The sequence below is a fragment of the Ranitomeya imitator genome, chromosome 1 (assembly GCF_032444005.1).
Source record: "Ranitomeya imitator isolate aRanImi1 chromosome 1, aRanImi1.pri, whole genome shotgun sequence".
NCBI classification, from domain to species: domain Eukaryota; kingdom Metazoa; phylum Chordata; class Amphibia; order Anura; family Dendrobatidae; genus Ranitomeya; species Ranitomeya imitator.
This window is the reverse complement of record NC_091282.1, coordinates 983,383,605-983,826,772: the sequence shown is the minus strand read 5'-3', so window position 1 is coordinate 983,826,772 and position 443,168 is coordinate 983,383,605. Positions and strand designations below refer to the sequence as shown.

The window sequence follows — 443,168 nt, the reverse complement described above, 5'->3', positions numbered from 1 at the left end:
AAATGTAGATGATATTTTCTTCACTGACCAATGATATACAATTCTGTGATCTACCTGTGTGTCAATATGATCACTGCGCCCCTAGCTGAATTTACTGAGAGGTGTAATTGGTAAAAATGGGGTCACTTATGGGGGGTACTGCTGTTCTGGCACCTCAGGGTGTCTGACAATATGACATGGCACTCTCAAACCAGTCCAGTGAAATCTGCACTGCAGTAGCGGTGTACTCAGGAGATGCTCCACAACAAATTTTGAGGTTCAGTTTCTGCTGTTACCCTTGCGAAAATGCAAAATTTGTGGTTAAAAAAAAAACCAATTGTGGGAAAAATGATTTTTTATTTTCACCGCTCATCGTCATGGTTTCAAAGTGCTCACCGCACAGCTAGATAAGCTCCCTGAGGGGTCTAGCTTCCAAAATGGTTGAGCCTGAAGGAATTTATCTAGAGGTATGGTGAGCACCTTAAACCCACAGGTGCGTCACAGGAGTTCATAACACTGAACCGTGAAGATGAAAAAAAAAAAAAAAAACATTTTTCCCCACTGCAACGTATTTTATTTTCACTAGGGTAACAGGAGAAAATGGAATCCAAAATTAGATGTGCAATCTCTCCCGATACCCATATGTGGTAGAACACTACTGAGGAGTACTCAGACATCCCATGTGTGGTAGGAGACTACTGTTTGGGTGCACTGCCAAGCTCCGAATGGAAGGAACAACGTTTTTTAGCTATACTTTGATGCAATTGTCTGTGAGTGCCATGTTACATTTGGAGAGCCACTGATGTGCCTAAACAGTTGAACCCCAACAAGTGACCCCATTTTGGAAACTACACTCCGCAAGGAATTTATCTAGACGTGTAGTTAGCACCTTGATGCCACAGGAGCGTCAAATAATTTTATAACATGAGCTGTGAAACAAAAAATTGATATCTTTCTCATAAAAAATGTGGCTTTAGCCCCAAATTTTTCATTTTCCCAAGGATAAATAGGCAAAATCAAATGGTTCAATTTGTCACGCAATTTATCCTATGTACGCCAATGTAATCTTATTGACACGATAGGTGAGTCATAGAACCTTATACTGGATGGTGAAGAAAACATAATTACATTATTACCACAAAAAATAGTTTAAGGGTGTGTGCACACGATGCGGATTTTGCTGCGGATCCACAGCGTTTCCGTAGCTGCGGATCCGCAGCAGTTTCCCCTGCGTTTACAGTTCAATGTAAACGTATGGGGAAAAAAAACGTGCACATGCTGCGGAAAAAAACGCGCGGAAATGCAGCGGTTTACAATCCGCAGCATGTCACTTCTTTTGTGTTTTTTCCGCAGCGGATTTACAACTGCCCTTATGGAAAACCGCAGTTGTAAATCCGCAGTGGAAACTGCAGGAAAACCGCGGTAAATCCGCAGCGGTTTTCCACTGCGGATTTATCAAATCTGCTGGAATCCGCTGCGGAAAAATCCGCAGTGGACCCAGACTACGTGTGCACATAGCCTTAACCCTTGAATTTACATTTTTACATGGGAAAAATGTCACCAAAAGTTGTCACACAATTTCTACTTAATAACCCATATGTGTCTGTTCAGTACGGCTTAGGCTACTTTCACACTTGCGTCATTTGGCCTCCGTTGCAATGCGTCGTTTTGGGAAAAAAAAGCATCCTGCAAATGTGCCCGCAGGATGCATTTTTTTCCCATAGACTTGTATTGCTGACGGATCGCGACGTATAGCCATACGTCGCGTCCGTCGTGCACTGGATGCGTCGTGTTTTGGCGGACCGTCGTCATGAAAAAATGTTCAAGGGAACGTTTTTTCGTACGTCGCATCCGCCATTTCCTACCGCGCATGCGCGGCCGGAACTCCACCCCCTCCTCCTCGGGACTTTAGAATGGGCAGCGGATGCGTTGAAAAACTGCATCCGCTGCCCACGTTGTGCCGAATTTGCACAACATCTGTCGGTACATCGCACCGACGCTTAGCGACGGCCGCGTCCTGACGCAAGTGTGAAAGAAGCCTTAGCCACACAGCGAGACTCAGGAGTGATGGAGCACTGTTTGACTCTTGGAGCACAGATTTTCATTGAATAGTTTGCGTACTCCACATACAGAGTCTCAAAGCTCCAGAGCAGCAGAATCACCCCCAAGTGACCACATTTTGGAAATTACACTCCTTTGGGAATTTATCTACAGGTGTAGTGACGATTTTGACTCCATGGGGGCATTTTCCAGAAACAAGTAGCACTAGATGTTGTTGAGTATAAATTGCTTTTCTGCCATTGTACTGCCCAGTACGATTTAGTGCCGTACATTGCGTCCAGCACGTGCTTCTGGCGACATTCTGTAAATTAAGCTGGCTCTCACAGCTACAGTCCTGACAAAAATGTGGCTTAGGCACATTGTGTGGCATAGGCTATGTGCACACGTTGCGGTTTTTGCTGCGGATCCGCTGCGGTTTTGACGCTGCAGATCCGCAGCAGTTTTCCATGCGGTGTACAGTACAATGTTAACCTATGGAAAACAAAAACAGCTGTGCACATGCTGCGGAAAAAAACGTGCGGAAATGCTGCGGTTTATTTTCCGCAGCATGTCAATTCTTTGTGCGGAATCCGCAGCGGTTTGGCACCTGCTACATATTAAAAAACCGCAGGTGTCTAAAACCGCAGTGGAAACCGCACAAAAAAACGAATCAAATCTGCTGCGGAAAATTCCGCAATGGGATCCGCAGCGTGTGCACATACCCTTAGAAGGAGGGGGCATTTGGATTTGGGAGCACGGAATTTGCTGGATTGCTTTTTAGCTTTTCTCCAGAGACTTTGTGTTCCAGTAACGTGGAAGTCCCCTATATTTCTGTTAGCAAATGACGAACCTGAGTGGGGACTTTCATTTTTTGTAGATTGAGTAGAAGCTTTTATTGGGAGGCGCCCTCTGCTGGTTGTCCCTAGATCGTGGGAACTTTCCTAGAAAGCTCCCAGGCTCGAGTTCATATGAGGACAACCAGCAGAGGGCGCCTCACCGCAAATGCAGGAAAATATAGGTCATTGACCTACTTTACCTTCATTCCCCGGGGTTTTGCAGCCACGAACAATGTTGCATTAGCAAAGCTCGTGGCTGCAAAATATTTTAACCCCTTCAGATGGATTTACATCGTTGGACATTACAGATCTTCGGAAGGTAAGGATATTGTTGGTTTATTATTTTGACTTTGTTACAGATCGAGGGTCTTCAGTGAGTGGATTGAGCGTAGAATAAATTATTACAACAACCTTTGTGATTTTTTTCATTAAAATTTTTTTTAATAATGTGTGTGTGTTTTTTTTAACCCTTTACTACTATTGGATTAATAATGGATAGGTGTCATAATTGACGCCTCTCCATTATTAATTTGGCTTAATGTCACCTTACAATAGCAAGGTGGCATTAACCCTTCATTACCCCATATCCCACCGCTACACGGGAATGGGAAGAGAGTGGCCAAGTGCCAGAATAGGCGCATCTTCCAGATGTGCCTTTTCTGGGGTGGCTGGGGGCAGGTGTTTTTAGCCAGGGGGGGGCAATAACCGTGGACCCTCTCCAGGCTATTAATATCTGCCCTCAGTCACTGGCTTTACTACTCTGGCGGAGAAAATTGCGCGGGAGCCCACGCCAATTTTTTCCGCCATTTAACCCTTTAATTTAGTAGATAGAACGGCCAAATTTTGCATATACACACTACTAACATTAGTAGTGTGGAATATGCAAAAAAAAAGGTGATATGAGATGGTTTACTGTATGTAACCATGTCTCATATCATGTCGGGTTTAGGAAGGAGATAGCAAAAGCCGGTAATTGAATTACCGGCTTTAAAGCTATCTAGCGCTGTATGAAGTAATAATATATACATATATGTGTCTAATGACACATATATATATATATATATATATAGAGAGAGTATATATATATAATTTTTTTTTTTAACACATGGGTCCCTTGTATAGCCGTGTGTTGGTTTTGCAAGCCTGCGAGAAAAACACGCAGTACGGATGCCATACGGATTACATACGGAGGATGCCATGCGCAAAATACGCTGACACACCCTGCCTACGGAGGAGCTACGGACCACTTTTTTGGGGACTTTTCAGCGTATTACGGACGTAATATACGGACCGTATTGTCTTACGCCAAGTGTGACGCCGGCCTTACATTGGAGTTCCCATCTAAATCTCCGACTAAGGCCGGCGTCACACTACCGTGTTTTACAGACGTAAGAGGGGTGCTGAAAATACGGATTGCATACGGTACAATGCTTCTCTATGCCCCTGCTCCTATCAGCCGTATTTTACTGATCCGTATTATAGGGTCTTCTAAGGCCGTTGAAAATCGCAGCATGCTGCGTTTGTCACCGTATTGCGCAAAAAATCTGCCAATGAAAGTCTATGGTGGCCAGAAAAATACGGATTACACACGGACCAGCAATGTGACTTGCGAGAAATACGCAGCGGTGTTAGAGAGAAAAGCCGTCAATTCAGCGCGGTACAGTAAAATCACACTGACAGCTTACAATAGAATAGGTAGAATAAATGTGTACACATAGAATAATTATATATATATATATATATATATATATATATATACAGTACAGACCAAAAGTTTGGACACACCTTCTCATATGAAGATTTTTCTGTATTTTCATGACTATGAAAATTGTACATTCACACTGAAGGCATCAAAACTATGAATTAACACATGCGGAATTATATACTTAACAAAAAAGTGTGAAACAGCTGAAATTGTGTCTTATATTCTAGGTTCTTCAAAGTAGCCACTTTTTGCTTCGATGACTGCTTTGCACATTCTTGGCATTCTCTTGATGAGCTTCCAGAGGTAGTCACCGGGAATGGTCTTCCCTTCACTGGTGTGCCCTGTCAGGTTTAATAAGTGGGATTTCATGCCTTATAAATGGGGTTGGGACCATCAGTTGTGTTGTGCAGAAGTCTGGTGGATACACAGCTGATGGTCCTACTGAATAGACTGTTAGAATTTGTATTATGGCAAAAAAAAGCAGCTAAGTAAGTAAAGAAAAAAGAGTGGCCATCATTACTTTAAGAAATGAAGGTCAGTCAGTCCAAAAAATTTGGAAAACTTTGAAAGTGTCCTCAAGTGCAGTGGCAAAAACCATCAAGCGCTACAAAGAAACTGGCTCACATGAGGACCGCCCCAGGAAAGGAAGACCAAGAGTCACCTCTGCTTCTGAGGATAAGTTTATCCGAGTCACCAGCCTCAGAAATCGCAGGTTACCAGCAGCTCAGACTAGAGACCAGGTCAATGTCACACAGAGATCTTGCAGCAGACACATCTCTACAACAACTGTTAAAAGGAGACTATGTGTAGCAGACTTTCATGGTAAAATAGCTGCTAGGAAACCACTGCTAAGGACAGGCAACAAGCAAAAGAGACTTGTTTGGGCTAAAGAACACAAGGAATTGACATTAGACCAGTGGAAATCTGTGCTTTGGTCTGATGAGTCCATATTTGAGATTTTTGGTTCCAACCACCGTGTCTTTGTGCGACTCAGAAAAGGTGAACGGATGGACTGTACATGCCTGGTTCCCACCATGAAGCATGGAGGAGGAGGTGTGATGGTGTGGGGGTGCTTTGCTGGTGACACTGTTGCGTATTTATTCAAAATTCAAGGCATACTGAACCAGCATGGCTACCACAGCATCTTGCAGCGGCATGCTATTCCATCCGGTTTGCGTTTAGTTGGACCATCATTTATTTTTCAACAGGACTATGACCCCAAGCACACCTCCAGGCTGTGTAAGGGCTATTTGACCAAGAAGGAAAGTGATGGGGTGCTACGCCAGATGACCTGGCCTCTACAGTCACCAGGCCAGAACCCAATCAAGATGGTTTGGGGTGAGCTGGACTGCAGAGTGAAGGCAAAAGGGCCAACAAGTGCTAAGCATCTCTGGAAACTCCTTCAAGATTGTTGGACGACCATTCCCTGCGACTACCTCTTGAAGCTCATCAAGAGAATGCGAATAGTGTGCAAAGCAGTCATCAAAGCAAAATGTGGCTACTTTGAAGAATCTAGAATAGAAGACATAATCTCAGTTGTTTCACACTTTTTTGTTAAGTATATAATTCCACATGTGTTAATTCATAGTTTTGATGCCTTCAGTGTGAATGTACAATTTTCATAGTCATGAAAATACAGAAAAATCTTTAAATGAGGTGTGTCCAAACTTTTCGTCTGTACTGTATATATATATATATATGTCAGTGAGACACATATATGTATATATATTAATATTTCATACAGAGCTAGATAGCTTAAAAGCCGGTAATTCAATTGCCGGCTTTTGCTATCTCCTTCCTAAACCCGACATGATATGAGACATGGTTTACATACAGTAAACCATCTCATATCCCCATTTTTTTTGCATATTCCACACTACTAATGTTAGTAGTGTGTATGTGCAAAATTTGGGCGCTCTAGCTATTAAATTTAAGGGTTAAATCGCGGAAAAAATTGACGTGGGCTCCCGCGCAATTTTCTCCGCCAGAGTAGTAAAGCCAGTGACTGAGGGCAGATATTAATAGTCTGGAGAGGGTCCACGGTTATTGGCCCTCCCCTGGCTAAAAACATCTGTCCCCAGCCACCCCAGAAAAGGCACATCTGGAAGATGCGCCTATTCTGGCACTTGGCCACTCTCTTCCCATTCCCGTGTAGCGGTGGGATATGGGGTAATGAAGGGTTAATGTCACCTTGCTATTGTAAGGTGACATTAACCCCTTCATGACCCAGCCTATTTTGACCTTAATGACCTGGCCGTTTTTTGCAATTTTGACCAGTGTCCCTTTATGAGGTAATAACTCGGGAACGCTTCAACGGATCCTAGCGGTTCTGAGAATGTTTTTTCGTGACATATTGGGCTTCATGTTAGTGGTAAATTTAGGTCAATAAATTCTGCGTTTATTTGTGATAAAAATGGAAATTTGGCGAAAATTTTGAAAATTTAGCAATTTTCACATTTTGAATATTTATTCTGTTAAACCAGAGAGGTATGTGACACAAAATAGTTAATAAATAACATTACACACATGTCTACTTTACATCAGCACAATTTTGGAAACAAAATTTTTTTTTTGCTAGGAAGTTATAAGGGTTAAAATTTAACCAGCGATTTCTCATTTTTACAACGAAATTTACTAAACCATTTTTTTTAGGGACCACCTCACATTTGAAGTAAGTTTGAGGGGTCTATATGGGTGAAAAAACCCAAAAGTGACACCATTCTAAAAACTGCACCCCTCAAGGTACTCAAACCCACATTCAAGAAGTTTATTAACCCTTCAGGTGCTTCACAGCAGCAGAAGCAACATGGAAGGAAAAAATGAACATTTAACTTTTTAGTCACAAAAATGATTTTTAGCAACAATTTTTTAATTTTCCCAATGGTAAAAGGAGAAACTGAACCACGAAAGTTGTTGTCCAATTTGTCCTGAGTACGATGATACCTCACATGTGGGGGTACACCACTGTTTGGGCACATGGTAAGGCTCGGAAGGGAAGGAGCGCCATTTGACTTTTTGAATGAAAAATTATCTCCATCGTTAGCGAACACCATGTCGCGTTTGGAGAGCCCCTGTGTGCCTAAACATTGGAGCTCCCCCACAAGTGACCCCATTGTGGAAACTGAACCCCCTAAAGAACTTATCTAAATGCCTAGTGAACACTTTAAACCCTCAGGTGCTTCACAAATTGATCCGTAAAAATGAAAAAGTACTTTTTTTTCACAAAAAATTTCTTTTCGCCTCAATTTTTTCATTTTCACATGGGTAATAGGATAAAATGGATGCTAAAATTTGTTGGGCAATTTCTCCCGAGTACGCCGATACCTCATATGTGGGGGTAAACCACTGTTTGGGCACACGGCAGGGCTCGGAAGGAAAGGCGCGCCATTTGACTTTTTGAATGGAAAATTAGCTCCAATTGTTAGCGGACACCATGTCGCGTTTGGAGAGCCCCTGTGTGCCTAAACATTGGAGCTCCCCCACAAATGACCTTATTTTGGAAACTAGACCCCCAAAGGAACTTATATAGAGGCATATTGAGCACTTTAAACCCCCAGGTGCTTCACAGAAGTTTATAACGCAGAGCCATGAAAATAAAAAAAATAATTTTTCTTTCCTCAAAAATGATTTTTAGCCTGGAATTTCCTATTTTGCAAAGGGTAATAGGAGAAATTGGACCCCAAATGTTGTTGTCCAGTTTGTCCTGAGTACGCTGATACCCCATATGTGGGGGTAAACCACTGTTTGGGCGCACGGCAGGGCTCGGAAGGGAAGGCACGCCATTTGAGTTTTTAAATGGAAAATTAGCTCCAATCATTAGCGGACACCATGTCACGTTTGGAGAGCCTCTCTGTGCCTAAACATTGGAGATCCCCCACAAATGACCTTATTTTGGAAACTAGACCCCCAAAGGAACTAATCTAGATGTGTGGTGAGCACTTTGATCCCCCAACTGCTTCACAGAAGTTTATAACGCAGAGCAGTGAATATAAAAAAAAATTTTCTTTTCTCAAAAATGATTTTTTAGCCCGCAATTTTTTACTTTCCCAAGGGTAACAGGAGAAATTTGACCCCAAAAGTTGTTGTCCAGTTTCTCCTGAGTACGCTGATACCCCATATGTGGGGGTAAACTACTGTTTGGGCACGTGCCGGGGCTCGGAAGTGAAGTAGTGACGTTTTGAAATGCAGACTTTGATGGAATGCTCTGCTGGCGTCACGTTGCGTTTGCAGAGACCCTGATGTGGCTAAACAGTAGAAACCCCCCACAAGTGACCCCATTTTGGAAACTAGACCCTGAAAGGAACTTATCTAGATATGTGGTGAGCACTTTGAACCCCCAAGTGCTTCACAGAAGTTTATAACGCAGAGCCGGAAAATAATAAATACGTTTTCTTTCCTCAAAAATAATTTTTTAGCCCAGAATTTTTTATTTTCCCAAGGGTTACAAGAGAAATTGGACCCCAAAAGTTGTTGTCCAGTTTCTCCTGAGTACGCTGATACCCCATGTGTGGGGGTAAACCACTCTTTGGGCACACGTCGGGGCTCAGAAGGGAAGTAGTGACTTTTGAAATGCAGACTTTGATGGAATGCTCTGCGGGCGTCACGTTGCGTTTGCAGAGCCCCTGGTGTGCCTAAACAGTAGAAACCCCCCACAAGTGACCCCATTTTGGAAACTAGACCCCCCAGGGAACTAATCTAGATGTGTGGTGAGAACTTTGAACCCCCAAGTGCTTCACAGACATTTACAACGCAGAGCCGTGAAAATAAAAAATCATTTTTCTTTCCTCAAAAATGATGTTTTAGCAAGCAATTTTTTATTTTCACAAGGGTAACAGGAGAAATTGGACCCCATTAATTGTTGCGCAGTTTGTTCTGAGTACACTGATACCCCATATGTGGGGGTAAACCACTGTTTGGGCACACGTCTGGGCTCGGAAGTGAGGGAGCACCATTTGACTTTTTGAATACAAGATTGGCTGGAATCAATGGTGGCGCCATGTTGCGTTTGGAGACCCCTGATGTACCTAAACAGTGGAAACCCCCCAATTCTACCTCCAACACTAAGCCCCCCACACCCCTAACCCTAATCCCAACTGTAATCATAACCCTAATCACAACCCTAACTCCAACCCTAACCCTAAGGCTATGTGCCCACGTTGCGGATTAGTGTGAGATTTTTCAGCATCATTTTTGAAAAATCTGCAGGTAAAAGGCACTGCGTTTTACCTGCGGATTTTCCGCGGATTTCCAGTGTTTTTTTGTGCGGATTTCACCTGCGGATTCCTATTGAGGAACAGGTGTAAAACGCTGCAGAATCCGCACAAAGAATTAACATGCTGCGGAAAATACAACGCAGCGTTTCCGCGCGGTATTTTCCGCACCATGGGCACAGCGGATTTGGATTTCCATAGGTTTACATGGTACTGTAAACGTGATGGAACACTGCTGCGAATCCGCAGCAGCCAATCCGCTGCAGATCCGCAGCCAAATCCGCACCGTGTGCACATAGCCTAATTCTAAAGGTATGTGCACACGCTGCGGAAAACGTTGCGGATCCGCAGCAGTTTCCCATGAGTTTACAGTTCAATGTAAACCTATGGGAAACAAAAATCGCTGTACACATGCTGCAGAAAAACTGCACGGAAACGCAGCGGTTTACATTCCGCAGCATGTCACTTCTTTCTGCGGATTCCGCAGCGGTTTTACAACTGCTCCAATAGAAAACCGCAGTTGTAAAACCGCAGTGAAATGCGCAGAAAAACCGCGGTAAATCCGCCATGAATCCGCAGCGGTTTAGCACTGCGGATTTATCAAATCCGCTGCGATAAAAATCCTCAGAGGACCAGAATACATGTGCACATATCGAAACCCTAACCCTAACGCTAACGCTAAACCTAACCCTAGTTCTAACCCCAACCTTAGTGGAAAAAAATAAAATTCTTTATTTTATTATTGTCCCTATCTATGGGGGTGACAAAGGGGGGGGGTGTGTGTGTCATTTACTATTTTTTTTATTTTGATCACTTTTTTATTTTTATTTTGATCACTGTGATTATATCTCAGTGATCAAAATGCACTTTGGAACGAATCTGCCGTCCTCTGCTGGTTGTCCTCATATGAACTCGAGCCTGGGAACTTGTCTGATTTTTTTTCCCACGCTCGAAGGACATCCAGCAGAGGGCGCATCACCGCGAATGAAAGTAACTACAGGTCATTGACCTACATTACCTTAATTCACTGGGGTTTTACAGCCAGGAGCACAGCTGCATTATAGCAGAGCTCCTGCCTGTAAAATATTTTAACCCCTTCAGATGGATTTACGTCGTGGGACGTTACAGATCATCGGAAGGTATGTATATTGTTGGTTTATTATGTTTCCTGTTGTGAATTCTGTTGTCAAGCTTCCTCCTGTGGTCATGAATGGTACTTCGGCTGGATCTGTCTGTGGGCTTCCTCTGGTGGTTGTGAGTGGAGCTGCGGCTTCTGAGTTTCCTTCCACAGGTGACGAGGTTAATTCGTTAGCTGGCTGCTCTATTTAACTCCACTTAGATCATTGCTCCATGCCACCTGTCAATGTTCAAGTATTGGTCTAGTTCTCTCCTGGATCGTTCTTGTGACCTGTCTTCCCAGCAGAAGCTAAGTTCCTGCTTGTTTTTCTCTGGTTTGCTATTTTTCTGTCCAGCTTGCTATTTTGATTTTTGTCTTGCTTGCTGGAAGCTCTGGGACGCAGAGGGAGCGCCTCCGCACCGTGAGTCGGTGCGGAGGGTCTTTTTGCGCCCTCTGCGTGGTCTTTTTGTAGTTTTTTGTGCTGACCGCAAAGTTACCTTTCCTATCCTCTGTCTGTTCAGTAAGTCGGGCCTCACTTTGCGAAATCTATTTAATCTCTGTTTGTAATTTTCTTCTTTACTCACAGTCATTATATGTGGGGGGCTGCCTTTTCCTTTGGGGAATTTCTCTGAGGCAAGGTAGGCTTTATTTTTCTATCTCTAGGGCTAGCTAGTTTCTTAGGCTGTGTCGAGTTGGATAGGGAGCGTTAGGAGCAATCCACGGCTATTTCTAGTGTGTGTGATAGGATTAGGGATTGCGGTCAGCAGAGTTCCCACGTCTCAGAGCTCGTCCTATATTATTAGTAACTATCAGGTCATTCCGTGTGCTCTTAACCACCAGGTCCATTATTGTCCTTACCACCAGGTCATAACAGTACAGGTGGCCAAAAGTGTTAATGCATCTCAATAAAGGGATAAGAGAAGTTCTGAGACCAGTTTTTTTTCTTTGCAGTGTGTTTTGTCTCTCTTTTCCTCTGGGTGGTTCAGGATACAGGTGTAGATATGGACATTCAAGGTCTGTCCTCTTGTATGGATAATCTCACTGCAAGGGTACAAAACATTGAAGATTTTGTGGTTCAGAATCCGATGTTAGAGCCTAGGATTCCAATTCCTGATTTGTTTTTTGGGGATAGATCTAAGTTTCTGAATTTCAAAAATAATTGTAAATTGTTTCTTGCTTTGAAACCTCGCTCAGGTGACCCTGTTCAACAAGTGAAAATCATTATTTCTTTGTTACGTGCCGACCTTCAAGACTGGGCATTTTCCCTTGCGCCAGGAGATCCGGCATTGCGTGATGTTGATGCGTTTTTTCTGGCGCTCGGATTGCTTTATGATGAACCTAATTCAGTGGATCAGGCAGAGGAAAATCTTGCTGGCTCTGTGTCAGGGTCAGGATGAGATAGAAATATATTGTCAGAAGTTTAGGAAGTGGTCTGTACTCACTCAGTGGAATGAATGTGCCCTGGCAGCAATTTTCAGAAAGGGTCTCTCTGAAGCCCTTAAGGATGTCATGGTGGGATTTCCCATGCCTGCTGGTCTGAATGAGTCTATGTCTTTGGCCATTCAGATCGATCGACGCTTGCGTGAGCGTAAAGCTGTGCACCATTTGGCGGTATTATCTGAGCATAGACCTGAGCCTATGCAATGTGATAGGACTTTGACCAGAGCTGAACGGCAAGAACACAGACGTCGGAATGGGCTGTGTTTTTACTGTGGTGATTCCACTCATGCTATCTCCGATTGTCCTAAGCGCACTAAGCGTTTCGCTAGGTCTGCTACCATTGGTATGGTACAGTCGAAATTTCTTTTGTCCGTTACTCTGATTTGCTCTTTGTCATCCTATTCTGTTATGGCATTTGTGGATTCAGGCATTTGATGGACTTGGAGTTTGCTAGGCGCTGTGGTTTTTTCTTGGAGCCCTTGCAGTATCCTATTCCATTGAGAGGAATTGATGCTACGCCTTTGGCCAAGAATAAGCCTCAGTACTGGACCCAATTGACCATGTGCATGGCTCCTGCACATCAGGAGGATATTTGCTTTTAGGTGTTGCATAATCTGCATGATGTGGTCGTTTTGGGGTTGCCATGGCTACAGGTCCATAATCCAGTATTGGATTGGAAATCTATGTCTGTGTCCAGCTGGGGTTGTCAGGGGGTACATGGTGATGTTCCATTTTTGTCTATTTCGTCATCCACCCCTTCTGAAGTCCCGGAGTTTTTGTCGGATTACCGGGATGTATTTGATGAGCCCAAATCCACTGCCCTACCTCCTCATAGGGATTGCGATTGTGCTATCAATTTGATTCCTGGTAGTAAGTTTCCTAAGGGCCGACTGTTCAATTTATCTGTGCCAGAGCACGCCGCTATGCGGAGTTATGTAAAGGAATCCTTGGAGAAGGGTCATATTCGCCCGTCGTCGTCACCATTGGGAGCAGGGTTCTTTTTTGTGGCCAAGAAGGATGGTTCTTTGAGACCTTGTATTGATTACCGCCTTCTTAATAAGATCACAGTCAAATTTCAGTACCCTTTGCCGCTGCTGTCGGATTTATTTGCTCGGATTAAGGGGGCTAGTTGGTTCACCAAGATAGATCTTTGTGGTGCGTATAATCTTGTGCGTATTAAACAGGGCGATGAATGGAAAACAGCATTTAATACGCCCGAGGGCCATTTTGAGTACCTGGTTATGCCATTCGGGCTTTCCAATGCTCCATCAGTATTTCAGTCCTTTATGCATGACACCTTCCGAGAGTACCTGGATAAATTCCTGATTGTATATTTGGATGATATTTTGGTCTTCTCGGATGATTGGGAGTCTCACGTGAAGCAGGTCAGAATGGTGTTCCAGGTCCTTCGTGCGAATTCTTTGTTTGTGAAGGGGTCAAAGTGTCTCTTTGGAGTTCAGAAGGTTTCATTTTTGGGTTTCATTTTTTCCCCTTCTACTATCGAGATGGACCCTGTTAAAGTCCAGGCCATTTATGATTGGACTCAGCCGACATCTCTGAAGAGTCTGCAAAAGTTCCTGGGCTTTGCTAATTTTTATCGTCGCTTCATCAGTAATTTTTCTAGTGTTGCTAAACCGTTGACTGATTTGACCAAGAAGGGTGCTGATGTGGTCAATTGGTCTTCTGCGGCTGTGGAAGCTTTTCAGGAGTTGAAGCGTCGTTTTTCTTCTGCCCCTGTGTTGCGCCAGCCAGATGTTTCGCTTCCGTTTCAGGTCGAGGTTGATGCTTCTGAGATTGGAGCAGGGGCTGTTTTGTCGCAAAGAAGTTCTGATGGCTCGGTGATGAAACCATTTGCCTTCTTTTCTAGAAAATTTTCGCCTGCTGAGCGCAATTATGATGTTGGCAATCAAGAGTTGTTGGCCATGAAGTGGGCATTCGAGGAGTGGCGTCATTGGCTTGAAGGAGCCAAGCATCGCGTGGTGGTCTTGACGGATCACAAGAATTTGACTTATCTCGAGTCTGCCAAACGGTTGAATCCTAGACAGGCTCGTTGGTCGCTATTTTTCTCCCGTTTTGATTTTGTGGTTTCGTACCTTCCAGGCTCTAAGAATGTGAAGGCTGATGCCCTGTCAAGGAGTTTTGTGCCCGACTCTCCGGGTGTTCCTGAGCCGGCGGGTATTCTCAAAGAGGGGGTAATTTTGTCTGCCATCTCCCCTGATTTGCGGCGGGTGCTGCAAAAATTTCAGGCTGATAGACCTGACCGTTGCCCAGCGGAGAAACTGTTTGTCCCTGATAAATGGACTAGTAGAGTTATCTCTGAGGTTCATTGTTCGGTGTTGGCTGGTCATCCTGGAATCTTTGGTACCAGATATTTGGTGGCTAGATCCTTTTGGTGGCCGTCTTTGTCGCGGGATGTGCGTTCTTTTGTGCAGTCCTGTGGGACTTGTGCTCGGGCTAAGCCCTGCTGTTCTCGTGCCAGTGGGTTGCTGTTGCCCTTGCCGGTCCCGAAGAGGCCCTGGACGCATATCTCTATGGATTTTATTTCGGATCTCCCTGTCTCTCAAAAGATGTCGGTCATTTGGGTGGTTTGTGATCGCTTCTCTAAGATGGTCCATTTGGTACCCTTGTCTAAATTGCCTTCCTCCTCTGATTTGGTGCCATTGTTTTTCCAGCATGTGGTTCGTTTACATGGCATTCCGGAGAACATCGTTTCGGACAGAGGTTCCCAGTTTGTTTCGAGGTTTTGGCGAGCCTTTTGTGCTAGGATGGGCATTGATTTGTCTTTTTCCTCGGCTTTCCATCCTCAGACAAATGGCCAAACCGAACGAACTAATCAGACTTTGATAACATATCTGAGATGCTTTGTTTCTGCTGATCAGGATGATTGGGTGTCCTTTTTGCTTTAGGCTGAGTTCGCCCTTAATAATCGGGCCAGCTCGGCTACTTTGGTTTCGCAGTTTTTCTGCAATTCTGGTTTCCATCCTCGTTTCTCTTCAGGGCAGGTTGAGTCTTCGGACTGTCCTGGTGTAGATACTGTGGTGGATAGGTTGCAGCAGATTTGGACTCATGTGGTGGACAATTTGACATTGTCCCAGGAGAAGGCTCAACGTTTCACTAACCGCCGGTGCTGTGTGGGTCCCCGACTTCGTGTTGGGGATTTGGCATGGTTGTCGTCTCATTATGTTCCTATGAAGGTTTCCTCTCCTAAGTTTAAGCCTCGTTTCATTGGTCCGTATAAGATTTCTGAGGTTCTCAATCCTGTGTCGTTTCGTTTGACCCTTCCAGCTTCTTTTGCCATCCATAATGTATTCCATAGGTCATTGTTGCGGAGATACGTGGCGCCTGTGGTTCCATCCGTTGATCCTCCTGCCCCAGTGTTGGTTGAGGGGGAGTTGGAGTATGTGGTGGAGAAGATTTTGGATTCTCGTATTTCGAGACGGAAACTCCAGTACCTGGTCAAGTGGAAGGGTTATGGTCAGGAAGATAATTCCTGGGTCTTTGCCTCCGATGTTCATGCTGCCGATCTGGTTCGTGCCTTTCATTTGGCTCGTCCTGGTCGGCCTGGGGGCTCTGGTGAGGGTTCGGTGACCCCTCCTCAAGGGGGGGGTACTGTTGTGAATTCTGTTGTCAAGCTTCCTCCTGTGGTCATGAATGGTACTTCGGCTGGTTCTGTCCGTGGGCTTCCTCTGATGGTTGTGAGTGGAGCTGCGGCTTCTGAGTTTCCTTCCACAGGTGACAAGGTTAATTCGTTAGCTGGCTGCTCTATTTAACTCCACTTAGATCATTGCTCCATGCCACCTGTCAATGTTCCAGTATTGGTCTAGTTCTCTCCTGGATCGTTCTTGTGACCTGTCTTCCCAGCAGAAGCTAAGTTCCTGCTTGTTTTTCTCTGGTTTGCTATTTTTCTGTCCAGCTTGCTATTTTGATTTTTGTCTTGCTTGCTGGAAGCTCTGGGACGCAGAGGGAGCGCCTCCGCACCGTGAGTCGGTGCGGAGGGTCTTTTTGCGCCCTCTGCGTGGTCTTTTTGTAGTTTTTTGTGCTGACCGCAAAGTTACCTTTCCTATCCTCTGTCTGTTCAGTAAGTCGGGCCTCACTTTGCTAAATCTATTTCATCTCTGTGTTTGTAATTTTCATCTTTACTCACAGTCATTATATGTGGGGGGCTGCCTTTTCCTTTGGGGAATTTCTCTGAGGCAAGGTAGGCTTTATTTTTCTATCTCTAGGGCTAGCTAGTTTCTTAGGCTGTGTCGAGTTGCATAGGGAGCGTTAGGAGCAATCCACGGCTATTTCTAGTGTGTGTGATAGGATTAGGGATTGCAGTCAGCAGAGTTCCCACGTCTCAGAGCTCGTCCTATATTATTAGTAACTATCAGGTCATTCCGTGTGCTCTTAACCACCAGGTCCATTATTGTCCTTACCACCAGGTCATAACAGTTTCCTTTGTTACAGAGCGAGGGTCTTCAGGTGGATTGAGAGAACAATAAAATATTCAAACAAACTGTGTGTTCATTTCATTAAAATAATTTTTAATAACGTGTGTGTGTTTTTATTAACCATTTCATGCTATTGGATTAATAATGGATAGGTGTCAGAATTGACGCTTCTTCATTATTAATCTGGCTTAATGTCACCTTACAATAGCAAGGTGACATTAACCCTTCATTACCCCATATCCCACCGCTACACGGGAATGGGAAGAGAGTGGCCAAGTGCCAGAATAGGCGCATCTTCCAGATGTGCCTTTTCTGGGGTGGCTGGGGGCAGATGTTTTTAGCCAGGGGGGGGCCAATAACCGTGGACCCTCTCCAGGCTATTAATATCTGCCCTCAGTCACTGGCTTTACAACTCTGGCAGAGAAAATTGCGCGGGAGCCCACGCCAATTTTTTCCGCGATTTAACCCTTACATTTAATAGCTAGAGCGCCCAAATTTTCAGAAACGTAAAGTGAAAATGCAGGCGTGTCCTTCGTCACCCACCTGACGAAGGACACAGTCCGAAACGCGCGTCGGGGTGCGCTGTACCTGGAGGATCGGACAGCTTTTGGAGGAGGTAACCTGCTGTTTGTTTAGGGTACTCTGCATTTTCCCCTTTTGGTCTCTGGCTTTGGCGTTGCAATTTATATAGGCCAGGGACACATGGTATATGCACAGTGCACTTTGCTTTTTTTCTTCTGGTGATATATTTTTGGTTGCACTCTATATTGTTACGCTGCTGCATATCCATTTTGGCATTGCCACCTATACATGCCATTGTCCAGCGTATATGCACACTGCACTTTACCTTTTGTACTTTGATGTTATATAATTGACCGTGCACCTGAGAAATATTTATAAACATTTTTTTCACGCCTGCATTTTCACTTTACGTTTCTGTCTTGGCAGCCATACCAGTTTTGGATATTTGTCGGTGCACTTTATGATCCTTTTTAAATAATTAAGCACACATTTTGGCTTGTTTTATTCAACACATTTTTTTGCTATTTCCACGTTGTTTACATTCACTTTCTGCTTTTACTGACACATATACTTACCTATTTATTTTTATTTAGTATTTTTTTATATATAGTTTTTTATCTTTTTGCAGTGCAGCACGAGCCATTTTCATACATATATATAGATTTGTATATATATATATATATATATACAAATCTATATATATGTAATAAAAATGATAATAAAAAGTAATAATAATGATAATATATATATATATTCATACATATATATATATATATATTTGTATATATATATATATATACATATATATATATATACACAAATCTATATATATGTAATAAAAATGATAATAATAAAAAGTAATAATAATGATGATAATATATATATATATATATATATTATCATCATTATTACTTTTTATTATTTATTTTTAAATATTATTTATTTATATATATACATATATATACAGTTAGGGCCAGAAATATTTGGACAGTGACACAATTTTCGCGAGTTGGTCTCTGCATGCCACCACATTGGATTTGAAATGAAACCTCTACAACAGAATTCAAGTGCAGATTGTAACGTTTAATTTGAAGGGTTGAACAAAAATATCTGATAGAAAATGTAGGAATTGTACACATTTCTTTACAAACACTCCACATTTTAGGAGGTCAAAAGTAATTGGACAAATAAACATAACCCAAACAAAATATTTTTATTTTCAATATTTTGTTGCAAATCCTTTGGAGGCAATCACTGCCTTAAGTCTGGAACCCATGGACATCACCAAACGCTGGGTTTCCTCCTTCTTAATGCTTTGCCAGGCCTTTACAGCCGCAGCCTTCAGGTCTTGCTTGTTTGTGGGTCTTTCCGTCTTAAGTCTGGATTTGAGCAAGTGAAATGCATGCTCAATTGGGTTTAGATCTGGAGATTGACTTGGCCATTGCAGAATGTTCCACTTTTTGGCACTCATGAACTCCTGGGTAGCTTTGGCTGTATGCTTGGGGTCATTGTCCATCTGTACTATGAAGCGCCGTCCAATCAACTTTGCAGCATTTGGCTGAATCTGGGCTGAAAGTATATCCCGGTACACTTCAGAATTCATCCGGCTACTCTTGTCTGCTCTTATGTCATCAATAAACACAAGTGACCCAGTGCCATTGAAAGCCATGCATGCCCATGCCATCACGTTGCCTCCACCATGTTTTACAGAGGATGTGGTGTGCCTTGGATCATGTGCCGTTCCCTTTCTTCTCCAAACTTTTTTCTTCCCATCATTCTGGTATAGGTTGATCTTTGTCTCATCTGTCCATAGAATACTTTTCCAGAACTGAGCTGGCTTCTTGAGGTGTTTTTCTGCAAATTTAACTCTGGCCTGTCTATTTTTGGTATTGATGAATGGTTTGCATCTAGATGTGAACCCTTTGTATTTACTGTCATGGAGTCTTCTCTTTACTGTTGACTTAGAGACAGATACACCTACTTCACTGAGAGTGTTCTGGACTTCAGTTGATGTTGTGAACGGGTTCTTCTTCACCAAATTAAGTATGCGGCGATCATCCACCACTGTTGTCATCCGTGGACGCCCAGGCCTTTTTGAGTTCCCAAGCTCACCAGTCAATTCCTTTTTTTCTCAGAATGTACCCAACTGTTGATTTTGCTACTCCAAGCATGTCTGCTATCTCTCTGATGGATTTTTTCTTTTTTTTCAGCCTCAGGATGTTCTGCTTCACCTCAATTGAGAGTTCCTTTGACCGCATGTTGTCTGCTCACAGCAACAGCTTCCAAATGCAAAACCACACACCTGGAATCCACCCCTGACCTTTTAACTACTTCATTGATTACAGGTTAACGAGGGAGACGCCTTCAGAGTTAATTGAAGCCCTTAGAGTCCATTGTCCAATTACTTTTGGTCCCTTGAAAAAGAGGACGCTATGCATTACAGAGCTATGATTCCTAAACCCTTTCTCCGATTTGGATGTGGAAACTATCATATTGCAGCTGGAAGTGTGCACTTTCAGCCCATATTATATATATAATTGTATTTGTGAACATGTTTTTGTAAACAGCTAAAATAACAAAACTTGTGTCACTGTCCAAATATTTCTGGCCCTAACTGTATTTTTTTCTTCACATATGGTTGTTTTTATTTTTTCCTCATATCATTATTGCAGAGTGCCACTATCTCCAGCTTATATATGGTATTTGGCCTTTTAACCCCTTTTTATACGTACCTCATCTCCTTTTTTGCGTCCGTTTCAATCATTGCTATTTTGCGTAATTTTCTTTTTAGAAATTGTCCTCCAGTTACAGGCACACTACTGTTATTGCTGTTTATTGTCTACTACACATATATTTTTATATATATTCTTTAATAAAGGTATATTTTTTTGTACTATAACCGTTTGGTTTCGTTTTTTATCTAGGTCTTCACGTACTGGTATTGTATCCACATTTATACATGTATTGATCTCCATGCATAGGGTTCCTTTTTGTACTCAATAACCGAATGGTCTGCCATTCATTGATTTAGCAGTGGCATTTTCTTTTCATGCACTCTACTCACTTGGGCACAAACACATTACCCTTATTATTATTTTGAATATATATATTCTTTTGTATTTTTGCCCATTGGATTTATTTATTTATTTATTTTGTCCACTGCTTTCTTCTTCTAGATATATACTATGTACAGGGGAGATAACACACAGGTATATACTATATACAGGAGAGATGACACACAGGTATCTACTATATAGAGGAGGAGATGACATACAGGTATATACTATATACAGGAGGAGATGACATACAGGTATATGCTATATATAGGAGATGACATACAGGTATATACTATATACAGGAGGAGATGACACACAGATATATACTATATACAGGGGAGTAGACACACAGGTATATACTATATACAGGAGGAGATGACATACAGGTATATACTATATATGAGGAGATGACATACAGGTGTATACTATATACAGGAGATGACATACAGGTGTATACTATGTATAAGGGAGATGACAAACAAGTATATACTGAGGTGAAAATGAGAGGTGTGAGGTGAAAATGAAAAGGTGTGAGTGCAAAATGAGGAGTGAGGGAAAATAGTGAAGTGATCGGAAAATGACAGATGTGAGGTCGAAATGACAAGTGTTAGGGGGAATGAGAGGAGTGAGGGGGAAAATAAGAGGAGTGAGGGGGAAAATGAGAGGTGTGAGGGAGAAAATGAGAGATGTGAGAGGGAAAATGAAAGATGTGATGGGAAAAATGAGAGGTGTGATGGGAAAATAAGAGAAGTGAGGTGCTATAACTAACCACAGATATTTACTATGCCCAGGCAACGCCGGGCTCTTCAGCTAGTTCACTATAATGAGGCAAAAGAGTTAGGCTGCCGTCACACTAGCAGTATTTGGTCAGTATTTTACATCAGTATTTGTAAGCCAAAACCAGGAGTGGAACAAATAGAGGAAAAGTATAATAGAAATATATGCACCACTTCTGGATTTATCACCCACTCCTGGTTTTGGCTTACAAATACTGATGTAAAATACTAACCAAATATTGTTAGTGTGATGGCAGTCTTACTCTGGACTCCGTCTGGCCTCTATTCAGTGCTGTCCTTTTGAGAGGTGCACAAATCTGTGGCCTACTGCGTTTTTATGCACACTTAAAAACAAGGACACTGCTGAATCACTGGCTGGACAAAGTCCACGGTGCCTTCATTGGCCTTATTAGGCTATGTGCACACGTTGCAGATTTGCCTCTGGAATTTTTTGTGCGGATTCTGCATCTCTTGGCAGAAACGCAGGTGCGGATTTGATGCATTTTTTATGCAGATTTTGTGCAGATTTCATGCGTTTTTACCCCTGCGGATTCCTATAATGGAATGGGTGCAGAAACGCTGCAAATCTGCACAAATAAATGACATGCTCCTTCTTTTAATCGGCAGTGATTTCCGTGCGGAATTTTCCGCACCATTAGCACACCATTTTTTTTTCCATTGATTTACATTGTACTGTAAATTACTTGTGGATTTGCAGCATTTCTGCACGGAAAAAAACGCTGCGGATCCGCAGTAAATCCGCAACGTGTGCACATAGCCTTAGGGCAGAGACACACTGCCGTATTTCTGGTGCAAGAATCGCATCACACTGCATGGACTGGCCGGCACCTCTCCTGACCTGAGCATGACAGCATGATGGATTACTATGCAGCTGTCAAGCTCAGGTCAGGATAGCTGACAGCCAGTACGAGTTTTACAATGCGATTCTCGCAGGAAAAATACGGCAGTGTGTCCCTGTCCTTATAAGGAATCACGTATTTCAGAGATTTAGATGAAAATCCCTTTATTTTCTTATTTTTTTTAATATTATTACAATTTTCAAAACTTTTTTTTTACCTTGTCCCAGCATGGAACATCAACTTTTCCTGCCCTTATTGCTGATCATAATACTCTGCAGTGTTTTTGCATTGCAGGACATTTGATCAGTGAATTGAACACAGGGAGGAGACGTGTCAGCTCCTTCTCTCAGCAGGAACTTTCAGGCCACCATACCTGGGACATCTTTCGGCCAAGGGCCACCATAGAGACCATGGCCACAATGCGATCGCAATCTCGATGCAGATTAGAGCAGAGAGGGGCACCCTCGCTCTGCACTCCGATTGAGGTCGCTGTTGTTGACAGCGGCATTAGGCCGGGATCACACATGCGAGAAACACGTCTGTGTCTCGCATGTGAAATCCAAGCTGTCCGTGTACAGTAAGCGCTGTCCCCCCAGCGTGGTGCTGAAGCCGCCATTCATATCATCTTTCCAGCAGCGTTCGCTGGAGAGAAGATATGAAAAATCCTTTTTTTTTTTTAAATTTTCGTGTTTAAAATAAAGGTGAACAATGCTGGAGAGAAGATATGAATGGCGGCTTCAGCACCAGATGCAGGGGACAGCGCTTACTTGTAGCGCTGTCTCCTGCACGGTCCGTGCGGTACCCAGTTGGCACACGGCTGCCGCACGTGTGCCACACTGATGTTCACGGTAAGCACACGGACACGGATAATTCCGGTACCGATTTTTCCGGTACCGGAATTATCTGGACGTGTGAGACTGGCCTAATAGAGTGTGAGCTTTGCAATTCACAACTACTTGTGAAACCCCTCTGACTCCCCATGAATCCCCCATAAAAACCTTTTATATTGCTCCCGTGCAGTATGGAAATATCCTTGGTCCGGTCCGATAGGCGTTGGTTCTGGTCTCTCTCTCCACCCCAAATCGGCGTGCTGTACGCATTCCGTTCTGTGAATAGCGTTGTTCGCATACAGGTCCCGCGAGTGCGCCTTCAAATTGCCCTCTGCGCGTGCGCAGTATGCTTTGCCCAACTACGGGCAAAGCTGAAAAGCATTAGTGCGCATGTGCTGATGAACTATGTCCCGGAACACAGCGAAAGACTTCCGGGACATAGTACTTCCGGCACATGCACACACTTGCAGTATTTGTTCATTATTTTACATCAGTATTAGTAATCAAAATCCAGGAGTGGGTGATAAATACAGAAGTGGTGCATATGTTTCTATTATAGTTTTCCTCTGGTTGTTCCACTCCTGGTTTTGGCTTACAAATACTGATGTAAAATACTGACAAAATACTGCAAGTGTGACGGCAGCCTAATATTGATGATTATGGCTTACAGCCAATGAAAACCCAAAAGGCATTATCTCAGTAAATTAGAATAATTAATATAAAACACCTGTTACGGCTCCCTAAACATTTTAAAAGGTCTCTTAGTCTGTTTCAGTAGGCGCCGTAATGATGGAGAAGACTGCTGACTTGACAGATGTCCAGAAGGCAGTCATTGACACACTCCACAAGGAGGGTAAGCCACAAAAGGTAACTGATAAAGGAGCTGGCTGTTCACAGAGGGCTGTATACAACCATATTAATGGAAAGTTGAGTGGAAGGAAAAAGTGTGGTAGAAAAAGGTGTACATGTAACCAGGATAACCGCAGCTTTGAAAGGACTGTTAAGAAAAGGCCATTCAAAAATTTTGGGGAGATTCACAAGACATGTACTCCTGTTGGAGTCATTGCTACAAGTGTCGCATTCCTTGTATCAAGCCACTCATGACCAATAGACAACGCCAGAAGCGTCTTACCTGGGCCAAGGAGAAAAAGAACTGGACTGTTACTCACTGGTCCAAGGTGCTGTTTTCAGATGAAAGTAAATTTTGAATTTCATTTGGAAATCAAGGTCCTAGAGTCTGGAGAAAGATTGGAGAGGCACACAATCCAAGCTGCTTGAGGTCTAGTGTGAAGTTTCCCGTGATGGTTTCAGGGGTGTAGGTCCACTGTATTTTTATCAAGACCAAAATCAGTGCAGCCGTCTACCAGGAAATTTTAGAGTACTTCATGCTTCCCTCTGCCAACAAGCTTTTTGGAGATGGAAAATTCACTCTCCAGCAGTACTTGACACCTGTCCACACTGCAAAAAGTATCAATACTTGGTTTAAAAATAACAGTATCACTTTGCTTGGTTGGCCAGCAAACTATTGTCAAGAGGAAGATGAGAGACACCAGACCCAACACCCAGACATTCAAAGGAACATTTTTTCTGCACGTAGGAAAATCGGTCAGCGGCGCATCCTGAGCTGCCCGTCGTCGGCTATAATGGAAGCCTATGGACGCAGGATTCGTCGCTGACTGTCACATACGGGAATCCAGCGACGTATCACGTTTTTCCCCTCTAAGCATGCCCGGAAGGAAAAAATCAGGGAAAAAGTCTGTCTCTCTCTCTCTCAAATTTTTCCATTGAAATTGTCAAAGGGAAAATAAACTCCAAGCAAATGTGGCGCTAAGCACCTACGGATGCATTCGAAAAATCCGTAGGTGCTTAGCGCCACGTTTGCTTGGAGTTTATTTTCCCTTTGAAGTCGCCACCTATATGGATCCGAAGCAGGATCAACACATAGTTCTCCAAAGTGAGCTGCACACCTTATTGGATTATACGACATACGGAGAAGAGTTGCCTAAAGCAGTGATTTTCAACCTTTTTTGAGCCGCGGCACACTTTTTATACTTAAAAAATCCCGAGGCACACCACCAACCAAAATGGCACAAAATGATGCGTCCAGGTTTGAGATGAAAGTCTGCAGTCATTCTATGTGACTGCAGGCTTCTGAATTCTCACAGCGCAAGCACTGCACACGTTCAGGATTCTCCCTTGCCGGTGGCCAGAGTGGACGGTCATGACAGCACAAGTATGTGATTTGGATACTTCTGACCACATTCTAACTAGACATGTCCGGCCTCAGTCAATTCATTTTCATTGAATGAGGCCACACATGTCTAGTCAGCACGCGACCGCATGTATGTAAATCACCAACATCAGAGAATTATGATAGCAGTGCGCACTGTGAGAATTCAGAAGTCTGCAGTCACATAGTATGACTGCAGACTCATCACAACCTTGGACATCCCCTTTAATGTTCCTAACAAATAAAAATGAGAATTAGTATCACAAAAAAAACACATTTACATCCAGGTACCTGATAGATGACGTTGTTTGTGGAGTCGCCTCTTTCTTTTCATCTTCACCTTGTCCAGATGCCATGATGACTCTTCTCATCCACCGGCAGAGCTCGTTTCTGCAGACTTCCATCTTCTCCTGTCTTCTGCAGCACATCCCGACACAACACCCTTAAAGATAGCAGTGTTATTATAATGCTCCGGAATAACAATATCTGCCCTAGGCTGAGCCCCTGAGTAAATAATTGCCCCTCACTTTATTCCCAGCACATAATATGACCCTCACTGTCCCTCTTATGGTACATGCCATCCACACTACCCTCTCTCTCTTTTCCATACTTCACACTGCCTTCTCATACGGTGTCCCTCATAGAGAGCCCAGTCTCTCTACTGTGCCCCTTCATTACACTCCTCCTACTTGGCATACTGTCTCCTCCTGGCTGTTACCCTCACACTACTCAGTATCTATTATGTGTCCACTCACACTTTCATCCCCCCATACTGTCTGCACACATTTCTAATAGCCTCTTCCTGTACATCCCCCCCCTGCTAACATACCCCTTTGCTCTCTCTATATTTCCTCCTCACACATTCCCCCGACTCCCCATACTGTCCTCACACATCCCATCACCGTTGCTCCCAGTACTGTCAGCACACATTTTTCCCCTCGCTACTGTGTCCACCCCCATCTCCCCACTCACCCCCACAGAATATATCCACTGCCCTTCCGATAGAATAAATCCATCCCCTTCCACAGAATAAATGCACCCTGCCCCACACATGCTAAATAAATTCCAGCCCCCCCCCCACGTACACACTGAATAAATCCCCCCCACACACTGAATAAATCCCCCCACTCACTGAATAAATCCCCCCCACGCACTGAATAAATCCCCCCCATACTGAATAAATCCCCCCCACGCACTGAATAAATCCCCCCACACACTGAATAAATCCCCCCACACACTGAATAAATCCCCCCCACACACTGAATAAATCCCCCCACACACTGAATAAATCCCCCCACTCACTGAATAAATCCCCCCCACGCACTGAATAAATCCCCCCCACACACTGAATAAATCCCCCCACACACTGAATAAATCCCCCCCACACTGAATAAATCCCCCCACACTTAATAAATCCCCCCACACACTTAATAAATCCCCCCACACACTTAATAAATCCCCCCACACACTTAATAAATCCCCCCACACACTTAATAAATCCCTCCACATACTCCCCATAAACCCACCCCACGCTGAATCTTCGGTGTCTTCAGCTCCACAGCACAGGAGCACTTACCACCAAGTCTCTTCTTTCTCCTGCGCGCCCGATAGTGACGTCAGCAGCGTGATCACATGACTTGATCACGCTGCTGGCGTCGCTCTGACCCAGCGGTCAGAGCCTCAATTGTATTCGCAGCTGGTAGATGTCTGCGAGTACAATTGATCTCCGGGAGCCGGCGCGCTGCAGCTTCTCTGTGCCGGCTGTCAGCTTGACAGTCGGCACAGAGAACAGCTGACTCCCGTTCCCCGCGGCACACCCGACCATGTGTCGCGGCACACTAGTGTGCCGCGGCACACTGGTTGAAAAACACTGGCCTAAAGAATTGATTCCTTGAGCATCTCAAAATGCATTTCTTACCGATAAAAGGTGAGCATAACCACAATTAACCCCTTCATGACCCAGCCTATTTTGACCTTAATGACCTGGCCGTTTTTTGCAATTCTGACCAGTGTCCCTTTATGAGGTAATAACTCAGGAACGCTTCAACGGATCCTAGCGGTTCTGAGATTGTTTTTTCGTGACATATTGGGCTTCATGTTAGTGGTAAATTTAGGTCAATAAATTCTGCGTTTATTTGTGATAAAAACGGAAATTTGGCGAAAATTTTGAAAATTTCGCAATTTTCACATTTTGAATTTTTATTCTGTTAAACCAGAGAGTTATGTGACACAAAATAGTTAATAAATAACATTTCCCACATGTCTACTTTACACCAGCACAATTTTGGAAACAACATTTTTTTTTGCTAGGAAGTTATAAGAGTTAAAATTTGACCAGCGATTTCTCATTTTTACAACGAAATTTACAAAACCATTTTTTTTAGGGACCACCTCACATTTGAAGTCAGTTTGAGGGGTCTATATGGCTGAAAATACCCAAAAGTGACACCATTCTAAAAAATGCACCCCTCAAGGTGCTCAAAACCACATTCAAGAAGTTTATTAACCCTTCAGGTGCTTCACAGCAGCAGAAGCAACATGGAAGGAAAAAATGAACATTTAACTTTTTAGTCACAAAAATTATCTTTTAGCAACATTTTTTTTATTTTCCCAATGGTACAAGGAGAAACTGAACCACGAAAGTTGTTGTCCAATTTGTCCTGAGTACGCTGATACCTCATATGTGGGGGTAAACCACTGTTTGGGCGCACGGCAGGGCTTGGAAGGGAAGGAGCGCCATTTGACTTTTTGAATGAAAAATTGGCTCCACTCTTTAGCGGATACCATGTCACGTTTGGAGAGCCCCCGTGTGCCTAAAAATTGGAGCTCCCCCACACGTGACCCCATTTTGGAAACTAGACGCCCCAAGGAACTTATCTAGATGCATAGTGAGAACTTTGAACCCCCGGGGGCTTCACAAATTGATCCGTAAAAATGAAAAAGTACTTTTTTTTCACAAAAAAATTCTTTTAGCCTCAATTTTTTTCATTTTCACATGGGCAACAGGATAAAATGGATCCTAAAATTTGTTGGGCAATTTCTCATGAGTACACAGATACCTCACATGTGGGGGTAAACCACTGTTTGGGCACATGGTAAGGTTCGGAAGGGAAGGAGCGCCATTTGACTTTTTGAATGAAAAATTATCTCCATCGTTAGCGGACACCATGTCGTGTTTGGAGAGCCCCCGTGTGCCTAAACATTGGAGCTCCCCCACAAATGACCCCATTTTGGAAACTAGACCCCCCAAGGAACTTATCTAGATGCATATTGAGCACTTTAAACCCTCAGGTGCTTCACAAATTGATCTGTAAAAATGAAAAAGTACTTTTTTTTTCACAAAAAAATTCTTTTCGCCTCAGTTTTTCATTTTCACATGGGCAATAGGATAAAATGAATCCTAAAATTTGTTGGGCAATTTCTCCCGAGTACGCCGATACCTCATATGTGGGGGTAAACCACTGTTTGGGCACACGGCAGGGCTCGGAAGGGAAGGCGCGCCATTTGACTTTTTGAATGGAAAATTAGCTCCAATTGTTAGCGGACACCATGTCGCGTTTAGAGAGCCCCTGTGTGCCTATGCATTGGAGCTCCCCCACAAGTGACCCCATTTTGGAAACTAGACCCCCCAAGGAACTTATCTAGATGCATATTGAGCACTTTAAACCCCCAGGTGCTTCACAGAAGTTTATAATGCAGAGCCATGAAAATAAAAAATAATTTTTCTTTCCTCAAAAATGATTTTTAGCCTGGAATTTCCTATTTTGCCAAGGGTAATAGGAGAAATTGGACCGCAAATGTTGTTGTCCAGTTTGTCCTGAGTACGCTGATACCCCATATGTGGGGGTAAACCACTGTTTGGGCGCACGGCAGGGCTCGGAAGGGAAGGCACGCCAATTGGCTTTTTAAATGGAAAATTAGCTCCAATCATTAGCGGACACCATGTCACGTTTGGAGAGCCCCTGTGTGCCTAAACATTGGAGATCCCCCACATATGCCCCCATTTTGGAAACTAGACCCCCAAAGGAACTAATCTAGATGTGTGGTGAGGACTTTGAACTTCCAAGTGCTTCACAGAAGTTTATAACGCAGAGCCATGAAAATAAAATAAAAATTTTATTTTCTCTAAAATGATTTTTTAGCCTGCAATTTATTATTTTCCCAAGGGTAACAGGAGAAATTTGACCCCAAAAGTTGTTGTACAGTTTCTCCTGAGTACGCTGATACCCCATATGTGGGGGTAAACCACAGTTTGGGCACATGTCGGGGCTCGGAAGTCAAGTAGTGACATTTTGAAATGCAGACTTTGATGGAATGCTCTGCGGGCGTTACGTTGCGTTTGCAGAGCCCCTAATGTGGCTAAACAGTAGAAACCCCCCACAAGTGACCCCATTTTAGAAACTAGACCCCGAAAGGAACTTATCTAGATGTGAGGTGAGCACTTTGAACCCCCAAGTGCTTCACAGAAGTTTATAACACAGAGCAGTGAAAATAATAAATACGTTTTCTTTCCTCAAAAATAATTTTTTAGCCCAGAATTTTTTATTTTCCCAAGGGTTACAGGAGAAATTGGACCCCAAAAGTTGTTGTCCAGTTTCTCCTGAGTACGCTGATACCCCATATGTGGGGGTAAACCACTGTTTGGGCACACGTCGGGGCTCAGAAGGGAAGTAGTGACTTTTGAAATGCAGACTTTGATGGAATGGTCTGCGGGCGTCACGTTGCGTTTGCAGAGCCCCTGGTGTGCCTAAACAGTAGAAACCCCCCACAAGTGACCCCATTTTGGAAACTAGACCCCCCAAGGAACTTATCTAGATATGTGGTGAGCACTTTGAACCCCCAAGTGCTTCACAGACGTTTACAACGCAGAGCCGTGAAAATAAAAAATCATTTTTCTTTCCTCAAAAATGATGTTTTAGCAAGCAATTTTTTATTTTCTCAAGGGTAACAGGAGAAATTGGACCCCAGTAATTGTTGCCCAGTTTGTCCTGAGTACGCTGATACCCCATATGTGGGGGTAAACCACTGTTTGGGCACATGTCGGGGCTCGGAAGTCAAGTAGTGACGTTTTGAAATGCAGACTTTGATGGAATGGTCTGCGGGCGTCACGTTGCGTTTGCAGAGCCCCTGGTGTGCCTAAACAGTAGAAACCCCCCACAAGTGACCCCATTTTGGAAACTAGACCCCCCAAGGAACTTATCTAGATATGTGGTGAGCACTTTGAACCCCCAAGTGCTTCACAGACGTTTACAACGCAGAGCCGTGAAAATAAAAAATCATTTTTCTTTCCTCAAAAATGATGTTTTAGCAAGCAATTTTTTATTTTCTCAAGGGTAACAGGAGAAATTGGACCCCAGTAATTGTTGCCCAGTTTGTCCTGAGTACACTGATACCCCATATGTGGGGGTAAACCACTGTTTGGGCACACGTCGGGGCTCGGAAGGGAAGGAGCACCATTTGACTTTTTGAATAAAAGATTGGCTGGAATCAATGGTGGCGCCATGTTGCGTTTGGAGACCCCCTGATGTGCCTAAACAGTGGAAACCCCTCAATTCTAACGCCAACACACCCCTAACCCTTATCCCAACTGTAGCCGTAACCCTAACCACAACCCTAACCGCAACACACCCCTAACCACAACCCTAACCCCAACACACCCCTAACCCTAACCACAACCCTAATTCCAACCCAACCCTAACCCTAAGGCTATGTACCCACGTTGCGGATTCGTGTGAGATTTTTCCGCACCATTTTTGAAAAATCCGCGGGTAAAAGGCACTGCGTTTTACCTGCGGATTTACTGCGGATTTCACCTGCGGATTCCTATTGAGGAATAGGTGTAAAACGCTGCGGAATCCGCACAAAGAATTGACATGCTGCGGAAAATACAACGCAGCGTTTCCGTGCGGTATTTTCCGCACCATGGGCACAGCGGATTTGGTTTTCCATAGGTTTACATGGTACTGTAAACCTGATGGAACACTGCTGCGGATCCGCAGCGGCCAATCCGCTGCGGATCCGCAGCCAAATCCGCACCGTGTGCACATAGCCTAATTCTAAAGGTATGTGCACACGCTTCGGAAAACGCTGCGGATCCGCAGCAGTTTCCCATGAGTTTACATTTCAATGTAAACCTATGGGAAACAAAAATCGCTGTACACATGCTGCGGAAAAACTGCACGGAAACGCAGCGGTTTACATTCCGCAGCATGTCACTTCTTTCTGCGGATTCCACAGCGGTTTTACAACTGCTCCAATAGAAAATCGCAGTTGTAAAACCGCAGTGAAATGCGCAGAAAAACCGCGGTAAATCTGCCATAAATCCGCAGCGGTTTAGCACTGCGGATTTATCAAATCCGCTGCGGAAAAATCCGCAGAGGACCAGAATACGTGTGCACATACCGAAACCCTAACCCTAACCCTACCCCTAACCCTACCCCTAACCCTAACCCTACCCCTAACCCTACCCCTAACCCTAACCCTAGTTCTAACTCCAACCTTAGTGAAAAAAAAAAAAAATTCTTTATTTTATTATTGTCCCTATCTATGGGGGACAAATGGGGGGGGGTCATTTACTGTTTTTTTATTTTGACCACTGTGATAGATTATATCACAGTGATCAAAATTCACATTGGAACGAATCTGCCGGCCGGCAGATTCGGCGGGCGCACTGCGCATGCGCCCGCCATTTTGGAACATGGCGGCGCTCGGGGAAGAAGACGGACGGACCCCGCCAGGATCGGTAAGTATAAGGGGGGGAGATCAGGGCACAGGGGGGGGAGATCAGGGCACGGGGGGGCGTCGGAGCACGGGGGGGAGGGATCGGAGCATGGGGGAGAGTGATCGGTGTGCGGGCGGGTGGATCGGTGTGCAGGGGGGGGTGGATCGGTGTGCAGGGGGGGTGGTTCGGAGCACGGGGGGGGATCGGAGTGCGGGGGGGTTTGATTGGAGCACGGGGGGGTGTGATTGGAGCACGGGGGGAGCGGACAGGAGGACGGGGGAGCGGAGCACAGGACGGAGGGGAGCGGGCCACAGATCGGGGGGCTGGGGGGGCGATCGGTGGGGTGGGGTGGGGGCACATTAGTATTTCCAGCCATGGCCGATGATATTGCAGCATCGGCCATGGCTGGATTGTAATATTTCACCATTTTTTTGGTGAAATATTACAAATCGCTCTGATTGGCAGTTTCACTTTCAACAGCCAATCAGAGCGATCGTAGCCACGAGGGGGTGAAGCCACCCCCCCTGGGCTAAACTACCACTCCCCCTGTCCCTGCAGATCGGGTGAAATGGGAGTTAACCCTTTCACCCGATCTGCAGGGACGCAATCTTTCTGTGACACAGCATATGCGTCACAGGTCGGATTGGCACCGACTTTCATGACGCATACGCTGTGTCACAGGTCGGGAAGGGGTTAAAATAATTTTTTTTAACTGTTGGTAAAAACGTAATACGCTCAGAGGAAGTGCCGCGCTTGTTTCTCTTTTTTTTTTCCCCTCTTTCCCTAAACCAGGGTATTTCTAAAGACTTGAGCTGAAGGAGTATTTCCTCACCAGCTGGGAACAGACACTCTAGGTTACTAGAGGGCGAGCAGCAATCTCTGAGGATGGAATATTTCACTTATAGACAATCGAGGAGAAAATAACTTTTGTCAACAATTACTTCATCAAGACTACCAACATTAAGAGAGAATCCCGAAGAGACTCCATTGGATTTGGAAGGTAAAAAAATAATCAATTGACTGTCCTCGGACTTTGAGAAAATAATGAAAAATGAAATCCGTCATCAATTAGATGCTGAATTTTTTAATATTTGTGCACAGCAAAGAATCATACCGAAAGGTTTAAGGATTCATTTTAAAAGCACTTTTCCAGTGGATCCGTTTTTTTCTGAAAGATGGGATAAGATCCTGGACTTGTGCTCTTATAATCTGATGGACATCTTAGTACAAAAGCGGAGTGCACTAGCAAAGATATCAGCAGACCAGTACTGTGATATACTTACAAAATTTAAACGGTTTGAAAAATGTTCTTATGATACTGTAAAAAAGGATGTAACTAGGAAATTAAGATTATTTGAGAATGATTTAATGGAAGCAAAAACTAAGAAATTTCGTAGGGACTCAGAAATTATCCATCCATCAGCAAACAAGGGAAAGTTTCAAGCCCCTAAAGAGCCCCCTACTGGAAAACAAACTGGACATCTAAATAAAATTGTAGAAAAACTGAAGGACAAACCCGAAAATCAGAGGGTAAAAATTAAAGATGAAAAGGGAAATAAAACAAAAAACAGGGAAGCCAGTTTTAGGGTCGCTGATACGCTTGAGGAGAGCATGAATTTGATAAATTTTACAACAGATCAGGGGTCACTAAAGCCAAGTACATCTGGGAAGGGAAATAAGCCCCCATCACTCTTTTCCACAACATTGCTCAGCCCAGACAAAAGAAATCCGGTGAACATTTCTACACCGGTATTGACGCACCTTCACTATCCCACTTATGGTGTAAGACACGAAAACTCCACTTTGTCCAATGTACCCTCCTGTAACCCTGTACATGCATCCTCAAACAGCCTCAATTTGGGTGCACATACAGACATCAGTGACCTTTCTATACATGATTACACCATCCATGACAGTTCCAGTTCACCTTTCACCACGGTACTACAGGCTCCTTCTCCCTCCCCCTCTCCATCTTCTACGTATCTTTTTTATCGATAGTTCCAACGAGACCCATCCTAACAAACACGAACCCCCAAATGTTGACCAATACGAGCGAAGTGAAAATGAACAATTCTCATCCTCCACCGAACATAACAGAATCGAATCACACGTTATTTCCAAAAATTGCCAACACAAATGTGCAAAAAAAGAACAAGAGGCAGAGGCCTCACAAAGAACTTCTCGCGAGATTTCGCAATGTATTACTAGTAACGCTAGCTGCCGGGAGCATTGGTGCGCGGGACGCCTGTAGATGAGAATACTGCAATTAAAAAAAAATAATAATAATTTTACCTGGTTTGTGTTGTGTATGCGTTTTCGCAGCGGAAAACCACTGCGAAGATGCATACACAACAGGTGCACATATCATAGCCTCGACGGGTCTGTCAAAAAGACGGGGCCCAGTGCACACGTTTTCCACAATCTGCACAGGATCGGTCATTTCAACGTCTTGATGGATCCTGTGCAGATTTAGAAGACGGAAGTGGGAAAGAAGTCTGTGTTCTTGGAGGCTGTCGTGATTTTCCTTAGAGGTTTTCAGGGTTGCAGACATTGGTCCTAATATGGGGAATATTATAAAATAAAAAATAACTTGGTTGTACCTGAGAGTACTGGAAGTGAGGAGGTCATGTCCATCAGCCACCTGACGTTTGCAGCCAATCATTGGCCCTTATTGGTAATGGTAACACTTACAGGTACAGCACTTGACTGCTGATGTTAGTGACTGGTTGCAGTGGTCAGCTGACTAATGGACATGACAATCGCTTCCAGTGCTCTCTGTCCCTAATGAAACGCACATGGACAGAGAGTGATGACAATGTTTATAGAGCGCTGCAGAATTTGTTGATGCCATAGCTACTTTACTAGTGTGATGAAACTGTTCTAACTACACACAATAGTAACAACTGGATTTAAACTTGTCAACAATTTATTGTTATGGCCAATGAAGAAAGTCACAAAATTTCACAGTTAATATTCTGTAGTTATTACAGAAAAATAATCATATTGCACATTATAAAAACGCAACGGCAGACATTTTACAGCGCCGAACCCCACTTTTTAGTCCAAAATATACATAGTCATGTAATGCTTTATCCTTTGTGAAAAGGTAGCATGCACCATGGTAAACAGATACATTCACAACGGAATTATCAAATCCCTCTCACCCCTGAGTCTTCTTTATATTGAGATGTATACAGTGCTGGAGAAAATCCAAATCTGAGCTTTCCCTCAGCCAGAATGTATGGAAACTGAGTTCACAGAGTGCCATGTACATTGCAGTAGAATATCACAATACACGAAAAGTGTGCGCTCACAGGAAGGGAAGTGGTCCACAGGGATGAGAGAACAGCTGTTTCTCACTTCTAAATCCATATTACAACATCTTCCTGTCCAATATAAAAACACATGTAACGCATTTGATCGTTGTCATTTGTTCATATTTGATATATGTTCAGTGCTCCTCTTTGTCCTTTCCTTTCTTTTCCTTCTCATCTTGTAAAGCTGATCCAAGCTTTTTTATGAGGACTGACAGGACTTTGTCTAGCGGATCCATTACTCCACGCTGAAGCCATTTGGGAATAGTGGTTCTTGCATGGTGGAAACCTAACTTCTGAAGTATGTAATCAACACCCACTGGATCAATCTTCCTTCCAGTCCAAGATATGAGCCTATGGGGGTATGAAATAGGAAATATATATCAATGTATATTAACAACTCTGGTCATATTTTTTCAATTTAGGGAAATGCATTCCTTTAGGAGGATTCTTTCCACATAGATGATGTAACAGATGGTGAGAAGGAATAATGTCCTATGTATACTGTGGATTAGAACATTAAGGAATAAATACCTAAGTGTGGGCTCCAAGTGCCAGGTATTACACATGAATTCCCTCCAGTCCACATAAGTGTAGTTAGAGCTCTCCTCCTTATCCTTGTCAGAAGACCCATCATCAACCTGTATCACTGGACTTTTCTGCCCTGGACGAGTAGTGAAGACTCGCGGTGGGAGAATAACTGTGTAGGAAACCAAACATTACACAAAGGATAGACTACGAGAATGGAAATGAGAACTGTTTAATACTCAACCAGAGAATGAATTAATTAGCAGCTAAAAAATAAACACATGAACTAACCAATATATTACAGCTGCTGAAGAGAAATAACTAATAGTAATAGCACATAAAGATAAAGCATGGGCATCATTTCCTCTGTATACCTGATACTACTGGACAACTCAGATTCTAGCATGTTAAATAGACTGTCACCAGGCGTTTGCTACTTCATCTGGAAGCAACATGCTGTAGAGTCCAAGACCTTGATTCCACTGTTATGTCACTTACTATGGGCTACTTACTGTAATTTTGATAAAACACTTTTATCAGGAGATTATTACTGAGAAGACTAGCAAATTTAAGGAAAGCAGTTCTCAATATTCATGAGATCCATGAGCTTCATCTATCACAGTGGTGGGCAATTAATTTTTCCGGGGGGCCACATGAGAAACAGTGACTGTTCTGGAGGGCGAAACCAATAGGCTGAAATTAATTCTGCTCAGTATGAGGCTGTGTGCACACGTCACGCTCACATTAAGCATCCTATTTAATAGAATGCAATCTGCATTTTTTGTGCACATGCTGCTTTGTATTTCTGAGCGGAAACGCATTCCAGAAAAAAACGCAGCATGTTCATTAAATTTGCGGAATCGCGGGGAATCAGCACACCTAGGAATACATTGATCTGCTTACTTCCCGCATGGGGCTATGCCCACCATGCGGGAAGTAAGTGAATCATGTGCGGTTGGTACCCAGGGTGGAGGAGAGGAGACTTTCCTCCACAGACTGGGTACCATATAATTGTTAAAAATAAATAAATAAATAAAAAATAGTGATCTACTCACCTTCTGATGGCCCCCGGAGTCCTCCCACCGCTCAGCGGTGCACGCGGCTGCTTCCGTTCCCATGGATGCTTTGTGTGAAGGACCTGCGATGACGTCTCGGTCACGTGACGTCATCGCAGGTCCTGCACACAAAGCATCTATAGGAACGGAAGCCGCCGCGTGCACCGCTGAGGAGATCAGGGGCCTTCGGAAGGTGAGAATAACCTTTTTTTTTATTTATTTTTTTTTATTATTATTATTTTTAACATTAGATCTTTTTACTATTGATGCTGCATAGGCAGCATTAATAGTAAAAAGTTAGTCACACGTGTTTGACAAGTGTGACCAACCTGTCAATCAGTTTTCCAAGCGATGCTACAGATCGCTTGGAAAACGCTAGCATTCTGCAAGCTAATTATGCTTGCAAAAAGCTAGTTTTTAGCAGGAATATGCATGCCAATTCTGCATGCGATATACCCACGGCAGGAGGCGCAGAATTGCTGCGGAAATTTCCGCGGCAATTCTGCGACGTGTGCACTTAGCCTGAATATTAACATATTAATTATAATTATTTTATATCACTTGTATTGCTTAAAATTGAGCAGATTTACCATATTTTTCGGACTATAATATGCACCCCAAAATTTGGGGTGGAAAATAGAAGAAAAAAAGATTTTTATAAAATGGGGGTCCGTCTTATTGTCCGAATTTAAGGTATGTTACCTGAGGGCCGGCGGTGGTAGAGCGGGGTCATTGGAGGAATGGTCCCTTTCTCAGGGCGGCAGAAGTGGGGCAATGCTTCAGTCCCGGGGTATCCCAGCGGTGCGATGCTGCGGGTCCGGTGTCAGCGGTGAGGCAGAGCGTGGAGCAGGGTTCCTTTCTCAGGATGCCGGTGGCAAAAATGTGGCGACACCGCGGCCCGGTGTCCACGGCAAGCACAGATTGAGATCTCGGCAGCCCTCAGAGTCAGGAAAATGGCTGCCAAGATCTGAATCTGCGCATGCGCAGCCTCCGGCGGCTTCAGGAATATAGCCGCAGTGAAACAAGTGATGCACTCCGCACCGCCCACCACTGACACCGAGCCCCAGCATCGCCACACCACTGCCGGTACCCTGAGGAAGGGAAGCTGCTATACCACTGCGGCAACCCCCCGGAAGAATAAATATCGATTGCACACTCCTTTTGAATGCAAACAAGATTTCTTTTATTAAAAAGGTCAAAAAATAATAAAAGCAACCTTTGAATGTCAATGCATTTCAGCCAACTCTGCCTTTTTCACGACAGTTGCACTCAGTAGGTATTCTCTTCTAGACAGGGATTTTTCTTCCCAGGAGGTGCAATTTGTTAAGTCTGGAAGGTATTGTTCAAGAGATATCTGTGAGTAGGTCGATGAATGTGGAAAGCCTGTATTTCACATGTCCCAGACCGGGTGCTTGTTTAAATGTGCTCTTATTTTTTTTTTACCTTTAATAAAAGAAATCTTGTTTGCATTCAAAAGGAGTGTACAAATGATATTTATTCTACATGGTCTACGAGGGATTTCACCAATCCCCTCAAATGGAACCTCCACTAACTCAGAGTGCACGCCAATATCTATTTTTCACGCAACCTCCCGGTAAACCTGCTTTCGGACTGTAAGACGCACCCCCCATTTTCCTCCCAAATTTATTTGGGAAAAAGTGTGTCTTACAGTCCGAAAAATACGGAAAGTATTCTGATATCCCCTTATATACCGTTTGAGCTCCCACACAGCCTCTCCATGACCAGCATGAGCCCCCATAGCCTCCCCATGCCCAGCAAGAGCCACCATATCCAGCAGTAGCCTTCACGGCCTCCCCATGTCCAGCAGGAGATACCTATAGCCTCCCCATGTCCAGCCAAACATCCCGTACACATTAAAAAAAAAGCACCACATACTCACCTTGCTCCAGTTTCCCCCAGCGTTCTGCTCCTTTCTCTGATGCGCTGACTTTCTGAAGTGCACAGCTGACGCGATGAAATGACGTCATCGCATCAGTTGTTTCACACACTGATTGGTGGAAGAAGGGGTCGGCGGCCCCTCCTCCACTAATGCAGATAGCAGATAGCGGTGGATGCAGGTAGCGGTGGCAGCAGGCAGGGGAGGGCACGGTGCGGCCTGTGGGCCATTGTTTTCAGCCCCTCTCCTGTCTCGGTCCACGAGCCGGACTTGAACAGCCAGGGAGCCGGGTGTGGCCAGCGGGCTCCACTTTGCCCAGGTCTGATCAATTCCCACTCCACAAAACACAGATTGCACAGGCAGAAAAGTGTCACAGTGTACTCAAAGCTGTCAATCAGTGGTGTGGATAGAGTTATACAGAGCTCAGAATTGAGAGAACTGGTAGATCTGCATCAAATAAAACAGTGATTGTCAAAAACTACAGTAACTACAGTAAGAAGCCCAGGATATGACATATCACTGGAATCAGAGTATCTGCGCCAACATTATGCGCTCAGATGGAGCAGCAAAACCTGGTGATAGTTTCCTATTAAAATAAATTACAATTTAAAAAGAGCTGAACATTTACACAATACACAAATGCACAAAGGACTGTATAGTGCACCTTTCTCTTTTTCCTTCAGGTATGCAGATACCATATCATGAAGAAATATTATAAGCTCTGCATCCATTGTGACACAGATGTGATCTGTAAACTCAGTCACAACACTGCATTCCACCTTTGGTTTGCTGTCGACATCTGTAAGACACAAAATGATATACAGTACATAAATCATGTAACATCCACCTTAGCATTCAGATTTTACATATATGTACAATAAATAAATTCTCCACACAAACTAACTTCATGCATATTGAATACAATGGCAGAGGAAGGAGCCAACAAGTCCCGTCATTCAGCCTTAGCGTCTGAGGTTCAATGCAGCAGGTGCAATGACTTCACTAAATTGCAACTGCTGCTCAGAGCCTCAGACTGCACACTGCTCAGAGCCTCAGACTGCACACTGCTCAGAGCCTCAGACCGCACACTGCTCAGAGCCTCAAACTGCACACTGCTCAGAGCCTCAGACTGCACATTGCTCAGAGCCTCAGACTGCACACTGCTCAGAGCCTCAAACTGCACACTGCTCAGAGCCTCAGACTGCACATTGCTCAGAGCCTCAGACTGCACACTGCTCAGAGCCTCAAACTGCACACTGCTCAGAGCCTCAGACTGCACACTGCTCAGAGCCTCAGACTGCACACTGCTCAGAGCCTCAGACTGCACACTACTCAGAGCCTCAGACTGCACACTGCTCAGAGCCTCAGACCGCACACTGCTCAGAGCCTCAGACCGCACACTGCTCAGAGCCTCAGACCGCACACTGCTCAGAGCCTCAGACTGCACACTGCTCAGAGCCTCAGACTGCACACTGCTCAGAGCCTCAGACTGCACATTGCTCAGAGCCTCAGACTGCACACTGCTCAGAGCCTCAGACTGCACACTGCTCAGAGCCTCACACTGCACACTACTCAGAGCCACAGACTGCACACTGCTCAGAGCCTCAGACTGCACATTGCTCAGAGCCTCAGACTGCACACTGCTCAGAGCCTCAGACTGCACACTGCTCAGAGCCTCAGACTGCACACTGCTCAGAGCCTCAGACCGCACACTACTCAGAGCCTCAGACTGCACACTACTCAGAGCCACAGACTGCACACTGCTCAGAGCCTCAGACTGCACACTACTCAGAGCCTCAGACTGCACACTGCTCAGAGCCTCAGACCGCACACTGCTCAGAGCCTCAGACTGCACACTGCTCAGAGCCTCAGACTGCACACTGCTCAGAGCCTCAGACTGCACACTGCTCAGAGCCTCAGACCGCACACTGCTCAGAGCCTCAGACTGCACACTGCTCAGAGCCTCAGACTGCACACTGCTCAGAGCCTCAGACTGCACATTGCTCAGAGCCTCAGACTGCACACTGCTCAGAGCCTCAGACTGCACACTGCTCAGAGCCTCACACTGCACACTACTCAGAGCCACAGACTGCACACTGCTCAGAGCCTCAGACTGCACATTGCTCAGAGCCTCAGACTGCACACTGCTCAGAGCCTCAGACTGCACACTGCTCAGAGCCTCAGACCGCACACTACTCAGAGCCTCAGACTGCACACTACTCAGAGCCACAGACTGCACACTGCTCAGAGCCTCAGACTGCACACTACTCAGAGCCTCAGACTGCACACTGCTCAGAGCCTCAGACCGCACACTGCTCAGAGCCTCAGACTGCACACTGCTCAGAGCCTCAGACCGCACACTGCTCAGAGCCTCAGACTGCACACTGCTCAGAGCCTCAGACCGCACACTGCTCAGAGCCTCAGACCGCACACTGCTCAGAGCCTCAGACTGCACACTGCTCAGAGCCACAGACTGCACACTGCTCAGAGCCTCAGACTGCACACTGCTCAGAGCCACAGACTGCACACTGCTCAGAGCCTCAGAGTGCACACTGCTCAGAGCCTCAGACTGCACATTGCTCAGAGCCTCAGACTGCACACTGCTCAGAGCCTCAGACTGCACACTGTTCAGAGCCTCAGACTGCACACTGCTCAGAGCCTCAGACTGCACATTGCTCAGAGCCTCAGACTGCACACTGCTCAGAGCCTCAGACTGCACACTGTTCAGAGCCTCAGACTGCACACTGCTCAGAGCCACAGACTGCACACTGCTCAGAGCCTCAGAGTGCACACTGCTCAGAGCCTCAGACTGCACATTGCTCAGAGCCTCAGACTGCACACTGCTCAGAGCCTCAGACTGCACATTGCTCAGAGCCTCAGACTGCACACTGCTCAGAGCCTCAGACTGCACATTGCTCAGAGCCTCAGACTGCACGCGGGTCAAAGCCTCAGAGTGCACACTGTTCAGAGCCTCACACTGCACGCGGGTCAAAGCCTCAGAGTGCACACTGTTCAGAGCCTCACACTGCACGCGGGTCAAAGCCTCAGAGTGCACACTGTTCAGAGCCTCAGACCGCACATTGCTCAGAGCCTCAGACTGCACATTGCTCAGAGCCTCAGACTGCACATTGCTCAGAGCCTCAGACTGCACACTGCTCAGAGCCTCAGACTGCACACTGTTCAGAGCCTCAGACTGCACGCGGGTCAAAGCCTCAGAGTGCACACTGTTCAGAGCCTCAGACCGCACATTGCTCAGAGCCTCAGACTGCACATTGCTCAGAGCCTCAGACTGCACATTGCTCAGAGCCTCAGACTGCACATTGCTCAGAGCCTCAGACTGCACACTGCTCAGAGCCTCAGAGTGCACACTGTTCAGAGCCTCACACTGCACGCGGGTCAAAGCCTCAGACTGCATGCGGGTCAAAGCCTCAGACTGCACACTGCTCAGAGCCTCAGACTGCACACTGCTCAGAGCCTCAGACTGCATGCGGGTCAAAGCCTCAGAGTGCACACTGTTCAGAGCCTCAGACTGCACATTGCTCAGAGCCTCAGACCGCACATTGCTCAGAGCCTCAGACTGCACATTGCTCAGAGCCTCAGACTGCATATTGCTCAGAGCCTCAGACTGCACATTGCTCAGAGCCTCAGACTGCATATTGCTCAGAGCCTCAGACCGCACATTGCTCAGAGCCTCAGACTGCACATTGCTCAGAGCCTCAGACTGCACATTGCTCAGAGCCTCAGACTGCACACTGCTCAGAGCCACAGACTGCACACTGCTCAGAGCCTCAGACTGCACATTGCTCAGAGCCTCAGACTGCACATTGCTCAGAGCCTCAGACTGCACACTGCTCAGAGCCACAGACTGCACACTGCTCAGAGCCTCAGACTGCACATTGCTCAGAGCCACAGACTGCACACTGCTCAGAGCCTCAGACTGCACATTGCTCAGAGCCTCAGACTGCACATTGCTCAGAGCCTCAGACTGCACACTGCTCAGAGCCACAGACTGCACATTGCTCAGAGCCTCAGACTGCACATTGCTCAGAGCCTCAGACTGCACATTGCTCAGAGCCTCAGACTGCACACTGCTCAGAGCCACAGACTGCACACTGCTCAGAGCCTCAGACTGCACACTGCTCAGAGCCTCAGACTGCACATTGCTCAGAGCCTCAGACTGCATATTGCTCAGAGCCTCAGACCGCACACTGCTCAGAGCCTCAGACTGCACACTGCTCAGAGCCTCACACTGCACATTGCTCAGAGCCTCAGACTGCACATTGCTCAGAGCCTCAGACTGCACATTGCTCAGAGCCTCAGACTGCACACTGTTCAAAGCCTCAGACTGCACGCGGGTCAAAGCCTCAGAGTGCATGTTGCTCAGACCCTCAGACTGCACGCGACTCAGACCCTCAGACTGCACGCGGGTCAAAGCCTCAGAACTGCACACTACTCAGACCCTCAGACTGCACACTGCTCAGAGCCTCAGAACTGCACACTGCTCAGAGCCTCAGACTGCACACTGCTCAGAGCCTCAGACTGCACACTGTTCAAAGCCTCAGACTGCGCGCGGGTCAAAGCCTCAGAGTGCATGTTGCTCAGAGCCTCAGACTGCACGTTTCTCAGACCCTCAGACTGCACATTGCTCAGAGCCTCAGACTGCACATTGCTCATAGCCTCAGACTGCGCACGGGTCAAAGCCTCAGACTGCACGTTGCTCAGAGCCTCAGACTGCACGTTTCTCAGACCCTCAGACTGCACATTGCTCAGAGCCTCAGACTGCACATTGCTCATAGCCTCAGACTGCACACTGCTCAGAGTCTCAGACTGTAGTTTGGAACCAGCCGAAATGCTTTTCAACAGCGCTTGAATATATCAATCGCTTTTTTTGGGCACTGTGGCCCATTCTTTGAAGGGCCCGTGATGCCAAAATTCTTGGACATAACCGTGTTAATGTCCCACAATGACTGTATCAACTTTGTATTGATGCAGATAATTCTAGTGGATTAAGTGTTATATTGGAATGCCCTTTTTGTTTAAAATATAATAGGTTGGACACCATTTTATTATTGCGACAGAATGAGTCGTTTTCATTCATTAGGGATGGCGAGCGCACAGAGAGTTACAGGAGGGGGGACACAAGCATTGCGGTCCCGTTTTCGTACAGCACTGTATGCGGTGAGGTAATATCCTATCCATATATGCGGTGTGGTTTCGTCGTCACACTACATGAGTATATGCATTGGCCCCTTAGATAGGAGGGGTTCTAATTATAGTGCTTTGGGACAAAGCACTATATTGTTATTCCACCGTAGTCAACTTATTCTTATTATTATTCAGTCCGCAATTAATGCGGCCCGAACCGCTGCACGCACAGACTCCAGTGAGGTGTCATTTCGAAGCCAGCGTTCCTGGCAGGTGTGCTAAGTATTTTTCGTGTCGATCGGATTTGTAGTTTTGGCGCAATTGGCGTTTGAAAATTTCGTCTCAATGCATTTCAATGGGAAATTGTTCCAACAATAAGGGATAATGGCTGATTTCTGAGGCAATTTCAAAATAACTGCCAACTGCCACCTGGCTGATTAGCTCATTGCGATGTGCAGTCAGACCCAGTTACTATGCCAACGCCTACGAACTCTACATGACCCCACCAGGACACAGTTTTGCCAGATAATATCAGCTCTTAAAGTGACCCGCGCACCAAATTGGCACCTGAGGTGCGCAGCCCACCAAATCGGACCCAAGTGGCCCCGCCCACCAAATCGGACCCCGAGTGGCCCCGCCCGCCAAATCGGACCCAGAGTGACCCCGCCCGCCAAATCGGACCCAGAGTGACCCCGCCCACCAAATGTGACCCAGAGTGACCCCGCCCACCAAATGTGACCCAGAGTGACCCCGCCCACCAAATGTGACCCAGAGTGACCCCGCCCACCAAATGTGACCCAGAGTGACCCCGCCCACCAAATGTGACCCAGAGTGACCCCGCCCACCAAATGTGACCCAGAGTGACCCCGCCCACCAAATGTGACCCAGAGTGACCCCGCCCACCAAATGTGACCCAGAGTGACCCCGCCCACCAAATGTGACCCAGAGTGACCCCGCCCACCAAATGTGACCCAGAGTGACCCCGCCCACCAAATGTGACCCAGAGTGACCCCGCCCACCAAATGTGACCCAGAGTGACCCCGCCCACCAAATGTGACCCAGAGTGACCCCGCCCACCAAATGTGACCCAGAGTGACCCCGCCCACCAAATGTGACCCAGAGTAACCCCGCCCACCAAATGTGACCCAGAGTGACCCCGCCCACCAAATGTGACCCCGCCCACCAAATGTGACCCCGCCCACCAAATGTGACCCCGCCCACCAAATGTGACCCAGAGTGACCCCGCCCACCAAATGTGACCCAGAGTGATCTCGCCCACCAAATGTGACCTAGAGTGACCCCGCCCACCAAATGTGACCCAGAGTGACCCCGCCCACCAAATGTGACCCAGAGTGACCCCGCCCACCAAATGTGACCCAGAGTGACCCCGCCCACCAAATGTGACCCAGAGTGACCCCGCCCACCAAATGTGACCCAGAGTGACCCCGCCCACCAAATGTGACCCAGAGTGACCCCGCCCACCAAATGTGACCCAGAGTGACCCCGCCCACCAAATGTGACCCAGAGTGACCCCGCCCACCAAATGTGACCCAGAGTGACCCCGCCCACCAAATGTGACCCAGAGTGACCCCGCCCACCAAATGTGACCCCGCCCACCAAATGTGACCCAGAGTGACCCCGCCCACCAAATGTGACCCAGAGTGAACCCGCCCACCAAATGTAACCCAGAGTGACCCCGCCCACCAAATGTGACCCAGAGTGACCCCGCCCACCAAATCGGACCTAGAGTGGCCCCGCCCACCAAATGTGACCCAGAGTGACCCCGCCCACCAAATGTGACCCAGAGTGACCCCGCCCACCAAATGTGACCCAGAGTGACCCCGCCAACCAAATGTGACCCAGAGTGACCCCGCCCACCAAATGTGACCCAGAGTGACCCCGCCCACCAAATGTGACCCAGAGTGACCCCGCCCACCAAATGTGACCCAGAGTGACCCCGCCCACCAAATGTGACCCAAAGTGACCCCGCCCACCAAATGTGACCCCGCCCACCAAATGTGACCCAGAGTGACCCCGCCCACCAAATGTGACCCAGAGTGACCCCGCCCACCAAATCGGACCCAGAGTGACTCCGCCCACCAAATGTGACTCAGAGTGACCCCGCCCACCAAATGTGACCCAGAGTGACCCCGCCCACCAAATGTGACCCAGAGTGACCCCGCCCACCAAATGTGACCCAGAGTGACCCCGCCCACCAAATGTGACCCAGAGTGACCCCGCCCACCAAATGTGACCCAGAGTGACCCCGCCCACCAAATGTGACCCAGAGTGACCCCGCCCACCAAATGTGACCCAGAGTGACCCCGCCCACCAAATGTGACCCAGAGTGACCCCGCCCACCAAATGTGACCCAGAGTGACCCCGCCCACCAAATGTGACCCAGAGTGACCCCGCCCACCAAATGTGACCCCGCCCACCAAATGTGACCCCGCCCACCAAATGTGACCCAGAGTGACCCCGCCCACCAAATGTGACCCAGAGTGACCCCGCCCACCAAATGTGACCCAGAGTGATCTCGCCCACCAAATGTGACCCAGAGTGACCCCGCCCACCAAATGTGACCCAGAGTGACCCCGCCCACCAAATGTGACCCAGAGTGACCCCGCCCACCAAATGTGACCCAGAGTGACCCCGCCCACCAAATGTGACCCAAAGTGACCCCGCCCACCAAATGTGACCCCGCCCACCAAATGTGACCCAGAGTGACCCCGCCCACCAAATGTGACCCAGAGTGACCCCGCCCACCAAATGTGACCCAGAGTGACCCCGCCCACCAAATGTGACCCAGAGTGACCCCGCCCACCAAATGTGACCCCGCCCACCAAATGTGACCCAGAGTGACCCCGCCCACCAAATGTGACCCAGAGTGAACCCGCCCACCAAATGTGACCCAGAGTGACCCCGCCCACCAAATGTGACCCAGAGTGACCCCGCCCACCAAATGTGACCCAGAGTGACCCCGCCCACCAAATGTGACCCAGAGTGACCCCGCCCACCAAATGTGACCCAGAGTGACCCCGCCCACCAAATGTGACCCAGAGTGACCCCGCCCACCAAATGTGACCCAGAGTGACCCCGCCCACCAAATGTGACCCAGAGTGACCCCGCCCACCAAATGTGACCCAGAGTGACCCCGCCCACCAAATGTGACCCAGAGTGACCCCGCCCACCAAATGTGACCCAGAGTAACCCCGCCCACCAAATGTGACCCAGAGTGACCCCGCCCACCAAATGTGACCCCGCCCACCAAATGTGACCCCGCCCACCAAATGTGACCCCGCCCACCAAATGTGACCCAGAGTGACCCCGCCCACCAAATGTGACCCAGAGTGATCTCGCCCACCAAATGTGACCTAGAGTGACCCCGCCCACCAAATGTGACCCAGAGTGACCCCGCCCACCAAATGTGACCCAGAGTGACCCCGCCCACCAAATGTGACCCAGAGTGACCCCGCCCACCAAATGTGACCCAGAGTGACCCCGCCCACCAAATGTGACCCAGAGTGACCCCGCCCACCAAATGTGACCCAGAGTGACCCCGCCCACCAAATGTGACCCAGAGTGACCCCGCCCACCAAATGTGACCCAGAGTGACCCCGCCCACCAAATGTGACCCAGAGTGACCCCGCCCACCAAATGTGACCCAGAGTGACCCCGCCCACCAAATGTGACCCCGCCCACCAAATGTGACCCAGAGTGACCCCGCCCACCAAATGTGACCCAGAGTGAACCCGCCCACCAAATGTAACCCAGAGTGACCCCGCCCACCAAATGTGACCCAGAGTGACCCCGCCCACCAAATCGGACCTAGAGTGGCCCCGCCCACCAAATGTGACCCAGAGTGACCCCGCCCACCAAATGTGACCCAGAGTGACCCCGCCCACCAAATGTGACCCAGAGTGACCCCGCCAACCAAATGTGACCCAGAGTGACCCCGCCCACCAAATGTGACCCAGAGTGACCCCGCCCACCAAATGTGACCCAGAGTGACCCCGCCCACCAAATGTGACCCAGAGTGACCCCGCCCACCAAATGTGACCCAAAGTGACCCCGCCCACCAAATGTGACCCCGCCCACCAAATGTGACCCAGAGTGACCCCGCCCACCAAATGTGACCCAGAGTGACCCCGCCCACCAAATCGGACCCAGAGTGACTCCGCCCACCAAATGTGACTCAGAGTGACCCCGCCCACCAAATGTGACCCAGAGTGACCCCGCCCACCAAATGTGACCCAGAGTGACCCCGCCCACCAAATGTGACCCAGAGTGACCCCGCCCACCAAATGTGACCCAGAGTGACCCCGCCCACCAAATGTGACCCAGAGTGACCCCGCCCACCAAATGTGACCCAGAGTGACCCCGCCCACCAAATGTGACCCAGAGTGACCCCGCCCACCAAATGTGACCCAGAGTGACCCCGCCCACCAAATGTGACCCAGAGTGACCCCGCCCACCAAATGTGACCCAGAGTGACCCCGCCCACCAAATGTGACCTCGCCCACCAAATGTGACCCCGCCCACCAAATGTGACCCAGAGTGACCCCGCCCACCAAATGTGACCCAGAGTGACCCCGCCCACCAAATGTGACCCAGAGTGATCTCGCCCACCAAATGTGACCCAGAGTGACCCCGCCCACCAAATGTGACCCAGAGTGACCCCGCCCACCAAATGTGACCCAGAGTGACCCCGCCCACCAAATGTGACCCAGAGTGACCCCGCCCACCAAATGTGACCCAGAGTGACCCCGCCCACCAAATGTGACCCAGAGTGACCCCGCCCACCAAATGTGACACAGAGTGACCCCGCCCACCAAATGTGACCCAGAGTGACCCCGCCCACCAAATGTGACCCAGAGTGACCCCGCCCACCAAATGTGACCCAGAGTGACCCCGCCCACCAAATGTGACCCCGCCCACCAAATGTGACCCAGAGTGACCCCGCCCACCAAATGTGACCCAGAGTGAACCCGCCCACCAAATGTGACCCAGAGTGACCCCGCCCACCAAATCGGACCTAGAGTGACCCCGCCCACCAAATGTGACCCAGAGTGAACCCGCCCACCAAATGTGACCCAGAGTGACCCCGCCCACCAAATCGGACCTAGAGTGGCCCCGCCCACCAAATGTGACCCAGAGTGACCCCGCCCACCAAATGTGACCCAGAGTGACCCCGCCCACCAAATGTGACCCAGAGTGACCCCGCCCACCAAATGTGACCCAGAGTGACCCCGCCCACCAAATGTGACCCAGAGTGACCCCGCCCACCAAATGTGACCCAGAGTGACCCCGCCCACCAAATGTGACCCAGAGTGACCCCGCCCACCAAATGTGACCTAGAGTGACCCCGCCCACCAAATGTGACCCAGAGTGACCCCCGCCCACCAAATGTGACCCAGAGTGACCCCGCCCACCAAATGTGACCCAGAGTGACCCCGCCCACCAAATGTGACCCAGAGTGACCCCGCCCACCAAATGTGACCCAGAGTGACCCCGCCCACCAAATGTGACCCAGAGTGACCCCGCTCACCAAATGTGACCCAGAGTGACCCCGCCCACCAAATGTGACCCAGAGTGACCCCGCCCACCAAATGTGACCCAGAGTGACCCCGCCCACCAAATGTGACCCAGAGTGACCCCGCCCACCAAATGTGACCCAGAGTGACCCCGCCCACAAAATGTGACCCAGAGTGACCCCGCCCACAAAATGTGACCCAGAGTGACCCCGCCCACCAAATGTGACCCAGAGTGACCCCGCCCACCAAATGTGACCCAGAGTGACCCCGCCCACCAAATGTGACCCAGAGTGACCCCGCTCACCAAATGTGACCCAGAGTGACCCCGCCCACCAAATGTGACCCAGAGTGACCCCGCCCACCAAATGTGACCCAGAGTGACCCCGCCCACCAAATGTGACCCAGAGTGACCCCGCCCACCAAAGGTGACCCAGAGTGACCCCGCCCACCAAAGGTGACCCAAAATGACCCCGCCCACCAAATGTGACCCAGAGTGACCCCGCCCACCAAATGTGACCCAGAGTGACCCCGCCCACCAAATGTGACCCCGCCCACCAAATGTGACCCCGCCCACCAAATGTGACCCCGCCCACCAAATGTGACCCCGAGTGGCCCCGCCCACTAAATCGGACTGCGAGTGGCCCCGCCCACCAAATCAGACCCAGAGGTGCCCCGCCCACCAAATCGGACCCAGAGTGACCCCGCCCACCAAATGTGACCCAGAGTGACCCCGCCCACCAAATCGGACCCAGAGTGACCCCGCCCACCAAATGTGACCCAGAGTGACCCCGCCCACCAAATGTGACTCAGAGTGACCCCGCCCACCAAATGTGACCCAGAGTGACCCCGCCCACCAAATGTGACCCAGAGTGACCCCGCCCACCAAATGTGACCCAGAGTGACCCCGCCCACCAAATGTGACCCAGAGTGACCCCGCCCACCAAATGTGACCCAGAGTGACCCCGCCCACCAAATGTGACCCAGAGTGACCCCGCCCACCAAATGTGACCCAGAGTGACCCCGCCCACCAAATGTGACCCCGCCCACCAAATGTGACCCAGAGTGACCCCGCCCACAAAATGTGACCCAGAGTGACCCCGCCCACCAAATGTGACCCAGAGTGACCCCGCCCACAAAATGTGACCCCGCCCACCAAATGTGACCCCGCCCACCAAATCGGACCCAGAGTGACCCCGCCCACCAAATGTGACCCAGAGTGACCCCGCCCACCAAATGTGACCCAGAGTGATCTCGCCCACCAAATGTGACCCAGAGTGACCCCGCCCACCAAATGTGACCCAGAGTGACCCCGCCCACCAAATGTGACCCAGAGTGACCCCGCCCACCAAATCGGACCCAGAGTGACCCCGCCCACCAAATCGGACCCAGAGTGACCCCGCCCACCAAATGTGACCCAGAGTGTCCCCGCCCACCAAATGTGACCCAGAGTGACCCCGCCCACCAAATGTGACCCAGAGTGACCCCGCCCACCAAATGTGACCCAGAGTGACCCCGCCCACCAAATGTGACCCAGAGTAACCCAGCCCACCAAATCGGATCCAGAGTGACCCCGCCCACCAAATCAGACCCAGAGTGACCCCGCCCACCAAATCAGACCCAGAGTGACCCCGCCCACCAAATCGGACCCAGAGTGGCCCCGCCCACCAAATCGGACCCAGAGTGGCCCCGCCCACCAAATCAGCACCTGAGGGGCACCCAAGTGTGAAAGTCTTGCAGGGGCAGCCCGGGCACCATTCCAAAGCACTATCTGTAGTTCCTTCAGGAAATACCCATCTAGTTATATCTGCGGTGCTTTTTTCACGCCGCTAGTGCATGCGCAGTGGCTCGTGCGGTGTGTGTGAGTGACAGAGCATGGATGCCTGCGATATGTATGGGCTTCCATGTCGCACCGCTCACGCATGCGCAGTGGACTCTGTGAAGTGTAGCTCTCGTTCATGTGGGGAGCCGCTCAGCGGTGAAGTAACCGGATGTGATGTAACCGGAAGTCATCAGACCCGGCGCCGGCATGCCTGGAGCGTGCGTTCCACAGGGTGCCATGCGGTATTCCCCACTGAAACGCCATCAATGAACACACATGCAGCTTAGAGGTGAGTGCCAGAAACATGTGGACATTGAGTATGCACGTGTCACATGCGGGCGGTGAACCTCGGGCCTCATGCGTTAAGGGTAATTAATTAATCCACACCTGCTGAGCGCCGGATGCTGTTTGCTGATTGGTGATAGCTCAGCAGGTAATTAATGAGAGGACATGTAGTTTCCACCCAGGAGAGAAAGTATTGATGGCTGGGTATTCCATCATACATGACCGCTACCTGACCTTCATATCCCCTGATGAGTTCCTTTTCCCGGAATGAAACGCGTAGGGAGGTGGTCCTGAGCAAGAGATGGTCTATGGAGTGTGATACTGAATTTTCTGAACCTCCTAAATGACCGAGTGGTGGCGTGCACCCTGTGTATGGCTTCTTCAGGAACGGGTGAGATTGTTCCATACTATGTGGTGCACTGTTTGTGACTTTTGCAGATGCAGTTGATGATATTGTTTTGAGGTCATACTTCTGAGCAAAAGCACATAGGTACAAAGAGCAGCATTATTGTATATACCCTCCTTCAGCTGTGTTTCGGGAGTCCTGGGTAGGGACATGCTAGCAGGAAAAGCAGTTGTTAACTTTGATTTTTTTCTGCTTTAAGTACCGTTTTGTCTTTGTGATTTTTCTTGGATAACTGTTTGACCAACTGTTGGTATTTTACATGTTTGTCTATGTGTGTCGGGTTATGTCATTTTTAACTAGTATAATAAATGTTATGTTTTAGGTCCCCATATTTTGCTATTTACATTAATATTTTTGGGCACCCTTGGCTTTCATAAATATTGTGGTTGGCCTCAACCATTTTGCTTATTTTTCCTGATCAAAATATATTCATAAGCAGCAGCTCTATCAGGATTAAAGATAAGCTATCATTGGTTAATGACCCATTATTTAAATGAGGTTTTTATATTACATGTATTATTAAACATTTTTGGCTTTTTTCATACCACAATCTTTAGTAAAAAAAAGTTTATTGCACAGATATAAAGAATCAGATACATTATGGAGACAGCAAATTAACAAGTGTTGATGTTTAGTAAATCATTACTAGGAACGAATGGAAACATATTTAGTACATGGTGGTAACAGTATTAAGGATATTGCAGAACAGATATAGAGTACTCAAATAGAATATCTTAAAATCTTTGTGTGTTTCTTTTCACAAATGGAAAACCATACAAAATAAACTAAGTTAAGCTAAAATTGACTAGTGTAAGACAGTATGGTCTGTATGATAAGTATGGTCTGTAGAGACAGAAACATCACTCTTTGGTATCATCAGCCTTCTAAATTGCTGGACCCATACCTTTTCCTCAATACCACTGATGTTAGCTGTGCAGACAGTATAGGTGTTATGCATTATGATTGGTAATACCTTGCAGTGTGGGCTCTTGTGGCTCCTGTACATGGATTGATTTAAAGTCCAGCTGCATCCTAGGTAGAGCAAAGATGGTCTCGGTCTCATGGTTGTAACTGGATCCTCCACGAAATCCGCTCAACAAACTTGCATTTTTCACTGCAGTGCTGCTTTCTGAATTGTTTGCATCGACATTTCGAAGCAAGTTCAGCTCTATAACAAAATAAATATATGCTTTGCTATAAATTAGTTCCGTTTGATCTTTTTATTAATAATAATTTTATTTATATAGTAATTATATATATATATATATACAGTGGGGCAAAAAAGTATTTAGTCAGTCAGCAATAGTGCAAGTTCCACCACTTAAAAAGATGAGAGGCGTCTGTAATTTACATCATAGGTAGACCTCAACTATGGGAGACAAACTGAGAAAAAAAAATCCAGAAAATCACATTGTCTGTTTTTTTAACATTTTATTTGCACATTATGGTGGAAAATAAGTATTTGGTCAGAAACAAACAATCAAGATTTCTGGCTCTCACAGACCAGTAACTTCTTCTTTAAGAGTCTCCTCTTTCCTCCACTCATTACCTGTAGTAATGGCACCTGTTTAAACTTGTTATCAGTATAAAAAGACACCTGTGCACACCCTCAAACAGTCTGACTCCAAACTCCACTATGGTGAAGACCAAAGAGCTGTCAAAGGACACCAGAAACAAAATTGTAGCCCTGCACCAGGCTGGGAAGACTGAATCTGCAATAGCCAACCAGCTTGGAGTGAAGAAATCAACAGTGGGAGCAATAATTAGAAAATGGAAGACATACAAGACCACTGATAATCTCCCTCGATCTGAGGCTCCACGCAAAATCCCACCCCGTGGGGTCAGAATGATCACAAGAACGGTGAGCAAAAATCCCAGAACCACGCGGGGGGACCTAGTGAATGAACTGCAGAGAGCTGGGACCAATGTAACAAGGCCTACCATAAGTAACACACTACGCCACCATGGACTCAGATCCTGCAGTGCCAGACGTGTCCCACTGCTTAAGCCAGTACATGTCCGGGCCCGTCTGAAGTTTGCTAGAGAGCATTTGGATGATCCAGAGGAGTTTTGGGAGAATATCCTATGGTCTGATGAAACCAAACTGGAACTGTTTGGTAGAAACACAACTTGTCGTGTTTGGAGGAAAAAGAATACTGAGTTGCATCCATCAAACACCATACCTACTGTAAAGCATGGTGGTGGAAACATCATGCTTTGGGGCTGTTTCTCTGCAAAGGGGCCAGGACGACTGATCCGGGTACATGAAAGAATGAATGGGGCCATGTATCGTGAGATTTTGAGTGCAAACCTCCTTCCATCAGCAAGGGCATTGAAGATGAAACGTGGCTGGGCTTTCAACATGACAATGATCCAAAGCACACCGCCAGGGCAATGAAGGAGTGGCTTCGTAAGAAGCATTTCAAGGTCCTGGAGTGGCCTAGCCAGTCTCCAGATCTCAACCCTATAGAAAACCTTTGGAGGGAGTTGAAAGTCCGTGTTGCCAAGCGAAAAGCCAAAAACATCACTGCTCTAGAGGAGATCTGCATGGAGGAATGGGCCAACATACCAACAACAGTGTGTGGCAACCTTGTGAAGACTTACAGAAAACGTTTGACCTCTGTCATTGCCAACAAAGGATATATTACAAAGTATTGAGATGAAATTTTGTTTCTGACCAAATACTTATTTTCCACCATAATATGCAAATAAAATGTTAAAAAAACAGACAATGTGATTTTCTGGATTTTTTTTCTCAGTTTGTTTCCCATAGTTGAGGTCTACCTATGATGTAAATTACAGACGCCTCTCATCTTTTTAAGTGGTGGAACTTGCACTATTGCTGACTGACTAAATACTTTTTTGCCCCACTGTATATATATATATATATATATATATATATATATATATATATATATATATATATATATAATTTTATTATGTTTATGTAGTAAGATCAAATACAAATGTGAAATTTACTGCCTGTTTAGAAACTTGGGGTAGTCCAGTTAAAACACGTGAACATGTATCCGCAGCATAGGCGATAACTTGCTGATTGGTGGGTGTCCCATCATTGAGACCAGCACTGATTGTCATATCAGCAAATTTTTATCCCTGCTACAAAATGATGCGGTAGGTCAGACAACCAACTACAGCTCCATTCATTCTCAATGGGGCTGCTAAAAAAAGATGAACACAGCACTCCACAGCCCCATAGGGAATGAATGGAGCAGTGGTTGAGTATGCACAATTCCGCTTCATATTAATGGAAAAAAAAAAATTCTCGTTCTGTTGATTGATGCGGGTCCCATTGCTCAGATCCCCATTGAATCAATAAGTTATCACCTGTTCAATGGATAGGTGATAACCTGTTTACACCAGACAGTTCTTTTTAAAAAAATTCCTCATGAAAGACATTTATGCTTTCAGTAGACTTGATTTTCCATTATGGATCACGGTCTTGCTGTATTAAACAAGTATGCTTCAGGTTCTTAGGACAGATTGCATGTATTTTCAATAACACTCAGTAGAAAAAAATATCAGACATGTGGGGGAGGGATTTTTATGTTGTTCACACAGTTCCACAGTAGTTTATAGGACCATAGAATGTTTTAAAAAAAACTGAGGGATCATCTGGTGTTTATTTCTGCAGTTATTAACGTTATATGTGAGTAGTATGGCTGATGTTTATTATTAGGACTTTGATATTGATGGCCCGTGCTAATTATGGGATATCAATAACAAAATGATGGTGGAGTTGGACTATGCCGAAGTGTAGAAGCGATCAACAGATCACATTGTTATATCCCTTATTAGAACAAAAAAAGATTAAATACTATTTTAAAAAGTTTATGAAAATCACCATGGTGAAGAAAATAGGTAACAATCCTGCAATTAAGTGGTTAAAAGGGTTGTCTATTGACTAGATATGACTGGAGACTGGAGAATCGTGACAAAGTGCAATGCGCAGACTGCCATTATTACGTGAGCCAGTGGGCGGTCATGTGACTGCATGTATGTGATTTGCATACTAGTGGCCACCTGCCAACTAGACTCCTGCACAAAGAATACGGGTGAGACTAGTCTGCTTGTGACTGCATGAACACAAATCACATCCATGTGGTCACGTAACCATCCACTCACATGGACATACAGGGGAATCATTGCATATTGTCATAATGTGTCAGTCTGCAATCACAAGGACTGCCGACTTTTCATCTGAAACAAGACAAGTAACAAAATCCCAGGAGGAGAAACGCATCAGGACATGGGTTTATACATATGTGGATGTTTAAGAGTCTGCACGAGGTAAGTATGGTTCTTTTTTCCTACACTTAGTCCTTGGACTGGATTATTTATTCAATAACCACGTAATCCACCTGGATTACTTTTCATAGGGGCATCATTCTCCTGTTGATTTGATGTGCTATTCCTGGGAGTGAGCATGGTTCACTGTTCAATGCTCAAGTATTAGACTTCTCTAATCTGGGATTTTGTTACTTATTGATTTGCCCATCTGGTATTTATCAGGGGTATTACTGAACCCAATATACATATTTTTTCTCTTTGACATATTTCCAGGACTTAGGTTCACTACCCGTGCTGCACTTTATTTGTAGATTAAGTGTGTAACAGGGTTTACAGGGCTATCCATCGCAGAGCGGGGGCCCCATACTGTATACATTTAGGGTGCCCAACTCCAAGGACAGGTAGGTGTGAATTAGGGTATTATAAGCGAGAACTTGAGTATAAGCCGAGGCACCTACTTTTGCACGGAAAACTGGGTAAGCTTATTTACGCGAGTATAAGCCGGGTATGCATTGTCCCCCTCATCCATGTCCTGCTATGCGTGGCTGCCCCCGTCCTGTCCTGGTATGTGGCTCCCCCTGTTGTATGCATGGCTCCCCCGGTTCTGCATTGCTCAGCTCCCCCGGTCCACATTGCTCAGCTCCCCTGGTACTGCATTGCTCAGCTTCCCTGGTCCACATGGCTCTGATCCCCCGTCCCGCATGGCTCGGCTCCCCCCGTGCCATGTTTGTATGCATGGCTCACATTTCCCCGCCCCCTTCCCGTTATACTCACCCTCCTCGCGTCTGCACCTCCGTTGTCCCAGCGGCTTGCCTCTCCTGTGCTGAGCGGTCATGTGGTACCCCTCATTAAGGTAATGAATACGCGCTCCACTCCTATGGGAGCGGAGACGCATCCATATTCATTACCTTAATGAGCAGTACCACGTGACCGCTCAGCACAGGAGAGGAGAGCTGCCGGCGCCTGGATAACAGAGATGTAGGGATGGAGATGCAGCGACGGAGGGTGGTTATGATCTCTTCTGTTAGCCGGCGGCTGCAGCTGTCACTGTGCCACAGCCGCTGACTCCTACCTCTGCTACGCCGCTCCCCTTCCAAAATTGTGCTGAAAATCTCGGCTTACACACGAGTATAAACAGTAACTAGTCCGTTGGTTCTCTACCCCTCTTTTTGAAAAGAAAAATAAAAATTCTGGGGTCCTGACAATTCCATTGTATAGGCATATCTTTCTTTTTATGTAATTTGAGAATGTTTTTTGCAATTGTGTGTTTCAGTGGTTATCTAATAAAAGTTATTCTTTAGGGGTCTACTTTTCTTGCTGGTTTGACACCTAATTGGGGCCAGTTTGATATATTTCTCTTTTGGTTGTTTTTTTATTACTCTGTGATACAGTGTTCACTAAGGGGGTTTTCATAGCAGGCAACTTTGTGGCAGACGGTTACTATTATGAATGAAGTTGTTTTTGCTGCAAACATAGAGATATCTGAAAAAAAACATTTATGTCAATGGGAAATTTGCTACTACAAATACTGCAACAAAACTGCTGAAATCGTCCTAAGTCTTGCATCAATGATACAGGCAGGTTAGCTGGCTGGTAGCTACAACCCCTGGCAAAAATTATGGAATCACCGACCTTGGAGGATGTTCATTCAGTGGTTTAATTTTTGTAGAAAAAAGCAGATCACAGACATGGCACAAAACTAAAGTAATTTCAAATGGCAACTTTCTGGCTTTAAGAAAGACTAAAAGAAATCAAGAACAAAAAAATGTGGTAGTCAGTAATGGTTACTTTTTTTTAACCAAACATAGGGAAAAATTATGGAATCACTCAATTCTGAGGAAAAAATTATGGAATCACCCTGTAAATTTTCATACCCAAAAATAACACCTGCATCAAATTAGATCTGCTCGTTAGTTTGCATCTAAAAAGAAGTGATCACACCTTGGAGAGCTGTTGCACCAAGTGGACTGACATGAATCATGGCTCCAACATGAGAGATGTCAATTGAAACAAAGAAGAGGATTATCAAACTCTTAAAAGAGAGTAAATCATCACGCAATGTTGCAAAAGATGCTGGTTGTTCACAGTCAGCTGTGTCTAAAATCTGGACCAAATACAAACAACATGGGATGGTTGTTAAAGGCAAACATACTGATAGACCAAGGAAGACATCAAAGCGTCAAGACCGGAAACTTAAAGCAATATGTCTCCAAAACAGGAAATGCACAACAAAACAAATGAGGAACGAATGGGAGGAAACTGGAGTCAGCGTCTGTGACCGACCTGTAAGAAACCGCCTAAAGGAAATGGAATTTACAAACAGAAAAGCTAAACGAAAGCCATCATTAACAACTAAACAGAAAAAAACAAGGTTACAATGGGCTAAGGAAAAACAATCGTGGACTGTGGATGACTGGATGAAAGTCATATTCAGTGATGAATCGCGAATCTGCATTGGGCAAGGTGATGATGATGGAACTTTTGTTTGATGCCGTTCCAATGAGATTTATAAAGATGACTGCCTGAAGAGAACATGCAAATTTCCACAGTCATTGATGATTTGGGGCTTCACGTCAGTTAAAGGCATTGGGGAGATGGCTGTCATTACATCTTCAATAAATGCACAAGTTTATGCTGATATTTTGGACACTTTTCTTATCCCATCAACTGAAAAGATGTTTGGGGATGATGAAATCATTTTTCAAGATGATAATGCATCCTGCCATAGAGCAAAAACTGTGAAAACATTCCTTGAAAAAAGCCACATAAGGTCAATGTCATGGCCGGCAAATAGTCCGGATCTCAGTCCAATTGAAAATCTTTGGTGGAAGTTGGAAAAAATGGTCCATGACAAGGCTCCAACCTGTAAAGCTGATCTGGCAACAACAATCAGAGAAAGTTGGAGGCAGATTGATGAAGAGTCCTGTGTGACACTCATTAAGTCCATGTCTCAGAGACTGCAAGCTGTTATAAAAGCCAGAGGTGGTACAACAAAATACTAATGATGTTCTGGAGTGTTTTTTTGATTGTTTATTTTTCATGATTCCATAATTTTTTCCTTAGAATTGAGGGATTTCATAATTTTTCCCCTGCTTGGTTAAAAAAAAGTAAATATTACTGACTACTACATTTTTTGTTCTTGATTTCTTTTAGTGTTTCTTAAAGCCAGAAAGTTGCCATTTTAAATGACTTTAGTTTTGTGCCATGTCTGTGATCTGCTTTTTTCGCCACAAAATTAAATAACTGAATGAACATCCTCTAAGGTTGGTGACTCCATAATTTTTGCCAGTGGTTGTAGTAATCAGACCTAATGTGTGACTGTGGCAAGTGCGAGGAAATAAACCACTCGGAGGTAGAGGTCAATGTGAAAAGAATATTACGACAACATATATTTGTGTGATAATACTTCTGCTGTGATGTTAGCAGTGACATTAAAGGATTTCCATGATGAAAATGAAAGCAGATTTGCTGGCAAAAAAGTCAGGGTCATCTCCCAACCTACCTTCATTTCTCATGGCGGTGACATAATTAAACCATTCTTTTACACTAGCTACCCCGTGCGGTGGATTTTCATGGCGCCTTCGTGTGATTTTAGTGATTGTTGCCATAGGGCTCTCCAGTGCACCACAGGGCTTTGTGACCATTGTGTTGTGTCCTAGGTGAAAATCGAGGGTCTGTACAATGTAAGTCGAGTGATCACTTGAGCCTTAAAAAATAAAAATTAATAAAAAAAAATTAATTTAGCACTTACAAAAGAGCCAGCCTTGTGCATTTACTCTTAAATTAGGAAAGCAATAATACCCTTTTTTATTGCAACTACAATCACTGAAGGCAAGCATAAGACTGCATATTCCCTTCCAACCATACTATGGATATATGGCTGCACCCACCCACCTATAAGCATACATAGCCTTCACAATAAAGAAAATCACTACTTATGGTGAACATTTACTTATGAGCAAGTAATGTAAATATATACATAAGTACCTTCTTCCCAAATTTTTTGTGCTTCTGTCCAAAAGGCAATATTTGGCTCTTCTAAATGAAACAATGCCCACGATTTTGAACGGAAATTAGGCCCGTGGAAACATGCTAATGTCATATGATTGCCATGTAGGCTCATTGAGCCACCTAACTGGACAGTATCTTCTGGTAGTGGATTCTGAAACAAGGATATGTGGCATCCAGATATTATCTTCAGTACTCCTGGCCAGTGACGATGGTGAGCGGCGTCCAGCACTGAAAGACAAAGTTGCACAAATAGTATACTTTGTGTCTATTTGGGTGTGATAATATTTAAAGGGTCATTCCTAAAATCACAATGTGGTCTCACAAAAACGCTCGCAAATATCTATTCAGTTATCCAATATGGCTCATTTTTAAATCTGCCCTGTTTTGCACTTTTTTGCCCTCCAAAGGATGACACATTGGCAGTTGCCATTGGATCGGTCCTGCTGTAGTTCCACTGCTCTTGGTTGATAACTAGGCAGCGCAGAGCTGAGACTCAAGCAGGGCTGAGCTGAGTTTAATACCTGTAGTAGAAAGAGCAGTGATGTGAAACAGCAAATGCTCTGTTGATGCATATGGCTGAAGATAATCCTCTGTCATATGCATCAGCAGATCATATGCAGTTTCACATCAGTGATCTGTTTGCCACAAGCATCCAACTCAGGTTAGCCCTGCTTGTCTGAGCTCTCCACTGCCTACAGTCACATATACTTCTGTAGATGGCATAGGATAAAATAAGGCTACCAAAGTTGTGTATATGGCCATAGAGTGCACAGAAAAACAGAGCAAATTCTACATTTAGATTAGCTTGATGACAAGTCAAACATATGATAAACTGTCATTTTTTTACAGGCGTAAGTTCACTAAACTGCCCCAATGAATTATATAACTTGTAAAAAAAATTAGTGTACTTGGTGTACCAAAAAGCAGCCCTGAGGGCGTTTTACTGCAATGCTTAGTGGAGGACAACAGACAGGGCTCTCTCACTGCAGCATTGCCCAGTCATCGAATATACCAGGATGGCTGAAAATTGTGTCAAGATAAAAAAAAGTACACACATGTTCATATACACCTCAAAATGATGGAATAAAATAATTCCAAAGTGGTTAGTCCATTACAATTAAACTTTTTGGTTAAAGGGAAGGTGTCATGATTCATGCTGCCGAAACAATGAAGAAATATACCTGGCTTCAATCTTCAGTAAATTGTTTGCCTACCGTGACCCCCCCAAAATAACCCATGTTATATGTCTATTTATACATTTTTTCTAGTGGAGAAAATAGCTCTTGTTAGTTAGGCTGAGCATACACAGTTACATTACTGTATGTCTATAGTAAAGCGAATCTGGGCATGTGCAGTCTGCCTGTTCTAACTGAACAGTGTGAGCATGTGCAGTGTGTATAGCACAGTGTGTGTGTCCCTGAGCTGAAGAGCCTCATTTTCATTAGTGCCGCCCGGTTGTATGACAGCAGGAGTTGAGCTAGAACAGAAGACCGAAGTTCCACACTTTGTATTTGCGGAACTCAACTTTGTAACATCAGCAGTTCCGTAAGTGAGGAAGAATGAAGCTTCAAACACTGCATAGCTGCTGTTACGTTACAGAAGCGGCTGGGCGAGACTAAACATATGAAATCGCCTGTGAAACAAGGCCGGAGCCGGGTGGAAATTCAAGGCGTTCTTATACAAACAGTTCTAAATCAGTGGTCAGATGCAAGACCTCCCACTTTACTTAATGTTGTGATAAAGAAGAACGGGGGAAACTGGGCAAGAAAAGTGACAATGCAGTCATGTACATTCATCTATGCACAGCATTGGAACGTTAAGTAGGTACTATGGTTTATAATACCCAAAACATTACATTTTTGAATGTATCATAAAGCTTTCTTTCCTTATCTGCAAATTATTGCATAGGTAGTGACTATATAATAATATGTGCACGCATGAAACAAATAACAGACATTCTACACATTTACTAATGTAACAAAGCACAGAGAGGTGCAGCTCCTACATTGTTCCCGGGAGTTCTTTTCCACGTTGGTCACAACAGCCTTGGGTGGGAGGTATGGAACAGGCCCCCAAGTGGATAGAGCTCGCTTGCTTGTGTCAAACTGCTGAGTAAAAAATTCTTGCAACTTCATTCCAATTTTAATAAGGTCTGGAGTGGTTGACCGTGATATCATCACCTGAAAAATGTCCCACTGCAGGTCTCCGTGGATAAATATTACACTAAGGAAGAAAAATGAGTTAGAAAAACAACGGAAGCAATTGTGTCACATGCGTGTACACAGAACACACGTGTGTATACCTTTTGTCAGATATGCTCGTGTCCATTGGGGTGTATAGGTTAACGTTCCACTCATCCTGTAACTTTAGGTCTGCATTACTGAAGATTCCCATGAGGATACTGGAACCCATGTAATCAACACGAGCTTCCGTGGAGCCCATCGTGATCTGGATTTTATGACTGGGCTGTTGATTTGGATGTTCCGAAATGTGAGCTATAACATAACAATTAACCATATTATTGTTAACACTTTAAATGAAATGTGTAAAGTAACCTCCATTATGTTTGCGAGCAACAAGCATTTAAGCATTCATTACAATGTGTAGTCTAAAGGGGTTGTTCCAACTTACAACCACAGGATAAATGAAAACTTGCTGGTCGCTGGTGATAACTTGGGACAAATCCCTTTAAGTCTTCCCTCACATTTTGTTTTGTTAAACCTCAGATGTCTGATGACACGATGTTGTAACAATGTAACAATACAGTTTTAAGGAGGATCTGTCATCTGGCAGCACATTGAAAGGACATGTCTACTGTAAAACTATTATAGATTGGGCCAATAGAGCCTCCAAGGAATACAGGGGATTCATACTAGTAGATATGAGTCTGCTCTTCTCAAAAGGGAGGTCCTCCCATTGCCATACCCACCAGAGACTTGCAGTAACTGCATGTGTACAAAGTAGCCATCAGTCTCTGGTGAAGGGAAAAGCAAATTCAAGTAACAAATCCATCAAAATGCATCATGTAATAAATTAGATATAAAAATGCAGCAAATTTCTACATCCATGTACAGCAAAATGGAGCTACATTAAAAAAAGAAACAAAAATAGTTTGTTGGCCAACTTACCAACCATTTCCAAGGTATTAACATCTATTGTACCACCAACAACTCCCCCTCTGGAGTCCAGCTGAGATCTTCCCAGGCCTACAGACATGCTGATTTCCCGATCTCTGTTACTTCCTACAGACAGACGGCCCTGGCTTTTTAGTCCACTTGTGGTCCATCTGAAGGCAATGAAATTTGTTACAGGAGCTATATTTTTCTTCTTCTTCAAGGTGTTTATATGCATACATTCCATGTACTAAGTGCTCCTGTGTTCTCTATAAGAGGGCCACTGCCAGACTCATCTGATGGCGACTTATTTCCCAAAAAACAAAACGATCGGCAGTTGGAAATCCACCCAGCCAGACCCTTCTTTAGCATTATTGTCAGGGGACAATTGGGGCGTTCCCATACACATTGGACTATCGGTTAATCCTGCAGATAGCAGGATCGAGCAACTTTAGTTTATGGATCTTGAAATCACTGAAGAGTATCACCCGTTAAAATTTTAAATCATAAATCAATAGAACAAATGAAAATAAGAAACCTTGTAATATATCTAGTTAGAGAAGTCAGGTTTTTCTCCTGAACGGATTATTCATTTGTACCATGAATTTAAAGTAAGAGATCAGTCTAGGTGGAGAAAGAAGCAGATTTCTCTGATAAAATAGATTACAAAGTTTCTTATTTTCATGTGTTTTATTGATTTATTAAATAAAATTATAACAACCGTTACTTTTACCATTTCCCAAAAAACTAACACGCAATACTAAAGACTAGTGATAGGCAAATTTGTCAGGGTCCCTCCTTATTTGGCAAGCTATAGCGCTTACCGAATAAACTGCAGAGGGAACCCGGCGTCCTGGATCGCTCCGGCTGATCAACTGTTCGGCGTCACAGCTTCATGTGTTGCGGCTGTTTCACTCACAACACATGCATGGAGAGCCCAACAAACAGGTTATCCGTGCATGTGTTGTGACACAGCTGTGACACATGCAGCTGCGGCAACGGACAGCAGATCAGCCGGAGCGATCCAGGACGCCGGGTTCCCTCTGCAGTTTATTCGGTAAGCGCCATAGCTTGCTGAATAAGAGGGAACCTGAACAGATTCGCTCATCTCTACTCAAGACTCATTTTGATATCACTGCTGGAACCTTTTTATTGAGAAGCCATCAAGAAAAGATGACAGCATGGCTAAACATACTTCAAGCGCCATAAAGATTCATTAACAATGTGTTGTGAATAGGACTAGCCAAATTCTGACCTGATGTAGTAAGGGAAACAAGTGTCCACAAAGGGGTCTAGCAGATGTATACTTCCCCTTCCAAAATAATATTAATAATAACATTCACCCTAAAATCAAACATTTTGTTAGCAACCCTTCTTCTTGTGTTATTTGATAATGTTGATAATGCCAGATTTTTTACCTCCTTAATCATCACATTAAAAAAGAACTGTACTAATATCTGATGTTACAAAAAAGTTACAAAAACGTTATCATTTTAACTATTATTATAAGCACTCATCAGAAAGAAATATGGCGTCACATATTTCTAAATACGTACGAGGTAGAAATGTGGACCAAGAAGGGAACCAATTCCAATGTAAAATATGGGGTCACACACCTATTCAAAGGGAATTCGGTTCCTGGGTTGTGTAGAGGATACTGTGGTCCAACAACAATAAACCAACTTACAGGGGTGTTCAGGTTTGAAAGTTATCCCCTATCCAAGTGAAATCCAATGGGACAACTTTCCGATGGTGCCATCCACCAGCGATCCCAAGAATTGGGGCTCTAAGGAGTCCTGGATGCATGGAGATGAGGTCAATTGCTCTGTCTATCTATTGACCCTAATGGGAGCACTAAAGATCAGGTGACAGCAGCATTTGTCAATCTCCAGGATTTCCATGAAAAATAAATGGAGTAGTAGTTTGCATGACTGACCACCGGTGTGGGGTTCTTGGGATTGTTGGGGGCCATGCTGGTCAGACTCTCAACCATCAGAAAATTATCCTCCATCCCATTGATATGGAATAACTTTCAAAGATGAAAACACTCCTTCAAATGAAATGTTCTCAACTTACGTTGTATTTCCCATTACATTGCTCATGTTCATTTGAACATTCAACTGCTTCAGATTGATAGCAAAAACAACGAGCGTCTCCCATGGGGAGCCCTGCTGGCTGGATGGCTTACTGGACTTGCTAAATGCGGGAGTGGAGGTCTTCGTGACAGAATCTAAATGAGAGAAAGGTGGAGACAGTTTTTACTGTTGTACATTGGAGAAGGTTCACATGGAAATTGAGATAATAAAATGACATAAAACAAAGCAGACCAAAATAAAGAAATAACATTAATCTCCTCACATGTAGTCTAGATAACCACATAAAAAACACTGGCTTCACCAAATACGCTTTATCATAATTTAATAGTGTAACAAAAATTGTGCAGTCTGGTTATGAGTTATGAGCGTCATGGCTGGACAAGGCGGGCTCAGTGCAAATATTATAATCATTGTGGCGGGGAGCTCTGCGCAATCTCATTATTTCAAGTTAATACTATAGGAAACATTGCTCTGTGTTCTAGGAGTTTATATGCCCTTTGTAGTTTTATATCAAATTACCTAGATATGTAAAATGCCCATTTTATTTTACTGAACATTGCTTAAGGCCGGGCAGCGCCCAGACAATGCCTACATTACTACTGCATGCTTGAGTACACATTATTGAGGTGCCACAGATCTCGTGAAACCATAATCTCGTATGATGTCTGTGCAGTAAAAATTGTGTATAGTTAAAGGCTGTGTACACCATGACACAGCTTTTTTAATTGTTTATTTGCTTACTAAATAGAAAATTAAGCAACTTTTTAAATAGTATTCATTAAAATATTCTATTATCTAGCGACTGCAGTGTCAATAAGTCTCTTATCTAGCGGAGTACTTTTCCAAAACGTACAAATCCTTAAGATTCCTGATGTCTCTCATTTCTCTCAGTGATTGGAGTCACACATACAAGTTTTACAGTCCAAGTACGCACTGTGATAGACAGACCGGCTTATATATGCCAGTGAGGCTGTTAATTTCAGGTCAGGAGACCCCTGGCCAGACCATGCATCGCAGACCATACTCAGACCGCAAAACAGCAATCTGTGAATCTGGTTTTACAGATAGCAGCAGGGAGGGGGTTCTATACAAATCTAAAAAGGGGATATACAGGAAATCATCTTGCACCCCAAGGGCGGCAGAGAAAACAGGCCATAGAAAAGGAGCAAAAACACACGGAGGCAATAAATGCAGGATAAAAACTGCTGATATACGAGCTAAAGACGACAGCAGCACCCTGGATCCAAACAGACCTCACATCCAGCCTATATTGCAGGGAGGACAATCCCACAAGAGAAATATCTGAAACTTGGATCAGGCTGCAAACTGCATGTCAGGGGGATCTGAAAATGAATGCAGGAATAATGGCTGCAGACAGAAACAAAGGGCAATTTTATTAACCCCTTAGTGACAGAGCCAATTTTGTACTTAATGAGCGAGCCATTTTTTAAAATTCTGACCACTGTCACTTTATGAGATTATAGATATGGAACGCTTCAACAGATACCACTGATTCTGAGACTGTTTTTTCATGACATAATGTAATTCATGTTAGTGGTAAAATTTCTTCGATATGACTTGCATTTATTTATTAAAAAAAGAAAGGAAATTTGGCAAAAATTTTGAAAATTTTGGAATTTTCAAACTTTTTATTTTTGTGCCATTAAATCAAAGAGTCATATTGCACAAACTAGTTAACAAAGAACATTTCACACATGTAAAATTGGCTGGAATCAATGGCAGGAGCCATGTCGCGTTTAGAGACCCCCTGATGTACCTAAACAGTGGAAACCCCCCAATTCTAACTCTAACCCCAACACACCTCTAACCATAACCACAACCCTAACCCCAACACCACAACCCTAAGCCCAACACCACAACCCTATCCCCAACACCCCAACCCTAACCCCAACACCACAACCCTATCCCCAACACCACAACCCTAAGCCCAACACCACAACCCTATCCCCAACACCACAACCCTAAGCCCAACATCACAACCCTATTCCCAACACCACAACCCTAAGCCCAACATCACAACCCTATCCCCAACACCACAACCCTAACCCCAACCCTAATCCCAACACAACCCTAGCCCCATCCTAATGGAAAAAAAATACACATTTTTTAAATTTTATTATTTTTACCAAAGAAAGGGGGTGATAAAGGGTGGTTTTATTTACTATTTTTTTATTTTGATCACTGTGATCGGGTCTATTCACAGTAATAACAATGAACCAATAAGAAAAATCTCGGCAGGCGCACTGCACATCTGCCCGCCATTTACTTCCCGGAAGAAGATGCCGAAGGCCTGGGAACAGAGCCGGAGGGACTGTGGGATGCCGGAGGTACTGGGGGACCCCATTTCTCTCTCCTCTGATATGCTAAATTATATCAAAGGAGAGAGAAATAAATGGGAAATCAGACTTTTTTTTCCGTTTGCGGTTATTCGGTGAATAATGGCGATCGCAACACTGGGGATAGTAAAAAACCGCCTCGAATAATTTTTTTTCTGATGCTGGGGGGCGCTATCCACTTATTTCTCAGCGCAGTTAAACATTAAACATGTAATATATTAAACACAGACTTGTAAGTTTTTATAGGTGTATATTACAATTTAGTATTGTACAAGATTAGGTGCATAACGTGAAGCTCTTGGACCCGAAGATAAAATCTGTAATAAAGCTTCTCTCCTACTATGTGCCCTTTCCAATAGTGTGGTCTCCAAATATGGTGGATGGGTACAACCTCCGCTTCTCTAATAGGATACATACCCCTGCGTGGCACTGAGGAGTCAGACACACTTCTAGATCTAGTCACAGCTGGAGATTTTAAGGAGGCAGGAGACATGCTGGTGTTTGGTGTGTGCTCATTAAACACATTGGGTGACTGTGCCATGTGACTGAATGATGCCGACTGGCTGGGCTGCTCCCAGGTTCTACAGTACGCTTTGCGAGAAGATTCAGGAGAAAGATGCTGATTTCCTCCCTCAACAGAATCAGGCGTTCCAGGTCCAGAAGCTGGGAAAAAGACACATTGGTTACTGGATCAAAAAATCTATCAATTAATATAGCATGAAATCAATCTTGTTATATCAGTAGGAGTCAAAAATCACACTGCCCAATCTAATTGTTAAGTCACTCAATTGGTACCTGCACCCAGGCTGAGCTTATAGTGGTTCCTGTAAATATGGAAAACAGTTTAAGGATCCAGCGTCTAGTAAAGTAATAAAATTCTATATTCAAATATTAAAAATCCATGGGGATAAAGTAGGGAACAGGAAAACACATGGCGAAGTGTTTCGAACGCAATCATCATGTGTTTGATTGTGTTAGAAACGCACCGCAATGTGTCTTTCTGTTCCCTGCTTTATCCCCATGGATTTTTAATATTTGAATAAAAACAGGATTTTTATTACTTTACCTGGAATCTTCATCTGTTTCCCCATGATCTTCAGCCTTGTCACAGCGTTATTCCCTGCACGCTGGACTGCATGACATGGTGAGCTGGCTATCTCTCCAACTGTTTCAGAGCAGCACATTAAACTTACTTGGTAAATTGATGGTTTGGTCACCAAGGAAAAGACGTCTTGCAATGCTCCTTCTGTACCATGCCCTTGGAAATGCCAAAATTTCACTGAGACGGCGCATGTCATACTTGAATGAAGCAGAGCCTATATCACAGACAGCTAGAGGGGGAAAAAATGATAAGCTTTCAAGGTTCAACCTGAGAATATACTACCCAATGACTACTACATTCATATCAATCACAGCGCTAGGCCACACTGCATTTTCTTCCATCGATCTAAATATTTCTATGTTTTAGTGTTCTCTTATTCTTTACTAATAGCTTCATAAAAATAAATCTCAATACCAGAGATGTTTATTAAGGTGGTGTCCATTTTACTTGATGCTTTATTAGGTGACAAATTTTCAAAGAAAGATGTTCCTCCTGAGCGCCTCATTCTAGACAAGCTGACTTTGACGAACTCCAGATTGATACTGAGGGAGTCTTTACGGCCAGTTACTGACGAAGGCTCTTCATCAACGTTTCCTACAAATAAGACATTTGGTTTGAATTAATTACAGTTCAAATAAAAACACTAATTGACAGTTTTTCCTTTTGATTTGGAAAGCCCTTTATTTTCTACTAGATGGCAGCCCGATTCTAAAGAATCGGGAGTCTAGAATCCATATATACTTTATTTATTCAAGTGTAAGAATAATACAATTAATAAATAATAGTAAGAAAGAACAAAAATAATAGGCAGTATATGGAGAAAACACCAAACAAAAGTTCAAAATTGGTGTGAAAATGTCACTGAACCACTTCACAACTAAATATATATAGTTTTGGTAAATGGTATTATCATTTTTTTGACGAAATTCGGCAGGAGCTTGAAGAGCAACGTCACTGGGCCCGCCTCCACGCAGTAGAAACTTGCTGTGAGGTAAAAATTAAAAAATCACACCAAAATGGCGGGCGGAGTGTGTCACAGTACGGCACGTTTCTGATTGGTCGCTCGCAGCAGGCGGCAACCAATCAGACACTGGACACTGTTGACGTCACTTATCTCCGGACATTAGCTCCGGACAAAGCCACGGAAGTTGGAACAAATTGCAGGAAGTAGTATTCTAGGCAATTATATATTAGATAGGAGATTCAGTCCCACTCCTGGATATTACAGCAAAGAAATATAATCTTTGCTGGAACTTAAAGGGAACCTGTCAGCAGGATTGTGCACAGCAAACTACAGACACTGTCAGGTCGGCACTGTTATACTGATTAAAATAACTGGGTTGCTGACAGGTTCACTTTAGCAGTTTGATCCCTCTGCAGGACCACAGGAGAAAATGAGCATTACTAAAACTGATGAATGGTCTATGTAACACACAGATGCACATGGTCCTCAAGAGTGAGAGACACCCATTGTAGGCACTCTCCACTGACTAATACATTAGTGTTATGAACAGAAGACATCAATATATGAGGCCACTTGAAACCTGCATGCTAAAAGGACTAAAAAAAGGGAATCAGTCAGTATGACAACCCGTCTAAGCTGTCTATATTGCCACACAGGTCATAGGAAGCTGAATAAAATGACACCTTGATATCTACAATCCGATGTCTTATTCCAGAGAAATCCATGCGTTTCTTATGTAAATGAGCTGTTCCAGGCTATGGGCCGGACACTGATCTGAATGAGAATCTGCCGTCATTTTACACAAATAGGGAGTTACCAGTGTGATGTGTAATGGCCGCTCTCTGCTCTCCTGGTCTCACTGCAGAGCTGTGTGTGATTATAACTGACACATCCGTAGATTCCTCTCTGCTTCATCTTCCATCTCACAGGCAGACAGGGCTGTAATATTATTACATTACAGCAGAGCTGTGGTAGCTACAGCCGCTAACGTGTGATTGTTGTGAGACAAAGTTCAGTTCTACTGTCCTGTGTTATTTAGAGGTCTCACACTGGTAACATCATGCAAAATAAGCTCTGGAGGCAAATTCTCATATAGATCAGTGATTGCCCTTTAGCTTGTAAAGAAAAACAAGGATTTCTCTGGACTAAGACATCAGATGACAGATATCAAAGTATCAATTTATTCAGCTTCCTATTACCTACATGCCTATTAATACAGCTTTTGAGTGTTGATCCTACTGACAGATTCTCTTTAAGGTCTACTTGGGATATCATTGTATACACAGGGAAATTATGTAACTATAGAACTTGCATACTTATCATACCTAAGCCACTGGATCCTGGAGCAAGACCAGAAACTGCAGATTTCTGCTTGCCAGCTCCATAAGGATGAAACACGTATAGAGAAAAATCAGACATGCATGCTGTGAAGCTCAGCCCTGACGAGTTGCTGCTTGAACTGGTAAGATCTGATTGGCTGCTGCTGTGCCGTGTTCTTCCCAGAGGGCTTCCCAGCCCGGGGGACGGTCCTGTAAATTTGTAAATAAGAATATCATGAAAATCTATTTTGGAAGGAAAAAAACAATTGCAAAACTAAATGTATACAAGGTATACCACTGCATACCTGCTGTTCCTAGTTTGTTCAGGGACAGTTTTGATCCACTCGGCATTGAGAGATTACCAACGCTGGAATCTGAAGGATGTGTTACTCCTAGTGTTTCCAGTTCACTTCGATTTGAGGAGAACACAAGGTCTAATGATGGAAGCTTCAGCATGCATTCAACACGTGAGACTGGAAGGCAGCTAAACTTAATCTGGGAGGGCTGAAGAAGAGAAAATAAGAAGCTAAACTCATTTACTAAAACTTTTACAAATGTCATGTCACTAAGATAAGCCATAAGATTCTGAACTCCCGGACCCCCACTGATCCCTAAAACAACTTAGTATATGCTGCATTAAAGTTGTTTTCTGTTTTGTTTTTTTGTTACATTATGTCTATAAGTTACATTGAGGAACATTACTTACTAATGCACTGTCTCTAACTGCGCTGACTCTATAAGCGGGTCTAGCATGTAGTCCCACGACCATGCTCCCGATCCAAGACGTCAACTTATGTGAAGTCTCCTAAACTGGACAAGTAAATATATCCATCTCCCTGTAGTACTAAATATCACACATCACATGCGTCTCGTCTCCACTGGTCTCTGCTCATGCCATTTACTCGCTGGTTCTGCCAAGGTCCCGGCTTACAATACTAGACAGCAGCTAAGGCTGCTTTCACACATCAGTTTTTTACTGTCAGGCTCAATCTGGCGAATTTTCAAAAATACGGATCCGTTGCTTCATCATCCGTTAGGACATCTCTGGCCCAGATGTCACCTCCCTGCTGTCCAGAATCCCGAAGTGTCTGTCAGCCATATCCTCCTTCTTCACCTCTCGCTTCCTTAAACTCAATGTAGACAAAACCGAATACATCATCTTTCCCCCACCTCACATATCCCCCCAACCTGATCTATCTATTATGGTAAACGGCGTCACGCTCTCTCCCGAACCTGAAATCCACTGCCTCGGGGTAACTCTCGACTCTGCCCTGTCCTTCAAACCTCACGTCCAAACTCTTGCCACCTCCTGTCGCCTCCAACTCAAAAACATTGCCAGAATCCGTTCCTTCCTCAGCCCTCAATCTACCAAAACTCTTGTGCATGCTCTCATCATCTCCCGCCTCGATTACTGCAACACCCTCCCCTGTGGCCTCCCAGCTAACTCTCTTGCACCACTCCAGTCTGTCCTCAACTCTGCTGCCCGGCTAATCCACCTCTCTCCTCACTACTCCCCTGCTTCTCCCCTCTGCAAATCCCTTCACTGGCTCCCAATTCCCCAACGAATCCAGTTCAAACTACTAACACTGATCTACAAAGCCATCCACAACCTGTCCCCTCCCTTTATCTCTGAACTAATCTCCCAATATCTTCCCTCACGGAATCTTCGATCCTCCCAAGACCTCCTACTCTCCTCCACACTTATTCGTTCCAAACACAACCGCCTCCAAGATTTCTCCCGAATATCCCCCATACTCTGGAATTCCATGCCTCAACACGTCCGATTATCCACCACCCTCCTTCAGACGGAACCTGAAAACCCATCTCTTCAGGAAAGCCTACAGCCTACAATAACCAAGCCACCGCTGCCAGAGCCGCCGCCTCACCGCCGCCTCACCCCTTCCTTCTGTGTCTTCCCCACTATCCCATAGAATGTAAGTCCGCAAGGACAGAGTCCTCTCCCCTCTGTACCAGTCTGTCACTGTAAACCTGTTTACTGTAAACGATATCTATAACCCTGTATGTAACCCCTTTCTCATGTACAGCACCATGGAATTAATGGTGGTATATAAATAAATAATAATAATCAGTTTTTCACAATTTCCGACAGATCCGGTTTTTTTTTTCAAAATTCGCCAGATTGAGCCTGACGACAAAAAACTGATGTGTGAAAGCAGCCTAATGCAAAACCAGTACATTAAAGAACATCCGAGAAATCTCTCAGCAGCAGATCTATGTTATTTGAGGCAATGTCTGTGATGAAAATCCTTCACATTGGAAATCCCACGCACAGCCAGCATCAAAACAAAGGTGCAACACAGAGCTTTACTAGATAATGAAAATATATATATATACAGTACAGACCAAAAGTTTGGACATACCTTCTCATTTAAAGATTTTTCTTTATTTTCATGACTATGAAAATTGTACATTCACACTGAAGGCATCAAAACTATGAATTAACACATGTGGAATTATATACTTAAAAAAAAGTGTGAAACAACTGAAATTATGTATTATATTATAGGTTCTTCAAAGTAGCCACATTTTGCTTTGATTACTGCTTTGCACACTCTTGGCATTCTCTTGATGAGTTTCAAGAGGTAGTCACCGGGAATGGTCTTCCAACAATCTTGAAGGAGTTCAGCTCACCACAAACCATTTCGATTGGGTTCAGGTCTGGTGACTGTGGAGGCCAGGTCATCTGGCGTAGCACCCCATCACTCTCCTTCTTGGTCAAATAGCCCTTACACAGCCTGGAGGTGCGTTTGGGGTCATTCTCCTGTTGAAAAATAAATGATGGTCCAACTAAATGCAAACCGGATGGAATAGCATGCCGCTGCAAGATGCTGTGGTAGCCATGCTGGTTCAGTATGCCTTCAATTTTGAATAAATCCCCAACAGTGTCTCCAGCAAAGCACCCCCACACCATCACACCTCCTCCTCCATGCTTCACAGTGGGAACCAGGCATGTAGAGTCCATCCGTTCACCTTTTCTGCGTCGCACAAAGACACGGTGGTTGGAACCAAAGATCTCAAATTTGGATTCATCAGACCAAAGCACAGATTTCCACTGGTCTAATGTCCATTCCTTGTGTCCTTTAGCCCAAACAAGTCTCTTCTGCTTGTTGCCTGTCCTTAGCATTGGTTTCCTAGCAGCTATTTTGCCATGAAGGCCTGCTGCACAAAGTCTCCTCTTAACAGTTGTTGTAGAGATGTGTCTGCTGCTAGAACTCTGTGTGGCATTGACCTGGTGTCTAATCTGAGCTGCTGTTAACCTGTGATTTCGGAGGCTGGTGACTCAAGTAAACTTATCCTCCGAAGCAGAGGTGACTTTTGGTCTTCCTTTCCTGGGGTGGTCCTCATGTGAGCCAGTTTCTTTGTAGCGCTTGATGGTTTTTGCTACTGCACTTGGGGACACTGTCAAAGTTTTCCCAATTTTTCGGACTGACCTTCATTTCTTAAAGTAATGATGGCCACTCATTTTTCTTTACTTAGCTGTTTTTTTCTTGCCATAATACAAATTCTAACAGTCTATTTAGTAGGACTATCAGCTGTGTATCCACCAGACTTCTGCACAACACAACTGATGGTCCCAACCCCATTTATAAGGCAAAAAATCCCACTTATTAAACCTGACAGGGCACACCTGTGAAGTGAAATCCATTCCCGGTGACTACCTCTTGAAACTCATCAAGAGAATGCCAAGAGTGTGCAAAGCAGTCATCAAAGCAAAAGGTGGCTACTTTGAAGAACCTAGAATACAAGACATATTTTCAGTTGTTTCACACTGTTTTGTTAAGTATATAATTCCACATGTGCTAATTCACAGTTTTGATGCCCTCAGTGTGAATTTACAATTTTCATAGTCATGAAAATACAGAAAAATCTTTAAATGAGAAGGTGTGTCCAAACTTTTGGTCTGTACTATATATATATATATATATATATATATATATATATATATATATATATATATATGTGTGTATATATATATATATATATATATATAAATATAAATATATATATATATATATATATATATATATATATATATATATATATATATATATATATAGTCTACTTCTACTGTAGGGTGGCCATTAAGACACAGAGTAATTATTTAACATTTTTAGAAATTAATATAGCTAATGTTGTAGAAGAAACTTTAACATTTCTATTTAGAGATTTTCTTGTGGTAATAAAGAAAAAGATCATAAAAAAAATGTTCTTAGCATGTTAACCATTAAACTTTTGGCTTTTTTATATAAAACATGATAAAGACCTGTCAAAAATCTGAAAAAAAAAATCCCTACATAAAATATAAAAATTGTAAAACATACCTGAACTCTAACATAGACAACCACATCAACAGGAAACGATGAGTAGGCGGATGTTGAAGATGACACCAATGAAGTTGTTGATTCCTCTAATGGATCCTGGAGGTCAAACTGCCCAATATCGTCATCCTGGGTGCTTACTGCTGTTAGCAGAAACATGTGTGTTTGTTACATTATTTTTACATACAGATATCATAGGAAAATATGTTGGGGTAGGAAACACTACAGCAAATCAATGTGAATGGGACATCTGTGTGGGGGGTCTCCATTGTGAGTGCAATGGTATTGTCTATGCTATAAGTATTTTCTTATCGAAGAAAAATACAATTACCACAAGCTTCCAAAACATACTGTATGATCAGGACACCAGTCTACCTGTATAGTTTCTTTCAATGGGTGTGATTGGTATAGTTTCCAAAGCTTTCTCTAAAAAGTCAAGCAGATTTGGACTGATGACCATTTCTTCAGGTAGAGACTGTAAGGCGACCCAGGCATATAACTTTGCTGTTTTCACTCCACCACTTCCCTTTCCTTTAGCTGCAATGTAAAAATATATTACTAATGCTGAAGCCACTAATTTAACATAACATGGTAAACTTTAATATTTAGCTTGCACAACCTGACCCTTATTTTCCAGCGAAAAGGGCAGGACAAAGAACCAACTCCCCTGAGAGACATACTGGGGAGATTTATTAAAACTCGGGCACCACTATTTTTTCCCTTGACAAGGGTTATGACAGTTAACATCAGAGGGCATGTCCTGAAATCAAATAGAAGTTCATTTTAATACTTAAATGGGTATTCCCATCTCCAAGATCTTATCCCAATATGTAGTAGGTGTAATAATAATATTGTAGAGAAATGAAATGTGGATCCAGCTCCAGGAATAAAATGTAAAAACTTTATTAGTTCACATTAAAATGCTGCTGAGACATGACCGGCATAGTGGGTAAACTATGACCAGTCGGGTGCTGGTTGCTCTCCTTTACCCACTATGCCGGTCATGTCTCAGCAGCATTTTAATGTGAACTAATAAAGTTTTTACATTTTATTCCTGGAGCTGGATCCACATTTCCTTTCTCTACACGTCAACCAGTGTTGTGGCAGCAACACTTTGTTTCCGTGCTCGGATGGAAACTTACCACATCGGACAGATGAACTAAGGGTGAGCTGAAATATACTCTTTTTTTTTCTGTAATAATAATATTACCAAATACCTCTAATTATTAATGTAGTATGGTTTTTCTGATTTGCTATGTCTCCTTCCTCTTGAGCAGGTATTGTAGGACCTTAGGTATCCAAGGTTACGACCACTGATATAGTGACATTTAGTTAGCTAGTTGCTAGTGGTCGTAACCATGGACACCTAAGGTCCTGCAATGCCTGAACACGAGCAATGAGACACAGAAAATCAGAAAAACTATACTACATTTCTAATTAGAGGTATTTGCTAATATTATTATTATTACACCTACTACATATTGGGATAGCATCTTGGAGTTGGGAATACCGCTTTAAGCCTTTTTAGTAAAACCTGGCACAATTCAGTGAAACCTCCTATATTCATGCAGTTGTAATGATCCTCTTTAAATGTATAAGGCTTAAAATATGCCAAAATCATGAAAGTAATACAAGATGGCAATGGTACGATATCATATTAATCCATTGATTTTGAGCAACCCCAGAATGATGGAATGTCATGCACCACTCCTGAAAACTCCCATAAGTCTATCTACTATCCCACGAGTGCTACAATGGATTCAATTATGGGCTCCTATGCTGATGTCATCCTAAACTAGTTCCCCAAACTCCAGTCCTTATGGCCACCCAACAGATCAAGTTATTAGTATTTCCCTAGTATTGCACAGGTGATGGAGTTATCAATGCACCAGAAATGGCCACATTTTCTCCGAGCTGTGAAATACTATGGAAATCCTGAAAACATGATCTGTTGGGGGCCGTGAGGACTGGAGTTTCAGAAATACTGTCCTAATAGATGGCACTATTATTTTGTGATTTTACGATTTAGGAGCTATAATGAAAAGTTTCTTAAAAATGGAATACGTCACCAGGATTTTGCCACCTAATCTGGACCATGGCCACAATGACTCCGTCAGCTCCATTTAAGGGACACAGTCACAAAACGTTACAACTCTACATGAACGATCACGGAGGTTTGCTAATGAACGTACAATGAACGTTGTTCCAGACACAATAGACAAAGTACCTGAGGGGATGGGTGGGGGAGGGGGTGGTAATAAGGTGTTAGTCTTGCTGTGGACAGTACTAGGTAAAGGAGATGTTGCAGTATCTTTCATACCATACAGTTTTGATTCTTTTGAAAGGGTTCTTGGCAAAGATGATCCTCTTGAAGCATTTGGCGATTCGGTCTTTAGTGTTTTTGAGTTATAGTGAAGCTAAACAGAAACACATAGTTGAAGTACAATAACAAATTGTATTGTGGTACAGTGTTAGCCAGAAAAATCGATGTGAATATTTTTTCTGCCCAATGATGACAGAAGTTAGCCAATAAAGGTATCACTCCTAGAATACTTCTGTCATCATTGGGCAGAAAAATATTCACATAGTTGAAGACAATTCTAATTTTCTGTAGCCAAGGCCCCCTAGCATTCAATCCCAGAACACAGAGGAGTTAAAAACCGAAAACTTAAAAGGTTTTTCCAGCGTTTTCTTAGGCATTGCTTGTTTAAAAAAAATAAATAAATAAATGGAGGCATTCTCACCTATTGTCACCCTGTACATCCATTGCAGGATGCTTCCGTGGGTCAAAAATGCTGACTGTGCAGACCAGATGTTACAAGACCGCTGAAGCCTGTGACTGGTGGCAGCGGTCAGTTGAGTGCAGCAGCGCATCATGAGAGAAATATCTGATGATGAGCTGGTCCGGTCACAGGATTCATTGACAATGACATGGAGCAGTTATAACTTATGATGCGGACATCCACTCTTGGAGTGAAAGCTATGGGGTTAACAAAAGGTGACGACATACAGTAGAATCTCAGTATTTTATAACAACCCATGCCTGAAAAAAATTTCAAAAGCTTGACAATGCCTTTAAAGGGAACCTGTCACGTCCAGAAATGCAATTTATCTGTAGATATAGGGTTAATCTTTAAATAAATAGTGTTTAAATCTTGTGCAGCCGCTAGAATGAGAAAACTAAGTTACGGTATATTCTTCCTGCAGCCTAAAAAATGGCCAACATCATACAGGGAGCAGGGAAAGGGACCACCATCACGGGGGGCCGATAGCATATTACAACACATTATTACTGTGGACACATGGAGATAGTTAGAAAAATGCAAAGTTGAATGTTTCGTAGCCAGAAAATCTGAATGGTAAAATATTTTTAACATGAGCACACTATTAATAAGTGAGTGGCTCATGCCAATAGCTAAGCCAACCCCCTTCTCTGTTACAGTAGGTGCACAGACAGATGGACACAGGAAATGCTCTCCTTTGTCACACACAAACTAGAAGTATAGCTGCCAGGGCAGGATTGATATCTAAAGAACAGTGTACCATTGTAAATACAAAAGAATTACTAAGCTTTATGCATTTATAGCCCTAAAAAGTTAAAATAACTTTTTTAATGGATAAACCACCTAAAAAACTGTCCAATGTCCACTTACTAGTCTAGTGGCCCACTCTACCAAAATTCAGGTCCACTCACCAAATTTTAGAGTACCTCACCACAGATGATATGATTATTACAAAGTAATTACAGTGGGTACGGAAAGTATTCAGACCCCTTTAAATTTTTCACTCTTAATTCATTGCAGCTATTTGGTAAATATAAAAAGTTCATTTTTTCACATTAATGTACACTCTGCACCCCATCTTGACTGAAAAAAAAACAGAAATGTGGAATGTTTGCAAATTTAAAAGTAATACTGAAATATCACATGGATATAACTATTCAGACCCTTTGCTCAGACACTCTTATTTAAGTCACATGCTGTCCATTTCCATGTGATCCTCCTTGAGATAGTTCTACTCCTTCATTGGAATCCAGCTGTGTTTAATTAAACTGATAGGACTTGATATGGAAAGGCACACACCTGTCTATATAAGACCTCACAGTGCATGTCAGACCAAATGAGAATCATGAGGTCAAAGGAACTGGCCAAGGAGCCCAGAGACAGAATTGTGGCAAGGCACAGATCTGGCCAAAGTTACAAAAGAATGTCAGCAGTAACCAAGGTTCCTAAGAGCACCGTGGCCTCCATTGTCCTTAAATGGAAGAAGTTTGGGACCACCAGAAGTCTTCCTAGACCTGGCCGTCCAGCCAAACTGAACAATCGTGGGAGAAGAGCCTTGGTGGGAGAGGTAAAGAAGGACCCAAAGATCACTGTGGCTGAGCTCCAGAGATGCAGTAGGGAGATAGGTGAAAGTTTCACAAAGTCAGCTATCACTGCAGCCCTCCACCAGTAAGGCCTTTATGGCAGAGTGGCCTGACGGAAGCCTCTCCTCAGTGCAGGACATATGAAAGCCCGCATAGGGTTGGCTAGAAAACACATGAAGGACTCCCAGACTATGAGAAATAAGATTATCTGGTCTGATGAGACAAAGATAGACCTTTTTGGTGATAATTCTAAGGCATCTTTCACACTTCGGTCGGCTGGGGGCCGTCAGAAAACGTATCGACGGATGTCTTAAAAATAGTGGAAAACGGCTGTAACGCATCCAGTTTTTTGACGGATGCGTTGAATTATGCGCTGCCTTAATTTGAATGGGGAGAGAGAGAGAGATTCCCCTGACTAGAAAATTATTCCAGGCATGCTCAGAAGAAAAAAACGTGATACGTCACTGGATTCCTGTTTTTGACGGTCAGCGACGGATCCTGCGCCCATAGGCTTCCATTATAGCCGCCAAAAGGCAGTGCAGGACCCGTCGCTGAGCGATTTTCTGACGTGCAGAAAAAACATTCCTCTGAACGTTTTCTCTGCCCGACGGACAGTTATAATCCTACGGATCCAGAGCACGACGGATGAAACAGATGGCCATCCATCACAATCCGTCGCTAATACAAGTCTATGGGAAAAACAGGATCCTGCAGAAAAATTTTTCAAAAATCAACGGATGACGGGAGCTAAAAGACGGAAGTGTGAAAGAGGCCTAAGCGGTATGTGTGGAGAAAACAGGCACTGCTCATCACCTGCCCAATACAATCCTAACAGTGAAACATGGTGGTTGCAGCATCATGCTATAGGGGTGTTTTACAGCTGCAGGGACAAAATGACTGGTTGTCATTGAAGGAAACATGAATGCAGCCAAGTACAGAGATATCCTGGATGAAAATTTCTTCCAGAGTGCTCTGGCCATCAGACTTGACCGAAGGTTCACTTCCCAACAAGACAATGACCCTAAGCACACAGCTAAAATAACAAAGGAATGGCTTCAGAATAACTCTGGGACCACTCTCGACTGGCCCAGCCAGAGCCCTGACCTAAACACAATTGAGCATCTCTGGAGAGACCTGAAAATGGCTGTCCACCAACGTTCACAATCCAACCTGACGGAACTGAAGAAGATCTGCAAGGAAGAATGGCAGAGGATCCCCAAATCCAGGTATGAAAAACTTGTTGCATCATTCCCAAGAAAACTCATGACTGTACTAGCTCAAAATACTGAGCAAAGGGTCTAAATACTTATGACCATGTGATATTTCATTTTTTCTTTTTAATAAACTTGAAATTACTGCTTTTTTTCAGTCAAGTTGGGGTGCAGAGTGTACATTAATGAGAAAAAAATGAACTTTTTTGAATTTACCAAATGGCTGCAATGAAACAAAGAGTGAAACATTTAAAGGGGTCTGAATACTTTCCGTACCCACCGTATGTTCATGTAAATGGCCTTAGCCATGTAGGTTGTTCGTACAGAACTTACCTTCACGTCAACCCCAGGAATATAAAAGACTGTGGTTTCAGAGTCACTTGCTTTAGTTTGTAGAGATGATGGCACTTTCTTCCCAGCCAGTAAATGAGTTGTAGATGCATAATTATTTTGAAACTTTTTCTTTTTAGAAGGGGAGTCTTGATCAAGACTTCGAGAGCTTCTGTCATAGCTGCTGCGGAAACAATAAACAGGATGCGCTCCGTAAATGGCATATGTATGAGGATAGTCGAGCAAACATATTCGCACGTAAGTGGTTTCATGGTACTAAGGCTTAAAAAAGTGAAATTACCATCATACTCATGATATAAAAAATCAGCACAAATTACACAAAATAACTGATATATTAATATACAATATTAATAAGAGTAGTGTATTACTATGATCGATGAAAAAATAGCTATAGAAAATGTAAAATCAGAATCTATATTGCATTCCCATACTGTAAAAAGATTTACCATAAGTATGTTTTCGCAAAAGATTCACTGTCGTTTCAAATATCTATGTGGCTTTTTAACAAGTACTAGTTGATTAAAAGGGTTGTCCAGGCCTGACTTAAAAGACCGCAGTCACTTTAAGTGCCTGCAGTCTGCTGAATCGTGGCAGCGAGTGCTGCACATACAGTCAGGATTCCCCGAAATTGCTAGTGCAAGTAAGCTGTCATGTGACAGCATGTTTGCGATTTGCCAGATATGTCTAGTCGGCTTGCGACCACAGTTATGCAAATGGCATATATGCGGTACAATGCATGTCACAATGTGACCCCATTCACCTGCATTTCACTGTGATGTACCAGCGGTATACAGCACTCATTTGCTGCGCGACCTATGCGAACATCCGCCTTAATTTGGTCTGTGCTTAGACACTGATAACTATTAAAATTACCGTCTCAAACTTATGTCATCATGATCTGGTTGTAGAGTTGTGGGGTGAAGCACACATTTTCCACAGTCTATTTCCACTCTTATGTCTAGCTCAAAGTCTATGTTCCTTTCAGTTGCAGTGCTTGACACGTTTCGGCTGGATGGAGTAGACGGCCAGCGCTCTGTAAACAGTTGATGAACTGCCGCAAATCCAGACGACTTCTTCCGGTTGTTTGGTCTGAGTGTCACAGAAACAGGATTACATCGTTGCTGTGTAATCTTAACAATTGCTCAACAATTGGTCTAGAAACATACCTTAAAGTGGACCTATCAGCTTAATATGCTGGCCTACGTAAAGGCAATACAGTATGAGGGTAGGTCTGTACTGTAAATATCCAAAATGACACGCAAAAAAATGTTGTTTATTTTGGTTAGTAGTACCACTGAAAGAACTCTAGACACACAATGGCCAATTCATTAAGACAGGCATTTCCTATGCTGGAGTACAATGTGCCAAATTCATTATGAAGCACCAGTGGCTTTATAAAATCGGTGCATCTTATCAGAGGCGGGGGCCTCCATTGCACCTGGCAGTTTCAGTCAGGGGCTGGAGTAGTTTCTGGAATAAAAAACGAGGACAGTTTTGCAGAATTTGACAGGTGGGCAAATGTTTGCGCAATTGCGAGTTGCGCAAACATTTTGAAACTTTTTAAAGTTTTTTTAAGCAAGTTTTCTGAAGTAAAAGCTTTGATGAATTGTCCCCAAAGTTTATGAGCCCGATATATTAATGAGGATATATCAGGCATTGACAGACTGCTGTGTAAGCTCTCCCCCGACTTCTCCCTGCCCCTTTAGAGTAGTGACTGTAGGGCTTCTGTGTATGCACTCCCATCACCATTTCTTCCTGCCCCTCATGTAGCGTTGGCAGACTGCTGTGTGTGCTCTCCTCACCACGCTTTATACAAACTTCCACCACTTCTTCTTGCCCCTCATGGTAAATGACTGAAGTCTGCTGTGTATGCACTACCCCCACTTCTCCCAGACCCTCAGAATAATGATTGACAGATTCCTGTGTATGAACTTCCACCACCTTTTCTTGCCTCTCAGGGTAATGATTGAAATCTGCTGTTTATGCACTCCCTCTACCTCTCATTGCCTCATGTTAGGGATCACGGACTACTGTCTTGTCTATGCACCACCTCTCCCGACACTCAGGTAGTGGTGATTGACAGACTGCTGTGTACGCACTCCCATTACCTCTCAGGATACTAATTGACAGGCGGCTATGTATGCCTCCCCTCAACTTTTTCTGTCCATTAGGGTAGTGATTACACACTGATGTCTATAAACTCCAACCATCTCTCTCTTCCCCCCTCATAACTCCCACCATGTCTCCCTCCCCCTCATGCTTCCCACTACTACTTCTGCACCTCATGACTTTCACCACCTCTCCCTCTCATGACTTCCACTATCTCTCCTTGCCACACATGACTACTACCACCTCTCCCTTCCCCACATGACTACCACTACCTCACCCTGCCCCTCATGCTTCCCAATGCCACTCCTAGCCCCTCATCACTTTCACCATATCTCCTTCCCTCTCATGACTCCCACCACCTTTCCCTGCCCCTCATGACTTCCACTACCACCTCTCCCTGCCCCACATGACTCCCACCACCTCTCCCTGCCTCTTATGACTACCACCACCTCTCCCTGCCCCTCGTGACTCCCACCACCTCTCCCTGCCCCTCATGACTACCACCACCTCTCCCTGCCCCTCATGACTCCCACCTCTCCCTGCCCCTCATGACTCCCACCACCTCTCCCTTGCTCTCATGACTCCCACCACCTTTCTCTTCCTCTCATGACTCCCACCACCTCTCCTTTCCTTTCATGACTCCCAACACCTCTCCCTGCCCCTCATGACTTCCACCACCTCTCCCTGCCCATCATGACTTCCACCACCTCTCCCTGTCCATCATGACTCTCACTACCTCTCCCTTCCCCCTCATGACATACAGCATAACATTGTTGTGTCATTTTGGCTACTAAAGTATAACTGTAATAGACTGCCTTCAAATTGGGAAGCATGTCAGGCTGACAGATCCACTTGTATTCTAGAAAAAAGGCATACTTGCATTAATAAACTCAAAGAATAGATTCAGAAAAATAAGAAACTCTGCTGACCTTAATTTTGTGTTTAAAATACCTTTTTCTAGTTTGCACCTGAATTAAGGCCACTTACTGCGGTCTCCTGTAGATATACATCTTTTCTCTATCATGATCTTCCTCTTTTTCAGAGTCTTCTGATGATGAAGAAGTAGTGTCTTCTCTCTTTTCTTCGGTCTGGAAAGGAATGCCTGGTGAAAAAACTTGTGGGGTGTTGGGGGAACTGAACACGGAATGTGAACCATCACTAATGGATGAGTAATGAGATGGACCATCAATGGAAACTGACAACAGATCAGCATCTACCTCCTCTGGAAACTGTGTCAAAGGGAAAACATAACAAAATACAGTTATAACACGTTTTACTTAAGTTTTTTTTTCCCATGGCATCATTTAAGCAACTGCTAGTGATGAAATAGAGCAATTACATAAAAAAGCAGCAGCAGCAATTAAAGTCCCAACAGATCTCCACTATAACAGACACTTATTAGTGAGCGATGTAAATGTGGGAACATGGCGAATTATAAGGCATTTCCAAACAGCGCATAGGAATGAAGACCAGCCACCGAGAGCAAGTAAACAAGGAGCCAAACAAGATGGAACACGGATTCATTAAGATTGCCTGAAAATCAAATACGATTAGTGATAAGAAATTATTCATGCAGACTCGAGCAGAAAACTGTACAGCAACCTCATTAATAACCGGTTCAGGGGTTCTTGACAGATTTATGGGGATCCAAAACTGCTGAATGACCCAATTACGGATCACACTGCAATACAGTTGTATAATATGCCAACAGTGGTGCCAGTAAGACATATAATGTACACCTCATTATTTCCTTTAAGAAATTTAATTCAATGGAATTTAGAAAATGCTTTCATTTGTTCTAGTAACAGAAGTGCAGAAATGTCCAAGAACAGAGATCTCCGGAAATCACTCTATATAGAAGTATGTGTGGTAACTTACACATATAGAGCACTGCATGCGGACCAGGTAGTAATGTGGTATAATGTAAAGTATACCTATCTCTTCATATATTATCTGCACACATCCCGCCAATCATTGTGGTTCACATCCTGAGACCTCCACCAATTGCCAAAAAATTGTTCTAAAACATGCAGCTCATCAGGCACTCATCTCCTGTGTGACACCACGCACACGGTGTATGGGTTAACTACAATGTCCATGAGCTAAACTCCACTCTGGACAATCTCACACTAACCACCTGTAATTTCAGTAAAATGCACTTTATTTTGGTCCCAGGATTGCCGATAGACACATCAGTGGAATGAATGACAGCTGTTTCGTGTTTTGTTTGATTCTATTTTTCCTTGTAACTGGGTGTAGCAGTAGTGCCAGCTTTTTTTCTTTTGGTCTTTGTCAACTACAGAATAGCCCAAGGCTTTTCTCTTAGCCATTGCTGGATGTTTTTAGCTGTTTGTTTTGGGTCAAAATATTGTTGGAGGACCTATGACCTATAACTCAGACAAAGCTTTCTGAAAATGTGCAGCATATTCGCTTCCAGATTGTCTTGATAGTCCTGACATTTAATTGTACCTTGAACGGATTCAAGACACCCTGTGCAGTAAACCAGCCCAAAAACAACCAAACCTCCTCCATGTTTCACAGTAGGTACAATGTTCTTTACTTTGTAAGTTTCATTCTTGCATCCGTGAAGATAGAGCTGATGTGTTGCCAAAATACTTTGTCTCTTCTGTCCAAAGGACATTCTCCCAGAAGCTCTGTGGCTTGTCAGTGTTCACTTTGCAAATTCAAATTTCGCTTTTTATTTTCTACTTTCAGCAAAGGTTTCGTCCTCAGTTGTATTCCATGAAGTCCACCTTGGCCATGGTAAAGTTGGATGGTGAGAGCTGACACTGATGAACCTTGGAATTTACCTCTAATCGCTTTGGAAGTTGCTCTGGGCGCTTTCGTTACCATACGTATTATCCAGCTCTTCAATTTGTCATTAATTTTCCTCTGGCAGCCACTTCCAGAGAGGTTGGCTACAGTCCCATAGACCTTACAGGGTTTATTCACCTACAAACATGATCAGTCAGTCTGCCTATTCAAAAGTGGTCACTGTGCTGTTTGGTATCACGATGGTGTATCACAAAGAACATGGACTAAAGAAAGCTGAGGAAAGAGTTGTTTATTGACAAACCTGTTAAAAGGTTAAGTCTATAAGACCATCTGCAAACAGATTGATGTTCTTGATCCTACAGTTGCACATATTATTTGGAAGTATTTTTTTTTTACTTAGATGCATGCAAATGGAGCTAAAAATCATTTTTGCAATTGGGTTTTATTAAAAATGTTGAACTGTTTGCCTCCTATAGCCACTATATTACACTGTCTAGTGCAAGCTGCAGAGTGAGTTAACGGCATGGGCCATATTCTCTTTATTTTTAATTATTCTGTTGAACCACAATTCAAAATCAATGGCTGATATTCATTAATTGATATCCAGGAAATTTAAATAAAAAATTAAGTTTGTCACTTTAAAGTTATTTCAGTGATTATCGTAGGTTTTTCTTACTAACAAAAGGGTACCCACAAGTGTGTCCACGTCTATACATCTATATACACACATACAAATGAATATACATAAACACACATATATGTATACATACATACACACACATACCGCATATCTCTCTATATACTCCTAAACACGGAGACTGAGACACAAGAAGGAAAAGACTGACATTCTACTCTGCACAAGTGTACATACATACATACATACATACAAGTGTACAGAGATAGGTGTCAGTCTGTGTCCGCTGGACCCTGAGCCAAAAGTAGCATGTAGTAAATGAATAAACTTATACTGAATCTGTTCCCGCAAAACTATACACCAACTCCTCCTGATGCGGGCAGGTCAAAAACGTTCAAAGCACATCATTATTTAAAGCACATAATTTTATTTAATAAAGTGAGTTTGTGATTAAAGTTATCAATCTCAAATTTGAACCGGCATTAAATAAGAGTTGTTGCACACTCTGCTTTGGTTTCATGTAACAAAGAGAGTAATATCTGGATGAAGTTGGAGTAGATTTACAAGACAGTTTTCCATTTACAAATACCTTGAAATACCCTTCCTCCCATGAATATCGAGACTGATGATTAAATCCTAAAACTCTCTTATTCAACTTCAATTTTTGAAAAGAAGAAAAAAAATGATAATGGATTTTAGATAATTATAATTAAGCAACAGAAACCAAATCACAGCTCTGATGTTTAGAAGGAGATCATACATATATGATCAAAGGTACCGTACACTGCATATATGTCAGAAGCACTGAAATCAAGGATGACATTTTCTTAATGGCATCGATAGTAAAATTACCATTCAGAAGGCTATAGTGCACTTATCGGCACTGCTGCATGATAGATGCAAACAAAATGACCCAATACATTCCCTTACCATAGGATTGATGCATTAAAAATGCATCTTATATTTGTGTTTAATGTCACACGTTCATTAGAGAATAACAATATAGGGATATTTTTTCTAAAATCCCATTAGCAGCACAACTGATTACTACAGCAGTGATACTAAACTGGCGTTCTGACGTGCAGGCCTAAAGGCCCCGTCACACATAGCGAGATCGCTAGCGAGATCGCTGCTGAGTCACAAGTTTTGTGACGCAACAGCGATCTCAGTAGCGATCTCGCTATGTGTGACACGTACCAGCGATCAGGCCCCTGCTGTGAGATCGCTGGTCGTGTCGGAATGGCCTGGGCCATTTTTTGATCGTTGAGGTCCCGCTGACATCGCTGAATCGGCGTGTGTGACGCCGATTCAGCGATGTCTTCGCTGGTAACCAGGGTAAACATCGGGTAACTAAGCGCAGGGCGGCGCTTAGTAACCCGATGTTTACCCTGGTTACCATCCTAAAAGTAAAAAAACAAACGCTACATACTTACCTATCGCTGTCTGTCCTCGGCGCTCTGCTTCTCTGGTCTGGCTGTGAGCGCCGGTCAGCCGGAAAGCAGAGCGGTGACGTCACCGCTCTGCTTTCCGGCCGCTGTGCTCACAGCCAGACCAGAGAAGCAGAGCGCCGAGGACAGACAGCGATAGGTAAGTATGTAGCGTTTGTTTTTTTTTACTTTAACGATGGTAACCAGGGTAAACATCGGGTTACTAAGCGCGGCCCTGCGCTTAGTTACCCGATGTTTACCCTGGTTACCGGGGACCTCGGGATCGTTGGTCGCTGGAGAGCGGTCTGTGTGACAGCTCTCCAGCGACGCTGCAGCGATTCGGATCGTTGTCGGTATCGCTGCAGCGTCGCTATGTGTGACGGGGCCTTTAGTGTGGTACTTACACTGTCCTGAATGTTGAAGGTCACTCTGGGACCAGCAGGGGAAGCCGCTTCAATACGGATTTCAGGAAGTTCTTCACCGTCTAATCTTGAGCTGTATAGTGGGGAAAAAAGTCTGATCACTGTAAGGCCCTAATCACACATCATTTTTTTTTCTTTTTTGTTCAAATGAAACCTGGATCAATTTGATTTTTCAGATTTTCATCTGTGTTTTGATTTCTGCATCTATTTTTACTATTAACATGTCATATTCCTTTTTCTCGTACTCAAATAAAAAAGTGTTTTCGCTGTGGAAGACCTGCCCTGTTCTGCATTACACAGACAACCTACTAATTTGAATGGTAGCTCTTTAATACATAGTTGGACCTGTGGTGGTGCTACAAGGTAACTTACTACTGGCCTGAGATTCAGCTCAGGTAACAGCTGATCACTGGGGGTCTCAAGCAGGGGGACAATCTGTGATATGTGTACTACAGAAGGACCCTTCTGACGAATAATGTATAAGGCCGGGTTCACATAGCGCCTTAGCGTTACATTACTGGCTCTGTCAGGTCTTCTGTCTTAAGCCCTGGAAAACGGAATTTGGACATTTCCACTGACGGGGCCATTGAGCGTAATGATGCAGAGGAAGTCACTACATGCTCTGTTGAACATAATTTTCATCCATATCTGGCTGAGGTGGGCAGCCGGCCTCAAATGTGAGGACACAGCAGAAAATGATGTCCGACTCCGTCTGCATCATTACAGTCAATGGCCACGTCAGCGCACATGTACGAATGCTTTTTTCCAGATTAAGCCACGACACAGCTATTGACGTGAGAGTAAAATGCAATATGGACACACCCTAAATTGTAGAACCCCTTTAAGTTTATTTCCACTGCCTCTCCCCAAACTTTATTACTTTTAATAGACTTTCACAATATATGGAAGTTTTAGTGGAAGGAAGAGATAAGGAGAAGGATGTTATTTTCTCCCTGCACTGCGAATAGGGGGATCAGTTGTACCTTTGTGTTTGATAGACGGAAATGTGCAATATTTTATGAATAGAAAGATATCTTCACAGAATTAACAGGTTTTCGATAAAATACCAGAATGCAATATTTAATAAATTACCTTGCTCTGTCTGTTCTTTTTAGAGGTGGTCTTCCCGATGCAGTGATGCTCTTGGAACGATTATAGCTTGGTTTATAACCAAGGCCCCATTTATCCTTCAGTGAAGCTGCCTTCAATCATAAAAAAGAGAAAACGTATTACCTTCTCAATAATTTTGCATATTGCAAATATATGGCCATTTGTAATGACTCACCCTCATACTGGATCTACGCAGTTTCTTCCGAACATCTCTACGGATATCATTAACCGCCACAGACTCAAGCTGCTGATACCGCTGAATTTCCTGGTTTATAGTTCCTTCACTTGCTCCAAGTTTCCTTATAGAAAATGAGAGCTACTTAACAGACGCCCTTGAGCTAGAATATATATACTACTAGTCCCTTCATGACCGGACGGGAGAATTTTGCACTTTTGTGTTTTCTTCTCCTTCATATCTTTTTATTTTTCTGTCATTATAGCTGTATGAGGGCTTTCTTTTGTAGAACAAGTTGTAGTTTTGAATGGCACCATTCATATCATCATATAATGTGGGATGAAATGGTGAAAAAAGAAAACACAATTTCACCTTTGATTGCTTGTGTTTTATTTTTACGGTATTCTTTGTGCGATAAAACTGACCTGGCAACATGATTATTCTCAGCAGTATGATTTTAATAGTTTAAAAAAAAAACAGAAGTTATTTAAAAAATATATAGAAATTTTCTTCAGTTTTACTATACTGTTTAGTACTCTTAGGTGACTTGACCTTGCGATGGAGCGCCAATTCTATATTCACCATTAGAGTATATAAAAGAAATTATGACCTCCTCTGAAGTCCAGCCTATTGCAGGGCTTCTCGAGAGTATTAAAGGTCCCCGACTGCCATGGTAATTCATAGAGACACTGATGCACTTGAATGCCACTTTAAGATATTGACAGCAGCATTTAAGGGGTTAAATATCAACGATTGTACTAGGGGTTTAGCGGACGTATAGCATGGGATATGCTATCCTTCTGTATAGACATACAGTGGGACACAAAGCACATAGAGTCTCAATGTAAATTAAAGGAACAATGCACAGCATATTTTATTCAACTGACGATACAGAATACAAAAGTAATTTACTACAGTACAAAAAGAAAGGATAGTGATCAGTGGTGAGCGAATGTGCTCGGAGAAGGTGTGATCCGAGCATGCTCGGTGCTAACCGAGTGTCTTTGGCGTGCTCGAAATATGTTTGAGCCCCCCCGGGTACATGCCTCGCAGCTGTTAGATAGCCAAAACACATGCAAAATTGCCTGTTTGTTAGACAGCCACAACACATGCAGGCAAAGGGACTCGAACAAAAAATAAACGCTCTTGACATGTACGTTGGGAGTTTTCTCCAGGATTCACCAAGTATTGAATTATAAAGTGATTTGTTTCAAAACGAAAAGATATTAGTATAGCTTAAGTATTACTATAGAAAAATGTGCAAGTCTACTTTTATACACCATATCAATTATGGATCTATTATTTGAAGACCCTAAATAAAAAAAAGTTGATACAGAAAAAAAATCAGTCTATGCCGAAGGGATTAGGAAAGTTCCCTCATTGCCAACTTACTTGAGATCATCAATAACTTTAGCTTGTTCATTCAGCTCTCGTATATCAACTAGACGCTTCACAAACTTCTGTCCTCCCCGTGCGCTCTGAGATCCAGCCTGCCCTGGCCGCCTGTAGTCTGCGCTCTCCTGGATTAATATATCACAGTACATTCGGATTTAGCCCCACAATAGCACTGACTGTATGACAACCAATAACCATGTAAGTTAGGCATGCAGTAATCATGGATTAAGATTCAATTAAATTCCTTGTGACATTCACCAGTGATCCGAGTTTGGTTGATTTGATTAAGGTTGGCTCATTTTTACATACATTTGCCCATGAGTGAGACCTGCTTGCGTTCGTATGTAAACTGACAGAACCGGATGTTTCTGAACCAGAGAGATAATCTGCAGGGACTGAGTAACGTTGTCGTTTGGGGTGCAGGCCGAGTAGGTGATTTACAAGTCGCTGACCAAAGGTAAGTTTGTGGCTTTCTCCATTTACGCAAACTGCTTCTGGGCTCTAAACAGCAAACAGCGCGGTTAGTTCTAAATGCTACAGGACAAAATAGTTACGTTACTGCGGATCTTATATTCATCTTACTTCTTTCTAAAGCGTAAAAATGTGAACGGAGTAGATGACATTACCTACAATTCCCTAATGTGTAACTTATAGCTAAATGACTACCTTCAAAAAGCAAAGGAAAGACGGGCAAAAAATAATGTACTGGAATCGATGGTGTGGCCTCAAGGACCATATGTAAGTATTCTCTTTCTGCTTTAGAAAAAACAAGGCAACAAAGTGTGTTTCTACCAAAGAAATCTTTCTGGAAGTAGTGCAATTTCAGGAAGAACCCCAATAATAGTTTTCACTACTGAGGAGAGCAGCCTGGTTGAAGATAAAATTGCACAGCTCCAAGCCACATTACCAAGTCCCAGACTCCATGGCACTCACCCACTGATAACATAGTGTTTCTTACACTGGAGTAGGTCAGTGGACATGTGGAATAACTGCATGGAAGCTTTATAACAAAGGACAGCTGCAGATATATATGGGATGATGCCATGGATCCCCTCATCATCATCAGATATGTTCCCATACATACAGATCTGCCATGTTACAGTTGTGCACAAAAGTTCACATACCCTGGCAGAATTTTTGGTTTCTTGTCCTTTTTTTCAGAGAATATGAATGATAACACCAAAACTTTTTCTTCACTCATGTTTAATGGTTGGGCAAAGCCATTTATTGTCAAACTACTGTGTTTTCTCTTTTTAAATTATAATGACAACCCAAAACATCCAAATGACCCTGATCAAAACTTCACATACCCTGGTTGACACAAATGGGTTTGAATGGCTACTAAAGGTAACATCCTCACCTGTGACCTGTTTGCTTGTAATCAGTGTGTGCATAAAAGCTGAGTGAGTTTTTGGGATCCAGACATTGCATCTTTCAGCTACAGACTTTTCTGGATTATGAGTCATGGGGAAAGCAAAACAATTGTCAACGGATCTACGGGAAAAGGTAGTTGAACTGTATAAAACAAGAAGGGGATACAAAAAGATATCCAAGGAATTGATAATGCCAGTCAGCAGCATTCAAACTGTGATTAACAAATGGAAAATCAGGGGCTCTGTAAAAACAAAACAACGGTCAGGTGTTCCAACAAGCATGTCATCCACAACTGCCAGGAAAATTGTTCGGGATGCAAAGAAAAACAAACAACGTCAGCTGAAATACAGGACTCTCTGAAAACTAGTGGCTTGGCTGTTTCAAGATACACAATAAGGAGGCACTTGAAGAAAAATGGGCTGCATGGTGAAGTCGCCAGAAGAAAGCCATTACTGCAGAAATGCCACAAAGTATTTAGCCTACAATATGCAAAACAGCACAGAGACAAGCCTCAAAACTTCTTGAACAAAGTAATTTGGAGTGATGAGATCAAAATTTAACATTTAGGCCACAACCATAAACGTTACATTTGGAGAGAGGTCAACAAGGTCTATGATGAAACGAACACCATTCCTACTGTAAAGCACGGAGGTGGATCGCTGATGTTTTGGGAATGTGTGAGCTAAAGAGGCACAGGAAACTTGGTCTAAGTTGAAGGAAAGATGAATGCAGCACATTATTGGCAAATACTGGAGGCAAATTTGCAATCATCAGAACGGGAGCTGCGCATGGGACGTACTTGGACGTTCCAACATGACAACGATCCAAAACACAAGCCAAGTCGACCTGACTACAGCAGAATAAAGTGAAGGTTCTGGAGTGACCATCTCAGTCTTGTGACCTCAATATCATTGAGCCACTCTGGGGAGATCTCTAGTGCGTAGTTCATGCTAAACAGCCCAGGAATTTACAGAAACTGGAGGCTTTTTGCCAAGAAGAGTGGGCAACTTTACCATCTGAGAAAATAAAGCACCTCATCCACAATTTCCAAAAAAGACTTTACACTGTCATTGATGTTAGAGGGGGCAATAAACGGTATTAAGAAATGAGGTATGTGAACTTTTGATCAGGTAGTTACTGCTGAAGAAACAGCGCAAAATAGAGTCTTATCCGAGATTCAGATGGTTAGACACAATAGGATTGCACTCACGAGATAAACCATAAACTGGCTCTATGAAAGTATTTGCTGCAGCAGATCCATAGGTACAATATTGACCAACTAAAGGGAAAAAAATGGCTGATGTGGTGTTTTTTCCTGATGAAGAGGTCTGTGAACTCCGAAACGCGTTGAATAAACATCCTATATGACACATCAGCAGCACAGAGTGAATCCACGTCTACCCATTTTTTTATCTTTTGATCAGGGTCATTTGGGTTGTCATTATGATTTAAAAAGAGAAAACAGAGTAGTTTGGCAATACAAGGCTTCACCCAACCACTAACCATGAGGGGAGAAAAAGGTTTGGTGTTATTCATATTCTTTAAAAAAAAAAAAAAAAAAAAGGCCAAAAAAGCAAAAATTCTGCCGGGAATGTAAACTTTTGAGGACAATTGTATATCTAATATAGGAGGGTTGTCAAAGGCACAAGTAAGTTAGTGCATGTAATGCGTCAGCATGCTGCACTATTCTGATAGGAAAACTGGTGCCAAAGTGAACAGTGTTACCCGAATAGTGCAGTTATTTCCTCTCTATAAAAGCTATTAGACCAAGAATAAAGCTTTGCTATCCCTGACACAAAGCTACTGTATGTGTATGGCTTTCATTCTAGAAAGATAAAAGTTGTGAACACTTACACAGTAAATGGCAAAGATCAGTCGCAGCATACGGAGAACAATAATAATGGCAGCCAGAACTTACTGCATGTACGGTGGGAGACATAGTATCAATGTCGTCTTCGTCTGACAAGTCAGCTATATTCACAGAGTTCAGGTCCGCAATGTCATCAACGTCTTCTTCTCCGGTCAGTGTGGTGAGGGTATTGCCAAGAGCATTAAGCCTTTTACCAATGTTTGGGTCCATGTGCACATCAATGCCACACATCTTCCATAACACATTCAGAGTCCATGTGCCCGCACTGTTGCTTGCTACAGTACAAAAAACAAATCTCAGATGTGTATGTACTTAAAGAGGTGCTGTCACCGGGTCTAAAGTGGACTCGTTACTCTTATTTTATTCCAGCAGCTCCCTGGAGTATTTCAGTTTAGCTTTTAATTCCGCTACATGGTTCCAGAGAAATGAGCCTTTTTATTTAGGTCAAATTTTTGTGTTTTTCACCAGGGGGGCGGTGCTCACAATTTAATTATGCAGAGCAGCCTGAAAACACACCCCTAGATATTCCGACATGTTACTAAAGACCAAAAAAACTAGCATATCTGGCACACTTAATAAAAAGAGCCCAAAGTATATACTACTACTACAATTATTATCAATAATAATATAAAAGGGGAACAGCGAGAATAAATGAAGAGTAAAATCACTTTTGTAGTGGTGACCGGTCCGCCTTAATGTGACCATAGGGTTCAAACATATATTTCTCCAGAATACCTCACCCAATTCAGTGCCTTGCGAAAGTATTCGGTTCCCTGGAACTTTTCAACCATTTCCCACATATCATTCTTCAAACATAAAGATACCAAATGTAAATGTTTGGTGAAGAATCAACAAGTGGAACATAATTGTGAAGTTGAACCAAATTTACTGGTTATTTTACATTTTTGTGGAAATTCAAAAACTGAAAAGTGGGGCGTGCAATATTATTCGGCCCTTTAACTTAATACATTGTTGCGTCACCTTTTGCTGCGATTATAGCTGCAAGTTTGCAAGCTTGGGGTATGTCTCTATCAGTTTTGTGCATCGAGAGACCGAAATTCTTGCCCATTTTTCCTTGGCAAACAGCTCGAGCTCAGTGAGGTTTGATGAAGATCGTTTGTGAACAGCAGTTTTCAGCTCTTTCCACAGATTCTCGATTGAGGTCTGGACTTTGACTTGGCCATTCTAACACCTGGATATGTTTATTTGTGCACCATTCCATTGTAGATTTTGCTTTATGTTTGGGATCATTGTCTTGTTGGAAGACAATTCTCTGTCCCAATCTCAGATCTTTTGCAGACTCCAACAGGTTTTCTTCAAGAAAGGTCCTGTGTTTGGCTCCAACCATCTTCCCATCAATTTTAACCATCTTCCCTGTCTCTGCTGAAGAAAAGCAGGCCCAAACCATGATGCTGCCGCCACCATGTTTGACAGTGGGGATGGTGTGTTCAGGGTGATGAGCTGTGTTGCCTTTATGCTAAACATATCGTTTGGCATTGTTGCCAAAAAGTTCGATTTTGGTTTCGTCTGACCAGAACATCTTCCACGTTTGGTGTGTCTCCCAGGTGGCTTGTGGCAAACTTTAAACAGCACTTTTTATGGATATCTTTGAGAAATGGCTTTTTTCTTGCCACTCTTCCAGAAAGGCCAGATTTATGCAGTGTATGACTGTTTGTTGTCCTATGGACAGACTGTCCCACCTCAGCTGTAGATCTCTGCAGTTCATCCAGAGTGATCATGGGCCACTTGGCTGCATCTCTGATCGGTCTTCTTTTTGTTTGAGATGAAAGTTTAGAGGGACGGCCGGGTCTTGGTAGATTTGCAGTGGTAGGATACTCCTTCCATTTCAATATGATCGCTTGCACAGTGCTCCTTGGGATGTTTAAAGTTTTGGAAATCATTTTGTATCCAAATCCAGCTTTAAACTTCTCCACAACAGTATCACGGACCTGCCTGTCTTGTTCCTTGGTCTTCATGATGCTCTCTGTACTTCAAACAGAACCCTATAGAGACTATCACAGAGCATGTGCATTTGTACGGAGACTTGATTACACACAGGTGGATTATATTTATCATCATTAGGCATTTAGGACAACATTGGATCATTCAGAGATCCATAATGAACTTTTGGAGTGAGTTTGCTGCACTGAAAGTAAAGGAGCCAAATAATATTGCACGCCCCACTTTTCAGTTATGGAATTTCAACAAAAATTTAAAATAACCAATAAATTTCGTTCAACTTCACAATTGTATTCCACTTATTGTTGATTCTTCACCAAAATTTACATTTGGTATCTTTATGTTTGAAGCATGATATGTGGGAAAAGGTTGAAAAGTTCCAGGGGGCTGAATACTTTCACAAGGCACTGTACACCCCATGGAAATTTGGCCGAGCTGTCCTCAGGTTGAGGAGAGTTAGCTGTTATCCGGTGAGAACATAATGATCAAGCATGTTGAAATCCAGTATCCAATACAATAACTATACTGCTTGGTATACAGCATTTTATTCAGCAGTAACATTGGAGCCTATGAGTGACAAATGTCACTGTATTGTATCCCTCAGTAGTATACGTTAGGAGCTTTTCCTGATATTCACAACAAACAGAGGCCATTAATGTGATCTTGACATGGCATGGGAACCTGAAGATTTGGCTACAAGTGACATAACAGTTGGTATTTGGCCACCGATGACAGTAGGCGTGATATCATCCAGCCCTTACACCCCATACTGCTTTCTAAAATAAAATGAAGAGTCTGTGTAAACTGTACACAGATTTGGAAGTAATGCTGATATTTGGTAAGCTGTCCAGGAAAAAGCATTACATACACTAATATTATGCAGATATCCTCTTCAGACAGGAAGAGAACTAGAACTGTATTGCCGGCTATTGGGGTAGCAAACCAGATACTACATTTGCAGAGTGTTTGCCCCTCATCAGGGAAAAAGCAGGAGGTGCGATTTGGCTAGGTGATGGGGCCTGTGACATTAACCATATAATAATATTTTTATATAGCGCTAACATATTCCGCAGCGCTTTACAGTTTGCACACATTATCATCACTGTCCCCCATGGGGCTCACAATCTAGATTCCCTATCAGTATGTCTTTGGAATGTGGAAGGAAACCGGAGTACCCGGAGGAAACCCACGCAAACACGGAGAGAACATATAAACTCTTTGCAGATGTTGTCCTGGGTGGGATTAGAGCCCAGGACTCCAGCGCTGCAAGGCTGCTGTGCTAACCACTGTGCCACCGTGCTGCCCATATCTAGGTATAGTCTACAATGATTGTTGATTTATCAACAAAGCAATGAAGAAAGGAAGAAAAGATATGGATGATAATACCTAGCTAACAATCTATGACTCAAACGGGAATGCTGCTCGGGTGAATAAAGTTAAAGTTACTTTTCTCTCCACAGCTTTAGGATAAGTGCAGGTGCCATCCAGCATCACAATGCTATTAACCTGCAGATTAACCCCATATCTGCACACTAATAGAGTTTTTTTTTCTGGTGACAAGTTCCCCTTAAGGTTTGCAAGAAATTCATAGAATATATAAGTGCTTCTCACTAAATTAGAATATCATCAAAAAGTTAATTTATTTCAGTTCTTCAATACAAAAAGTGAACCTCATATAGAGTAATTACAAATAGAGTGATCTATTTCAAGTGTTTATTTCTGTTAATATTGATGATTATGGCTTACAGCCAATGAAGACCCAAAAGTCATTATCTCAGTAAATTAGAATACTATATGACACCAGCTTAAAAATGATTTTAAAATCCGAAATGTTGGCCTACTGAAATGTATGTTCAGTAAATGCACTCAATACTTGGTCGGGGCTCCTTCGGCATCAATTACCTCATCTATGCGGTGTGGCATGGAGGAGATCAGCCTGTGGCACTGCTGAGGTGTTATGGAAGCCCAGGTTGCTTTGATAACAGCCTTCAGCTTATCTGCATTGTTGGGTCTGGTGTCTCTCATCTTCCTCTTGACAATACCCCATAGATTCTCTATGGGGTTAAGGTCAGGCAAGTTTGCTGGCCAATTAAGCACAGTGATACTGTTGTTTTTAAACCAGGTTTTGGTACTTTTGGCAGTGTGGACAGGTGCCAAGTCCTGCTGGAGAATGAAATTTCCATCTCCAAAAAGTTTCGCCAAAGGGAAGCATGAAGTGCTCAAAAATTTCTAGTAGACGGCTGCGCTGACTTTTGTCTTGTTAAAACACAGTGGACCTACACCAGCAGATGACATGGCTCTCCAAACCATCTCTGATTGTGGAAACTTCACACTAGACCTAAAGCAGCTTGGATTGTGTGCCTCCCCGTTAGTCCTCCAGGCTCTGGGACCTTGATTTCCAAATGAAATGCAAAATTTACTTTCATCTGAAAACAGCACCTTGGACCACTGAGCAACAGTCCAGATCTTTGTCTCCTTGGCCCGGTAAGACGCTTCTGGCGTTGTTTATTGGTTATGAGTGACCTGACACAAGGAATGCGACACTTGTAGCCCATGTCCTGGATACATCTGGGTGTGGTGGCTCTTGAAGCAATGACTCCAGCAGCAGTCCACTCCTTTAAATCTTCAAAAAATTTTTGAATGGCCTTTTTTTTAACAATCCTTCCGAGGCTGCGGTTATCCCGGTTGCTTGTGCGCCTTTTTCTACCACACTTTTTCCTTCCACTCAACTTTCCATTAATATGCTTTGATACAGCAATCGGTGAACAGCCAGCTTCTTTAGCAATGACCTTTAGTGGCTTACCCTCCTTGTGGGGTGTGTCAATAACTGCCTTCTGGACATCTGTCAAGTCAGCAGTCTTCAGCATGATTGCGAAGCCTATTGAAACAGACTAAGGGACCTTTATAAATGCTTAGAAAGCCTTTGCAGGTGTTTTTGTTAATTATTACTGATTAGTGAATATACTCGTTACTTGAGAGTTCTCGAGCATGCTTGGGGGTCTTCCGAGTATTTTTTAGTGCTCGGAGTTTTAGTTTTTCTTGCCGCAGCTGAATAATTTAGAATCTGTTAACCAGCATAAGTACATGTGGGGGTTGCCTGGTTGCTAGAGAATCCCCACATGCACTTAAGCTGGCTAACAGATGTAAATCATTCAGCTGCGGCAAGAAAAACTAAAACTCCGAGCACTAAAAAATACTCGGAGGACCCTCAGAGAGTGCTCGAGAAATCTCGATTAACGAGTATATTCGCGACATTTCTTGAACAAAATACTAGAATAAAATGCCACACCACATTTTAGGTACTTACTTAATGTACACTGCTCCAAAACAATAAAGAGAACACTAAAATACCACATCCTAGATGACATGGAATTAAATATTCCAGTTGGAAAGCTTTATTCATTACATAGTGGAATGTGTTGAGAACAAAAACACATAAAAATGATCTATGTAAATCAAAATTAATCCAATGGATGTCTGGATTTGGAATGATGCTCAAAATCAAATTGGAAAATCAAATACAAGCTGATCCAACTTCAGTGGAAATGCCTGAAGACAAGAAAATGATGCTCAGTAGTGTGTGTGGCCTACACGTGCCTTGTATGACCTCCCTACAACACCTGGGCATGCTCCTGATGAGGTGGTGGATTGTCTCCTGAGGGATCTCCTCCCAGACATGGATTAAAGCATCAGTCAACTCCTGAACAGTCTGAAGTGCAACCTGGCCTTGATGGATGGAATGAGATATGATGTCCCAGATGTGCTGGACTGGATTCAGATCTGGGGAACGGGCAGGCCAGTCCATAGCAACAATGCCTTCATTATGCAGGAACTGCTGATACACTTCAGCCATATGAGGCCAAGCATGGTCATGCATCAGAAGGAACCCAGGGCCCAGTTCACCAGCATATGGTCTAACAATGGGTCTGATGGTCTCATCCCGGTACCTAAAGGCAGTCAGGGTACCTCTGGCTAGCTTGTGGAGGGCTGTGCTGCTCTCCAAAGAAATGCTACCCCACACCAATACTGTCCCACTGCCAAACCGTTCATGCTGGAGGAAGTTGCAGGCAGCAGAACGTTCTCCATGTAGTCTCCAGAACCATGTGCTAAGTGAGAACCTGTTTCATCCATGCAAAGCACAGTGCACCTATTTCGAATCTGCCAATCTTGGTGACCTCAGGCAAATGCCAATCACTCTGTACGGTGTAGGGCTGTAAGCACAATACCTACCTGTGGACATGGGGTACTCAATACCACCGTCATGGAGTCTGCTTCTGACAGTTTGAGCAGACACATGGATGTTAGTGGCCTGCTGGAGGTCAGTTTGCAGGGCTCTGGCACTGCTCCTCCTGTTCCTTATTGCACAAAGGAGGATGTAACGGTCCTGCTGCTGGATTGTTGCCCTCCTACGGCCCCCTCCACATTTCCTGGTGTACTGGCCTGTTTCATGGTATCTGCTCAATGCTCTGGACACTGTGATGACAGACAGCTACACTTCTTGCCACAGCTCACATTGATGTGCCATCTTGGATGAGCTGCACTACCTGTGCAACTTCTATGGGTTGTAGACTGTTGTGAATTCTGTGGCAGAGCTCCCTCCTGTGGTCACAAGTGGTACTTCGGCTGATTCTCTCTGTGAGCTTCCGTTGGAGGAGGAAAGTGGTACTGCGGCTTCTGAATTTCCTTCCTCAGGTGATGTGGTGAAGTCGTTAGGTGCTGCTCTATTTAACTCCACCTAGTGCTTTGATCCTGGCCTCCAGTCAATGTTCTAGTATTGGACCTGTTTCCTCCTGGATCGTTCCTGTGGCCTGCTGCTCTGCATAGCTAAGTTCTGCTTTGCTATTTTGTTTGCTGTTTTTTTTTGTCCAGCTTGTCTATTTGTTTTTTTCCTGCTTGCTGGAAGCTCTGGGACACAGAGGGTGTACCTCCGTACCGTTAGTTCGGTACGGAGGGTCTTTTTGCCCCCTTTGCGTGGTTTTTGTAGGGTTTTGTGTTGACCGCAAAGTTACCTTTCCTATCCTCGCTCTGTTCAGAAAGTCGGGCCTCACTTTGCTAAATCTATTCCATCTCTACGTTTGTCTTTTCATCTTACTCACAGTCATTATATGTGGGGGGCTGCCTTTTCCTTTGGGGTATTTCTCTGAGGCAAGGTAGGCTTATTTTCTATCTTCAGGCTAGCTAGTTTCTCAGGCTGTGCCGAGTTGCATAGGGAGCGTTAGGCGCAATCCACGGCTGCCTCTAGTGTGATTGGAGAGGATTAGGGATTGCGGTCAGCAGAGTTCCCACGTCTCAGAGCTCGTTCAATGTTTTTGGGTTATTGTCAGGTCACTGTATGTGCTCTGACCTCCATGTCCATTGTGGTACTGAATTACCTTATCATAACAGTACTGGAGGCCCAAACAGCGTCGGACTGGAGTACCTTGGGCCCACCAGAGAAAAATCATTCTTGGGGCCCACCACGCAGTTTAAAAATACCACCCAGGATAGATTCTATGTACCACACCACACACGGGAGCTGACAGATCCTCTATATACTACACCACACGGGAGAGGGGGCAGATCCTCTGTATACTACACCACACAGGAGAGCTGACAAATCCTCTATATACTACACCACACGGGAGAGCTGACAGATCCTCTATATACTACACCACACGGGAGAGCTGACAGATCCTCTATATACTACACCACACGGGAGAGCTGACAGATCTTCTATATACTACACCACACGGGAGAGGGGGCAGATCCTCTGTATACTACACCACACAGGAGAGCTGACAAATCCTCTATATACTACATCACACGGGAGAGCTGACAGATCCTCTATATACTACACCACACGGGAGAGCTGACAGATCCTCTATATACTACACCACACGGGAGAGCTGACAGATCTTCTATATACTACACCACACAGGAGAGCTGACAGATCCTCTATATACTACACCACACAGGAGAGCTGACAGATCCTCTATATACTACACCACACAGGAGAGCTGACAGATCCTCTATATGCTACACACAGGAGAGCTGACAGATCCTCTATATACTACACCACACGGGAGAGCTGACAGATCCTCTATATACTACACCACACAGGAGAACTGACAGATCCTGTATATACTACACCACACGGGAGAGCTGACAGATCCTCTATATACTACACCACACAGGAGAGCTGACAGATCCTCTATATACTACACCACACAGGAGAGCTGACAGATCCTCTATATACTACACCACACAGGAGAGCTGACAGATCCTCTATATACTACACCCCACAGGAGAGCTGACAGATCCTCTATATACTACACCACACAGGAGAGCTGACAGATCCTCTATATACTACACCACACAGGAGAGCTGACGGATCCTCTATATACTACACCACACAGGAGAGCTGACAGATCTTCTATATACTACACCACACGGGAGAGCTGACAGATCCTCTATATACTACTCCACACCGGAGAGCTGACAGATCCTCTATATACTACACCACACGGGAGAGCTGACAGATCCTCTATATACTACACCACACGGGAGAGCTGACAGATCCTCTATATACTACACCACACAGGAGAGCTGACAGATCCTCTATATACTACACCACACCGGAGAGCTGACAGATCCTCTATATACTACACCACACAGGAGAGCTGACAGATCCTCTATATACTACACCACACATGAGAACAGTAATGTAGGTCCAGTATGTGTAATAAAATACTTACCGGTGGCCATATTCCACTGCAATGAAGAAACAAGCAACAACACAGCGGCAGAAGACGGCGACTGCTGCGTATTTTATTACACACAGGGAAGTTTTCTGTTGGGGGCGAGACATTGTTTTTGTTACTACGATTTTGGGATAGATGTAATGTTTTCATCATTTGTTATAGCTTTTTTTGTGGAATTGTGGTGAACAGAAAAAAGGACATTTGGCATTTGTTTCTTTTTACGGTGTTTTCTGATCAAGTTAATTGTTTTTTATAGTTTTATCGATCAGACTTTTCTGAACCCAGCAATACCAAATATTTGTTGTTTTTTATTTTTAAAATATATTTATTTTCAATGGGATAAAAAGGGTGATTTGAACTTTTAGGAATTTTTTTATTTTCTTTTTCACTGGTACAGTTAGCCCCCTTAGGCTATGTGCACACGTTGCGGATTCTCTGCGGATCCGCAGCATTTTTTGCGGTGCAGAAACGCTGCAGATCCGCAATTGATTTACAGTACAATGTAAATCAATGAGAAAAAAAATGCTGTGCTGTGCCGCAGCAAAAACGCACAAAAAACACTGCGGAATTGCACAAAAAAATGCGACAAATCCGCAGGTGCGTTTTCTGCCAGGAGAGGCTGAATACGTACCATATATTCCTAAGCCTAATCCGCAACGTGTGCACATAGCCTTCGAGGACATGAAGATGCGATCATGCCACAGCATCCCTGCATATAGAAGAAATTATAGTCTCCTTTAAAGCTCGGCTAGAGGAAGAAGACCCCTGGCTGTCATTAAAACCCATCGGCGACCCACGATCACCTCATGGGCACCAATGGGTGAGAGAATGATACGCACGCATGCTGGCATGTGTTATATGCTGCAGTCAGAGATTGACACTGGCATTTAACACGCGCCATACATGTAAGGCAGATGTCGTAAGGCTGTTAATCACCTGAGGACCCCCTTCACCACTGTGTCACCCAGTATCCTATGGGTCCCCTCCCCCACTGTTTCACCTTTAATTTCCTATGGGCCCCCTCCCCCACTGTGTCACCCAATATCCTCCTCCCCCACTGTTTCACCTCTATTTTCCTGTGGGCCTGCTCAGAGAGTGAAAGGGGAGCCACAGTAAGGGTATGTGCACACGATGCGGATTTTGCTGCGGATCCGCAGTATTTCCGCAGCTGCGGGTCAGCAGGAGTTTCCCATGAGTTTACAGTACCATGTAAACCTATGGGAAACAGAAAACGCTGTACACATGCTGTGGAAAAAACCGCATAGAAACGCAGCGGTTTACATTCCGCAGCATGTCACTTCTTTCTGCGTTTTCCGCAGCGGTTTTACAACTGCCCTTACGGAAAACCGCAGTTGTAAAACCGCAGTGGAAAATGCAGAAAAACCGCGGTGAATCCGCAGCGGTTTTCCACTGCGGATTTATCAAATCCGCTGCAGAAAAATCCGCAGTGGACCCAGAATACGTGTGCACATACCCTAAAATAGAGGTAGGGGAGGGGGCCCACAAGAAAATTAGAATATCACTGTGGGCCCCCACCCGTGTCACCTATAGGATGCATGGGGCCCCCTCCCCTCACTGCCTCTACTCAGGGTGCAGGCATCATGTAGTTATTTACTTACAGTCACACTGACTGCAGCCATCAGACTCCCTCTGCTCCACTGCTGCTTGGGTAGGACTGCTGACCAATCACAGCACAGCTCCTTGCCTGAGCTGTGCTGTGAGCTCACACAAAGAAAACTAACGCTGATTGGCTGAATTGCAGCCAATCAGCGTTTACACTGCTGCCCAGGGCATTTTTGAAGAGGAGCAGAGCCGTGGAGCACAGGAAACAGGTGACTGCGGGTGAGCTGTGTGTGGTGTCTGCTCTCAGTCTCACAGTCAGCTGTTCCTCTGACTGCTGGCTGTATTGAGGGTCGGCACTCTGCACACACCGCTCTCCTGGCAGAGGAATGGCAGCGGCAGCAGGTGATGTGAAGGAGCTGCTCCTGCACTTCCCATCACCTGTGCAGTCTGCCAGCCGCTGCGGTGCCGGCTGGGTTTACACTATGAGCATGATGCAGGGGCCGGGCAGGCACAAATGAGGGAGTCAGGGTCTGGGGGCGGGGCCCACCGGAGGATTATCCGGTGTCCCGGTGCCCCAGTCCGACCCTGGGCCCAAAGTACTAATGATTCTCAATAGAGGGAAAAAAGAAGTTCTGAGACCATTTTTTTTTCTCTGCACTGTGTTTTGCCTTTTTTTTCCCCTAGACATTTGGGTGGTTCAGAACACAGGTGTAGCGATGGACATTAAAGGTCTGTCTTCATGTGTGGATCAGCTCACGGCAAGATTACAAAATATTCAAGACTTTGTGGTTCAGAATTCTATGTTAGAACCGAGAATTCCTATTCCTGATTTGTTTTTTGGAGATAGAACTAAATTTCTGAGTTTCAAAAATAATTGTAAACTATTTCTGGCTTTGAAACCTCGCTCCTCTGGTGACCCAGTTCAACAAGTTAGGATCATTATTTCTTTTTTACGTGGCGACCCTCAGGACTGGGCATTTTCTCTTGCGTCAGGAGATCCTGCATTAAGTAATATCGATGCGTTTTTCCTGGCTCTCGGATTGCTGTACGATGAACCTAATTCAGTGGATCAGGCAGAGAAAAATTTGCTGGCTCTGTGTCAGGGTCAGGATGAGATAGAGGTATATTGTCAGAAATTTAGAAAGTGGTCCGTACTCACTCAATGGAATGAAGGTGCGCTCGCAGCTATTTTCAGAAAGGGTCTCTCTGAAGCCCTTATGGATGTCATGGTGGGATTTCCTATGCCTGCTGGTCTGAATGAGTCTATGTCTTTGGCCATTCAGATCAGTCGACGCTTGCGTGAGCGTAAATCTGTGCACCATTTGGCGGTATTACCTGAGCTTAAACCTGAGCCTATGCAGTGCGATAGGACTTTGACCAGAGTTGAACGGCAAGAACACAGACGTCTGAATGGGCTGTGTTTCTACTGTGGTGATTCCACTCATGCTATCTCTGATTGTCCTAAGTGCACTAAGCAGTTCGCTAGGTCTGCCACCATTGGTACGGTACAGTCAAAATTTCTTCTGTCCGTTACCTTGATCTGCTCTTTGTCATCGTATTCTGTCATGGCATTTGTGGATTCAGGCGCTGCCCTGAATTTGATGGACTTGGAGTATGCTAGGCGTTGTGGGTTTTTCTTGGAGCCCTTGCAGTGTCCTATTCCATTGAGAGGAATTGATGCTACGCCTTTGGACAAGAATAAGCCTCAGTACTGGACCCAGCTGACCATGTGCCTGGCTCCTGCACATCAGGAGGTTATTCGCTTTCTGGTGTTGCATAATCTGCATGATGTGGTCGTGTTGGGGTTGCCATGGCTACAAGTCCATAATCCAGTATTAGATTGGAAATCCATGTCTGTGTCCAGCTGGGGTTGTCAGGGGGTACATGGTGATGTCCCATTTCTGACTATTTCGTCATCCACCCCTTCTGAGGTTCCAGAGTTCTTGTCTGATTACCGGGATGTATTTGATGAGCCCAAGTCCGATACCCTACCTCCGCATAGGGATTGTGATTGTGCTATCGATTTGATTCCTGGTAGTAAATTCCCAAAAGGTCGACTGTTTAATTTATCTGTGCCTGAGCACGCCGCTATGCGGAGTTATGTGAAGGAGTCCTTGGAGAAGGGGCATATTCGCCTGTCATCGTCGCCATTAGGAGCAGGGTTCTTTTTTGTAGCCAAGAAGGATGGTTCGCTGAGACCTTGTATAGATTACCGCCTTCTAAATAAGATCACTGTTAAATTTCAGTACCCCTTACCGTTGTTATCTGATTTGTTTGCTCGGATTAAGGGGGCTAGTTGGTTCACCAAGATAGATCTTCGTGGTGCGTATAATCTTGTGCATATTAAGCGAGGCGATGAATGGAAAACTGCATTTAATACGCCCGAGGGCCATTTTGAGTATCTAGTAATGCCATTCGGACTTGCCAATGCTCCATCAGTGTTTCAGTCCTTTATGCATGACATCTTCCGAGAGTACCTGGATAAATTCCTGATTGTGTACATAGATGACATTTTGATCTTCTCGGATGATTGGGAGTCTCATGTGAAGCAGGTCAGAACGGTGTTTCAGGTCCTGCGTGCTAATTCTTTGTTTGTGAAGGGATCAAAGTGTCTCTTTGCTGTTCAGAAGGTTTCATTTTTGGGGTTCATCTTTTCCCCTTCTACTATCGAGATGGATCCTGTTAAGGTCTAAGCCATCCATGATTGGACTCAGCCGACATCTCTGAAAAGTCTGCAAAAGTTCCTGGGCTTTGCTAATTTTTATCGTCGCTTCATCTGCAATTTTTCTAGTATTGCTAAACCATTGACCGATTTGACCAAGAAGGGTGCTGATGTGGTCAATTGGTCTTCTGCTGCTGTGGAAGCTTTTCAAGAGTTGAAGCGTCGTTTTTCTTCTGCCCCTGTGTTGTGTCAACCAGATGTTTCGCTTCCATTCCAGGTCGAGGTTGATGCTTCTGAGATTGGAGCAGGGGCTGTTTTGTCGCAGAGAAGTTCTGATTGCTCGGTGATGAAACCATGCGCCTTCTTTTCCAGGAAGTTTTCGCCTGCTGAGCGAAATTATGATGTGGGCAATCTAGAGTTGCTGGCCATGAAGTGGGCATTCGAGGAGTGGCGTCATTGGCTTGAAGGAGCTAAGCATCGCGTGGTGGTCTTGACTGATCATAAGAACTTGACTTATCTCGAGTCTGCCAAGCGGTTGAATCCTAGACAGGCTCGTTGGTCGCTGTTTTTTGCCCGTTTTGACTTTGTGATTTCGTACCTTCCGGGCTCTAAAAATGTGAAGGCGGATGCTCTGTCTAGGAGTTTTGTGCCCGACTCTCTGGGTTTATCTGAGCCGGCGGGTATCCTCAAAGAGGGAGTAATTGTGTCTGCCATCTCCCCTGATTTGCGGCGGGTGCTGCAAAAATTTCAGGCTAATAAACCTGATCGTTGCCCAGCGGAGAAACTGTTTGTCCCTGATAGGTGGACGAATAAAGTTATCTCTGAGGTTCATTGTTCGGTGTTGGCTGGTCATCCTGGAATCTTTGGTACCAGAGAGTTAGTGGCTAGATCCTTTTGGTGGCCATCTCTGTCGCGGGATGTGCGTACTTTTGTGCAGTCCTGTGGGATTTGTGCTCGGGCTAAGCCCTGCTGTTCTGGTGCCAGTGGGTTGCTTTTGCCCTTGCCGGTCCCGAAGAGGCCTTGGACACATATCTCTATGGATTTTATTTCAGATTTTCCCGTCTCTCAAAAGAAGTCAGTCATTTGGGTGGTCTGTGATCGCTTCTCTAAGATGGTCCATTTGGTACCCTTGTCTAAATTACCTTCCTCCTCTGATTTGGTGCCATTGTTCTTCCAGCATGTGGTTCGTTTACATGGCATTCCAGAGAATATCGTTTCTGACAGAGGTTCCCAGTTTGTTTCGAGGTTTTGGCGAGCCTTTTGTGGTAGGATGGGCATTGACTTGTCTTTTTCCTCGGCTTTCCATCCTCAGACTAATGGCCAGACCGAACGAACCAATCAGACCTTGGAAACATATCTGAGATGCTTTGTTTCTGCTGATCAGGATGACTGGGTGTCCTTTTTGCCTTTGGCTGAGTTCGCCCTTAATAATCGGGCCAGCTCGGCTACCTTGGTTTCGCCGTTTTTCTGCAACTCTGGGCTCCATCCTCGTTTCTCTTCAGGGCAGGTTGAGTCTTCGGACTGTCCTGGTGTGGATACTGTGGTGGACAGGTTGCAGCAGATTTGGACTCATGTAGTGGACAATTTGACCTTGTCCCAGGAGAAGGCTCAACGTTTCGCTAATCGCAGACGCTGTGTGGGTCCCCGACTTCGTGTTGGGGATTTGGTTTGGTTATCTTCTCGTCATATTCCTATGAAGGTTTCCTCTCCTAAGTTTAAACCTCGTTTCATTGGTCCGTATAGGATTTCTGAGGTTCTTAATCCTGTGTCTTTTCGTCTGACCCTTCCAGATTCTTTTTCCATACATAACGTATTCCATAGGTCATTGTTGCGGAGATATGTGGCACCTATGGTTCCATCTGTTGATCCTCCTGCCCCGGTTTTGGTGGAGGGGGAGTTGGAGTATATTGTGGAGAAGATTTTGGATTCTCGTATTTCAAGACGGAAACTCCAGTATCTGGTTAAGTGGAAGGGTTATGCTCAGGAAGATAATTCCTGGGTTTTTGCCTCTGATGTCCATGCTCCCGATCTTGTCCGTGCCTTTCATATGGCTCATCCTGGTCGTCCTGGGGGCTCTGGTGAGGGTTCGGTGACCCCTCCTCAAGGGGGGGGTACTGTTGTGAATTCTGTGGCAGAGCTCCCTCCTGTGGTCACAAGTGGTACTTCGGCTGATTCTCTCTGTGAGCTTCCGTTGGTGGAGGAAAGTGGTACTGCGGCTTCTGAGTTTCCTTCCTCAGGTGATGTGGTGAAGTCGTTAGGTGCTGCTCTATTTAACTCCACCTAGTGCTTTGATCCTGGCCTCCAGTCAATGTTCTAGTATTGGACCTGTTTCCTCCTGGATCGTTCCTGTGGCCTGCTGCTCTGCATAGCTAAGTTCTGCTTTGCTATTTTGTTTGCTGTTTTTTTTTGTCCAGCTTGTCTATTTGTTTTTTCCTGCTTGCTGGAAGCTCTGGGACGCAGAGGGTGTACCTCCGTACCGTTAGTTCGGTACGGAGGGTCTTTTTGCCCCCTTTGCGTGGTTTTTGTAGGGTTTTGTGTTGACCGCAAAGTTACCTTTCCTATCCTCGCTCTGTTCAGAAAGTCGGGCCTCACTTTGCTAAATCTATTTCATCTCTACGTTTGTCTTTTCATCTTAACTCACAGTCATTATATGTGGGGGCTGCCTTTTCCTTTGGGGTATTTGGGGTATGAGGCAAGGTAGGCTTATTTTCTATCTTCAGGCTAGCTAGTTTCTCAGGCTGTGCCGAGTTGCATAGGGAGCGTTAGGCGCAATCCACGGCTGCCTCTAGTGTGGTTGGAGAGGATTAGGGATTGCGGTCAGCAGAGTTCCCACGTCTCAGAGCTCGTTCAATGTTTTTGGGTTATTGTCAGGTCACTGTATGTGCTCTGACCTCTATGTCCATTGTGGTACTGAATTACCTTATCATAACAGTAGACACCGCCTAATGCTCCTGTACAGTACCTCTAGGGATGAGAGCAATGACAAAATGCAAAAGTGACCAAACCGACAGCCAAAAAGGATGAGAACAGAGAAATGGTCTGTGGTCACCACCTGCGGAACCACTCCTTTATAGGGATTGTCTTGCTAATTGCCTCTTATTTCTACCTGTTGTCTGTTCCATTTGCACAACAGCAGGAGAAATTGATTCAGAATCAGTGTTGCTTCATAACTAGACAGGTCGAATTCACGGAAGTGTAATTGACTTGGATATACATTGTGCTGCTTACATGTTCGCTTTATTTTTTCTGCAATGTATGTGCTTGGGCGTATGTATTAAATAGATCAAATTGATGTCACACCGTGTCATCCATCAACATGATTATAAAAAAAAAGCATACACATTTAACATATACATTTATACTGGATACTGTGGTTTGGACTAACAAGGTTGGGCTGTTCCAAACAATGATATCTAGTAAAAAAAAAAAAATAAATGTATGTACCGGTATATGCATTTTTTTTTTTTTTACACTGGATTCATATAGTGACAACTGCCGTTGTCTGAAGCATCCGTTTTAAAGCATTACCTTAATAAAACCCAATTGTCAGAGAAGACGCACTGTCCTCCTACCTGCAGAAGCCAGTCCTGTGGTCCTAGAGCACACCTCATAAGTTCCATCAGGTACCACACCTAGGTATTAATTCACAAAGACATTAGATTTCTCTCACAGAGCTGTAAAAGTGTATTAAATAAAAGCGTTTGCTAGATCTTCATTCTTCAGTGGAAAATGTCTGATAATTTAGTGTTTTTCTAGTCTATATTAAATTGTCTACCAAATAAGCAACTTCTGTCACAGTTGTAAGAAGCTCTTATTAACACCCAAACTGTACACAGAGAAAAGGTAGATAAATGCTTAAAGGGGTTGTCTGGTGTTGTGCTGTTGATAACTTATCCTTAGGATAGGTTAACATTATCAGATCGGTGGGGGTCTGACACCCGGCACCCTCACTATCCAGTTCCGAGTGGATGTAAACAGTGAATAAAGATAGATCAGCACAGCTCTATTTACCATGTAGTGGCCATTTCTGAGAACTGCAGCTCTGCTCATATTTACTTCAATAGGAGCTGGACTACAGTCCCTGAGAATGACCACTACATAGTAAACGGAGCTATGGTGCTTCAGCTGTGTTCACTGTTTACAACCAGCCGCTGGTTGTTGGGGGTGCCGGGTATCAGTCCCCTACTAATCTCATATTTATGAACTATGCTGTGGACAGGTCAACAAAATTGCAAAGCCAAACTACCCTTTAAATGGGGATATCCACTTTTGACAATTCTGATTAGCAACAAAGGTCCATTGAAAACACACTAATCACAAAGAGTCCGTTTGCTGAACTCCCAGTGATTACGGTTATCTGTGGAGAAATTTGGCAAAATTGTTCAATTTCTCTGCAGCGCCACTAAAATGAAAATTAATCATAAATCAGTGTTCATTCATATTATCCAGTTGTCCTTGTAAGGCTGGTGTCATACAACCATGGTCTCTTCTGCATGAACTAGCCACGAGTTTTCTGAGCACAACTCAGCAGCCTTATACCTTTGAGATTGTGGAGATCGGGTCAGGAGACAAGCGGTCAGTCAGTTCATCGTGGCCCTTAGATGCAAGATGTTCCCCCAAGGAAGGACAAGGCAAATCCTCCAGAGTGAGAGATGCATCAAACTTCTGGGCTCAGTGGTCTTGTGCCCAGTACAGCGGCATCACGGCTGTACCCACTGGTCATATGCGCTGTGGTTAGCCTACCAAAACATGCCAGGGGCCGCAGTGGTGGAGAGGCAGCAATAGACAAGTAAAAATTATTATTTTTACAGTGAACAAGTCTCTGGATTAAAAAAAAAACCTGGAAACCCCTTTTCAAAATGTAACTACCATATACAGTTAGGTCCATATATATTTGGACAGAGACAACATTTTTCTAATTTTGGCTATAGACATTACCACAATAAATTTTAAACAAAACGATTCAGATGCAGTTGAAGTTCAGACTTTCAGCTTTCTTTTGAGGGTATCCACATTAAAATTGGATGAAGGGTTTAGGAGTTTCAGCTCCTTAACGTGTGCCACCCTGTTTTTAAAGGGACCAAAAGTAATTGGACAATTGACTCCAAGGCTATTCCATGGACACGTGTGGGTAAACCCTTCGTTATGTCATTCTCAATTAAGCAGATAAAAGGCCTGGAGTTGATTTGAGGTGTGGTGCTTGCATTTGGAAGGTTTTGTTGTGAAGTAAACATGCGGACAAAGGAGCTCTCCATGCAGGTGAAACAAGCCATCCTTAAGCTGCGAAAACAGAAAAAACCCAACCGAGAAATTGCTACAATATTAGGAGTGGCAAAATCTACAGTTTGGTACATCCTGAGAAAGAAAGAAAGCACTGATGAACTCATCAATGCAAAAAGACCTGGGAGCCCACGGAAGACAACAGTGGTGGATGATCGCAGAATAATCTCCATGGTGAAGAGAAACCCCTTCACAACAGCCGACCAAGTGACCAACACTCTCCAGGAGGTCGGCGCATCAATATCCAAATCTACTTTAAAGAGAAGACTGCATGAAAGTAACTACAGAGGGTTCACCGCACGGTGCAAGCCACTCATAAGCATCAAGAATAAAAAGGCTAGACTGGACTTTGCTAAAAAAAAATCTAAAAAAGCCAGCACAGTTCTGGAAGAACATTCTTTGGACGGATGAAACCAAGATCAACCTCTACCAGAATGATGGAAAGAGAAAAGTATGGCGAAGGCGTGGTACAGCTCATGATCCAAAGCATACCACATCATCTGTAAAACACGGCGGAGGCAGTGTGATGGCTTGGGCATGCATGGCTGCCAGTGGCACTGGGTCACTAGTGTTTATTGATGATGTGACACAGGACAGAAGCAGCGGAATGAATTCTGAGGTATTCTGAGACATACTGTGCTCAGATCCAGCCAAATGCAGCAAAACTGATTGGTCGTCGTTTCATACTACAGACGGACAATGACCCAAAACATAAAGCCAAAGCAACCCAGGAGTTTATTAAAGCAAAGAAGTGGAATATTCTTGAATTGCCAAGTCAGTCACCTGATCTCAACCCAATTGAGCATGCATTTCACTTGTTAAAGACTAAACTTCAGACAGAAAGGCCCACAAACAAACAGCAACTGAAAACCACCGCAGTGAAGGCATGGCAGAGCATCAAAAAGGAGGAAACACAGCGTCTGGTGATGTCCATGAGTTCAAGATTTCAGGCAGTCATTGCCAACAAAGGGTTTTCAACCAAGTACTAAAAATGAACATTTTATTTAAAATTATTGAATCTGTCCAATCACTTTTGGTCCCTTTAAAAACAGGGTGGCACATGTTAGGGAGCTGAAACTCCTAAACCCTTCATCCAATTTGAATGTGGATACCCTCAAATGAAAGCTGAAAGTCTGAACTTCAACTGCATCTAAATTGTTTTGTTTAAAATTCATTGTGGTAATGTCTATTACCAAAATTAGAAAAATGATATCTCTGTCCAAATATATATGGACCTAACTGTATACTCGAGTATAAGCCGAGAATTTCATCCCATTTTTTAAGGCTGAAATTGCCCCTTTCGGCATGTACTAGAGTCATACCCAGGGGTCGGCAGGGGAGGTGGAGTGGCAGCTGTCTAAGCATACTCACCTGCTCCTGGCGCGGTCCCTGTTTCCCCGGCGCCGGCAGCTCTTCCTGTAGTGAGCGGTCACATGGTACTGCTCATTACAGTAATGAATATGGACCCCACTCCACTCCCAGAGGGGTGGAGCCGCATATTCTTTACTGTAATGAGCGGTACCATGTGACCGCTCAATACAGGAAGAACCTGCCGGCGCCGGGGAAGCAGGGACCGCGCCAGGAGCAGGTGAGTATAAGCAGTGCGCGATATTCACCTGCTCCCCATTCCACCATCGCCGGCCGTTGCTGCGTCTTCTGCATCCTCTGCACTGACGCTCAGGTCAGAGGGCGCAGTGACGCGATTAGTGCACGCCGCCCTTTGCCTGAGCTGTCAGTGCAGTGGACGGGGAACGTAACGGCGGCTGGCGGCGGTGGATCGCGGAGCAGGTGAATATGGAAAGTGACAGGGGCCTGAGTGTTGTGAATTCCGCTCTTGGGCTCCCTCCGGTGGTTGTAAGTGGCACTTTTGTGAGTTCTGCTCTTGGGCTCCCTCCGGTGGTTTTAAGTGGAATGGCTGCTCCTTGGATTTAGCAGTCAGCAGCTGCTTCCACTGATTGTCTTTTCTGCTCGGCTATTTAGCCTGGCTCTTTCCTTCAGCTTGTGCCACTTGCCAATGGTTCCTGGTTGGATTCACATCTCTTTGGATTTCCCTGTTATCCTGACCAGTTCTGCTAAGCTAAGTCCTTGCTTGCTCTTTTCTGTCCACAGGTTGTGGACTTATCCGTTCTGTGCTTTCTATGTTTGTCCAGCTTGTCAGTATGAATTAATTCTGTGTAGCTGGAAGCTCTGGGAAGCAGATTTAGCCTCCACACCTTTAGTCAGGTGTGGAGATTTTTTGTAAACTCTGTGTGGATTTTTTGTAGTGTTTTATACTGACCGCACAGTATTCCATCCTGTCCTATCTATCTAGCTAGACTGGCCTCCTGTGCTCATCCTGGTTTCATTCTGTGTATGTCTTTTCCCTCTCCACTCACAGTCATTACTTGTGGGGGGCTATCTATCCTTTGGGGATTTTCTCTGAGGCAAGATAGTTTTCCTGTTTCTATCTTTAGGGGTAGTTAGTTCTCAGGCTGTGACGAGGTGCCTAGGGAGTGTCAGGAGCATCCCACGGCTACTTCTAGTGTTGTGTTGAGCTTAGGGACTGCGGTCAGTACAGGTACCACTTCCTTCAGAGCTCGTCCCATGTTGCTCCTAAACCACCAGATCATAACACCTGAGCGACGAGAGGTGAGTATGTGATTTTTTTTTTTGTATCGCAGCAACAGCATATGGGGCAAATGACTGTATGGAGCATCTTATGGGGCATAATCAGCATTTATGGAGAATTACATGGGGCAAATGACTGTATGGAGCATCTTATTGGGCATAATCAGCATTTATGGAGCATTAGATGGGGAAAATGTCTGTATGGAGCATATTATGGGGCCATAATCAGCATTTATGGAGCATTACAGGGGGCAAATGACTGTATGGAGCATCTTATGGGGCCATAATCAGCATTTGTGGAGCATTACATGGGGCAAATGACTGTATGGAGCATCTTATGGGGCCATAATCAGCATTTGTGGAGCATTACATAGGGCAAATATCTGTATGGAGTATCTTATGGGGCCATAATCAGCATTTATGGAGCATTACATGGGGCAAATGACTGTATGGAACATCTAATGGAGCCATAATTAGCATTTGTGGAGCATTACATGGGGCAAATGACTGTATGGAGCATCTTATGGGGCCATAATCAGCATTTGTGGAGCATTACATGGGGCAAATGACTGTATGGAGCATCTTATGCGGCCATAATCAGCATTTGTGGAGCATTACATGGGGCAAATGACTGTATGGAGCATCTTATGCGGCCATAATCAGCATTTGTGGAGCATTACATGGGGCAAATGACTGTATGGAGCATCTTATGGGGCCATAATCAGCATTTGTGGAGCATTACATGGGGAAAATGACTGTATGGAGCATCTTATGGGGCCATAATCAGCATTTATGGAGCATTACATGGGGCAAATGACTGTATGGAGCATCTTATGGGGCCATAATCAGCATTTATGGAGCATTACATGGGGCAAATGACTGTATGGAACATCTTATGGGGCTATAATCAGCATTTATGGAGCATTACATGGGGCAAAAGACTGTATGGAGCATCTTATGGGGCCATAATCAGCATTTGTGGAGCATTACATGAGGCAAATGACTGTATGGAGCATCTTATGGGGCCATAATCAGCATTTATGGAGAATTACATGGGGCAAATGTCTGTATGGAGCATCTTATGGGGCCATAATAAGCATTTATGGAGCATTACATGGGGCACATGTCTGTAAGGAGCATCTTATGGGGCCATAATCAGCATTTGTGGAGCATTACATGGGGCAAATGACTGTATGGAGCATCTTATGGGGCCATAATCAGCATTTGTGGAGCATTACATGGGGCAAATGACTGTATGGAGCATCTTATGGGGCCATAATCAGCATTTGTGGAGCATTACATGGGGCAAATGACTGTATGGAACATCTTATGGGGCCATAATCAGCATTTGTGGAACATTACATGGGGCAAATGACTGTATGGAGCATCTTATGGGGCCATAATCAGCATTTGTGGAGCATTACATGGGGCAAATGACTGTATGGAGCATCTTATGGGGCCATAATCAGCATTTATGGAGAATTACATGGGGCAAATGTCTGTATGGAGCATCTTATGGGGCCATAATAAGCATTTATGGAGCATTACATGGGGCACATGTCTGTAAGGAGCATCTTATGGGGCCATAATCAGCATTTGTGGAGCATTACATGGGGCAAATGACTGTATGGAGCATCTTATGGGGCCATAATCAGCATTTGTGGAGCATTACATGGGGCAAATGACTGTATGGAGCATCTCATGGGGCCATAATCAGCATTTATGGAGCATTACATGGGGCAAATGACTGTATGGAGCATCTTATGGGGCCATAATCAGCATTTTTGCAGCATTATATGGGGCGTATTTTGTATGGAGCATCTTATGGGGCCCATCATGAACTGTATGGACCATTCAATATGGATATTCAAAAACACTTAACCTACTGATGTCTCAATTAATTTTACTTTTATTGGTATCTATTTTTATTTTTGACATTTACTCGTAGCTGCTGCATTTTCCACCCTAGGCTTATACTCGAGTCATTAAATTTTCTCAGTTTTTTGTGGCAAAATTAGGGGCGTCGGCTTATACTCGAGTGTATACGGTAATTGAAAAAAAGAAGAAAAAAAACGTATGCACCGCCTGTATGCATGTATTCAAAGACATACGGTAGTCCTTAAGCAATACCACCAAGTAGGTCATGTTATATATCAAATATATGTAGACAACAGTGGACATAAATATAAATTCTAGTTCCAGGTTCCTTTAAGTTTAACACAAAACAATGAAATTGAAAAATATCATTAATTCAAAAAATAAAAATAAAATACTATGCATGTAAAAATCATTAGATTATGAAGCAATAAATATAACTGTTGATCCATTGTACATGCTAATACCATACTTACATGCATTCATAACCAGGTCAGTTCTAATTTCTGGCTTCCAATCATCCCATGAGGTTTCAAAACCATCAGCAAAGCGAATGCAGAAGTTTTTGAAGTGCCCTTTGCTCACCAAAGACTCTGAAGAACAGGCTGTGATCAGAGTGCTCTCAATTGTAAGCACCAACGCAGAACCGGTATCAAAGTCAGCTGTATGATTTGCCTATGGAAAAACAATAATTTATTGCTGGAAAAAAATGAATTATACATATATTTATTTCATGAGGCTTATGATGATTGTCATCACTCATAATTCAGCCCAGATTCAGGGAGCGTAACGCTGCAGCAGAACGGACCAATGAGCCAGTGTGCTAACCAACATGCAGGTACACAGAAGTATTTGGACAGTGAAGCTTCCCAATTTAGCATTTGTACATCATGAGAGAAAGAACCAAGCAATCAAGAAATGGCAGAAATGTAGACTTACAGATTCAGTCCAAGGAGTTTTACAAAAAGTTTGAGTTTTCTCAGGTTTGGAAGTCATTCTCTATCCATGTGACAGGGAATAAATTAAATTACAGATTGGGTGTTCGATTGCTGGGATCTCCACCAATCCCCAGAACCAAGGCTCTGAGGAGCATAGTGTGAACTGAGCGATGATCGACCACTCCATTCATGTGGGTAGAGCCCTGGTTCTCAGGATCAGTGGGGTCTCAACCGTCGGAACCCCAGCTGCCTGGAAGTTGTTCCTTATCCCATAGATATGGGATAATAACTTCTCAACTTGAGAAAACCCTTTAAGCATTTAAGAACTACAGCTATTTTAACATAGGCTCACAGGTCCAAATGTGAATTAACAAACAATTATAAAAATAAGCATTACGTTTAATGCTTGGGTGCAAATTCTTTGTAGTCAATGACTGTCTGAAGTTTGGCACCTGGACATCAAGGAATACCGAGTTTTCTCCCATGTGATGCTTTACCAGGACTGTTCTGCAGCAGTCTTCAGTAAGTGGGATAGTACAGTCAGTCAGGCTGAGGTCAGGAGACTACTGAAGATTATTCCATTTCTATTCTTTCATAACAAAGCTATGGGGATGATTCTTGCGCTATGTGTTGGTCATTATCTGTACAGTGAAGCACGGTCCTATCAGTTTTGTATCTGAACAGGACATATAACTCCATATATTTTCAGAACTCATCCTGCCGCTTCATCTCAGATACTTATAAGGCCCATGCCAACTCTGTGTCACTGAATTACCGTGACAGTGCAGTGCCAGAAGACCGCAGCGTCTGATGGCTCCTGCTTCGCCGCGGAAAAGAAGCACTTCTCCAGTGTATTAGATGTGTTTGTTTTCTTTCAGCAGGACAGGGTTTAATCGGCCATGTGGAAATCCCTGCATTCAGCTGTGCTCGGTTAGCCACTCCTCACTCCTATAAAAGCTAGGCCTTCTGGCCAGATCCTTGTCTGCATTAGCACTTGCTACATAGACCTGGAGAGTGAGGAGCTGGTGTCTGGGGAGCTGGAGGAGTTTATTGTGCAACTGTTGCTTGGTTCCTACACTTGGAAATTACTCATCCTTACCTGCCTTATTTTCCTCCCCCGTCCTTCACACCCTGGTGATTACCTTTGTTATTTGTGAGAGTATATTTGTTTGAGTGGAATTTTGTTTTACCCTTGTCTTTGTTCCCCAGTCTGTCGGGTTGGTGTACTGGGATGCACTGTAGCTCCTCTCTTCCCCAGGTGGGGGAGGGGGACAGACGCAGGGCTGCAGCTAGGAGACAGGGCAAAGGCAGAGGCCCCGGCATCCTTGTCATCTGAGATATCCCAGGGAACAGGGCGAGCTAGGGCGCCCACTAGTGCCAGGAAAGGTGCCCATGGTCCCAGTTTACTCGCCAGTCCTATCGTGACACTCTGACATAGTTTTCTTCTTTTTCAGTCTAGTAATGGTTGCCTTCACTTGCACTGACACATCTTTGGACTGCATATTAAGAGTTCCCAATAACAGCTACCAGATGCAAATTCAACATTTAGAATCAACCACGACCATCCACATTTAGAATCAACCACGACCTTCTTTATCACCTTAGCTTGCCATTTATTATTTAGGCAACGTGCTGGTTCATGGCAGGACACCTATTAGTCAAGTGTCCAACAAATTTTGAACCTGTGAAAATGAATGGACTATGAAAATAATGTTATCATTCCTAGGAGGTAACTGTCATTCTTTCGCAAAAAAAACTTGAAATAAAGCTGGAAATCTACATGTCAATCACATATTGATGGCTTTGTTTTAAAGGAGTGTTCCACAGCATATGCCATCAACGTGTAGTAAAAATGGGTTCTACTAATGTGACCTGCACCTATGTTGAGGATGTGGCCACAAGTCATTCTGCTGTAGGTTCAGAAGAGCACATAATTCTCATATGAATGAGGATTCACACCTCCTCTCTTCAAATACGCTCATTGGTGGCACCCACATCTGCTATACATTTATAGTTATGCCATAAAATAAAAAATCAGAATACCCATTTAAATCCATTGCACTGATGTCCAGAGACTAAATCATGTAGATTGTGTCACTGTCCATATACTGCTGCACCCTACTATATATCATACATATACATGCAACATTTACCAGCACTGAAACACATTTTAGTTTATTTTCCTACCGCTGGGGCATTGGTGATGGGTAAGCATATACCCAGGTCATTAACTGTTAGCTGAAGGAAGAGTGTTCCCAGAGCCTGAGCAGATGTTTGCTGAATGCCTGGCAGCATGTCCACCACTTCTTTAGTTGCCACATGAATATCTTTATTTAGTGCCAGTCGCTGCTCATTCCAGTTATCATATGCTGCCTTGTAATTCAGCCAAAAGAGGACAGCTGAAAAGAAGCAGAACAATTCCATCATGAAGATTGGCATCAAAGGGGGGAGGGGATTCTAAATAAACACAATATATATACAGTACAGACCAAAAGTTTGGACACACCTTCTCATTCAAACATTTTTCTGTATTTTCATGACCATGAATTAACACATTTGGAATTATATACTTAACAAAAAAATGTGAAACAACTGAAATTATGTCTTTTATACTAGGTTCTTCAAAGTAGCCACCTTTTGCTTTGATGACTGCTTTGCACACTCTTGGCATTCTCTTGATGAGCTTCAAGAGGTAGTCACCGGGAATGGTTTTTACTTCACATGTGTGCCCTGTCAGGTTTAATAAGTGGGATTTCTTGCCTTATAAATGGGGTTGGGACCATCAGTTGTGTTGTGCAGAAGTCTGGTGAATACACAACTGATAGTCCAACTGAATAGACTGTTAGAATTTGTAAAATGGCAAGAAAAAAACAGCTAAGAAAAGAAAAACGAGGGGCCATCATTACTTTAAGAAATGAAGGTCAGTCAGTTCGAAAAATTGGGAAAACTTTGAAAGTGTCCCCAAGTACAGTGGCAAAAACCATCAAACGCTACAAAGAAACTGGCTCACATGAGGACCGCCCCAGGAAAGGAAGACCAAGAGTCACCTCTGCTTCTGAGGATAAGTTTATCCGAATCACCAGCCTCAGAAATTGCAGGTTAACAGCAGCTCAGATGAGAGACCAGGTCAATGCCACACAAAGTTCTAGCAGCAGACACATCTCTACAACAACTGTTACGAGGAGACTTTGTGGAGCAGGCCTTCGTGGTAAAATAGCTGCTAGGAAGTCAATGCTAAGGACTGGCAACAAGCAGAAGAGACTTGTTTGGGCTAAAGAACACAAGGAATGGACATTAGACCAGGGGAAATCTGTGCTTTGGTCTCATGAGTCCAAATTTGAGATCTTTGGCTCCAACTACCGTGTCTTTGAGCGACGCAGAAAAGGTGAATGGATAAACTCTACAAGAGCTGAAACCTGGACCTTTATGGTACTAGGCCTGAGCCCTAAATCTAGACTTTTCTGAAGGAAGTTTAGAATTTGGGCAATATTCGGATGGAATGGGTCTGGAATGCTCGGCAGACACCAAGATGAGAATTTCTTCCAGACTTTGGCATAAATAGCGTTGGTTATAGGTTTCCTACTTCTCTGAAGAGTGTGAATCACTTCATAGGAGAGGCCTCTTACTCTAAGTATCTTGGCCTCAGTAGCCATGCTGCAAGATTCAACCTGTGTAGGTTTGGATGTAATAATGGCCCCTGACGAAGTAGGTCGCTCTTCTGAGGTAAACATATTGGTCCCTCCTGGGCCATGTCTAATAGGGCACTGTACCAACTCCTCCCTGGCCACATGGGGGCGATCAAAATTGTAGTAACCCGTTTGAATCGGATCTTCTGTAGAGTTTGACAGCATTGGGATCGGAGGAAAAGCAGAGGCGAGGTTGAATTCCCAGGGGTGTGAGAAAGCATCCATGCCCAGCGCTGTGTCTGTCATATTTAGAGAAAAATATGCCCATAGCTTGGTATTCTGGCTGTTGGCAAATAGGTCCACTTCTGGGATCCCCCATCTGGATACTAGGGAGAGGAAGACTTCCTGATCTAGGCACCATTCCCCCGGATGTACATCCTTTCTGCTGAGAAAGTCTGCTTGGGTATTGGCAGACCCTTTTAGGTGGACCGTCGAAATAGAGAGGAGGTGTCTCTCTGCCCAGATAAAAAATTTTGAAGTTAGGGATTTTAGTTTTTTGAATTTCTTGCCTCCCTGATGACGAAGGTATGCTACAGCGGTCATGTTGTCGGAGTATATCCTGACATGGTGACCCTGAACAAGAGAGAATGTGGCTTTTAAGGCCTCTTCCATTGCCTTCAGCTCTCTGAAGATTGAAGAGCTTGCTCTGATGACTGGAGACCATGTGCCCTGGAAGTGTGTTCCCTCGACTATGGCTCCCCATCCCCTTTAACTTGCGCCCGATCTGAGTATTTTTAGTGGGACCTGGTCCCAGCTGAGCCCCTGTTGGAGGTTTCGGAGATATAGCCACCATGCTAGAGATGCTTTGACATGATTGGGGAGGCAAACTCTCTTGGATATAGAGCTCTGCTGTCTGTCCCAGGAAGATAAAACGTGGGACTGAAGGACTCTCGTGTGGGCTTGCGCCCATGATACCATCTGGATACAGGATGTTAGGGACCCCAGAATGGACATGGAGTGTCGCAGAGTGGGGGCTTTCAGGGTTCTGAATTCCGTTAACCTCTGTACCAGATCGAATTGGCACTCTCTGGATAGAAAGGATTTCCTTAATTCTGAGTCCAGTAGGACCCCTAGGAATTTTTTCCTTTTGGAAGGAAGTAGATCCGATTTCTCCTAATTCGGGATCCATGCCAAAGATTCCAGGATTTCTAGAGACTTTGCTACATCCGCATTCAGACGGGAGACAGAAGGAGCGACAATGAGCAGATCGTCTAGATAGGGTACTATGCAAATTCCTTGAAGATGTATGAATATTACTGCCTCTGTCATAATCTTTGTGAAGACCCGAGGTGCCGAAGCGATTCCAAAAGGGAGGGAGTTGAACTGATAGTGTATTCTCTGCTGGCTCTGAGATATTGCAAATCTTAGGAACTTCCGGAATTTTGGATGGATTGGGACATGATAATATGCGTCCCTCAGATCCACCGTAACCATCATCCAGCCTTGACCTATCAAGGGAATCGCAGTCCTGACTGATTCCATCTTGAACCTTCTGTGAGTACTTACCTGATTTAGGGGTTTCAGGTTGATGATTATTCGGTGCTTCCCTGAAGGTTTTTTTGATTAGAAATAGGCGAGAATAGTGTCCTCTGCCTATCTCCTGTTGAGGTACTGGAGAGATCACTCCTGCCTTGAAGTCCCGAAAGTAATGAATCCTGAGGGTTGAGACTCTGTAATGGGGTTATCCTTAGGCGGCAAGGTGGGGGGGGGGGGGGGGCTTTCGAACTCCAGTTTTAACCCATTCTGGATAGTATCGAGTACCCACCGGTTCGAGGAGATGGAACTCCACTGGCTGATAAAGCCCGAGAGCCGTCCCCCGACGCCCTGGGCGTAGTCACTGCTTGTCAGGGGTCTGCTGGGACTGGGGACTCAGGATATTCCTACCCTTCCCTCTTTTGGATAGCTCCAGCGGCCCAACTTGCCTTTCCCCTTGAATTCACTTTGAAAGGACTGATCTTTTGAGGGGCGAAAAAAAGTTTTTTCGGATTCCTCTGCTCAGGAAGTGCTTTATTTTTGTCTGTGGCCTTGTCTAATATATCATCAAGAGCCTGCCCAAACAAATAGCGACCTTGAAAAGGAATGGCACAAAGCTTTGTTTTAGAAGTGATGTCGCCACTCCAGGATTTCAGCCATAGAGCTCTTCTGGCTGAGTTAGAAAGGACTGCCAACTTTGCAGCCACTCTGATGGACTCTGCCGAAGCATCGGCGAGGATGCCCGTAGCTCTCTGGAGAAGGGAAAGGGAATCCAGGATTACTTCTCTAGATGTTCCCTGGGTAAGGTGATCCTCTAGAGTGCAAAGCCAACAAAATAGAGACCTAGCCACATAAGTGGACGCTATATTTGGTCTAAGGAGGTATCCCAAGATCTCCTTAGTAGACTTTCCATTTTACAGTCCATGGGGTCTTTGAGTTGGGATGAGTCCTCGAATGGGAGGGCTGTCTTTTTTGACACTCTAGAGACCTGTACGTCTACCTTCGGGGTATCCCACAGAGAGACGTCTCCATCCAGAGGGAAGCGTTTTTTTAGTTCAGGTGGAACATTAAGCCCTTTTTCAGGTGTCTCCCATTCATGGAGAATGAGACTCTGCACATTTTCGTGTATCGGAAATCCCTTCAATTTTTTAAGTTTTAGGCCACCAAACATCTCATCCTGCACTGACTGCGTCTCCTCCTCCTCTTCAACGCCCATTGTCCCCCTGACCATACTAATTAGCTCCCATATGTCTTCAGAGGAAAAATAATAATTTTTATTTTCCTCTTTGGGGGTAGAAGTGGAGCCCTCATTCTCCCACAAATCCTCTGAATCAGAAGAATGCAGTTCACCAGAGTCTGAGTCAGAAAAAACCGTTGCGAATTTCCTCATTTTGGGAGGAGGAGGCTGCGGTAACAGAGACTGGGAAAGGGCCGATACTGAGGACTGAACTTCTTGTTTGATGAGGGATTTAATGCTTTCAAACAAAGATGGTTGCTCGCAGCGCAATACTTCATCAGTACACCACATTTGCGGTCTTCCGATTTCTTGGAAGATTTGTCCTTCTTAGGGGCAGAGGCCTTGTCTCCCTGAAAAGAGAGAGAAGGGGACTAAATGTGTTGCACCCTAGAAGCATACAGGGGGAGATGGACTTTAGCCCACTACTCACAGTAGGAGGACTCAGGGCTCGGCAGATGCAGACGGTCTATCACCATCTATGGTCAGTCAGTAACTGCAGTCCACACAGACCAACAGGGGTCCTTACCTGGAGGAGACCTAACCAGGGTTAAATAACCGAGGTTACTGCGCCAGATTGTGTGCTCCTCCTGTCCAGGTCCCAGGCGTAGGGGGTAGAAGGAAACCGCTATGCCCCACATGGCAGCCGAAAGCAGCAGCACGCTGGAACGCACAGGAAGTGAACCTGGAAGTTCGAGAACGTCACTTCTAGTTCGCGCGTACACAGACTCCGGCGCCAGACAGGAGAGGAAGAAGCCGGGGAGCCACGCGGGGACCCCGGCCGCACATCACCACTCCACTTTACCCCAGAAGGGGCGCAGGGGGAGCGGGAAGCAAAGGTCCCGAGTCGAAAGTATGGAGATGGGAGCAGCACTACAGGCTAGAGTAAGTAAGACTGCGTGCTCCGATCGCCGGCCACGGCAGCACTACAGCAGGACCTCTTCATGCCCCACAGGGGACAGGAAAAACACTGGAGGCTGCAGAAAGGGGAGGGTATTTAACCTCTTTTGTGTTTCCTGTCCCCCATTAGGGCGGGGAGGCATCCTCCAGTACCGCCGTCATGGAAGGTGACTGGAGAAATTAAGTATATTACAAAGGTGCATACATTTTCTTAATACAGGAAGAATAGGCCTGGTTAAATTAGGGGTGTTATCCGGAAAGGATCGCTTCAAAAAAGGTGAGGGAGGCCATGTAATGGTTACATGCAGCTGTCAGTTCAGTGGGCACTGTAAGGATGGAGGGTATATGCTTTAACCAATATTGTAATGTAAAGGCCTCCTAATCATGTATAATTAAAGGGTTATATAAAAAAAAATATATAAAAATGTAAATCTAAATCCAAATTTTTGTGCTTTTGCTTTCGTACCACAGAGATACTTGGGCATTGTTAAAAAGTGACAACTTAATGTAAGCAGTGAAATAAAGGTGGGGTAAAATATTTGTTTAATACCTCTGTCAAAGGCAACGGGCTGTGCATAGACGATAGGCCTACTTAGGGTGATAAGAACAGCTTCTCTGCCTATTGAGCCACTGATCTCCTCCTGGAAGGCATTGCGCAAGCCAATACGAGTTTTAAAATACGCAACTTGATGAAAATCAGATCCAGCCTCTTCATAAACCTGTACAGGTCACAGCAAAGAAAAATGCAAATAAAGTTAGGGAATATTATAGTAAAATCAAAGAAAACAGCACGCAATGCAACCCATCACATCAGCGGTGTAATATCAGCCTAGATCAGTTACTATATAGAGCTACACGTATCCCTGTACATAGTTAGTGCCCATGTGTAAACAGCACGTGTGCTGCCGAGAACAATGGCCATGTTCCTTCCACAGCCTCTGTGTTGCACTGTCCATTGTAGCCTGCAGAATAAGCATCTGAAAATCCATCAGTTTGTTCTGCTGGGAAAGTTTGTATCATTTTTAACAGTTTTTTTCTGTGCTCCTCTCAGCTGATCTATACTCACTGATTACATTAAAGATGCGGCATTTTATCTGTCAATTGTGAATTTTGAGAATGAATGATCAGCTCAGAAACAGAAAGGTGTGGATTTTTCTAATAAATATTACAACGTTTCTTATTTTCACATTTACTAATGATCTATGAAAAAAACGTTAAAACAAGTAATTACTTTTTAAATTAAAAGAAAAAAATTATCCCTCACAGTGGACAGTCCCTTTAAAGTGTAACTAAACATTGAAAGCATTTTTCAGAAGTGCTCAGCACGTAGAAGTGCAGACAGCTGTTCATGAAACCTTAAAGGGAACCTGTCACCCCGAAAATCGCGGGTGAGGTAAGCCCACCGGCATCAGGGGCTTATCTACAGCATTCTGTAATGCTGTAGATAAGCCCCTGATGTTACCTGAAAGAGGAGAAAAAGACGTTATATTATACTCACCCAGGGGCGGTCCCGCTGCTGGTCAGGTCAGATGGGCGTCTCCGGTCCACTGCGGCGCCTCCTATCTTCATTACAAGACGTCATCTTCTGATCTTCAGCCACGGCTCCGGCGCAGGCGTACTTTGCTCTGCCCTGTTGAGGGCAGAGGATAGTATTGCAGTGCGCAGGCGCCGGGCCTCTGACCTTTCCGGCGCCTGCCCACTGCAGTACTATCCTCTGCCCTCAACAGGGCAGAGCAAAGTACGCCGGAGCCGTGGCTAAAGATCAGAAGCATCTGATGCATCGCCGACCCCCGATCATGTGACGGGTGTCGGCGATGACATCATTTCCGGCCGCAAGCGCCGGTTGAATGCCGCTGTCTGCGTTTGACAGCGGCATTTAACAGGTTAATAGCGGCGGGTGAATAGCGATTTCACCTGCCGCTATTGCGCGCACATGTCAGCTGTACAAAACAGCTGACATGTCGCAACTTTGATGTGGGCTCACCGCCGGAGCCCACATCAAAGGGGGAGACACGACATGCGCCGTACTATTACTGCGCATGTCGTGAAAGAGTTAAAACATATCAAATGTATAGAAATTCTACTGTGCCTAATAATTTGGAACAGTGCATTTTGAGTTTTTATTTATTTAGGAGATTATACTGTTATCATTGGGAGGTTTCTTCAATAAAATTCGATGTATAATCTAACAGGTTATGACTTTTATTAGACTGACTGTCATTTGCACCGACCATTTAGGAAAATCAGAGAAAAATATCATTTGCATAATAATTTGGAACACAGTGTAGAAAGCATTCCTAACACTTATCAAATATAGTATCAGATGATTATTACTGGGTAAACCAGTGAGCTGTCTCAAGACCTTCACAACCTTATTGTTGCAAAATATACTGATGGCATTGGTTGCAGAAGAATTTCTAAACTACTGAAGATTCCAGTGCGCACTCTTGGGGCCATAATCCATAAGCGGAAAGAATGTCATTTCAGCATAAACATACTGTAATTTAAAATAAATGAGTCTGTTCTTTATTTTGTTGCTTTGTCCATCTGGGAAGGCTTTTTTTTCCCTAAAATTTATAGAGCAGGGATTGTGTTTATTCACTCACAAGAGCAATGGAAAGGGTTACATAAACAAGCAGAACACAATAATGACAACAATATTGTAATATTGAATGCTCTCAATATGAACAAGCAAATACATCTGTGTTACTAATCAAATTCTTATAAAATACACAAAAACTCACAATGTGACCTATGCTTCTAGAAAAAAAATAAAGAAGTTAACCTGATGCTTCACAATTTGTCCAAGGGCCAAGTTCAAATCAACCTGACATTTCCCAAAAAGCTTCAGATAGCTGCTGCTTCCAGGCATGGCCTTTGTCTGAATCCGATTTGACAACTCCAGTTCTATTAGGCCAGTCTCAAATCTGACTGCTCTCATGGATGGAGTGGTAGCTGTCACTTGAATGCCCTGAAATATAAAATATAAATGAAATATGACTCAAATACCTGTCAATGTGAATTGGTGGGAATCTAGATGACATGTTACAAAAAAATACAAAGCATGAATTATAAGATATTTTTCTCATAACACTGTCTGTACTATAGAGCATCAATATTATTTTTCTACATCAATGGGGGATGACTAGGGGACCAGTCTATATATATATCTATGGCTTCTATTGACTTCAATCAGAGACACCTTCAGATCTTCTATCCAGTGGTTGGAAAAGGCAGCCGAGATTTAAAAATATAATAATAATTAGATAGAATTCTTTCTTCAAATGAACTGTTAATTGATAGATCAAATTACTGCGGCGGCCCACAGAGGTGTATTGAGAAAGGAGCTGGCAGATACAAGGATAGACAAAGAGAAGCTGCTGCAGCTTCTAGTGCCTACAACCTGCATGGCTGAAAATGGATAAAATGTACACAAGTCACATAATGGCCAGAAATACTATTATTTCTCATGTACAGACAAATGTGACATCTAATTCTGAAAAGTCACCTGAAATTAAAGTGACACCTTAACCTTTTAGCGTGTGATGAACAGGCATAATTTGCTTTGTCAGAGATAGACTGAGCACAGTATTCTATAAGGGAAGCACTTTATCATTACTATTGCTGGTATCGCAGGGGTACCTAAACTAGAAATAGCATTTCTTCCTACATAGATCCTTTAGTAAAGAGCACATATAAGAGTCTGCAGTGGATGCAGACCCACTGGACGGCACCTGAACGCGAGACTCGGGCACCATTGCAAATCACGAGCGGGATAGTGATGACAGCGGATTGGCTTCAGAGACAACACGTGGTCATGACTTCAAATCATTTTTGGGACATAAAGTAAATAAATGGCATAAAATCTTGCAAATATATACCTTAAATCGCAAGTTGAGGGAATAAAGCAGGATTTTTGGTTTATCTCCATCTGTGGCACCATCATGTTCATTCCAGAGAGGAATTGGCTGTTCTCCACCTAAAAATATGTTCAGGTCATGTGACTGGGCTGCTAACACCAAACCATGGTTCTCAGTGTACAGTAGTTTCAGAAAATAAGAGCGCTTATTTTTAAAATGAAAAGTAATACACTTTTCCAGTATACCGAACTTTCTGTAGCAATTGCATAGAGCTTGTGGTCATTCATTAGGAACTGTCATTGTTTCCTCCCATCCTGGTCCTATGACGACCCTATGGGCGTGCAGCTTGTGACAGATTTTTAAACATTCAGGGCCAAGAACAAGAATTTTAAAGGAGTGTTCTAATTGTGTTATTGACTTTGAAGATATGACAAAATTATCCTCCATGTATTGAAAACTGGCACATCACATATTTTTACCTACAACGCAGACTGGCAGAGAGCTATTAGAATTCGACCTAGGTATGCAATGCTGTAAACTAGCAGAGTCTTCCTCCTTTCTGATCTACAGCACAAAAGCAAATTCTTATAACTGAAGGAAAAGCTCCAGCAGCAGAAGAGCCCGGCGTCTACAGCCAGAGGGGGCTCACTGAAAATACTTATATATTGTACATCGCCAACTTAATTTGCATTAACGGGAATCTGTGAGAAGGATCTACCCTCCTAACACATCTATATGGGCATTTGTGGTCATATGTTGAATAAACTACCTTGATATCTGAGATCTGATGACTTATACACAGAGAAATCTACATTTTAGTATAAATGAGATGTTAAAATCTCTCAGTGGGACATAGGTCTTCCCGAAAGGGGCTGAGCAGATCTTAAGCAGAAGAAAGTTGAAGCTAATGCCAATAGAAGAGCATCTGTACACGCCCCAGATTTAATGAGGGATCACTAAGAATTAAAATAAGCTCTGGAGACAGACTCTCGGGAAGATCTGTCATTGGATCTCAGATATCAAGGTATTGATCTATTGGTCAATATTCCATGACCTGCATGCCTATATACAGTATATACTCATGTATAAGCCGAGTTTTTCAGCACTTTTTTTATGCTGAAAACGTCCCTCCTCGGCTCATTCCCGAGTCACGGTACAGAAAGCCAGCGGGGGAGGGGTGGCAGCGGAGCAGCGGGTGCCAGGAGTCGGCGCACACATCATACTCACCTACCTGTGCGCCCTCGGTGCTGGTACTGCATCTTATTCCAGCCACCGGCGCCTGCCTGCAACTCTTCCTGTGCTCAGCGGTCACATGGTACCGCTCATTAACGTTATTAATATGGATGTGTCTCCACTCCCATAGGGGCGGAGCGAATATTCATCACCTTAACCCCTTCATGACCCAGCCTATTTTGACCTTAAAGACCTTGCCGTTTTTTGCAATTCTGACCAGTGTCCCTTTATGAGGTAATAACTCAGGAACGCTTCAATGGATCCTAGCGGTTCTGAGATTGTTTTTTCGTGACATATTGGGCTTCGTGTTAGTGGTAAATTTAGGTCAATAAATTCTGTGTTTATTTGTGATAAAAACGGAAATTTGGCGAAAATTTTGAAAATTTCGCAATTTTCACATTTTTAATTTTTATTCTGTTAAACCAGAGAGTTATGTGACACAAAATAGTTAATAAATAACATTTCCCACACGTCTACTTTACATCAGCACAATTTTGGAAACAAAATTTTTTTTTGCTAGGAAGTTATAAGGGTTAAAATTTGACCAGCGATTTCTCATTTTTACAACGAAATTTACAAAACCATTTTTTTTTAGGGACTACCTCACATTTGAAGTCAGTTTGAGGGGTCTATATGGCTGAAAATACCCAAAAGTGACACCATTCTAAAAACTGCACCCCTCAAGGTGCACAAAACCACATTCAAGAAGTTTATTAACCCTTCAGGTGCTTCACAGCAGCAGAAGCAACATGGAAGGAAAAAATGAACATTTAACTTTTTAGTCACAAAAATGATTTTTCAGCAACAATTTTTTTTATTTTCCCAACGGTAAAAGGAGAAACTGAACAATGACCTTGTTGTCCAATTTGTCCTGAGTACGCTGATACCTCATATGTGGGGGTAAACCACTGTTTGGGCGCACGGCAGGGCTTGGAAGGGAAGGAGTGCCATTTGACTTTTTGAATGAAAAATTGGCTGCACTCTTTAGCGGACACCATGTCACGTTTGGAGAGCACCCGTGTGCCTAAAAAGTGGAGCTCCCCCACAAGTGACCCCATTTTGGAAACTAGACGCCCCAAGGAACTTATCTAGATGCATAGTGAGCCCTTTAAACCCCCAGGTGCTTCACAAATTGATCCGTAAAAAAATGAAAAAGTACTTTTTTTTCACAAAAAAATTCTTTTAGCCTCAATTTTTTCATTTTCACATGGACAACAGGATAAAATGGATCCTAAAATTTGTTGGGCAATTTCTCCTGAGTACATCGATACCTCACATGTGGGGGTAAACCACTGTTTGGGCACATGGTAAGGCTCGGAAGGGAAGGAGCGCCATTTGACTTTTTGAATGAAAAATTATCTCCATCGTTAGCGGACACCATGTCGCGTTTGGAGAGACCCTGTGTGCCTAAACATTGGAGCTCCCCCACAAGTGACCCCATTTTGGAAACTAGACGCCCCAAGGAACTTATCTAGATGCATAGTGAGCCCTTTAAACCCCCAGGTGCTTCACAAATTGATCCGTAAAAATGAAAAAGTACTTTTTTTTTCACAAAAAATTTATTTTCGCCTCAATTTTTTCATTTTCACATGGGTAATAGGATAAAATGGATCCTAAAATTTGTTGAGCAATTTCTCCCGAGTACGCCGATACCTCATATGTGGGGGTAAACCACTGTGTGGGCACACGGCAGGGCTCGGAAGGGAAGGCGCGCCTTTTGACTTTTTGAATGGAAAATTAGCTCCAATTGTTAGCGGACACCATGTCGCGTTTGGAGAGCCCCTGTGTGCCTATGCATTGGAGCTCCCCCACAAGTGACCCCATTTTGGAAACTAGACCCCCCAAGGAACTTATCTAGATGCATACTGAGCACTTTAAACCCCCAGGTGCTTCACAGAAGTTTATAATGCAGAGCCATGAAAATCAAAAATAATTTTTCTTTTCTCAAAAATGATTTTTCAGCCTGGAATTTCCTATTTTGCCAATAGTAATAGGAGAAATTGGACCACAAATGTTGTTGTCCAGTTTGTCCTGAGTACGCAGATACCCCATAGGTGGGGGTAAACCACTGTTTGGGCGCACGGCAGGGCTCAGAAGGGAAGGCACGCCATTTGGCTTTTTAAATGGAAAATTAGCTCCAATCATTAGCGGACACCATGTCGCGTTTGGAGAGCCCCTGTGTGCCTAAACATTGGAGATCCCCCACAAATGACCCCATTTTGGAAACTAGACCCCCAAAGGAACTAATCTAGATGTGTGGTGAGCACTTTGAATCCTCAAGTGCTTCACAGAAGTTTATAACGCAGAGCCATGAAAATAAAAAAAAAAAATTCTTTTCTCAAAAATGATTTTTTAGCCCGCAATTTTTAATTTTCCTAAGGGTAACAGGAGAAATTTGACCCCAAAAGTTGTTGTCCAGTTTCTCCTGAGTACGCTGATACCCCATATGTGGGGGTAAACCACTGTTTAGGCACATGCTGGGGCTCGGAAGTGAAGTAGTGACGTTTTGGAATGCAGACTTTGATGGAATGCTCTGCGGGCGTCACGTTGCGTTTGCAGAGCCCCTGGTGTGCCTAAACACTAGAAACCCCCCACAAGTGACCCCATTTTGGAAACTAGACCCCCAAAGGAACTTATCTAGATATGTGGTGAGCACTTTCAACCCCCAAGTGCTTTACAGAAGTTTATAACGCAGAGCCGTGAAAATAATAAATACGTTTTCTTTCCTCAAAAATAATTTTTTAGCCCAGAATTTTTTATTTTCCCAAGGGTTACAGGAGAAATTGGACCCCAAAGGTTGTTGTCCAGTTTCTCCTGAGTACGCTGATACCCCATGTGTGGGGGTAAACCACTGTTAGGGCACACGTCGGGGCTCAGAAGGGAAGTAGTGACTTTTGAAATGCAGACTTTGATGGAATGGTCTGCGGACGTCACGTTGCGTTTGCAGAGCCCCTGGTGTGCCTAAACAGTAGAAACTCCCCACAAGTGACCCCATTTTGGAAACTAGACCCCCCAAGGAACTTATCTAGATATGTGGTGAGCACTTTGAACCCCCAAGTGCTTCACAGACGTTTACAACGCAGAGCCATGAAAATAAAAAATCTTTTTTCTTTCCTCAAAAATGATGTTTTAGCAAGCAATTTTTTATTTTCTCAAGGGTAACAGGAGAAATTGGACCCCAATAATTGTTGCGCAGTTTGTCCTGAGTATGCTGGTACCCCATATGTGGGGGTAAACCACTGTTTGGGCACACGTCGGGGCTCGGAAGTGAGGGAGCACCATTTGACTTTTTGAATACAAGATTGGCTGGAATCAATGGTGGCGCCATGTTGCGTTTGGAGACCCCCTGATGTGCCTAAACAGTGGAAACCCCTCAATTCTAACTCCAACACTATCCCCAACACACCCCTAACCCTAATCCCAACTGTAGCCGTAACCCTAATCACAACCCTAACCCCAACACACCCCTAACCACAACCCTAACCCCAACACACCCCTAACCCTAACCACAACCCTAATTCCAACCCAACCCTAAGGCTATGTGCCAACGTTGCGGATTCGTATGAGATTTTTCAGCACCATTTTTGAAAAATCCGCGGGTAAAAGGCACTGCGTTTTACCTGCGGATTTACCGCGGATTGCCAGTGTTTTTTGTGCGGATTTCACCTGTGGATTCCTATTGAGGAACAGGTGTAAAACGCTGCGGAATCCGCACAAAGAATTGACATGCTGCGGAAAATACAACGCAGCGTTTCCGCGTGATATTTTCCGCACCATGGGCACAGCGGATTTGGTTTTCCATATGTTTACATGGTACTGTAAACCTGATGGAACAATGCTGCGGATCTGCAGCCAAATCCGCACCGTGTGCACATAGCCTAATTCTAAAGGTATGTGCACACGCTGCGGAAAACGCTGCGGATCCGCAGCAGTTTCCCATGAGTTTACAGTTCAATGTAAACCTATGGGAAACAAAAATCGCTGTACACATGCTGCAGAAAAACTGCACGGAAACGCAGCGGTTTACATTCCGCAGCATGTCACTTCTTTCTGCGGATTCCGCAGCGGTTTTACAACTGCTCCAATAGAAAATCGCAGTTGTAAAACCGCAGTGAAATGCGCAGAAAAACCACGGTAAATCCGCGATAAATCCACAGCGGTTTAGCCCTGCGGATTTATGAAATCCTCTGCGGAAAAATCCTAACCCTACCCCTAACCCTACTCCTAACCCTACCCCTAACCCTAACCCTACCCCTAGTTCTTACCCCAACATTAGTGAAAAAAAAAAAATTCTTTATTTTTTTTTATTGTCCCTACCTATGGGGGTGACAAAGGGGGGGGTCATTTACTATTTTTTTTATTTTGATCACTGAGGTTATATCTCAGTGATCAAAACTCACTTTGGAACGAATCTGCCGGCCGGCAGATTCGGCGGGCGCACTGCACATGCGCCCGCCATTTTGGAAGATGGCGGCGCCCAGGAAAGAAGACGGACGGACCCCGGGTAAGTATAAGGGGGGGGGGAAGATCAGGGCACGGGGGGGGGGGGTGGATCGGAGCATGGGGGGGGTGGATCGGAACACAGGGGGGTGGATTGGTGCACGGGGTGGGGGATCGCTGTGCGGGGGGTGGATCGGAGCACGGGGGGATCGCAGTGCGGGGGGGTGGATCGGAGTGCGGGGGGGTTTGATTGGAGCACGGGGGGTGTGATTGGAGCACGGGGGAGCGGACAGGAGGACGGGGGAGCGGAGCACAGGACGAAGGGGAGCGGAGCACAGATCGGGGGGCTGGGGGGGCGATCGGTGGGGTGGGGTGGGTGCACATAAGTGTTTCCAGCCATGGCCGATGATATTGCAGCATCGGCCATGGCTGGATTGTAATATTTCACCAGTTTTTTAGGTGAAATATTACAAATCGCTCTGATTGGCAGTTTCACTTTCAACAGCCAATCAGAGCGATCGTAGCCACAGGGGGGGTGAAGCCACCCCCCCTGGGCTAAACTACCACTCCCCCTGTCCCTGCAGATCGGGTGAAATTACAGTTAACCCTTTCACCCGATCTGCAGGGACGCGATCTTTCTGTGACACAGCATATGCGTCACAGGTCGGATTGGCACAGACTTTCATGACCCATACGCTGTGTCACAGGTCGGGAAGGGGTTAATGAGCGGTACCCCGTGACCGCTGAGCACAGGAAGAGCTGCAAGCAGGCGCCAGTGGCCGGAACAAGATGCAGTGCCAGCACCGAGAGCAGGTGGGGAGAATGATGCTTTTTGTTTTTTTTTCAATAGGAAACATGCACACAGGGATAGGGAATACGGAGGCATGCATATATGGAAGGAACTGGGAGGCATTCATACCAGGACAGAATGGGGGAGGCATGCAGACAGGGACTGAACGGGGGAGGCATGTATACAGGGACTGAACGGGGGAGGCATGCATACAGGGGCAGGGATGGGGAGGCATTTATACCAGGACAGGGAAGAGGGAGGCATGCATACATGGACAGAATGAGGGAGGCATACATACAGGGACTGAAAGGAGGAGGCATGCATACAGGGAAGGAACGGGGGAGGCATGCATACAGGGAAGGGGGAGGCATGCATACATGGAAGGGGGAGGCATGCATACAGGGAAGGGGGAGGCATTCATACCTGGGCAGGGAAGGGGGAGGCATGCATACAGGGACTGAACGGGGGGGGGGCATGCATACAGGGAAAGAACAGGGGAGGCATGCAGACAGGGGAAGGGACGGGGAGGCATTCATACCAGGACAGGGAAGGGGGAGCCACGCATACCAGGACAGGGATGAAGGGGCAATACATACACGGCTTATACTCGAATCAATAAGCTTCCCCAGTTTTCCGTGGCAAAATTAGGTGCCTCGGCGAGCATATACGGTAGATGGCTTAGGATGGTTGATTTTCCGACAGGTTCCTTTAAGTGACCAACTGTGTAAATATTTTTTTTTTAATTCAATCCTTTCTCTTGCAATGTTCAGAAGGGGGTTTATGGCTACTAGAAAATTCCCATTGAGTTTTCCCATTCACTAATGGGCTAAACATAACCAAGATAGACTAGTGAATGGCTGCAACCAGTGATCTGAAAAGCTATTGGGAAAACTGTGCAACTTTTCATTATATTCATATAGTCTTTAATTGCAGAACCAGGTGTACACAATGTAAGATAAAGCAGTGTGTGATGATGCACAGTACATAGAATACTATGGGGCTATGTGCACACGTCAGGAATTGCCGCGGAAATTTCTGTGGCAATTCTGGAACTCCCTGCCGCGGGTATATCGCATGCGGAATTGGCTTGCGTTTTCCCGCTAACACTAGCATTTTACAAGCATAATTAGCTTGCAGAATGCTAGCGTTTTCCAAGCGATCTGTAGCATCGCTTGGAAAACTGATTTACAGGTTGGTCACTCTTGTCAAACATAGAGTTTGAGAAGTGTGACCAACTTTTTACTATTGATGCTGCGTATGCAGGCCCTGGGAACCATATAATTGTGGGAAAAAAAGAATTAAAATAAAAAATCATGATATTCTCCCGTTCCCAATAATGCCTAGCGGCAATGACCCCAGATGACTAAGCGGTCTCGCGAAACCGCAACTTCATCATAGGTCATTGCCGCAAAGCATCCCTGGGAACGGGAGCATCGCGAGGAACGGGGAGACTGCAAGGGATGCCGGAAGGTTAGAATATCATGATTTTTTATTTTAATTCTTTTTCTTTAACAATTACTGTATATACTTGAGTATAAGCCGAGATTTTCAGCCCATTTTTGGGGGCTGAAAGTCCCCCTCTCGGCTTATACTCGAGTCATACCCGGGGGTCGACAGGGGAGGGGGAGCGGGGGCTGTCTAGTTCTACTTACCTGCTCCGGCGCGGTCCCTGCAGTCCCTGCTTCTTCCAGCGCTGCATTTTCTTCCTGTATTGAGCGGTCACATGGTACCGCTCATTACAGTCATGAGTATGCGGCTCCACATCCCATAGAAGTGGAGCCGCATATTCATGACTGAAAATGAGTGGTAGCTGTGACCACTCAATACAGGAAGAAGATGCAGCGCTGGAAGAAGCAGGGACTGCAGGGACCGCGCCGGAGCAGGTAAGTATACGGGGAGGGGAGCGCTGCGCGATATTTACCTGCTCCTCGCTCCGGTGCGGCTCTATCTCCAGTGTCCTCTAGCAGTGACGCTCAGTTCAGAGGGCGCGGTGATGTAGTCAGTGCGCGCCCTCTGCTGAGCGTCAGTGCTGGAGACGGAGCCGCACGAGGAGCAGGTAAATATTGAAAGCGCCGGCGTCCTGAGCAAGAGAGGTGAGTATGTGATTTTTTTTTTTTATTGCAGCAGCATTATATATTGGACAGCTTTATATTGAGCATCTATGGGGCAATAATGAACGGTGCAGAGCATTCTATATGGGGCACAGCTTTATATGGAGCATCTATGGGGCCATAATGAACGGTGCAGAGCATTCTATATGGGGCACAGCTTTATGTGGAGCATCTATGGGGCCATACTGAACGGTGCAGAGCATTCCATATGGCACAGCTTTATGTGGAGCATCTATGGGGCCATAATGAACGGTGCAGAGCATTCCATATGGCACAGCTTTATGTGGAGCATCTATGGGGCCATAATGAACGGTGCAGAGCATTATATATGGGGCACAGCTTTATGTGGAGCATCTATGGGGCCATAATGAACGGTGCAGAGCATTATATATGGCACAGCTTTATGTGGAACATCTATGGGGCAATAATGAACGATGCAGAGCATTCTATATGGCACAGCTTTCTATGGAAAATCCATGGGGCCATAATGAACGGTGCAGAGCATTATATGGGGCACAGCTTTATATGGAGCATCTATGGGGCAATAATGAACGGTATGGAGCATCTATTTTTATTTTTGAAATTCACCGGTAGCTGCTGCATTTCCTACCCTAGGCTTATACTCGAGTCAATAAGTTTTCCCATTTTTTTGTGGCAAAATTAGGGGGGTCGGCTTATACTCGGGTCGGCTCCTACTCGAGTATATACGGTATATGGTTCCTAGGGCCTGGAGGAGAGTCTCCTCTCCTCCACCCTGGGTACCAACCGCACATGATCCGCTTACTTCCCGCATGTTGGGCATAGCCCCATGCGGAAAGTGAGCAGATCAATGCAGTCCTATTTGTGCGGAATCCCCGCACATGCTGCACATGTTGTGCACATGCTGTGTTTTTTTCCGCGGCGGAATTGCATTCCGGAAAAAAGCTTTCCGGAATGCGATTCCGCTGCGAAAAAAAATACAGCATGTGCACAAAAAATCCGGAATGCATTCTAATAATAGGATGCTTAATGTATGCGTTTTTTTCACGGTTTTATCGCATTTTTATAGCAAAAAACTTGAAAATTCCTGAACGTGTGCACATCGCCTAAGTGATTAAAAGTATGTATAATATGTAAAACAATTATAGAAAACATTGAAAATTATTAATCCAAAGGAAGAAACATAAGTCTGTGCCGCTCTAACAACATGTTACATGTGATGAACTGCTTTACTTATTTATTTTTTTAACTTGTATCAAACTGGGAATTTCGTCAACGCACCTCAGCTACATTATAAATTATGATGAATTGGTCTGATCACTTCTAGCAGGTTATTAAATCTATCCACGTTGCATAGAGTTTTACACAAATGAAAATACACATAAGACAACTAGTAAAACAATGGTGAGGTTAACGTCATCTTCTAAATTGTTCTTTGGTTGAGGTCTGAGCCAAAAATGATCCAAGAACCCAAGATGAAAAGTGATCAATGGCAAACAATAAAGAAGTCTTACAAGTCACATAATTGTCAGAAGCCTGCCCAATGTATGAGGAGTCTGCCTCACTGCAGTGTCGGGGCTGCCCTCTGCTAAATTCAGAACATTTATTAAAATCAATACTTTATAATGAGCCTCAACATTTCTAAGAAGTTCTGAGGTGTTACCAAAGCTGGCAATCGTATGCATTCAATGAGAACATAAGAAGAAATAGAAGCAGATCTGCATTCTTCACACAGTAGTCAGCCACAAACCTGACACTTTCTGTATGACTTCATTCACTTCTTTCATGAAGACTTTTTGCACAAATACCAGGTGGTTCAGTAGATCAGTAGTAAGATTGTGTTCAAATGATCCAACCTGTCATTGAGATATGTCGGTTATTAATATTTTTCAGCTTCTATTTTTCTTTTTATCAATAAACTTTTATTGAAAGCCAAATAACAGTTTACAGAATAATAATTATTTTACATGTCGTCACACAGTACATATACAGGAATAGCGCCAATATAATCCAGTTATTTAATGACATTTAAAAAATCACCATACAGTTCTCTCCTTCCCACCCAGAACTAACATTCACCCTCCCCACCTTTCAACTTCTTTTTAATATTCAACAATTTCAATTGCCATCATAATAATACATTCAATAGTTGTATGCTTTTTACATAACACTAAAGATGTTTCTGCCAAAATTGATAGTAAAGGAAGTAGCTATTAGGAATAAAGGTGCTAAATATCATGAAAGGGGTTGTTCAAACTGATATATGAACTATCCTTAGAAAAATATCAGATCTGTGGGGGACCGACACCTGGAACCTCCACCAATCAGCTTGGCTCTGATTGGATGTAAACAGTGGACTAAGCCTGAACGGCACAGCTCCGTCTACAGTGTAGTGGCCGTTCCCAGGTACTGCAGCTAAGCATAAATTCAAGTAAGTGCTGAGCTGCAGTTCTCAGAAATGTGATGAGCTGAGTGATTTTGGTACCATAGACTGATTACATCCGGCTGGTGCCAGAGCTGGTAACACAAGATTGCTGGGAGGGATGGGTGTGTGATCCCCGCAGATCTGATATTGAGTCAATTCAAGTTCAATCCGGATTTATTTTATGCACACAAGTAATAAAATGACAATTATGACAGTTACAGACAGGTAAATCCATCTCTAGCATTGTTAGGACATCACTACGGAATTATATGAACTCCTTCACAGCAGATTGTGCTGCATATATATGACCATTATGGTGCAGAGATGGCCGGGGCTTCATCCTGTCCAATTCAATGCAGTAAAGCCACAAGAAAGCCAATGGCCAGAAGCACATAGAACACATGCAAATTTTGGATGAGAATTTGCAGAAAATATAGCTACATGGGAACACTAGGTTTAGCTAGTAGTAAACATGAGGCACGGAAAATGAAGAGCATAAGAGAGTTTAGAAACTCCGGTACAGCACAGGCGACTCTGGCTAAGACCTAAACAGACCGCATCTGACCTTCCGTGGGTGCGGCACCACTGCTGGATTTCAGCTTTACCATAATGGAGTCTGTGATTCCCCAGGCACTGGCTCCTATTTGCACTTACAAACTTTACAACCTCGATAACTGGACCACAGACACGATGTTATCTGTTCCCGTGGTCACAAAGAAGAATAAGCAGCCCCACGCAGCTTGTGAAATGAAACCAAGGCCTAGCATTCCTTTACAGTCCTACCATTGTAGTAAACTTCTCACCTCAGCAACACAACGCAAGTAGTTTCCTTGTAGATAATAGCCCTGCTTGGCAGGCAGGTCATCCATACTCCACGCCTGATCGGAATAATTGTCATGTTCTTCCATGATGTATTTGCCATGCATTGTGACCGGAGGAAGATTAAGACTCGCTGATGGGGGAATGGTAGACATGTCGGTAGGGGATACCTTCGATGTGAAACGTAATCTGTGATTTGGCAGCTCAAATGTAAACCTTGTCTGGGCACCTGCAACAAAAAAGCAAGAAATACCTGATCGTTTTTGCACCATCTGTTCGTGAATATGTACACGACATTTGTTAAATGCGGGGGAACCGGCCAAGTTTTTTTAAGCGGAGCCCTCTTCAGGATATGGCAAGGTTTTTGGGGGGCGCCTTTTAAAATGCTACAAAACATGCCAAGAGTCTTCCAAGCAGAAACCCCTAAAGAATGGTCAGGTCACTTCTTTTAACCTCTTTGGATCTCTTAAAAGCAGTTAAAAGACGATAAAAAGACAGAAGTATAAACAGCACGTCATTTTGACATAGAAAAATGCAAATGTTCAATCTTCTGAGCATTTTTAAAGTACTTTTTGTTACAAAGGTTTCAACACAGACCCACCTGAAAAGATGTCATGTGTACATGCCCTTAGTCCACTAAAAGAGGATCTGCTCATGCAATTTCTGGAGTGTCAATTGCCAATTATCAAAACTGATTTAATGGAGTGGAGTTTTTTCCCCCATCACTCTCACTATACCGCTAATACCTATATCTGTTTTTTTTTGCCGTACTTCATGAGACGTTTCGCTTGAGGGGAATCTCAAACGGGAAGTCACAAGAGGATTGCCATGCAGTCTCCTCTCTGCAGCTTTTATCACCCCCCTTAAACAGGATGTAATCATGGGTGGTGATACGGTCACTTACTACAGCTAGTGTCCATGCCACCCGCATCCTCAGTAACCGATGCCACTTTCCCAGTCCCAACACTTTTGACACCACCTCCTCTTTCCTTGAAATAAATAGTCTTCAGGAGGAGGTGACAATTGCAATGTGAGTGGCAGCAGCACAATCCCTCAGCTTCCGTGACCGGCCTCAAAAGAATTGTCGTCAGGGGGCGGTGATGGAAGCACTGTGAGTGCCATCTCACAGCTTCTACTACCACTCTGAAATTAATTGTCACCAGACGCCCGCACTACTGTCACTCACATTGATTCTATCCCTGCCCCCCTAGTGACAATTCGTTTGAGGGAAAGAGCGGCAGCTCCATCACCACCCCTGAAACAGGTCATCAATAGGGGACAGTGAGTGGTGACAGAAGCTGTGGTAAATGACCGCTCCCTGATGACATCCTATTTCAGTGGGTGGTATCAAGAGCTGCAGAAAATTGACTGCAGGGGCAATCCCCTGTGACTTCTCGTTTGAAACTCCTCTCAAACATAACGTCATAGGAAGAAAAAAAACAAAAAACAAACATATATAAAATAAATTATAAATAAAATATAGATTATTAGTATAGGGCAACCATTTTAATGGATTTGGGTATATAACTTTGTACATGCAGAATTTGCAGTCAATCACCATCCTGGGACACTAGTACTAAATCTCTATGGCATATTAACATGCAAAAAAGGCATTTATATGCTAGCTTTAGATACATGATGTACATGTCTACAAAAATAGTTTTCAATATTACAAAAGAGGAGCAATTGTTCATTATAAAGTGTTCTACATAGTTTATGAAGACAGAATAAACACATAGGTTCACTCTAAAATGGAAAAGATTGTCCTCAGATTTGTACCTGTCATTCCATGACTTCTCATTCTTCCCATTTTGTACTCTGCTTTAAGAGATGGTAAGAGTGCAGCTCCAATGGCAATGCCATCCAGCATAGCACTGAACTTCAAGACAATGGGCTTCTTCTCCAAGCCCTCTGGGAGCTGAGGAAACACATTGGTTTCTATAGGAGTTTGGTTGACACTTGTGGGGGTCTTTTCAGAGAGTAAGGGAGTGGCCACATCCTCCTTTGCTGGAGGCACTCTGTAAAAGAGATAGTAATAAAGATCTGTTAGCGTACAATACAAACAAATGCACCTCAATTTTTGGTGGAAGCTTGGCGTTACAGAGTGAGAAGCTGAAGCTGCACTTAGAGCTTCATCAGGAAATGACTATTATAAGAGTGAAAAATAAGTGAGGTTGTTAAAAGTCAGCTTTCATGGGGAAAGGCGAGATTCTTTGTGCACATAGGCTGCCACTCTTCTCGGCAGCACGTTCTGTTTACACAGAATGATGCACTGCCAAGAAAGATGATCTTATGTGCAGCACAAAATATTTTGTCACCCAGCGAAACGAGCATTATGCTTATTCACCGGGTGATCGGCAGCCTGTTTACACTGCATGATTATCAAGTGTATTCAATCGTGATAATCGTGCAGTAAAAATGGGCATGAATGATGTGCTTTCTTACTATGTGTAGGGATACATTTTACTGCATACACATACTGTCGAAATATTCATATTTTGATTCTTTCATATGGCTTATTGGTACAGTAATAAGTGACTATTTTTCTATACTTAAAAGGAACCTGGGATCAGCTTTTCCTTTAAATGCTATTGCCACCATGTTTTTAAACCATTTCATCTATATCATCGAGGCAGCGCCACATACATTATACAAAAAGCTTTGGCGTTATCCCAAGTAGGACTCTAATGAGCACAAAGCGGTCTGATGGACAGCTCCGTATTGTGCTCGGTCACCCCTTTCTGCTTTGCAATATTGCCAATAAACTTATAACTGAACTACACATGCAGCTGTCCAGATAAGTAAAAAATGTCATCCACGTCACTCATGGGTGGAGGAGATAGTGTATCAAAGGTAGGAACGGGGTGCCAGATTCAGCTCAGAGACATCCATTGGACTGCTCGGCGCTCATTAGAACACAGGACAGGACAACTCTAAACATTTGTTTTTTTTTTTTTAAATAATTTACGCAGCTCTGCAAGGGCGACATAGAGGGGCTTGTTAGGGACAGAAGAAATGGCAGAATAACTTGGCGGAAACCAACAGTCTTTATATGGAAAACCTGATGATAGCTTCCACTTAAAAGGGTTATCCAGAAAAACATCCATATTCATGTTCATTAATATTACATCTGTGGGGGTCTGACAACCTGCACCCCCAATGATTAGTTGTGAGCACCGACAGCGCCTGGATGTAAACTGTGACTGGGGCTGAACCCAGCTCCACTCAATGCATCGTGGCCGCTCCCAAGAACCGCAGATCAGCTCCTAATCAAGAAAATAAAGCCTAAGGATAGGTCATCAATATTCTATGTCAGGATGACCCCATTTAAAACAGAAACATTAAACCCATGTACAATCGGATTATAACCTGACCGATGGCCTTTTAGGCCAATATACCTTCATGCGTAACCTCATTTTGCTGCTATTTGCAAAGTCTGTAATTTCTTTTTCCAGCTATGAATGTTTTCCCTATACTATGCTATACACTGCATGAATGGAATTACTGTTTGCATTAGTCGTATAGCATAGGGATTATATAGCGCTGGGTGATTAGGGATCGGATATACATTGTACTGTCTGGTATTGCCCTTAGGTACTGTAATTTTACTTAACAGATACACGAAATTTCCACTGTTCAAAGCCAAATGAATATGTTGTTACATTCAGTAAATGACATCTATATTCCATGTTTGTGCACAGAGCCAGAGATGGATGCGGGGAGCTCATTTCCTGACTCACACTGTCGATGGCTGGCGGATGAGATCGGAGATCTGCTTGGAGAGCTGGTGGGAGCTGCGGACCATCATGCTGTGCAGAGTTGCCGGGTGCTGTGGGATGTTTATGCTGATTGCTCCAACTTTGAACACCGCAGCGTTGCTTGTCCTCAGGCCTCTCTGCGCACTATAAAGAGCTTGGGATTTTGCAATGCTGCATTTTACCACAGTCCTGGATGAACAGAAAAGACAGATTAAAGACATTAAAGACACTGTGCGCCCTTGTATGTGTGTTATAGCAACACAAGTGATGAACTTTCACAGTGACACATGCATTACTGACGGTCATGCTCTGGTTCGCTTGGTATCCGACATGACGTAGGTCGTGCATGAGATTTGACTCCAAGAATGGTCAAGCAAACAAATATTCCCTGCACACATATGGGAAAAGACTGGATGTGTCATATCTAGAAGAACGTCATTGAGCAGAACAGTTAATTTCTCATTATTCATGATGATCGGTGGGCTGGACGCAGAATCACGTACTGTACCCTAATTTATAAATGACCTTACATTAAATGGTAATAGATAAGGAATCCACTGCTACATGGGAGCCTACTGGACTCAGTAATAGGGAAAATGCTGTCTAATAAGAGAGTCTGGGTGACATGGGGAGGTCACACAGACGTGTCTGCTGTTCGTACAGCAAACCTCAAGATGTCAGTTCTCAAAAAGTACAGCACATACACCAGTGACACACGGCTGAATCCGGTGTCTAGCACTACTTCATGCTGCCCGAGTAACCACGATGACGTGATTCCTTTAAAGGTGATGTCAACAAATCACACTCATTAAACGGGGATTCATGAAAAAAGATCCCACCAATATCCAAGGTTGGCCATGGCCCAAAAAATCTCTAGCATCCTATGTAAAGCATATAAACATGAGCGCTTTGGCTTTGGTAAAATTTCCCCAGAAAAAAACAATGGGATACAGAGAGCACATGTCATATATTTAATGATCTACAAGGATCCAACTATGGGGACCCTCAGTGGACTAGAGGATGGGGGTCTGCATTTATATTTTGCACATAGAAATTGTTTTACTTGGCTATAATACTTACTTATACCCAAAGCCTCTATATATTTTTTCCTTAAAGGGAACCTGTCACCCCCAAAATTGAAGGTGAGCTAAAGGGAACCTGTCACCCCCAAAATTGAAGGTGAGCTAAGCCCATCAGCATCAGGGGCTTATCTCCAGCATTCTGTAATGCTGTAGATAAGCCCCAAATGTATCCTGAAAGATGAGAAAAAGAGGTTAGATTATACTCACCCAGGGGCGGTCCCGCTGCGGTCCGGTCCGATGGGTGTTGGGGCCTCCCATCTTCTTACGATGATGTCCTCTTCTTGTCTTCACGCTCTGGCGCAGGCGTACTTTGTCTGCCCTGTTGAGGGCAGAGCAAAGTACTGCAGTGCGCAGGCCCCGGACCTCTCTGACCTTTCCTGGCGCCTGCGCACTGCAGTACTTTGCTCTGCCCTCAACAGGGCAGACAAAGTACGCCTGCGCTGGAGCGTGAAGACAAGAAGAGGACATCATCGTAAGAAGATGGGAGGCCCCGGACCGGGCCGCAACACCCATCGGACCAGACCGCAGCGGGACCGCCCCTGGGTGAGTATAATCTAACCTCTTTTTCTCATCCTTCAGGATACATTGGGGGCTTATCTACAGCATTACAGAATGCTGTAGATAAGCCCCTGATGCCGGTGGGCTTAGCTCATCTTCCATTTTTGGGGTGATAGGTTCCCTTTAAGTCTACTGTTCCCCACATAAAGTTAGAACTGTATATAACAGTATGGGACAAATTGTTACATGCACAGAAATGAAAGCCCTGGCGTGGAATTAAGTACTGAAAATCATCACAACACAAGATCACGACAACTGAACAAGTAACGGTCAGGACATACAGAAACTCTTGTTTGGCTGTGCTTGTTGGAGACGTAGGAAAATCCTCCAATCTACAGGGGAAGGTTCAAGAGAAAGCAAGAAGAAAACAAAAAAGAAATCAAAGAAAGATCAAACATCTATACAACTCTAGCTGGAAACAAGACAGCAAACCCAACAATATGACTTTAACTGGGCAAATCCAACTGAGGTCTTACATTTTTACAGCGCACCGACCGTACAGCCATATTCTTATCCAGGTACTTCTATATTGTTCATTTTTTAAAGTTACAATCATTTTATAATCTGGGCAAAACCGTATTTTCTAGATGTAATTAGATTACTACAAATGTATATCCAGGAATAGTATAATACATGCCCAAAATATTTGGGCTGAAATCTCAAAGTAAAGTTTTTACCTAAACACTAAAAAAGTGATTTTTTTCAATCTATATACTAAATGGTTAAAAGTATGGGGATCCTACCTTACATCTAAAGGAGCTTTATGGCAACCCATTCTAAATCCATAGCCATTAATATGGAGTTGGTCCCACTGTGGAGTGTGTCATCAGACACCGATGTTGGTTGAACAAGACAGCCTGGCTCACAATCTTCATTGTAGATCGTCCCAAAGTTGTTAAGTGAGGTTGAGGTAGGGCTGTGTGTGGCCAGTCAAGATCTTCCACACCAACCTCACCAAACCATGTCTTTAGGGAGCTCGTAATAAGATCCAGGGCATAGTCATGCTGGGACAGAGAAAGGCCTTCTCCAAACTGTGCTCACAAACTAGCATAATTTAATCCAAAATGTCTTGGTATACGGAAACATTTTGATTTCGCTTAACTGGAGCTAAAAGATCTGGGCCAACCCCTGAAGAACAAACACACAGCAATACAACTCCTCCATCAAACTTTACAGATGACACTGTGCAGTAGGCAGGTCATGTTCTCCTAGCATTAGTTTCTGAAATCTAAACTTGTCCATCAGACTGCCAGGTAAGAGAAATGTAATTTGTCACTCCACAAAACACATTTACACCGCTCCAGAGCCGAACAGCACTGAGCTCTATACCACTCCATTAGTTGCATGGCATTGTGCTTGGTGATGTAAGGCTTGCATCCAGCTGCTTAGCCATGGAAACCCAAGTAATGGCAGCTCACAGTTTTTGTGCTGATGTTAATGGCAGAGGAGGTTTAGATCTCTGCAGAGTGAACAGAGCGTTGGTAACATTTATGCACTATGTGTGTCAGCACTCGCGGACTCCGCTCTGTTGGACTACATTCTAAATAGGAGTATTTGATGAGTTCTTGATGTTGCAGATTTTCTGAAGCATTTCTGCACCTATTAGATAAATTAGGTTACTTGCATTTTTTTACATGAGTTTTACTTGTGTATTTACAGTTAAGCTTCTTGTCTCTTTTTGTTATGTAATCTTTTAAATAAAGTTTCTTTGTTTTTGACACTTCCTGGTATTTCACTTTGATAAAATGCAAACAGAAATGCAGTAAACGCATTTTTTTTTACCTTCGGATTTTCCACATCTAATGCAATTCTATGGGGAAAATCTGCGCATAAAACATGTTGCAGATTTCAAAAATGTACTGAAAGTCAGTTTACACTGCGTAAAATAAAATATCAGTGGGCATCAGAATTCTATAAATCCCATCCACTTTGCTGGGACTATAGGACGTTGAGGCATGAAAAATTCACCAAAAACTCATTGTGAGAATTAACCTAACTTTACGTGGTCTGCCATTTCATGTCCAAGTTGTTGTGGTCCCTTCCACTTTTCAATAAAATTACAAACAGAGGATAGTGGAATATTTAGGAAGAAGACTTTTCATGACACGACTTGTTGCACTGATGACGCGCTATTGACCCGACTTGTTGCACTGGTGATGTGCTATTGACCCGACTTGTTGCACTGGTGACGTGTTATTGACCCGACTTGTTGCACTGGTGACGTGCTATTGACCTGACTTGTTGCACTGGTGAAGTGCTATTGACCTGACTTGTTGCACTGGTGATGTGCTATTGACCTGACTTGTTGCACTGGTGGCGTCCTATTACAGAACCATACTTGAGCTCAGCGAGCTGTGTAAAACAAGACCTTTTATCAGAAATATTAGTACTGCATGGTGATGGGCTGGATATTATACAACTGTAGCAATGGGATTGAATGAAACACCTGATCTCAAAGATTAAGGTGTCTCCAATTTCTCTTGTCCATAGTATATCTTCAAGTGTAAAACCTGCGGCATGTCGTGTACTCAGTGAAGCCATCGCTGGAGGACATGGATTGGAAGTTTGATGGTTATCATAAAAAAAACACTGAATTCTCCCTGAAAGGTCCACAGTTGGAGTCATTGCCCCACTGCTCCGAAAAAGCAGATTTATAGGATCATACAATCCGGTAAAGTAAATATCATTTGTCAAACTTTACCACACAAAGTAAACTAACATATGCCAACATCACATCATAAAATGCCTTTAGAGCAAACAAGCATGACATATTAATATTGAAGTACATCATAAGCTATAAAATCCATAAGTAGATGAGGATCAGAAGGAGGTCCGATACACAGCTAATGACAACAGTATACAGTAACGTCATTTTATTATTGGTACACAAATTACATTAAGAAATCAGAGGTCAGTTTATGCATACAAAGGAGTAATGATAACTCCTAATGAAAGTATAAAAAGCTGCAGAGTGAAAGCAGCAGTGCGGTTACAGGGGCTCATTATTTATAACTATTTTTTTTTTAACTTGAATTAATCGATGTTTTGATATGCAAATTGCCTCTTCAGAGAGGAAAATGATTTAACTCTATAGCGCCACCTGTAGGAAGCAGCAATCCTATAAGTCACTATCAACTCTTTAACTGGCCTTGAAATGTGACTTAGGATAAAGTCTAAGGGTACCGTCACACAGTGGCATTTTGATCGCTACGACGGCACGATTTGTGACGTTCCAGCGATATATCCGTGACGTTCCAGCGATCTCACAGTGTCTGACACGCTCCTGCGATCAGGGACCCCGCTGAGAATCGTACGTCGTAGCAGATCGTTTGAAACTTTCTTTCGTCGTCTAGTGTCCCGCTGTGGTGGCATGATCGCATGGTGTAACAAAGGTGTGCACGATATTGTATACGATGTGCGCATAGTAACCAACGGCTTCTACATCGCACATACGTCATGAAATTATCGCTCCAGCGTCGTACATTGCAAAGTGTGACAGCAGTCTACGACGCTGGAGCGATATTGTTACGATGCTGGAGCGTCACGGATCGTGCCGTCGTAACGATCAAAATGCCACTGTGTGACGGTACCCTAAGATTCCCTAAGATCAACAAAAGGGACATTACTTTGGAAATCACACTCTTCTGGGTATTCATCTAGGGTTGCAGTGGGCATTTTGACCCCATAAGTGTTTTCCATAAATAAATGCAGAGTAAATGTTGCGAAGAGAAAATTGCATTTTTTTAAAAACAAGTATTGGATTTCAGTACCTAATATATTGTGCCCTGCATGTGCCACTGTGAAAAAACAGCTTTCTAGTTATTATGCTGGGTCTCCTGATTTTAGAGATGCTGTGCAGGTTCCCCTAATGCATTGCTTGAACATACAATATAACTATGGTGTGAAACAGAACCGTGCCCATGAGGCCTAAATTGGTGATTTACATAATGCAGGATGACGATTTTAGAGACTCTGAGGTGAAACAGCAAAATATAAAAAAAAAAAATGGATTACATTTTGGAAACTACAGCACTTAAGGCATTTAGCAAGAAGGGTATTGGCCATTTTGACACCACAATGAAAAATTATTTTTTTCCATAGATATGCCATTTTAGTGGTCAATATGTTGTGCCCAGCTTGTGCCATTCGAGACAACCACCCTTTAAGTTGTTAAGCAGATTCCCCCCAACACAGCAATGCCATATATGTAGACGCAAAGTTCTGTTTTGGCAAACTGTTGGGCTCAGAACAGAAAGACTAACTTTTGGTATTTGGAGCTGAATTGGCTTTGGTCGTCATGTTGCTTTATCAAGGCCCCTGAAGCAGCAAACAGTACAGGTGAAACCCCAGACAAGTGCGCCCATTTTGGAAACTAAACCTTGTCAGGGTATTCATCTAGGAATATAACAATGAGTAGCAGTTTTATAGTTAATTCATTTTATAATGAGAGGGCTTATGTATTCAAATATAAAGCCACAAACAGTAATGGTCAGACGTGGTACAACTATGCTTATAGTTTGTGAAAGCCATACTTTTTGTATAGGTATAGGAAAGTGTGGTAAGCTGCGTTGTTCTACCGCTTTTGTACTCCTAGACTTTCTATAAAGGTGTGTAAAGGGAGTACATTTGTGATATGTCTGTCTTTTACAATCCGTGGCTCAGCCAAGTGGTAATTTTCAATGCAATTTTTGCTATTTTCAAATGTACTTGCTGAGAAGCCAAGATTGTAGGGAGTAAGGACTGGAAAAACTGAAATTATACATTGTTTCTAGGGTTCCTATAAGGCTTCTTTCACAATAGCGTCGGAATCTCCCCGTCGCAATGCGTCGGGGAGAGATTCCGACGCTAGCGTTTAACGCTTTGCACAATGGGTGCAGCGGATGCATTTTTCCGGCGCATCCGCTGCCCCATTGTAAGGTGCGGGGAGGTGGGGGCGGAGTTCCGGCCGCGCATGCGTAGTCGGAAAAAGCGGTCCGTCGGGAAAAAAAAACGTTACATGTAGGGTTTTTTTTTCCCGACGGTCCGCCAAAGCACGACGCATCCGTCGCAAGACGGATGCGAAGTGTGCAAATCTGTCGCAAATGCGTCGCCAATAGAAGTCTATGGGGAAAAAACGCATCCTGCAAGCACTTTTGCAGGATGCGTTTTTTCTGCAAAACGACGCATTGTGACGGATTTACAAAAAACGCTAGTGTGAAAGTACCCTTACGCTGCTCACCGTTCAGCATAAATAACATGCTAACTGTATTCTGAAGGTCACTATGGTGATATAAATTATTTTTTAAGGTTTTACTGCTTTTACACAGAAGACATACTTTTTCTATAAAACATGTTTTTTAGGCTTCTTTCACACTAGCGTCGGAATCTCCCCGTCGCAATGTGTCGGGGAGAGATTCCGACGCTAGCGTTTAACGCTTTGCACAATGGGTGCAGCGGATGCATTTTTCCGGCGCATCCGCTGCCCCATTGTAAGGTGTGGGGAGGTGGGGGCGGAGTTCCCGCCGCGCATGCGCGGTCGGAAAAAGCGGTCCGTCGGGAGAAAAAAACGTTACATGTAGGGTTTTTTTTTTCCCGACGGTCCGCCAAAGCACGACGCATTCGTCGCAAGACGGATGCGAAGTGTGCAAATCCGTCGCAAATGCGTCGCCAATAGAAGTCTATGGAGAAAAAACGCATCCTGCAAGCACTTTTGCAGGGTGCGTTTTTTCTGCAAAACGACGCATTGTGACGGATTTACAAAAAACGCTAGTGTGAAAGTACCCTTAGGTCACCATATTCTGAGAGTGATAACTTTTTATTCTTTTCCTTGGCAGAGCCATTCACCGCAAGGGTGTAAATAGCAGCTGATACGCATCTGATGAGATCACATTTATAGTTATTTTATGTTTTACCAATTGTGCACAATAAATTTAGTTTTTGTTTTTTTTTAAATAATTTTTTCTGTGTCGCTAAATTTTAAGAGCCTTCTCGTTTTTTTTTTTCTGTCAATAGAAAAAAAAGACTTTGTTTTTGCAGGACAAGATATTATTTTTATGATCTTAGAGCAGGTGCGTTTTTTTATCACTTTTTATTCTCCATACTTTTTCTTTTTACTTTTTTTATACAGCTATGAGTGAGATAAAAAAGTTTGATACGAACATAATAAAGGGAATAATGTCAATTTTGTGTGCTAAAATACAATGGAAGAACGGTGTTTTTTATTTTTACTTAAAAGATTTCTTTTATTGTTATTTAAACTTTTTTTTATTTTATGTGCAGTTCCACTATAGGACTTAAGCACTGAAATTCCAGCAAGTGCCATTGTGTACTGTCGGCACTCAGGAAGAGGTTCAGAACTAGGTGATTATTCAATTCTGTGCTTTTATTTTTTTCCCCGTCCCTTCTTTACAGATCAATAAGTTTTTCTTTTTTTTCCAGCGACATAGTAGTATGAAAACTTTTATAGGACAATTTACAGCTTTAAATGAGTCCAATTAATCTTACAAAAAAATTCCAAGTGATATAAAATGGTGAAAATAAAGTGCAATCCTGCCATGGTTTGTTATGTTTTGTTTTTACGGAGTTCATTGTATAAAAAGAATGACAATATGAATCTTCAGTATTACAGCAATTCCAAACTTACATAGAGTTTAATATTTTATTTAAATGGTGAATAACAAAATCAAATGTTTGAAAAAAATGTACAAATTTTGGTTTGGGTTACTTTTTTTTTTTTTTAGACTCGTAACGCTTTTATACTTCGGTCGAAGAAGCTGATAGAGGGATTATTTTTAGAAAGGCGTTTTCATTGATAACACTTTTGCCCAGGTTGCGAATTTCTGTGCGAATTTTTCCACTCCGTTTTTGAAAAATCTGCAGGTAAAACGCACTGCAGTTTGCTTGAGGATTACCCGCGGATTTCCAGCGTTTTTTCTGAGGATTTCACCTGCGTTTTAACACCTGCGGATTCCTATTGAGGAACAGGTGGAAAATGCTGCGGAATCCGCACAAAGAATTGACATGCTGCGGAAAATAAACCGCAGCGTTTCCGTGAGTTTTTTTCCGCAGCATGTACACTGTGGATTTTGTTTTCCATAGGTTTACATGGTACTGTACACCGGATGGAAAACTGCTGCGAATACGCAGCATCCAATCCGCTGCGGATCCGCAGGCAAATCTGCAACGTGTGCACATACATTTAGGGTACATACGTAGTTTTAACCAGTCTTTATTTATTTTTGAATTTTTAAGGAGCTCTGGTCACTAATGAAAAAAAAGCATGGATGTAATGGTAAGGAGTTAAGGTAGTGTAAAGCGTTAATTAGAAATTTCCGCTTGATGGATCAAAGTAAAAGAACTAAAGGCCCTTGTAGCTCTATTTTACCAACTATAAAACTTTGTCCAGAATTTCACTTACAAATAAAATGCAGATTAAAAAAATACCAACGACGCTGCACAACTGTATTCCCTGTTGGAGATAAAGAGGTGTATACAAGCATAACATAGGTGTGATCCACTTTCTCTACAAAACTGAAATCATGGTCTTGCGTCATGAACCTACAGAAATCGCTCTCAACTGCTTAAAGGAAGTCTGTGAGCCCATGTAGCCTTGTAAGGAATATAGCCCCTATCAAAATTGTGCCTTTATTTTTTTTTTTTTAAATGGCATCCTCTGTTTGCCATAAAATGTTGATTATTCTCACATGCAAATTAGGTTGGTGCCACCTTGGCGTGCTCAAGCATTTTAGTTTAGTTACCTCCACAGGTGTTGCATGCGTCCCTGCCTCCCACCCTTTAGATTGCCAGTGATGGCTTTCCAGAAGTGACCGCTGACTGCACTGAGATCTAACAGTACTAGGGGCTATGCCTCCTACAAGGCTATGTGCTTAGCTTAAACTGTCATTTTGAGCAGACAGGCTCAAATTTAGTTATCTGGGTTCTAAGTGAAAAACCCAGCTCAGACACTTGTCACAGCTTAGTATTCATCGGTGCAGTATTAGAAAAGAACTCAAAGGGAACCTGTCAGCACATTTTCACATTGTAAAGTAGTGATATGACAGTACAGGTGCTAAAACCTTTAATGAAAAAGACAACTTTTGTGTATCGATCCGATATGCCCGCCATACCGTAGAAGCAACATGCAAATCAGGCTGGAAGTGCATTGGGGGCGTCAGTGCACTTGGATGGCTTCTCCTGAGTCCATTGACATGCCCCTAGTGCCATCTAAAACCTATTCCCATTAATAACATTATTAAATATACCATAAATAAGACATAATCAAACTTACTGAATATTTGGGGTAATGCCTTCCAGAAGAACAATGTTTACACCACCAATATGGGCTGTTGCACATGTTTCAGTCATTTTTTGATGCAGAACATCTAAACACAAATATAGGCAGTTAAAAGCCAATAGTTATTTAGACTAATTTGAGGGAAAAATAAGTAAAGGCACAAATGACAAAAAAAATAAATCTATAGATAATTGCAAGAAAATATTAATACTATATATATAACAGTAAAAATTTAAAACTGTATGACATTGTGACAAGAAGCAGCACATTAATGATGGAATACCCGTGGTATCCAACAGAGTAAATTTATTTGTAATGGGGTACACACAGGGTTTTTCGGGGGTATCGTTTTGAAAGAAAAAAATTTGGTAGCACCATTTTCTTCTGTAAAAATGTCTCCTCAAAGTCACCTAAATAGATGTGAACATAGCCTAAACAAAATACAAATGAACACATGCTGTCAGCATTCAGAACAATACCTTTCATTTTTTCCTTTAGGGTAAAACTCCCATGAATCCTTTTGAGCTCAGATTCCATTGTCAGACCCCCAATATCAGCTTCTAGGTGGGTGCGATTAACCATGCCGATTCCGAACACAATCAAGGTAACGTGCTGGGGTTCAGCTGCAACCAAGCTGCGCTTTCTTTGACTTCTGTTCAAGCTGTTGCTGTCCTGTTCATTCTCAAACACCACTTTGCATGTGGGCTCCGACGGACTCCTCCCTCCTGGGGATTATTTAAAAAAGGAGAAAGGGTTAACTGAATACCCATGTGACATTACAAAATATATAAAACTCACTTCCATGTAGGTCAAGTCTTACAAATGACTGCAGTGTTTGAAACACATAAATGTGAGCCAGGAAGCAATATGCAGTTCAGTTTGCTTACCTGCTGGACCAAGTGGTTCCGAGGACTTTTCCAAAAATCCAGTGGGGTCAGAGATTAAAGAGTAAAAGTTGAGCAGCTTGTACATGTTCTGCCAGCACTCGGCTGACGGCTCACTTTGTTCAGACACAGTTATGGAGTCAGAGTCATCCATATGTATTGCCATATGGTCTACCGCATCTTTTGAGCCTTTTCGGGACACCTTGGAGGTTCTTCTCTCTGACCTTCCCAAAGAGCTTTTGTTCCTAGTTTCCTTTTTGTTGGCATCATTGTTTGCCCTTTTGTTCTTTATATTATTAACCCTGGCACCACCATTTAAACTGCCTCGAGAACTACGGCTGAAATCTGAGGAGCGAAAGTCCCTGTGTTTTCTCGTCTTGAAGGTAGGTGTTGGTGAAGCTGAACCGGCTGTATATCTGTTTAGTTTGATATCAGTCTGTGTTGCTTTGATATCGTCAATCATAGTACTGAACTGATGTATAAGCCGTACCAAAGCCATGTCTACGTGCTGACTGATGGATTGGCATGAGATGGTAAAGTTGCAGTGAAAGGTATTGTAGTATCTCTTGCTGAGATCATGGAAGGAGAGAGCACTGGTAGAATTCTGGGGGGTGCACATAGACTTTTCCATTATCACTGCATTAATGCTGAAGGTTTCCAGCATTAAAGCTGGTTTGAATTCAAGAGGAGGTAGATTTATGGCTCCTTGCCTACAACATTAAATAAATAAAAGTAAATGAAATAGTCTAAAAAGAAAAAATATCTCATATCATACTTATCAACAAATGCGCAGTGCAAAAACCTTGTCTCTGTGTCAGATTTGAAGACAATCACATTAATGAAGAAACAAACCTTCTGGCTCTTTTACTTCTTCTTTCCTTTGATGTATCAGAATCTACTATGTCAGCTCTAAGACAGTCTAGTGTGCCAGAGAAGGACAAGTGTTCCCCAAAATACATCCTATAGCTGAGAGGTACGACGTCTTGTGCCTGGATGCCTGTATGACTGAGCAGAGGCTTGAAAACCACCTGTGAAAGAGTAGAGTCAGAGAAATGCCTTAGTATAAGAAAATGAATATTGGAGACCTTTTACCAATGGTTAGGTTCACAAAGAATTATTGCTATGGTGTTAAAACTCAAGTAGCAAATGCCTCAAGTTCGGATTTTAAAGTGATATTCTAAGGTCTATGGTATAAGAATGTCTGTGAAAAAAGAATGCCATCTACATGCTGAATTTTGATAAGCACACCAAACTCCAAACATTGCAAAAATCTAATTATTTGAAAATGTTTTTTTTTTTTTTTATAGGGCAGCCATGCCCCACAGTGAAAAAAGAAAAGCATGTCCATATTTTGCTACTAACAGTCTGCAAGCAGCATCGTGCCTCAAAAATTTGCAGATGAGTAAGCGCTCATTCACATATCTAATTTTCAAGTATAGGTTCTGTGTTTCTGAAAGAACAAGCACCAATTATACATAGACTATAAACTGTTTCACATACACAAGAAAAAGAGACATGTTCCTTTTTGGTCTGAGTCATTGATCAAACTCACCAAATGCGAGTGAATGGGTCCATTTAATGTTTTTCTTATTTAAAAAAAAAATAAAATAAAATAATCAGATACTACAATGGCACAGTGCTGGTAAAAATGGATACTAAAAACCTTAGAAGTAAAGTCATTCAACCAACAGTGACTCAAAAATGTTATAAAATGATATTTTTTCTATTCCACCTGTGCATCTGCAAGCTGGACTGCAGGAAATCCTTGGTTGCCCTCTTCGATTCCAGCTATATCGTCTTGGCTACTGCTGTGCTGAGAATGGGTTCCATCCAATGTGTTTTGTTCACTGGACAGGACCGTATTGAAGTCAGACGCTGATGGGATAGTCGGCAGGTTATGTGTAGTTCCTAAAATGACAAATTACATTTTCTTTAGGATAACTAATAAAGAGAAAAAACATTAACACACTGTAAAATTTGTTTGTCTCAATCTGATACACAATGGCAGTCTGTAATCTAAGGCCTCTTTCACACTTCAGTATTTTGGCGTCAGTCTAAAACCGCCATTTTCCTCAAATAGCGGATCCGCCATTTTATTTTGGCAGATCCGCTATTTTCCCGTAGACATACATTAGTGAGGGATTGTGGCGGATGGTCGTCCGTTCCATCCGCCATGTGACGGATCCGTCGAGATTTGGCAGACGTCATCTAGACATTGACGGACATTATAACGTTTTTTGTCTACGCCGAAATGGCGGTTCGCGACGGATCCGTCATGTCCGCCATTCTATAGAATGGCCGCCTATGGGCAACGGATCCGTCGCGACCGTCATTTTGACGGATCCGTCGCCCCAATCCGCTTTTCCAATTGCGCATGCTCCAAAAAGTAGATAATTTTCCCTGACAACCCCCAAGTAACGGATCCATTAAAAAAACGGATCCGTTAGAACCGTTTTCTCAACAATTGTGACGGATCCGTCACTATGTCGGAGCAGACTGATGCCAAACAACTGAAGTGTGAAAGAAGCCTAACGTGTACTTTCTCAAAGGGGTATAGGCCACAGAAATAAACATGTTATATATAGTGCCTTGAAAAAATATTCATACCGGTGAACTTTTCCACATTACGCCGACAAACTTAAATGTGTTTTATTGGAATTTTATTTGATATATCAACACTAAGTAGCTAATATTTGTTAAGTGTAAAGGAAATGATACATGATTTTTAAAATATTTTAAAAAATATAAATCTGAAAATTGTAATGTCCATTTGTATTCAGCCCCGTGTAGCCTAAAACCACTAAACAAAATCTTGAGTGCCCAATTACCTCCATAAGTCTCATAATTATTAAATAGAGTCAATCTGGGTGTAATTTAGTCTTAGCATAACTGCAGCTGTTGTGTGAAGACATAAGAGGTATGTTTGAGAAGATTAGAGATGAAACATCATGAAAACAAAGGAACACACCAGACAAGTCAGGGATAACGTTGTGGAAAAGCAAAAAGTAGGGCTAGCTTATAAAAATAGCCCAAGCTCTGAACATCTCATAAAGCACAGCTCAGTCAATCATACAAACATGGAAGGAGTATGGCACAAAAGCAAACCTACTTAGACATGGCAGTCCATCTAAACTGACATCCCAAGCAAATAGAGTACCAATTATAGAAGCATCCAAGAGGCCCCTGGTTACTCTGGAGGTTCTGTAGAGATCCACAAGACAACTATTATTATATACTCCACATATCTGGCCTTTATAGTATTGCAGCAAAAAAGAAAGCAATTTTTTAAAGCAAGCCTTGAGAAGTTCTATTTGCAGTTTGCAAAAAGCAATGTACAGGACACAGCTAGCATGTGGAAGAAGGTGCTCTGGTTAGATGAGACCAAAGTAGAAGTTTTGAGACTAAATGTAAAATGCTATGTACGGCAGAAAACAAGCACTGCAAATCACCATGGAAACACCATCCCCACTGTCAAACATGGTGGTGGCAGCATCTTGCGGTGGGAATGCTTTTCTTTAGCAAAGACAGGCCAACTGGTCAGAGATAATTGGAAGATTGATGGAGCGAAATACAGGGCAATCCTGGAGAACAACCTATTAGAAGCTGCAAAAACCATAGGGGCATAGGTTCTCCGTCCAGCAGGACAACGATTCCAAACATACTGCCAGAGCTACAAAGGAATGGTTTAGATCAAAGCATCTTCATGTGTTTGAATGGACCAGTCAAAGTCCAAACCTAAATCCCATTGAACCCCAAAAGGCTAGCTGCAGTAATTGCAGCGAAAGGTGGTCCTACAAAGTATTGGCTCAGAGGGACTGAATACAAATGCACATCACAATTTTAGGATTTATATTTCTAAAATATTTAGAAAACCAAGGATAATTTTTTTTACACTTGACAAATACTTGCTCCTTTTTCTTGTTGTAGCACATAAAATCATAATAAAATACATTTAAGTTTGTGGGTGTAAGGTGAAAAAATGTGGAAAAGTTCATGTGGTATAAATACTATTTCAAGGCACTGTACTCTGTGAGCTTGGATGTCAATAAACCTCAGGTTGAGGAGTTGTCATTAATTATTTTGGTAAATCATATGTAGTTTAGTACAACCCATCTTTCTTAAAATCAACTGTTGCCAATCCTAATTTATACATAAACATTTTACTTAAACAAGTTTTTCACCCCAGGGCAAACTTCTGGCAAGCAACGTAGCTTGCTGAATACTGGTGGTGTGCAATATTAAGATTTTTGGAACTCAGTGTAATATCTCTTTCTCATAGCCTTTATTGGGGGGCACAAGAACCATGGGTTATACGCTGCCAACCCGAGGCTGACGCTAAGTATATATCTTAGGACAAAAAAAAGCTGAGTCCTCCTCAAAAGCCTACACCTTGCCAGCCAACACCCAGCTATTCGGTTAGTAAAAAGCATTAAGAGGTGCAAAACCAAGAACCCCTTAACAAGGGAGGGTGATGTGTCCTCCAATACAGGTTACGAGAAAATTTTAAGATGAGTAGCAAAAATCTTCAATTCTCGGAAAGTAAAGCAGTCCTTGGGGTGGGAAAACTAATACCAGTACTGCAGAAGGAAAAATAGCAATCCATTAGACTATCACCCAAGCAACTGCTGCTTGTAGTACCTGTCTTCTAAGACCTGAATACATAGACGCAAAAGTAAGAGCTCTGAAAAGATGTGGACTGAAGTAGGAGCAGCACTATAGAAGAACAGATGTCTTAACCTAGAAGGCTTCTATGACAAAGGGGAGCAAGCTGTGCCCTGGCAGGGGCGCTCTAGCTTAGCAAGAACTTCTGTGGGGGTAGATCAAAACCAATGATAACCCTAGAGGTGGGCAAACCTCTGCAAGAGAAGATGGGATGGACATTAAGGCATCCGAACAAAGCTGTGAAAGGTAGGTAGAGATGTACAGCTCTTAGTACGTCAGATTATGTAAGAACCTCTCAGGTGACAGATAAAGTGCTTTAAGGAAAGAGAGCAATCTCCTCATTAAGATGGAAAGCTGAGAACAAGCTAGGGAGAAAAGGGGATGTCGAATGCAAAACTACACTTTTTCGGAGAAGGAGAAAGACCACTCGGAGCCTCACCCGATGGAATAGATTGTTACAAGGAACTAAATCACTCTGCTGGAGAGATATTTCCAACTGGCTAAAGGAAAGAGGGCTGAAGACCATCCAAGACTAGAATGAGATTCCTAATAGGGTGCTAATAGGGTGGACCCAAGTTCACCATGCTCAAGCAGGCAGTCTTGAACTACGGCCTACAAGTAAAGTTCAGTTGGACAAGGACAGCGAAGGCAGGAACCTCGCCCTTTGGAGTCATCCTTGGTTGAAGAAAACATTAGAAAGGGGTATAACATCATAGGAGCACTGCCAAAATGTCTTCACTTACAGACAAGAGGCTTTCTAAATGAAAATGTGAAAAAGTGATGTCTAAGGCCCTAATTCCTTATTCCCATTCAGACCAACCTAATCAAAAAGGCCAACGCCTTATAACATTAAGCTAAACTAAATAGCTGGGTTATGGCTGGCCAGGTGTAGGCTGTAGGGGAGAAGTCAGATTTTTTTATGAACATGCATTCATATTGTTAGCCTCCATGTGGCACCATATAACCCATGGTTCCCGTGTCCCCCAATGAAGTCTCTGAGAAATATATGCAGTTAGAACTCGGCTTTACTAGCTGCTTCAAGTGATCATCACGTGACAGCAAGTATGATATGTACATACTTGTGGTCACGTTCTGACTAGATTCTCATCCATTTCTCTGAATGTTCCATTCAATCTTAGTATTCAGCAAGCTGAACTGCGTGCCAAACGCTTGATCTGGGGTGGGTGGAAAACACCTTTAAAGGGTTTGTCCAGGATTGAAATATTGAAGACCCATCCATAGTATAGGTCATCAATATATCAATATACTGTATAATTGATCACCCCAGTGATCACCTGAAATTCACTCAGTGGCTGGATAAAAGCAGTAGGAGATACAGTGCAGTACTCGGCAATGGCCAATAAGCAATGTTCTAAGCTGCGGAGTTCCACTTCATACAGCACTTAGTTACGGGCACAACTGAATGTCAGAACCCCCACTATCTCATTCTTATGACCTATAATATGGATAGGTCATCAATTCTTCACTCCCGGATAAACCCTTTAACCTTAAGAGGAACCCGTCACCAGGAAAATGCACTCTAATCTGCACGCACCATGTAATAAAACAAGGGGACACTAATAGTGATGAGCGAGTGTACTCGTTGCTCTGGTTTTCCCGAACACGGTCGGGTGACCTCCGAGTATTTATGACTGATCGGAGATTTAGTTTTCATTGTGGCAGCTGAACGATATACAGCTACTAACCAGGCTGAGTACATGTGGGGGTTGCCTGATTGCTAGGCAACCCTCACATGTACTCAGCCTAGGTAAATAAACCTATACAAAGGGCAATCAACGTAAATGCTCCGCCATAATTAATACAATAGAAAACCGAGAAGAAGATGGACACAAGAGCTAAAATATAACAATTTTATTGAGAGAAACTCTAAAATATTACACATAAATACCACAATAAAACCAAAGTACAAAAGATACAATAGAAAAGGGAGAGGCAGACCTAGTGCCACGCACGAATACAACCATCAGATGAGGAGCAAATCAGTAATAGTATGCCGAGGAACCATACAAATATATATATATATATATATATATATATATATATATATAAATATATATATATATATATAAACTTGTAAGGGTATAGCAAATAAAAAATGTTAGCCCAATATACAGTCTAATCATGGAGTATAGTTATAACAATAAGTGGGCGACTACACCAGGGAGAGAGCTCCAAAGTAATTAGCAGACAGCAGGGAGGTTCAAGCAGTAAATTTAACTATATAAACCAGGTGTCCAATGCAGGCGCTATATAGTGACTAACCCCAGAACGGCTCATCAACACAAATACGAATTAAATATTATTCCGGGAGGTCCCATATGTGTATGTGAGAGACTGAGCCCAAGTTATGCCTGCCACATGGCAAATGGGGATGAGACAGGGAATATCAGATGTAACGTACACCAACCTGCTGCTGCCGTGCGTGGAAAGGGAGGCCCCTAGGTAGTAGCTGTAAATCATTCAACTGCCGCGATGAAAACTAAATCTCCGATCTGTCGTAAATACTCGGAGGTCACCCGACCGTACTCTGCTCCCCTGCTCTAAAACATGTTGCTTACAGATTAGACTGCATTTTCCTGGTGACAGGTTCCCCTAAATAGACCTTTGCTGTCAACCAAAAGTGCAGATCTCTGTCCTAAGACAACTGTGGCAGAAAAGTGCTCCTATTCATTGCAGTATTTATAGATTTAAAGAACGGACATATTGAAATGTAGTACACAAAGACAAAAGTGATAAAACACATAAATGGATTATGTATGATGATGCATGACAATGTTCACAGAAAACAATTAGACAATTTACTGAAAGGTGTAGAGAATCAGGAATTGTTCCCCATGAATCCAACAATAGGCCTTTTAGTTGCCTCTTTTCTAGGTAATTCTCCATCAACGTCTATCTGTCATATCATACTGCTTACGTATGATAGCAGTAATGTGATATTCGATTTATTCTAATGCTATTTATCCGTGACTTGCTTCACATTACATCACTGTGAATGGCTCGTTCAACTTTTACACTACTCGTAGGTGGACAATCTTGGTCTAAGCAATGTTCCGAAAGAACCTCAGTGTCAATACCTGTTGGAAGACTGTTGTGTCCAGACTTGATCAGGGGTGACTCGTGTACCACACTGCCTCTATTACCCACTGCATTTGACATCCAGTTATAGAAGCTCACAGAGGATGGTTCAGACAATAAAGGATGTTCTGATAACATTTCTGTGGCCACAGGATTCCCTGTATCAATGAATCAGGAGAGGTTTCAGAGCATTCTTATGTCCAAGAATGAAAATAGAAGACATGGTTAACCACGGAGTAATATGTGTTTTAAATTAGTACTTTCTTGTTAACTATTGTGTGAGTGGCAAAACTATTACAGGGCATCCACAAACAAGAACATTCGCTTTAAATCCTCCCTACAGAAGACTAGCTATATAAACCATCCAGTGGGGTGCAAGAAGAAATAATGTTATACAGAAGGGAATATAGCACTACAGCTGACGCTGCCTGGAATAGGGTTTTAAATATTTTATAGCTGACATTTTGAGTTGGTGCAAATTGATTCGCAGGACCCAGTCTATCATCCAGGTCAGTAATCTGTGGTCACGGGACGGGAAACCTGATATTCTCTTCCCAAAGTCCGGGAAACCATGGCTCCTCATTTGAATAACCGAAATGGCACAAGACTGCATGTGAGTCACAACGCATCGATGATGTCAAAACGGGCCGGCTAATCAAAAGAAGAGTACAGTGTCATGGATACCGAGAGTGAGGAAGGGGTTCTCAGGACTCCCGTCCACCAACCACAGATTACGGACTTGTGCAATGGACCGGGTCCAGCACATCGATTCATAGCAACTCTACTGGTAACAGAAAGCAAATTTTAGAATAAAGTACATATCTGACAGAATCACGTGTCATTGTCTGCAGCTAACAGGATTTTTTATTTATGATTTTATATGTGCAACAGTAAAAGAATAATGAGACAAAAAGTGTCTATCTACTAGAACATGATGGTATGCTCATGTGGACACAAAGATATAGACGTAACATACTGCTGGTGAAAAAAGACTGATGGACTATGGAAATATACCTCAGACACACAGTAATGCAGGAACTGAAGAGAGAAACTTCAGAGCAGCCTAGAATGAACAGCCACAAACCAGTACCATCAGTACATTTCCTCATGGAGATAAAATAGCACGCAAAACCTGGCAAAATGTACACTGCTCAGCAGAAATGAGTACACCCCTATGAAGAGTAAGATTTAAATCAATATCTCACTGACCAAAAGGACAATTTTATTTTTTTTTTCCCAAGACTAAGCTACATAGAACATTATTTAACACAACATGGAAATAAGGTTAATATAACTTGAATTACAAAATGTTTAGTTTTACTTTTAATACAAAAAAAATACACCCACATCAAAATGTACAATATCTTGTATTTTGTATGACCTCCATGATTTTTAAGGATAGCACCAAGTCATCTAGGCAAGGAATGAACGTTAGGTACCTTCACACATAACGATATTGTTAACGATATCGTTGCTTTTTGTGACGTAGCAACGATATCGTTAATGAAATCGTTATGTGTGACAGCGACCAACGATCAGGCCCCTGCTGGGAGATCGTTGGTCGCTGAATAAAGTCCAGAACTTTATTTCGTCGCTGGACTCCTGCTGACATCGCTGGATCGGCGTGTGTGACACCGATCCAGCGATGTCTTCACTGGTAACCAGGGTAAACATCGGGTAACTAAGCGCAGGGCCGCGCTTAGTAACCCGATGTTTACCCTGGTTACCATCCTAAAAGTAAAAAAAACCAAACAGTACATACTTACCTACCGCTGTCTGTCCTCCAGCGCTGTGCTCTGCACTCCTCCTGTACTGGCTGTGAGCATCGGTCAGCCGGAAAGCAGAGCGGTGACGTCACCGCTCTGCTTTCCGGCCGCTGTGCTCACACAGACAGTACAGGAGGAGTGCAGAGCACAGCGCTGGAGGACAGACGGCTGTAGGTAAGTATGTACTGTTTGTTTTTTTTTACTTTTAGGATGGTAACCAGGGTAAACATCGGGTTACTAAGCGCGGCCCTGCGCTTAGTTACCCGATGTTTACCCTGGTTACCGACATCGTTGGTCGCTGGAGAGCGGTCTGTGTGACAGCTCTCCAGCGACCAAACAGCGACGCTGCAGCGATCCGGATCGTTGTCGGTATCGCTGCAGCGTCGCTTAATGTGAAGGTACCTTTAGAGACAAATTGCAACAATTATCTTTTTCCATTCTTCAATGCTGGATGGAGGGTAATGCTCAATTTGTCTGTTCAGAATTTCCCATAGGTGTTTCAGTTGGGTTCAGATCAGGAGCCTTACTTGGCCACTGAATCGCTGTCACCCTGTTCTTCCTCGGAAATGCAACAATGGCCTTAGATAAGTGTTTTAGGTTTCATGTTGGAAAAGTACACATCTACCAAGGGTACAGGGTGATGATAGCATCTTCTCTTTCAATATATAACTGTACATCTGTGAATTCAAGATACCATCAATGAAATGTAGCTCTCCAGCCATACTCATACAGCCCCACATAAGGACACTGCCACCACCATGTTTCACTGTAGGCATCATGCATGATTCTTTGTATTCCTTACCTTTGCAACACCATATTATTTTTTAAGCTATCAGTTCCAAAAACTTTTATCTTGGTCTCATTACTCCAGAGCAAAGAGTACCAGGAGTCTTCATATTTTTCAGCATTGGCCTTGGCAAATTTTAGGCGGGCTTTTTTATTCATGGTAGTCTTCCTTTGTGGGAGACATTCATGTATGCTATTTGTCTGCAGTGTATGCCATATTGTGCCATGGGAAGCACTCACCCAAGTATGGCTTTCTACTTCTTTAGGTAACTGCAGTGAATTTGCATATTAATTTTCTTCAACCCTTCTCATCAGCAGATGCTCCTATTTAGGTGTTAACTTCCATGGTTAGCCTGGACATCTCTGTGAGATGGTTGCAGTTCCATCTTTATTACATTTTTGGATACATTTTGCCACAATATTCTTCTAACTGAAAGTAATGCTTTGTTAATCTTCTTGCAGCCTTAACCTATCTAGTGTAAAGAAATTATTTTCTTTCTCAAGTCTTATGGCACTTCTCTTCCTTGCAGTGCCATTGCTGACGGCATGAAATGGGAAGGGTTGTTCTTTGTTAAGTAACGTAATTTTAGAGTCAACTGTCTACTGGACATCAGATTAATGTATAATTAGACTTACCGAATGGTTGGACCTGGTGGTTGGATTCTTGTCAATCAAAAGTTTGTAGTTTAAACATTAGCTTTGCTCCTAAGACTTTTATTTGCCTAAACCGATTTTTGCAACATGGTCTTGAATTTGTTAGGAAAATTACCTTTTTTGTGTGCAAAATAACAAATCTTGTTTGCGATCAATGTCTTACATTAGCGGGAGTAATTTGTAGTATGGTATGCCATAGAAAATGTTGATTCTGAAAGGAAACTAAAGGTTTTCTGACAAATCTGTTGAGATGTACTCATGAATGCTGAGCACTGTACAGCAATAATATCAGAATATCAGACTGTTATTGATCGTGCACAGAGAAGCTAACTAGGAATACAAACAACTGAATAACAACATGTAACATCAAAAATTAGAGGGGTCTTCCCAGATTGCACATTTATCACCTGTCCACCTATCTGTAGAACAGGAGTCCCATGTCCTCCATTTCTCTTCAATGCATGACAACATTGAGGGGCAGATTGAAGAAAGAAAGGGTCATGTACAGCTCAGTACGACTCAATGTCTTTGTGAACGACTGAAACATTTGAGTGCCACAGTGCCATAACCAGTGAAAGGAGTGGCATTTCTCATGGCCACTTCATTGATGTGTGATGAGGAGGAATACAGGAAATGAGACCAGACTGTAATCATCTATCACGTGGATGCTTTTATTGCAAGGTATTCACTAAGAAGATAAAATTAAGGTAGGATCATTTATATTTTATAGATGCATGGTCAAAAGAGTGAGTGCCATATTACAAGTAGAAATAGGCAAAGAACGCGTCACGCTGAGTGTCATGATTTGTGATGTTGAGAAAGCTCAGAGAACGAGTACGCTCACTATAATTACGGCTTGTAGGTCTCATCATACTAATCTATTGGATTAAAGGAAACCAAACTATGCTATATCTCAGTTAATGCTAAGCGTTATTATCTTGTGGTGCCCATTTTCTTACAGATAAAGAAGTTGTCTAGTTTAATAGATGTGCTGAGCACATGATTTGCCAATATATACAGTGGGGAAAACAAGTACCGTATTTTTTAAGGTACAAGATGCACCGGACCATAGGACGCAACTAGGTTTTAGAGGAGGAAACTAGAAAAATAAAAATTGAAGCAAAAAATGTGGTCAATTCTGTATTTAACATCCCTTATCCTGGTATATATGAACCCCTCATCCCCATCCTGGTATACATGGCCCCTCTCATACCCACCCTGGTGTGCATGCCCCCCCCCCCATCCTGGTATGCAGGCCCTCCCCATCCCCGTGTGTATCAGCCTTATTCTAGAATGCATGGTCCCATCATCCCCAGCCTGGTGTGCACAGTCCTCTCATCCCTATCCTGGCATGCATGCTCCCCCATCTTGGTGTGCATGGCCCCCTCATCCCCATCCTGGTGTGCATGGGCCCTCTCATCCTTATCCTGGAATGCATGGCCCCTTTCATCCCCATCCTGGTGTGCATGGCCCCCTCATTCCCATCCTGGTATGCATGGCCCCCCTCATCCTTCGCCTGGTAGGCATGGCCCCCTCATTCCTATTCTGGTAGGCACATCCCCCTTATCCCTAGCCTGGCAGGCATGGCCCCCTCATCCCTATCCTGGTAGGAATGGTCCCGCTCATCCCTATCATGGTAGGAATGGTCCCCCTCATCCCTATACTGGTATGTAGGGCCGCATCTCAGTCCTGGTATGCATGGCCATCCCTGGCCTGTTAGGCATGGCCCCATTCTTATCCTGGAATGATATGCCCCCCATCCTCGGCATGGTATGCATGGCCCCATCCTTATCCTGGTATGATTGGCCCCCATCCCCATCCTGGTATGTATGGCCCCATCCTTAACCTGGTATGATTGGCCCCAATCCCCATCCTGGTATGCATGGCCCATCAGAAAAACATTAAAAGAAAAAAAACCATTACACTTACATTTCTGCGCTTCCTCAAAGCGTCTTGTTCTGGTGCCAGCAGCTGCTTTAAGCTTGTAAGTAGCGCATGGCAGGGACGTCATGCGCTGCTTACAAGCCGAAGGACTATATACATGGAGGCCAGTGAGTATTTATTGCTCTTTAGTAGAGCGCACAGTGTCAGCCACCGGCTTCCTGCAGAGGCCAGGCAGTCATGTGTACCCACTACTTAAGAGAAATGAATATTCACTGCATTCCACTCTCATGGGCGTGGAATGCGGTGAATATTCATTTCTCTTAAGTAGCGACACATGTGACCGCCGGCAGGTGGGAAACCTTGCAAATCAGCAGCATATCAAATACTTATTTTACCCACTGTAAGAATTACAGGTTCTCCTGTACAGTCTTCCTCACACACAGCACAGAGCTCCTCTTTCTCAATGACAAGTAATGCAGGAATCGGGTGTCCATTAACCTCCTCCAACTAAATACGCCACACACAAGAAAACTGTTTATCAATTGGAGGCAGCCAAGGGAGACGTCTGGTCACGTGTTTCTCTACTAGCACCCATTTTGAGAACAGTCGGGCAGTGAAAACTAGGGAGGCCTGTACTAATAAGTGCAAGGGGAGATCCTGTTACTCTTATGTATTTGTAAGTGCCACAAACTCATGATCCCAAAACATCTGTTAAATTAAGATGTATAACGGCCAATCCCTTTAAATGTTTTGCCAGGTCTATTAACTTTATACAGATATAAATAATTATCTTCTGGTACCTTCTTTCTGCCTTCAAACATGCCTCAATCACATCTATCCTGAAGAAACAAACCCTGATACAACCTATCCTTCCAACTATCATCCCATAATGCTGCTCCTGTTTGCCTCCAAACTCTTCAATCAGCATGTCCTTGCAGAACTTTTCTCCTACTTCTCATCTACCTCACTCTTTGACAACCGACAATCCTGCTTCGGTCGGTAACCAATCCACTACAAAATGTCCTTAACAAAATTACTAGCTACCTACTGCCACAGCTAACAGAAAATTCTATAACACTCCTCCTTCTAAACCTGTCCTCTGCCTTCACAGTCAACCACTCCCTCCTACTACAAATCGGGTCTTCCTTTTAAGTCAAAGATCTTACCATCTTCCTGGATCTCCTCATACCTCACTAACTGCACATTTAGAGTTGCCCAATCCTATATAACCTCCTCATTCTGCCCTCTCTGCTGGTATCTCCAAAAGCTCTTTCTTGGACCCCTTACTCTTCTTCATCGATACCTTTGGTATGGGACAACTGATAAAGTCCCATGGCTTCCAGTACCACCTATATGTTGATGACACTAACATCTACATCTCTGGCCCAGAAGTCACCTCTCTGCGGTGCAGAATCCCAGTGTCTATCAGCTATATCCTCTTTGTTCTTATAATAGTAATTAATAATAAATGTATTTCTATAGCGCCAGCATATTCCGCAGCACTTTACATTTTAGGGTATGTTCCCATGGTCAGTAAACGCTGCAGGTTGAACGCTGCGTACATCCGCAGTGTCCAACCCGCAGCGGCCCGATGTTACAGCATATAGTGGATGGGATTTCAAGAAATCCCATCTCCACTATGCGTGCACGGACGCATCCGACTTCCCATGAGGAGTCGGACATGCGGCGCGTCTTTCCAGACTACAGCATGTCTATTTATCTTGCGGAGACGCTCAGTCTCCGCAAGATAAATATCACCAGTCCAATGTATTGGGCGCGATGATTCTGCACCTTTCAATTAACACATGCAGAATCACCTGTTAGCCGGCAGCGCTTTGGAGGAAGCGGACATTCCAAAGCGCTGCCAATTACTGACCGTGGGGACGCAGCCTTAAAGTTCTTCTCTCGCTTCATGAAGCTCAATGTGGACAAAACTGAAAGCATCATCTTTCTTCCATCTCACTTAACTACCCTACCTGATCTACCTATCACAATAAATGACATCACGCTTTTCCCTGTACCAGAAGTCTGCTGCCACGGAGTAACCCTGGACTCTGCCCTGTCCGTCAAACCACACAGCCAACCTCTTACCATCTCCTGCTGCCTCCATCTCAAAAAATATCCCCAGAATCTGTGCTTTCCTCAACCCTGAATCTACTAAAATGCTAGTGCAGGTCATAATCATCTCCCGCCTTGACTACTGCAATATCCTCCTCTGTAGCCTCCCTGCTAACAGTCTTGCATCTCGCCAGTCAACTAATTCACTTCTCTTCTTGCTACTCCTTCACTTATCCCCTCTGAAAATTCATAAAATTGGCTCCCAATTTCCCAACATATCTAGTTCAAACTACTAACATTGATCTACAAAGCCGTCCATAATCTGTCTCTCCTATTTATCTCCAAACTAATACTTTCCTACACAATCTCCGGTCTTCTTAAGACCTTCTTTTCTCCTCCACACTACGTTCCTCACAAGTCTGATTATCCAAAATATTCAGAAATTTCAGACAGAACTTGAAAGACCACCTCTAAGAAAGCTCACAGCCTGCAATGATCCTGATGCCAACTCAATAACATCGGAGTTGCTGCAATCCTCATCCTTCTGTCTACTTCCCCATTATCCTTTAGCCTGTAAGTCCAGAAAGACATGGACCTCTCTGCTGTGTACCAGTCTGTCATTGCTCATTGTTCATTGAAATTTATTTGTAATTTGTATGTAACCCCTTCTCATGTACAGCACCATGGAATCAATGGTGCTCCAAAAGTAAATAATAATAATCCTATACGTGGCAATTGGATTTATTGAAGGGGGGACCTAAGAATGATATAAACTCATAACCACTAAAGCAATCAATACCTGTCCTCGTGAGTGAGCTGCTTTTAACAGCGGCTGCATTTCTCTGTGGCGTTCCATCCAGGAGATTGTGCAAGCTGGGGAAACTCCCAGTCAAGTAGCTCAGAAGACTTTCCTTCCTTGGGCTTTCTTTCACAGGCATTCCAGATCTACTGACGTGGGCAGGAGAATCATTTGCCGTATCGCCACTAGTGTAGCTCAAGGAATGATATGGGTGGACTCCCTATAAAAAAGAAAAAAAATGAAAGTAAATACAAATAACTCCTGTAATTTGCATAAAAAAAAGAATTTGACAAAATCTTTGCGACATGAGCAGAGATAACTCGTTGCCTGAAGATGTAAATATTCCTGAAAGCAATGGAGAAGGTCAGTATCATGTAATGCCAAGTGACAAGGCAGACCGAGGGTGGAACTTCATAGAATCGCGGTGACTGTTACTCTAATCCCCCCAGCTATATAAGATGCAAACACTATAAATTACATCACTCCAACACACATGAATGATTGTGTGGCTGACATCAGTCTAATGAGTATGCAGGGGCTTTCATTTTACAAGTAGCATGCCTTTTGGTTTAAAAAAAAAGTTAAGAGTGGACAACCCTTTTACGCACAGATGATGTAATCCAATATTTCTGAACACAAATACAAAGGAATGGATCTAAAAAACAAACAAACTTACTTTAATCTTCAAAGCTGAGTCACTGTGAGCATGAGATTTCGATAACTTCCTCATAATTTCAGCTCCACTGACAGGACCAGAAGAAACGCCGGCAGGAGGAGGCCGTGCATTGGTTCCTTCCAGAAGCATGGTGTGTTCACTAATAGTCGCTGAGATAGAACATCAAACACAAATCGTTTAAGACAAATAAAATACAAGTGAGGTACAAAAGTCAGACATCTTATCAAAGGAGGTCTCATCCTTCCCAAGCTGTGTCGGGTTAGTTTCACACCTCCTTTGCTGTTGCACTCTTGACTCCACTTGCCTCACTAAACTCAATAGCTCTGTCTCAGTTCTGTCTAAATCCAATCACTCGATGGTTTTGATGGAGGCAGCCGATGATCACGTCATGTCCAGATTTTGGGGATTTTTCATAGTAATCTAGTGCTTCATTTAATGTAATCTGAGCAGCTTGTAACTAGAAGTAGCTCTTTATCTGGTGATAATATTTATATACATTGCATGCTGTAATATTCCTGTACTACTCGGGTCATATCTGTACCTAATGTTCATTCACTTTCCTACACAAAGGAATCATTTTCAGTGACTGTTTAATTTGCGAGGTTGTCTGAGTGTTTAGTGGGGAGCCTCAAGCAATGACTAAAAACCACGTGCTTGATGTCAAATGGTATTCCCACAACTTTCCAGTTCTCTGTTTAGCCAAATGAACAAACTTTTCTGCTTTTATGTCAAAACAAGAGCTTGATTTTACAACCAATTTTGTATTCATACTATAGTCGTGGTCGATGAGGAGTACGCTACCCTCCTCAACACCTTCTGGGATACCAACACATATCTTCACTCAATTATAGTTAGTTTAAAAACATTACTTTTACTTTGTTTGATGCCACATTCACAAATCCAGGTGTCATGGCCCGAGCATGGACTGTTCGCATTCTCCTGACCCAAACTTGACAGCCTCATATATGGACTAGGAGGCGGTCAAGTTCGATAAGGGCATCCCAGTCTTTGAACACGTAACAAGAGCAAAAAGCAATCGGCACCGAAACACCTACAGTCCGCACTGATGATCGTATAGGGGGAGTGCTGAGTGTACCGTCCCAGGGATCTTGGATGCCAACCCAACATAAGAAGAAAATGATGCCAAAGTCTTATTCAAAAATAGAAATGAGGGTGGCACTCATCGTCCCAGTAAAATGTCCTTTTATTTGGAATCACAAAGACTCTCCGGCCTGTTTTTTGATGTGATTCCAAATAAAAGGACATTTCACTGGGACGGTGAGTGCCACCCTCATTTCTATTTTTTGATACATCAAAGTCTATGGATCACAATCAGTATTAGAACTGTGACACTTCGATGTGTGAATGCAGCGTGACACCGATGGAACATACAATTGTGTGAAAACAGTCAGAGGCAATATATTTCATGCTATATGCATAATAGACTAATACAACTTGTAATTGTAAAGAAGTTCTGCAGCAGCCAAAAAGTGGGCAGGGAAAATAACACACTGTCATGTCTGAGGACACAGATATAGGCTGTTCATGAATGTGGTGAATATTAAGAGCATACAAAAAAGTGAGGGAAAACCCCGACTATCTAAAGTGGGAAACCGTATGTAAGAAGACAGATTTGAAACAACCATTGCCAATTTCAGATATATGGAATAACAATTTATCCCATGCAGGTAAGAAGCAAAATATAATGTGATTTTATCACATAAGCGAGAAGTCTGGCTAAAATTAACCAAAGTCCTAGTCAATAGCTGAGTAAAATTGTTACTAACATTTTTTAATTTGAGAAGAATGGTAAGATTAAAAAAGGGAGTTATTTGCAATTAGTTATTTGGTGAATAGTTTTAAAAAGGCCCTTTCACTTACTCGAAAAAAAAAGGGGTTCTTCTGCCCTTTTCAGTTCAGTCTTCACGGTCTTCTCTAGGGGCGTGCACATTCACACCTCTTTCCCAGATGCTACCAAAGCACATGCCCTTAGGAAAAGCTCTAAAGAATCATCCAGTTAGACTGCAAAGCAGAGATTTCACATAATGGACTCTAAAAGTAGCACATTTGAATATTTATGCGGTGGATTGGCACAGCACAAAATGAAAAAGTGCGACAGAATCTGGAGGATTTTACAAAGTATTTAACTGAATTTTTTTTGAGTAAGTGACAGATCCTTTTTAATGTCAGTTTGGTTTTATTAGATTTAACCTTTCTCCTCTGATGATGTTCTGCAACAAAGATCACCAAAACTAGCAAACAAGAATACAATATCATACGTGTGAAATTGAAGCCATGAATGTATGCATCATACCTGCATCAAACTCAAATTCAGCACCATCTGCACTGGTATCACTTTGCAGTGCTCCACCATTCTCCAAACCATTGAGATCATCCTCCTCTTTCTTCAGAGTACTTTGTGGCTTTAGTGGCTGGGCCGGCCTTACCAACCGTACACCCTTAAATGTTGGGGTCACAACAATAAACTTCATCCATTGCCTAGCCAGAGCAACGAGCCCTTTTTTCAGTGTGACAAGTGCAGGGAGACCATCACTCTTAAAAAAAAATAAATAAAAGTGAAACCATTAAAAATCATGCAATTATTATAAGAAAGCAGGTGGTAAGGTTCTGGATGGCAGATTTGTGTCAGCGAGGTGGTTGGCCTTGGTAATATAAAGTATGTACCAGTAACACTAGGTTACTAAGAGCATTCTATTTTGTCTGGATTTTGTGTCTAAGATTTAGGAGGAGTCAAAACAGTCTGGGTGGGAAAGGTTGTTCCAATAATCTAGCTCGGGGCTCACAGGCCTAATTACAGCAGGTAAGCAAATAAGGATGACCCAGGTGAGGAAAATATTAAGCGATGCTCACAGTGAATAAACTTATTATGGTTATACAGCCAATAAAAAGAAATCCAATTGTAGCAGAGTCTTCAAGGAATACGCTCTATTCCGAAACACGTAGGAAATTGGTCCATTGCGCTATCCGTAGCTAGTTACGTGAGCAATCACGTGACCGTGACATCACGTAACGTCCTGCAAAGACAGAGAACCTAGCGGATTAATCCAGCAGCGCTTATTTGCTCAAAGCAGTTGGCGAGCACAGGGTGTTCTGCCGCCGGCCGGGGCAGCACCCGCAGCCCGCTCACGAGAAGCCAACAAACGGACTCTACCTAAGTTGAACTTTCACTACGTACAAGGACCGACCAGCGGAAGTTTCTGACATTACCGCCTATACTGCACCAGGTAAACTTAACTTCCCCATTCTCTAAATCAGGGGTCCCCAACTCCAGTCCTCAAGGCCCACCAACATGTCATGTTTTCAGGATTTCCTTAGTCTTGCCCAGGTAATAATTGCATCACCTGTGCAATGCAAAGGAAATCCTGAAAACATGACCTGTTGGTGGGCCTTGAGGACTGGAGTTGGGGACCCCTGCTCTAAATGAAGACTCTGCTACAATTGAATTTCTTTTTATTGGCTGTATAACCATAATAAGTTTATTCACTGTGAGCATCGCTTAATATTTTCCTCACCTGGGTCATCCTTATTTATATTGTGTGGTCATTTTTTAATAATTTTTAATAGTTCTATGTAGTTTTGTAAGAAAACTTCCCTACTATAGGTTCTTGGAGGCTAGAAAACTAGGGAATCCAGCGCAGATATTTCATTATTTATTATAGTCATAGACATTGATACAGAAGGGTGGCACCGTATTTCTATCTGCTGCAGGATTCACAGGGTCTGAGGCGCTACTGGTGTTTTACTATTTTTAGCTTAATATATATATATATATATATATATATGTATATATATATATATATATATATATATACATATATACATATATACATATATATATATATATATATATATATATATATATATATATATATATATATACATGTATATATTCCACAGTCTCAACAGATGTATGGTGGTTCCCCTACAGAATATTACACGTTGACTACGTTTTGCGATGGTTAAAATACAGTATGCCGGACATGCATACATACTTCCTACAGATGATCAAGCAGGGCAATAGGCAGATATACAGTCAGCAATCGATTCTATATTTGTCATAACTGTCATTTTATTTCGGTCTAAACGACAATTTGCAATATAATGTTAAAATAAAAAAAGATTAATAGAACTCACTAATGTGGCATCTTCAATGATGGAGTAATTGGCTTGATGTAAATAGTGATGAAGCAAGTTACAAAGTAGGCAGGATGGATTTTCTTGAAGGAAACGTGATTGTTTAGTGAGCCTGTTATACTTGCTTCTCAGGGGAAAGTGGAGACTTTTATTCTGCAACACATTAAATAAGTAATAAAGAAACACAACACTAATGAGTTTATTGAAGAATATGACTAGAGATAAAAGTGACTGGTCAAATGATATATGTAAAGCAATTATACAAGCAATTATATATGTAAATGCAAGTGTAGGTTATATATATATATATATATATATATATATATACACACACACACACACAAAATGTATACACACAGATCATTCACATGTGTATATACACAAACACACACACAGTGGCATGCAAAGGATTGGGCATTGAGCACCCTAGGTCAAGATTATTGTTATTGTGAACAGTTAAGCAAGTTGAAGATTAAATCTTTTCTAAAAGGCCAAAAAGTTAAAGATGATTGATTTCCTTTTATTTTGGGACAAAAATATATATAAATTTACATCTTTTACATTTTAAAAATTATGACTTTGGAAAATATTGTAGCCTCTGTAATTTTTGTACCAATAATGATTGAGCTGTATCAGCGAGGTCTAGAACAAACAAATAGTGGAGAAGGGTGGTGGGGGTATGATTGGGAATTTGTGCTCATGTTTGTTTATGTTGTATTTGGAAAAATTCAATAAAAATCTTATCTGATTAAAAAAAAATATCACAGCTTGTAAATGCTTTTTGTAGCCAGCCAAGAGTCCTTCAATTTTTGTTTGAGGGATTTTCATCTATTTTTTCTTGGAAAATTCTTCCAGTTCGGTGAGATTCGTGAGTCGTCTTGCATGCACTGCTATTTTGAGGTCTAGCCACAGATGTTGGCAAGATGTCCTTTTCCTGAAATTCTGTGGCCTTTTTTCTCCACACATACCTTTAATCAATGTGGACAGAGAGTTCTATTTTAACTTCATTGGTGAACAGGACTTGTTTCCAAAATGCATCAAGCTTCTGAAGCTGAATTTTATAAGGACTCAGGAAGTTTTTTTCTGATGACTCTTTCATGAAGGCCATATTTGTGCATGTGTATCTGAACAATAGAACAATGTACTACAATCCCAGAGTCTGCCAAATCTTTGTGAAGGTCTTTTGCAGTCAAGCGTGGGGTTGCGATTTGCTTCTGTAGCAGTCATACGAGAAGCTCTGACTGAAATTTTGCTTGGTCTTCCAGATCTTATCCTGTTCATGTAGAGTTTCATTTCTTTTCACTTCTTAAATAGCTTTCGAACTGAGGAAAGGGCAACTTGAAAAAGCTTTGCTATCTTCTTATAGCCTTCTCGTGCTTTGTGGGCCTCCACCATTTTCATAGTGCTAGGCAGCTGTTTAGAAGAACTCATGGCTGCTGTCTTTTGGTATAAGGTTAGAAGAAGCTGGGATTTTATAAAGCTGGGAAATTTGCATCACCTGGCCTTTCCCAACGATGATAGTGAACCTTAACAGGCTAATTAAAGTCTGAAATCTTGGTGAAAGTTATCAGAGAATACAAATCCCCAAGTGTGCCCAAATTTTTCCATCTGCCCAGTTTCCGTTTTGGAATTTTTAAAATTTAGACTTTTTTGCCTAAAATGCAAAGGAAATGTGTCATCTTTAACTTTAGGCCTTTTAAAGATCATTTCATCTTCAAGTTGCTTAACTATTCACAATAGCAGTCATTTTTATCAGGGGTGGTCACATTTTTACATGTCATTGTACATCTACATATATAATTGCCAGTTGGGACTTCTGGCCGCTGTCCCCGAATCCCATAAGGCACCGCGGCAGTGTCACTTGCGCAGGCGCAAGAGACATACACGTCTCCGCTATTCCCACGCAGGCGCAGTAACAGCCGCGTCTTTACTACACTTGCGTGGGAATAGCCACAACTTTAAGATATGTTGGAAAGCGCAAACGGTGTGAGACATATCCGCTGCTCCTGTCAGCACCACTAAGCATACACAGATGTTAATTTCACCGCACTCCCGATGCGATAGCATTGGGTCTATTTCTAGTATATATATATATACTAGCTATTGAACCCGTTCTACGCCCAGGTGGCGAGCATTTATATTGGTATACTAGCTGAAGAGCCCGGCGTTGCCTGGGCATAGTAAATATCTGTGGTTAGTTATAGCACCTCACTTCTCTTATTTTCCCATCACGCCTCTCATTTTCCCAATCACATCTTTCATTTTCCCCCTCACATCTCTCATTTTCTCCCTCACATCTCTCATTTTCCCCATCACTCCTCTCATTCCCCCCTAACACTTGTCATTTCAACCTCACATTTGTCATTTTCTGATCACTCCATTATTTTTCCTCACTCCTCTCATTTTGCACTCACACCTTTTCATTTTCACCTCACACCTCTCATTTTCACCTCATCACCTCAGTATATACATGTTTGTCATCTCCCTTATATATAGTATACATCTGTATGTCATCTCCTGTATATAGTATATACCTGTATGTCATCTCCCCTGTATATATTATATACCTGCTGTGTGTCATCTCCCCTATATATAGTATATACCTGAATGTCATCTCCTCCTGTATATAGTATATACCTGTGTGTCATCTCCCCTGTATATAGTATATACCTGCATGTCATCTTCTATATATAGCATATACCTGTATGTCATCTCCTCCTGTATATAGTATATACCTGTAGGTCATCTGCTCCTGTATATAGTATATACCTGTGTGTCATCGCCTCCTGTATATAGTATATACCTGTATGTCATCTCCTCCTGTATATATATGTACCTGTATGTCATCTCCTCCTCTATATAGTATATACCTGTGTGTCATCTCCCCTGTATATAGTATATACCTGTGTGTCATCTCCTCCTGTATATAGTATATACCTGTAGGTCATCTCCTCCTGTATATAGTATATACCTCTAGGTCATCTGCTCCTGTATATAGTATATACTTGTAGGTCATCTCCTCCTGTATATAGTATATACCTGTGTGTCATCTCCTCCTGTATATAGTATGTACCTGTATGTCATCTCCTCCTCTATATAGTATATACCTGTGTGTCATCTCCCCTGTATATAGTATATACCTGTAGGTCATCTCCTCCTGTATATAGTATATACCTGTAGGTCATCTGCTCCTGTATATAGTATATACCTGTGTGTCATCTCCTCCTGTATATAGTATATACCTTTGTGTCATCTCCTCCTGTATATAGTATGTACCTGTATGTCATCTCCTCCTCTATATAGTATATACCTGTGTGTCATCTCTCCTGTATATAGTATATATCTGTGTGTCATCTCCTCCTGTATATAGTATATACCTGTGTGTCATCTCCTCCTGTATTAGACCTCGTTCACACGTTATTTGCTCAGTATTTTTACCTCAGTATTTGTAAGCTAAATTGGCAGCCTGATAAATCCCCAGCCAACAGGAAGCCCTCCCCCTGGCAGTACATATTAGCTCACACATACACATAATAGACAGGTCATGTGAATGACAGCTGCCGTATTTCCTATATGGTACATTTGTTGTAGTTTGTCTGCTTATTAATAAGATTTTTATTTTTGAAGGATAAGACCAGACTTGTGTGTGTTTTAGGGCGAGTTTCGTTTGTCAAGTTGTGTGTGTTGAGTTGCGTGTGGCGACATGCATGTAGCGACTTTTGTGAGATGAGTTTTGTGTGGCAACATGCGTGTAGCAACTTTTTGTGTGTCGAGTTGCATGTGACAGGTTAGTGTAGCAACTTGTGTGCAGCAAGTTTTGCGCATGGCGAGTTTTGCGCGTGGCGAATTTTGTGTGGTGCCTTTTGAGTATGTGCAAGTTTTGTGTGAGGCAAATTTTGCATGTGGCAATTTTTCCGCGTGTGCAAGTTTTGCGTGTGGCGAGTTTACCATGAGGTGAGTTTTGCACTTGTGGCGAGTTTTGCAAGAGCCTAGTTCTTGCATGTGGCGAGTTCTGCGCGTGGCGAGTTTTGAGCGGCGACTTTTGTGTTTCGACTTTTATGTGGCGAGGTTGGAGAATGTGTGGTGAAATGTGTGCTGAGGGTGATATGTGTTCAAGCACGTGGTAGTGTGTGGCACATTTTGTGTGTGTGTTCATATCCCCGTGTGTGGTGAGTATCCCATGTCGGGGCCCCACCTTAGCAACTGTACGGTATATACTCTTTGGCGCCATCGCTCTCACTCTTTACGTCCCCCTTGTTCACATCTGGCAGCGGTCAATTTGACTCCAACACTTTTCCTTTCATTTTTCCCCATTATGTAGATAGGGGCAAAATTGTTTGGTGAATTGGAAAGCACGGGGTTAAAATTTCACCTCACAACATAGCCTATGACGCTCTCAGTGTCCGGACGTGTGACTGTGCAAAATTTTGTTTCTGTAGCTGCGACGCCTCCAACACTTTTCCTTTCCCTTTTCCCCATTATGTAGATAGGGGCAAAATAGTTTGGTGAATTGGAAAGCGCGGGGTTAAAATTTCACCTCACAACATTGCCTATGACGCTCTCGGGGTCCAGACGTGTGACTGTGCAAAATTTTGTGGCTGTAGCTTCGACGCCTCCAACACTTTTCCTTTCACTTTTTTCCCCATTATGTAGATAGGGGCAAAATTGTTTGGTGAATTGGAATGCGCGGGGTTAAAATTTCACCTCACAACATAGCCTATGACGCTCTCGGGGTCCAGACGTGTGACTGTGCAAAATTTTGTGGCTGTAGCTTCGACACCTCCAACACTTTTCCTTTCACTTTTTTCCCCATTATGTAGATAGGGGCAAAATTGTTTGGTGAATTGGAAAGCACGGAGTTAAAATTTCACCTCACAACATAGCCTATGACGATCTCAGGGTCCGGACGTGTGACTGTGCAAAATTTTGTTTCTGTAGCTGCGACGCCTCCAACACTTTCCCTTTCACTTTTTCCCCATTATGTAGATAGGGGCAAAATAGTTTGGTGAATTGGAAAGCGCGGGGTTAAAATTTCACCTCACAACGTAGCCTATGACGCTCTCAGGGTCCAGACGTGTGACTGTGCAAAATTTTGTGGCTGTAGCTTCGACGCCTCCAACACTTTTCCTTTCACTTTTTTCCCCATTATGTAGATAGGGGCAAAATTGTTTGGTGAATTGGAAAGCGCGGGGTTAAAATTTCACCTCACAATATAGCCTATGACGCTTTCGGGGTCCAGACGTGTGACTGTGCAAAATTTTGTGGCTGTAGCTGCGACGGTGCAGATGCCAATCCCGGACATACATACACACATACACACATTCAGCTTTATATATTAGATTGTCTCCATCCTGGTATGTGCTGCTTCATCCTGCGTCCCCATCCTGTCATGCGCTGCTCAATCCTGCGTCCCCATCCTGTCATGTGCTGCTCCATCCTGCGTCCCCATCCTGTCATGCGCTGCTCCATCCTGCGTCCCCATCCTGTCATGTGCTGCTCCATCCTGCGTTCCCCTTCCTGTCATGCGCTGCTCTCATCTTGCGTCCCCATCCTGTCATGCGCTGCTCCCATCCTGCGTCCCCATCCTGTGATGCGCTGCTCCCATCCTGTGATGCGCTGCTCCCATCCTGCGTCCCCATCCTGTCATGTGCTGCTCCATCCTGCGTCCCTATCCTGTCATGCGCTGCTCCATCATGCGTCCCCATCCTGTCATGCGCTGCTCCATCCTGCGTCCCCATCCTTATGTGCTGCTGCATCCTGCGTCCCCATCCTTATGTGCTGCTGCATCCTGCGTCCCCATCCTTATGTGCTGCTGCATCCTGCGTCCCCATCCTTATGTGCTGCTCCCATCCTGCGTCCCCATCCTTATGTGCTGCTCCATCCTGCGTCCCCATCCTGTTATGTGCTGCTGCATCCTGTGTCCCCATCCTTATGTGCTGCTGCATCCTGCGTCCCCATCCTTATGTTCATGCTGCATCCTGCGTCCCCATCCTTATGTTCATGCTGCATCCTGCGTCCCCATCCTTATGTGCTGCTACATCCTGCGTCCCCATCCTTATGTGCTGCTCCCATCCTGCGTCCCCATCCTTATGTTCATGCTGCATCCTGCGTCCCCATCCTTATGTGCTGCTGCATCCTGCGTCCCCATCCTTATGTGCTGCTCCCATCCTGCGTCCCCATCCTTATGTTCATGCTGCATCCTGCGTCCCCATCCTTATGTGCTGCTGCATCCTGCGTCCCCATCCTTATGTTCATGCTGCATCCTGCGTCCCCATCCTTATGTTCATGCTGCATCCTGCGTCCCCATCCTTATGTTCATGCTGCATCCTGCGTCCCCATCCTTATGTGCTGCTCCATCCTGCGTCCCCATCCTTATGTGCTGCTCCATCCTGCGTCCCCATCCTTATGTGCTGCTCCCATCCTGCGTCCCCATCCTTATGTGCTGCTCCCATCCTGCGTCCCCATCCTGTTATGTGCTGCTCCATCCTGCGTCCCCATCCTTATGTGCTGCTCCCATCCTGCGTCCCCATCCTTATGTGCTGCTCCATCCTGCGTCCCCATCCTGTTATGTGCTGCTCCATCCTGCGTCCCCATCCTTATGTGCTGCTGCATCCTGCGTCCCCATCCTTATGTGCTGCTGCATCCTGCGTCCCCATCCTTATGTTCATGCTGCATCCTGCGTCCCCATCATTATGTTCATGCTGCATCCTGCGTCCCCATCCTTATGTGCTGCTCCATCCTGCGTCCCCATCCTTATGTGCTGCTGCATCCTGAGTCCCCATCCTTATGTACTGCTGCATCCTGCGTCCCCATCCTTATGTGCTGCTGCATCCTGCGTCGCCATCCTTATGTTCATGCTGCATCCTGCGTCCCCATCCTTATGTTCATGCTGCATCCTGCGTCCCCATCCTTATGTGCTGCTACATCCTGCGTCCCCATCCTTATGTGCTGCTCCATCCTGCGTCCCCATCCTTATGTGCTGCTCCCATCCTGCGTCCCCATCCTTATGTTCATGCTGCATCCTGCGTCCCCATCCTTATGTGCTGCTGCATCCTGCGTCCCCATCCTTATGTGCTGCTCCCATCCTGCGTCCCCATCCTTATGTGCTGCTCCCATCCTGCGTCCCCATCCTTATGTGCTGCTGCATCCTGCGTCCCCATCCTGTTATGTGCTGCTGCATCCTGCGTCCCCATCCTTATGTGCTGCTGCATCCTGCGTCCCCATCCTTATGTTCATGCTGCATCCTGCGTCCCCATCCTTATGTTCATGCTGCATCCTGCGTCCCCATCCTTATGTGCTGCTACATCCTGCGTCCCCATCCTTATGTGCTGCTCCCATCCTGCGTCCCCATCCTTATGTTCATGCTGCATCCTGCGTCCCCATCCTTATGTGCTGCTGCATCCTGCGTCCCCATCCTTATGTGCTGCTCCCATCCTGCGTCCCCATCCTTATGTTCATGCTGCATCCTGCGTCCCCATCCTTATGTGCTGCTGCATCCTGCGTCCCCATCCTTATGTTCATGCTGCATCCTGCGTCCCCATCCTTATGTTCATGCTGCATCCTGCGTCCCCATCCTTATGTTCATGCTGCATCCTGCGTCCCCATCCTTATGTGCTGCTCCATCCTGCGTCCCCATCCTTATGTGCTGCTCCATCCTGCGTCCCCATCCTTATGTGCTGCTCCCATCCTGCGTCCCCATCCTTATGTGCTGCTCCATCCTGCGTCCCCATCCTGTTATGTGCTGCTCCATCCTGCGTCCCCATCCTTATGTGCTGCTCCAATCCTGCGTCCCCATCCTTATGTGCTGCTCCATCCTGCGTCCCCATCCTGTTATGTGCTGCTCCATCCTGCGTCCCCATCCTTATGTGCTGCTGCATCCTGCGTCCCCATCCTTATGTGCTGCTGCATCCTGCGTCCCCATCCTTATGTTCATGCTGCATCCTGCGTCCCCATCATTATGTTCATGCTGCATCCTGCGTCCCCATCCTTATGTGCTGCTGCATCCTGCGTCCCCATCCTTATGTGCTGCTCCCATCCTGCGTCCCCATCCCTATGTTCATGCTGCATCCTGCGTCCCCATCCTTATGTGCTGCTGCATCCTGCGTCCCCATCCTTATGTGCTGCTCCCATCCTGCGTCCCCATCCTTATGTTCATGCTGCATCCTGCGTCCCCATCCTTATGTGCTGCTGCATCCTGCGTCCCCATCCTTATGTTCATGCTGCATCCTGCGTCCCCATCCTTATGTTCATGCTGCATCCTGCGTCCCCATCCTTATGTTCATGCTGCATCCTGCGTCCCCATCCTTATGTTCATGCTGCATCCTGCGTCCCCATCCTTATGTGCTGCTCCATCCTGCGTCCCCATCCTTATGTGCTGCTCCATCCTGCGTCCCCATCCTTATGTGCTGCTCCCATCCTGCGTCCCCATCCTTATGTGCTGCTCCATCCTGCGTCCCCATCCTGTTATGTGCTGCTCCATCCTGCGTCCCCATCCTTATGTGCTGCTCCCATCCTGCGTCCCCATCCTTATGTGCTGCTCCATCCTGCGTCCCCATCCTGTTATGTGCTGCTCCATCCTGCGTCCCCATCCTTATGTGCTGCTCCCATCCTGCGTCCCCATCCCTATGTGCTGCTCCATCCTGCGTCCCCATCCTGTTATGTGCTGCTCCATCCTGCGTCCCCATCCTTATGTGCTGCTCCATCCTGCGTCCACATACTGTTATGTGCTGCTCCATCCTGCGTCCCCATCCTTATGTGCTGCTCCATCCTGCGTCCCCATCCTGTTATGTGCTGCTCCATCCTGCGTCCCCATCCTTATGTGCTGCTCCATCCTGCGTCCCCATCCTTATGTGCTGCTGCATCCTGCGTCCCCATCCTTATGTTCATGCTGCATCCTGCGTCCCCATCATTATGTTCATGCTGCATCCTGCGTCCCCATCCTTATGTGCTGCTACATCCTGCGTCCCCATTCTTATGTGCTGCTCCATCCTGCGTCCCCATCCTTATGTGCTGCTGCATCCTGCGTCCCCATCCTTATGTGCTGCTCCCATCCTGCGTCCCCATCCTTATGTTCATGCTGCATCCTGCGTCCCCATCCTTATGTGCTGCTGCATCCTGCGTCCCCATCCTTATGTTCATGCTGCATCCTGCGTCCCCATCCTTATGTGCTGCTGCATCCTGCGTCCCCATCCTTATGTTCATGCTGCATCCTGCGTCCCCATCCTTATGTTCATGCTGCATCCCGCATCCCCATCCTTATGTTCATGCTGCATCCTGCGTCCCCATCCTTATGTGCTGCTCCATCCTGCGTCCCCATCCTTATGTGCTGCTCCATCCTGCGTCCCCATCCTTATGTGCTGCTCCATCCTGCGTCCCCATCCTTATGTGCTGCTCCATCCTGCGTCCCCATACTGTTATGTGCTGCTCCATCCTGCGTCCCCATCCTTATGTTCATGCTGCATCCTGCGTCCCCATCCTTATGTTCATGCTGCATCCTGCGTCCCCATCCTTATGTGCTGCTCCATCCTGCGTCCCCATCCTTATGTGCTGCTCCATCCTGCGTCCCCATTCTTATGTGCTGCTCCCATCCTGCGTCCCCATCCTTATGTGCTGCTCCATTCTGCGTCCCCATCCTGTTATGTGCTGCTCCATCCTGCGTCCCCATCCTGTTATGTGCTGCTCCATCCTGCGTCCCCATCCTTATGTGCTGCTCCAATCCTGCGTCCCCATCCTTATGTGCTGCTCCATCCTGCGTCCCCATCCTGTTATGTGCTGCTCCATCCTGCGTCCCCATCCTTATGTGCTGCTGCATCCTGCGTCCCCATCCTTATGTGCTGCTGCATCCTGCGTCCCCATCCTTATGTTCATGCTGCATCCTGCGTCCCCATCCTTATGTGCTGCTCCCATCCTGCGTCCCCATCCTTATGTGCTGCTCCATCCTGCGTCCCCATCCTGTTATGTGCTGCTCCATCCTGCGTCCCCATCCTTATGTGCTGCTCCAATCCTGCGTCCCCATCCTTATGTGCTGCTGCATCCTGCGTCCCCATCCTTATGTTCATGCTGCATCCTGCGTCCCCATCCTTATGTTCATGCTGCATCCTGCGTCCCCATCCTTATGTTCATGCTGCATCCTGCGTCCCCATCCTTATGTGCTGCTCCATCCTGCGTCCCCATCCTTATGTGCTGCTCCATCCTGCGTCCCCATCCTTATGTGCTGCTCCCATCCTGCGTCCCCATCCTTATGTGCTGCTCCATCCTGCGTCCCCATCCTGTTATGTGCTGCTCCATCCTGCGTCCCCATCCTTATGTGCTGCTCCAATCCTGCGTCCCCATCCTTATGTGCTGCTCCATCCTGCGTCCCCATCCTGTTATGTGCTGCTCCATCCTGCGTCCCCATCCTTATGTGCTGCTGCATCCTGCGTCCCCATCCTTATGTGCTGCTGCATCCTGCGTCCCCATCCTTATGTTCATGCTGCATCCTGCGTCCCCATCATTATGTTCATGCTGCATCCTGCGTCCCCATCCTTATGTGCTGCTGCATCCTGCGTCCCCATCCTTATGTGCTGCTCCCATCCTGCGTCCCCATCCCTATGTTCATGCTGCATCCTGCGTCCCCATCCTTATGTGCTGCTGCATCCTGCGTCCCCATCCTTATGTGCTGCTCCCATCCTGCGTCCCCATCCTTATGTTCATGCTGCATCCTGCGTCCCCATCCTTATGTGCTGCTGCATCCTGCGTCCCCATCCTTATGTTCATGCTGCATCCTGCGTCCCCATCCTTATGTTCATGCTGCATCCTGCGTCCCCATCCTTATGTTCATGCTGCATCCTGCGTCCCCATCCTTATGTTCATGCTGCATCCTGCGTCCCCATCCTTATGTGCTGCTCCATCCTGCGTCCCCATCCTTATGTGCTGCTCCATCCTGCGTCCCCATCCTTATGTGCTGCTCCCATCCTGCGTCCCCATCCTTATGTGCTGCTCCATCCTGCGTCCCCATCCTGTTATGTGCTGCTCCATCCTGCGTCCCCATCCTTATGTGCTGCTCCCATCCTGCGTCCCCATCCTTATGTGCTGCTCCATCCTGCGTCCCCATCCTGTTATGTGCTGCTCCATCCTGCGTCCCCATCCTTATGTGCTGCTCCCATCCTGCGTCCCCATCCCTATGTGCTGCTCCATCCTGCGTCCCCATCCTGTTATGTGCTGCTCCATCCTGCGTCCCCATCCTTATGTGCTGCTCCATCCTGCGTCCACATACTGTTATGTGCTGCTCCATCCTGCGTCCCCATCCTTATGTGCTGCTCCATCCTGCGTCCCCATCCTGTTATGTGCTGCTCCATCCTGCGTCCCCATCCTTATGTGCTGCTCCATCCTGCGTCCCCATCCTTATGTGCTGCTGCATCCTGCGTCCCCATCCTTATGTTCATGCTGCATCCTGCGTCCCCATCATTATGTTCATGCTGCATCCTGCGTCCCCATCCTTATGTGCTGCTACATCCTGCGTCCCCATTCTTATGTGCTGCTCCATCCTGCGTCCCCATCCTTATGTGCTGCTGCATCCTGCGTCCCCATCCTTATGTGCTGCTCCCATCCTGCGTCCCCATCCTTATGTTCATGCTGCATCCTGCGTCCCCATCCTTATGTGCTGCTGCATCCTGCGTCCCCATCCTTATGTTCATGCTGCATCCTGCGTCCCCATCCTTATGTGCTGCTGCATCCTGCGTCCCCATCCTTATGTTCATGCTGCATCCTGCGTCCCCATCCTTATGTTCATGCTGCATCCCGCATCCCCATCCTTATGTTCATGCTGCATCCTGCGTCCCCATCCTTATGTGCTGCTCCATCCTGCGTCCCCATCCTTATGTGCTGCTCCATCCTGCGTCCCCATCCTTATGTGCTGCTCCATCCTGCGTCCCCATCCTTATGTGCTGCTCCATCCTGCGTCCCCATACTGTTATGTGCTGCTCCATCCTGCGTCCCCATCCTTATGTTCATGCTGCATCCTGCGTCCCCATCCTTATGTTCATGCTGCATCCTGCGTCCCCATCCTTATGTGCTGCTCCATCCTGCGTCCCCATCCTTATGTGCTGCTCCATCCTGCGTCCCCATTCTTATGTGCTGCTCCCATCCTGCGTCCCCATCCTTATGTGCTGCTCCATTCTGCGTCCCCATCCTGTTATGTGCTGCTCCATCCTGCGTCCCCATCCTGTTATGTGCTGCTCCATCCTGCGTCCCCATCCTTATGTGCTGCTCCAATCCTGCGTCCCCATCCTTATGTGCTGCTCCATCCTGCGTCCCCATCCTGTTATGTGCTGCTCCATCCTGCGTCCCCATCCTTATGTGCTGCTGCATCCTGCGTCCCCATCCTTATGTGCTGCTGCATCCTGCGTCCCCATCCTTATGTTCATGCTGCATCCTGCGTCCCCATCATTATGTTCATGCTGCATCCTGCGTCCCCATCCTTATGTGCTGCTGCATCCTGCGTCCCCATCCTTATGTGCTGCTCCCATCCTGCGTCCCCATCCCTATGTTCATGCTGCATCCTGCGTCCCCATCCTTATGTGCTGCTGCATCCTGCGTCCCCATCCTTATGTGCTGCTCCCATCCTGCGTCCCCATCCTTATGTTCATGCTGCATCCTGCATCCCCATCCTTATGTGCTGCTACATCCTGCGTCCCCATCCTTATGTTCATGCTGCATCCTGCGTCCCCATCCTTATGTTCATGCTGCATCCTGCGTCCCCATCCTTATGTTCATGCTGCATCCTGCGTCCCCATCCTTATGTTCATGCTGCATCCTGCGTCCCCATCCTTATGTGCTGCTCCATCCTGCGTCCCCATCCTTATGTGCTGCTCCATCCTGCGTCCCCATCCTTATGTGCTGCTCCCATCCTGCGTCCCCATCCTTATGTGCTGCTCCATCCTGCGTCCCCATCCTGTTATGTGCTGCTCCATCCTGCGTCCCCATCCTTATGTGCTGCTCCCATCCTGCGTCCCCATCCTTATGTGCTGCTCCATCCTGCGTCCCCATCCTGTTATGTGCTGCTCCATCCTGCGTCCCCATCCTTATGTGCTGCTCCCATCCTGCGTCCCCATCCCTATGTGCTGCTCCATCCTGCGTCCCCATCCTGTTATGTGCTGCTCCATCCTGCGTCCCCATCCTTATGTGCTGCTCCATCCTGCGTCCCCATACTGTTATGTGCTGCTCCATCCTGCGTCCCCATCCTTATGTGCTGCTCCATCCTGCGTCCCCATCCTGTTATGTGCTGCTCCATCCTGCGTCCCCATCCTTATGTGCTGCTCCATCCTGCGTCCCCATCCTTATGTGCTGCTGCATCCTGCGTCCCCATCCTTATGTTCATGCTGCATCCTGCGTCCCCATCATTATGTTCATGCTGCATCCTGCGTCCCCATCCTTATGTGCTGCTACATCCTGCGTCCCCATTCTTATGTGCTGCTCCATCCTGCGTCCCCATCCTTATGTGCTGCTGCATCCTGCGTCCCCATCCTTATGTGCTGCTCCCATCCTGCGTCCCCATCCTTATGTTCATGCTGCATCCTGCGTCCCCATCCTTATGTGCTGCTGCATCCTGCGTCCCCATCCTTATGTTCATGCTGCATCCTGCGTCCCCATCCTTATGTGCTGCTGCATCCTGCGTCCCCATCCTTATGTTCATGCTGCATCCTGCGTCCCCATCCTTATGTTCATGCTGCATCCCGCATCCCCATCCTTATGTTCATGCTGCATCCTGCGTCCCCATCCTTATGTGCTTCTCCATCCTGCGTCCCCATCCTTATGTGCTGCTCCATCCTGCGTCCCCATCCTTATGTGCTGCTCCATCCTGCGTCCCCATACTGTTATGTGCTGCTCCATCCTGCGTCCCCATCCTTATGTTCATGCTGCATCCTGCGTCCCCATCCTTATGTTCATGCTGCATCCTGCGTCCCCATCCTTATGTGCTGCTCCATCCTGCGTCCCCATCCTTATGTGCTGCTCCATCCTGCGTCCCCATCCTTATGTGCTGCTCCCATCCTGCGTCCCCATCCTTATGTGCTGCTCCATTCTGCGTCCCCATCCTGTTATGTGCTGCTCCATCCTGCGTCCCCATCCTTATGTGCTGCTCCCATCCTGCGTCCCCATCCTTATGTGCTGCTCCATCCTGCGTCCCCATCCTGTTATGTGCTGCTCCATCCTGCGTCCCCATCCTTATGTGCTGCTCCATCCTGCGTCCCCATCCTTATGTGCTGCTCCATCCTGCGTCCCCATCCTTATGTGCTGCTCCATCCTGCGTCCCCATCCTTATGTGCTGCTCCATCCTGCGTCCCCATCCTTATGTGCTGCTCCATCCTGCGTCCCCATACTGTTATGTGCTGCTCCATCCTGCGTCCCCATCCTTATGTGCTGCTCCATCCTGCGTCCCCATCCTTATGTGCTGCTCCATCCTGCGTCCCCATCCTTATGTGCTGCTCCATCCTGCCTCCCCATACTGTTATGTGCTGCTCCATCCTGCGTCCCCATCCTTATGTGCTGCTCCATCCTGCGTCCCCATCCTTATGTGCTGCTCCATCCTGCGTCCCCATCCTTATGTACTGCTGCATCCTGCGTCCCCATCCTTATGTACTGCTGCATCGTGCGTCCCCATCCTTATGTGCTGCTCCATCCTGCATCCCCATCCTTATGTGCTGCTGCATCCTGAGTCCCCATCCTTATGTACTGCTGCATCATGCGTCCCCATCCTTATGTGCTGCTGCATCCTGCGTCCCCATCCTTATGTTCATGCTGCATCCTGCGTCCCCATCCTTATGTTCATGCTGCATCCTGCGTCCCCATCCTTATGTGCTGCTACATCCTGCGTCCCCATCCTTATGTGCTGCTCCATCCTGCGTCCCCATCCTTATGTGCTGCTGCATCCTGCGTCCCCATCCTTATGTGCTGCTCCCATCCTGCGTCCCCATCCTTATGTTCATGCTGCATCCTGCGTCCCCATCCTTATGTGCTGCTGCATCCTGCGTCCCCATCCTTATGTGCTGCTCCCATCCTGCGTCCCCATCCTTATGTTCATGCTGCATCCCCATCCTTATGTTCATGCTGCATCCTGCGTCCCCATCCTTATGTTCATGCTGCATCCTGCGTCCCCATCCTTATGTTCATGCTGCATCCTGCGTCCCCATCCTTATGTTCATGCTGCATCCTGCGTCCCCATCCTTATGTGCTGCTCCATCCTGCGTCCCCATCCTTATGTGCTGCTCCATCCTGCGTCCCCATCCTTATGTGCTGCTCCCATCCTGCGTCCCCATCCTTATGTGCTGTTCCATCCTGCGTCCCCATCCTGTTATGTGCTGCTTCATCCTGCGTCCCCATCCTTATGTGCTGCTCCCATCCTGCGTCCCCATCCTTATGTGCTGCTCCATCCTGCGTCCCCATCCTGTTATGTGCTGCTCCATCCTGCGTCCCCATCCTTATGTGCTGCTCCATCCTGCGTCCCCATCCTTATGTGCTGCTCCATCCTGCGTCCCCATACTGTTATGTGCTGCTCCATCCTGCGTCCCCATCCTTATGTGCTGCTCCATCCTGCGTCCCCATCCTTATGTGCTGCTCCATCCTGCGTCCCCATCCTTATGTGCTGCTCCATCCTGCGTCCCCATCCTTATGTTCATGCTGCATCCTGCGTCCCCATCCTTATGTGCTGCTCCATCCTGCGTCCCCATCCTTATGTGCTGCTCCATCCTGCGTCCCCATCCTTATGTGCTGCTCCATCCTGCGTCCCCATCCTTATGTGCTGCTCCATCCTGCGTCCCCATACTGTTATGTGCTGCTCCATCCTGCGTCCCCATCCTTATGTGCTGCTCCATCCTGCGTCCTCATCCTTATGTGCTGCTCCATCCTGCGTCCCCATCCTTATGTACTGCTGCATCCTGCGTCCCCATCCTTATGTACTGCTGCATCCTGCGTCCCCATCCTTATGTGCTGCTCCATCCTGCGTCCCCATCCTTATGTGCTGCTGCATCCTGAGTCTCCATCCTTATGTACTGCTGCATCCTGCGTCCCCATCCTTATGTGCTGCTGCATCTTGCGTCCCCATCCTTATGTTCATGCTGCATCCTGCGTCCCCATCCTTATGTTCATGCTGCATCCTGCGTCCCCATCCTTATGTGCTGCTACATCCTGCGTCCCCATCCTTATGTGCTGCTCCATCCTGCGTCCCCATCCTTATGTGCTGCTGCATCCTGCGTCCCCATCCTTATGTGCTGCTCCCATCCTGCGTCCCCATCCTTATGTTCATGCTGCATCCTGCGTCCCCATCCTTATGTGCTGCTGCATCCTGCGTCCCCATCCTTATGTGCTGCTCCCATCCTGCGTCCCCATTCTTATGTTCATGCTGCATCCTGCGTCCCCATCCTTATGTGCTGCTGCATCCTGCGTCCCCATCCTTATGTTCATGCTGCATCCTGCGTCCCCATCCTTATGTTCATGCTGCATCCTGCGTCCCCATCCTTATGTTCATGCTGCATCCTGCGTCCCCATCCTTATGTGCTGCTCCATCCTGCGTCCCCATCCTTATGTGCTGCTACATCCTGCGTCCCCATCCTTATGTGCTGCTCCCATCCTGCGTCCCCATCCTTATGTTCATGCTGCATCCTGCGTCCCCATCCTTATGTGCTGCTGCATCCTGCGTCCCCATCCTTATGTGCTCCTCCCATCCTGCGTCCCCATCCTTATGTTCATGCTGCATCCTGCGTCCCCATCCTTATGTGCTGCTGCATCCTGCGTCCCCATCCTTATGTTCATGCTGCATCCTGCGTCCCCATCCTTATGTTCATGCTGCATCCTGCGTCCCCATCCTTATGTTCATGCTGCATCCTGCGTCCCCATCCTTATGTGCTGCTCCATCCTGCGTCCCCATCCTTATGTGCTGCTCGATCCTGCGTCCCCATCCTTATGTGCTGCTCCCATCCTGCGTCCCCATCCTTATGTGCTGCTCCATCCTGCGTCCCCATCCTGTTATGTGCTGCTCCATCCTGCGTCCCCATCCTTATGTGCTGCTCCCATCCTGCGTCCCCATCCTTATGTGCTGCTCCATCCTGCGTCCCCATCCTGTTATGTGCTGCTCCATCCTGCGTCCCCATCCTTATGTGCTGCTCCATCCTGCGTCCCCATCCTTATGTGCTGCTCCATCCTGCGTCCCCATCCTTATGTGCTGCTCCATCCTGCGTCCCCATCCTTATGTGCTGCTCCATCCTGCGTCCCCATCCTTATGTGCTGCTCCATCCTGCGTCCCCATCCTTATGTGCTGCTCCATCCTGCGTCCTCATACTGTTATGTGCTGCTCCATCCTGCGTCCCCATCCTTACGTGCTGCTCCATCCTGCGTCCCCATCCTTATGTGCTGCTCCATCCTGCGTCCCCATCCTTATGTGCTGCTCCATCCTGCGTCCCCATACTGTTATGTGCTGCTCCATCCTGCGTCCCCATCCTTATGTGCTGCTCCATCCTGCGTCCCCATCCTTATGTGCTGCTCCATCCTGCGTCCCCATCCTTATGTGCTGCTCCATCCTGCGTCCCCATCCTTATGTTCATGCTGCATCCTGCGTCCCCATCCTTATGTGCTGCTCCATCCTGCGTTCCCATCCTTATGTGCTGCTCCATCCTGCGTCCCCATCCTTATGTGCTGCTCCCATCCTGCGTCCCCATCCTTATGTGCTGCTCCCATCCTGCGTCCCCATCCTTATGTTCATGCTGCATCCTGCGTCCCCATCCTTATGTGCTGCTCCCATCCTGCGTCCCCATCCTTATGTTCATGCTGCATCCTGCGTCCCCATCCTTATGTGCTGCTGCATCCTGCGTCCCCATCCTTATGTTCATGCTGCATCCTGCGTCCCCATCCTTATGTGCTGCTGCATCCTGCGTCCCCATCCTTATGTTCATGCTGCATCCTGCGTCCCCATCCTTATGTTCATGCTGCATCCCGCATCCCCATCCTTATGTTCATGCTGCATCCTGCGTCCCCATCCTTATGTGCTGCTCCATCCTGCGTCCCCATCCTTATGTGCTGCTCCATCCTGCGTCCCCATCCTTATGTGCTGCTCCATCCTGCGTCCCCATACTGTTATGTGCTGCTCCATCCTGCGTCCCCATCCTTATGTTCATGCTGCATCCTGCGTCCCCATCCTTATGTTCATGCTGCATCCTGCGTCCCCATCCTTATGTGCTGCTCCATCCTGCGTCCCCATCCTTATGTGCTGCTCCATCCTGCGTCCCCATCCTTATGTGCTGCTCCCATCCTGCGTCCCCATCCTTATGTGCTGCTCCATTCTGCGTCCCCATCCTGTTATGTGCTGCTCCATCCTGCGTCCCCATCCTTATGTGCTGCTCCCATCCTGCGTCCCCATCCTTATGTGCTGCTCCATCCTGCGTCCCCATCCTGTTATGTGCTGCTCCATCCTGCGTCCCCATCCTTATGTGCTGCTCCATCCTGCGTCCCCATCCTTATGTGCTGCTCCATCCTGCGTCCCCATCCTTATGTGCTGCTCCATCCTGCGTCCCCATCCTTATGTGCTGCTCCATCCTGCGTCCCCATCCTTATGTGCTGCTCCATCCTGCGTCCCCATACTGTTATGTGCTGCTCCATCCTGCGTCCCCATCCTTATGTGCTGCTCCATCCTGCGTCCCCATCCTTATGTGCTGCTCCATCCTGCGTCCCCATCCTTATGTGCTGCTCCATCCTGCCTCCCCATACTGTTATGTGCTGCTCCATCCTGCATCCCCATCCTTATGTGCTGCTCCATCCTGCGTCCCCATCCTTATGTGCTGCTCCATCCTGCGTCCCCATCCTTATGTACTGCTGCATCCTGCGTCCCCATCCTTATGTACTGCTGCATCGTGCGTCCCCATCCTTATGTGCTGCTCCATCCTGCATCCCCATCCTTATGTGCTGCTGCATCCTGAGTCCCCATCCTTATGTACTGCTGCATCATGCGTCCCCATCCTTATGTGCTGCTGCATCCTGCGTCCCCATCCTTATGTTCATGCTGCATCCTGCGTCCCCATCCTTATGTTCATGCTGCATCCTGCGTCCCCATCCTTATGTGCTGCTACATCCTGCGTCCCCATCCTTATGTGCTGCTCCATCCTGCGTCCCCATCCTTATGTGCTGCTGCATCCTGCGTCCCCATCCTTATGTGCTGCTCCCATCCTGCGTCCCCATCCTTATGTTCATGCTGCATCCTGCGTCCCCATCCTTATGTGCTGCTGCATCCTGCGTCCCCATCCTTATGTGCTGCTCCCATCCTGCGTCCCCATCCTTATGTTCATGCTGCATCCTGCGTCCCCATCCTTATGTTCATGCTGCATCCTGCGTCCCCATCCTTATGTTCATGCTGCATCCTGCGTCCCCATCCTTATGTTCATGCTGCATCCTGCGTCCCCATCCTTATGTTCATGCTGCATCCTGCGTCCCCATCCTTATGTGCTGCTCCATCCTGCGTCCCCATCCTTATGTGCTGCTCCATCCTGCGTCCCCATCCTTATGTGCTGCTCCCATCCTGCGTCCCCATCCTTATGTGCTGCTCCATCCTGCGTCCCCATCCTGTTATGTGCTGCTCCATCCTGCGTCCCCATCCTTATGTGCTGCTCCCATCCTGCGTCCCCATCCTTATGTGCTGCTCCATCCTGCGTCCCCATCCTGTTATGTGCTGCTCCATCCTGCGTCCCCATCCTTATGTGCTGCTCCATCCTGCGTCCCCATCCTTATGTGCTGCTCCATCCTGCGTCCCCATCCTTATGTGCTGCTCCATCCTGCGTCCCCATCCTTATGTGCTGCTCCATCCTGCGTCCCCATCCTTATGTGCTGCTCCATCCTGCGTCCCCATACTGTTATGTGCTGCTCCATCCTGCGTCCCCATCCTTATGTGCTGCTCCATCCTGCGTCCCCATCCTTATGTGCTGCTCCATCCTGCGTCCCCATCCTTATGTGCTGCTCCATCCTGCGTCCCCATACTGTTATGTGCTGCTCCATCCTGCGTCCCCATCCTTATGTGCTGCTCCATCCTGCGTCCTCATCCTTATGTGCTGCTCCATCCTGCGTCCCCATCCTTATGTACTGCTGCATCCTGCGTCCCCATCCTTATGTACTGCTGCATCCTGCGTCCCCATCCTTATGTGCTGCTCCATCCTGCGTCCCCATCCTTATGTGCTGCTGCATCCTGAGTCTCCATCCTTATGTACTGCTGCATCCTGCGTCCCCATCCTTATGTGCTGCTGCATCTTGCGTCCCCATCCTTATGTTCATGCTGCATCCTGCGTCCCCATCCTTATGTTCATGCTGCATCCTGCGTCCCCATCCTTATGTGCTGCTACATCCTGCGTCCCCATCCTTATGTGCTGCTCCATCCTGCGTCCCCATCCTTATGTGCTGCTGCATCCTGCGTCCCCATCCTTATGTGCTGCTCCCATCCTGCGTCCCCATCCTTATGTTCATGCTGCATCCTGCGTCCCCATCCTTATGTGCTGCTGCATCCTGCGTCCCCATCCTTATGTGCTGCTCCCATCCTGCGTCCCCATCCTTATGTTCATGCTGCATCCTGCGTCCCCATCCTTATGTGCTGCTGCATCCTGCGTCCCCATCCTTATGTTCATGCTGCATCCTGCGTCCCCATCCTTATGTTCATGCTGCATCCTGCGTCCCCATCCTTATGTTCATGCTGCATCCTGCGTCCCCATCCTTATGTGCTGCTCCATCCTGCGTCCCCATCCTTATGTGCTGCTCCATCCTGCGTCCCCATCCTTATGTGCTGCTCCATCCTGCGTCCCCATCCTTATGTGCTGCTCCATCCTGCGTCCCCATCCTTATGTGCTGCTCCATCCTGCGTCCCCATCCTTATGTGCTGCTCCATCCTGCGTCCCCATCCTTATGTGCTGCTCCATCCTGCGTCCCCATCCTTATGTGCTGCTCCATCCTGCGTCCCCATCCTTATGTTCATGCTGCATCCTGCGTCCCCATCCTTATGTGCTGCTCCATCCTGCGTTCCCATCCTTATGTGCTGCTCCATCCTGCGTCCCCATCCTTATGTGCTGCTCCCATCCTGCGTCCCCATCCTTATGTGCTGCTCCCATCCTGCGTCCCCATCCTTATGTTCATGCTGCATCCTGCGTCCCCATCCTTATGTGCTGCTGCATCCTGCGTCCCCATCCTTATGTTCATGCTGCCTCTGACCCGCTCGGCGCCGAGTGCTGGGGGGCCTGAGCAGGCGGGGACACCGGCGCGCTGTGGGGGTCAGGTGCCGGTATCGCCGCCAGCTCAGGCCCCCCCAGCACTTACTATACTCACCTGTCCGGCGTTCCATCGCTGAGCGCCGCCATCTTCCCGGTCTCCTGGCTGTGACTGTTCAGTCAGAGAGCGGCGCCGGCGCGCATTAAGCGCGTCATCGCGCCCTCTGAACTGAAGGTCACAGGCCGAAGACCGGGAAGATGGCGCCGCTCAGCGATGGAACGGGGAAAGGTGAATATAGGCCGATACTCACCCTCCTGGCGGTCCCTGCTTCTGCGGTGGAGATCTCGGTGTGCGTTCAGTGTGAACGCACACCGCGATCTCCCGGGAGCATCGCTCTGTGAGGCCCAGACTGCGCTTGCGCTTGCGCAGTCTATAGAGGCTTCGGACAGAGTGACGCTCCCAGCGTTATATTATAGATATATATATATATATATATTTGTATATATATATATATATATATATATATATATATATATGTACTAGAAATAGAAAGTTGTCAAAAACATTTAGTTTTCTATCAGAATCAATATTTTCTATGGGCTACCAAACGTCATAATACTGGGCCATTGATTGCAAACATGATTTGTTATTTTAAATAGTCAAAAAAGTAGGTTTCCTAATATATTTATTTAATACTATGTTGTAAAAATGGGTGTCCTAGTAGCAAAAGTAAGGTTTAGGCTACAAAGTTATGATTAACAATGATTAATTTGCACTGCCTTGGCAGCTAACCTGGTCCCTAGAACTAGGGGCGCCTTAGTTTATCCATGTCCCCCAGATTACTAATGAAGGTGGAGACGCCAGGTTCACGTGCCTTGCTATGCTCCTATATCAACCCTTATCTGTCCCTTCCTCCACCCACGGAGGTGGGAAGCCAAAGTGTATGGGATAACATTAACTAGACAAACAAAGGAAGACAGACAGGGATAAATGAAAACAATCATACACTCACCAAACAAAAGAGTGGAACACAGGGCAGTTAAAGGAAAGAGAAACCAAATAGAAGATGAGAATGTGCACACACACAAAACTCCAACAACAATCTCCTAAACAAATCTCAAAACGCCAACTCCAACCACAAACTACTGTTCCAACTGCAAACTAGGCAGTATGAACTAACACTGGCAATTCCTATGCAGCGGAGTCAAGGATATATAGCAAAGGGGAGTGGCCAACACTGAACAGCTAGGACAATCCAGGTAGGAAAGCTCCAGGAGCTTCAACTGAACAGATTAACACTTGCACTGCCAGCAAGGAAAAAAACTTCACTGTTTAATAAGATGTTGAAGTACTTTTAACCAGTACAGGGGTTCGTCAAACCATACATCGCAATCTCCTGGCCCTCCTCTGTTGCGGTGTCCCTGTGACAACAAGAATTCAACCATAGGCAAGTCTAATTTTTTCTTAACCAGGTAAGACAGTTGACTATAAAAGGGTGTTTCTTAAAGAAAACTCCTTTACATTTCATACTGACAGCAAGAGCACCAAATGAAAGAGAAATGTCACAAGACCTAAGAAAGAAAAAAAATTATTTACACAAGGTGAAGGCTACAAAAAAATCAGCATAGCTTTAGTTAATCAGTTATAATACTGTAGCAAAAGGAATTAAACATTTTTTAACAAGGTGGAACTGACACTATCTCAAAGATGTTCAGGCCGGCCACGGAAGTTAACATCTAAACAAAAATGTCTTTAGACAAAAAGGTTAAGAAAATCAACATGCAAGTTCACTGCAGTTAGCTAAAGCAGTAGAAAGGTAAACCGGGGTCAGCGCTTCCCGTGGCACAATACGGCATACACTGTAGAGGAATGACAGACATAGATATCGTTCACAAAGGAAGCCACTACTAAAGCCAATGAACAAAAAAAACACCAATGGATATTTCTGAAAAATATGAAGACTAAAGCAACTCTATATACAGGAGTGTTGAGTCCAAAATACATGTTTTTGCAATTAATGGCTTCAAAACTGTATGAGGTTGAAAAATTGAGTACAACAGAAAAATGAATGATCCAACAATGCAACAGAGTGGTGACAGTGTCCTTATGTGGAGCTGCAAAAGTGCAGCTTGTGTTAAGGAGCTACATTTCATTGAAGGCTATATTGAAAGAAGATACTATCCTCACTCTGTGCCCTTGCTTAGACGTGCATGTTTACAACATGACAACAATTCAAAACATACATCTAAGGCCACTGTTGCATTTCTGAAGAACAGGGTGAAAGTGATTCAGTGGCAAAGTATGTCTACTGACATACATAAACAAACTCGAACACCTATGGGGGATTCTGAAGAGAAAAGTTTGTCATCACTCTCCATCCAGCCTCTACAAGAGGTCGATCTTGAAGAATGGATAAAGAAAGTATTTGCAACATGTCGCCAACTTGTTCATTTCCAAGTAGATGACCTGGCGCTGTCCTTAAAAATCACAGAGATAGGGGGGCGTGTCTGGGATGTCGGGCTGAGAGGACGTGCAGCAGAAGAGCTCCCTCCCGGCATCGCAGATTGCAAGGTTCCACAGCTTCATCACCAGCCAGCTAACCTTACATGATGGGCCCCAGGAGAGCCAGGACCCCAGCACATGTAGGTGCAGAATCTTCTGTCCGGGCGACAGCCATGGACATGTTCTTCCTCAGAGAGCCGGCAGGCTCTGAGGCTCCGATGCCATCTTGCCGCGAAGCTGAACAGCAGGGGTAAGGAGAAGCCGGCAGTTCAGACACGGGGGAGCTGCTGGTCTCAGGAGACTCATCTTCATATTCCCATCTTTCAGGATCATCAAAGGTTTCTTCGCTTTGCAGTAAACCAGGACCACTTTCAGTTTGAGGCCCTTTCCTTTGGCTTGGCCACAGCACCCAGCGTGTTTACGAAGCTTTTGACCTCAGTTAAGCCACTGTTCTGGACCAGAAGGGTTGTCGTGATCCCTTACTTAAACGATTTTTCCATCAAGGCACCTTCCTATTCGCAGAATTTGGATAGCCTTCAGATCATCCTAGACTTCCTAGCTCACTTTGGATGGATAGTCAACAGGGTGAAATCCTCTCTGGTCTTGAGACATCAGCTACATTTTTGGGGGATTACATTCAGCACAGTTCAGGTGTCAGTCTAGCTACTGGAGAAGCAATCAGCTGTTCTGTTCTCAATCTGGACACTGAGACAACCTGGGAAGTATGCCTTCTTGTTCTGCATGAGAGTCCTGGACAAGACTGACAACTTTTGAGGTGGTCCTGTTTCATTCAAGACTCCTGCAGAATGCCCTTTTGTACTGCTCAGACAGGTCGATGCATTTTCTGGATCGTCCCATTCATCTTTCGCTTCACATCACTCAGTCTCTCGAATGGTGGGTAATATCACCCTTGAGTAGCTCCTTTTGCCCCAATCAGTGGCAGATCCTGACGACGGACATTAGGCAATCTTCCACTACCTTTCTATTTAGTAGACGGGAGGGGCTTCTCACAATCAACATGCTGAAACTCAGGGCCACCAGTCTTGGGATTCTGCAATGGCAGCACCTACTCTCAGGTTTACCAGTACAGATTCAGTTGGACACTATCAATCATTAGGGCATACAGCGGAGCTTATCCACTATGTCAGAAGTGACAAGGATTTTGGAGTGGGTAGAGTACAGAATACAATTCTTATCAGCAATTATCATACATGGGGAGGACAAATAAGTAATAGATGTTTAAAGCTATCAGGGAGCAGCAAGAGAGTGGTTACTGAGGGTATTTAGTCAGGTCTTTCTTTGATGGGGCACTCTGGATGTCGATCTGATGACGTCCAGGCTAAACTGCAAGGTGCTCAGGTTTGACGCCAGGTCTCGAGATCTTCAGGAGGTCACAGACAACACATTGGCAATCCGTTGGTCTAAGTTCACTATGCATTGCCTTTTTCCTCCTGAAGCCTTGCTGACTAGGCTTCTCAAGAAGATCAGGGCAGAGAGGATTCTGGTCATCCTCAAAGAGCTTGGTATGAGAACGTGATCAACCTACTGCTGTATGTTCCAAGGACTATCCTGGAACATCCAGTCTTTCATTCACATGGTCCGTTCCTCCATCAGAATTCACAGGCACTCAGAATAACGGTATGGCTGTTGAAAAGGCAATTCTGAGGTCAGTGGGTCTGTAAGATTCAGTCATCCAGACTACAATGAGGCCACGAAAGCTCTCTTTGCTGCATATCTATCAGCACACTTGGAAGGACTGCATTCTTTGGTGTGAGTTCACTAATGTTGCTCCAATGTCCTTCTCCTTACCAGTGCTTCTTTCTTTTTGACAGTTGGGTCTGCAATCTGGACTGGCGCTGAAATTCCCACAAAGGATAGCCTTGGCTATTTTATTTCAGAAGGATTTGGTTTCTAAAGGTACCTTCACACATAACGATATTGTTAACGATATCGTTGCTTTTTGTGACGTAGCAACGATATCGTTAATGAAATCGTTATGTGTGACAGCGACCAACGATCAGGCCCCTGCTGGGAGATCGTTGGTCGCTGAATAAAGTCCAGAACTTTATTTCGTCGCTGGACTCCTCCTGACATCGCTGGATCGGCGTGTGTGACACCGATCCAGCGATGTCTTCACTGGTAACCAGGGTAAACATCGGGTAACTAAGCTCAGGGCCGCGCTTAGTAACCCGATGTTTACCCTGGTTACCATCCTAAAAGTAAAAAAAAAAACAAACAGTACATACTTACCTACAGCCGTCTGTCCTCCAGCGCTGTGCTCTGCACTCCTCCTGAACTGGCTGTGAGCGTCGGTCAGCCGGAAAGCAGAGCGGTGACGTCACCGCTCTGCTTTCCGGCCGCTGTGCTCACACAGACAGTACAGGAGGAGAGCAGAGCACAGCGCTGGAGGACAGACGGCTGTAGGTAAGTATGTACTGTTTGTTTTTTTTTACTTTTAGGATGGTAACCAGGGTAAACATCGGGTTACTAAGCGCGGCCCTGCGCTTAGTTACCCGATGTTTACCCTGGTTACCGACATCGTTGGTCGCTGGAGAGCGGTCTGTGTGACAGCTCTCCAGCGACCAAACAGCGACGCTGCAGCGATCCGGATCGTTGTCGGTATCGCTGCAGCGTCGCTTAATGTGAAGGTACCTTTAATGTGAAGGTACCTTTAGTCACAGGTCTAGACTTGTATTCAGGGAGTGACTCATACTAGGCCACCGTATCGTTTCCAACTCAATCTTTGGGATCTTAATCTTGTTTTGAGAGCGTTTCAGGCCCCGCCTCTCCGGGCTGCGTTTTTCCCATAAAGTGTTTTTTCTTATAGACATTACCTCCATTAGGAGCGTGTTGGAACTGAGTGGTCACTCTTATTGCGTTCTTTACCTCAACCTGCACCAGGATAAGGTGCTGTTGCAGCCAGTTCCATCCTTTGGCTTTCCACCTTAACGAGGACAGTCTGGTCTAACTTCTGCCCTGTGTCGTCTCGTACAACTGTGAGCTCTGCACAAGCTAGATGTTGTCAGGGTCGTGTGTCGCTATTTATCAGCAACCGCTCCATTCAGATGTTCAGACTGCTTATTAGCCATACCGGAGAGCCCTAGCAGAGGCCTAGCCATCTCTAAGGTGACGATTGCTTGCTAAATTATATCGGCCATAATTGAGTCTTATCAGGCAAGGGCCAGTGCTCCCTCATTCAGGTGTAGGGAACACTATGAGGGCAGTAGGAGCTTCCGGGACTGTTCATCATCAGGCATTGGTTCTGCAACTCAGTAGTGCACCTACTTTGTCATTGGTGCATACCTTTTCTAAATTTTATAGGCTGTGAGATAGCGATCACTGAATGTGTTGGGGACTACTCACTTGGCAATGGGATTAAGGCAGACAGGAACACTTTTCCACTTAAAACAGTTCATCCGGTTTATTTAGACACAGCATAAATTGCATAAAGCACAGTCCATTCCGGTACATCAATGAAAAACATTATGACCACCAGTCCGTTCCAAAAGTAGAAACACCTGTCTGCCTTCTTACAACCCCCTTGTCCAAGGTTACCTTCCAGGACCTCTGCTCCACACGCTGACTTCTACTACATACTATGACTTGTTTGACAAGCTCAAAACCTGTCAGTACCAGGCCCTCAGAAGGATGGTGGTTTTCCTCACCTCAGACAGCCATCACGGACTTTACAGGCACATGGCCTCCGCATGTGCTTTCCAGGAAGGCCTGTCCACTTCCAGGACCATCCAACACAGAGACCTTGTCACTAAACAACAGTCTCATTATATCCCGTGAGGCATACCCATTGATAGGAGGAAGGTGGTTAGCCAGACAAGCCAATCTCTCTAACCTGCAAGCCCAGCCCCCATAAATTAAACAAGGCTCATGGAACTACAGGTCCCAGAGAAACATTGCAGGACTACAGAGAAGAGAACCTCCGCCTTTGCGACACATACCGGCCATTCACAATAATGCCGGTCACTGTCTCACACATTCCCCCCCCACCTTCCCCTCTGTTCAATCTTGAGGGGGTTGAACACCTGTCATAACCCAGGGACACCGAGACAGGGCACCTATGTTACCTTGCCCTACCAGTCGTGAGGGCCTTCTCAGTCATTTTTGAGCGTCACCTCCTGAAATATAGTCCATCACTGTCACTAAATTCCTCTCTGTGAACAATGCACTATCAGACTTTGTCACCTCACTATTTAGTCATAATTTTGTTAGGCCTCCTCCAGCCCAAGGGGTCAGTATGTAGGCACAATTCCCTTGCACCCCTAACTACTGTCTGGTCTGACTCTTTGTCACCATGTCCACTACAGGGTATCCTGCCTAGGCTACTCAGAACTGAATTAACAGAGGAGTCACTAATTCTAACCCTTCGGTGTCCTCTTCCATCAGGCCACCTTCGGTTGTCTCTCTGTTGGTAAATTATCCTATTATCTTTATTAACCAGAGACCAGTCATTCCATTTATCTCTACTTCCAGTTTTAGCTTCAGATTAAGTACCATCACTCTTTAGAGAACACCTTCGTCTCTCTATACCTCAGGTTGAAAGTGGTCCCCATCTTCTTTCCATTTCCTTTTTATTAATCTGCCGTCTGTCAAGTCTCAGCTGCTCTACCCCTCTTAGGAGTCTCTCACACGATATTCAAGGAGTATTCAGATATTTCTAAGGCTTTCCACATCTACCTGGGCTTCGCCATCAGCTGGAATCCTCACTTTTGCCACACAGGACTTATTCACGATCTCCTGTATTACTTTTCCAAGTCTGCCAATAACTTTCCTCACCATATTCCCGGGCACTTGAAAGAGGTTTTCCACAAACCCCAACCGACTTTGACCTTTCCTTGTACGCTCCAGATGTCGAGCGGCATCCTCACTCCTCAACAGGATCATCCGTTTTGTGCAAAGACAGTGTAGGTGAATGTCACTCAGGATAGTCACCCGCTTCACTATGACTTCCCCTAGTAGACAGTATAACTGCTTAATCTCTGGTGCCCAGTTCACACTACATGCTTCCACCACCTTCCTAAAATCTTCATGCACAGACTCACTGGCACAAACTTCTCTCAAGTCCTCAGGTACCTCTACTACGCACTTGAAGAGAGAAGTCTCATCCTCTACAGGGACTGACGGCTCCTGCTTTGCCTTGGAAGTTTCCATCAAGTCATCTGCCACCACCGGATGATTGCCTTGTTCAGCTCTCCCTGAGCTTCACACTCTTCAAGACAACTCGCCAAGATAGGCATTTGCAGCTCAGCCCCATTACCACTCTGGAACTGCCACTGTAAATCTGCGACCACCATCTCCTTCTCGTGTAGAAGTCCCCTTAATGCTTCTTTGAGCACCTCCATATCTTTCAGTACGGCCTTGTTCACTGTTTGACACGTTGACAGGTGATCCCTAAGCTCAGACTTCTTTATCCAGCTCATCCACTCTGTGTTTAGTCACTTGCTCGACATGGTCTTTTACTGTCTCCTTGAACATCTCCATTTCGTGATCCTGTTTCCTTTTTGCTAGCAAGTGTCGCACCATAAATTCCTTAATTACATTTTCAGATGGGGCGGCTTGACCACCCCTCTGCTGCTTCAGAGTTCGACCTGCTCTTTCCTCAGCAGGTTCAGCTTTCTCTTGGGACTTCCCCCCCATTACCTTTCACTGCCTTTAGGATCCCTGCTGGGTTCTCTGAAGCTTTCATGTTCTCGTTCCCACACACAATCTCCCCAGCCTCGGGTTCTCTGGAGTCCTCGCCCCCCACTGTCATTGGGTCACACGCCTCCTCGTAGTTCCCTTTTCCTTCAACAGTTTTGACGCAGTTGTCATTTTCCGCCACCTCAGAGCTGAATGGACCGCCAGTCTGCTCTCTGTGTCCTTTGTGGGTTTTCTCTCCACCTGTGCTCCCTGGGATATCGTCTCCTACTGCGATTTTCGCTGATGGATCTCTCCCGTCACCGTGTGTCAGTTTATTTTCAGCACATCATTGACTACCTCTTTGCTGGGATTTGTCAGAGGCAAGGTGACCATCTTTATCAAGGACATTAACCTTGTTGGCCCCTGACCCTGTCTCTTCATCAGTCCTCTTTTCAGAGGGTGTAGCCTGTCCTGCCTTTCTGCAGCTGCCGTGCCCCCGGCGACGAGAGGAAGACTTGCCATTTGTCCACGACTCCACCTTACCGCACTATCTTTCCCTTGCGTTAGAGTCACAGTCTGAATGGGAGTCACCACTATTCACCCTGTCACCCTGGAACAACAAGTCCCCAATTAACCAGGTGTCAGACCCCTTTCCTGGAGTTGCCCCGTTTCCAACAGTCACACTGTTGGTCACCCCTGCTAAGTCCCGGAGTTGATTAAACCCACACTTTCTTTCGGTCACCCCTATCTCTGGGCCATCACCCTTAGGGGGCACTACCTCCTCCACTTTATACATCACATTACCTTGAACCCCTTCAGCCGCTTGCTGTGTTGGGGCTCCCTTAGGGTAATTCCGGCTCCCTTCTGCGCAAGCAGACACTTCCCTTCTCTCCCACAGGTCCCAAAACAATTCAAAGTCCTGGCCTATTATAATAGGGTATGGCAAATCCAGGACTACAGGTACGTCAAGGCTGTTAATAATCGTCGGTGTGTCAATGATTACCCTGGACACCGTATAATCCCTAGAGACCCCATGGTTGCAGTGGACTTCCATCTTCCTTCCAGGAATCAAATAGGCAGGGAGTGTGGCGCTCACCAGGGTCACCTAGCTCCCTGAGTCTAGAAGTCCAGTCACGCTCTCTCCATTGACTTCCACAGAACACCTCTTGTTACGGCTCTGTAAGACTCCAATATGCAGACTTCATGGACCCGCCAATCCATAGCAAGCCACACGGAGTTCGTGAACGCACCGAACCACAACAAGGCGCCCAGAGTTCGTGGACCCGCCGATCCACCGCAAACCGCCGCTACAACCCCCATATGCGCTTCCTGGAGCGTTGCCCGCATTCTCCACCACATGTGACAGTGCACTTACAAGGCAGCACAAAGAGATAGGAAAAATGGGTACACCATCTCTTTAAGTCCTTGTTGGTTTATTAACAGGCAGCATAAACCAACTCATGCGAACAAAACTCAGCCTTTCTGGCTAAAACATGAACAGAAACAAGCAAAAAGGAAAAAAAACAACAATGCTGCAACACAGTCCGTATGTAGAGGGTGACACCCCGCTCTGTTGCAGCTAGCCAGGAGAGAGGAGTCTCCAGTGGCTTTGTGGCTTGTTGGGCACAGACTGAAACTGTACTGCTCCAGTGCGGGGTGCCACCCGCAACATTTGGACTGTGTTGCAGCATTGTTGTTTTTTTTCCCTTTTTGCTTGTTTCTGTTCACGTTTTAGCCAGAAAGGCCGAGTTTTGTTCCCAAGAGTTGGTTTATGCTGCCTGTTAATAAACCAAGGACTTTAAGAGATGGTGTACCCATTTTACCTACTTCTCTGTGCCGCCTTGTGAGTGCACTGTCACAAGGCCCACACCTTTTGCTTCGGTAGACGCAAAAGGAAGATACTGCAGGCAGCTTGAGCAGCAGCATATACTTCTCTGGTAACAGTATAATATTTGTTTTTCATTTCCACCCCAGGACAGCTTTATGGTTTCTGTGTCTCCCAATAAACATTATTTTTGGTAATCATGGTAAAATCTCTCTTGTAGTTTTCATGGGGGAAGCAGCACCCATCCTTTGTTGCAAGATCTGGAGCGCATTTACATGGTTTTTCTCTCTGGGTGTAATTGGATTATTTTCTTTTCATTCTTTAATTCTTTTTGCTTTCTCGCTAGACTGAGGAGGTCTGATGCTAGCAAGCAATGTATAGTCTTCTGGGGAGGAGACAGTTTTTCATTTGTTAGATGTATTATTAATGTCAGCATCAAGGTGACAGCTGACTAACCCACGGTTCCTGTCCTGTGTTCCCCAATGAAGACTACAAGAAATAGATTTTATGGAGAGTACCAAAAATCTTTATATTCCACACAAAGGAATAAGACAAAAAATAACCATAAGCTACTTTTTGTGCAGTCCTACTTCACGCATATACAATGGGATACATAGCAGCCCCAAAAGAAGTATACAGCAGGAAATCCTGTCAACACATGCTTCCAAAGGAAGGCTTTTACAGTGATGGGAGCAGAATCCGCTTATGTAATGTTTCACCTTCAACTGTTCTTGTGGCTGTCCATTACTCACATTAGAGATGTGTCAAAAGGACATAAGGTAACTGATAAAATAAGGAAACAGGCAAGATGTGCAAATGTACATGAAATATTTATTACATTCTTCAGTATTTGGCTGCATTGGTTTTGTTTGATAGTTTAATAAATGTGTTTTTTTACTTAAAGAGAAACAGCTGTTTTAGTTTTTATTTGATAAGCCAACTGCACACATAAAAATAAGTAACTCTTTAATATATATTATCAGAGAAATCTGCTTCTTTCTCTTCTTTTCTGTTCATAGGTAAAATCTGGATTCAGTGAAAAAAATGTTTTATATTACTGAGATAGGAGATGGCAGATATCACTGATAAGATTCTATGTCCAAGGGGGGTTATTAGGAGGGGGATGGAGCACTGCCTCTAGCATATGTCTCCTCCACTCTACATAGAATCTTATCAGAATTTTTTAGCTCCAATTCTATGCACTTGTGTGTATATAAGTGTAACATAACACACCTAATTGCAAGCACTTGGAGCTAAAATTTTTATATAGACAAACACACACATATATATACCATATATACTTGAGTATAAGCCGACCCGATTATAAGCCGAGGCACCTAAATTTGCCTTTAAACCAGGGAAAACTTATTGACTCAAGTATAAGCCGGGTATGCATTGTCCCCTCATCCCTATCCTGGTATGCATGGCTCCTTAGCCTTGTATGCATGGCGCCCCGTCCTTGTATGCATAGCTCCTTATCGCCATCCCTGTATGCATGGCTCCTTATCCCATATACCTGTATGCTTGGTTCATAAAAAAAAAAAAAACACACATCCTACTTACCTTCCTGCGCTCCCTCGTTGCATCTCGTTCCGGTGCCAGCAGCTCTTATGGCTGAGCAATCACATGTCCACGCTCATTAAGGTAATGAATATTCACTCCATGCCTATGGGAGTGGAGAGACATGAATATTCAGTTAATGAGCGGGAGACACGTGATCGCTCGGCCGGAAGATCTGCTGGCTCAGGCTGGAATGAGATGCAGCGAGGGCACGCAGGGAAGGTAAGCATGATGTGTGATGGAAGCCGGCGGCTGCAGTTGTAACTGCATGCTATAAGGTCAGGTTCATATTGCCTTAATGGCAATGTGCTGACGGCATCCGTTACACAGCGGCACTAACGCAATTGAACGGATGCATTGCTAACGCATGTCATAATCAGCATGCGTTAGCGATGTGTCGTCATTCTGTGACGGACCCTCAGACGAGGTCTGCAGCGTTTCCGGTCAGTCACCGCTAGCGCAGATGCTACTGCGATCGCATAACGCGATCTTGGAAAAGGCACTAGCGTTGCGCTGACTGTTTAACGCATGCGTTGAACAGACTGCACCAACGCAATATGAACCTGGCCTAAGAGAAATGAATATTCACTGCCAGCGCAATGAATATTATTTTCTCTTTAGCAGTGGGCACAGGTTTTAGCTGCAGCTGCCAGCCTCTGTGACTCGCTGCTCCGCTGCACCACTTCCCCTGCCATCTTTATGGGACAATGACTTGTGTGTAAGCCTGGATGGTTTTTAAGCACATGCGTTTGCATGCGTTTTTAAACGTATGCGTTTTAATAGAAAAACACAAGAATACACACTGATAAGCCAACCCCCAACCCTAACCATAAGGGACCCTTACCCTAACCCTAAGGGTTAGGGTTAGGATCCCTTAGGGTTAGGATCCCTTAGGGTTAGGGTTTGGGTTAGGATTAGGATCCCTTAGGGTTAGGGTTTGGGTTAGGATCCCTTAGGGTTTGGGTTAGGATCCCTTAGGGCAGAGGTGTCAAACTGCATTCCTCAAGGGCTGCAAACAGGTCATGTTTTCAGGATTTCCTTGTACTGCACAGGTGATAATTTAATCACCTACACACATAATGATTACAGCACCTTGTGCAATGTTAAGGAAATCCTGAAAACATGACCTGTTTGTGGCCCTTGAGGAATGCAGTTTGACACCTCTGCCTTAGGGTTAGGATCCCTTAGGGTTAGGGTTTGGGTTAGGATCCCTTAGGGCTAGGGTTTGGGTTAGGATCCCTTAGGGTTAGGGTTTGGGTTAGGATCCCTTCGGGTTAGGGTTTGGGTTAGGATCCCTTAGGGTTTGGGTTAGGGTTAGGATCCCTAGGGTTACTAGGGATCTTAACCCTAACCCTATAGCTATTTCTGTTTATAGTGGGTTTTCTTGTTGATTTTGATGATTGGCAGCTGTCACACACTTCTCATCATGCGTTTCAAAAACGCAAACGCAGGAAAAAACGCATGTAAACGCGTCAAAACGCCGCGTTTGTATTAAAACAAGCAAAAACGCATGCGTCTAAAAAACGCAGCGTTTAAACACGTTTTTTCACCAAATGCGTTTGCGTTTAAAACGCTGCGTTTTTAAACGCAAATGTCAAACCAGCCTAAGTCTTCTGGGTAAGTTCGCAATGCATCTCTGGGAACGGAAGATGGCGGCCGGCGCGAGCGCATCGTCCGACGACGGAAGGTGAGAATAGCAGGTTTTTTGTTTTTTTATTATTTTTAACATTACATCTTTTTATTATTGACGCTGCATAGGCAGCATCAATAGTAAAAACTTGGTCACACAGGGTTAATAGCAGCGGTTATGGAGTGCGTTACCCGCGGCATAACGCGGTCCGTTACCGCTGGCATTAACCCTGTGTGAGCGGTGACCGGAGGGGAGTATGGAGCTGGCGCTGACAGCGGGGAGTATGGAGCGGGCGCCGGGGACACTGACTGCGGGGAGTATGGAGCGGGCGCCAGGGACACTGACTGCGGGGAGTATGGAGCGGGGAGTATGGAGTGGGCGCCGGGGACACTGACTGCGGGGAGTATGGAACGGGCGCTGGGCACACTGACTACAGGGAGTATGGAGCGGGCGGCGGGCACTGTGACTGCAGGGGAGTAGGGGAGGGACTAATCGGACTGTGCCCGTCGCTGATTGGTCACGGCAGCCATGACAGGCAGCTGGCGAGACCAATCAGCAACTTGGGTTCCATGACAGACAGAGGCCGTGACCAATGAATATCCGTGACAGAAAGAAGGACAGACAGATAGAAAGACGGAAGTGACCCTTAGACAATTATATATATATATATATTCATTTTTTCTAAACAAATGTGATCAGAGTTAGAAATTATTTTGTTGTTTCCTGGAAAGGTGGACAGCTCCTCTTATATTGTGTCCCTCAGTTCCTATCTTAAGTACAAGGTGGTGGCGCAGGGGTTAGCACTGTTTCGGTGCAGCATTGGGGACCCGGATAATATCTGACCAAGGGCAACATGTGCATGGAGTTTGTATGGTATCCCCTGGTACTTCGGTTTCCTCCCACGCTTCAAAAACACGCTGATGGGCTAATTATATCGGAAGTCAATTAACCTAAGTGTCTATTTGTGGGTTTCAGAGATATGGAAATTAGGTTGTGAACCACCTCTGGAGACAGGCTAATGTGAATACCGATAATCTCTGTGGAATACTTTGGCACTATATAAAAAAGAAATAGAAATGAAATCTGGTAGATGGATATATATAATAACTAGTACAGCATTCTCAACAACATAAGCTACAAAAACATGCATCAACATGGGAGAAGGTGAAAAAGGATTTTCACATTGGTCACCAGAGCATCACAAGATCACAGGTGCCAGGTTCATTGTGGATGGAGTCCACTTGTAAATGCAGGCAAAAAAAGGAAAAACCAGCACCAGGAAACACATCAGGCGTGCGGGGGATGTTTGCCCCTTGACATTCTATGACATGTAGGTTTTAAACTTTTTTACAAACAATGGATTAAATAAAAGACAAAATCTGAATTTTTATGGAAATCACCTGGTGCTGGTTTTTCCTTTTTTGCCTACAGAAATATTTTCCTTAAGATTAAGGTAAAGACAGAATGCATATATATGTGTAGCCCTTATATTTTAGAGGTTGTCCCCTACTTTATCACTGATGACCTTTCCCTAGGACACGTCATGAATGTCTAATCGGTCAGGGTCCTACCCCCGCCGATCAGCTGCTCTCGGTGCACTATGCGATACAGTAATCTCCGCTCACCTCAAGTGCTTCAGTCAGGATACAACCCATGACGGCGCAGACTCTCAAAGTTTCCTCAGTTTCCAGCTTGTTCAGCGAAGATTTTAACTGGTCAATAGGAACCAACCACGCCCCAACAGCCGGGGTTGCAGTGCTAAGCAGGTTCAGTTGTCTACATGATGATAATAATAAAAAGATGTAAAAAATACAAAACAATAAAACTGAAGGAAAGGTAGGTATTGAAAGTATATAGCAGTACACATACAGAAACGGGGCAGACTCATGTATCTATAGAGCCAAATGATAACGTTATGACTGGCTGCATCCACAAGGGGGCGCACATTGAAGAAGCATCTTTATAACTGATATCCTAATCTCCCTGCAGTGAAGTGGCAGGTGGTGACAATTGTACCATTTAACAACCTGTGTAAGGGTATGTGCACACGTCAGGATTTCCTGCAGAAATTTTCCTGACAAAAAACGGACATTTCTGCCAGGAATCCGCATGCGTTTCTACCGCGATTTTACCGCATTTTTCATGCGTTTTTGACGCGGTTTTTGTACAGTTTTTGTGCGTTTTTTCCCAAATGCATAGAATTGCGGGAAAAACGCAGAAAATCTGCAAAAATAATGAACATGCTCATTTTTTTACCGCGATGCGTTTTTTTCCGCGGGAAAAAACGCATCCATGTGTACAAAACATGCAGAATGCATTCTAAATGATAGAATGCATAATGTATGCGTTTTAATGAGTTTTTATAGCGTTTTTAGCTTATTTTTACTGTGCTTTTAGCACTTCGTTTCTTGGTGTGTTTTTTTTTTTCCAGAAAATCTGCTGTGTTAAACTGTCCATGCAAAGTAGATGAAAACTCGTGACCACAGTGTATGTAAAGATGCAGTTGAACTGTGCGCTTTATTTTTTTCTATAGACTTATAAAGAACCTTAACAAAAAATGCATATTATTAAAAATAGATTAAACGAAAACATGAAAAAATGCAATAATTGGCTAACAGTGTTTAAAATGGATCCAATATAATAAGATCAGTAAGAAGACGTAAATCCGGTCAGCTGTTTTTAGTTCCTTGTACTAACCTGGAAAAAGTAAATGCTGGAGACCGTACATTTGTGGGAGCCGCAAAGCTGAACCAAATCTCCTTGATAGTAAGTTTCATGCTGCTTGAGTCAGGCGGAGGAGGCATTAGAGGAAGATCTTTTTTCAAGTCATCTGATTCGACACCTTCGTCCTTTAAGGTAACAAAAAAAATAAATAAAGGCCTTAGCTGCACATCTAATAATGTAAGAAATAGAATATATAATAATTTGTATGATATCTATAGCTTTACCATTTATCTATTTAGGACATAACAATAGAAGTTGAAACCATTTCAAGAATAGAGTAAATTCACAATTACAGGATGACATCCCAACTCAATTTATACTCCTAATGGTTCGTTTTATTTTGGCGACATGCGCAATAACATAATTATCTTTCAGACTGTAACATCGGCTCTTCATCAAGCTGAATAACACTAATAAACTAAGGTCAATAGTTGCAAAGTAATAGAACATGTGCACTACATAACTAACTATCCTGCTAGTGTGTAACCAAGGTTCTAACAACAGTGGATGCAAAATGGACTTATGAGATATGGATACAGCGCAGTTTGTTATTTTTGAATAAGCTGCAGCCAGGACCGCACACTATATGAAAGGGAACAGCTCCTGTAAGGCTAGGTTCAGATTTGTACGGTACATTCTGCTCGTATACACCCAATTTCAAGTATCTACAGACTTAAATGGGCAAGATGGCAATCAGAAAAAAGACATGGCACAAAAGTATTGTATGCTGGAAACACAACTAATATAGAATAAAAACAGAGTAAAATAGGTGAAACACTCCCATATATAGTTTGCATTAAAAAAAAATTATGAGCCCTCAATAAAGCCTAGCGAAACGTGCGTCGCGGTTCTGACTGCAGGCAACTCGCTTTCCTTACAGTCATGGATAAGCACTAGCTATAACATGAAATCTACTATACCCATTTTCTGTTTCTAGATTTACTAAGGTGATACATTGGCTGCAATTTGTTCTACGTGGAGGGACATTCAGATGCTCTGTGCTTTTTAATATAGAGGCATTACAAATCTGTATAAAGCCAAAGCTACTTCATTTGCTCTTATATTGCACTATATTATTGTATTAAGTTTATTGAAATCTTTCTTTGACCAATATTTTTTCTACTTGATATGTGTATTTTTGTGTGGCATATAATGAATGACACTTTATTTGCATTTGCATCTTATTACAATATTATATGTATTATTATTATTATTATTATATTAATGGACCTCTTTTCAGACTAGCATGCATAAGATTTGCTCTATCACATGCACGTATTATGTATAACTATGCAATGAATGTTCTATAATCACCCTTTTGAAATTCAGTGTTATTGTCACCATCATTTACAATTGTTTTTCGCCCTGTGTCATCTTGTTATTTCTCTGGTTGACCTCAATATATATTTTAAATAATTTTTATTTTTAAATAACAATAAAATGTTATATTTTATTACATATTTGATGATTTTTTTTTTTTGTTACTCCGTTTTGCTTTTTGTGCAAATAAAGTGGGCAAAATGTAGCAAAAAATATGCTATTTTGCCAAGGTTTTTTACAGGTTTACATCGTATTTTATCTCTATTCTTAATGAGAGATGTATTGAAACATACAGCACTTGGGATAGGTGATCAGTATCCTATCGGTATAGGTGTGATACCCAGCACCCCCACTGATCAGCTGCTCTTGGTGTTGACCTCAGCCAGAGGTGACAAGAACTACACCGTTCCGTCAACTGTATAGCAGCCAAAGCCGGGAACTGCAGTGCCACCCCTATTTAAATAAACAGACAAGGATCTGCAGGACATATCTGATAGATGTGAGTCCCACGTTTGTTAATCATGGAGACTGATCTTGGGTTCGCTGTGAATGGACAGCTCCACACACGTGCGCTGCTCACTTTTCATTAAACTTATAAAGGAGCTCTGGATGGGAATAACCCTTCAGATGGTCAAACGAGACCACTGAAAAGAGATTATAGGGTCAATGCACACTACCCCCATTAAACTCACTATGCAATAAGCTCCCCCTTATAAACACAGGAATAGAAAGCACATTTTTATAACACACATCCCTCAATGACAATCCGGAGAAAAAGTATGTAGATGTTCCTAAGGTACAAGCTGGAACTAAATCTGTTTATTGATTATATTTTAATCTGAATAAATGACAACAAAGCAAATATTTGGGAATATTTGCTATAAGTAAGAACAATTCTAACTGAAATATGAGGTTAGATGTTATAGACCTCAAATACATTGCTCATACCGCCACTTACTTGTTCATCAGACACAGAATTTCCATTGACATCAGAGGATGGGCTCATGCCATCACATGGGATATTATCATCAGATACATCAGTGCTATACCCACTTCCAGTAGGGGAATCAGAAGAATCATTAGACTTAAGGTTTCCACTCCGCTCATTGGTGCCAGATTTCCCCAGTACACCAAAAGAATTGTATAAGAGAGCCCCAGACTGCCGCCCACCTGGAAGCAATAGACTAACATTAACTGAAATCATATCAAACGAAAAAAGTCATCACCTACCAGCAGACTAGGAAATGCTGAACTCAGCATCACTCAGACCAACATGATCATCCTTAGATCACAAGCTTGGACAAACGTGCTATTCCCAGTCATTACCTGGTAACGGGTTTCTCAGCCTTAAATGTGTATTCTCTTGGTATTAAATTGTGTCAGTTAATTAGACAGCATGGAAATAAGCAAATTTGCAATTGACTTTATTTCTTATCTGCTTTCATTCTTGTGCAGTAAGATTTTATCTTACATAGTGTACAGCTTGTTTCCAAGGAGCTCGGCCACCAGAGCCTGCCCGAGAGTCAACAGTAGTTACATTCCAGGAAAATAATTAACTTTTAGCATCCCATTCAGTTCTCTCAAGCCCATTGATTTCTATAAAGAAGTTAGCTGCTCACATCCCTCCCTCTCAGCTACTGAGCTGTTACCAATCCTGTAAATCTCCAGCCCCCACCATCAGCAGCTGTTAGAGAAGCTCTCCTAGCCACTGCTCTCACTTTCCTGTGCCTTTGTGATAAAGTAGACACTAACAAACAGTGACAGACTGTGAATGTGTATTAGGCTGTAGCTCTTTGATCAGAACTGCCATTTACGAATGCCTGCCCCCTCAAGCAATCAGGAAGTAAGAAGACTGCATAGCTCTCAACTACTTTACTGATCAAAATGATAACTGCAGGGAATCCTTTTCGTGGTTCTTGTGTAATAAGTGTTTAAAGTTTTGCTGTAATCATGTCTTTGTGCATCCAGGAGGGAATATGGGCAGTGCCTTTTCTTGTTGCTCTGGCTCCTCCATCTGCCTCTCCAGTTTGAATGACAGGTTACTGATCCATCGCTGAGCTGTCCCCTATATTGCACCTCTGCAGTACTTTATTTTGTCTCCAAAAAACATAAGGTCTGCCACAAAATGCTGGCAGCACATGTGCGATCGCATCTCAATGTCTGTGCTAATTCTCAACCTTTGTATGCGCCACCCATCATGCCCAGAGGACCAGCGTGGGGGCGCGCAGACGAGGAGACAGCCAACACAGCGCTTGTCCTCTGGGCACGGTGGGTGGCGCATGTGCAGATTGTGAATTCATATACTTTGACATGCAACCGCACATGCGCCAGAGCCATTTTGTGGGAGACCTAATGTTTTTTTGGAGAGAAAATAAAGTACTGCACAGGCACAATATTTAAAATGAGGGTCAGGTCACTGACGGATCGGTAACCCGTCATTCATACAGGAGGCAGACGGAGGGGGCCAGAGCAACAAGAAAAGACACTGGCCATATTCCCGTCCCGAATGCACAAATACATGATTACAGCAAAACTTTAAACACTCATTACACAAGAATCACAAAAAGGATTCACTGCAGGTATCATTTCATCAGTATTCCAGCACTAATAAGGCCCTGTATGTAGTTTACATAGTAAAATCCTGTTGACGGGTTCTCTTTAAGAGACAACTTGAGAATACTTTTTTAAACCTCATCAATAGGAAATGTAACTGTTAATGTAACAAGAAACATGATCAATAATGAAAGTAAGGAAAGACGGATTGCTGACCTAAACTCCTCGATGTATGGATAAAAGACAAACATTATGTACAATCACTTCAATAAATAAAATGTTGCTATTAATAATTGTAAATTTAAAGAAAAGTTAATATACAATAAAGAAGCACTCCTATCAAAATGTGTATACCCCTTAATATACTGCAGTCATTGGATTATATGGCACGCTGTACGTACAATTGCTCATTTTTCATTTCTACCCAGTTAATTCTTCCGTTTTCCATTAGGTCTATGACATCACGTGATTAAAAACTGACTAGCTGAATCCTTCTAAGCTCTATGGGGGAGGGGAAAGAGGAGCAGCTGGGTCAGAAGTTGAATAGGGGAATGGCAAATGTAGGGACAAAATACTTCCTGTTTCTACATAGAGCGGAGAAAACAGAATAATTAACTGGGTAGAAAGGCAAAATGAGCAATTGTAAGCACACAATGCCATATAATATGATGATTGCAATATATTAAGAAGATAAAAACTTCTATCAGCTCAAAGCCACCACCAATACTATAGTTATACATTTTCATTGCGAACAATAACGTTAATCACCTTTAACGACCAGGTTCTCAATTCCACACTCAAACATTATCCAGCCCCATTTTTCTTGACTTGGACCAATGCGGGTCACATCAGTAGTTGGAGGCTGTTCAGTTTCATCCACAAATGTGAAATCATCCAATTCTTCCAGGGTGAAAAGAACCTTTGATTTTTCAAAGGGAATAGTGGTGATTGCGCAGGTTCCCATGTCTGATCAAAGGGAGGGAAGAAATATAATCAAAAGGGCATATGACAGTTATCTACAAGGCAGCAGACACAATAACATTCTGGCTGCGCACACAAAAAAAAATATGCAGTCGCTTACACTGCAAATCAGAGACAGAAAAGTTTATATTCCTTGTAAATAAAAAAGAAGCCTCCTTGCGGTGGTCCATATGTTCTCAGTAGATTAGCACTGCAGTGGAATTAGGAACAGTTCATTCATTTGGAACGTTTGTATACCCAGCTGATCATTATTACAGGCCTATACAATACGCTTCTCACCTGATGTATCCAAGCCTCGGAGCTGACCGTGTACTCGATGGACATTTAATTTGGCAGCTATTTCTTTCCCTTTCTCAGCTCCAGCATTGGACCTTAATGACCCAGATGATTGTGGTTGCATTTTAGTGGCATTGGCGTATTTCTCTAAGTTTACAGGTGGACGACCAGTCTCTGGATTGTTTGCCGTTTCTTCTACTACACCTCTTTAGTGAAGGAAAATAGAAAAAAAGGTTACACATTTCCAAAATGAAGAAACAGGATCCCTTACGTCTATACAGGAAAAGGGTAAGTTCACACAGGGCAGTTTTGTTGCTTTTTTCTGCAGCAAAACCTGATCTTCTTGCCAGGAAAAAAGCTGCGTCAAAAACGCAGGTTTAGGTGCAATTTTGGTGCGTTTACTATTGCGTATTTGGTGCGTTTTTTTTTCTATTTGTCCATGCTAATGTCCTTGGATTTTCAGCAGCAAATAATGATACCTGCGTTTTTGCAGCATTTTTTTTCAATACCCATTCAAGTCAATGGGTGAAAAAACGCAGCAAAAATGCTGAAAGAAGTCACATGCTCTATGTCCAAAAAACGCAGTAAAGCACAAAATACTGATCAAACAAAAAACCAATGTGTGTGCATGAGATTTCTGAAAACTCATAGGCTTTGCTGGTATTGTAAAAAGCAGCTGAAAATTAGCATAAAAAAACGCAGCAAAAACGTCCTGTGTGAACTTATCCTTAGTCATAACACTGTAAAGGGAAAGCGGGATTCATAGTCAGAGATCCCAAAAATGACTTCCAATACTTTTAACTTTTCTGCAGCAGAAGTGAAAGGTGCGACAAGTTAAGGCTGGTTTCACATTTGTGTTTTTTTGCCGCTGCGTTGGTAACGCATATAAACGCATGCGTCGTGTTTTCCTATATTTAACATTAAAAACGCATGCGGTAATTTTTGTACGCGTTTTGCAGCGTTTGACGACGCATGCGTCGTTTCGATGCTTGCGTCTTGGCGCGGAAATGCAACATGTAGTAATTTCTAGAGGCTTTTTTTGCTGCAAAAAACGCATGCGCTCGATTGCGTCAAAAAAACGTATTGCTGTCTATGTAAACGCATGCGTTTTTTAACACATGCGTTTGGTTGCGTTTTTGAACGCATGCGTTTCCATAGAGAAAAACAAGTCTAGACACTGATAAGCCACCCCCCACCATCAAGGTGATAAAGGGATCCAAACCCTAACCCTAGCCCTAACCCTAAGCCACCATCAACATGATAAAGGGATTCAAACCCTAACCCCAAAGGGATCCAAACCCTAACCCTAACCCTAGCCCTAACCCTAATGGGAAAATGGAAATAAATACATTTTTTTAATTTTTAAATTTTTCCCTAACTAAGGGGGTGATGAAGGGGGTTTGATTTCTATTTATAGGGGGTTTTCTAGTGGATTTTTATGATTGGCAGCTGTCACACACTGAAAGACGCTTTTTATTCCAAAAAATATTTTTTGCGTTACCACATTTTGAGAGCTACAATTTTTCCATATTTTGGTCCACAGAGTCATGTGAGGTCTTGTTTTTTGCGGGACGAGTTGACATTTTTATTGGTAACATTTTCCGGCACGTGACATTTTTGATTGCTTTTTATTCCGATTTTTGTGAAGCAGAATGAACAAAAACCAGCTTGTGAAATTTCTCATCATGCGTACCAAAAGCGCAAACGCAGGAAAAAACGCATGCAAACGCGTACAAACGCGGCGTTTTTTTAACTGCATGCGACAACGCATGCGTCTAAAAAACGCAGCGTTTGTACGCGTTTACATGCGTTTTTTTCACCACTTGCGGATGCGTTTAAAACGCTGCAGATTTAAACGCAAATGTGAAACCAGCCTAAGCTGGCCATACACATGGGATAACGGTCAGCAGACAGATCTCGCTCCAGGGTTCCCTGCACACATGGGATAACGGTGAGAGGACGGATCTCTCTCCAGGGCTCCCTGCACATATGGGATAACGGTCAGCAGATAGATCTCTCTCCCGGCTTCCCTGTACACATGGGATAACGATCAGCGGACAGATCTCGCTCCAGGGTTCCCTGTACACATGGGATAACGGTGAGCGGACGGATCTCTCTCCAGGGCTCCCTACACACATAGGATAACGGTCAGCGGACGGATTTCTCTCCAGGCTTCCCTGTACACATGGGATAACCGTCAGCGAACAGATCTCTCTCCAGGCTTCCCTGCACACATGGGATAACGGTCAGCGGACAGATCTCGCTCCAGGGTTCCCTGTACACATGGGATAACGGTCAGCGGACAGATCTCTCTCCAGGCTTCCCTGCACACATGGGATAACGGTCAGCGGACAGATCTCGCTCCAGGGTTCCCTGCACACATGGGATAACGGTCAGCGGACAGATCTCTCTCCAGGCTTCCCTGTACACATGGGATAACGGTCAGCGGACGGATCTCTCTCCAAGGCTTCCCTGTACACATGGGATAACGGTCAGCAGACAGATCTCTCTCCAGGCTCCCATGTACACATGGGATAACGGTCAGCAGACAGATCTCTCTCCAGGCTACCTACACATGGGATAACGGTCAGCAGACAGATCTCTCTCCAGGCTCCCATGTACACATGGGATAACGGTCAGCAGACAGATCTCTCTCCAGGCTACCTACACATGGGATAACGGTCAGCAGACAGATCTCTCTCCAGGCTACCCTACACATGGGATAACGTTCATCGGACAGATCTCTCTCCAGGCTTCCCTGCACGCATGGGATAACGGTCAGCGGACAGATCTCGCTCCAGGATTCCCCGCACACATGGGATAACGGTCAGCAGACAGATCTCTCCCAAGGCTTCCCTGTACACATGGGATAACGGTCAGCGGACGGATCTCTCTCCAGGCTTCCCTGTACACATGGGATAACGGTCAGCAGACAGATCTCTCTCCAGGCTCCCATGTACACATGGGATAACGGTGAGCGGACGGATCTCTCTCCAGGCTACCCTACACATGGGATAACGGTCTGCAGACAGATCTCTCTCCAGGCTACCTACACATGGGATAACGGTCAGCAGACAGATCTCTCTCCAGGCTACCCTACACATCGGATAACGTTCAGCGGACAGATCTCTCTCCAGGCTTCCCTGCACGCATGGGATAACGGTCAGCGGACAGATCTCGCTCCAGGGTTCCCTGCACACATGGGATAACGGTCAGACAGATAGATCTCTCTCCAGGCTTCCCTGTACACATGGGATAACGGTCAGCGGACGGATCTCTCTCCAGGCTTCCCTGTACACATGGGATAACGGTCAGCAGACAGATCTCTCTCCAGGCTTCCATGTACACATGGGATAACGGTGAGCGGACGGATCTCTCTCCAGGCTACCCTACACATGGGATAACGGGTCAGCAGACAGATCTCTCTCCAGGCTACCCTACACATGGGATAACGTTCAGCGGACAGATCTCTCTCCAGGCTTCCCTGTACACATGGGATAACGGTCAGCGGACAGATCTCTCTCCAGGCTACCCTACACATGGGATAACGGTCAGCAGACAGATCTCTCTCCAGGCTTCCCTGTACACATGGGATAACGGTCAGCAGACAGATCTCTCTCCAGGCTTCCCCGTACACATGGGATAACGGTCAGTGGACAGATCTATCTCCAGGCTACCCTACACATGGGATAACGGTCAGCAGACAGATCTCTCTTCAGGCTACCCTACACATGGGATAACGGTGAGCGGATGGATCTCTCTCCAGGCTCCCATGTACACATGGGATAACGGTCAGCAGACAGATCTCTCTCCAGGCTACCCTACACATGGGATAATGGTCAGCAGACAGATCTCTCTCCAGGCTACCCTACACATGGGACAACGGTCAGCGGACAGATCTCTCTCTTGACTCCCATGTACACATGGGATAAGGGTGAGCAGACAGATCTCTCTACAGGCTACCTACACATGGGATAACGGTCAGCAGACAGATCTCTCTCCAGGCTACCCTACACATGGGATAACGTTCAGCGGACAGATCTCTCTCCAGGCTTCCCTGCACGCATGGGATAACGGTCAGCGGACAGATCTCGCTCCAGGGTTCCCCGCACACATGGGATAACGGTCAGCAGACAGATCTCTCTCCAGGCTTCCCTGTACACATGGGATAACGGTCAGCAGACAGATCTCTCTCCAGGCTTCCCTGTACACATGGGATAACGGTCAGCGGACGGATCTCTCTCCAGGCTTCCCTGTACACATGGGATAACGGTCAGCAGACAGATCTCTCTCCAGGCTTCCCTGTACACATGGGATAACGGTCAGCAGACAGATCTCTCTCCAGGCTTCCCTGTACACATGGGATAACGGTCAGCAGACAGATCTCTCTCCAGGCTTCCCTGTACACATGGGATAACGGTCAGCGGACGGATCTCTCTCCAGGCTTCCCTGTACACATGGGATAACGGTCAGCAGACAGATCTCTCTCCAGGCTTCCCTGTACACATGGGATAACGGTCAGCAGACAGATCTCTCTCCAGGCTTCCCTGTACACATGGGATAACGGTGAGCGGACGGATCTCTCTCCAGGCTACCCTACACATGGGATAACGGTCAGCAGACAGATCTCTCTCCAGGCTACCTACACATGGGATAACGGTCAGCAGACAGATCTCTCTCCAGGCTACCCTACACATCGGATAACGTTCAGCGGACAGATCTCTCTCCAGGCTTCCCTGCACGCATGGGATAACGGTCAGCGGACAGATCTCGCTCCAGGGTTCCCCACACACATGGGATAACGGTCAGCAGACAGATCTCTCTCCAGGCTTCCCTGTACACATGGGATAACGGTCAGCGGACGGATCTCTCTCCAGGCTTCCCTGTACACATGGGATAACGGTCAGCAGACAGATCTCTCTCCAGGCTCCCATGTACACATGGGATAACGGTGAGCGGACGGTTCTCTCTCCAGGCTACCCTACACATGGGATAACGGTCAGCAGACAGATCTCTCTCCAGGCTACCCTACACATGGGATAACGTTCAGCGGACAGATCTCTCTCCAGGCTTCCCTGTACACATGGGATAACGGTCAGCGGACAGATCTCTCTCCAGGCTACCCTACACATGGGATAACGGTCAGCAGACAGATCTCTCTCCAGGCTTCCCTGTACACATGGGATAACGGTCAGCAGACAGATCTCTCTCCAGGCTTCCCTGTACACATGGGATAACGGTCAGTGGACAGATCTCTCTCCAGGCTACCCTACACATGGGATAACGGTCAGCGGACAGATCTCTCTCCAGGCTACCCTACACATGGGATAACGGTGAGCGGACGGATCTCTCTCCAGGCTCCCATGTACACATGGGATAACGGTCAGCAGACAGATCTCTCTCCAGGCTACCCTACACATGGGATAATGGTCAGCAGACAGATCTCTCTCCAGGCTACCCTACACATGGGACAACGGTCAGCGGACAGATCTCTCTCTTGACTCCAATGTACACATGGGATAAGGGTGAGCAGACAGATCTCTCTCCAGGCTTCCCTGTACACATGGGATAACGGTCAGCGGACAGATCTCCCTACAGACTCCCCTGTACACATGGGTTAACAGTCAGCAGACAGATCTCTCTCCAGGCTTCCCTGTACACATGGGATAACGGTCAGCGGACAGATCTCTCTACAGACTCCCCTGTAAGCATGAGGGATTGTCACAATGTTCATTTGTTTTCAATGAGAAGTGAGGAAAAAGCTGCTGATCGATATCTTTTATTTGGAAAAAAAAGGGTCAACTATTACAATTCCAGCAGCCTGTACCTTCTCTCTCCCACCATCATCTCCAGGAAGAGAACCAGAAGGCCACATCTAATATATAATTGCCTAGAATACTACTTCCTGCAATTTGTGCCAACTTCCGTGGCTTTGTCCGGAGCTAATGTCCGGAGCTAATGTCCGGAGCTAATGTCCGGAGATTAATTGCCTAGAATACTACTTCCTGCAATTTGTGCCAACTTCCGTGGCTTTGTCCGGAGCTAATGTCCGGAGCTAATGTGCGGAGATAATGTCCGGAGCTAATGTCCGGAGATAAGTGACGTCAACAGTGTCCAGTGTCTGATTGGTTGCCGCCTGCTGCGAGCGACCAATCAGAAACGTGCCGTACTGTGACACACTCCGCCCGCCATTTTGGTGTGATTTTTGAATTTTTACCTCACAGCAAGTTTCTACTGCGTGGAGGCGGGCCCAGTGACGTTGCTCTTCAAGCTCCTGCCGAATTTCGTCAAAAAAATGATAATACCATTTACCAAAACTATATATATTTAGTTGTGAAGTGGTTCAGTGACATTTTCACACCAATTTTGAACTTTTGTTTGGTGTTTTCTCCATATACTGCCTATTATTTTTGTTCTTTCTTACTATTATTTATTAACCCCTTCATGACCCAGCCTATTTTGACCTTAAAGACCTTGCCGTTTTTTGCAATTCTGACCAGTGTCCCTTTATGAGGTAATAACTCAGGAACGCTTCAACGGATCCTAGCGGTTCTGAGATTGTTTTTTCGTGACATATTGGGCTTCATGTTAGTGGTAAATTTAGGTCAATAAATTCTGCGTTTATTTGTGATAAAAACGGAAATTTGGCGAAAATTTTGAAAATTTCGCAATTTTCACATTTTGAATTTTTATTCTGTTAAACCAGAGAGATATGTGACACAAAATAGTTAATAAATAACATTTCCCACATGTTTACTTTACATCAGCACAATTTTGGAAACAAAATTTTTTTTTGTTAGGAAGTTATAAGGGTTAAAATTTGACCAGCGATTTGTCATTTTTACAACGAAATTTACAAAACCATTTTTTTTAGGGACCACCTCACATTTGAAGTCAGTTTGAGGGGTCTATATGGCTGAAAATACCCAAAAGTGACACCATTCTAAAAACTGCACCCCTCAAGGTACTCAAAACCACATTCAAGAAGTTTATTAACCCTTCAGGTGCTTCACAGCAGCAGAAGCAACATGGAAGGAAAAAATGAACATTTAACTTTTTAGTCACAAAAATTATCTTTTAGCAACAATTTTTTTATTTTCCCAATGGTAAAAGGAGAAACTGAACCACGAAAGTTGTTGTCCAATTTGTCCTGAGTACGCTGATACCTCATATGTGGGGGTAAACCACTGTTTGGGCGCACGGCAGGGCTTGGAAGGGAAGGAGCGCCATTTGACTTTTTGAATCAAAAATTGGCTCCACTCTTTAGCGGACACCATGTCACGTTTGGAGAGCCCCCGTGTGCCTAAAAATTGGAGCTCCCCCACAAGTGACCCCATTTTGGAAACTAGACGCCCCAAGGAACTTATCTAGATGCATAGTGAGCACTTTGAACCCCCAGGTGCTTCACAAATTAATCCGTAAAAATGAAAAAGTACTTTTTTTTCACAAAAAAATTCTTTTAGCCTCAATTTTTTCATTTTCACATGGGCAACAGGATAAAATGGATCCTAAAATGTGTTGGGCAATTTCTCCTGAGTACACCAATACCTCACATGTGGGGGTAAACCACTGTTTGGGCACATGGTAAGGCTCGGAAGGGAAGGAGCGCCATTTGACTTTTTGAATGAAAAATTATTTCCATCGTTAGCGGACACCATGTCGCGTTTGGAGAGCTCCTGTGTGCCTAAACATCGGCGCTCCCCCACAAGTGACCCCATTTTGGAAACTAGACCCCCCAAGGAACTTATTTAGATGCCTAGTGAGCACTTTAAACCCTCAGGTGCTTCACAAATTGATCTGTAAAAATGAAAAAGTACTTTTTTTTCACAAAAAAATTCTTTTCGCCTCAATTTTTTCATTTTCACATGGACAGTAGGGTAAAATGGATCATAAAATTTGTTGAGCAATTTCTCCCGAGTACGTCGATACCTCATATGTGGGGGTAAACCACTGTTTGGGCACTCGGCAGGGCTCGGAAGGGAAGGCGCGCCATTTGACTTTTTGAATGGAAAATTAGCTCCAATTGCTAGCGGACACCATGTCGCGTTTGGAGAGCCCCTGTGTGCCTAAACATTGGAGCTCCCCCACAAGTGACCCCATTTTGGAAACTAGACCCCCCAAGGAACTTATCTAGATGCATATTGAGCACTTTAAACCCCCAGGTGCTTCACAGAAGTTTATAACGCAGAGCCATGAAAATAAAAAATAATTTTTCTTTCCTCAAAAATGATTTTTTAGCCTGGAATTTCCTATTTTGCCAAGGATAATAGGAGAAATTGGACCCCAAATATTGTTGTCCTGTTTGTCCTGAGTACGCAGATACCCAATATGTGGGGGTAAACCACTGTTTGGGCGCACGGCAGGGCTCGGAAGGGATGGCACGCCATTTGGCTTTTTAAATGGAAAATTAGCTCCAATCATTAGCGGACACCATGTCACGTTTGGAGAGCCCCTGTGTGCCTAAACATTGGAAATCCCCCAGAAATGACACCATTTTGGAAACTAGACCCCCAAAGGAACTAATCTAGATGTGTGGTGAGGACTTTGAACCCCCAAGTGCTTCACAGAAGTTTATAACGCAGAGCCATGAAAAAAAAAAAAAATTATTTTCTCAAAAATGATCTTTTAGCCTGCAATTTTTTATTTTCCCAAGGGTAACAGGAGAAATTTGACCTCAAAAGTTGTTGTCCAGTTTCTCCTGAGTACGCTGATACCCCATATGTGGGGGTAAATCACTGTTTGGGCACATGCCGGGGCTCGGAAGTGAAGTAGTGACGTTTTGAAATGCAGACTTTGATGGAATGCTCTGTGGGCGTCACGTTGCGTTTGCAGAGCCCCTGATGTGGCTTAACAGTAGAAACCCCCCACAAGTGACCCCATTTTGGAAACTAGACCCCCAAAGGAACTTATCTAGATGTGTGGTGAGCACTTTGAACCCCCAAGTGCTTCATAGAAGTTTATAATGCAGAGCCGTGAAAATAATAAATACGTTTTCTTTCCTCAAAAATAATTATTTAGCCCAGAATTTTTTATTTTCCCAAGGGTTACAGAAGAAACTGGACCCCAAAAGTTGTTGTCCAGTTTCTCCTGAGTACGCAGATACCCCATATGTGGGGGTAAACCACTGTTTGGGCACATGCCGAGGCTCGGAAGTGAAGTAGTGATGTTTTGAAATGCAGACTTTGATGGAATGCTCTGTGGGCGTCACGTTGCGTTTGCAGAGCCCCTGATGTGGCTTACCAGTAGAAACCCCCACAAGTGACCCCATTTTAGAAATTAGACCCCCAAGGAACTTATCTAGATATGTGGTGAGCACTTTGAACCCCCAAGTGCTTCACAGACGTTTACAACGCAGAGCCGTGAAAATAAAAAATCATTTTTCTTTCCTCAAAAATTATGTTTTAGCAAGCATTTTTTTTGATTCACAAGGGTAACAGGAGAAATTGGACCCCAGTAATTGTTGCGCAGTTTGTCCTGAGTATGCTGGTACCCCATATGTGGGGGTAAACCACTGTTTGGGCACACGTCAGGGCTCGGAAGTGAGGGAGCACCATTTGACTTTTTGAATACGAGATTGGCTGGAATCAATGGTGGCGCCATGTTGCGTTTGGAGACCCCTGATGTGCCTAAACAGTGGTAACCCCTCAATTCTACCTCCAACACTAACCCCAACACACCCCTAACCCTAATCCCAACTGTAGCCATAACCCTAAACACAACCCTAACCGCAACACACCCCTAACCACAACCCTAACCCCAACACACCCCTAACCATAACCACAACCCTAATTCCAACCCTAACCCTAAGGCTATGTGCCCACGTTGCGGATTCGTGTGAGATATTTTCGCACCATTTTTGAAAAATCCGCGGGTAAAAGGCACTGCGTTTTACCTGCGGATTTTCCGCGGATTTCCAGTGTTTTTTGTGCGGATTTCACCTGCGGATTCCTATTGAGGAACAGGTGTAAAACGCTGCGGAATCCGCACAAAGAATTGACATGCTGCGGAAAATACAACGCAGCGTTTCCGCGTGGTATTTTCTGCACCATGGGCACAGCGGATTTGGTTTCCATATGTTTACATGGTACTGTAAACCTGATGGAACACTGCTGCGAATCCGCAGCCAAATCCGCACCGTGTGCACATAGCCTAATTCTAAAGGTATGTGCACACGCTGCGGAAAACGCTGCGGATCCGCAGCAGTTTCCCATGAGTTTACAGTTCAATGTAAACCTACGGGAAACAAAAATCGCTGTGCCCATGCTGCGGAAAAACTGCACGGAAATGCAGCGGTTTACATTCCGCAGCATGTCACTTCTTTGTGCGGATTCCGCAGCGGTTTTACAACTGCTCAAATAGAAAATCGCAGTTGTAAAACCGCAGTGAAATGCGCAGAAAAACCGCGGTAAATCCGCCATAAATCCGCAGCGGTTTAGCACTGCGGATTTATCAAATCCGCAGCGGAAAAATCCGCAGAGGACCAGAATACGTGTGCACATACCGAAACCATAACCCTAGCCCTAACCCTACCCCTAGCCCTAACCCTACCCCTACCCCTAACCCTACCCCTAGCCCTAACCCTAACCCTAGCCCTAACCCTACCCCTAACCCTACCCCTAACCCTAACCCTAACATTAGTGGAAAAAAAAATTTCTTTATTTTTTTATTGTCCCTACCTATGGGGGTGACAAAGGGGGGGGGGGTCATTTATTATTTTTTTTATTTTGATCACTGAGATAGATTATATCTCAGTGATCAAAATGCACTTTGGAACGAATCTGCCGGCCGGCAGATTCGGCGGGCGCACTGCGCATGCGCCCGCCATTTTGGAAGATGGCGGCGCCCAGGGAGAAGACGGACGGGACCCCGGCTGGATCGGTAAGTATGATGGGGTGGGGGGGGGACAACGGGGGGGGGGGGGATCGGAGCACGGGGGGGGAATCGGAGTGCGGGAGGGGTGGAACGGAGCACGGGGGGCGTGGAACGGAGCACGGGGGGGCTGGAATGGAGCACGGGGGGGGTGGAACGGAGCACCGGGGGGGGGGTGGATCGGAGTGCAGGGGGGGTGATTGGAGCACGGGGGGGTGATTGGAGCACGGGGGGAGCGGACAAGAGCACGGGGGGGAGCGGAGCACTGGACGGAGGGGAGCCGGAGCAGTGTACCGGCCAGATCGGAGGGCTGGGGGGGCGATCGGAGGGGTGGGGTGGGGGCACACTAGTATTTCCAGCCATGGCCGATGATATTTCAGCATCGGTCATGGCTGGATTGTAATATTTCACCCGTTATAATGGGTGAAATATTACAAATCGCTCTGATTGGCAGTTTCACATTCAACAGCCAATCAGAGTGATCGTAGCCACGAGGGGGTGAAGCCACCCCCCCTGGGCTAAACTACCACTCCCCCTGTCCCTGCAGATTGGGTGAAATGGGAGTTAACCCTTTCACCCGATCTGCAGGGACGCGATCTTTCCATGACGCCGCATAGGCGTCATGGGTCGGAATGGCACCGACTTTCATGACGCCTACGTGGCGTCAAAGGTCGGGAAGGGGTTAATTGTATTATTCTTACATTTGAATAAATAAAGTATATATGGATTCTAGACTCCCGATTCTTTAGAATCGGGCTGCCATCTAGTACACATTAAATTATACCGCTGAAAACTGAATTTCAGCCAACTGTCATCTAATGTATATGGTCTTTAGCCATAGACCTTAACAAGTCCTTAACAAGGCTAAGTCACTCTGAGAATCAATGGGAGAATCCTGGTAATCAGAAAGTGATAAAACTTTCGTATAATATGGTATCGAAAAAACTTTTTATGATGGACAAGCCCATTTTTTTGTATAAGTGTGCCTATTTATAAAAGTTCAGATTCAGTGTTAATCGAATACATTAATACATTAAGAATGATTGTTGATAATGTGATCTCAATGACACACATGATGCAATATACCATTATCCGAAAAGTCTAGCCGAGTTTGCACCTTAAAGTTAACCAGACAGCTCATAAATGGTGCCCGATCCACAGGCAGCATGTATAAGGGACTGGCTGTATGATCTCATGTTTGAAATGCTGCGGCGATCCAGAGAAGAACATACATGAATAGCAGCCGCTTCTCTCCACCTACTAACCTGAAGTGACTTGTGTCTCCCTATACAAGTACATTGGCAGAGACATGTCAATACAGGGCAACAGGCAGGATGAAGCCGCTGGGGAACTGGCTGTGCGACTAGTCTCCAGTGCGGCTCGGTCCCCGGTGGCCTTTAAGTATGCTTTTCTCAGAAACGCTGTTCAGCGTCAAACATACCTGGCTGAAATAATACAGTCAGTGCCTGATATATGCTGCCTGAGGATCGGGCAGGTTCACTTTAAAGTCTAACTTTTATTTTTATTTAATAAATGAATAATACACATGCAAATAACCAATTTTTTTTAATATATCTTATCAGAGAAATTGCCTTTTTCCTCCTCCTGGGCTGGTAATTTTCAAAATTCTCATTTCATAGCTAAAAACTGTATTCAGTGAAGACAGACTTTCTTATTACTGAGATACAAGATGGCAGTTGTTACTTATAAGATTCTATGGCGAGGGGAAGGAGGGACTACAGACAGAGCTCTTCCTCCTCCTCCCATCTACATAAAATCTTAGCAGCTGCAGCCGCCATCTATCTCAATAATAATCTGTCTTCACTGAATACAGATTTTACCGATGAATTGAGAATTTTGATAATGAAATGATCAGTCCTGGCAAAGAAAGAACCAGATTTCTCTGATCAGATAAATGTAAAGTTTCCTATTTTCATGTTCTGTTGATTCCTAAAATAAAAATTAAAAAGACGGTTATTCTTGAACTACTCTAATCTTTTACCTGTTCATCCGGACTTGTGTAGCAATTCTATCAAAGCAAAGTGCGATTAAAGAAACATGGGTGACACTTTTGTTCGCGGCTACATTAGAAGACTCTTCAATGGATGCTTGTAACAAACACAGGTTCACCTGAAACAAGACAGGATGATTGTTTCCACAGATTACCTCCGGCCATTTTTCTTACATAGAGCTAACGACAATACACATAATTATAAGACGAGGTTCAGCACTGTGGGATGGGAAGAATATAAAGTACTGTAGCAAAGGGAGATATATTGTGCAGTGCTGCTGAAATCTGAGAGTTCATCAGAAAATGTCTTCACTGTTTCAGCCCCCAGCATATCCTGAGCAGCTAGTGTAAAACTGGCCTGTATATATGATCTCGCCAGGAAAGAGAAATACGGCACATGAAACAAGTTAGTAATTTATGCCCCGTTAACCCGATCCTTGATTGTTGTAGAAACATAGGTTTTTTACCTTCTCTTGTCATTTTTAGCTTCCATTTTAGTGTCATGCTTTTACAACGTAATGGCACTGCCGGCTTTTGCATCATCACATCTGATTATTATTCACTTTACCCGTGGTTTGGGCAGCATGAATCAGAGCTTGGATGCATGATTACAGCCAGGTATATTCTTCTCTGAAGTGCTCCAGTATTTGGAGAACATATAGTCAGAAGATCTGGCCCGAGACCATAGTGAGAGATGGGTCTAGTCTGATGCCGCTTCCAGCTGGCTTCTATCCGTACCACTCATGAGTGACATGTCTCTCCTATAACGAGACCAGCGGTGGACTCCGCGTCTGTCAGTGGCACATCACGATTCATCCCTCTAAGCCTGCTAACCGGCCCAGCGTTCTCATAAGGCGCTGCATTCATTAGTGCCCCGAGACATTACGGTCTCTTTGCCCTAACTCCAGTATAGTACGTTACTGATGAAGGTCCGTATGATGGACCGAAACGTTTGTTGGGTACTACAATAAAATTTGCACATGAGCATCAAGTTGAGTGCTAGGTTCTTTTCGTTATTCTCCTATAACAAGAGACCCGTCAATCACCTGGGAAAAGCTGGCCAGAGGCGGCGCCGGACTAGTTTAATCTCTCCCTTTGGTCCCCTTCCAGATCTTTTAACTATGCTTTCTCTGTGCATTTCAAAGAGAAATATCATGCAATCACGAAGCCAGACTCTGATTCATGCTGCCTGTGGTTTGGGCAGCATGTATCAGGTAATTAGCTCCCTTAGAGGGGTATTCCCATCTCCAAGATCCTATCCCAATAAGTAGTAGGTGTAATAATGATAATATTAGAAAATACCTCTAACTAGAAATATAGTATAGTTTTTCTGATTCGCAATGACCCTTTCCCCATGTGCAGGCATTGCAGGACCTTAAATATCCATGATTACATACACTGATGAAGCGACAGTTAATTAGCTAGTTGCTAGTGGTTGTAACTATGGATACCAAAGGTCCTGCAATGCCTGGACACGAGGAAAGACATGGCAAATCAGAAAAACTATACTACATTTCTAATTAGAGTTATTTGCGAATATCTTTACTGTACCTACTACATATTGGGATAGTATCACGGAGATGGGAAATACCCCTTTAAAGTTTCATTGTTTAGGATATTTAACTAGAAAAAAATCTAAATCACAAAAATTCAGCCATTAATCCTCCTGGTATCCACAGAAATAACATACACTTGAGTAGATTGCCCTTCTTGTTGTCCTCAACAATCTCAGTAAAACAAAGATTTACTAGATATTAAGCATGGGTATTTATGACATGATTTTAAAAGGGAATCTGCCAGTAGTTTCTGCTACCTCACCTGCGAGCTACATGAGGAAGGCAAAGAGACCCTGGAGTCACTTACTTTACTGGGTGCACAATCAGAGCTGAGGAAGCGAACCCCACCCACACCAGGCTCTGCATATATAATGTCTATAGACAGAAAGGCACTTATCACAGGAGGGGGCGTGTCGGACTAGCATGCACATGCTGCTGTGTCCAGCAATGATAAGTTCCTGGTGCTAAAACAATCATAGCAAGTAAACAATAGGATGGAGATTGATAGGCGAGACATCACTGATATCTGTGTTTTAACCTCTACCTCATGCTGTCTTCAGATTACATAGCACAAACCTGCTGACAGATTCCCTTTAAAAGCTTTTAATGCTTTAGGGCAGGGGTGGGGAACCTCCGGGCCTCAGGCCGCATGCTTTTCATGCGACCCGCGGGAAGCTCCCCGGAGTCCGCAATGCTCGGGCGGCAGCCATATCCTGCAAGCTGCCGGCCTTTTAACCCCCAAGTGCACGGTAAGCAGCGTTCATTACAGAACGCTGCCTGCCCTGCACATGAATGATGACGTCATCAGGGTGGGCTGGGTTAGCGGCCAATGCACTCCCCTCCTCCTCTCCCGGAAGAGGAGCTGCTCCAGAGTCAAGAGCGATCTCTGTGCCGGCAGCTCTGTGTTTGTCTGCAGGTCATCTGTGCCCCTCAGCTATATGCCCCCCGTGATCTGTGCCCCCAGCTATGTGCCCCAATATGATCTCTGTGCCCCCATGTGATCTCTTTGCCCCCCAACTATAAGCCTCCTGTGATCTCTGTGCCTCCCAACTATGTGCACCCACGTCATCATTGTGCCCCTCCGTGATCTCTATGGCCCCAGCTATGTGCCCCCCCATGATCTCTGTGCCCCATACGTTATTTCCCCAGTGATCTCTGTGCCCCCCAGCTATGTGCCCCCTGTGATTTCTGTGCACCGTGATCTCACTGCCCCTCCAGGTATATGCCCCCCTGTGATTTCTGTGCCCTCCAGCTATATGCCCCCTGTGATTTCTGTGCCCTCCAGCTATATACCCCCCTGTGATTTCTGTGCCCTCCAGCTATATGCCCCCTGTGAGTTCTGTGCCCTCCAGCTATATGCCCCCCTGTGATTTCTGTGCCCTCCAGCTATATGCCTCGTGATTTCTGTGCCCTCCAGCTATATGGCCCCTGTGAGTTCTGTGCCCTCCAGCTATATGCCTCCCTGTGATTTCTGTGCCCTCTAGCTATATGACCCCCTGTGATTTCTGTGCCCTCCAGCTATATGCTCCCTTGTGATCTGTGCCCCCTAGCTATGTGCATTCCTGTGATCTCTGTGGCTCCCGCTTTGTGCCCCTCTATGATCCCTGTGCCCCCTGCTATGTACCCCCTGTGATATTTGTGCTCCCATGTGATCTGTGCCCCCTGTGATCTCTGTCCCCTCCAGCTATGTGCCCCCAGCTATGTGTCCCCCTGTGATTTGTGCCCCCCCTTGTGATCTTTGCACCACCTCTGGAAAAGCAGCTGTGAGAAGCAACATGATCAGTATTATCACCTAACATCACAGCTGCACCAAAGAGAAGAAGCTTCAGCTGTCACATTAAGGGTGAGTCACCATAATTAATTGTTTGACTAAATATACCGGAGTAATTTTCAAGGTGATCATTTTTGTGTGGTCCCTGAATGATGCTAGAAATTTCCAAATGGCCCCAAGCTGGAAAAAGGTTTCCCCACCCCTGCTTTAGGGAATAATGACACAGTATACCTTGGGTATTGAGACATTGGCTTGAAGCCCCTTGATTTTCACATTATCTTGGTTTAGCCCGCCTTTGGTCTGCGTTTGATTTGTGCTTCCTTTAACATGAGTCTCAGGTTTGGATAATTTATTTTCTTGCTTAGATGGTTGCTGGAAAAGAAGAATATGACACAAATGCACAGACTTTATCTTCTCGTAATGTGGCAATGGCAATGAATATTTTACTCCATATGTATCATCGCTAAACAGTGCAATGGAAATACTATCAGCTGGCAACAAGACAGCAATATATTGTTTTCCTTATCACTAGTTTTATAGGGCTTGCAACCTATCCGAGATCTGCACATAAATTATACAACATGCTATTGCGAGGATTATAGCTCTGCTCTTCATGAAAGCCTGGAATTAAGTCATATGCGATTAAATCAGCGTTTTCAGTAAATACCTCCAGGCTACACTTAACTGAAGTGGACATTTCACACTTACTCTGAGCTTGACCATCACATAGACACTAAAGGCAGTAATAGCACGTAATGAGCGTCCCTCTGAAAACTATACTAGCTGCCAACATGGGCACCTCTCACTGTCAATTATCTGCTTAACTACTCCAATATAAAAACACCAGATGTAAAAACATATAGAAACCCAGATGGATTTTAGGTGATAAACATTTATTGAACTTACATTTTCCGAGAAGGTGGTCTTACTGTTTTGCACAGCTTCTTTTAGCACCTTGGTATGTAGGTCATCAACAATTACAGCTGGATGTCTGGTGCTAGTGAAATGTACCATAGCCTCTATGTACCTAAGGACAGCAAGAACATTTTTAAGCCCGGCTAAGGGGCAATCCAAGAGATCACATAGCCGTTTACAAAAATCAGTGCAGTGTGGTTATCTTTATATATTATCAGAATCGGGACATTTTATTAAGCAAAAATTATTATCAGGAAAACATGACAACTTTGAGAGACATCTAAGTAAGGCTACATTCAAACGCTGCAGTCTACTACAGGTAAATGCCAGTGCACATGTCAAACATATTCGTAGGCCACAATTCACCCAACCAAATCCTCAGTACTTTTGTTATACAGAATAGCATCAAGCGCTACAAAGAAACTGGCTCACATGAGGACTGCCCCAGGAAAGGAAGACCAAGAGTCACCTCTGCTTCTGAGGATAAGTTTATCCAAATAACCAGCCTCAGAAATCGCAGGTTAACAGCAGCTCAGATTAGAGACCAGGTCAATGCCACACAGGGTTCAAGCAGCAGACACATCTCTACAACTGTTAAGAGGAGACTTTGTGCAGCAGGCCTTCATGGTAAAATAGCTGCTAGGAAACCATTGCTGAGGACAGGCAACAAGCAGAAGAGACTTGTTTGGGCTAAAGAACATAAGGAATGGACATTAGACCAGTGGAAATCTGTGATTTGGTCTGTTGAGTCCAAATTTGAGATCTTTGGTTCCAACCACCGTGTCTTTGTGCGACGCAGAAAAGGTGAACGGATGGACTCTACATGCCTGGTTCCCACAGTGAAGCATTGAGGAGGAGGAGTGATGGTGTGGGGGTGCTTTGCTGGTGACACTGTTGGGGATTTATTCAAAATTGAAGGCATACTAAACCAGCATGGCTACCACAGCATCTTGCATCGGCATGCTATTCCATCCGGTTTGCATTTAGTTGGACCATCATTTATTTTTCAACAGGACAATGACCCCAAACACACCTCCAGGCTGTGTAAGGGCTATTTGACCAAGAAGGAGAGTGATGGGGTGCTACGACAGATGACCTGGCCTCCACAGTCTCCAGACCTGAACCCAATCGAGATGGTTTGGGGTGAGCTGGACTGCAGAGTGAAGGCAAAAGGGCCAACAAGTGCTAAGCATCTCTGGGAACTCCTTCAAGATTGTTGGAAGACCATTCCCGGTGACTACCTCTTGAAGCTCATCAAGAGAATGAAAAGAGTGGGCAAAGCAGTCAAAGTAAAAGGTGGCTACTTTGAAGAACCTAGAATATAAGACATATTTTCAGTTGTTTCACACTTTTATGTTAAGAATATAATTCCACATGTGTTAATTCATAGTTTTGATGCCTTCTGTGTGAATGTACAATTTTCATGGTCATGAAAATACAGAAAAATCTTTAAATGAGAAGGTGTGTCGAAACTTTTGGTCTGTACTGTAAATGAAAGCCAAATATACCTGTCTAAAACTTCTGCTACAAGGGGGCTCAAAACAACATCCACTGCCCCTTTTACTTCTACAATGGCCGTCGTCCGGGTATGAGAAACAGGTTGATCCAGAGTCCATTCTTCGGTTATTGTTTCATCATCTGTATTGTCCATTGCTTTTTTCTCTAAAGGTGTGTAAGGGGTGCTAACCAAAAAAAAATAAAATAAAATTAACCCCTGCGTAAATGAACATGGTATATTAAATAAGGATTTGTTATAGACACAACTATCCTTATTTCATGGGCCTCTAGTGGAGGTGTGTCACCGAAAATGCCAACATATATAAAAGACTTATGCATAATATAGTGCATGTAGGGGCAGCATGGTGGCTCAGTGGGTAGCACTGTAGCCTTGCAGCACTGGGGTCTTGGTTTCAAATCCCACCAAGGACAACATCTGCAAGGAGTTTGCATGTTCTCCCCGTGTTTGTGTGGGTTTCCTCCGGGTTCTTAAGTTTCCTCCCACATTCCAAAGACATACAGATAGGGAATCTAGACTGTAAACCCCAATGGGAACAGTGCCTATAATGTTTGTAATGCACTGTGGAATTAATTGTGCGCTATAAGGGAGTAAACTATATAAATAACTAGTACATTAACAATCACAGTGATGGTGCTTGCAAAAGAAAATAAGTCAAACTTTATCCTATGTCCTCCATTTTATTATATTGGTCACAGAGCTTGTGGGTCAATTATTACAAGTTGAAATAGTCAATAATCTCAATTTATTAATATGCTAATGGTGGCTGCATATAATAAATCATTAAGCCTTTGTTACTGTAGTAACTACTTATTTTTTTCTTTGGGGTCTATAACTGTCCCATGACAGGGTACATCTGAAGGTTTTATAACTCACCTTGAGGAATTGCCCATAAGTTGCATCCCCCTGTCCAGTAAAGCATTAGCTGAAAGACCTTGTTTTACAACCTTGAAATTATAACAAAAAAAAATCAGGTTAGAGGAGAGAGCAAGCACAGGTTTTACAAATTCTGTAGTGAAAGAGACAAGTGGGATAGAAGCAGAGTACAATTAGTGCAAATCGACTTATAGGACTGAGTCCGTCGGCCATGTCAGTAATCCATGGACACCAGATATAAGTTTTGAGAACAGCTTTCTACCTGGCTGCATCCACGGTTCTTCTTTTGTTTACCAGGACCGTCGTGCAGTCACATGTGGATCACGCCAGGCCGGCTAATCAAAAGAAGAGCCGTGGATGTTGGAAGTTCAGAGGCGGTTCTCAGGGCTCCTACCCGGTGAGCATAGACTACAGACCAGGCCAAAGGCCCTGATCCTGCAAATCTATTCACGTAAGCTTTAAGGTAAACAGTGCTCCATAGTGCAGAACTGACACAATAGTCCAGTTATAGCTGCTTTTCTTTACTATGAATTAAAAGTGTGTATTTACGTATGCATGAAATGTTTAATTCCCATGAAGTGTTTAATTTCCATGAAAATAGATAAAATAAAACTATTTACAAGAAAAAGTCCAATGACAGTACAGATGTTAATAATAGTTTTACCACTAGACCTACCTTAAAAGTGGGGACACAGAGCTGTTCATAAGACATTGAACTTTCTTCACTAGTTGGTGTATCCAAATCTAAGGGTCGGTGCAGAGAAGACTTTGACGTTCTTTTATTTGTGGGATGTTTGACAGACCAGTTAAACACCTGAAATTGGCTCAGATAGTTCTGGTAACAAGACATTATAGGCTGCTGAGACGTTTGCTCATGATCTGTGGGCTTCTCAGCCTCCATTGGATAAACATGCTCCAAGGGCTCCTCTTCTCCCCCTAAAGCAGAGACAAATGACGCCTGAGAGGCATGAGTTCGGATTGGCAATGTTCTTGAATCCAGCCTGTCTTCTCCTTGGGCAGCAGCAGTTAATGGACCTTCCACGCTATGGTAAATTGAACCCCGGCTATAGTCAATATTTTGAGCCTGCCTTTTTCGTCTTTTTCTCCCAGGATAAGTGCCAGGGCCTTCATCACTGCTTATAGGCTCGAATTCTTCAGCTGCAGAAAAGTAGGCTTCACTGTCCGCCATTGACATGCTGGAGTCCATAGAACGGTATTGATGAAATGAGTTAGAATCTGCTGATGGAGTGTAAGGGAAGGAACCAAAACTCCTCCTCTGTTTTGGCGAATCAAGGACATTTTCATCACTGCGTGAGACATCGCTACTAAACTGAACTCCGACAGGTCCTGGTGCTTTGTCCCCATAAAAGGCAGCAGAAAGGCTCTTTGTGCTGCCAAGTCTTGTCGAGCACACAGATGCTTGACGCTTCAAAGGAGATCGGAGTGGAGAATGAATCACAGGTCTATCTTGAGAATTTGGAGAAACAGGACTACTACCCGAAGCTTCAACCGGAACACTAAAACTACAAGACAAGTAATGAAATGATAATTAGCTTAAAGGGATTGTTGATGATCATTTATTAGAAGAGGCTTGCAAAAGAAATAAAACTTTAGGCCAAGTTTTCCATTATGCTAGCAATTTCCATTCACTAGCCACTTGAATGCAATCAATCAATCAGTCAATATTCTAAAAATGGGCCACTAGTTTCACAGTCCTTAACCCCCAAATATGAAAGCAATACTTTACTGCCCAAACCTTAACGTTATGGAACAGGACTTGGTTATGACTGAAAGCGTTGGTAGATTGGGGAAGGATAAGAAGACTTTACTGCACTGTCAGAACACAAGTTAGGAAACATCTTGTGAAGCATATACAGTACCTTAAAGAGGTTGTTAAACCCCGAAATCCAAATTTTTTTAGCTAATCTGTGCAGAATTGTGATATACATCACCCCTAGAAATGTTTTTGTTTCTGCCTTTCGATCCTCCTGAATTTCACTTAATTTCCATAATTGAGTCACATGTCCCCACACCACACCTACAGAGGTGAAAAAGCGTCACATGTCCCCAAATTACATCCACAGTGGTGACAGATCTTCACATGTTCTCATATTTCATCCACAGTGGCGACAGAGAGTAACATGTCCCTACATTACCCCTGACATACTAGTACTGTGAAGAGTCTATAGTGATGTGTGTGTATCTACATATATAACATAATACACTTCAGCTGCTGCAGAACCTCAGTCTATACTGAAGTATAACTACATATATACCACATAATACACTTCAGCTGCTGCAGAATCTCAGTCAATAGTGATGTGTGTGTGTGGATGGATGGATGAGGGAGGGATGGATGATGGATGGATGAGGGAGTGATGGATGACAGAGGGATGGATGGATGACGGAGGGATGGATGGATGACGGAGGGATGGATGGATGACGGAGGGATGGATGGATGACGGAGGGATGGATGGATGTCGGAGGAATGAATGGATGACAGAGGGATGAATAATGGAGGGATGGATGACGGAGGGATGGATGGATGATGAGGGATGGATGAATGGCGGAGGGAGGGATGGATGAATGGCGGAGGGATGGATGGGTGACGGAGGGATGATGGATGGATGACAGAGGGATGGATGGATGACGGAGGGATGGATGATGATGGAGGGATGGATGGATGACGAAGGTAAGGATGGATAAGGGAGGGATGGATAAGGGAGGGATGGATGCACAGAGCGTATTATAGGAAAAGGAAAGGATTCGACACTCCAACCCGTATAGTAAAATCCAAAAAGTTTATTTCGGCAAGTCAAGCCACGTTAAAAACATAGGAAACACCTGACGCGTTTCTGGTGCGTTAGAAGCACCCTTACTCATAGTCCTATGTGTAAAGGTGCTTCTAACACACCAGAAATGTACTGTGCTCACCAGCGGATCGAGCACCCATCTGTTTTTGTGATTGAACTCAGCCAAAAGTGATTTCATTCTTGGATCACGTCGAAAGCTGCCAGACTTCTCTTTCCTGCACAGCGTATTATAGTCACCCATGTAGAAGCCTTTTCTTTTCTGGCTAGTCCAATCGGTTGAATCATTTCCCTGCTGCCTCACACACTGTGCTGCAAGGGGAGGCTGGAGCATGAGGGTCGGGCAGAGACTGGGGGCAGGTATGACAAGTGTCTGACATGAAAACTCTAGTCAGTGAGTGAGTAGCTCCTTCAGAATCAGGAGACAACTGCTCACATGAATAGGAGTGCTATCTAGGACACCATGCAGAATGCTGAAAGGAGTATATTACACAATGGCAGCATTCTGAAGCCTATGTGCACACACAAATTATACAGAAAGCCCGGACCACCCCTTTAATAGGCTTTTTTTACTTTATGTAATGGTAGGCTATGCAACGGACTGTAATTAGTTAATGCAGAGATCTGTATGATAAATAATAGGGATCAGGAAGGCATTTTCTACAGTATATGCAGTTGTTGAAAATCCTTTATTTCTTTTGGATCATTGTCCACTTTGAATCATTTGAGATGGATTGTAAGCTTGCGAGCAGGGCCCTCACTCCTCTTGGAATCTGCTGAATTATGTGTTACTCTGTAATGTCTGATATTACCTGTACATGTCCCCTCTGAATTGTAAAGTGCTGCAGAATTTGTTGGCGCTATAGAAATCAAAATTATTAACATAAAAACATTATGGTAAATAAAGTCAAACGATACAACATAAGGGAAAGGGTATTCACCTGCCATGGGCTTCTTGTGACTTTGCTCTGGATGGATAGTCAACTTGTCCTATACTTTCCTCTGTAATAGAAGATGGACTGTCTTTTTCACCAGCCAGCAAGGGAAGGGCAGCACTGCAGCTGCTGTTCTCTTCAGAAGATGACGAGCTATGAGAACGCAACGGGACTTGTAGGCTCAAGTGCTGCGCTTTTCTTTCAATCTCTATCACCACAGATCTGGAGTCCCATTCCTTTCTTTTACAGCCATTAATCTTAGCTTAAAAACAAAAAAAATCACAGTTATTTTTATATACAGCCATAGCGTGTTTCAGTGAAGTTCAACATATTTTGCATTAAAAAAACCACACTTCTCAGGCCTCTTTGTATAATAATTTTCACAAAGGAAACATGTAGCTTCTATGACACTTTTACCCCAAGTAGTAATACAATAATTTTCTTTAGTTGAACATCTGTTCGTGTACAATTCACATTAAATGCATAGAGTAAGGCACACAATGCAAAAACTGTAAAACAAATCAATGCATCCCGATGCCCACCTTCTCCTGCTTTTGGCATTTCTTTAGTAATTATCCATTCAGTAGGTTGCAGTAAAGACTGTCCGTAGAACATATCGGACTCAGCACTCGTGTTCGAAAATGCAGAGCTACTTGATGGTGTCAGCTCCTCCAGTCTAAAAAAGTCAAGTCCTGTTGTGGTGCCACCAAAAAAACGACAGCCACCGAGGCAACCACACTTATTTCTACTCCTCTTGTTCTTCACATTGTCATCAGGCCAAAGGAACCACAGCCTAGAATTAAGATAAAATAAGAGATTTGTGAGGTTAAAAAGTAGATGATAAAGCCAATAGATTCTTTTAATGCATCTCCATAAGGTTGTGTTGCTCGAAGACTTAAAGGCTGTATGATGGCTGGGTTACCTCAAGCTCTCGGGAATAGAAGTGACTCTTCACTCTAATAGTAAGGGGCCATCTTCTATGGACAGCAAGTCCCAACGTAGTATAATGAAAGGGATGGGATTTAAAATAATTGAAAATGAATTATATGTAATACAAGTTATACATTACTTCCATTGCTTTAATTACTAACAGTTCATTAGCGTAGTTGGATAGGTCCTTCCCATCTTCATAGATGACTATTGTCGCATAGTTCTTGTAAAATGAAATGCTTCTGCAGTTTAATTAAGTTTATTAAAATTTTCAGATGTTCTTGCAAGTTTAACACTTCATTTATTTTGTTTACAAGCCGTTGTCTAGTAGACAGACCACCCCTGCTGTTTAGCTGAAGTGTCCAAATATGCACACTACTCATAAGCTCTTTTCTATTGAGCTTGTAATCACTGCTTTGAAGTTGACCATAGTCGCTGTACAGCACTGTCCGCTCCTAATCCTGAGGCAAAGAACTGTAAAGCAAAGTATATCTCAAGAAAAACTGAACATTTTGAGAAGCAAAACATTGATTCATTTTATAAGCACCATCAAACAATACACATCTATGAAAATGGCAATACCCTTTACTAGTGCTTGTCAGTTCCAAGTGTAGTTGTCTGAATTTATCACTGGCTCTTTGACAAGTGACTGCCCTTCCACTTATCGGCCTGGTCCAGGATTCCATCTTTCACAGATAAGATAGATCTACTGGACTCCTCCTTCTGCATTGTGACCATCAAAATGAATTGATATCCTTGATGGTCCAGCTATAAACTGCTCTTCTGAGTGCCATCTTGTCTCACTTATGAGTAGTATCAGTAATGGGTCAATTGTGTGAGGGCAACTAAGTATGCTTCAGAAAACTGGACTCTAGCGTTTGCAGGCCATAATTCTTTTCTATGACACATTTGACCTGTAACTACCGTATACCATTTCTACATCATATTTAGACAATGACATTGAAATGCAAAAAACCTCCTACATTACAAGAATACATGACATTTATAGACTGTATGGAATGACTGCTATTTAGTCCACAAATGCCAAAAAATTCTGACTGACTCACCTTTTAGTCCTGCTGTCGTGAGTTTCCAAAAAGTGCCTTTGGACCTCATGTTTAGAAGAATGGTCCGCAGCTAGGGCTATATCTGCTGTGATCAGCCCTAAAACAAGAGAGCCAGTTTCTAGCCAATAGGCTCTACGCAAAACAGCAGGCTGGAGACCCAATCTGCTACCGTCCAGCTGTTCAATGTACTGTCTCAGCTGCAAATCTTGAACCGCTGCACTAATACCTTCACCTACAGCTTGGTTGTGGAGGTTACAATTCGCAAGCCGGATAGCACCCATCTGTTAAAAAAGGGTATTGTGGTATAAAATGCATTAAAATGTAAAAAGATCCAAAGCTCAAAATATAGATGTGAAACTGCATTATCAAATAACTACTTAATATTTTTAATCATAATTAGGATCCCAATACCAAAAGGTTACACGAAAATGAGAAAAACACATATATGGAATGTAGAAGTCGCCAACAATGATCTCAGCCACTAAGATGGAGTGCTTGAGAAAGTTGTCTATGAAGGTAAGTAGAACAAGTTCTTGCTAGGTTTCCCCAGGTTTTGGAGTGAAGACATAGCAGACCCTTTGTCCTGGTATATTTCCACTTTTTCCTTATTTAAAATAGTTTTTTTCAGATAAAAATTTTTATCTGATCTTTACCAATCACTGTCTTCTATGGTTTCCAGCAGTGATCTAGTCCTCTTCTGTACCACGTGACTTCAAAGCAGCATTCATTAAGTAATTTATTGTGCTCACACTACATACATATTAGAAAAATTATATTTAAAACCAGCTGGGAGGATTTCTTTACATTAATTGGGGTATCTGCCGTTTCCAGCACAGCTGGGAGCATCATTACAGAAGGGACCGTTAGAAGACACAGAGCTAAGCATGCACTATATCCATTTCTTTCCTAAAATCATTGAAAGTTGGACTCCCAGCTATCATAAAGTGATGGTATCCTAGCCATAGCCATCATTTTATGAGATGGGAAGACACCTTTAACAATGATCTGGGCAACGACATTTTCCCTGCAGAGGAAATGCAGTATTTAAGACCAGTAGAGCAGAAGGTTTCATTTAGAGCGACTTCCCTCTTAAGAGTAGGTGCCCCAAGGAGAGGAACCGCATCTGTGAGGACATATAGAAGGTATTACATAATAATGGAGTATTTATTGATACACGTGCCCAGCTGGCAGCATTTCCAATGGCTTTCTGCTGAGACATAAATGCACAGACCCTACCTTAATGTTTGTAGCACAGCCATGCTCGACCACGTAAATATCGGCACCGTCAGCCGAGACACGAGTCATTCTATACTTCAAGTCGTCCGCCGAAAGGCAAGGGCCTGGATAGCAGCTCAGCTTTTGGAAAAAAAAAAGATGAAATTAAAAATGGCCAATAGTTAAAATGAATCAGTCTGTAGGATCAACCCTCCTAAGCCGACCTTGATATCTGTGATCCGATATCTTATTCCAGAGAAATCCATATTTTCCCTTACATGTAAATGAGCTGTTCAGGACTATGGATCGAACACTGATCAGCATGAGAATCTGCCTCCCGAGATTATTATAGCTAAAAGGAGGCCAATGTGATGGCCGCTCTATGGATCTCACTGCAGAGCTGTGTGTGATTATATCTGACACATCTGCAGGTTCCTCTTACCTAGAGCTTCAATCTCACAGACGACCAGTGCTGCAATATTGTCAATATTACAGCAAAGCTGTGAGAGCTGCAGCAAATGTTTGTCATGAGACAAAGTTCAGTTCTACAGTTCTGTGTCAGTTACATGTCTCACACTGGTAACGTCCCCTTTCACAAGTGGGGTAATAATCCATGGCAGCCCAAAGACATACGCCCCACTCCCGAGTATCCCATGACCCATGTCTCCATGGTAAAGACCATAAACATTTGTACTAAATAAAAAGGCCCAGATCTCTGGAACCGTATAGCAAATTTACAAAGAAAAGGAAAGTGGAATACTCAAGTCAGCAGTGGGAATAACATGAGAAGACAACCTGGACTCTTGACTTGGTGGCAGGTCCTCTGTAAGGCTTTATCAAATTTTACATGTGGAAGTGTGCATGTTGAATCAGTGGATTACAGAGGATTAAGGTAGTAGGTTCTACAAATATCATCCACATAGTGGAGGGCCTTTCTGTGCAGAAATTGACTTAACATCTGCATTTTACTTTCGCTTGCAGAATTGAAATTAACTTGTAATAAAATCCACATGTAAGATGTCACATGTGGACCTTCCCTAAGGACAAACAGTGTGTCATCACAGGTCTCTCTAACAATATGCACGTTAGTTTACATTTCTTTTCTTACCAAACAGATTACCAAAAGGAGAGTTGAAATAGCCTAAATTTAAAGGAATTGTCCATTTTATCTTTATTTTAACAAATGTGTTGGAGGTGTGATTCTATGGACCTCACTAAAATATATACACATAAGTATTACAGCTTCTCCTCACTGACTGCACAGCTCTCATGTTCTCTAGATGGCCTCCGATGGAAAAGCATGTGACCAGTCCAGCAGCTTTCTCTGCGAAAACAAATTTCAGGGTGCTTCAATTGGATGATACTGATGGACAGGTCTGCTCACATGCTCCTCCATTAGAAGTCATTTTGGGAATAGGAGGTCCGTGAAGCAGGTTGCACTAATTTCTAAAAAAAAAAAATAGTATATATATATATATATATATATATATATATATATATATATATATATATGCTGCCATCCTGAACTCCCGTTCTGTCATGTGCTGCCCTATTCTGTCATGTGCTGCTCCCATCCTGCGCCCCCGTTTTGTCATGTGCTGCTCCCATCCTGCGCCACCGTTCTGTAATTTGCTGCTCCCATCCATATGCCCCATACGCTGCTCCATAAAGGTTTATGGCCTCCATAAGATGCTCCATAGTATATGCCTCATATGCTGCTGCATTATGGTTGATGGCCCCCATAAGATGCTCCATAGTATATGCCTCATATGCTGCTGCATTATGGTTGATGGCCCCCATAAGATGCTCCATAGTATATGCCCCGTATGCTGCTTCATTATGGTTGATGGCCCCCATAAGATGCTCCATAGTATATGCCCCATATGCTGCTCCATTATGGTTGATGGTCCCCATAAGATGCTCCATAGTATATGCCCCGTATGGTGTTGCATTATGGTTGATGGCCCCCATAAGATGCTCCATAGTATATGCCCCGTATGCTGCTGCATTATGGTTGATGGCCCCCATAAGATGCTCCATAGTATATGCCCCATATGCTGCTGCATTATGGTTGATGGCCCCCATAAGATGCTCCATAGTATATGCCTCATATGCTGCTGCATTATGGTTGATGGTCTCCATAAGATGCTCCATAGTATATGCCCCGTATGCTGCTGCATTATGGTTGATGGCCCACATAAGATGCTCCATAGTATATGCCCCATATGCTGCTGCATTATGGTTGATGGCCCGCATAAGACGCTCCATAGTATATGCCCCGTATGCTGCTGCATTATGGTTGATGGCCCCCATAACATGCTCCACAGTATATGCCCCATATGCTGCTCCATTATGGTTGATGGCCCCCATAAGATGCTCCATAGTATATGCCCCGTATGCTGCTCCATAAAAGTTTATGGCCCCCATAAGATGCTCCATAGTATATGCCCCGTATGCTGCTCCATAAATGTTGATGGCCCCCATAAGATGCTCCATAGTATATGCCCCGTATGCTGCTCCATAAAGGTTTATGGCCCCCATAAGATTCTCCATAGTATATGCCCTGTATGCTGCTGCGATATATATAAAAAAAAAATAACATACTCACCTATCGTCGCTGGGTGCCGAGTGCTGGGGGGCCTGAGCAGGCGGGGACACCGGCGCGCTGTGGGGGTCAGGTGCCGGAGTCGCCGCTAGCTCAGGCCCCGGACACTTGTATATTCACCTGTCCCGTTCCAGCGCTCCGTGCCGCTCCGTGTCCCGGGCCCTCTGGCTGTGATTGTTCAGTCAGAGGGCGGCGCGCATTAAGCGCGTCATCGCTCCCTCTGAACTGTTAACGTCACAGGCAGAGGACCCGGAAAACGGAGCGGCACGCAGCGCTGGAACGGGACAGGTGAATATAGCATACTCACCCTCCTGGCACGTCCCTGCTTCTCCGTTGGAGATAGCGGTGTGCGGTCAGTGCTTACGCATACCGCGATCTCCTGGGCTGCGTCACTCTGTGGGGTCCAGACTGCGCCGGCGCTTGCGCAGTCTATAAAGGCTTCGGACAGAGTGACACTCCCAGCCTTATATTATAGATAGATATATATGTGTGTGTATATATATATATATATATATATATATCTATATATCTATATATATAGTGCCTTGCAAAAGTATTCGGCTCCTTGAAACTTTTCAAACTTTTCCCACATATCATGCTTCAAACATAAAGATACCAAATGTACATTTTTGGTGAAGAATCAACAAGTGGAACACAATTGTGAAGTTGAACGAAATTTATTGGTTATTTTAAATTTTTTGGGAAATTCAAAACTGAAATAATATATATATAATCGTCTAAGGGGCACTCTCGTCTGTTTGTCTGTCTGTCTGTCACGGAAATCCCGTGTCGCTGATTGATCGTGGCCGGCAGCAATGGGCACAGTCCGGCCACGAATTCGCCCCTTCCTACTCTCTGTCAGTGCCCCCTCCAGTCAGCGCTCACATTGCTGCGTAACTCAGCGTTAGGCCGCGATGTAACGCAGTCCGTTAAAGCTGCTATTAACCCCATGTGACCAACTTTTTACTATTGATGCTGCCTATGCAGCATCAATAGTAAAAAGATCTAATGTTAAAAATAATTAAAAAAAAAAATCATTATATACTCACCTTCCGGCACCTTTCCCGCTCCTCGCGACAATCCGGGCCATGCATTGGGATCTCGCGAGATGATGACGTAGCTGTCTCGCGAGACCGCTAAGTCATCATCTCGCAAGACCGCAATGCATTCTTGGGACTGGAGCGTGCGCGAGGAGCATTGCTAAACGCCTCGCCTGGATCCGGGGACCGCCAGAAGGTGAGTATAAAACTATTTTTTTTTTTTTTTAATTCTTTTTTTTTTTTAACAGGGATATGATGCCCACATTGCTATATACTACGTGGGCTGTGTTATATACTACGTGGGATGTGTTACATACTGCGTGGGCTGTGTTATATACTACGTCTCTGTGCTATATACTACGTGGGCTGTGCTATATACTACATTGATGTGCTAGATACTACATGGGCTGTGTTATATACTGCGTGAACTGTGTTATATACTGTGTCTCTGTGCTATATACTACATGGGCTGTGCAATATATTACGTGGCTGGGCAATATACTAAGTGGCTGTGTTATATACTATGCAGCTGTGCAATATATTACATGGTTGGGCAATATACTACGTGGCTGTTATATACTGCGTGAGCTGTGCTATATACTACATGGGCTGTGCTATATACTACGTGGCTGTATTATATACTGCGTCTCTGTTTTATATACTACGTGGGCTGTGCTATATACTATGTAGCTGTGCAATATATTACGTGGCTGGGCAACATACTACGTGGCTGTTATATACTGCGTGAGCTGTGCTATATACTACATGGGCTGTGCTATATACTACGTGGCTGTGTTATATACTTCGTGGCTGTGTTATATACTGCGTGAGCTGTGCTATATAATACATGGCTGTGTTATATACTACGTAGCTGTGCAATATACATGGCTGGGCAATATACTACGTGGCTGTGCTATATACTACGTGGCTGTGTTATATACTACGTGGGCTGTGTTTTATACTACGTGAGCCGTTCTATATACTACGTGGGCAGTGCTATATACTACGTGGGCTGTGCTATACACTGCGTGGGCTGTGATATATACTGTGTGGGCTGTGTTATACACTGCGTGGGCTGTATTATACACTGCGTGGGTTGTGTTATATACTACGTGGGCTGTGTTATACACTGCGTGGGCTGTGCTATATACTAGGTGGGCTGTGTTATACACGGTGTGGGCTGTGCTATATACTACGCGGCTGTGTTATATACTGCATGAGCTGTGCTATATACTACGTGGCTGTGTTATATACTACATAGCTGTGCAATATACATGGCTGGGCAATATACTACTATACTACGTGGGCTGTGTTATACACTGTGTGGGCTGTGCTATATACTACGCGGCTGTGTTATATACTGCATGAGCTGTGCTATATGCTATGTGGGCTGTGTTATATACTACGTGGCCTGTGCTATATACTACGTGGGCTGTGCTATATACTGTGTGGGCTGTGTTATATACTGCGTGGGCTGTGCTAAATACTACGTGGGCTGTTATACACTGCGTGGGCTGTGTTATATACTACGTGGGCTGTGCTATATACTACGTAGGCTGTGTTATATACTACGTGGGCTGTTATACACTGCGTGGGCTGTGCTATATACTACATGGGCTGTGTTATACACTGTGTGGGCTGTGCTATATACTGCATGGGCTGTGCTATATACGTCTCTGTGCTATATACTACGTGGGCTGTGCTATATACTACATCGATGTGCTAGATACTACATGGGCTGTGTTATATACTGCATGAACTGTGTTATATACTGCATCTCTGTGCTATATACTACATGGGCTGTGCAATATATTATGTGGCTGGGCAATATACTAAGTGGCTGTGTTATATACTGCGTGAGCTGCTCTATATACTACGTGAGCTGTGCTATATACTACATGAGCTGTGCTATATACTATGCAGCTGTGCAATATATTACGTGGTTGGGCAATATACTACGTGGCTGTTATATACTGCGTGAGCTGTGCTATATACTACATGGGCTGTGCTATATACTACGTGGCTGTGTTATATACTGCGTCTCTGTGCTATATACTACATGGGCTGTGCTATATACTATGTAGCTGTGCAATATATTACGTGGCTGGGCAACATACTACGTGGCTGTTATATACTGCGTGAGCTGTGCTATATAATTCGTGGCTGTGTTATATACTGCGTGAGCTGTGCTATATAATACGTGGCTGTGTTATATACTACGTGGGCTGTGCTATATACTACGTAGCTGTGCTATATACATGGCTGGGCAATATACTACGTGGCTGTGTTATATACTGCGTGGCATGTGTTATATACTACGTGGGCTGTGTTTTATACTACGTGGGCCGTGCTATATACTACGTGGGCTGTGCTATATACTACGTGGGCTGTGCTATACACTGCGTGGGCTGTGATATATACTGTGTGGGCTGTGTTATACACTGCATGGGCTGTGTTATACACTGCGTGGGTTGTGTTATATACTACGTGGGCTGTGTTATACACTGCGTGAGCTGTGCTATATACTAGGTGGGCTGTGTTATACATGGTGTGGGCTGTGCTATATACTACGCGGCTGTGTTATATACTGCGTGAGCTGTGCTATATACTACGTGGCTGTGTTATATACTACGTGGGCTGTGCTATATACTACATAGCTGTGCAATATACATGGCTGGGCAATATACTACGTGGGCTGTGTTATACACTGTGTGGGCTGTGCTATATACTACGCGGCTGTGTTATATACTGCGTGAGCTGTGCTATATGCTATGTGGGCTGTGTTATGTACTACGTGGCCTGTGCTATATACTACGTGGGCTGTGCTATATACTGTGTGGGCTGTGTTATATACTACGTGGGCTGTGTTATACACTGCGTGAGCTGTGCTATATACTAGGTGGGCTGTGTTATACATGGTGTGGGCTGTGCTATATACTACGCGGCTGTGTTATATACTGCGTGAGCTGTGCTATATACTACGTGGCTGTGTTATATACTACGTGGGCTGTGCTATATACTACATAGCTGTGCAATATACATGGCTGGGCAATATACTACGTGGGCTGTGTTATACACTGTGTGGGCTGTGCTAAATACTACGTGGGCTGTTATACACTGCATGGGCTGTGTTATATACTACGTGGGCTGTGCTATATACTACGTAGGCTGTGTTATATACTACGTGGGCTGTGTTATACACTGCGTGGGCTGTGCTATATACTACATGGGCTGTGTTATACACTGCGTGGGCTGTGCTATATACTGCATGGGCTGTGCTATATACTACGTGGGCTGTGCTATATACTACGTGGGCTGTGCTATATACTCAGTGGGCTGTGCTATATACTATGTGGCTGTGCTATATACTACGTGGCTGTGCTATATGCTACGTGGCTGTGCTATATGCTATGTAGCTGTGCTATATGCTACGTGGGCTGTGTTATATACTACGTGGCCTGTGCTATATACTACATGGCCTGTGCTATATTCCATGTGGCTGTGCTATATGCTACGTGGGCTGTGTTATATGCTATGTGGGCTGTGTTATATGCTACTTGGCTGTGGTATATTTCTCTGCTGTATCTGTGCATCATGAATCATGGTATGTGTTAAAGAGGGGGGCCCACTGAGACTCTGGAGCCGGCCCTGGCTTCACTGATTGTTCGCTGCCGGCTGGGCGTGACCAATCAGCGACAGGTGCAGTCCGGCCGCTAATTGGCGCGGAATTTGAACCACGCTTCGCTAATTGGTCGTGCACGGCCGGCTGAATCCTGTGCATAAATTGCATTATTCTGAAAACTTCATAAATAAACTACATACATATTCTAGAATACCCGATGCGTTAGAATCGGGCCACTCTCTAGTGTATATACATACAGTATATATATGTAAATACAGTAGATATACACAATAATAATAATGATAATAAATTGAATTAAAAAAATGAATATTGTGTTTTTGCCATTTATTTTGTATCAACATTCTGTTTCTTACTGTAAGTTGGAACTAACACTCACCTTCGCATCACAAAGCCTCCGATCAATACCATGCTGGCAGATCACCACAGACTTTGGCCTCTCCAGCTGAAACTCATTGCACACGACATGGAACACAAAGGTCTGCCCCCAATCCAGCAGGCATGCCAGCTGTAAGACAGCAGGTCACTGACATGGTAACGACTGTGGCAGTATAATCCGCGATAACAATATTACAAAAGTAAGAACACACTGGCACAGCTTGCCAATTCAGAAGAGATTTATCCTTGCAGCTATATAATGTAACCCTGGTCTCCCAATTATATTACTATTTACCTGCCTCTACATTAAGACTTTCAAGATTGAGGGCTTTTAAAATGGATTATTCTATTTATCCCTATTTATTAATAGGAACTGCATTTCATTCCTCTTTTTATAGAAACATCCTCTGGCTCCTAATGTCCTGTGGTCACCTTCAGCCCAGCACTTTCTGATACATAGGAAAAGTAGGTTACATTCCCCTTCCCACACACTTTTAAATCAATTTTCATCTTCTTTTAGTCAATTTGTGGAAAAGGCACACAGCTGGGATGTTTCGCAGTTTAATATTCGATCAGTGAAGAACCATTACAGTGAATAAAAAGTGAAATGATATGGTAGAACTCAAAGCAAACAAAGTTTTCTTCCCCAAAGTGTAATGGAGGATGTGTCTGAATGTACACCTACCATTGTTTCTTCCGTTACCGCAGACATTATACGTCCCAAGGAGAAAGTATGGATACAATCAAATAATATGCGCTAAAAATCTAATACATTTGTATGACACACTGTTAAAAAAACACATGATAATAAAAACACAGTGAATGCAGACCAGATTAAAAAGAATCCAAAGAATCTACACAGAAAATTAGAAGCCCGTGTGTCCGAAACGCCTGTAGGGCATTGCGGGAGTCCAGGTAGTATGCCATTTCTTTTTGTTGTCTTTTTCCTTCCTATAACTCCTTGATTTAGGTCATGATATACCTTTGCTCCTACTAATAAATCACTGCACATGGTGGCTCAGTGGTTAGCACTGCAGTGCTGGGGTCCTGAGCTCAAATCCCACCAAGGACAACATCTGCAAGGAGTTTGTATGTTCTCCCCGTGTTTGTGTGATTTCCTCCCACACTGATATACTGATAGGGAAGCTAGATTCTGAGCCCTAATGGGGTCCGTGATGATAATGTCTGTAATGTGCTGTCTATAAGTGAGAAAAATAAATAATAAAATAAATACGGTAACTGACCTATCCGGATCTATGATTGATGTCTGCTTTTCAGATGATTTTCTATATCGAAGCATTGTGCTGCTGATGTTGTTTGCATTGATCATAGTCAGTCCAGCATGGACACTGAAATTTCCACCTTCTGCATTTTCTGTGTGGATGCATTTTTAATCTTGTCTGCACGTCATGCGTTTTTAATCAGTATTTAATTAAAAATGCTTATGCTTTGTAGTGAATATTGCTTGGTCATATTCATGCTTCTGTGGCAGGTGTAATATATTGATATATGTAGGACACTGTCCTAACCATCAGGAACCTGACATGAGATTCATACAAAGGCAGCATAGATCAGCGATCGGCTGAGTTATTTCAGCCATGTATGTTTCACTGTGACATGCTTCAGAGAAAATATACTTTGTCATAGATAGATCTCTCCCTATGTGGTGACTTGCCTCAAACTAGTCATCTATGACACAAAAACCCGAGACGCTGCAGTGATTAAGAGTAAATCATACACAGAAGCAATAGCGCAGTCAGTGTCCGATTTAGGCTGCCCATGGTTGCCCTTCCATAAAATACTATAGGAGATACAGAATGAGTGTGACTCACAGTTTACATATATCTTAAAGACCTATATGGAGCCGCCAGGCACATGTGTGGCCATCATAATGATCAGAGGGGGCTCAAATGGTAGGGTCCCCACCAACTTTAAATTCAGGGTCTATAGAAGATAAACAATAACCTCTAAAGAAGCACTCTCATCACAATCTTCATCGTTTTAATATATTGCAATCATCATATTATATAGTATACATTATATAGTATATATTACTGAATACTTACAATTGCTCGTTTTGCCTTTCTACCCAGATAATTCTCTTTTCCGTTACATCTATGACATCATATGATTATAAACAGTGTAGCTGAATCCTTCTAAGCTCTATGTAGAAACAGGAGATCAATTTTCCCTGTATGAGACATAAGTCACAGCAAAAGTCCTTGGCAAGGGGGAGGAGCAGAGCAGGTGAGTAAGGAGTTGAAGAGAGAAATGATAAATGCAGGGACAAGAGACTTCCTGTTTCCACATAGAACAGAGAACACAAAATAATTAACTGGGCAGAAGGGCAAAATGAGCAATTGGAAGTGCACAGTGCTATATATAATATGATGACTGCAATATATTACGAGGATAAAACCTTTAATGGGAGGAGTGCTTCTTTAACCCCTTCGCGCCATGCGCCGTACTAGTACTGCGCTGCCGGCACTGCATTTGTGCCAGCAGCAGTACTAGTACGGCGCACCGATCACCGCGGTCTCGCGCTGAGTGCCGCGGTGATCGGGTGCGGTTGTCAGCTGTATATGACAGCTGACACCCCGCAGCAATGCCCACGATCGGCGCTATCGCCGATCGCGGGCATTTAACCCCTCTGATGCCGCTGTCAGTAGTGACAGCGGCATAGAGGGGGATCGCGCAGGGACGGGGGCTCCCTGCGCTCTCCCACCGGAGCAACGCAATGAGATCGCGTTGCTCCGGTGACCCGGAAGGAGTCCCCGGATCCAAGATGGCCGCCGGACTCCTTCCGGGTAATGAAATGACCTGGCTAGCCGGCGCCTGCTGAGAGTTGCTGAGAGCAGGCGCCGGAAAGACACCTAAGCTTGTCTGTCAGATCGTTGATCTGACAGAGTGCTATGCACACTGCCAGATCAACGATCTGATCTAATACAGTGATGTCCCACCCTGGGACAATGGTAGAAAGTACAAAAAAAAAAAAATAGAATGTATAAAAAAAAATATTAAAAAAATCCCCAAATAAAAAAAAAAAAAAACATTTCCCAGTAAATCCATTTATTTATGTAAATTAAAAAAAACAATAAAAGTACACATATTTGGTATCGTCGCGTCCGTAACGACCCGCTCTATCAAACTTTCCCACTAGTTAACCCCTTCAGTGAACACCGCAAAAATAAAAAATAAAAAACAAGGCAAAAAACATTGCTTTATTATCATACAGGCGAACAAAAAGTGGAATAACACGCGATCAAAACGACGGATATAAATAACCATGGTACCGCTGAAAACGTCCTCTTGTCCCGCAAAAAAAAAGCCGCCATACAGCATCATCAGCAGAAAAATAAAAAAGTTATAGCTCTCAGAATGAAGCGATGCAAAAACAATTAATTTTTTATATAAAATAGTTTTTATTGTGTAAAAGCGCCAAAACATAAAAAAATTACATAAATGAGGTATCGCTGTAATCGTACTGACCTGAAGAATAAAACTGCTTTATCCATTTTACCACACGTGGAACGGTATAAACGCCCCCCTAAAAGAAATTCAGGAATTGCTGGTTTTTGTTCATTCCGCCTCCCAAAAATCGGAATAAAAAGCGATCAAAAAATGTAATCTGCCCGAAAATGGTACCAATAAAAACGTCAACTCGTCCCGCAAAAAACAAGATCTCACATGACTCTGTGGGCCAAAATATGGATAAATTATAGCTCTCAAAATGTGGTGATCCAAAAACTATTTTTTGCAATAAAAAGCGTCTTTTAGTGTGTGACAGCTGCCAACCCTAAAAATCCGCCAAAAAAACGCTATAAAAGTAAATCAAACCCCCCTTCATCACCCCCTTAGTTAGGGAAAAATAATAAAATGTAAAAAAATGTATTTATTTCCATTTTCCCATTAGGGTTAGGGCAAGGGTTAGGGCTAGGGTTAGGGCTAGGGTTAGGGTTGGGGCTAGGGTTAGGGTTTCAGTTAGAATTGGGGGTTTCCACTGTTTAGGCACATCAGGGGCTCTCCAAACGCGACATGGCGTCCTATCTCAATTCCAGCCAATTCTGCTTTGAAAAAGTAAAACAGTGCTTCTTCCCTTCCGAGTTCTCCTGTGCGCCCAAACAGTGGTTCCCCCCAACATATGGGGTATCAGCGTTCTCAGGACAAGTTGAACAACAACTTTTGGGGTCCAATTTGTCCTGTTACCCATGGGAAAATAAAAACATAGGGGATAAAATATCATTTTCGTGGAAAAAAAAATATTTTTTATTTTCACGGCTCTGCGTTATAAACTGTAGTGAAACACTTGTTGGTTCAAAGCTCTCACAACACATCTAGATAAGTTCCTTGGGGGGTCTAGTTTCCAATATGGGGTCACTTGTGGTGGGTTTCTACTGTTTAGGTACATCAGGGGCTCTGCAAATGCAACATGACGCCTGCAGACCAATCCATCTAAGTCTGCATTTCAAATGGCGCTCCTTCCCTTCCGAGCTCTGCCGTACACCCAAACAGTGGTTCCCTCCAACATATGGGGTATCAGCGTTCTCAGGACAAGTTGGACAACAACTTTTGGGGTCTAATTTGTCCTGTTACCCTTGGGAAAATAAAAACGTGGGGGCTAAAATATCATTTTCGTGGAAAAAAAATATTTTTTATTTTCACGGCTCTGCGTTATAAACTGTAGTGAAACACTTGTTGGTTCAAAGCTCTCACAACACATCTAGATAAGTTCCTTGGGGGGTCTAGTTTCCAATATGGGGTCACTTGTGGGGGGTTTCTACTGTTTAGGTACATCAGGGGCTCTGCAAATGCAACATGACACCTGCAGACCATTCCATCTAAGTCTGCATTTCAAACGGTGCTCCTTCCCTTCCGAGCTCTGCCATGCACTCAAACGGTGGTTCCCCCCCACATATGGGGTATCAGCGTAGTCAGGACAAATTGGACAATAACATTTGCGGTCCAATTTCTCCTGTTACCCTTGGGGAAAAAGAATTGCGGGCTAAAACATCATTTTGTGGAAAGAAAAAATGATTTTTTAATTTTCACAATGCTACATTCTAAATTTTAGTGAAACAATTGGGGGTTAAAAGTGCTCACCACACATCTAGATAAGTTTCTTAGGGGGTCTTCTTTCCAAAATGGGGTCACTTGTGGGGGGTTTCCACTGTTAAGGCACGTCAGGGGCTCTCCAAATGCGACATGGCATCCGATCTCAATTCCAGCCAATTTTGCATTGAAAAGTCAAATGGCACTCCTTCCCTTCCGAGCTCTGCCATGCGCTCAAACAGTGGTTTATCCCCATATATGAAGTATCAGCGTACTCAGGACAAATTGCACAACAACTTTTGGGGTCCAATTTATCCTGTTACCCTTGGGAAAATAAAAAATTTGGGGCAAAAAGATCATTTTTTGTGAAAATTAATATGAAATTTTTTTTACGGCTCTACATTATAAACTTCTGTGAAGCACTTGGAGGTTCAAAGTGCTCAGCACACATCTAGATTAGTTCCTTAGGGGGTCTACTTTCCAAAATGGTGTCACTTGTGGGGGTTTCCACTGTTTAGGCACGTCAGGGGCTCTCCAATCGTGACATGGGCTCCGATCTCAATTCCAGCAAATCTTGCATTGAAAAGTCAAATGGCGCTCCTTCCCTTCCGAGCTCTGCCATGTGCCCAAACAGTGGTTTACCCCCACATATGGGGTATCGGCGTACTCAGGACAAATTGTACAACGACTTTTGTGGTCCAATTTCTCCTGTTACCCTTGGTAAAATGAAACAAATTGGACCTGAAGTAAAAATTTTGTGAAAAAAAAGTTAAATGTTCAATTCTTTTAAACATTCAAAAAATTCCTGTGAAGCACCTGAAGGGTTAATAACCTTTTTGAATGTGGTTTTGAGTACCTTGAGGGGTGCAGTTTTAAGAATGGTGTCACTTTTGGGCATTTTCTGTCATATAGACCCCTCAAAGTCACTTCAAGTGTGAGGTGGTCCTTAAAAAAAATGGTTTTGCAAATTTTGTTGCAAAAATGAGAAATCGCTGGTCAACTTTTAACCCTTATAACTCCCTAACAAAAAAAAATTATGTTTCCAAAATTGTGCTGATGTAAAGCAGACATGTGGGAAATGTTGTTTATTAACTATATTATGTGATATGACTCTCTAATTTAAGGGCATAAAAACTACGAGTTTGAAAATTGCAAAATTTTCATAATTTCTGACAAATTTTTGTTTTTTTCGCAAATAAATGCAAGTCATATCGAAGAAGTTTTACCACTATCATGAAGTACAATATATCACGAGAAAACAATGTCAGAATCACCAGGATCCGTTGAAGCGTTTCAGAGTTATGACCTCATAAAGTGACAGTGGTCAGAATTGTAAAAATTGGCCCTGTCACTTAGGTGAAAACAGGCTTTGGGGTGAAGGGGTTAAGGGAGGTGTGCTAGCATTTCTTTTTTATTTCTCTGAGAAGTTGGTTTACTTACTTGCGGTGTGGTAACCATTGCACTGAGAGCACCAGCCTGCACATCAATCAGCCATGCATATTCCAGAGAATCGGCACCTAAGAGAAGGCCTTCTGCAGAGAACATAGCATGAGCCCGTAACTGTAAGCCCGAAAGGCTAATGTGACCTTCTCGAAGCATCCCATCCACTGCTGGCCTCTACAGCGAATACAGAGAGAATGTAAGATGATAAAGCATGTCATGTGCTAATTCTTCACATCTGCATAAATGAATACTACAATTAATCTCGCAAGAACACAGCAATATTAAGTCAAAGTGATCTAAGATCAATGAAATCATCTGGCTTTGATCAATCTACGCAGGTCCAAAAGTCTGTATTAATTCTAATAATACATCCTGATTGCAGGGGTTGAAGATCTAACTTGCTAACAGAGTGCTCCAAATCCTTCATTCACCCTAACTGTATGCAATAGGCAAATGCCTTTAATGGAACCTGTCACCAGGAAAACGCAGTCCGATCTGCAGGCACCATGCTATAGAGCTGGGGAAGCGGAGTTAATGGATACACAGTTTGTGAGAAAAGATTCAATATGATCTGTGTTTTAATGATTTAATCCTCTGCTCTTTCTGGGATTGGTCCAGTGGGCGGTCCTATCAGTGACTGACAGCAATCTCTGTATTCACACTTATACAAAAAGGCTGTCAGTCACTGACAGGTCAGTCCACTAGAACAAAAAGTCCCGGGAAGAGCAGAGAATTAAATGATTAAAACATGATACTGAATCTTTTCTCACAAAACTATATATCACTTTACTCAGATTCCACAGCTCGATAACATGGGGCCTACAGATAGGACGGCATTTTCATGGTGACAGATTCCCTTTAATTTTCCTTTGACCTAATTTTGATAAACTTCTCATCTTAATCTCTCATCTTAATCTGATAATGACAAAGCACCATAAATTTGGGCTCTGATCCAACAAATTTACACGTCAGCAGTAAAGCTCCTGCAATCTAAGAAGAGCAGGTCATGTCACCGGTGGTCAAACACACGGTGTATATAGTGCTCAGTGAGCGCTATGTACTGATGCTTCTGTTGGACCCAGTGATCCCATGATCGCCGGGTGTATGCTCAGTAAAGCAGAGCTGCTGGGTCCTAGCAGATTCGGATCAGTTTTGTCAGTGCACCGGGCCCTCCCAAAAGTCATTACTAAAAATACAGAAACATTTTATGTTTTAATATTGAATAAAATTATTACAAACAAATAGCAAAAGTCCCATACAAATTAGGCATCCAGAAGACCGTAATAACCTGAAGAATTGGTTCAGTAGAATTGAAAAAAAAAATAAACACAATGAAAAAAATATATATTTTTTGGCATTCCAAAAATATAATTAAGAAAATAAAATTGTAATTTATAAGTACAACAAAATAATGATGTAGAATAATACAATTTCTCCTGCAAAAAAACAAGGCCTCCTACATCCATATCTCTCAAAAAAAAAGTTCTGGGTGCTGAAATGTGGAGGGGCAGAAAATGAAAAAAAAAATTGGCTGGTCACTAAGACCCTCTGAGGCTGTGTCATTGAACGGGGAAGGTCTTAGCGTAATGAGAGTGCTTAACCCAATCTGGCACAGCGGTATGTGCACCATTACACCCAACGCTGTAGAACATCTCATCATATACCTATGAGAGCACAGTAGAAAGAAATTGCGTGATCTCAGGGCAGGCCTGGCAGTGCCAGAGGATTATAGGGTTACTCAGCTGCCCCATTAGTGTCCTAATAATAAAGATGCTACTCTCACAGCAGGTAATTACTTCCCCACACGTCTCTTGAGGTTTCTGGACATTTTTTACTCCACTTTAGGAAGTTTCAGAAAGGCACTAATTGCCTGGTCTTCAAGACTTGCCGTTTTCTCCTGTGTCCACTGCACAACTCACAGAACAGCTCATGATTACATTCTGATTTAATAAGTAATTCTGTGGATTTTTGCAATGTAAATGTAGGTTAGTAATGTGATGTCGGTGTTTGGGCAGGCTAGCTTTGTACGTACAGGACAGTAGATAAGCCTTGGTGCAATAAAATGTGTATATAGGGCAATGCTACAATATTAGTGAAACATGTAATTTGCAGAAATTCTATAAAATACGAGCTATTAGATAGAAGCTATTCTGATAATAAACTAGGGAAGATGCAATGTATTCCCTGTGGTCTCCCCGCAGCCCTCCTGGAGACTCAGGCTACTTTATGACAGCTTGTGGCTTATAAAAGGGCAGCTTGTATTCCTCTAATGGACTCATCAGGCGACAGCAGAAACTGGTTCAGATGATGAGAGGTAACCAATAACATTCAAAAGCCATTTTATATCTTATACTTCTATGACTTCAATGTAAAACAAAGCACATGATTTTTCCCCCTAAATATAGTGTACAATTTAATGTTTTGCATTATCTAATTCCCAATGGCAGTGGATGGATTGTATATTGTAAATATATCAATAAAGAATACCACAGAAAAAAGGTAAAGGTAAGTCAGCGAATGGTCACTGACCCATAAGAATGATGATCAGGAACTTATTGTATAACATAAGGGGTGGAATAATGACGGGTCATAAGGAGAAGTATTTACATGGAGAGGCACAAAGTGTCTGCAAACTGCTTCCATATACCTGATAGTTGTCATTTACAAAGATGTACACAGGAGACAGGACAAGCTGAAGGAACGTCTCTCTGTACGTTTTCTTCATCTCGAAGCAGAGCCTCTCAAGATAACTAGTTGGGCAATCTGGTCCATCATTACCACAATGCTGGGAAAAAAATGAGACATGGTAACTAAATGTACAAATGCAACCTTCATGCACATTATACTTAGACAGGTATTCACATTACCATACTTCATTACAAATTACTAAAGGTAAAGCGACTATACAATGCCTAGTACAACAGGTACATCAAGCTACATGGTAGCAAAGTAGCACAACCCCACTTTCAACTTTTTAAAACAAACTCATCTTCACTAAATACTGAATCTACTAACAATGCCATCACTAGAGTACAATGAGTCCTGGTACAAAAACTGTACCTGGACCAACATCTGCTTGTTGGTCAGATGTTCGGGCCCTTGTAGTGTTCTTGATCCTAAAATGACATGTTAGCCCCTCATGTAATGATGTCCCCTTTCCTGTAATAATGCCACCTACAATGGGCCCCTTTTCTGCAATAATATCCTCCATCCTGAGCCTCTTCCTGGTATTCTGGTTCTTTCCAGTAATAATGTCCCCCATCCTGGTATAATGTCCCTCATTCTGTGCCTCTTTCAGTAATAAAGTCCTCCATCCTGGGCCCCTTTCTGGTATAATGTTCCAAATTCTGGTTCTTTCCAGTAATAATGTCCCCCATCCTGGTATAATGTCCCTCATTCTGTGCCTCTTTCAGTAATAATGTCCTCCATCCTGGGCCTCTTCCTGGTATAATGTCCCCTGTTCTGCCACTCTTTTCCAATACATTTTAGAAAGGCAGCTGACTTTGGCGTGCTAGCCACAGGCGGCACATGATGTTTCTGCCATGTGCCATCCGTGACAGGCACGACCAACACTAGCTGCTGGCCTCTGGTTTGCCGGCGGCGTGTATTGTAGTCTCTGTGACGCAGTACTTTTCAGATCCTCGGACGCACATCCAGGTGAAATAGGCTCTGGCATCGATGGGCCCCCCTCTCCACCTCAGTAACCATGATCATTAGACCACTCTCTGCAAATAACCTTACTTATGATAACTCTAGAGATATAGAACAGGATTATAGGGGTTGCTGTGGAGAGACATAGGTAGGAGACATCACTGTGAGCGCTTAGCTCTGACTGGAAATGCAAAGATTGACAATGCACCTAGCATAGATGGCATACTTATTCGCTCCTCATCCAATCGCCTCCAAGACTTCTCCCGAATATCCCCCATCCTCTGGAACGCTCTGCCCCAACACGTCTGACTATCAACCACAGTCGGATCCTTCAGACGGAACCTGAAAACTCATCTCTTCAGGAAAGCCTACAGCCTGCACTGACACCGCTGCTGCCTCATCAATATCGAAGCTACCGCCTCACCAACACCGGAGCTACCGCCTCACCAACACCGGAGCTACCGCCTCACCAACACCGGAGCTCCTGCAACCCTCAACCTACTGTCTCTTTCCCCATAATCCTGTAGAATGTAAGCCCGCAAGGGCAGGGTCCTCGCCCCTCTGTATCAGTCCGTCATTGTTAGTTTGTTTACTGTATGTGATATTTGTAACTTGTATGTAACCCCTTCTCATGTACAGCACCATGGAATCAATGGTGCTATATAAATAAATAATAATAATAATAATACAGCCAAGTTCTGCTGAAGACAGAGCCTCCTGGTCATAAAGTGATGGTAAATCTGACCGATATACTAGCAATAGGGACAAAAACATGAAGAGATCAGAGTTCTTAGTCATGTGGCCCACGGGAACTGCAAAAGCACCCCATAAAATGGACATAATGTGCAACAAAGTAACAACTACACTGCTCTGCATTTGTTTAATCTCTTTTCACCACATTTGGGGTTTGGAAACCTTGAAGCAGCCAAAAGTAGTAAACGCTCATTCTTTGGGGCTTCTGTAGGGAAGTATACACGCAGTGGCTTCATCCGGCAAAACTTGGCTGTGTAAGCATCTAAAAGTCACCATGTGCACAGTCATAAAGGGTTTGCCCAACACTGAGGTTATAGTAGGCAAACACATTTTTTAATGAAAAAAGGAAGATTTCTTTTAGCTCTAATTTTATGCATTAAAGTAAAAAAAATGCCGGCAAAAGATTGACATCACCTTTAACCCTTATGTCATGTATACACGAAAGACATTAGAACTGGGAATAGCTCTTTAAAAACTAACACACAAACCATTCATGGAAACATTTAAAGATTTATTCATAGCAGTGTCCATTCCAGAGGACTAGTAGACAGAAAATGGAGTGCCGATAATTACAAAAGAGGGGTCAAATACTGATCCAGGCCTGTAAATTTATCAGCTATCGTGAATATGTCCAGCAGGAGTTTTTAAAGATCTGTCTTGTCGGATCAGTTTGATCTCCTTCTATGAGAAAACAAATTCCAGACGGATCAAGATAACTGTGGATGCTGTGCATGTACAGACATTTCACATTGTGTCACATAAAAAGGTTGGCAGAAAACGTTGCAGAAAAGTCAACTTATTTTATATGAGCATTTTCCGCCATTAACTTCAATGTATCAAATCCAGGACAAGCCAGTAATTAGAACTTCTACCTCTAGTAGCTTTCATTCCTCCAATTCGCAAAGTCAATGGGAAATCTATCTCTTTTTTTTTTTTTCTCTCTCTCTCTCTCTCTCTCTCTCACACACACACACTAGGATCGGGTCGGGTTTCATGAAGCCCGACTTTGCCAAAAGTCGGCGACTTTTGAATTTGTCCGATCCGTTTCGCTCAAGCCTACTCACCACTGGTAGTTTGGCATGGACTTTGTGCACATTGACAAGTACAGTGATATCCCATGGTCTCAGGGCCAATGGATGGATAGCTTTAGCTGCTGGATCGTGGTCTCGCTTGCTATTCTCCATACCAACTGCAGTCCAGCCGGAGCTGGAAGATGTGGACATAGACAACACAGGACTGGATATGACTTCTTCAAAATCAGTGTACATGTCATCCTCTCCAAAGTAATTTTCCTAAGGGAAAAAAAACAGATATTAATGAAGACTGTCAGGAAAACACTTGGTTAAATGAAAGAACTTACAGAGACAATCAAATGTATCAAATCAACGAACATTAAAAAATTGGGAGGAAATTGTGTACAAAAAAGGCTGATAATAGTAATAAACACCTTCAAACATAGCAAAACATAGATGATGTAGGCATTATTAGTGATGGGATTTAAAAAACAGAGTTTAGAGCAGAGGTGAACAACCTTTATTGGTCCAAGTTCCAAATTTTGTGACTGTACCAATCACAAGGGCCACAAAATATTTGAAGAGGTATTCTGATTCGATGTATACATTAAGACTGTATTACCGTACATATGCCACAATCTAATAAAAAGGGGTCTCCATTTCTGGAACTTCTACTGAGGGACGCACAGAATGGCATAGCAGACCATAGGTTGTGGCCCCTTGGTTCAGGGCAGTGGTGGGGAATCTCTGGCCTGAGGGCCGTTTAAGGCCTTAAAGAACTTTATCCGGCCCTGGGCAGATTTCCGGGGACCTCATTGCTTTGCCGACCCATGGCCCATTAATATCTTCTTGCTCTGTGAGCATGCAGCGCTCACTACTGAATGCTACGGCGCGTGCAATGACAGATTACGACTGGTGCCAGCGTCAGGATGTACTTTGTAAATGGAGTTAGTGCGCAATTTGTATGGCCCCAGAAGGATGGCATAAATATCTAAATGGCCCTTAGCACAAAAATTATTCCCCACCCCTGGTGTAGGGCATCGGCAACTACAGTTGTGTGAAAAATTTGGTTTGCCCTTCCTGATTTGTTAAGCAGCTGCCTAACAGCAGCAAAACATACAGGAGCGGGGACTTGAACATATAACTCAAGCACGCCCGAGACACTTAGATAACGCTCGTGCATGCTCGGATCACGCGTTACCCGAGCACGTTCACTCATCACTAGGTGCTCATGTTATTTAATGTACAGACATTTTTTTAAAAAAAATTAATCTATATTAGCTGGCGGCAATGTATAAAATAACGTGGCCAAATCGTGATCAAATCGAACACTCAAGAATCTGATGTCATAAATAAAAGCCCCAAAAAATATTACATTGGTGAATTCTGTGGTCTTGTACAACCAATTATATCCAAATGCCAAGAGCCACAGATTTGAAGGAAATTTTGCTGAGAATCTGCTTTGTTTTCAGTTAACGAATTCTACTGTACAAATGATGTAAAAGACGTTAATCTCATTCTACAGCCTTTACTTTCGGAACATCAGAAGCGGTCAGACATCATGGACCACTGATGAAATGTCCTCACAATTACCTAGCAGACTAGCTTTTCCCTTTAAGGAAGCCTTTCCTCCATCGTAATCCGGATGATGTTCATTCTATCTTTGTGATAAATCCCACAATCGGTTACAAACCTATACCTTTGCCCTACTTGAAAGAAGCAATGACAACACCTGATCCCTCATTTCTACGGGGCTTACTCAATGATTCCAGATTGTTCAGCCTTCTGAAAAGAAATAATTAGAAACCTACAGCACAAAATAGCACGGTGGGTCTTGTGCGGATCAATCAGGTACGGCCCTGCGGAGAGGAGTTATTTTTGACTGTAACAGCTTCGCCAAATATTGTGAACAGCTGTAGTTTCGAAGCAGAACAGAAGTCAGTGAGACAAACAAAGTCATTTCCAAAGAACGGTCCAGCAAATGAATAATGCAGCAGACCGGGTTATAATAGTGCTTTCAGCTACAGGCCCACCAGTTTTAATTTAACTCTATTTTCAGAAATCCAACACGTGTATTAAAATAGAGCAATGGTTCCCTACAGAGCTGGCAAAAATGGATTTTAGGCCGGGTCTGAACAATGCTTTTAATTAGTATTACATGATTGTGATGGAAAGAAAGCCTTCATATAGGTCATAAAGCAGTGTGAATACAAACCCCAGCAAAAATAGAAAATCAATAGACAGTCAGCAAGAAATTATGTTCTTCATCTAACATGACAACACTCAGAAGACTCTAAAACATTTACAAGGTAAAATATCCGAGCGGATCATGACTGCAATAAACCATCAGCGAGGGATGGCGTCTAAAATACAAATTGCCAAAGCATCAGTCACCTGGCACCAGATACAGCCGACGTGTACAAGGCTTATTACAACAGCGATGGATCTACATTTAGTCCTGACAGTAACACAGAACAGAAAAGATGGAGCTGCAATTATAACAGATGTGTGAAATGAGAATTAGCTGCAGCTAAAAGTGTCTCTAATGTCGTCAGCGCTGCCATGCACACAGATATATATATATATACTAGATGGTGGCCCGATTCTAACGCATCGGGTATTCTAGAATATGCAGTAGTATATTGCACAGCCCATGTAGTATATTGCCCAGCCACGTAGTATATTGCCCAGTCACGTAGTATATTGCCCAGCCACGTAGTATATTGCCCAGCCACGTAGTATATTGCCCAGCCACGTAGTATATTGCCCAGCCACGCAGTATATTGCCCAGCCACGTAGTATATTGCCCAGCCACGTAGTATGTTGCCCAGCCAAGTAGTATATTGCCCAGTCACGTAGTATATTGCCCAGCCACGTAGTATATTGCCCAGCCACATAGTATATTTCCCAGCCACATAGTATATTGCCCAGCCACATAGTATATTGCCCAGCCACATAGTATATTGCCCAGCCACATAGTATATTGCCCAGCCACATAGTATATTGCCCAGCCACGTAGTATATTGCCCAGCCACGTAGTATATTGCCCAGCCACGTAGTATATTGCCCAGCCACGTAGTATATTGCCCAGCCACGTAGTATATTGCCCAGCCACGTAGTATATTGCCCAGCCACGTAGTATATTGCCCAGCCACGTAGTATATTGCCCAGCCACGTAGTATATTGCCCAGCCACATAGTATATTGCCCAGCCACATAGTATATTGCCCAGCCACATAGTATATTGCCCACCCACATAGTATATTGCCCAGCTACGTAGTATATTGCACAGCCACATAGTATACAGCACAGAGCCATGTAGTATACAGCGCAGACACGTAGTATATTGCCCAGCCACGTAGTATATTGGCCAGCTACATAGTATATTGCCCAGTCACATAGTATATTGCCCAGCGACGTAGTATACAGCACAGAGCCACGTAGTATACAGCACAGAGCCACGTAGTATATTGTCCAGTCATGTAGTAATTAACACTGCCCACACAGTATATAACAGTAGCCACGTAACATCTAGCACAGCACACGCAGTACATAACACAGCCCACATAGTATATAACACTGCCTATGTAGTATATAGCAGCCACGCGGTATCTAACACAGCCCACATAGTATACAGCAGTGTGGGCACCATATCCCTGTTAAAAAAAGTAATTAAAATAAAAAATAGTTATATACTCACCCCCTAGGATCCACCGAAGCTCCGGCGATAGGCGCGCGGCTCTCCCTAAAAAATAACTTTTAATGGTATAATTAAAAAGACTATTTACCCACAATATTAATAAAACAGTATTAAATGTACCTAGTAGACCCTAGATTGAACTACAATGAGTCCTACCTGGCAGTGGAGGTTGGCACCCTACTTTACTGCGGTTGGCGCCCCCACTCCTCGACGGCTCACCCTTACAAGCCCTATAAGGACCTATAATAAAGGAAAGGCTCAATAGGCCCTACTCTTAACACCTAAAATAATCACCTGCCTATTAGGGACCTGCCTATCAGTGGAGGTTGGCACCCTAATTTACTGCGGTAGGCGCCCCCACTCAACGGCGGCTAGCCCTAGGGTCCCTAATAATCCCTATAGTACGGGATAGAAAAAGAGGATTTTGTCCCACAAACACCACCGATACCCGTAGAAGAGAAAAAAACAGAACAAAATAGAAAAATAAACCTAAACAAAATAATATAAGTAACGAAAAAAAGTAACACTGTACTTGACTGATGTACTATAAAGAGCAAGCAAACAATGCTATGATGGATAGAATACTGTAGCCCAAATACGGGTACACTGGGTGCAATAATATTTATGTCCACAAAACAGAGACCCAGCACTCAGATAAAGTCCACTCTTGTGACACTATATAATATGCATATGCTTAATGTAAAATGACAAATAGTGTATGTCCATAAATATGGCACAGCAACCATGACAAGAAGTGGACAAAAGAAAAAACCTTCAAGGCAGCCAATAAGACCACAACCACCACTAGATGAAAATGATAACAACTCCTCAGAATATCTAGCATGAGGATTAACCCCTTCAAGTCGCGGCCCTTTTTCATTTTTGCGTGTTCGTTTTTCGCTTCCCTCCTTCCCAGAGCCATAACTTTTTTATTTTTCCGTCAATATGATGGTCATGTGAGGGCTTATTTTTTGCGGGACAAGTTGTACTTTTGAACGACACCATTGGTTTTACCATGTCTTTTACTAGAAAACGGGAAAAAAAATCCAAGTGCGGTGAAATTGCAAAAAAAAGTGCAATCCCACACTTGTTTTTTGTTTGGCTTTTTTGCTAGGTTCACTAAATGCTAAAACTGACCTGCCATTATGATTCCCTAGGTCATTACGAGTTCATAGATACCTAACATGACTAGGTTATTTTTTTATCTAAGTGGTGAAAAAAAAATTCCAAACTTTGCTAGAAAAAAAAAAAAAGTGCCATTTTCCGATACCCGTAGCGTCTCCATTTTTCGTGATCTGGGGTCGGGTGAGGGCTTATTTTTTGCGTGCCGAGCTGATGTTTTTAATGATACCATTTTTGCGCAGATACGTTCTTTTGATCGCCCGTTATTGCATTTTAATGCAATGTTGCGGCGACCAAAAAAACGTAATTCTGGCGTTTCGGATTTTTTTCTCGCTACGCCGTTTAGCGATCAGGTTAATGCTTTTTTTTAATTGATAGATCGGGCGATTCTGAACACGGCGATACCAAATACGTGTAGGTTTCGTTCTTTTTTTATTGTTTTATTTAGGATGGGGCGAAAAGGGGGTGATTTAAACTTTTATATTTTTTATATTTTTTTCATATTTTTAAAAACATTTTTTTTTTACTTGTGCCATGCTTCAATAGCCTCCATGGGAGGCTAGAAGCTGGCATAGCCTGATCGGCTCTGCTACATAGCAGCGATCATCAGATCGCTGCTATGTAGCAGAAATGCAGGTGTGCTGTGAGCGCCGACCACAGGGGGCGCTCACAGCAGGCCGGCATCAGTAACCATAGAGGTCTCAAGGACCTCTATGGTTACCTTCCTGATGCATCGCCGACCCCCGATCATGTGACGGGGGTCGACGATGACGTCATATCCGGCCGCCCGGCCGGATGCGGTAGTTAAATGCCGCTGTCTGTGTTTGACAGCGGCATTTAACAGGTTAATAGCGGCGGGTGAATAGCGATTTCACCCGCCGCTGTTGCGCGCACATGTCAGCTGTACAAAACAGCTGACATGTCGCGACTTTGATGTGGGCTCACCGCCGGAGCCCACATCAAAGGGGGATTCACGGCATGCGCAGTACTAGTACGGCGCATGTCGTGAAGGGGTTAAAGGACACAATCGTCCTAGTGATGCAGAATAGACAGTCAGGATTATATATCACCAGTGTACTCATCTATTTGCTGCGATTTCATGGCGTGGATCCAGCTGCTGCCAAGAGTACAGAGCGGTTTCATGTAGATGAACACAACCAGCATCTGTCAGATAGTCCCCAAGCAATGCCCGACGCGTTTCCCCCCCATAGGGAATGGTGGGGGTTCATCAGGGGTTATGCAGACACGCACAGGCTGTAGGTGCTGTCGCGAGACTGCTAAGTCTTCTGGGTAATTTCGCAATGCATCGGTGGGAACGGAAGATGGCGGCAGGTGCGAGTGGCTCGGCGGACTACAGAGGGTGAGTATAGCAGGTTTTTTGTTTTTTTATTATTTTTAACATTACATTTTTTTACTATTGAAGCCGCATAGGCAGCATCAATAGTAAAAAGTTGGGGACACACGGGGTTAATAGCAGCGGTTACGGAGTGTGTTACCCGCGGCATAACACGGTCCGATACCGCCGGCATTAACCCTGTGTGAGCGGTGACCGAAGGGGAGTATGCGGACGCTGGGCACTGACTGCGGGGAGGAAGGAGCGGCCATTTTCTTCCGGACTGTGCCCGTCGCTGATTGGTCGTGGCTGTTTTGCCGCGACCAATCAGCGACTTGGATTTCCATGATAGACAGAGGCCGCGACCAATGAATATCTGTGACAGACAGACAGACAGACGGAAGTGACCCTTAGATAATTATATAGTAGATATATATACACACACACACACACACTACGGTTCCAAAGTTTAGGGTCACCCAGACAATTTTGTGTTCTCCATGAAATATTGATAAAAAAAAAGTAACATAACATAAAAGTAATATAGCAATAATAAACCATAAATAACCCTATCAATCAACATCAATATACCATGTAGATAGTCGGGGTTATTTATGGTTTATTATTGCTATATTACTTTTATGTTATATTACTTTTTGTTTATATGATATGTGTACTTTGATTCTGATTGTAATTCATATCATTACAGATACAAGTATATCTTGATAAAGGCTCATAGTCAGCCGAAACGTTGAAATTGATACCTGATACAAAATTGATACCTTATACATTCATCTTGTTTTGCCACCGTGTGCAGAGTTTATTTTTGAGTTTACTTTTTGAAATCTGAGATATTGAGAAGATTATAAATAAACGTCACTATTCAGTTGGAACCTTCTTTTGTGTCCCGGAGCTCTTCTTTGACTAAAACTATGATCTAGAATCATAGAGTTAGAAGGGACTTCCAGAGCTGGCAGCACGGTGGCGCAGTGGTTAGCACTGCAGCCTTGCAGCGCTGGAGTCCTGGATTCAAATTCCACCAAGGACAACATCTGCAAGGAGTTTGTATGTTCTCCCAGTGTTTGCGTGGGTTTCCTCCTGGCACTCCGGTTTCCTCCCACATTCCAAAGACATACTGATAGGGAATTTAGATTGTGTGCCCCATCGGGGACAGCAATGATAAGGTGTGCAAACTGTAAAGCGCTGCGGAATATGTTAGCGCTATATAAAAATAAAGATTATTATTATTGTGTCCAATCCCCTGCTCAATGCAGGATTCAATAAACCATCTCAGACGGATGATTGTCCAACGTCTGTTTGAAGACTTCCATTGAAGGAGAACTCACCAACTGTCATGGCAGCCTGGTCACCCTCACTGTCATTGAGTCACCCTCACTGTCAAAAAGTTTTTTCTAATTTGTATCTTCTCCCTTTCAGTTTCATTCCATTGCTTCTCGTGTTTCCATGTGCAAATTAAAATAAGGATGATCCCTCCACACTGTGACAGCCCTTCAATATTTGTAGACACCTATTACATCTCCTCTTAGGGTACCGTCACACTATACGATTTACCTACGATCACGACCAGCGATATGACCTGGCCGTGATCGTAAGTAAATCGTAGTGTGGTCGCTGGGGAGCTGTCACACAGACAGCTCTCCAGCGACCAATGATGCCGAGGTCCCCGGGTAACCAGGGTAAACATCGGGTTACTAAGCGCAGGACCGCGCTTAGTAACCCGATGTTTACCCTGGTTACCAGCGGAAAAAAAAACCAAACAGCACATACTTACATTCCGGTGTCCGTCAGGTCCCTTGCCGTCTGCTTCCCGCACTCTGACTGCCGGCCGTAAAGTGAAAGTGAAAGCACAGCACAGCGGTGACGTCACCGCTGTGCTCTGCTTTCACTTTACGGCCGGCAGTCACTGAGTGCGGGAAGCAGACGGCTAGGGACCTGACGGACACCAGAATGTAAGTATGTGCTGTTTGTTTTTTTTTAGTTTTACGCTTGTAACCAGGGTAAACATCGGGTTACTAAGCGCGGCCCTGCGCTTAGTAACCCGATGTTTACCCTGGTTACAAGCGAACGCATCGCTAGATCGCATCGTTAGATCGGTGTCACACACACTGATCTAGCGATGCCAGCGGGAGATCCAGCGACGAAAGAAAGTTCTAAACGATCTGCTACGACGTACGATTCTCAGCAGGATCCCTGATCGCTGCTGCGTGTCAGACACAGCGATATCGTAACGATATCGCTGGAACGTCACGAATCGTACCGTCGTAGCGATCGAAATGGCAGTGTGTGACGGTACCCTTAGCCTCAGGTTTTGCAGGCTAAACATTCCTAGATCCTTTTAACTGTTCCTCTTGGGAGGGATGTACTTTGCGGTGCGCTAACTATCCTGCTAGCTCTTCTCTGAACTTGCTCCAGTTTATCAATGTCTTCTTTAAAATGTGGTAACCAGGACAGGTCACAGTATTCCAGATGAGGCCTGACCAAGGAGGAGTAGAGGGGGCTAATTACTTCACTTGATCTAGACTATGCTTCTTTTAATACATCCCAGAACTGTGTTCTTTTTTGCTTCTGCATCCCACTGTTGACACACATGCAGTCAGTGATCTCTTAGTATACCCAAGTCTTTTTCACATGTTCTGTTGCTTAGTTCTATTCTTCCCATTCTGTAGATGAAATTTTAATTTTTCTTGCCCAAATGTAAACTCTTGCATTTCTCCCTGTTAAATACGATTCTATTAGTTGCTGCTCATTGTTCAAGCTTATCTAGATCCTCCTGAATCTTTTAGCTGTCTTCTCTAGTGTTCTGTATCCCTCCTAGCTTTGCATCATCTGCAAATTTAATTAGTTTACCTTCAGTTCCCTTATCTAGATCATTTATAAAAATGTTGAACAACACTGGGGCCAGGACAGAGCTTTGTGGTACCCCACACGCTTCTAATTGGATGCGCAACAATTTATTAGCACTCTTTGAGTACGATCACTGAGCCTGTTATGAATCCACCTAACCGTAGCATTGTCAATCCCATCATTTTTTCAATAAGGATAGTATGAGATACTTTATCAAAGGCTTTGCTGAAGTCAAGATATACTATATCTACCGCATTTCCCTCATCCACCCAATCAGTGATTCCATCATAGAAGAAAATTAGATTAATCTGGCATGACTTTTACTACAAACCCATGCTGACATTGGTTAATTACTGCATTCTTATCCGAGTACTTACATACATGCTGTTCAAATATATTTCCTGGTATATAAGTAAGGCTCACTGGTCTGTAATATTCTTGCTGCATCTTGTTTCCTTTTTTGAAGATAGGGACAACAGTTGCCCTTTGATAATCTTCTGGGACTTCTGTTCTCCAGGATTTTTCAAAAATTGTGGCTAGTGGTTCTGCAATTTCCTCTGCTATCTCTTTCAGTACCCTAGGATGTAATTTATCTGGACCAGATTTAAATTCATTTAAATTAGCTAAGTGTTCCCTCACCATGTCTCTGTTTATAGATAGTGTGGATTCTTTTATTCCTTCGATGGCATTGTGAAGATCAGTTGACGTTACAATTGCTTTCTTAGAAAATACAGATGCAAAATAGGAATTTAAAAGTTTGGCCTTCTCAACATCAGTTGTGACCACTTCACCCTTTCCATCCTGTAAAAATCCTATAGCATCTTTGACTTTTCTTTTGCTTTTGACATACCCCCAAAATCCTTTTTTATTGCTTTTGGTCTCCTTTGCAAACCCCACTTCATTACTGGCTTTAGCTCTTCTAACTCTTGCCCGAATTCCCTGCAAACAGCATTATATTCTTCTTTAGATATGCCCCCTTCTTTCCATTTAATATACATTTCTTTTTTCCTTTTTAACAAGTGTTTACGTTCTGTTTTTATCTATCCTCGTCTTTTTAAATGATTCCAATTATTTTTCCTTCTTTTTGGGATTGTTACTGACTGTGCAATGAGAATTTCTTTTAGCAAAATCTCCAATCCTTCTTGGACATTTCTGTCCTTTAGAACATTCAGCCATTGGACCTTTCCTACCCTCTTTCGAAGTCCATTAAAATTTGCCTTTCTGAACGCAAACCTTAAAGTCTGAGTCCTTGCTGGTCTTTCTCCTCATGTAATCCAAGATTCGGGGACAGTAGGAATGCTGCCTCCTAAATTCCCAGCCACATTTACTTCCTTAACCATTTCCTCCTTATTGCTAAGAATTAGGTCCGAGATTGCAGATCCTCTTGTTCTCTCTTCTACCTTTTGAAAGAAGATAAGAAATTTCTGGATCCATTAAGTTTGCCTGAGAGAGATTTCCAACAAATATCTGGATAGGTAAAATCTCCCTTGATCACTAGTTCATACTATTTTGAGAATGGAGACAACTAATGTAAGAGTTTATCCATATCTTCAGTCTGTCCATGTGGCCTACAGTAAACCCCTAAATAGTGTCCTTTCTGTTCTTCTCTCCTTCTATTTTTACCCAAACAGTTTCTACGGAGCTACCAGTCTCTGAAGCCTGGACTTCAGTGGAGATAAACGCTTTCCTAACATACAATGCAACACCTCCTCCCCTCTTGTTAATTCTGTTTCTAATCAATAAGTTGCAGCCTACAAGGCTTGAGTTCCAATCATGTGTATCATCCCACCAAGTTTCAGTGATGCCTAGGACAACTAATCTCTCTTCCTGTGATAGCAGCTGCAATTTTCCTTGTTTATTTCCCACGCCCTGTGCATTTGTATAGATGCATTTTAGTTAGTTGGTTTCAGTTGCTCCTCTATCTTCATTCAGAACTTGTTGTTATTGTTCTTTATTTCCATTTCTAATAGCAGGGTTCTCAAAAGAATTCATTAGCTGCATATTTTTTTCCTGGCTGCATATTTCCAATCTCATATTCCTCTAGTTTAAAGCACCTGTGCTGCAGTCCATTAATTGTTATATAACCCCCTGTATACCTCCCAAAAAAACCTTTCGAAATTCTCCAGCGCTGTGTGTTAATCCTGCTGGTCCAATCCTATGGGCATGGTTTCGGTGGTCTCCATTCTGGCTTCTCTATCCCTCCCCCTGGCAGATGATAGCCGTCCTCCTGCCGTAATTGATGTGGATGACTCCTTCTGCATCATCCACACAGCCGGGCGAAAACTCAAGACTGCGCAGAGAAATCGCTGGCTCGTGCCTGCGCCCTATGCTCTGTCCTATTGCGGCAGAGCGCCATTATGATTTAGGCTCTGCCCGCAATACAACAGAGCATAGTGCGCAGGCCAGAGCTGGTGATCACTCTGCACAAGCGTGAGAAAACTGCAGGAGGACAGTGATGAGGGGGGGACAGTGATAGACTGCAGTACAGGTGCTGATTAAAGTTATAGTTTTAGTTGACACAGGACAAAACTGGCGACAGGTTTTCATTAAAGAGGACCATTTCTCCAGTGTCCCAGGAGCTGTTTTTCAATATAACGCTAGGCCATATGTTGCATGTGCTACTTTGAGCAGCCTGCATGGCCTATAAGTACTACCATGGCCTACCAGTCTCCATAACGTTTTCCTATCAAGCACATATGGGACATCATTGGTCAGCAACTACAAGGGGAGTGGACAGCAGCGGATCTTGCTGATTAACGTGACCTAGTGCATTCAATATGGCAGAACATTCCTCAAACCACTAATAACCTCACTGATAGTATACCAAAGCATGTAAGTGTGTGCATATCGGTATGGCGCTCATACTCAATACTTAACCCCTCTATGACCTTAGACGTACTATCCCGTCGAGGTGCCCTGGGCTTATCTGACCCTGGACGGGATAGTACGTCATAGCCGATCGGCCGCGCTCACGGGGGGAGCGCGGCCGATCGCGGCCGGGTGTCAGCTGCTTATCGCAGCTGACATCCGGCACTATGTGCCAGGAGCGGTCACGGACCGCCCCCGGCACATTAACCCCTGGCACACCACGATCAAAGATGATCGCGATGTGCCGGCGGTGCAGGGAAGCACCGCGCAGGGAGGGGGCTCCCTGCGGGCTTCCCTGAGCCCCCCGCAGCAACGCGATGTGATCGCGTTGCTGCGAGGGTCTCCTCACCTCCCTCCCTGCTCGAGCCCCGGATCCAAGATGGCCGCGGATCCGGGTCCTGCAGGGAGGGAGGTGGCTTCACAGAGCCTGCTTAGAGCAGGCACTGTGAAGGCTGCAGCGCTGCATGTCAGATCAGTGATCTGACAGAGTGCTGTGCAAACTGTCAGATCACTGATCTGTGATGTCCCCCCCTGGGACAAAGTAAAAAAGTAAAAAAAAAATGTTCCAAATGTGTAAAAAAAAATAAAAAAAAATATTCCAAAATAATGAAAAAAAAAAAAAATATATTATTCCCATAAATACATTTCTTCATCTAAATAAAAAAAAAAAAACAATAAAAGTACACATATTTAGTATCGCCGCGTCCGTAACGACCCGACCTATAAAACTGTCCCACTAGTTAACCCCTTCAGTAAACACCGTAAGAAAAAAAAAAAAAAAAAACGAGGCAAAAAACAACGCTTTATTATCATACCGCCGAACAAAAAGTGGAATAACACGCGATCAAAAAGACAGATATAAATAACCATGGTACCGCTGAAAGCGTCATATTGTCCCGCAAAAAAAGAGCCGCCATACAGCATCATCAGCAAAAAAATAAAAAAGTTATAGTCCTGAGAATAAAGCGATGCAAAAATAATTATTTTTTCTGTAAAATAGTTTTTATCGTATAAAAGCACCAAACCATAAAAAAATGATATAAATGAGGTATCGCTGTAATCGTACTGACCCGAAGAATAAAACTGATTTATCAATTTTACCAAACGCAGAACGGTATAAACGCCTCCCCCAATAGAAATTCATGAATAGCTGGCTTTTGGTCATTCTTCCTCACAAAAATCGGAATAAAAAGCGATAAAAAAAGTCACGTGCCCAAAAATGTTTTCAATAAAAACGTCAACTCGTCCCGCAAAAAACAAGACCTCACATGACTCTGTGGACCAAAATATGGAAAAATTATAGCTCTCAAAATGTGGTATTGCAAAAAATATTTTTTGCAATAAAAAGGGTCTTTCAGTGTGTGACGGCTGCCAATCATAAAAATCCGCTAAAAAACCCGCTATAAAAGTAAATCAAACCCCCCTTCATCACCCCCTTAGTTAGGGAAAAATAAAAAAAAAATGTATTTATTTCCATTTTCCCATTAGGGCTAGGGCTAGGGCTAGGGTTAGGGCTAGGGTTAGGGCTAGGGCTAGGGTTAGGGCTAGGGTTAGGGCTAGGGTTAGGGCTAGGGTTAGGGTTAGGGCTAGGGTTAGGGCTAGGGTTAGGGCTAAGGTTAGGGTTAGGGCTAGGGTTAGGGCTAGGGTTAGGGCTAGGGTTAGGGCTAGGGTTAGGGTTGGGGCTACAGTTAGGGTTGGGGCTAAAGTTAGGGTTAGGGTTTAGATTACATTTACAGTTGGGAATAGGGTTGGGATTAGGGTTAGGGGTGTGTCAGGGTTAGAGGTGTGGTTAGGGTTACCGTTGGAATTAGGGTTAGGGGTGTGTTTAGATTAGGGTTTCAGTTATAATTGGGGGGTTTCCACTGTTTCGGCACATCAGGGGCTCTCCAAACACGACATGGCGTCCGATCTCAATTCCAGCCAATTCTGCGTTGAAAAAGTAAAACAGTGCTCCTTCCCTTCCGAGCTCTCCTGTGTGCCCAAACAGGGGTTTACCCCAACATATGGGGTATCAGCGTACTCAGGACAAATTGGACAACAACTTTTGTGGACCAATTTCTCCTGTTACCCTTGGGAAAATACAAAACTGGGGGCTAAAAAATAATTTTTGTGGGAAAACAAAAAGATTTTTTATTTTCACGGCTCTGCGTTATAAACTGTAGTGAAACACTTGGGGGTTCAAAGTTCTCACAACACATCTAGATAAGTTCATTGAGGGGTCTAGTTTCCAATATGGGGTCACTTGTGGGGGGTTTCTACTGTTTAGGTACATTAGGGGCTCTGCAAACGCAATGTGACGCCTGCAGACCAATCCATCTAAGTCTGCATTCCAAATGATGCTCCTTCCCTTCCGAGCCCTCCCATGCGCCCAAACGGTGGTTCCCCCCCACATATCGGGTATCAGCGTACTCAGGACAAATTGGACAACAACATTTAGGGTCCAATTTCTCCTGCTAACCTTGGAAAAATACAAAACTGGGGGCTAAAATATAATTTTTGTGGAAAAAAAAATATTTTTTATTTGCACGGCTCTGCGTTATAAACTGTAGTGAAATACTTGGGGGTTCAAAGCTCTCACAACACATCAAGATGAGTTCCTTAGGGGGTCTACTTTCCAAAATGGTGTCACTTGTGGGGGGTTTCTACTGTTTAGGTACATTAGGGGCTCTGCAAACGCAATGTGACGCCTGCAAACCATTCCATCTAAGTCTGCATTCCAAATGGCGCTCCTTCCCTTCCGAACCCTCCCATGCGCCCAAACGGTGGTTCCCCCCCCCACATATGGGGTATCAGCGTACTCAGGACAAATTGGACAACAACTTTTGGGGTCCAATTTCTCCTGTTACCCTAGGGAAAATACAAAACTGGGGGCTAAAAAATAATTTTTGTGGGAAAAAAATTTTGTTTTATTTTTATGGCTCTGCATTATAAACTTCTGTGAAGCCCTTGGTGGGTCAAAGTGCTCACCACACCTCTAGATAAGTTCCTTAGGGGGTCTACTTTCCAAAATGGTGTCACTTGTGGGGGTTTCAATGTTTAGGCACATCAGTGGCTCTCCAAACGCAACATGGCGTCCCATCTCAATTCCTGTCAATTTTGCATTGAAAAGTCAAACGGCGCTCCTTCCCTTCCGAGCTCTCCCATGCGCCCAAACAGTGGTTTACTGCCACATATGGGGTATCAGCGTACTCGGGACAAATTGGACAACAACTTTTGAGGTCCAATTTCTTCTCTTACCCTTGGAAAAATAAAAAATTGGGGGCAAAAATATAATTTTTGTGAAAAAATATGATTTTTTATTTTTACGGTTCTGCATTATAAACTTCTGTGAAGCACTTGGTGGGTCAAAGTGCTCACCACACCTCTAGATAAGTTCCTTAGGGGGTCTACTTTCCAAAATGGTGTCACTTGTGGGGGGTTTCAATGTTTAGGCACATCAGTGGCTCTCCAAACGCAACATGGCGTCCCATCTCAATTTCTGTCAATTTTGCATTGAAAAGTCAAACTGCGCTCCTTCCCTTCCGAGCTCTCCCATGCGCCCAAACAGTGGTTTACTGCCACATATGGGGTATCAGCGTACTCAGGACAAATTGGACAACAACTTTTGAGGTCCAATTTCTTCTCTTACCCTTGGAAAAATAAAAAATTGGGGGCAAAAATATAATTTTTGTGAAAAAATATGATTTTTTATTTTTACGGTTCTGCATTATAAACTTCTGTGAAGCACTTGGTGGGTCAAAGTGCTCACCACACATCCAGATAAGTTCCTTAGGGGGTCTACTTTCCAAAATGGTGTCACTTGTGGGGGGTTTCAATGTTTAGGCACATCAGTGGCTCTCCAAACGCAACATGGCGTCCTATCTCAATTCCTGTCAATTTTGCATTGAAAAGCCAAATAGCGCTCCTTCCCTTCCGAGCTCTCCCATGCGCCCAAACAGTGGTTTACTGCCACATATGGGGTATCAGCGTACTCAGGACAAATTGGACAACAACTTTTTGGGTCCAATTTCTCCTGTTACCCTTGGTAAAATAAAACAAATTGGAGCTGAAGTAAATTTTTTGTGTAAAAAAGTTAAATGTTCATTTTTATTTAAACATTCCAAAAATTCCTATTAAACACCTGAAGGGTTAATAAACTTCTTGAATGTGGTTTTGAGTACCTTGAGGGGTGCAGTTTTTAGAATGGTGTCACACTTGGGCATTTTCTATCATATAGACCCCTCAAAATGACTTCAAATGAGACGTGGTCCCTAAAAAAAAATGGTGTTGTAAAAATGAGAAATTGCTGGTCAACTTTTAACCCTTATAACTCCCTAACAAAAAAAAAAATTGGTTCCAAAATTATGCTGATGTAAAGGAGACATGTGGGAAATGTTACTTATTAAGTATTTTGTGTGACATATCTCTGTGATTTAATTGCATAAAAATTCAAAGTTTGAAAATTGCGAAATTTTCAAAATTTTCGCCAAATTTCCGTTTTTTTCACAAATAAACGCAGGTACTATCAAAGAAATTTTACCACTATCATGAAGTACAATATGTCACGAGAAAACAATGTCAGAATCACCAGGATCCGTTGAAGCGTTTCGGAGTTATAACCTCATAAAGGGACAGTGGTCAGAATTGTAAAAATTGGCCTGGTCATTAACGTGCAAACCACCCTTGGGGGTAAAGGGGTTAATAAGTCGAGATGTTTTCAAAAAAATGTTTCCAATTTTTCATCATTTGCATATTAACATGTCTATCGACCCTGTGATTTTCATAATTCCACAACTTTTCCTTCTTGGTCTTGCAATTTCAATGTTGAGGAAATGTGAATATATAGTTTTCCTGCGCCTTATGCTTATCGGCTCTGAACAATCCGATGAACCTCTCCGGAATGTGCTCGGCACTGGCTTTCCTGTGCAGATTCTAAAGGTACCTTCACACATAACGATATTGTTAACGATATCGTTGCTTTTTGTGACGTAGCAACGATATCGTTAATGAAATCGTTATGTGTGACAGCGACCAACGATCAGGCCCCTGCTGGGAGATCGTTGGTCGCTGAATAAAGTCCAGAACTTTATTTCGTCGCTGGACTCCTGCTGACATCGCTGGATCGGCGTGTGTGACACCGATCCAGCGATGTCTTCACTGGTAACCAGGGTAAACATCGGGTAACTAAGCGCAGGGCCGCGCTTAGTAACCCGATGTTTACCCTGGTCACCATCCTAAAAGTAAAAAAAAACAAACAGTACATACTTACCTACAGCCGTCTGTCCTCCAGCGCTGTGCTCTGCTCTCCTCCTGTACTGGCTGTGAGCGTCGGTCAGCCGGAAAGCAGAGCGGTGACGTCACCGCTCTGCTTTCTGGCCGCTGTGCTCACACAGACAGTACAGGAGGAGTGCAGAGCACAGCGCTGGAGGACAGACGGCTGTAGGTAAGTATGTACTGTTTGTTTTTTTTTACTTTTAGGATGGTAACCAGGGTAAACATCGGGTTACTAAGCGCGGCCCTGCGCTTAGTTACCCGATGTTTACCCTGGTTACCGACATCGTTGGTCGCTGGAGAGCGGTCTGTGTGACAGCTCTCCAGCGACCAAACAGCGACGCTGCAGCGATCCGGATCGTTGTCGGTATCGCTGCAGCGTCGCTTAATGTGAAGGTACCATAAGAGTTAGACAGATTGTGTGGATAACGTACCAGACTTTATCCACATCAATCAAGGCAGGAGAGGCAGCGACTGCGGTGACAGAGGAGGCGGCCCTGCACACTCCAGATAAACCATTGGCCACATAGCGCCAATTAACATTTGTTGAAAAGGCTTTTTCTTATGTATGCGGGGCAACTGTGCTCTCATGAGGAGGCTGCAGAAATATTGTTAAATACGACTGAAAGTATTTTGATTGAGATTATTTAAGAAAAAACATACAGGTTCACTTTAAAGGCCGGTTTGTATCCATCTTATAAAAATCCTCGATTGCTTCTCTAGCAAACAATCTTACACAGGTCAATTTTCAGATCATTAAATTACCTTCTTATTAACCCTAACATAACTCCTTTGATCCAAAGACTTGAAGGGCAGTGATATAAATTTTCTGTGCTCTTTCTTTAAGGTAATTATGTTGTTAAAGGGAACCTGTCACCCCCAAAATCGAAGGTGAGCTAAGCCCACCAGCATCAGGGGCTTATCTACAGCATTCTGGAATGCAGGGGCACGCTGTTCTCAGATAGCAAAAACTGCTGACAGATTACCTTTATTCAAGCCATAAATAAGGCAGAAAAAGCAAATATTTGGCTACAAAATGACTTTTATCAAAACTAAAGAAAAAAAAAAGACAAACTTGCCCTTTTTAACTTTAGACTTGACAAATGCTATTTTGTTAAGCACAGTACCCATCAACCACCTTCATCAGCCAGACAGAACTGTCAGGGAGTAATAAGGAAACCTGATGTCCTCAGAGCCTTCATATCCCCCAAAGCACTTCCAGGATCATTTCTATCTGGCTTCAGTGCTTGATTTCTATTTGCCAGCCAATATAGATTATTGTTCTGGAATCAATACAACCTTACCAGTGTCATCAGTAAAGTTATCCTTATTGGATCCCTTTAAGCAATGCACGCAGGAAGATCTAACAATTTAGTAATATAGTAAACCTTACCTTTATCGACAGAAAGGCCTTCAAGAGGGGTCCGTAGAAAATGACTTGGGAGTCAGGCGAGAGCTCTAGCTCCACATGTAGCTTGTCTGGAGGCAGTTCAGAGGGATCCAGCGCAGGTCGGCTTAAAGCCGTGGGAGACGTGACTCGCTCTGATGTTCTCTGGCAAGGTCTCAGCATTGATAGCATGGATTCTTCCATTTCTGATACTGAGAAAATAAAAAGATGTAACATAGAAGAGTAAAAAATGAGTGTGCCATTTTCACATCAATGTTTGACAGCACCAAAAATAAATAGATAACATGAAAAGTTACGGTCACTTACATGACTGTTTAAGTTGCTCATCAGCCTTTTGGGGATATATTGGATGCCAGGTATAGTCGATGTTTAACAGAACCGAGGGGACGGTCCAGCACTCCACCCAACCAGACCTTTCACACAAAGAAAGTCTCACACAAGGACAATATAATGATATTCACATGCATAAAGAGAATCAGTATGGAAGTCACAAGGACGGAGGCGGCAAAACAAGTCTTACCCGGCTTTCGTTACGTTTCTCCATTTCGGCTTGCAGTTTTTTTGCCCACTTTGATTCTCCGCCGAGTTGCAAGAGTCGGGATTGGTTTTATTCAGATGACTGTCTTTTACCAATGTAAGTAGGGAATATTTACTTGGGTGGCAGTCAGGTAAATACAAATGCAGATCTACATCTCCCCCCTAAAAAAGGAAATGGAACATTTATCTGGGTTCTGAGGATGTCGACATGCCCACAGAGTCCAATACATAAATATATAAATGTACTGATTGTTTGCAATATTAATCATTTTGTTTGTTCAAAGCATTTCCAGTTTGTCATACTAAGGGCTTGTGCACGCACTGAGTACTTGCGGCATTTTTTTAGGACGTTGTATTGGGCATAAAAACACTTTCTATGGTACCCGCAAAATAAATGAGATTTCTGAAACCTCATGCACAAGCTGCTCTATTTTTCCTTGTATATTTTAACTATAAATGTGCTTTTTTCCCCCAAATCTGCAGCATTGCAATTCTTTCAGTGTTTCCCAGTCATTAAAATGCATGCATAAAAAAGCAAGCGACAAAACATCAAAAACGGGTTTCTTGTTCGCTGCGTTTTTCCGGTCAAGTGATGCAATTTTAGTGCAGAAGAATTAATTGCAAATATTCAACATGTGCACATACCCCAAGGTTAAAAACAATCATATACATGCTCAAATGCTTCATTTTCCACACGTCCAAACCAAGAGACAGGTTTTCTCGTACAAATTGCTTAGTAGGTGACCTTTAAGGCAATGATACTCACTCTTAAGGAAAATCTAGTACTGCATGTACTTGGAACAAAATCAGTAAATGGCAGCGCAAAATCGATGTTTAATGTTTCTCCGCAGGCAGCCAGATACACTGGAATAACAAAAACACTCTATAAAATAAGGAAAAACCTATACAGAAATATTCAGCACACAAGAGAAATGGGTGGAAGAAAGCAACCTCCTTGTAGACGTACCAGGATAGCAATCAATGGCTTGTACTGGTTTACCATCTAATATGGAGAGGAACCAAGTCTAGAACCACCCTAAAGCAAATATCTCATTATATGTGCAGAAAGAAGAAAGATTATTACTTGGGAACAAACAATATGTTCGCACACATTCAGACTAGGGTTTGGGGATTCGGCCTCAAAATAAAATCTAGGTTAAAAAAAACCTTTAGACGATTTGCAATTTTACTCTTGGTTTTTTGTATACACAGTGAAGGCAAGTCTAAAATAAAAACAAGACTATAAAAACCCTCTACACCCCCCATGCCCTGATGCCTTTATAGAAGCACTTGCTGCTCTCTGTAGACAATGTGCTACCACACGTGAAAGCTGGGATTTCTCATGTTTGGACACATTGCAATCAGAAAGGCTTCAAAGCCGTACAGAAGTCACAGAATGAAGGCAATATTAGTAGTAATGCATAAGTCCTTCAAACAGATCAGTTTACATCCATCAAAAGTAAAAAATTAGTAGGACGTCAACAGACAGAAGCCTGATGAGGGCTTCTGTATGCTGTGTTTGCCTTCCCTACCCAATATATCGTGGATCTTTGGCATTCTGACCTCCTACAACTTCTTTATTTTTGAGTGATGACCAAGAAAACGTCTCTGCTGACTATCATGAGACCGGCAGGGAACCAGGGAAATGTTGCCACTGCAGCAAGTAGGATAGCATAGCTTTTCATATATATTTTTGTTTATTTGACTGGTTGATAAGAGGAAGAATGCAAAAAAAATAAAACTAAAAATCCACACCAAAATCTGAATGATTTGCTGTGGATTTGACATGCAGAGTTCCCTGTGGAAGCAAATCCATCACGTGTGAAGATGCCTTATGAGGATTCTACCTAGCATTTCCATTGAACTGGAAACCGGTCATGGGCAGGAGGTGACAGGCAAGGGGTCAGGAATAATCTTTATAGCAGTTGGAGCATTGGGGGCAGATGACAGGCAACAGGCAGTGTGAGGGGTTAATCCTAACCTCACTTTCTGCACAGAACCAACAACACAGGAGGGGTAGTAATGGGGGGTTATCCGGCAATGTCTTACTTGTCACATCAGTACTGGGTGCTGCCAGTGACATTACGACACGCATGCCTGACGTCTCGTGCGTGTGTCCGATTCTATTCCAATGGAGAGAACGTGTTGTGCACACAACCTGCTAATTGTGTATCATCATTGGAAGTAAGTGGCTCTGGCTTCATAGGACCAGGGAAAGGTGGAGGTAGATGGAAACCAAGCAGGTGGGAAGGTGCATTTAAATGACTGTCCCGACCATGAAGCACTGAGAGCCTGTATCTGGTTTGAACAGTCATTCTGTGCTGGCAGAGTCCCTTTAAATCAATTTACACACAGAGAGAGGTGAGAAGGAACGGCCCTGACAATTCATTATGCAAGAAGGTCACAAACTGAAGTTGTGGGAACACTCTCTAGTACTGGAGGCCAGAGAACGTAACTGTAAGGAAGACTTAACTACTGAGCAGAATATTCCTTAGGAATACTTTGCCCAAGCTTTATTGTCTTTCCTTTTACCTCCTAACAGCCCACACTGATAGGAGAAACTGCAGGTAGACTCAGCAGACACTAATTAGATGCTCTCCCTGCACCTAAACTGCAGTTCCCCGGCTATCGGAGGGTTAAGTTTGGCTGCATCGGTGCCACTTGTACAGAATACCACAGCTCCAGCACGTCACAGGCACACAACTCTTCTAATTTTTTTTTTTAATCAAATAAATTTTTATTAAGAAAAACATTATAATTGACATGTTACAGTATCATTTTCAATACAAAGTTTTCCCCCTCAAACAACCCCCCCAATCCCAACGTCCCCTGCCCCCTCACAACAAGACAGCTCACCTTTTCCATCATTCCATCATTAAAACTACAACGTGACTAATCCCTCAGTTAAGATTATAGACCACATGTCGCATTTTCATCAATTTGGGACTTTAATTCACTCATTCTCTATAATGCCCCTATCCCATGGCAATCCACGGAGACCATAATTTATTGAACATTTCAATTTTCCCTCTTGTCTTATAAAACCCCTTTTCCAGTGCCAGGCCTTGCTTCACATACTGGAGGAATTCTCTTCTTGAAGGCGGTTCTTCCCTGATCCAATTGCGCGCTATCACCTTCCGGGCCATGTACAGCAATCTGGCAATAGCTATCTTCAGGTTGTTATCCACTCCAATTATCATCCACGCACCCCAACAAGTACACCACCGGGTCACTTGGCACCGTGCATCCATACGCACCTTCCATACGACTCAAAACAACCAACCAAAAAGCAGCCAGTCTCGGACACGTCCACATCATATGAAAAATATCAGCATCTGTAGATTTACACCTCGGGCACTCAGAATCATCACGCAAACCTGCCCTATATAATACCTTCGGAGAATTGTAAACTCTGTGTATTACATAAAGCTGTGACAGCCTATACGGTACGCTCAGCGACAGCCGTGGGACCCATTCTTACACCGATTCCCAAGTCTCGTTCTCCATTGGGCCCAGATCCCTCTTCCACTTAGCTCTCGCCATTATTGTAAACCCTAAGAGGAAAGTATATAACCCCCCCCAGTAGTCCCTTCATTACACACATACTCTAGCACTATATCCCTTTGAATTCTAATACCTCCGTCCCTATTCTGAGCTCCAAAAGCATGCCTCATCCGCAAATACAGGCAATTGGGAAAAGGATTTCAACTCATCCCGTTCAGTTATCTGATACACGTATTGAATCCCCTTGGCCTGCCATTCTGTTAGTACCCCCAATGCCCCAAACTCCTGTAAATTATTGTTATGCCATAACGGGGAGAATCTGGTCAAGCCCGTAATCCCACGTATATATTTCAGCCTACCCCACAGCTTACATATCAATAACACAGTCGGGTACAATTTCCCCAGAGCCCCCAGGGATCCATCTTCCAGACATTGTACTACTGGCCTTCTTTTTTGTCACCTTTTCCATTAATTGCTGTACCGCCCCAGATGACCCTTCATGGGCCCAGCCCTTTAGGTGCTGACTTTGGGCTGCAAGAAAATATATTTCAGGGTTAGGCAGTGCCAAGCCCCCATCTTCCTTGGGTCGCTGAAGTGTCTCTAGTTTGATACGTGGATGTTGTCTCCCCCATATCAAATTCCTAAACAGAGAGTTAATCTGCCTAAATTTCCTGCGCGGTATCCAAACTGGCGCATTATGAAGAATATATAGTATTTTCGGCATCAAAATCATTTTAATAAGATTCACCCCACCCACCACAGATAAATGCAGCTTAAGCCAAGCATCCACTTTTGCCTTAAGAACGCCTAAGATCGGAGTCAGGTTCCTATGTATGTAATCCTTAACAGGCATAGATACCCATATCCCAAGATATTTAAATTGGCTTACCACCTTCAGTCACCCATCCTCCAGCGGCTCACTCCCCTCCTCCCCAGCGTCATCTACTTTAAAAAAGATAGACTTACTCCAGTTTATCGTTAGTCCCGACACTGAGTCGAATCGTTCAATAATCCCAATGGCTCCCTCCAAGGAAGTAACCGGGTCAGCCAGAAATAGCAGAAGGTCATCCGCATACAATGCCACCCTTTCCTCAGTCATCCCATATTTAAACCCAGACACCCCATCAGACCACAACTCTTCTAATTCTCTGCATCACTGGCAGGACCCCAATTACTAGCTGCTACAAGAGCGTCTCCTGGCCGCACTCCACACACATGTGCCCGCGTAATCCAGGTGCTCTGCAGATCCGCAGATCCTCGCTTCTTCCAACAAAGCTTGTTTCCACAAACGGAAAAAAAAGATGATGTTTACAGGGCTAAAATCAAATATTCAGAATCAGGCGGACATGGAATGGTGAAGTTGTCAAATTCATTTGATACAATCCCCAACTCTAATTAAGATTGAAAGCATTTGTTTTCTAATTTTGGTAAATGAACATTAGACACAATGTTGTGCTGTCAGTATCAGCGGCTGACAGTCTTGTAAGATATATGACTCACTAACTAGGTATCCAATATGAAATATATGTATTATCCAGTGTACAATATTTCACGACCTTAGCCAGGCCAAGCATGTCTAATATTACTGCTTACTTATGTTCTCGCAATGGATTTTTTTTTTTATCTAGTGGACAATCTCCTTGACAAGCAACTGTGAATTGGTTGAATTTTTTTTAAATCCTCATTTTATTGGATGCAAATAGAAGTACAAAAATGAGGACACTTCCATTTTGGAGCTAAGGGGCACAAACTAATCAGAAAAAGAAGGTAACAAAAAACAATGTAGTGTAAGACAATATACAGTGGGGAAAATAAGTATTTGATATACTGCCGATTTTTCATGTTCTCCCACCCACAAAAAAAATGGAGAGATCTGCTATTTTTATTGTAGGTACACTTCAACTGTGAGAGGTAGAATCTAAAAGTAAAAAACAGAAAACCACATTGTATCATATGCAAATAATTAAATTGCTTTTTTTTGCATGAAATAAGTATTTGATCACCTACCAACCAGCAAGAATTCTGGCTCTCAAAGACCTGTTAGTTATTCTTTAAAAACCCCTTCTACTCTGCACTCATTACCTGTATTAGTTACACCTGTTTGACCTAGTTACCTGTATAAAAGACGCCTGTCCACATTCAATCACATTCCAACCTCTGCAGCATGGCCAGGATCAAAGAGCTGTCTAAGGACACCAGGGACAATATTGTAGACTTGCACAAGGCTGGGATGGACTACAGGACATTAGGAAAGCAGCTCAAGCCAGCACAAGTCCAATCCCATCTGAATGATGTAAAGGAGGCATGGAAGAAAGTCATGTAGTCAGAGGAGACCAAAATAGAACTTTTTGGTATCAACCCCACTCGCCGTGTTTGGAGGAAGAAGAAAGAGGAGTACAACCCCAAGAACACTGTCCCTACAGTGAAGCATGGTGGGTGAAACATCAGACTTTGGGGGTGCTTTTCCGTAAAGGAGGAGGATGGATGGGGTCATGTATCGCACAACTTTGGCCAACAATCTCCTTCCCTCAGTAAGATCATTGAAGATGGATCGTGGCTGGGTCTTCCAGTATGACAATGACCCGAAATACACAGCCCGGGCAACTAAGGAGTGGCTCCATAAGAAGCATTTTAAGGACCTGGAGTGGCCTAGCCAATCTCTAGACCTGAACCCAATAGAAAATCTTTGGAGGGAGCTCAAACTCAATAATGCACAGCGACAGCCCAGAAACCGCAAAGATCTGGAAAAGATCTCTATGGAGGAGAGGGCCCAAATCCTGAAGCAGTGTGTGCAAAAGCGGTCAAAAAATACAGAAAATGTCTGACCTCTGTAATTGCAAACAAACAAAGGTTTCGGTACCAAACATTAACTTCCGTTTTCTATTGTATCAAATACTTATTTCTTGCAAATTATGTTAAAACCAAAGATTGTGATTTTCTGGATACTCTTTTAGGTTCTGTCTCTCATAGTTGAAGTGTACCTATGATACAAATTGCAAACCTCTCCATTCTTTGTAAGCGGGAAAACTTGCAAAATCAGCAGTGTGTGAAATACTTATCTTTCCCACTCTATAGTGTTACTTGCCACTAAACAGGCATTATAGGGGGCTAGAAAGCAGCAATCTGCTGAAGTCAAGCAATGAATTGGGTTGGATAAGAGGAGCGGGAAGCCATTTAGAGTTAGGCCACTTTCACGAGAGAGAGAGAGAGAGACTTTTTCCCATACTTGAAAATCGTTTGGGCATGCTCAGAAGGGAAAAACTGGATCCGTCGCTGGATTCCTGCGTGTGACAGTCAGCGACGGATCCATTGGAGCCGACGATGGGCAGCACAGGATGTGTCGCTGACCGATTTTCCGACGTGAACAAAAACGTTACAATGAACGTTTTCTCTGCACGACGGACCGCTATTTTACGACAGATCCAGTGCACGACGGATGAAATGGATGGCCATCTGTCACAATCCGTCGCTAATACAAGTCTATGGGAAAATGCAAGATCCTGCAAATTTTTTTTGCAGGATCCTGCATTCTCAAAAATCAAAGGATTGTGACGGATCTGAAAAGACGGAAGTGTGAAAGTAGCCTTAAGGTACCTTAACACTGAACAATTTAACAATGATATCACTAGCGATCCGTGACGTTGCAGCGTCCTGGATAGCGATATCGTTGTGTTTGACACGCAGCAGCGATCTGGATCCTGCTGTGACATCGTTGGTCGGAGGCAGAAAGGCCAGAACTGTATTTTGTCGCTGGATCTCCCGCAGACATCGCTGAATCGGCGGGTGTGACGCCGATTCAGTGATGTCTTCACTGGTAACCAGGGTAAACATCGGGTTACTAAGCGCAGGGCCGCGCTTAGTAACCCGATGTTTACCCTGGTTACCAGTGTAAATGTAAAAAAAAAAAACACTACATACTTACATTCCGGTGTCTGTCCCCCGACGCTCTGCTTCCCTGCACTGTCAGTGCCGGCCGGCCGTAAAGCACAGCGGTGACGCTCTGCTTTACGGCCGGCCAGCGCTCACAGGAATCAGAGCGCCGGGGGACAGACACCGGAAGGTAAGTATGTAGTGTTTGTTTTTTTTTACATTTACACTGGTAACCAGGGTAAACATAGGGTTACTAAGCGCTGCCCTGCGCTTAGTAACCCGATGTTTACCCTGGTTACCAGGGGACTTCGCATAGTTGGTCGCTGGAGAGCTGTCTGTGTGACAGCTCTCCAGCGACCGCACAGCGACGCTGCAGCGATCGGCATCGTTGTCTAGATCGCTGCAGCGTCGCTAAATGTGACGGTACCTTTAGTTGGTTGCGTTACTCTAGGCCTCCAACTAGCTCTTTAAACAAGAACAAGTCAAGGCTAGGGATCTCGGCTCTCTTATCTCTTCCCATTGAAAAGGCTAAAAATCTTGGCACTTTGATCTCTTCCCATAGCTGAGAAGGGCACTAGCCACAGAGCTCTAACTGGAAACATTTGATTCCCTGCCTAAGGCTTCATTCATATTTCCCTTTTTATGTTCTGTCTCTTGCATTTAGAAAAACAAACCAGCTGAATTAATTTGCAAAATTGATCTGTTGATAACAGATGCAAATGGAAATAGAGGAAAGCCTTTCATTACTATGGGATCAGTCTGGCTTCCATTTGGTCTCATATTTTAAAAAAGAAGAAAAAAACACCGCTTGCATCCACCCAGTAAATAAATTATTTTTCTCATAGTGATTTTCTTTTACGATAGGAATAAAAAAAATAATATAAATTGCAAATCACAGTGATCATATTGAGTTGCAGATAAAGTTAACATTTTAAAGGGAACCTGTCAGCAGGATTGTGCTGAGTAACCTGCAGACACTGTCAGAAGCCATACAGATGAATATGTAAGCAGACCACCACATAAAGCCCCCCCCCCCCAGGCCGCCTCGAAGCACGAGAATCTTATTAACTGAAATCTGACAAAAAAAGATTAAACAACAACCACAAGATGGATTTCATCAACCGAGGATTCATTTTAATCGGTAAAACGGCGCCAACCTGACACTGTCTGTAGGTTACTCAGCACAGGTTCCCTTTAATGATATTTTATGGTGAGCGCTATAAAAAAAAAAAAATAATTTCAGACTTATTGTTTTTTGTTCATACTTCCTAACAAAAAAAAATAATAAAAAGTGATCAAAAAGTCATCCCACAGAAAAGCAATGCCTTCACACATTATGCACTGTCTTGGCTTGTATAGAACTGGACTGCAGCCTGTATTCACAGCGTCTTTAGGACATGTTCAGATGCGTGGAGGAAGCCATGACTGTAATGAAGAAGCTGTCAAATAAGAAGGAAATCTATCCCGAGTGGAGATCTGCGGAGCGTGTTTGAAATCCTCAACATGCCAATTTCGCCATCAACAGGTAAACAACACGTGATTTTAGTGCCTTTCCGCACTAAAAATGCATGTAATCCACACATAACTAGATCAATAAAGTTTTGTAAATGCCAAATATCATAAACTATTAAAAAAAAAAAACTAAAAAGAGACAAAAACGCAATAAAAAGACACGCTAACAGACAATGAAAAAAAAATGCAAGTAAACTAATTTACCTAATAGGTACAGAAATTCGGCAAAAAATCTGCAACATTGAAAACTGAGCAAATACTCATCATTGGAACATAGCCTTAGAAGTCAGGTCAAAATGAAAAGCGTAACCATATGTCAAATACTTCATTTCTGTGTAGATTAGTTTCATCGAAGTTAGTATTTGTGCTTACAGGACCTTAAATATTAATCAGCAAGAACATGCTAAGTGATTTTTGGCAAGAAACTCACCGTTTTCTTGTTGCTTTGTTGAGCAATCTATCCAATTGTGTTGATTTGCTGCCCAGATCATCTCAAACTGATGAAACATGATCTTTAAGTTCCAAGTATATGGGACAAATGAAAACAAATCCGGTGGACTGTCACTTGACCAGTCTTGAATGAGGTCTATAATAAAAGTAAAATGACAAAACATAAATATTAAACATCAAATATACAGCTGGTACGGAAAGTATTCATACCCCTTTAAATGTTTCACTTTTTGTTTCATTGCAGCCATTTGGTAAATTCAAAAAAGTTCATTTTTTTTCTCATTAATGTACACTCTGCACCCCATCTAGACTTAAAAAACAAACAAAAACAGAAATGTAGAAATTTTTGCAAATTTATTAAAAAAGATAAACTGAAATATCACATGGTCATAAGTATTCAGACCCTTTGCTCAGTATTGAGTAGAAGCACCCTTTTGAGCTAGTACAGCCATGAGTCTTCTTGGGCAACAAGTTTTCCACACCTGGATTTGGGGATCCTCTGCCATTCTTCCTTGCAGATCCTCTCCAGTTCCATCAGGATAGATGGTGAATGTTGGTTCACAGACATTTTCTGGTCTCTCCAGAGATGCTCAATTGGGTTTAGGTCAGGGCTCTGACTGGGCCAGTCAAGAATAGTCAGAGCTGTTCTTAAGCCATTCCTTTGCTATTTTAGCTGTGTGCTTAGGGTCATTGTCTTGTTGGAAGATGAACCTTCGGTTAAGTCTGAGGTCCAGAGCACTCTGGAAGAGGTTTTCATCCAGGATATCTCTGTACTTGGCCAAATTCATGTTTCTTTCAATGACAACCAGTCCTCTAGTCCCTGCAGCTAAAAAACACCCCCATGACATAATGCCACCACCACCATGTTTCACTCTTGCGATTGTATTGGGCAGGTGATAAGCAGTGCCTGGTTTTCTCCACACATACCACTTAGAATTATCACCAAAATGGCCTATCTTCCTCTCATCAGACCGGAGAATCTTAGTTCTCATAGTCCTGGAGTCCTTCATGTGTTTTTTAGCACACTCTATGCGAGCTTTCAAATATCTTGCACTTCTGTCGGGCCCGACTGGTGGAGGGCTGCAGTGATAGTTGACTTTGTGGAACTTTCTCCCATCTCCCTACTGCATCTCCGGAGCTCAGCCAGAGTGATCATGTGGGGTTCTTCTTTACCTCTCTCACCAAGGCTCTTCTCCCACGATTGCTCGGTTTGACTGGACGACCAGGTCTAGGAAGACTTCTGGTGGTCCCAAACTTCTTCCATTTAAGGATTATGGAGTTCACTGTGCTCTTAGGAACCTTGAGTACTGCAGAAATGATTTTGTAACCTTGGCTAGATCTGTGCCTTGCCACAATTCTGTCTCTGAGCTCACTGGCCAGTTCCTTTGACCTCATGAGTCTCATCTGGTCTGACATGCACTGTGACCTGTGAAGTCTTATATAGATAGGTGTGCCTTTCCAAATCAAGTCCTATCAGTTTAATTAAACACAGCTGTACTCAAATGAAGGAGTAGAATCATCTCAAGGAGGATCACAAGGAAATGGACAGCATGTGACTTTATTATGAGTGTCTGAGCAAAGGGTCTGAACACTTATAACCATGTGATAGTTCAGTTTTTCTTTTTTAATAAATATGCAAACATTTCAGTTTTTTCCAGTCAAGTTGGGGTGCAAAGTGTACATTAATGAGAAAAAAAGAACTTTTTTGAAATTACCAAATGGCTGCAATGAAACAAAGAGTGAGAAATTGAAAGGGGTTTGAATACTTTCTGTACCCACTGTCTGAGTAGGAACTTACAGTGTCTATCAACATTTCACACATGAGAGAGATAAATCCATATGGAACGCAAGCAGATTCAATAAGCTCTCAGCTGTCAGCACCGGGCTATGGTCAGTCCCCAGCAGGTACAGCTGTCAGAACCAGGCTATGGTCAGTCCCCAGCAGGTACAGCTGTCAGCATCAGGCTATGGTCAGTCCCCAGCAGGTACAGCTGTCAGCACCGGGCTATGGTCAGTGCCCAGCAGGTACAGCTCTCAGAACCAGGCTATGGTCAGTCCCCAGCAGGTACAGCTGTCAGCATCGGGCTATGGTCAGTCCCCAGCAGGTACAGCTGTCAGCAGCGGGCTATGGTCAGTCCCCAGCAGGTACAGCTGTTAGCAGAGGGCTATGGTCAGTCCCCAGCAGGTACAGCTGTCAGCACTGGGCTTTGGTCAGTCCCCAGCAGGTACAGCTGTCAGCACTGGGCTATGGTCAGTCTCCAGCAGGTACAGCTGTTAGCACTGGGCTATGGTCAGTCTCCAGCAGGTACAGCTGTTAGCACCGGGCTATGGTCAGTCCCCAGCAGGTACAGCTGTTAGCACCGGGCTATGGTCAGTGCCCAGCAGGTACAGCTGTCAGCACCGGGCTATGGTCAGTGCCCAGCAGGTACAGCTGTCAGCACTGGGCTATGGTCAGTCTCCAGCAGGTACAGCTGTTAGCACTGGGCTATGGTCAGTCTCCAGCAGGTACAGCTGTTAGCACCAGGCTATGGTCAGTCCCCAGCAGGTACAGCTATTAGCAGCGGGCTATGGTCAGTCCCCAGCAGGTACAGCTGTCAGCACTGGGTTGTGGTCAGTCCCCAGCAGGTACAGCTGTTAGCACTGGGCTATGGTCAGTCTGCAGCAGGTACAGCTGTTAGCATCGGGCTATGGTCAGTCCCTAGCAGGTACAGCTGTCAGAACCAGGCTATCGTCAGTCCCCAGCAGGTACAGCTGTCAGCATCGGGCTATGGTCAGTGCCCAGCAGGTACAGCTGTTAGCACCGGGCTATTGTCAGTCCCCAGCAGGTACAGCTGTCAGCATCGGGCTATGGTCAGTCCCCAGCAGGTACAGCTGTCAGCAGCGGGCTATGGTCAGTACCCAGCAGGTACAGCTGTTAGCAGCGGGCTATGGTCAGTCCCCAGCAGGTACAGCTGTCAGCACTGGGCTATGGTCAGTCCGCAGCAGGTACAGCTGTTAGCATTGGGCTATGGTCAGTCCCCAGCAGGTACAGCTGTCAGCACCGGGCTATGGTCAGTACCCAGCAGGTACAGCTGTTTGCAGCGGGCTATGGTGAGTCCCCAGCAGGTACAGCTGTCAGCACTGGGCTATGGTCAGTCGCCAGCAGGTACAGCTGTCAGCTCTGGGCTAGCGTCAGTCACCAGCAGGTACAGCTGTCAGCACTGGGCTATGGTCAGACCCCAGCAGGTACAGCTGTCAGCACCGGGCTATGGTCTGTCCCCAGCAGGTACAGCTGTCAGCTCTGGGCTAGCGTCAGTCCCCAGCAGGTACAGCTGTCAGCACTGGGCTATGGTCAGTCCCCAGCAAGTACAGCTGTCAGCACTGGGCTATGGTCTGTCCCCAGCAGGTACAGCTGTCAGCACCGGGCTATGGTCAGTCCCCAGCAGGTACAGCTGTCAGCTCTGGGCTAGCGTCAGTTGCTAGCGGCGCAGGTCTTTTCTCACTCACACAGAAGTGCTGCTGTACTGGGGTAAATGTTTTCTTGCAGTTTCAATCATAGGCTGTAATAGTCACTTTGTACATTACCTTCAAACCTTTAAAAAATTATACTAAAGATAACCTTACATCTACGTGTAAAACATAGGAACTACATGGTAAGTCAGTTGCAGTAATCCCTAATGCTTACATAAAAAGACAAACCATGTAACCTAAATGTATGCACCGGCCCCAATCAGCTGATTTCTGCCCAAGCACTGGTCAGATGTAAGCAGAGCAAGTAGCAGAATAGGGCAGCTCAGTACATACAGTAGTTTAGTGGCCGCTGCCAAGTACTGCTGTTTACCTCTCAATTCAATTTTACGGAAGATGTACAGCAGTACTCGGCAGCGGCCGCTACACAATGCACCATTTCATTTTTCTTTATCACAGCCTTTCATGTAGTTACCTAAAAAGGGCTAAAGTCATATCCTGGTTACAGCCCCCAGACCTGGTCGGCGGGGTCTGAACTACATAGGAGATGTGGCTTTCTCAGGATTGGCGTGGCTTCCAATAATCAGGGTGTATGTATGACAACACTTGCAGGATGTTACGGAGGAATGGTTTTATAGGAATACATCAAATTTACCAATATGATGAAGTTACCTGTAAAAAAGTTTTTCTGAGCAAAAATAAAGTGGTATGTTGCCTTGTAGACTTCGAGTTCACATTGCCATGTCTGGGGCATATTCCACACCCTGGGATAGCTGGCATTTATATGAAACTACAGCAAAAGACAATCCAAGATTAGCATCTCTAAAATGAAATAAACATGTACATATCTACTGCTTGTAAAAAAAATCTTCACTGTTATTTATTGCTGCCATTATTAGAGGGGCTGTCCTCTTTAAAAAAAAAAAAAAAACTCTTTCCTCTTAGGCAGTTTCTTTGAAAATTTGAAAAATACAAGTAAACTGAGCTTTACCTTCCCATCCCGGGTCCACCGTTGTCTCCACCATTGCCCTGTGCTATGTTGCTTGGCCAATCACTGAGCTCAGGGACTCATGCTGCGTATATTGGCAGTGCTGCTGACCTCAGTGATTGCCTGCAGTGCTGTTGACAACATGTCACCGCTGCAGCCAAGCAACATACAACGGAGCACTGTCGGACACACAAAGCTGGAAAGAAGAGTAAAGCATACTTTGTTTTCTTAAAGCTAATTGTGGCTTGACAAAAGTTTTCATAAAGTGGAAAATATATACATATATATGTATATATATAAAACCTTTAGGCTATGTCCACACGTTCAGAATTCTTTGCAGAAATTTCCTGAACAAAACCGGACTTTTTCCGCAAGAAATACGCTCGCGTTTTTAATGCAGATTTTTCTGCAGCTTTCCACTACTATATTATATAGTGCAGGAAACTAACACAACGGAAAGACCATAAAAGTGCCCAGACAATAGAGATAGTAGCATTAAAAATGTCTTTATTGATACAAATGACAGTAGTGGAATAAAAAAAAATAAGTTAAAAAGTGTGCGCACAAACAAAAATAAATTTCAACCAGATTAAAAATAGAATAAAATGAAGTAATATATATCACAACCAAACAAGATATAACTAATTGGACCAAAGGTATATCAAAAGTATATATAGCAACACTGATTAGAATATAATAGGCAGTAAAAAAAATGTGCTAAGGGAAGAAAATATATAAATATAAATATAAAAATGTGCAAATTGTGCAAATAAAATATATAACCAACAAGGTGCCAACCTAATCAATCATTTTCCATCGTAAAAAAGTGCAACGCAATTAATGGTCAAAAAGTTAAAAACCAGGAAAGAATGTACCAATGTGCACAAAAATTGCGGATTGCATTCTAATAATAGGATGCTTAATGTAAGCTTTTTTAGTGTTTTTTATGAGGAAAACCGCCGAAAAAAGTGAAAAATCCTGAACGTGGCCTTATAGTACCTGCATTTACCATAAAAAATATTCTTGAGCATTGTATCTGATTTGTGCCATTCCACTTTACCAGGAAAAATATGAAAAAACTGACAACTGGTTGTTACTAATTCCCTTTGTTAATAGGGCATGTCCGTACATGGACACTGGTCAGTCACTGCAGATATTTTGAGTTTGTAAGGACACATCCAAGGGGTATAATAATGTCCAAATGCCAATATATGCCTACATTTCCAGGAGGAATAACAGTAGCATTGCACAATGCAATATATGCTAAAACAAATGTCAAAAAAGCTGTCGGCGAGAAAAAATGTACCAAAGTCATGCAAGGAAAACTTTGATAAAACAGCTATCTATAAGCAACTAACTGTCGGGTGAAATTTCTATGACAGAACTACGCAAAGCAGGGTCTGCCTGAAATGTTTTCTTAAATTTGTCAAAATGAAGTCAGATAGGAAAAAATCACTAAAACTTACTGCAAGCATTTCTGCTTCAAGTAGTGTCCTGTACTGCATACTCGTAGTGGTGTCTACATGTAACAGCTGCCCTTTGATTATGGGAGAATAACCTGAAAAGAGATAATGGCATAAGCATTATATACACACAGACATATTAAAATAAATATACAAGTGCTTCTCACAAAATTAGAATATCATTAAAAAGTTAATTTATATCAGTTCTTCAATACAAAAAGTGAAACTCATTATATAGAGTCTTTACAGAGTGATCTATTTCAAGTGTTTATTTCTGTTAATGTTGATGATTATGGCTTACAGCCAATGCAAACCCATAAGTCATTATCTCAATAAATTAGAATACTTTATAACACCAGCTTGAAAAATGATTTTAAAATCCAAAATGTTGGCCTATTGAAATGCATGTTCAGTAAATTCACTCAATACTTGGTCGGGGCTCCTTTTTCATCAGTTACTGCATCAATGCGGCGTGGCATGGAGGTGATCAGCATGTAGCACTGCTGAGGTGTTATGGAAGCCCAGGTTGCTTTGATAGCAGCCTTCAGCTCATCTGCATTGTTGGGTCTGGTGTGCCTGATCTTCGTCTTGACAATACCCCATAGATTCTCTATGGGGTTAAGGCCAGGCGAGTTTGCTTGCCAATCAAGCGCAGTGATAATGTTTTTTAACCAGGTATTGGTACTTTTGACAGTGTGGACAGGTGCCAAGTCCTGCTGGAGAATGAAATTTCGATCTCCAAAAAGCTTGTTGGCACAGGGAAGCATGAAGTGCTCTAAAATTTCCAGGTAGACGGCTGCGCTGGCTTTAGTCTTGATAAAACACAGTGAACTTACACTAGCAGATGAGATGGCTCCCCAAACCATCACTGATTGTGGAAACTTCACAATAGATCTCAAGCAGCTTGGATTGTGGCCTCTCCACTCTTCCTCCAGACTCTGGAACCTTGATTTCCAAATGAAATGTAAAATTTACTTTCATCTGAAAACACCTTGGACCACTGTGCAACAGTCCAGTTCTTTTTCTCCTTGGCTCAGGTAAGACGCTTCTGGCATTGTCTATTGGTCATGAGTGGCTTGACACAAGGAATGTGACACTTGTAGCCCATGTCCTGGATAGTCTGTGTGTGGTGGCTCTTGAAGCAATAACCCCAGCAGCAGTCCACTCCTTGGGAATCGCCCCCAAATTTTTGAATGGCCTTTTCTTAACAATCCTTTCAAGGCTGCGGTTATCTCAGTTGCATGTACACCTTTTTCTACCACACTTTTCCTTCCACTCAACTTTCCATTAATATGCTTGTGAACAGCCAGCTTCTTTAGCAATGACCTTTTGTGGCTTACCCTCCTTGTGGATTGTGTCAATGACTGCCTTCTGGACATCTGTCAAGTCAGCAGTCTTTCCCATGATTGAGGAGCCTACTGAAGGGACCTTTTTAAACGCTTAGGAAGGCTTTGCAGGAGTTTTTTGTTAATTATTCTAATTTACTGAGATAAAGACTTTTGGGTTTTCATTGGCTGTAAGCCATAATCATCAGCATTAACAACAATAGATCACTCTGTTTGTAAAGACTATCTAATATATGAGTTTCACTTTTTCTCTGTTCTGTCCAGAGGTCACTGTATCCCAGAATTCCAAGCGGAGGAAATTCACTGACCGCCACATTGGGACACCCAAGAAATGGGTATCGCAATATGGAAACTGCTGCTGGTACCAACCTCCAACGGAACACCGTCGCACCACACACACAAACACTCTATATGCCGTAATCACCTCACATACTCTCTCACACACTCACGCAGCCTCTTGCACGGTACCACCAGCAGAACACCGTCGCGAACACGCCGCCACAGGGATCAGCTGAATGATTCACTGACTGCTGCCATCTTTGTACAGGAGGAGCGCATGCGCAGTTTTAATGTGACCGCCGCTATCTGTTTGCACAAAGATGGCGCTGGTCTGATATACTGCGCCAGCGCAAATTACGCGCAGGTGCAGTGAATCATTCGGCTGATCCTGGCAGCAAATGCGTGACGGGTCTACAGGCAGAGGAAGCCGGTCACATTAAAGGGGTTTTCCCACGAACGAAAGTTCATTTTAAAAATTGACTGCGTCTGACCGTGTAGGGAGAATACCACATCTCTTGGGCAGGAGAGGACAATACTGACAATACAGCAGGGGTTCAAAGTGGATTCATTTTGTGAGGTAGAATAATTTAAAAAAATATTTACCGTATATACTCGAGTATAAGCCGACCCGAGTATAAGCCGACCCCCCTAATTTTGCCACAAAAAACTGGGAAAACTTATTGACTCGAGTATAAGCCTAGGGTGGAAATGCAGCATTTACCGATGAATTTCAAAAATAAAAATAGATCATTATTTCCCCATAGCTGTGCCATATAGTGCTCTGCACCGTTCATATTTCCCAATAGCTGTGCCCCATACTGTGCTCTGCACTGTTCATTTTGTCCCATAGCTGTGCCCCATATAGTGCTCTGCACCGTTCATTTTGTCCCATAGCTGTGCCCCATATAGTGCTCTGCACTGTTCATTTTGTCCCATAGCTGTGCCCCATATATGCTCTGCACCGTTCATTTTGTCCCATAGCTCTGCCATATAGTGCTCTGCACCGTTCATTTTGTCCCATAGCTGTGCCCCATATAGTGCTCTGCACTGTTCATTTTGTCCCATAGCTCTGCCATATAGTGCTCTGCACCGTTCATTTTGTCCCATAGCTGTGCCCCATACTGTGCTCGGCACCGTTCATTATTGCCCCATATCTGTGCCCCATATACAATGCTCTGCACCGTTCATTTTGTCCCATAGCTGTGCCCCATATACAATGCTCTGCACCGTTCATTTTGTCCCACAGCTGTGCCCCATATACAATGCTCTGCACCGTTCATTTTGTCCCATAGATGCTCCACATAAATCTGTGCCGCCGCTGCTGCTGCAATTAAAAAAAAAAAAAACACATACTCACCTCTCTTGATTGCAGCTCCCAGCGTCCGGTCCCGGCGTCTTGTCCCGGCGTCTCTGCACTGACTGATCAGGCAGAGGGCGCCGCGCACACTATATGCGTCATCGCGCCCTCTGACCTGAACAGTCAGAGCGCAGACGCCGGGAAGATGGAGGCGCCGGGAAGATGGAGCGGCGCCCGGCGGCTGGAACGCGGACAGGTGAATATTACATACTTACCTAGTCCCAGCGATCCTGACGCTCACTCTGCCTGTCACAGCTGGTCTTCGGTGCCGCAGCTTCTTTCTCTATCAGCGGTCACCGTTACCGCTGATTAGAGAAATGAATACGCAGCTCCACCCCTATGGGAGGTGGAGCCGCCTATTCATTTCTCTAATGAGCGGTCCCACGTGACCGCTGAAGAGGGGAAGAACTGCAGTACCGAAGACCGTGGGACGGCAGGGACAGCGCCAGGATCGCTGGGACTAGGTGAGTATGCCTCAGCGCCCTCTCCCCCTCACCCGCCGACCCTGCCGCTCACCTTGACTCGAGTATAAGCCGAGAGGGGCACTTTCAGCCCAAAAATTTGGGCTGAAAATCTCGGCTTATACTCGAGTATATACGGTACCTCACAAAATGTATCCTCTGCTATCTCCTGCTGTAATGTCAGTATTGTCTTTTGCTTCCTCCCCTGCCAAGGAGTTGTGGTATGTTCGGTACACGGTCGGACACAGACAATTTTTACAATGAACTTTTGTTCCTGGGAAAACCCCTTTAAAAAGCAAATATCAACGCCAACATGGCTCCTCATAAAAAGTACGCCAATGACAATGAAAGGAAAGCAGCAAAGGCACAACGTCGAAGACAACAAAGGGAAAATTAGACTCTTGAAGAGCAACAGCATCGCTGGGACAAAAACAATGCATATAAGCGTAGGCGTCAAGCACATGAGTCCCCTGATGCAAATCATTAGATTATTACAGGACGCCATTAGGCAAAAACAGCGCCGCATGCCTGCCCCCATCGTGACATTACTGCCCGCATCGGACCTCCATCTAGTCTAATATATAAAGCTGAATGTGTGTATGTGTGTGTGTATGTCCGGGATTGGCATCTGCACCGTCGCAGCTACAGCCACAAAATTTTGCACAGTCACACATCTGGACCCCGAGAGCGTCATAGGCTATGTTGTGAGGCAAAATTTTAACCCCGCGTTCCAATTCACCAAACAATTTTGCCCCTATCTACATAATGGGGAAAAAAGTGAAAGGAAAAGTGTTGGAGTCGCAGCTACAGCCACAAAATTTTGCACGGTCACACGTCTGGACCCTGAGAGCATCATAGGCTATGTTGTGAGGTGAAATTTTAACCCCGCTCTTTCCAATTCACCAAACAATTTTGCCCCTATCTACATAATGGGGAAAAAGTGAAAGGAAAAGTGTTGGAGGCGTCGCAGCTACAGCCACAAAATTTTGCACAGTCACACGTCTGGACCTTGAGAGCGTCATAGACTATGTTGTGAGGTGAAATTTTAACCCCGCGCTTTCCAATTCACCAAACAATTTTGCCCCTATCTACATTAATGGGGAAAAGTGAAAGGAAAAGTGTTGGAGGCAAATTGACAGCTGCCAGATGTGAACAAGGGGGACTTAAAGAATGAGAGCGATGGCGCCAAAGAATATATACCGTACAGTTGCTAAGGGATGGGACATGGGATACTCACCACACATGGGGATATGAACACACACACAAAATGCGCCACACACTACCACGTGCTTGAACACATATTACCCTCAGCCCACATTTCACCACACATACACCAACCTCGCCACATAAAAGTCGAAACACAAAAGTCGCCGCTCAAAACTCGCCACGCGCAAAACTCGCCACATGCAAAAACTAGGCTCACGCAAAACTCGCCACAAGTGCAAAACTCACCTCATGGAAAACTCGCCACACGCAAAACTTGCACACGTGGAAAAATTGTATATACTCCTGTATATACTATATACAGGAGGAGATGACACACAGGTATATACTATATACAGGAGGAGATGACATACAGGTATATACTATATACAGGAGGAGATGACATCCTGGTATATACTATATACAGGGGAGATGACATACAGGTACATACTATATACAGGGGCGATGACACACAGGTATATACTATATACAGTGGAGATGACACACAGGTATATACTATATACAGGTGGAGATGACATAAAGGTATATACTATATACTGGAGATGACACACAGGTATATACTTTATACAGGAGCAGATGATACACAGGTATATACTATATACAGGAGGAGATGACACATACTATATACAGGAGGAGATGACATACAGGTATATAGTATATACAGAAGAGATGACATACAGGTATATAATATATACAGGAGGAGATGACACATGGGTATATACAATATACAGGAGGAGATGACATACAGCAGGTATATACTATTTACAGGGGAGATGGCATACAGGTATATACTATATACAAGAGAAGACACACAGGTGTATACTATATATAAGGGAGATGACAAACATGTATATACTGAGGTGAAAATGAGGGGTGTGAGGTGAAAATGAAAAGGTGTGAGTGCAAAATGAGAGGAGTGAGGGGAAAATAGTGGAGTGATCGGAAAATGACAGATGTGAGGTCGAAATGACAAGTGTTAGAGGGGAATGAGAGCAGTGAGGGGGAAAATAAGAGGAGTGAGGGGGAAAATGAGAGGTGTAAGGGAGAAAATGAGAGGTGTAAGGGAGAAAATGAGAGGCATGATGGGAAAATAAGAGACGTGAGGTGCTATAACTAACCACAGATATTTACTATGCCCAGGCAACGCCGGGCTCTTCAGCTAGTTACTTATAAAAGTGAAAAGCTGGGACCAAAGCAAAATTTTAGAGCAAAAATTAGTTTATTTTTTAAATTCGACTTTGTATTAAATTCCTGTGTAGAACCTGAAAGGTTAAAAAAAATTCCTGACAGCAGTTTTGAAGCATTTGAGAAGTGGGATTTTTAAAGTAGTATCAGTTTTAGGGCGTTTCCAAGGTCTAAGTCTTGCAAAATTCATTTAAACCTGAAAATTAAACTAAAAGATACAGGTTTTGTAAATTTCAAATAAAAAAAAATGTATTTCACACTGTGAGGATTCTCCGGGAGCGAGCTGACATGTGATGTGACTCAAGTAGGCTATTTACATACTTCCGGCAACATTCCGGCTTTGCCTATTTACAGTAGCTAGCACATGAACGCACGTATGCAAAGCACATATCTGGGGTTACGCACAGACTTGTAGCCTTAAGGTACCTTCACAGTGAACAATTTAACAACGATATCGCTAGCGATCCGTGACGTTGCAGCCTCCTGGATAGCGATATCTTTGTGTTTGACACGCAGCAGCGATCTGGATCCTGCTGTGACATCGTTGGTCGGAGCAGAAAGGCCAGAACTTTATTTCGTCGCTGGATCTCCTGCAGACATCGCTGAATCGGCGTGTGACGCCGATTCAGCGATGTCTTCACTGGTAACCAGGGTAAACATCGGGTTACTAAGCGCAGGGCCGCACTTAGTAACACGATGTTTACCCTGATTACCAGTGTAAATGTAAAAAAACAAACACTACATGCTTACATTCCGGTGTCTGTCCCCCGGCGCTCTGCTTCCCTGCACTGTCAGCACCGGCCGGCCGTAAAGCACAGCGGTGACATCACCGCTCTGCTTTACGGCCAGCCGGCGCTCACAGTCAGTGCAGGAAGCAGAGCGCCGGGGGACAGACACCGGAATGTGAGTATGTACTGTTTGTTTTTTTTACATTTACACTGGTAACCAGGGTAAACATCGGGTTACTAAGCGCGGCCCTGCGCTTAGTAACCCGATATTTACCCTGGTTACCAGGGAAACTTCGCATAGTTGGTCGCTGGAGAGCTGTCTGTGTGACAGTTCTCCAGCGACCACACAGCGACACTGCAGCGATCGGCATAGTTGTCTAGATCGCTGCAGCGTCGCTAAATGTGACGGTACCTTAAGGTTAGCAAAATTAGGACAATCTACTTTCTCTATTAACTGTGAAATTGCCCACTCTTGCTAGCCAACAGGCAGTTGAGGTGGGATAGAGGTGATTTAAAGTGCTGTCAGACGCATGCACTCCTCAATACTAAAGTCTGGCTGGATCAGCCAGGCAAGTGTGTTGTTTTGCTGGCCATAGGCTAGTAAGCCTCTGCCATAAACTTCTGGCAGCTTCCTTTCTCTGATGGAAACCCTTTTACGTAACTAATTAAATGGGGTCAGGTATTAGAAAGGCACGGAAACAGTCACATTTGTCAATAGGTTGTGTCAGTTACTGCAGCTCAGTTCCACTGAAGTGAATACCACATATGAGAAGATCTTAGAGGACCGGTCACCTGATCAAAGTTTTTGCTCTTATTTTATCCCCCATCTTTTCTGGAGTATTATGGTTTTTGATTTTTTTAAATCCGTCATCCAGTTCCAGAAATATGAGCCTTTCAATTTTGTACTACTTTTGAGGGTCTTTACTAAAGGGATAATTTATTTATTTTTTGTAGCACACTGATGAAGGTCCTTTGCAGACCGAAACGTTTGTGACTACTGTATGTATATTAAATTACCCCTTTTTGCATCACAGCTGTTGGAGTGTGCTAGTTGTAAATTTTTCACTTATTAAGGTTTGGGAACCTATATCTATGCACCTCCCCCTCTAGGCTGAGCTGAACATTTTCTATACTTTACTAAAGGGGTGGGCACTCTAGGAAGAGTGTAGAGCAGCCTAAAGTCACGTCCCCAGGGAATCCCGTCAGCCATGCCCCCTTGGTAAGCACAATAAAAATTATCACTATATAAAAAGGTGTACATCACTGGAACTGTATAGTAGATTAAAAAAAAATAAAATAAAACAAAATAGTATACTCAGAGGAGAGGCGGGAATAAAATACTCAGGGGAGAGGCGGGAATAAAATAAGAGCAAAACTGGTCACTTTTGACCTGTATGGCTGCTATGCGCAATAAATAGCTGCTCTGTGACTTTCAATAAAACTGGCATGGCGCCCAGGTGCAGACACAAGAAACGGATATGGTGATCAAGTAACAATCCTGCCTACTGCGTGCTGTGGGTGTACGGTTTAATGACTCATTAGAAAGATGACTTTATATGACAAAGGTTTTCATCCCGGAGCAGAATGGGAGAGGTGGAAACACAAACATCTACTGTAAATACAATATGGCCAAACATTGAAAAGCAGATACAGACTAGGACTAGGTGGATTTGCAGTCTTCCCTGACAGCTATGTTTAGTGTAATGTCTTGCAACTTCTAACAACTCTGCGTTTTTCACACTCACCACTCTCAGTGACTGTCATGGGGATGTTTACTTCCAAGTAGGATCCTGCCCAAACATTCACATGAACAGCATTAGTTTCCTGTAAAAAAAATAAAGAGAATAATAGCTAACGCACGCTACACTAGTTACTACTTGTGTGACATACCGTATATACTCGAGTATAAGCCGACCCGAGTATAAGCCGACCCCCCTAATTTTGCCACAAAAAACTGGGAAAACTTATTGACTCGAGTATAAGCCTAGGGTGGAAATGCAGCATTTACCGGTGAATTTCAAAAATAAAAATAGATCATTATTTCCCCATAGCTGTGCCATATAGTGCTCTGCACCGTTCATATTTCCCCATAGGTGTGAACCATATAGTGCTCTGCACCGTTCATTGTGCCCCCTAGCTGTGCCATATACGGTGCTCTGCACCGTTCATTGTGCCCCATAGATGTGCCATATACGGTGCTCTGCACCGTTCACTGTGCCCCATAGCTGTGCCATATACGGTGCTCTGCACCGTTCACTGTGCCCCATAGCTGTGCTGTGCCATATACGGTGCTCTGCACCGTTCACTGTGCCCCATAGCTGTGCCATATACGGTGCTCTGCACCGTTCACTGTGCCCCATAGCTGTGCTGTGCCATATACGGTGCTCTGCACCGTTCACTGTGCCCCATAGCTGTGCTGTGCCATATACGGTGCTCTGCACCGTTCACTGTGCCCCATAGCTGTGCCATATACGGTGCTCTGCACCGTTCACTGTGCCCCATAGCTGTGCCATATACGGTGCTCTGCACCGTTCACTGTGCCCCATAGCTGTGCTGTGCCATATACGGTGCTCTGCACCGTTCACTGTGCCCCATAGCTGTGCTGTGCCATATACGGTGCTCTGCACCGTTCATTGTGCCCCATAGATGTGCCATATACGGTGCTCTGCACCGTTCACTGTGCCCCATAGCTGTGCTGTGCCATATACGGTGCTCTGCACCGTTCACTGTGCCCCATAGCTGTGCTGTGCCATATACGGTGCTCTGCACCGTTCATTGTGCCCCATAGATGTGCCATATACGGTGCTCTGCACCGTTCACTGTGCCCCATAGATGTTCCACATAAATTTGTGCCGCCGCTGCCGCTGCCGCAATAAAGAAAAAAAAACACATACTCACCTCCCTTGATTGCAGCTCCCGGCGTCTCGTTCCGGCGCCTCCATCTTCCCGGCGTCTCTGCTCTGACTGATCAGGCAGAGGGCGCCGCGCACACTGTATGCGTCATCGCGCCCTCTGCCTGATCAGTCAGAGAGCAGAGACGCCGGGAAGATGGAGGCGCCGGCCGGGAAGATGGAACGAGGACAGGTGAATATGCTATACTCACCTAGTCCTGGCGATCCTCGCGCTGTCCCCTCCTGTCTTCGGTGCCGCAGCTTCTTTCTCTATCAGCGGTCACCGGCACCGCTGATTAGAGAAATGAATAAGCGGCTCCGCCCCTATGGGAGGTGGAGCCGCTTATTCATTTCTGTAATGAGCGGTCCCACGTGACCGCTGAAGAGAGGAAGAAACTGCAGCGCCGAAGCCCGTGGGACGGCAGGGACAGCGCGAGGATCGCTGGGACTAGGTAAGTATACCCCAGCACCCTCAGCCCCTCACCTGCCGACCCCACCGCTACCGTGACTCGAGTATAAGCCGAGGGGGGCACTTTCAGCCCAAAAATTTGGGCTGAAAATCTCGGCTTATACTCGAGTATATACGGTAGTTAGTTTTTATCTTGGTTCTGAAAATCCAATATATTCTTAAATTATTAACCAAAATAAGGGCTAAACTACAGTATCAATGTCAGATGAAAGATACGTTTCCAGAATAGATTAACCATAAATGTTTGCATATCTTTAATTTACCGCGTTATTTATGAGAAGTGGAAGGCCAGTACAGAGTGAGTCTTCAGATGACATTAGATCTTGAGTGTTAGGCTGGATGAATGTACAAACAGGTCACCATACTAAACCAAGCATGCAGCAGTCGACAGGTTCCTCACGAGTATGGAAGGGTTAAGGAGTAACTGTCGGTTTAATTTTTATTTCATAAATCAATAGCATACAAGAAAACAAGTAACTACGTAATATATCTTATCAGAGAAATCTGCTTCTTTCTCCATCAGGACCGATCATTCATTCTCAAAATTGTCAATTCACTGGTAAAGTCTGTATTCATTAGGATAGATTTTTACATTATTCAGAATCTTATCAGTAGCAATTAAAATCTCCTATGTAGAGGGGAAGGGGGAGGAGGACAGGATGGGGAGCTAGAGGCAGAGCTCCTCCCTTCTACTACCCCCTTCCGATTATATGGAATCTAATCAATAGAAATTGTAATCTATGTAGAGGGGAAGGGAGAGGAGGACAGGATGGGATGCTAGAGGCACAGCTCCTCCCTTCTACTACCCCCTTCCTATAATATGGAATCTAATCAGTAGAAATTGTAATCTTCTATGTAGAGAGGAAGGGGGAGGAGGACAGGATGGGGAGCTAGAGGCAGAGCTCCTCCTTTCTACTCCCCCCTTCCCATTATATGGAATCTAATCAGTAGAAATTGTAATCTATGTAGAGGGGAAGGGGGAGGAGGACAGGATGGGGAGCTAGAGGCAGAGCTCCTCCCTTCTACTACCCCCTTCCCATTATATGGAATCTAATCAGTAGAACTTGTAATCTATGTAGAGGGGAAGGGAGAGGAGGACAGGATGGGGTGCTAGAGACAGCGCGCCTCCCTTCTACTACCTCCTTCCTATTATACGGAATCTAATCAGTAGAAATTGTAATCTTCTATGTAGAGGGGAAGGGAGAGGAGGACAGGATGGGGTGCTAGAGACAGAGCGCCTCCCTTCTACTACCTCCTTCCTATTATACGGAATCTAATCAGTAGAAATTGTAATCTTCTATGTAGAGGGGAAGGGGGAGGAGGACAGGATGGGGAGCTAGAGGCAGAGCTCCTCCCTTCTACTACCCCCTTCCCATTACATGGAATCTAATTAGTAGAAATTGTAATCTCCTATGTAGAGGGGAGGAGGAGTACAGGATGGGGAGCTAGAGGCAGAGCTCCTCCCTTCTATGACCCCTCTCCACTACATTGAATCTTATCAGAAGGTATGTCATCTCCTATCTCAGTAATGTAACATTTAGTCCTCAATGAATATAAATTTTACCAGTGAATTAAATATTTTAAAACTGACTGATCAGTCCTGGCAGAGAAAAGAGTGGATTTCTCTGATAAGATATATTACAACATATTACATTCATATGTTGTATTGATTTATGAAATAAACAATAACATGATGGTTAATCTTTAATTCAAGTAGAAAATGTATGTGCAAACGGAAAGGTTGACTTAAAGTGGTTGTTTGGTCAAAACTGATAATTCTGCAGTCACACTGTGCAATCCCCAGAACTCGCACTGCATTGATCGGGCCATGTCCCAGCTAGCCATGCAGCTTGCCAGTGGACATGGCCGACTAGAGGGCGTGTCCTCGCTCCATACAAGTGTATGGAGAGCGAAGCCACACCCACTGGCCAAGAATATGTATAACCCATACCCCAACCCGGCGCATTCCTGGGGCGCACAGTGCGTGCGCTGGGACGATTCATAAGTCTGCAGGGACACAGAGTGACTGCAGACTTATCGCTTTGGCCCGGACAGCCCCTTTAAGATTAGATGGAGTTTAGATACGATGAGACATTGGTACTTACTTTATTTTTTGTAAACAGCAAGTCTATAGTAGCATTTGCTATTATGTTCATTCTTAATTCAAATGCCTGGATCTGCCTTGGTTTACCAGGCTCTGGAATATCAGAAACTTTCATAACCTGATAATCTGGTGGGAAAAAAAATTTCCACAAGCACTCCCTGTCAGGAAAAAGAAGACACCGATTACTCATTTATCACAGGATGGGCGATAGATGTCTGAAGTCAGGGGTCCTATGTATCAGGGTCCTTAGCCCCACATTTCTGCTCCCTGAATGACTGGGGAAGACTCTGCAGCAATGGCCAGACATGCTCCATTCAATGTCTATGGGGCTGGAGGAAACAATCATGTATGGGTCTCGACTGTCTCCGCCTCTTCAATGCAATAGACAGTGAAAGGAGCGGCACTGCGCGGGTCCCACCAAAGGACTGATCTGTTCTACTCACTGCAGCCATGCAGTAAGGAGGAACCGTGGCTATGGACCCTGACCCTAGTGATCATGTGCCAGGCTAGGTTTACACTGCGCTGTCAGGGTGCAGTACATATTCTCACAGCTCCATGAAATACACACAATGTTGGTAGCTTCTGTGAGTCCAGTTGAACTCTATAGACACACACATAGAAGACTACACCAGTAGTATGCAGCACATACGCACCCTCGGCATAGCAGAGCTCGTCAGATGGTCCCACTTCCTACTGTGATCCTCATTAATGCACAGAATACAAAAACTACATGAAATAGCAGGAGGAGTTTCACCTAGAAGTGATGGCGGATGTTTTTACCTCTGCCTGTCCGCCCATGGGCCATAGTTGAAATCTGTCCCCTTTCCACACACAATGTCTAAGCCCCAGCAGGGCGGTAAGTCTTGTAGTTTTGCATCTTCTGTACTGTTTTCATCTTCAACATTTTCTCCAGAATCTTCTGGAACAAGGCCTTTGAAAAACAAAAAATGCTGTCAATAAAGGAAAACTAAGGCTAAAGTCTGACAGCTTACTTCCTAGTCTCCAATCCTTAACAGAGACGAATGGTTTGATTCAGCATTTGCATTTTTTTTTCAGTTGCTTCTCTTTTTTTAATCGCCTGGTATGATCTTACGTCTTTCGTAGCAAATGTATGAAAATGGTTCCCGCATTTCATGAATTTTGAACAAAGTAAAAAAAAATAGCTTTTTGTCTGTCTTAAAAGGAGTTGTCCTAATGCAAATCATTTTCCAATAACTGCCTATCTACTGAGTCCCATAATTTAAGCTATTTTCTAATAGACTTGCTTTAAAGTTCCCGACCAATCCCCAACTACACCAGCTAAGGGCTTTTGTATTTTGTTCCCTACTTCCTGTCTGATGATGATTCCTTTGAGTATCCTGTCATGATCCCAATGGCAGGGGATCACAAAAGGACAAGCACACAAAAAACAGAACAAGCTCTAGGGTGATGGAAACTGAGCTGACCGCGATCCTGAACCTAATTCACAACACTAGCAGTAGCCGGGGAACGTGCCTACGATGATTCTAGACGTCTCGCGCCAGCCGAAGGACTAGCTTCCCCTATTAGAAGAAACAAAGACCTCTCTTGCCTCCAGAGAAACACCCCACAGAAATAGCAACCCCCCACATGTAATGACGGTGAAATGAGAGGAAAGCACATACGTAGTAATGAAAACAGAATCAGCAAAATGAGGCCCGCTAAAACTAGATAGCAGAGGATACAAAAGTGAACTGCGCGGTCAGCGAAAAACCCTACAAAAAACCATCCTGAAATTACCTGAATTCATGTGCCAACTCATGGAACATGAGGAGTAATATCAGCCCACTAGAGCAACCAGCAACAAGGAATCACATAACTGCAAGCTGGACTAAAACAAAAATAAAGCAAAACGTGGAACAGGAAAATCAAAAACTTAGCTTGTCCTGATGATTACAGAAGCGGAAAGCAGAGGTAACAAGACACACTGATTACATTGATCGCCGGCGAGGAAATGACAAGAAAGCCAGGTTAAATAGGAAACTCCCATATCCTGATAGAACAGGTGGACACCAGAGACCGCAGAGAACACAAGTCACCCAGTACCATCTGTAACCACCAGAGGGAGCCCAAAAACAGAATCCACAACAGTACCCCCCCCCTTGAGGAGGGGTCACCGAACCCTCACGAGAACCACCAGGGCGACCAGGATGAGCCCTATGAAATGCACGGACCAAATCAGCAGCATGAACATCAGAGGCAACCACCCAAGAATTATCCTCCTGACCATAACCCTTCCACTTGACCAAATACTGAAGTTTCCGTCTGGAAACACGAGAATCCAAGATCTTCTCCACAACATACTCCAATTCTCCCTCCACCAGCACCGGAGCAGGAGGCTCAAGCGAAGGAACAACAGGTACCTCATACTTCCGCAACAACGACCGATGGAACACATTATGAATAGCAAACGATGCCGGGAGATCCAAACGAAACGACACAGGGTTAAGAATTTCCAAGATCCTATAGGGACCGATATACCGAGGCTTGAACTTAGGAGAAGAGACCTTCATAGGAACAAAACGAGAAGACAACCACACCAAGTCCCCAACACGAAGTCGAGGACCCACGCGGCGACGGCGATTAGCAAACTGCTGAGCCCTCTCCTGGGACAACATCAAATTGTCCACCACATGACTCCAAATCTGATGCAACCTATCCACCACCATGTCCACTCCAGGACAATCAGAAGGCTCCACCTGACCAGAGGAAAAACGAGGATGAAACCCCGAATTACAAAAGAAAGGAGAAACCAAGGTAGCAGAACTAGCCCGATTATTAAGGGCAAATTCGGCAAGCGGCAAAAAGGTAACCCAGTCATCTTGATCAGCAGAAACAAAACACCTTAAATAAGTTTCCAAGGTCTGATTAGTTCGTTCCGTCTGGCCATTCGTCTGAGGATGGAATGCAGACGAAAAGGACAAATCAATGCCCATCTTAGCACAGAACGTCCGCCAAAATCTAGACACAAACTGGGATCCCCTGTCAGAAACAATGTTCTCCGGAATCCCATGCAAACGAACCACGTTCTGAAAAAACAGAGGGACAAACTCAGAGGAGGAAGGTAACTTAGGCAAGGGGACCAGATGAACCATCTTAGAAAAGCGGTCACACACAACCCAGATGACAGACATTTTTTGAGAGACAGGGAGATCCGAAATAAAGTCCATGGAAATGTGCGTCCAAGGCCTCTTCGGGATAGGCAAAGGTGACAACAATCCACTGGCCCGAGAACAGCAAGGCTTAGCCCGAGCGCAAACTTCACAAGACTGCACAAAAGAACGCACATCCCTCGACAAGGAAGGCCACCAAAAAGACCTGGCCACCAAGTCTCTAGTACCAAATATTCCAGGATGACCTGCCAACGCAGAAGAATGGACCTCGGAGATGACTCTACTGGTCCAATTATCCGGAACAAACAGTCTTTCAGGCGGACAACGATCAGGTTTATCCGCCTGAAACTCCTGCAAAGCACGTCGCAAGTCTGGGAAGACAGCCGACAAAATCACCCCATCCCTAAGGATACCAGTGGGCTCAGAATTTCCAGGGGAATCAGGCACAAAACTCCTAGAAAGAGCATCCGCCTTCACATTCTTTGAACCTGGCAGATATGAAACCACAAAATCGAAACGAGAGAAAAACAGTGACCAACGAGCCTGTCTAGGATTCAGACGCTTGGCAGACTCAAGGTAAATCAGATTTTTGTGATCAGTCAAGACCACCACACGATGTCTAGCACCCTCAAGCCAATGACGCCACTCCTCAAATGCCCACTTCATGGCCAAAAGCTCCCGATTACCAACATCATAATTCCGCTCAGTGGGCGAAAACTTTCTAGAAAAGAACGCACATGGCTTCATCACCGAGCAATCGGAGCTTCTCTGTGACAAAACCGCCCCCGCTCCGATCTCAGAAGCATCAACCTCAACCTGAAAAGGAAGCGAAACATCTGGCTGACGCAACACAGGAGCAGAAGAAAACCGGCGCTTAAGTTCCTGAAAGGCCTCCACAGCCGCAGGAGACCAATCAGCAACATCAGCACCCTTCTTAGTCAGATCCGTCAAAGGCTTAACAACACTAGAAAAATTAGTTATGAAACGACGATAAAAATTAGCAAAGCCCAAGAACTTCTGTAGACTCTTAAGAGATGTAGGCTGCGTCCAGTCACAAATAGCTTGAACCTTGACGGGATCCATCTCAATAGTAGAAGGGGAAAAAATATACCCCAAAAAAGAAATCTTCTGGACTCCAAAGAGACACTTTGAACCTTTTACAAACAAAGAATTGGCCCGCAGGACCTGAAACACCTTCCTGACCTGCTGAACATGGGACTCCCAGTCATCAGAAAAAACCAAAACATCATCCAAATACACAATCATAAATTTATCCAGATATTCACGGAAAATATCGTGCATAAAGGACTGGAAGACAGAAGGAGCATTAGAAAGTCCAAAAGGCATCACCAAATACTCAAAATGGCCCTCAGGCGTATTAAATGCGGTTTTCCACTCATCACCCTGCTTAATCCGCACAAGATTATACGCACCCCGAAGATCAATCTTAGTGAACCATTTAGCCCCCTTAATGCGAGCGAACAAATCAGTCAACAATGGCAAAGGATACTGATATTTGACCGTAATCTTATTCAAAAGACGGTAATCTATACAAGGCCTCAAGGAACCATCTTTTTTGGCCACGAAAAAAAAACCTGCTCCCAAAGGAGATGAAGATGGACGGATATGTCCCTTTTCCAAGGACTCCTTAACATAATCCCGCATAGCAGTATGCTCTGGCACTGACAGATTGAACAAACGACCTTTAGGAAATTTACTGCCAGGAATCAAATCTATAGCACAATCGCAATCCCTGTGAGGAGGAAGCAAATTGAGCTTAGGCTCCTCAAAAACATCCCGATAATCAGACAAAAATACAGGAACCTCAGAAGGAGTAGATGAAGCGATAGAAATCGGAGGTGCATCATCATGAACCCCCTGACATCCCCAGCTTAACACAGACATCGCCTTCCAGTCCAAGACTGGGTTATGAGTTTGTAACCATGGCAGACCAAGCACTAAGACATCATGTAAATTATACAGTACCAGGAAGCGAATCACCTCCTGATGAACGGGAGTCATACGCATGGTCACGTGTGTCCAGTACTGAGGTTTATTCATAGCCAAAGGTGTAGAGTCAATTCCTTTCAAAGGAATAGGGACTTCCAGAGGCTCCAGACTAAACCCACAGCGGTTGGCAAATGACCAATCCATAAGACTCAGGGCAGCGCCTGAATCCACATAGGCATCGACGGAAATGGCTGATAATGAACAAATCAGAGTCACAGACAGAATGAACTTAGACAGTAAAGTACTAATGGCAACAGACTTATCAACCTTTTTTGTGCGTTTAGAGCATGCTGATATAACATGAGCTGAATCACCACAATAAAAACACAACCCATTTTTCCGCCTATAGTTTTGCCGTTCACTTCTGGACTGAATTCTATCACATTGCATTGTCTCAGGTGCCTGTTCAGAAGACACCGCCAAATGGTGCACAGGTTTGCTCTCCCGTAAACGCCGATCAATCTGAATAGCCATAGTCATAGACTCATTCAGACCTGTAGGCGCCGGGAACCCCACCATAACATCTTTAATGGCCTCAGAAAGGCCATCTCTGAATTTTGCAGCCAGAGCGCACTCATTCCACTGAGTAAGCACCGACCATTTCCGAAATTTCTGACAATATATTTCTGCTTCATCTTGCCCCTGAGAGAGAGCCAATAAAGCTTTTTCAGCCTGAATCTCTAGGTTAGGTTCCTCATAGAGCAAACCCAATGCCAGAAAAAACGCATCCACATTGAGCAACACAGGATCCCCTGGTGCCAATGCAAATGCCCAATTCTGAGGGTCACCCCGCAGGAAAGATATTACAATTTTGACTTGCTGAGCAGGGTCTCCAGAGGAGCGAGATTTCAAAGAAAGAAACAACTTGCAATTGTTCCTAAAATTCAGAAAACTAGATCTATCTCCAGAAAAAAACTCTGGGATAGGAATTCTAGGTTCAGACATAGGAGCATGTACAGCAAAATCTTGTATATTTTGAACCTTAGCAGCAAGATTATTCAGGCTGGAAGCCAAACTCTGGACGTCCATGATAAACAGCTGAGGTCAGAGCCATTCAAGGATTAAGAGGAGGTAAGACGCAGCCAGGCTGCAATTAAGGCTAGGCAGCAAACTCTGAGGGAAGGAAAAAAAAAAAAAAAACTTCCTCAGACTACTTTTCCTCCTACTTCAGCTAATACAATTACCACTTTTCGGGCCGGCGATACTGTCATGATCCCAATGGCAGGGGATCACAAAAGGACAAGCACACAAAAAACAGAACAAGCTCTAGGGTGATGGAAACTGAGCTGACCGCGATCCTGAACCTAATTCACAACACTAGCAGTAGCCGGGGAACGTGCCTACGATGATTCTAGACGTCTCGCGCCAGCCGAAGGACTAGCTTCCCCTATTAGAAGAAACAAAGACCTCTCTTGCCTCCAGAGAAACACCCCACAGAAATAGCAACCCCCCACATGTAATGACGGTGAAATGAGAGGAAAGCACATACGTAGTAATGAAAACAGAATCAGCAAAATGAGGCCCGCTAAAACTAGATAGCAGAGGATACAAAAGTGAACTGCGCGGTCAGCGAAAAACCCTACAAAAAACCATCCTGAAATTACCTGAATTCATGTGCCAACTCATGGAACATGAGGAGTAATATCAGCCCACTAGAGCAACCAGCAACAAGGAATCACATAACTGCAAGCTGGACTAAAACAAAAATAAAGCAAAACGTGGAACAGGAAAATCAAAAACTTAGCTTGTCCTGATGATTACAGAAGCGGAAAGCAGAGGTAACAAGACACACTGATTACATTGATCGCCGGCGAGGAAATGACAAGAAAGCCAGGTTAAAAAGGAAACTCCCATATCCTGATAGAACAGGTGGACACCAGAGACCGCAGAGAACACAAGTCACCCAGTACCATCTGTAACCACCAGAGGGAGCCCAAAAACAGAATCCACAACAGCATCCCCAGTGCATGCTGGGATACTGAGAGGAAGCATCATCAGAGGGCAGAGGCTGTGGTCACTGCCCCCTCCCTGAAACTTGGCATCAACGGTGACGTTCGTTTCAGGGTCGGTGCTGTCCCCAAGAGTTTCCTTTGTGCAGTGTCCCCCCCGAGCCCTGTACGATGAGCGCAGCGTCCGCTTTGTCTGTATAGACGCATAGTAATAAGCCGGCAGAAGAGTGGTGTCGCTATACCCCACCGAGACCAGTGACGGCACTTGCGGGGGTGAAGCTCTTCTCCTGAACGCTGGGTATAGTGACACCGCTCTGGAGTACATTTCACACAAATTTTGAGTCGCATTTTAATAGACTTTTAAAAAAGGTAAAAAATGCAAAGATTAAAAAACGAAAAAAAATCCGCAAAACAACGAAAACTAAATAAAAAAACAGACGCAAACGCAATAAAAAAAATCGTGCCTGAGAAGTCCATTTACACGACAATCATACAACATAGCGCTGCCTATCAATTAATGAATGAGCAAAAGGTTAGATCACTGGGTAAAATGATTGTTTTGGTTTGCACAAAAGATCGTTCTCGGCAGCACATCGCTTCGTGTAAACAGGACTTGAGCTGTCGAGAACAGTGGCAGCCTATGCACTCTGAGCGATGACCGATCATTCAGTGTACATCTGAAACTCTGTCTCAATGTGTAACCAGTCCACCAATTGGCAAACAAGCAGCTGATGGACAATAGTTTAGTGCCGCACATCGACTAAAGTAAATCGGACCTTAGATAGTCACTACAAGATTTCTGCAAAATAGCCAATTGTGCAGCTTTACTACAGGGCAGCTCTAAGGACGCAACAGTACCATTGCCCCTGGGCAAAGAGGTAAGCTGTCCCCTTTCTGGTGGCAGTTTGCCCTTTTATCTCAACTGAAATTAGAAGCAACCCTCATCCCAGGGCTTTATGTATTATGGACACTGGACGAATTGTCCAGGCATGGTCGCCGACCCTATACCACTGACTGCTAGTTTTAGGCTGCATTACACTGGACATTCCCACAATTTCACACTACTACTAACCGATCATGGACTGTCTGTGAACTTTGTTAGCACTGATGATACTAGGTGTTTACCTTCATACCACTTCTTATACATTACTCTACAAGGTACTGTAGAATTATGCCCTTTACAATATAAATACACTGCTCAAAATAAAATAGAGGAAACACTTAAACACCACAATGTCACTCCAAGTCAATCAAACTTCTGTGAAATCAAACTGTCCAGTTATGAAGCAACACTGATTGTGACGCAATTTCTCCTGCTGTTGTGCAAATGGAACAGACAACAGATAGAAATGACAGGCAATTAGCAAGACAACCCCTATAAAGGAGTGGTTCTGCAGGAGGGGCAGAGACCATTGCTCTGCTCTCATTCCTTTTGGCTCTTGTTTTGGTCACTTCTGCATTTTGTCATTGCTCTCACCCCTAGAGGTACTGTACAGTAGCATAAGGCGGTGTCTACAACTCAAAGAAGTTACTCAGGTGGTGCAGCTCATCCAGGATGGCACATCAATGCGAGCTGTGGCAAGAAGGATAGCTGTGTCTGTCAGCACATTGTCCAGGGCATGGAGCAGATACTAGGAGACAGACCAGTACACCAGGATATGTGGAGGTGGCCGCAGGAGGGCAACAACCCAGCAGCAGGACCGCTACCTCCTCCTTTGTGCAAGGAGGAACAGGAGGAGCAGTGCCAGAGCCCTGCAAAATGAACTCCAGCTGGCCACTAACATCCATGTGTCTGCTCAAACTGTCGGACTCCAAGAGGGTGGTACGAGGGCCCGACGTCCACAAGTGGGTGTTGTGCTTACAGCCCAACACCGTGTAGGGCGATTGTCATTTGCTAGAGAACACCAAGATAGGTAGACTCGACATTGGCACCCTGTGCTCTTCACGGATGAGAGCAGGTTCACACTGAGCACGTGACAAACGTGACAGGGTCTATAGACGCCGTGGAGAAAGTTCAGCATGCAGTATCCTCGAGTATGACAGTTTTGCCTGTTGGTCAGTAATGATGTGGAGAGGCATTTCTTTGGAGGGCCGCACAGCACTCCATGTGCTCGCTAGAGGTAACCTGACTCCCACTAGGTACCAGGATGAGATTCTGAGACCCATTGTGAGTCCATATGCAGGTGCACTGGGCTCTGGGTTCCTTCTGATGCATGACAATGCAAGGCCTCATGTGGCTGAAGTGTGGCAATGGTTCCTGCATGATGAAGGCATTGATGCTATGGAATGGCTTGCCCATTCCCCAGACCTGAATTCAATCGAGCACATCTGGGACTTCAGGACTCGTTCCATTCACCAATGCCACGTTGCACCACAGACTGTCCAGGAGTTGACTGATGCTTTAATCTATGACTGGGAGGAGATCTCTCAGGAGAATATCAGCACCCTCATCGGGTCCATACCCAGGCATTGGGAGGTCATTCTGGCATGTGGAAGCCACACACACTACTGAGCATCATTTCCTTGTCTTGAGGCATTTCTACTGAAATTTGATCAGCTTGTAATTTAATTTTCTACTTTGATTTTGAGTATCATTCCAAATCCAAACCTCGAAGGGATATTAGTTTTTATTTACATTGATCATTTTTATGTTTTATGGTTCTCAACTCATTCCACTATGTAACGAATAAAGATTTGCAAATGGAATAATTCATTCAGTGATACCTAGGATATGGGATTTTAGTTTCCCCGTTATTTTTTTGAGTAGTGTATACACAACGTAGGTTTGAAGCATTATTCTCATCTTGCTTTGCCCTTTTCATCTCTGATCAACAAACGTTTCACAAGATAAATTATAAGCCTGCTATTTTTAGTAGACTAGACAAGACCAAGTGACACAACAGATATCAAACACATCAAAATTAGTAAAGGTCAAGATGAACCAAGTACAAAAAAATGCTGTATGACCACAAACATCAGGTTGATGCTGACCATAGACATGAGTGGAACACATTGGATCTGACAGAGAAAAATTACATTCCACCCCTGAAATGAATTAACTATGGAGCTAATGACTTCATCACGTTAGCTATTTCCATCCACTTGCTGCAGATTACCTGGCTCATCCATGTAGTAGTAGATGTCAACATCATTAGACTGCATGACCACAAATCCCTCTCCCATGAGTCTAGGAGGCCTTAGAAGAAAAAAAGAAGGAAAAAGAAAAAGATCAACACCAAAACTGGATATAATAATAATAATTTTTATAATATATTAATAATAATTTTTATTTATATAGCGCCAACATATTCCGCAGCGCTTTACAAATTAATATATAACATATTATACATAATACATATAATATTAACATATTAAGATATAACATTTTGCAGCCCCATTTAAGACAACATACTTTTAGCCAATAAAACATTCAAAGGGAATCTGCCACTAAGATCAAACCGCATACATGCAAATAAAGGTCTTTGAAATATTAATCCATGGACACCTTTACATTTCCTATCTCCTGCTGCTTCCCGAACAATTATCATTTTCATTCATATGCAAATTAGGTATTAAGTACAATGGGCATTAAAGACCACTCCCAAAGCCCCCCCTGAGTCTACTTCCCCACCTAGAATCAGCCTCTTTACTTTGATTGATAGCTCCCTGTCTGTGTGATATCAGGCAAGGAAATGAGACAGCAAGTTATCAATCATGCTAAAGAGGCTGGTGGTGGAAGGAAAAAAGAACTGGGTACACATTGGCTGTTTAAGTGCTCTGACTCTCCCATAGCACTTAACAGTATCATGGCGTGGCCAAATATTTAAGTGCACCTTCCTGACTTAAGAGGGTTGATCCCATAAACAGATTCCCTTTAAAGTGTAATATATTACATTGACAGGCAGCAGAGTTAGGGAATGCGCTGTAAGCCTACTCTCAATAACCAAATCACTAGACTCGGATAAATCATTCAGTGTTTCAGTGTCCCAAAGATGAATTGGTAAAATACAGCTTGTGTCATACTGTTGATAATAAATAACATTGTATCAGCAGAATTAAAGAGCACGCTATAAGCATACCCTACGTAGCTCTCTGCTGATAGACACTGATGAAGCAGTCAGTGTTCCATGTGTGGACTGACATGCCTTCGTATAGAGCGTTGGCTTACCTGGACTTAAAGAGGTTGTCCATTACTTTTTCATTCATGACCCCATCCTTAAGATAGCTCATCAATGTTTGATCGGCCGGGGCAGACACCTGGCACTCCCGCTAATTAGCTGTTATTGGCTGTCTTTTGACAGTGGCCACCGCAGGGTATTAAACATCCGCCTCCTATTCAATTCAATAGGAGGCGGATGTGCAGTACCAAGATGTGGCTACTAGCAGAAGATGGAGCAGCTCCCTAAGAGTACTTGTGGCCGACACCCAGGGCCGGCGTCAGCACCCGGCTCACCCGGGCCCTGAGCAGGCAGGGGGCCCACTCGCCGACGGGGACACTGGCGCGCTATAGTGCCGGCCCCCGCGAGTGGACCCCTCTCCGCCTGCTCCGGCCTCGGCACTTGCGATACTTACCTCTCCCGGTTCCAGCGCTGCAGCGTCTTCCATCCTCTGACTGTGACGTTCAGGTCAGAGGGCGCGATGACGTCACCATTGCGCGCCCTCTGCCTGAGCAGTCGCAGCACAGAGAGCAGGAAGACGGCGACAGTGAGGAGTCCAGAGCAGAGAAGCGTCAAGCAACGAGAGGTGAGTATTTCATTTTTTTTTTTTTTTTAATATATATATTTGGAGCAATATACGGGGACCATCAGAAGGGGCCCATATATGGAGCATTATATGGGGCTAATTCTATATGGAGTATCTTATGGGGATAATAATATAGGGAGCATCTTATGAAGCCAATTCTATAGGGAGCATTATATGGGGCCAATTTAATATGGAGCATCTTATGGGGCCAATTCAATATGGAGCAGTATATGGGGCCAATTACATATGGAGCAGTATATGGGGCCAATTTAATATGGAGCCAATTTAATATGGAGCATCTTATGGGGCCAATTCAATATGGAGCAGTATATGGGGCCAATTACATATGGAGCAGTATATGGGGCCAATTACATATGGAGCAGTATATGGGGCCAATAATATATGAAGCATCACATGGGACTAATTATATATGGAGCATTTTACAGTGAGGCAAAAAAGTATTTAGTCAGTCAGCAATAGTGCAAGTTCCACCACTTAAAAAGATGTGAGGCGTCTGTAATTTACATCATAGGTAGACCTCAACTATGGGAGACAAACTGAGAAAAAAAAATCCAGAAAATCACATTGTCTGTTTTTTTAACAATTTATTTGCATATTATGGTGGAAAATAAGTATTTGGTCAGAAACAAAATTTCATCTCAATACTTTGTAATATATCCTTTGTTGGCAATTACAGAGGTCAAACGTTTTTTGTAAGTCTTCACAAGGTTGCCACACACTGTTGTTGGTATGTTGGCCCATTCCTCCATGCAGATCTCCTCTAGAGCAGTGATGTTTTTGGCTTTTCGCTTGGCAACACGGACTTTCAACTCCCTCCAAAGGTTTTCTATAGGGTTGAGATCTGGAGACTGGCTACGCCACTCCAGGACCTTGAAATGCTTCTTACGAAGCCACTCCTTCGTTGCCGTGGAGGTGTGCTTTGGATCATTGTCATGTTGAAAGACCCAGCCACGTTTCATCTTCAATGCCCTTGCTGATGGAAGGAGGTTTGCACTCAAAATCTCACGATACATGGCCCCATTCATTCTTTCATGTACCCGGATCAGTCGTCCTGGCCCCTTTGCAGAGAAACAGTCCCAAAGCATGATGTTTCCACCACCATGCTTTACAGTAGGTATGGTGTTTGATGGATGCAGCTCAGTATTCTTTTTCCTCCAAACATGACAAGTTGTGTTTCTACCAAACAGTTCCAGTTTGGTTTCATCAGACCATAGGACATTCTCCCAAAACTCCTCTGGATCATCCAAATGCTCTCTAGACGGGCCCGGACATGTACTGGCTTAAGCAGTGGGACACGTCTGGCACTGCAGGATCTGAGTCCATGGTGGCGTAGTGTGTTACTTATGGTAGGCCTTGTTACATTGGTCCCAGCTCTCTGCAGTTCATTCACTAGGTCCCCCCGCATGGTTCTGGGATTTTTGCTCACCGTTCTTGTGATCATTCTGACCCCACGGGGTGGGATTTTGCGTGGAGCCCCAGATCGAGGGAGATTATCAGTGGTCTTGTATGTCTTCCATTTTCTAATTATTGCTCCCACTGTTGATTTCATCACTCCAAGCTGGTTGGCTATTGCAGATTCAGTCTTCCCAGCCTGGTGCAGGGCTACAATTTTGTTTCTGGTGTCCTTTGACAGCTCTTTGGTCTTCACCATAGTGGAGTTTGGAGTCAGACTGTTTGAGGGTGTGCACAGGTGTCTTTTTATACTGATAACAAGTTTAAACAGGTGCCATTACTACAGGTAATGAGTGGAGGAAAGAGGAGACTCTTAAAGAAGAAGTTACAGGTCTGTGAGAGCCAGAAATCTTGATTGTTTGTTTCTGACTAAATACTTATTTTCCACCATAATATGCAAATAAATTGTTAAAAAAACAGACAATGTGATTTTCTGGATTTTTTTTTCTCAGTTTGTCTCCCATAGTCGAGGTCTACCTATGATGTAAATTACAGACGCCTCTCATCTTTTTAAGTGGTGGAACTTGCACTATTGCTGTCTGACAATACTTTTTTGCCCCACTGTATATGGCCAATTATATATGGAGCCCATTATACATGGAGCATCTTATGGGGTCAATTATTTTTGGAGCATTATATGGGACCCATTCTGTAAGGAGTATTATATGGGGCCCATTCTGTATGGAGCATCATATGGGGCCCATTCTGTATGGAGCAATATATGGGAATCAGTATACTGTATGGGGCCGATCATATACTGTATGGAGCATTATATGAGGCCCATTATATATGGAGCAATAGATGGGGCCCATCAAATACTGTATGGAGAATTATATGTGGCTCACTATACTGTACATATACACATATTGTCCATATTGACAGTCTTTTTTTCCTTTATATTGTTCAAAAGTATCTAAAATGAACAAGGCAGCAATTATGCAAATAGTGTTAAATAGTGTTAATGAAAAAAGTCCTATTTTATTTGTGCACACAGCTCCTATATGTTTTCATAGTAAAAGACAACAATCCTTGTGTAGTCTGAAAAATAAACTTTAGCATTTATTAAAATAAAAATATCATCTTAGTTAAATTAAAATGGGGTTTGCTCCACTTCCAATGAAAACGAAACACAGAAAGAAAACCTGTTAAGAGACTAGCTGCCAAATAACAGAATTTCAATGAGCCACATGCCTTTTTATTTATCAGATTAGAATAATAGTTTCCTGTCCGTTTCTAAGACTCCACCGAAAGAACAGATACACATATTGGCCTCTTGTAAGAGAAATGCGCCATACTAGTTACATTAAGGTCCGGGCATCAGGAAGAATGAGGAATATTACAAGTTAACTCATATTTTCTCCAGAGCCCTGGAAAGACCTACTTAGAAAAAAAAACCGTATCTCTATTTTCAAGTGCCCTAAATTTCAGAATTATTTATCTTTTTTTGTATGTTCTAGGCTTCTTAAGCAGTGAGGGACAACCAAGCTCATTATAAAATTACTAGATGGTGGCCCGATTCTAACGCTTCGGGTATTCTAGAATATGTATGTAGTTTATTTATGAAGTTTTCAGAATAATGCAATTTATACACAGGATTCGGCTGGCCGGGCGCAACCAATTAGCGAAGCATGGTTCAAATTTTGCGCCAGTTCGCGGCCGGACTGCGCCTGTCGCTGATTGGTCACGCCCGGCCGCGAACAATCAGTGAAGCCAGGGCCGGCTCCAGGTTTTTGAGGGCCCCGGGCGAAAGAGTCTCAGTGGGACCCCTCTTTAACACATACCACGATCCATGATGCACAGATACAGCAGAGAAATATACCACAGCCAAGTAGCATATAACACAGCCCACGTAGCATATAGCACAGCCACATAGCATATAGCACAGCCACATAGCATATAACACAGCCCACGTACAAACCAAAAAAATGGAGTAGGCACAAAATCTCACAAATTCAAAGGTGGTAAGTGCGATGTAGATGGCTATCTACTCAGGTGGATTGCGGTTTCCCCTTATATAAACCTGAGAGACTAGTTTATGTGCGTCTCCCCTTTGAGAAAGCTGGACCGCGAAACGTGCGTCAGGGGCGCCAGGGAGCCCGTGGGACTTATTTTTTATCATGGGTAAGCCTTTATAATTACACCGATGTACTATGTGGCTGGCTGTACTTTTACCTATATAATGTGGCTATGGATTTTAGGACATGCTGTGCCTCCTTTATTTTGTACATTGGTATATGTACTGGGCCTCTACCATGGTATAATATACTTTTTGTGTTCCCATGAACTCTCTGTCATACCACTAGTCTGTTTCTCAGATATTTCCTGTGCAAAATGTATTATGTTGATTTGATATAATTGTTCTTTCATATTTATCTAATAAATTGAATATTTTATAATGATTCGTGAGATTTTGTGCCTACTCCATTTTTTTTGGTTTGGATTTGTCAGGGAGTATTCTCACACAAAAAAACTATTATCTTGATGGTTTTGATGGAAGGGTGATATTAGTTTACTCTTGGCCACGGTGTAACCCTGCGTTGTATGACCCGTTAAATAAACACAGCCCACGTAGTAGATGACACAGCCCACGTAGTATATAACACAGCCCACGTAGTATATAGCACAGCCCACGTAGTATATTGCCCAGCCACTTAGTATATAGTACAGACACGTAGTATATTGCCCAGCCACGTAATATATTGCACAGCCACGTAATATATAACACAGCCGATTCAGTATATAACACAGGCCACGTAGTATAGAGCACAGCGATGTAGTATATTGCCCAGCCACGTAATATATACCACAGCCACGTAGTATATAGCACAGAGACGTAGTATATAACACAGCCCACACAGTATATAACACAGCCCATGCAGTATATAACACAGCCCACGTAGTATATAGCAATGTGGGCACCATATCCCTGCTAAAAAAAAGAATTAAAATAAAAAATAGTTATATACTCACCTTCTGTCGGCCCCCGGATCCAGCCCAGGCGTTTACCGATGCTCCTCGCGACGCTCCGGTCCCAAGAATGCATTGCGGTCTCACGAGATGACGACGTACCGGTGTCGCGAGACCGCTACGTCATCATCTCGCGAGACCGTAATGCATGGACCAGAGTGTCGCGAGGAGCAGCGGGAAAGGTCATGGAAGGTGAGAATATAATGATTTTTATTTTGATTATTTTTAACATTATATCTTTTTACTATTGATGCTGCATAGGCAGCATCAATAGTAAAAAAGTTGGTCACACAGTGTTAATAGCAGCATTAGACTGCGTTAAACCGTGGCATAACGCGGTGTAACGCAGCCATTAACCCTGTGTGAGCGCTGACTGGAGGGAGCAATAACAGAGTAGGAAGGGGCGAATTCGCGGCCGGACTGTGCCCGTCACAGCGACGTGAGATTTCGGTGATAGACAGACAAACAGACAGAAGTGCCCCATAGGCTACGTTCAGACTAGCGTTGCGCGCCGCTGCGTCGGCGACGCAACGCACGACGCACACAAAAACGCGGCAAAACACACGCAAAAACGCTGCGTTTTGCGACGCGTGCGTCTTTTTTTGCCGAAAATCGGACGCAAGAAAAATGCAACTTGTTGCGTTTTCTTGGTCCGACGCTAGCGGCAAAAAAGATGAAAGTGTTGCAAAACGCATCACACAAAAACGCATGCGTCCCCCATGTTAAACATAGGGGCGCATGATGCGTGCGTCGCCACTGCGTCGCCCGACGCTAAGGCGACGCACACTAGCAGAACGCTAGTGTGAACGTAGCCTTAGACGATTATATAGTAGAACAGGCAAAATGCTTGTGACTGATGTGTTTCATTAGGCTATGCGTGCTCTTCCAGGATCGCATTAGGCACGCATTTTGTCGCCTTGCACAAATGATTAAAGCACACCTCGAGTAGAAACTTAGATAGACTTTTAATAAATAAAGTGTTATAGAGGTTCTTAAAGGGAATCTGACGCTAGGTTTTTGCTACCCCATATGAGAGCAACATAATGTAGAGAAACAGACCCTGATTCCAGCGATGTATCACTTAGTTTACTGGGTGCAGCAGTTGTGATACAATCAAAGTTTTTAAATGCGGTATCTAGCAGATCTTAGACAGCTAACCCACCCACACAAAGCTTTCTGTGTACCGTTTAAATTGACAGTAAGCTGGTAACCAGTGCTGAGGGAGGGGTTGGACCAGGAGGTCTGCAGGCAGCTAGTCCAGCAGTGACAATCTGCTGATAAAACAGCACACAGTCTAGTAAGTGACACATCGCAGAAATCAGTGTCGCAGCCCCTACCTCATGCTGCCCCCAGATTAAATGGAGAAAGCCTGCTGACATATTCCCTTTAAGATCAGTAAATACAGAAAAAGACACTTACTCATCATTCTGAAGTCCGACGTATCTTGGACTGGGTACTAGCATCACCCTTACATTCTCCAATTTGCCCTTCAAGATGTGCATGAACTGGTCCAGGTGACTTGACGGAGGCTTAGTTGTGTAAGTGAGGAATGCATCATCAAAATTTACACACAAGGTTTGAGGCTGATAATGATTTCCAAAAGCCAACCGCCCCTAAAGTCAACGGTATATTATTAATTTGATAAATAGAAGACGGTGTTTTCCAACTTGCTGCATTCTTATATGTATTAGCAAAATGAAACAAATAAGATCAATATCACTGTGTAAATTAACAACTAAAATGATGTTTAGCGCGGTTGTTTCAGGCCAGAAATGATGAGGCAATGAAGCCATTTTTCACTTTTGTTTCTCATTCCCACGTTTCAATAGACATGACTTATTTTGTTGTTGTTTTGTTGCCACAGCCATGCACGATCTATTATTTTTTGTGGGAATAGTGTTTTTTTTTTTTTAATGATCCATTTATCTTCCTATGTAATGTATTGTAACAAAGAAAAAAATGGTTTTTGGGGTGCAAATTATCAAAAATTGCAAAAGCAAACACAAAAAGACCTTTATCATTTTTGAGCAATGCATTCTGACTCTTAACATATTAATAATAAAAAAGGACAAGGCAAGTTTTTAATATTCTTTTGCAAGTCTTGCGATCAAAAGGATTACATTTCTGTTGCACACCTTTGAAGACCTTTTGACTGATAAATGAACTTAAAACTAGCCAAGGCTCAAAAAATGGAAAAGGTTTTTCGGTGTTCCTTTTCCGGATTTCACCCATTCAACCTCTAACTACACCATCATTTCCCACATTTCTACTATCTTTCATTATGGATTCCGGGAGATAGAAAGTTTTTTATTGGGCAATTTATAGACTGGCAGGAACCGAATGCCAAGACCCCCATTGATCATCAAAATGGGGAACGTTTGTACCCAAGTTTAACAGAGCAGCGTTACTCAGCTATGTCTTGTCCACTTCTCCATATAGCAATACTAGCACAGCATGTGCACGTCTGCTCCATTTAATCAGTGGGCAAAACGTGACCCTTTCTGGCAACTGGCGAGGGTCTCCGCATTTGGCCCTTCCTTATTTACAGAATACCCCTCTAAGCTGTGGTGCCGTATTATTGTATTGTATATAGTTTCAAAATTTGTCTGAGAGTAAAATACAAAAAATAAATATATAATAAATATATAATACACCAGGCAGACTAACCAATAATGGATAGTTTGGTATTAAAGAAAAAGAATCCCTTATCCTCTCTGATTTATGAGGGGAAAGTGTATGTACGTGTGTGTGTTTGTGGATGGGATAGGGGGGGGGGGAGGCTGATAACATGATGAAACCAATTTTTTTCCCTTTATCATCTTCAGTTTCTTCATCTCAACTTAACCCTTCTAGTCTAAAGTCATGACATGTCACATACAAGTTTGGCAGTGCAAGGGTTATGGCAAATCCAACCATAATTGACTTTTCCCAGCGTGAAATCCAAAAAGAAATGGCAAGATTCAGAAAATGTCCAGATTTCTTACTACTGTGTAAGTATTTGATACACTGCCGGATTTGCAAGTTTTCCCACCTACAAAGGATGGAGAGGTCTCTAATTTTTATCGCAGGTACACTTCAACTGTGAGAGAGAGAGAGAGAATCTTAAAATCCAGAAAATCACATTGTATCATTTTTAAATAATTAAATTGCATTTTATTGCATGAAATAAGTATATGATTGGCTTACAACCAGCAAGAATTCTGACTCTCACAGACCTGTCAATTTTCTTTAAGAAGCCCTCCTACTCTTCGCTCATACCTGTATTAATTGCACCTGCTTTAACTCATTACCTGTATAAAAGACACCTGTCCACACCCTCGATCAATCACACACCAACCTCTCCAGCATGGTCAAAACCAAAAAGCTGTCTAATGACACCAGAGACAAAATGATTGACCTGCAAAAAGCTGGGATGGGCTACAGGACAATAGACAAGCAGCTTGATGAGGAGGCAACCACTATTGGCACATTTATTAGAAATGTAAGAAACACAAGATGACTGTCAATCTTCCTCAGTCTGAGAAAGGTCAGGAATCAGCCCAGAACTACACGAGAAGACCTGGTCAATGACCTGAAGAGAGCTGGGACCACCGTCTCAAAACATTACCTTTAGTAACACACTACATTGTCATGGATTAAAATTTAGCAGGGCACGCAAGGTCCCCCTGCTCACGCCAGCACATGTCCAGGCTCCCTTCAAGTTTGCCAATGAGCATCCGGATGATCCATAAGAGGCATTGGAGAAGGTCATGTGGTCAGAAGAAACCAAAATAAAACTTTTTGGTATCAACGCCACTCGCCGTGTTTGGAGGAAGAAGGATGAGCACAACCCCAATAACACCGTCCCAACCATGAAGCATGGTGGGGAAACATCATACTTTGGGGGTGCTTTTCTGTAAAGTGGACAGGACAACTGCACCGTATTGAAGGGAGGATGGATTGGGTCATGTATCGTGACACTTTGGCCAACAACCTCCTTCCCTCAGTAAGATCATTGAAGATGGGCTGTGGCTGGTTCTTCCAGAATGACAATGACCCGAGACATACAGCCAGGGCAACTAGGGAGTGGATCTGTAAAAAGCATTTTAAGGTCCTGGAGTGGCCTAGCCAGTCTCCAGACCTGAACCCAATAGAAAATCTTTGGAAGGAGCTGAAACACGATGTTAGCCAGCGACATCTCCAACACCTGAAAGATCTGGAGAAGACCGGTATGGAGGGAGGAGTGGGCCAAAATCCCTGCTGCAGTGTGCACAAACTTGGTCAATAACTACAGGAAACACCTGACCTCTGTAATTGCAACAAAGGTTTCTGTACCAAATATTAAATTCTATTTTTCTACTGTATCAAATACATACTTCATGCAATAAAATGCAAATTAATTATGTAAAAATCATACAATGTGATTTTCTGGATTTATTTTAGATTCTGTCTCTCACAGTTGAAGTGTACCTGCGATAAAAATTATAGACCTCTGCATTCTTTGTAGGTGGGAAAACTTACAAAATCGGCAGTGTATCAAATACTTATTTTTCCCACTGTATGTGTGGAAGTCGATGTGGTTTTGAAAACCCTAATCAGATATTATTCGGAGTTGTCGTCTTGCCTTAAACAATGCTACATGGTTTATGTTTATGTCAGCTTTTAGGGATTGCAGATAAAAGCTTTGCGAGGTATATTACTGTACAGTAATATCTTAGCAAATGACAACTTCTTTACCTAGTTTCGTTATACTTACTGTGCTGATATTCACTTTAATCACTGGTATGAGAGACCTCCAAGATGAGGACGGATCTGGGGACTCTATTTTGCCACTTAAAAAGTAAAAAAAAAAAAAAAAAAAAGAACAAACAGAACGTTGGATGTGAAAGATACGAGAGGTATGGACTATAGAGACATTACATTTTTTTTTTCAAACTATTCAAGAAGATAAGAAAAGAACCTTGCTGAATTTCCTCTAAATCTATATTTTTTTTGGACGGGCATTATATGACTGCATAAGATAATGCAGCAGCACATCATCGCAGAATAAGTAGAAAGCGTGATTGATATTTCTTAGAGATAAGAAAAAAGACCAAAGGACTTGCGCAGACACAGTGGATCAATAGCATAACCATTATATGTTTCTAACAAGCTTTTTCTTAATAGTTCAAATGACTCCGGAGCATTTAATCATGCTTCCAATATTTTATTATATTGAGGTCTACCCCTCTTACTATATACACCTCTCTCCATAAGAATAATATTATTGACCCTAGTAATGAATTATCTGCAGGTAGGTGGATTTTCTGATAGCCATACCTTGGCTATCAGTTTTCTGCTAATGTACAGGACTCTGGCAGATGGCAGCTTTCCATATTCGTTACTTTGGAGATCATCTACATATCCTAAATTGTACACCAGTGAGTCTCTAGGAATTGCCCTTCTGCTGGTGGACACAACTGTTTTCCTCTCCAGTTATGCTGGGTGAGGTCCGATGTTTTCCACGAAGTCTTAGACTCGCATTGCTGCTTTTGATCCAATACCCAGATGAAAATATGACATGTCCCCGATTTTTCTTTCAGACCACTCGGACATGTGCACAGCCCCACAGAATAGCATTGGTACGAGTGCAACCCATCAAAACCATTTACAGCACTCTCCCAATATAAACGGTCGTGTGCACAGGCCCTTTCCGTAACTAACTGAATTCTAAATCTATATTTTTAATACATGTGACTTTATGGGTAAAATACTGTGACCTCTGTTAACAAGATGTTCTGGGGAAGTTTTTGTTAAAAGAGGTCACAGTATTTTACCCAAAAAGTCACATGTAAAGCTAAGGCCCCTTTCACACATCAGTTTTTTGCCATCAGTCAGATTCCGTTGGCTACACAGATTGACGGATCCATCGCAGATTGTGAAAAACTGATGCGACGGATCCGTTTTTTGGACGGATCCGACTAGTGGATCTAGCTAATTGGATCGGCGCATGCTCAGCTAAAAAAAATATTGCCGCATTCTGTCATTTGACAGATCCAGCGCCATAGGCTTCCATTCTAGCAAACAATGGATGGCGACGGATCCGCCGCTGTCCGTTTTTTGCCGTACACAAAAAAAGTTACTATGTCCGTTTCCTCTGGCCGCCGGATAAACAATTTTCGACTGATCCGGTGAATGATGGATGAAACGTGAGGCCATCCATCGCAATCCGTCGCTAATACAAGACTGTGAGAAAAAAAACGGATCCGCCGGCATCAATCGCCGGATCCGTTTTTTTCTAAATTCGACGGATTCCAACTGATTGCAAAAAACTGATGTGTGAAAGGGGCCTAACAATTAGATATACATCTGCACACATCATTTAATTTGCCTTTTATACAATTATTTAATTGCTCCATATAAAAATATTTTTGAGACTGCAGCCATTTGTAGCTCAGTTTCCAGGGAAAAGTACTGTATTTTCCAACTGCTGAACAATTGCAATGTTTCTCTACAAGAAAGGATCAAACAACCGTGGAAAAAACTTCTCACTGGGAAACAATGAAGCTATACTGTGTCATGTTACCGAATGTATACTGACCCCTCCATGTTACCGTGGACCTTCGTTGTAGAGTCTACAGGCAATCAATTTGCAGAAAATCAATTAGCTGATCTCCAGCATTTTACTATTTCTCTTTACAAACCAAAATACCTTTCAAGTACAGATTGTGCTTTTTGTTTCCCATTCTCTCGAACTTTATCATCATCCTTCCTGGGAGGAAATATTGTTGGGTCCAAGCCAAAAACTTCCTGGAGGTGTCCGTACAAATGAGAGCGATTGTAAACATGGAACTCAAAATCATTTACGGTGATGTACAGCCTGGTTTCTGCTTTAGGATCTAAGAAGGAAAAAACAAGTATAGAAATGCAGTTACAGCGGGAGAGGGTGTTCTGCTGGAAACGATCCATTGAAGGGGTCGGCTGGTCCAAATCATTAAGTGTGACTGCAGACTTATGGATCCCCGCAGCGCACACACTATGGGCTGGAGGGGATTCGCCGGTTTCTGAGTCGGGACCGGACAGTATGTATGAGTTATATACCCTCACAGGCAGTGGGCACGGCGTCGCTCCATACACTTGTATAGAGCGAGGCTGCTCCCCGATTAGTGACACGGCTGTCCAGTGGGCGTGGCCAACTAGTGGGTCGGCCTCACTTCATACACACCCCCTGGCCAGGACTATGTATAATGCATACATAGCTTCAGTCCTGGGTCATAATTCGGCGAATCCCGTAGTGCACAGTGCGTGTGCTGGGGGATTCATAAGTCTGCAGTCACACAGTGTGCGGGGGATATATTGCAGAGGGCACAAGCAACGCATAGGAGATATGTTTATTTATGGGGCAGTATAATGATACTTTTATTTTTAAGGGCACCGTGTCGGGAGTCGCTGCTGAAGACGGAGGAGACTAAGTCTGGGCATGAATTCTCATCACGGCATCTGTGCTACATGGGAACAACTTCAATCAGAGAAGATGTCAAATATAAGGTACCTGGATGTAATTGTTTATTTGGGATACTGACTACGTTGCATCAGTGCTGTGGTTCCTGTACATTCTGCAGTATAATGATGACTATTAACAACAACTCCCAGTATCTCCTTATCATTTTAAAGACATACTGGGAGATGCATGCTAAAAAAAAAAAGCACAGCCAAAAACGCAATGTGTGAACTAGCCTGTTCACATGTTGCGTTTTTGCTTCTTTTTTACGCAAATAAAAAGCTGTTTTTTTTACAGTGCCAGCAAAAGCTATGAGTAATGAGTAAAGGCCAAAAAAAACTCAAAAAAGTTGCCATCAGTTTTTCCAGTGTTTGAAACCAATTAATTTTTGTGATTTTCCCAAGTTTGAACCAAAATGTCTTGGCATCCTCACATGAGCATGTCAGTTATTAGCAGGACTTTGCAAACGGAGTCAGCGTTGGTATAAAATGGACCCACTCTGACTTCTAAAATATAATAATTTATTGGGTTCAGTAGTTCAGTGCAGGAGGTGCTGTAAATGTTTCCACAATAATCAGATATCCAAGAAGTATCGTTTCTCCTTGTGGAGATTGACATGCTAAGAATGCCAAGATGAGGAGACTTAAAGCCGCAATGCTCCTCTGGGAAATATGCTAATTATGCAAATTTTCTCTTCAGAGAGGAAGAGAACTAGAACTCTAGTGCCACCTATTGGAAGGTAGCAAACAACAAATCTAGAGTTCTAGTTCTCTTCCTCTGAAGAGACAATGTACATAATTAGTATATTTCCCTGAGGAGCATTGCGGCTTTAAGACTCCTCATCTCGGCATGCTTAGCATGTCAATCTCTGAAAGGAGAAACGATACTTCTTGGATATCAATCAGACGCCTCTCGCACAGCCAAACCATATCCGACTTTGCACTGACGAAGGGCAGTACCCCGAAACACAGTGTCTGCAAACTGAGATTCTGGTTTGGCTATTATCCTAAGTCATGTGACAAGGCTCGTTAAAGGGTCGACATTGACTTGTAGGATTGCTACCTTCCAATAGGTGGCACTAGAGTTCTAGTTCTCTTCCTCTAATAATCAGAGAAGTTGAGGAGTCAGAGTCAGTGGTTTTGCTTATGGACTCCACAGCGCTTGAGCAATGTGTGAAAGTAAACAATGCCCGACCAATGTATAAAAGTAAGTAAACCGTACATGGCCAATGTGTGAAATGGAGCAATGCCTGGCCAACTAAACGCACTGCCAATATCTTAGGTAAAGTATGCCTGACCAATTCAACTCCCCCCACCCAATCTCCCGGTTTTCGTTCAAATAATTTTTATTGAAAATTTTCTCAACCATATCAACAAGACATAGCACGAGACATAACACAAGAGGGGAGGAGGTGGTTGGGGTCAAGGGGCAACGAAGAAGGGGGGGGCCAATCTCCCGGTTTTTACATTTGCAATTGTGACTTTTTTCATTGACTTTTTCATTCAGAATAGTCACAATTTCTCTCCAACATAAAAACTTTTTCCATTAAATAATTTTATCAAAATGCCCTTTTTTTAAAACAAGTTTTAGGTTTTCACATTCTTGCATTGGTAGCCTAACACATTGTATTATTAATGCTTGTATGGTTGAAGCAAAGCTAAACTTTAGGATCCTGAAAAACGCAGTAAATATGCAGCAAAATAGGTTAGCAAACCGGCTTTTTGTCTGCAGCTTTTTTACTGCCAAAAGATCAGGTTTTGACAAAAGCAACAAAAAAGCAACGTGTGAACATAGCTAAGTCCCCCTGGTTTGTTGCCTGGTTTCTCACTATGCTGTGTAGCCTGATAATACTCTGTGCTTGCAGTCCATCTGGTTAGACCAAGACATCAGCAGATAAGGATTACAGGAGGTTGATGTAGAAAGTGGCTCAGAAGTGAATACGCATACAGTATTACACGATTTCTGTTATAAGATATATTATTACGAAGTGTCATATTCGACTGTTGATTATTGATTTATACAAATATTATTGAAATAGCAGCGACTATTTAAATACGTTTCTGACAACTGATAAGACTGGTGTATTTTCTTTAAGTATCGATGTCAGAATGGGTGTATGATGTCCTGATTATATAAATGAGAATTTTAGGAGTCCTGATATAGAATGAAATAGCTCCCGAGTCCAAGTGTAGTCCGTCTCTGCCAGCCCATCCTGACTGGCAGCTTGTACTGAGCAGTGGGAGAGCTCTTCAGTGGCAGGAGAAACACAGAGGCGCTGTCATTTAGACTAGCTAGGCGGATTTTAAGTTAAATGCTTCTAAAGGATTATACATTCTGCCATGGACTTTCAAAGTGACCACATCAGCCTCATCTGGTCTGAGAGATCCATTTAGAAATGTATGCCATTTGTATTGTCAAATCTTGAGACACAAAAGATTGAGAGATTGAGAATTCTTGATATAGGCATGATCACAGAATAACATCAATAAAACAACTTCTGTGCACCACTCAAAGGAAGAATCCTTGCTATTTAAAGCTGATTTGTCAGTTTAATATAATGTCCTATGTAAAGGCAGTATGCTACAGGTGCTAGTGCCCATACGTCCTAAAATATGTCAGTTGGCTAAAAGAATACACCAAACACATAGGATATGATATATAGTGGCTGCTATAAAATGCAGCCCCTAGCCCGTTCAGCAGCAAGCACGGTGGCCAATGACCAAGAGAAAAAGTAGCGTGCAAAGGTAAGGATCACCACAAGTAATACAACAAAATGATGATATAAATCTTTATTAAGACAATTACAGTTGGACAAGCAACAAACAAGTTAAAAACAGTTAAAACAGTTAAAAAACCATAAGGTTAACAAATGACCAAAAGCCTTATCAGTGCCCCCCATGCAGAGGAAAACCTGCCTCCACTGTGTGCATCGGGAGTATGCTTGTAATGAAACACACACAAAAGCCACTGAGAAAGATGACAAAAACTAATCAGTCACAACAGGAAAAACCTTACAAAATAATGAATAATAACAACGATATATCCGTGATAATCAGAAGCAAATAGTATTCAATAGAAAAAGGTCAACAGACTCACTGAACCACAGAAAAACGGCAAAATACAATGCATAGATAAATAATTAAAGCCTATATCCCCCTAGCAGCAAATCCATAAAGTCCTGGAAGGTGGGAAAACAATATAAGAGAAGAAAACCCTCTGAATGATAAACGGAAGGGGAAAAAAAAGAAAAAAAAAGGAAAGGCAAGAAAGTGAGGCTACAATATGCAGCCCATACATACAGAATAGTAAGTTGACAGACCCGCTTTACAGTATAGTGGTTGTCCAGGCAAAATGAAAATGTTCCCGGTGTCTTGGTAGGTTTAAAAATAATAAAGTGATACTCACCTATCTGCACATACCTGCATCCAATGCAGACTGCTCAATGGGCTTGATTCACACCAGGAGAAGTCTCCGTTCACCAGCAGCAGGACCACTGCGGTCTGTGACTGGCTGCGGCGGTCAGTTGACTCCCTCACTGTGTCATGTCCCTCACAGACATCATGGATGATGCACTGTGGAAGTCACCTAACCACGGTGGCCAATGCCAAATAACATCTGCTTGAAACAATGACAACCTTCTGGTGTAAACGCAGACTATGGAGCAGCATGTACTGGATTCAGGCAAATGCCAGGAGGTACCACTCAGTGAAATCCGCCACCGGGAGGATTTCACAGACAATCCCTTTAAATTACTATAACAAAATATAAAGAAGGCAGTGGTGACAAACTGTGAGGCTATAATACATTAGAATGAGAGAATTAACATAGTAACATAGTAACATAGTTAGTAAGGCCGAAAAAAGACATTTGTCCATCCAGTTCAGCCTATATTCCATCATAATAAATCCCCAGATCTACGTCCTTCTACAGAACCTAATTGTCTATCATCTTATCTAAAAAAATCTTTAAAAAGGGACTATGATTGATAAATATTCACACCCTTAGTTTATGGTTCTTTTTTTTTATACACAACCAAAGTTTCCATTTTCTGTTGATTTAGAACAGAGCTACGCAGAGTACGGCCCGCGAGCTACATCCGTTCCTTCGGTTGTCCCAGGCCAGCCCTCGGACCAAGACAGCCGAGGGGGTAAAAACAGTTTCCACGGGCTCATGCTGTGCAAAATGGGCTATTGTGGAGGCTCATGTTGTGTATAGGAGGCTATGTGTAGGCTCATCCTATATATAGGAGGCTATGTGGGGGCTCATGTTGAATATATGAAGCTATGCGAGGGCTCACACTGTATATAAGAGGCTATGTGAGGGCTCATAATATCTATAGGATGCACCTACTGCATACAGGAGGCTGTGTGGGGGCTCACACTATAGAAGGCTATGTGGGGGCTAACACTGTATACAGGAGGCTAGGTGGGGGCTCACATTGTATATCGGAGGCTATGGGGAGGCTCGAGCTGCAAATAGATGACTATGTGGGGGCTCACACTGTATACAGAGAGCTATGTGCGGGCTCATACTGTATATAGTGGGTTGTGTAAGGGATCAAACTGGAAATAGAGGACTATGTGGGGGCTCACAATTGTATATAGGAGGATACGTGGGGCCCACATTGTATATAGGGGAGGCTATGTGGGGCCCCCACCGCATATAGGTGAGACTATGCAGGAGATCATACTGCATATAGGGGCTATGTGGGGGCTCCTTATGCCTAAAATTGCAAGAATTAAAGAGAACCAGTCAACTAATTCATGCTGCCAAGGACAATTGTGGCAAGGTATATTTTCCTCTGAAATGCCAGATGACTGCAGAATATACATTGAGAACGTACCCTTAGACCTGATATAGATGATGCAGGTATTGCGAAAATGTATGCAGGAATAGCTTTATAATCCCAATACAGATACAGTGCGTACTGAGCAGTGTGAGATATCTGCAGCAGGAGGGACACGGACCCACACCAGCCTCATCAGGTCTTAAGGTACCGTCACACTGAACAATATCGCTAGCGATCCGTGACGTTGCAGCGTCCTGGCTAGCGATATCGTTCAGTTTGACACGCAGCAGCAATCAGGATCCTGCTGTGATGTCGTTGGTCGCTGCAGAAAGTCCAGCACTTTATTTCGTCGCTGGACTCCCTGCAGACATCGCTGAATCGGCGTGTGTGACGCAGATTCAGCGATGTCTTCCCTGGTAACCAGGGTAAACATCGGGTTACTAAGCGCAGGGCCGTGCTTAGTAACTCGATGTTTACCCTGGTTACCAGCGTAAAAGTTAAAAAAAAACAAACACTACATACTTACCTTCCGGTGTCTGTCCCCGGCGCTGTGCTTCTCTGCACTGGCTGTGTGCGCCGGCCAGCCAGAAAACACAGCGGTGACGTCACCGCTCTGCTTTCCGGCCGCTGTGCTCACAGTCAGTGCAGGAAAGCACAGCGCTGGGGACAGACACCGGAAGGTAAGTATGTAGTGTTTGTTTTTTTTACTTTTACGATGGTAACCAAGGTAAACATCGGGTTACTAAGCGCGGCCCTGCGCTTAGTAACCCAAAGTTTACCCTGGTTACCGGCATCGTTGGTCGCTGGAGAGCTGTCTGTGTGACAGCTCTCCAGCGACCAAACAGCGACGCTGTAGCGTCGCTGAGTGTGAAGGTACCTTTAGTTAATAATGTAAGAAATTTGCATTGTGAAATCTGATAAGAGATCTCAGTAAAGATGCTCTCTCAGCTGACTTTGCAAAGTTGTCATATATTTACATGAGGAATAACGCTATTTCAGGACCTTAAATGACTTGTAGTCTAGATTATTTTAAGTCCTGTTTAGCAAATAGTGGTAATATTAAAAATTAACTTTTATTCTAAACTATTAAAAACCATAAAACACAAAAATCATAAAGAAATCCCTATGGACTAATAATGCAACAAGGTCAAAAAATACATGAACAGAATACCATGTGTATTATGCCCCTATAGAAACACAGTCCTATTACCAGGGCTGTGGAGTCGGTAAGCCACAGTTGCGACTCCCGACTCCTGGATTTTATCAGGTTCCGACTCCGGCTCCGACTCCTTCATAAATGGCCAATTCGTAACAATAAATTTACTATTGTCAAATATTAACATCGTGCTTATTCAGTTTCTCACCATCATATAAGTAATCAGACCACTTAGAGCAAAAACTTTATTTATTAGAATACAATTAGAATATAGCAACTTTTATAAACTTTTCTAAACTCTTGTAAGTAAATATGCAATAAACACTTATGCAGTTAATAAGAAGAAATCTATACACTGTCAGACAATGTTTTCTATCTTGAGTGATGGTGAAATGTTCAAATACAGCTGATTTAATGTGACGCTTCTTTGACATTCTCAGGTTTTTAATTCTGCATTCACAATCCAAATGACAATTGTTTTTCCTAAAAACAATTGTACAAAATTATTGCCAGGTCGTACAACTGATATAGTGGTCAGTAATACTGTTATTCCTCATGTACTCAGTTAACTGATGCAAAGTTTGTTGAAAGGATAATACTTCTTACAGTCTTCCTCTTCTGAGTAGCAGCTGTGAGATGCTTGAAAGACCCACACCAAACATCTAGTCTAGTGGAGGAGCTTTACTACTAAGAATTTGAAACACATTTTCACTTTCAGTTTCATACATTGTAAGTAGGGAGGTTGGGGCAGCATGAGGTTAACCAAGTATAAGACTAGATAAGGGCAATGGAGAACAGTGACACACAAGAAGTAAGAAATGTCTCTATCTCCAGCAGAACTGCTTATCACTGTTGTTCATAGTTTGATAGAACATATATATTTGAGTAACATTTATAAAATTCATATGAAAGTTCAATTATGAAATATTAATACATTTTTTTTAAAGCTGGAGTCGGAGTCGGTACATTTCTACCGGCTCCGACTCCAACCAAAACTAACTCCGACTCCGTGACTCCGACTCCACAGCCCTGCCTATTACAGCAGCAAACAGTCTAAAAATATTTGTTTTCGGTCAAGACAAGCTATCAAATTCCTAGTAAGTTTAGCATGATATAAAGGGAAGCAGCATATTAACGGTACGTGAGAACGTTCACACAAACTAATGCACATATTGGTAAGATCTCACCATTAGAAGTCTCAAGTATAGCGTCTCCTTGTCTGATGGATTCATGTAGAGGCCATTAGGCCATCACCATGTCCATGATTACGTACATTACTCAGGGCGTTTCCTCTTGTAGGACTCTTCAGGGGAGACTATCTAGCTGGTGAAATCCTCATATCACCATGCTCAAAGAATTATGACACCGGCCATTCATTTGACCTTCTGCAGACCTTGACCTTGTTGCATTATTAGCCCCTAGGGATTTTTTTTTTAGGATTTTTTTTTAGGATTTTTGTGTTTCTGGTCTTTAATAGTTCAGAATAAAAGTTCATTTTTAACATTAGCACCACTTGCTAAACAGGACCTCTTATACCAGTGGCACTCTATATACACACTTTTTTGCTTTAGATTATTTTAAGCAATTTTGCCCTTTGGAATCTGTAGCTTCTCTTCTTGTGCTTTGCCTCTTTCTACCTCCAGTTTCTCTCCCTCCATAGATTTGGCTGTAATTTGCCTCTTCACTGAAGACCAAACTCCTCGGGTCTGTGAATGACAGGTCACTGCTGATATTTCCAACAGAGGCAGGGCATTCACAGACCGGAAGCAGGCGGAGGGGGTCGGGGAATCACAGACAGGGAGGGGAAGACCCTGCGCACAGTCCGGTCCCGATGCACCAAAATCCAATTAGCAGAAATTTTCAAATGGTGATAACAGAAGAACAACAAAGCGGATTTCTTCACCAAAGGCATCAATGTAATCTGTATTACAGTGCTATTACAGCCATGCCTTAACATTACAAAATTGTGCTGACCGGTCTTCTTTAACTCCTTACATGCCACTGTGAATAGTTTTGTTCCTGCTTTGAAAATCGGTTTGGTTTCTGACTATGGATAATATAATTATTTATATGGAATTGTAAATGCCGGTCCACACAATACAATAAAACAGGAAAGTAAAACACTTAATGAAGGAGAAGAGCAGAAAGTTAGGCTATTAATTAGAAGAATCTCCTCTAAGAGACTCTGATCAATTATACATAGAAAATTAAAGCGGACCATGGTCCACAAGGGACTCCGTCATGCTATCACTAACAGGAAGATGATTGCATTTTTTTCTCTATGAATTAAATCTCTTTGGTAGCCACTGGGCCTCATTAAGAGACTAATGCTAAATTATGTAAGACAAATCAGGCAGGTTGCATTTAACTTGCAATCTTTAGTATTAAATGAAATAAAACAAAATGTCTGTAGTCTGACAGTCATTCATGTTAAACCCCCTGTATTAATGAGCTTATAATCGCAGAGGATAAGTCATAGCACCGTATATGGCAGGCATTCTGTTTGCAAATCCAAACTATCCTCAGCATAGGTGATAACTTCTTAATCGGTGGAGGTAGGGCTGCCAGGACCCCCACTGATCTTCAGAAAAAGGCTCTCACAAGACTTTTAAAATGAAGAGATCTAACATATCTTCTCATATATTCACTTACACTCTCTCCATGACTTTAATTTCATGTTGGTTACATTGTGTAACAAATAAAGGTTATTATTTCTATTTGGGCCACTTTGCTTCGATCTTTGTTTGGATGCTCTGATTTTTTGGAATTGCCCTTATACACAGTATAATGAGAACTTCTGCAGCCTTCTTATACAGTTTGTACTTCAATTTACTTTCAAGATCTTGGCCAGTGAATGAGAGCATTCTTGTTTAAATACAGGTGCTGAAAACCCTTAAATTCGATACAATTGTATCCACTCAAGACAACGCTGAAGTTAGCAGCCTGGACGCCACACTGGTACACTTAGCATAAGTAGCCAATTTGTGAGTGCAGAAATTTTTTGTTCATTATGTTCTTGAAAATATTACATAGAAGCAAAATAAAAAAAACTGGATTTTTGGTTGCTTACCGTAAAATCTGTTTCCCGGAGCCTCCATTGGGGGACACAGGAAACCATGGGTGTATGCTGCTGCCACTAGGAGGCTGACACTATGCAAATAAAAAAGGTAGCTCCTCCTCCGCAGTGTACACCCCACCGACAGGAAGTAGGATATTCAGTTAGTGAGAAAGCAGTAGGAGAAGCAACATGTAAAAGAGAAAGAAACCTCAAACTTTAACAATATAACACAATAAACAGAGCTGTTCAACTTGGGAGGGTGCTGTGTCCCCAAATGAAGGCTCCAAGAAACAGATTTTACGATAAGCAACCAAAAATCCTGTTTTCTCTATCGCTTCATTGGGGGACACAGGAAACCATGGGACGTCCCAAAGCAGTCCCTGTGGAGGGAACAGCAGTCAACTGCAATCAGATCGGAGAAACTCACCACAGTCGCCTGCAAGGTCTTTCTACCTAAGCCGGCATACGCCAAAGCCAGGCATGGACTCTGAAAAATTATTTATTTATTCTTTATTTTTTTGCGAACATAGGGAGGACCGATCATCGCTCTGAAGAAGTGCAGGGCGGAGGTCCAATGTGAAATGCCAGGAGGCGCCCACTGCCCGGGTAGAGTGCGCCTTAAACCCGGAAGAAGGAGCTCTGCTCTGACCTCATAAACCTAAAAATTGCTGACCGGATTTAGCGAGCATTCGTCGACCTGGAGGCCTGAGGGCCTCTCTACGCTGAGCCCGTATACTGAAAAGGGGGAGGGGCGGCCTAGCTGGACACAATTAAGGCCCAGTGCGTGGCTGAAGAAAAAACTGCGACCATCCGGTACCTAACACCATCGTGTCCGACCTACCTGAAAGTGGACTGGCCACTTATGCTGCCGCAGAGATCCATCCTGTGGTATGGAGATCCATCCTGTGGTACGTGGTAGATCTTCTGTTTAGCTGTTAATAGACTACAGATGTTATTGGCCATGAAACACGCGGCAGAAGGTGCACCTCTGACTCACCTGAAAGCGGACTGTAACAGCTGTGGAAGCCAACCAGAAGTGATGAATACCGGGCTCCTTTCTCTGAGCGGTGGCAAGAGGGGAGCCTAGGCAGATGCTGCAAAAGACCCTGAGGTACGTGATAGAGGACGTTTCTGATTCACCTCACTCTGGGGCAGAAAAGCAGGACCAATGCAGCAATCGACCTCGGGCACGTCTAAACCACTGGAAAGAGGGTAGGCATTGACTAAATGAGTCTGGAAGATGATGCATCTAAAACCTGGATAGCGGATAGAGTGCCACTGCATTCGAACGCGAGGAGCGTGAAGGAGAGTGCGTCTGACTTTCCTGATTACAGTACAGAACGCCAGTACCACTGCAGCGATCAATCCAAGACACGTCTGATTTGGTGAAGATACGACAGTTGCAAAATACCGTACTGTACCTGGAAGGCGGTGCTTGTGGAACCTGGATGGCGGATAGAGTGCTGCTACGATCGGCTCTCAGTATCCTGCGACTGAATCAGCATGGAGAGAACCCTGGAGAAGAATATCGGAGAGAGACGATTCTGTGTTGCAGTCTAGGTATGGGTACCTGAAGGCATTAGGCAGAATAACAGTCTCGTGTAGTAAGCCGCACCACGAAGCCTGTCCCAATCTGTCTTCTCTCCTGAGGGAAGAACAGTAGGTGTGGAATCAGAGGGAGACTAAACTCTACTCTCTGTTGTGCACTTGGGTTCAGACCCTTGGGCCTGCGATTTGTGTTCATCTTCTTTGTCCACTGAGCCACAGCAGGCCATGCTGGAGAATACAGACTTTACCCAGCTGGAGTTTGGTCCCAACACTACAGTAGTGAAGAGGAAGGAGCAGCTCCCCTCTCTGCTATATGCCAGAGCTCTAGAATCATTGTGTTTAGAGTAATGGCTGAATGTTGCTCTGCTGAAACCAAAGCACATAAATGTAATAGGGGAAAAACACAACAGCAGTGTGATATAGTGGAAAACGTGCAAGTCAAACATTCTTCAGAGCAAACAGCGTACGGCAGGATTTATAAATGCCCATCTCCCTGTGGAGGCTGCAGAGCGTGCAGTGATACAGATGAAGGTAGCCAGTGACTGCACTGCTTTAGAGCATCTATTAAACCTGCCACTGCACGGCTCAAGAGCACATAATACACCAGTGACTGCATTTTTCTGCTCTAGAGCATTTATTAGCCTAGTCACTGCACTGCTGAAGAGCATTTATTACCCCAGTCACTGCACTGCTTTAGAGCAGATATTACGCCAGCACCGTTGGGTTGATAGCTACTCTCACCCTTGAGCCTGCAGATAGTGCTATCCCACAGCTTTATTTCGCTGTGCCTGGCTTGTAGAGAGAAGATACAGAGGTGATTCTGCAGTGCAGCTACTCCCAGTAGGTGTCCTGTTTTCAGCTTCCAGGCTGTAGGACAGCTGGAAGAGGAAGGTCCCACAGGAAAGGCACTATTCGGTCCCAGGAGGCGGAAAATGGCGGCCGTGAGAGGATGCCCTGGCTTCTGAGGGTAAAAGCGCATGTTACAGGGACGCACGGTGAAAAACACCACTCTGTACAAGGAGACTGACAGGCCTGGAAAAGGGGCAGAGCCAAGCGCCGGGTTCAGGAGGCTAAAGATGGTGCCGGCTCTGAGGCAGAGAGATGAAGCCGAGGGTGGCGGGGCTATTACAGGCCGGGTGTGCCAAGCTACATATGCCAGGAGGAACTGAACAATGGGCGGCAAAAAAGCCCGCCTGAAGAGCAGAAAGAAGGGGCGGAGCCAGTGCTGCAGCTAGGCCCGAGTGAAGCCAGGACCTAGATTACTGCTGGTGACCGCCGGAGCATGAGGGAGCGGCACGGAGGATCTAAAAACGCTGCAAAAGAATGCCTGGAGCCCCCAATACCCCCAAAATTTAAGGGGGGAAAAAATCCCTAATGCCCAACTCCGCAGCTAGGCCCAGGAGAAGCCGGGACCTAGATTACTTCTGATGACCGCCAGAGCACGGGGGGAGCAGCGTGGTCACTATTAAAATAAAGGAAAAATTGGTCTTCTTTCTTCTTTGATCTTCTTATCTTCTTTGCCGCACCTGGGGGGAGAGAGAGATATAAAGTACCTCCCCATCCAAGAAACGTCGGACGTCTGATAATCCAGTGTTGTGGGACATCTGCGTCTCCTCAAACCGACAGGCTCTGGTGGGCGAGTGGGTGGGAGACGGAGGCAGGACCGACAATCGGATCACCTCGACACGCTTCTGTGTTAGGGGCTGGGGTCCTGCCGACTAGACGTATGAGGATATGGGGTGGCAGTACATGCCGTACTCATAGTCTCTTTGTGGGAGTACAGTAGTAACCGTTCACGCTGTATCCCTCTGTGGTACCTGAAAAGGAACGACGCACACTGAGGTAGATATGGGTCTAATGAAAGACCCGTGTCCACCTCCTACTCACACTAAGCTAAACTGAACATCCCACTTCCTGTCGGTGGGGTGTACACTGCAGAGGAGCTAACTTTTTTATTTGCATAGTGTCAGCCTCGTAGTGGCAGCAGCATACACCCATGGTTTCTGTGTCCCCCAATGAAGCAATAGAGAAATAAACTTCTATATAAAGATTAAAGAGGTTCTCTATATCTAATAAATGTAAAATTGCCAAGTGATTGTAACAAGCATTAAAAATCCTTTCCATTCTCGATAAAGTAGGGATTTTGCTTACAATTACTTACTGTTCGATGTCACAGCTACCTCTGTGGTCTATCCGGAATTACTGCTGTAAAAACATGTTAGAAAATGGAGCTATTTAGCACACAAATTGGCCAATTCATGTGAGTCCAACAGCCAGTCACAATCATGTTAGGTTTAGAGTCCCTTTGTTGGGACTCTAAACCTAACATGATGCTTCTCCTGGGCTTGCTCCTACCTGCCCATATAATTGTAGGCTTTGAGCCCAGAACAGACATCATGTTAGGTTTAGGGTCCCAACAAAGGGGTATGCCTTGTCGCTGGCTGTTGGGAACACGCAAATTGGCCAATTTGTGCGCTAAGTAGCTTGATTTTTTAACAGGTTTTCTAAAGCAGTAATGCAATTCCAATTTCATATATTCAATGTTTACATATAATAGCACTTCAGAGTGCAGCTTTAATTTGTTATGAGCGGTGGTCAGACTCCTAGAAAAGGAGTGCACTGCATACAAGTACAAGCTCTTCTCAAAAGCTTTGAAACTGACCAGATCACTGGATCCAGCCAGCTTCAAGTGCTCCTGCACCCTCCCGCTTTTGCAGTCAAAGCTGCCTCTGCTAGCAGAATTGGAGCACATGCACTTTGGACCAACCATACTGTGAAATGTCAAGAATAAGAAACGCAATGCCCCAGCAAGCAGGAAGCCAGGAGACTGGGGACTCCTGCACACTCTTGATGATTGATCTTGAGAAAATCTCTTTACAAATTCAGCATAAATGTAAAGTATCAAGCTCACAGCTCAAGCACTCACAGAATGCACTGGTAATGTGTAGTAGAATGTGTTTAAAGTCCAGCTACAAATATGATTACTATTCATAATTTTCAAGTTTGTGAAAACACATGTTGCAGAAGCAAAAAAAAAAAGGAATTAAACCCCACATAATGAAAACATGGATTTTCTGTAAATTGTTAAAGCTCGAATACAACCCCTGGCAAAAATTATGGAATCACCGGCCTTGAAGGATGTTCATTCAGTTGTTTAACCCATTCATGACCCAGCCTATTTTGACCTTAAAGACCTTGCCGTTTTTTGCAATTCTGACCAGTGTCCCTTTATGAGGTAATAACTCAGGAACGCTTCAACGGATCCTAGCGGTTCTGAGATTGTTTTTTCGTGACATATTGGGCTTCATGTTAGTGGTAAATTTAGGTCAATAAATTCTGCGTTTATTTGTGATAAAAACGGAAATTTGGCGAAAATTTTGAAAATTTCACATTTTGAATTTTTATTCTGTTAAACCAGAGAGTTATGTGACACAAAATAGTTAATAAATAACATTTCCCACATGTATACTTTACATCAGCACAATTTTGGAAACAAAATTTTTTTTTGCTAGGAAGTTATAAGGGTTAAAATTTGACCAGCGATTTCTCATTTTTACAACGAAATTTACAAAACCATTTTTTTTAGGGACCACCTCACATTTGAAGTCAGTTTGAGGGGTCTATATGGCTGAAAATACCCAAAAATGACACCATTCTAAAAACTGCGCCCCTCAAGGTACTCAAAACCACATTCAAGAAGTTTATTAACCCTTCAGGTGCTTCACAGCAGCAGAAGCAACATGGAAGGAAAAAATGAACATTTAACTTTTTAGTCACAAAAATTATCTTTTAGCAACAATTTTTTTATTTTCCCAATGGTAAAAGGAGAAACTGAACAACGAAAGTTGTTGTCCAATTTGTCCTGAGTACGCTGATAAGTCATATGTGGGGGTAAACCACTGTTTGGGCGCACGGCAGGGCTTGGAAGGGAAGGAGCGCCATTTGACTTTTTGAATGAAAAATTGGCTCCACTCTTTAGCGGACACCATGTCACGTTTGGAGAGCCCCCATGTGCCTAAACATTGGAACTCCCCCACAAGTGACCCCATTTTGGAAACTAGACGCCCCAAGGAACTTATCTAGATGCATAGTGAGCACTTTGAACCCCCAGGTGCTTCACAAATTGATCCGTAAAAATGAAAAAGTACTTTTTTTTCAAAAAAAAAATTCTTTTAGCCTCAATTTTTTCATTTTCACATTGGTAATAGGATAAAATGGATCCTAAAATTTGTTGGGCAATTTCTCCTGAGTACACCAATACCTCACATGTGGGGGTAAACCACTGTTTGGGCACATGGTACGGCTCGGAAGGGAAGGAGCGCCATTTGACATTCAGAATGAAAAATTATCTCCATCGTTAGCGCACACCATGTCGCGTTTGGAGAGACCCTGTGTGCCTAAACATTGGCGCTCCCCCACAAGTGACCCCATTTTGGAAACTAGACCCCCCAAGGAACTTATCTAGATGCCTAGTGAGCACTTTAAACCCTCAGGTGCTTCACAAATTGATCTGTAAAAATGAAAAAGTACTTTTTTTTCACAAAAAAATTCTTTTCGCCTCAATTTTTTCATTTTCACATTGGCAATAGGATAAAATGGATCATAAAATTTGTTGGGCAATTTCTCCCGAGTACGCCGATACCTCATATGTGGGGGTAAACCACTGTTTGGGCACTCGGCAGGGCTCGGAAGGAAAGGCGCGCCATTTGACTTTTTGAATGGAAAATTAGCTCCAATCATTAGCGGACACCATGTCGCGTTTGGAGAGCCCCTGTGTGCCTAAACATTGGAGCTCCCCCACAAGTGACCCCATTTTGGAAACTAGACCCCCCAAGGAACTTATCTAGATGCATATTGAGCACTTTAAACCCCCAGGTACTTCACAGAAGTTTATAACGCAGAGCCATGAAAATAAAAAAAATTTCTTTCCTCAAAAATGATGTTTTAGCCTGGAATTTCCTATTTTGCCAAGGGTAATAGGAGAAATTGGACCCCAAATGTTGTTGTCCAGTTTGTCCTGAGTACGCTGATACCCCATATGTGGGGCTAAACCACTGTTTGGGCGCACGGCAGGGCTCGGAAGGGAAGGCACGCCATTTGGCTTTTTAAATGGAAAATTAGCTCCAATCATTAGCGGACACCATGTCACGTTTGGAGAGCCCCTGTGTGCCTAAACATTGGAGATCCCCCAGAAATGACCCCATTTTGGAAACTAGACCCCCAAAGGAACTAATCTAGATGTGTGGTGAGGACTTTTAACCCCCAAGTGCTTCACAGAAGTTTATAACGCAGAGCCATGAAAATAAAATAAAAAAATATTTTCTCAAAAATGATCTTTTAGCCTGCAATTTTTTATTTTCCCAAGGGTAAAAGGAGAAATTTGACCCCAAAAGTTGTTGTCCAGTTTCTCCTGAGTATTCTGATACCCCATATGTGGGGGTAAACCACTGTTTGGGCACATGCCGGGGCTCGGAAGTGAAGAAGTGACGTTTTGAAATGCAGACTTTGATGGAATGCTCTGTGGGCGTCACGTTGCGTTTGCAGAGCCCCTGATGTGGCTTAACAGTAGAAACCCCCCACAAGTGACCCCATTTTGGAAACTAGACCCCGAAAGGAACTTATCTAGATGTGTGGTGAGCACTTTGAACCCCAAGTGCTTCACAGAAGTTTATAATGCAGAGCCGTGAAAATAATAAATACGTTTTCTTTCCTCAAAAATAATTATTTAGCCCAGAATTTTTTAATTTTCCCAAGGGTAACAGGAGAAATTTGACCCCAATATTTGTTGTCCAGTTTCTCCTGAGTACGGTGATACCCCATATGTGGGGGTAAACTACTGTTTGGGCACATGCCGGGGCTCGGAAGTGAAGTAGTGACGTTTTGAAATGCAGACTTTGATGGAATGCTCTGTGGGCGTCACGTTGCGTTTGCAGAGCCCCTGATGTGGCTTAACAGTAGAAACCCCCCACAAGTGACCCCATTTTGGAAACTAGACCCCGAAAGGAACTTATCTAGATGTGTGGTGAGCACTTTGAACCCCAAGTGCTTCACAGACGTTTACAACGCAGAGCCGTGAAAATAAAAAATAATTTTTCTTTCCTCAAAAATGATGTTTTAGCAAGCATTTTTTTATTTTCACAAGGGTAACAGGAGAAATTGGACCCAAGTAATTGTTGCGCAGTTTATCCTGAGTATGCTGGTACCCCATATGTGGGGGTAAACCACTGTTTGGGCACACGTCGGGGCTCGGAATTGAGGGAGCACCATTTGACTTTTTGAATACGAGATTGGCTGGAATCAATGGTGGCGCCATGTTGCGTTTGGAGACCCCTGATGTGCCTAAACAGTGGAAACCCCTCAATTCTACCTCCAACACTAACCCCCCCACACCCCTAACTCTAATCCCAACTGTAGCCATAACCCTAATCACACCCCTAACCACAACCCTAATTCCAACCCTAACCCTAAGGCTATGTGCCCACGTTGCGGATTCGTGTGAGATTTTTCAGCATCATTTTTGAAAAATCCGCAGGTAAAAGGCACTGCGTTTTACCTGCGGATTTTCCGCAGATTTCCAGTGTTTTTTGTGTGGATTTCAGCTGCGGATTCCTATTGAGGAACAGGTGTAAAACGCTGCGGAATCCGCACAAAGAATTGACATGCTGCGGAAAATACAACGCAGCGTTTCCGCGCGGTTTTTTCCGCACCATGGGCACAGCGGATTTTGTTTTCCATAGGTTTACATGGTATTTTTTTTATTGTCCCTACCTATGAGGGTGACAAAAGGGAGGGGGGGTCATTTATTATTTTTTTATTTTGATCACTGAGATAGATTATATCTCAGTGATCAAAATGCACTTTGGAACGAATCTGCCGGCCGGCAGATTCGGCGGGCGCACTGCGCATGAACCCGCCATTTTGGAAGATGGCGGCGCCCAGGGAGAAGATGGACGGACCCCGGCAGGATCGGTAAGTATGATGGGGTGGGGGGGAGCACGGGGGAGGGGGGGATCGGAGCATGGGGGGGTGGATCAGAGCGCGGGAGGGGAGGAACGGAGCACGGGGGTTGGAACGGAGCAAGGGGGGTGGATCGGAGTGCAGAGGGGTGATTGGAGCACGGGGAGGGTGATTGGAGCACCAGGGGAGCGGACAAGAGCACGGGGGGAGCGGAGCACTGGACGGAGGGGAGCCGGAGCAGTGTACCGGACAGATCGGAGGGCTGGGGGGGCGATCGGTGGGGTGGGGTGGGGGCACATTAGTGTTTCCAGCCATGGCCGATGATATTGCAGCATCGGCCATGGCTGGATTGTAATATTTCACCAGTTATAATAGGTGAAATATTACAAATCGCTCTGATTGGCAGTTTCACTTTCAACAGCCAATCAGAGCGATCGTAGCCACGGGGGGGTGAAGCCACCCCCCCTGGGCTAAACTACCACTCCCCCTGTCCCTGCAGATCGGGTGAAATGGGAGTTAACCCTTTCACCCGATCTGCAGGGACGCGATCTTTCCATGACGCCACATAGGCGTCATGGGTCGGATTGGCACAGACTTTCATGACGCCTACGTGGCGTCATGGGTCGGGAAGGGGTTAATTTTGTTGAAAAAAAAGCAGATCACAGTCCTGGCACAAAACTCAAGTCATTTCAAATGGCAACTTTCTGCCATGTAGATTCCGGTGTCGCGCTGCAGTGCCAGATCCGGCGTAATTTGTGAAAACCAGATGGAACGGATCCGGTTTTCTGCCAGATCCGATGTCCAGATCCGGCGGTAAACCGGGTGTGTCCCATCCGGTTGGCATCCGTTTCTCCATCCGGTTTTTGACGGATCTGGTTTTTAAGAACGCCCCTGGGAGGCTCCAAAATGTGATTTGCCCTCTGAAAACTATATATACAGTCTTCCTACAGCCCATCAGTGACAGGTTGGAAGGGAGCAAGTGTTTGGAGAGAAAGATGTCGTTATTGCAAATATTCTGCAGAACAATGTGGATTTCATTGTGGAGGCGAATCGCTTGAAAGCAATTGTTCTGGAGAAGGAGCGAGAGAGACAATGCATCATGCGTGTGCGCCGACGCCATTTGTGGATCCACCTCATCACCGCACAGAGAATAACATGTGGGGTGTTTTCTACACTGTACATGGAGCTATGAGGAGACCCAGAGAAATTTTTCTCATATGCGGATGAAAGCGGAGAACTTTGATCTATTGGTGGACCGAATTGAACATCTCATCCGAAGGAGTGATACATATTGCCGATTCTCTATTTCACCGGCCGAGCGTCTGATGGTCACTCTTCGGTAAGCCATTTTTATTGTATGTACTCCTGTAGCACAGTTTCATTGATTGTAATTTGATTTTGTAGTAATTTCGGCCTTGCTTTTGTTCACAGATTCCTTGCTACTGGAGAATCCCTTTCGTCACTACATTTACAGTTCAGACTGGGAATTTCCACCATCTCCGGGACTGTAAAGCACACTTGCTGTGCACTGTGGGACTCTTTGCATGATGATTTTATACCACATTCCACAATGGAGAGTTGGTTGGAAGTAGCTGAGAAATTCCAGCCAGTGTGTCAGTTTCCCAATTGCTTGGGGGAGGTGGATGGGAAACATATCCGTATCGTGAAACCAGCTGGTTCTGGATCAGAATATTTTAACTATAATAAGTACTTTTCCATTGTGCTGATGGCAATCTCCGATGCGGATTACAAATTTGTAGCGGTGGACATAGGGGCATATGGCCGGTCAAATGATTCCCAAGTTTTCAAACTGTCTGCAATGGGGCGTCATTTGTATGGAAACACCTTTCAATCCCTCGACCCCCCCCCCCCCCCCCAAGACCACTGCCTCAAACCTCTGGGCCACCAATGCCTCTCGTTTGTGTTGGGGATGAAGCCTTCCAGCTGTCAGAACATCTTTTGAAATCCTACTCCAGCCATGGATTAACCGAAACTAAAAGAATTTTTAACTACCGCCTCACACGTGCACGGAGAATGGTGGAGTGCACTTTTGAGATTTCGACCTCCAAATGGAGAGTTCTACTGACATCTATAAACTTGAAGACAGATACTGTTGACGAGGTGGTGAAAGCGTGTGTTGTCCTGCACAATTATGCAATATCCAAGGAACAGATTTCCATTGAGGACCACTCTGAAGAAACCACCTTGGCTGATTATAACAACATTACGTATAGAAGTTCTGTGGCAGTTTCCCGAATTAGGGACCAATTCGCAGAATAATTTATTTCACCGGAAGGAAGAATAGACTGGCAGGATGAGAAAGTTTGAACAAGTTGTCTTTGACCTTGTAACCGTATTTTACCTTCTTTTACCCAAGTAATGTACCTGTTTGTGTTCACACGAAAGTATTAAACCTTTAATTACCCAAGCTGTGTACCTGTTTGGGTTCTACTCAAAGTATATTACCTTCTTTTACCCAACTTGTGTACCTGTTTGGGTTCTACCCAAAGTATTTTACCTCTAACCAATAAACCTTGTTTAACCAAATTGTTAACTATACCTTATAAAGAAAATACAAATTTGCTTTAAAAACACAGTTTTATTACAAATTTTTTTAACAAAACAAAAATAAACTTCTTTTTGGCAACACAAAAATAAACTTTATTTGGCTGCGCCAAAAACTTAGAGGTTTGAATAAGTCGGGGTGGAGATAGTGGTAGAGGGGCTGTCTGATAGGGACACTTCCACAGTGGGAGTGTGGAGAGAGGAATGTGGTGGTGGTGGTGGTGGGGAAGGATCAATAGGTAGTGGTGAAGGGGTGGAGAAAGCAAGTGAACGGGTGGACAGGAAACTGGGAGTTGGGTTAGGAATTTGGTATGATGGAGGGGTGTAGCTGATGGTTTGGGAGGATTGGGAGGCAGAAGTGGTGATGGGTAGAGAAGAGGGTTGGGACATGACGGGTGAAGGAGGCTGGTGGTAGTAGGCAGGGAGAGGAGGCGCAAAAGATGTTGTTGGGAACTGGTATGGGGAGGGATGTTCATACTGGTCTGGATGGTGGGAAGGGGCACGGGCGTGACGCTGGTAGTTGTCTGGATGGTGGGATGGGGCACGGGCAGAATGATGGTAGTGGTCTGGATGGTGGGACGGGATACGGGCACGATGTGGGTAATAGTGAGGTTGCTGGGACGGGGCACGGGCAGGTTGCTGGTACGGGTCAGGAGGATGGTAGTGGCTGTCGTGAGGGACAGTGGCTGAAGGGGGGGGCAGGTGCAGGAGGGGTGGCAAGTGTGGTGGCTTTGGAGGCAATGAGCGCTAGAGTAGACTGGCAGGCTTCCATTACTTTGCATCTGCTGATCAATAGATAGCTTCTCCATTTGCTCGAGTACCGACCGGAAATAAGTGTGGTTCGGTGACTGACTTGCCTCTGAACGCATCGTTAGCAGAAGTGTATGCAACTCGAGTTCTGGAAGGATGCATTCAGGTGCAAGAACTCGGGCACATAGCTCTGTACCTGACCCCTCTGCCGCTGACGCCCTGAAGCCACAGGTGTACTAGAGGTGGCAGCAGTAGAGGGGTGGGGTACAGGAAAAGCTATATCCTCACCAGCAGATTCATGCAACTGAACCGGCCAGGATGCTCTAGCGCTGGTGGATGGGACTGAGGGATCAGATGGGTGGGAAGGTGCAGAGTGGGAAGGTGCAGAGGGGCCGGGACTGTCGAAGTGTCCCTCGGTGGCGGACTACTAAGGGATCGCCCCAGAAGGGTTCAACTCAGCTGCAGGCTCCCAAGTGCTCACAACAGTGCTGTGGAACAAAGAGAAAAAATATATAATTAATATACTGATATTACATGGCCCTGGCTGAAACAGGAAAAGAGGGTTAGACATGTTAAGCATTGGTTATTAAATGTGGTGGGTAATATTTACCTTCGGGTCACCATCGTTGTCCTGAGGAACAACAGGGCTTGGGCATATTTGTATCTGCTCTTGCGTCCTACAGAACCACTCGGGGCCCGCATCTCTTTGTTGAACTCCTTAAAGCGATCCCTGATAGACCGCCACCGCTTAACAATCCTCTCACCTGTAAAAAAAAAAGGAGAAACACAAATTGGTTAAGATACAATACTTAGAATGCACCAACATAACTGAACTGTGTATACTTAAGTTCTTGATTCTGGGCCCAAACATCGAGGTCCTCCCAGTTCTCTACTAGCTGTTGGCATACTTGCTCCCAGAGTCGACGGGTCACTATGACATCAGCATGGCGGCGGTCACCCATGTTGCACAGCGGCTCCCTGTCTCGGATCAGATCGATGAGGAGGTCAATATTGAGGCCGACCTCCTCACTGTCCGAATCAGGAGCACGTTGTGAAGCCTGTTATAAAAACGGACAAAACAAATAAAATAAAACTAGATTTAAAACAACATGAAGAAAAAAAAAAAAATGAAAAAAAAAAAAAAACTGCTTACACGATGACGGCCGCCAAGACTCTCACGCCGACGACCCTGAGAGCCACTAGGAGGACCTCTGGATCGAGCACCAGAATCCGAACTCTAGAAGAAAAATAACATAAAAATTATGTGCTTGTAGTTAGCCTTTTTATGTGTTGTGTACATTTTGATATTTATAATGATCATTCTGTTTATGTTGTGTGATGTGTCCAATGATCTGTTTCTATGTGATGTGTGCATTGTTCTTTCGGCAAGGATCTTTTGTTTTTATGTGTTGGGTGTAGTGTGTGGTTTGTGGTTCCGCGATGCATGAAAGAAACATACCAATCGTGATCCCGCTCCAGGTCTTTCTCCACCCCTTCGGTCTTCTTCTGGAAGCACCTCTTCAGCAGCAGCTTCCAACAAAAATGAAAGATGGTGAAATACAGTAATATATATATATATACATATATATATATACACACATACATACATACACACACACAGAGAGAGCTAGAAAGAGAGAGCTAGACAGAGAGAGAGAGCTAGTCAGAGAAAAAGCTAGACAAAGAGAGCTAGACAGAGAGCGCAAGCGCGAGAAAGAGAGCGCGCGCGCGAGAGAGAGAAATTATATAAAAAACATATATTTACCTCAGTGCACTGCCAACAAGAGGGAGGGCTTCCAGAAGAAGACATGGCTGATGGCAGGCAGGCAGACAGGCTCTGGAAGGCAGGCAGGCTCTGGAAGGCAGGCTGGCTCTGGAAGGCAGGCTAGGCTCTTGCAGGCAGGCTAGGCTCTTGCTGGCAGGCTGTTGCTGGAAGGCAGGCTAGGCTCTTGCTGGCAGGCAGGCTGGCTCCAGCTGACAGGAACGCAGGCTCCAGCTGGAAGGCAGCCTAGGCTCTTGCTGGCAGGCAGGCTCTAGCTGGCAGGCAGGCTCTTGCTGGAAGGCAGGCAGGCTCTTGCTGATCGGCAGGCTCTTGCCAGAAGGCAGGCTAGGCTCTAGCTGGCAGGCAAGCAGGCTCTTGCTGGAAGGCAGGCAGGCTCTTGAAGAAGGCAGGCTCTTGCTGGAAGGCAGGCTAGGCTCTTGCTGGCAGGCAGGCAGGCTCTAGCTGGCAGGAAGGCAGGCTCTAGCTGGAAGGCAGGGTGTGGCAGGGTGTTGGCTCTCTTACAGTATGGCTGAAAATGAGTGAGGGCCTTAATGGCATTTTTATATATATATATATATATATATATATATATATATATATATATATATATATATATATATATGTGTCCTGGGGGCAGGCCAATAGGTTCTGAGCATGCTCAGATTAAAAACCCGGATCAGGACGCCGGTTCCGCTTTTTTCCGGTTCCGGCGCATTCCGGCGTCCATAGACATGCATTATAGCGAAAAGCCGGAAGAGCCGGATCTGGCCCTTCTGGCTTTTTCGCCGCAGACAAAAAACGTTACTGTAGACGTTTTTTCCCGATGCCGAAATTTTAGCCGGATCTGGAAAAAAATGGAAGGAACGCTGGGCCATGCGGCGCAATCCGGCGGTAATACAAGTCAATGGGGAAAAACGGGTTCCGGTTTTTATTTTCGCCGCTTCCGGTTTTTCACCAAAGAGCCGTAATCAGCCGGAATGAAAAAAAACCTGATGTGTGAAAGTAGCCTAAAAGAAATCAAGAACAAAAAATGTGGTAGCGAATAATGGTTACTTTTTTAACCAAGCATAGGGTAAAAATTATGGAGTCACTGGATTATGAGGGAAAAAATTATGGAATCATGAAAAACAAACAAAAAAACACTCCAAAACATCACTAGTATTTTGTTGCACCACCTCTGGCTTTTATAACAGCTTGCAGTCTCCGAGGCATGGACTTAATGAGCGTCAAACAGTACTCTTCATCAATCTGGCTCCAACTTTCTCTGATTGCTGTTGCCAGATCAGCTTTGCAGGTTGGAGCCTTGTCATGGAACATTTTCTTCAACTTCCACCAAAGATTTTCAAAAGATTTTTGGATTGAGATCTGGACTATTTGCAGGCCATGACATTGACCTTATGTGTCTTTTTTCAAGGAATGTTTTCACAATTTTTGCTGTATGGCAGAATGCATTATCATCTTGAAAATGATTTCATCATCCCCAAACATCCTTCCAATTGATGGGATAAGAAAAGTGTCCAAAATATCAACATAAACTTGTGCATTTATTGAAGATGTAATGACAGCCATCTCCCCAGTGCCTTTACCTGACATGCAGCCCCATATCATCAATGACTGTGGAAATTTGCATGTTCTCTTCAGTCATCTTTATAAATCTCATTGGAACGGCACCAAACAAAAGTTCCAGCATCATCACCTTGCCCAATGCAGATTCGCGATTCATCACTGAATATGACTTTCATCCAGTCATCCACAGTCCACGATTGCTTTTCCTAAGCCCATTGTAACGTTTTTTTTCTGTTTAGGTGTTAATGATGGCTTTCATTTAGCTTTTCTGTATGTAAATCCCATTTCCTTTAGGCGGTTTCTTAGAGTTCGGTCACAGACGTTGATTCCAGTTTCCACCCATTCGTTCCTCATTTGTTTTGTTGTGCATTTCCTATTTTGGAGACATATTGCTTTAAGTTTCCGGTCTTGATGCCTTGATGTCTTCCTTGGTTTACCACTATGATTGCATTTAACAACCTTCCCATGTTGTTTGTATTTGGTCCAGATTTTAGACACAGCTGACTGTGAATTTGAGCTAATCTCAGGCCTTAAAATTAACGTAGACAAATCTGAGGCCCTATTCATCAATACCCCGAAAGAAACACAAGTTAACATAATCTCCCAATTTAAATTTACTAAAAAAAAAGAGCACTATCTAACTTATCTTGGAGTCAATCTGACTTCCCATAGGTCGACCTTATATAAATGGAACTACCTCCCATTATTAAGAAACCTCCAGTCTGACCTTCTCAGGTGGTCCTCCATGACACTATCTTGGCTCGGTAGACTGCATGCCATGAAGATGGTTTCTCTGCCACGATTCCTCTACCTCTTCCGCTCCCTATCTATTCCGTTACCTCCCAAAACGCTACACGAAATTCACACCATGATTTCAAAATTTTTATGGCAATAAAAAAAACCTAGAATTCGACAGAAAACTATGTTTATACATAGAAAAGTAGGTCTGTCCCTGCCCAACTTTGCATTATACTATAAATCAGCTCAGCTAGCACAATTGATTAATACTTGTACAGACAAAAATAATATGCCTAGATGGATTGGGCTCGAGTCTTCCTTCCTAACCCCGCTCACTTTACCTGGCCTCCTTTGGACTACACAGACGCTCCCGAGAGGTCTCCATATAACTGCACCATTTTCTGCCCATTCCTTGATCCTCTGGAGGAAGGAGAGGTTCAAACATGGTCTACAGTCTCACTCCCTATTGACCCACCTCTTTCATAATGCCTCATTTCCACCGGGATTGGATCCCTGCCCCTTCTCCTGGTGGGTATCTAATGGTATAGCCATTTTGAAACACCTTTGCACGCCTTTTAATACATTACTTACCAGACAAGAATTTATACAAAAATATACACCACCCGCTAAAGAAACACTACATATATGCCAAATGTTCCACTTTGCTGAGCACATCAAACAGCATAAGACCCCCCTCCACCCTACCAGGTATGAGCAGAGATGTTTAGATGATCCCCTGGGCAGGGGAACTATTTCCCTAATATACTCATCTTTAAACAATGCACATGGAGACAAAAAGCTTAAATTTATGGAACAATGGGAGGAGGATTTAGATATGACTATGTCCTTAGAGGAATGGTGAAGAAGTTGTAATACACTTTCCAGGGGTAATTGCCAGACCTCTCTGGTTGAGACATCCCTCAAACTTTTACACAGGACATATGAAGTTCCGAGTAAACTCCAATGCTGTATATCCGAATATAACGGATCGTTGCTTTAGAGGATGTGGTGCCCTGGGAGACATGAAGCACATATGGTGGGAATGCCCAGTTGTCTCAGCATTGTGGCAAAAGATTCAATCTACAGTAGAAAGATTGTACGGCAAAACAATCCGCCTTGATCCAACTGTCTTCCTTTTAGGAGCTAAACTCCCAGGTTTTTCCAATAAATTCCACAACCTAGTCAATCAGCTTTGTATGGTTGCAAAACTACAAATTGCGACTAAATGGAAAGCATCTTCTCTTTCAATGTCACTGATTATAGATAAGATGAACACCATCCTACTTTATGAGCGAATACAAGCTACAAGGAACGACACATGGGACATTTTCTACCAGACCTGGAAGCCTTGGATAGAATTGGACTCTAATATAAACTTTAGCCAAGCTCTAGCGCTATCTTTGTGAGTAGTCGAGTAAATACATCTTAATAGAATCCCTCTGTCCCGCCTTTCAACTTTTATCATTCTTACCCCTATGACGTAGTGTAAAATCTCTTAATCACCCCCTCCCCTCATATTCTTAACCTTTTGTCTTTGTCTTATCGTATTTATGTTTATACTGTTAAAGTTTTATTCGTTCTTGTTCATTTTTGTATACTTTTCTTGACTCCCTTGCATGGGAGATGGTTTTGAAAAATTCCTTGAATTTTTGAAAATAAAAAATTTATTGAAACTATAAAAAAATAAATATCATAACAGCGGATATCACCTAAGAGAACACTTTTATATAAGAAATCTGCCATTCCCCTAGGGTGTCAGACTTTTTATGCAGTGATAGGACTAATAAAGGGTATGTTAGGCATTGGAAATCAAGGAGTATACTCACCATGTTGTTTTTGTTTTGGGTTATACATTTTCCACCATCGAAATATAATAAATCCATCCTGTATTCTGAAAGATAATCAGGAACAACAAATTGTTTTTAACCACAGTTAATCTCATATTTTATTTGCTGCTTTAATTGTAACAGCAAGTAGTTAATACTGTGGAATATTAAATAAGACAAGACCTTCAGCACAAGGCAATGTACTGTGGAGCTTAACCAGCAGGACAATAAGATTATATGACCGCATGATTATATGATTACACAAAGCAGAAATGGGCACCCAGCCTATGTGGCGGAGTATTGCATAGACGTCAGAAAACACAAAGCCATTGTACAACTGCGGCCTCAGCTCCACTACTCAACTAACCGAAATGTGACATTGTCTACCGTATAACCGAGAACTCAGGAGAAAAGACTGTGCAATTAATTTGTGACATTTTGGCTTTACTCCAAGGTACAAAATGTCATCCTTTATTATTTTATAAAACAACATATCAAAGTCCTCTGGAAAAAGGTTCATGCAATTTACGTAAAAGAGCAAAAAGAAATAGCGAAACCTCTCAGATTTGGTCCTTATACCCAAAGATCAACAGACCAAGAGTCATACGCTTTCAATATAGAATAGATCCAAACACGGAGCCAATATTATTCTAGGGCGCTATTCACACCCATGTAATTATACACTACTAGATGGCAGCCCGATTCTAAAGAATCGGGAGTCTAGAATCCATATATACTTTATTTATTCAAATGTAAGAATAATACAATTAATAAATAATAGTAAGAAAGAACAAAAATAATAGGCAGTATATGGAGAAAACACCAAACAAAAGTTCAAAATTGGTGTGAAAATGTCACTGAACCACTTCACAACTAAATATATATAGTTTTGGTAAATGGTATTATCATTTTTTTGACGAAATTCGGCAGGAGCTTGAAGAGCAACGTCACTGGGCCCGCCTCCACGCAGTAGAAACTTGCTGTGAGGTAAAAATTCAAAAATCACACCAAAATGGCGGGCGGAGTGTGTCACAGTACGGCACGTTTCTGATTGGACGCTCGCAGCAGGCGGCAACCAATCAGACACTGGACACTGTTGACGTCACTTATCTCCGGACATTAGCTCCGGACATTAGCTCCGGACAGGAAGTTGGCACAAATTGCAGGAAGTAGTATTCTAGGCAATTATATATTAGACTAGATGGAAGCCCGATTCTAAAGAATCGGGAGTCTAGAATCCATATATACCGTATATACTCGAGTATAAGCCGACCCCCCTAATTTTGCCACAAAAAACTGGGAAAACTTATTGACTCGAGTATAAGCCTAGGGTAGAAAATGCAGCAGCTACCGGTGAATTTCAAAAATAAAAATAGATGCTCCATACCGCTCATTATTGCCCCATAGATGCTCCATATACAACTGTGCTATATAGAATGCTCTGCACCGTTGATTATGGCCCCATAGATGCTCCTTATAATGCTGTGCCATATATAATGCTCTGCACCTTTGATTATGGCCCCATAGATGCTCCTTATAATGTTGTGCCATATATAATGCTCTGCACCTTTGATTATGGCCCCATAAATGCTCCTTAGAATGCTGTGCCCCATATATGCTCTGCACCTTTGATTATGGCCCCATAGGTGCTCCTTAGAATGCTGTGCCATATATGCTCTGCACCTTTGATTATGGCCCCATAGGTGCTCCTTATAATGCTGTGCCATATATGCTCTGCACCTTTGATTATGGCCCCATAGGTGCTCCTTATAATGCTGTGCCATATATGCTCTGCACCTTTGATTATGGCCCCATAGGTGCTCCTTATAATGCTGTGCCATATATGCTCTGCACCTTTGATTATGGCCCCATAGGTGCTCCTTAGAATGCTGTGCCATATATGCTCTGCACCTTTGATTATGGCCCCATAGGTGCTCCTTAGAATGCTGTGCCATATATGCTCTGCACCTTTGATTATGGCCCCATAGATGCTCCTTATAATGCTGTGCCATATATGTTCTGCACCTTTGATTATGGCCCCATAGGTGCCCCTTATAATGCTGTGCCATATATGCTCTGCACCTTTGATTATGGCCCCATAGGTGCTCCTTAGAATGCTGTGCCATATATGCTCTGCACCTTTGATAATGGCCCCATAGGTGCTCCTTATAATGCTGTGCCATATATGCTCTGCACCTTTGATTATGGCCCCATAGGTGCTCCTTATAATGCTGTGCCATATATGCTCTGCACCTTTGATTATGGCCCCATAGGTGCTCCTTATAATGCTGTGCCATATATGCTCTGCACCTTTGATTATGGCCCCATAGGTGCCCCTTATAATGCTGTGCCATATATGCTCTGCACCTTTGATTATGGCCCCATAGGTGCTCCTTAGAATGCTGTGCCATATATGCTCTGCACCTTTGATAATGGCCCCATAGGTGCTCCTTATAATGCTGTGCCATATATGCTCTGCACCTTTGATTATGGCCCCATAGGTGCTCCTTATAATGCTGTGCCATATATGCTCTGCACCGTTGATTATGGCCCCATAGGTGCTCCTTATAATGCTGTGCCATATATGCTCTGCACCTTTGATTATGGCCCCATAGGTGCTCCTTAGAATGCTGTGCCATATATGCTCTGTACCTTTGATTATGGCCCCATAGGTGTTCCTTATAATGCTGTGCCATATATGCTCTGAACCTTTGATTATTGCCCCATAGGTGCCCCTTATAATGCTGTGCCATATACGGTGGGGCAAAAAAGTATTTAGTCAGTCAGCAATAGTGCAAGTTCCACGACTTAAAAAGATCAGAGGCGTCTGTAATTTACATCATAGGTAGACCTCAACTATGGGAGACAAACTGAGAAAAAAAAATCCAGAAAATCACATTGTCTGTTTTTTTAACAATTTATTTGCATATTATGGTGGAAAATAAGTATTTGGTCAGAAACAAACAATCAAGATTTCTGGCTCTCACAGACCTGTAACTTCTTCTTTAAGAGTCTCCTCTTTCCTCCACTCATTACCTGTAGTAATGGCACCTGTTTAAACTTGTTATCAGTATAAAAAGACACCTGTGCACACCCTCAAACAGTCTGACTCCAAACTCCACTATGGTGAAGACCAAAGAGCTGTCAAAGGACACCAGAAACAAAATTGTAGCCCTGCACCAGGCTGGGAAGACTGAATCTGCAATAGCCAACCAGCTTGGAGTGAAGAAATCAACAGTGGGAGCAATAATTAGAAAATGGAAGACATACAAGACCACTGATAATCTCCCTTGATCTGGGGCTCCACGCAAAATCCCACCTCGTGGGGTCAGAATGATCACAAGAACGGTGAGCAAAAATCCCAGAACCACGCTGGGGGACCTAGTGAATGAACTGCAGAGAGCTGGGACCAATGTAACAAGGCCTACCATAAGTAACACACTACGCCACCATGGACTCAGATCCTGCAGTGCCAGACGTGTCCCAATGCTTAAGCCAGTACATGTCCGGGCCCGTCTGAAGTTTGCTAGAGAGCATTTGGATGATCCAGAGGAGTTTTGGGAGAATGTCCTATGGTCTGATGAAACCAAACTGGAACTGTTTGGTAGAAACACAACTTGTCGTGTTTGGAGGAAAAAGAATACTGAGTTGCATCCATCAAACACCATACCTACTGTAAAGCATGGTGGTGGAAACATCATGCTTTGGGGCTGTTTCTCTGCAAAGGGGCCAGGACGACTGATCCGGGTACATGAAAGAATGAATGGGGCCATGTATCGTGAGATTTTGAGTGCAAACCTTCCATCAGCAAGGGCATTGAAGATGAAACGTGGCTGGGTCTTTCAACATGACAATGATCCAAAGCACACCGCCAGGGCAACGAAGGAGTGGCTTCGTAAGAAGCATTTCAAGGTTCTGGAGTGGCCTAGCCAGTCTCCAGATCTCAACCCTATAGAAAACCTTTGGAGGGAGTTGAAAGTCCATGTTGCCAAGCGAAAAGCCAAAAACATCACTGCTCTAGAGGAGATCTGCATGGAGGAATGGGCCAACATACCAACAACAGTGTGTGGCAACCTTGTGAAGACTTACAGAAAACGTTTGACCTCTGTCATTGCCAACAAAGGATATATTTCAAAGTATTGAGATGAAATTTTGTTTCTGACCAAATACTTATTTTCCACCATAATATGCAAATAAAATGTTAAAAAAACAGACAATGTGATTTTCTGTATTTTTTTTTCTCAGTTTGTCTCCCATAGTTGAGGTCTACCTATGATGTAAATTACAGACGCCTCTCATCTTTTTAAGTGGTGGAACTTGCACTATTGCTGACTGACTAAATACTTTTTTGCCCCACTGTATGCTCTGCTCCTTAGAATGCTGTGCCATATATGCTCTGCACCTTTGATTATGGCCCCATAGGTGCTCCTTAGAATGCTGTGCCATAGATGCTCTGCACCTTTGATTATGGCCCCATAGGTGCTCCTTATAATGCTGTGCCATATATGCTCTGCACCTTTGATTATGGCCCCATAGGTGCTCCTTATAATGCTGTGCCATATATGCTCTGCACCTTTGATTATTGCCCCATAGGTGCCCCTTATAATGCTGTGCCATATATGCTCTGCACCTTTGATTATGGCCCCATAGGTGCCCCTTATAATGCTATGCCATATATGCTCTGCACCTTTGATTATGGCCCCATAGGTGCTCCTTAGAATGCTGTGCCATATATGCTCTGCACCTTTGATTATGGCCCCATAGGTGCTCCTTAGAATGCTGTGCCATATATGCTCTGCACCTTTGATTATGGCCCCATAGGTGCTCCTTATAATGCTGTGCCATATATGCTCTGCACCTTTGATTATTGCCCCATAGGTGCCCCTTATAATGCTGTGCCATATATGCTCTGCACCTTTGATTATGGCCCCATAGGTGTTCCTTATAATGCTGTGCCATATATGCTCTGCACCTTTGATTATGGCCCCATAAATGCTCCTTAGAATGCTGTGCCCCATATATGCTCTGCACCTTTGATTATGGCCCCATAGGTGCTCCTTATAATGCTGTGCCATATATGCTCTGCACCTTTGATTATGGCCCCATAGGTGCTCCTTAGAATGCTGTGCCATATATGCTCTGTACCTTTGATTATGGCCCCATAGGTGTTCCTTATAATGCTGTGCCATATATGCTCTGCACCTTTGATTATTGCCCCATAGGTGCCCCTTATAATGCTGTGCCATATATGCTCTGCACCTTTGATTATGGCCCCATAGGTGCTCCTTATAATGCTGTGCCATATATGCTCTGCACCTTTGATTATGGCCCCATAGGTGCTCCTTATCCCCTTAATCCCATATGACGTACTATCCCGTCCAGGTGACCTGGGACTTAATTCCCATGGACGGGATAGTACGTCATATGCGATCGGCCGCGCTCACGGGGGGAGCGCGGCCGATCGCGGCCGGGTGTCAGCTGCCTATCGCAGCTGACATCCGGCACTATGTGCCAGGAGCGGTCACGGACCGCTCCCGGCACATTAACCCCCGGCACACCGCGATCAAAGATGATCGCGGTGTGCCGGCGGTGCAGGGAAGCATCGCGCAGGGAGAGGGCTCCCTGCGGGCTTCCCTGAGACGATCGGTACACGGTGATGTGCTCACCGTGTACCGAGCGTCTTCTCCCTGCAGTCCCCGGATCCAAAATGGCCGCCGGGCTGCATCCGGGTCCTGCAGGGAGCACTTCCGGGTCAGGATCAGGCTGCAGCTGCAGCTCTAATCCTGCCCGGCTGTATGTCAGATCACCGATCTAACAGAGTGCTGTGCACACTGTCAGATCGGTGATCTGTGATGTCCCCCCCTGGGACAAAGTGAAAAAGTAAAAAAAAAAATTTCCACACTTGTAAAAAAAAATAAAAAAAAAATTCCTAAATAAAGCAGAAAAAAAAAATATTATTCCCATAAATACATTTCTTTACATAAAAAAAAAACAAAAAAAAACAATAAAAGTACACATATTTAGTATCGCCGCATCCGTAACGACCCGACCTATAAAACTGGCCCACTAGTTAACCCCTTCAGTGAACACCGTAAGAAAAAAAAAAAAAAAACGAGCCAAAAAACAACGCTTTATTATCATAACGCTGAACAAAAAGTGGAATAACACGCGATCAAAAAGACGGATATAAATAACCATGGTACCTCTGAAAACGTCATCTTGTCCCGCAAAAAACGAGCCGCCATATAGCATCATAACCAAAAAAATAAAAAAGTTATAGTCCTGAGAATAAAGCGATGCCAAAATAATTATTTTTTCTATAAAATAGCTTTTATCGTATAAAAGCGCCAAAACATAAAAAAAATGATATAAATGAGGTATCGCTGTAATCGTACTGACCCGAAGAATAAAACTGCTTCATCAATTTTACCAAACGCGGAACGGTATAAACGCCTCCCCCAAAAGAAATTCATGAATAGCTGGTTTTTGGTCATTCTGCCTCACAAAAAATCGGAATAAAAAGCGATCAAAAACTGTCACATGTCCGAAAATGTAACCGATAAAAACGTCAACTCGTCCCGCAAAAAACAAGACCTCACATGACTCTGTGGACCAAAATATGGAAAAATTATAGGTCTCAAAATGTGGAGACGCAAAAACTTTTTTGCTATAAAAAGCGTCTTTTAGTGTGTGACGGCTGCCAATCATAAAAATCCGATATAAAAAACTCGCTATAAAAGTAAATCAAACCCCCCTTCATCACCCCCTTAGTTAGGCTAGGTTCACATTGCGTTAATGGGTTAACGCTAACGGACAGCGTTGCACGGCGAAAATGTCACAATTAACGCCGTGCAACGGGTCCGTTAGCACAACCATTGACAGCAATGTGATTTTCGGGTGTAGCGCATCGCTAGAGCGTGCCATTTTCGGCTCGCGCTAGCAAGGTGCCGTTCTTTTGTGGCGCGCCTCAGACGCTGCTTGCAGCGTCCGCGGCGCGCCCGAGGTCCGATCCCCGATCTTCCAGAGCGGGGACGTTAACGCGACCACTAAACACGACACCTAAAAAGACATTGCGTTAGCGCAATCCGCTAGTGCTAAACGGATTTCCCTAATGCAATGTGAACCTAGCCTTAGGGAAAAATAATAAAATTAAAAAAAATGTATTTATTTCCATTTTCCCATTAGGGTTAGGGTTAGGGCTAGGGTTAGGGCTAGGGTTAGGGTTAGGGTTTGTATTACATTTACGGTTGGGATTAGGGTTGGGATTAGAATTAGGGGTGTGTCAGGGTTAGGTGTGTGGTTAGGGTTACAGTTGGGATTAGGGTTAGGGGTGCGTTTGGATTAGGGTTTCAGTTATAATTGGGGGTTTCCACTGTTTAGACACATCAGGGGCTCTCCAAACGCGACATGGCGTCCGATCTCAATTCCAGCCAATTCTGCATTGAAAAAGTAAAACAGTGCTCCTTCACTTCCGAGCTCTCCCGTGCGCCCAAACAGGGGTTTACCCCAACATATGGGGTATCATCGTACTCGAGACAAATTGGACAACAACTTTTTGGGTCCAAGTTCTCTTGTTATCCTTGGGAAAATAAAAATTTGGGGGGCTAAAAATCATTTTTGTGGGAAAAAAAAGGATTTTTTATTTTCACGGCTCTGCGTTGTAAACTGTAGTGAAACACTTGGGGGTTCAAAGTTTTCACAACACATCTAGATAAGTTCCATGGGAGGTCTAGTTTCAATATGGGGTCACTTGTGGGTGGTTTCTACTGTTTGGGTACATCAGGGGCTCTGCAAATGCAACGTGACGCCTGCAGACCAATCCATCTAAGTCTGCATTCCAAATGGCGCTCCTTCCCTTCCGAGCTCTGCCATGCGCCCAAACAGTGGTTCCCCCCCACATACGGGGTATCAGCGTACTCAGGACAAATTGAACAACAACTTTTGGGGTCCAATTTATTCTGTTACCCTTGTAAAAATACAAAGCTGGGGGCTAAAAAATCATTTTTGTGAAAAAAAAAAAGAATTTTTATTTTCACGGCTCTGCGTTATAAACTGTAGTGAAACACTTAGGGGTTCAAAGTTCTCACAACACATCTAGATAAGTTCCTTGGGAGGTCTAGTTTCTAATATGGGGTCACTTGTGGGGGGTTTGTACTGTTTGGGTACATCAGGGGCTCTGCAAATGCAACGTGACTCCTGCAGACCAATCCATCTAAGTCTGCATTCCAAATGGCGCTCCTTCCCTTCCGAGCTCTGCCATGCGCCCAAACAGTGGTTCCCCCCCACATATGGGGTATCAGCGTACTCAGGACAAATTGGACAACAACTTTTGGGGTCCAATTTATTATGTTACCCTTGTGAAAATACAAAACTGGGGGCTAAAAAATAATTTTTGCGAAAAAAAAAAAAAAATTATTTTAACGGCTCTGCGTTATAAACTGTAGTGAAACATTTGGGGGTTCAAAGCTCTCAAAACACATCTAGATAAGTTCCTTATGGGGTCTAGTTTCCAAAATGGTGTCACTTGTGGGGGGTTTTAATGTTTAGGCACATCAGGGGCTCTCCAAACCAACATGGCGTCCCAACTTAATTCCAGTCAATTTTGCATTGAAAAGTCAAATGGCGCTCCTTCCCTTCCGAGCTCTGCTATGCACCCAAAAAGTGGTTTACCCCCACATATGGGGTATCGTCGCACTCAGGACAAATTGCACAACAACTTTTGTGGTCTAATTTCTTCTCTTACCCTTGGGAAAATAAAAAATTGGGGGCGAAAAGATCATTTTTGTGAAAAAATAAGATTTTTTATTTTTACGGCTCTGCATTATAAACTTCTGTGAAGCACTTGTTGGGTCAAAGTGCTCACCACACATCTAGATAAGTTCCTTAAGGGGTCTACTTTTCAAAATGGTGTCACTTGTGAGGGGTTCCAATGTTTAGGCACATCAGGGGCTCTCCAAACGCAACATGGCGTCCCATCTCAATTCCAGTCAATTTTGCATTGAAAAGTCAAATGGCGCTCCTTCCCTTCCGAGCTCTGCCATACGCCCAAACAATGGTTTACACCCATATATGGGGTATCAGCGTACTCAGGACAAATTGGCCAACAATTTTTGAGGTCCAATTTCTTCTCTTACTCTTAGGAAAATAAAAAATTGGGGGCGAAAAGATCATTTTTGTGAAAAAATATGATTTTTTATTTTTACGGCTCTGCATTATAAACTTCTGTGAAGCAATTGGTGGGTCAAAGTGGTCACCACACATCTAGATAAGTTCCTTAGGGTGTCTACTTTCCAAAATGGTGTCACTTGTGGGGGGGTTTCAATGTTTAGGCACATCAGTGGCTCTCCAAACGCAACATGGTGTCCCATCTCAATTCCTGTCAATTTTGCATTTAAAAGTCAAATGGCGCTCCTTCCCTTCCGAGCTCTGCCATGCGCCCAAACAGTGGTTTACTCCCACATATGGGCTATCAGCGTACTCAGTACAGATTGTACAACAATGTTTGGCATCCATTTTATCCTGTTACCCTTGGTAAAATAAAACAAATTGGAGCTGAAATAAATTTTGTGTGAAAAAAAGTTAAATATTCATTCTTATTTAAACATTCCAAAAATTCCTGTGAAACCCCTGAAGGGTTAATAAACTTCTTGAATGTGGTTTTGAGCACCTTGAGGGGTGCAGTTTTTAGAATGGTCTCACACTTGGGTATTTTCTATCATATAGACCCCTCAAAATGACATCAAATGAGATGTGGTCCCTAAAAAAAAATGGTGTTGTAAAAATGAGAAATTGCTGGTCAACTTTTAACCCTTATAACTCCCTAACAAAAAAAAATTTTGGTTCCAAAATTGTGCTGATGTAAAGTAGACATGTGGGAAATGTTACTTATTAAGTATTTTGCGTGAGATATCTCTGTGATTTAAGGGCATAAAAATTTAAAGTTGGAAAATTGCGAAACTTTCTAAATTTTCGCCAAATTTCCGTTTTTTTCACAAATAAACGCAAGTTATATCGAATAAATGTTACTACTAAAATGAAGTACAATATGTCACGAGAAAACAATGTCAGAATCGCCAAGATCCGTTGAAGCGTTCCAGAGTTATAACCTCATAAAGGGACAGTGGTCAGAATTGTAAAAATTGGCCCGGTCATTAACGTGCAAACCACCCTCGGGGCTTAAGGGGTTATAATGCTGTGCCATATATGCTCTGCACCTTTGATTATGGCCCCATAGGTGCTCCTTATAATGCTGTGCCATATATGCTCTGCACCTTTGATTATGGCCCCATAGGTGCTCCTTATAATGCTGTGCCATATATGCTCTGCACCTTTGATTATTGCCCCATAGGTGCCCCTTATAATGCTGTGCCATATATGCTCTGCACCTTTGATTATGGCCCCATAGGTGCCCCTTATAATGCTATGCCATATATGCTCTGCACCTTTGATTATGGCCCCATAGGTGCTCCTTAGAATGCTGTGCCATATATGCTCTGCACCTTTGATTATGGCCCCATAGGTGCTCCTTAGAATGCTGTGCCATATATGCTCTGCACCTTTGATTATGGCCCCATAGGTGCTCCTTATAATGCTGTGCCATATATGCTCTGCACCTTTGATTATTGCCCCATAGGTGCCCCTTATAATGCTGTGCCATATATGCTCTGCACCTTTGATTATGGCCCCATAGGTGTTCCTTATAATGCTGTGCCATATACAGGTCCTTCTCAAAAAATTAGCATATAGTGTTAAATTTCATTATTTACCATAATGTAATGATTACAATTAAACTTTCATATATTATAGATTCATTATCCACCAACTGAAATTTGTCAGGTCTTTTATTGTTTTAATACTGATGATTTTGGCATACAACTCCTGATAACCCAAAAAACCTGTCTCAATAAATTAGCATATCAAGAAAAGGTTCTCTAAACGACCTATTACCCTAATCTTCTGAATCAACTAATTAACTCTAAACACATGCAAAAGATACCTGAGGCTTTTATAAACTCCCTGCCTGGTTCATTACTCAAAACCCCCATCATGGGTAAGACTAGCGACCTGACAGATGTCAAGAAGGCCATCATTGACACCCTCAAGCAAGAGGGTAAGACCCAGAAAGAAATTTCTCAACAAATAGGCTGTTCCCAGAGTGCTGTATCAAGGCACCTCAATGGTAAGTCTGTTGGAAGGAAACAATGTGGCAGAAAACGCTGTACAACGAGAAGAGGAGACCGGACCCTGAGGAAGATTGTGGAGAAGGACCGATTCCAGACCTTGGGGAACCTGAGGAAGCAGTGGACTGAGTCTGGTGTGGAAACATCCAGAGCCACCGTGCACAGGCGTGTGCAGGAAATGGCTACAGGTGCCGCATTCCCCAGGTAAAGCCACTTTTGAGCTACAGAGAAGCAGCACTGGACTGTTGCTAAGTGGTCCCAAGTACTTTTTTCTGATGAAAGCAAATTTTGCATGTCATTCGGAAATCAAGGTGCCAGAGTCTGGAGGAAGACTGGGGAGAAGGAAATGCCAAAATGCCTGAAGTCCAGTGTCAAGTACCCACAGTCAGTGATGGTGTGGGGTGCCATGTCAGCTGCTGGTGTTGGTCCACTGTGTTTCATCAAGGGCAGGGTCAATGCAGCTAGCTATCAGGAGATTTTGGAGCACTTCATGCTTCCATCGGCTGAAATGCTTTATGGAGATGAAGATTTCATTTTTCACAAGTGCCAAAACCACTGGTAAATGGTTTACTGACCATGGTATTACTGTGCTCAATTGGCCTGCCAACTCTCCTGACCTGAACCCCATAGAGAATCTGTGGGATATTGTGAAGAGAAAGTTGAGAGACGCAAGACCCAACACTCTGGATGAGCTTAAGGCCGCTATTGAAGCATCCTGGGCCTCCATAACATCTCAGCAGTGTCACAGGCTGATTGCCTCCATGCCACGCCGCATTGAAGCAGTCATTTCTGGCAAAGGATTCCCGACCAAGTATTGAGTGCATAACTGAACATTATTATTTGTTGGTTTTTTTGTTTGTTATTAAAAAACACTTTTATTTGATTGGATGGGTGAAATATGCTAATTTATTGAGACAGGTTTTTTGGGTTATCAGGAGTTGTATGCCAAAATCATCAGTATTAAAACAATAAAAGACCTGACAAATTTCAGTTGGTGGATAATGGAACTATAATATATGAAAGTTTAATTGTAATCATTGCATTATGGTAAATAATGAAATTTAACACTATATGCTAATTTTTTGAGAAGGACCTGTATGCTCTGCACCTTTGATTATGGCCCCATAGGTGCTCCTTATAATGCTGTGCCATATATGCTCTGCACCTTTGATTATGGCCCCATAGGTGCCCCTTATAATGCTATGCCATATATGCTCTGCACCTTTGATTATGGCCCCATAGGTGCCCCTTATAATGCTATGCCATATATGCTCTGCACCTTTGATTATGGCCCCATAGGTGCTGCTTATAGTGCTATGCCATATATGCTCTGCACCTTTATGGCCCCACAGGTGCTCCTTAGAATGCTGCCCCATATATGCTCTGCACCTTTGATTATGGCCTCATAGGTGCTCCTTATAATGCTGTGCCATATATGCTCTGCACCTTTGATTATGGCCCCATAGGTGCTCCTTATAATGCTGTGCCATATATGCTCTGCACCTTTGATTATGGCCCCATAGGTGCCCCTTATAATGCTGTGCCATATATGCTCTGCACCTTTGATTATGGCCCCATAGGTGCTCCTTAGAATGCTGCCCCTTTAATGCTCTGCACCTTTCATTATGGCCCCATAGGTGCTCCTTAGAATGCTGCTGGTGCTGCCATAAAAAAAAAAAAATCACATACTCACCTCTCTTCTCAGGACGCCGGCGCTTTCAATAATTACCTGCTCCTCGTGCGGCTCCGTCTCCAGCACTGACGCTCAGCAGAGGGCGCGCACTGACTACGTCACCGCGCCCTCTAACCTGAGCGTCACTGCTAGAGGACGCTGCAGACGGAGCCGCACCGGAGCGAGGAGCAGGTAATTATAGCGCTGCGCTCCCCTTACCTGCTGCGGCGCGGTCCCTGCAGTCCCTGGCTTCTCCGGCGCTGCAGCTTCTTCCTGTAATTGAGCGGTCACATGGCACCGATCATTTACAGCAACGAATATGCGGCTCCTCCCCTATGGGGGTGGAGCCGCCTATTCATTTCTGTAATCAGCGGTGCCATGTGACCGCTCAATTACAGGAAGAATCTGCAGCGCCGGAGAAGCCAGGGACTGCAGGGACCGCGCCGCAGCAGTGTGTCACAGTACGGCACGTTTCTGATTGGTCGCTTGCAGCAGGCGGCAACCAATCAGACACTGGACACTGTTGACGTCACTTATCTCCGGACGTTAGCTCCGGACGTTAGCTCCGGACGGAAGTTGGCACAAATTGCAGGAAGTAGAATTCTAGGCAATTATATTATTAGATGTGGCAAAGAAGAGGTTAATAAACGGCAGTCTCTCAGTATAACAGTCAGTGAATAATAGGCAGTATATGGAGAAAACACCAAACAAAAGTTCAAAATTGGTGTGAAAATGTCACTGAACCACTTCACAACTAAATATATATAGTTTTGGTAAATGGTATTATCATTTTTTTGACGAAATTCGGCAGGAGCTTGAAGAGCAACGTCACTGGGCCCGCCTCCACGCAGTAGAAACTTGCTGTGAGGTAAAAATTCAAAAATCACACCAAAATGGCGGGCGGAGTGTGTCACAGTACGGCACGTTTCTGATTCGTCGCTCGCAGCAGGCGGCAACCAATCAGACACTGGACACTGTTGACGTCACTTATCTCCGGACATTAGCTCCGGACATTAGCTCCGGACAGGAAGTTGGCACAAATTGCAGGAAGTAGTATTCTAGGCAATTATTATATTAGATACTGCACAGCTGATTCATTGCATAGCTTATGCTTTTTTAAGAGCTTGTTTCAACTGCTGCTCAGCAAGATCTTTGAGTATGGAACTTTCCTTGTTCAACCATGGTGGTGGGGAGCAAAGGTCAGAAAGGGAAGATGCTGTATAGAAACTGCTGGAATATACAGGTCCTTCTCAAAAAATTAGCATATAGTGTTAAATTTCATTATTTACCATAATGTAATGATTACAATTAAACTTTCATATATTATAGATTCATTATCCACCAACTGAAATTTGTCAGGTCTTTTATTGTTTTAATACTGATGATTTTGGCATACAACTCCTGATAACCCAAAAAACCTGTCTCAATAAATTAGCATATTTCACCCATCCAATCAAATAAAAGTGTTTTTTAATAACAAACAAAAAAACCAACAAATAATAATGTTCAGTTATGCACTCAATACTTGGTCGGGAATCCTTTGGCAGAAATGACTGCTTCAATGCGGCGTGGCATGGAGGCAATCAGCCTGTGACACTGCTGAGATGTTATGGAGGCCCAGGATGCTTCAATAGCGGCCTTAAGCTCATCCAGAGTGTTGGGTCTTGCCTCTCTCAACTTTCTCTTCACAATATCCCACAGATTCTCTATGGGGTTCAGGTCAGGAGAGTTGGCAGGCCAATTGAGCACAGTAATACCATGGTCAGTAAACCATTTACCAGTGGTTTTGGCACTGTGAGCAGGTGCCAGGTCGTGCTGAAAAATGAAATCTTCATCTCCATAAAGCATTTCAGCCGATGGAAGCATGAAGTGCTCCAAAATCTCCTGATAGCTAGCTGCATTGACCCTGCCCTTGATGAAACACAGTGGACCAACACCAGCAGCTGACATGGCACCCCACACCATCACTGACTGTGGGTACTTGACACTGGACTTCAGGCATTTTGGCATTTCCTTCTCCCCAGTCTTCCTCCAGACTCTGGCACCTTGATTTCCGAATGACATGCAAAATTTGCTTTCATCAGAAAAAAGTACTTGGGACCACTTAGCAACAGTCCAGTGCTGCTTCTCTGTAGCCCAGGTCAGGCGCCTCTGCCGCTGTTTATGGTTCAAAAGTGGCTTTACCTGGGGAATGCGGCACCTGTAGCCCATTTCCTGCACACGCCTGTGCACGGTGGCTCTGGATGTTTCCACACCAGACTCAGTCCACTGCTTCCTCAGGTTCCCCAAGGTCTGGAATCGGTCCTTCTCCACAATCTTCCTCAGGGTCCGGTCTCCTCTTCTCGTTGTACAGCGTTTTCTGCCACATTGTTTCCTTCCAACAGACTTACCATTGAGGTGCCTTGATACAGCACTCTGGGAACAGCCTATTTGTTGAGAAATTTCTTTCTGGGTCTTACCCTCTTGCTTGAGGGTGTCAATGATGGCCTTCTTGACATCTGTCAGGTCGCTAGTCTTACCCATGATGGGGGTTTTGAGTAATGAACCAGGCAGGGAGTTTATAAAAGCCTCAGGTATCTTTTGCATGTGTTTAGAGTTAATTAGTTGATTCAGAAGATTAGGGTAATAGGTCGTTTAGAGAACCTTTTCTTGATATGCTAATTTATTGAGACAGGTTTTTTGGGTTATCAGGAGTTGTATGCCAAAATCATCAGTATTAAAACAATAAAAGACCTGACAAATTTCAGTTGGTGGATAATGAATCTATAATATATGAAAGTTTAATTGTAATCATTACATTATGGTAAATAATGAAATTTAACACTATATGCTAATTTTTTGAGAAGGACCTGTAGGCCAGGATTAATTATTAAAATTTTTGAAGTAACTGATTTTTTTTCGTTTAATGTGTTATTTGTTGATATTTTTTGCAACAAATTATTCAAAATGGCACATGCTATATGAATTTTGCAATTTTGAAGCACAGAGAGTCACCTGACGTTAAATTTTTGCAAACTTTGTTCCAAATATGTGTGCACCCTGAAAATCACTCCAAGAAGGAACCGGAAATTAGCACCAAAAAATTAGTAATTTTTTAAAAAGTTGAATCTACCAATAACATCTGGAAATCCCAAATGCTGCCAAAAGCCACAAACTAGAAGGATAAGGGGCAATTAAAAATCTCAGGGAAATTAAAAAAAAACAACATTTTACAAAAAAGGCACAAATGCAATAATGATTTTGGCCTGTAGAGGATGGATCCTGCTGGGCAGCAACTGAAAGGAGTTTCTAAAGGAGCATGATGTGGTCACTGAACAGCACTGCAGCAAAATGTTTGGGAGAGAAGGAGGCACAATAAGGCTACTTTCACACTAGCGTTTTCTGCAATGCGTCGTTTTGCAGAAAAAACGCATCCTGCAAAAGTGCTTGCAGGATGCGTTTTTTCCCCATAGACTTGCATTGACGACGCATTTGCGACGGATTGCCACACGTCGCATCCGTCGAGCGACGGATGCGTCGTGCTTTGATGGACCGTCGGGAGCAAAAAACGCTACATGTAACGTTTTTTGCTCCTGACGGACCGCGCATGCGCGGCCGGAACTCCGCCCCCACCTCCCCGCACCTTACAATGGGGCAGCGGATGCGCCGGAGAAATGCATCCGCTGCCTCCATTGCGCAATGCGTTAAACGCTAGCGTCGGAATCTCTCCTCGACGCATTGCGACAGGGAGATTCCGACGCTAGTGTGAAAGAAGCCTAACTTTGCAAAAGGCTGATCACTAATTACATACCGTATATACTCGTGTATAAGTCGACCCAAGTATAAGCCGAGGCACCTACTTTTGCCACGAAAAACTGGGAAAACGTATTGACTCGAGTATAAGCCGGGTATGCGTTGTCACCTCATCCCTATACACCAGGGCTCCCCATCCCTGCTCTTGTATGCATGGATCTCCATCCCTGACAATGTATGCATGACTCCCCATCCCTATCCTTGTATTCATGACTCCCCATCCCTGTCTTTGTATGCCTGGCTCCCCATCCCTGTCCTTGCCTGCATGGCTACCCATCCCTGTCCTTGCCTGCATGGCTCGCCATCCCTGTCCTTGTATGCATGGCTCCCCATCCCTGTCCTTGTATGCATGGTTCCCCATCCCCGTCCTTGTATACATGGCTCCCCGTCGTCATCCTTGTATGCATGGCTCCCCGTCGTCATCCTTGTATGCATGGCTCCCCGTACCCGTCCTTGTATGCATGGCTCCCCGTACCCGTCCTTGTATGCATGGCTCCCCGTACCCGTCCTTGTATGCATGGCTCCCCGTCCCCATACTTGCATGCTTGGCTTCCCATCCCTGTTCTTGTATACATGTCTCCCCGTCATCATCCTTGTATGCATGGCTGCCTGTCCCCGTCCTTATATGCATGGCTCCCCATCCTTGTATGCATGGCTTCCCATCCCTGCCCTTGTATGCATGGCACCCCGTCCTTGTCCTTGTATGCATGGCTCCCCGTCCTTGCCCTTGTATGCATGGCTCCCCATCCCCATCTTTGTCCTTGTATGCAGGTCTCCCCATCCCCGTAGTTTGTATGCATGGCTCCCCTTCCCTGTCCTTGTATGCATGGTTTCTATAAAAATAAAAAAAATCCTACTTACCTTCAGTGATCACTCTTGCTGCATCTTGTTCCGGTGCCAGCAGCTCTTCCGGCAGAGCAATCACATGTCCCCGCTCATTACGGTAATGAATATTCACTCCACGCCTATGGGAGTGGAAAGGAGTTGAATATTCATTACCTTAATGAGCGGGCACTCATGTTAGCCCGGCCGCTGCTGGAAGCCGGCAGCTGTCGCTGTAACCAAGTGCGCGCTAGAAGAGAAATGAATATTCAGTGCCAGTAATTTCTCTTTAGCAGCGGGTACAGGCTTTAGCCACAGCTCCTGCCTCTGTGACCCTCTGCTCTGCCGTGCCCCCTTCCCCACTATCTTTCTGGGACAATGACTCATGTACAAGCCGAGGGGGGGCCTTTTCAGCACAAAAAATGTGCTGAAAAACTTGGCTTATACACGACTATAAACGGTATATAAAAAAAAGTTTAATTACTCTTTAAAATTGCTTTCCAGATTTGTGATGACAACAGACATAATGGCCTGCTGATATCATTCATGAGAAAGAACTACACTAGAGATGGGTGTCCTATAAAGTGCACGACTATGTGAATGTAGAGGGATTTTTTTGTTTAGGAGGTTTGGATACAGAAAGAGAGGAAACTAACAAATGAAATGTCTTCAAATGCTCCTCAAAAATAGGGAGGTTGTGCTCAGTTTCTGCTCCAAAAACTCTGCTAATCCCACATAAATACACATAGGTTGCTCTGCCGAGGGAGCATGCTTGTGGTAAGAAGTATTTTGATGACTTGTAAAATGTACGATTAGTTTAGGTTCCTTCCATTAACACATACATTTCATATAAAGTAAATAGCTTCCAAGAAGAAAGTACGGTATGTGAAAGTAATTGGAGAGATACTCAGCTTTTCATATACCCAGGGCCGTATTTGCCACTAGGCACTTGAGGGCACGTGCCTAGGACGGGACGATGCGGGGGGCGGCACCTGAGCAAGTTTTTTTTTTTTTTTTTTTAAGTACTGGGTCACCTTTCGACCGACCGACCGCCCCCCAGCACCCCCCTCGACCAAAGCCTGCCTCCCTGCCTGCCTCCCACATCCTTGGAGATGTCATACTCACCCTGCTACTCCAGCGGCGCTTGGTCTCAGCGCCTGCAGCTCGTCCTGAGTGAGCGGTCACGTGGTACCGCACATTAAGGTCATGAATATGGGCATATTCATGACCTTAATGAGCGGTATCATCTGACCGCTCACGCAGGAAGAAGGTGCTGCGCCGGGAGTCAGGAAAGAGCTAGAGGGATGTTCGGCGCTGCCGTGCGGTGTGGGAAAGGTGAGTATGAGGGACGGGAGGGATGGGGGGACAGGGGGCGGGAGGGGGGGGGATGAAGGAGGACTGGGAGCCGAGCCATGCAAGATGGGAGCAGGAGCGGGAGCAGGGGGGTTGAGAGATGAGCCATGCATACAGGGGGGGGGGGGGAAATGAGCAATGCATACAGGAGGGGGGATATGAGCCATGCATAGGGGGGGATATGGGATGGGAGGGAGATGAGCCATGCATACAGGAGGGGGGGATATGGGATGGGAGGGAGATGAGCCATGCATACAGGAGGGGGTATATAGGATGGAAGGGAGATGAGCCATGCATACGGGGGGATATGAGCCATGCAGACGGGGGGGGGATATGAGCCATGCATATGGGGGGATATGAGCCATGCATATTGGATGGGAGGGAGATGAGCCATGCATACAGGAGGGGGGAATATGACCAATGCATATGGGATGGGAGGGAGATGAGCAATGCATACAGGAGGGGGGGGGGGGGATATGAGCCATGCATACGGGGGGGATATGAGCCATGCATATGGGATGGGAGGGAGATGAGCCATGCATTCAGGAGGGGGGTGGGTATATGAGCCATGCATATGGGATCGGAGGGAGATGAGCCATGCATACAGGAGGTGGGGATATGAGCCATGCATATGGGATGGGAGGGAGATGAGCCATGCATATGGGATGGGAGGGAGATGAGCCATGCATACAGGAGGGGGGGGGGGATATGAGCCATGCATACAAGATGGGAGGGGGGCATTATACAGTATGGAGCATCATGTGGGGTCATTATACAGTATGGAGCATCATGTGTGGCCATTATACAGTATGGAGCATCATATGTGGCCATTATACAGTTTGGAGCATCTTGTGTGGCCATTATACAGTATGGAGCATCATGTGTGGCCATTATACAGTATGGAGCATCATGTGTGGCCATTATACCGTATGGAGCATCATGTGTGGCCATTATACAGTATGGAGCATCATGTGTGGCCATTATACCATATGGAGCATCATGTGTGGCCATTATACAGTATGGAGCATCATGTGTGGCCATTATACAGTATGGAGAACTGTGTGCGGCTGTTATACAGTATTGAGCATCATGTGTGGCCATTATACAGTATGGAGCACTGTGTGGCTATATTTTTTTTGTTTAATAATAATTATTGTTTATGAAACAGTGTTATCAGCAGTACTAAATGGGTGTGGTAGGGACATGGATATGGGTGTGACTAGTTGTGAAATGGGTGTGATCAGAAGCGTGACCTAAAATTTGCCGTGGCGCACTACGCGCGCTGCAAACTTTATACCTCTTTCCCTTCAAAAGTTGGGAGGTATGGTACCGCATTTGCCAGATCACGGCAAGTGCCGCAAATCCCTTAGGGCATGAATGAGGCCAAACACAGTGTTCCTGTAAGTGATCCGTTACGCGGCAGATGCAGAAAAACTGCCCGATCTGCTGCAAATGGCTACTTTCACATCAGCGATGCTTGCCAAAGTCACTGCTGATAGTGTCATACTCACCAAAGGGGGAGGCAGCACTAAAAGTGCCTAGGGCAGCATAAACTCTAAATACGACCCTGCATATACCGTAGGTCAATGTTAACCCCTTCTTCCCCATATGGAAATGAATAGACTGATTGATTTTTCTACATGAGGACTTTGATGGCTCTGCAGTCCATGCACACTGTGCCATTAGCAGGTTGGTGGTGCCACATGGACTTCTGCTAAGGAACGCCATGACGTTAATATGGAAGCATGCGAAGAACACGCAACCTGCATTAAAGGAGGAGCAATTCTGTCATAACAGGGTTAACCTAGCACCGTTTTCTTATACTTAGGCCATTGTAGGAAATATCTACGTTTCTTTACAACTGCTAACGCAAGTAAAGCTTGTAAAGGTATCAGTCATCAGCTTTATGTTTCCAAGGGATCATTAGTTTGGCTGTGCAGAGCCGGCAGAATTCTGGGGCTGTTCCGGTCAGCACTTTACAGATCTAGACAAAACAAAAAGGAACGTGAGAAACATACCTAATGGACATGTCCTCTGTAATATAGTAGATTTCACGCAACATAATCTTTCCAGAAAGGACGGAGAAAGAAAATGATCCTATGAAAAATGAGGGGGGAGAATGAATCAAAGATATGCAAAATACAGCAATTAGCAAGCTGATTACTCAACATTGTCTCAGTCCTGTACTAACTCCTACCTACGTGCCTTGTAGGGCTCGACTATGTATTAGTAGGGTTGTCTATTCCAATAAATAACGTCCACAGGGTAGGTGATAAATATAGAATCCCTGGGGGATTCCTGAAAAACTCACAAATAACCTGTGGGGGTCATTTATCATCTGTCCCGTGAAAAGGTGTACGAAAATGTGCCTGGAACCTTTTTAACATCAAATCTATGGAGTAATATGGCTTCATCAAATAAAATGTAATGATTCTATCCTGGAAATGTGTCCCCGTTCCTCATACATATTCTCTGTATATATCTCACAATTAGGAATGAGCGGACCCGTGGAAGTTCGGGCTTGTTGGGTTTGATCGAACTTTAGTCCAAAATTCGGTTCGTACCATAAAAATCAATGGGAACCCAAAGTTTAGAGCTGGAAATTCTCTCTTTCTCCCTCCTCTTCCAACTGTAAACCAGACATCCAGAAGAAGTCCGAGTTTGGAGTTCAGCAACGGACACTAAGATACGAACCCCGATCTTTACAATTCGGGTTTGCTCATCCCTCCCCATGATCCCTAAAACTACATGTTAGCACAGTTTACAGTCATTATGTGACCTCATGTTTACAGCTCTAATAACTTTATTTAACCCATTGTCTCAGCAGCCAAACAAGACTTGCTATCATTTAAACAAACAGAGAAATTTTTTATCTTAGGCTTCTTTCACACTAGCGTTGGAATCTCCCCGTCGCAATGCGTCGGGGAGAGATTCCGACGCTAGCGTTTGCTGCATTGCACAATGGAGGCAGCGGATGCATTTTTCCGGCGCATCCGCTGCCCCATTGTAAGGTGCGGGGAGGTGGGGGCGGAGTTCCGGCCGCGCATGCGCGGTCGGAAAAAGCGGTCCCGTCAGGAGCAAAAAATGTTACATGTAGCGTTTTTTGCTCCCGACGGTCCGTCAAAGCACGACGCATCCGTCACTCGACGGATGCGACGTGTGGCAATCCGTCGCAAATGCGTCGTCAATGCAAGTCTATGGGGAAAAAACGCATCCTGCAAGCACTTTTGCAGGATGCGTTTTTTCTGCAAAACGACGCATTGTGACGGATTGCAGAAAACGCTAGTGTGAAAGTAGCCTTAGTTTGTCACCATTTTTCATGACCTGTAACATGTTTAATTTCCTATAGATGGAGCTGTGTGGGGTTTGCCTATTTGCGATTTAGTTACACCAATTTTGGGTAGACATGGCATTTTTTGGGGGTAATTTTTAATGTTTTTTTTATTTAAGGGAGGGGTGCTCAATGCAAATACCACAATTCTGGCACTCTGCATTTTTTTTTCTTATTGCGGCATTTACTGATTAAGTTAGTTAATTTTATATTTTTATAGCTCTGACCTTTATGGATGCAGCTATAGCAAATATTTTTTATTTTTGATGGGAAAAAGAGGGCGATTCGAACTTGTAGGCCTTTAGGGTTTTTTTTCTTTATTTTTTCGTCTCCTTGGTGAACTTGAGTCTTTGATCATCCATCACTTATACTACATATTACAATAGCGCAGTATTTCAGTAGATAGTGAAAACCGTGGTCTCATATGAAGCTCAGCACAAAGCCGAGCTTCAGGGGAGGAGAAAGACGGCAGTGACAGGGGCACTCAGCACCACCTAGCCTGTCACAGTAACTCATCGGGGTCCCACAATCTTGTCACAGTGCGCCAATGGGAATTGAAATGCGCCAGCACCAACATGTGTCCCACATAAAGGCCCATGTCAGAGAGTGTTAATGGCATTCAATTGTAGAGCTTAGCTCCACTTGCGGCTGTTAGAGACACATGCCAGCTACTTAACATTGTTTAAGGTTTTATGTTAAATTTATGAGCTGAAAAAACTCACAATAGGTGATGCTCACAGCTCACCTTCGCCCTCTTCCTTCACAGTGATCTTTGCCAAAACTAGAGAATGTTCAAAAATGGTTTCTATACAACTTAGAGTCAGATCTATTGCTGCTAATGGGGATGTAGCTGCTGAAAAGTCTGAGTCTAATCTTAGGAAATGTGCACACTTTGTGCTTCTGCAGCGAACATTCTCGGCAAATGAACATTTAAAAATCATCTGTACATGCGGCTTATCTTTTCCTTGCAGATTGAAAGGGAATCGCCGATAGAGGCTACTGCACAGGCGTCGTCAGCGCCATTTTGAGACAATTTTTTTCTAAATAAATTTATATCACCAAATAAAATAATCAAATGCATATTATACATGCAAACATGCTGCAGCGCAGGCACCTGTGAATGTGATTTTTTTTTTCCAATACATATAATAAGTATGTAAAATAGGGGGCAAGTCACTGAGGGATCAGTGATCTGTCAGAAGCCATCAGTATGAATACCTAATCAGAGCACCACATGAAGACCTACCTACAGGCTGCCCCAAAGCAGGGGCATATCATTAACTGAAAACTGAAAATAAGGATTAAACAACAACCACAAGACGGATTTCATCACCAAGGTATCATTGTAATCAGTATAACGGCGCCGGCCTGACACTGTCTGTAGGTTACTGAGCACAATCTTGCTGACAGGTTCCCTTTAATGGTTTAGATAGGGCAAATGTGGCGACAGATTCCCTCTAAAGCTGTTACAGCATAGCTCCCAACCGTCCCTCATTGTGCGGGATTGTCCCGGTTTTGAACCTTTGCCCTGCTGTCCTGCACGGGACGCTCTGATCCCGCACCCGCAGACAGCAGGACCGACACGCCCCCTTATGTTAAGCCATGCCCCGAGCCCTTACCCTTCCGTATGGCTGCCTGCTTTCTGTGCACAGGACCTGTGATGAAGTCACAGGGGGGGAGGAGTCAGCGGTCACATGATCGGGACCTCCGTGGATGGCAAGACTCGGCTGCCTGTGCTAATTGCCAACATGCCATTGTGCAGCAGCCGCAGGATGAGGTAAGTATGCTGCCTTGTGTGGGGTCAGGAGGTGTACAGTGTGGATGTAGCAGAGCCGTGTGTGTGCGAGGTGTACGGAGCGGAGCCGTGTGTGTGCGAGGTGTACGGAGCGGAGCCGTGTGTGTGCGAGGTGTACGGAGCGGAGCCATGTGTACGAGGTGTACGGAGCGGAGCCGCGTGTGTGCGAGGTGTATGGAGTGGAACCGCGTGTGTGCGAGGTGTATGGAGCGGAGCCGCGTGTGTGCGAGGTGTACGGAGCAGAGCCGCGTGTGTACGAGGTGTACGGAGCGGAGCCGCGTGTGTGCGAGGTGTACGGAGTGGAGCCGCGTGTGTGCGAGGTGTACGGAGTGGAGCCGCGTGTGTGCGAGGTGTACGGAGCGGAGCCGCGTGTGTGCAAGGTGTATGGAGCGGAGCCGCGTGTGTGCGAGGTGTACGGAGCGGAGCTGCGCGTGTGCGAGGTGCTATGTGTTGCCATTATATGGTACGAAGTGCTATGTGTCGCCATTATATGGTACGAAGTGCTATGTGTCGCCATTATATGGTACGAAGTGCTATGTGTCGCCATTATATGGTACGAAGTGCTATGTGTCGCTATTATATGGTACGAAGTGCTGTGTCGCTATTATATGGTACGAAGTGCTATGTGTCGCCATTATATGGTACGAAGTGCTATGTGTCGCCATTATATGGTACGAAGTGCTATGTGTCGCCATTATATGGTACGAAGTGCTATGTGTCGCCATTATATGGTACGAAGTGCTATGTGTCGCCATTTATGGGACGAAGTGCTATGTGTCGCCATTATATGGTACGAAGTGCTATGTGTCGCCATTATATGGTACGAAGTATCATGTGCGGCCAATATACAGTAAGGAGCATCATGTGCGGCCAATATACAGTAAGGAGCATCATGTGCGGTCATTATACAGTATGGAGCATCATGTGCGGTCATTATACAGTATGGAGCATCATGTGCGGTCATTATACAGTAAGGAGCATCATGTGCGGTCATTATACAGTAAGGAGCATCATGTGCGGTCATTATACGGTAAGGAGCATCATGTGCAGTCATACAGTATGGAGCATCATGTGCGGTCATTATACAGTATGGAGCATCATGTGCGGTCATTATACAGTATGGAGCATCATGTGGGGTCATTATACAGTATGGAGAATCATGTGCGGCCAATATACAGTATGGAGCATCATGTGCGGTCATTATACAGTATGGAGCATCATGTGCGGTCATTTTACAGTATGGAGCATCATGTGGGGTCATTTTACAGTATGGAGCATCATGTGGGGTCATTTTACAGTATGGAGCATCATGTGGGGTCATTATACAGTATGGAGCATCATGTGGGGTTATTATACAGTACGGAGCTTCATGTGCTGTCATTATACAGTATGGAGCATCATGTGCGGTCATTACACAGTATGGAGCATCATGTGGAGCCATTATACAGTATGGAGCATCATGTGCGGTCATTATACAGTATGGAGCATCATGTGGAGCCATTATACAGTATTGAGCATCATGTGGGGTCATTATACAGTATGGAGCATCATGTGCGGCCAATATACAGTATGAAGCATCATGTGCGGTCACTATACAGTATGGAGCATCATGTGCGGTCATTATACAGTATGGAGCATCATGTGCGGCCATTATACAGTATGGAGCATCATGTGGGGTTATTATACAGTATGGAGCTTCATGTGCGGTCATTATACAGTATGGAGCATCATGTGCGGTCATTATACAGTATGGAGCATCATGTGGGGCCATTATACAGTATGGAGCATCATGTGGGGTTATTATACAGTATGGAGCATCATGTGCGGTCATTATACAGTATGGAGTATCATGTGCGGTCATTATACAGTATGGAGCATCATGTGCGGCCATTATACAGTATGGAGCATCATGTGTGGCCATTATACAGTATGGAGCACTGTGTGGCCATATTTTTTTGTTTATAATTATTGTATATGAAACAGTGTGATCAGCAGTGCTAAATGGGTGTGGTTGGGTTGTGGATATGGGTGTGACTAATTATGAATGGGTGTGGTCTGGGGCGTGGCCTAAAATTTGCCGCTGCGCGCATGGCGTGCCGCAAACTTTGTCCCTCTTTCACATCTTCAAAAGTTGGGAGGCATGGTTACAGATCTGCAGAATGTCAGTTCTTTCAGCGGTTTTGCAGCATTTTTAATCTACTTTTAAATAGTGATATAGAAAACTGAAGAGGAAAAAACAACAAACAGAAAAAATCCATTTCACATAAAAACCTGATATAAACACTAGGTCATTTTCTGAGGACACGTTCTCTTCCAACTTAAATGACCCATGAAAAGTTCAGTAATTTGTGAACCATGACTTCACAAATGTATCACATGATAAAGTGTTAAAATAGCACTGTGCGGCTCTGCAAAATCGGCATTTCTGCATAACTTCCTTTTTATATATAATACACTAATAATAGAGAGATAAGGCCATGAGAAAACTCACCAATATGAATGTATCCATCTTTGTACAGTCTATTTAATACCAGTGTTAAAATCAGTCCTATATTGCGGGAATTGTAATAAGTTAGATAAATAATCCATCCACAGGATAAAATGGTAGCTGCAATCAAAGAAAAAAATATTGCATTAGAAACAGAAAAAAAAATACAGTACAATTTTACCATTTCCCAAAGTGCATTAAAGCAGCCAGTAGTCACTTTCACAGTCAAACTGGTTAAAAGGCTTCCCTCCCCAAATCCACACAAGACTCCATCCAGTCCCATTTTCCCTTTGCCTGGCCCTCACAGGGCATTAAATACTTAGGAATTCTTATTCAGAGGCCTCTCCCGTTTATTTGATCTTAATTTTGTGCTCTTTATTGAACAACTCTATAGAGATCTTAATTCTTGGACGGTGAAAGATTTTTCCTGGTTCGGCAGAATATACTAAAAATGAACGACCTACCTAAACTATTATACGTCTTTCAAACCGTCCCCATAGCAATTTTCTCCAATTTCTGTAAAAGGCTGTGCAGTAGCTTTTGCAGATTTATTTGGGCAAGTGGGCGTCCATGTATTCGGGGAGAATTCCTGATGAGACACAAACTAACGGGAGGTCTTAGACTTCCGGAAAGTAGAAGGTGTCACGTGGCAGCAGTACACACTAGAGTCCTGGACTTCTTCTATCATTTAGAGGGGAAATTATGGGTCAAAATAGCTTAATTCATTTGCCCTAAAGCTCTTATCACTCTCCCATTGTGCGCCCATTTAACTGTTCCCTCTCCTAGCCTCATGTCATATAGTACCTACACCACTCTTCTGGCTTTGAGATCCCATAAAAAAGCTTATCCTTAATTTCAGATAATCTGGATTTCCCACCAGGCCTATCTGCACATAGATTTCTTGGTCCCAACTAATAAAGTGGCACCAAATCTACACAGATCCTTAGAATGATGAGGACGTAGCTATAAATTAGCACTGAAGGTTCTTTATTCACAAGGCCTGTAGGGGTCCAGGTAAGACATAGCCTAGCGATTTGATATCACTTTAGAAGACGGAAATACTTCTTTAAATTAAAAACATTTATTTATTATTACACAATATCAGTAATGGATCAATATTAACACATGCAATGCTATTTTCATAGAGGGGTTATGGTACTTTAAGACATTTAAGAAAGTGTAATAATTAAGATCCTGATTTGTCATAATGTTTCTTGCATTAGTTTACAAATAACAGATTAGAAAATGCACTGCCAAAAATTGCTCTCACATACTTGGAGTGAGGCAGAAACATACAAAATAGTAACTATACCTTCAAGATTCAGGGTAACTTTCCTTGCGGGTCTACCTGTCTTCTTAAAGAATTTTGCAAACGCTAACAAACAAGAGTGATATGAAGGGTATACACAGCCCAAAGGTAAACCGCTACCAGAAGCAGCTGACTAACTGGGACGGTGTGCCAGAATAGCAAATTCTGGCAGGAACCGGAAATGTGTAACCACTAGTGTATTAAGAACAGTAGAAGAAGGAATTGACAACCAGACCATCAAAATTGGGGAGGATTCAAAATGGAGAAAAGACCAAAAAATTCACAGCAGAGAAAAGCAAAAAAAAAAAAAAAACACCTGTAAAATCCAGCCTGTACAGGTACAGAGTAATGTGTGTACAGCAGTGTAGCCGGAGAGCGACCACAAATATGCTGGCGATTTCACGCGCCACACACAGACACAAACCTGCCAGACAACCATCTATGGGGACATCCAGACTGTCGGAAGGTTGGAATTCAATAGCCCAATCCTCTTGTTTAGCACATGGATAAGCCATTGCCAGACAATTCAGTCAGTGCCTCTCATACAGAACACATTAACGCTCGGCTTGGTCTTGCAGATTGAGAGAGATAGCAGACAGCTAAATGATAGTCCATCAGAAAGTTGTACAGCGCATGGCCATTTTATGTCCTGTACTTTTTCTCCACTTTTCAAAAGCTTCTTGAGGGAAAGAATGGGTATCACACAAAGAAGTGCCACGTACCCCTCCAAACAACCGGCGCCATAGCACCACCACACTCTGTGGTCTGCGCTAGGACAGGAGTGATGACTGCCCATTCATCAGCCCCTGACCCAGCAAACAATCAGTGGCCCATCTCTCAGGTAAGTCAACTGACATGTTGTGAAGGGTTAAACTAAGATCAAAACTAAAGGGCTTCCTTTTTGTGCTTTTTGACTCCATCTTGTTGTTCACAAGATAAATTCTGTTACTTAATTAGGTAAAAGTTCATAGTTGTTATGAAAGCCAGATTGTTCTAGTCTGAATTAGATATGAGACTGAGGGTGTATTGTTCCACGAGACCTTGACGCACAAGCCGTTATGTTTTTTTTCTATGCCACGTAGACACATATATGTAGTTTCCGGTTTTTCTGTATTCTTATAGGTTAAGTGCTTCAAGTGTGATTTTATACCATGGGTTGAAGTAGAACTTGCTAAGATTATGAAAAGTGCGACACAATAAACGGGATTAGGGATTTGCCTTTGATCCCCCCAAACAGAGACACGTCAACCGTGAAGGGTCACTTCAGATCCTCCCCCAACAATGTCACCATTTCCAGTCCAGAGGTGACCACAGGAACAGTGAAGCTGTCGCAGTGGGGGAAATCATTTCTTTATAGTAAAATGAGCCTTTCCTTTTGACGGCTTTTAAAGCATTAGGAGCAGTAAATTACAGCTAAGGGACTGTGTACCTACTAGCCAAAAGAGTACAAAAATGTTGTTCCATCTACTGTAACCAAAGAAATTCTAACCCATATATATTGGAAAACGGACCAGTAGCTGAAATTTGCTATTCTCATCTACAGCAGAATAGTAAGCCAAGAGATACACTAAAAGGGAAATTTGTCATGCCCAAAACCTACAGGGAGCATCAATCAAACCTTGGTATGGTATGTTTTACTTTAAAACACTCCGCCATTTCAGAAAAGATATACTTTAAAGGTCAAGCTGGGGACCATAAGGAAAAAAAAATCATAGTGGTCTGGTGTCACCTCCAGTTGTCTTCTCCTTATACCACTCTGGTTGACTGACAGCTCACATAACAGACACCTGGAAGGAGCCGGTCAATGTCCGGGTCAGGCTACTCTCATTCCTCCTTTAAACTGTTTTTTCTCTAAAATGCAAGTACAGTTAGGGCCAGAAATATTTGGACAGTGACACAATTTTCGCGAGTTGGGCTCTGCATGCCACCACATTGGATTTGAAATGAAACCTCTACAACAGAATTCAAGTGCAGATTGTAACGTTTAATTTGAAGGGTTGAACAAAAATATCTGATAGAAAATGTAGGAATTGTACACATTTCTTTACAAACACTCCACATTTTAGGAGGTCAAAAGTAATTGGACAAATAAACATAACCCAAACAAAATATTTTTATTTTCAATATTTTGTTGCAAATCCTTTGGAGGCAATCACCGCCTTAAGTCTGGAACCCATGGACATCACCAAACGCTGGGTTTCCTCCTTCTTAATGCTTTGCTAGGCCTTTACAGCCGCAGCCTTCAGGTCTTGCTTGTTTGTGGGTCTTTCCGTCTTAAGTCTGGATTTGAGCAAGTGAAATGCATGCTCAATTGGGTTTAGATCTGGAGATTGACTTGGCCATTGCAGAATGTTCCACTTTTTGGCACTCATGAACTCCTGGGTAGCTTTGGATGTATGCTTGGGGTCATTGTCCATCTGTACTATGAAGCGCCGTCCAATCAACTTTGCAGCATTTGGCTGAATCTGGGCTGAAAGTATATCCCGGTACACTTCAGAATTCATCCGGCTACTCTTGTCTGCTCTTATGTCATCAATAAACACAAGTGACCCAGTGCCATTGAAAGCCATGCATGCCCATGCCATCACGTTGCCTCCACCATGTTTTACAGAGGATGTGGTGTGCCTTGGATCATGTGCCGTTCCCTTTCTTCTCCAAACTTTTTTCTTCCCATCATTCTGGTACAGGTTGATCTTTGTCCCATCTGTCCATAGAATACTTTTCCAGAACCGAGCTGGCTTCTTGAGGTGTTTTTCTGCAAATTTAACTCTGGCCTGTCTATTTTTGGTATTGATGAATGGTTTGCATCTAGATGTGAACCCTTTGTATTTACTGTCATGGAGTCTTCTCTTTACTGTTGACTTAGAGACAGATACACCTACTTCACTGAGAGTGTTCTGGACTTCAGTTGATGTTGTGAACGGGTTCTTCTTCACCAAATTAAGTATGCGGCGATCATCCACCACTGTTGTCATCCGTGGACGCCCAGGCCTTTTTGAGTTCCCAAGCTCACCAGTCAATTCCTTTTTTCTCAGAATGTACCCAACTGTTGATTTTGCTACTCCAAGCATGTCTGCTATCTCTCTGATGGATTTTTTCTTTTTTTTCAGCCTCAGGATGTTCTGCTTCACCTCAATTGAGAGTTCCTTTGACCGCATGTTGTCTGCTCACAGCAACAGCTTCCAAATGCAAAACCACACACCTGGAATCCACCCCTGACCTTTTGACTACTTCATTGATTACAGGTTAACGAGGGAGACGCCTTCAGAGTTAATTGCAGCCCTTAGAGTCCATTGTCCAATTACTTTTGGTCCCTTGAAAAAGAGGACGCTATGCATTACAGAGCTATGATTCCTAAACCCTTTCTCCGATTTGGATGTGGAAACTATCATATTGCAGCTGGGAGTGTGCACTTTCAGCCCATATTATATAGATAATTGTATTTCTGAACATGTTTTTGTAAACAGCTAAAATAACAAAACTTGTGTCACTGTCCAAATATTTCTGGCCCTAACTGTATGTGTGCTACAATCATGCATGCAGGCTACCCATGGTTTGGGCAGCAAGAATTGACTGACAGGTTACCTTTAAAGGGTCTTGCTGAGAGGAAAAAATTAGATTTGCCGGTCAAATGATCCATTATGTGACTGTTAAGCTGTGTGCACACGTTGCTGATTTTTCGCGTTTTTTTTCGCTTTTTTTGCTATAAAAACGCAATCAAACTGCAAAAAACAGCATACATTATGCATCCCATCATTTAGAATGAATTCCGAAATTTGTGTGCACATGATGCGTTTTTTTCCGTGAAAAAAAACGCATCGCGGTAAAAAACGCAGCATGTTCATTAATTTTGCGGATTTTTTGCGGATTTCCACTATATAACGCATTGGGAAATGTCCGGAAAAATCCGCAAAAAAAACGCACCAAAAACGCGGTAAAAACGCGCAAAAAAACGCATGCAGATTTCTTGCAGAAAATTTCAGGTTTTTCTCAGGAAATTTCTGCAAGAAATCCTGAACATGTGCACATAGCCTTATAAAGGAGACAGACCAGAGAATAAGATCTTTATATAATGGAACTTACCAACAAGCAGCCATACCACATTGGAATTGTGTTCAGTAAGATATCCTTCAAGTTCAGTAATAGTTGGAACAAAACTTTCATTAGCCGTGTCCATTGTGAGCAGCCTTTTCACTCACTGCCTGGAAAAAGAGAACATAGTCACCAAAACAGACATCACTTTAAATCTTAGGCATCTGTAATAAAAGAAACCCCTGTACAACAACACAGGCCATCCCCTGTACTGCAGACGTCTGAAATCTTCCCCTGGTCTCCCCCCCAAAAAATCAAATATTGCGCTGGAAACAATATATTAATTTCTGAGGCAGTGAGGGGACAGTCTATACTTGTAAGGCAAATGACGAGTATTTGCAAAAAACATTTTTAACATTGCTGTGCATGCTTACGCTTGAAATGCCACACTCCCATCATATACGACCTATGAGTCACGGAGGGCATGCTTGTAACAAAATATATGATCAGAACAGGCGTACATTTCGCTTTTCATTATTATAATCACAAAGAACTATTATTAAAACACAAAACTGAGAATGAATCCAAAAAAAGACTTTCTGTCAGTGACACTTCTTATCCCTTTAAGAACCAATATTGACCTTGGGTAAAAAATGGGTTTCCAATATATCATGCCTCAACATGTCCCCTGTCTGCAACATTATTGCTGAAGGCTACGCACACCCTTCGTACATGCTGGTGGTTACCTAATATTAGTTCAAACTATAATTATTTCCTTGGCGCACCCTTTTTGGGCTATGCATTTTTTCTATTTAACTTTCCACGGGTAGGTTGTGAAGCAGTAAGGGTATGTGCACACGTTGCGGATTTTGATGCGGATCCGCAGCGTTTTTGGACGCACGGAATTGCATCAAATCCGCAGTGTAGTGCACAAGCAATGTTAGTCAATGAGAATTACAGAATTGGTGTGCACATGCTGCGGAAAAATCCAGGCGGATTCGCAGCGTTTTATTTTCCGCAGCATGTCAATTCTTTTTGAAGATCTGCAGCGTTTCTGCATCCATTGACTTCTATAGAGTCAGTCAAATCCACAGCAAAACCGCAGGTGTAAAAAGATTTGCGGTTTTGCTGTGGATGTGTGTGCGAAAAACGCTGCAGCTAGGCAGGAGGAATAGTGTGTGGGCGGAGACTATGTGTGTGCGGAGAAGATGTGTGTGCGGAGATGATGTGCAGGTCTGTGTGCGGGTGTTTGTGTGTACCTGTATGTGTGTGCGGGGGTCTGCGGGTGTGTGTGTTGTGTGTGCGCGTCTGTGTGTAGACAGGGATCGTCTGATGGGACTACTAGTCCCATCTGGCGATGTCTGCTGTCGCATACTGTAGAACAGTGACAGCATTAGCCAATGATGAGACAGTAGTTGTCCCATCATCCGGCTACTGTGCTGAATAGTAAAAAAAAAAACAAACACACACATACAGTCTATATATACAATCGTTTAAGGGGCACTTCCATCTGTCTGTCTGTCTGTCACGGAAATCCTGCGTCGCTGATCAATCAGCGACGGGCACAGTCCGGCTGCGAGTTCACCCCTTTCTACTCTCTGTCAGTGCCCCCTCCATACTCCCTTCCAGTCAGCGCTCACACAGGGTTAATGGCTGCATTACACCGCGTTATGCGCGGTGTAACGCAGTCCGTTAACGCTGCTATTAACCCTGTTTGACCAACTTTTTACTATTGATGCTGCCTATGCAGCATCAATAGTAAAAAGATAATCTAATGTTAAAAATAAGGAAAAAAAAAAAATCATTATATACTCACCTTCCGGCGCCTTTACGTTTATCGCGATGCTCCGGGCCTTGCACTGCGCTCTCGCGAGATGATGACGTAGCGGTCTCGTGAGACCGCTACTTCATCTGGGTAATTTCGCAATGCATCGCTGGGAACGGAAGCTGGTGACCGCATCGCGCACATAGGGACAGCTTCGCTGGACGCCAGAGGGTGAGTATGTAAGGCTATGTGCACACTATGCGGATTTGCTGCGGATCCGCAGCGGATTTTTCCACGCAGAAACGCTGCAGACAGCACTGTGATGTACAGTACAATGTAAATCAATGGGATAAAAAAAAGCTGTGCAGATGGTGCGGAAAAAATCAGTGCGGAATTGCTGCGGATTTCAAAGAAGTGCATGTCACTTCTTTTGTGTGGATCTGCAGCGTTTCTGCACCCCTCCATGATAAAAATCCGCAGTGGCAAAACCCACAGAAAATCCGCACAAAATCTGCATCAATTCCGCATAAAAAATACGCACAAAATCCACGGCAAATCCGCGGCTGCGGATTCTGCCAGGAGATGCGGATTTTGCGCAGAAAATTCTGCACCTCTTTTCCTACATGTGCACATAGCCTATTTTTTTATTTTCATTCTTTTTTTAATAGGGATATGGTGCCCACAGTGCTATACAGTCATGGCCAAAACTATTGAGAATGAGACAAATAGTAATTTTTCCAAAGTCTACTGCTTCATTTTTGTAATGGCAATTTGCATATACTCCTGAATGTCAAAGAGTGATCAGCTTAACAGCAATTACTGTACTTGTAAAGTCAATATTTGCCAAGAAAATGAACTTTAACCCCCAAAACACATTTCAACATCATTGCAGTCCTGCCTTAAAAGGAGCAGCTAACATCGTTTTAGTGCTTGATCCATTAACACAGGTGTGGGTGTTGATGAGGACAGGGCTGGCGATCAATCAGTCATGTTAAAGTAAGAATGACATCACTGGACACTTTAAAAGGAGGCTGGTTCTTGGTATCATTGTTTCTCTTCAGTTAACCATGGTTATCTCTAAAGAAACACGTGCAGCCATCATTGCTCTGCATAAAAATGGCCTAACAGGGAAGAGTATCGCAGCTACAAAGATTGCACCTCAGTCAACAATCTATTGCATCATCAAGAACTTCAAGGAGAGACCTTCCATTGTTGTCAAAAAGGCTCCAGGGCGCCCAAGAAAGACCAGCAAGCGCCAGGACCGTATCTTAAAACTGTTTCAGCTGCGGGATCGGACTACCAGCAGTGCCGAGCTTGCTCAGGAATGGCAGCAGGCTGGTGTGAGTGCTTCTGCACGCACTGTGAGGCGGAGACTCTTTGAGCAAGGCCTGGTTTCAAGGAGGGCAGCAAAGAAGCCACTTCTCTCCAGAAAAAACATCAGGGACCGACTGATATTCTGCAAAAGGTACAGGGAGTGGACTGCTGAGGACTGGGGCAAAGTCATTTTCTCTGATGAATCCCCTTTTCGATTGTTTGGGACATCTGGAAAACAGCTTATTCGGAGAAGAAGAGGTGAGTGCTACCACCAGTCTTGTCTCATGCCAACTGTAAAGCATCCTGAAACCATTCATGTGTGGGGTTGCTTCTCAGCCAAGGGAATCGGCTCACTCACAGTCTTGCCTAAAAACACAGCCATGAATAAAGAATGGTACCAGAATGTCCTCCAAGAGCAACTTCTCCCAACCGTCCAAGAGCAGTTTGGCGCCCAACAATGCCTTTTCCAGCATGATGGAGCACCTTGCCATAAAGCAAAGGTGATAACTAAATGGCTTATGGAACAAAACATAGAGATTTTGGGTCCATGGCCTTGAAACTCCCCAGATCTTAATCCCATTGAGAACTTGTGGTCAGTCATCAAGGGACGGGTGGACAAACAAAAACCAACAAATTCTGGCAAAATGCAGGCACTGATTATGCAAGAATGGACGGCTATCAGTCAGGATTTGGTCCAAAAGTTGATTGAGAGCATGCCAGGGAGAATTACAGAGGTCTTGAAGAAGAAGGGGCAACACTGCAAATATTGACTTGCTGCATTAACTCATTCTAACTGTCAATATAACCTATTGGTACTCATAATATGATTGCAATTATATTTATGTATGTGATATAAACATCAGACAAACACTAATAAAAACCAGAGGCCAGCAGATCATGTGAAAATATAATTTTGGTGTCATTCTCAAAACTTTTGGCCATGACTGTATTGTACTTGGGCTGTGTTATATACTACGTGCGCAGTGTTATATACTGCGAGGCTGCTATAGACTACGTGGGCAGTGTTATATACCGTGTGGCCTGTGTTATATACTGCGTGGGCAATTTTATATACTACGTGGGCTGTGTTATATACTGCGTGGATGCTATATATTACGTGGGCAGTGTTATATACTACGTGGGCAGTGTTATATACTACGTGGGCAGTGTTATATACTACGTGGGCAGTGTTATATACTACGTGGGCTGTGTTATATACTACGTGGGCTGTGTTATATACTACGTGGGCTGTTGTGAATTCAGCTTTTGGGCTCCCTCCGGTGGTTGTAGAGGGTAATGCAGTTGTGCCTGGACTGCAGGATTGGACAGGTGTATCTACTAATTGCAAAACTGACTGGGGTATATAGCTTTGCAGGACTCTTTAGTCCCTGCCAGCTGTCCATTGCTTTTGGAGGATTCACATCCCTTCTGGTCTCTCCTGTTCGCTGTGCTTTTCTTCAAAGATAAGTCCTGGCTTGGTTTTTGCTGTCCACCTGCTGTGGACCTTATAGTTCTGTGCATTTTCATGTTTGGTCTTGTCCAGCTTTGTCTGTGAAATATTTTTTGCAGCCTTGCTGTGTCTCTGGAGATGCAGATATACCCTCCATGTCTTTAGTCAGATGTGGTGTTTTGTATTTTCTGTGGTGGATATTTTCTAGTGTTTTAATACTGACCGCATAGTACTCTGTTCTATTCTTTCTATTTAGCTAGTATGGCCTCCTATGCTAAATCCTGATTTCATGTCTGCGTATGTTTTTTCCCTCTCCTCTCACAGTTAATATTTGTGGGGGGCTGTCTGTCCTTTGGGGATTTTCTCTGAGGCAAGATAGGTTTCCTGTTTCTGTCTTTAGGGGTAGTTAGTTTCTTAGGCTGTGTCGAGGGGTCTAGGGAGTGTTAGGTACCCCCCACGGCTACTTCTAGTTGCGCTGCTAGGTTCAGGGTTTGCGGTCAGTACAGGTGCCACCTTCTCCAGAGTACGTCTCATGCTGCTCCAAGGCCACCAGATCAAAACAGTGGGCTGTGTTATATACTACGTGGGCTGTGCTATATACTACGTGGGCTGTGCTATATACTACGTGGGCAGTGTTATATACTACGTGGGCAGTGTTATATACTATGTGGGCAGTGTTATATACTATGTGGCTCCTATATACTACATGGCTGTGCTATATACTACGTGGCTGTCTGTGTTACGTGGCCTCTGCTATATGCTATGTGGCTGAGGCCGCCTAGAGGTCACCGGAGTTCGTCCTTTCACTTGTGGCACCGCTGCGTGAGAAAATTCTCTCACAGCGGTAGTGCCTTAAAGTGAGAGCAGCACACTGACCGAAGTGTTATCTCCAGTCAGTGTGTCTTCGGCGGCATCTGATGTGACCGTTCTACAGGGGAGATTGTCGTGGGACACTTGTTATTAAATGGATTACATCAGAACAGGGAATATACTGTTGGTTTATTATTTTATTATTATTACAGGAGATTGAGGGCGTTGCATGGATTAGCTGGATAATAAAGATGGCAAACTGTGTTTAGTGTTTTATTTCATTAAAATACTTTATTCTGGCTGCGTCTTTATTTCACCTATAACAACTATAGGATTAGTAATGGATAGGTATCTTATTGACACCTCTCCATTACCAAGCCAGGCTTGATGTCACCGGACACTACACAGGTGACATCAACCCAACAACTATTACCCCACTTGCCACCACTACAGGGCAAGTGGGAAAAAAAGGATAAGTGCTGGAATTGGCGCATCTTAGAGATGCGCCATTTCTGGGGTGGCTGAGAGCTGGTGTTTGTAGCCAGGGGGGCTCAATATTACTAAACATCATGCTTGGTATTATCTATCTATAGATTTAACTATCTAATGATTTATTTATCCATCTATAGCAGTGGTCCCCAACCTTTCTGACCTTGAGAGCCACATTCAGCTTAGAGAGAGGGTCGCGAGCCACATTCAGCACAGAGAGGGTCGCAGGCCACATTCAGCACAGAGAGGGTCGCGGGCCACATTCAGCTCCCACCTCCTTCAAAGTAGTATCAACCAAAGCCCCCATTGCAGGTATAATGATAGCCAAAGCTTTTACACAGAAATCACTCCAGAGTAGTATACTGAGATCCAGGGGTGTTCTCCCAACACACTGTCACATTCAGCTTTGAGCACCTCCTCTAACAGGTAGTACAAACCTCCAGCGTACCATACCTAAAACATCTCTAAACCCCTAAGACCAGTAAATGTGCATCCATATCAGCAATTCTGTGCAGGGCTACTCACAAAATTCACCATTTTGAGATGTGCTCTTTATACCTGTTTGCTAGACCTGGACCTAATGCATCCAGCTGGCAGTCGCGAGCCACAATTCATGGGCCGCGAGCCACATGTGGCTCCCGAGCTACAGGTTGGGGAGCCCTGATCTATAGATATGCACATTTCTTCTTCAGAGAAAAAGAGGACTTGAACTCTATAGTGCCACCTTTTGGAAGTTGCGATCCTACCAGTCACAATAAACCCTTTAACTAGTCTTGCAATATGCAATATGACTTAGGATAAAAGCCAAATCAGTATTTCAATTCGCAGACACGGTGTTTCGGGCTGTTTGCCCTCCTTAGTGCGAAGCATGAGAACTGATTTGGCTAGGTGAGAGGCTCTGGACTGAGGTCTATGGGGTAAGGTTTCTCCTTCTGGAGAGTTACATACCAGCTCTAGCTTGTCAAGGTAAGGAGGCTTATTTGCCGTGCAATGCTCTTCTGGGAAATGTAATATGCAAATTGCCTCTTCAGAGATAAAGAGGACTTGAACTCTATAGCGCCACCTGTTGGAAGTAGCGATCCTACAAGTCACAATCAACCCTTTAACGAGTCGTGCAATATGACTTAGGATAAAAGCCAAATCAGTATCTCAATTCGCAGACACGGTGTTTCGGGCTGTTGGCTTTCAGCAGTGCGAAGCATGAGAACTGATTTGGCTAGATGAGAGGCTCTGGACTGAAGTCTATTCACTTATATTTGTTTTGTATGTGTAAACATTATAGTTGAACATGGTATGTGATGATATTATGGTCTTCAATGGAGTATGTAAAAGAAGAGGTTGGACAAAGAAATGACGTCACAATTCTTTTTCCTTTTTTTTTGTTAAATAATAGATCTTTATTTAGCTTACAAAAACGCATACAAATCCGCATTTTAAAAAAACGCATGAAAATCCCTATCAAATCCACAACAAATACATACAGATTTTCAACTGCGTTTTCTGCCAAGAGAGGAAGAATCCGCACAGAAAATTCCACAGGCAAATCAGCAACATGTGCACATCTTAAGATGAGAGTCCTGCTCTGCCCCTGTCTATTTTGAGCCCTGCTGGCATGTAGCAAGGTGGACTACAAGAGTGAGGGAACACTGACACTGGGTAATCCTTTATATAATTACCAGTAACGTAATAACAATAACCCATGTAAGGGTACCGTCACACAGTGGCATTTTGATCGCTACGACGGCACGATCCGTGACGCTCCAGCATCGTAACAATATCGCTCCAGCGTCGTAGACTGCTGTCACACTTTGCAATGTACGACGCTGGAGCGATAATTTCATGACGTATGTGCGATGTAGAAGCCGTTGGTTACTATGCGCACATCGTATACAATATCGTGCACACCTTTGTTACACCATGCGATCATGCCGCCACAGCGGGACACTAGACGACGAAAGAAAGTTTCAAACGATCTGCTACGACGTACAATTCTCAGCGGGGTCCCTGATCGCAGGAGCGTGTCAGACACAGCGAGATCGCTGGAACGTCACGGATATATCGCTGGAACGTCACAAATCGTGCCGTCGTAGCGATCAAAATGCCACTGTGTGACGGTACCCTAAAGGGCGACTCGCCAAACAATGATTGATAAAGGAGAAAACCGAGTCAAAATATACCAATAAAATGTCACCAAAATTTATTGATTCAATAAAATGAACAACATACAAAAATGAATACTAAATAAATACAAAAATGTAATAAATGGGTTTTAGTCACCAAGTGATTGAATCCACAGGTGTAAATAATGGGCCGAACAAAAGGTCAGGATTAACATATACATAAGGTGCAAACAGAAGGAAAAGAGGAAATGTGATCCAATACAAGCAAGGACAATAACAAAAGGATTTCACATGTGTGTTGCCATATTAACCTTAAGAGTCCAGTATAAAGACCTCTAGATCTAGTAATGTTAGTAAAATAGGGGTTAATTACGGTACCCATTGTGATGCTGCGTCCTGCCTGTACCTTGGCCACGTACGCCACGTAAACCTTGCTGCAGTTGGATGATTTTTACACTCTTTTCATCAAAATAGTGTCAACTAAGTGCCCTATGTTATTTACATGTATTATTACCATTTACTTATTTTCTTACTGCAGGGTATTTGCTCATTGTACTGTCTTTTTATCCTCGGTTCTACTCTTCTTCCTTTCTCTCATATTCATTCCTCACCATATGCAGGTTGCAGGCTTATCTTTGGCCTCCCAGTAATACATGCTGGGTGTTAGGTCTGCATCCAGGATGATGCAGCTGGCTTCACTAGCCCTTATATATCAGTACAGCTTTACTGCTGGACCGATTTCTCCTACAGCTCCTGAGGAATCTCTTCTCGCTTGTACTGACAAATACCGAGTATGGAGAGTGCATGATTACCCCTAAGGGTACGTTCCCATGGTCAGTAAACACTGTGGGTTGGACGCTGCGTATATCCATAGCGTACAGATGTTACAGCATAGTGGGTGGGATTTCAAGAAATCCCACCTCCACTATGCGTGCACCGGAACCAGCGGCTTCCCTGCGGCACGTCTTTCCAGACCGTAGCATGTCTATCTTGCGGAGACGCTCAGTCACCAGTCTAATGTATTGGACGCGGTGATTCCGCACGGTTCAATGAACACATGCTGAATCTCCTGCGTTCAATAGCTGGCAGCGCTTTTGGACGGAGCAGACATGTGCCGCGTCCAAAGCGCTACTGACCAGGGGGACGTAGCCTTACAATTTGCCATGGGTTTTCTCTCTCCTCTCTGTACACTGGTACACAGCCTGTACACACCTCCCTGCAGGTCCTCTCCATACCTTCACCCTGAAACGGATGTAATAGTTGCTACAGAGGGCAATAAATTTTTTTTCCTTTTTCGTTTTTTTTTTTTATTTTGCCTCTCCAATGAGGAGAGATTAGTGTTTAAAGGGAACCTGTCAGAAAAAACGCTATCAACCTGCAGATATGGGGTTAGTCTGCAGGTTAATAGCGTTAGTATCCTGCCTGGCGCCTGTACTTAGCCAGCTGGTGCGGGGGAAAAATAACTTTATTCCACCCAGCAGTCACAGGGGCGGCGCTAGTGATGGTTCAATCACTAGCCACCTCAGAGCTCCAGTGTCCATTCAGGTAATCTACCTTTGTTACTTGGTCATTTCACCTGACCCCTCTTGCTCATACTTTATTGGTGGTATACAGCCTCCTTTGTGCACTTGGTCTATTTGCGGTTTTCTGCATAGTATTGATCACTTAGTTTTGAGCAAACACATTATTTTGAATTTACCTGTACCTGAATGTACCGGTCTCTGGTCATGGTGCCACCTGCTTCTGGTTTACCCTGTCACATCCCTTTTGTTTATTTTGGTTTTTTACCTTTTAATAGACTTAATAAAATATTGTAATTTTTATTATATTTGGTATTTGTTGGTGCTTTCTTTCTATATGATTTCCATTTATCGTTGGCACTTACCCTTTATTTATTGCACCGTATCCTTACTTGGTAGTGGGTGCAGGCCTTGTTTTTTTGCTTAACTTAATATTTGGTAGCACACCTTTTGCAATAAATAACTGCAATCAATCGCTTCCTATAACCATCAACAAGCTTCTTACACCTCTCAACTGGAATTTTGGGCCACTCTTCATTTGTAAACTGCTCCAGGTCGCTCATATTTGAAGGGTGCCTTCTCCCAACAACAATTTTAAGATCTCCCCACAGGTGTTCAATGGGATTTAGATCCGGACTAATTGCTGGCCACTTCAGAACTCTCCAGCGCTTTGCTTCCATCTCTTTCTGGGTGTTTGTTGAAGTATGCTTAAGGTCATTGTCCTGTGGGAAAACACATGACCTAGGAGGCAAACCTATATTAATGACACTGGGCACTACAAGGAGACCTAAAATACTTTGGCAATCTTAACATTTCATGATGCTTTGCACACAGTCAAAGCACCCAGGGCCAGAGGCAACAAAACAACCTCAAAATATCTTTGAATCTCCACCATGTTTGACAGTAGGTATTGTGTTTTTTTTGTAGGCCTCATTCCGTTTTCAGTAAACAGTAGAATGATGATGTGTAGAATAAACAGTAAAATGATGTACTTTACCAAACAAAACTTTCTTGGTCTCATCTGTCCCCAAGATAATTTCCCAGAAGAATCCCTGAGACTGCAGTATAGCTTGAATTTCTTTTGGACTTGATTGGGGCTGCTTATCCACCATCCAGACTATCATGCGTGGCAACCTTTCAATAATTTTTCTCTGCTGACCATGTCCAGGGAGGTTAGCTACAGTGCCATGGGTTCTGAACGTCTTGATTATATTGTGCACCGTGGACAAAGGAACATCAAGATCTCTGAAGATGGACTCGCAACTGAGATTGTTGATATTTTTTAACAATTTTGTTCCTAAAGTGCTCAGACAGTTCTCTTCTCTTTTTGTTCTCCATGCTTAGTGTGGCACACAGAGACACACAATGCAAAGATTGAGTCGACTGTCCTCTTTTTATCTGGTTTCAGGTGTGACTTTCATTTTACCGTTACTTGCCACAGGTGAGTATAAACAAGCATCACATGCTTGAAATATAGTTGTTTACTGTTATGATGCGGTGGTCTAGGAGCAACATGGAACGAGCTCTGAAGGAAGTGGTAACTGTACTGACCGCAGTCCCTAAGCTCAACACAACACTAGAAGCAGCCGTGGAATGCTCCTAACTCTCCCTATGCATCTCGTCACAGCCTAAGAGCTAACTACCCCTAAAGACAGAAGCAGGAAAACTATCTTGCCTCAGAGAAAATCCCCAAAGGATAGATTAGCCCCCCACAAATAAGGACTGTGAGTGGAGAGGGAAAAGACATACACAGAATGAAACCAGGATGAGCACAGGAGGCCAGTCTAGCTTGATAGATAGGACAGGATGGAATACTGTGCGGTTAGTATAAAACACTACAAAAATCCACGCAGAGTTTACTAAAAATCTCCACACCTGACTAAAGGTGTGGAGGGTAAATCTGCTTCCCAGAGCTTCCAGCAAGACAGAATTAATTCATACTGATAAGCTGGACAAACATAGAAAGCACTGAACGGATAAGTCCACAATCTGTGAACAGAACAGAGCAAGTAAGAACTTAGCTTTGCTGAACTGGTCAGGAAAACAGGGAAATCCAAAGAGATGTGAATCCAACCAGAAACCATTTACAAGTGGCACTAGCTGAAGGAACAGCCAGACCTAAATAGCCGAGCAGAAGAGAAGATAAGTGGAGGCAGCTAACTCCAAGGAGCAGCCATACCACTAGAAACCACAAGAGGGAGCCCAAGAGCAGAACTCACAAAAGTGCCACTTACAACCACCGGAGGGAGCCCAAGAGCGGAATTCACAACAGTTTAGGCTACGTTCACATTAGCGTTCCGCTAATGTGCGTCGCTGTTGCGTCGGCGACGCAGCGGCGACGCGCCCCTATGTTTAACATAGGGGACGCTTGCGTTTTTTTGGTTGCGTTTTTCGACACGTGCGTCGTTTCCGACGCTAGCGTCGGACGCAAGAAAATGCAACAAGTTGCATTTTTCGTGCGTCCGATTTTCGTCAAAAAACGACGCACGCGTCGCAAAACGCATCGTTTTTGCGCGCGTTTTTTGTGCGTCGTGCGTTGCGTCGCCGACGCACCGGCGCGCAACGCTAATGTGAACGTAGCCTACCTGACAATTTTGGAAAGGTGCCAATAATTTTGTCCTGCACATTTTTAGGTTTTGTGTGAAATGATGCCCAATTTGTCTTTTTTCCATGTCGTTCCAATACACAAAAAGGAAATAAACATGCGTATAGCAAAACGTGTAATTGCAATAATTTTCTGGGAGAGATACTTCATTTTCTGGAACAATTTCAAGGGTGCCAACACTTTCGGCCATAACTGTATATCAGCCTATGTAACGTAAAAGGGGTTATCCAGGACATTAATTATTTTTTTACATGGGATATGAACAAACAAGCAGTAACTACCTATATGATCTCTGCCGTCTCAGCTAGCGATTCTGCTGCTTCAATTCATCAGTCACCAACAGACCAGCTCTTCGTCTTCTGATCTGCTCTGTCGACAGGGCATCACTGCAGACATCATGCTGATTAACAGCTGGCTACCAGCAGTTGAGCAGCAGGGAGCTGACTTTCAATCAACACAACATTGACACCCCATCAACAGGACAGAGCGGAACAGAAGATGCTGCTCTGTTGATGCAACATCAACGGAAACCGCATAATGGCTGGCGGGAGCGGTCCATGGCCGCACTGAGCCACCAGATATCTGCAATAATCAGAACAGGCAAGTAATTAGTGACTACCTGCCTATAAGTTCTTAGCCCCATGTGTAAAAATAATAAAAGTCCGAGATAAAACCTTTCAGGTTACAATTTATGTTTGGTCACAAATTCAAGATGCAGACTATGCAACCTGGCAGAAGCTAATGCCTGTAATCAGATGATACCAGAGTCCAAACTCTACTTGCCAATGACTTTCGTATCTAACATCACAGAGAAACACAAAATGCTTCCTAAACTAAACAATCAAGTTGAAGTTTGATATGCATATTACATTAGTCTTATACTGAATATCTGAGACATTATTTGTGCTTATTAACCTTGGAGAGTGAGCCATTTACTTCTATAAAGGCCAGCTAATTCCCAGCATACTACTTTTTGGAGAATTTTTTACCACTATTCATCTGAGTTTTCACGGATTGTTTAGTGACCTTGTGATGCAGGCACACAAGTGACATTTGTCCTGATCATATGCTTGGTACCTTGGTGGCGTAGTATCTCTGTACACATCTCCACTTTTTCATGGTTCTATTCTTTTTGTTACTTAATAAAGGTAAATTTGAGTTGATCTTTAAACTTTACACTTCTTTTTCTTTGCAGGTGTTTTTATGACAACATGGTTGGCCATGAATGAAACAATCATTTAATTGCTGGACATAACAGAAAGCATGTTATGTTCCCCTGTGACGTGCCTTCTTTTTTTCTTGTAGGTGTTTGCATTTATTAGAAGTGCCCTTCATTCCCTGGGCGCATATAGGGATGTGGCATGTTCTCATGAAGAAACTGACAGTACTTATCCTCCAGAAAAGGTCTAAAGTAATGTCACCTAGCAAAAGCAGGCCCTGGGGATTTTCATGTTGTGCAATGTTCTGCAAGTCTGCTGAATACAACTTATTTTGTAAGACGAAATCACATGTTTACAGATTAGGTTGAGCAAATAGTTGATTTAAGGGAACCAGACACTTGTTGCAGCCTGTTTTTACAGCCAGGTATATGATACATAATGTACTTTGAAAGGCCAGCCAGGACTCTACTTCTCAGAAGACCAGTCCGAGGCTGGCAGCCGGTGGCTTTTTTCTGCCTTGCTCCACTAGACTGACACGTCTTTCGCTAGGTGTGTGTATAAGGAGAGGCTTGTCACTCTAGGAGAACGGGGCAAGATAAAACTGCTGGCGACTTGCCTCGGACTAGTCACCCAAGAAGAATTGTATCCAGACAGTTTTTCAAAGTATTTCTTCTCCAAAATGCAGCAGTGTTTGAGTGTAAAGCATTCTGTATAGCTGCAATAATATAGCGATTGTTACCCAGAAATTGTCCCATAAAATACAATTAACTATGGCTCCCAGAAAGTGGCGATACAAAAATAAAAACTGGTCCTGCACATGATGGCTGCAGTCAGTTAATGGCCAAATCAGCACTGGCATGTACGGCTCGTGATTACTCAACCACGGTAGTTATTGCTGCAGTGGTCACATGAATGAAGAACACGCCATCATTACTGCAAAATCGACAGGGACCATTGGAGCAATGGAGCTACACCTGAAGCGCATCTATTAAAATATCAAAGTTTTTGTCGCCTGGGTTTACATCTGATGCCACTCATGTTCTGTTCACTTGAACAGCGAGAATCACTCCTTCCAAAACCCTGCTACATACTGTACACAATCTTCTTCCAGACTCTAGAATACAAAATGCATACATTATTCAATAGATCCATTGCACCTGATAACTGTGTACAGACCTTGAAAATGCATGTCAGTAAATCTGTATTAGGCTGGAGTCTCACACAACGTATAAAAAAAATGGTTCGTTTTTCACGGTCAAAATTCGCAGAAATGTTCCCCAACAGTGATCCATCCATCTGTCATCCTTGTGCAATGTGAGGATGTGATTTTTTTTTCTCATTAAAGTATCCGTGTGGTGTGACATCCGTATGGCGAGATTTTCTCACCGGCTTGCAAAATGGACATATAATGGATCCATGGGTCCAAATATCCGTGCAAATATATATATATATATATATATACACATATATATATATATATATATATATATACACATATATATATATATATATATATATATATATATATATATACCGTATTTACTCGAGTAAAAGCCGACCCCCCTAATTTTGCCACAAAAAACTGGGAGAACTTATTGGCTCGAGTACAAGTCTAGGGTAGGAAATGCAGCAGCTACTGGTGAATTTCAAAAATAAAAATAGATGCTCCATACTGTTCATTATTGCCCCATAGATGCTCCATATAAAGCTGTGCCATATAGAATGCCCTGCACCGTTCATTATTGCCCCATAGATGTGCCATATAAAGCTGTGCCATATAGAATGCCCTGCACCGTTCATTATTGCCCCATAGATGTGCCATATAAAGCTGTGCCATATAGTGCTCTGCACCGTTCATTATGGCCCCATAGATGTGCCATATAAAGCTGTGCCATATAGAATGCCCTGCACCGTTCATTATTGCCCCATAGATGTGCCATAGAAAGCTGTGCCATATAGTGCTCTGCACCGTTCATTATTGCCCCATAGATGTGCCATATAAAGCTGTGCCATATAGTGCTCTGCACCGTTCATTATGGCCCCATAGATGTGCCATATAAAACTGTGCCATATAGTGCCCTGCACCGTTCATTATTGCCCCATAGATGTGCCATAGAAAGCTGTGCCATATAGTGCTCTGCACCGTTCATTATTGCCCCATAGATGTGCCATATAAAGCTGTGCCAAATAGTGCTCTGCACCGTTCATTATTGCCCCATAGATGTGCCATAGAAAACTGTGCCATATAGTGCTCTGCACCGTTCATTATTGCCCCATAGATGTGCCATAGAAAGCTGTGCCATATAGTGCTCTGCCATATAGAATGCTCTGCACCGTTGATTATTGCCCCATAGATGTGCCATATAAAGCTGTGCCATATATAATGCTGCTGCTGCAATAAAAAAAAAAATGCCATACTCACCTCTCTTGCTTGCAGCTCCTCAGCGTCCCGTCTCGGCGTCTCTCCGCACTGACTGTTCAGGCAGAGGGCGGCGCGCACACTAGTATATCATCGCGCCCTCTGACCAGCACAGTCACTGCAAGAGGACGCGAAGACAGAGCGGCGCCCGGCGTGTGGAACGCGGACAGGTAACTATGAGATACTTACCTGCTCCCGACGTCCCTGGCTCCTTCTCCCGGACAGCTGGTCTCCGGGAGCCGCAGCCTCTTCCTCTGTCAGCGGTCACTGGCACCGCTCATTAGAGAAATGAATATGCGGCTCCACCCCTATGGGAGTGGAGTCCATATTCATAACTTTAATGAGCGGTGCCAGTGACCGCTGAACAGGGGAAGAGCTGCAGCACCCGAAGACCGTGGGACTGCAGGGACAGCGCCAGGAGCCTCGAAAGCAGGTAAGTATGCCTCAGACCTCTCTCCTTCTCACCCGCCGACCGTGACTCGAGTATAAGCCGAGAGGGGCACTTTCAGCCCAAAAATTTGGGCTGAAAATCTCGGCTTATACTAGAGTATATACGGTATATATATATATAGTCTATAAATATACGTAGTCACTGAGCATGCGCAGACTCCCCGCCTGATGCGGTGAACTTGTCAGCATGGGAAAATGTTCAGAAACTTTCTCACGCTACAAAGTTCGTGTCCGGCCAGGCGGGGCGGCTGCGCAGGCAGCTTTTCATTCATTCCTCCGTGGTTTACAGCCCGGCTGGTAGCATTAGCACCACTCCGGGTTGTAAACTATTTAACCCCTTGAGATGGATTGCAGCGTGGGACTTGACGGTACGGCAGACAGGTATGGGATATTGTTGCTTTTTTATTTTGCTTCTTTTTTTTTTTTTTACAGAACGAGGGCTTCGTTTGGATTGAGAGTGCAATAAAGATGTTAATCCTGTGTGTTTCATTATTTCATTAAAAGACTTTATTCTTAATGTGTGTTTTTTAACCCTTTCATACTATTGGATTAATAAAGGATAGGTGTCTTATTGACACCTTTCCAATATTAACCAGGCTTAATGTCACCTTACAATAGCAAGGTAACATTAACCCCTTATTACCCCATATGCCAATGCTACAGGGCAGTGGGAAGAGAGAGCCCAAGTGCCAGAATAGGCGCATCTTACAGATGCACCATTTCTGGGGTGGCTGGGGGCAGATTTTTTTAGCCAGGGGGGCCAATAACCATGGTCCCTCTGTAGGCTATTAATATCTGCCCTCAGTCACTGGCTTTCCCTCTCTGGCGGAGAAAATTGTGCGGGAGCCCACGCCAGTTTTTCCATGAATTAATCCTTTAATTTAACACCTACAGCTCCAAAATTTTATGCACGCACACTACTAACACTATTAGTCAGGGACATACCGTATATAAATCTAATGGATATGCAATGGTTTACTGTATGTAAACTATGCCTCATATCCTGTTGGGTTCTGCAATGATTTTATAGAACCCGACAATTGAATTATTGGCTATTCTGCATCTAACTCTCTATCAAATATAAAGATATATATACGTACATATACATTTATTTCACCTATTGTATTATAAGCTATCAGTGTGATTTTACTGTACACCGCACTCAATTGCTTTTCTATAGGACACCGGTGCGTATTTCTCGCAAGTAACACTGAGGGTCCATGTGGTGTGCTATTTCCTCCGCATGCATTATACGGCCGAGAAAACAACGAATGATAGGAGCTGCCCCATAGATTAACATTGGTCCGAGTGCTATGCAATTTTTTATCGCATAGCACTCGTCCTTATTACGCTCTAGTTAGACTCTGACCTTAAGGCCACATTCACACATTCAGTATTTGGTATTTTACCTCAGTATTTGTAAGTAAAAACCAGGAGTGGAAAAATCAGAGGAAAAGTATAATGGAAAGATGTCACCACTTCTGCATTTTTCATTCATTCCTGGTTTTGATTTACAAATACTGATAAAAAATATGGACCAAATACTGAACGTGTGAACATGACCTAATTCTGATTATAAAATTAACATTTTATGAGTCCAGCTGGAGTGAGAGAGCTCCTGAGACCAAGTATATTTCGCAGCTTGTACTGAGCAATGTGAGATCTCAGCAGCAGGAAGGACATTGAGGAGCTGACAGATTCCCCATAAGTGTTGTTGTGTCGTTCTGTAAATTATGGTTTAGAATGCTTTTACAAGTTGCGGCTACAGGCTGTTCATCAAAACTGTGAAGAGGTTTTCAGCTGCTTGGCTTGTACAGGTAAAGCACAATTTGTTATTCAAAAATACACCTTATGTTTGTCGGAGATTCCCCCTTCTCATAGATGGTCAATCCAACAGCTGGGGGAATGTCCCAGACTATGAAAGTACTATATGCATACAACAGGGGGGTGAAGCGGTAATCAGAGGAACTGTGCCAGGAAAATTAAAATGGAGGGTGCCGGGTATTTTACAGAGGTTGACCAAAGTTTTAAAAAAAGTTGATAGGAATAGCACACAATCAGAGCAACATCCTCGCTGTTTTAGTACCCTTTGACAGCTGCAGACTTAAAAGGGAACCTGGCACCAGGTTTGGCCGATATAAGATACGGCCACCCCCTTTCAGGGCTTATCTACAGCATTCTATAATGCTGTATATAAGCCCCCGATCCAACCTGTAAGAGTAAGAGAAGAAAAATACCTTTTATTATACTCACCTGCGGGGCGGTCCGTTCTGATGGATGTCTCTCTTCTTGGTTCGGCGCCTCCCATCTTCTTACGATCCCCGCGCTCCTGCGCAGGGGGCAGAGCAAAGTACTCAACAGGGCAGATAAGTACGCCTGCGCAGGAGCGCGATGCCGGGGAGCCTGTGTGGATGACACAGTGACGCTTAATCCACATGAGGCAAGCAGAAGGGCGGGAATTGTAAGAAGATAGGAGGCGCCGGACCAAGAAGAGCGACACCCATCGGAACGGAACGCCCCACAGGTGAGTATAATGAAAGTTATTTTTCTTCTCGTACAGGTTGGGTTGGGGGGGATATACAGCATTATAGAATGCTGTAGATAAGCCCTGAAAGGGGGTGGCCGTAACTCGTATCGTCCAAACCTGGTGACAGGTTGTCTTTAAGAGGTCCTGTAATATCTGAAAGGTGCAGTCATCGCTTCCAGTGCTGCCAACAACTATTAAAGTTGACTGAGTGGGTTCCATGTAGGTGAAAACAGACAGTACCCATCTGTGTTATTTTTTTTTTTTTAATAGCCTTTGCTAAGAAATTTGTATTTAACAATGGACAACCCTTTTAACTATGCATTAAGCATTTATTGCATTCATTAGGCACATGGCCAGCAGGAGACTTCTGCAATGAATCAGTTGCCACAGCAATCACATGTTATTCACACAAAAACCTAAATCGCTGCACAGTCAGCACTGGACGAGAGGGGCACAGAGACTAGTTAAGTGTCGTTGTTTTTGCTATTATATAAAATTGATAGCCATTTAAAAAAAAAGAGTCCTAATGATGGATAACCCCTGTGAGTTATCTCTGCAATAGAGATCAAAACTTAAAAAGGGACTTTTCAAATTATTTGCATACATTATAAAGAAAGAGAGAAAGCCAACAATGTAAGTAAAGCAGCTGCTGCCCCAGGCACAAGAACACAACTTCCTCAGGATCCCATGGTCGTCCCTTAGGGTACCGTCACACTATACCATTTCGATCGCTACGACGGTACGATTCGTGACGTTCCAGCGATATCGTTACGATAGCGCTGTGTCTGACACGCAGCAGCGATCAGGGATCCTGCTGAGAATCGTACGTGGTAGCAGATCGTTTGGAACTTTCTTTCATCGCTGGATCTCCCGCTGTCATCGCTAGATCGGTGTGTGTGACACCGATCTAGCGATGCGATCCAGCGATGCGTTCGCTTGTAACCAGGGTAAACATCGGTAACTAAGCGCAGGGCCGAGCTTAGTAACCCAATGTTTACCCTGGTTACAAGCGTAAAACTAAAAAAAAACAAACAGCACATACTTACATTCTGGTGTCCGTCAGGTCCCTTGCCGTCTGCTTCCCGCACTGTGACTGCCGGCCGTAAAGTGAAAGCAGAGCACAGCGGCTGTGCTTTCACTTTCACTTTACGGCCGGCAGTCAGTGAGTGCGGGAAGCAGACAGCAAGGGATCTGACGGACACCAGAATGTAAGTATGTGCTGTTTTTTTTTTTTTTTAGTTTTACGCTTGTAACCAGGGTAAACATCGGGTTACTAAGCGCGGTCCTGCGCTTAGTTACCCGATGTTTACCCTGGTTACCCAGGGACCTCGGCATCGTTGGTCGCTGGAGAGCTGTCTGTGTGACAGCTCCCCAGCGACCACACTATGATTTACCTACGATCACGGCCAGGTCATATCGCTGGTCGTGATCGTAGGTAAATCGTATAGTGTGACGGTACCCTTAGTGTCGCACATGTGTATCTCCAGCTCAGCACTACAATAGCACACAGGTACTGTATCTCTCAACATGGCTTCCTTCATAACAGATGACACACTCCGTTACGGCAAAGGGCTGAATGTTGTAGACAGATGTTCATGAGCATCCAGGCATCTATATGATCCATACTATGGAAACAACTAAGGCTGAGTGCCCACGAGGAGTCAAAAACGCAGTGTTTCACAGTTCCAGCAAAGTGGAAGGGATGTATAGCAGTCTCCTGCCTTCTGCGCCATTTTATTCAATGTAACGTGACCGGTGTTTCCAATCTGCAACATGTCAATTTCTCTTACCGGTACGCTGAGTTTCATGTGCAGAATTTTCCCATAGACTTGCATCAGATGCGGAAGTTATCCACACATGACTGTTTCAATAAAGTTTTGTCGAAGCCAAATACTTGGAAATATCAAAAATAATGCAGCTTTATTTAAAACATGACATACCAACAAAAGACAAAAACCGCAGCGTCAACGACCCATGTGAAAAAACGTACTCGAAAGCAAAATGAAAAAAATGCAAGTAACCTAATCTACTTAAAGGGAACCTGTCACCCCGTTTTTTGAGATTGAGCTATAAATACTGTTAAATAGGGCCTGCGCTGTGTGTTCCTATAGTGTATGTAGTGTACCCCAATTCCCCATGTATGCTGAGAAATAACTTACCAAAGTCGCCGTTTTCGCCTGTCAATCAGGCTGGTCAGGTCGGGAGGGCGTGGTGACATCGCTGGTTCTTCCTCAGCTTTACGTTGGTGGCGTAGTGGCGTAGTGGTGAACAAGCAGCGCGCGATCTGCGCTGTAATCCCTTGCATCGGTGGGGGCGGCCATCTTCCTGGGGCCGCGCGTGCGCAGATCGAGTGCTCTGCTGCACGGGGCTTCAGGAAAATGGCCGCGGGATGCCGCGCGTGCGCATTAGAGATCGCGGCGGCCATTTTCCCAAAGCCGAGTTTGCATCTCGGCTTTGGGAAAATGGCCGCCGCGATCTCTAATGCGCACGCGCGGCATCCCGCGGCCATTTTCCTGAAGCCCCGTGCAGCAGAGCACTCGATCTGCGCACGCGCGGCCCCAGGAAGATGGCCGCCCCCACCGATGCAAGGGATTACAGCGCAGATCGCGCGCTGCTTGTTCACCACTACGCCACTACGCCACCAACGTAAAGCTGAGGAAGAACCACCGATGTCACCACGCCCTCCCGACCTGACCAGCCTGATTGACAGGCGAAAACGGCGACTTTGGTAAGTTATTTCTCAGCATACATGGGGAATTGGGGTACACTACATACACTATAGGAACACACAGCGCAGGCCCTATTTAACAGTATTTATAGCTCAATCTCAAAAAACGGGGTGACAGGTTCCCTTTAATAGGTGTAGAAAGTCTGAAACATCAAAAACTCCCCTAAAGCTCCTTGTGGGAACGTAGCCTAAGCCGAGCAATCACCCTTGTGTGAATTACAAATATTCTTTTACATTAACGGGATTTTTACTATATTGAGGACAGTTTGGGTAGAGGGATATAAAAGAATAATAAGACTATCACCCAAGAGACACATTTCCACCGTCCCAGGCCTGACAGTGACTCTTTGTTCACTATGCTGCAGCAATGATATCCCCAACTACCCAAGTGACCGCTGCAGATAATCACTGTGGCACATTACTGAGGTCAGGAGGGTCACTAGGATGTCCTGTTCATTGTCTGGTGTAAGTCGCTCATAGCTGGTAGCCAAATGGCACAATGGGACGGAGTTCCTAAAGCTGTCCAAGGGTATGTTCACACTGAGCCTTTAACCACTAGTCAAAAGTGTCTGTTTTCAAAAGGAAGATGCTGCAGGAACTTGCACTGCACTTTCTTCAAAATCCACATGTGCAACATACAGATTCAAATGCAGACGTGCAGCAAATTGCAATGGGTGAAATCTGCATCATGTAACACACCGGACCTACGAGAAACCGGACGTCCATCTACAGCAGGAGCTACGGCAGAAAGGATTTCAGCTAAGGATGTGCCCGCAGAGGAACACTGCATATACAGCTCTGGCATAAATTAAGAGACCACTGAAAAATGTTCAGTTTGTCTGATTTTCTCTTTATAGGTATATTTTTGAGTGAAATGTAAATTGCTGTTTTTTTCTATAAACTTCTGACAACCTGTCTCCGAAGTTTCAAGCAATGCATTTGGTATTTTTTTTCTGACAAAGAAAAATTGTCAAAAGAAAAAAAGAAAACCCAATGCTTTCAAAGAAAACAAGTTCATAATCATTTAGAAACATCAATACCAATGTTTTAACTCAGGGAGAGTTCAGAAATCTATATTTTGTGGAATAACCATGATTTTTAATCACAGCTTTCATGCGTCTTGGCATGCTTTCCACCAGTCTTTCTCACTGCTTCTGGGGCAAACATGTAAGCAGTTCTTTGTTTGACGGCTTGTGACTATCCATCATCCTCTTGATTATATTCCAGAGGTTTTCAATGGGGTTCAGGTCTGGAGATTGGGCTGCCCATGACAGGGTTTTGACGTGGTGGTCTCTTCAGAGCTGTAAGGTTTCTCATGGACAGGACATGAAGCTTTTTTGCTGTGATATCATTACTTTCACTCACTCAGACAAGTAGAAGCAGTGAAAGTGCAGCAGCTGATTGGCTGCAGGAGTCACATGACAATAACGCCACGTGAACACCGCAAGGAGCAGAAGTCGCTACAACGGATGGTGAGAACAATAATTTTCATTTACAAGGGGGCTGCTTCATTTTAAAGGGGTGCACAGGTAGTGTAGTGGACATCCCCTTTAAATGATGACTTCCCCCATAGTGAATGCTCAGGTGACTGTCACATGACCACAAAGCCCAATCTGCAGGGCAATATAATAAGGACTGATTGTATAGTGTGACACCTCCCTCCAGTCAGAGAGGCCACAGAGCTCAGTCCCAGTCATTAGACCGCTCCACCACACCGGCCGGAGCAGCAGCAGGACCGGATCACACGTTACCGGATCCGTCACACAGCAACGGCACAAGCAATTGTCAGAACACCCGTGCGGATAGTAAACCCCCAGTCCCACCCGCCAGCCCCGATATTCCTCTCACCGGTCTCGGTGACTCCTCCTCTACTTCATCCCCTGTAATAAACACCGGCTCCCCGCCGCTCCCGGCCCACAGAGGCAGCCATTTTGCACCGTGTAAAGGAACACTCCCGGTGTGGTGACGTCATCAGTAGGTAGCGACAGGAGACTGCCATCAGGACGGCTCATCCAATCACACGCAAGCAAGGAGGCGTCACAGCCAATCGCGTGCTGCCTGACATATCACAACAAAGCCCGTAAACATAGTGTGAGAATGTGGCGATGAGGAGAGATGGCACAGCGCGTATGTCTGCGCAGTACTGCTGAGGCCACTGTCTGAGGGAGAGGTGGACGGGTGTGTGTGTGTGTGTGTGTGTCATACTGTATACTCTGCGGCCACTGTCTGAGGGAGAGGTGGACGGGTGTGTGTGTGTGTCATACTGTATACTCTGCGGCCACTGTCTGAGGGAGAGGTGGACGGGTGTGTGTGGGTGTCATAGTCATACTATACACACTGCGGCCACTGAGGGAGAGGTGGACGGGTGTGTGTGTATATATTTATACGTGTGTGTCATACTATACACACTGCAGACCTGTATATGAGGTAGAGGAGAGATGGTGGCCTGATTCTAACGCATCGGGTATTCTAGAATATGTATGTGCAGGGCCGTATTTGCCACTAGGCTTGCCACTAGGCACGCGAGGGCACGTGCCTAGGGCGGCGACATTGCGGGGGTCGGCACCTGAGCAAGGAGTTTTTTTTGTTGTTGTTTTTTTTTAATAAGTCCCGGGTCAAAAACGCAACCGACGGCCCCGCCTCCGAGTCCCCCCCCACCTCCGAGTCCCCCCACCTCCAAGTCTCCGAGTCCCCCCGCCTCTGAGTCCCACCCACCCTCCTTGAAGACGATACTCACCTGCTCCAGCGATGCCTGGTCTCAGCGTCTGTAGCGAGTCCTGAGTGAGCGGTCATGTGGTCCCGCTAATTAAGGTCATGAATATGCGCATATTCATTACCTTAATTAGCTGTATCACATGACCGCTCACTCAGGAAGAAGGCGCTGCGGTGGGACAGAGCCGGAGCCGGAGGGATGTCGGCGCGGCGTGTGGGACAGGCAGCTGACAGGTGAGTATGAGGGGCGGGGGAGGATGGTAAGCCACCCGCGCCATGCAAGATGGCCCGGGAGAAGGAGCAGGGGAGGGGGTGGAGAGATGAGCCATGCAGAGGGAGGGGGGGAATTATGAGCCATTAGCCATGCATGGGGGGGGGGAATTATGAGCCATCAGCCATGCATAGGGAGGGAGGGGGGTGGAATTATGAGCCATCAGCCATGCATAGGGAGGGAGGGGGGAATTATGAGCCATCAGCCATGCATGGGGGGGGGGGGGGGAATTATGAGCCATCAGCCATGCATAGGGAGGGGGGGGGAATTATGAGCCATCAGCCATGCATAGGGAGGGAGGGGGGGGGACTTATGAGCCATCAGCCATGCATAGGGAGGGAGGGGGGGGGGGAATTATGGGCCATCAGCCATGCATAGGGAGGGGGGGGGGAATTATGAGCCATCAGCCATGCATAGGGAGGGGGGGGGGAATTATGAGCCATCAGCCATGCATAGGGAGGGGGGGGGAATTATGAGCCATCAGCCATGCATAGGGAGGGAGGGGGGGGGACTTATGAGCCATCAGCCATGCATAGGGAGGGAGGGGGGGGGAATTATGAGCCATCAGCCATGCATAGGGAGGGAGGGGGGTAATTATGAGCCATCAGCCATGCATAGGGAGGGAGGGGGCGAATTATGAGCCATCAGCCATGCATAGGGAGGGAGGGGGGGAATTATGAGCCATCAGCCATGCATAGGGAGGGGGGGGGAATTATGAGCCATCAGCCATGCATAGGGAGGGAGGGAGGGGGGGGGAATTATGAGCCATCAGCCATGCATAGGGAGGGAGGGGGGGGAATTATGAGCCATCAGCCATGCATAGGGAGGGAGGAATTATGAGCCATCAGCCATGCATAGGGAGGGAGGGGTGGGGGAATTATGAGCCATCAGCCATGCATAGGGAGGGGGGGGGGAATTATGAGCCATCAGCCATGCATAGGGAGGGAGGGGGGGGAATTATGAGCCATCAGCCATGCATAGGGAGGGAGGGGGGGAATTATGAGCCATCAGCCATGCATAGGGAGGGAGGGGGGGAATTATGAGCCATCAGCCATGCATAGGGAGGGAGGAATTATGAGCCATCAGCCATGCATAGGGAGGGAGGGGGGGGGGAATCATGAGCCATCAGCCATGCATAGGGAGGGGGGGGAATTATGAGCCATCAGCCATGCATAGGGAGGGGGGGGAATTTTGAGCCATCAGGCATGCATAGGGAGGGAGGGAGGGGGGGAATTATGAGCCATCAGCCATGCATAGAGAGGGAGGGGGGGGAATTATGAGCCATCAGCCATGCGGAGGGAGGGGGGGGAATTATGAGCCATCAGCCATGCATAGGGAGGGAGGGGGGGGAATTATGAGCCATCAGCCATGCATACAGGGGGGGGGATTATGAGCCATCAGCCATGCATACAGGGGGGGGGAGTATGAGCCATCAGCCATGCATACGGGGGGGGGGGAATTATGAGCCATCAGCCATGCATACAGGGGGGGGAATTATGAGCCATCAGCCATGCATACAGGGGGGGGGGAATTATGAGTCATGCATACAGGAGGAGGGAGGGGATATGAGCCATGGCCATTATACAATATGGAGCATCATGTGGGGCCATTATACAGTATTGAGCATCATGTGGGGCCATTATACAGTATTGAGCATCATGTGTGGTCATTATACAGTATGGAGAACTGTGTGTGGCCATTATACAGTATGGAGCATCATGTGTGGTGGCCGTTATACAGTATTGAGCATCATGTGTGGTCATTATACAGTATTGAGCATCATGTGAGGTCATTATACAGTATTGAGCATCGTGTGAGGTCATTATACAGTACTAGACTGTGGCCCGATTCTAACGCATCGGGTATTCTAGAATATGCATGTCCCCGTAGTATATGGACAATGATGATTCCAGAATTCGCGGCAGACTGTGCCCGTCGCTGATTGGTCGAGGCAACCTTTATGACATCATCGTCGCCATGGCAACCATTATGACATCTACGTCGATACTGTGCCCGTCGCTGAATCAGAAATGTGGGATTTCTACATCCTTTATGACATCGTCGCTGTGCCCGTTTCTGATTGGTCGAGGGCACCAGGCGGGCACAGTATCGACGTAGAAATCCCGCGTCTCTGGTCGAGGCCGCCAGGCCTCGACCAATCAGCAACGGGCACAGTGACGATGATGTCATAAAGGACGTAGAAATCCCACGTTTCTGATTCAGCGACGGGCACAGTATCGACGTAGATGTCATAATGGTTGCCATGCACGTTGCATGTCCTTTATGACATCATCGTCGCTGTGCCCGTCCCAATCAGAGACGCGGGATTTCCAGGACAGACAGACAGACGGAAAAACCCTTAGACAATTATATATATAGATGGAGCATCATGTGAGGTCATTATACAGTATGGAGCATCATGTGCGGTCATTATACAGTATGGAGCATCATGTGCGGTCATTATACAGTATTGAGCATCATGTGAGGTCATTATACAGTATGGAGCATCATGTGAGGTCATTATACAGTATGGAGCATCATGTGAGGTCATTATACAGTATGGAGCATCATGTGAGGTCATTATACAGTATGGAGCATCATGTGAGGTCATTATACAGTATGGAGCATCATGTGCGGTCATTATACAGTATGGAGCATCATGTGAGGTCATTATACAGTATTGAGCATCATGTGAGGTCATTATACAGTATTGAGCATCGTGTGAGGTCATTATACAGTACTAGACTGTGGCCCGATTCTAACGCATCGGGTATTCTAGAATATGCATGTCCCCGTAGTATATGGACAATGATGATTCCAGAATTCGCGGCAGACTGTGCCCGTCGCTGATTGGTCGAGGCAACCTTTATGACATCATCGTCGCCATGGCAACCATTATGACATCTACGTCGATACTGTGCCCGTCGCTGAATCAGAAATGTGGGATTTCTACATCCTTTATGACATCATCGTCGCTGTGCCCGTTTCTGATTGGTCGAGGGCGCCAGGCGGGCACAGTATCGACGTAGAAATCCCGCGTCTCTGGTCGAGGCCGCCAGGCCTCGACCAATCAGCAACGGGCACAGTGACAATGATGTCATAAAGGACGTAGAAATCCCACGTTTCTGATTCAGCGACGGGCACAGTATCGACGTAGATGTCATAATGGTTGCCATGCACGTTGCATGTCCTTTATGACATCATCGTCGCTGTGCCCGTCCCAATCAGAGACGCGGGATTTCCAGGACAGACAGACAGACGGAAAAACCCTTAGACAATTATATATATAGATGGAGCATCATGTGAGGTCATTATACAGTATGGAGCATCATGTGCGGTCATTATACAGTATGGAGCATCATGTGCGGTCATTATACAGTATTGAGCATCATGTGAGGTCATTATACAGTATGGAGCATCATGTGAGGTCATTATACAGTATGGAGCATCATGTGAGGTCATTATACAGTATGGAGCATCATGTGAGGTCATTATACAGTATGGAGCATCATGTGAGGTCATTATACAGTATGGAGCATCATGTGCGGTCATTATACAGTATGGAGCATCATGTGAGGTCATTATACAGTATGGAGCATCATGTGAGGTCATTATACAGTTTTGAGCATCATGTGAGGTCATTATATTGTATGGAGCATCATGTGCGGTCATTATACAGTATGGAGCATCATGTGCAGCCATTATACAGTATTGAGCATCATGTGAGGTCATTATACGGTATGGAGCATCATGTGCTGCCAATATACAGTATGTGGAGCACTGCGTAGCGATTATACAGTATGGAGCATCATGAGCAGTCATTATACAGTATGGAGCATCATGTGAGGTCATTATACAGTATGGAGCATCATGTGAGGTCATTATACAGTATGGAGCATCATGTGCGGTCTTTATACAGTATTGAGCATCATGTGGGGCCATTATACAGTATGGAGCATCATGTAGGGCCATTATACAGTATGTGGAGCACTGCGTAGCGATTATACAGTATGGAGCACTGCGTGGCCATATTTTTTTTTTGTTTTAATTATTGTATATGAAACAGTGTGATCAGCAGTGCTAAATGGGTGTGGTTGGGACTTGGATATGGGTGTGATTAGTTGTGAAATGGGTGTGGTCAGAGGCGTGGTCTAAAATTTGCCGCGGCGCAACCTTTACACCTTTTTCCCTTCAAAGGTTGGGAGGCATGGTACCGCATTTCCCAGATCACAGCAAGTACCGCAAATCCCATAGGGAATGAATGAAACCAAACGCAATGTTGCCGTAAGTGATCCGTTACGTGGCAGATGCAGAAAAACTGCCGGATCTGCTGCAAAAGGCGACTTTCACAACAGCGATTCTTGCCAAAGTCACTGCGGATAGTGTCATACTCCCCAAAGGGGGAGGCAGCACTAAAAGTGCCTAGGGCAGCAGAAACTCTAAATACGGCCCTGTGTATGTGTATATATATATATATATATATATATACAGTGGGGCAAAAAAGTATTTAGTCAGTCAGCAATAGTGCAAGTTCCGCCACTTAAAAAGATGAGAGGCGTCTGTAATTTACATCATAGGTAGACCTCAACTACGGGAAAAAATCCAGAAAATCACATTGACTGTTTTTTTAACATTTTATTTGCATATTATGGTGGAAAATAAGTATTTGGTCAGAAACAAACAATCAAGATTTCTGGCTCTCACAGACCTGTAACTTCTTCTTTAAGAGTCTCCTCTTTCCTCCACTCATTACCTGTAGTAATGGCACCTGTTTAAACTTGTTATCAGTATAATAAGACACCTGTGCACACCCTCAAACAGTCTGACTCCAAACTCCACTATGGTGAAGACCAAAGAGCTGTCAAAGGACACCAGAAACAAAATTGTAGCCCTGCACCAGGCTGGGAAGACTGAATCTGCAATAGCCAACCAGCTTGGAGTGAAGAAATCAACAGTGGGAGCAATAATTAGAAAATGGAAGACATACAAGACCACTGATAATCTCCCTCGATCTGGGGCTCCACGCAAAATCCCACCCCGTGGGGTCAGAATGATCACAAGAACGGTGAGCAAAAATCCCAGAACCACGCGGGGGGACCTAGTGAATGAACTGCAGAGAGCTGGGACCAATGTAACAAGGCCTACCATAAGTAACACACTACGCCACCATGGACTCAGATCCTGCAGTGCCAGACGTGTCCCACTGCTTAAGCCAGTACATGTCCGGGCCCGTCTGAAGTTTGCTAGAGAGCATTTGAATGATCCAGAGGAGTTTTGGGAGAATGTCCTATGGTCTGATGAAACCAAACTGGAACTGTTTGGTAGAAACACAACTTGTCGTGTTTGGAGGAAAAAGAATACTGAGTTGCATCCATCAAACACCATACCTACTGTAAAGCATGGTGGTGGAAACATCATGCTTTGGGGCTGTTTCTCTGCAAAGGGGCCAGGACGACTGATCCGGGTACATGAAAGAATGAATGGGGCCATGTATCGTGAGATTTTGAGTGCAAACCTCCTTCCATCAGCAAGGGCATTGAAGATGAAACGTGGCTGGGTCTTTCAACATGACAATGATCCAAAGCACACTGCCAGGGCAACGAAGGAGTGGCTTCGTAAGAAGCATTTCAAGGTCCTGGAGTGGCCTAGCCAGTCTCCAGATCTCAACCCTATAGAAAACCTTTGGAGGGAGTTGAAAGTCCGTGTTGCCAAGCGAAAAGCCAAAAACATCACTGCTCTAGAGGAGATCTGCATGGAGGAATGGGCCAACATACCAACAACAGTGTGTGGCAACCTTGTGAAGACTTACAGAAAACGTTTGACCTCTGTCATTGCCAACAAAGGATATATTACAAAGTATTGAGATGAAATTTTGTTTCTGACCAAATACTTATTTTCCACCATAATATGCAAATAAAATGTTAAAAAAACAGACAATGTGATTTTCTATATTTTTTTTTCTCAGTTTGTCTCCCATAGTTGAGGTCTACCTATGATGTAAATTACAGACGCCTCTCATCTTTTTAAGTGGTGGAACTTGCACTATTGCTGACTGACTAAATACTTTTTTGCCCCACTGTATATATAGCAGCCACATAGTATATAGCAGAGGCCAAGTAACACAGACAGCCACGTATTATATAGCACAGCCATGTAGTATATAGGAGCCACGTAGTATATAGCACAGCCAACGTAATATATAGCACAGCCCACGCAGTATATAACTCAGCCCACGTAGCATATAACACTGCCCACGTAGTATATAACACTGCCCACACAGTATATAACACTGCCCACGTAGTATATAACAGCCCACATAGTATATAACACTGCCCACGTAGTATATAACAGCCCACGTAATATATAGCATCCACGCAGTATATAACACTGCCCACGTAGTATATAACTCTGCCCATGCAGTAAATAACACTGCCCACGTAGTATATAAAAGTGCCCACATACTATATAACACAAGCCACACAGTATAACACTGGCCACGTAGTATATAGCACAGTCACGTAGTATATAACAGGCCACACAGTATATAACACTGCCCACGCAGTATATAACATTGGTCACGTAGTATATACCACAGCACACGCAGTATATAACAGCCCACGCAGTGTATAACACTGGCCACGTAGTATATAACACAGCCCACGTAGTGTATAACAGCCCACATAGTATATAACACTGGCCACGTTAACACTGCCCATGTAGTATATAACACTCCCCACTTATATAACACAGCCACGTAGTATATCACACAGCCCACATAGTATATAACACTGTCCATGTAGTATATAACACAGCCCACGTAGTAGATAACACTACCCACGTAGTATATAACAGCCCACGCAGTATATAACACTGGCTACGTAGTATATAACACAGCCCACGTAATATATATCAGCCACGCAGTATATAACACAGCCCACGTAGTATATAACATTGCCCACGTAGTATATAACACTGCCCATGCAGTATAGAACAGTGGCCACGTAGTATATAGCAGCCTCGCAGTATATAACAGGCCAAGTACTATATAGCAGTGTGGGCACCATATACCTGTTAAAAAAAGAATGAAAATAAAAAATAGTTATATACTCACCCTCCGGCATCCAGCGAAGCTCTCCTGATGCGCCTCGTGCGCATCGGTGGACAACGGAAGGTGAGAATAGCACGATTTTTTAAAATTATTTTTAACATATCTTTTTTACTATTGATGCTGCATAGGCAGAGAAAATAAAACAGAATTAAAGGGACTCTTGTCACCTGAATTTGGAGGGAACAATCTTCAGCCATAGGGGCGGGGTTTTCGGGTGTTTGATTCACCCTTTCCTTACCCGCTGGCTGCATGCTGGCTGCAATATTGGATTGAAGTTCATTCTCTGTCCTCCATAGTACACGCCTGCGCAAGGCAAATTGCTTTGTGCAGGCATGTACTACGGAGGACAGAGAATGAACTTCAATAGTGCAGCAGGCGGGTAAGGAAAGGGTGAATCAAACACCCGAAAACCCCGCCACTATGGCTGAAGATTGTTCCCTCCAAATTCTGGTGACAGAGTCCCTTTAACAAAAGACTTACTACACCAATTTTTTTGACTTCCTGGGAGAGAGGGAGAGAGAGAGAAAAAAACTCCATGATTTGCATGGAAAATGCTGTGAAAGCCTGATCCGGATTATTGTTTCACACTGCCGTTTTATGTGTTTTAGGCCGATTCCGTCACTGTGCGGTTTTTCGGCCAGACAAAAAAACGTTGCACTGGACGTTTTCTCCGTCCATCAGAAACTACTATTTGAACGGATCCAGCAAAAAACGGATGAAACGTCTGGCCATCAGGCACAATCCGGCGCTAATACAACTCTATGGGAAAAAAACGTATCCGGCGTAAAAAAAAAACCGGATCCGTTTTTTTCAAAAATTGCCGGATTGTGCCTGAAACAAAAAGCCTGATGTGTGAAAGTAGCCTAATGGGATCCAGCCTACACTGACATGTATCTTTATCTTTTCTAAATATTGAACACATAATTTGTCTTGAACTTTTATCAGTACCTAAGTTACGCCCACACCCCCCATTATGATCTCACAAGGATTTTATGAAGTTCCCGACTTATGTGATAACTTCACTCCTGATGGTAGCAGAAGTTTGAGATCGCCGCCATATTTTCCATCGGGATTTTACTTTTCCCCTGAGATCAAACAGGACAAGGTTCTTGTCAGTTATCTGGCCACTATGGATTTGGAACTTTAATGCAGAGGTTAAAGTTACGAAGAAACGTGCATCTTCTTCCTGACTAGCGCTGAAGCTGAAAATGTATGTCTCATCACTAACGGATATATGCAAGCTCCAATATTTATAATTTTCTACCAGTGCTCAGGCGTCTGACAAAGATGTTTGGATGAAAGGAATGTGCAACTGTGAAGAACAATAGCTATCTCTAAGGGTGTGAGATATTCACTTAAGGGTACCGTCACACTGAGCAACGCTGCAGCGATACCGACAACGATCCGGATCGCTGTAGCGTCGCTGTTTGGTCGCTGGAGAGCTGTCACACAGACAGCTCTCCAGCGACCAACGATGCCGGTAACCAGGGTAAACATCGGGTTACTAAGCGCAGGGCCGCGCTTAGTAACCCGATGTTTACCCTGGTTACCATCCTAAAAGTAAAAAAAACAAACACTTCATACTTACCTTCCGCTGTCTGTCCCTCGGCGCTCTGCTTCTCTGCCCTGTGTAAGCCCAGCGGCCGGAAAGGAGAGCGGTGACGTCACCGCTGTGCTTTCCGGCTGCTGGGCTTACAGTGAGTGCAGGAAAGCACAGCGCCGAGGGACAGACAGCGGAAGGTAAGTATGAAGCGTTTGGTTTTTTTTACTTTTAGGATGGTAACCAGGGTAAACATCGGGTTACTAAGCGCGGCCCTGCGCTTAGTAACCCGATGTTTACCCTGGTTACCAGTGAAGACATCGCTGGATCGGTGTCACACACGCCGATCCAGCGATGTCAGCGGGAAGTCCAGCGACGAAATAAAGTGCTGGACTTTCCTCAGCGACCAACGATCTCCCAGCAGGGGCCTGATCGTTGGTCGCTGTCACACAGAACGATTTCCTTAACGATATCGTTGCTACGTCACAAAAAGCAACAATATCGTTAACGATATCGTTCAGTGTGACGGTACCTTAAGTCCTCTCAAAAAGTAAAAAACCTTTTTCTGTCTTAACTATTTGTCCAATCTGTACATTTTTGTCCTTTCACAATAGACATACTCGCCCTGTTCCCCAGATTACTTCTGATGGTGAAGATGGCAGGGCCATGTACCTTGCCTTAGCTCCTGAATCCACCCTCAGTCTGTACCTTTCCCCCACTCAGGGAAGAGGGGAGTAGTAGTGTACTGTAATACACAAAACCAGACTAACAAGGTAATACTAACGGGTTACGAAAAATACCAAACATACAAATATACACAAATAGAGGGATGCATCAGGGAGTAGAGGATGGAGTATAATTGTTACGACCAGACATTCTTACTTGTCTTCTTCTGTCCCTCGGCGCACTCCCGACTCTGCTCCGTGCCGCTCTGCTTCTCACTTCTCTGGGTCGCGGCGTTCTGTTCTTCCACGCATGCGCAGTCGCGTCTCCTGCGCTGCACTGCCTCCTGGGAGGTCGCGACCCGATGGCTCCACCCCAACATGGCGGCGCCCATCGGGTATTTCTTCCCGGCGTCTTCCCAGGTAAGACGCCTTTGCTTTGTAGGATACTCTAAGCTTTGTTTCTGCGTACCTATGTCCTAGGCTCCCCCGTTCTCTGTACTACTTCTCCTCGCTAGCTGTTCCTTGTCCTCTCTGTGTTCCCGCTGAGTTTGTTCTTAGTTCCAGCTTTGCCCGCTCTGTGTCTCTGCCTTTGCCCAGTGCTCCGGTCCCTTTTGTGTCTCCGCATTACCTGTTCCTTTCTCTAGTCCCGCATTCTGTTTTTCCCTTCCTGTTGTTATCCCTGTTCCTTAGTTCTCTCTTTTTGTTTTCTTGCAGCCCCGTGGTTTCCTTGTTCTTCTCCAGTGATCCCATATATATCTACCTCCCCAGTCTGTTCCAGTTTTCCGTTTTTCAGTCCTCTGTCTCCTTCTTTTGTTTTTGGTCGCATCTTTGGCTCTAGCTGTTGTGTCTCCATTCCCCCTTGGACCTGCTCCTAACGCTCCCTGTATAGGGGGTGGTTACATCTGGTCCACTCGTCCTCGGGGGCTCTAGAGTCACGACCCAGAGGGTCCACTTTCGGATTCTTCTCCGAATCCCTACAATAATGCATCCCATAGTCCTCCATACTGTATAATGCACACCCCATAGTCCTATAGTATAATGTGTCCCATAGTCCTCAATATAGAATAATGCACTCCCCATAGTCCTCCATATAGTATAATACATTCCTCTTAGTCCTTCATGCAGTATAATACACTCCCCGTAGTCCTTCATGTAGTATAATACACTCCCCATAGTCCTCCATATAGTATAATACGCGCCTCAGTTCCTCCAAATAGTATAATACAGTATTCATAGTCCTCCATATTGTATAATGCATCCCGCATAGTCCTCGATGTAGTACGATGCACTCGCCATAGTATAATGCACCCTATAGTACTTCATATAGTATAATGCATTCCCCATAGTCCTCAATACAGTATAATACAGGTCCCATATAGTACATATAGTATAATGCACTTCCCATATTCCTGTAGAGTATAATGCAGCCCTCCTCAGAGTATAATGCAGCCCCCCTCAAAGTATAATGCAGCCACACCATAGAGTATAATGCAGCCACACCATAGAGTATAATGCAGCCACAACATAGAGTACAATGCAGCCACCCCATAGAATATAATGCAGCCACCCCATAGAGTATAATGCAGCCACCCCATAGAATATAATGCATCCCCCATAAAGCATAATGGAGATCCACAGTCCTGCAGTATTATGGACACCACGTACTCACTGATATAAAAAAAAATGCTATGCCTCTCCTCGTTCCCCGACTCTGGTCTCTGCAGAGCATCTCAGCAGCTCCACTGCCCGCACTGCATGGTACGCGATGAAGTGATGTAATGGCGCTCCCACTGCGTCAGACGCAGAGAGGAATGATGGGGGAAGGAGCTCCTGACTGACTCACAGCCCCATAGCGGTCACGTGGTGTGTTATTAGTGGCACACCACTAACTGGGCGAGCGGGGTCAATAGGCAGATGTCTAGTCTGCCTGCCCCTAATGCCGGACCTGTTCATAGTACAGAATCAATCATGGATAAATCATCATGTGACGAATGACACTGGAGTGATCACGCGGAATCCCACCACTGCTACCACATGAGAAGAACCTGCAGCTCACCACCTCTCCTGACCACTATTATGTCGGAGGGATCACACGGTACGGTCTCCTCACTTGCACTAACATGATGTTCTGCACCCCCTGGGGTCGCATAAGGTCAGCATTGCACAGTTTTACACTGATACCTCCTCGGCCCAGGAAGGCATGGGGAGTGAGAGAAGGTGGACCACGAAGCCCCAGATGTGGCACAACACTCGCTCACAACCTTGACAGACTGAGAGCCCCCTTTCACTAGCATCAGTGCAATAGAGCCCTGCCAGCCTGGTAGGACTGCCACCAATTCCTCGTTAGATATACTGTAAGCCTGATCCTTTAACGGAATTATTTCGGGCCAGAAACCAGCAACAGTAGCATGTGAAGTTCAAACCAAGAACATAGATGTGGATACTTGGATGGAGATGGAAGAGTAGCCCAAGGTTAAATTATATATTTAATTGCCTTAAAGGCACACTATACAAAACACTATATACAGGATGGTTATACATATTGTGACAGAGTCACTGGCAGAGTGGTAGAAGGTAGATATGTGTCACTGCGCTTAATGGCGTCAGTGATATGCAACCAGAATCTTTGTTCTCCAGTACACTACTTGTTGAGAGGGTTAAGTTGCATAAAAAGGCTGGTTTTATGTGGACCCTCAGAGCGGGTGGGAGAGGGTCCTCTTTATCTCCTGGGCAGACCTGCCAGGACCTGTGTGAGGTCATGATCATGTGATCAATCACATGATGGAAATCAGAGGCTTAGGTTTAAATATCCGAGCTCTACAGTCAGTCGGTCTTCAGCTAGCCAGGAGAAAGGAGTCTCCAGAGGCTTTGTGGCTTGGGCAGAGAATGAACATGTGCTGCTCCAGAGCGGGGTGCCGCCCGCAACATAAACAGACGGTATTGCAGCATTGTTGTTTTTTTTCCTTTTTGATTGTTTGGACCAGTTTTAGCCAAAAAGGCTGGGTTTTGTTTCCATGAGTTGGTTTATGCTGCCTGATAATAAACCAACAAGGGCTTCAAGGGACTCTGTCACCTGAATTTGGAGGGAACAATCTTCAGCCATAGGGGCGGGGTTTTCGGGTGTTTGATTCACCCTTTCCTTACCCGCTGGCTGCATGCTGCCTGCAATATTGGATTGAAGTTCATTCTCTGTCCTCCGTAGTACACGCCTGCACAAAGCAATCTTGCCTTGCGCAGGCGTGTGCTATGGAGGACAGAGAATGAACTTCAATCCAATATTGCAGCCAGCATGCAGCCAGCGGGTAAGGAAAGGGTGACTCAAACACCCGAAAACCCCGCCCCTATGGCTGAAGAGTGTTCCCTCCAAATTCAGGTGACAGAGTCCCTTTAAAGAGACGGTGTACCCAGTTTTTCCTACCTCTCTGTGCCACCACATGAGTGAACTACCACAATATACAATGACTAAAACAAAACACCAAAAAGCAGTTTGTATATGCAGAAAAGTAGAATTTATTATATTTTAATATTGATATAAAACAGGTAAAAGGCATAGTAGGAGGGTCACACCATGAAGCAGCACACACAAAAAAAGACAAAAGAAGGGGCGGTAGGCGGTGCAGAGACATAATCCTAGAAAAAAGTATTAGAATTAAGCCGGGGGCACACACAACGTATAAAAAAAGGTCCGTTTTTGACGGACGAGAATCGCACAAATGTTACCAAAACAGTCATCCGTGTGCAGTGCGAGGATGCGATTTTCTCGCATCAAATGATCCGTTTGACATCCGTGTGACATCCGTATGGCATCCGTATGGCGAGATTTTCTCACACACTTGCAAAATGAGCAAATAATGGCTGAGCCTTTTCTGTCACCTGCCCAATGCCTGAGAACTTCTCACAAGTCACACTGATGGTCCGTGTGCTGTGCTATTTTTTCTCACCCCCATAGACTTTCCTTGGCGATTCTCGGCCGAGATACGCTGACAATCGCAGCATGCTGCGATTTCACTCGGATCCTGAATACGGCCGAGAAAATATCGGATGATGGGAGCTGCCCCATAGATTAACATTGGGACGAGCGCAATGCGATTTTTTAGCGCATTGCACTTGTCCGTATTATGGTCTAGTGTGACCCCGGCCTAAGTCCCCAGATGTAGTCCTATGAATCAAGCTGAATACATTTAAATACACCTCACAGCATATAATAGGCTAACAGGAGATCATATGTGCAGTGCAGCTGCGAGGAAAAGTAGCAAGGAGGTAACAAAAATGATCTAAGGAACATCAAAAAGGGAATAATAATAAACATACCGTCAGTGCTACAGGCACCGCGCCGTTAGCCAGGCTGGTGACAGTGCGGTGCCTGTAGCACTGACGGTATGTCAGAATTATGTTTTTGTGGTTGCCGCGACATTGCATTAAAATGCAATAACTGGCGATCAAAAGAACATATCTGCGCAAAATTGGTATCATTAAAAACGTCATCTCAGCATGCAAAAAATAAGCTCTCACCGACCCCAGATCATGAAAAATGGCGACACTACGGGTATCGGAAAATGGCGCATTTTGGGGTTTTTTTGTTAGCAAAGTTTGGAATTTTTTTTCACCACTTAGATAAAAAAATAACCTATACATGTTAGGTGTCTATGAACTCGTAATGACCTGGAGAATCATAATATCAGTATTACACTGATACCTCCTGGGCCCAGGAAGGCATGGGGAGTGAGAGAAGGTGGACCACGAAGCCCCAGATGTGGCACAACACTCGCTCACAACCTTGACAGACTGAGAGCCCCCTTTCACTAGCATCAGTGCAATAGAGCCCTGCCAGCCTCGTGGGACTGCCACCGATTCCTCGTTAGATATACTGTAAGCCTGATCCTTTAACGGGATTATTTCGGGCCAGAAAGCAGCAACGGTAGCATGTGAAGTTCAAACCAAGAACATAGATGTGGATACTTGGATGGAGATGAAAGAGTAGCCCAAGGTTAAATTATATATTTAAAAAATAAGCTCTCACGTGACCCCAGATCACGAAAAATGGAGATGCTACGGGTATCGGAAAATGGCGAATTTGGGGGTTTTTTTTGTTAGCAAAGTTTGGCATTTTTTTTCACCACTTAGATAAAAAAATAACCTAGACATGTTAGGTGTCTATGAACTCGTAATGACCTGGAGAATCATAATATCAGGTCAATATCAATATCAGGTCAGTTTTAGCATTTAGTGAACCTAGCAAAAAAGCCAAGCAAGAACAAGTGTGGGATTGCACTTTTTTTGCAATTTCACCACACTTGGAATTTTTTTCTCGTTTTCTAGTACAAGACATGGTAAAACCAATGGCGTCATTCAAAAGTACAACTCGTCCCGCAAAAAATAAGCCCTCACATGACTATATTGACGGAAAAATAAAAAAAGTTATGGCTCTGGGAAGGAGGGGAGTGAAAAACGAAAACGCAAAAACGAAAAAGGGCCGCTGCTGGAATTCTTCACACATGAAACAATTAGTATGAGTAGTATGTCTATTCCTCCAAAGTATCATGAGACAGTTTTCAATACAGCCCCTGGCCACACAGTGCTTGTGATACTATGAGCAGCATTCATGGCTTAACCATGCTACCATGGCCTTCTGCATCTTGGGATTTTTCTCCAATTTAGCACATCTAGGACTTCATTGGCCGGCGATTCCACAGAGAGCTGCCAGCCCAACAGTTGATCTTGATGATTTGCATTTAGCAGGACAGAATATTCCTCAGACAATCATTAATAACCTCATTGGTAGCATGCAAAGTTGTTTAAGTGCGTGTATTTCTGCAAATGGCGCTCATAGTGAATACTGAATATATTGAGATGTTTAAAAATATTTGTTTCAATTTTTTCATCATTTGCATATCATTAACATGTCAATTGGTCCTGTGATTTCCATAATTCTACAACTTATCATTTTTTGTGCTACAATTCCAGTATTAAGGAGTATACATGTGTGAAGAGAGTGATAAACGTATGTATTTATGTGTGTACAACTGTATATACCGTATTTTTCGGACTATAAGATGCACTTTTTTTCTCCCAAAATGTGGAGGAAAATGGGGGTGCATCCTATAGTCCGAATGTATGGGGTCTGGCTGTGGTGGGGAAGTGGGGGTGCCGTTTCGGCGGAGCAATGGCTTACAAGAGGCTTGAGCCGGTGGCTCCAGCTAACTCCTGTGCCCACTGCTAATGAGAAATTAATATGCACTGCATTCCACGCCCATGGGCGTGAAATGCAATGCATATTCATTTTTCTGACATCCTGGTATAAATGGCCCCATCCTGTTCCTGGTATTATTAGTCCCATCCTTTTTCTTTTATAATTGGCCCCATCCCAGTCCTGGTATCCATGGCCACATCAGGAAAGATTAAAAAAAAAAATTACACTCACCTACACGGCGTTCCCTCGCAGTGTCCTGCTCCGGTGCCAGGAGCTGCTTAATGCAGGGACTTCATGCGCTGCTCACAAGCAGAGAGCGGTGAGTATCCATTCCTCTTCAGTAGCACGCACCGTCAGCCAGTGGCTTCCTGCTGGGGCCGGCGGTTACGTGTGCTGATACTTAAGAGAATTGAATATTCAGAATAAAGGATACAGGTCCCTTTTGAGAGGATTGCCATGGACCTAGTAGGTCCCCTAGCTAAGTCTGCACGGGGCCATCAGTACATCCTAGTGGTCATGGACTATGCGACCTGGTAGCCTGAAGCGGTGCTATTAAGGAACTCTTAGGCTAAGAGTATCACCCGGGATCTTGTCCATATCTTTGCTAGGATGGGTCTGCCAAAGGAGATTTTGATGGACCAGGGACGACCCTTTATGAGCAAAGTGATGAGGGAGCTGTGTAGAGTAATCCAGTTTTACCCAGCTGTGAACCTCAGTTTACCATCTATAGACCGATGGCCTGGTAGAGCTCTTCAATAAGACCTTGAAGGCCATGTTCAAGAAGGTCGTTGAGAAGGATGGAAAAGACAGGGACCATCTGGATCAAATCTGCTATTTTCCATGAGAGAAGTCCCTCAAGCCTCCACTGGCTACTCACTGTTCGAGCTCCTGTATGGTCGACATCGGTGAGGGCTTCTGGACAGTGCCAAGGAAACCTGGGAAGCTGAGGCCACACCACACCAGAGTGTCATTGAGCATGTCACCCAGTTGCAGAAGACGATGGCGCACATGATGCCTATCGTGAAAGAACATCTTCTCAAGGCACAGGCAAGGGTATATAACTCATCAGCAAGGCTGAGGCAGTTCCAGCCCGGGGACTTTGTGATAGTGCATATCCCCATGACGGAGAGCAAGTTGCTAGCCAAGTGGCAAGGCCCATGTTAGGTAGTGGAAAAGCTGGGTGAAGTGAATTACAAGGTACACCAGCCTGGTCAAAGCACCAAGTATATTATGTGAACTTGCTCAAACCATGGTGAGATTGAGAATCGCTGGAAGCTCCTTGTTTAGGATCCCAAAGTCAAAGTAGAGGAGGTCACAATTGCACAGACTCTGTTGTTGGCCCAGAAGCAACAGTGTCGGGAACTGCTGTATCAGAACTGTGGCCTATTCTCGAAGTTGCCAGGGCATACACAGTTGGTGGAACATGATGTGTTAATAGAGCCGCATATAAGGGTGAATGTGAAGCCCTATATAATTCCCGAAGTATGGCGGGAGATAATTTCAAAGGAGGTTAAGAGACTGCTAGATCTGTGTAACACCCCAGGGTCCTGGTTGTTACAGTGGCATTGCTTTCCTCATGGGGAGAGTGATGTCACACTTGGAAGCAAGGGAAGATCTCTTCTATCAGGTAAGCACAAACATGCAACATGTTCACACTCTAGGCTAGAAGGGGGAGCTCTAAACATGGTTTAGGGGGAAGTTCCCTGATATATATATATATATCGTGGTCTGGAGGAGGAGTTAGTCAGTTGGTGCCAGACAGCAGACTGGAACAGTCTGAGGCAGAAAGACGTGTGAGGGGCTGTGCAGCTAGAGGTGCTGCAGCTCCAGGATTGAGAGAATACAGAAGGAAGAACAGATTGTAGAGAGTGTGCGGGAGAGCGAAGCACAGGAGAGTGAGACTTGGGGAGGATAGCTGCGACTGATCTATCTCCCTGCAGAGCGTAGATTCCGGTAGCCAGAAGATCGAGGCTGTGTCGGGCTCTAGGAGGCACAGCAAAAACCGGCAGGACAGCTGAACTACACATAATCTGTCCACCCTAATATCCAGGATACACAGTGGTGCATAGAGCCCGGGTCGTGATAGAGACCCTGTAAAAAGGCTCGAGCCACCTGTCATATGGGTTAGTGTCCCACCTTTTTGGAGGACAGAAAGAACTGAGGACCTTGATAGAAGCCACAGGCATCAAGGGACTACACAAAAGTGCTGGTAGGAAGGCTTTCATCTCCACCTGTAAAGGGGACTCTGAACTTGCTTCCAAGCCGGTCAGACCCTGACTGCACCTGTGACCTGGTGCCCTGGACTGCGAATGCCTGAAGTGTTCAGGAAACCAGGTAAAGAGACTGCAAACCTGTGTCCTCCGTTTCTTACCGCACCACCCACCATCTTCACCTACATACCGTTAGCTCTGGGGACCCAACTTCACCTGTAGGAAGTTATACCATCTTAGCTGCCATAACATCACAAAGTTTGGAAGAACGGCGCGAAAGTTAAGGCCGTCCCTCATAGCTATTATTATGTACATGAGATCTGTCCATCACCAAAAGAAGTCCGCCTCCTGATTTGGGATGGCGGGGATGAGGAGAGAAGGAACCGCCCACGGAAGGAGGCGGAGAAGGAACAGCAAGGAGACGTGGCTGAGAACCTGGTTGGCAAGATGGCGAGCGGAGGTCTCTCGGAGGAGGGGGAGGAAGCAAGCAACTGCCCCAGGAGGAAGAAGAGGGACCTGCCATCTGCAATGAACCCGGGGGTTCTCAGAGCAGAAGTGGAGGAGCTGTGCTGTCAGCTTCGGTAGACCTGGTTCCGTGCAGCCGCAAAAGCATGGGAGCAGCAGCGGAGCCAGCTTCCGGTATCTCAGCCTGCGGCGGAGGAGCCCGGCACCAGACACGCCGCATCGGCAGGTAAGAAGATCGACCCTGCCCCAGTAGCCGAGGACACCCTGATAGGACCCGTAGACGCCCTGCCACCCCTAATACCCACCTGGGTGTGCAGACTAATCGAGTGGGAGTGGCCCTGAGAGATAGCGCATACCTCCGAAGCCCCGTTGCTGCCGACAAAAGAGGCCCAGGAAGTACACGGAGAATGGGTAACCTTCTGGTGGGAGCACTCCGGCACCAACCTGATGGGGTTCTTCGGAGAGGCCCATGCTGAGGGAGAACATCTGGAAGTAATCAGCCAGAAAGAGTACTGTCGGCAGCAGGCACATAAATAGGAGCAGGAGGACAGGGAGGGCTGCAAAGGAAAGAGATCTGCAGGCTAAAGCTCAGGCCAGGAGGATAAGCCATGAGTACAGGGGCTCACGGAGACAAGGGACTGTAGTGGCATTCTGCATCGAATCCGGCTGCGGATTCATAGAAGAAACTGGCGTGCAACAGGAGGTATTCGTCACCAGTTGTGATGTAGAACCTCACCTATTAGAGGGACACACGGACAGAGACCTCTACCTCAGAGACCACGTCACCTACATTAGGCACTGGGGAGAAAAAGGATGGTATGCACTGCATGTGCACAAATGTGCCCAAAAAGGACCCAGGTCACCTGCAAGTGACGCAGAGCCACAGCCAGTAACCCCTGCACCTGCCCACTGCAGAGAACTAACCATCATGTGTTCCAAGACTACTCAAACTGCAGTAGAACAGAATTCAAGGAGCACCCAAACTCCCAGCGTGAGTACTGATGAACTATACGTTGTACCTGGCACACGTTTGAGCTCCCGGCTAGGAAACTGTACTGTGCAGGTGCTACCTTGAAAAAAGAAAAGTTGAATTAGCAAGATAAAATGACTGTAACATAAGTTCAGAGTTTAAAGAGTTTTGATTAACCTGGCAAGGTTTCTGCTTCAAAAAGTTCATTTATTTAAAGACCCTGAGACCATGGACAGTGAATGGTCTACAAACTCTCTTGTATATAGTTGGCCCCTCTTTAGGTGCTTCCTGCTGGTTTTACAAAGAACCTTTAAAGAAACTGTTTCTAATGTTGCCTTAAATGTTGATTTGTTTACAGACCTGAAGAAAAACCCGTTTGGCGTAGCCGAAGACAGGGTCTGGAAACTACACCTTGCAGCCCGACCAGGGCTGCCACTAGAAATTTCAGGGCCCCATACTGGCAAAATTTCCGGGGCCCCCTTGAGACTCCACCCAGGCTCCACCCCAGCCCCGCCTCCACGCTCCACCCCTCAAACTGTCCACAGTCCCACCACTCTTTCTTGGAAAAACTCCACTTATCACCTATCATACATTAACAGTTCCCATCACCAGATCACACATATAGCCGGCAGCTTTTGTTTTGGCCAAAAGATTTTTTAAGCCACCAAAATGACAAAGTAGACACTTTTGGCCAGGCCCTACTCTACTATAACCTATTAAATATTTGTTAAAATAAGCAATACAATTTAGGTATATTTTTATTTATTTTTCAATTTTTAAAATGACCTATAATACCACATACAAGGAACAAATACCACAGCACCATGACCAGACACCATATCACCACAGTGACCTATAATACTATCTACAAGGCAGAAATACCACCACACCATGACCAGATGACATATTACCACCACAGTAATCGAATAATATCAAATACAAGGAACAAATACCACAACATCATGACCAGACCACATATTACCACCACATAGTGACTGAATACTACAATACTGATCAATAATAAAAAAAAACACAATACTATCACCATCAGTGCCATTATACACAGGAGATCTGTACTTAGTATGCAGTGTCTGTGTACAGGTAATACAGTGATCACCAGTGACATTATACACAGGAGCTCTGCATATAGTGTATAGGTAATCCAGTGATCACTGGTGACATACACAGGACCTCTGTATATAGTATACAGTGTATAGTGTCAGTGTATAGGTAACACACTGACTCACCAGTGACGTCTCTAGGTGAAGTCCTTCATCTTTCATCCAGCAGAGACCGCCATGACTTCATCCAGCCAGGACTCGTCTCTGCAGGAAATAACACCGTTATCTCGAGTTCCACTTGCAGAACACATTACTTAATTTTCCCAACTTCTACATTACACCACATGAAGAAGGCGACATAGTATCACTCTACACAGTAATAGGACCGCCCCCCATTTAGAACAGTATACTCAAAAAATAAAATAAATACATCACTGCAGTAATAATATCCCTTAATTAGCCCCTATGGTAATAATATTCGCCATCCTAGCCCCCGTGTGTCTCATTCCTGGCGTCAGCCATATGTTCTCCCATCCTGCCCTAATGAGTATCCATCCTGCCCCATATGATCTCCCCATCCTGCCCCATCTGTCTCCATCGTATCCATCCTGCCCCATCATCCTGTCCCATCTGTCTCCAATCCTGCCTCCAGTGTCTCCAATCATGCCCGTATCACCATTCTGCCCCGTCTCCAATCATGCCCCCTGTGTCTCAATTCTGCCCCATCTGTCTCCAGTCATGCCCCAGTGTCTCCAGTCATGCCGCCATGTCTGTCATCCTGCCCCCTGTGTCTCCAATCATGCCCCATTTCTCCATTCTGCCCCTGTGTCCAGCAATCTGCCCCTGTGTCCAGCAATCTGCCCCTGTGTCCAGCTTTCTGCCCCGGTGCCCAGCTTTCTGCCCGTGTCCAACTTTCTGCCCGTGTCCAACTTTCTGCCCGAGTCCAGCGTTCTGCCCCTGTGCCCAGCGTTCTGCCCCTGTGCCCAGCGTTCTGCCCCTGTGCCCAGCTTTCTGCCCCTGTGCCCAGCTTTCTGCCCCTGTGCCCAGCTTTCTACCCCTGTGCCCAGCTTTCTTCCCCCCCTGTGTCCAGCTTTCTGCCCCCCCCCTGTGTCCAGCTTTCTGCCCCCCCCTGTGTCCAGCTTTCTGCCCCCCCCTGTTTCCAGCTTTCTGCCCCCCCTGTGTCCAGCTTTCTGCCCCCCCTGTGTCCAGCTTTCTGCCCCCCCTGTGTCCAGCTTTCTGCCCCCCCTGTGTCCAGCTTTCTGCCCCCCCCTGTGTCCAGCTTTCTGCCCCCCCTGTGTCCAGCTTTCTGCCCCCCCTGTGTCCAGCTTTCTGCCCCCCGTGTCCAGCTTTCTGCCCCCCTGTGTCCAGCTTTCTGCCCCCCTGTGTCCAGCTTTCTGCCCCCCCTGTGTCCAGCTTTCTGCCCCCCTGTGTCCAGCTTTCTGCCCCCCTGTGTCCAGCTTTCTGCCCTCCCTGTGTCCAGCTTTCTGCCCCCCCTGTGTCCAGCTTTCTGCCCCCCTGTGTCCAGCTTTCTGCCCCCCGTGTCCAGCTTTCTGCCCCCCTGTGTCCAGCTTTCTGCCCCCCCTGTGTCCAGCTTTCTGCCCCCCCTGTGTCCAGCAATCTTCCCATATCCAGCTTTCTGCCCCTGTGTCCAGCTTTCTGCCCCTGTGTCCAGCTTTCTGCCCGTGTCCAGCTTTCTGCCCCTGTGTGCAGCTTTCTGCCCGTGTCCAGCTTTCTGCCCCTGTGCCCAGCTTTCTGCCCCTCCCTTTGTCCAGCTTTCTGCCCCTCCCTTTGTCCAGCTTTCTGCCCCTCCGTGTGTCCAGCTTTCTGCCCCCCCTGTGTCCAGCTTTCTGCCCCCCCCTGTGTCCAGCTTTCTGCCCCCCCTGTGTCCAGCTTTCTGCCCCCACCTGTGTCCAGCTTTCTGCCCCCCCCTGTGTCCAGCTTTCTGCCCTCCCTGTGTCCAGCTTTACTGCCCTGGGCCCCCCCGGATCGCCGCGGGCCCGCACGTCAATAGCGTTAAACAGCTGCAGCGCCGGCCGCCGCTAAGGGCCCGGTTCAGCCTGCGGCTGCCGGTAGGGGCCCGGTGAGCAGATAAGACGGGGCCCGATGCGGGCCCCCTCTGCTCACCGGGCCCCATACGTCAGTCACGGCTGTAATGCCCTGATGGCGGCCCTGAGCCCGACCGACCCCTACGTTGGGGGTTTACAAAATGGTTCTCTCGCTCAAATGCTGCTATTTGAATGTGATTAATAGACTTGAATATTGATTGCACTTTTAAGTGAACGTTGAATTTGTTGCACTTAGTTTAATGAAGTGATAGTGTTTACAGTCATACAGTCAGAAAAAGTTACCCTGTAAGGGAAATATATAGTGTTTTATGTAAATAATATTGAAAAGTACAGTGAGAGTTTTATAAATTGAAAGTAAAACTGATATTTTTGCACTTTGGTGGAAGAGACTCTTAAGGATAGTATTCCCGTAAAGTGTAGTTGCCATTCCATAGTATATCATAGTAAAGTTTTATATTTTTGAAAGTTATTTATACCTTGTAATAAAGTTTGCAATATTTAAAGATTAATTAACTCCCATAAGGGGAAGCAAAAGTTTTCATAACCGGTTGAAATGTATTTCCCAAAATGATTTGTATGTCTTTATTAACCTGTAACTGTTGTTTTCTTTTCCCACACCGGGAGTACTGGATGTAACGGGTGAGGAGTGTAACACCCCAGGGTCCTGGTAGTTACAGTGGCATTGCTTTCCTCATGGGGAGAATGATGTCATGCTTGGAAGCAGGGGAAGATCTCTTCTATCAGGTAAACACAATCATGCAACATGTTCACACTCCAGGCCAGAATGGGGAGCTCTAAACCTGGTTTAAGGGTAACTTCCCTGATATATTCATCCTGGTCTAGAGGAGGAGTGTTGTGGATTCTGTTTTTGGGCTCCCTCTGGTGGTTACAGATGGTACTGGGTGACTTGTGTTCTCTGCGGTCTCTGGTGTCCACCTGTTCTATCAGGATATGGGAGTTTCCTATTTAACCTGGCTTTCTTGTCATTTCCTCGCCAGCTATCAATGTAATCAGTGTGTCTTGTTACCTCTGCTTCCCGCTTCTGTATTCTTCAGGACAAGCTAAGTTTTTGATTTTCCTGTTCCACGTTTTGCTTAATTTTTGTCTTAGTCCAGCTTGCAGATATGTGATTCCTTTTTGCTGGTTGCTCTAGTGGGCTGATATTACTCCTCATGTTCCATGAGTTGGCACATGAGTTCAAGTAATTTCAGGATGGTTTTTTGTAGGGTTTTTCGCTGACCGCGCAGTTCACTTTTGTATCCTCTGCTATCTAGCTTTAGCGGGCCTCATTTTGCTGAATCTGTTTTCATAACTACGTATGTGCTTTCCTCTCATTTCACCGTCATTACATGTGGGGGGTGCTATTTCTGTGGGGTGTTTCTCTGGAGGCAAGAGAGGTCTGTGTTTCTTCTAATAGGGGAAGTTAGTCCTTCGGCTGGCGCGAGACGTCTAGGAATCATCGTAGGCATGTTCCCCGGCTACAGCTAGTTGTGTGTTTAGGTTCAGGATCGCGGTCAGCTCAGTTTCCATCACCCTAGAGCTTGTTTTGTTTTTTGTGCTTGTCCTTTTGTGATCCCCTGCCATTGGGATCATGACAGTATAGCCGGCCAAAAAGTGGTAATCGTATTGGCTGAAGTAGGAGGAAAAGTAGTCTGAGGAAGTTTTTTTTTTTTTTTTTTTTTTTCCCCTCAGAGTTTGCTGCCTAGCCTTAATTGCAGCCTGGCTGCGTCTTACCTCCTCTTAATCCTTGAATGGCTCTGACCTCAGCTGTTTATCATGGACGTCCAGAGTTTGGCTTCCAGCCTGAATGATCTTGCTGCTAAGGTTCAAAATATACAAGATTTTGTTGTACATGCTCCTATGTCTGAACCTAGAATTCCTATCCCAGAGTTTTTTTCTGGAGATAGATCTAGTTTTCTGAATTTTAGGAACAATTGCAAGTTGTTTCTTTCTTTGAAATCTCGCTCCTCTGGAGACCCTGCTCAGCAAGTCAAGATTGTTATATCTTTCCTGCGGGGTGACCCTCAGAATTGGGCATTTGCATTGGCACCAGGGGATCCTGCGTTGCTCAATGTGGATGCGTTTTTTCTGGCATTGGGTTTGCTCTATGAGGAACCTAACCTAGAGATTCAGGCTGAAAAAGCTTTATTGGCTCTCTCTCAGGGGCAAGATGAAGCAGAAATATATTGTCGGAAATGGTCGGTGCTTACTCAGTGGAATGAGTGCGCCCTGGCTGCAAGATTCAGAGATGGCCTTTCTGAGGCCATTAAAGATGTTATGGTGGGGTTCCCTGCGCCTACAGGTCTGAATGAGTCTATGACTATGGCTATTCAGATTGATCGGTGTTTACGGGAGCGCAAACCTGTGCACCATTTGGCGGTGTCTTCTGAACAGGCACCTGAGACAATGCAATGTGATAGAATTCAGTCCAGAAGTGAACGGCAAAACTAGAGGCGAAAAAATGGGTTGTGTTTTTATTGTGGTGATTCAGCTCATGTTATATCAGCATGCTCTAAACACACAAAAAAGGTTGATAAGTCTGTTGCCATTAGTACTTTACAGTCTAAGTTTATTCTGTCTGTGACTCTGATTTGTTCATTATCAGCCATTTCCGTCGATGCCTATGTGGATTCAGGCGCTGCCCTGAGTCTTATGGATTGGTCATTTGCCAACCGCTGTGGGTTTAGTCTGGAGCCTCTGGAAGTCCCTATTCCTTTGAAAGGAATTGACTCTACACCTTTGGCTATGAATAAACCTCAGTACTGGACACAAGTGACCATGCGTATGACTCCCGTTCATCAGGAGGTGATTCGCTTCCTGGTACTGTATAATTTACATGATGTCTTAGTGCTTGGTCTGCCATGGTTACAAACTCATAACCCAGTCTTGGACTGGAAAACGATGTCTGTGTTAAGCTGGGGATGTCAGGGGGTTCATGATGATGCACCTCCGATTTCTATCGCTTCATCTACTCCTTCTGAGGTTCCTGTATTTTTGTCTGATTATCGGGATGTTTTTGAGGAGCCTAAGCTCAATTCGCTTCCTCCTCACAGGGATTGCGATTGTGCTATAGATTTGATTCCTGGCAGTAAATTTCCTAAAGGTCGTTTGTTCAATCTGTCAGTGCCAGAGCATACTGCTATGCGGGATTATGTTAAGGAGTCCTTGGAAAAGGGACATATCCGTCCATCTTCGTCCCCTTTGGGAGCAGGTTTTTTTTTTGTGGCCAAAAAAGATGGTTCCTTGAGGCCTTGTATAGATTACCGTCTTTTGAATAAGATTACAGTCAAATATCAGTATCCTTTGCCATTGTTGACTGATTTGTTCGCTCGCATTAAGGGGGCTAAATGGTTCACTAAGATTGATCTTCGGGGTGCGTATAATCTTGTGCGGATAAAGCAGGGTGATGAGTGGAAAACCGCATTTAATACACCTGAGGGCCATTTTGAGTATTTGGTGATGCCTTTTGGACTTTCTAATGCTCCT

The 443,168-nt window shown here is 44.4% G+C and overlaps 1 protein-coding gene across 15 annotated transcripts; it reads right to left on the bottom strand.

The window, feature by feature from the left end:
* Nucleotides 1-34,663: 34,663 nt before the first annotated feature.
* BLTP1 (bridge-like lipid transfer protein family member 1) lies at nt 34,664-416,394 on the bottom strand. 15 transcript variants are annotated; one of them, XM_069743891.1, is made up of 87 exons: nt 416,273-416,394; nt 393,119-393,237; nt 387,730-387,846; nt 382,131-382,209; nt 361,294-361,358; nt 333,790-333,976; nt 331,855-331,930; nt 328,539-328,732; nt 321,053-321,132; nt 311,627-311,777; nt 310,848-311,004; nt 307,128-307,206; nt 298,806-298,897; nt 297,024-297,141; nt 292,885-293,040; nt 284,335-284,432; nt 283,552-283,730; nt 283,338-283,444; nt 283,017-283,222; nt 264,538-264,765; nt 261,717-261,854; nt 259,067-259,243; nt 252,579-252,707; nt 244,936-245,055; nt 243,700-243,980; nt 242,245-242,495; nt 241,709-241,964; nt 238,634-239,480; nt 237,958-238,028; nt 237,074-237,247; nt 235,557-235,677; nt 234,882-235,022; nt 231,315-231,442; nt 218,447-218,649; nt 217,955-218,152; nt 215,592-215,803; nt 213,287-213,438; nt 212,215-212,365; nt 176,235-176,387; nt 174,394-174,634; nt 172,080-172,228; nt 171,404-171,623; nt 163,456-163,614; nt 157,428-157,603; nt 156,548-156,723; nt 155,699-156,405; nt 155,291-155,536; nt 154,806-154,899; nt 146,821-146,871; nt 144,882-145,088; nt 142,921-143,159; nt 141,126-141,370; nt 139,648-139,753; nt 129,366-129,463; nt 128,270-128,455; nt 126,035-126,203; nt 120,379-120,590; nt 117,730-117,928; nt 111,064-111,123; nt 94,616-94,842; nt 91,633-91,824; nt 91,321-91,448; nt 89,929-90,052; nt 89,736-89,845; nt 88,626-88,716; nt 87,384-87,449; nt 84,373-84,614; nt 82,150-82,365; nt 81,259-81,439; nt 77,576-77,765; nt 75,724-75,885; nt 75,352-75,491; nt 71,314-71,512; nt 71,015-71,218; nt 69,140-69,319; nt 68,817-68,954; nt 68,041-68,286; nt 65,247-65,400; nt 63,186-63,343; nt 62,360-62,552; nt 62,063-62,280; nt 60,034-60,285; nt 59,549-59,752; nt 52,712-52,906; nt 39,214-39,348; nt 35,604-35,769; nt 34,664-35,423 (listed from the first exon to the last, which is right to left on the bottom strand). In XM_069743891.1, exons 2-87 carry the CDS (start codon nt 393,210-393,212, stop codon nt 35,207-35,209), a joined length of 15,234 nt encoding a protein of 5,077 aa, XP_069599992.1. In that variant the 5' UTR covers nt 393,213-393,237; nt 416,273-416,394; the 3' UTR covers nt 34,664-35,206. The 15 variants fall into 15 exon arrangements, with proteins under 15 accessions (XP_069599992.1, XP_069599995.1, XP_069599998.1 ...); XM_069743894.1 differs by having other exon boundaries at nt 75,352-75,488; XM_069743897.1 differs by having other exon boundaries at nt 77,669-77,765.
* Between the last annotated feature and the right edge of the window lie 26,774 nt (nt 416,395-443,168).

Bases quoted from the DNA above. Each gene is read 5' to 3' on its own strand.
- BLTP1 (XM_069743891.1), bottom strand. From the start codon at position 393,212: ATGGACACGGCTAATGAAAGTTTTGTTCCAACTATTACTGAACTTGAA. The intron at 242,496-243,699 runs GTGAGTCAGTCA...TCTTAATTCTAG, and splicing joins CACGACAGCAGGACTAAAAG to GCTGTGGTTCCTTTGGCCTG. The intron at 139,754-141,125 runs GTGAGAAGTTTA...TCTCAATGACAG, and splicing joins ACTTGCGTTGTGTTGCTGAG to GTTGGATCATTTGAACACAA.